General features: G+C 39.3%; 2 protein-coding genes across 6 annotated transcripts; one reads left to right on the forward strand and one right to left on the reverse strand.

Annotated features, from left to right (window-relative positions):
- Nucleotides 1-30,574: 30,574 nt before the first annotated feature.
- Nucleotides 30,575-468,826, reverse strand: SUGCT (succinyl-CoA:glutarate-CoA transferase). 5 transcript variants are annotated; one of them, XM_058180303.1, is made up of 14 exons: nt 468,635-468,826; nt 461,009-461,060; nt 460,305-460,378; nt 456,083-456,168; nt 455,718-455,768; nt 450,029-450,149; nt 432,997-433,088; nt 413,649-413,792; nt 392,362-392,457; nt 276,669-276,740; nt 272,947-273,044; nt 266,159-266,261; nt 86,778-86,841; nt 30,575-31,611 (listed from the first exon to the last, which is right to left on the reverse strand). In XM_058180303.1, the coding sequence occupies exons 3-14, from the start codon at nt 460,351-460,353 to the stop codon at nt 31,448-31,450; spliced, it is 1,140 nt and encodes a 379-aa protein (XP_058036286.1). In that variant the 5' UTR covers nt 460,354-460,378; nt 461,009-461,060; nt 468,635-468,826; the 3' UTR covers nt 30,575-31,447. The 5 variants fall into 5 exon arrangements, with proteins under 5 accessions (XP_058036286.1, XP_058036281.1, XP_058036282.1 ...); XM_058180298.1 differs by lacking the exon at nt 468,635-468,826 and adding an exon at nt 467,588-468,496; XM_058180299.1 differs by lacking the exons at nt 413,649-413,792; nt 468,635-468,826 and adding an exon at nt 467,588-468,500.
- A 76-nt stretch (nt 468,827-468,902) lies between these two features.
- On the forward strand, nt 468,903-479,354 carry MPLKIP (M-phase specific PLK1 interacting protein). The gene is made up of 2 exons (XM_058183381.1): nt 468,903-469,335; nt 478,804-479,354. Exons 1-2 carry the CDS (start codon nt 468,979-468,981, stop codon nt 479,008-479,010), a joined length of 564 nt encoding a protein of 187 aa, XP_058039364.1. The 5' UTR covers nt 468,903-468,978; the 3' UTR covers nt 479,011-479,354.
- The last annotated feature ends 7,843 nt before the right edge of the window (nt 479,355-487,197 follow it).

Here is a 487,197-nt window from a genome sequence, read left to right on the forward strand (position 1 = left end):
AGGAAGGACTAAAGTTGAATAGATATTGTAATTTTCTGTATTGAAATTTTATAAGGTGTTGCACTAAATTTTAAATAGAATATTTTCAAAAGATCTTATGTAAGAAAGACATGGGGGGGGAAATTATATGGTTATAGAAGTTATAAGGGACATATTTTTTGAATTGGATTGGATTTTTATGCTTTAGTTGGTTTTAAATACTTTAGGATTAATTTGTTCTATTGATTTATATATTTTACTATTGTTAATTGTTAATTTTTATTTTTATTTTTTATTTTTTTTGAAGGATTTTGGTTATGTTAGGAGGAAGTCAGAGCTAGAGAAGGAAAATTGGTATAATAGTTTTGGGAGAAAATTTTCTTAGCATATGTTTGTTTTATTTTTAACTATACCTTGTGCTTGTTCCGGGAAGCCAGGGGGGAGGGGGGAGGGTATTAGTGAAGGGAGGGGGGTTGGGGGGAAAGGGGGGAAAAAATTTTCTGTAAAACTTTTTGAATTAAAAAAAAAAAAGAATTCTCACTTTATTGATTTTATTTATTCAAAACCTGTTTGGCTTATTTGACATAATTCTAATTCATAATTCAGATTGTGAAATTGTATATTTCTCACATCCACATCCAATCAGAACAGATATAAAAGTTTAGATGTATTGTCTTCTGTTTTTTTAAAAATCATTATTAATCACAACTAATACCCTGCAAATAGTATTTTATCTATTAAAATAGATTAATTTAAACAATATGAGAAATGAAAGATATCATTGAATGGACACTATGAATATAAAACTTTAGTCTACCTTTATCTGATAGAACTGAAAGTGAGCAGCTGGGAAAGGCGTTATGTTTATCTCATTCTAACTTTGATTGAGAAATGTGCATTCATTTCTCTAGGTTGATTGAAGATTTTCTGAACCATAAAGGGCTAGACCTCTTTGCCTACTTTTATAGATTCTTCCAAAACATATTTTCAAAAGTTCAAAAGTCACAGATTAACAATAATTGACTATAAGGTCATAATGTTGAGGAAAAATCATGCTATCCAGTCATCTGATAAAAAACAGCAAAGGAAATATTTGGAATGTTTATTCAAGGACACATGAAAAGCTGTGAGAGTTCAACCATTGAGTCACTTTCTGAGCAGGCGTTCTCCATTAGCACTATCATAATTCTACATCATTAGCAATAATCTTCCTTTTTTAAACTTTCTGCATGGTAAAAGTATGACATCTCTTCAGGATTGCAGCAATTTCCTGAGTCATGGATCCCATATAAATTGGCTTCTTTCCTATACTGTAGTCATTTAACAAGTGTCAATGAACAATCAGGATTGTGTTTGAGGCCTAATTTCTCATGCAGAGGAGTTGTATTTCTGGTCAAATTCCCAGTTGCTTGCACTTGGATTTGGTTGTGACATTGCTACAGAAAACAAATGCCCTCTTTTTGGATGAAAAATTAATTCCTAGGATGACTGCTGCCAGAGGAACGCCTGGAAACAAAGGAGGAGAGGTTAAGGGTAACCATGCATGGTCAAGCTGGCATACACCCCAGTCATTGCTCAGCATTCTTCAGTGATCACCATAGGGAAGCAAACAGCGGGGATGTAATATCATCAGTGTGAGGCAACACTAACCATCCCAGCAAAGATTGCCTGGGCAAGAAGAGAACAAATCAACCTGGAAGGTTCTGCCAAATGGAACTGGATTAACACTTCATTGAAATCAGCTACCTTATGTCTTTTTGCATCACATTAAGATGTGGGTCATGATCCAAGCCTGCCCACATTTGAGAGGTTTTCTCTTAGTTGTTCTATTCTGCTGCTTGCTTCAATGAAACACACATTTTCTCCCACATTTTAAAGAAGAAATAATGTCTATGGGTGCCCAGCTTTCTGTTTATTTCATCTCTGATCTAAGTAGTGACAGAAGTAGGAAAATAGAAGTTATTATGAAAGGACAGAAAAATCTAGGAATTCTTCAATAGCTCTCAAAAGGCAATACAATTGAATGTAGATTGCAGAAGAGCTGCCAGATCTGGACCTAGACCATTAGATGGCAGAGTTGAGTGTTAGGGTCTCTGCTGCCATCTAGTGGTTTACTGGATATTTGCACTCCAGAATTGATATTCTAATCACATTTGCTCTGTGACATTTTATTTAGTTTATATGCATCCCAATTTTTGTAATTAGTAAAATAAATTAATACATAATATTTATAAAGACAAGATTACATGATTTTAAAATATAACAGAATAATACAGTTGGAAGGGGCCTTGGAGATCTTCTAGTCCAAGCAGGAGACCCTATATCATTTCAAACAAATGGTTGTCAAATCTCTTCTTAAAAACTTCCACTGTTGGAGCACCCATAACTTCTGGAGGTAAGTCATTCCACTAATTAATTATTCTAGCTGTTAGGAAATTATTTCTATGTTCTTTCCTTAGTTAGTTTCCATTCATTGCTTTTTGTACTGCCTTCAGGTGTTTTGGAGAATAGCTTGACTCCCTCTTCTTTGTAGCAACCCCTGAGATATTGGAACACTGCTATCATGTCACCCCAGTCCTTCTTTTCACTCAACTGTTCTTCCTATGTTTTCACCTCCAGTCCCCTAACCATTTTTTTTGCTCTTCTCTGCAGACTTTCTAGAGTCTGAACATCTTTTTACATATTGTGGATTCAATATTCCCAGTGTGGTTTTCCCAAGGCCACTTCAGATCCTGCCTTGCTTTATTTGCTATCACTTTCTCTCAATAAATATTTCCTTTTGATATAATGCTTGTTTTCAAGAGTTCTGCTTTCTTGAAGAGAGAGGAGAGGCAAGGACTTCATTGGCTCTTTGGTCACTGCAGCCCACTGCTGGTTCATATTAAAGTGATTGTCCCCTAGAACTCTAAGATCCCTCTCACAGTTACTACTAACTGGCTATATTATTATGATTTTTTTATTATTATTAAATTATTATGATAAAATTGCATTATTATTATTTTTGAAATTTATATTATATATTATTTAATAATATAAATTGTAAGTGTATATAAAAAAATGTAACCAGGAAAAAAATAATGTCGGTTTTGTTGCCTACTTTTTGAATAATGAATCATCATCATCATGAATAATCACAAATTGGTGGTTTTAAAACCACTTTGGACCCACTCCTTGATTTAGGATTACTTTCAATAATTTTCTTCTTTGTTCATAAGTCCAAGCTACTGTTTTGAATGGTTTTTTTATGGCTACAATAATGAGGCCAGTAGTAAAGCTAAATAATTTAAGATTCTCAACTTCAGAAAAAAATATTTTAAATGGCCAAGTATATTATTTCTGTGATTAATCACAAAACCAATATTCTTTTTCATACATCTGCAGAGATATTCTGACAAGGTGCCATTTTGAATTTTAAATTCACTTTTTACTTATGCTTCAGATGGAAAAAGGATAAAGCAGAAGCAGCCTCAGTTAATTCTGGCCTGCTGGCACTGGCCCACTTGTTCTTTGTGCCTGGTCTCCCCATCATCTGCTGATCATCAGGTGTTCATTTGAGAGGAGCATAGTTTGAAGGGACTTAGAGTTTAACTCCCCCTCCCCCAAGTGCATCTTGTCTGCACCAGAAAAAGTTCCCACAGTCAGGATCTGGTTGGAATCTTTTCCGTTATAAAGGAAACGTTACTCTATTGATGGAATAGGTCACTATCTATTACTCAACTATATCACAGGATGGTTGCAATGATAAATAAGTACCATAAGTGGACCTATGTACATTCCAAAGTGTTTCTAAAAGGAGGAAAAGAAAAATTGTAATAAATACAACACAGACTAAGTTAAACAACATTCCTCACAGATAATCCAGTTCAGCCAGTCGGAAAGCATCTATTCTGCAAAAGTGAATTTAAGCTGCAGAAAACAGCTTGTTTGAAGTGGTTTATATTGGACACATCTCAAGAACAATAACCATAAAATATGCTCTACTGTAAATTCTTCCAAATCAACAAACTTACTCCACTAACAAAATTTTGAAGTGAAGAATTATAATAAAGAAATGTGGGGCAAGTAAAACTGACTATAAGTTTATGTATTTGAAGAGCTACATGAAATAGAAAAGCTATATAAAATGACAGCTTCCTTTGAATCTTTTTTAATGCTGAATTATCAGACCAAAATGTCAACTTTAACATTCTTTTTTTCATCTATCCTTTTGCAACTTTCCCATGAATCTAATTATATGATCTCCATTCTACACTGTGTCTTATCTGGTCTTCAGAATTGGTGTCAGTCAGGAGAAATAAGATTGAAAAATAAAAAGATACTAATATTCCCATAACTTCTGATCTAATAATAATAGAACTCCTTCATATCAGGATACTCTTCTGGTTTACACTTTTAAAAACCTAAATTCAAATATATCCAAAAAAAGGCAACCTTTTCTCAGATGTTCCTTTCAGGAGTGAAAGGACAAGCTCAGACAAATGCAAGGATTTTTCATGGGCTTCTTGAATTAGCAAAAGTGTTTAAAAGTTACAGAAATGAGCATTTTTATTAAACTCTTTGTATCTTGAAAAAAGAAAGGGGGGGAGAGACAGAGGGAGGGAGGGGAAGGGAAAGAGAGAGAAGTTCTTCTTTTCCTAATAAAATACCTGTTATTCATGATAATGTTACGTGTCTCAGAGTCAACCCATGAAATAGGTGCCAAATAAATTTAATAATAAGAACTTGATAGGTTGATAAAATGCCAAATCCAGTCTAAATATCTGATTGTGTGACCAACCATAATAATAATGTACTGTAATTACAAGTCTCTGTAGGATACTTACTTCCTCATGATATTATTTTTGCTTTCAAATTTTTCCAAAAGTTTTGAAATACAGTTTTGCAATCAGTTTTCATGACGCACTTAGAAAAGAGAGAAAATGTAGCATGAACCAATCAGGGCTCTTACAAGCAGACCAATAGGACTGTGAATACAAAATATAAGTATCAAACTATTAAGCTATGGATTTGATCATATTGTTACTGGAGAAGCCAAGCTTTTTTCTTCAGGAATTGAGAAATTGGTTGACAAGATTGTAAGATCTGGCTGCCAGAAAAACCTATGTGTGAAATTTATTCAAAAGGCTGAGAGCAGGGCAAATTAAAAACTCCCATGAATAAAAAAAGAGTGGATTATCTACTTACGTCACAGCTGAATCAAACGGCCCAGCTGCCCCATGCAAGCCATGTTGAGACCATCACAATCTAGAGTTGCTTTCAAATTGGCATAAAATCATTATGAATGAAAAAGCAGGTTACCAGGATCATGAAAGATAATTAATACCAACTTTTAGTGGCAGATTTTTTTTTTTCTTTAGCATAAGTATGAACAGTTTATCTAGGCCTCATTTTAAAAGGAAACAAACAGTTAGCCTTCCGTTAGAAGGAAATGTGTCTTCCATTAGAAGATGTGTCTTTACTTTGAACAATTCAATAAAGGTATTTAAAAAAACAGCAGAAGTAGACCTTAAAGGGGCACAAAGCAAGAATCACACTGTTGGAACAGCTCTTTCCAATTTGTCTATTAAAAAAAACAGCAAGTCAGTGGTGGTATTCAAATTTTTTTACTACTGATTCTGTGGGGGTGGCTTGGTGGTTATGTGACTGGGTGGGTATGGTCAAGTCGATGTCATTTCTTTGACTTAATGACCTACAAAAAGAGGATATACCAAAAGGTAGTTTATTGTTTTGTGCATTTCATACTTAAATAAGAATAAAAGAAGTACACAAAACAATAAAAGAGGTACACACATACTTACATAAAAGTGTTATTTGTCTTTAACTTTTAGATGTTTCCACATCGATCTTTCACTGGCGCTCTCCTCATGGGCACTTTTCTTCAGCTTTACTCGAGCATCATCGGCTGTGTGATGATGTGTTTGCAGCCATTTTTTGACTGTAGGAATAAGGTTCGATTCTTTTAGAGACAGGTCAATTATACTAATAGTCATCAGATTGGTTATGTTGGTGAGTTCTGTGTTCTGAATACATGATGTTCATTTTTGAAAAATCCCTTTCTGCTTCTAATGAACTTATGGCCATTGTTCTGACAATATCTTTAGCTTTTTAAATACTGTCAGGAATTGCACAGTTCTTGGAATCTTTTAAAACATTTCTTACAAAATATCTATAATCATTGATAATAATTTTATATCTAAAAATGTCACTAAATGTGCACAATTGTTCTTCAGCTGATGTTCATGGAACTACTACTTCTTCAATATTCCAGTACTCTGGCTCCAAAAAATTGGGAAATTGTAATTTATTCATGGTGTCTTGCAATTGGCTACCTGTTTTTAAATGTTCATAATCCATTAGTCTTTTCTTCAAATTTGTTCTGATGCTTTCTAAAAGTTTTTCCCGAGGAAATCCAACAAATCGATGATTTTGTACAAATTTTATATTTTTGAAAGTTTCTGAAGTTTTGAAATCCATCATTTCTTTCCTATGGACCCTTTCCCTTTCTAAGCATTTCAAATGTTTTAATTGATCTTATCACCAGTTTTTCAGCCTTTATGATGTCTTTATTACTTGCTTGCAATGCATTTAAAAGAAGAAAAATTTCTTCTAGAATATCGATCATCAATGCCAAATCATTTATAAAATATATATTTTCAAGACAGGCAGCCATACCTAAATATTTTTCATTTGCATGAAAATAATGATGTAGTGCTGGATAAGTACACCACACAGCTAGGGTTGACCTTAAACTACAGGCTTGTAGTTGGTCCCAAAACTACCAATCTTTACAATTTCAATTCCAAGTTGTTCAGATATTTCAGTACGTTCCATTTGACTCTTAGAGGATTTATGAAACCAGTGTATATCTTGTCAATAAAATATTTTAAAATTATTTATTTATTTATTTGTCACAACAGTATATATAAGCATAAGCATGAAATAACTATACGAATTGGATACAATCAAAGGAAACATTAGGACAGGAACGGTAGGCACGCTGGTGCTCTTATGCAAGCTCCTTACAGACCTCTTAGGAATGGGGTGAAGTCAATAGTAGATAGTATTTGGTTAAAGCTTTGGGGATTTTGGGAAGAGACTACAGAGTCAAGTAGTGCATTCCAGGCATTAACAACTCTGTTACTGAAGTCATATTTTCTGCAATCAAGATTGGAATGGTTCACATTAAGCTTAAATCTATTGTGTGCTCGTGTATTGTTGCAATTGAAGCTAAAGTAGTCTTCAACAGGAAGGACATTGTAACAGATGATTCTATGAGTTAAACTGAGGTCATGTCGAAGGTGGTGGAGTTCTAAATTTTCTAAACCCAGGATTTCAAGTCTGGTGGCATAAGGTATTTTGTTGTAATCAGAGGAGTGGAGAACTCTTCTTGTAAAATATTTCTGGACATGCTCAATTATGTTAATGTCCAAAATGAGGTATGGGTTCCAGACAGGTGAGCTGTATTCAAGAATTGGTCTAGCAAATGTTTTATATGCTCTGGTTAGTAGTGTAATCTTTCTGGAGAAGAAGCTACACAAGATTAAGTTTACAATTCTTAAAGCCTTTTTTGCGATGTAGTTGCAATGGGCTTTGGCATTTAGATCATTTGATATGAAAACTCCAAAGTCTTTAACAGGGTGGGGGTCATCTACAAGGTAATGTCCATCGAGCTTGTATTTTTTTTGTCCTTCCTCTTTATTTTTTATTTTATTTATTTTATTTATTTGTCACAACAGTATCTATAAGCATAAGCATGAAAATAACTATATAATATATAAGCTTATATATGAGCATAAGTATGTGATAACTATATTAATTGGATATAATGAAAGGAAACAATAGGACAGGAACAGTAGGCACATTTGTGCTCTTATGCACGCCCCTTATAGACCTCTTAGGAATGGGATGAGGTCAATAGTAGACAGCTTTTGGTTAAAACTTTGGGGATTTTGAGAAGAGACCACAGAGTCAGGTAGTGTGTTCCAAGCACTAATAGCTCTATTACAAAAGTCATATTTTCTGCAATCAAGATTGAAACGGTTAACATTGAGTTTAAATCTATTGTTTGCTCTTGTGTTGTTATGATTGACGCTGAAGTAGTCTTTAACAGGAAGGACATTGCAATAGATGATTCTATGAGTTAAACACAGTTCCTGTCGTAGGTGGCGGAGTTCTAAGTTCTCTAAATTCAAGATTTCAAGTCTGGTGGCATAAGGTATTTTGTTGTATTCAGAGGAGTGGAGAACTCTTCTTGTAAAATATTTCTGGACACAGTCAATTGTATTTATGTCCGAAATGAGGTATGGGTTCCAGACAGGCAAGCTGTATTCAAGAATTGGTCTAGCAAATGTTTTATAAGCTCTGGTTAGCAGTATAGTGTTTCTGAAGAAGAAGCTATGTAAGATTAGGTTTAAACTCTTAAAGTCTTTTTTGCGATGTAGTTGCAGTGGGCTTTGGCACTTAGATCATTGGATATGAAAACTCCAAGGTCTTTAACAGGGTGGGGGTCATCTGTAAGGTAATGTCCATTGAGTTTGTATTTAGTGTTTAGATTCTTTTTTCCAATGTGTAAGACAGCATTTGCTGGTTGAAATTTGGAGTTGCCAAGTTTTTGACCATTCTGACACAAAGTCAAGGTCTTTTTGAAGGGTAGCTGTATTGCTGGTAATGTTAAATATTTTGACATCATCAGCAAAGAGAACATAATTACTTTTAATATGGTCACAGAGATCATTAATGTATAATGTGAAGAGTGTTGGTCCAAGAACACTGCCTTGGGGAATGCTGCTATTGACAGGAACAGGATTTGATAGGGCACTGCCTATTTTGACCACTTGTTGTCTGTTTGACAGGAACGCTGTTATCCAATTGTGGAGGGGTCCGGTGATGCCATAGGATTTTAGTTTTAAGAGAAGTTTGTCATGTACCACTGAGTCAAAAGCTTTACAGAAGTCTATGTAAATTGCATTTATTGTTTTGCCTTGATCAAGATTTGTAGTCCATATGTTTTTGCAGAGAAGTTGTAAATTACATGATAGTTTTTTCTGAAACCAAATTGTTTATTAGAGAGTAGATTGTTTGTTTCTAGGTGGAGGGTAATGGATTGGTTGATGATAGATTCCATAACTTTACAGGTGACACAGCATAGAGAGATAGGTCTGTAATTTTCGACTAAGCTGGGGTCTTCTTTTCTGAAGATAGGGATGACCGTGGCTAGTGACCAAAGTTTGGGAAGGGAACTGGTCATGAAAGCTTTTCCAGAGATTATGCTTAGGAGTTCTGCTATATTAGAGGAAAGCTTTTTTAAGAAGTATGCACATAGTCCATCAGGTCCTATAGATAGGGATGGTTTCAGTTTGTGAAGAGCTTTTTCAACATTTTCTTCAGTGAAATCTATATGTGTTAGGTTGTTGTTGGTGCAGTTTGGGAATGTCAGGTATGAGCCATTACTGTAAACAAAGACTAAGCCGAAGAATGTGTTAAAGAGGTTTGCTTTAACTGTTTCATCATTATTTTCTTTGCCGTTAGATTCTTTTAGTGGTGGGATGGATCGAGTCATTAAGTTTGTTGTTCACAAAATTATAAAAAGTACGATTGGAATTTGTGCGCAGAAGGTCCTCTTCTTGCTTGGTGTGGTAATTGGTGCATTCAATTTTTATTTGGTTGCATATATCTCTGTAGCGGTTTTTAAAATTAGCTACATGTCCCTTTTAGTTTTTTCTCCAAAGGGATTTTTTTTTTTTTGGATTGAAGCTTTTTTATTGATATGGGTAATTTGTTTTTCTTGATTTTGATGGTGGTTTGTGGTACTTTAATGACTCTATTGACTTTGAGTAGGAAAACTCTGTAGTGGTCTTCAGCAGTAATACAGGTTGAGAATAAATTTTGCCAGTTAAGAAATGAGAGGTAGGTGTTTATAATGTCATAGTTGGCTTTTTTGAAATTGTAGTTTGGAATACTATTATTATTATGATTTTTGTAAGGCATATATTGAGAAAAAAGTCTATCATGCTGTGGTCACTGTTGGAAAAGGGTTCTTTTATTTGTAGTCCATAAATTGAGTTTGAGTTGTTGCAGAAGATGAGGTCAAGGCAATTGTTGAGTCTTGTATTGTTAGTTACTAGTTGTTCAAGACCTAGATTTGTAACAGCATTGTATAGGGTAGTATGGATGGCTTCAGTTGTACATTCATTAGTTATCCAGTTAATAAGAGGTATATTGAGGTCACCCAGGAAGATGAGACGATATGGGCAAGAGGTAGCCCAAGTTAGTAGTGAGGTTAACATGTTCACATGTGCAATGCCGTAGCCAGGGGCTCTGTAGCATAGTAGGAAATGAAGTGTGGTGTTAAGAGAGAGGTCGCATACAATAGTTTCCGGGATAGCAAGTTTATGTGCAACTTGAACATTTTTTAGATTCAGTGACTTTTTATGAAAGATAGCTACTCCACTTCTTCTGCGGGTTTCACGATCTGATCTAAAAACATGGTACTCTTTGTCTGAAATAATGGAGTCAGAGATGGATGAGTTCAGCCATGTTTCGCATACAAATATAATATCAAATGTACCATTGTTTAACATGAGGATAAATTCAGTCACTTTGTTCTTGCATTTATCAATTTGCATTTAAGATTTCCTACTTTTGGTGAAGAGGAAATAAGGGGTGTGAGTACCTATTTGTTGATGATAGTTGGTTGAAGGTTCTGATCAACAAATGTTTGGAGGTTCTGTTCAAAGGGCATTTGAGGGTTGGTTGGTTGAGCTAAGAATGGTTGGAGGTTTTGTTCAACGGGCAGTTGGAGGTTGGTTGGTTGAGCTACAGTTGGTTGAACAATGGATGGTTGAACAATGGGTGGTTGGGAGTTCTGTGCAATGGGTGGATGGATGGGTGGATGGAGGTTAGTTGGTTGAGCGACGGTTGGTTGAGATTTTTGTATGACGGATGATTGGAAGTTCGGTGCAACGGTTGGTTGAATGCTTTGATTAGTGGGGGGCTGGATGTTGGCCAGTTGGTTGTAGGTTTTTCTTTTTATGCAGTCAGCACAGTAGTCAATGTAAAGGTTGGTTTTTCCTTCTTCTTGCCTTCGTTTGAGTTCTGCGCAAAGTTCACGAGAGCGAACCCGTTGAAGAAAAGATAGATCAGGTCTAGCTCTAAGTTTGTTGAGGCTGAGGTTGGTTCTGGCAATTTTGTTTATGGCTTGAATGAACTTTTTTTTGCTGATCTCATTTATGCAGATGACTCTACAGAATTTTGGTGCCACTGAGCCATCGCTGTTTTTGTATTCAGGTCCATCTCTGGAGACGTCCGTTATATCTTCAGGGGAGAGGGTGTGTGAAATGTAATTTTTAATAATGTTATGAACTTGAGTAATACCTGATTCACTGGTATTATCTAATCCAAATAATATTGCATTTTGATGTTTCTGTTCTCTTTCAATGGTATCTTTAATTAAAATGGCTACGTTGTTTGTTTGTTTGATTGATTGATTAGAATATATTTGCGATTTAGGTTGTGGATTAGGTAGTGTTTGCTGGGTTGGGAAAAGATTTTGTTCTGTAGAGTTTCCATTTTTTTGTACTGTAAAAATTATATTTTCAAGGTTTGTGATACGTGGTTCTAAATATGATAGAATTTTTTTTTCTAAATTTGATTGAATGGATTCTATAATGGTTTGTTGTGACATTAAAGTTGTTTCTATGTTTTGGAATCTATTAGACATGGAAATTAGATAGTCTAATTTAGGTAAACAAGATTGACAAAAATGGATACATGTGGGATCTGATAGGAAGTTATCTGTAGATTTGTTTATTTTCAGGCAGGAGTGGTGGACATAATTGGAGCATAGTCGGCATATCTCGGATTCTTCATTTTCATCTATTTTATTGTTGCATTTATAACATGTATTTGACTCATTTTGATCATTATTTGTATTGATAGTTTTTGTTTGAGGGCGTTTGGCAGATCTGTTTTAATTTTTGCCTGGCATGGTCAATGATCAGTGTGTATTTTACAAAATAATTTTGTCTGCTACTTTTTAAATTCTCAGATCTTCCCACGTGGTCTTTCAGGGGCCTCCTTTGTTGGTAGGGAGAATTCCTCTCTTCAATCTTTCTTGGGAAAGATCTGGTGGGGAAAGTTACTCTCCTCAATCCTTTTTGGGGAATTTTTTTTGGGGGGGGGATAATTTCTCTCCCCAATCTTTCCTGGGGAAGTCCTTTTCACTGAATCTTTCTTTTTTTTCCCCTTTCCTTGCCCTTCTTTGGTTGAATGGAGGTGGGCGAAGGGCTGGGTGAGAGAGTGGAATGAAGTGAGAGAATGGGGCCTATGGTAGGATGGTACTTCTTTGGTGACTCACCCTTTCTGAGGTCTCGGAGGCTTCAGTGGCCTCGGATGTAGCTCCGGATTCAGCGGTAGTGAACGGCTAGGCGGTAGTCCATGCAGCTCTGGCGGTGGTGGTGGGGGCGGTTGGCAGCCTCAGTGGTGCTCCACGCAGCCCCGCTCCACGCAGCAGATTGGTAGCCTCGGCGTATTTGATCACCTCGGTGGCGTTTGCGGCGCTCCACGCAGCCCCGGTGGCGGATTGATAGCCTTGGCGGCGTTTGCCGGTGTTTGCGGCGCTCCACGCAGCCCCGGTGGCGGATTGGCAGCCTCGGCGGTGTTTGATCACCTCGGCTGCGATCTAAGCAGTCCCGGCGGTGGTAGCCGCTTCAGCGGTGGGCTCAGCTGCCTTGGCGTCATTTGATCATCTCAGCGGCGATCTAAGTAGTCGCAGCAGCTTTTATTTATTTATTTAGTGTTCTGATTCTTTTTTCCAATGTGTAAGATAAAGCATTTGCTGGCTGAGATTTGGAGTTGCCAAGTTTTTGACCATTCGGACACAAAGTCAAAGTCTTTTTGAAGGGTAGCCGTATTGTTGGTAGTGTTAAATAATTTAACATCATCAGTGAAGAGAACATAATTACTTATAATATGGTCACAGAGGTCGTTAATATATAATATGAAGAGTGTTGATCCTAGAATGCTGCCTTGGGGGACACCGCTATTGACAGGAGCAGGATTTGATAGGGCACTGCCTATTTTGACCATTTGTTGTCTGTTTGACAGGAACGCTGTTATCCAATTGTGGAGGGGTCTGAAGATGCCGTAGGATTTTAGTTTTAGAAGAAGTTTGTCATGTACCACTGAGTCAAAGGCTTTACAGAAGTCTATGTAAATTGCATCTATTACTTTGCCCTGATCAAGATTTGTACTCCATATGTTTTTGCAGTGAAGAAGTTGTAAATTACAGGATAATTTTTTTTTTGAAACCAAATTGTTTATTAGAGAGTAGGTTGTTTGTTTCTAGATGGAATCTAGAAACAAATCTAGATGGAGGGTGATGGATTGGTTGATGATTGATTCCATTATTTTGCAGGTGACGCAGCATAAAGAAATTGGTCTGTAATTTTCAACTAGGCTGGGGTCTCCTTTTTTGAAGACAGGGATGACCATGGCTAGTGACCACAGTTTGGGAAGGGAGCTGGTCATGAAAGATTTTTCAAAGATTATGCTTTGGGGTTCTGCTATATTAGTGGAAATCTTTTTTAAGAAGTATGCACATAGACCATCAGGTCCAATAGATAGATGGTTTCAGTTTGCGAAGTGTCTTTTCAACATTATCTTCTGTGAAATCATTGGTGGTACGACTGGGGAATGTTGGGTATGAGCCATTGCTGTTAACAAAGACTGAGCCGAAGAATGTGTTAAAGAGGTTTGCTTCAACTGTTTCATCATTACATCATTACATTCTTTACCGTTAGATCCTTTTAGGGGTGGGATGGATCTCAAGTCTTTAAGTTTGTTGTTCACAAAATTATTGAAAGCCCAACTGGATTTTGTGTGCAGAAGGTCTTCTTCTTGTTTGATATGGTAATTGGTGCATTCAATCTTTATTTGGTTGCATATATTTTTGTAGCGGTTTCTGAAGTTGGCTACATAGCCAATTTTGTTTTTTCGCCAGAGGGATTTTTTTTTTGGATTGGAGCTTTTTTATTCATATGGGTAATTTGTTTTTTTCTGATTTTTGTAGTGGTTTGTGGTACATATAGTTTAATGACTCTATTGACTTCAAGTAGGAAAACTCTAGTGGTCTTCAGCAGTGATACAGCTAGAGAATAGATTTTACCAGTCAAGACATGAGAGGTCGATATTTATAAGATCATAGTTGGCTTTTTTGAAATTGTAGTTTGGAATACCATTATTATGGAGATTATTGTAAGGGCGTATATTGAGACAAAAGTCTATCATGCTGTGGTCACTGTTGGAAAAGGGTTCTTTTATTTGTAGTCCATAAATTGAGTTTGCATTGTTGCAGAAGATGAGGTCAAGGCAGTTGTTAAGTCTTGTATTGTTAGTTACTAGTTGATCAAGACCTAGATTTGTAACAGCATTGTACAGGGTAGTATGGATGGGTTCAGTTGTACATTCGTTTGTTATCCAGTTAATAAGAGGTAGGTTGAGGTTACCCAGGAAGATGAGAGGATAAGGGCAAGAGGTAGCCCATGTTAGTAGTGTGGTTAACACGTTCACATGTGCGATGTCATAGTCAGGGGCTCTGTAACATAGCAAGAAACGAAGTGTGATGCTAAGGGACAGTTCACATACAATAGTTTCAGGAAGAGCTAGTTTATGTGCAACTTGAATATTTTTTAGATTCAGTGACTTTTTGTAAAAGATAGCCACCCCACCTCCTCTGTAGGTTTCGCGATCGGAGCGGAAAACATGATACTATCTTTCTGAAATAATGGAGTAAGGGAGGGATGAGTTCAGCCATGTTTCACATACAAATATAATGTTGAATGTACCTGTATTTAACAAGAGGAGAAATTCAGGCATTTTGTTTACAATGCTTCTTGCATTTATCAGTTTGCATTTGAGATCTGCAGTGGTTGGTGTAGAGGAAATAAGGGGCGTGTGAACCTAGTTTTGGATGACGGTTGGTTGGAAGTTCTGTACGACGGATGGTTGGATGTTTTGGGTGACGGGGGGTTGGATGTTGGGCAATTGACTGTAGATTTTTCTTTTTATGCAGTCAGCATGGTAGTCAATGTATAGGTTGAATTTGCCTTCGTCTTGCCGTCATTTGAGTTCTGTGCGGAGTTCTCGGGTGCGTGTCCATTGCAGAAATGATAGATCAGGCCGTGATCTAAGTTTCTTGTGGCTGGGGTTGTTTCTGGCAATTGAGTTTATAGCATGAATGAACTTTTTTTTGCTGGTCTCATTTATGCAGATGATTCTACAGAATTTGGGTGCCACTGATCCATCACTGTTTTTGTATTCTGGTCCATCTCTGGAGACTTCGATTATTTCGTCAGGGAAGAAGGTGGGTGAATTGTAATTCCTGCTCCCTTTGCTTTAAGTTTGCTGAGCAAAAGGTGTGAGCTTTTGATGAAAAATGTTCTTTCATTTTTTTTCTTAGAGACACTTGTATTTCTTTATTTTTCCCTGCTGCCTCAATCTTGAAATGTCTCCATTCTTTGGACACATGAACACCATTCTCTTTTGTGAAGTCATGTTTTGCACAGTATTTGCAACCTATTTTTTTGTTGGAAATTTCCAGTCCCTCATATTTCTCTGGAAAGTTGCTGTACTGTTGCAATGTCCTGCAGTCAGGAATATTACTTTGAATTTTAGAGTCACCAATAATTCACTTGCTGCTTTCTCCAAGTTCCATTTGTGCTTGTGGAAGCACAAGTGGAACTTGGAGAAAGTTCCACTTTCTCCAGTGGTGGAACTGGAGTGGTGGTGCTTGTGATGGTTTTGGATCCAATTCTGTTGTTTCTGGTTGTTCCAATCTTGGTTTCTTGCTGAAAAAAGTGGTTAAACTCTATTGCCTTTTCATCCTGTTAAAGGCTACTACTACAAAAGAAATAAATTGTTCATTGGATTCGATTGTGGTTGTAAGCTGAAGACTATAGGTAATGGAAGGGATCTCTGTTTTCACCTAACAATGTACAGTCTTTTCAGGATGTGATTGGGGTCCAAAAACAAGAAAGATATAGTTTTTCATCTAAGAAGTTAGATCAAGAAGAATGAATTTCTTCATAAGTACATTCACAGAGCAATACTGAATTCTTTTTTTGAAATTTATTCCTCAGTTCAAAAAACAGGAATAAATGAATTAAGTTCTGTATTTAGCTCAGTTTGTACTCAAGTCAAGTAGCTATTCAAGAGTTAGTAGTGTCATGGTTAGAAACAATGGTAAAGCAACATATGGATTTAAAACCAGAAATATTTTGTTGGGTATTTTAAAGGGAATACATATTTAATTTTACACATGTTAACAGCTGCTAGAATTGTATTTGCACAACAGTTGAAAAACAAAGATATAAAATTAATAAAAATATTAGAATGTGCAGAAATGAATAAATTAAGACTTAAAAATTAAGGAGAAGGCTTCGAATACTTTTTAACGTGGGATTTTTTTTATCAATGTCTAACTAACAGAAACAGAAGTTAGAAATCTAAAAGAATAAAAGAAAACACCAATTATATAAGGAAAGTTCACTAAAATGGATAACACAAATATTATTAGTATGTGATCATGATTAATATGTAGAGAACCTCAGGAGCATACACCCCTACCCCTGCCCAAAACTAGGACAGTACTCAGAAAATACCAAAAGAATAAAAAGAGCTTCCTTCCAAAAGACTGCAGATAAAACCAGTTTTTCCCTAACCCTAACCCTAAGGACAGGAAAGACAAAGCCACTGGAATAAAAACTATCAAGGCATCAATCACACTCATGCAGACACACAAAATCTCATAAAGCTGCACAAATTTCAAAATATAAAAGCAGCTATAGAGTCGCATAAAATTTCCTAAACTTTATGTGACTATTTCCTTTACAACATTTCCTTTACAACATTTCCCCAAAACAATAAAATGTCCTTAAAAAAACAATTATCAACTATTTTTTTTAAGCATAAAAAATAGCAACTTATCCAAAATTAGATGAAGGCAGATGGCAAGCAGGAAGATTCATTTGCTTGCAGTAGGCCAGTAAGATAGATGGAGCCATGGAATACAGGCGAAACAAGGCAGGTGACCAGCTGCTCGGGATTAAAAAGGTAAACTGGAGGCTGGGGGGATGGGGGGTTAGTTAGCTAGGCCCACCTGGGATGGAGCCAAAGCGGCTTCGCCAGCTAGGCAGGTGAGCCTGGGGATGGTGGGAGGGCATGGCAAGGTAGCCCAGTGTTTTTGCCAGGCAGGTGAACCCTGGGACAATGGGGGGTGCGCAGTAAGCTAGGCTGGCGGACTTCACCAGCCCAGTAAGCAGGGTCCAGTGGCCGGCTGTGGCAAGCTCCAGCTGGGGTGGGGTGGGGGCTAGCGTGATTCTCAGACTTACCTGTAGGCAGGAGGAGGCAGCTTAGATGGGTACAAGCACTGCATGAGAAGGCAGCTTAGGCAGGCAACAGCAGCAGAGCAGAGACTGTGTGCAAGCGCAAGTGAGTGCCACAAACACTATCCGGCAGGTCAGGTCATTTGAGGAGTGGCAAGACAATTAGCTGGGCCGCGTGGCAAAGGCAACATATATAGGGTGGGGGTGGGCAGGGTGGGCAGGGCAAGCAGGAGGGTGAGCAAGTGAGCAGGCAGGCAGGAGGGGGAGAGGTCAGCCAGAGGTCGTATTTGCCAGTTTGGCAAACCAGTTAAAAGTTCTGATACCAGTCTGAACCAGCTGAATACCACTTCTGCAGCAAGCCGTACACTGCAGTGGGTTGGGTTAAGCAAGGCACATGGCAACATGGCATGATGCTCAAGTTGTCACTTTAATGAAGCCAGTGGATCCTGCAAAAGTTTTTGACCAAAGGTTATTGGCCTTTAATAAAAACATATACAATGGATCTGCATTCAATATAATAGCATTCTGATGTTTTTCATCATTGTCTTTACAAGTGGGTGGAAAAAAACCCCTATCAAAAATAAATGTGCTCTGAGAAAAGATTAGCTCATATACATTTCCAAGTTCTTTTGAGAAACATGGATTTGAAGGTAATGTGTTTCTTATTTCCATAGTCTTCCAAATGAAAAATTAAACTTCTCTTGAAGAAACAGCTACTCATCCTTTTCATAAATTCCATGTAGAAATTGCAAGTAACCGTTGAGCAATTAGCTTTTTTTAAAAAAAATAACACTGGATGAGTGAATTAACATCAGTCTTAGTGAATATTGACCTCTCATCTTTAAATTTCTTGAAATTGGTTTCCCATAAACTCAGGCCATTTCCCCAGTAGCAACTGCATAGCATCACCCAACCATTGTTGCAATAATGAAAAATCTATCCTTGTCATTATTATTTTGACATGACAATACTTGGATGATTCTAGAAAACACTGTAAATTACTAAAGGGGAAATAATCTAAACCTCAGTTTCCTCTGAAACCCTTGTTACTGCTAGCAAATCAGAATCTTATGTAGTTATAATTACTAACACAGAAGAGGGAAGAGTCAGAAAGTTTCAAAATGATCTTCCAGTTGATAAGGAAAATTGCATTTTGTACCTGTTTGTTTAGTAATTCATTTGCTCATAAAAAACTGGCCATATTACTAAGGACAACTTCTTGAAATAGAATTCTTATAATCAGTAGCCCACCCTGCTAGTGAAAAGAAATGCATTAAAAACTATGCTTGCTACAGTTAGCAGAAGAATGAGGACTAGTGCACTCATTATTGGAGCTTTCGTAGCAGCATCTGGATGACTTCAGATGAAAAAGCTACAGAAGCTAGGCTGAATAGTACTTGATTGTACAGTATCATTCCTTCAGAAAAATCACTCTAAAGACTGTGGGAGGTTTCTTCATCATTTTTCAAAATGCATAGTCACATTCATCAAATTCTGTTAGAAGACTGGCTAGAGCAGGGGTATCAAACTCGTTTGCCTTGAAGGCCACATCAGAGTTGTATTTGACTTTGGGGGGGGCTGGGTTGTGTGTGTGGCCATGATGGGCATGGCCAGATCGACATCACTCATGTCAGGGGCACCTGTGATGTGCTAAACCAAGACTTCCCTCAGACTCTGGACTAAACCAGTGCTAAACCAGAACTTCCCTCAGACCCTCCCTCATTTTCATTATAATCTCCTTCCTTCTTTCCTTCCTTCCTCCATCCCTCCCTCCCTTCTTTTTCCTTTCCTCTTCATTCTTTCTTCTTCCTTTCCTTTCCTTAGTTTTTCTTCCTTGCTCTCTTCCCATGTTTCCTTCTTTTTCTTTTCTCTTTCCCTTTCTTTTCTTGTCCCTTCTTGCATGCTCAAATGCAAAATGAAAAACATTTCTCCTTTTGTTTTGTTTTTAGTTTGTTTTGCTAGCATGTAAAACGGAGCTAGGGAGGGCTGTGCATGCCCCCCCGCCCCATTTTTGGCCACGATGGCCTCCTGCAGCCCTCTGCCAGTGAAAATGCATTTCACTGCACCCCCAGCTCCATTTTTGCTGGCAAACACACTGCAGGCCGATCCTTTGCTGTTTCCAGGGTGGCCCCGCAAGCCAGATTTAAGCACCCTGCAGGCCAGATCCAGCCCATGGGTCTTGAGTTTGACACCCCTGGGCTAGAGAGTCATCTCCCCGATCCATAATTATTTCACAATAGCAAAGATAGTAGCAGCTGTTTAGCCCTTTACTTAATATCCTATAAATATTGGACTTTTGTTCCATAAGGGTGCAAACTTTGAGAGAATATCACAAAGGTGCTTTTCAGGAAGCAACTGGACTTTGTTTTTTCTTTGACGATGTTTAGCTTCTCATCCAAGAAACCTCCTCAGGGTCACCTGAGTAAACTCCTGAGTGACCCCAAGGACACATAAACTTCCAAAAAACCCTCTAAAAGGATGCAAATGACTAGCTGTCTGCAAGGATATAAATCCTTCTATATCCTGTCAGACAGTGATGGGCTTCAAATTTTTTAACAACCAGTTCTCGGCCCTAATGCCTGGCTGGGTGGGCATCTGTCATGTGACTGGGTGTGTGTGGCTAACTCGACATTGCTTTTTTACCTAAGAGATAGTCTATATCTTTTGCTCTCTTTGGACTAATAAGTTAAAGAGCTGCTTCTAGACATTCATTTTAAAAAGATTTTTAGAAACCTGCAGTTGAGAGTTCTTCCATACTCTGAAGTCCCAATTTCGTTTGGAATTTAATCCCAAATTGATTGCCCTTTTAGCATGTCTCTCGATACTTCTCCAAAATGCCCTCACAAGAAGCCACATTTCTCCTACCTTCTCAAACACACAATTTAAGCAAATTCCCTTGTTTTGGAGACTTTAGAATCACAGGCTAGAAGGTACCTTGGAGGTCTTATAGTTCAACCTTTTGCTCAAGGCAGAAGACCCATACATACATACATCACAGACATTCTGGCTTTGGCTGCAAGAAGTGCAGATAACATTCCTGTCACACACTTCCTCCTCCTGCTGCTGAAGGTGGGAAGCCCAAGAGAAAGCATCAGTCTGGGCACACAGCCTTGCATGATAGAGCCCTTCCCGAGGAGCAAAGCAAGAACTTACTGATCTGGAAGCGAGCTCCAGAGTGGCAGCGGCGGCACTCCAGGTGGGCAGCCCTTGGGGAAGGAAGTTTCTCTCAGGCCTCCCACCCATCAAGATGTTGCTTGATCTCACAACTGCTTCTTGCAGTCCTTGTTGGTGCTGGACATGCCTTGGGCACTCGGGGTAATGCTCCATGTGCTCTCTGGGTTGGCAGCTGTTTCTCTTTGCTGCTGCTCTTGCTGGGAGAGCATCTTGCACAGTACAGCAAAATTTAGCAGCCCTGAGCCACCACTTTCCTCTAAGTCTCATCTGGAAAGTGCTGTGGCTTTGCTGTTTGCTGCTGTTTCTCTCTGCCACATGCCTGCAATGCTTTTCAGATGGGACTTATAGGATCCAAAGCAGCAGCTCACGGCTGCTAAATTTCACTATGCTGCACAAGATGCCTCCCAGCGAGAGCAGCAGCGGAAACAGCTGCTGACCTGGAGAGCACATGGAGCATCTCCACAAATGACTGAGGCATGCCCAGCACCAAGGGCCAAAAGAAGTGGTTGCAAGACCTGAGAGATGTTGTGTTGCCCCCCTCTCCGCAGCCCCCCTCTCCACAGCCGGGCCCCTCCCATCTCTTGTTATCTGAGCCAGAGACTGATAGTGAAGAAGAATGGCCTGCATGCCTTCAACCCCCAGCCCTGGCACCATGCCCGGACAGACTGAGCAAATAAACCTCCCCACCACAGCGTGTGAGCAAGAAGCCAGCCACGAGCTAGAATTGCCGGCAGCTGACAAAACGTGGACAGATCCCCGCTTCCGGAGAATGGAGAGGCGACGTCAGCAAAAGGGAGGGGCAAGCCTGGATAAGTGCTGAGTCATGGAGCCACACCCCATGGTCTATATAAAGGATCTGCTTTTTGGCATTCCTTGAGTCAGGCAAAGTCTAATATGGTTGCTGAAGTCACCTCTTGGATTCCTGCCTGCCCTGAGAACTCTGACAGGAATTTGGCAAAGCTGCAGAGGCTTCGTGGCCACGCTTGATACAGACTTCCCAGACCCGGCCGTCAGAGGAGGAGTGGGACACGACATGTTGGTGATACAACCCGGCTGCTTCTCACTGCTGCAGTGCTTTCCAGATGAGACTTCTTACAGGTAAGAACCTTATCCCAAACCACTTCACTACCCCTGTGCTCATGCTGCCCCCCTGCCCCTGCACTGCCCCCCCATGGCCCTTTGGCTGAGTGCAGCAGGCTGCAGGCTGGATAAATTGCTTCATTCCAGAGGGGCATAGTTTGAGGCCAGAAGGGAGCATGTGGGGGACATGTGGGAGGAGGCCCATGGAAGGCCAGAGTTGGGGACTGGCAGGTCCCCTGACCTGAGACAAAGGGTGACCATGCATCATGTAGGTGGAAGGATGGCAAGAGCCAGGCCTGAAAGGCAGCCAAGCCTTGCCATGTCCACCCTGAGGCAGCCCTTTGGCCAAGGCCTTACCTTCGCAGACAGCTAAGGTGAGCAGAGCGGGTGAGGCAAGAGATCAGCTGGGCTATACAACCAAGGTGGCAAAGGCAGGCAAGCGGACAAGCTGTAGAGATCAGCTGGGCCACATGGTCTGGGCAAGCGAGCCAGAGAATAGCTGGGCACAGGCGTGATTCTAGCCACTGGCCAAAGTGAGATAGGGCAGAGTGGGGTGGAGCAGGGCAAGGCCAGCAATTGGTGGGATTTGTTGGTTTGCCAAACTGCACAGAATCATAACAACTGGTTGGCTGGAACCGATCCAAACCAACAGCAGCCAACCTCTGCTGTCAGAGATGAAGAAGCTTCTTGGATGAGAAATGAAACATCTTCAAAGAAAAAACAAGAAATTTCTCCTGAAAAAGCACCTTTAGGACAACCATGACCTGGATGACTGAGAATCTCTACAGATTTTGAGAGAATGTCCTATTGCCAGTCATATGACAAACATGTTCATCTTCATTCAAGAAGCTGGTTGATCACCTATTTTTGCATCACAAAGGCCACAATAAAAACTCATAACTTTTTTATAATGTAACTTTTCCCAAGCAGCCATCTGTGAATTAACATAATCACCACTCTCTTCTACTTTTTTACACATGAATTCTTGAACTTTTAATAGAATAGAATAGAATAGAATAGAATAGAATAGAATAGAATAGAATAGAATTCTTTATTATCAAGAATCATAAGGTACAATATTTAATGATAATCATAGGGAAACAGTCAATATAAATCTTAAGGATACCAGCAACAAGATTACAATCAAACAGTCATAAGTGAGAGGAGATGGGTGATAGGAATGATGAGAAGATTAATAGTAATGCAGATTTTAGTTTGACAGTGTTGAGGGAACTATTTCTTTAGCATAGTGATGGCATCTGGGGAAAAACTGTTCTTGGGTCTAGTTGTTCTGGTGTGCAGTGCATCATTTTGAGGGTAGGAGTTGAAACAGTTTATGTCCAGGCGAGGGTCTGTAAATATTTTCACAGCCCTCTTTTTTTTTAAAAGTTTTTTTTTATTTTTATTTTTTTAAAAACCACATACAAGTCTTTTTGAACAAAATATTGGTCAGGTACATAATTAAACACATTTCAAATTTCACCCCCTCATTGTATTGTTTATCCAGTATTTTTCCCTTCCCCTCTTAAAATTTTATTATTTGCACATTTCTATCAAAACATCTGTTCCACCACTCTATCCTGAGATTGATGTTAAATCAAGTCTAGTTCCCATATTTTTGCCTCCTTTCTTGCCGCCCCCCCCCATTAAACAAAATACAACCATAATTATCTCTAATTTTATCAAAGACAGACCAGTAACTAAAGAAGAAAATAAGAACAAGGTAATATCTATAAAAATCTCTCACACATTAAATCTCACCTTTTAGTTTCAAAAACGTCACCATCATAATCCCATTCCAAATAAAAGAAAAAAATTAAAATAATAAACAAAGTGAAAAGAGCAAAGTGAAAAGGAGTAAACATGTCTCATTTCTCACATAATTCCTTGCTTATATTCAAATATACTATTGAAAGTTTTATCTCAAATTATTTCAATTTCATTACATATGCTTAAAAATTTCATATTTTTATCTTATTAAATTTCTTAATGCCCCATTCCTCCTTTTCTCAACATTTTTATAATCCTCTGATGATCTTTAAAACAAATTTTAGCTTTACATTATTATATCATACTTTTTGTATTCTTGACTATCATTGCTGCAAGCAGCTCTTGTCTTTAATATTCCAGTTCTGTAGTCATTTCTTATATTTCTTGCTTAGATGTCATTTGTATACTTCTCTTGTTATCCATTGTTTTCTGCTTTGTTCTTTGCTGTTATAAGTCTTAAAGGTCAGCCATCTGGTTGCTAAAATTCTCCTTTGAAATTGTCCTGAAATCACAAAGACATTTCCCTCCTGTATTTCTTCTTCTGCCTTTAGGTGTCAGTCTCTAGTCTACAGTTGCAATCCACAATTAAGTATCTATTTTGTCTGAAAGATAGAGCTGCACCTTTTTTTTTCTGTATCAATTTGTTTCTCTTTTTCAGTCCTGTATTTAGTTTCATTGTAATTCTTTAAGTGTTCCGTGCACCTTTGGTGTTGAGTCATGCCGGCCACATGACCACGGAGACGTCTTCGGACAGCGCTGGCTCTTTGGCTTTGAAACGGAGACGAGCACCGCCCCCTAGAGTTGGAAACAACTAGCACCTATGTGCGAAGGGAACCTTTACCTTAATCCTTTAAGTCCAAATTTGTAAAGAATAGAGAAACTGGGAGATGTTTGATTAAAATCCATTTTTAAAGTCTCAGTTTAGTCCTTTCTTTTTTCTTCTTGCCTGTAATCTTTAAACAATCAATAAAAACCTCCAAAATTCTCCAAAATCAATTTTAATTAGAAGACTTATTTTCTCTGTTTTCTCTATTTAATTAGGGCTCTAGACTTAGGTTCCAAGCCAAATTTTGACAGGTTTTAAATATCATTAATTATTTCCTTCAGTTTTCATTTCCTGTTTAAATTAGCCGGCTTCAATATTTTGTTCAGTGTTTGTCCTCCTGCCCGTTCTTTGTGGCCGTCCTAACTTCAGGCAATTGGTGATGGCTGCGGTCCTCCTCGCTGGGTCAAGGGAAAAAAGCTGAAGCTGCAGGGAATTTGCAACTTCCCTGTTCGCCCCAGCAGCTCTCTCATTCTTTGCTGCCCCTGCAGGGCAGCTATGGTCCAAGCTGGACCCCCATATTGAGGGGATTTTCAGCGCTCACCCCGGGGCTCTCGGGGTTCGCATCCATTCCGTCACAACACTGGCCATGCCTCCTCACAGCCCTCTTTTTGACTCGTGCAGTATACAGGTCCTCAATGGAAGGCAGGTTGGTAGTAATTGTTTTTTCTGCAGTTCTAATTATCCTCTGAAGTCTGTGTCTGTCTTGTTGGGTTGCAGAACTGTCCAAACAGACAGTTATAGAGGTGCAGATGACAGACTCAATAATTTCTCTGTAGAACTATATCAACAGCTCCTTGGGCAGTTTGAGCTTTCTGAGTTGGCTTATAAAGAACATTCTTCGTTGGGCTTTTTTGATGTTGGGTGTTCATTTTAGGTCATGAGATATGGTAGAACCTAGAAATTTGAAGGTCTCTACAGTTGATATTGTGTTGTCTAGTATTGTAAGAGGTGGTAGACCTCCACCATTTCTATGGTTTTGAGTGTGTTCAGTTCCAGATTGTTCTGGTCACACCATGAGGCTAATCGTTCAACCTCCCATCTGTATACAGATTCATCATTGTCTCAAATGAGACTGATCACTGTTGTGTCATCTGCAAACTTCAGTAATTTAACAGATGGATCGTTTGAGATGCAGTCATTGGTATATAGAGAAGAGAAGTAGAGAGAGCACACAGCCTTGTGGGGCCTCTGTGCTAATTGTACAGGTATCTGATGTGATTTTCCTTAGCTTCACCTGCTGCTTCCTATCTGTTAGGAAGCTTATGATCCATTTGCAAGGGTGTTCAGGTACCTCTAGCTGGTTTAGCTTAGTTACAATGTCTGGAATAATGGTGTTGAATGCTGGACTAAAGTCTACAAAGAGGATCCTTGCGTAGGTCTTTGAAGATTCAAAATGTTGTAGGATGTAGTGTAGAGCCATGTTAACAGCATCATCTGTTGATTTATTTGCTCAGTATGCAAATTGCAGGGGGTCTAACAGCGGATCCATGATGGTTTTCAAATGAGACAGCACTAGCCTTTCCAAGGTTTTCATAACTACAGATGTTAGACCAACTAGTCTGTAGTTGTTCAGTTCCTTGATGGTGGGCTTCTTTAGCACTGGGATGATAGTAGAGCATTTGAAGCAAGAAGAAACATAACACATCTCTAGTGATTTATTAAGATACGGGTGAAGATGGGGGCCAATTGGTCAGCACAGACTTTTAAGCAAGAAGGAGTTATCTTTTCTGGGCCTAGAGTGTTTCCTAGCTTTTGTCTGTGAAATAAGTCTTGCACTTCCTTTTCTGTGATTACTAGGGGTTGTGAACCCAATGGGATGGGGTCAGTTGTATGAGGTTTGGCTGTTGTTAGTGTGTCTGAGATGGGGGTTATGGAGATAGGTGGCTGTAGTTTCCTTTCAAACCTGCAGTAAAACACGTTCAGGTCATCTGCCAGTTGTTTATTTCCTTCAGCCTGGGAAGGACATTTGCCATAACCAGTGATATTTTTAAGAGTTTTTCACATTTGCTGGTTCATTTGTTGAGAACAGATTATTAAGCTTTCAGAGTAGCTTCTTTTTGCTGCTCTGATCTCCCTTCTTAATACATTTCTGGCCTGATTGTACAGCATTTTACCATCTTTTCTGTTGACTTCCTCTTTGGAATGACATAACTGGTTAAGTTTAGCTGTGAACCAAGGTTTGTTGTTACTGTATATTTGCAAGTTCCTGGTCGGTACACATAGATATTCACAGAAGCTGACATACGATCTTACAGTATCTGTGAGTTTATCTAAGTCTGCAGAGGTACTTTCAAAAACATTCCAATTAGTGCAGTAAAGGCAGGCCTACAGCTTTAACTTTGCCTGCTCAGTCCAGGTCTTCACTGATTTAATTGTTGGTTTTGTGGAGTCTTTGCCTGTAAGCAGGTACAAGGTGAATCATGCAATGATCAGATAATCCCATTGTCATGATCATAAAAAGCTGAAGAGGGTCAGCAGCCGCCGTATCTAGTTGCATGAAACACATTTAAGGCTTCTGCTAAACACTTCTATGATTGATGTAATGTTTTGTAAGACTTTAGAAGATTTCAAAAAGGGTTCTGGGCACAGGGCATTCAAAAAAGTATAAAATAGATAAATAACAAATTTCCTTTTAAACACTAAAAAGGAATACACGAATAGTCTGAATATGAATGAGGATAAGAATACAAACTCTTAGATGGATGTGGAATGTTACAAAATCATCTAAATAACAAAACATTTAAGTTTTAGCAAATTTATTATCCTCAGTTTGGACTTGTAACCCTAGAAAAATGCTTGGTCATTGTAGATATAGTTATATTCTCTAATCTGAATGAGATCAAAAGACAGTTTCTAATGTCTATTTCATAGAGTAATACAAATCAAGTTAACTCAGTCTCACAGAACCCAGAGTGATTTCCAGATTACTTGTTTTTTCAAGTATGTAATTCTTAAGCAATTCATATTAGCCTTCCTAACATCCTGCTTTTTTCCTTCTTCTTATTGCCAGGAATAAATGAATAAATGAAATAACACTCAGATGAAATACTTTAGCATTTTCCTCGCTTTCTTTAATCTTCTCATGTTATTCAACTAGTAATATGCCATTTTTGTAACATGTAAAACAATCAAATTGATCACTATAACAGCTGGTTGAGAAGTAATAGTGAATTCATCTTGTTTATGAAGTTTTGAATTTATCATGTAATAACTAACTTAATCAGTGTTCCCACTGTTCTTTGAGTAGATGACAGTCTTGCAAACATTTTGAAATAAATTTATTGTAAATTGTTTGGGGGAGGGAGAGATGGAAAATATTTTAAATGCTTTTAGTAATGTTTTGGTCGATTTCTGGAAATCTTTCACAATGTGGCAACTGAGAAAGTTATGCTCAGTTTCAGTAAATGGAGGGTTTGGAAAGTGTGGTTTTTGACATTTGAGACTGAGATAATTAGATTGGGCACATGTTACACAATAATCTGCAATCTGAGAATATATCACTTTTGTGTGTCAATATCAGTTTTTAAAATAATGTAATGCTTTCTTTGAGGTTAATTTTGCAGTGTTATTCTATACCATCTAAGGATTACAGCAGCACTTACAACATTTTTTTTCAAGAGCCAAATCTTTGGTTTTCCTTTGTTGACTGTAAAATAGAAGTAAACATTTGATATCACAGTATACTTAAAAAGAAAAAAACTACCGTATATAAAGAGATGCCCTGCTGCTTATTCAATACTGTTTAATTAAGACAGATGCTCACGGCATATTCTTCTTCCAATTACATTTAAGTACATTCCATGTGGAGTCCTTGACAAGAATCTCCCTTCTATTAAAATATATCCCACATTATGTTCTACATATTTATCTAGTGGGTTTTACGAATCATGAACTGATTTCTCAAGCTTTTAGTTAAATTTATATTTTTTTATTTCTTACCTTGTTTGCTTCTGCATATGCCAAGCCTTCATTACTTAGAAACTTCAACATAGCACATGTGAATCTGATCTTCAGGTACTTTAATTATATAGTAACTCCTCTTTAAGGTTCATATACTTGAAGTACTCAGGAGGACCAACCTCAATTATCCAAGAAGAGAATTAAACTTTAGAAAGTTTAATTATTAAATATTCACCAGGGGTCAGATAAGAGACCTTTTACCTTACAGTTAAATTTTTGGCCCTTTTTCAAAGGATGCTGATTTGGCTTGTTTGCAAGTTATGAAAAAAGGGAAGTATAACCTCTTAGCTTGAAATGGTAGCTACTATGGCTGCTAGGTTTGAATAGGGAAAAATTAACAATTTGTAAGCAAACCATTCAAATTGTTCAAATAATGTTCAGAAAATAAATTCCAAGTCATTCTTCAGCTTTAATCAAGCTATGATTTGCTTCTGATGAAATTAAATAGAAAGTTATTGCAATTCAAGCAACCTATATGTATATATACATCTTTATTTTCAGGAAAAAAATGTGGATATCATGTTCGCATGTGTGTTTTTAATAAATGAACTGAGCCAAATAAAAAAATTAAATCAGTAGGCCTGGGAAACCACTGAAAAGATACTTTCAGAAGCCTTGACCTAAGCCAAAGATCGTTTATTTTCATAAACTTTGAACAAAGCTGACTCTAATTTAAATATTTTTATTCTTGGAAATGAGGAAGAGATGGCCTTCACTGAGTGAAATCATTATATCTATTTGTAAATATTATTTTGAAAGAATAAGTTACTACAACTGCCAGTTAGGGAACAGATGATGTTATCTAAAAGTGACTTCCTAACATTCTTTCTTTCATTAACCTTGGCTGCTCTTCTTGAATTAAAGTTGAATTATATAATTGTACTTCCAACCCTGAAACCTATTTCTGCCCTGCTTATTCTTTCTGGCACTTACTCCAAATGTTTGATAGCTCTAAATATTTCTGCATCAAAATTTCATAATGGATTTAGCATATGGACAAATGATTTACTCTTATACTGAGACTGCAACAGCACAAGTAAGTTATGTGTATATGTGAGCACATGCATACACACACATACACACACACACAAGAAGGGAAAAAACATTAGTAGGAAATCTAAAAATATGAGAGGATAACGATACACTATTTAAGCTAACAAAGAAAGCCCCTGCCACGTAACTTCAAAGACAAGAGCAGTTCCATTTAAATTTAATTATATAATAATATTCTTGCTTTAATTTTTTTCAGTAAAGCAACATATAGTTGCGAAGTTCAAATCTAACACAGAGGATGTTACTTGTTAAACTAGAAACAAAGTGACAGGCCACTTATGAGCAAGCCTGTTTCTGATCCTTTGAATGAAATATGGTCATTATTTGTTGAATGTCAGTTTGGGTTAGTTTTATTTAGTTTCAGGAAAAGAGAGCAATGGCTCATTTTAGTATATGCACACACATAAAAACCCCATGGAATCTTCTTATTCAGGATTTACGTTTGATCTAAATTATATGCCTGCAAGATTGAACAGTAATGCCCTCCTCCACCCTATGCTTTTGAAGAAATGCCATATTGCTTTGTATACAAAAAGTGGTTTTCCTTTCATGTATCGCGTGCTGTTAATTATGGTCTAGATTCTACCAGCTTTATTCATGCAATTAGTTGCTCTTGGAATAGAAGCTAGATATTCTAAAATTCATCAATGTATTTCTAGGGGAGAGCACTATGGAAAACATGGTGATGGGAAGACTGGGGATTTTATTTTGCAGTATCGGTATCCATGGTGTGCCTAAGAGTTATAACTTCTTGCTTTTTGTGAAAGGTGTCCTTGGATGAAGAAAAGAAAATGAACTTTATGTCTATCTTCAGGCCACGCATAGAGAGTCCTGTCCTGCTGCTTGAACACTCTTGGATTTGTAGTTCCTGACTCAATCTGTTGACTTTGGAAGCTATGGAAATGTATTTTCCCAGGCATCTTGAATGAGAAATTCAGTTCTTACTCTGATTACATTGTGACATTTAAATATATTAATTTGAAGCAAAATGAGTCAAACTTGATTTAGCTCAATAATTATAAAATTCAGTAATAGTTATTACCCAGAATTTCAGCACATATCTTGTTCTGAGTAAATTTCAATATTTAACTTTTCTAATCCATAATGGGATGGTTCATCCTTTCTCTCTCCCTAATCTTCAGAATAGAGAAGTCTCGGATTTACTTTCTAAAATGTAAAAAATTATTAAAATAAAGTTCATAAAGTTAAAGAATGGTCATCATTTCAGGAAGCACTAGACAAGGAATCTAGCATTGCTATAACTATGCAAAACCTTCTTCTAAATGTTAATATAAGACGATTGAGATCTTTTGGCTGTTTTTATATTCAGGAAAAAACACAAAGTTTATTTTTCCCATTATTTTTATTCTTGTAACTGGAAAATCATAATTGTAACAAAAGTTAGCTTTTAATTTTCATTTATTTGTTAACAGAACTCAAAAAGTATCTCAAATCAAGTAAATCTCAATGCCTGCAGACAAATCATGTTTTTGGGAAAATGCTGCTGCAATATTTTGGAAACTCACATTTATATTTAGCAAAATATAAGAACTCTTCAGAATAAAATCACTAGCATTATTCATTCACTGTTTAATACATAGCTGATTAAATATGTACTTGCAAACATAAAGATACTTAGCATTTTAATTTTTAAGTGCAATGCAGCTGCCATTTGATAGTAATGTGATGGAAACCAAATACTTACAAGAGCAAATCTAGTAATCTGAATTTAAATACAATTTAACTTTGCAAAAGCCTCTTTCACTGGGGCTCATGTAAGAAATTTGCAAATTTATAAGGTTCCTATTTAAGATGAATAATGAAATTACCTATTTGCTCAATATTATGATTTTTATGTTAAAATATTTTCAAAAGAAACTCTTCTTCAGCTATAACATTCAAGTGTTAATTTCTTTAAATGTATTTTGAAAATCATCTGGCATTATTACAATTACAATAAACATGAGATTACCTACAATTAAAACCTCTGGGGAGTGATAAGAGCCATATTGCGATAGTATCTGAACTTTACAAAAATATTTATTTCCTGATAGTAAAGCAGATTTCTTAAAAAGTATGAAAGTTGATGCTTTTGTGACATATACATTTCATATGATTATAAAAAGAATTTAATCATACTTCAATTAATACACTGTGCAAAGTGAAGATATCCAATGTGATCCATGAAACCTTCACCCATATCAGCCATCAAAATCAAATCAATTCACTTGAATTCATGCTGAGCTATTACCCCAGCATCTAACAGATCCTGTATAACATCATCCTTATACCCTAATTTACTCTTCAATACATCCAGTGTATGCTGTCCAACCAGAGGTGGTGGTTTAGGATCTGACACTTCAAACTGGTTATACCTTACAGCTGGTCCTGTTGAAAAAAAAAAGAAATCTATTATTAATTTTGTGCATAATATCCTCCAGAACTGCTACAAAAATTGCTTCTACTATAAACACTATTATTCAATGTAAGAAATAGATAATTAAAATGTAACATCCACCTAAAAGTATTTTTCTATTTCCTGATTACTTTCAAGAAACATACCCTGTTTTCCCCAAAATAAGACATCCCCTGATAATAAGCCCAATCGAGCTTTTGAGCGCATGGCAATAAGGCCAAGCGCTTATTTCAGGGTTAAAAAAAATATAAGACAGAGTCATATTTTCAGGGAAACACGGTAGTAGAAATGTAAACAAACTATGAGACACATAGGATTCGACCGGAAGCATCACAACGAGACAGTCGGGGAAGAGTGAGCGCCACCGAGCTTCGCGAATTCCTGGGCTGACAAACTGCAGTCAAGGGGTCTTTGGACCAAATCTGTCCTGTAGGGATGGTGAAGAAGGAAAGGTACCTCAGATGACTGAGAGGTACCAGCAAGTTCCTCGGAGGTCAGAGGGAAAGCTCTTTGACTCAGCGATGTGGGTGGTGGCCATAGCAGCCATCATTAAGCTGGGGCAACCAGACCAAGATTTTGAGCAGGAGCGGTGATTTGAATGGAATGTTGGTTTCACTAAACTTCCATTTTCTTGCTTGTGGAATAGAGGACTTGAATCCTAAGAGTATGGTGGAGGCTGATCTTTTCCAACTGCTCAGGATACTTTCCATAGTATGGTGTCTCTCAAGAATATGTTATGATAAACTCACCCCTAATCCTCTTCAGAACAATGGAATCTGAACCTTTATTAATAAGAAGCTAAAAAAGGCTATCATTTAATCTATTGACCAGGCAATATCTTGGAAATTAGTTTTGTATTTACTATTTGAAGCATGTATTTTCCCCAGAAGATGAAATTGACTTTCAAATATTATTTTTCATTTTATTATTACACCAGTTTTCTTCAGAGAAGAGCCCAGAGTTTTAAACAAAGCCAGGATAAGATGACCAATGATTTTTTAAACCTATAAATTAAATAATTCAAAATATATTATCCCACTTTGATAACGACTTAAAAGTAGGAATGAATTTCGCACAATTGCAGTAACTTGATCATTTTTAGGAACCAATTGAAAGTCACATTACAACAATCCAGTTTAGCTCTAGTTCTGGCAATGAAACTGTTTTGATTGCATAATAAGATTATCTGTTTTAACACAAAAGAAATTGGGGGATTCAACCCTCTAGAGTCTTCTGGATCTCTTAGCAACTTCTGACATCATCAAATGTAATCCTTCTGTAAAGATTGTCCGAAATGGATGTGGAGGAAATTTTCTGCAATGGTTCTGTATTATTATTATTTTTTTTAAAGGATGCTGAAAGAATAAAACTAAAGAATTATTCCCCAATATATATATGTATTATGACTTATCATGCAAGTTGTTAAGATAAATACTCTGGATATTACTTCCTCATCAAGTTCTCAAAGGGGATAAAATAAACAATTACACCTAGAATACCAAAATTGCCCCTGTAGCAGTTAACTCCATACCAGTAACATTTTTTTTATTTTTTTGCCATTTTGCTGCAATATTTCAGGCACCAAATATATAAAAGACACAATAAAACATAAAATATTAAAAACAAAACAGTGGAAGCAACATTTTGTTGGAAGCAAAATTTTGTTACATAAGGTCATCAAAGGATGAAATGGCTATTTTGTTTTAAAAAGTCATAGTCTATAAATTTTTATGCAGGATTTTTAAGATGAAAATGATGACAGATAAAAAAGGAAATGTGCTCAGAGATACCGTTGACTACCCAAGAAAGTTCACATGAGCGTGCATGCAAACTCACTTTTTGTCTAATGATAATCTAATGATAATGGTAAAATAGTGATTCTACATTATCTAATGATAATAGTAGAATTAGAGCTGTGATTTATTATTGTTATTCCTTCCATCAAGTTTTTATTTTTTTTAAATGTATACATATCATTATGTGGATGGTGTGGTGTTTGAGTATCATACATTTCAATACATATAAACATATTCATAATTATTACATTCCATTTTCCTTATTCCATATTATTTATCCCTATCTTTTACACAAAATTTTTATTTTCATATATTAACAAGTATACAGTAACATCTAAACCAATATGCTCTAGTGCCCACCGTATTATCTTTCATTATAATTTCAATATTATAATCCTCAAGTAGAAAAAATACAAAGTCCCCCTGTTTTCTTTTCTCCTGTACACCATATTTCACCCAATTTTACAACAACAATCCATCTCCTTTCCTCTCCTTTCTCCTACCTCTCTTCCCCTCTCCCCTCTTTTTCTCTCTACTTCCCTCCTTCCTTCTCCTCTTTTCCCTCTATTTCCCTCTCTCCTTCTCCTCTCCCCTCTCTATTTCACCTCTCTCTTCTTCTCCACTTCCCTCTCCTTCCCTTTCTACTCTTCTCCTCTCCTCCACTTCCCTCTCTCCTTTCCCATCTCTACCCTTAATCTTTCTCCCCTCCTCTCCTACTCCCTTCCACTCCACTCCATTTCCCTCTCTCTTTTCATTGTTGTATATAATATTCCCAATACCTACCGTATATGGTGTATTTTCCAATTAATATCTCTTTCAACTATAACTATAGAACTTCTTAAAATTACATTCAAAAATAGAAAAACAGACTTAATCACTTATTATTGATAATAATAATGATAATTATAATATCATCATAATATTGATTAATCTTCATGTTAATAATTTTACATATATCTTTATTCTAATCATTCAACATCTCATTTCCAGTTAATAATGAATTCTCATTCATAATTTTCCAGTTTCATATCTATTTGTGGTAATGTTTATCTTAATATTTATTTATATTAAATATCAACTAATTGTCCAGCCTATATCATTCTAATATTAATATAATTATTAACATATAATCATGACATATCTATAACTCTTCTTCTCCCCTTAACCATTCTCTTATCTATACCCCATCCTTTAATCCTATCTTTTTTTTACTTGTCTCCCCGTTTTCCTCTTAAGTCTTTTATTCCATCTACTTTGAAGTTTATATTCTTTAAATCCATAATTTAATTTTTTCCTCTTTCCCTGTCTTTTCCCAGGGTTTAATTTGAAAGCTTTCTGCTCTAAATCCTATTGTATAGTTCAACAGTTATTTCCCTTCATTTCAATATTTATATTTACTCCCAAGTTGCAAAAATTCACTGTCATCAGCAGATGCGCTCTTTATTTCACTCTGCTGCCTCTCTGCTTTTATTTTGACTCTGCTGCCACTCTGCTTTTATTTTGACAAGTTCAATTTATTTCACTTGCTTAGTTTAACTTATAACTCTGCTACTTATGGCAAATTATTTGAAGAAAATGTAAGTTTATAGTTCCAGCATCTTAATATGCCTTCTTCATCTCATATCTTTTGTTTTCGGGATTCCATTTCCATTTTTCTTTTTAAATAAATATTTACTTCTTTAAATTTTCAGTATGCTTTTTCACAATAGTAACAAATTATTCTAAAAGGTATTTCCCTTAAATTTTTTGGGAGTCTGGCTTCAGCTGTAAATCTTTTCTTAGATCATTCACTGTTTTTTTGCTCTGCACAAACTTATGGTTTCTGGATGTTCCCCGGCTTCATGGCAGCCATTTTAACTGCCACTGCTCCTAGTCTTCAGATGAGGGGGTTTTCTGAGTCAGAGGTTGAGCCATATCTCCCCTCAACCTGCAAGGCAGTCCCCCTTTGCTTCACCATTCCTACAGGGTAACTAAGGCTTCAAATGAAGCCCCCGACAGAGAGAACTTGGAACGGACCCCGGAGGTTGCAGATCTCACAGATCTCACTTTTGAAGGCACCGGAAGTTCAACCGGAAGTCCTATTGTTATTCTGAACTGATTTTATTCATTAACTCTTTAATGAGTCTGGTAACTAGAGAATGGGAAATTTGGAAGACACCACCAAAAAGTATATTAAAAATTAAATAAAAAAGCCTATTGCATTGGTCTCTGTAGATAGCAACAGTCTTGCTGTTTCCTTCCTTCCTTCCTTCCTTTACTTCCTCCCTCTTTTTTAGATGTTTTGTGTTGCATTTTGATCAGTATGAAGCTATGGACAATACTGATATAATGTATTAAAAGTACTGTTTTACTTTTCTCAATGTTTCAAGTGAGAGCTAGCCAGGATGGGGGGGGGGGGAAGAAAGCATGGCTTCTGTCTACAGTTTTCACTAAGCATTGGAAGCAATGAGCCATAGTGGCACATTAACCAGTACTGCAAGCTACTTCTGCTGCCTGCCATCTGCCTGCAATTTGGCAGTTCGAATCTCACCAGGCTCAAGGGTGACTCAGCCTTCCATCTTTCCAAGGTGAGTAAAATGAGGACCCAGATTATTGGGGGCAATATGCTGACTCTGTAAACCTTTTAGAGAGGGCTGTAAAGCACTGTAAAGTGGTATGTAAATCTAAGTGCTATTGCTATTGCTATAAAAGGCCCCTGGTCTGCTAATTCCTGACAATTTTCTTTACTGGCAGCCAGGCCTATCACTTTGATGGGGAAAATCTTTCAGGTATATCTCTCAACAGCACTGCTTGTTTATATTTTTCCTCTGATGAAAATTATTTCCTACAAATAGTTTTAACTATTTAGAATTCTGTTGTTGTCGTCATCTTTTTGTTCTGTATGTAGAGAGTAAAATGTACATACTAAGAGTATTTCACTGTCCTAAGATCCAGTCTGCTAGGTTTTCTGGCTGAAATTATTGTTATAAGGAGATCTATTTACTGAGCTCAGTAGCTGCAAATGAAAGGGTGTCAAAGGTTTAAAAGATTTTCCTATAAGCATGGAGAAAATCTGAATATGGAAATATGAAAAATATGCTAGAAGAAAGCATTGTACCAGAATTCATTAAAGCAATACACATTTATACTAACATATAAGATTAATGTGGTTATCAGCACATTTACCTAAAAGTTGCACTGAACTAAGTAAGTTTCTTACTTCTAAGAAAACATGTTTAAAATTCTACTACATGTTACCTAAAAACTTTCAAGAGTTTTTCAGAGCTTATAAATAAAGAAGGGATAACTTCTAAGTAAACATGGACAAATTGTTAATTTTTAAGGTTAATGATAACAGTAAGATTATTAGATTGTAAAGCTAAAATAGTAGCAGCGGTAGTTTTAAAAAAAGCCCTTAAGCTGAGTTCAACTCCTGGTAATTGTATCCATGAAGTTTTCTTGGCAGAGTTAAGAAAGGGGGTGGGCGTCACTGGCTTCCTCTGATACATTTAGCTTTCCAGTCTAGCCAGCAACCCTGGAATTCCTAAGCAGTTTTATATCCAAATATTAATCAGAGCTGATCTAGCTTGGCTTCAAGTCAGTCAAGTTTGGATAGGTGCTGCCATCTGCTGAGACAATTATAACGCTGCAAGCTTAATTAATGTTAAATACCAGCACCTCTCTGATCTTGCCTGATCTCAAAAAGATTACATAGAATCAAACCATCACATCCGGCAATAGTGGTTCAGCTGGAAGTTGGAGGAATATATACATTTAGGAAGCCAAACATTGAAAATGAGTTGTAAAAGCTTTTTAGCACAACACTATTTGTGAAAGATTGACAAGATACAACTCAGTCCTCTACTGTGACAGACTGTGGGAAAACACGGGACAACATATTTGAATGTTTATTTCAAAAGACAACTGCTGAGAGACATGAGAAAAGATGATTCCTAAAGATACCCTCTCCCAATTAAGTCACTATAACCGAGGCTGAGAAATTCTTCTTACGGTTAGTTTTCAAGATTAAGTATTTACATAAGCATATATATAGCTTGGTATCTACTGGGTTCTGCTTCTCTGGCCTATAGATCTCCATTAAAAAAATTCTCTTTTATATGTCCCATTCAGTGGTGGGTTTCACTTATCTTTGCTACCAATTCGCTCACGCATGCACAGAGCGTATTTGATGATGTTCAGGTGGGTGAGCGGAGCCTCCCGCTGCTGCTGCTACTGATTCGCCCGAACTGGGGCGAACCGGTAGCAACCCACCACTGGTCCCAATCATGATGTTGGATGCCTCCTTCCTTTTTTATTTTTATGTACCCATCTGAGAAAGGAAGTTTAGTTTCAAGTGCTTGATTTATGAAATGAACTCATCAAGAATATAAACATAAAAACAACAGATTAAAAATAAATATGTGGGGAAAAGGAAAAACATAGAATCAACTCAAAATTCTAGTGAGGAATTGCAAGAAGCCCCAATTGGAAGAACATTTTTATGAAGGGAAACTCCTAAAATAATCCACTTCTCCATATTTTTTTCAAAGATGATTATAAAACTTCAGTAGATGAATATAAGAAGTTACTTTTTTTAAAGAAAGGAAATTCTTAATGCAGCTAGTATTATTTTGCTGAAATGCTTTGTCTAGCTGAAATAAACAAATATATAAAAGCTCTGTAAATATGTCTTCACAGACATGCTCTTTATATCACCCTGGACAATAGATTTTGCAATGTCATAGGTCCAGCTTTGTAGACCATAGCTGATTCTGTGACATGCAAACATACTGTAGAGATTATAGTGAATTTCCAGCTCAAGGAAATAACTGAAGAATGTCTCCTATTTATCTAACTGATCTTAAGACATAGTAATTATTTTGCATTATTATGAAATCATATAGGAGCTTTCTATGGGAATTTAGCAGAAATGTATATGTTGAGGTGGACTGAGTCTGCAGGTCTGAGTGTGCATGGCTGTGCCTTAACTTTGTACCCAATGCTACTTTAGCTGCTCTAGGGGAAGCTCCTATTTGCACATGGGACAACTGCAATGCCATCACAAGATTGGGCTACCATTTGTCAAGCCGCACTTTCTGCTACTGCCTCCCATTTCAAGCAAGCATCTGTTTTATTTTAATTTTAAATTCTTTGAAGAATACTCAGTATTAGCATTTGAGCAGGAGTTAAGGGAGAGAAAATGCCACATTTGGAGCCTATTCACACAAATTTACAAACTGACAATTTGATCAATACCAACACAGTATGAAGGCCAAGCAATTGTGTTGGCTTTCCATTGTCTGTTGCCAATGGTGGTCATGTGATATCCAGCTCAATAGAGCTGGGAAATATCAAAACAATATGGAGTATCTCAATTTCTTAAAACAGGCAAGCAGCCTTTAGTTTATGTTGCATGGGTGTGCCTGTGTGAACAAAGTAGAGCAGCCTGTATCTTAAGCTATCATGGTTGTACTTTTCAGTAGCCTGTATTAAAAATTTCTATTCTGTTTTAGGAAGGCCAATTTCTGTCCCACCCTCCAAACATCAGATCAGGAACCACTGATCTAATTCATAAATAAAATAGAAGACTTGATACACCCATGAAGAGGAATGAGACATAAGACTAGGAAGTTTTCCAAACCCCCACTTCACTTTTCTTACTTTTCCTGCCCCTCTATGAATTGTATGAAAGAGATGGGACTCCTCCAAGAAGACAACTAAAAAGCCTGAGGACATAAATTAGAATCAGATTGGAACCAGCCATGCATAAGCAATATTCCATTGCAAATGTGCACAGATCAATTTCATTAAAGCAATTCCGCACTCTCCCTGGCTTTTTCCACCTCCTGATGTTTTGGACTAGTTCCTTTTTTATTCCTTTTAACCGCTGGAGAAGAATGCTTTAACTTCCTTGGGTTAGCAGTTTTGAAATTCTAATCGTAAGCAGCAGGTGCCTTTTTTTAAAAAAATACAATATTTCCATCATGAGTCTCTGGGAGATGAACAGTGTCTTCCTCTCAAACACTCCATAACCTTTTATCCTTTGCCATTGCACTTGTGGTTTTTGGATTTGACTATTCTTCTCCCTGCTTTCCATTATGTCTTTTCCCCCTGCACTGCTTTCTACCTGTTGGCTAATGCATCTTCCTTTTGCTAAGATGGCTAGATTTAAGCTTTTAGTTCTATAGCGCTATAGTAAAAATGGTTAAATCCATTATCTTCAAGGACAGTACAAATATTTTCTGGCTTAAATAACAGACCTTCATGTTCCATAAATGTAAAAGATCCAAACAGCATTTTGGTTTAGGTTTTCCCCCTGCCATTCCCATAAAGGGCCATACTGCTTACCTTGTAATTGACTTGCTTCAGGCCATCACTGTAGCCAGTAATATGGACTGAGAGTTGAGAAGGTCTAAATGCAATCTATTGATAACACAGGCTAAGTCATATATACAGAGCAGAATCATTTAACAGAGCAATACTATTGCTGAAAGTTCTGCTATGTCTACTGTATTGTGGGCTCTACACAATTATATGAAATGTTCCTATATATTTCAAAGACAAACCAAAAATAAAAATAATAAGTCCAACATTTAAGAGAAATATCCCACCTTAAGCCAAGTTCTTAGAAAATAATATAAATAATAAAAATAATATATGAAAGAAGTGCTGATCACAGATCAATATGGCTGCTACTTCAATGATTTTAGATCCAAATTTAGATAAAAATTATTGATGGTATACTGAAAGATAACAGGACTGATTCATCATAGCAATCATAATAACAAAAACTATATATAAAAACACACGTACATACATTACTGAAATTACATTAGAAATCTGTTAAATCAAGAAGCTTGAAGTAATTACATGGTCACTAATGTATGAAAGAATTATTAGCCTTCAGAATAAGTATTTTGTTCATAATTCTTCAGCAAAAGTACACTGCGCAAAGACTTCAGCTGCTATATTATAATACAAAATTCTGCAAACATTAAGTCTTCCCATCTCTATTTCAGAAATAATATTTTCTTTCCTAATGACTCAAAATCTTTTAACTTAAAATCAGTTCATATTTCAAAAATCTAATACTCCTTGATATTGTTTCTAATGGAGGACAGTAATGCATGACCCAGAATTAGCTATATCTATCTGAAAATTATTCTCAAGTCAGACAAGGGTATTCTTTAGCTTCAGCAATCACATCTGGTACAGGCAGCTGTGTCTATGGATGTGGCAAATCACATGCCACTGTTTTCTGAATTGATATGTTCCTGGATTTAACTGACTACAAATGCCACAAATGAACACATGTTGTGGCATTGATACTAGTTGGAAGAGGTACAAGAAGTTCCTTCATTTTAAAAAGCAAATGCTAGATCAGAAAGAATTTTAGCACTAACAAATCTATGACTAGTATGCTCCAAAGTCATAATGGTTAGGTTAGTTTTGCTCATCACTATCAGTACATGTTTTTCATTATAGAAATCTTCTTTTGTGTTGTGAACGCCACATCTGTGCTTCTGTTTATTAATCCAGTGGTGTCCTGTCTAACATCAAGGAATAAATGGCACATTTTCATTACTGTTCCAAAGTGATGTTTTCCCCACCTAACTTGATAAATTTAAGCAGCAGATGATTTGCAAATTCATTCCGAGCCTATATATTGCTGTTTACACTTCACAAAGTCAAAACCTCCATGTTTCTCTGAGATTCTTGACCATTTTAGAAAGATAACACAATAGAATAAGATCAGACTCTAGGCCCAAAAATGACTGCTTGAAGATGGGTAGTCTTGAAGACTTGCTCATATCTGAGAACTATAATAAGGCCTAGGGAATATAAAAGAATTCAATGAATACTAAACCCTCATCTAAAAAAGAAGACTGGTCTTTAGGATCTGTCCAGGGTTCTGACCACTCTACTTTCCAATTTTACCCATTTCACATTTTAATGGATAAATTTACCATTAATCTGCTTTGATAATCTACACAATCTCTGCTAGAATCACTTCTACAATCAGAATCAACTTTTCCAGCATGGAACACAAAACCCTTTCCATCTAGCCAAATGTGGGAGTGGTAATACTTCTAGAATACAAATTTATTCTTTCTCTTAATTGTTTCAATTCGTGTCTTTCGATATGAACAATTACTTCCAGAAAGTTCTCTCTCTGTGTTCATGTACGTGTTTCTGTAAAAAATAATAACTTTAACTATATGAAAACACCCTTCTGTCCCACAAGCGTACATAAATATTTAATATGTTTGAATATCTTTCTCTGATTGTGTTGATTCTCATCATGATTTCTGCACTTTTCCACAAGATTTAATACTTATTTTTTACTTTTTAAAAATATATATTTTATTTATACATTTTCCTTTGGTATACATAAAAAATCAATACTCACATTGATAGTGTATTGTCTTGGTACAATTGATTTTGAGTAACAATAACCAAAATTTTAACGATGCTATTTATAACAATTATCATCAAAACATAATGATATTTGTGTATCCTTAATTATTCACCTTACCTTATTTAATTAAACATTCTTTTCAATTTTAAGTTTCTAACTTCTGCTTCTATTTTCTAGCCATTGATAAAATGTCTCCCATATTAAAAAATATTCTGTTTCCTGCTTATCCTTAATTTTCACTGTTAATCTATCCATCTCGGCACATTGTAATATTTTCTTTATTACACTTTCCTCTGTAGGAATATCTTCATTTTTCCAATTTTGTGCATGTACAATTCTTGCTGCTGTTAAACATGTAGAAATAGGTACCATATTTTTCAGAGTATAAGATGCACCTTTTACCCCTCCCCCCAAAAGAGGGTGAAAATTTGGGTGTGTCTTATACACTAAATGTAGCCCCGCCCACCCACTGGCCCCCACCTTTTGGCCTCTGCCTCCCAGCAATTTACCTCCTTGTAGCAAGCAGCAAGAAGAAACAGACCATTTCAGCTTCAGCATAGCCTAATTAGCACAAGTTGATTGTCCACTGCATCGGCCTCCCGGCTCTTAGCTGTTTCAGGCCATTGCCTATTGCTGCAATTTACCTCCTGCCGCAAGGAGGTAAATTGCTGGGAGCAGATTTTTTTTTCTTGTGCTAATCAAGCTATGCTGAAAACAAAAATGAATATAAAGGAGGCTGTTTGCTGCTTGCTGCAACGAGGCAAAATTGTTGGGAGGCAGAGGCAGATTTCTTTCTTTTTTTTTTCCCTCACCAAAAAAGGTAGGTGATCTTATAGTTCGGAGTGTCTTATACTCTGAAAAATATGGTATGTATTTTCTTTATTATAATTTACTGGTAAGATCCCCAACAGAAACTATTCTGGTTTTAGGTCTATTTGTTGTTTTGTCATTTCTCCTAGCCATATTCATATTTTTATCCAATATCTTTTTGCCTTTGGACACGTCCACTACATATGATAATAAGAGCCCGGTAACTGATTGCATTTCCAACATTTGGCGGACATGTTCTTAAACATTTTTGCCATTCTCGCTGGTGGCAAATGCCACCTATAAAATATTTTATATAAATTTTCTTTATAGGCTATTGACACCATCAATTTGTAACTTCTATCCAGAGCATTTGCTATTTATCTAATTCTATAGTGTATCCAAAAATGTTAGACCATATTATCATTGTTTCTTTTACTTGTTCTTCTTCCATTTTAAAATTCAATAAGTGACTATATACTCTTTTTATTAATTTATCATCAATCCCTAAAAATATTTTATCCAATTCTGTAGGTTTTTTATAAAATCCATACATTTCTACATCTTTCTTGTACCTTGAATGTATTTGTATATGTGGCCACCAAGCCAATACTCATTTTTCACTTTAATGCACTGATTCTATTCCCTAGTTACCTTTCATACAACAGGTATGAAGGTATGTTTCTAATACTTGTTCATTCACTTGAACAGGGAAAATATCAATGAAAAAATCTAATTTGAGGGAATACAAATACAATTCAAATGTATTCCCTCCTAGCTTTTCAAATATTATATCAATCAAGCCATGCCAAGAATTACTCCATCTTCAAATATATGGACCTATTGTCCCAAAGGTGCTTTTTTCAAGAGACAACTGGATTTTCTAGATTTTCTTTGAAGTTGTTTCGCTTCTCATCCAAAAACTGAAACAGAGATAGGAAGACTTAATGTTTGCAGAAGTTTGTGTTTTAATACAGCAGCTGAATTAAAGTCCCCTGGAGGTTAATGACCTGCTATAAGAATGCAAATGAACAGTTGTCTGCAAAGAGTATATATCCTTCCATTCCCCACCATCCAGTCAGAGCTGAAGAAGCTTCTTGGATGAAAAGTGAAACGTCTTCAAAGAAACCAGAAAGTCCAGTTGCCTCTTGAAAAAAGCACCTTTGGGACAACCATGGCCTGGATGACCAAGAATCCCCATAGACGTGGACCTAATGTAAATTATAGTCATTTGAAAATTAAAAATTTAAATAACCTCCCTACACACCACACACACACACACACACACACACACACACACACACACACACAGTCACTGTGCATCTGCAAACAGTGGTTTTCCTCTTTAAAAAAAATATCTGCTGCCAAAGGAAGACCTAAAGGAATGAGGCAAATTGAATGGGAGTCCAAGCTCTGTCCCATTGTGAGATTAGACTAAAGCTATAATAGTTAAAGTAGACAAGTAAGTAAGCTGGATAAAATCAAAGAATCATATATAAAAGGTCTTTTTGGAGAGATAGTTAAGAGGGAACGAAGTGGTTAAAAAGCAAGGGGAAAAAAGTCATCTGAACCAGACAAAAGATGTTGGGCAGGAGCTCCCAATGTCTCATTAATAGCTACCAGGCTTGTACATTAACAAAGCAAGAATATGTGTCAATACTGTGAATTAATAAAGCAAGGATTTTGAGGATAAAAGGAGTCCTGGATCAAGACTTGGAAGCTTCCATCTTTCTGGCTAGTGGCTGGAAGCATAATTAAGAAAGGTGTAGGTAAATATGGATCAGCATATGGGAAAGAGCAAATGTCCATTGTTTTGCTGTCATTGGGTCTCCATATATTCCACAGAACATGTGATGCCTCAATGTTTAGTTGAAAGTGATTTGAATGTTTTCCAAATTATTTCCAAGCTGTTGATCAGAGTTGTCAAATCATGAGTCAAACCTGAGAGGGCATGTAACACCCTCCAAGCCTCTAATTTAGAAGAAAGACTTCAAAGAGGATTTGAGCTTCAGGTTCCTCACAGCCAGCAAACATGCAGCTTGGGCTTGTTAGCAGAGCAAATGTAGCCTTCCATTTTCTTTGTTTCCCTCTCCTACTGTGTTTCCACGAAAATAAGATGGGGTCTTATATTATTTTTGTTCCAAAAGACACATTACGGCTTATTTTTCAGTTAGGCCTTCTTTTAGGGGAATAAAAATAGAGAAAAAAGGAATTTAAAAAGGAATTTTCTCCCAGATTTTAAGTATTTCTAAATATGAATGAAAACTCTAATCACTAGCTGAAATTCCTCACTGATTTCTTCTGGGGGAAAAAATTAACAATGTCATATGTAAATGTGAACATTTTAACATTACAAATACGGACTTCTGTTTATGGAACTGTTATTCTTTTGTTAAGAATCAGGGCCAGTAAATTTCAAGAAAAAGAATGAAATTATAGAGCATAAGACTAATATTTGAAATCTATGAAAAATTAATCCATAAAAAATAGAAATTACTCTTTAATAACTACTAGAAAGATCTAGCTAATGCAATTATTCCCACTATATTAATGGTAGAAAAAGTCCCTTCCTTAAAATTCTCCCATAAAATTTTTCCAATTTTGCCCAAATTTTTCCCAACATCCTTGTTGGAATTGCAGCCAGTGGACAACAATGATAAGAGATTATTACATCACTATGTAAATAAATACTTTTAAATAATTTAATTTTCCATAAATATTTAAAAAATGTGAGTGCATAGAATTCTCTGGATTACCATCTCTTGCTATTTACATATAACATTTCATTCACCTGAGGAACTGATTACAATTAGCAAAAAGCCTTTGCTCCCACATTTCACATACACCTTGAATTACATTTGTCCAGCTATCAATTGAGCAATGCAAGGTACATTATGTGCTGGTGCCATAGAAATACTTGAGAGGAAGTTGCTTTCATCCTCATCTACATACAGTTTGAGAATCCCTCCTGAGCCAAAAAAACATCAAGGAAGCAAAATTCATGACTTTTCTTACATGATTTTGAGGAATCATTCTGAGGGGATGACTTCCTAATGTGGCTATGCTGCCTTCATTTACTACCAAATATTTATTCATTCATTTCATTTTAAATGAAAACCAGAGAGGGATGTTTCATCCAGGGTTATCCTGGTTTCTTTTTTAAGGAAAGCTTTTTAAAGCCACTGAAGAGAGGAAAACGCAAATGTTTACAAGATATTCTTATACTAACTTGAAGTTAGAACCAGGGAAATACTGAGTAGGAAAAGATCTGTTTCTTATTTCCACTTTTGCTGCAGTTTTTTTTTGTCACTTTAAGCAAATCATGTCTTCTCTGATTTAATTAGTAGAAATTTTCAATTTTGCTACGAGGTCTGAAAATATTTTCCCCACTATGGATGCCAACTACAGTCTGTAACAAAATGGTATTGACTGGGATACTTTGGGATCTTTCTTCCTCCTTTCTCCAATCAAATACGGATGCTATCTTCATATGTTTTAACCACGTATATAGTGCACGCATTCTGCAAAAATAAAGGGCAATTTCAGGTTTGCTGCCTTGGGAAGGGAAGCTGCTATATATAAACAAGCAGCAAACCCCATGCTCACTGCACTGATGTTACCTAATTGAGTAATTTATTCATTTTTATTTATTTGTATTCCATCTTATTTTTTACAAATAAGGTAGCAAACATATCCAATACAGGTAATTTTCGACTTACAACAGTGATTGTTCAAAATTACAACAGCACTGAAAAGAAGTGACTTATGACCATTTTTCACACTTATGACCATTGCATATTCTCAGAGTCACATGATCAAAATTTGGATGCTTGGCAACTGACTCATATTTATGACAGTTGCACTGTGTGAGGTTCCTGCTTGTTGCAGGGACCACTTTGTGTGAAGTCCAGCTGCTTTTGCATTGTGTGTGAGTCAGTTGTCTAGCTTTTGTATAAAGTGTGATTGTTTTTTTAAATCAAGTTTTTATTATTATTATTTTTAAATTTATATATATCATTGTGTAAATGATGCAATGTTTGAGTATCATACATATAAACATATTCCTAATTATTACATTCCATTTTCCTTATTCCATATTATTTACTCCTACCTTTTACACAAAATTTTAATTTTCATATAAATATTAACTAGTATGCAATAACATCTAAACCAATGTCCTTTAGCATCAGTATTATCTTCCATTATAATTTCAATAATATAACCCTCAAGAAAAAAATGAAATTGCCTGTTTGTTTTCTTTTCTCCTGTACACCATATTTCACCCATTTTTACAACAACCCCTCTCCTTTCCTCTTCTTTCTCCTCCCTCTCTTCTTTATTCCCCTCTCCTTCTCTCTCCTTCTTTTCTCCTTCCTTTTCTCCTTCTCCTGTCCCCTCTCTATTTCCCCTCTCTCTTCTTCTCTGCTTCTATCTCCTTCCCTTTCTCCTCCCCTCCACTCCCGTTTCTCTTTTACTCTACCCTTACTCTTTCTCCCCTCCTCTCTTACTCCCTTCCACTCCACTCCATTTCCCTCTCTCTTTTCGTTGTTGCATATAATATTCTCAATACCTATAAAATATGGTATAATAGTTAATATCTATTCAACTATAACCATACAGCTTTTTAAAATTGCATTCAAAAATCAAAGAAACAGACTTAATCACTTAAACATATATTGTTAATAATAATCATCATAATTATACTATCATAATATTGATTAATCTTCATGTTAATAATTTTATACACATAATCATTCTAATCATATATATATATATTCAACTGCAATATTATTCTTTTAATACAAACATCACTTCATTAATCAAAGCATACCACCTAATATCAGTTTCTTACATCGTCACATTTCAAGTTTACCACTGTTTTCATTCTTTGTGTCTATTTTTCATATTTCTTTTCCTTATTTGACTTTATGATACACTGCTTTACACCCTTCCATTCTAAACATCCACTAATATTTTCTTTCCCCCCTCTATATTATTATATTCAAGGACGTGATACTCTGTTTTGTCATTCATATTCCTGTTCTCTAACTCTTTCTTTCTGTATATTTTAAAGTTTATTAATACCCATAAATATATAAATATATAAATATATAACACAGCTGCAGGTTCAAGTCCCACCAGGCCCAAGGTTGACTCAGCCTTCCATCCTTTATAAGGTAGGTAAAATGAGGACCCAGATTGTTGGGGGCAATAAGTTGACTTTGTATATAATATACAAATGGATGAAGACTATTGCTTAACATAGTGTAAGCCACCCTGAGTCTTCGGAGAAGGGCGGGATATAAATGCAAATAAAAAATATATATATCTACTTTCACTTTACCTATACAATAGTCATACATTTTTATACATTTTATACATTTTTAATAATACTCTCATTCAACCATATCATTCTAATATTAACACAATTATTACCATATAACTATGACTATGACTATAACTATGACATATCTATAACTTTTTCTCCCTTTAACCATTATCTCTTATCCACATCCCTTCCTTTAGTCCTACTTTTTTTTTAACTTGTCTCCCCTGTTTCCTCTTAAATCTTTCATTCCATCTACTTTGAGGTTTATATTCTGAATCTAGAATTTAATTTTTCCTTGCCCTGTCTTTCCTCACTGTTTAATTTGAGAGCTTTCTGTTCTAAATCATATCATTTCCCCCAAGCCTCTTCTTGTTCCCATTTCTTTTTAAAATCTTTTTAAAGTGTTTTCCCCCTGTTTTAATTCCTCAATTCTTATTAATTTTAATAGCGTCTCCTCCTTGTTATCATCTGTTTGTTGGTTTCTCAGTTCTAATTCCCCTTCTATTCCAGCTGATAATTTTATTCTTTCCTTTTCTTTTCTCCATTCTTTGCTCTTCATCTCTTGTATACAGTTTTCCAGACTTCTATCTATACGATCCAATATTTCCACTATGTCCTTGTGCAGTTCTAGGGTAAGGTCTTCAATCTTTGTTATTTTGAGTCCTTAACTCAAAATCATCCGTTCAGAAACCAGACCTCCTAATCAAGTTTAAATGTTTCATCAATGTATAATGAAATCAGTTAGTTACTTCAGGGATCCTCCATTCCTCAAGTCATTTTTGTATATATTCAATAGTATTTAGGGGTCAAGACACCAGTTCTTTTTTTAATATTCCAGTCTCCAGTGGTTAGAAAATAAATATACATCATTCAGCAGTTATTTCCCTCCATTTCTATATTTGGTCCTGAGTCACAAAAATTTACTATCATCTGCAGATGGTGCTCTTTACTTCACTTTGTTTCCTCTCTGCTTTTATTGTGACTGCTGCGGTTCTACTTTTATTTTGACACACCCAGTTTATTTCTCTTGCTTAGTTTATCTTATAGCTCCATTATCTGATGAAAAGGTTGGTTTATAGTTCCAGCATCTTAATATACCTTCTTAATAGCATGTCTTTTATTTTGGGGATTCCATTTCCCACTTAATTTTCTTTTTAAACAGATATTTACTTCCAATATGCTTTTTCCCCCTCAATAGTTGCACGCTGCTGTAGCAAATTGTTCTAAAAGGTATTCCCCTTAAATTTTTTTTGGGGGGGGGGTCCAACTTCAGCTGTAAATATTTTCTTACCCAGATGGCACACAGTTCAGCATTTCTCTACTCCTGCACAAACTTATGGTTCTGGCTCTTCCATGGCTTCATGGCAGCCATTTTAACTGCTGCTGCTCCTAGTCTTCGGATGAGGGGTTTTTCCGAATCAGGGAGGGAAGATGCAGCTCCCCTCAACCTGCAAGGCAGTCCGCCTTTGCTTCACTCCCCCACCAAGGTGGCTATGGCTTCTAGTGAAGCCCCCAACAGGGAGAGCTTGAAACGGACCTGTGGAGGTCACGGACCTTGCACCAAAGGCCAGAAGTTCAACCGGAAGTCTATAGTTTGGGTGAAGTCCAGGTGCTTTTGCATTGTGTGTGAATCAGTTGTGTAACTTTTGTGTTATTTTTGTGTAAAGTTTGATAATTGATTTCCCCATCACATGACCACCAAGCCACACCCATCCAGTCACATGACCACCAAGCTATACCCACAGAACGGTAGGGAAAATTTTTGAATTTCACCATTGAACAAAGTGTTTTTGAATTTGTGCTGTTATATTTACAACAGCAAATAATTAGTCTATATATACAATTCCCAGTCCAATATGGAAATTTTATACTGCTTTAAATATTACATGGCTCATGCTTGGTCAATGATATTCAGGGAAGCAGCTATTTCTAATTACAGCTGCTAGAAATTGTTACCTGTCATAAACATTTTCCTTTGCATTCAACTTTGGGTGGCATAAAATATGAAGACGGAAAAAAATGCCCTCCCTTTTCTTAGGAAATTCCTCCCTTTGGAAGCCAGGCTGGTATTTACATTTCAAGTTTCAATACTGACATGAACTACAGCTAGATACATGCATGCTTGCATACATACATACATAGTATGTATGTATAGTTATCAGCTGATTGAAACACAAGTCCTTGCACAATAAAACACATTTTCCTTACCTTCTTAAAAAGCTACTGGGCATATAGTAAATAGCTTACTCAAATATATTTATTAAATGGAATACAACTTTATTTTATGAACAATGGTTTATTTTATGAACAGTGAGCTAGATCCAGAAAGCTGCATGAGAAATTCTCTCAACTTGAAGGCACTAGTGGTTGTTATGTAATAGAAAACTTTATGAAACTGAGAAATATATACATAGTGTCAGAGAAAAATTTCATCCCAGTGTCAATGCTGGAAATTACAAACAAATCATCATGGAGAACACAAAACTGCTTTGATCCTTAAATAAGGACAGAATATGACCTTTGGGACAAACTTCTTCACATTAAGAGTAACTGCATAAATGTGATTTAATCTTTTAAAGAAGAGGTATGCCCTCTCTTCCTGGACAGTCTTCAGACAAAGGCTGAATTGCAATTTCCTGGGAATGGTCTGGCTGAATTATTTCGCAGAGTAGCTTACTTAGCTCCAGTTCAATATTTTCTTAGTCCTTGTTACAAATAAATATACCGTATATACTCGAGTATAAGCCGACCCGAATATAAGCCGAGGCACCTAATTTTACCACAAAAAACTGGGAAAAACTATTGACTCGAGTATAAGCCGAGGGTGGGAAATGAGGCAGCTACTGGTCAATGTAAAAAATAAAGATAGAGCCAAGTAAAATAACATGAATATTTATTTGAACGAAAAACAATAAAAGTGCAAAAGGGGGAAGGAGGATTCCCAGCTCTAAACAAAGGGAAATCCCGGAATGCCAGCGCGAAAGGTGGTGCTCGCGTTCCTCCTCCCTTGCTCAAAAGCCCCAACATGATATTGGAATTGGATGCCATTATATACCTGCTGAGGGGATAATTTGAATAACTTGAAAGATATAAAAGCTCTAAACATATTTGTTTAAAAATCTAAAATCTATACTTAAAATAAATGAATATAAAGTAATAAAGTTCTTTAAAGTTGTAATTCACTTTGCTGCTGAAAAAGAAAGGAAGCTTAACACCTTAAATGGTATTTATTAACTGAAATATCATCAAATCAAATATATAATGAGGTATATTATAATGACCTTTGTTTTCAGAAAGAAGCATGATGGAAGTTTTTCAATAAAGGGGGAAATATAGAAAACTTAGTGTCATGCTCATATATCATCTTTACAGATGTTGTTAACACTATACTATGGCAGCATATGATGGTACAATGTTTCAATCAATTTCAGGATGAAAACTCATCAATGAGGAGGAGGAGTATAATTTATTAACCTTGTATGATATCAGTTTCTCAAGGACTCTAGAAGGACCCGAGGAAGAAATCTCTGCCCCTCCCACTTTCCCTTTCCAACCCAGCCTTCCAAGGGGACCCGAGAGGAAGAAATCTCTGCCCCTCCCACTTTCCCTTTCCAACCCAGCCTTCCAAGGGGACCTTGAGGAGAAATCTCTGCCCCTCCCACTTTCCCTTTCCAAGGCAGCCTTCCAAGAGGACCTCTCAAAAGAGCGAAAGCTTTCTCCTGGTCGTTTACCACCACCATACCCTCCACGCCGCCATCCTAGGCTGGGTTAGAAACAAGGAGGGGAAGTTCAAGGACCACATCGATGGCACGAGCTCAGATTGCCGGCTGGGGATTCGACTTACAACAGTGATTGTTCAAAATTACAACAGCACTGAAAAAAGTGACTTATGACCATTTTTCACACTTATGACCATTGCATATTCTCAGAGTCACATGATCAAAATTTGGATGCTTGGCAACTGACTCATATTTATGACAGTTGCACTGTGTGAGGTTCCTGCTTGTTGCAGGGACCACTTTGTGTGAAGTCCAGCTGCTTTTGCATTGTGTGTGAGTCAGTTGTCTAGCTTTTGTATAAAGTGTGATTGTTTTTAAATCAAGTTTTTATTATTATTATTTTTAATTTATACATATCACTGTGTGAATGGCATAATGTTTGAGTATCATACATTTCAATACATATAAACATATTCCTAATTATTACATTCCATTTTCTTATTCCTTATTATTTACTCCTACCTTTTACACAAAATTTTAATTTTCATATAAATATTAACTAGTATGCAATAACATCTAAAACAATGTGCTTTAGCATCTGTATTATCTTCCATTATAATTTCAATAGTATAACCCTCAAGAAAAAAAATGAAATTTGCCCATCTGTTTTCTTTTCTCCTGTACACAATATTTCACCCATGTTTACAACAATCCTCTCTTCCTCTTCTTTCTCCTCCCTCTCCTTCCTTTCTACTCTTCTCCTCTCCTTCTCTCTCCTTCCTTTCTCCTTCTCCTCTCCTTCCTTTCTCCTTATCCTGTCCCCTCTCTATTTCCCCTCTTTCTTCTTCTCGGCTTCTATCGCCTTCCCTTTCTACTCTTCTCCTCTCTACCCTTACTCTTTCTCCCCTCCTTTCCTACTTCCTTCCACTCCACTCCATTTCCCTTTCTCTTTTTGTTGTTGCATATAATATTCCCAATACTTATTGAATATGGTATATGATATCCAATTAATATCTCTTGCAACTATAACTATACAGCTTCTTTAAATTGTATTCAAAATCAAAGAAACATACTTAATCACTTAAAAATATATTGTTAATCATCATCATCATCATAATTATACTATCATCATAATATTGATTAATCTTCATGTTAATAATTTTATACACATCATCATTCTAATCACATATATATGTGCAACTGCAATATTATTCTTTTAATACTAACATAACTTCATTAATCAAACAGCATACCACCTAATATCAGTTTCTCAAGGACTCTAGAAGGACCCGAGGAAGAAATCTCTGCCCCTCCCACTTTCCCTTTCCAACCCAGCCTTCCAAGGGGACCCGAGAGGAAGAAATCTCTGCCCCTCCCACTTTCCCTTTCCAACCCAGCCTTCCAAGGGGACCTTGAGGAGAAATCTCTGCCCCTCCCACTTTCCCTTTCCAAGGCAGCCTTCCAAGAGGACCTCTCGAAAAGAGCGAAAGCTTTCTCCTGGTCGCTTTACCACCACCATACCCTCCACGCCGCCATCCTAGGCTGGGTTAGAAACAAGGAGGGGAAGTTCAAGGACCACATCGATGGCACGAGCTCAGATTGCCGGCTGGGGATGATGGGCGCTGCAGTGCGATCTCGGGAGAGACTAGGGGAAGAAAGAATGACTGTTTCCCACACCCTAGGATTGGGGAAAACATTGACCCCCTTAGTTGCGGGAGAAGGGTTGCGCTCAAAGCGGTCGCCCATCCATCAATCCATCCTTCCTTCCTTCCTTCCTTCCATCCTTTTTTTTTTCCCAGCGAGCGTGCGTGTGTGTGACATGCAAGCAAGACGCCTCACGGGCATGTGAACTGGGTATGTCTAGTTTAGGGGTGACATGATAGGAACATTCCAATATCTCGGGCTGCCACAAAGAAGGGGGAATCAAACTATTCTCCAAAGCACCTGAGGGCAGGACAAGAAGCATGGGTGGAAACTAATCAAGGAGAGAAGCAACCTAGAACTAAGGAGAAATTTCCTGACAGTTAGAACAATTAACCAGTGGAACAACTTGCCTCCAGAAGTTGTGAATGCTCTAACACTGGAAGTTTTTAAGAAGATATTGGATAAGCATTTGAAGTGGAATAAGGTTTCATGTAAGCAGGGGTTAGACTAGAAGACCTCCAAGGTCCCTTCCAACTCTATTATTCTGTTTTTTTTTTGTTCTGTTTTCTTTCTAATCTATCTATCTATCTATCTATCTATCTATCTATCTATCTATCTATCTATCTATCTATCTATCTATCTAATTAGCTAGCTAGCTAGCTATCATTATCTCGCTTCAAAAGACAAAACCTAAACACGAAGTTGTAGCTGAATAGCCCTACATAATTTAGCTTTTTCCAAGCTGGTGATTTCCAAAGGCTTTGAAATGCGACTTTCCTCATCCTCTGCCAGGATAAGCTGATGTGCTCAGAAGGCTGGGAATGGTGGCATTTCTCACATTTCTTGTGGGCAGAAGGTGGACCCTATGTTTCCTTGAAAACACCTCCCAATATTTATTAGAGTGACTTCTCTCCCAGAAGAAAGGTGCGAGCGCTGTTTAACAATCCCGTCAGCTAAATCCTATCATTTCCCCCATGCCTTTTCTTGTTTCTCCCATTTCTTTTTTAAATCTTTTAAAGTGTTTCCCCCCTGTTTTAATTCCTCAATTCTTATTAATTTTAATAGTGTTCCTCCTTGATATCTTCTGTTTGCTGGTTTCTTAGTTCTAATTCCCCTTCTATTCCAGTTGATAATTCCATTTTTTCCTTCTTGTCCTGATCTTTGCTCTTCATCTCTTGTATACAATTTTCCAGACTTCTATCTATATGATCCAATATTTCCACCATGTCTTTGTGCAGTTCCAAGATAAGGTCCTTAATATCTTGGTTATTTTGAGTTATTAACTCCATTTTGTTTAGGTCTCCTGAATCATTTGTTCAGAAACCAGACCTCCAAATCAAGTTTAAATGTCTCATCAATGTACAATCAAATCAGTTAATTACTTCAGGAATCCTCCACTCCTCAAGTCGTTTTGTATATTCAATAGTATTTAAGGGCCCAGACACCAATTCTTTTTTTAATATTCCCGTCTCCAGTGGCTAGAAAGTAAACATACATCATTCAACAGTTATTTCCCTCCATTTCAATATTTGCTCCCAAGTCACAAAAATTTACTATCATCAGCAGATGGCGCTCTTTATTTCACTCTGCTTCCTCTCTGCTTTTATTGTGACTCTGCTGCAATTTTACTTTTATTTTGACACATCCAGTTTATTTCTCTTGCTTAGTTTATTTTATAGCTCTGTTATTTAAAGAAAAGGTAGGTTTATAGTTCCAACATCTTAATATGCCTTCTTAATATCATGCCTTTTATTCTGGGGATTCCATTTCTCACTTAATTTTCTTTTTAAACAGATAGCTACTTCTTTAAATTTCCAGTATGCTTTTTTCTCACAATAGTTGCACTTCACTGTACAAATTGTTCTAAAAGGTTTTCCCCTTAAATTTTTTGTGGGGTCCAACTTCAGCTGAAAATCTTTTCTTACCCGGGCAATATACCATTCAGCATTTCTCTACTCCTGCACAAATTTATGGTTCTGGATTTTCCCCAGCTTCATGACAGCCATTTTGACTGCCACTGCTCCTAGTCTTTGGATGAGGGGTTTTTCCAAGTCAGGGAGGGAAAATGCAGCTCCCCTCGACCTGCACGGTAGTCCCCCTTTGCTTCACCACCCCTCCAAGGTGGATATGGCTTCTAGTGAAGCTCCCGACAGGGAGAGCTTGAAACGGACCTGTGGAGGTCACGGACCTTGCACCAAAGGCCAGAAGTTCAACCGGAAGTCTATAGTTTGGGTGAAGTCCAGGTGCTTTTGCATTGTGTGTGAATCAGTTGTGTAACTTTTGTGTTATTTTTGTGTAAAGTTTGATAATTGATTTTCCCCATCACATGACCACCAAGCCACACCCATCCAGTCACATGACCACCAAGCTATACCCACAGAACGGTAGGGAAAATTTTTGAATTTCACCATTGAACAAAGTGTTTTTGAATTTGTGCTGTTATATTTACAACAGCAAATAATTAGTCTATATATACAATTCCCAGTCCAATATGGAAATTTTATACTGCTTTAAATATTACATGGCTCATGCTTGGTCAATGATATTCAGGGAAGCAGCTATTTCTAATTACAGCTGCTAGAAATTGTTACCTGTCATAAACATTTTCCTTTGCATTCAACTTTGGGTGGCATAAAATATGAAGACGGAAAAAAATGCCCTCCCTTTTCTTAGGAAATTCCTCCCTTTGGAAGCCAGGCTGGTATTTACATTTCAAGTTTCAATACTGACATGAACTACAGCTAGATACATGCATGCTTGCATACATACATACATAGTATGTATGTATAGTTATCAGCTGATTGAAACACAAGTCCTTGCACAATAAAACACATTTTCCTTACCTTCTTAAAAGCTACTGGGCATATAGTAAATAGCTTACTCAAATATATTTATTAAATGGAATACAACTTTATTTTATGAACAATGGTTTATTTTATGAACAGTGAGCTAGATCCAGAAAGCTGCATGAGAAATTCTCTCAACTTGAAGGCACTAGTGGTTGTTATGTAATAGAAAACTTTATGAAACTGAGAAATATATACATAGTGTCAGAGAAAAATTTCATCCCAGTGTCAATGCTGGAAATTACAAACAAATCATCATGGAGAACACAAAACTGCTTTGATCCTTAAATAAGGACAGAATATGACCTTTGGGACAAACTTCTTCACATTAAGAGTAACTGCATAAATGTGATTTAATCTTTTAAAGAAGAGGTATGCCCTCTCTTCCTGGACAGTCTTCAGACAAAGGCTGAATTGCAATTTCCTGGGAATGGTCTGGCTGAATTATTTCGCAGAGTAGCTTACTTAGCTCCAGTTCAATATTTTCTTAGTCCTTGTTACAAATAAATATACCAAAAATTGCATTATGTTAATTTTTAAGAGTATAGACACAAATTAAGTTTTTTATCCAAATTTTAACAGAAATATGTATCTAGTTAAAATACAGTATATAGAATAGAATAGAATAGAATAGAATAGAATAGAATAGAATAGAATAGAATAGAATAGAATAGAATAGAATAACAGAGTTGGAAGGGACCTTGGAGGACTTCTAGTCCAACCCCCTACACCAATTCAGACAAATGGTTATCCAATCTCTTCTTAAAAGCTTCCAGTGTTGAGAGCATTTACAGCTTCTGGAGGTAAGTTGTACCACTGATTAATTGTTCTAACTAAATAAATTTCTCCTTAGATTCTAAATTGATTAGTTTCCACCCATTGCTTCTTGTCCTGCCCTCAGGTGCTTTGGAGAATAGCTTGACTTTTTTGTGGCAGTCCTGAGATATTGGAGTTTTAATTGGCTTCATCCAGTTTCATAAATAGTTAATTGTTTAATGCTGGATATCTATAGTACCATTACAATTTGCCAAATTATAAAATGACCTCTGGATTTATAATGATCAACAGGTTCTCTATCTTGTCTGGATAAATAAATAAATAACATAGAGGATGCAATGCAAAGGTACCTTCCATGACGGTTAACAGACCAGGCGTTGGTCTTACCGTGAACGCCGTTTCTCAGGTAGAGCTGCAGAGTGTGCCATAGATGGGTTGTCACAGTGGATCTGCCTGGAGACTGAGATGTAATTTTTATGGCCACACCTCCATATGCCTCCATTAACTCCAGTTTTTCAGCAGTCTGAAAGAGAATCTCAGCCATAACATTAGTAGGAAGCCAAGTGTCACTCCAGACTGTCCAAATAGGGTGGGGCTGGCACACTCTGCAGCTCTACCTGAGAAACGGTATTCACGGTAAGACCAACGCCCATTCTCCCAATGAGCTGCAGAGTGTGCCATAGATGGGACATACCAAAGCTTGGCAGTCCTATGGGCGGGATGTCAACGGTCCTGGAGCCCCCAAAGCCAAATGTACCTGTTGTAAGACCCTCCTGTTGAAGGATGCCTCTGCAGAAGAGTATACATCCAGTTTATAGTGTTTAATAAATGGCGAAGGAGTGGTCCAGGTAGCTGCCCTACATACGTCCTCGAGGGAGGCTTGCGTGGCCCATGCAGCGGTGGTTGCTGCGCTACGGGTTGAATGCGCAGTAATGTGCTTAGGGATAGGTAATGCATGAAGGTCATAGGTGCGTGCAATGCACACCCTGATCCAGCAACCAATTGTGTGAGAAGACACCTTAGTGCCCAATGTGGTCGGCTGCAAAGACATGAAGAGGGCCTCAGACTTCCTGGTCGGCATGGTGCGAGCAATATATATCTTAAGAGCTCGCCGGACATCCAAGGTTTGCCACTTCCATTCCAAGGCATGGGAAGGCCTTGGACCTTGGGTAGGATAGACGTTGGATAGGATAACCTCCTGAGCTCTGTGGAAGTAGAAGTTAACCATGGGCACAAATGATGGATCTAGCTGTAGGATGACTCTGTCTGGATGAATTATGCAGAGGTCATTTCTGACTGATAGAGCTGCAATTTCAGAAGTGCACCGGGCTGATGTAATGGCCACCAGGAAAACCACCTTAAGGGTGAGATACCTGAGGCTCGTGTCTCGTAAATGTTTGAAGAGAGGCTCGTTGAGTGCCCTTAGAACCTTGGGCAAATCCCAAGTAGGGTAACGGTTAATTGTAGAAGGTTTAAGGTTTACGTGTGCAACCTGCGGATGTCAGGATGTAGTGCCAGGGACTCCCTGTCTGAAGTAGCTAAGATGGTGGAAAGGGCTGCCACGTGCCATCTGATGGTGTTGTAGATCTTTGTCGAGTCCATCCTGCAGGAATTCCAAAATCTGTGGGACTGAAGCTGAGACAGGGTTAGTGCCGCACGCCATACACCAAGATGTAAATACCTTCCAAGTGATGCCATACAGTCAGATGGTAGACTGTTTCCTGTCCGCCTGCATGGTCCGAATGACCCTTTCGTAGTTCTTATTTCTCAGGAGGATCCCTTCAAATGCCAGGTGGTCAATTGGAGCCATTGGGGCTTGGGATGACAGATGACCCCCTGGCTGAGAGAGATCCTCTCTGGAGGAATCCTCCAAGGTGGTGAGATGGAGAGAACTATCAGGTCTGCGAACCGTGGCCTCTGCGGCCAATGAGGCGCGATCAGAATGAGTTCTGTACCTTCCTCTATGACTTTGTGAAGCACTCCCTGAATTAAGGGAAGGAGAGGAAACGCATATAGCAGGCCGGGAGGCCAATCGCTGCGGAGAGTGTCTGTCGCTTCTGTACCTGGAGTGGGATACCTCGAGAATAAGTGAGGGAGCTGCTTGTTCTGTTGAGAGGCGAAGAGGTCTGAAACAACTGCAGACATCATTGAAAATGTCAGGGTGAAGCCGCCACTTTGCAGTGTCCACCATGTTGCTGCTCAAGAAGTCCACCTGTGCGTTCTCTGAGCCTGTGATGTGGTCTGCCCTGAGGGAGAAGATGTTCATTTCCACCCATCTCCCTAGGCGGAGAGCTTCCTGTATTAGGCACTTGGATCGTGTCCCACCTTGGCAGTTGATGTGGGCTTTCACCAAATGTTGTCCGTAAGTATCAGGACGTGATGTCCCTGTACTATTTGTTGAAATTATCGTAGAGCCAGATGGATCGCCCTCAACTCCAGCCAGTTGATGTTGTTGCTGGCCTCTGTTGGAGACCAGTGATCCTGAGCTACTAGGGAGTTGAGGTGTGCCCCCTAGCCATAAAGACTGGCATCGGTAGTGACCGTAAGTCAGTGAATGTCCGTGAAGACAGAGCCTTTGTCTAGAGAGGGGGACTCCCACCAGTGAAGGGATCTCTGAACACACAGAGGAAGCCTGACCTTGGTGTGAACTGTTGAGGCTTCGGCTCGCTGATAGAGTAAGAGGAATCATTGGAGCCCCCTCGAATGGAGGCTGGTCCAAGGAATTATATGTATGCAGGATGTCATCTTGCTCAGCAATATTGTTAAGGTTGCCAGGGTTACCCTTGGGTCCCGAAGCACTTGTTCGATGAGAAGCCTGAGGTTGTCCCTTTTTTCTTGGGAGAGAAACACTTGACCCAGTTCGATGTTGATAATGACACCGAGGTGAGTGATCCTGGTTACAGGAGTGAGATGGCTCTTTGGGCTGTTGACAAAGAACCCGTGATTTTGGAAGGCTTTCAAGATCAGGTGTAAATCTTGCTGAGCCTTCATCAGAGAGGGGGCCTGGACTAAGATGTCATCCAGGTAAGCTTGCAACCTTATTGGGACCAATCGGAGGTGGGCTATGAGGGTGGCTAGAATTTTGGTGAAGCTGAGTGAGGCCGATGCCAGTCCGAATGGAAGGGCACGGTATTGCAGATGGCGACCCACGTAACTGAAGTGGAGATATCGAAATAGGGATGTGGAGGCTAAGAATTCTCCTGGGCGGATTCCCTTCAAGATTGATCTGAGAGAACTCATCTTGAACCTCCTGTAGACCAGGTGGGTGTTGAGGGCTTTTAGATCTAGGATCACCCTCCAGCCCACCGAATGCTTCGGTACCACGAACAGGATGGAGTAGAACCCATCTCCATTGGTCTGGAGGAACTTCCTCCACTGCCTTAATCTTGAGGAGATGCTGGATTGCCCGCTCCATGAGACTTCATTTGGTGGAATTGTTGGAGACAGGGCATGGTACAAAGTGGTTGGGGGGGCTGGAGAGGAACTCCAGAGAGTCCAAATTCGAGGGTGTGAAGGATTCAATGGTCGGTCGTGATTAGTGCCCACCAGTCCAGAAAGAGGCTCAAGCGGCCTCCTATGGGAGGGCTCTAAGAGTCATTTTTGACATCAGAATTGGCGATTGCCTGTTCTGTGAAATGGCCGATGCTGGTTGCCGAATGGTTTAGGTTTGTCCCGAAAGGACTGAAGATCAGTTTGGTGGGACTGACCCTGCGGGTAATATCACTGCTAGGAAGGGCTGTCTGCAGTAGTAGGGGGTGGACCTCCTATCTGCCCTCCTGGTGACAGAAGGTAGAACCTTCTGCTTTTCCTTCTCCTCTACTAGTAGTGGATCTAAGGAGTCCCCAAATAGCTTGGTTCCACTATATGGGGCAGTCGCCAATTGCCATTTGGCTCGTAAATCAGCTGGCCATTGCCCTAGCCACAAAAACCGCCTTGATGTAATGGATGAGGCTAAGGCCCGAGAGGCATACTTGGCAGCATTCAGTGTGGCATCAGCCGAAAACTGGGCTGTGGCTATAATTTTGTTGAGGTCCTGATGTAATCTAACCTCTGAAGGAGATAATCTGGCCTGAAGCTGTTGCAGCCACAAAAGTGAGGAGCGGTTAAAGAAAGATGCCGCAGTAGCAGCTTGAATTGCCCAGGCGGAAGCCTGGTGGGTCTTTTTAAAAGATAGTTCAAATTTTTTATCCTCCGGCCTTTGGACGAGTCCCCAGGAATGTAATGTGAAGGGGACAAGGCCAGAATTGGGGACTCAACAGAGAGTACCTGCAAAAGATTGGAGAGGGCAGGAGCCAGGTTGTAGTTGCGACGGTCCGCTCCAGTTGGGCTGAGGAGTGAAGCCAGAGTGGCCCATTGCTTCTGAACAACATGAGTGAAGAGCTTTGGTGCCGGATGTAGACCTGTTCCGCCACTGGTTCCGAGAACAGCCCGTGGCCGCTCCCTTGCGCTGAAGTTGAAGCTGTTTAAGGGGATTCAGTGTCATGGAATCCCGCAGTGGTTTTGGCCTTGTAGAGCAAGGATTTGAACAGACCTTGTGGAAAAAGGCCCGTAAAGGCCGGGGTATCAGGAGACGCCCCTTCAACATCCGAGAAGTCTGGCTCTCTCTCAGCTTCTTCCTCCTGGAATAGAGCTTCACTATCCCCTGAGTAAGAAGGGGAACGGTATGGGGAGACAGCACGGCTTGCTGATGGCGAAGCGTGGTGATGATGTGAAGCATGGTCAGATGCAACTGATACTGATCGATGTTCTTGAATGCCGATTGCGATACCTCGAGTGATGGCTCAAGTGATCAGGTATTGCATGGCTGCGGGCAATTCACTGAGTTGTAATTCAGCTGGCTTAGCGGCTTGCAGAGTGTCAGGTACCTTCGCAGGGACAAGCAAAGGGCTCACTAAGGCCACTGCGATCCTTGTTAGCAGAGGGTGTCATATCAGGTGATAGTGTAGGCTGATAAGGCTCCAGATTGAGTGACGGGTGGTTCAATTTGAAGTGAAGGAGAAGTGTTGGCTGACTGGGCCTCTAGAAGAAGGGCCTGTCTCTTTTCAGCCTGGGAAACTGTTTTTCCAAGGCCTTCTGTCTGCGCTCAAGATCCTTGAGCTCTGACTTGGAGAGCTGTTGTTGAGCCCTGCGTCCAGAAACTGATTTGGACGTAGCTTTTCATCCACCACAGGCTGAATGTTGGTCTGCCATAATATCTGGTGGTGGGACACGCAGGCAAGGTAGCAGAGGTAGCAGTACCAGAGTGCGGTATGGCCAGCATACAAAAACAGTCAAGTGACTGTGAATAAGGGCGGCTTACCTAGGGAAACCCTGAGGTGTTGCCAGCTCCAAGAAACTTCTCCTGTTTAAAGCCCTGTCCTTTTTTAAAATTATTATTATTTTATTGTATTATTATTATGATACTGATTAGTATTAGCCAATAGGGTTGGGAAGACTACAGGTTGGAAGACTTGCCTGTGTTCCAATTGCCTGACTGGGGCTTGGATTAATGGCCTGCAACTGAAGCAAATTCTAACTGCAGGCTGTTGCAGGGCTTGCCTTAATTGCTGGAGCTGCTCCTGCAGCCCACGTGGTTGTTAGATGGACAAGGTGGCCACTGCTGTCCGGTTTCAAGCCTCCAAGGCTCCTTCCAATAATGCCCGAAATGAAGGGCTAAATGTCGGCTGCTTCACCCGTTGGCGTTTGAATTTGATGCATGCACCAAAACAGAAGGCAGAAGAGCCGTGCGGAATCAGCTTTTGCAGCTGAGGCTTCTGCAGGCTTCAGCAAAGCTCCCAGAGGCTCTGCGCTCGCCCCTAAGCAGCCAGGCAAGAATTTAGGGAGAAGGTGGGTGGCAGCATTGCCAGAGGCTGTAGCCCCTTTGCCCCAGCAATCAACTCGATGGGGGGGGGAGCGAAATAAACTGCCTGCAAGAAAAGCGGCGGCGTTTTCAGCACCCTGACGTGGCCAGCACACTTAAAGCCCCTTGGAAGGATTTTTTTTTAAATATAACCAGAGCTGAATCCAGATGTGTATAGAAGGATTGATGCAGAGGATCTGCTGATATGTCTCCACACATCGACTGAGATGAAAAACTAGAGTCGATGGAGGCATATGGAGGCGTGGCCATAAAAGTTACATCTCAGTCTCCAGGCGGATCCACTGTAACAACTCATCTATGGCACACTCTGCATCTCATTGGGAGAAGCAGACATTCAGCCATTATATACATAGAAAAGTAGAAATATTTTTTGTTATGAAGGCATAGTGACATACCCAAGTCCCTCCCTTTGCTGAATACAGAAGATGTGGATCCAGAGAGAGAATGGAATTGAGAGAATGGAAAATGAATGAAGAGCTTGGATGTTGGAGGCAAGGAGGAGCTTCTGGCGTGAAAAGATTAGCTGGTGACATCATCATTGCCTGGGGGATGCCCAGTTGCTGGTTCCTTTCATGTCTCCAGCAAGAGCTGGAGGAAGGATGGGAGCTCACCCTGCCCCATGGCAGCACATGGGTCTGAACGCAAGCTTGCTATTTGTCAAGCCAGCATCATGTGAACCGTTATGTTCCGGGGCTAAGATAATTCTTGATAGTGTCTAATGTAGATTTCCAGGAATTTGGAAGATATTCAAATAACTGAGACAGACATAAATTTTATTTGAAGGAAATTTAAATATTGAAATCTCAGTAGAAATAAGTAAAAATCCAGCCAAAATTTATTCACTTAATTTATTTTTCTATACTGTTCACTTCTAAGACTTTGGTTTCTTTGTATAAAATAAAAATGGTTGGATGCTTAAACTACCATCTGTGTTTGTACTTCAGACTATGTTGTAGAATTTTCATACTCTCCATAAACATCTTCAATTGAGCCATAGCATTAATTTGGAAATGTGTAGCCTATCTCTTATTTATCGAGATTATAGGAAGGATTTTCCTCTGCTCAGGGGATTACATTTACATACATTTAAATTAAAAATGGAATTATACAATTTATCTTGTATTTTTAAATAAAGTTTTATTTTATTTATGTCTAGGGAAATTGGTGTATTTCTCAAAGCAGGTAAGGAAAAATGGAAATCTCTGACTTGCTACACAGTGAGGTAGTAGCATCATTTAAGTTAATTTCTCAGTTTAAAACAACAAAAATATTTTTTCACTTTTTAATTGCAGTATAATTCATAAAACTCCTGTGTTAACCACTTGGGTAACACTGGGGAAAAGTGTCGTATCAATCTGGAAACTAGGTAATAGCAGCTCAAGGACCTCTACTGAAAGAAAGTTCAGACTACTAGCATCCTATTCTATAGGCTTTTTTGTTGTATATTTATACATCTGGTTTCGTGTCCCAACATATTGCCTATACTTTTGATATTTATGTCACCACATTCCTCATACCAATCCCATTTACATGAATTACACCAATCAGAAGGAAATTCAAAATGTCTAAACAGTCAAGCATTTGTAGGTAATATACTGGGTAAATCTAAGCCTATCCTGGAGGGAGGATTTCTAAATTCCCAGAAGAGTACGAACTACTCAAAGCTTTGATGTGCATGTCAATGTGCATATACAAATCTGCATATTTAACACCATGTTCATATGTTTGTATGTATATGTATGTGTGCAAGAGAGTGTACATATGCATGCATATGCATGTGCAATATGTGTATGTTCAGCAATTTTATTCATGAACTTTTGTGAATGTGTATATTTATATTGCTAAAATGTTTATATTGCACTTTTGCTTATATCTTGGAAATGAATAAAGGAAAAATAAAGGAAAAAGGGTGAGAATACAACTGGAAACCAATACAACATTTTGAAAATGCCTAAATATGTAAGTGTGGTATATTATAGTGGGAGATTCTCATTCTTGGAAAAATAAGAGGTTGAGTTAGGCTCTGTTAGGAAGAAATATGAAAATAATACATGCACCCAACTTATAGTGGCTTTAATAATGCCTAAGTGAAATTATCTAAATATTGAAAACATATTTACTTCTAATAGAAAAGAACTTCATTTGTAGTTACTGGAAAATGTTTTTCTCATCCATTAATTATGAATGATCATTACAATATTTAAAATTTACGTGTTGAAATAATTTGGTTATTTTATAATACACGAGTGCCACATTTGTGCATTATAAGAAATTGTTATAAGCATTGTTCAAGGACCTGGCTAAATTTGTTACAAAAAAGAAAAGTAAAGTATCTGATGAAGTTTTACAAACACAAAATTATAGCAAATTAAGAAATTGGAGAATATGTAACAACTAGTTGAGCTATTTTTAACACAACTGTATGGTACACCTAAAAAGGACTGCAACATTGGCGATATCCTTTCTTCCTTAACAGTCAAGCATCAGCAATTAACATCACTAATAACAACACAGCATAAATGTTAAGAATCAAGATGACAGCCTATTTTAAAAATAAAAAAGTTCTATAAGAATTTGATAACTGAAAAAAAAAAACATTTGAGTAGAACATATTTGAATATATCTCAGAAGTTTGATTAAATAAATTCTGGTTTCTTAGTTATATTAAACAATTTAAACATGGTGAAAACAACTCTTCTTTCTACTACACAATCCATATAATGTGTTATTAGCATAATCCTAACCAAAATTTTAAAACAAAGCAAAGAAAAATGTAAGACTGAAAAATAAACTACTATTAATGAATTGAAAAAATTCATATTGTGGAATAAAATTTTAAGGATAGAGGTGAATTATGAGCCATTTTATAATTATTTATAAATTTAGCTTCTCCCTGACTACAAATTTATAAACACACATACACAGAGGGAGAGAGAGTGAGTTACATAATTTTATTGATATTACAAATATAAAGTAAATTACCAACAATTAAATAGGATTCAATCCTGTTTAAATTATAAATTACAAAGAGAAGTATAGAACAACTACACTGGATTAAGAAGAAACCTAATGTTCTACCACATCGCATGGTTTTGGAACATTAAAACAGAGAAGAAATAGCAATTTATCCTATTTTCTTTCTAATCCTCAATTTGATTGATGACTATTTGCCCTTAATTGACTTTCAGTTCTAGTAGATAATTCATCTAAAGAGCTTCTTAATGCTCTTAATGAAACTATATTGAAATGATGTACATCAGGCATGCCCAACCAACAGCCATGGACTGCATGCAGCCCTTGACCGCTAGTAATAGCCCCACAAGATTGTAAACTTTTAATGTTCTGTGATTTATATACATTAACTTTGTTATATATTTTATATGTGATCCAAAATAATTCCTCTTCATTCAATGCAAGCCAAAATTTGAACACCCATGATCTACACAGAATAAAGTAGAAAAACAGTATAAACAAATAAACAATATATTCATGCTAACACATGCCATGCGGGTGAATTTATTGAAGCCTAGTATTCTACCAAAGGAGCAATTAACAAGCATATTGATGTAGATCCAGCATATGAATATGAATGTAAGAAACCACACATTCAAATAACCAACCAACAAGAGAACCAATCAGCTGCTCAGAATTTAAATATAATGAGCAATGAACAACCAATCATACGACCAATTGACCAAAGGGACACAAGATTTTTATAAGCTAAGTAGAATAGGACAAGAAAATCCTGCTGGTGATGTTACCTAGTCTGTAACGAAACATTCAGAAGCTAAATTGAAACAAGCTTGGAAAGCAAACCACAGCCAAAATCTAAAAACAGAGCTAAAAGTATTTTCTATTATTTCAAAAATATAGTCTTGCTCTATTGTTTCTCTTTCCTTCTAGTTTTGGATTTATTATTAATAATCAGTATTAGTCAACTCACTGCAATAAGCCTTTAATAACCATAATCAACCAAATGACATAGATCCAACAAAATCAGTTGTTGGAATGCAGTTGACCTGAAAAATGTGGAGCCACCTGAATAGAATCAAGACAGGCCATGCCAGAACTAGGGTAAAGCTCTTTAAATGGGGAATGTGACTGTGATGCACTGGAAGAAATGATAAAATATATAGCTTGAGAATGTCTCCTCAAGAAATTTTAAGGCACCTGGGATTACCTCATCACAATAACACCAGAAGCAGTTAGATAGTTAGCTTTTCTAGATATTGAACTGTAACATCTATCCTATGGCCCCATATTATGGTGATTTTACCATGGGTTTACCCTAATATTTTAATCTCATCTGTTACATTTTCCACACACTTTTCACACATGTATATGCTTTATTCAAACTTAAATCTGTGTTTGTAGGAATGATGTGTTTTATTAGTGTTGTATATCAGTGATTGCATGACCTCTTTGAGAAATAACTTCATATGTATTAAAATTGTCCTTTCTGCCTCTCCTTCCTCCCAGTTTTAGGCTGAACGAATTCCTCTAAAAGTGTCACTATATCACTTCTAATGAGTTCCTAAAAATGTACTGAATTCCTTAAAATTTAAATCAGCTCTGTTAAAAGCAGACAGCACTGATGACTAAAAAAGACAAATGAAGTAATGGTAATGGTAAGAATCCAAGCAGTAAAATCGAAACAAATTTCAGCATAACATCTGAAAAAGCAGGCACAGGTTCCTCACCTGTTATATTAGCTTGATCTATGGAAACAACACCTTCCCGAATTTGTTCAAATGAACATAGTAGCCAATGATATTCCATCACTAACCATTTCCTTGACCTAATGAAGCTCAACAACCAAGCTATGTTCTGTCATCTATGTGATAACATGAACATCTGATTATACATTTTTGGGCCTGCATAATCCAATGTAGATTTTTGTATGATCACATTATTTGACAATTGTTAAATTCTCATTTATGGACTTCTTACCCATGATAGTGACAGTTAAAGTGAAATGAAGCTAGTAGATTCCAGGAATCAATGCCTCACTACATAAGACACTGAATCTAAAAAATATCCAAGTAGCACATAAACTCTCTCTTCCTGAAACTATAGTATGCGACCTATCCCTTGACACTACTCTTCGATTCTTACTATGCTACAGAGCCCCCGACTATGACATTACCCACGCAAATATGCTAACTTCAATGCTAACATGGGCTACCTCTTGCCCATACCCTCTCATCTTCCTGGGTGACCTAAATCTACCTCTCATTAACTGGACAACTAATGAATGTTCAACTGACCCAATCCATACTACACTATACAACGCTGTTACAAACCTAGGTCTTGAACAACTTGTAACTAACAATACAAGACTCAACAACTGCCTTGACCTCATCTTCTGCAACAATCCAAACTCAATTTACGGACTACAAATTAAAGAACCTTTTTCAAACAGTGACCACTGCATGATTGATTTTCGTCTCAATATACGTCCATACTTAAATCGTCATAACAACAGAACTCCCAACTACAACTTCAAGAAAGCCAATTACGACCTTATAAACAACGATCTTTCATTTCTGAACTGGCAAAATCTGTTTGCAACCTGCATAACCGCTGATGACCTCTATAGAGTCTTCCTACTTGAAATCAATAGAGTCATTAAATTATATGTACCACGAATGACTACCATGTCCAAGAAAAAACAAACTACCCATATCAATAAAAAAGCTTCAATAAAAAAAAAATCCCTCTGGAAAAGAAACAAAAAAGGCTATGTTACAAACTTCAGAAACCGCTACAGAAACATATGCAACCAAATAAAAACTGAATGCACAAATTACCACACCAAGCAAGAAGAGAACCTTCTACGCACAAATTTTAATCGTGCCTTTTATAATTTTGTCAACAATAAACTTAAAGACTCAAGATGACAGCCTATTTTAAAAATAAAAAGTTCTATAAGAATTTGATAACTGAAAAAAAACATTTGAGTAGAACATATTTGAATATATCTCAGAAGTTTGATTAAATAAATTCTGGTTTCTTAGTTATATTAAACAATTTAAACATGGTGAAAACAACTCTTCTTTCTACTACACAATCCATATAATGTGTTATTAGCATAATCCTAACCAAAATTTAAAACAAAGCAAAGAAAATGTAAGACTGAAAAATAAACTACTATTAATGAATTGAAAAGATTAGCTGGTGACATCATCATTGCCTGGGGATGCCCAGTTGCTGGTTCCTTTCATGTCTCCAGCAAGAGCTGGAGGAAGGATGGGAGCTCACCCTGCCCCATGGCAGCACATGGGTCTGAACGCAAGCTTGCTATTTGTCAAGCCAGCATCATGTGAACCGTTATGTTCGGGTTAAGATAATTCTTGATAGTGTCTAATGTAGATTTTGTATGATCACATTATTTGACAATTGTTAAATTCTCATTTATGGACTTCTTACCCATGATAGTGACAGTTAAAGTGAAATGAAGCTAGTAGATTCCAGGAATCAATGCCTCACTACATAAGACACTGAATCTAAAAATATCCAAGTAGCACATAAACTCTCTCTTCCTGAAACCATAGTATGCGACCTATCCCTTGACACTACTCTTCGATTCTTACTATGCTACAGAGCCCCCGACTATGACATTACCCACGCAAATATGCTAACCTCAATGCTAACATGGACTACCTCTTGCCCATACCCTCTCATCTTCCTTGGTGACTTAAATCTACCTCTCATTAACTGGACAACCAACGAATGTTCAACTGACCCAATCCATACTACACTATACAACGCTGTTACAAACCTAGGTCTTGAACAACTTGTAACTAACAATACAAGACTCAACAACTGCCTTGACCTCATCTTCTGCAACAATCCAAACTCAATTTACGGACTACAAATTAAAGAACCTTTTTCAAACAGTGACCACTGCATGATTGATTTTTGTCTCAATATCGTCCATACTTAAATCGTCATAACAACAGAACTCCCAACTACAACTTCAAGAAAGCCAATTACGACCTTATAAACAACGATCTTTCATTTCTGAACTGGCAAAATCTGTTTGCAACCTGCATAACCGCTGATGACCTCTATAGAGTCTTCCTACTTGAAATCAATAGAGTCATTAAATTATATGTACCACGAATGACTACCATGTCCAAGAAAACAAACTACCCATATCAATAAAAAGCTTCAATCAAAAAAATCCTCTGAAAAGAAACAAAAAAGGCTATGTTACAAATTTCAAAAACCGCTACAGAAACATATGCAACCAAATAAAAACTGAATGCACAAATTACCACACCAAGCAAGAAGAGAACCTTCTACGCACAAATTCCAATCGTGCCTTTTATAATTTTGTCAACAATAAACTTAAAGATTCAAGATCCATCCCACCACTAAAAGATTCTAACAACAAAGAATGCAATGACGAAACAGTCAAAGCAAACCTCTTCAACATTTTCTTTGGCTCAGTTTTTGTTAACTCCGATAACACATATTCAACATTCCACAAACGAACCAGCAATGACTATGATGATTTAACTCATATAGATTTCACAGAAGACAACGTTGGTAAAGCTCTTCACAACTTAAAACCTTTCCTTCACTTCACAGGGCTTAATAATGAAGATTTATGAGGATTAATGCTGTTTGGAATGCACCGTTATGGATGAAAGTTAATAAATCATGAAGTGGAAGTGTTAATAGCCCAGCAGACTGAATTTAAAACTGGTAGGTCATCTGAAACTGCTTGAATTAAGGAGTTTTAACTGCGTGGGATGACCGAACTGGCAGATACAATGAGTTTGGAATAAACTGCTGTCTTTTGCTTTCCTTATTATAATTATCGTGTTCTGTGTTAAATGCTGAGGCTAAGGAATATCAAAGACTGAATTTGCTAATGAGAAGAATTTTAATTGAAGAGATCGATCTTTTGTGCTGGACTGACTGGCTGACTGGCTGAAGAAGCTTTTATTAGGTGGATAATTTTTTTTTAATTATTTTTCTTTTGAGAGGAAATTAATAGCTTGTTTATATTACAGAAAACAAAAAAAGGACTTTGTTTTGAAGTTCAAGCTGGTTTGTTTTTTTTTTCTCTGCCGACGTGGAGAAAAAATGGCGCTGATTAAGCTGTGAGGTAATTGTGTTTCTTTGTGGAGTGAATATGACTCATAAGTTACTGATAAGCTACTAACGAGTGCAAATAAGCCGCTTCGCTTCAATTAAAGATTGTCGTCCCTTGATCTTCATCAAGACCCTCTGTAAAATTGGTTTGACTGCTGTCCTTTGATCTTCACTAAGACTTTTGAAAAATTGGAATCCCAGTTTGAGAAATTTTTGGTTTTTTTTTTCAAAATGACTCAACAACTTTCAGAAACGCAGCAAATTGCTGCAGCTTTAAATAAAATTGGGGAAAAATAGCAGCACTATCAGAGCGTATAGATAATTTGACATTTAAACTGACATCCAAGTGCAAAATTTAAAGCAAGATATGAATGATAACTTTGCTAAACAAAAGAGGAAATGACAATGATTAAAGATGAAATGGAGCAGCTGCATGTGCATGAGGCAAAAGTAGATCGGCAAATTGGCAAATTATTTTATAAAAATGAGCAGCAAGATAAGAGAATTTGTCTTTTGGAGGAAGAGATGAGGAAATATAATTTTGTTATCAGAGGAATCTCGGAAGAAAGGAAGATAAATTGAAACAGCGGGTTTTGAAATGGATTAATGATTTGGATTTACGTTCACAATAGCAGACCTGGCAAGCGTTTTTAGAATTGGATATAGAAGGCAAAATGGTTCTAACAGGAATGTGCTTGTCAGGTTCGCAAATCTTGGTGATAAGTTGGAAGTTATGGCCAAGTTAAGAGAGTTGGGAGATGCTTTGAAGTTTGAAGGGAAGACTATTCAAGTCTTCCCGGATATATCAAGAGAAGAAAGGGCATGGAGATTTTTTTTAAAACCAATTACAAAAGTTTTGAGAGATAATGGAATTAAATACAATTGAGGCCACCACAACAATTGAAATTTTTTATAAAGGAAGGATGCACAATCACCCCAGATATAGATGCATTATTATATTTACGGGAGCTTGGACTGATTGAGATGGAGGATTTAATGGAGATAAAAGATCAAATGCTTCAGATGGGTGGAACATACGTGGAAACATCAATCTCAGAAGAAGAAAAAGGGGCTATTGGAGGGCAAGACTCTAAAGGGTTAAAGAGGAAAGAAATATCACCTGTGTTGGTTGAACAGAAGAAGAGTCGTGAGGATACAGTAGGAGAAGAAGCAGATAAGAGTCTTGGAAAATATGAAGCTGAATGCGGGTCATCGCTATCTTTTTTTTTGAGTGATGAATTTAAATAGACAGCCCGAAAGAAGTGCCCCGGGCATTGGCACGTCCCCTCTCCCCCATTCTCTTTATAGAGGCGAAACCGATGAGGATGTGGGGGAAGAAGATTGTTTGTATTTTATTGTTTGTTTTGTTTTTTGTTTTTTTTCTGTTTTCTTATTGTTGTTTATATGGTAGTTTAATGTGGGGTGGTGGGGGGCACAGAAAGGAAGATGCGGGGATAGGATTAAAAAATTTATATTTTAAATGGGAGTTATAAAAATAATGTCATGGAATGTGAAGGGTACAGGGAATCAGATTAAAAGAAGAAGATTGGAGCTTAAGATTAAAAGGGATTTACCAGACATTTTATTTTTACAAGAAACCCATCAGAAATCTGAAGATTCAAATAGAATGTATATAAAAGGTATGCAAATATATGAAAAAGCATTTGGAACTTCAAAAGCTAGAGGAGTTGCAACACTGATATCAGATAGGGTGTACTTTGAAAACATAAGGTAATTTTGGATGAAGATGGAAGATATGTAATAATTGTTGGAAATCTTAATGAGGAAAAAGTGACACTTGTTAATTTATATTTACCGAATGGAAAACAAAGAGAATTTCTTGAAAAAATAACAAAAATTTTGGAGAATGAAAGTGTAGGGAAAGTAATTGTGGCTGGGGATTTTAATTTAATCAGAGATAAAATAGACAGTACTAATCCCACCCGCTGTGGAGGAGCAAATAAAATGGGGATTTTAAATATGTGGATGCTTCGAAACGGCGTGGTTGATGTGTGGAGAGAGGTTAAAGGAATTGAGAGAGTATACACTTTTTTTTCTAAGATATATAATACATATTCTAGAATTGATTATATTTTTCTTTCTAAAGATTTGTTGAATAATGTGGATAAGGTAGATGTGGAATTTTTAAAGATTCTGATCATGCAGAAGTTATGGTGGACTTAGATTTTAATTTTGAGAAAAAAGAAGCTATTGGAGATATGACGAGAAATTGTATAAAATGAAAAGGATAAAAATGGATACTTAAAAATTGGAGGAAAGTTGGAGATTAAATGATAACGGGAGGTTAAATTTGAAATTGTTTGGGATGCGATGAAAGCGGTGTTTAGAGGAGAGTATTAAATTATCAAGTAGGAAATATAAAATTATAAAATTAAAATGGAAAGAGATAAAAATAAGATTAAAGAATTGGAAAATCAATTTTGCTTACTAAAGAAAAAAATTCTTCAGGAGCTTAATATGTTAAGAAATAAAATGATAGAAGAAGATACAGAGTTAGTAAAAGAAATTTGAGATTTTAAATAGGAATTTTTGAATTTAGTAATAGAAATTCTAAATTATTGGCAAAGATGGCGAAAGATGAAACAGAGAAGACAGAAAGTGGAGTTTCGTTAGATGATAGAGGTATAAGATCATATAAAAAATTAGAGAAATGTCAAGAGGTTGGAAACATTTTTCAGGAGCTATATTATAAGAAACCAAGTAATCCGAGTAAACTGCAAAGCTATTTAGAAAAGTATGTGGTGAAAATTGATCAAACATATAAGGAATTGATGGAAGAAGATATAACACAAGATGAGATTAATGGAATAATACAAAAATTAAAATTAGGGAAAGCTCCAGGTGAGGATGGATTACCTGTTGAGTTTTATAAAGAATTTAAAGAATTAATAATACCAAGATTGCAAAAATTATTCAATGGAATATTACATGGTGGGGAAGTACCTTCATCATGGAATAGAACGGTGATATCCCTAATTCCTAAACCAGATAAAGATTTAGAAAGGATTGAGTCCTATCGGCCCATTTCTTTAATTAATCAGGATGCAAAGATATTTACTGCTATTATAAGTAATAGATTAAATAGATTTATAGATAGATATATAAGTTATAATCAAGTAGCGTTTGTGAAGGGTAGATACATGAGTGATATTGTTAGAAGAGTATTAAATATTATAGATGTAGCTGAATATAATGGTGATAAAATTGGTATAGTATCATTGGATATTTTTAAAGCTTTTGATTCTGTACAATGGGAAACAATTAAAGTAATTGTGGAGGCTTTAGGCTTTGGTAATAAGTTTATACATGTTATTTCAAAATTGTACCAAAAGAGCAGTGCAAGAGTGAAGGTGAATGGAATATTAACTGAAGAGATAAAATTAGAAGCTGGTACGAGACAAGGATGTCCCCTGTCCCCAACATTATTTTTATTGGCTATGGAAATATTGACAAAAATGATAGAAAAAGATGAAGAATTAGAAGGATATAAGGGGTATAAGATAAATTTGTATGCGGATGATACTTTAATTATTTTGAAAATGTAGAGAAAGATTTGAAAAGATATATAAGCATTTGATAGAATTTGAAGAAATGACAGGATTGAAAGTAAATTGGTCAAAGTCAGAATTATTGATGGATAGTAATGGTAATGAGTCTGAGAATATGCAAGAGCAATTTGAGATAAGGATTAAAAACACATTGGAATATTTGGGTATAGTGCTTTCACTTAAGGTTAAAGAATTGAAAAAACTTAATTATGATGTGGTGATTAACGAAATTGAGAAGAAGATAGATAAATATAAAATTTTAAAGTTGTCTTGGTTTGGTAGAATTGCAATGTGTAAGATGATGTTGCTGCCCAAGTTCAACTTTTTATTCGAGATGCTACCACTAAATCTGACAGAGAAAGATATTGAAGGATATCAGAAAAAACTGGATAAATTTTGCAATGGTGGCAAAAGACCCAGATTAGTGAAGAAAATGTGGTATCAAAATCAAAAGGAAGGTGGATTAGGAATCCCCAAATTATTTAATTATTACTGTGCGTATGGTATCCGGATAGTGGTAAAAATACTTAAAGGTGAAGATAATTATTGGAGAGATTTAGAGTTAAGGGATATAGAGAAATTTGGATCAAGGTGGTTTTTAGATAAAGCAAATTTAAAATGTGTAAGTAGAAGTTATTGGTTAAAGGGATTAAGTAAAATGTGGAACAAATTTGTTAAAATTTTAATTCCGGATATAATCTTTTTGGGGGAGACAACTGGAATTTGGCCGATTAAAAATAATATAAAACGTAATGAAGTGATTAAAGAGGAAAATATAGAAATTATTAGAGATTGGATAAAAGTTATGGAAATGAAAGGAGGAATAAAGAAATTATTGAAAAATTAGGGTTAAGTTGGTTTGAAAAATACAGATAGAAAATGGACAAAAACTAAAGGAAAATTATTCGATAAATAGATGTGAAACTGAATTTGAATATTTAGTATCTCGGATTATGAAAGATGAAATTGGGCTAAAGGGACTCGTTAGTAGGGTTTATAAGATTATAAATTCTGATGAAAAATTACAAAGAGTGATGAGGACAAATTGGGAAAAAGATCTTAATATTGAAATACCAGAATCAGATTGGAATGTGAATTGGAAGAGTAGAATTATGAGAACTTTATCTATAAGGATTAAAGAGCACAATTATAAAGTTGTTTGGAAATGGTATTTGACTCCAGTAAGATTGTCACAAATGGATAAAAAACTAGTAAAAATGTTGGAGATGTGAGATGGAATTGGGGACTTATGAACATATGTGGTATAATTGTGATAAGGTTAAAAGTTTTGGCAACAATTGGAGAAAATGATATTTGAAATGATGGGGAAAGTAATAACATTGAGAGTGGAAACTATATTATTGTTGGTAATTAAGGAAATAGAATTAACAAAATATGAAAAGAATTGATTAGAATTATGATTATAATAGGTAGAATTATAATAGCTAGATATTGGAAACTAGATGTGATTTTTAGAATAGAAGAGTGGAATTCTGAAATGTGGAAATTAGCTTTAAATGATAAAATGACATGTGATATTAAAATTAGAAGTGGTGTGTATAAAGAAGATATTTTCTGGAAGACTTGGAAACCATTTGTGGACTTTGCGCTTGGAACATTGGACGCTTCAGTACCTGTACCTCGAGAACGTGGATTTTGGCAATCATGAGGATATATCCAAAGACCCAAATCTTCCTTTTATGTATAGCACAAGGGTGTAATAATGTATTTTCTTTTTGTTTGTTTGTTGCAAAAAAAAAACAAAAAAAAAAAACAAAAAAAACTTTCCATTAATATAGCTGAACCCCTAAGTATTATCTTTGATAAAGCTTTCACTACCAGTTCTCTTCCCAAACTATGGTCACTAGCCACAGTCATCCCCATCTTCAAAAAAGGAGACCCCAGCTTAGTCGAAAACTACAGACCGATCTCCCTTTGCTGCGTCACCTGCAAAGTCATGGAATCTATCATCAACCAATCCACTACCTCACACTTAGAAATTAACAACCTACTCTCCAACAAACAATTTGGTTTCAGGAAACAGTTATCATGTAACTTACAACTTCTCCACTGCAAAAACATATGGACTTCAAATCTAGATCAAGGCAAATCAATAGATGCAATCTACATAGACTTCTGCAAAGCTTTTGACTCAGTAGTACACGATAAACTTCTCCTTAAACTAACATCCTATGGCATCTCAGGACCCCTCCACAAATGGATATCTGCTTTTCTGTCTAACAGACAACGTGGTCAAAATCGGCAATGCTTTATCAAATCCTGTTCCTGTCAAGAGTGGCGTTCCTCAAGGCAGCGTCCTTGGACCAACACTCTTTATTCTATACATTAATGATCTTTGTGACCATATCTCAAGTAATTGTGTTCTCTTTGCTGACGATGTCAAACTATTTAACACCACAGATAACACTTCTATAATTCAAAACGACCTTGACCATCTAACTGCTTGGTCTAAAAATTGGCAGCTCCAAATTTCAACCAGCAAATGCTCAGTCTTACATATAGGAAAAAGAACCCTAAAACTAAGTACATACTAGATGGACATTACCTTACAGACGACCCCATCCCGTTAAAGACCTTGGAGTTTTCATGTCAAATGATCTAAGTGCCAAAGCCCACTGCAACTACATAGCAAAAAGCTCTAAGAGTTGTAAACCTAATTTTATGTAGCTTCTTTTCCAAAACACCACACTACTAACCAGAGCATATAAAACATTTGCTAGACCAATTCTAGAATACAGCTCACCTGTTTGGAACCCTCACCACATCTCTGACATCAATACAATTGAACGTGTCCAGAAATATTTTACAAGAAGAGTTCTCCATTCCTCTGAAAACAACAAAATACCTTATCCCACTAGACTTGAAATCCTAGGCTTAGAAAACTTGGAACTCCGTCGCCGACAAGACCTAAGTTTAACTCACAGAATCATCTATTGTAATGTCCTTCCTGTCAAAGACTACTTCAACTTTAATTGCAATAATACAAGGGCAACCAATAGATTTAAACTTAATGTAAACCGCTTTAATCTAGATTGCAGAAAATATGACTTCTGCAACAGAATCATCAGTGCTTGGAATACTTTACCTGACTCTGTGGTCTCTTCCCATAATCCTAAAAGCTTTAACCAAAAACTTTCTACTATTGACCTCACCCCATTCCTAAGAGGACCATAAGGGGCGTGCATAAGCGCACAAACGTGCCTACCGTTCCTGTCCTATTGTTTTTCTTTTCTTCTTCCTATATATGTTTATATGTGTATATACTATATAATCTTTTTGTATGATGTTGTGACAAAATAAATAAAATAAAATAAAAATAAAAATAAATAAGAGTACATATTGCCAATTACATTATTGCCATCTTAGGAACTTCATTAGATTCTTGCTGAATTGTAGGAGGCATGCTAAATTGTACATCTGAATAGTCAGTAGCCTGTTTCCATCATTAAGGGATATATAGGGACCATATAACAATAAGAAGTTTCATTTCTTTATTTTCCCATCCATTTTTCTTTTGCATCATCTTTTTTATTATTATTACAAGCTTGAAGGCAGAGGTCGATAATGCACAAAGTTTCAACACTATCGCCCTATTATTTTTTTAAACGTGGACCCATTTCAATTAACAAATAAAAGGAGTTAATAAAAAAAATAAAATAAAAACCACGTTGGTAATTTTATTTAATATGTGTAGAGTTCATATTAGTATTTCAGCAAGGATTTCCTCCTATTTTTTCAAGCACTCTGTATAATACAGGGTTGGATTTAACATCAATTATTATGAATTGATTCTGTGGAGAGAATGTACTAGCTGAAGAGTATTTTGGCATTTTATGTAAATACTAGTTTTTTAGACAATGGAACATATCCGCCTGGAGGAACACAAAAATCATTGGCAACACTACCACCCGTCACGCTCATGACTGGCAGTCCACAAGCAATTCTATCAACAGAAACACTGACCTACAACCAGCCTATGAACCCCTCAGAATCCAAATCAGCTGCATAGCCAACCAGAGACAGTACCGACCCATATAACCCCCCCCCCATCAGCAGTTCAATGACTCTGACCTGATGTAACCTCCTTATCACAAGACCCTTCACAAGATTCACTGATGACTCACACCTGACCCATTATAAGACCCTCATTTGACACATCAACATCTGAAGCTCTTATAAACAGAAGAACACTGACATCCCCTAAACTCCCCTGAAAATGTTACCTAGCCTGGTAACGAAACATTCAGAAACAAACTCACAAGCTCAGGGGTTGAACCTTCACCATCAATACAACATATTCTAGAAAATGAACACTGAACCAACACTAAATAAAAGTGGCATTAACTTAGAAAACTGGAAGACAATCTAATGAAATAACTGGGAATACATCAGCAGAATAGGTAGGGAAAAATGCATAGACAAAAAGAACCAATCCTAAAGGAAGACTAAAGATGAAAGCATGGTTAATAATAGTGCAGAAGTGGGAAGCAATATGATTTGGGAGCTATAGTGAGCTGCCTCAGAATTCTGATGAGTCATTACAGAGGGGTGTCCGTGATGCAAGGGAATATCTGACGTATATCTGAGAGAAGGAACCACTGTATCTAGAAATCTGTATATATAATTCTTAGGATGAAAATAAATGGAGAATAAACAATGGTTTTGTTTTTCTTTAAAAATGTTTTGGAAGAGACCAAATATTACATATATTTCTTGTATTTCAGGAGGGGAATGGCAGATCTCAAATTATTCTTCTCTATCCCAACTGCAATATGTTTAGCAATAACTAAGCAGTTCTTTATCTCTGTTTCTTTCATTCATTTGTTCAATTTATATAGTCACACATCTCACACTTTAGCAATAATGTTATTTATTTATATTTCATATTTCTTAATCATTCATCTCTCTCAGAGAGGGGCTCTTTATTTATCCAAGTTATTAAGGACTGTCTATGTGTCATAATTAATTCCAACATATATATTTCTTATTTGAGAAAAAAGGAAGCATGAATATTGGGCTTCAAGAGTGATAAGGATAGTTCACATCACAAAGTGACAGCAACAGTAGTGGATTCCCCTTATCTCTGCTTTTTCTTCTCACAAATATTTTTATTATTATTCCAACTGGCATGAAAGTTTATTCCTTTCTGAGCACTAGAAAAAGTTGTAGGAAATTGCTTCCTATTATCCTTGTCTTTCAGCATTCCTTTTGAATCTCATCAATCATAACCAGAAGTCTTTGATGAAAAGTCCCAATTACAAACAGAAGTTATTACTCTTAAGTAAAGTACACCAAGGATATTTCTGAAGTTGTTTTGTTTGTATGATTTCTAATTCCTTGGAGATTTCTCTCTTTTATTTATTCATTATTTATTTAGTTTACGTACATATGCTGTATTCTACCTTTTAAGGAAATAATGCTCCCAAAGCAATATAATAGAGAACATTATAAAAAACAATTCATTGAATAAATATCAATGAACTTCTAGAGTTCCTCCTATGTGTTGGTAATAATCCATGATGGCAAAAATGAGTAGAAGAAAACAACACCTTGCCTATTTGCTTGCTTTTTTTTTCAGGGATCCTTCCTATAAAACAAATTGCAATAGACAACATTTCTATTGTAGCCATGCTTCACCATGTTATAGCTCTGAACACCAATCAATATTTCAAAATATAATGTACCTTGATGAACGTATATTTTCTTTTATGTACACTGAGAGCATATGCACCAAGACAAATTCCTTGTGTGTCCAATCACACTTGGCCAATAAAAATTCTATTCTAAAAAAAGGATTGTTAGGCAGAAAATGTGAGCAAATGAGGCTTATTGAAAACACAGAAATTTGGCACTCTAGTTTGGCTTGATTCCAAACATACCTTGTTACTCTGGTAAGTTACTCTTTTTAAAAATATAAACTGGTCCCTGGAGTCCTCCTCCTATCTATTCATATTACAAAAAACAGTAAATCTTCAGTTTTCCTAATGGTAGAACAACAAATTAATTTCAGACAGACAAAATAATCCCTTGCCTGAAAAAAAAAATCCCATCATATACCTTCTTTTGGCTAATTGAACACTTTCTTTAATGAAGTGAGTCTTGATCCAACTGATATTAATAATGAAAAGTATTTCCAGATTTAATAGATTTATGGTCATGAGTTTCACCTAAGAATTATGGATAGCACAACATGAAATATAACAACCACTCGTGATACACACATATACCTCACATGGCTTTGCTTATATGGTATCTATGCTTATCCATCCATTCTTTCTACTTTCCTTGTCCCATTCTCCAATTAAAACCTTTGACTTTCTTCAATATAGGAAGGCTTTTGTAAAAGCACATATCATATATAAATTTTCAGAAAATAAAATGGTTTATTTTAAATATATTGTACTCTCATAGATTATACATTTTAGAATAGAATAGAATAGAATAGAATAGAATAGAATAGAATAGAATAGAATAGAATAGAATAGAATAGAATAGAATAGAATAGAATAGAATAGAATTTATTATTGACCAAGTGTGACTGGACACAGAAGGAATTTGTCTTGGTGCAGATGCTCTCGGAGTACATAAAAAAAAAAGATATGTTCATCAAGAATCATAAGGTACAATACTTAATGATAGTCATAGGGTACAAATAGCAATCAGGAAACAATATCAATATAAATCGTAAAGATACAAGCAACAAAGTTACAGTCATACAGTCGTAAGTGGAAGGAGATGGGTGATGGGAACGATGAGAAGATTAACAGTAATACAGACTTAGTAAATTGTTTGACAGTGTTGAGGGATTTATTTGTTTAGAAGAATGATGGCATTCGGGGAAAAAACTTCTTGTGTCTTAGTTGTGTGCAGTGCTGAATAGCGTCATTTTAAGGGAAGGAGTTGAAACAGTTTATGTCCAGGATGTGAGGGGTCTGTAAATATTTTCACAGCCCTCTTTTTGACTTGTGCAGTATACAGGTCCTCAATGGAAGGCAGGTTAGCAATTTTTTTTTTCTGCAATTCTGATTATCCTCTGAAGCCTGTGTCTGCCTTGTTGGGTTGCAGAACCAAACCAGACAGTTATAGAGGTGGAGATGACAGACCCAATAATTCCTCTGTAGAACTGGATAAGCAGCTCCTTGGGCAGTTTGAGCTTTCTGAGTTGGCGCAGAAAAAACATTCTTTGTTGTGCTTTTTTGATGACATTTTTGATGTTGGGTGTCCATTTTAGGTCGTGAGATATGATAGAACCTAGAAACTTAAAGGTCTCTACTATTGATACTGTGTTGTCTAGTATTGTAAGAGGTGGTAGTATGGGAGGGTTTCTCCTAAAGTCCACCACCATTTCTAGACTTTTGAATGTATTCAGTTCCAAATTGTTCCGGTTGCACCACAAAGCTAGTCATTCAACCTCCTGTCTGTATGCGGATTCATCATTGTCTTGAATGAGACTGATCACTGTTGTGTCATCTGTGAACTTCAGTAGTTTATCAGATGGATCATTAGAGATGCAGTCATTGGTATACAGAGAGAAGTGGGGAGAGCACAAAGCCTTGGGGGCCCCCTGTGCTAATTATACAGGTATCTGATGTGATTCTTCTTAGCTTCACCTGCTGCTTCCTGTTTGTTAGGAAGCTTATGATCCACTTATAAGTGTGTTCAGGTACCTGATTTTTTAATTTTAAATTTTAATAAAATTTAATAAAACTTAAACTTGCTAAAGTTTGGATACAAGTGGACATCACCTGTATCAAAAATTCCACTGGTTGCCAGATCTTTCCACCTCTGTTGACAGCAATAAATAAAAGGGAATATTTTTTATCTTTTTCTTTTCTTTGCTGTTAACATTGTCTCTTAAGGGCTGCGGTGTGGCTCAGGCTGTAAGAAGCCTGTTATTAAACACAGCTGCCTGCAATTACTGCAGGTTCTAGTCCCACCAGGCCCAAGGTTGACTCAGCCTTCCATCCTTTATAAGGTAGGTAAAATGAGGACCCAGATTGTTGGGGGGGCAATAAGTTGACTTTATATATAAATATACAAATAGAATGAGACTATTGCCTTACACAATGCAAGCTGCCCTGAGTCTTCGGAGAAAGGCGGGATATAAATGTAAATAAATAAATAAATAAATAAAGGAATATCTTCTTTCACAAAGATAGACTGCAAGTTGTATAAAACCTGAAAACTTCATGTACTTTTTCTTTTGCCATCTGCAAGTTATTTCTGTCTTATTTTTGTCAAAAAGAATTGAACTTTATGTTTTAGTCTGTTTCTCATTTTTATGTAATTAAAATGGCAATTGTAAAAAGTGGCAATAAAAGATTGCACAGAAATGACCCTATGCTCATTTTATCAGAAACAATTTTCTAATAATATATTGGGATTATTTTCTTAGAGAACTGTGGATAGAACTGTAGTATCCAGTTTACACGCTGTTCTGCATGTGACTCCATTGTAATGGTTGTAATTCAAGTCACCATGTTACTGAACATAATCTTATAACCATTTTTAAATATTTGCTTAAGTGTTACACGAATCATAAGATCATAAGTGTGAACCCGTTTCCCCAGTGTTTTCACTTGCAAACTGGAAACTGGCAAAGCTGGTATGGTCACAGCATGTTGCAAATAGTCATAAATGTGAGCTGGTTGTCAAGAGGCCTAAAATTATTCATATGATTGGAGGTTGGGCAGTACAATATTTTACAACTCTTTTCAAGGTTGTCAGAACTCCAAATGGTTGTTAAACAAATAGATGTAAGTTGAGAATTACTTGTAATAGAAGCTTAGATGGAATGTATAGATCAGAAAAGATACTACCAAGAGGATCCTTGAATAGTTAATAAGCCAGGTCTGAGAAGCTATTCCAATCCAGAAGTCTTTCTTTAAAAACTGAAATCTTTTCCAAACAAAGAAAGCAAAAAGGAACTTTGGCATAAAAAAATATAGGAACCCAATAAAAGATTTTTTAAAAAAGACTGCAAGGTTGACAAAAATAAATAGGCCCTGAGACTGCAAATATAGTTCAATGTAAGGAAATGCAAAGTGACACATGTTGTTCTAAGAACCCAAATGTTGCTTGGATATTAATAGGATCAAAGCTAAAAGCTCTGGGGAAGAGTTAAACAAAAATGTCAATATAATGTGCTATAAAAGGGGAAAATCTGTGCTTGGAATCATCTGGAATTAAAAATAAAACGGCCAGTCTTAATGGTTTTATATATAATTCTTGTAATACTGCATACATTTCTAATGACCACACATAAAAAAACTGAAAAACTGAAAGGAGTCAAAACGAGAATGACAGGATTTGAAGTGTTCCTCTACAAAGAGCAACTATAAAATCTGGGCTTTTTTGCTTAAAGTGAGGATGAGTAAGAAAAGATATATGAGAATGTAAAATTCCACAGCCTGTACAATTTTCTCCCATTCCTACAATGTTAAAATTTTCTATTGTAGAGATGTTCAGAATCAATTAAAAAACCCTTCCTTACACATACTGTTCTAATCAGATCTGATGACAACCACCAATTTAGATTGATTTTAAAAGGAAACTGGGCAAATTCAAGCAGGATTAGATGTCAGAACCTACTTGTCCTGCTGGTTATATATCCACTTCCTAAATTATAGCCAGAATGCCTTAAATATTTGCTGCTATAGAAAGGGGTAAGGGGGAGAGTGGAAAATTTATGCTAGCCAAAGAACAAAAGGAAAAAAAACTACAGTAAAACATAAGATAACCATTGTAAATTACAGTTCATAGACAGCTGGGTTTATACATAGTGTAACAAACCAAGCAACACTTAAGGATACTGAATTGTCCTTGTGGTCTAATAAATAATCAAAGTTAAATAAGCCAGAATACCCCAGGAATATAGAAATGAAATGGGACTAAGACTAACTGCACTAAGAGTCTCTCTAAAATTGGCAGTATAACAAAACTGTAATTTCTATTATATCTGCCTTTCAGGGACATTGTTTACCAATTTTCCTATATTTCCTCTCCAATATTGCTGTGGGGAGAATGTTAAAACCAGTTGTTGTATTTCAAAAGAAGGTGGTAAGTTGCTAAAATTGTTTATATTTGTTGTGATAAATGATGAAGTTATTTCTTTAAATACTTTTCTTTACTACATTCTTTTCTATCTTCCTATTTTTTCCTTTTCTTCACTTTCTATTTTTTATTTCTTTTCTTTTTGTTTGTATTATTGTTTGTATTATTGTATTTCTTTTTGCTTGTATTACATTTTTTAAAAATGTAATATTTTAATAATATTACTATATTACTATAATAATATTACTATAAAAATAAAACAAAATTTGGAAACTGTTATTAATAAATTCACCATGGGAGCAAGTTACATAATCCAATTAGCCTTCTATAGACAGAACTCTGTTTTAAAGTTGGTCCATTCTAACCCCAGTGACAAGAGATCATCTGATTGGCACCATGAAATACAGAATGCATTGTTCAATTGGTTTATGGGGTTGATCCAGCAGGGCTCTTTTTGTGCTCCACAGAATCAGTGGGGTTTTTTTCTGAAGTAATTAAAGCTATCATTGTCTTCAAATGCAGCCAGTTATAACATGATGCATTCATCTAACTTCGATATTAGAAAATTACAAACATATTTCTGATTAATCGGATTCTATTTAAAGAACAAGGATAGTACATCACCTCCCTTAAAAGATTTAAAACAGAACTTCTGACTGTTAATATATCTTCCTGGGAAGAACCTATTCCTCTTAGCAGTAGTTAACCCAGCGCTGTCTTCTTTTTTTTCTTTTTCCTTCCTGCTTTCCTCTCCTTTCTGTGCTTATGTTAGTAATGCAACTTGATTATCGAACTAAATCTAGAAGAAGGTAAAACATTTTAAGAGTTCACTTTTTCTTTACTTCTGGTCTGCATTACACATTATTTTTCTGTATTTTAAGTCATCTTACACAGATACAATATATAAACAAAATTACTATTTTTAAGAGATTTCCCTTCTTCCTATGGAAGGGGGAAATAGTGTCCTTCTGATTCAGCCATATTTTAACATTTCATACAAACACACAAGGTCACAATTTATGTAAGCCTCAAGGTAAACCTAAAACAAACACAGATGTCAATATATATATAGCTTCCCCCCTCCCCGATTAGTTCAACTGACTCCAGGATAAGCAATTAACTTCAAAGAAACTACTGTAGGATACATGATTTGAGGACTGCCATTCATAGATGGTATAACAGAAACATTTGTAAAAGAAAAGAAAAGAAAAGAAAAATAAATGTTTCATCAAACCTATGCTTATGAATGTTTTTTTCAAGTAAAGAGTATTTTTTCCTTATTTATTGGAACGTTCCATAAGGCAAGAGGTAGGATTTGAAGATCTCTTACCTCATGTTCCCATAAATCAGAGACAGGAAATAGAGAATGTCACACACTCATATTAAAAAAAGGCTATAGAAATCATACAACTACACGTTTTTTTTAATTTTGTCACAACAGTATACACAAGCATCAACATAAAATAACTACATATCATATAAGCATATATATGAGCAAAAGTATGCAATAACTATATTAATTTGATACAATGAAAGGAAACAATAGGACAGGAATGGTAGGCACTTTTGTGCTCTTATGCACGCCCCTTAAAGTCCTCTTAGGAATGGGGTGAGGTCAATAGTAGACAGTTTTTGGTTAAAGCTTTTGCGATTTTGGGGGAGCATTCATCCTAGTCTATCATGGTATTTTTCTGGCTAGGTCAAGCAATTGGGACTAGAAGACACTGTGTTGCAGTTGTTCTTTTTCCTTCATGGCTTTTTTATGGGCTGTCATCAGATTGAACACTTTCCCCTATGTTAGCCAGCAAAAATACATTGGCATGATTAACTGCTTTTAAAGTGAACTATGTTGAAGATGGGAAACTGATTTTTTGTAGAATATGGGATTAATCCAATTTTAAGTGCCACTCAGTATTGTCTGCACTGTGTCTGCAGATGTCTCTGAAACCTGAATGCTGGATATATCTTTAGCTTTGGAAATTACAGAAATAAACTGGACTCATGCAACATGCTTAATCATATATGATAAAGACCTAGCAGTTCCATTTGCTCATTATGCTAATTTAATCTTGATGAATCTAGTGTATCACTAATTAGTTTATTGATTCATGGTTTAATATATTGTACAAAGGCAGCCACAGAATCTCATTGAAGCCCATGCAAAATGCTTTATTTTGATGAGTGTAATATCAATCTTAAGAAAATATGCCAACCTGGAACGGTAATCTTCCCTACTGTTGGATGCTCCATCTCCATCATAAGTTTATTATGCAGAACCTAAAACATAATAATAAATAAGAACAGTGTGATGAGGATGATTTTAAAAACATTTTAAAGTCAATAATATAGAAAACCATTATTACAAATATGGCTAATGACTGTGTGGGCACTGCAGTACTTGGAACTTTGGGCAAGGGTCATAAGTTCATTTGTTCAAATGAACAAATGGTCATAAGTTGAGGACTACCCATAAAGGATTCTGGAAGGAAATTTCTCAATTAGTTATTTCAAGAATTTTTACCGGTAACATAAAACTGACTTAGCAAATGTATAGTTTAAAGAAAGTGGGTAACTAACAGGGCAGATCATACATTTTCCCCAAACTCACATATTTAATGTGATTAAAATTAAATAGCCACATGCATATCTGGGTTTTCTCAGTTCATGGCATCCCTGAACAGCTGATTTGCATTCTTCTATTGAATGCCAAACAGGGCTGGAACTGAGTTTTAATAAAATAACAAATTCAGCTATTTTTTGTGCAATGCAGAAATACTTTCTTTTTTGGACCATGTCCACATTGTAAATGATTTTATAAATAATTCAACTAACTAGTTCCAGATATACATGGGCAGATGTACATTTTGTATACATAAAGGCAAAAGATGAGTCTCTTCAGTAATATTACTACCACAGACCAAGAAGTATTCAAGCTGGGCAATGATCCAGATTTGAAGCAGAAAAGGCAATTCCAAGCTTGCTTGGATATATACATTGCATGTGCTTCCATTTCTTTAAAGATCTGATTCCATGAACACATTAGGCTCATCTGTTCTTCAGATCTGGATCACTACGTCGCCCTATAAAATTATATAATGATACAATGGACCCTGAATATGCACTCCTTTTTCATATCAAATACTGTGTCAGCAATCTCTCTTATTTGGATAGGTGAGAATATTTGTAAATATTCTCCACAGAATTGAACTGTGGAATCTTTGGTGCTTTCTGAACTTGGTTGCTTTTTGGCAGATGTTTCATTACAAAATTAGGTAACATTATCAGTGCAAAAAGGGAGTGGGGTTTGCTTTCACTTTATATTTTAGTGGCTTGAAAGGTTGGTGTTGGTAGGATTGGTCTTGGTGGTTCCCTAATTAGGATGTTGTGTACCATTTAGTTCATTTATCTGCATTGGTAGTTCCTTATTTGAGATATTGTTTCAGTCTTATTTTTCCATAGGGAATTTTATTCCATTGGATATATTGATGTTTTTTTGTGTGTGTGTTCTCTAAATCCTTTTTTATTATCATAAAGGTTTTATCTATGTGTCAGAATGGGTTGCATGTATGGGAATGCTAAAGGTGTTACATTATGGTTACATATTTGTTATGAAAGCAGTAATGTCATGGGTGTTCTTTTGATTTGTTGATATATTTCCCATCAAACTGAAAAAAGGTAGTTAGGCAAAGGTTATTAAGATCCATGATACTGGATCCTGGTGTATTTGGTTAGGTCAGGTTTGTTGTGTAGTAATACTGTCATAGATTTTTTGGCTAATTCTGGCTCTGGATATAAGTGCTATGTCATCAAATGAGACCATGATTTCATCTTCCATTTTCACATGTTTTATTCCTTAGAAATACTACAGTGATCAATGGATGGAATATTTGCTGTCCTGAATGTCCAAACTTTATTGTCAATTTTTTTAGTGATGTTATAGATTGAGGTCTCTGGTAATGATACAATAGAATAGAGAGTATGTCTAGCTAATGTGTTTTGGGGCATCCATAGAAGTATGGAAGTATGAGTCCATTACTTTAATCTGCCACTGGTCTTCTTTGATGATTTAACTTTTTTTGATAAAGTAACTGAGATCTGTTGAGTTTCTGTATTGGATTGGTGTTCACTGGGATGAATGTTTCTTTGTCTTCTAATAATTCTTTCACTTTTTGTATAATTGTGATCTGTTCATGATAACAGTGGTTAGAACTTTGTCTGCTAATAGGTTGGTGATAGTTTGGTATTTCTTTGAGTTTTTAAGAGCTATTCTGTCCTCTGCTTTGAGTTGGTTTTGTTCTTGATTTCTTCTGGTTTGTGGTATGATAGTTTGTTTGATGCTTTCTTTGGTCTCTGTGGGAAGGTCTGTGGTTTTAAATGCTCATTCTAAGGCTGCAAAGAATTCTAGTTGATTAGCATCATCTGGGTTATAGTTCAGGCCTTTCTGTGTTCTGCGGTAGATAGTGGGCGGCTGGACATGTTGACCACCCAGTTGATGCTCATCTAGAAACAATAATCCCACACTCTCTAGTTTCATATTAAAATATGAAACAGCTGTCAGGCAGATGTTCCACTACATCAAATGTACACATATTCTAGAAACTGTTAGATAAATAATGTTTTCATTAGTTATTATTATGAGTAACTGAGATAAAATTGTGCTCTTCATCAAATCAACTTCTGTACTAAAAAAAATCTAATATACAGTCAGCTCCCCATAATTTTGTACTCAGATGGACTATTTTCTCACTTTATTGTGAAAAATTTTTTGCTGCAAATTTTCCTGAAATATTTCATTAATATTTTCTTTTTTATATCTTATATGCAGAATCCATTTTTATTCAACTTCATTAAACAAAACTTTGGCATCTATACAATTCAGTTTGTTTTTATTGATATACAATATAATGTTCTTTTGTTTATTACTGCATATTTTACTTTACTATTGATTTCAATAAACAATAGTTCATTTACTGTAATAATATAGAAATACCAATAATTAATTGTTATTTTAAGCATTACGGTCATGAAATCATTCTCTTTCCTCATAGGATTTCAAACTATTTAAAAATAAGTGAACAATCAGTAGAATTAGGGGTGACAAGATAGCAGTATTTCAGTTTTTCAGTATCTGCCATAAAAAAAAGAGGGTCAAATTATTTTCCAAAGCACCAGAAGGCAGGACAAGAAATAATGGTTGGAAACTGATTAAAGAAAGAAGCAACCTGGAATTAAGGAGAAACTTCCTAACAGTAAGGACAATTTACCAGTGGGACAGCTTGCCTTCAGAAGCTGTAGGTGCTTCATCACTGGAGGTTTTTAAGAAAAAGACTGGACATCCACATATCTGAATTCGTATAGGGGCTCCTGCTTGAGCAAGCAGTTGGACTAGACCTGTAAGGTCCCTTCCATCTCTATTCTGATTGAATTCTGATTGAATTAAGTATGAAAAGAAATAATGTGGAATAGCACCTCATCTACTGCTGTACTTGAGTACCTTAGTTATTGTTATGCACTACTTCCAGTGGTGGGATTCAGCCGTTTCTCTCCAGTTCGGGGAAACCGGTAGCGGTGACTTCAGGAGGCTCCGCCCATTCACCCAGATGTAATGTGCGAGCACTGTGCATGCACAGAAAACCATGTGCATATGCAGAGGAGGCACATGTGAACAAAGCTCACATTTATGAACAGGTAGGGAAGGGAAGTGAATCCCACCTCTGACTACTTCCATGTTTCTAGATGAGTTGGCAAGACTTTTTCACTTACAGTTATAACTATCAATCTATATCAATTAATTCCAGAGAAATAACTTCCTAATCAAGTTAATTTCATTTAGTTTCTAAGTACTTTTTCCATAGCAGTTTTGGAATATCTTTTTTATGTGAGGTATTAGCAAAACGTATGTCTGAAAATAAAATAACAGTGTAATAAAGCATGTATATTTTTTTAAAAACTAACAAATTAATCCTTCATTTCAGCTACAAGGATCTGGTAATAGAAATGATACTGTACATGTCCTATATTTAATTATGTCTTTTGTTTCAATCATATTATAACATGAATGCCATTTGGGCAATAACGTAATATATAGTTGAACAGCTACATAAATTTGTTTAAATAAAAAATAAGACTGATGCATGGCATAATTTGCTCTCCTGTTTGTGACAATGCTTTCAGCAACATGGAAATTTACTTATTATTAATTAATTTGTTAATAATTCATTAATAATTTATTCATTCATATTCTTTCTTTATTATTTTTTGCAAATAACTCAAGGCTTATCCAACATATCTTCCTCCTCCCCCTATTCCTTGTGTGTCCAATCGCACTTGGCCAATAAAAAATTCTATTCTATTCTATTCTATTCTATTCTATTCTATTCTATTCTATTCTATTCTATTCTATTCTATTCTATTTACGAATGAGAGGGAATCTGAGTCTTCTTTATCATGGTTAAGACTACAACTATATGGCACACTAATGTGAACAAAAGGAAGTGTTCATTCGCCAAAATACTATGACAAAACAGACATTGTATCCACAAGAACAGAAGCCATGAGATGAATGAAAGCCATTTGCTCTTTCTTCTACTACTTCTACTTTCTTCTACTTCCAACCTTCCAAGATGGCGCCGACGAAGGCTGCCTCGGTGAAATGCTCAGAGTGTTTCTTTATTTCTAATTGTTCTCTGTGACTCACTACGGATTTCCTACTCACGAGACCATCTGCTAAAAATTAAGGAACATTTCTTTAAGGAGCAGCTTTCTTTAATCTCACCCCCGCCTGTCTTTACAAACACGGAGGAGATTCTAACACAGGAGGAGGCAATTCCCACGGAGCCATGGATTACTAAAAAAACCAAACGACGGAAACGAAGGAAAAGAGGTAAACGATCTGGGATCTTAATCAGGCTAAGAACTCGCATTAAAACTCCTCTGCCTTCAATTTTCCTAACAAATATACGCTCACTTGCAAATAAGATGGATGAAATACTCCTCTTAAACAAATACTATTCTGATTTTCACAATTCAGCAGTCCTATGCTTCTCTGAAACCTGGTTAAATGAATCAATTGAAAATAGCAGCCTGAACATTCCAGGATTTCAAATTGAACGATCAGACAGGATTCCAGAAACATCTGGTAAAAAGAAAGGAGGAGGCTTATGCCTATATATTAATAGAAACTGGTGTCAAGATTTTAACATAATTTACAAATTCTGTGACAACAATTTAGAGACTCTAATTATCAACTGCAAACCTTACTATTCGCCTCGTGAATTTTCCTCATTTCTTCTAATTGCTGTTTATGTCCCACCACAAGCCTGTGTAAACAAGGCATTACGAACTCTAGCTGACCAAATCATGGAGGCTGAAGCCAAACACCCTGATTCACTGGCCATTGTTTTGGGAGATCTAAACAAGGCAAACTTAAGGAAAGAGCTACCAAAATACTTTCAGCATGTCAATTGTCCCACCAGAGGCAAGAATACTCTAGACCATTGCTACACAACACTAAAAGATGCCTATCGGTCTTTACCACGTGCAACTGTAAGACATTCTGATCATTGCATGATTCACCTTGTACCTGCTTACAGGCAAAGACTTAAAGCCACAAAACCAATAATTAAATCAGTGGAAACCTGGACAGAGGAATCAGAATTAAAGCTACAGGCATGTTTTGACTGCACTGATTGGAATATTTTTAAAGATACCTCTGCAGACCTGGATGAACTCACAGATACTGTAACATCATATGTCAACTTCTGTGAAGACCTATCTGTACCTAGAAGGAACTTGCGAATACACAGTAACAACGAACCTTGGTTTACACCTAAACTTAAACAGCTACGACATTCCAAAGAGGAAGCCTATAGAAAAGGTGATAAAATGCTGTACAATCAGGCCAGAAATGCACTAACAAGGGAGATAAGAGCAGCAAAAAGAAGCTACTCTGAAAAGCTAAAGAATCAGTTTTCAGCAAATGAACCAGCAAACATGTGGAAAACTCTTAAAAATATCACCAGCTATGGCAAACCTCCTTCCCAGGCTGAAGGTAATCAACAACTGGCAGATGACCTGAATGAGTTTTACTGCAGGTTTGAAAGGAAACTACAGCCACCTATCTCCACAACCCCCATCTCAGACACACCAAGAACAGCCAAGCCTCCTATAACTGACCACATTTCATTGGGTTCACAATCCCTAGTGATCACAGAAAAGGAAGTGCAGGACCTATTTCACAGACAAAAGCCAGGAAAAGCTCCAGGCCCAGACAAGATAACTCCTTCTTGCTTAAAAGTCTGTGCTGACCAATTGGCCCCCATCTTCACCCATATTTTCAATAAATCACTAGAGATGTGTTATGTTCCTTCTTGCTTCAAATGCTCTACCATCATCCCAGTGCCGAAGAAGCCCACCATCAAGGAACTGAATGACTACAGACCAGTTGCTTTAACATCTGTAGTCATGAAAACCTTTGAAAGGCTAGTGCTTTCCTACCTGAAAACCATCACGGATCCGCTGTTAGACCCCTTGCAATTTGCATACCGAGCAAATAGATCAACAGATGATGCTGTTAATATGGCTCTGCACTACATCCTACAACATCTTGAGTCTCCAAAGACCTATGCAAGGGTCCTTTTTGTAGACTTTAGTTCAGCATTCAATACCATCATTCCAGACATTCTTCTAACTAAGCTAAACCAGCTACAGGTACCGGAACAGACTTGTAAGTGGATCACAAGCTTCCTAACAAACAGGAAGCAGCAGGTGAAGCTAAGCAAGATCACATCAAATACCTGTACAATTAGCACAGGGGGCCCCCAAGGCTGTGTGCTCTCCCCACTTCTCTTCTCTCTGTATACCAATGACTGCATCTCCAATGATCCATCTGTTAAGCTACTGAAGTTCGCAGATGACACAACAGTGATTGGTCTCATTCGAGACAATGACAAATCTGCATATAGACAAGAGGTCGAACGACTAGCCTTGTGGTGCAACCAAAACAATCTGGAACTGAACACACTCAAAACCGTAGAAATGGTGGTAGACTTTAGGAGAAACCCTTCCATACTTCCACCTCTCACAATACTTGACAACACAGTATCAACAGTAGAAACCTTCAAATTTCTGGGTTCTATCATATCGCAAGATCTCAAATGGACAGCTAACATCAAAAACATCATTAAAAAAGGACAACAAAGAATGTTCTTTCTGCGCCAACTCAGTAAGCTCAAACTGCCCAAGGAGCTGCTGATCCAATTCTACAGAGGAATTATTGAGTCTGTCATTTGCACCTCTATAACTATCTGGTTCGGTTCTGCAACCCAATAAGAAAAACACAGACTTCAGAGGATAATTAGAACCGCAGAAAAAATAATTGCTACCAACCTACCTTCCATTGAGGACCTGTCTACTGCACGAATCAAGAAGAGGGCCGTGAAAATATTTGCAGATCCCTCGCATCCTGGACATAAACTGTTTCAACTCCTAGCCTCAAAACAACGCTATAGAGCACTGCACACCAGAACAACTAGACATAAGAACAGTTTTTTCCCGAAGGCCATCACTCTGCTAAACAAATAATTCCCTCAACACTGTCAGACTATTTACTGAATCTGCACTACTATTAATCGTTTCATAGTTCCCATCACCAATCTCTTTCCACTTATGACTGTATGACTATAACTTGTTGCTGGCAATCCTTATGATTTATAGTGATATATTGACCATCAATTGTGTTGTAAATGTTGTACCTTGATGAACGTATCTTTTCTTTTATGTACACTGAGAGCATATGCACCAAGACAAATTTCTTGTGTGTCCAATCACACTTGGCCAATAAAAAATTCTATTCTATTCTATTCTATTCTACTCAAAAGGAGGACAGCTAACATGTAAATCTTTCAGGGGAAAATAGTATCACACTTGATACATGGGGACCCAAGTTGGGATCTAGATCTAGAATCTAGATTGAGAAGTGATCCAGAATAAATTATTAAGATCAGCCTTAGCTTTACCCCCATGAATACCAATGGCAATGTTAAGATTAAAATGGGCTTTACACCAATAAATATAAAGAAAGCAATAGTCTTATATAATAGGAAACTACCTCTTGTACCTGATGTTTATTCAGTCTTCATGAACACCCCAATGGAAACAAATGTCTAAAATTACTCTCACAACTTTTTTCTAAATCTGTGTTGTGGCCCATCGGCTGCCAGCAAAGACAGCTGCAGAGTCAGATGAGAAGGAGGTGGATGGAGAACCTGGGCCAGCTTCAGAGCCTTTAGAAGGCTCTGATAAGGAAACAGCATCAGAGACAGAGAAAGGGCCTTCCATCCTCCCTAAGGTGGAGAGGCAGCTGAATAACCTGAGCTGAGTGAGGGGGAGGAACAGATGGGGCCCATCCCAGATGTGCATATGCACAAAGAAGGAAGAGAGGAGAGTAAAGGAAAACAATAAGCTGGCTCTCAGGGACAGGCAGACGCAGACAACAGCCAGCCCCTCTGTGGCTGGGAAATAAATAGGAGGCATTTGGGAGTAGCCGATTGTCACAGACAACCATTACTTTCTAGTACACAAGCAATTCCGATTTCTTGGATAAACCCAGGTTTGTTGGGACTAATTACATTTGCTTTTTTTTTGTTTATCCCCGTGAATAAAAGACTGTGACTGCCCTCAGTGGTGGGATTCAAATAATTAAACAACCGGTTCTCTGCCCTAATGACTAGCTGGGTAGGCAGTCACAGATGGTCATGTGCTCTGGGTGGGCGTGGCCAACTCAACATCAGTCATGTTGAAGGGTGCTTCGGTTCGCCCAGTCTCTTATGACCGTGGGGATGCTGCAATGGTCATAAGTGTGAAAAATGGTCATAAGAAACTTTTTTCAGTGCTATTGTACCTTTGTATGCTCAGTAAATGAACTGTTGTAAGTCAAGGATTACCTATATAAAAATATAAAAAGCTTCTTTGCTTCCAAAAAGCTGCCCTAAATACCAGTCATTAAATTAGAAATGGGGGAATACACACTGAAGATCAATAATAGCCACAGCTATCATGGAAATCTAAAGCATTCTGTCTGAATACCTTCCTTTTCATCAGCAATACCTGCAATCCAGAGTTACAAATCAGGTAGGGTGCCAGAGCACCTTGTGGAATTAAAATAGTTAAATGCAACAATAATTATCATCAGCCAACTCTTGCTTATAAAGTTAAACCCTTTAGCAGAAAAGTCATTTAAGCTCTCCAGAAAGTGGGTGGGCATATTTGGGCTACAAAATGCTGAGCTAAAGAAACAAATTAACAAAGTATATATGGGACCCAGGTTCAAGCCTCCCAAGCTTGTCAGGATCACAATAAAATTAGTACATGCCACAGATATCTAAATAAACTTCAAGTCTGGTGCCATGTTACTAAGCCTTATTATCATGAGAGAAAATGAAAATGAATTGAAGGATCCACACCCCTACCTCCTTTTTTTTAATCTTACTATCAGTGAACAATCATATGCCTTGGCTACTCTGAAGCAATGAAAGAGCCTCCTGTCTCAAAGGTGCTTTTCCAATAGGCAACTGGACTTTCTGGAAACCAAGAAAGTTCAGTTGCCTCTGGTAGAAAGTTAGCACTCCCCTCCAGAAGAATGAAATATTTTGAGAAATATTAAAAATGCAGAAAATTATATTTCTTTAAATGAGAAATAGAGAAACATGCTCTTAAAAGGCAGGGAACAGACTCAGTCTTTCTTAATAGCCCCAAAGAAACTGAGGAGGTCACCTTTTAAAAATGCAGATTTGGTAATTCATTCAAAATCCCAAGGAAGCCAGCATCTAGGATTAATTATATTTGTTAAACAAGATTAAAAACCCTAACTCATTGCTGGCCTTTGCTAGACAAACTAATTAAAATCAAATAACAAAATACACAGAGCAAGCCTCTAAGTTAAAAAATGTTGTAGAACAAATTGTATAAAAATCCATGTACTCATCAAACCAATTGTCAGCTGCCCAGGACCTCAAACCTATGTGGTCCTGTTCACCAATAAACCATCTTTCCAATCAGCCTCTATGTTTCCAGTGTCTTTCTCTGAACCAGAAATGGATATTTCTTCCAACACTCTTGAAAAAACCACCTTTGGGACAACCATGACCTGGATGACTGAAGAATCCCCATAGACACGAGACTAATCAAGAAGAGAAGCAACTTAGGACTAAGGAGAAATTTCTTGACAGTTTGAACAATTAATCAGTGAAACAACTTGCCTCCAGAAGTTGCGAATGCTCCAACACTGGAAGTTTTTAATAAGATGTTGGATAACCATTTGTCTGAAGTGGTGTAGGGTTTCCTGACTAGGCAGGAGGTTGGATTAGAAGACCTCCAAGGTCCCTTCCAACTCTGTTATTCTATTTTTACTCCTGTGCTCCGTGAACTGACTGATGGGAGGCTCCCTCCCCAGATAGAGGAAGAAGACATGAGACAGCAATTAATCCAAACGCAATGCAAATAGTTAAATCACAAACTATCTAAATCCTTTTTAACTAAAACACAAGGGAAGGGGGGGAAATCCTGTCTGGCTCATTGCCAGAGTTTACAGCAACTACCCTTATTAAATCAATTACCAGAACAAATAGACCCAGGAATTAGTCAGATTTGTCAACTCTGCTTCTTTTCAGGAACAGAGATTAACCTTTTTCCTTCCAAATAAAGCTGAATACGGAAATTTATCCCATCAATAAACACAGGAAAAATGTCACCAAGCACAGAATTAAACATCACCAAAAACTGGTGATGACCAAAAACTCAGAAGGGTATATAAACTCATGTTTGAATGTCAATCTTTCTAGCTAGCCAAGAAGCCTTGCTGAATGTCGCTCATCTTGGTTCCTTGTTATTAAAAGCGTCTTCCTGGCAGCTATGCTTTGTTATTCTTTTTTTTAATATATGTTTTATTGATACATTTTTTTATAAACATAAAATGTTCCATATCTATCTGAGATATGGATAGTGGTCCATTTCTGGGCAGTGTCTGAGAGTGGTCTGGGCAGTTAATTTTAAGTAGAAATATAACAATAATCATAATAATCACGATAAACATGTCAATATTAATCACAAAGTAACAATGCAATCAGTTTATCCATCTTGCAAAATTTTCAATACAATTTTTTAAATTATCTTTTTAATCTTTCTAGTTTTTAACCTGTTTCTGTTAGTTAGCCATTGGTAAAAAAGGTCCCAAGTTAAAAAGTATTCTGTTTCTGCCTTCTCTTTTATTTTAAATGTTAATCTATCCATCTCAGCACATTCTAATATTTTTTTATAAGAGTTTCCCCTGTTGTGCAAACACAATTCTTGCTGCGGTTAATACATGTAAAATTAAGTATATATTCCCTTTATCATACTATTCTGGTAATATTATACCCAACAGAAATATTTCTGGTTTCAAATTTATGTGTTGCTTTATCATTTTTTGATTTCACCGAACAGCTCAGAAAGTTAACAAATGGTTCTCTCGAACTGGTGCAAACCAGCTGAATACCACTACTGACTGCCCTGTTATAAAAAAGAGGGTTGTTTTATTCATGAGTAAATATCTTATCACTACTTGCGAAGGCTGGGTCAAAACAATCAAGAACTTCTGAATAACACAAATAACCATACATTATTGAGGGGCTACTTATTTTTAAGGATTTCAAACAAGATAGAGACCAGGTATGTAAGCTTAAATTAGCTAAGTGGTAAAATTCTTTAAAGAAGACCATATTATTTACACTCGCTTATATTCCATTGCCTGGGATTAGCTTTTACAGACATGTACTTTCAAATGATGCCAAGAGCTTATCTGGATAAAAAAAATATAAAAACTTACCAACTGCATTATGTTTATCAATTTGTAATAATTTACAGTGTAAAATCGGAACTATTACTTACTATATTGCAAACTCTATGGAAATTACACTCTTGTTAATCTAAGTGAATCAATCTAGTCCAGAAGGGAAAAAATCTTGGGTTTCTTTTGTCTAAAGACGACAAACATGTATTGAAACAAGTTACATTGTTTGCAAAGGCAGCAAGGAAGATACGAAAACACATCTTGATAAATAGGTTATGGCCATCTTCATAAAAAATTACAAGAAATAGTTCCTTCCAAAGATGGCTGCTGAACAATAGGGACTTTTCTTTTTCCTGTTGATAATCTGCTGATTTTGCTCCCTGGATTTGAATGGGAGCACTTAAAAATGACACAAGAGGGTTTTTGGACAGCTATGGACCCACCTAGAAAGTGGAGTGTTGAAGATTCAGTTCCCTCTGGGAGCAGTCAGAAAGTCTTGAGCATACCTCTTTTTTCTTGGCAGTTGTTTTCTTAAGCATGCCTGGGTTTTAACTTCACTTTTCAAAGCTTTTGTTTTCTTTTGCTTCTTATTTTTAAAAGCTGACTGTTGATTTATTTTAACCCCCTGCTAGACTTTATTTACACCCCCCTTTCTGTTTTATTGATGTTATTGTTCTGGATAACGTTTGCCTTTTTGTAAGGAAAACTTGGCATGTTCTGGGGTAATGAAAATGTTTTCATTTGATTTACATTTATATTGGAATCTCATTAAAAGGTTTTTGCATTTTACTAATTTTTAAAATGTTTGGAGCTCATTTTTAAATTCTTTTAATTTCGGATCAAAATATCAGAAACTAGCACCAGTCTCCCTGCCCCAAGCAGAAACTGAGTAGGCCAGCTTTTAAAAACGCAGATTTGGTAATTCACTCAAGAAAGGATAATTCAAAACTCCTTGGCAGAATGGTAGGATTAGAAAGCAGCCCCTCATCCAAGATCCAACACAGGATAAAAGCCATTAGCCACAATAGGAATTGCTCAACACCCTTTCAGAACACAAGCCCCTTCATTGCACCACCCCAGAGCAGTCCAAACTTCAAAGTCACAGAAACGTATAAAGATCCATCCACTCATTCAACCATTTTGTCAGCTGTCCAGAATCACATGTGGTTGGTGTTCTGCTTCATCAATAAAGAGAACCATTCTTTCCAACTAGCCTCCAGCCTCCATTTTATCTCCAGTGCCTTTCTGTTGGCTTGGAACGGGACCTGGATATTTCTTCCAACGGTATTAAGAAACAAACATGGATATTTGATCCATGATGAATCACTGTTATCTCTTGGGACAAGTTGGGATAGATAAGATGATGTGGTAATTTTTCTATGAGTTAATTACAATAAGAGTTTGTTAGCAGAGGATTTTTAAACTTCATTATTGCCATTTTTAATAATATTCTTATTATCTATTTGGTCATTAATCTAGTAGATATTAAGTCAGGCTAATAAATTGCAAATAGATTTAGTAGTTTAAAAAAAATTTTTTTGGGGGGGCTATTTTTCAAGGATTGGTAAACTAATATTGTTGTAATATATTATTCAGTATTCAGCTAGAGGGGATAATATCCCTGTATGGGTTAGTTTTTTCATGCATCACTTTTTTAATGTCTTGTTTATTTGTGGGTTTTTTTGGTCTGCTTTCTTTCTGGAACAAATTTTTTTGAAGTTTTTGAAGTATTTGTATTTTGTATTTCAACATTTTTGAATAAAATAAAAATAGAATAAAAAAGAAATAACATGAAATAAATATCATTCATTTGTACTAGTTAAATTTTTGCAAAAAAGACATGCCTCTTCTAATGAATCATATAACCATATGCAATTAAGTTTACAGCTTTTAATGTTAAACATTTGGAAAGCATGTGATTTTGAATAACTGAGATTTAATCTATTTCATCATCTCCCATATGTGATCACTCTATAGCAGTGTTTCTCAATTATTTTCTGTCATGCCCCCCTAGGAAGAAGAAAACATTTTTCGCGCCCCCCCCGCGCGACTGTAAACACGGGGCTTAGCTTGTTATGACAGTGTTTGCCGAGGTCAAACGCGCCCCCCTTTATGGAGCCTCGCGCCCCCCCTGGGGGGCCCGCTCCACTATTTGAGAAGCACTGCTCTATAGGAACATTATCATTACATCTTTATTCAGCTACTTTAAACAATTCCCACTACTCTTCCAATCCAATTTTTCCTTAGTAGAAATACAAAATAATCCTATACAGGTCCTACAGCCTAAGTGTTACATTCTATAGAATCTGTGTTCCTTTGTGATGAACTGGGGCTGTGCATAAAAACAACACAGCCAGAATGAAGACTTAATTCCCCTTTATTGTTCCAACTTTCCCCTAAAAGTCCCACCATTTACTGCAAGTCGAGGAGCAAAGCTCTAAACATGCACCTCCAATAATTTCTGGCTGCTATTAGTGTGGAGGAGCAGCACAGTTCTGAGAGTTTGGTTTCAGAGATTCCTTGTCACAGAGAGAGTTCCTTGGGACTGTAGCACCACCCGGGAGTGTAACTGTGTCACTGCAACTTTACACAAAGCCAAGTCAGCATGGCAAACAAAGCAAACAAGACAAAATGCAGCTAAGTATCCAGACGTCAGTCACAACACTTGTTCCCAACAGCATCTCTTTAAATGTCATTCCCCAGGTGAGCTTGTGAAGAGGGGTGGGGTGCCTCCCAAGTCATTGGGTTGCCCTGTACTGATCTCGCCTTCTCTCTATTCTTCATGCTCTGGGATTGGGAAGGTACTGTATTTTTGCATTATAAAGTGGACCGGGCCATAAGATGCACATTAGCTTTAGAGGAGGGGGAAAAAATCTGCCTCTGCCTCCCAGCATCCATTTGGTATTCATCTGGCTAGCATCCTTGCAACAAACAGCAAACAGCCTGGTCAGCTTCAGCGCTTTATCACAGCCCCAGCACATGGCTCATCAGAGCTCCGCTCCATTGCACCTACACCAGTCAACTGAGTTGAACTGCTGCCGCCGCCACCAGGGAACACTGGAGCCTTCGCTGCTGAGCAGCTAATCGGCAGTTGGATCGACCTCCCAGAATACTGCTGATCAGCTGTTCTAGGCAGCGGGAATTGCTACCACTGCCAATCATCACCGCCGATGCTTATCACCGCCATTTGCTGATGCCCGTCACTCACCACAACCACTATTTGGTGGTGGCAATTCCCACTGCCTAGAACAGCTGATCAGCAGTATTCTGGGAGACCAATCAGACCGCCAATCAGCTGCTCAGCAGTGAAGGCTCCAGTGTTCCCCAGTGGTGGTGGCAAATGGCAGCAGCGGTGACAGGAGGCAGCGGCTGCCACTGCTGCCACACCTACTCCCCCCCGCCACAATATTCGCTCTATAAGATGCACAGACATTTACACCCACTTTTTTGGGGAGGGGAAGTGCATCTTATAGTGTGAAAAATACAGCAATTGTTAGTTCCCGGAGCTCTGTCACTCCTCTGCTCCACTGCCTGCCCTGTCCTCCCCCCTCGCCTAGTTCTCCTGTACCCCCTTGTCCTGCTCTGTCTCATCCTCCTCCTCAGACTAAGGCTTCAGCAGGGCCATGACATCCTTCTTTCCCCTAACATATTAGGTTTTAGTGCATCTATCTATGGTATAAAACCAAATATATCAGTAATGGAAGTTACTTTCATAGTTGTACTCCTTTAAATCACGAAATTTATGTTGACATTTCCTGTGGAGACTCACTTTGCGAAGATCTCCTCTCTGTCAGTTTCTTTGCCTGCTTCATTGCTTCAGGCTTTCAATGCATTCATAGAGAACAGAGGCCTAACATACTGTGGAATCTTGTGCTTCTGATCTCGAGTGATCTCACACTTTAGGCCTCTCTTCTCTGTGAATTGAGGCATGGATGTTTGCAAAGGAAGGGAAGGCTTCAAGCCTTCAGGCCTTCCCTTCATTTGGAGTTTCCTTGCCGAAGGCTGCAGGGAGACTGCATTCCTGTAGGCTTCCGCAGCCCTTTTCAAAAAGCCTTTGTTGACACCAGCGGAGCTCGGGAGGAGCTGGTGCATCCCTCCGAAGCTCTGTTCCTACCGGCAAAGGCTTTTTGAAAAGGAATGCCAAAGCCAAAATGCACACAATCCTCAAGTACTTTGGCGATGAGAAAGGAGGCCTCGAGGGCTACATGCGGTCTTCCAGGCCTCCTTTCTCGCTGGAAATCCTCTTGATGAGGCCTCCAATGATGAAAAAGGTTGTATGCAGCCTTCCCAGTCTCCTTTTTCGTCATCAGATGTCTCGTCAATCCCTTTGCTGAAGAGAAAGGAGGAAGCAGGCAAAGAAACAGGCTGGAAAGGAGACAGATCTTCCTGAAGAAAAAATAATTGCTACCAATCTGCCTTCCATTGAGGACCTGTATACTGCACAATCAAGAAGAGGGCCATGAAAATATTTACAGATCCCTCACATCCAGGACATAAACTGTTTCAACTCCTACCCTCAAAACGACACTATAGAGCACTGCACACAGAACAACTAGATACAAGAACAGTTTTTTCCCAAAGGCCATCACTCTGCTAAACAAATAATTCCCTCAACACTGTCAAACTATTTACTAAATCTGCACTACTATTAATCTTCTCATCGTTCCCATCACCAATCTCTTTCCACTTATGACTGTATGACTGTAACTTTGTTGCTGGCAATCCTTATGATTTATATTGATATATTGACCATCATTTGTGTTGTAAATGCTGTACCTTGATGAACGTATCTTTTCTTTTATGTACACTGAGAGCATATGCACCAAGACAAATTCCTTGTGTGTCCAATCACACTTGGCCAATAAAAAATTCTATTCTATTCTATTCTATTCTATTCTATTCTATTCTATTCTATTCTATTCTATTCTATTCTATTCTATTCTAAAGCAAGCCACCCAGTACAGCAGGATGGGGGGAAAGCAATTGTGGGGACCCCGGGGGAGAGAGAATGAGTTCTTTGTGGGTCAGGGGAGGGTCTTGGGTGGTCTGAAACAGGTGGCCTGTTCCATCACTAGCCCCCCCGCATGGCCTTCCTCACCCCAAGATACCTCATGTGTACTTAATGAGCTGCACATTTGATTATTGAATGTGTGGGTGAAAGGAGGAAGTTCAAGGTATGAGATTCACTCCCATGAGTCCTTGGGTTACAAATGGAATGAGCAGACTGCATTACATTCGTAACTTGAGGGCTACTCGTACCCAGTATATGTCTAGTATACTTCCGGTCAGGGGTGAAATCTAAAAATTTCCCCTACTGGTTCTGTGGGCGTGGCTTAATTGGTGGGCGTGGCTTGGTGGTCAGATGGCTGGATGGGTGTGGCCAATAACAATAAATAATAAAAATAATAAACAAAGTATAAAAAACAATAAGAGGTACCAAAAACCAACTTTCACACTTTACACACACACACAACACAACTGACACACACACACACACACACCAAAAAAAAATACCACATACAGCTTTCTGAGATTTTGTGTGTTTGTGTAGTTAGAGTGAAACACTACAGAAACACACCAAATCTCAGAAAGCTGTACAAATATTTTATTTTATTTATTTTATTTTATTATTTTATTTTATTATTTTATTATATTTTATTTTATTTATTTTATTTTATTTTATTTTATTTTATATTTATTTTATTTTATTATTTTATTTTATTATTTTATTTTATTTTATTTTATTTATTTTATTTATTATTTTATTTTATTTTATTTTATTATTTTATCTTATCTTATCTTATCTTATCTTATTTATTTTATTTTATTTTATTTTATTTTATTGTGGACTTCAATTCCCAGAGTTCCTCAGCAAGCAAAGCCAGACAGCATTAATCACTCAGTGGTGAAATAGATTAGCTAAGTTTTGATTAGTTCTGTCTGGTGCTAAAAGCGAAACTGGGGCTTTCCGGCTGCGAGAAAAGCCATGAGGTCGATCAGTAATCAGGTAAGTGGCTTAGTCTCTTTTAAAAGGAGTTTTTCTACATGTTTTCTACAGAAAACATGTTTTTTAAGGTTCTGCTGACGAGGAACTCAGGTGAGATCCCCAGAGTAGCCTTTAAATATTTTTTTTAAAGTTTAAAGTCTCTGTCGATCTCAGCTGAGGGGCGGGATCCTCAAAGGCTTTTTTTTTACTTTTAAAGGCATGTTTCGGCTGAAGCAAAACCAGCTTTTAAAAGTAAAAAAAAAAATTCTCTGCAGCTGGTGGTGCTCAGTAAAGGCAGGGGTGGCGGGGCCAGGGATTTTTGCTACTGGTCCTCCGAACCAGCAGCTGCCATCGCTACCTAATCGGGAGAGCCGGTGCGAACCAGGAGCATTTCACCCCTGCTTCCGGTGCTTCTGAAGATTTCTTACTGTAATTCTAGATTCAGATCTTATATGTGTCGTTAAGGAAAGGCTGCATTTATTGCCAACTTTTATTTTAATTTTTAAACTCAGTTCCACTATATAAATAATATCCCTTTATATACATGTCTGTCAAATGTTTGCACAAAATAAACTTTCTTAACTCGTGATATGTTTTCTGGATTTTTAACTAGCTTTAAACAAAGCTTCATTGACACATCTAATATAATACTGGGAAGATACTGTTCTCATAAAGCAATTTTTAAAGACATTGGAGTAAAGTAAACTGGACCTAATCTGGCAAGAGTGTAAATAATTTGATGTAAAATGTAGTTGATATTTTGTTTCCTTTTTTATCCCTATACAGTCAGAATTTATGTTCATGACCTTGACTGAAAAGACAAAATTCCAGGCACTCATGTAAAATTATACTCAAAGATTTATGGAAAAAGAAAGAAAAGAATGTATATAAATTTCTGGTTAAGTAGCAGGAATAAGAGAAAGTGAAATTTAAATACATTTAATAGCTTTCGGCAACCAGGTAGCATGTAAATATTTAGTTTGATGCATGAGAATATATATGTTGGAGTGGAAAAAAATGAAGTATCAGTAAATACTTCCCTTTTCCATGATATATTAAGTTTCATACATTAGTCTCTTGTGGGTACATTTCTGAAAACCATTTTTTGCATTTAGTGTTTAGATGTAAATGAGTGAGTCAGATAAATATGTGTTGGATTGATTCCACAGATTCCTCCTATACTCAAGTTTATTTGAAAAGTTGTTTGCACCATATTTGAAAGAAATTTTGACACATTTGGAGAAATGCCTGTTATAAGAAATGATCAGGTGTGGTAGAGGTTTATGATATATTAAGATCTTGAGATGGTAGAACAGGATCTTAATATTACAGTTTTTTAACTTGCTATCATCATTAATAATAAGAAAGAACAGGATTCTTGTATTACAGGATAACACAAAATGGAATAATAGGCATACCTATTTCATTATCCCTTATACTCGACAGCATCCCTATCTTTGGTCTATAAAATTGACTAACAAGAAGGATACAGGAATCACTTTCCTTCACACAGCTAATTTAGGATTCACCAATGAAATAAACCCATTTTAAAAACTGGACAAGTCATTGAAATGTGTCAGGCTAGGTGATCCTTAGTATATTATGATATTGAGGTGATATTTATACTTTATAGTATATTTATTAAAATACTATTTTATTAGATTGTATGTGTAATATTTTACAAAGTAACCCAATGTACTCAATCATATGTTTATATGAAGTTTTAGTATGGCATAAATATTCTTAACCTGCTGAGCTGGCTAACATACATAACATAAAAGGAAATCTCAAACAGCATTAAACCTATTTCAAAATAAAGCTGGTCTTTATAATCCACTCTTTCTTTGAGATAAATGATAGAGAATCATAGGAAGCTGAAATATCCTACATTGGCTACATTGCTGGTGGCCAAATTGTTCAGTACCTGAAGTATAATTATGGCATATCTCATTTGGAAGAATGAAGAAGTGCATTGTGAGTGATGATTTTAGTAGCTAAAATATAGTACTTAGAATAATTATGGACAGAATTGACATTTGATTTTTATGTTTCATTTTTACTGTGCTTTGGAGTGTTATTGTTAGCAGTTAGTTTGTGCTGAACAGTTGAAGGTTCCTACTACTATTTCAGGTACATGAAATTCATTTATTTATTCATTCATTTTAATCACTGTATGCCTCTAAATTAACTCTGACACACAACATAAAAATATATATATATACAAATATGTAATACACTCCAGGAAGGAGCTCTAAGCATCCTACCCCAAAGCTTGGAAGAAAAGCCAGATCTTTAAAACCTTCTAGAACCCTATCAGAATGAGAGTCAGACAGATTTCAGGAGCAACTTGATTCCAAAGAGTGTAACAGAAAGGCACATTCCCAGATTCCCAAGAGAGGCTGTTGCTTGGTCAAAATAAATAAATAAATCAGAATATACAAAATATAATTTTGAAGGATGAGCTACACTTTATTCTAATGACATCTTCCATTTATAACTATTTGGTACATTTAATTAACTATTTCTTATGTTAAAAAACAAACAGATCACTGCACAATGACTTGTGAATTGCAGTCCTAAAAGGCATCTGTCCAGAAGTATGCATGGTCTTCCAATCAAATCTATTCTATATTTCAAATTGATCCATTGATTTACACTGATATTACAATTTCATATATAAGTTTGGGCTCTCAGGAAGTCTGGTATAGAAAGAATAGTGAAGTATAATTTTTTTCAATGAAACAAAGTACAACCTATCTGCTGCTGATTTTGAATAATACAGATCTATCAACCTCCCATGTCACTCAGAGAAAAGCTTTAGGAGGTGTACAATATAATCAATAAAATTAACATTAAAATCAGAATTAATTTAAAATTTAAAAGTTATAAAGTTATAAAAATAATATAAAATTTCAAAAAGTGAAAAATCCAAAGATGGAGATTTAGCAATTGTTAATAAAGGTGTGTGTGCGTATGTGGGGGGTCTCATTGGATCTCATTGTGAGAGCTTCTATTTTCCCCATGCAAGGTTACACAGCCAAGTTTTTGACTCCTTTGTGGAGGGCCAAGAGATTGGGAGTTTTCCTCATCTCTGAGGGCAAAGTGTTCCACAATGCAGGAACAGTGGTAGAAAAGGCTCTCTTCCGAGATAATACCAGTCAAAATTCTTCGACTGATGGGGTCTGTGGCATACTTTCCCAGCCTGAACAAGTGGGATGGGCTGATGTGATGGGGTGGATCTGGTTCTGTAAGTAGCCTGGCCATATGTCATTAGGGCTTTATAAGTAATAACCAACACCTTGAATTGGGCCTGGAAGCACAATGGCACCAATGCAGTTCATAGAGCGAAGGTGCTATATGTACCCTGCTTTGGACACCCAGTATAGCTTGCACAATGTATTTTGCACCATGAAGCTTCCAGTTACTTTTCAGGGTTAGCCCCATGTACAGCATATTGCAATAATCCAATCAGGAGATGACCAGGGCATGATTGACCAAATGAAGGGCCCCCCTGGCCAAGAAGGGGTATAACTGATGCACAATGCAGAATTGGGCAAAGGCCTTCCTGGCCAAGGCTGCCACTTCTCTTCAAACAGGAGCTGTGAATCCAAGAGGACTTCCAAGTTACACACCAGATTTGTCTGAGGTAGTGCAACTCCATCCAGGACCAGAGATGATAAATTCCTAGATACAGACTGGTCCAACCAGGGGTGAAATGCTCCCGGTTTGAACAGGATCGTCCAATCTGGTAGCGATGGTGGCGGGTGGTTCGGAAAACCAGTAGCAAAAATCCATGCCCACTCAATGCCTGGTCGCCCACTTCCTCACTTGCCACTTCTTTTAAAAAATGTTTTTAAAAGGTAAAAAAAAAGGCTCTGACAATCACAGCTGACCCTCATGATCGTCAGAGCCTTTTTTTTACTTTTAAACACATTTTTTACAACCTATTCGGACGAATATGTTGTAAAAAAATGCTTTTAAAATTAAAAAAAAAAGATTGCGTGCCACAGCTGATTACCCCTCCCCATGTTGTTCTACTTATCCATGTCTTCTTTTGGCGTGTACTGCACACATGCACACACACCTTGCATTTGGTGCATGGTGCACACTGCGCATGTGCAGTTAGCGAACTGGTAGTAAACCAGTTCAGATTTCACAACTGGGCCCATCCATAGCCACTCAATCTTTCCAGGGTTCAGTTCTAGTTTATTATTCCCCATTCAGACCCCCACAGCTTCTGGCCACCATGAAAAGATGTCTATTGCATCACTCACTTCACCTGGGATAAAGATATATAGCTGAGTAACAGTATATTGATGGCACTTTGTCTCATGATAACAGATGATCTCACCCAGTGGTTTCATGTAGATTTTAAAAAGAAGTGGGGAGTGCACCAAGCCCTTTGGTACCCCACACAGGAGGGCCATCAACAAGATCTATTGCTCCAATTGGGACTGGTCCAGAGAAAGGAAGTGAACTGGCACAAAATTGTACCACCCACCCCTAACACCCTAAGTCAGCACAAAAGGATACCATGGTCCATGTTATAGAAAGGAACATTGGCTTATCTGAAGGTTCCTTCTATGTACGCTGCATGAGAGTCCAAATGGGTTAATGGGTTGTTAACTTCAGCTGATTGGCCAGAGACTGTGTTGAATTTGTTTAAACACACCTCCTCTTCCTGCTTAGCTCCAAAGAACCGGTACTTGAGAAGACGAACTCAATTGGGAACTGGAAACAGACCAAGAAACTCCAGACCCCTGCATAGAACAAGGAAAACAATAAAGGAACATAGGGCGGGGTTGGACTCTCACGCAGCGTACATAGAAGGAACCATCAGGTAAGCCAGTGTTCCTTCTCCTGTACGCTGCTTAGAGAGTCCAAAGCAATGGGATATACCCAAGCTAAATATCCCTAGGGTGGGGAACAGAGGAATCCAAATTGTCAGCGGCAGGAAGAACTCGCTGTAGGACCCTCCGTCCGTATGAGGCCTCGGCTGAGGCAAATTGGTCCATCTTGTAGTTTTTGAAAAAGGGCGAGGGAGAGGCCCATGTGGCCGCTCTGCAGATGTCCAAGATAGAGGCTTGAGTGGCCCAGGCGGCTGTGGTAGCTGCACTGTGGGTGGAATGAGCCGTGATGCGGCCTGGAAGATGGTGTTTCTGCTGGTCGTAGGCCATGGAAATACAGACTTTTATCCACCTGCGTATGGTGGATGGAGATACTTTGGTGCCCAGAACCCTTGGTTGAAATGAAACAAACAAGGATTCTGTCTTCCTAAACACAGCTGTTCTGTCGAGGTAGATACGTAAGGCCCTGCGTACATCCAGCATGTGCCATTGACGCTCTGAAGGATGTTTGGGATGAGGGCAGAAGTCCGGCAAGATGACCTCCTGAGACCTATGGAACCACGTGTTTATTTTTGGAAGGAATGTAGGGTCTAAACGGAGAATGACTCTGTTAGGGTGAAAAATGCATAAGTCCTTCCAGCCATTTCGGAGATCCTGCGGGTGGAGGTTATGGCTATGAGAAAAGCTACTTTAAAGGTTAAGAGCTTGAGGCTGGAGGAGCTCAAGGGTTCAAAAGGGGATGAAGTAAGCATCTGAAGGACCAGGGTTAGATCCCAGGTCGGATACCTGTGGACCGGAGGGGGACGCAGATTGTAGGCTCCCCTTAAGAAACGGCGGATACGGGGATGTTGAGAAAGTGTGGAGGTCCCATCACAGAAAAGGACAGTGGCAAGAGCTGCAACCTGCCGATGGATAGTGTTGGTGGCCAAGCCTTTGTCCAATCCGTCCTGGAGGAATTGCAGGATCTGCTGAATAGAAGCAGAAGTGGGGACTATTTGATGTCTAAGACCCCAGCGGTGGAAGGATGACCACGTGGCCTCATAAATGTGCATTGTGGATGGGCGTCTAGAAGCCAGGAGGGTGGAGATGACCCCTGCGGAATGCTTTTCCTTCCTTAGGATCTCCCGGTCAAGTGCCAGGCGGCTAGTTGATAACATTGAGGCTCTGGATGAAGAATGGCTACTTGGCGTAGTGAAATCTGATCTGGTGGAATTTGCCAATGTGGAGTGATGGATAGGCTCATCAGATTCGCAAACCAACTCCAACGAGGCCAGTAAGGGGCTATGAGGAGGACCTCCGCCTTCTGTTCCAAGATCTTCTGAATGACCCTTGGCAGAAGAGGGGTCAGAGGAAAGGCGTAAAGAAGACTCTGGGGCCACTGACATCGTAGGGCATCTGTTCCTTCTGCTCCTGGGGTGTGGAACCTGAAGAAGAATCTGGGCAGTTGGTTGTTGGTCAGGCTGGCAAAAAGATCTATTATGGGCAGGCCGAATTTGTTCGTGATGGAAAGAAACAGATCCGGATTTAGTTGCCACTCTGATTGGTCGATGGTGGTCCTGCTCAGCCAATCCGCTTGTGTGTTGGCGACTCCGGATATGTGTCCTGCCTGTAGTGATAGAAGATGCCTTTCTGCCCACAGACCCATCGCTGCTGCCTCGTTCATCAGGAAGCAAGAGTGGGTTCCCCCCTGACAGTTTACATGAACCTTTGTGGTTATGTTGTCCGTCAATAACAACACATGATGGCCCGATAACTGTGCTCGGAAGTGTCTTAGAGCCAGATGGGCTTCCCTCAGTTCCAACCAATTTATGTCGTTTTTGAGGTCGTTGGGAGTCCAGCGACCCTGGGTCATCTGATCTAGGAGATGAGCACCCCAGCTGTAGAGACTTGCGTCTGTGGTAAGGACGAGGCGGTGATGTTCCAGAAACGAGCAGCCTTTTGCTAGGTCTGGGGACATCCACCACTGCAGGGATTTCCTGACCTTTGGGGGCAGGAGGATCCTGGTTTCTGTATGACTGGTGTCTGCCCTTTGGTTTGGCAGAAGTAACCATTGTAAGGGTCGTGAGTGGAGGCGTGCCCAGGGAACGACTGCAAGACAAGACACCATCTTTGCCAGTAACTGGGATAGCAACGATAGTGGGACCCGTCTGAGTGCCCTTACCTTCTTTATCGTGTCTCTGATGTTGTTGAAACGGTCTCGAGAGAGGAACACCTGGCAAGTTCTGGTGTTGATTCTCGCCCCCAGATGGACTATGTCGAGTGATGGCACCAGATGGCTCTTTTCTCTGTTCACAGAGAATCCGTGAACATGTAGGGTTTGAATCGTTACCTGTTAGTCCAGTAGCGCCTGTTGGAAGGAAAACGACTGGATTAATATATCATCCAGGTAACACTGTATTCGGATGGGAATTGACCGTAGATGGGCCGCCACTGCATCCAGAATCTTGGTGAAGGTGCGAGGAGCAGATGAGAGGCCGAAGGGAAGAGCCCTGTACTGAAAATGCCCCCCTGCATAGCTGAACCTGAGAAAGTGTCTGTGGGCTGGCCTGATGGGCACATGTAAATAGGCCTCTTTGAGGTCGATGGATGTTAGATAATCTCCCTTTCTGATGCTTCCCAAAATTGAACTGAGGGAGTGCATCTTGAATCTGCGATACTTGATGTGTAAATTTAGTTGTTTTAGGTCCAGGATGGCTCTGCTTCCTCCTGATTTCTTCTCTACTAAGAATAGAATGGAATAGAAGCCGGTCCCCTGATGAGGTAGCCCTGATAGACAGCAGGTGCTGAATCTCTGCTTCCATTTGAGCCCTTTTGGTGGACTCCTTGGGAATGGAGCATTGGATGAACCTCCTTGGGGGTTCGGAGTTGAATTCAAGAGTTAGGCCTAGTGTGAGTGTCTGGAGCACCCAGGTGTCGGTGGTCGTGTTGTGACAAATGGAAACGAATTTGGTGAGGCGACCGCCGATGGGATCCTGATCGGTATAGTCATTTGTTTCTGCGATAAGGCCGGAAACCGGATCCATGGAAGGGGCGTTTGGCCTGTGGTTGTCTGGACCTGTCTCAGAAAGACTGTCTGTCAGGTGCTCTATCGGGGGGCGACTGGAAGAATCGTTGGTAAGCCGGGGATTGAAACCAGGGATCCTGGGAACGAAAGGGCTGCCTGCGATAGGGGAGAGGAGCCCGTCTGTTGAATCTTCTGGACATATAAGGAAGGACCTTCCGCTTGTCCTTCCCTTCGACTAAAATTGGGTCTAGGGCCTCCCCAAAGAGGGAACCGCCCTTGAATGGGGCAGCTGCCAACCGCCACTTGGTTTTCATGTCAGCTTGCGATCACGTGCTCCGGCCCCTCAGTCCTTACTCATTCCCTGGATAGTCAAGACCCTCAGAGCTTGGGTCTTCAGCTGATGCTTTGCAATGCCCGGTCCGTGGTTAATAAGGCTCCCCTGATTTGTGACCTTATTCAGAGGGAGTCCGCGGACTTTATGGGCATTACGGAGACCTGGTTGGGCACAGAAGGGGGTGTACCCCTGGTTGAACTGTGCCCTCCGGGTTTCCGTGCATTTCATCAGCCGAGGGCCCAAGGCAGGGGTGGGGGGTGGCGGTTGTGATTAAAGAAAGTCTGGAGCCGAGGGAGTCCACTGTTCCTCAGATAGCTGGTTGTGAATCCCTCCTTGTGAAGTGGGACCACCGGAATCAGATGGGGCTGTTGATCACGTACCTGGCTCCTTGCTGCGTGACTACAGCCCTACCTGAACTACTAGAGGTGCTTGCCGACATGGCAGTTGAGATTCCCAGACTTTTGGTCTTGGGGGATTTCAATTTGCCATCAGCCGGCTTGTTGATAACGGTGGTTCAGGAGTTCCAGGCCTCCATGACGGCCTTGGACCTGATTCAAGTAATTGATGGCCCTACACACATCGGGGGAGGCGTGCTAGACTTGATTTTTATCTCTGGTCAGTGGGTAAATGATCTGGATTTAGGAGATATAGTGAAAGAACCGGTGTCATGGTCAGATCATTTTCTCCTTCGCCTAGACTTTCGGACCGCCGCTCACCACCGCAGGGAGACGGAGCCAATGCGTTGGTTCCGTCCCAGGCGCCTGATGGACCCGGAGAGGTTCCTGACGGAGCTTGGGCCGTTTCCTGAGGATCTTACCCACGGCACGACTGAAGAACTGGTTGCGGCCTGGGAACGGGCCGCGGCTGGGGCTTTGGACCATGTCGTGCCTTTGCGGCCTCTGACCCGGTGCAGATCTCAATTGGCTCCCTGGTTTTCCGAGGAGCTGAGAGAGATGAAACGCCGGAGAAGACGCCTAGAGAGTACTTGGAGGTCTAGCCGTTCCGAGGCTGATCGGACACTAGTGAGGTCCTTTACTAGGACCTACCTAGTGGCAATGAGGGAGGCGAAGCGTTCCTACGTTTCCACCCTCATTGCATCGGCAGATAACTGCCCGGCCGCCTTGTTTCGGGTGACCCGTTCCCTCCTTCACCAAGAGGGATGGGATGACCCTTTACAGGGAAAAGCTGAGGAGTTTAACGGTTATCTATACGATAAAATCATTCAGCTTCGGGATAGTTTGGACCAAGATTGCGATGATCCAACTGAGATGACAGAGACTCGTCTTGTTGAGGTTATTTGGGATGGGTTTGATTCTGTGGCTCTCGAGGACGTGGACAGGTTGCTGGGGAGGTTACATGCAACTACATGTTTACTGGACCCGTGTCCTTCCTGGTTAGTGCTGGCTGCTCAGGAAGTGACACGAGGCTGGCTCCAGGGGATTATATAAATGCTTCTTTGATGGAAGGGGTTTTCCCCGCCGCCTTGAAAGAGGCGGTGGTGAGACCCCTCCTCAAGAAGCCTTCCTTGGACCCAGCTATTTTGGGAAATTATCATCCAGTCTCCAACCTTCGCTTTGTGGCGAAGGTTGTAGAGAGTGTGGTTGCATGGCAGCTCCCCCGGCACCTGGAGGAAGCTGTCTATCTAGACCCGTTCCAGTCCGGCTTCCGACTCGGTTATAGCACGGAGACGGCTTTGGTCGCGTTGGTGGATGACCTCTGGAGGGCCAGGGACAGGGGTTGTTCCTCTGCCTTGGTCCTATTAGATCTCTCAGCGGCTTTTGATAAAATCGACCATGGTATCCTGCTGCGCCGGTTGGAGGGATTGGGAGTGGGGGGCACCGTTTATCTGGTGGTTCTCCTCCTATCTCTCTGACCGGTCGCAGATGGTGTTGACAGGGGGGCAGAGGTCGTCCTCGAGGTGCCTTACTTGTGGGGTGCCTCAGGGGTCGATTCTCTCGCCTACCTTGTTCAACATCTACATGAAGCCGCTGGGTGAGGTCATCAGTGGTTTCGGGGTGAGTTATCATCTGTACGCTGATGATACTCAGCTGTACTTTTCCACCCCGGACCACCCCAACGAAGCGGTCGAAGTGCTGTCCCGGTGCCTGGAAGCTGTACGGGTCTGGATGGGGAGAAACAGACTCAAGCTCAATCCCTCCAAGACGGAGTGGCTGTGGATGCCGGCATCCCGGTACAGTCAGCTGCATCCGCAGCTGACTGTTGGGGGTGAGTTAGTGGCCCCAAAGGAGGTGGTTCGCAACTTGGGCGTCCTCCTGGATGGATGGCTGTCTTTTGATGAACATCTGGCGGCCATCTCCAGGAGGGCCTTTTACCAGGTTCGCTTGGTCCGCCAGTTGCGTCCCTTCCTTGACCGGGATGCCTTATGCACGGTCACTCACGGTCTGGTTACGTCTAGGCTGGATTATTGCAATGCTCTCTAGATGGGGCTGCCCTTGAGGTGCACCCGGAGGCTGCAGTTAGTCCAGAATGTGGCTGCGCGAGTAGTAACGGGAGCCGCTCGTGGCTCCCATGTGACATCGCTGCTCCGTAGTCTGCACTGGCTTCCTGTGGTTTTTTGGGTGCGCTTCAAGATTTTGGTTACCATCTTTAAAGCGCTCCATGGCTTAGGACCCGGGTACTTACGAGACCGCCTGCTGTTACCCTTTGCCTCCCACCGACCCGTACGCTCTCACAGAGAGGGGCTTCTCAGGGTGCCGTCCACCAAACAGTGTCGGCTGGCGGCCCCCAGGAGTAGGGCCTTCTCTGTGGGGGCAGTGATGCTCTGGAACGAACTTCCCCCTGGCCTGCGTCAAGTGCCTGATCTTCGGACCTTCCGTCGTGAGCTCAAAACACATTTATTCATTCAAGCGGGACTGGCATAACTAGTGTTGGATTTTAATTGGGTTTTTTTACTATTTTAAAATTTAAAATTTAATTTTAACTATCAGCCTTTATAATTTGCTTTGTTTTAATTGTTATCTTAATTGTATATATTTTGTTTTTTACCCTTTTTACCTTCGGGAGAAGGGCGGTATAAAAATTTAATAAATAATAATAAATAATTGTCTGAGCCAAAGCAATCTTCTGGAAGTGATGCTGGAGGCAAGGGCTCGAGATGCAAATTTTGCCGAATTAAGGGTGACATCAGCAGTGAATTCAGCAGCTGCTACCAATTTATTTATGTCCTGATGCAATCTGGAATCCTCTTGAGGAATCCTAGCTTGCATTTGCCTAAGCCAGAGTAAAGAGGTCCTTGCAAAGAATGAGGCTGCTGTGGCTGATCTAATGGCCCATGCAGCCGCTTGGTGGGTCTTACGGGTGGAGAGTTCCGCCCTGCGATCCTGGGTTCGAAGTCCCTCTGCTGCATCTGAAGGAATTATGTTGAAGGGGGAGGCCAAGGTGGCTACGGGGATATCTATGGTTGGAACCTTAAGAAGGTCCTCGAGCTCCTGATCTGTTGTGTACATTTTCTTGTCTGAACCACTAGGGGTGGGAATGGTATGGGTGACCCAATTGACGCTGAATGATGTCTAAGAAGAGCTTAGGTGATGGAATTACCCGTTGCTCTGAAACTGGTTCAGTGAAAAGGAATTTGGTGGGCTCAGATGTATCTGAAATACCTTCCAATTGGCGTGAAGCAACCCCTATGTTGGCCTTGATTTTGGTCTTGTGTAATAAGGTATAAAAAAGTTCATGGCGAAAAAGCCCAGTGGGAGCAGGCTTGTCTGGGGCAGATTCCTCATCTCTGATAAGTTAAAATCTGCCATGTCTTCTTTTCCCCCCAAAAAGGAATCCTCACTGTGGTGGGAAAGGGTGGGAGAACGTGTGCATTGAACGCGTTGTCTGGTGTGATGGCTTTCAGAGTGGGATCTCTGGCCTGAAGATCCAGTTGGAAACGGGGCTGGAAAATCTCTCAGAGTAAAGGCTGAATCAATGCCTTGAGAAATAGTTTGAATAATGATGGCGTATGTCCTGAGGAATACTAGGATTGCTGTCCTCTCTCTGAAGGGTCCCCGCTGCTGTGGGGTTAAAGTGGCAGAAGGTGCCTGATGAGGTGGTTCTGGCATGGGTCTGGAAGTGTCCCCAAATACTGCAGTGACTGTCTCCTGGTTTTCTCCTGAACCACTTGGGAGAGTGGGGGACCATCCAGGCTGGTTTAACAGGGGCTGATGAAAAGCCTCAGTCTGCTGAGGTGAGGTAGAGTCTCTGATGCCCACTGGGGAGACAGGATCTTACCTGCAATCCTCTGCTAATTTTTGTTTGGCCTTATCAAATTGCCTATCCAGGGCACGCTGCCTTCTTAAGGCATCCCTTTCTGCAGCAGCAGAGGTATGATGAGAGGCAAAAGATTTGGATCTGGTAGAGGGTACCCTAGATTTGGATCTGCTTCTATAAGGGGCTGGGGCCATGTTGGAATAGTGTCCCTGGGAGGGTGAAGAAGAAGCCTGGGAAGAAGACCTGCTGTGGTCAGCCATCTTGGAATAGAGGCCTGGAGTCAGTGGAAGCCTCAAATAAATTTTCAAGTCACTATAGGCCCAATTCAAGAATCCTGGAATGAGATGAGAGGAAAAGGGCTGATTAGCACCAAGCTGACAACACGGCTTGAAAAGTGCCTTTAAGCTGCGTGGAGGGGTGCAAGGGAGGGGATCCCCAAATTTATGGCGCGAAGCAGACGCCACTGCTTCTCAGGCATCTAGTCACCGCAGCATTGGCAGGGGGAGCTTGCATCCGACAACACGGATCTTTCTCCACCCCTGCAAGCACGAAGCTGACACCACGGCTTCTCCTGCGCTCCGCTGGCTGCAACTCACGATTTTGAAGGTCCAGCAATGTCCCAGGCAGTCCGGATGATCCTGCGAGGCTTGGATTCGGCAAAATGACCAAAAAAAAATGGCCACCGTTGCTCTAGCAGCTCAGCTCATTTCAGGCTCCCAGCAGCAAGGAATAATAAAGAAAAGGTTTTTTGTTTTTTTTTGGAGAGGTTTGAGAATTTTTTCTTTTAATTTAAGGTCCAAATATGCTGATTGAAGAGTCAAAGCAATGGAGCTAAAGGAGGTAGTCTCTCTATGGCCGACTGAGTTAATAAACTGGAGCTAAGCAGGAAGAAAAGGCGTGTTTAAACAAATTCAACTCAGTCTCTGGCCAATCAGCTGAAGTTAACAACCCATTGCTTTGGACTCTCTAAGCAGGAGAACAGTACAGGAGAACTTGCTAATAGGTCAAGAAGAGCAAGTATGGTCATATAGCATCTAGAATGTAATCATAAGAATAAGTTGATGTTTATGATCATACGATATACATATAACTTTGCAAGTAACACCTAGCACATGTTCATTCTTGCCATTTTCTATAAATAGCAAAAGCACCTTTTTTCTTATAATTCTGATAAAAATGTCAAATTAGTTTACTTCCAATGCACAGATAATATATATATAGGAGCATTGTGACTATTTCGTAAGTGACTACAGCCCAAATGTAGCTACATAACTTGAAGCACTAGTCTCTTCCCTTATTTCAGTCTCAGGAAACAAGCCAGAAATGTTAACAGTTCATTTCTCAAAAGACAGAATAAAACATATAATTTTTTATTGGTTGTAATTTGGAGAAATGCTATAACTATATTTTGAAAATGTACATATTTATATAAGGAAACAAAACAATACATCAGAATCAAGTTATTCTTCTGTGCTTGCAGTGACTTTCAACACATGCTTTCCCGCCCTTCATGTTAATATCAAGGCTTTCAGATGCATTCAAAAGAAGACCATATGTTATTACTAAAAAATCACAGTGTGTACCTGTTCTGTCTTTTCCTCATTTTAACTGTCTAACAATTTAAAATGTTCTCCCAAATCATCAGGACAATCTTTGCCCAATGAAGACAAGAAACGTGTGCCTAAATTGTATCAAATTGACATTAATTTTGTAAGCAGAAACTTTTCACAAAAGAAAATTTAAATAAAACACATGGAGCAAATAGAAAAGTACAGTTCATCCATTAATCTTCGTCATTATTATTATTATTATTATTATTATTATTATTATTATTATTAATTAATTAATTAATTAATTAAATTTTTATACCGCCCTTCTCCCGAAGGACTCAGGGCGGTGTACAGCCAAAGATAAAACACAATACATATACAATTAAAACCAACAATTAAAACCTAGCAAATTACAAAAGGCTGATAATTAAAAGTTTAAATTTAAAATTATAAAAGAATTTAAAAAACACAATAAAAACCCCAGTTTAAGATTAAAACTATTAAAACCATTATGCCAGTCCCGCTTGAATAAATAAATATGATTTTAGCTCACGACGGAAGGTCCGAAGATCAGGCACTTGACGTAGGCCAGGGGGAAGTTCATTCCAGAGCGTCGATGCTCCAACAGAGAAGGCCCTACTCCTAGGGGCTGCCAGCCGACACTGTTTGGTGGACGGCACCCTGAGGAGACCTTCTCTGTGAGAGCGTACGGGTCGGTGGGAGGCATAGGGTAACAGCAGGCGGTCTCGTAAGTACCCGGGTCCTAAGCCATGGAGCGCTTTAAAGATGGTAACCAAAATCTTGAAGCGCACCCAAAAAACCACAGGAAGCCAGTGCAGACTACGGAGCAGCGATGTCACATGGGAGCCACGAGCGGCTCCTGTTACTACTCGCGGAGCCGCATTCTGGACTAACTGTAGCCTCCGGGTGCACCTCAAGGGCAGCCCCATGTAGAGAGCATTGCAGTAATCCAACCGAGACGTGACCAGAGCGTGAGTGACTGTGCATAGGGCATCCCGGTCTAGGAAGGGGCGCAACTGGCGAACCAGGCGAACCTGGTAAAAGGCTCTCCTGGAGACGGCTGCCAGATGTTCACCAAGGACAGCCGTCCATCCAGGAGGACACCCAAGTTGCGAACCACCTCCTTTGGGGCCACTAACTCGCCCCCAACAGTCAGCTGCGGCTGCAGCTGACTGTAACGGGGTGCCGGCATCCACAGCCACTCCGTCTTGGAGGGATTGAGCCTGAGTCTGTTTCTCCCCATCCAGACCCATACGGCTTCCAGGCACTGGGACAGCACTTCGACCGCTTCGTTGGGGTGGTCCGGGATGGAAAAGTACAGCTGAGTATAATCAATGTACAGATGATAACTCACCCCGAAACCACTGATGACCTCGCCCAGCGGCTTCATATAGATGTTGAACAGGGTAGGCGAGAGAATCAACCCCTGAGGCACCCCACATGTGAGGTGCCTCGCGGACGACCTCTGCCCCCCTGTCAACACCGTCTGCGACCGGTCAGAGAGATAGGAGGAGAACCACCGATAAACGGTGCCTCCCACTCCCAATCCCTCCAACCAGCGCAGCAGGATACCATGGTCGATGGTATCAAAAGCCGCTGAGAGATCTAATAGGACCAGGGCAGAGGAGCAACCCCTATCCCTGGCCCTCCAGAGGTCATCCACCAACGCGACCAAAGCCGTCTCCGTGCTATAACCGGGTTGGAAGCCGGACTGGAACGGGTCTAGATAGACAGCTTTCTCCAGGTGCCAGGGAAGCTGCCATGCAACCACACTCTCTACAACCTTCGCCACAAAGCGAAGGTTGGAGACTGGACGGTAATTCCTCAAAATAGCTGGGTCCAGGGAAGGCTTCTTAAGGAGAGGTCTCACCACTGCCTCTTTCAAGGCGGCGGGGAAAACCCCTTCCACCAAAGAAGCATTTATAATCCCCTGGAGCCAGCCTCGTGTCACTTCCTGAGCAGCCAGCACTAACCAGGAAGGACACGGGTCCAGTAAACATGTAGTTGCATGTAACCTCCCCAGCAACCTGTCCACATCCTCGGGAGCCACAGAATGAAACTCATCCCAAATAACCTCAACAAGACGTGTCTCAGTCATCTCGGTCGGATCATCACAACCTTGGTCCAAACTATCCCGAAGCTGAACGATTTTATCGTATAGATAACCGTTAAACTCCTCAGTTTGTCCCTGTAAAGGGTCATCCCGTCCCTCCTGATGAAGGAGGGAACGGGTCACCCGAAACAGGGCAGCCGGGCGGTTATCTGCCGATGCAATGAGGGTGGAAACATAAGGATGTTTCGCCTCCCTCAATGCCACTAGGTAGGTCTTAGTAAAAGACCTCACTAGTGTCCGATCAGCTTCGGAATGGCTGGACCTCCAAGAGCTCTCTAGGCATCTTCTCCGGGGTTTCATCTCTCTCAGCTCCTCAGAAAACCAGGGAGCCAATTGAGATCTACGCCGGGTCAGAGGCCGCAAAGGCACGACACGGTCCAAAGCCCCAGCTGCGGCCCATTCCCAGGCCGCAACCAGTTCTTCAGTCGTGCCGTGGGCAAGGTCCTCAGGAAACGGCCCAAGCTCCGTCAGGAACCTCTCCGGGTCCATCAGGCGCCTGGGATGGAACCAACGTATTGGCTCCGTTTCCCTGCGGTGGTGAGCGGCGGTCCGAAAGTCTAGGCGAAGGAGAAAAGGATCTGACCATGACACCGATTCCGTCACTATATCTCCTAAATCCAGATCATTAACCCACTGACAAGAGATAAAAATCAAGTCTAGTGCGCCTCCCCCAATGTGTGTAGGGCCATCAGTTACTTGAACCAGGTCCAAGGCTGTCATGGAGGCCTGGAACTCCTGAACCACCGTCGACGACAAGCCGGCCGATGGCAGGTTGAAATCTCCCAAGACCAAAAGTCTGGGAATCTCAACCGCCACGCCAGCAAGCACCTCTAGTAGCTCGGGTAGGGCTGTAGTCACGCAGCAAGGAGCCAGGTACGTGATCAACAGCCCCATCTGATTCCGATGGCCCCACTTCACAAGGAGGGATTCACAACCAGCTATCTGAGGAACAGTGGACTCCCTCGGCTCCAGACTCTCTTTAATCACAACCGCCACCCCCCCACCCCTACCTTGGGCCCTCGGCTGATGGAATGCACGGAAACCCGGAGGGCACAGTTCAACCAGGGGTACACCCCCTTCTGTGCCCAACCAGGTCTCCGTAATGCCCATAATGTCCGTGGACTCCCTCTGAATAAGGTCACAAATCAGGGGAGCCTTATTAACCACGGACCGGGCATTGCAAAGCATCAGCCGAAGACCCAAGCTCTGAGGGTTTTGACCATCTGGGGAACGAGTGAGGACTGAGGGGCCGGAGCACGTGATCGCTTTTAAACATCGAACACGTGCTCCCGAAGAACGATGTTATTAAAAAACAACTGCAAAGTAATCAACATGTCCTCGATTCTTACTAAATCTAAGCTCTCAGATATAAACCTCAGATGATCATCTCATACAATAATAAGAAATATAAATTATGCATATGTTCTCACTTCTTCTTTTTTTCAGATGGCAAACAAGACATAAAATATCAGTTTATTAAAGTTTCCCTTTTGGTCCAAACTGGAATATTAGATAAGCTCTAAAGTAGTTAAGACATTAAGCCAAGTTTAACCATTGCTTTATCTCTTGCCTAACCTAGAAACTATCATAGGTCTACAAGTTACAAAAAATATAAGCAGTTAGGGACTACACAACTAATAAATTGTTAAGTCAAAGCAGCTGTCAGCTGGACCACAAGGCTCCTTCATCCTTTAGATTATTAAAACAAACTAGATTTAAATTAACATTATCTAAACACAGTGGAAACTGGCCTTCTGTTTTAAAACTATATTAAGAAGAAAACAACCAAGCTCCAAGAGCACCAAGGAACCCATACTTCAACCATGAACCACAAATATTCTCTTAATATGATATCACATATGGACGTCAAAGACTTCAGAAACCATGTAGGCACAATTCTACCAAGGAGCAACTATTCTTTCTGAACAAATCATGCGAGGCATTTATTTATTTATGTAGGAAATTTATATGACCTCCTACTCACAGTGACTCTAGGTGGCCTACAAGCACTAAAAACATGTGTAGAAAATAAATAAAATAATTAAAAAAAGATGTCCCCCATATTTTCCATAACACTTGAGTGCAGGACAAGAAGCAGTGGGTAGAAGCTTGTCAGAAGGAGATTCAACCTGGAAATGCGGAATTTCCTGACAGTAAGAAAGTTGGAATTAAGATTGCCAGGAGAAATATCAACAGCCTCAGATATGCAGATGATACCACTCTAATGGCAGAAAGCGAAGAGCAACTAAAAAGCCTCTTGACACGGGTGAAGGAGGAGAGTGCAAAAGTTGGCTTGAAACTCAATATTAAGAAAACTAAGATCATGGCATCCAGCACTCTCTATTCTTGGCAAATAGATGGGGAAGAAATGAAGGTAGTGACAGATTTATTTTCCTGGGCTCCAAGATCACTGCAGATAGGGACTACAGCCAAGAAACTGAAAGATGCTTGCTCCTGGGAAGGAAAACTACGGCAAATCTAGATAGCATACTAAAAAGCAGAGACATCACCCTGCCAACAAAAGTGCATATAATCAAGGCTATGGTTTTCCCAGTTGCAATGTATGGTTGTGAAAGTTAGACTATGAGGAAGGCTGAGCGTCAAAGAATTGAGGCATTTGAACTCTGGTGCTGGAGAAGACTCCTGCAAGTCCCTTGGACTGCAAGGTGATCAAACCAGTCAGTCTTTTTTTTTTTATTGAAAGAGTTTTAAAAAGCAGAAACATTTTCCCCCTTTTTTCCCCCCTCCCACCCAAAAAAAACCCCTCCCCCCCCCGGCTTCCCAGGTCAATCACAAGGTATTGTTATACATAAACCAAACATAGAATAAAATTTTCCCTTCCAATCCAAATAACCACATCCAAAGCTTTTCATCTCCCGACCCCCTCCCCATTACATAAAATAACTTTCTAATTATTCAAAGGCAATCTGATATTTCTTAATCTGATATCTATTTTGTAGATAATCAATCCATTTTTTCCATTCAATTAAATATCTTTCCTCGTATTGTCTTTTAAAAAGCTGAGATTTTAGCCATCTCAGCCAAATTAATAACTTTCAATATCCATTCTTCTATTGTAGGTATCTCTTCTTCTTCCAGTATTGTCCAATCAACAGTCTTGCTGCTGTTATTAAATTCAGAATCAATTTAGTCTCAATCCCTGTACAATCCGTTATAATTCCCAAAAGGAAAAATTGTGGCAGGAACTTTATCTTCTTCTTCAGTACATTTTGAATAATCCACCAAATTCTTATCCAAAAGACCTTAATTTTCTTGCAAGTCCACCAAATATGAAAATATGTAGCATCATCACAATCACACCTCCAACATTTCGCTTGGATATTAGGATACATACATGATAATTTTTTGGGATCTAAGTGCCATCTATAAATCATCTTAAATAAATTATCGCATAAATTCTGTGCTTGTGTAAACTTAACATTTCTAACCCAAATTTTCTCCCATGTTTCCAACATTATTGGTTCCTGAATATTCTGTGCCCATTTTATCATACAATCCTTTACCAAATCCTTTTCCGAATCTATTTCAAGCAACACATTATACAATCTCTTTATATGCTCCTGGGTCTGATTTCTAATTTGCTTTATTAAATTTTCCTCCCTTTGCATTATACCAATTTTTTGATCTTCTTTCCATCTAGCACTTATTTGCCCATATTGAAACCAAGTATAATTCCTCCCTTCTTCATTTAATACCTGTAATGATTTTAATTGCAATCTACCTCCTTCAGCATACAAAAGTTCTTTATAAGTAATCATTTCCTGTTTCTGTTCTATATTTATATTCTCTATTGCATGTCTGGGGCTCGCCCATATAGGAATCTTGTAATCTAATTTATAGGAATATTTTTTCCAGACCCGCAAAAGAGCACTTCTCAACACATGATTCTTAAAAGCCCTATCCACTTTCAAACCAGTCAGTCTTAAAGGAGATCAACCCTGACTGCTCTTTAGAAGGCCACATCCTGAAGATGAAACTTAAATACTTTGGCCACCTAATGAGAAGGAAGGACTCACTGGAAAAGAGCCTAATGCTGAGAACGATTGAGGGCAAAAGAAGAAGAGGACGGCAGAGAATGAGGTGGCTGGATAGAGTCACTGAAGCAATAAGCATGAGCTTAAATGGTCTCCGAGGGATGGTAGAGGACAGGAAGGCCTGAAAGAAAGTTGTCCATGGGGTTGCAATGGGTTGGACATGCTTTCGCAACAACAACAAGAAAGAAGATTAATGAATGGAACATCTTGCCTCCCGAAGCTATGAGTGTTCTATTTCTGGAGAAAAGATTAGACAATTATTTATCCAGGATGGTATAAGGACTTCTGCCTCGAGCAGGGGATTGGACTAGAAGACTGCCAAGGTTTCTTCCAGGCCTATAATTCCTTATGACAGGATGCCAGGTCAGATTTAAACCTCCATTAAATTGTACAGCTGGATGCAAAATAGCCTAAGAAAATGATATGCACCTCAGGCTGAACATTAGCACATCATAGAAAACCTGAAGGAGTGAGTGGGATCACTGCTATCACCGGCCATGCCTTCTCCATCTCACCAGCTTCTTGCCTATGGCCGCAATGAACAGAGCTCTCAGAGTGCCCCAGCCTTTGCCTTCTCTGCCTGCTGGTCCTGCTGCTGCTGGGATACGTCTCAGCCACTAGCTGCCAAAAGGTGGCCTGTGCTGCTGCTGGTCTTGCGGGGTTCTTCACCCTCCTGGCAGCTCTGCTCTGGACTGCTTGCTGGGCTGCTCCTGCCTGGTATAGGGCAAGTTGGCCCAGAACTCTGGACTGTCCCCCACCATATGTGGAGTCACATCACCAGTGCCACATTGCCTACCACCGCCTTCGGGCTGCTGCGAGCCAGCCTGCTTGGTGCTGCAGGCGCTGGGCTATGGGCTGAGCCTGGCACTCTTCAAGCCCTGACACTTGTGGGCACTAAAGGTCTCATGCCAACTGTGCAAGGCAGGTTGGGGCTGCCCCTGGCCACCTGCAGCTTCTACCTCACCTGTGGCTGCTTTCCCGCCAGCAGCTGCTGCTGCCTCGCTTTCTACCCAGCCCAGCCCATTGCCAAGCCCCAGCTGCTACCTAGCAGCCTCCTCTATCTCCCACTGGAGCTGCCAGGAGAAGGCCCCTCCCCTGCCCTGCGCAGCTTCAGCAGCTGCACTTCCCCACCAGCCGCCTTGCTTCACCTTGTGGCAGCAGGAGCGGAAGGCAAGGTGGCAGAAGCACCCATCCACCCCATCCATCTGCTTGCCACCCTCCTCCACCTTGTCCTTACTGCTGCTGGGGGCCAAGAGTGTCTGTTCCTGCTGCGACCTGGAGATTGTGGACTTCTACCTGCTGAAGGTAAGGTGCGGGCAACCAGGAGCAGGTAGCCAGGCCGGGCCTTACCTAAAGCGTGTCTCCGTCGCCTGTGGGACGCATAGAGAGAGAGGGCAAGGCATATGGGACCTCAGGCATGGACTGGTGGCCCCACTTGGCCATTGTCAGCACAGGACCCACCAAAATGGTAACAGCAGAGCTGGCTTCTCCACACTTAGATGGGGCTGAACAGAGCAGGACCCGGCTGTTCACATTGCTTTGGATGGAGCCTCCGCTGCCGACCATGGGAGAGTCGACAGCAACAGCTTTCCCTGGAGACAGCTGCTGCAGGCCAAGAGGAAATCTTGCTGTAGCTGGGGGCCCATGCTACGCGTAATCCCTCCCTGGGAAGGGACAAAAGAGCCCCAAAGAAAAGCTACAAGCTGCCACCTATGCTGGCCACATCCACCGCCCCATCCCCTACCAATGAGACTCTTAACTAGGGCTTTTTCGGTAGGGCTTATATTGTGAGCAGCATGCAAGATATGAGACTGTATAAAATTACAGATGTTATTTTGTAATGTTACAAACAGTATGATGTACAACTTGAACATGAAAAGTAATGTTTCACAAACTCTGAAAAGAACTTCTAATGTTCCTCTGAATTGATTAAGCAGCAGGTCAGTGTGGACAATGCAATCTAATAAATTACAATGAAAGAAAAGAAAGAAAAATTAATGAACTATTTTATGCCACCAAAAATATTATATTCCTTTTATAAAATTTTGAATATTGTCACAAGAAAATCTAGGTTTTAGCGCTTTTGAATTTTTTTAAAGGAAAGAATTGCTCAGTAAACAAAATATTACAACCTTTTCTAACTTCCATCTTCTGAGCATCCAACAATACGGTTCCACCACTCTTAATACCCCAGTGACAGATTCACAACATATAATAATCAAAAAGAATTTCAATGTTCACTTGTTATAGGAAGACCATCTTCAAAGTTCTTTGGATATAGTTAACAAATGGCACACAGAATTCCACCTCTCCTAAATGTGACAACATATTCAATTTATATTTTGAAATATCATAATATAAGAGGTATTACTTAGACTCTTTTTAAATCCTCAATAAGGCAAAGACATATTAAGAATTGAGCCATTTCTTTTTTCTTATACCTTCCAGCCATGTCTTCTCTCCCTCCCTCCTTCCTCCAATGCAATCGATTGAACTTTGGCAATTGAATACAAATGGACAAATTAAAAATCTGTGCAAAATACTAACTGTAAATAAAACAGAATAAATAAATAATAAATAATAAAAATAAATAAATAAATAAAAATGTATATTAAATTGAGTCAATAAAACAATAAAATGTTCTCCAGAATTGGTTGTTAATGGCTTTCTAAAGCCTAGTAGGAAGGAGACATGTCTGAATTCAACTGAGGCCATTCAAAAGCAATGGTGACATCATATAGAAGCATTTCTATCTAGCCTCAGTAGCTTTTACCTCCCTGAACTAGCAAATATTCCTGACAACATTTCATAAATTAGGGTGATATTGTTGGTCTTGGAGATACCTATGCAAAGCTATAAAGGGTTTAACAGACCAATTAAAACAGCTTAAATTGAAGTCAAAGATCTGTAAGTTAGTCAGTGCAGAGTCTGCAAAATTTATTACATGGTCCCAATGGTGAGAATCAGTAACAAATTACACCATGGGATGCTTATGACCTCATCAAGCCGCAATGGCGCAGTGTTTAGAATGCAGTACTGCAGGCTACTTTTTTTTAAATTTACATTTATATCCCGCCCTTCTCCAAAGACTCAGGGCTGCTGACTGCCAGCTACCTGCAATATGACAGTTCAAATCTCACCACGTTCAAGGTTGATTCAGCCTTTGATCCTTCCAAAGTGGGTAGAATGAGGACCCAGATTGTTGGCGTCACTATTCTGACTCTGTAAACTGCTTAGAGAGGGCTGTAAAGCACTGTAAAGCTGTATATAAGTCTAAGTGTTAGTGCTACTGTTATTATACATTCATGGAAGCCTAAGATTTTAAAGGCAGTGTTTCCTTTAGAATCATTCATATTATAAGTATTATAGGTATATGGTACCATACCCTGAAGTGGCAGGATGAGACTCCCGGAATGTGTTGCAGTGGCAGTAAAGTCCAGCTCCTTCCCCTTGAGCCTTCCCCTGAACCCTTACACAGCCCTCTCACACACCAGCATCCAATGGCAGAGCACTTTCTTTCTGCTGCCCAGAAGTACAACGGATGCTTCCAAATGACGTATTTTGGAGTTAGAGAGGTGAATTTTATGTCAACGTTCAAAGTGCAGGGGCAGGTCTACCACAGGATAGGGAGTATCATGGCTGGGCCTCAGCAGCAGTCCATTTCTCCAGATATACTCTGTTGGTGATGATGACAATGAGAGGGACAGCCATTGTGTAATCTACCCTGGCGTTAATCCAGAATTGGTTAGCCAACTGCAGAAGTTGCTGCGTGAACACAAGAAGTATATTCTGGAACATAAGGCTTCTGTTGATTATGTTCCTAAGGGCCACAAGGACTTCCAAGTAGTGATTACTGCCAATAGGAAATCTTCTGCAGAGCACTGAGGTCGTTTCAATGCCCCCACGACTACAGAAGTGGCTATTCTCATTGTCAGCCAGGATTTTGAGAAGAGAGATATCATTCTCCACAGCAGAGACAACAGGTTGTTAGGAATCAGTGAGATGCACTGTGCCTACGATGCTCTCCAGTACCCTCTGATGTTCTGCCATGGACAAGATGGCTATTACATCAATATTCCACAGTGCAACGCAAAGAGCATGATGGCGAAGAATGCTACCTACTGCTGTTCCGCAACCTTTTCAATCAATTTTTGGTTAATATGTATGCGAAAATTGAGAGTGAAAGACTCAATTGGATTCATAACAACCAAAAGAAGCTGAGAAGTGCGGAATATTTGCACCTGAAGGGCGCCATGACAAGAACTGACACGCAGTTATCACAGCTTGGCAAGATGGCTCTGTTGCCATCTTCTTTCACTGGAGGACCCCACAACGTTATCCAGCCCAATCACATAGTTTTGTAGCAAAGCATGGGTATCCAGCTTGTTGTCAAGGTTCCAGAAAAACCTCCTCTGCATAAAAAAAAACCTCAGAAGCCATTGTCTTTCAGAGTTCTTTACTAGCATAAGGAAACTGGCACACAATGAGTGAAATTCCAAAACTGAACTTCTGGAGTCTTTTCCCAGTTATACAAACCCCAAGAGTCCCACCTCACTAACCCCTTTGCTGGTCACATGGTCCAACGTTCTTCCACTTTTTTCGAAACCTCCTCATGCCACTCCTTCTGCAGATGCGAACACAATCTGACCTTGACCGCTTGAAGAATGTTACCATACCCCTCAACCCCACTTCTTCCCCTCAGGGGAAAAATGTGCCAGTGGCTGGAAACCCAAGGTCTAGTATGGTTTCCAGGCCTGACACTTGTCTTGCTAGCGTAACAGTGCATAACAATGCACTGTCATAACATGATGGGTGATCATTCTAGAAGTCAAAAAATTAGTGTATCATCTAGAAAGTATCAAGATGCATCAAGTATCAAGTATCAACTTTTATTACATAAAAGTTTATGTAATATATATCATGTATTATTTTATATAGTACATATATAGTATACTATATATATTATATATAACGCATGTACCAAAAGTCAGACCTTATAGAGAATTTTTAGATAAATGTATTAAATATTCAAATTGGTCAACGGACTGTGAGTTTTGATACATTTTGCATACTATGAGGTATGTGTGCATACATGTGTGTGATGTGCTATATATATTTAGAGATGTCATAATAAGTCTAAGTGCTAAGTGCTATTGCTATAATATAATGTCTATACACTATGTACGATTATTAAGCAAGTTGTATTTTGTATTTTAATTTTTATTATTGAAGAATTATATTGCTTCCAGTCAATCCAAAATGTTAAGAACATTTAAGGAAATAAAAGTAAGTTTTTGACTTTCTTAGAATATCTATGTATGCACAATTATTGGGCAACTATTAGTGTGCAGAATTATTATGCAACTAATGAGAAATGAAAATTTGGCCATTTCACTTATTTATTTGTATCTCTTAAAGTGAGAATAATAAACAGGCAACTGAAAATGTACAAATAAACATTTCTGACATTTTTTAAAAAACCAGTGACCAATACATCCGCCCTTCTTTTCAATAATAGTCATAAGCCTTCCATTCATGGAGCATGTCATTTCTTCATCTATTGATGATCAACTGTTTGTGCAACAGCAACCATAGCCATTTTAAACAATGTAAATCTCCCATTTAAGAACAGCCCACAAGTTTTCAATAGGAGGGGCCCATATCATTATTCTTTCATCTTTAAAGCTTTTACTGGCTAGTCACACAGTGAGATATTTCGATGCATGCGATGGAGCATTGTCCTGCATAAAAATCATGGTCTTCTTGAAAGATGCAGACTTTTTCCTGTACCACTGCTTGAAAAAAGTGTCTTCTAAAAACTGGCAGTAGGTTTGGGAATTGATTTTGAGTCCATCTTCAACCCAAAAAGATCCAACTAGCTCATCTTTAATAATGCCAGTGCATACCAGTACTCCACCTTGACCTTGCTGGCGTCTGAGTCAAAGTGGAGCTCTGTGCCGGTTACTAATCCAACCACGGGTCCATCCATCTGGTCCATCAAGAGTCACTCTCATCTCATCAGTCCATAAAACCTTTGAAAAATCTGTCCAGATATTTCTTTGTCCAATCTTGCTGTTTCAACTTATGTGTCTAGTTCAGTGGTGGTCAGGTTTCAGCTTTCTTTACCCTGGCCATATCTCTGAGCATTGTACTTGTACTTCTGGGCACTCCAGGCAGATTGCAGTTCTGGAATATGACAGCACTAGAGGCTAATGAGTTCGTGGTAGCGTCCATGTTTGATTCTTCTCAAATCTTTGGCAATTAATGTGTCTTTTTTTTTTCTCAGCATGTTTCCTGTTGACTATTTGCAACAAAACTATACTATAGTTTATTCTGTATCATGCCCCTATATCTTAGCAATTTTAAAATGCTGCATCCCTCTGAAAGAATTTTTACAATTTTTGACTTTTCAGAGTCAGATAAATCTCTTTTTTGGCCCATTTTACCTGAGGAAAAGAAACTGCCTAATAATTATGTCAAACTCAAGGCCTGTGGGCCAGATCCAGCCCATGGGGTGCTTAGATTTGGCCTGCGGGGCCACCCAAGAAACAGTGTGTGGTCCTCCTGAGCTCCATTTTTGCTGGCAGATGGTTTCAGGAGGCCTTTGCAGCCGGAAACGGAGCTTGGGAGCCTGTTTTCATTGGCAGAAGGAGCCCCTGACACAAGTGATGTCAAGCTGGTCACGTCCATTCTGGCCACATCCACCCTGGCCTGAAGTCAAACACAACCCTGATGTAGCTCTCAATGAAATAGAATTTGACACCCTCTGACATAGGGTGTTGATCTCCTTAGGCGACACCCTCCCTCATTACACAAATATACATCATCTGATATGCTTATATCCACTAAGAACTCAAGTTTACACAGATTGAAGGTGGAAAATATGCATAAAATGATGATATGGTCAAAATATTTACTTGGCTAATCATTGTGCACACAATCTACATATCTCTATGAGAGTTTAAGAGAAGGTGAATTAAACATACCATTCTGAGAGATTTTACAGAAACCAATGTGCATTACCCATATATAATATGCCCGTATATACAAAGTCTGTGTAATTGTGGAATGCCCTAAAATTTTAATCCTTTCATAAAGATTCAGTGTGCGTGTTTACAAAAACTTCAAGGGCATCAACTACCACTTTCATTTTCCCTTATTCAAATCCAAGCAATTTTGCTTAGGAAAGAACAAGGGAAATACTTTGCAGTGTCTAACATGTATACATGAAATCAGGATAGCTTACAAATAAACAATAAGAGAAAATATTTAAAAATTACAATGTTTTTAAAAATGTTAAGCAACTAGAGATGAAGGATTATTTTATGTGTGGATAATTTACTTTCAAATTTTAAATCAAATATCACAGAAGTACTGTATATGTCAGTGATGGTGAACGTTTTTGCTGTCGCATGCCAAAAGCAGGGGGAGTGTGTATGTGTGTGGGGTTAACGCGTGTGTGCCCATACCCATAACTCAATGTGCCCTGCCCCCCCCCACACAGTCATGTGCGACCCCCATGCTCCCCCCATTTTTGGCACGTGATGGCACGGTGGGCCCGGTAGGCCGGTTTTTTTCATCCTCCCCAGGCTCCAGAGGCTTTCTAGGAGCCTGGGGAGGGCACAAACTTCACCCCACCCTGGAGGCCGGAAACGGCCCATTTGCCTACTTCCGGAGGGACTGGAAGGCCCATTTTTCGCTCTCCCCAAGCTCCAGAGTCTTTCTAGGAGGTATAACTTACATACTGGACACACATAGGATAAGATGGTTTAAAATTATATAGTAAAAGTTATAGTTCTATTGATATTCTTAATAAATTGATATTACTTTTAAGATAACATCGCCTTCGATGTTTGAAGGCGATCACGTGCCCCGATCCCTCAGACTTCTCCCGTTCCCCGGATGGTCATGACCCTCAGAACCTAGGCCTCCGGCTGATGTTATGCAACGCACAGTCCGTGGTTAACAAGGCCCCCCTAGTTCGTGATCTTATTCAGGGGGGTTCCGCGGACCTTATGGGCATTACGGAAATCTGGTTGGGCACAAAAGGGGGCGTGCCCCTTGTTGAAATGTGCCCACCGGGTTTCCGAGCATTCCATCAACTGAGGGCCCAAGGTAGGGGTGGGGGGGTGGCGGTTGTTATTAAAGAGAGTCTAGAGCCGAGGGAGACCACTGTACCTCAGGTTGCCGGCTGTGAATCCCTCTTTGTGAGGTGGGGTCATAGGTGTCAGACGGGCTTGCTGGTCATGTACCTGGCTCCTTGCTGCGTGACAGCAGCCCTGCCCGAGCTCCTGGAGGTGCTTGCTGGAGTGGTGGTTGAGACCCCCAGACTCATGGTTATGGGGGACTTTAACCTGCCATCAACCGGCATGTCATCGACGGCAGCTCGGGAGTTCATGGCTTCCATGATGGCCTTGGACCTGACCCAAGTAGTCGATGGCCCCACTCACATTGGGGGTGGCATGCTGGACTTGATTTTTATCTCTGGACAGTGGTTGAAGGATCTGGACTTGAGAGATTTAGTCATTGAACCTTTGTCATGGTCAGATCACTCTCTCCTTCGCCTAGACTTTCTGATCGCCACTCATCACCGCAGGGAGACGGGACCAATACGTTGGTTCCATCCCAGGCGCCTGATGGACCCGGAGAGGTTCCGGATGGGGCTTGGGCCGTTTCCTGAGGGTCTGGCCCACGGCACGGCTGAAGAACTAGTCGCGGCTTGGGAACTGGCCGCGGCTGGGGCTCTAGACTGTGTTGTGCCTTTGCGGCCTCTGACCCGGCGAAGGTCTCAATCAGCTCCTTGGTTTTCCGAGGGGCTGAGGGAGATAAAACGCCGGAGAAGACGCCTAGAGAGTTCCTGGAGATCCAGTCGTTCGGAGGCTGATCGGACACTAGTTAGGTCATATACCAGGACCTACCTAGTGGCATTGAGGGAAGCGAGACGTGGCTATGTCTCCTCCCTCATTGCGTCGGCAGATAACCGCCCAGCCGCCCTGTTTCAGGTGACTCGCTCTCTCCTTCAACAGGGGGAGCGGGATGACCCGTTGCAGGGACGTGCCAAGGAGTTTAGTGGTTATCTATACGATAAAATTATTCAGCTTCGGGATGGTCTGGATCAAAATTGGGTGGATCCAGATGAGAGGTCGGAGAGCTGTCTTGTTGAGACTGTTTGGGATGAGTTTGACCCTGTGGCTCCCGAGGACATGGACAGGTTATTGGGGAGGATGAATGCCACCACGTTTGCTGGACCCGTGCCCCTCCTGGTTGGTACTGGCCACACAGGAGGTAACACGAGGCTGGCTCCAGGGGATTACTAATGCTTCTTTGTTGGAGGGGGTCTTCCCTGCCAACTTAAAAGAGGCGGTGGTGAGACCCCCTCCTCAAGAAGCCTTCCCTGGACCCAGCTGTTTTATGTAATTATCGTCCGGTTTCCAACCTTCGCTTTGTGGCGAAGATTGTAGAGAGTGTGGTGGCACGTCAATTACCCCAGTACCTGGATGAAATTGTCTATCTGGACCCGTTCCAGTCCGGCTTCCGGCCCGGATACAGCACAGAGACGGCTTTGGTCGCGTTGGTTGATGATCTCTGGAGGGCCAGGGATAGGAGTTATTCCTCTGCCTTGGTCCTATTAGACTTCTCAGCGGCTTTTGATACCATCGACCATGGTATCCTGCTGCACCGGTTGGAGGGATTGGGAGTGGGGGGCACCGTTTATTGGTGATTCTCCTCCTATCTCTCTGACCGGTCGCAGACGGTGTTGACGGGAGGGCAGTGGTCGACCTCGAGACACCTCACTTGTGGGGTGCCGCAGGGGTCGATTCTCTCGCCCCTCCTGTTCAACATCTATATGAAGCCGCTTGGTGAGATCATCAGTGGCTTCGGTGTGAGGTATCAACTGTACGCTGATGATACTCAGCTGTACTTTTCCACACCGGCCCACCCCAACGAAGCTGTCTAAGTGCTGTCCCGGTGTCTCGAGGCCATACAGGTCTGGATGGGGAGAAACAGGCTCAGGGACTTCCGGTGGCTCCGTCTCCCCAGAGGACGTCTGGAATGGCGTCCCGAACTGAGATTCTGTAAAAGCTGGTGAAACAGCGGGGAACAGCTGTTAGCCAGCTTCAAAGCTTTTCTCTGGTGAAAGAGAAATAGCGAAGAGTTGCTGGATAGCAGAAGATTGCCCCAGGGGCTCTGCTTTCTTATGCAGAGTCTCAGAGGCGTGCCTGCTTAATCCAGCCTTACTCCAGACTCGGCTCGATCCTGCTAATTAGGCAGGACAAGAGGAGACGCCCACCTCTGCTCCATTGATTCCGTTTTGAATAACTAAAAGCAGACGGGACAAATACAAGTGATCGATTATTGGGGAAGCAAGAAGAGAGCTGACTTTCTACTTTTTTTTTTAAAAAGGGGAAAACTTTTTTTCACTTTAACTTAGTGAAGGAAGAAATGGCGTCTGAGAGGAAGTGGATTGGAGGCTGATTGTGAGAGAAAGGAAGTTCGTCTTTGTGGATTTTGGCTGAATAGAAGCTCTCCATAGAAGGCAAGGTGAAAGTTTTTATTTTACAACTTTAATTTGAGACTTTTTGAGACTCTGAGATTTTACAATTCTAAATAGAGACTTTACTTAAATTAAAATGGCTTTTAAGCCACCAAAAGCTCCCATGATGAGAAGGGGGTCTGAAACTAACTTGGAAGATATGTTAAAGGAACAGAACAGAGTTTCTGAAGAGCGATTTAAAGAAATTATGAATAATATTCATGGTGTGAAGGATCAACTTAGGGAAGAAATTAAAGAGACTAATAAAAAAAATAGAGAAGATTTATTTATGGTTTTTCAAGGTTTGGCAAAAAATTTGGAAGTAATGGAGGATAAAGTGGAAGTAATTAGTCAAGCAAATCAGTATTTGGATAATAAAGTTGGAGAGCTCCAAAATAAAGTGGATTATAATGAGGACCATGTGGTGGTATTGCAATATAGAGCGTTGGAGAAGGCTTTGAGAATTAGGGATCTTCAAGACTGGAAGGAGGAAGATCTTTAAAAAGTTATAACAGAAGCCTTAGCTGAAATGTTAGGAATGGACCCTCGAGAAGTTGATTTTCAAATTGATAAGGTATATAGGGTTAATTCTTGGGTAGCGAGGCAGAAAAAGCTCCCAAGAGACATTGTAATTTATTTTTTGACTTCTACAATAAGAAATCAGATTTTGCAAGCTACATATCAAAAGAAATTGCAAATAGCAGAACAGGAGGTGTTGGTTTTGAAAGAGATCCCTGCTAAAATGTTAAAGGATAGAAGGGATTTTAGGTTTTTTACACAAGAGCTTAAGAAGCATCAGATTCAATATAGATGGGAGGTTCCAATTGGCTTAACAGTATTTTTTCAAGGCAGGAGATATCGAATTGATACTGAGTTGAAAGCAAAAGATTTTCTTTTTAATGTATTGAAAGTGGATGCAGAAACAGTGGATAAAAGTCTTCAAGAGAAACAGAGTGGGGAAGTTGAAACTGCACCTGTGATGTCAGTACCTCAAGAACAACCTCAAGAACAAAGAGTGACAAGGGGAGCTATTAGGCGTAAGGAGATAGAGGAACGACTTCAAAGACAAGAACAGGATTCTACTACTGAAGCTGTGGGAGGAGCCAAACCGAAGAGTGAGAGTCTTCAGCTAATTGCTCAGAAGCTTCAAGAGGCCAGTGATGGCAAATAAATTTTTGACATGGAATGTTAATGGTTTAAATTCAGCACAGAAAAGAAGAAAAATATTCCATTATTTGAAACAATTTAAAAATGATGTGATATGTTTGCAAGAGACACATATAAAATTATCAGATCAGAAATATTTGATTAATTCGAAATTAGGTAAACATTTTGTTTCTTCTGCTCTGAATAAGAAAAATGGTATAGTTATATATTTGAAGAAAAATATATCAGCTAAATTAATTGAAACGGACATTCAAGGAAGATATATTGCTATTGAATTGATTTTAGAAGGAAAAAAGACACTTGTGATTGGCATATATGCACCTAATCAACAACAAGAAAAATTTTATAAACTGTTACATGAAAAATTGACTCTTTGGGACTATAAAACATTTATTATATTAGGGGATTGGAATGGTGTAATGGACATTAGAAAAGATAAAAGAACTCTTTCTAAGAAAATTCCTATGCATGCAAAACTGCCTAAATCTTTTTTTGATTTGATGGAAGATTTTGAGTTGAAAGATATATGGAGAAGGCAGAATTTTGATGATAGAGATTATACTTATTTTTCGGATAGGCATCAATCTTTTTCACGTATTGATTTTATATTAATTACCAATGACTTGCTTTCTAGGGTTAGGAAAACAAAGATATTTCCAAGGTGTTTAACTGATCATAGTCCGGTATGGATGGAGTTGCAATATGAAGGTGGAAGAAGATCATGGAGAATAAATGAAAATTTGTTTAGATATGAGGATAATGTAAATCAATGTAAAAAACAAATGAAAGAATTTTTTGATTATAATTTGGGTAAGGGAACTTCGATAGAAATGGTGTGTGACGTTAGCAAGGCCTTTATGAGAGGAAATTTGATATATATTAATAGTAGACAGAGGAGAAAATTACAAAAACAGCGTAGGGATTTAGAAGAGGAAATTCAGAGGAAACAACAATTATTGGTATATAATCCACATGATTTAGAAAACTACTGAGGCGATAAAGATATTACAGAGTCAATTTAATATGTTAATGGCAGATCAGGTGGCAACCAATATACAATATGCTAAACATAATACTTTTTGTAATGCCAATAAATCAGGAAGGTGGTTGGCTTATATGTTAAGGAAAAGACAGAAAGCATGTACTATTGAAAGAATTGAATACAAGGGTAAAGTGCGATTTCAACAGGATAAAATTAAAAAAGCTTTCTTGGAATATTATACAAATTTATATGCCAGAGATACAATATTGAATATGGATATTGATAAATATTTGAAAAAATATAAGGTTAAAGGTTTAACTAATGAACAAAGGGAAGAGTTGAATCGGCCTATAACTTCTGAGGAAATTATTTTGGTAATAAAGCAATTAAAAATAGGGAAATCCCCGGGCACAGATGGACTTACAGCAATATATTATAAAAAGTTACAGGATGAGATAGTTGGTCCACTTATGGAGTTATTTAATCAGATACTGATGGGAGAGGAGTGCCACCATCATGGAGGACTACTTTTATTTCATTGATACCAAAAGAGGACCAGGATTGTACTAAGCCTGGGAATTATAGACCGATTTCATTCTTGAATAATGATTATAAGATTTTTGCGAAAATAATGGCAAATAGGTTAATGGAAATTGTACAACAAAGAATTCATACTGACCAGTCTGGTTTCATAAAAGGGAGACAAATGAGGAATAACGTTAGGCAGATAGTGAATTTACTGGAATATTTGGAAAAGAAAAATCAGATTCCGGCAGCGTTTATATTCTTGGATGCAGAGAAAGCTTTTGATCGTTTGCATTGGGAATTTTTAGTTAAATTAACAGACAAAATGCAATTTGGAAATGGTTTTATACGAATACTTAGGGCAATTTATGGAGAGCAAACAGCTCAGATAATAATTAATGGTAGTTTGACAGATAGTTTTAAAATTGCGAAAGGAACAAGGCAGGGATGTCCTTTATCACCTTTATTGTTTATTTTGTCTTTGGAACCTTTATTGGATAAGATAAGAGAGTTAAGGGAGATAGAGGGTATTAGAATTAGAAGACATGAATACAAAGTTAGAGCATTTGCAGATGATTTGGTTGTTATGTTGACTCAGCCTATAAATTCAGTGTATATTTGTTGGAAGTAATTAATCAATATGGAAGGGTCTCAGGGTTTAGAGTGAATCAAAATAAAACAAAAGTGTTAACCAAAAATATGATTAAGAACCAGAAAGAAAAACTAGAGGAAATAACAGGATTTGAAATTGTAAAAAAAGTTAACTATTTAGGAGTCTTTCTTACCTCATCAAATGTAAAATTGTATAAGAATAATTATGATGTGTTATGGAAAAAAATTCAGAAGGAAATGAATACTTGGGAAAAATTACAATTATCTTTGTTTGGGAGAATAGCAGCTATAAAAATGAATGTTTTGCCTAAATTCTTGTTCTTGTTTCAGATGATACCAATAATTAAGAAAGACAAAAATTTGGAAGAATGGCAGATTGGAATTAATAAATTTATATGGGAAGGGAAAAAAGCGAGAGTCAAAATGAAAATAATGCAAGATATACGGGAAAGAGGAGGATTAAAAATGCCTAATTTAAAACTGTATTATGAAGCAGTTGTTCTTTCGGTAATAAGTGATTGGTTTAATTTGACGGAGGAAAGGATTTTGAATATAGAAGGTTATGATTTATTATATGGTTGGCATGCATATTTATTGTATGATAAGAAAATAGATAAAGCTTTTAAGAATCATGTGTTGAGAATTTCTCTTCTGCGTGTCTGGAAAAATATTATTATAAGTTAAATTATAAAATTCCCATATGGGCAAGTCCTTGGCACGCAGTAGAGAATATAAATATAGAACAGGAACAAGAAATGATTACTTATAAAGATCTTTTATACAATGAGAGGGGAAATCTACAATTAAAATCTTTGGATACATTAAAAGAAGAAGGGAGGAATTATACTTGGTTTCAATATGGACAGTTAAAGGCTAGATGGAAAGAAGATCAGAAAATTGGTATTATTCAAAATGAAGAAAATTTGGTTAAACAAATTAGAAATCAAACCCAGGGGCATATAAAGAGATTGTATACTGTGTTGATAGAAATAGATTCTGAAAGAGATTTAATAAAGGATTGTATGATAAAATGGGCACAGAATATTCAAGAACCAATAATGTTGGAAACATGGGAGAAAATTTGGGTTAGAAATGTTAAATTTACGCAAGCGCAGAATTTAAGGGAAAATTTTTATAAGATGTTTTATAGATGGCATTTAGATCCTAAGAAATTATCATGTATGTATCCAGATATGCAAGCGAAATGTTGGAAATGTAATTGTGATGATGCTACATATTTTCATGTATGGTGGACTTGTAAGAAAATTAAGTCTTTCTGGATAAGAATCTGGTGGATTATGCAGAATGTTCTGAAGAAGAAGATAAAGTTCCTACCGCAATTTTTTCTTTTGGGAATAACAACGGACTGTACAGTGATTGAGACTAAGTTGATTTTGAACTTAATAACAGCAGCAAGACTGTTGATTGGACAATATTGGAAGAAAAAAGAATTACCCACAATAGAAGAATGGATATTGAAAGTTTCCAATTTGGCTGAGATGGCTAAAATTTCAGCCTTCTTGAAAGACAGTACTCAAGAAAATATTTAAATGAATGGAAGAACTGGATTGATTATATTCAAAATAGATATCAGATTAAGAAATTTCGGATTGCCTTTGAATGAAGGATGTTTTTGATTTTAATGGAAGAAGTCAAGTTATGTGAGAGAAGGATTATAATTGTGTTAGATTTTAAAAATTTAATGTATGACTGTTTGTTTAATGAACTATACCTTGTGTTTGCTCCGGGAAGTCGGGGGAGGGGGTTTTGGAGGAGGGGGAAGGAGGGGAGGGGAGGGAAAATTTAATTGTTGTTGTAAAACTTTTCAATAAAAAAAAAAGAAAGAAAATGCCCAGTTATGACAAAGATAGATAGAGTACATTCAGATTGACTTTGGGTGTTTTCATGGATGTATCCAGGTTGTTTTCTTGGCATCTTGGGAAAAGAGTGGGGCGGGGGGATGACTTTGCCATGTAGCCTACAACCTTGAGCTTTCCTTGTGTCTCTTATCCCAGAGGTCTCCAACCTTGGCAACTTTTTGTTTTGGAGTTTTGGAGGGAGGGGGGAAGGTGGGGGAGGGGAAAAAATTTAATTGTTGTTCTAAAACTTTTTCAATAAAAAAAAACAACAGGCTCAGGCTTAATCCCTCCAAGACAGAGTGGCTGTGGATGCCGGCATCCCGGTACAGTCAGCTGCAGCCACGGCTGACTGTTGGGGGTGAGTCACTGGCCCCAATGGAAAGGGTGCATAACGTGGGTGTTCTCCTGGATGGACGGCTGTCTTTTGAAGATCATTTGACGGTCGTCTCCAGGAGAGCCTTTTACCAGGTTCGCCTGGTTCGCCAGTTGCGCCCCTTCCTAGACCGGGATGCCCTATGCACAGTCACTCATCCTCTCGTGACATCTCGCCTGGATTACTGCAATGCTCTCTACATGGGGCTTCCCTTGAGGAGCACCCGGAGGCTCCAGTTAGTCCAGAATGCAGCTGCAGGATAGAGGAGCCTCATGGCTCCCATGTGACACCACTCCTGCGCAGACTGCACTGGCTACCTGTGGCTTTCCGGGTGCGCTTCAAGGTTTTGGTAACCATCTTCAAAGCGCTCCATGGCTTAGGGCCGGGCTACTTACAGGACCGTTTGCTGCCACCGACTGCCTCCCACCGACCCATGCGCTCTCACAGGGAGGGACTCCTTGGGGTGCTGTCCGCCAGCAGTGCCGACTGTTTCGGACTTCCCCTGGGTGTCCGTCAACTTCCCGACCTTCGAACCTTTCGCCGCGAGCTTAAGACACATCTATTTATTTGCGCAGGACTAGGCTAGGATTTTAATTTAATGTAGTTTTAATGGGGTTTTATTATTTTAATTATAAATTTTAATTCAGCCTTATTCAATAAGTTTTTTAATTAGTGTTTTATTTTTGTATTTATATTTGTGTATTTGTGTTTTTAATAGGCTGTAAACTGCCCTGAGTCCTTTGGGAGATAGGGCGGTATAAAAATGTGATTAAATAAATAAATAAATAAATAAATAAATAAATAAATAAATAAATAAATAAAAACACTCAGACTTTTAGAACAAGTGAAGCATGATAGCACCTGACTTTATTCTAACTTCTGGTTTCAAAAATAGGAACAAAGAGTGGATACAATAATATTGTATTATAATATGTCATATTTGAATATAATTTTATGGAAGGAGTCCCTGCAGCTTCTCCACAATGACTACTAGGGTTTTCCTAGTGGGTGAAGTTGCACAAGAAATAAAGGAGTATTATTATTAAATAACAGTGGCAAATAATCAAACAATATGGAAATTCTAAAGAGAAAGAGAGAAATGACTGGAAAGAGTCAGGAGAAGTAGGATAGCATCTAGTTTAAAGCTGGCGAACATGTCGCACGCGTGCCGGAAGTGACACACAAAACCATCCCGTGAAGAATGCGCGGCCCCACTGTCTCCTATTCTGCATTCCTGTGATCACACGCGTACCAATCAGCTGGCCGTTGCATGTGCAGGAGCAGCAAAACCTGGAAGAGTGGAGTCCCATCACGCATGCGCAGGCTGGTACCTGAACTTCCGGGTTGACGTCACGTGCATGCGCGATGGCCAGCTGTTAATCAGGTGCATGTCCTTGCTGGTATCTGGGTGTTTGGGTGCCGGCTTGTTCATGCGTGACAGACCGCCGCTCTATGCGCGCAAAGGCCAGTGGGGCCGCTCATACCTCGCGGGATGGTTTTGCATGCCACTTCTGGCACGCAGGCCAGCACACAGTGACGTCAAAGGTTCGCCATCACTGATCTAGGTGAAAATAATTAAATAATTGTTTTACTGCAGCCTGGATCAGATACATAGTTTTATAAGCCTGCTACAGAGGTGGTATTCAGCCAGTTTCCACCGGTTTGTGCGAATCAGTAGCGGAAATTTTGCCTGCATCACCAAACCTGTAGCAACCGGTGTCTGGCCACTCATTCAATCCGCCCTCTCGCTTGATCCGCCCTCCCGCTCGATTGCCCCTTCCCCCCACTTGATGCTTGCTCGATGCTTGCTTGCCTTGCCTGCCCTAAGCTTACTCTGCCCATCCCAGCCCTATATATGTTGTCTTTGCTTTGCCACGCGGCCCAGCTATGCACTTCGCCAGTCGCCTCCGTACCTCGCCTGCTCACCAAAGGTAAGTAAGCATGCCACCCGCTCGCCCTACGGTTGGGGGCCGGGGGCCCAGGAACGCACCATTCCCAAACATGCCAAAATAGGTAGATAGGTAGAAATTTATTTTTTTCCTATCTTTTTCTGTGGGTGTGGCTTGATGGTGGTGGATCATATGACTGAATGGGCATGGGAATGAGTGACATCAAGCTGGCCATGCCCACTTAGTCACATGATACCCCCCACCTAGCCATGCCCATAGAACTGGTAGGAAAAAAAATTGAATTCCACCACTGCCCTGCTTCCTGGATATTTAAACTGATAGGGAAGTTTAAGGCCTCTCTGTGTATGTATATCTAACAAGCTTCTTATGAAATGTTCATGCAAGAAAGTGCTGAATATGAAACATTATTCTGACTTCTTGGAGGACTGTAAAGCCATACTCAAAGAACTTGAAGTCAATGATAATCATGTTAGATCTGCTGGATCATAGGGTCCAAATGATTAGTCAGAGTGTTGGTTTAAAGCTTCAAGTATCTCATTTGTATTCTACTATTTAGAAGGATCTTCAGATGAAATGCTGTGATCTCCTTGATACGAAAATCTTATTACTCCACTGGAAACATGTTTTTCTATAATAACAGTTGCAAAGTCAACTGTGTAATTTAACAGCAGAGTGTAGAGATTATTAGTCAGGCATTCTGGTTGTGCCTAATTGTTTCCGTAAGTTTCTTTTGTAATGTGAAATGTTTAATTAAAATAGATTTCAAAAGAAAAGACGAGACTTCCCCTAAAGTTAATTAGATATTTCCTCTGACACACTAAAGGAGTAGAGGCAGTGATTTACTCAACAATAAGTATTGTTCAAATGAATAGCTTCAACCAAATGTAGAATTAAAAACAGCTAAAATATTATTATACATTTTTGAGATGAAATAAATCAGCTTTTTATTATGTTGTATAATTCAAATTTGTGAGCAAATGCTGATATGCCAAGCATGTTTGGGTACCTCTTGATCAAGAGTGCCACCTGTTGTTTTCTCGGAAAAGCTATATAATGGGTAGTTCTTAATCAGTGAACATCCTGAACATCTATTTCTGCCAATTGATCCTCACATGTTGTGGTAAAAATAATATGGGTTTTCCTGACAATTTTATATATGATGCAAGAGACATACACATAAATGAAATAAATTACTAAAATAATAATAATATAGCAATCATTCACTTATAAGAAAACTAGAATCATTAATTGTAATCATGCAATCAATAGATCTCATTAAGGAATTTAACCAACCAAAATTATATCATCAATAATAGCTTAACAAAGTCTAGAATTTATTGTGTAATTTATATCTTATTAACAATATCAACACATTTAAAGTCTTTAAAATAATTTTCAGAAATTCAAATTAGAAATTCATGACTAGCCGAGTGGATGGAGTCGCTCAAGCGGGATTGGGAGAACACCAAGAAAGCACCAGCTGAGGCAGCAAAAGCATACAAAAAACAAGCAGATAAACGCCGATTTTTCCAGCCCCCTTTCGCATGGGAGATTGCATTTACCTGTCCACCGAATACATTAAACTGAAATTGCCCAGCAAAAAACTAGGACCTAAGTTCTTAGGGCCATTTTCCATAGTGAAAGTAATTAACCCAGTCACAGTTCAACTTAACCTCCCGCGCCTATTAGGGAAAGTGCATCCAGTCTTCCACAGCAGTTTACTGAAACCTGCTGTTAGGTCAAGACTGAGACCACAAGACCATCCGGCACTTAAACCGATAGTAGTGCAAGGGGAAATCCATTATGAGATTAAGAAAATTTTGGACTCTAAATTGCATAGGGGTTGTTTGCAGTATTTAGTCCATTGGAAAGGATACCCTTTGTCTGAAGCTACCTCAGCAAATGCTGAGACTATGTTTGTTCTAGTACAGTGGTTGAGTATAGACCCCAAACCTCTGCTCCATACAAAAACATAGGGGTAACCTTAGCTTTATATACTTTAATTAATGAGGCTGGGGACCCTTGATTTACTATGATTCTTTACTTTAACCTGTAAATTCAAATGAGCTTTGCTCTAAGTGTACTCCATTGATGATGGCAAGCCCAAGATCCAGTTTTAGAAATAGTTATGCCTAAATATACAAAGGTATTAACCTATTCAATTGGTTCACCATTTAATTGCCATCTATGTCTCTGATAATGTTTTCCAAACACCATGATTTTTTATTTAGATTTACTAATGGTTAGGGAGTTATCCTGGCAATAGGAGCTGAATCTCCTTAATAGCCTTGTAATCCTACTTGTGAATACGATAATAAAATCATATCATCAGCATAGAGTTAGCTGTTACAGTATGTATTTAGGATCATAGGCATGTGCACTCGTGGGATTCTTCATTAATTCTAGAAAATAATTGATACATAATAAGGGGGTCAGAATACACTCTTGCCCTACCCCTTTATTTGTGTGAATCCTGTTAATTGAAGCTCCATTAATCCCATACCGCACCCTCAAATAGGTACATGTGTGAATGGTTTTAATCAAAGTCATCAATCTAGGTTCTATTTTAAGAGATGTCAATTTACTCCATAGGACTTCTCTGTTTATCATATCAAATGCTGCTGTGAGGTCTATAAAAGCAGCAAGCCGGGGTCTCCTCTTACAGGCATATTTGGCAATTGGATGCTTCAAGACAAAGCAGTTGTTGATGGTGGAATGGCTTTATCTAAAACCTGCTTGTTCTTTTGCGAGGATATGGTTTTCCTCTACCCAGGTTTCAATTCTATTCAAAAGGAACCTAGCACATATTTTTGCTACAATGTCAATCAGACTGATGGGCCTATAATTAATTACTAGAATCCTTTTTATTCCTTTTTTTTAATATATGGAGCCAACTATTGTCATCTTCCATCCATCTGGTATATGGCAGGTGTTATTTATATGTATATAAAGACCTGCCAATACTGGACCCCACCAACTGGGAAATTCCTTAAATAATTCTGCTGATAAAAAATCCTCACCTGGGGCTTTATTGTTTTTTAAGCTTTTAATGTTGGATTGTATCTCTTTTACCAAGACAGGTGACCAAGGGGGAAGAGTTCTTGGGTTTATTAAATCACTGCTTAAAGACAGTTTCTTTCCTGGTTCTGTGGAAGCAAGCAAACATTGATAATAATTCTCCCAGTCCTCAGCAGAGATTGGTATATCAAATGCAAATCTCCATTCCTTTAGGTGCCCCGGTGCACCTGCTACAGAGTGCCAAAATATTATTGAATTATGACTTTTGGCAGCCAGCTCAAGTTATGATCAGATTGAAATGGCAAAGCTTTTTTTCTTTAATTTTAAGAAGTTTTTGTATTCTCTTCTTATATACAGCATCTCAATTTGTATATGAGAAGAGCGGAGGTGTGACCAGCACTGTGACCCCAGTCAGTGCCCTGGGGTGAACGCCAAAATTCCTGCCGCTTTGGGGGTCCTCAATGGACCATAGCTGTCCTGGAGGGACAGCAAAGAAAGAAGGCACGAATTCCCTGCAGCTCCGGCATCCAGCCTTCAACCTAACAACAGGAAAGGTAGCCATTAGAAGCTGCCAAATTCGGGATGGCCATACAAGAAGATTGAGCAGGAGCCAAGATCAGAACATAATATTGTTACCAGGCGAGCGATTGGCCAACTCGCAGGTAAGAAGAAAAAAACTTTTAAAGCTCAAACATTTTCTGGCTTGAAGTTAGCGGGTAATTGGCATATGGAAACTTAAAGTGAGAGGAAGCAAGCAGCAAAGAGGATCTATAAGACAAAAGCTCTAAAAGAAACAACATTCCATCTGGATTTAAAATTGGTTTTGAAAGAAAATGTAAATGTTGGAAGGAGAAGAAGACTGAGAGAAATCATCTTTTGCTAACAAAAGGATTTAATACAGGAAGATTAAATCCTCTATTAATCCATAAATGCTTTTATGGATTAACGAGTGACATTTTGTTTCTGGGAGTTGTGGATTGGATTCATTGCTGGAGAAGAAAAAAAGAGATAACATTGCATTGTTTAGACTAAGTTTAGACTAAGGGGAGGAGGAACACTGAAGCAATACTTGTGGTACTGTGGTAAAGCTCAAGATTGAAACTGAAACCTGGACAACCTGGGTGGGGGGGGGAACATTTGAACTGACTTCCATTTGGAAATAGAAAAAAAAAGGGGGGGGAGAGAGGCAATATTTTGGACTTGAATTTGGACTATACATAAGTTAAAATAAATAAATCTAAAAAGTTTTTCTCCTCATATCGAAAACATGGAGAATTGGGAGGAATTATGGGAGATGCTTCAAATGATTGTGAGAGTCCTTTAATGGGAATAAACAAGCAGAGCTGTGGCTTAAAAATAAAAAAAGAAATTATGAAGAAATTATGAGGAAACAAGAATAAAAATACAATGTTGAAAAAGAAATGAGTGAGGATAATATAGATGATTATATTGGGATTGATAGTAAAAGAATAAAAATAGAGAGAGGGAAAGATTTTTAAAAAAGAAAGGGAAAAAGAAAAGAAGAAAAGATTGAGGGGGAAAATTAAAAGAGTGAAAAAAATAGATGCTTACACTGGGATTAGCAGTGACAAAACAATGAGAAGAGGAGGAAATAGAGGAAATAGAGGGTGGACATTAAAAGAGTAAGAGAAAGGAGGTGGAAAAGAGGATGCAAGAAAGGGGGAAAGAAGAAAATAAAAGAACAGGAGAGAGGGAGAAAAATATTAAGAGATGGGATTTGGGAGAGATTGAAAGGAAATGGTTAAAAGAAGGAGAAAAATGAATAGTAGAAAAGAAATTAAAATAGTGGTAGAATTTTTTTTTTGGGAACAATGGTCATTAGAAGAAATTATATAGATTGTAAAAAGGTAGTAAAAAGGTTGAAATGAAGTGAATGAAGGAAAATAAAAAAAGAGAAGGAGGAGAAGTAAATTAAATGTGGAAGATATAATGGGATATATATTTTCTTTTTCTGTTTGTGTCTGAGAATACATGGAATGAGAGAGAATTATAGTTGATGGTGAGGAAATAAATTTTAAATATATAAAAGAATGGCAAATCCAGCAGATGAAATGTGAAATATAGTATGGTTTATGGTTTACTGATTGCACTCCATGACAAAAGCTTTAGCTCGGATTCATTAACTTGACTATAAATGATCCATTTAGAGAATTTAGGTTTTTTTTTTAAGAATGTGGAAATGAGCAAAACAATATAGTAGAGAAAGAAACAGGGGTGGAGGGAGGGAGGGAGGGAGGGAAGGAGAGGGAGAGGGAGAGGGAGAGGGGAGAGAGAGAGAGAGAGAGAGAGAGAGAGAGAGAGAAAGAAAGAAAGAAAGAAAGAAAGAAAGAAAGAAAGAAAGGTGTTCAGTTCTTAATATTTGAATGTATCTTTTTAATAAACATAATAGTAATAATGTATTAGAATATTTCCTTTCTTCCTCCCTCCCTCCCTTCCTTCCTAAAAGTTTTTTGGGGCCACATACAATTCTTCCTTCCTTCCTTCCTTCCTCTCTCCCCTCTCATTCCCATCTCCTTCCATCCATCTCATTTCCAGCTCCTCCCTCCCTCCTTCCTTTCTTCCCTCCTCTCCCCTCCCATTCTGTATTGTAGTATATTATGTGCCATTCAGTAAAAGTCTTAATACTTTGGCTTTGAATAATTTTATTGTTATGGTTAGTATTTTATGTTATAAATATTACAAGTAGTATTAAATGCTTGCCATCACCTGGGGTGGGTGGGTGGAACAGGGACATGTTTTTTACATTTTCGGGTGAATAGGTTGTAAAAAAAAAGGCTCTGATGATCAGGCAGCTCAGTTGTGATCGTCAGAGCCTTTTTATTTTTAACCTGGTAAAAGAATTTTTTTTACAACCTTTTCAGGTGAATAGGTGGTAAAAAATCCTTTTAAAAGTAAAAAAAGAGGCTCTGATGACTCTGCAGCTTAGCTGTGATCATCAGAGCCTTTTTTTAACCTTTTAAAAGCATTTTTTAAAAGTTAAAAAGAAGGCTCTGACGATCACACAGCTCAGCTGTGAACCTTGCCATGTGCCCCCCGAGAGGTCCCTTTGGCTGAGGGCAGCAGGTTGCCCTCCCCCGCCGCCAGTGTCAGCTTTACCTTCTAGATCTTCCATGCACCTCTGAAGGAAAGGCGACGGCAATGGCAGGAGATGGTAGCGGCAGTAGAGGGCAGTTACAGCGGGAAGAGTGAAGCCAGCAGCCTCGCTGGAGGATTCAGGAGCTGCTGGCAGGCGGGAGGGGGCTGCCCAGCCTGGCAAGCTTCGCAGCCATGGAAAAAGGTCCTGCTGTCACCGCCATGTTCTTCGTGCATGTGCATCCCATTGTACTTGCAAGGCAATGGGATGCGTGTGCGTGAAGAACATGGCGACCGGCGACTGGGGGACCGGTTTGGGGGTGTGGCCAGCCAGCCATTACTACCGGTTCTGCGACTAATGGCAAACTTTTACTACTGGTCCTCTCGAACAAGCGCGAACCGGAAGCAACCCAGCACTACTCCAGTCTCCTAAACATCTTTTTGCTTTTTTCTGCTCTCTTTTTAGAGTTTCAACATCTTTTTTTATATCATAGCAACCAAAATTGGATGCAATATTCCAAGGGTGGTCTTACCAAGGCATTATAAGTGGTTCTACCAGGTTATGTGATCTTGATTTTCTCCCTCTGTTAATGCAATCTAAGACTTCATTGGTTCTTTTGGTGGCTAAAACACACTTCCGGCTCATATTTAAGTGGTCCTCATCCTTCTCACAGTCAATACTTATTGACTATGCCAGGTACCATCTATTCTATGTCTGTGCATCTGGTTTTTCTTGCCTAACTGTAAAACCTTACTTTTCTTACTACTGAATTTCATTTTAGATAGATAGGGCCCAGTGTTCAAGTCTGTAAAGATCCTTCTGGATCTTAAGACTATCTTCTGGAGTTTGGATATCCCCACCAGCTTGATGTCATCTGCAAATTTGATTAGTTCTCCTTCTATTCATTCATCTAATTTATTTATGAAGATTTTGAAGAGTATTGAACCAAAGACAGAAACATGAGATATCCTACTGCATACTTCCTTCATGTAGATCCAGTTCCATTAAGGACTACATTTTAAGTTTGATTGGCCTGCCAGTTACTAATTGATCTGGTAGTGATGCTGTCTAATCCATTGGTCTATTTTACCTTACTGCCTTACTGAAGTCCAAGTATACTATGTTCACAGCATTTTGCTGATCCACTAATTTGGTGACTTTGTCAAAGAATGCAGTAAGATTTGTCTGGCATGATCTGTTGTTGCAAAACCCATATTGGCTTCTGGTTATAATCCTGCTTGCCTCTAGATGTTGTCAGATTCAATGTTTATTTTCCCAGGTATTGATATTGATATATTTCCCAGGCTGATATACCTCTTGTTTCTCAGATCCATTTTTTCCCTTCTTTGAAGATAGAAACATGTCAGCTCTTTTCCAGTCTTTTGGTAGTTCCCTGCTGTTTCAGGATCTTGAAAGATATGGTTCAATGGTTCTGAGATCAAGTCTGCTAGCGTCTTCAGAACTCAAGGATGTAATCCATTTGACCTGGTGATCTGAACTCATTTAGACTATATAGACTATATAGTTTTCTTTCCATTTTCTTATTTTAACTTTCATTCATAATCTGTCTTCTATGGCACCATTTTTATAGGTTAGACTATTTTTTTCCTTGTGTATAAAGACAGATGCAAACAATGAGTTAAGCAGTTCCACTTTCTCCATACACATTACAGGAAGTATGAGTCTGCTGATAGAAATGGCAAATGCTTTATGAGATTTACCTTTTATGATTTAAAGTGTGATGTCCCTATTTCTTAATATCATAGTATTTCTTTAAACACTGCTAACCAAATAATGCCATGATGATTCATCTACTTCTAGTCAATCTAAATACTTTTCTATCTATTCCACTCATTTTTCAACAAGGAAGCCCATAAATCAGGCATAGAAAGAATACACCCACCCACACCCCTCAGCATTACTTTTTAGGAATTGGTAAAGCAGCATACTGCTTTTGAAACTATGGTCAGTATGTACGATTATCAGACATTGATATCTTATTTGCCATTAACCAATCATTTTGGGTTTTTAAAAAAATATTTTTATTAAGTTATAGAGTACTATAAAATACAAAATACAAAAGTAAATAGAAGAGCAGTGAAAGGGGAGGGAGAAGAGAAGTGAGGAAAAATAGGGGGGAGAGAAAGAAGCATTGACTCCCGATTCTATTACAGTAAAATAAGGCACTAACATCAATGACAGCTTTTTGTTTTCCATAATAGTATGAACCAGAGGTGAAATCTAAAAATTTTCCCTACTGGTTCTGTGGGCATGGCTTAATTGGTGGGTATGGCTTGGTGGTCAGATGGCTGGATGGGCGCGGCCAATAACAATAAATAATAAAAATAATAAACAAAGTATAAAAAACAATAAGAGGTACCAAAAACCAACTTTCACACTTTACACACACACAACACAACACAACACAACTGACTCACACACAATGTAAAAGCAGCTGCACTTCACACTTCACACAGCCACAAAAAGCTCAAAAACCAACTTTCACACTTTACACACAACTGACACACACCCACACCCACAAATACCACATACAGCTTTCTGAGATTTTGGGTGTTTGTGTTGTTAGAGTGAAACACTACAGAAACACACCAAATCTCAGAAAGCTGCACAAATATTTTATTTTATTTTATTATTTTATTTTATTTTATTGTGGACTTCAATTCCCAGAGTTCCTCAGCCAGAAAAGCCAGACAGCATTAATCACTCAGTGATGAAATAGATTAGCTAAATTTAGATTAGTTCTGTCTCATGCTGAAAGGGAAACTGGGGCTTTCCGGCTGGGAAAAAAGCCATGAGGTCATCAGTAATCAGGTAAGTGCCTTAGAATCTCTTAAAAGGAGGTTTTCCACATGTTTTCTACAGAAAACATGTTTTTTAAGGTTTTTTAAGGTTCTGCTGATGAGGAACTCAGGTGAGATCCCCAGATTTTTTTTTTAAGTTTAAAGGCTTTGCCAATCTCAGCTGAGGGGCGGGATCCTCAAAGGCTTTTTTTTTTACTTTTAAAGGCATGTTTCGGCTGAAGCAAAACCTTCTTTTAAAAGTAAAAAAAAACCCTCTGCTGCTGATGGGGCTCAGCAGAGGCAGGGGGGGCAGGGGCAGGGATTTCTGCTACCGGTCCTCCGAACCAGCAGCTGCCATCGCTACCGCATCGCATGAGCCGGTCCGATCCGGGAGCATTTACCCCTGGTATAAAAACTCCAAGGTCTTTAACAGGGTGGGGGTCATCTGTAAGGTAATGTCCATCGAGTTTGTATTTAGTGTTTAGATTCTTTTTTCCAATGTGTAAGACAGAACATTGGCTCTTTGAGATTTGGAGTTGCCACGTTTTTGACCATTCTGACACAAAGTCAAGGTCTTTTTGAAGGGTAGCTGTATTGTTGGTAGTGTTAAATATTTTGACATCGTCAGTGAAGAGAACATAATTACTTTTAATACGGTCACAGAGATCATTAATGTATAATATGAAGAGTGTTGGTCCAAGAACACTGCCTTGGGGAACGCCGCTATTGACAGGAACAGGATTTGATAAGGCACTGCCTATTTTGACCACTTGTTGTCTGTTTGACAGGAAAGCTGTTATCCAATTGTGGAGGGGTCCGGTGATGCCGTAGGATTTTAGTTTTAGGAGAAGTTTGTCATGTACCACTGAGTCAAAAGCTTTACAGAAATCTATGTAAATTGCATCTATTGTTTTGCCTTGATCAAGATTTGTAGTCCATATGTTTTTGCAGAGAAGTTGTAAATTACATGATAGTTTTTTCTGAAACCAAATTGTTTATTAGATAGTAGATTGTTTGTTTCTAGGTGGAGGGTAATGGATTGGTTGATGATAGATTCCATAACTTTACAGGTGACACAGCATAGAGAGATAGGTCTGTAATTTTCGACTAAGCTGGGGTCTCCTTTTTTGAAGATAGGGATGACTGTGGCTAGTGACCAAAGTTTGGGAAGGGAACTGGTCGTGAAGGCTTTTCCAAAGATTATGCTTAGGGGTTCTGCTATATTAGAGGAAAGCTTTTTTAAGAAGTATGCACATAGTCCATCAGGTCCTATAGATAGGGATGGTTTCAGTTTGTGAAGAACTTTTTCAACATTTTCTTCAGTGAAATCTATATGTGTTAGGTTGTTGGTGGTGCAGTTTGGGAATGTCGGGTATGAGCTATTATTGTAAACAAAGACTAAGCCAAAGAATGTGTTAAAGAGGTTTGCTTTCACTGTTTCATTATTATTTTCTTTGCCGTTATATTCTTTTAGTGGTGGGATGGATCGAGTCATTAAGTTTGTTGTTCACAAAATTATAAAAAGTACAATTGGAATTTGTGCGCAGAAGGTCTTCTTCTTGCTTGGTGTGGTAATTGGTGCATTCAAATTTTATTTGGTAATGAATAATGAATCTTAAATTACTGGAACAGAATTTTCAATCATTTGCCATGTTGAAAATGAATAGAACGAAAGAGAAAAAATGCATCACAACTACATGGAATCTGAATTAAAACAGTTCATGGCCTTGCAATGATTTTTTTTTAAAAAATCTGAATTTGTATGTCAGCATATAAAAATGAAATTGTCCACTTTCGGAATTGCCAAAAATATATAAAACAGATTTCATGCAAAAATATATTTGCCTTTCAGACTAACTTTGCAATGAATTCATTAGCCAAAAGTAATTATTATTATTTCACACCATTTTGATTAGTTTCTACTTTTATTCCAAAACATATGTTGCAGGATTTTAAAAATGCAATTGTAATATTAAATCCTTCACAAATAATCCAATTTAGTTCTTAATTTTACTAAAGCAAGTCTTTGTTCAATAATAAACATGGATTGAATTTCATTTGGAAAAAGGAAGAATTATATTTAATATATTTGTTTTGTTCAGAAATTAGTCAGTCTCTGGGGGACAAATATTTTGTACTTGATATAATCTTTGCTGCCTAACAGTGGTCTATACAAGAAACAAAGTAAATTAATGGAAAGGAATTTTACAATATTTGGAAATAAAAATGTAGTTAAATCCATTTGTGCAGTGGGTTTCCAGTCCATAAAAGCTTTAAGACATAAAAGGTATGCCTCCCATCCTTTGATGAAGGAGACTGTGGTTTGAATCCTAAGTGGTGTCTACTTTACCAGAAGGGGCCCTTGGGCGAAGACCCTTAACACTTTATTTGCCTATATCACAACATGTCAGTAAAATGAACTAAAAGTTCCGTGGCAGTTTATATACTGCACTGATTAACAAGCTCGGTACCAGATATTAGGGAACCAGTATAATCTGGTAATAGATGGTCTGCTGGAACAAACCATGCACACATGGAGAGAAGTGGAGCTAGAATTGATGCAATGAAATTATGACAGTCAGAAGTCGTAACGGCCCATGAATTAACAACTGGTTCGCCCAGCACCAAAAATGTCAGTGCGTGCCAGGAAAAGCTCCAGGCTCAGGCAAGATAACTCCTTCTTGCTTAAAAGTCTGTGCTGACCAACTGGCCCCAATCTTCACCTGCATCTTTAATAAATTACTAGATATATGCTATGTTCCTTCTTGTTTCAAATGCTCTACTATCATCCCAATGGCAAAGAAACCCTCCATCAATGAACTGAAGGACTTCAGACCGGTTGCTCTAACATCTGTAGTTATGAAAACCTTTGAAAGGCTAGTGCTGGCCCACCTGAAAACCATCACAGATGCTGTTAATATGACTCTGCGCTACATCCAACAACATCTTGAATCTCCAAAGACCTATGCAAGGGTCCTCTTTATAGACTTCAGCTCAGCATTCAATACTGAGTTCCAAATATTCTTCTAACTAAACTAAATCAGCAACTGTACCTGACCACACTTGTAAATGGATCATAAGCTTCCTAACAGACAGGAAGCAGCTGGTGAAGCTAGGCAAAATCACATCTGATAACTGTACAATTAGCACAAGAGCCCCAGGAAAGCACAGGACTGTGTGCTTTCTCCATTTCTCTTCTCTCTATACACCAATAACTGCATCTCAAAAGATCCATCAGTTAAACTACTGAAATTTGCAGACAATACAACAGTGATTGGTCTCATTCGAGACAATGACGAATCTGCATACAGACAGGAGATTGAACAACTAGCCTTGTGGTGCAACCGGAACAATCTTGAACTAAACACACTCAAAACCATAGAAATGGTGGTAGATTTTAGGAAAAACTCTCCTTTACTACCACCTCTTACAATACTAGACAACACAATATCAATAGTAGAGACCTTCAAGTTTCTAGGTTCTATCATATCTCAAGACTTAAAATGGACACCTAACATTAAAAACATCATCAAAAAAGCACAACAAAGAATGTTTTTTCTGCGCCTATTCAGAAAGCTCAAACCGCCCAAAGGGCTGCTGATTCAGTTCTACAGAGGAATTATTGAGTATGTCATCTGCACCTCTATAACTGTCTGGTTTGGCTCTGCAACCAAACAAGACAGACACAGACTTCAACAGATAATTAGAACTGCAGAAAAAATAATTGCTACCAACTTGCCTACCATTGAGGACCTGTATGCTGTATGAGCCAAAAAGAGGGCTGAGAAAATACCTATAGACCAGGAGTCCCAGGAGTCAGAGCAACACCCATAGCAGGAACGTGAATGGTTGTCTCCAACAATGCTCTGTTCTGTGCACTGAACTTAGTAGGCACCAGCTGGTGTAGCTCTTAGGAGAGGTGAGGCTGCCTCATCACCAGTAGCCTCTCCAGCTTCCATTCTGCTTCTTTCCGATGGGATCTATCTGGGGTGGGATCTGGCAATGTCTGAATCCTTGTAGCACTCCATGATTCAGTCAGTGTGCAAGGAAATGGCCACTTTATAAAAAGAAAACAGAAGAAGAAAGTTGTGGTAATAGCATTCCTCAACCATAATTGGCTGAAAAAAAAAAGCTCTTCCTGCTGCCAAGGAGGACACAACAACTAGAGAAGCTCACACAGCCACTGCTCAAGTTCCCAGGCCAGAATCAGAGACTACCTGGATAGAATTGCCCTATGACAGGAAAGGTTTAATCTTATTTCTCCCAGTCAGCTGATTCACCTCTGCAAAATTTATAGATACCCTATTTTGGGAGAGATTTATGTTGTCTAACTGCCAATGAGGGTAGCTATTATGTGGTGATTTTTTTTACTGTCTTTTATCAAGTTTCCCTGAAAATAAGACCGCGTTCCAGAAAACCCCACAACCCCAAGTAAAAACTCTAAAGCAAGCATTTTTCAAAGTTCTATTTTCTAGAATAGGTAAACTGGCACATCTGGGAAAACCTGAATCTGAGAGGTCTGGGTTTTCCCTCAGTAAATCAAAACCCTCAAAACCATCCCCTCACTCCTCAGTCGATCACATGCTCCAATCACCATCCGTCCCATCTCGAGACAGAACTTGACCACTCTTCTCCAGATGCAGGATCGTCCTGATCTTGACCTCCTTCTACTTTCCCACACATGAAAAGGTGGCAGCATGGAAGCTTCCGGCCTAATATGGCTTCCAAAACTGACACCAGTCTTATTTTATTTTGAGCCCTCAAATAAGCACTTGGGATTATTTTCAGGGATATCTTTTTTTTTTATCACAAGCCCATGCCCCCTGCATAATCAGGAGGTGGAACCCACATGGAGGCCAACTGCAGCAGGAGGTAGAGGGAAGCAGGCACCCAAAGGGCATGCCTTGGATCAGCTGCAGGCCACCATGAAAAGCATGGCTGGTGCCACTGCTATGAGGTGAGGGAGTGAGAGAATCATCTTATCAAACCTGTCTGTGTGTGTGTGTGTGTGTGAGAGAGAGAGAGAGAGAGAGAGACAGAGACAGAGACAGAGAGAGACAGACAGAGACAGAGACAGACACACACATACAGAGAAAGAGAGAGAGAGAGAGAGAGAGAGAGAGAGAGAGAGAGAGAGAGGGAGGGAGACGCACCAGATTGGATCGGATCGCGGTGTCTCGCAGCAGCAGCAGTGATGGGAGCTCTTTGGTGCCTGGCCCACTGGGATGATCCTGCTTTTCCTCTTTCTTGTCCCAGCTCCTCCTCCTCCTTTCCTTGTTCCACTTTTCGACTGTCCACTGCAATGTAGCACCCAGACTCTATTTTGAAAGTGGCAGGGCTTAGAAGATGGTCAATCCCCATTTGTGGAGTGGTCGCCAATCATAGCAGTGAGGAAGGTGGAAGGCAATCCTGTCCATCAGACCAGCCTGGTGGGGATGAGGTGAGAAACTGAGTAGCATCGAAAGCTGCTATGGTCGGCGGCTATATCACAAATGAGGATTGACCATCCCCCAAGCCCCACCACTGTCAAAATAGATCCCAGGCGCTGCGCTGCAATGGACAGATGAAAAGCGAAGTGAGGGAAGGAGGAGGAGGAGGGACAGCGGAGAAAAGAAAGATAAAAAGTGGGGACATCCCGGCAGGCCAGACATTGAAGCACTGCCACCGCTGCAGCAGCAAGAGTGACAAAGCAAGAAAGCAATCTGATCCAATCTCTCTGTGTATGTCTGTGTGTTTGAAAGAGAGAGAGAGAGAACTGATCCAACCTTGGAGAGCTATACCAGAGCTGGTGGCAGTGTGCACTCTCTCTCTCTCTCTCTCACACACACACACACACACACACAAACAGAAAGAGAGGGAGGGAGGGAGGGAGGGAGGGAGAGAGAGAGAGAGAGAGAGAGAGAGAGAGAGAGTCTCTCTTTGTCTCTGCTTTCCTCCCTTCTCCTCTTTCCTTCTTTGCACTGCTGGGATTTTCTTTGGTTCCCACTTTCACATTGACCTGCATCACTCCACATCTCCCTTCTGAAAATGGCAGCCATGTTTTTTGCCACTTCTCCTCCCAGCATTGTATTCCTCCTTCGAAGAGAGATGCAAGGCAATGTAGGCCAGTAAAATGAGGCTGCCATTTCCACTCTGTGCAGGGCAACAAAGTTCAATCAGACATTCCAACTTTGAGATATTTTTTTTTTCATGAGAAGTTGGAAGGTCTGATTGAACTCTTTTTTTTTTTTTTTTTAGTCCCACAAACTTATTTGGTTGCACTCATGTGGCAGCAGAGAAAGGACCTGGAAAGCAGGTTAGTAAAAGAATGTGGTTACCCTGTGGTAGCGTGGAGGTTAGGGTTTGGCATAAGTGGCCTGGCTGAAAAGCCTTCAGGTAAGCCAGTGTTGGGCAGCTCTGCATTCCCCACCTCGCTTCTTCTTCCTCCACCATCCCCTATCTTGCTTCGCAGCTGCTATCTCCATGTGGTTGCCAGCCCACTTCTCCTTGCTTGCCGCCATGGAGCAGGAGGCTGACTGACACACTGGTGCGTCAGTCACCAAATGAGGCAGAGAAGGGGTGGAGGAAGAAGCAAAGCAGGAGATGTAGAGCTGTCCCGCACACCTACACCAGCTTACCTGAGCACCCTGCAGGCAGGCCATCAACATCTTGACAACTGCCTCATCTTGCAAAGCTCCAGCAGCCCCCGTCCATGATCCAGTGTGTTGCCTAGCCTCCTGTTCCATTGCGGCGGCAACCAAGGAGAAGTTGAAATGAAAGGACTTGTAATAATAGCAGAAAGGATGGAGAAACTGGCAAGTAAGATCAAGAATTGTCAACACCAGATGAAGATTAACTGCATGGTTTTGGTTGAAACATTTTGATTGGTCTACATCAGTTGTTACTAAGCAATTTAACAACATCCTGAAATATCTAACTGATGTGAAAGATCCAATAAAAAGGACAACACCAGGCAAGTACAGACCAATTACCTGCTTACTGATAACTTTCAAATTGCTAACTGGTGTGGTATCTATGGTATCTAATGCAGAGCAAAAGCATCTAATTGAAAATCAACTCTTTTCACCTGAGCAGAAAAGAACCCACCAAACAGCAGACATACCAAAGATCAGCTCCTAATTGACAGTTCTGGAAAACTGCAAGAGAAGGAAGACCAACTTGAATGTAACTTGTATTGATTTAAAGAAGTCTTTCAATTCTCTGTCATACGATTGAATAATTACATGCCTAGAAATAACAGAAGTCAATAGAAATATCAGAAGCTTTGTGTAATAATCAATGGCACAATGGAAGACACAGTTGCTTGTCAATGGTAGACATGGCAGCACCTGGAGACAGCAGATAGAAGAGAAAGAATTGGAGCAAACCGCTATTTTCAAAGACTTACAAATTGAAGAACAACAACTGAGGCAAAAGAAAGCAAAGAAAGTACAATATTAACAGCCACCTTAAAGGCAATCCCAAAATAAGAGCATCACTTGAACATCATCAGCATTGTCAAAGTCACCATCAGCCACTTGCAAAAAGGCAGCTTTTTATGGAACAGCTTATATCCTATGGCAATACCTTTAACAACATCAAAAAATACCATCTATCTATCCCAGGTCCTTGGGAAAGACTTGATAGATGGATAAAAATGTCGAATCCCAAACTCAATATCTGACTAACAGTGCAATGAACCATAATAATCTGAGTAAGAATTTAAACTGCATTTTTCTTCTAAACACAGAACTATAAAAATGGGTATATCCTCACTGCACTGAAATCCTGATTGAATAAACCTGTGATTAGGTTAAGTCAGGGGTCTCAAACTCGATTTCATTGAAGGCCGCATCAGGGTTGTGTTTGACCTTGGGGAGGCGGAGAGGCAGGTTGGGCATGGCCAGCTTGATGTCACTCGTGTCAGGAGCGCCTTTGGTGGCCCGAGCACTGTGCCAGTGAAAATAGAGCTTGGTAGGGCCGCATGTGGCCCTCCCTAGCTCCATTTTTTGCTGGCAAAATGTTGCAAGAGGCCATTGCAGGTGAAAACAGAGCTTGAGGGGGCCACATGTGGCCCTCCCAAGCTCCATTTTCACTGGCAGAGGCATTGCGAGCCAGTCCTTCACTGTTTCCAGGGCAGCCCTGTAGGCCAGATCCGGCCCATGGGTCTTCGGTTTGACACCCCGGGTTAAGCCATTTAGAATATAGTGTTCTATTAGAAAAGGAATCTATTTCAAATACAAGAAGAAGATTGCTGAGACCCATGTTTCCTAAATGGTTCGTGCACTTCTGACCTCAAAATCTCAAAATGCAAAGCAAATATTATAGACTTGATAAATCTGACTTGGATAAATTTTCACATTCTGCCTTTTTTTTTCCAGGCATGGAAATGGGTAGAAGCTGAATTAGCTGTTTCCCTCCTTCACTGTGAATGACGCAAACTGTATAGCTGCAATTAGTGATCAGGTAATATGAAGAGAAATTGTCAACACATTAGTTCTTCCAAAAGTGAAAGTAATAAGAATTTACTTCCTAAAAATAAATTCCTAATAATTTCCAAACAGGACCACTTTCAAAAGATGACATGACTGAAAAATAGCAATAAAATAAAAAGAAAAGACAATATGAACCATTGCATATCAAAAAATTTGGAATTAGGTGATCATACAAATAAAGCAGATTTCTATTTGATTAGTTTATTTTTATGGATTTGGTTTATTTAATTCGTTCGTGTTTAACTAGAAGTGCTTTTTGTGATTTATACATTATTAGCTGGGAATCTGATATGGATGAAGTTTATACTCGGGACATTGAGCAACAGATTTTCTAAAGAGCTTATAGTAATACACTTGCACTTCTTCATAGATATCAACTCCTTTTATTAAATCATAGAAAAAAACTCTATTCATATATCCTTCATTCTGGGTTTGGATATGTTTCTTCTGCACATGACATTTTTCAAGCATCATCAAAAAAAAAAAGTGTACTCAAAAGGATGAACAACAAAAAGAAAGGAAAGATGACATTTTAAAATGCTTTCTGGGACACCAGATGTTGCAGAGCTATTCGAGCGAAACAATACAGTTCAATTATCAAAAGGAAAGGGTTGTTTGTCCACATTTTTAAAAACTCTTGGGATATTTTTAGGCACTTAGTTGTGGTCTTTCTCTGTGTGAAGAACATAGCAAACGCCCTTATAGAATTGATACTTAAATGACACGCACGACATGGGAACTGCTTGATGTGGTTCAGAATTTGCTCTTGTTACAGTCTGTTCTGACTACAAACATTCCAGCTGTCTGAATAATAATAATAATAAAAAGAATCCTATGCACAAGCTTTTGCTATGCTTAATGTGTTCTTGTTCTAAATTTCCAACTTTGGTAAGCTTATCATGGGTAAATCTTTATGAAAAAATGAAAAATATACTTCTGTATTGCACAGTTCCAAAGGCAGATGAGAACAGCTGTTGATGTCACACTGGAAAAATGCTAGGGAATTTATCAACTGACTAAATTTAAAAAATTTCCTTATAATAGTGAGTATCAGATTTTCATTTTTTAAAAGAAAATACAACTTTATTATTATAAAAAAAAACTAATAAGATGAATAGTCAAGAGGAAGAATAGAAGCCAGAATATAGTGAGAAATAACAGACAAGATTTTTATTTATTTATTTATTTATTTATTTGATTTTTATACCGCCCTTCTCCTGAAGGACTCAGGGCGGTGTACAGGCAACAATAAAATACAAAACACCACAATATACAATTTAAAATACGAATTAAAAAACTTATTATAATTAGCCTAGAACCTTAAAATTTATAAAACCAACCCCCATTTAAAATTAGTAGAAAATTTAAAATCGATAAAATTTATGTAATTTAAAATTTAAAATTTAAAATATAAAATTTAGGCCAGCCCCGCGCGAATAAAAAGAGATACATAAAATAAAAAATATAGAAACAAACAAAAATATCCAACTTCTTTTTGCAACAGATATAAATAAAACTTGAGTTCACATTTTACTCTACAATTACATGTAACCTCATTTTTAATAATCTATACATAATAGTAATACTCAAATCTATGTTATGACTTCATTTTCTGTTTTATGCAAAATGTCCAAAATGGGCTTCCAACTAGTATTAAATTCAGAACTGTTAGTTTTGCTATCCCAGCCAGATCCAACACTTTCCCATTGCACTGATTGTTAAAGCCTTCAAAAATTGGGCATATAGAACTCTTGCTGTCATTATCATATATAATTGGTCCATTAATAGGAAAAAGTGGCAAGAAGGTGACAAGCAACAAGGAGGAAGCAGAACTGCTTAATTCATTTTTTGCATCCGTTTTACACAAAAGGAAAAAACAGTCCAACCTATCAAAAACAGTACTGTAAAAACAGATTAGGAATACAAGTTAAAATAGGCAAGAAAATAGTAAGTGACCACCTGTCCACCCTAGACAAATTCAAATCACCAGGACAAGATGGATTACACCCCAAGGTTCTGAAGGAACTGGCAGACATGATCTCAGAACCGCTGAACTATATCTTTCAAAGTTCCTGGAGCACTGGAACATTACTACAGGACTTAAAGAACTGATGTAGTTCCCATCTTCAAAAAAGGGGGAAAAAATAGATCCAGGAAACTACAGACCTATCAGCCTGACCTTACCTGGGTCAGAATCTTCCCATACCTGGGAAGATTCTGGAAAAGATACTCAAGCAATGAATCAGCGAACACCAAGAGGAAAACAAAGTCCCAGCTAAAAACCAATATGGGTTTGTCAAAAAAGATCATGCCAGACAAATTTTATTGAGTTCTTTGACAAAGTGACAAAATTAGTGGACCAAAGGAATGCTGTGGGTATAATTTACTTGAACTTCATTAAGACATTTGATAAAGTAGACTACAACCTACTACTTGATAAAATAGAAAAATGTGGGTTAACAGCATCACCGCCATAAATTCATAAATGGCTAACCAACAGCACTCAACATATAGTCTTCAATGGAACTGCATCTCCATTGAGGGAAGTATGCAGTGGAGTACGCCAACATTGTTTTAGGCCCAGTACTCTTCAACATCTTCATCAATGACTTGGACGAGAGGATAGATGGTGAACTCATTAAATTTGCAAATGACACCAAGCTGTCAGTAATAGCCAGCACTCCAGAAGGCAGGCTTAAGATACAGAAGGATCTTGACAGATTGAACATTGGGCACTATCTAAGAAAATGAAAGTCAATGGTGAAAAAAGTAAGGTTCTACATTTAGGCAAGAAAAATCAAATATACAGATATAGTGTAGGTGGTATCTGGTTCAATAGTACTATTTAACTGCATTAAATGCAGTTTAATAATAGTAACTGTGAGTGGGATCTTGGAGTTCTAGTGGACAATCACTTAAATATGAGCCAGCAGTGTGCTGCAATTGCCAAAAAAAGCCAACATAGTTCTAAGCTGCATTAACAGAGGGATAGAATCAAGATCACATGAAGTGTTAATACCACTTTATAATGTCTTGGTAAAACCACACCTGAAATATTGCATCTAGTTTTGGTTGCCACAATATATAGAAAAGATATTGAGACTCTAGGAAAAGTGCAGAGAAGAGCAACAAAAACAAAAATGATTAGGGGATTGGAGGGTAAAACATTTAAAGAACGGTTATGGAATTGTCTAGTTTAATGAAAAGAATGACTAAGGGTGACATGATAGCAGTGTTCCAATATGTGAAGATTGTGAAGAAGTCTGTCCCAAAGGTCATATTCTTTCCTTATTTAAGGATCAAGGCAGTTTTGTATTCTCCATGATGATTTGTTTGTAATTTCCAAATTGACACTGGAATGAAATTTTTCTCTGACACTATGTATGTATTTCTCAGTTTCATAAAGTTGCTAGTTTTCTATTACATAACAACCATTATTACCTTCAAGTTGAGAGAATTTCTCATGCAGCTTTCTGGATCTAGCTCACTGTTCATAAAGTAAACCATTGTTCATAAAATAAAAGTTGTATTCCATTTAATAAATATATTTGAGTAAGCTATTTACTATATGTCCAGTAGCTTTTTAAGAAGGTAAGGAAAATGTTTTTATTGTGCAAGGACTTGTGTTTCAATCAGCTGACAACTATACATACATACTATGTATGTATGTATGCAAGTATGCATGTATCTAGCTGTAGTTCATGTCAGTATTGACTCTTGAAACGTAAATGCCAGCCTGGCTTCCAAAGGGAGGAATTTCCTAAGAAAAGGGAGGGCATTTTTTTCCGTCTTCATATTTAATGCCGTCCGAAGTTGAATGCAAAGGAAAATGTTTATGGTAGGTAACAATTTCTAGCAGCTGTATTTAGAAATAGCTGAACCATATAATATTTAAAGCGGTATAAATTTTCCGTATTGGGAATTGTATACATAGAGTAATTATTTACTGTTATAAATATAGACAGCACAGATTTAAAAACACTTTGTCCTTCTGAAAAAGTGGTTATCATAGAATATGGCAGTATCTGGACAGAGCCCTGTCAGAAACAGAACACAACAACTAAAAAATTGTTTTCTCCTATTTCTTCCTCCAGTTATTTTAAAAATCCTGTTTCACTTATGATTTTGCGCAGTGGCATTGATTTTTAAATTTCTTTCTTCATCCAAGCAATATTTTGAATGACCATGACATCTAGAAAATTACTACTTTTCATTTTTTCCCAACTGTGAACAATATGAGTAAAACACTACACTGTGCACAATTATTAGGCAAATTGTACTTTTGAGGATTAATTTTTATTATTGGACAACTGTAGTGCTCTTGGTCAATCCAAAATGTTAAGAAACTGAAATGTGAATATTTAAGAACGTAAAAGTGAGGTTTGGGCTTTCTGAGGAGAATATTTTTGTGTGCACAATTATTGGGCAATTATTAGTGTGCAGAATTATTATGCAACTAAATGAAAAATGAAAATTTTCCATCTTCATACATTCATTTTCATCTGTGTGAGAATAATAAATAATTCATCAAAGTGAGAATAATAAACAAACACCTCAAAATTTACAAATAAACATTTCTGACATTTCCCCCACAAAAAAATCAGCGATCAATATAGTCACCCTTCTTTTCAATAACAGTCATAGGCCTTCCATTAATGGAGTCTGTCCGTTTCTTGATCTGTTAATGATCAACTGTTTGTGCAGCAGCAACCACAGCTTCCCAGACCTGTTCAGAGAGGTGTGCTGTTTTCCTGCACCGTAAAGAGACTTCCATGATTCTTTTCTAATTGACGGTTCATTAATCCCAGAAAGAAAATTCTAGTTTCAACTGAATGTTGATCTTTAAATTTCTTTGTATCATTATAGGTATTTGACCCCAGAAATTTTTGGCTTTTTTTTACCAGCTCACCAAGTATGATAATATGAATCATCATATTCTCTACATTTCCAACATAAAGTTGGAAGCAAGAGGCAAGAAATAGCCTTTTTCCCTGCTTCCGGTGGGACTAGAAGGCCCGAAAAGCTCACATGCCCACTGATATGGCTCCGTGTGCCACCTGTGGCACACGTGCCATAGGTTTGCCATCACAGGTCTATATTCTCAGAATGGCACTACTATTATAATGATTCATAAGATCTATATTAGCCTTAACTTTAAGATAGAAAACTACGCCATTCTTCTAATTCTAAGATCCTCTTATTTCTCAGCAGAGCATACTTTTTCACCTAGATTAAGAAGCAGGTTCACAGAATAATCTATTAATAACTGAAATGTAAGGCAATTCAATATAGTATAATGCAGTATGCGTAAGTGTTTATATATTTCATCTCTAAAAATGATATCTATTAGAAAGCAAACTACTATTAAAGAATTACTTTTTAAAACTTTTGTAGATTTAATGTATTAAAATTTGTAATGTCACACTTTGGAAGATAAAAAGACTCTCCTGAAAATATTATTGTAATTGTTAGGTGTATTAGTTCATTTACATGAAAACATCCTTGTTTTGTTGGCAATTATGTGACAATTGTACCAACTGTGTTTGTCAGAGTATTTCCACAGCAACTAATTATGAACAATAAAGGATTAGAAATTCAGACAAAGGAGTAAAGAAGAAGCAGATGAATCTTAACAACTAAAAGTTAAAAGCAGATGACTCTGTATTAATGATAGAGAGAAAAGAAAATATTTATATAGAAGACAGTGAAAGAATAAAGAACCTGACTTTGATTTGGAACCAAATAACTGTACATGATATATTTACCTTCATTATGAGTAAATGATATATTCAACACTCCCTCCTTCCCAATGCAGTTATAATGCAGGGTATGAGTGACATTGACAGAAGAATACTGTCAATATTGAATACAGGTATCCATATGATACTGGGCTCAATTTTCTCCAACATTTTTTAAAAGAAAAAACTAGAATAAATCAATTTTATTCCAAACTTTGACCACCATGAAGTATAAAATAAAGAATATAGAATTAATCACATTATAAAATATTTCTGTAAAATAATGATGTCCAATGAGATTATCATTTTAAAACTTACTACTGCAAGTACAGAAATAAAGTATACTTTATAAAATGCTTATGAGATTAGGAACTATAAATTAAAACATGTAAGTCAATAAGCAATTAAATTAAAATAAGCTGTTGGGTCTTTTGGTTTACTTAGGATGTTTTGGAGGGTTTTAATTAGTTTGTTAATTAGTTTGTTATGATGATTCCATGTATTAATAGTAATGTTGTAATAATCTGATGGTTTCTGTGACGTTTTTGATATATAGCAGTGTTATGCATATGTTGTCAGTTTGAGCTCCGAGCTTGGCAATTTGGTTGCAAATGTTTTGTCCCCATTCAAGAAGACATCTTCAGTGCACTTTGGATTGTGCTTGTCTGGGGGAGAACTGGCCTTTAAATACCCTTCTGAGTCCTGGTCTGATGTGGGACTATGTGACTGGATTATGTGGGTTATGTGACTGGTTGGCTGTATTTGCTTGTGTCATAGTCCTTGGTTTTAAATACCAACTGTGTGATGTAAATTGGTGCTAATGTTGTTGTTTGCATGTCTTCTGATGATGTCATGGTCTGGTTTTGGGTTGATTTGATCAGCTGAGTGTGATGTGGTCTGATTTCTTATGATCTGTCCAGGTGTAACTTTGTTTGCAGCATGGTTGTTTGTTGGTCTTTAAATGCTGCCTTTGGGATCATGGTTGATGTTGTTCTTTCATTCTAAGTGATTGGTAGATTGGGTTGATGTCAATTTGTCTGTTTATTGATTTATTTGGTGGAAAACCAGGCTTCCAGGAATTCCCTTTCACTCCTTGATATTGCTTGGGTTGTAAGTGTAATCCCAGTTAGATTGAATTTGTTCTTTTAAGTCTTTGTGGAGGGACATGAGGGATAGAGGGTCAGGTCTCTTGATGGTCAGGAAGTGTTCGTGCAGTCTGGTTGATAGTTTTCTTCCTGTTTGACCGACATAGTTCTTCTCCCAGTAGCTATATTGATCCAATATACGATACCTGATTTTTCATTTGCTTCTGTCTGCCCTTTTGGTTTTGACAGGGTCTATCTGTCAAAATCAAACAGGGTTGAGGTTGGTTTGTTGAGGATTTCCTGCTTTCTAGCAAAGCTAAACTGTGCTGCACAGCTGATTTCCCCCACTGTTCTACTTACTTTCCCAAGCCTCTTTTTGGTGTGTACTGCGCATGCGCACAGCATGCACCAACAGGAAGCTTGGGAAGGTAAGTAGAACAGCGGGAGGGGAAACAGCTGTGCAGTGCAATTTAAGTAAATCACGCACCACAGCTGATTCCCTGCCTCACTATTACCTTCCCAAGCCTCCTTTTGGTGCATACTATGCATATGCGCTCACATGTGCAGAATGCACGTTTGGTGCGCACTGTGCATGAGCATGCAGCATGCGTTTGGTGTTCAGTGTGCATGCGCAGCCAGCAAACCAGTTCGGATTTTATCTGGCCATGCCCACTGGCCATGCCCACTCAGTCATATGACCGCCCCCCCCACTAAGCCATGCCCACCAACCCATGGTCACAGAACCAGTAGTAGAAAAATTTGAATTCTACCACTGATTACAATAATTATCCCACTTTTAAGAAAATAATATGAAACCTGATATAGGATTGTAGGGTTCCTAGACCAGGAAAGGTAATTAACCTCTCCTTTGATGTCTATCTTTGTAATATCCCTGGCATTTGATGAGGGACTTACAATTTAAATTAAGTACTAATTTAAATTAAAATAAAATAAATGAAATGAAACATTTCCCCCCTGGATCTCTCACACCATCACAATAAATAATTCTGAAAATTTTTCACAACTAACTTGTGTAGACTGGAAAGAGAATTACTTAATCAAGCATTTTGCTCCAAAATGTTGAGTTCTGCAAAATGAAATATAATCTCCAACACTCTGTTGTGCTACTGCAGGGGTGTCAAACTGATGGCCTGCATGCTGGATGCGCCACATTGCAGGCCATGCCCACCCCGCTCCATGAAGGTGAAATACATCATGTGATGGCAACGCAATGCCACAAGTTTGTCACCTATTTGCTAGTGGCTCAGATTTAAAGGAACTATACAACCTAGGTTTTATGTCATGTTTTAATTGATGAGATTGACAACAATGTGAAAAGCAAATGATGAAGTAAACCTGCAAAGCTTATTACAAATGAGAGTGAGAAATGGCTAGATAAGGAGATAAAAGAAAATTTCTACAGTGAATATTTTAGTCACAATAAATTTGCACCTTTGAGAAATAACGACATAAAGTAAGCAGACAATGATCTTTAAAAGGACATACTCCCCCAAACACCCTTATATTTGCCAGACAAAAAAAGGACAGGTATGTTAAACTTTTAATTTTAATTTTAATTTAAGCTGTACCTGACCACACTTGTAAATGGATCATAAGCTTCCTAACAGACAGGAAGCAGCAGGTGAAGCTAGGCAAAATCACATCAGATACCTGCAGAATTAGCACAGGAGCCCCCCAAGGATGTGTGCTCTCTCCACTTGTCTTCTCTCTATACACCAATAACTGCATCTCAAAAGATCCTTCTGTTAAAGTACTGAAGTTTGCAGATGATACAACAGTGATTGGTCTCATTCAAGACAACGATAAATCTGCATACAGACGGGAGATTGAACAACTAGCCTTGTGGTGCAACCAGAACAATCTTGAACTAAATACTCTCAAAACCATAGAAATGGTGATGGATTATAGAAGAAAACCTCCTTTACTACCACCTCTTACAATACTAGACAACCCAGTATCAACAGTAGAGTCCTTCAAGTTTCTAGGTTCTATCATATCTCAAGACTTAAAATGAAACCCTTACATCAAAAATGTCATCAAAAAAGCTCAACAAAGAATGTTCTTTCTGCACCAACTCAGAAAGCTCAAACTGCTCAAAGACCTGCTGATTCAGTTCTACAGAGGAATGATTGAGTCTGTCATCTCCACCTCCATAACTGTCTGGTTTGGCTCTTCAACCAAACAAGACAAACACAGACTTCAACGGATAATTAGAAGTCCAGAAAAAACAATTGCTACCAACCTCCCTTCCACTGAGGATCTGTATACTGCATGAATCAAAAAGAGGGCTGTGAAAATATCTACAGACCCCTCACATCCTGGACATAAATTGTTTCAATTTCTACCCTCAAAAAGACACTATAGGGCACTGCACACCAAAACAACTAGACACAAGGACAGTTTTTCCCCGAATGCCATCACTCTGCTTAACAACTAATTCCCACAACACTGTCAAATAATTTACTAAGATAATTTACTAAGACTATTATTATTCTCTTCCTTACTAGTATCTATCTCTTCTCACTTATTACTATACCCATGTTGCTTGTATCTTTCAATTATATTGTTTTTATTTGTTTCATAGTACGATTTGATAGCTTATTAATAACTTGACTATCACTAAGTGTTGTATCTTTTTATTCTTGATGAATGTCTTTTATTCTCCTTCTGTACATTGAGAGCATACACACCTAAGACAAATTCCTTGTGTGTCCAATTATACTTGGTTATAAAGAATTCTATTCTATTCTGTTCTGTTCTGTTCTGTTCTATTGGTTATTTATCTCTGAAGGCTAGTTGCAAGTGAACAAGAATGAAAGAAAGGCCATCAGGCCTTGTCTTGATCAAGGAAATCTTACAGGCGAATGGTTGTGAACATGCTTTTCAGATGAGTTACTAAAATTAGCTTTTATTATGACCTAGGACAACTTATATTCCTGTCACCTGTATTCACTGCAGACTATGTAAAACGTAATAAGGACTTCTTAAAGTTATGAATGTCTCTGGATATACTTTTTGAAAAAAAACATATTCAGAAATAGTAAACAGTATCATTTGAGTTAATAAATTAGTCATCTATATCTCTCAGAGCAATACAGAAACCTTTTTAAAATACACTTTTTTTAAAAAAACCCAGCCAGACAATAAACTCTAAAAATTGAAAGAAAAAAAGCTACAAAATAAAACAGCAAAACATAGTAAAATACAAGCATTCCTTATAATGTTTAAGCAAACCACAATTACCGGTTCTCTGTTAAAAGAAAGATGGGTGGGAGTTTGGGTGAAGTGAGTAATCTATTCTTGATGCTTCTTTCATTCATCATCGTTTGAGTTGCTTTGGCATAGATTCACACCTAACCACATCAGTCAAGAGAAAAGAATATACTGTACAATAAAATATACAAAAGTGGGAAATATATACAACCAACAAAATCATATCCAGTATGTCTTGATGAGAGACTTCAGTTTTATTCTCATTCTTCTCCTCTTACCCCCACCCCTTGCAATGTTCTAGAAATGTAAAACCATCTTTAAGGTAGAAAATCATTTTTTAACTTCAGGAAACATAACACTAGATGCCAAGAGTTGAACTATGTAATAACAACTATTTGTTAAAACTGAACACCTGCAATTTTGTTGAGGCCTCTTAAGACAGCTGCAACTAAACATCATAGTACACCAATAAAACAGCCAATCAAAATCTTGTATTTAATAAAATAATACATTTGGCTGGTATTGGCCTGCATGCCAAAAGAGTAAATTCAAAACTTTCCTTTCATGAGATAATATCAACCCCAGGAGTGTAAATCCATCTTGACAATGTCATTCTTAACCATGACCATAAAATTCTTGAAAGTACCTCAGATTATGGAATTTTGTACTGGGTTGAGATCAGTTGCCTCTACTGCTAAACAAGACAACGGTTACTTTAAATAGCTCAGATGAAATGCATTTGCTTCTCATCAGGACACATAGTTTATACATAGTCACTTCACTTAACTGCTCGGGTGAGATTTCAGCCATTAAATCAAAACTAGATCAAATCCAATAACATAACACTAAATTTATGGGAACTAAGAGCCTCTTTTCCTTTTTCTAATAAACCTCAAAATTAGATTGCAGAGATATGCTTGATATAATGAAGCAAATCTCTGCAAATTATTCATGTTTTGGATCTGATGGATATGCTTTATAAATGTTCATTGAAAGCTTCAATAATCTGTTCTTTCCTATTTATTGCTCTTCCTTACTTATGTTCTTTTATTATTATTCAGATATAGTCACTCATGATATACGATTAACCCATTCATTAGATGATAACGTAACATATATAACTGGCCTGCTTCAGGCAAAGTTTTACAATTAAATATTTTATTCAGATAGGAAAAAATAATTATTCTGTTTATTTGGTATAAAGCATCATGCTATGATTATCAGATAATCATAGAGCTGGATGAACAATTTAGTACTGAAGCTGGCCCAAAAGGATAACACTTCTGTTAAGTTCGGGCAATGAAGAGGCAGGAGACGTTACAAGTGACAACAGCTCTTTGGTTTATTGTGATCCCAGCAAAGGCCAACAGGCAAAAACCCCTCTTTAAATAGTATTTTGGCTGAGGCATCAGCCAATCAGCAACGTGCATGTTCCCGCCCAAATTTCCCTCCTAAAGTTCAATACATTACACTCCTCCCCTCCCAGAACGCATTGTACCACTATTTACATAGAATTTGCATGTTATTTTTCCACGTAGTCATGCAGGTAGACAGGGCGTCTCCTAACCCTTTCGGACCTGCACAATTCATTCTCTGGGAGTGAGTCGAGCTGGTCGGAGGGACTGTTTGTTCCTCCCAGCTCCTCCTCCGGGCCATCCGGCCCTGGATTATTGGCAGAGTCGTTCCTGCTGTCTTCTGGAGGAGCCGGTTGGCGTCGCTGGACTTCTTCATACTCAGCTAAGTCTTCCGATCGCCTCGGGTTTGAGTTAGCTGTTGGTTCAAATATTGGGTAGTCAGGGTCTGGCTGTTTGGTTTCTGGGTTATTGTGTACTCTCTTTCGTAACTGATCTATGTGGTGTCTCCACACTTGGCCATCCCCCATGTCCACTACATAGGATTTTGGGCCTGTTACTCCTATAATTGTTCCCTTTAGCCACGCCGGGCCTTCACAATAGTTATGTGCCCATACTGGGTCACCTGTTGTCATTTCTCTGGTTTTTCCCTTTGTACCTTGGTACCCATCAGGGGAGTATGTTGGGTTTAACCGATCTAGGGGGCACCTGAGTCTTCTACCCATCAATAACTCTGATGGGCTGCGGCCTGTGGTCACACAGGGTGTTCTATGTTGTACTGCCAAGAAGGTATCAATTTTAGATTGCCAATCTCCTGGGCTTATCCTAGATAGCGCTTCCTTGGCACTGCGAACGAAACGTTCTGCAAGTCCGTTCATCGCCGGGTGGAAAGGCGCCGAGAGGACATGTCGGATGCCCTCTTCAGCTAAGTACCCCTCAAACTGGGTGGCCGTGAATTGTGGGCCGTTGTCGGACACTAGAGTGTCGGGCAACCCGTGTGTTACAAATAGATTCCTCAATACTGTGATTACGGCTTCCGCTGTCGTGGTTTTCATGAGCAAAATTTCTAACCACTTCGAGTAGGCATCTACCACAATTAAAAAGGTCTGCCCATGGAACGGCCCGGCAAAATCTATATGGATCCTGGACCAAGGACCCTGGGGTTTCTCCCAATCTCTTATGGGAGCTGTTGGGGGTAGTGGCCTTGACTCCTGGCATGCTTGGCATTTCCCCACCCGGTCGCTAATGTCTTTATCCATTAGTGGCCACCACATGTAACTTCTCGCCAGGCTTTTCATTCTTACAATCCCCGGGTGGCCCACATGCAACAGTTCCAACACATGCCCTCTTAATTTTTCCGGAATAACCACTCTATCCCCCCATAACAGACAACCCCCTTGTACCGACAGTTCCGAACATTTTTTTGCAAAGTCTTTGAACCGATCCCCCGGTGCAGTGGGCCATCCCCGCTGCACCCAACCGATCACAGTTCTTATGACAACGTCTTTGTAAGATGCCCTAGTCACTTCCTTAGATGTGACTGGGCCAGAGTCCAAAGAGTCAATTAGTAAGACGGGCGTCCCTGGAGTCGGGTCTTCGACAGTCTCTTGTAAGGGGCATCTACTTAGAGCGTCCGCATGCCCCAATTCCTTTCCCGGGCGGTGAAACAGTTTGTACGAGTATGCTGCCAGGAAAATAGTCCAACGGGTCAGCCTGGGTGATAGTTCAACCGGTGTCGGACGGTCCCCCGCCAAGAGTCCCAACAATGGTCTGTGGTCTGTGACTATTTCGAATTGCCGCCCAAATAGGTACTCGTGGAATTTTTTAACCCCAGAGACTATGGCCAGGGCTTCCCTGTCTAGTTGGCTGTAGTTCCTTTCCGCTGCGGACATCGTGTGGGAAAAATATGCTATAGGGGCTTCTGAGCCATTCGGTAACCTATGGCTGAGAACAGCCCCTACCCCGTAGGGTGATGCATCACAAACTAGCACTAGTGGCAGCATCCCATTGTACTGGATTAGGAGGCTATCGCTGTACAAGAGATTCTTAATGCCCTCAAATGCCCTAGCCTCAACCCTGCCCCAAGTCCAGACAGCTTTTTTCGCTAGCAGTTTATGTAGCGGTTCGGCTACTGTTGCCTTATTTTTTAAAAATACCGCATAGAAGTTGACAAGCCCCAAAAATGCTTGTAATTCTGTCTTGTTTTTTGGAGGAGGAGCCTTTCTAATGGCTCGCACTTTGCTCTCAGTTGGGTGGATGCCTTCTCTGTCTATCCGGTAACCCAGGAATTCTACAGATTCAACTCCTATCTGGCATTTGTTGAGTTTAACCCTAAGTCCCGCAGTCCTGAAAATGCTCAAGACTTTCCGTAGTTTGACCCCTAGCTCTTCTAAGGTCTTGGCTGATACCAGTACATCGTCGAAATATGGAACTACTCCCGGTAGACCCTGTAGGAGTTGTTCCATTAGGTTTTGAAATAACCCGGGGGCTACGCTAACTCCGAACTGAAGTCGAGTGCATTTAAAAGCGCCTCGATGTGTGACAATCGTCTGTGCTTCAGCTGTGTCGTTGTCTACTGGTAATTGTTGGTAGACTTGAGCCAGATCGAGTTTGGCGAAAACCTGTCCTTGTCCTAACGAGTGCAACAAATGTTGCACTACGGGAACGGGGTATGTACTCTTTTGCAATGCTTTGTTAAGCGTTGCCTTATAGTCAGCGCAAATCCGGACTGATCCGTCCAGTTTGACTGGGGTCACTATTGGTGTCTCCCATTTTGCATGGTCGACGGGGACTAGTATTCCCTGGCTTACTAGTCTGTCTAGTTCCCTGCCAATCTTTGGCTTTAGGGCAAATGGGACCCTCCTAGCTTTTAATCTAATAGGGGCCACCTGGGGGTCCAAATTGAAAGAGATGGGGGTCCCCACGTACTTGCCCAGGCAATCTTGGAAGAGGTCCTCGAATTCATTCAGCAATTCATCCTTCAGGTTGACTCCGTTTCGGTAAATCCCGGTTACTTCCATGCCCAAGGCTCTGAATCAGTCCAGACCTAGCAAACTGGGTAGGTTTCCACCTACGATGGTGATTGGCAGGGTTTTCTTGAAATGTCCATATTTCACTCTGACGGACGTGACTCCTCGAACAGGGATTCGGTTTACCTGGTAGTCTTGCACTCTCAGCTTTTGGGTTTGTAGCTGGCGTTTAGCGACGTTTGGCAGGTCCCTTGCGAGGGTGTCCCAAGACATAATCGTGATTGATGAGCCGGTATCCACCTCCATCTTACACGGCACTCCTTCGATGTATGTCTTGGTGAATATCTTCTTTTCCAGCCGTGTCGATGCGTGGCCCACTCTTATAGTGGTCTGATTCAATTTCGCACCTTTTTTGAACGGACCAATCCCTGGCCGTCTTGCTGATCCGGCGCCCTGCTGATTGGCCGGTTTGAATTTTTGGCGGGAAGGTTGAGGGGCTCGGCAGGCCTGAGCTATGTGTCCTTTCTTTTCACACTGCCGACAAATTGCGTCTTTGAACCTGCAATTTTGTCGTTGGTATTGGCCTCCACAGCTAACGCACTCGTCCCGGTCGCCTCTCTCCAGCCTCCCGGTGTGGAAAACCTCTTCCTCCTCTTCACCCTCTGATTCGGCCTGGATTTCCTCACTGTGGACTGGCGTTGTTTTCGCCGCGACATTAGGTGTGTTCGGCTTTTGTAAGGTTTCCGCCGCTTTGGTGGACATCTCGTGTGCCCTGGCCTCATCCAGGGCTATCGTCAGGGTTAGGTTGCTTTTCGACAGCAGCCGCCTCTGTAGCCGGATGTCCCTGACCCCACAAATGAGTTGTTCTAACAAAGAGTCCTCCAAATCTCTGTACTCACAGTGGTTTGCGGCTTTCCTTAACGCGGCCATGTACACGCTTATCGATTCGCCCTCTCGCTGAACCCTTTGCCTCAACTCGAACCGTTGTACAAACTTCGATGGCACCGGCGCATAGTGTACTCATAGTATTGTCTGTAGCCTTTGCCATGGCACCGACTGTACCGGCGTTGGTTCCGACAGTGATTTGGCGGTATCAAAGACTTCTGGTCCACAGTGGCTCACGAAGTAAGCGCGTTTCCGATTATCCGAGACTCCTTGCAGTTCATTCGCTTCGAGGAAACACTCGAAATGAGCCATGTACGACCCCCATTTCTCCTTGGCTGGGTCAAATGGCGCTGGCGGCGTATAGCTAGACATCGCTATGTTTCCGCCCTTGATACTGGCTGGGTTTGAAGGTCCGTTACTCCTTCAGCTCTTTTCCTATTCTCACTGCCTCAACATCCCACCTTCGTCGCCAATGTTAAGTTCGGGCAATAAGAGGCAGGAGACGTTACAAGTGACAACAACTCTTTGGTTTATTGTGATCCCAGCAAAAGCCAACAGGCAAAAACCCCTCTTTAAATAGTATTTTGGCTGAGGCATCAGCCAATCAGCAACGTGCATGTTCCCGCCCAAATTTCCCTCCTAAAGTTCAAATACATTACAACTTCGACAGTACTAAAGGCCACTGAGAGATCAAAAAGGGTGAGAATGAAACCAGAAACTTTTCTTCTGGGTTTAATAGAAAAAGACTTGGAGAAAAATTATTGGAACTTTGATCTTATACTGTATATGTTGACAGCAACAAGACTATTATACATGCAAAAATGGAAGGACACCTCAATTCCGACGCTGGACGAATGGTTACAGAAGCTGATGGAGTTGGCAGTAATGGCTAGATTGACTGTTTTGGTTAAAGGAAAGAATATAAGCACCTTTGTTTTTATATGGAGATTGCTTCTGAACTTTGTGCTTGAAGTGGAAAAAAATGAAACTTTGATTTTGGGTTTTATTGATTAGATTGATATGTTTTTATAGAAATGGCTAGTTTACATTATTATGGAAAAACAAAAAGTTGTGATTTGATGTTAATGCTTTTTTTATTGCAACAAAGGGAATTGGAAATCAATGTTTCTTTTTTTCTTTTCTTTCCCCCCACTTTTCTCTCTCCCTTCCACCCACTCTGTTTTCCTTTTTAATTTTGTATTTTATCTTATAACCTAATAAAAATGTTAAACACTGAAAAAAAAATCATATAAAGGACCTAGTAAAGCTTTTGGGGAAAAAGGGGAGTGGGAGTGAGAATGGTTGCAAATGGGCAGCGATGAATATCAGATGGATAGATTTTGATGAAGATTAGATCAGATGAATTAGATGAATTAGATCAGATGAAGCAGATTTTTTTTTCTTTTTTTCCTCCCCAAAAGCTAGGTGCGTCTTATAATCCAGAGTATTTTATAGTCACTCTGGACTATATTGTAGTTTCAATGACAACAGGAGGATCCTGTCCACTTCCTTAGGGATCAAACAGATTCTAAATTTCTAGGCAAGACAACCCCATCCCTCATAAGCACTTGCACCATGCAAGGGTTCCAACTGGAAATGAATTCAAGTGATTTTATCCAACAAATGTTTAACAACTTCTTCGGCTGACCCTAGAGATGATCATCTGACCTTATCACACGCACACACAGCCTAGGAGGATTCGTGAGATTCAGAAGAGAGTCAAGGAGTGACACTCTGCTGATGCAATAAAAGTGGGGACGTATTGGTTTTGGTTTTTTTTGCTGTTTTTATCATCACGAGGAAAGTTACTGTAAGATATGTCCAGTCAGAGTAATCCTTCATCTTTCTCCAGCAGTGGGCTATTAGATCTGGTGACCATTATTCCAAACTGGACCTGCAACAATCTGGGAAAGGCCTGTAGCTGTCATTGAGGTTATGAACTCCTGAGCCATTTCTGAGGCCAAACTTAAGGAAGATTGAGGTCCTGAAGAACCAGAAATTTTGTGGAACTTCACCCTAATCCAGAGCAGCCTCCAGCAGTTCAGGCAGGGAAGTTGCTATGTAGCAGGAAGGTTGTTGCAATAGCAACAATCCCAGTTGATCCCATGAACCAAGTTTCAGAAACAGGATCTCACAGCCAGAAATTTGGTGAGCTCAGCCCTTGAAAAGACTCTCTGATGACCACTGCCACTCTACCTCCTCTGTTCTGGGATCTTGGCTGGCGCCAAAAGTTAAACCTGGCTGGACAGATCTCAGAGAGGGGAATTCCTGCAACCAGTGACAGATAGTTCTTGGTGATGCATGTCAGACCAACATGCTCCTCCTCAGTCAGGTCTTGAATGGGGGGAGCATTATTGTTGACTGACATGGCATTCAATCACAGCAGCCAAAGCTCTGCACAACTGTCCAGGAACCAAGAATGAATTCAGGGAGTTAGAACACATTACCAATACTGAACATTGGGAGCATTTTCCCCTATAATGGTAAATGACTATTTCATTTGTATTTCCTTTCCAGTTAATCTTTTGTTTTATATTCACCATCACCATTGGCTTTTCCTTGAAGGTATTGTTCTGTATTTGCTTTTCTGGGTTCTCTCTCCTTTCTCAATCAATTGAAATAAGAGGCTTCCATCTTCTCCCCATAAGGATGAAGGACACAAAGTCATTGCTGCCCTGCAAATTCATGTCTCAAGCTATACTTGTTAGTCTGTTTGTTTATCAAGCTTATTAACTGCCTATCTCCCTCATGGAGCCCATAGAGTTCAACCACCTATACTCCCTCTTATGTACAGCTAGTAAAAGGTTAAGCTTTAATTTGTATACTTTGGATCTATTCATTGTACATGTATACTATAGGTGCCACAGAAGTTAAAAGTTAAGATTAACTGATTACCTTCTTAGTTGAAGGATCTAATCTTGGCCATTCACCTGAACCAGTGGTTTAGTCTTCTGAGCTTTTGGACTAATGCTGGAGTCCATTTTCAGGGAATTTCTCTCTAGAAGGTTGTGTGCTAGAGAGAAGGTCTCTGAAGATGGACTCCAGCATGAGTCTTATTTCAGCATCTTAATTTAAAATATCAAGAGCATTAGTAAACATCATGTTTTTAATAGTACAAGCAGTTCATTGTTTAAGTAGGTATTTACTTTCATACAAAAGTTTTCTCCCAACTTTTATTGGAGATTGACTTCTGGTTTCCACCAATTTGATATGCACTGTATATGCATTGGCAAGGCAAATTTATTCAAGTGAAATACTTCAAGCTTTAATGATGCTGTCCTACATATTCATATGTCACAAGTAATAGCATTGCTTATCTAATCAATGTAAAGATTCCTTTATGAAATTATTTCCCAGAGAAGATTACATATTTTGGCTATTGACTCAGAAGACTTAGCATGTGAAAATCATTTTGTTTATAAAAACTCATTAAAACTATATATTCCATGAAAAGAAAAGCAATCCTAGTCTATAGCTATATATCTACACAGTGGTACAAATGACTGTAATGATATTATACAAGTACTATAGAGCAAGCTTTTTCTGAAGCCAAAAAAACTTTAAAACCCTTTAAAGTTCAATGAAGACCAGATATTTTCAACCTCACACCTTTCTGTATTAGCATCACTGATAGCATCAAGTGGCTCAAGCACAAATAGATTCATGGTCTCAGTTGCTACCCTCACAAGAAAAGTTCAGACTTCTAACGGAGTTCATTAAGGCTTAAATTAATCTAATATGCAAAATGCAGGAGACAAAGCAATATGAGATAGTTATTTTTTACATAAAATCAAGGCAATCTGAAGATTTCACACTATTGTATAATTTTAGGTAACAATATTTTTTTTTTTTTATAAAAAAGTTTTATTTTTACAATCTTATCAAATATTTCATCCAATGTACAGTTATATACAATTAGTCGGGCCTGCCCAGTCACCACCCCCCTTTTTAACCTTCTTCCCTCTTCTACCTTCTTTTACTTTCCAAACCTTCCTCTCCTTCTCTTATCTACATCCGCTCCTCCCTCCACCCTACACTCTTCTCCCTCTTCTACCCCTCTTCCTTCCTCTTCTCCTCTTTCCTACCTCCTACTCTCTCTTTTTTCCCTCCCCACCGTTCTAAAATGGCAACTGGTCAGACCCGTCCCTACATTAATTATATTTATACATCTTCAATAATCCCTGCACATTAACCATCACTCCATCACTAACCTCAACCCCCAATTCCTTCCCTTTACCCCCACCCCCACCCCGACTTCCCAGAACAAAATGCAGGGTATCAAAACTAACAATCATAATCTAAAATAATTCCTAAATTATAATCTCTAGTCTCTCCACGCTTATTCACACTCTCAATTCCCCTCTCCTTCAAAAATATATCTAATACAAATTATTTCCTAAATTTACTCATATGCTATTTGATATTTTTTTATCTGATACTTATTTTGAATATAATCAATCCACATTTTCCATTCTAAAATATATTTTTCTTGTGTATAGTCTTTCAAGTAAGCAGAGATTTTTGCCATTTCTGCCAGATTTGATACTTTAAGAGTCCATTCTTCAATTGTAGGTAATTCTTCTTTCTTCCAATATTGAGCAATCAAAAGTCTTGCGGCTGTTATTAAGTTCAGAATCAATTTAGTCTCTATAGCTGTACAATCCATAATTATTCCTAGTAAAAGAACTGCGGGGTAAACTTAATCTTCTTTTTCAAAATATTCTGCATGATCCACCATACTTTAATCCAAAATGCTTTAACTTTTTTGCAAGTCCACCATATATGATAATAAGTAGCATCTTCACAATCACATCTCCAGCATTTAGCCTGTACATTAGGATACATACATGACAATTTTTGGGGTCTAAATGCCATCTATAAAACATCTTATAAAATTTTCTCTCATATTTTGCGCTTGTGTAAATTTAACATTCCTCACCCAAATTCTTTCCCAAGTTTCCAACATTATTGGTTGCTGAAAATTTTGTGCCCACTTAATCATACAATCCTTAACCAAATCAGTCTCTGAATCTATTTCTACTAATACATTATACAACCTCTTAATATGCTGTTGACCTTGATCTCTCATTTGTTTTAACAAATTATCCTCAATTGCTTAACACCTATTTTTGATCTAATTTCCATCTAGCTTGCAGTTGTCCATATTGCAAGCATGTATAATTTTTCGCTTCTTCCCCCATCTTTTTTCTAGATTTTAATTGTAACTCCCCCTTTTCCATAGAAAGAAGTTCTTTTTAAGTAACTACCTCCATCTTTTGATATATATTTATATTTTCTATCATGTGTCTCGGTTTGCCCATATTGGAATCTTTCCATCTAATTGGTATTGATATTTCCTCCGAACCCTCAATAATGCATTTCTAATTATATTATTTTTAAATATTTTATCAGCTTTCTTATCATATAATAAATAGGCATGCCACCCGTATAACAAACCATAACCTTCTATATTCAGAACTCTTTCCTCAGTTAAATTAATCCAATCAGTAATTAATGATAAAACAACTGCTTCATAATACAATTTTAAATTAGGCATTTTAAGATCGGGCCTTTCCCTTATATCCTGCATTACTTTTAATTTTATTCTTGGTTTTTTGCCCATCCATACAAATTTACTAATCTCCTTTTGCCATTCCTGTAATTTAATATCATTCTTAAACACCGGTATCATTTGAAACAAAACAAAAACCTGGGCAAAACATTCATTTTATAGCCGCTATTCTTCCCAGCAAAGATAGTTGTAACTTCTTCCAACTCTCCATTTCTTTCCATACCTTCTGCCACAATACCTCATAATTATTTTTGTATAATTTAACATTTGAAGCTGTAATATATATTCCTAAATATTTAACCTTTTTAACGATTTCAAAACCTGAAGTTCTTTCTAACTCTTCTTTTTGTTGTATATTCATATTTTTAGTTATCATCTTTGTCTTTTGCTGATTCACCTTAAATCCAGATACTTTACCATACTGACCAATTATATCTTTTAAACCAGTTACTGAGTATATTGGTTGAGATACAGTAACAACCAGGTCATCTGCAAAAGCTCTTAATCTATAATCTTGATGTTTAACTCTAATTCCCTTTATTCGATCGGAACCACGTATGTTATTCAGAAGAATTTCTAAAGTTAAAATAAAAAGTAATGGGGACAAGGGACATCCCTGTCTCGTCCCTTTCTCAATTTTAAAAGTTTCTGTTAACCCACCATTTACTATTATTTGTGCTGTTTGCTTCTGATATATTGCTTTAATTGCACGAATAAAATAATCCCCAAATTGCATTTTTTCTATTACTTTAAACAAAAACTGCCAATCCAATCTATCAAAAGCTTTTCAGCATCCAAAAAGGAATGCCGCTGATACTTGGTTGTTTCGTTCCAAATATTCAAGTAAATTTACGATTTGCCTCACATTATATCTCATCTGCCTACCCTTAATAAATCCTGACTGATCATTATGAATTATTTGATTCATCACTGGCATTAATCTATTAGCCAATATCTTGGTAAATATCTTGTAATCAGTATTTAAAAGTGATATAGGCCTATAATTCTCTGCTTTAATACCATCTCGATCTTCCTTGGTATTAACGAAATAAAGGCTGTCCTCCATGAAGGGGAACATCTCCTCCCATTTGAATTTTATTAAATAACTCTTTAAGTGGTTCAACCATCTCATTTTGTAAATTTTTATAATAAACAGCTGTTAAACCATCTGTTCCTGGTGCTTTACCGATTTTAAGTTGTTTAATTGCTAAGAAAATTTCCTCTGAAGTAATTAATTGATTCAATTCTTCTCTTTGATTTTCTGTAAGCTCACAAATATTTTGTTGTTGTAAATATCTTTCTATCTCTGTATCATCAACCATATCCCTAGAATATAACTTACTATAATACTCTAAAAATGCTTTTTTAATCAAGTTCTTTTGATAAACTTCCTTACCCCTATATTCTATTTTATCAATCGTTCGTGATTTCTGTTTTTTCCTTATTAAATAGGCAAGCCATCTTCCTGGCTTATTGGCATTATTAAACGTATTATGTTTTACATATTGTAAATTAATTGCTACTTGATCTGCCATCAACATATTAAACTGACCTCTCAATATATTTATTGATTCTTTTATTTTACTATTTCCTGGGCTATTTATCAATAATTGTTCTTTCTTTTTAATTTCCTCTTCCAGTTCCTTTTTCTTTTTCTGCAATTTATTTTTGTATTTAATATTCATTTGTATAAGATTTCCTCTCATATAAGCCTTACTGGAGTCCCAAATCATCTCTATAGATGTCTCTTTTTTCATATTCATAATAAAAAATTCTTTCATTTGTTTTTTACATTCATTTACATTTTGTTCATATTTAAACAAATTCTCATTCAACCTCCATGATCTCCTAGCCTCCTTTTCCCGATCAAATTCAATCCAAACTGGACTATGATCAGATAAAGTTCTTGAACAAATCTTAGTCTTCTTCACTCTAGAATACAAGTCATTAGTAATCAAAATAAAATCAATCCTCGAAAATGATTGGTGCCTATCAGAAAAGAAGGTAAAATCCCTCTCTTCTGTATTATGTTCTCTCCAAATATCTCTTAATTCCAAGTCCTCCATCATTTCAAAAAAAGCCTTTGGTAATTTCGCCCGGCTTGATATCTTCCTTAAGCTTTTTTTGTCTTTTTGAGTATCCAACACACCATTCCAATCACCCATTAATATATATGATTTATAATCCCAAAATACTATTCTTTTATGTAAAAACTTGAAAAAATTTTCTTGTTGTTGATTCAGCATAAACTCCTATTAATAATGTCTTCTTTCCTCCAACAAGAGTTCAATAGCAATGTATCTTCCTTGCTTATCCACCTCAATTAATTTTGCTGATATATCCTTCTTTATATATATAACTAAACCATTTTTTCTCCAAAGAGGAGGCAACAAAATGTACTCCCAGTTTTGAATTTATCAAATATTTCTGGTCTAAAGATCTAATATGTGTTTCTTGTAAACAAGTAATGTCATTTTAAATTGTTTCAAATAATGAAATACTTTCCTTCTCTTCTCGGTGAATTCAAACCATTAACATTCCAAGATAATAGTTTAATTGCCATTATCGGCCAAAGGAAACTTTTGGAACACTAGCCGCAAATCACATTTTGCTTTAGGCCTTGCTCCTCCACTGTTTCCGTTGTAGTAGTTGCCAGTTGTCGTTGTGCCTTCATCTCTTGTTCCTTGCGTTTAGCAGCAGCTCTTGTCAGCCTTTGTTCTTTTGAATCTGGACCCGTCATAGGTATTTCCAACACTTGTAATAAATCTTCTTCCATCGCAATCTGTTCTTGAACCTGCTTCACTTCTCTTTCCTTCACTTCAGTCTCCTTTCTTCTAGCATCCAGTGGAGAAAGACTTCCAACTTTAATGCCTCAACATAAAATTCTCTCGCTTTTCCAACTGTATTGAGGCGATGTACTTTCCTGCATAATATACTATTATACCAGTTGGAATATCCCATCTATATTCAATCTGACGTTTTTAAGTTCATTCACCAGGAAGGCAAATTCCTTTCTAGCCCTTAACATTTTGGTGGAATTTCCTTTAATATTAAAATATCCTGACCAGCAATCTGAATCTTCTCCCCTTATATGAGGCTTGCAAAATCTGATTTCTCACTGTTCTATTTGTAAAATAAATAACAACATCCCTTGGCAACTTTTTTGCCTTGCTATCCAAGAATTCACACGATATATTTTATCAATTTGATAAGCCACATCTGCTGGACGAGCTGCTAATATCTCAGCAAATACTTCAGAAAAATTTCCTTAAATCCTCTTCTTTATTCTCTTTCAGACCACGAATTCTTAGAGCAAATTCCATATTTCTGTATTGTATCAAAACTATTTCATCATCTGTTTTTCCATTTTACTTTGAAATTCAGCCATTTTATTATCTAATTTTGAATTATGTTGCTTAATTTCTTCAACCTCCTCTTCCAATAAAATCACATTATTTGCCAAACTTTGTACTGCAATTACAAATCCTTCCTTAACTTCTTTATTTCCCACTTGAATTTCTGATATCTGCTCTTTCATTTCCAACATCTCCTCAGTTATTACTTTAAATTTTTCTTGCATAAAGTCTTTTAAATTCTCTTGTACCGCCTCTAAGTTCAATGTTCTAGTCTCCACTGTATGAGCTGGAGAGGCACCAGCTGAGGAGATTCCAGAGCCCTTTGTTACAGTAGACTTTAATTGTTTGGCTGCCATCTTCTATAAAATTATTTATTTATTTCCAACTTAATATTCAGTTTAAATCTTCTTAACCTCTGAGAAACACAGTCCTTTAAAGCTTTTTTAAAGCAATATTTAAAAAGAAAATCTCTCCTAGATTCTAGGCAGCAAAGAGTTAAAGAGTTAAAGCAGCAAGTAACATGCAAATTACCAACTGCAGACAAACGCTGAAAGTATCACTTTCGCTTTCCACTAGTTAACTTGTTAACAATTCGCCTCCATTTTCTTGCTGTATTTTAGGTAACAATATTATCCCCACCAGAACAGGGTCCAGAACATAAATAATCTGCAGCTACTTGTTTCCGTCTCAGAAGTAAAATGGAAGGGGTATGAAATTTAAAATTTAAAATACAAGCAGTGTGGGGAAAGATCACATAGTAGCTTTGTCAATTTCGCCGAAGACAACCAAATCAAGACAAGTTTTGTAACTGGAGGGAAGAATGTTATGTGTGTTTAGGTAAACTCCTGGAGAAAAAGATCAAAGAATTAAAAAACTTGCCAAAGTGGCTAACACAAATTCTCTACCATTTAATTTATTTATTTACCTATTTGTTTGTTTATTAAATTTATTTGCTGTCTATCTCCCTGTTCTAGGCAGCTTGCAATAATAAAAAGAAAGAAAATGAAAGGAGTCTAAACAGAAGCAAAATAATACAACAATAAAATAAAAAAAAATAGAATAGAATAGAATAACAGAGTTGGAAGGGACCTTGGAGATCTTCTAGTCTGATCCTCTGCTTAGGCAAGAAACCCTATACCATTTCAGACAAATAATTATCAAATCTCTTTTTAAAAACCTGCAGTGTTGGAGCATTTACAACTTCTGGAGGCAAGTTGTTCCACTGATTAATTGTTTGACCAGGAAATTTCTCCTTAGTTCTAAATTGCTTCTCTCCTTGATTAGCAGCTCCACACATGTGCTTCTCTGAAGTGAAAATGAGAATGAAATGAAGGCAGTTTATCACTGCTTTTTGTCTGCACTCACCCCCAATCTCTTCTCATAGCAAGCAGCTCCACCCATGTGCTTCTCTGAAGTGAAAATGAGAATGAAATGGAGGCAGTTTCTCACTGCTTTTTGTCTGCACTCATCCCCAATCTCTCCTCACAGCAAGCAGCTCCACCCACGTGCTTCTCTGAAGTGAAAATGAGAATCTAACTGTCAGGAAATTTCTCCTTAGTTCTAAGTTGTTTCTCTCCTCGATTAGTTTCTACCCATTACTTCTTGTTCTACCCTCAGGTGCTTTGGAGAATAGTTTAACTCCCTCTTCTTTGTGGCAACCCCTGAGATATTGGAACACTGCTATCATGTCTCCCCTAGTCCTTCTTTTCATTAAACTAGACATACCGAGTTCCTGCAACCGTTCTTCATGTTTTAACCTCCAGTCCCCTAATCATCTTTGTTGCTCCTCTCTGCACTCTTTCTAGAGTCTCAACATCTTTTTTACGTTGTGTCGACCAAAACTGAATGCAATATTCCAAGTGTGGCCTTACCAAGGCATTATAAAGTGGTATGTGCAGGTAGTCTTCAACTTATGACTATTATGACAGATCATGGAAATCGAATTTATGACTCAGATTCAAAGAAGGTGAATAAATGGCCTTTAAATTTATAATAGTATAGGCTAAATTTTAGAAAACATTTTCAGCCAGAAAAGACTCTGAGCAAGTGTAATCCAAGGGAAGATTTCAAGACAGCTCAATTTTTAAGCAGTTTGTAGACTGCAGCTTAGCAGTTTCAATTTTTTTCCTATTAACCTGGATGTTTAGTTCCTTTCATAAATTAAACTCTTTATGTTATTAGCTAAATTTTGATCATCCCTAAGAATTCATTCCTTTGGCACTGCATTTTTATATCCTGTTTGCTTTAACTTTTCACATTTTTGTAAAGTATTACAAGATGTTTGCAGATGGGTATTCAGTAAGTACAAATGCATCTAAAATACACTTTTTACAATATCTGCAAGCAGACTTTATAAAACAAAAATGAATCCATGTTGATGACCTCAAATTTACTGAACTAGAATTCCCATCATGCTTCCTAGGATGTTAATGGATGAATGTGGTTTAAGTCATCCAAAGGGCATCAGGTCAGAGAAATCTCCCACAAGTATAAAATTCAAGTTCTTTGAAACTTTAGCAGAAAAAATGGAGGAGATAAAAGTATTGAAGTTAAACAGAAAGTCAATAATTTCAAGTGAAACAAAAATATCCTGGCAAAAAAGATATCCCAAGAGAATAGCAAAAAGATCCTTGAACTGCTTTACAAAGAACATTTTTTCTCATTGTTAGCAGTTGTTCATTTTTCAGTATTCCTGCCAGTTGTGCAGGAAAGGGAGTGAATCAGGAGAGAAGAGTTTACTCTTAAAAATCAGCTGTAGCAATGAGATGTGCTGTGTCAGTCACCTTTTCAGCTAATATTTCAATCTTGTTCTGTGTGATGATCTGGGGCGTGACACAAAGGCAACACAGCTAGAGAACCGATATGAGTCTCTTTATTATCACTAACTATGCCCCCAATGTCCCTTTCAACTCTCCAGCCTGGAGGGAGCTCTTCCACCAACCTGTAATAATCTTTGGCTGACAATACTTCAGTCCCAAATGTTGTAACCAACTATAAATCCAGCAAGGCAAGATAAGGTAATTAGTCTGGGAGGGCAGCAAGATAAGGAGTTCCAGAAGTGAAGTAGCATGGCAATAAATCAAACCAGTTGGGAGGATGCCAGGAACTCAGATAAACAGTGAAAAGATGAACTCAGTGTTTGTTCCTGACAACTGCCCTTCCCATTTGCCTCTCCTTTAAACTCCATCAGCAGGTGTGCCTTGTGAAGAGAATCGGGGCCCTTTTTTCCCTCGTAAACCCATGTTGCTCTCTTCTCCGTTCTTCCCTGCACTGCCTAGGATGAGGAGGGGGTGGGCCTTGATCTTCATCTGAACCTCCTCTCTCTTGTTCTCCCTCTCCCCTGCTCTGCCTAGCCTGACCTTGCCATTCCCCAGTTCCTTCCACTGCCAACAGAGCTACTCTCTTGCTGTCAGCTGTTCATCTTTCCCTTTGGATTCAGACTCCAATAGGAGCATGACATTCTGCAAATCTCAGGAATTTTCATAGCTTGAATTTTGCATCAGGAATCTTCCTCCATTTGCCATCATAAAAAGTTTTAGAAGAGCTTTTTTGTTGTTGTGAGCAAGTATATGAAATATATACGTAGCAATTCAGGATCAGTTTCTAGATCCCATATGCCTGAGAGAAGGAATGTTAAGGAGTAATCTGTGCTTTTTGTTTTGGTCTGAGAATAGATCCAGAACATCAATATTTGGTCCAGATTAAGCCCCAGAGAATGCATATTGCCGGCAAAGATGGGAAGCAAAAGGGGGGGAAAGAACTATTCTGGGGCGGGAGGAGGGAATGGAATATCTGGGATGACTAAAGGAAACTAATAAAAAGTCAGGGAAAAGAGTTGGTGATGCCATCTTTGAAATCAAGTGTAACAACAGTGATTAATAGAAAGAGTTAAATTGGGAAGACTTATAGATGAGCTAGTATACAGCGCTTCCCTCCCTCATTTGTAAATCTCCTCTGAATTTTGCTCTGAAATTTGGAACAACCAAAATGTTCTGGATTTTACTCAGGCTGGTTGGCTTGAGTAAATCTCTGAGCTACAAAGTGTTGCTTGGGGTTTTTTTCCCCCCATTCATAAAGACATGTTTTGGAGTTGTTAACACTTCTACTTGAGAGAATTACTTTTTCAAGAACTGTTGATTTTTAATGTCTTTCATGAAACTATAAATGCAAGTGCTGAGATTTAGTTATTTGTACTTCAGTAAGATAAAACAAGGTAATTCTGACATTATTAAAAGGGGTGGTAGTGAATTTGTTCCCTTTCACCATCAATAAATTAAACTCATTTAAAATAAACTAGTAAAATAAACCTCTAACTCCACAGATAACTATATTAACTTTTCAAAATTTTACCTTTTTAAAGGTAAAGGCCAGTCATAAAATATTTTAAAAATTACTGTTGTATCAATGAAAAGAATTTATTTTTGTAACATAACATAAGACTGAGGAGTTGGTAGGAATCATAACAGCCCTTGACTAACAACATCTGAATGTGAGGGTCTTCCAATTGATGTTGCAGTGTTAAAAATGGGGGAGAGCAGGGCTCTGCAAAAACCAGCTGATTCCTGTTTGCCAGAAGGTCCTATGGGGCCAAAGTCACCCTGGAAGGGTGACAAAGATAGGAGGGACCCTTTGTTGATCATGAGAGGATGGCAGTCTGCTCGCTAGATCCAAAAGAACCCTTCTGACCAGCAGCAGAGAAGATGGCCATTACAGCCAGACAAAAGCTGTGACTATCGGGACAAGAAGTGTGAATTGATGATTTGAGAGCTGTGTACCAAATCTGGGTGAGAATCTTCTAATCTCTACCGTTGAGACTATCCCCTAAAAAGTTTTTGAAAATCGGGAGACCATAGAGGAGGGAGGGAGGAATTGTTTCCCCCCCTCAAAAAAAAGTGCTGAGCTAGATCCAGAGTTAATGACAGATCCCCAAAAAGAGAGAGAGAGAGAGCGAAAGAGCCAATTTTAATGGGAAGTAATTAAACTTAAAAAAACGGGAAAGACCTGACTGGATATTACAACATTGTGAAAATAGTTTAAGAAATGGACAATACTTTCTTCTTTTTTTCTATTTGGAATAGTATAGCAAACTTTTGATAGAAACTTTTAAAACTTGACTGTATAAGTGAGAAAAGAAAGAGTAAGGGTGACACCTACTGACCAGAAAAAATATTACACAAGTTAGTAAATAGTAGATAAATACAGAGACTATAAAAGTAAGAAGATGTAATCATAACAATAGACTTGATACTGATAAGGGGACAGCTGAAAAGTTGTTTTGCTGTTGCTCGGTTACAGATAGTGAATCTCCGGAAACTCAAACTCCTTGTACTTTTGCGGATTACAAATACTCTTGACAGTAGAACAGTCTGGAATTATTTTGAGACTAAGTGCAGCAGCTTTTTGGTTTGCTGGATATTTTGATATTGAGGCACTGTGGAATTTGATGGGCCTTTTGGATTACAAATACTTTCCTGGATTACAAATACTAACTGACAGATGAAAAAAATATAACTGCTGATTTTAAAGAAGTTTTCCTTCTATCTTTTTAATAGACTGACTTTGTGGATTATAAATATAATTGGCCATGAGGAAATACTTGAGTCAACTGGAATTATCGTCTTTTCCTCTTTTAATAGATTTGATACTAGAAGCTAAGGGGAATGGATACAATTACAGGATAAGACCTGTAACAGGAAAAGAGAGAAATGACGAGTGTTCCTAACTTAACTAGAATTGGAAAGAAAGCATCTTCTACACCAATATTGGCTGCTTCTAGTCCATCAAATGAAAGATCAATAGATGCTATGATACAACAAAAAAAATACATTTCAAAAAGAAATACAAATGGCACTCCTGTCTATCCAGGAGGCCATGGCAAAGAACCATAATGAAATGAAAACTGATATGGGAGAGATGAAGGAACAGATTCATAATATGCATGAGACACTAGGGAACTTTCAGCAAATAGTAAAAAAAATGAACAAAGGATACAGAAAATAGAGGAGAAATTAGAAGAAACTGAGAAAAAAGTAGATGAGATAAATTAAAAATTAACACAAGTGAATCAGAACCTGGAAGAAACAGTGATAATGTTGAAGATGGAAAAGACAGCCTACTTTCTAAGATTTTAGAATATAGAAGAGGATAAAGAGGAGGACCTCTCTGAAGTGATAATAGAGTTGTTGGCAAACGCCTTATAAATTAGAAAACAAGAGATGGATGCAGAGTTAGATGAAATACTTAGAATAAATATGAGTTATGTGAGGTGACATAAACTACCAAGGTAGGTGCATGTGAAATTTGTTAAAAAAATCAACCAGAGATGAAATACTTAAAAAAGCAAGTAATGAACCACTGCAATACAAAGGGAAAGAAATTGTAGTCCTGAAACAGATCCCTAGAAGGGTAAGAGATTTACAGAAGCAGTATCAATTCTTGACTGTGAAACTGATTAAAAGAGATGTAAAGTTTAGACAGCTGATACCAGAGGGAATACTAGTTAACTGGGATGCTAAAAGACACAAATTGCATTCGTTAGATAAAACAATAGTATTCTATGATAGCTACTTCAGTATAAATGAGGGACAAGAAGCACAAGGAGAAATGGTATGTGAGAGGCGAGAGGAACCGATAAGAGTGGAGAGGAGTATACAGCAAGAAGAAAGTGAAATGGAGAAAGCAGAACAAGAAGGAGCAAGAGCAAAAGACCAGAGACAAATAAGAACAACTAGGAGAATAAGACATATATAAGTAAAGGAGATAGAAGAGGAAATTGAGATGTTTTCAATCAATATAAATGGACTAAATTCCCCCCATGAAAAGAAAAAAAATCTACACACGACTACAAAAATTAAAACTAGATAGACTTTGCTTTCAAGAAACTCATATTAAAAAACACCACGGTATAAATTATTGGAATGTCCGGAAATTGGGAAACTATATTTTTCATCAGCACAACAAAAGAAAACAGGAGTAGCCTTATACATTAAGGAAACAATAAATTCTAAACAGATCTACACAGATAAAGAAGGAGGAATTTTGATGGTAGAGGTAATGATAAACCAAAAATGAATACTTTTGATAGCAACAGATGTGCTAAACAATAAACAGGAAGAATTCTATTTAGAAAATTTCATAAGACGATAATTGAAATGGAATATGAGAATAATTGTATGGTAGAAAACTTCAACACAATTGTACACATGAAACTTGACTACAGAAGTAGCAAATGTCGGGAAAAAGTAAGGAAGACTCTTCCGAGGGCCTTCCTTAAAATGGTTGAGGAAACATATATACAGGATATATGGAGAGAAACAAATCCAGGGAAAAAACAGGACACATTCTATTCAAATAGGCACAAATCATGGTCCAGAACTGATATAATATGGATGTCATCAGAATTGAGAACAAATGTGAAAGAGATAGAAACCAATGTAAGGGCCGACCATAACCCAATAAAAGTCAGTTGGAAGGGGCAAAAGAAAAGATCGAGATGGGCATTGAATCAATCTATACTAAAAGATAAAGAATTTATATAAACAACAGTAAAATAAATGGAATTCTTCCTCAAGGAGAATAAAAAGAAGAAGAAGAAGACTCACTGCAAAACCTCTGGGATACAGCTAAAGCATATATCAGGAGATTAGATATAACTTATATAACGCGAAAAAAATTGAAAAAACCAACTACATCAAAAGACATTAGAAGAACATAAAAAACTTGAATTAGAATTACAAAAACAGCAGCAAAAGAAAAATTTTAAAAAATCAAATGGAAATAATAAAACATACTCTCCACTATTGTATATATTAACACTGGAGATGCTATTAAAGAATGTTAGAGAAGATTAGGAAATAAGGGGTCTAACAATAAAAAACGAGGAATACAAGGTTCAAGCCTTTGCCGGTGACTTGGTATTCATAACAGAAGACCCACTAAAATCAGGACCAAAATTAATTAAAAAATTAGAAGCATTTGGAGAAGTCACAGGATTTAAGATTAATAAAAATAAATCAAAATTAATAACTAAAAATCTTACAAAGAAACAGGAAAGAGAATTGGAAATTGATACACAAATTCATATAACTAAGAAAATAAAATATTTAGGAATTTGGCTAACGGCAAGAGGCTCCTCTATAGAAGAAGATAATTATGACAAATTAGTAAAACAGATTACAAAAGATTTGGATAATTGGAAAAATTTACAAATATCACTGTTGGGTAGGATAGCCACCATTAAAATGAATATATTACCAAAACTGCTATTCTTTTTTCAGGTTATATCAATAAAATTAGAAAAAAATTCTTCGAAACATTAAATAAAATAACAGCCAAATTCATATGGCAGGGAAAATGTTTAAGAATAAGATTTAAATTTCAATAGGATACAAAGGATAGAGGAGGAGTAGCACTCCTAGAATGGGAACTATATTATCAAGCAGCAGGCATAACCTGGTTAAAAGAATGGATAGAACTAAGGGATAAAAGAATGTTAACAATAGAAGGACACGATTTACAGCATATGCATTTATGGCATGCATTTATGTGGGGTGGAAAATATAAAACACATAGTTATTTCAAAAGATATAAAAGAAATGCATTATTACAAATTTGGTTGAAAATTAAAAAAACAGCACTACACAAAAATCTCGATTTGGGGAGGCGTGGCCAGCATCGCAATGAGACAATGTGAATCCCGGCACTCCAGGAACACCAAAATTTCAGTCATTTGGGGGTCCTTAATGGACCATAGCTGTCTTGGAGGGACAATGAAGAAAGAAGGCACTGAATGGTGCGAACAGAGAAGTAGCAAAAGAAGGAGCGCCAGCAACCAGCCTTCGACCCAGCAACACGGAAAGGCAGTCATTAAGAGCTGCCAAAGTTGAGATGGCCACACAAAAGGATTGATCAGGAGCGGAGATTTGAACAGAGAGTTACCAGGTGAATGATTGGCCAACTCACAGGTAAGAAGAAAAAACTTTTAAAGCTGAAAAGATTTTCCAATTTGAAGTTAGAGGCTAATTGGCACGCAGAAACTTAAAGTGAGAGGAAACAAACAGCAAAGAGGATTTATAAGACAAAAGCTCTAAAAGAAATAATGTTCCATCTGGATTTAAAATTGGATTTGGAAGAAATTATAAACATTAAAAGGAGAAGAAAATTGAGGGAAAGCATCTTTTACTAACAAAAGGACTTAATTGAGGAAGACGATGCAATTGTTTTTGTGGATTAACAAGTGACATTTTTTTGCCGGGATTTGTGAATTGGAGAGGAGCATCACTCGAAAGAAAAAAAATAACATTGAATTGCTTAGGCTACCATGAAAAAGACTGGAGGAGGGTTTGTTTAAACAGCTGTGGAACAGATTCAAAAGACTGGAAAGATCAAGGACTTGAACTAGAACAACTTTAAAAAAAACACAACATCCTAACTGGCCTACATTTGGAAACTGAAAAAAAAAAGGGGGGGGGAGACAATATTTTGGACTTGAATTTGAACTATATATAAGTTAAAATAAATAAATTTAAAAATTCTTTTTTCTTATATTGAGAATATGAAGAGTTGGAAGGATGAGTATGAGGAATTATGGGAGATGCGTCAAATGGTATGAGACTCCTTTAAAGGAAATAAAGAAGCAGAGAAGTGGTTTAAGAATAAAAAAAGGATGAAGAAATTATGAGGAAGAAACAAGAGGAACAAAAATATAATGCTGAAAAAGAAATAAGTGAGGATAAAAATACAGATGATTATATTGGGATGGATAGTGAGAGAATAGAAATGGAGAGGGGGAAGGATACCTTAAAAAAGAAAGGGAAAAAAGGAAAGAGGAAAAGATTGAGGGAAAAAATTAAACGAGTAAAAAAATAGATGATTACACTGTGATTGGCAGAGACAGAATAAAGAGAAGAGGAGAAAATGGAGAAAAATTGAGGGGGGAAATCAAAAGACTAAAAATTAGAGAAAGGAGGTGGAAAAGAAGATACACGAAAGAGAGAAAGAAGAAGAGAATGGGAGAAAGGGAGAAAAATATTAAGAAATGGAATTTTGGAAAGATTGAAAGAAAATGGTTCAAAGGAGGAGAAAAATGAATAGTAGAAAAGAAATTAAAATAGTTGTAGAAATTTTAGGAATGATGGAAATTAGAAGAAATATATAGATTATTGTAAAAGGGTAGTAAGAAAGGTTGAAATGAAGTGAATGAAGGGAATAAAAAAGAAGGAATACACTGTTTAATGTAAAATGGAGAAGTAGATGAAATGTGGAAGATATAATGGGATATATTTTTCTTTTTGTGCCTGAGAATGCACGGAATAAGAGAGAATTATACTGGATGGTAAAGAAATAAATTTTAAAAATAGAAAAGAATGAAGAAATTAATTGAAATCAAGATATAAAATTGAAAAGAAGTTAAAAAAGAAGTACATTGTTTAAAAAATAAATAAATAGTCCAGCAGATGAAATGTGAAAGACAGTATGTTTTACAACTGAAAATGATTCAAACTAAGATGTAAAAAGGAATAAAATTGAAATGTTAGTAAATGATGTATCCTATTGGAAGGGAATAATAATTGTGAATTGTTAAGTGGTGGAAGGTTGTATTAATTGATTGTAAGGTACAAATGGAATAAGATGAAGACAATGTTAATAACTAAAATATATGAGGACGTTTGAGAAATATACTCAATAAATGAGAAAATTGGGGTTGTCTGGACACCAGAAAAATTGAAATGAAAATAAATACAGCAATGGAAAGAGATAAGAAGAAGGAGAAAGATGGAAAGGGAGAAGGAGGGAGAGAGAAAGAAGAAAGGGAAGAGGAGAGGAGGAAAGGTAGGAGAAATAAGAGTAGGAGAGAAGGTCAGACAGGGTGGTAGTAGGGTGGAGGGGGAGAAAGGAAGGGGAAGTAAAGAAAGAGTAGGAGAGGAGAGAAGAAAGTAGATAGGATAAAAGAACAGAGGAAGAGGAGTGAGTGAAGAAGGATTGCTGTAAAAAGGAAAAGATGAAATGGAAGAAAGACAACAAACATATTTGAATATATTAGGATAAAAATTGAAACAGTTAAAAAAGAATAAAAGAGAATGAATATTAATAAAAATGAAGTAATTAGAACTTGAGGGCGAAAGAAGATGTGACTTTTGGAAATGAGCAAGGAAATGTTAGGATATGGATAAAAATTATGAAAAAAGAATATTCTGGCAAAAATTGTAACTAAGTAAAATGTATTTGAATATGTTAAATTGTATAAGATATGATATGGCCAATACTCTGTTAATATACTATATATGTGTATCGGGGGCGGAATTAAAAAATCATTAAAAACTTGTTTAAAAAAAAGAATCCCAATTTGGCTTTCACCAACAGAAGCACTAAAACATCCAAATTTAACAGAAATAAATAAGATAATAAGATATAAAGACCTAATAGACCGACAAGGGAAAATAAAAACAAAACAAGAACTGGAGTTAGATTTAAATAGAGATATAGACTGGTGGATATATACGCAAATACAATCAAAATACAATGAAGATACAAAGAATTATGAAATACAAATAGAACAAGATGAATTAGATAAAATTATACCTGCGACAGAAGAGAAGTTAATTAGCAAGATTTATAAATTTTTGTTGCGCTACAAAATGGAAGAGGAGATAGTGAAAGATACAATTATTAAATGGGCACAGAATTTTAATTATACAATAGATTTGAGAGATGGGAAGCAACGTGGCAAGTAAATTCAAAATTAACATTATTCGCAGCATACAAGGAAAACCAGTTGAAGATGTTTTACAGATGGAACCTTCCACCTACAAGACTTGCAAAGATGTTTCCAAATAATAATTCAGCATGTTGGAAATGCAAAAAAACTCAGGGAATATATTACCATCTATGGTGGACGTGTCTGGTGGCAAAAAAATTCTGGGCAAATATTAAAAAATGGCTAGAAAAAATAACAGAACAACCAGTTGAAAGCAAACCAGAAACATTTTTATTAGGAATCTTTACAAGAACATATACCAAAGGGGTCTCTGGTGGCTCAACAGACTAAGTAGTCTGTTATTAACACAGCTGCTTGCAATTACTGCAAGTTCAAGTCCCACCAGGCCCAAGGTTGACTCAGCCTTCCATCCTTTATAAGGTAGGTAAAATGAGGACCCAGATTGTTGGGGGCAATAAAAGTTATTATTATTATTATTTTATTATTTATTAGATTTCTATACCGCCCTTCTCCCGAAGGACTCAGAGCGGTGCACAGCCAAAATAAAAACAAACAATACAATATACAATTAAAACAAGAATTAAAAAACTTATTACACAATTGGCCTAAGACTTTAAAAACATTTAAAATTCTAAAAATCCATTAAAAATTCATAATATAAATTTTAAAAATAGAAAAGAATGAAGAAATTAATTGAAATCAAGATATAAAATTGAAAAGAAGTTAAAAAAGAAGTACATTGTTTAAAAAATAAATAAATAGTCCAGCAGATGAAATGTGAAAGACAGTATGTTTTACAACTGAAAATGATTGAAACTAAGATGTAAAAAGGAATAAAATTGAAATGTTAGTAAATGATGTATCCTATTGGAAGGGAATAATAATTGTGAATTGTTAAGTGGTGGAAGGTTGTATTAATTGATTGTAAGGTACAAATGGAATAAGATGAAGGCAATGTTAATAACTAAAATATATGAGGGGACGTTTGAGAAATATACTCAATAAATGAGAAAATTGGGGTTGTCTGGACACCAGGAATACTGAAATGAAAATAAATACAGCAATGGAGAGAGATGAGAAGAAGGAGAGAGATGGAAAGGGAGAAGGAGGGAGAGAGAAAGAAGAAAGGGAAGAGGAGAGGAGGAAAGGTAGGAGAAATAAGAGTAGGAGAGAAGGTCAGACAGGGTGGTAGTAGGGTGGAGGGGGAGAAAGGAAGGGGAAGTAAAGAAAGAGTAGGAGAGGAGAGAAGAAAGTAGATAGGATAAAAGAACAGAGGAAGAGGAGTGAGTGAAGAAGGATTGCTGTAAAAAGGAAAAGATGAAATGGAAGAAAGACAACAAACATATTTGAATATATTAGGATAAAAATTGAAACAGTTAAAAAAGAATAAAAGAGAATGAATATTAATAAAAATGAAGTAATTAGAACTTGAGGGCGAAAGAAGATGTGACTTATGGAAATGAGCAAGGAAATGTTAGGATATGGATAAAAATTATGAAAAAAGAATATTCTGGCAAAAATTGTAACTAAGTAAAATGTATTTGAATATGTTAAATTGTATAAGATATGATATGGCCAATACTCTGTTAATATACTATGTATGTGTATCGGGGGCGGAATTAAAAAATCATTAAAAACTTGTTTAAAAAAAAGAATCCCAATTTGGCTTTCACCAACAGAAGCACTAAAACATCCAAATTTAACAGAAATAAATAAGATAATAAGATATAAAGACCTAATAGACCGACAAGGGAAAATAAAAACAAAACAAGAACTGGAGTTAGATTTAAATAGAGATATAGACTGGTGGATATATACGCAAATACAATCAAAATACAATGAAGATACAAAGAATTATGAAATACAAATAGAACAAGATGAATTAGATAAAATTATACCTGCGACAGAAGAGAAGTTAATTAGCAAGATTTATAAATTTTTGTTGCGCTACAAAATGGAAGAGGAGATAGTGAAAGATACAATGATTAAATGGGCACAGAATTTTAATTATACAATAGATTTGAGAGATGGGAAGCAACGTGGCAAGTAAATTCAAAATTAACATTATTCGCAGCATACAAGGAAAACCAGTTGAAGATGTTTTACAGATGGAACCTTCCACCTACAAGACTTGCAAAGATGTTTCCAAATAATAATTCAGCATGTTGGAAATGCAAAAAAACTCAGGGAATATATTACCATCTATGGTGGATGTGTCTGGTGGCAAAAAAATTCTGGGCAAATATTAAAAAATGGCTAGAAAAAATAACAGAACAACCAGTTGAAAGCAAACCAGAAACATTTTTATTAGGAATCTTTACAAGAACATATACCAAAGGGGCCTCTGGTGGCTCAACAGACTAAGTAGTCTGTTATTAACACAGCTGCTTGCAATTACTGCAAGTTCAAGTCCCACCAGGCCCAAGGTTGACTCAGCCTTCCATCCTTTATAAATGAGGACCCAGATTGTTGGGGGCAATAAAAGTTATTATTATTATATTATTTATTAGATTTCTATACCGCCCTTCTCCCGAAGGACTCAGGGCGGTGTACAGCCAAAATAAAAACAAACAATACAATATACAATTAAAACAAGAATTAAAAAACTTATTACACAATTGGCCTAAGACTTTAAAAACATTTAAAATTCTAAAAATCCATTAAAAATTCATAATATAAATTTAAAAAACCAACAAAATTTAAGCCAGCCCCGTGCGAATAAATAGATGTGTTTTTAATTCATAGCGGAAGGTCCGAAGGTCAGATATTTGGCACAAACCAGGGGGAAGTTCGTTCAAGAGGGTAAGAGCCCCCACAGAGAAGGATCTTCCCCTGGGGGCCGCCAGCCGACATTATTTGGCGGACAGCACTCTGAGAAGTCCCTCTCTGTGTGAGCGTACAGGTCGGTGGGAGGCATGAGGTAACAGTAGGCGGTCCCGTAAGTACCCAGGCCCTAAGCCATGGAGCGCTTTAAAGGTAGTAACCAGAACCTTGAAGTGCACCCGAAAGACCACAGGCAGCCAGTGCAGTCTGCGCAGGAGTGGTGTTACATGGGAGCTACCTGGAGCTCCCTCTATCACCCGCGCAGCTGCATTCTGGACTAGCTGAAGCCTCCGGGTGCACCTCAAGGGGAGCCCCATGTAGAGAGCATTACAATAATCCAAGCGAGAGGTAACGAGAGCATGAGTGACTGTGCACAAGGCATCCCGATCAAGGAAGGGGCGGAACTGGCAACTGGCAAACCAGGCGAACCTGGTGAAAGGCCCTCCTGGAGACGGCCTTTGTATATAAGATACAAATGGATGAAGACTATTACTTAACACAATGTAAGCTGCCCTGAGTCTTTGGAGAAGGGCGGGATATAAATTCAAATTAAAAAAAAAAAGAAATAAAATATCTGATTTTACACATTATAACAGCTGCACGAATAACTTATGCACAAAATTGGAAACAGGAAGAGATCCCAACAGATGATTGGGAAAGTTTTAAAGTGTGCCGAAATGGACAAGTTAACAAAAGAAATTAAAGAGAAAGAAGAGACAGATTATTACATAATCTGGAATAAATGGTATGAATGGCTTGAGTCTAGAAATAAAGAAAAAAAATAAAGGGGAGAAATTAGAATGTACAGAATGTATTAGGAATGTATAATATGTAAATAATAAATATATAAGAATCTAGAAAATTAAAGCTATTAATATTAGATAATTTAATATAAATAAAGAAAAGGGGATAAGAAAGAAAATAAAATAACAAATGTGTTTACTGTTTACAAGCGATTGCATGCTCCGGTCCCGCTGCCTTTTCCCGTTCCCCAAGTGGTCAGACTCCTCAGGGCCGCGACCTTCGACTGATGTTATGCAACGCCAGGTCCGTTATTAACAAGGCCTCCCTCATTTCAGATCTGATACAGGAGGGGGGTGCGGACCTGATGGGCGTTACTGAGACCTGGTTGGGCACAGAAGGGGGTGTTCCCCTCGTCGAGATGTGCCCACCGGGTTTCCGTGCATTTCATCAGCCGAGGGTTCAAGGCAGGGGTGGGGGGGTTGCGGTTATTATAAATGAAAGTTTGGATCCGAGGGACATCTCTGTGCCGCAGACAGCTGGCTGTGAGTCTCTCTTTGTGCGGTGGGGCCATGGGGTACAGATGGGTTTACTGGTCACGTACCTGGCTCCCTGTCACGTGACAGCAGCCCTGCCTGAGCTGCTCGACGTGATAGCCAAGGCGGCAGTTGATACCCCCAGGCTTATGGTCATGGGGGATTTCAATCTGCCATCAGTAGGTGAGTCATCATCGTCAGCTCGGGAGTTCATGGCCTCCATGGCAGCCTTGGACCTGACCCAGTTAGTGAATGGTCCCACACACACTGGGGGACACACGCTGGACTTTATTTTTGTCTCGGGACAGTGGCTGAATGATCTGGATGTGGGGGATTTAGTCATTACTCCCCTGCCGTGGACAGATCATTCTCTCCTTCGCCTGGACTTTTGGACCGCAGACCCTCACTGCAGGGAGACGGAGCCAGTTCGCTGGTTCCGTCCCAGGCGCCTGATGGACCCGAGTAGGTTCCTGACGGAGCTTGGGCCATTTCCTGCGGAGCTGACCCACGGCTCGGCCGAGGAACTCGCTGCCGCCTGGGAAAGGGCGGCGGTGGGGGCTTTGGATCGCGTCGTGCCGATGCGGCCTCTGACCCGGCGCTGCTCTCGACCGGCTCCTTGGTTTACTGAGGAGCTGAGAGAGATGAAGCGCCGGAGAAGACGCCTAGAGAGCGCCTGGAGGGCCAGCCGCTCCGAATCTGACCGAACACTAGTACGGTCACACATTCAGACCTATCTAGTGGCAATAAGGATGGCAAAGCAAGTATACTTGGCCGCCCTTAGAGCATCGGCAGATAACCGCCCAGCCGCCTTGTTTAGAGCGACCCACTCCCTTTTGTTTCAGGGGGCTCGGGAGGACCCCTTGCAAGGTCGGGCTGAGGAATTTGGAAGTTATCTGCACGATAAAATCGCTCAGATCCGGGATGGGTTGGACACGGATTGGGTAGATCCGGACGGGATGACGCGGGCACGTCTTGAGAACATTGTTTGGGCTGAGTTTGATCCTGTGACTCCCGATGACATGGACAGGATACTGGGGAGGTTGAATGCCACCACATGTTTATTGGACCCGTGTCCCTCCTGGTTAGTACTGGCTACCCAGGAGGTTACACGAGGCTGGCTCCAGGGAATTATCAGCGCTTCTCTGAGGGAGGGAGTCTTCCCAGCCGCCTTGAAAGAGGCGGAGGTGAGGCCCCTCCTTAAGAAGCCTTCCCTGGACCCAGCTATTTTAGCTAATTATCGTCCAGTCTCCAACCTTCGCTTTCTGGCGAAGGTTGTAGAGAGTGTGGTGGCTTGGCAACTCCCCCAGTACCTGGAGGAAACTGTTTATCTAGACCCGTGCCAGTTCGGCTTCAGGCCTGGATACAGCACAGAGACGGCTTTGGTCGCGTTGGTTGATGATCTCTGGAGGGCAATACTGTTGTGACAAAAAGAAATAATAAAAAAAAAGTTTATAAATACTTACAGGATATATTAAGCTTTTTAATGTTAATGTTAGAGGTTTATAATGAAGTACTATTAGAAGCCAAGATACCAAATTTGTGGATAGAACCAAACATTACATTAATCCAGAAAGAAGACTCAGATTTAACACAGATAAAGAACTATATGCCTATATCAGCGATGACGAACCTATGGCTTGCGTGCCCAAAGTGGCACACAGAACCAAGTCGTCTGGCACATACAGTGTCACCCATTTGTCTTCCAGGTTTCTGGCGTGTATGTGCATGTGATGATCAGCTGGCATTCACATGGGTGGCAGTGCCAGAAACCAGAAAAGCTGTCTTCCATTTTTCAGTGTGTGCATGCGCGCCAGCCAGCTGATCATCACGCACCAGAAACTGGAAGACTAGCTGGCCAGTGCGCATGCACATACCGGAAAACAGAAGTGCATTTCCTGGCGCGTGCATGCCCACTCTTCCAGGTTGTGGCGTGGGCACGTGCTCTTCAGTTGGGATGGCATGCCTTTCTGTGGTATGAAAAGAATAAAATACCATAATTTTTCAGACTATAAGACGCACCGGTATATAAGACACACCAAGACTTCGAAGAGGAAAGGAAAAAAAAGTGCAGAGGGTTTCAGAGGCCTGCATAGTGCTCCTGGGGGCTGGGGAGGGCAAAAACATGATGTATGGGGGGTTGGGAGACCAAAAAAGGGGCTTTTTTGCCCTCCCCAGCCCAGTTAAAATGCAATCAAGCTTAACCAATAAGGCTTCAAATGTGAAGCTATGAAGATAATGCAGACAGATTTAATTTTGTCTTCTAAAAAAGAGAAATTTATCATATATCCCTGCTATTGAGCATGCTGGGAACTGAACAAATCAAAGGCCATTATATATGAAAGAAGTTGCTGTTGGGATTTCTTATATATGCCATTATAAATGCAAACGATAAGTATGAAAAGTCAGATCTGGAAAATAACTGTACACTGTTGGAAACAAATGAGAAACGAGAACTTCTGAATAATAACAAGAGAGTTGAGAATTGGTCATATCACCTATTCATGTTACTGGAAAAGCCATGTTATTTTTGGATAGTAGTACCCTATATTACTTCCATTTACAGTTTGTAATATAAAATTTTAGGACAATAAGGCATGCAATTGTGGCCTTCGAATGTTTGGGGCCTGGCATTATTGGGAACCTACACAGAAGACTGATTTTTCTACTTAGTGGTTATCTGAGTGATAGCATATGTCTATGATGCAAAAAAATGCAAGTAAAGAGCAGCCTAATAATACTCAAGAGGGTCTGATTCAGAGTATTGCTATTTATTATAGTGCTGGCTAAAGAACTGGTTGACTGAAAGACAAATATACTGGTCAAAGGTCCTGCAAGGGACTCTGTGAAATGAAAATAATTCTCTTGTGCAAGGAATTATGGGCTGGGCTACCTTTGGAAATTTTTACACAGAAGAAGAGCTGAAACATAACCAGTATTTTTTAAAATAACTTTATCAGTCAGTCAGGTTTATGTGCGCTGAAACACTGCAACTGACACTGAAAGGTTGCTATTCACCAAAGATTTTTGGTAGTCGATTCTCATGTATAATTATCTCGCTGTGGACTGTACTGGAAGGAGCCAGCTTGCCAGTGGATTGCTATACCTGCACTCTTGAGTGTCTCATGAAGGTAAAAATTCAGATCAACCAGTCAATATATCAATAGATTTTATTCTAAAGACAATTGCAGCAAACTTTGGATAATCACATTTCATTGTGACAGATAAAATTATTTATGTCAATACATTGATAGATTAAAATAGAGTATTAATTTCCCTATTGAAACAGAGACTGTGCAACTAATTTCCTTTCAGAAAACATATATCTGTCTTCTCCTTCTCCTTTCTAAAATAAGCCAGAAAAGACTTCTCCCGAAGATTAAGAAGGAACTACAAATAACTTTCCCAGGTTTCAAATGGCTTTGGTTAAAGGAATGAGTTAATTTACAGGAGGAGCATTTCAACACTTCTCTCCCCCTCCCTTTTTTATTTAGAGTGAGAGGCTCTTAAGATTTCTAACATCACTTAGAAGAGAAAATAACTTCAACCAGACTTTTATGAAATCCATTTTGTTGCCAGAAGATGGGGACAGATCAAACAGGAGACCTGCAAAATAAAACAGTACAACACAGTTCCTAATGATATATTTTTATCAACACTGCAGATTTTCCTTTTCTTTATGATTTCTGTAGTTTCCATGCAGGAGCTACAAAAGTTAAGCCATGGATGATAACAAAAATATTTTGCAGCAATATAACTTTAATGTGATTGAATTACCACTGCTTGATCATTCTGAGAGAACTGCTTGTTTTATTTTTCCTTCTCTACCTACAAAGGCAAGAAAATGAATATCCAGAAGCCAAAGGTAGGCAGACTATGAAAAACATAAATCAGAGAAAAAAAAATGGAGATCTTTAGGAGTAGCTCTACCTTTACAATTGGAGAGGGGAAATGATGCAGGGATGCCACAGATGTTGAAAAGTTCTGCAGTACTTGTGAGACTTACTAACAAATATCTGTCATGGGAAAATGTATAACATAGCTGAATCCAATAATTTTCAGCTATTCCAAATTTCTTGTATCTCTTACTTGTATCAGAGCAGAAAGATTAGGTTACAAGAGTAGACTGTATCTCTCTATGCCAATGAAAATCCAGCTAATAAGACTGGAAGTTTAGATGTCTTAAAAAGTAAAATGTGATGGCTATGCTAATCTTGGAAGATGCTCTGTTATGCATTAGATCTGTACTACTTCATAGAAATACTCATCTTTTAGGTTCAGGCCTGTACCATAGAATCAAAAGACATACAATACCAATTACAAAGGTTCAGAATCAAAATTTCAATGCAATGAGTGGACAATGCAGAATGTCCTATCCTTTGACGATAGACAGCAGAGGATAAAATATAATGAATAATGTACTTTTCATCTGAAATATCAGTGACTTTATATTGCATGTGTGCATAAAGATATGTGCTAAAAAAATCTAACATATGGTCTATTCTCATCATATGTATAACATAAGACATAAAAGAACAAATATTTGATGCTCAAAGCCAAATAAAATTATTATGACAACTTTTTTAAACCAAACTGAGTTTTCAAACAAGGGAAACAAACAAAAAAGGAAGGTGCAAGGCGAAAGAACAAATTGGATTATACTGAAAATTCAGGCAAACAACTCTGTGCAAATAATAAATCAACTAGAATTATTACTTGTTTGCTTTTAGCATATTATCAAATATTTTGACAAACCACACAAAAGTTTCAAAGACACTTTTGGAATGTGTTTAATAATTCACAAATTTGTTCCCTCTGGTTAACTAGTTTTAAAATATTTTTTTGTTGTTGCACATTTTATTTAACAAATGTTTGATTACATTGAGGAATGTTACATAAACACATTAGCTGGAGAAACTACAAGCCCATCCAAATAACTGCAAAGTCACATAAAAATCCATGAAAAGAGAACACAAATGGGAAATCACAACAGTCAAGCAAATACCATTCTGGTTCACTGGGCATAACTATCAAAATGTACACAGGATATCAAGACTGAAAAAAAAAATCTGCAAAAAAATCCAATTCCTTTTTCATAATAACTTGATAATAAGATTATCAAGTGATTTATTTCCACAAAGACTACATTTAATGTCAATGCCAAATATTGCCTTAATATTCTTTTAGGTTTTTCATTTAATGTCCATTATCTTCCTTTTCTGTCAGATCAGATACTTATGTTTCCATTTGAAGTTAATCAAATTCTAAAGTGTGGTTGATTTAAGGTGTGCTTAAAATTAACCAGTTTCATAAAACACAATTTAGTTGGCTCTATCACACATAAGTTCAACACAGGTTCAGACATGAACATCAATAATAATAAACGTTATTCAATTTTTCCTTATCATGCTGGAAAAGGCAGGGAATAGAAATATGTTTATGAACATATCAGCTTCCACTTACAAATCAGCTAATTTTTTAGCAACATCATTATCCTTGTTACACATTGAAGAGAAATCAAACATCACGTGTAGACTATCAGTTTTATATGTGGTTGATCTAAAGCAGGGGTGCCCAACTCCCGATTCGTTGATCAACACTGGTCCATGGCATGCCAGAAACCGGGCCATACAAACAAGCAAAGCCTCATCCGTGGAATGCAGGCAGTACACACCCTCTCCGGTCTGCAGAAAAATCTCTCTTCATGTAACTGGTCCCTGGTGCCCAAAAGGTTGGGGGCCACTGGTTTAAAGTTCAGCTTTGGTATTTGTAATTGCAAAAATTCAGGTACCTACTCAATGCAAGTGGATTTCATTTTTTTAATGAATCCCTATACCTATCTGTGAAAGTCAAAATATATTTTCACACTCACACTCACTCACTCTCTCTCTCTCTCTCTCTCTCTCTCTCTCTCTCACACACACACACACACACACACACACACACACACACATACAGGGAGAGAGGGAGGGAGAGACTAATTAACATGTAATGTTAACAGATTTAATCTGGTTTCTAGTACAACAGTCTAAGAATGCTGAAGCAATTCCATTACACAGCAACTGGAAAGCTACAACAATAGATGTTTGAATCCTTATTCTCCAGACAGGTGGGAAAACGGCAGTCAGGCATGGGTTAACTCTTGTGTCAAGCTTGTAGGACCGAGTCTTTAATTTGTTTCAAGCCCCGCCTTATCCTGTTGTCTCTCCAGTTTTTTACTCGGTCCCAAGCTGGACCAACGTGTCTTCCTGAGCTCCTAAGTTAGCTCTAGCTTTAGTATTTATTTTGTTCTTTTATTTAATCAAGATTTCAGCGTTATTTACAATATTTACAAAGGATTCAAGATTTCAGTCCTCAAACGGCAAACGGAGAGCGGCAGAAGCTATTTATCTCGCCGGCTGGCAGATTCATTACTCAGCAACCTCCCGGGGCTCAGAGAGGTTTGCTTAGCTTCCCAACTCTGCAAAGGGGGCGGAGTTTTTCTGCACGCTGCGTTTAACAGCCTTTGCTGAGCAGCTAAAACGGCGCACCGGGAGATCTATTTACAGCCCTTATCTTTCCGATCTCAGCTGCAGCTGCGGGGAACAGTTTAGCTGACGCTACGGAACCCTCCTCACGCAAGTATACCACGGGCTGGTGAAATCGTGGGAGAAGCATAGAGTGGGGCCTCTTACTTGAGCTTTGCCTCTGAGGCCACAAGGGGCAGTTTATATTGGCGCGATCTCTCGGAACGGCTAATTTTGGCGCGAAAAGACTCCGGGCGCCATTTTGGAGGCAATCAAAGTTCTTTAGCCGGTCGCCATATTGGGAAGCGATTCTTACCAAGCTTTTGCCTGCTTATTCCTGAGGATTATTAGAAAATGAGCAAAAAGACCAATAAAGAAAGAAATCTCACCTCCCGGGTTCCTGAGGATGTCCCAGGGGAGGGAACATCAGCCCCTACAGGCAGATCTTCCAAAAGTAAGGGACCTGAACTCAAATCCAAACCCACGGTGGATGAAAAGAGGAGACACAGGGCATTAGAAAAGGCAGTCTCCAAGGCCCAGCACCAGGCCTCTCTCACTTCCAGACCACAGTCCACTGGGAGTACTACTCCTTCACGGGCGGAGGAACAGTCCCCCCACAGGGCAGCGTCTGTTACCTCTTTACCTCCTAATTGGTCACCAGATCAACCAACTACAGGATCTACCCCAATCCCTATAGATGGTGCCCCTTTGTTTCAGACTATGCCAGAAACTGATATAATACCAATCCAACATTCTAATACCAGGGAACCCATTCAAACAGAGCCCTACCCCAATCCTATTCAGGGCCAGGGGGGCTTACAGCTTCCTCCTGAGTTTGGGACTCTCATTGCTAATGCAATTCGATCCAGCTTCAGGCAATGTTATCAACAGGAGTCTAGGCCTCAAGCTCCTCCAGCCAGATCTCATCAGGAACATCTAGGTTCTGAAGACATCATGTCAGAACACGGTCAGACGGTATCTCCTGACCATTCAGATCAAGAATATTTGTCAGAGGGAGAGATCCCTAGGGATGAGGCCCTTTCAGAAGATGAAGGCTTAGATCTTGAACAACCAGCCTTCATTGGATTATTTAATCCTCAAGTCTTTAAATCACTATTACATAAGGCCCAAATGACCACCCGATTGGGAGAAGTGGCCACAACTAGAATTAGTAGGGAGAAAGGGGATGATCCCTCTACTACTTTATTTTCTGAACCAGCAATAACAGCAGACGCTGTACCGTCCCCCAAACTATTTACAGATGTGGTTCAACGACAATGGGGAGTCCCAGGTTCTGGACCTTTCCAAACAGCCTAGACAAACGCTTATATAATATGACTTCTGAAATGTCCAACCTCCTACAGGTACCGCAGTAGACAATCCTATAGTCTCTCTTCTGCCACCTCCCACATAACGGGACCCCAGAGGAATATCTTGGCCCTGAAGATAAAAGGGCGGAAAAGGTTCTAATAAAAGGGCACCAGGCGGCAGCTTGGTCAGTGAAGGCGGCTGCTACAGCATCCTTTTTCAACAGAGCAACCATCATCTGGTTGAAGCAGTTACAAGCAAGGACAAACCCAGCAGATACAAGATCCCACCAGGACCTTAACAAGATCATTGCAGCTCTGGAATACTCGGCAGATGCCACACTCAATGCCGCCGCTTCGCATCCAAGGCCATAGGGTCTTCTATCACTTCACGCAGGCTCCTTTGGCTTCGTAATTGGCAGGCAGATGTCAAAACAAATGGAGACTAGCCTCATCACCCTTTTCAGGAGAAAAATTGTTTGGGAGTCACTTGAACCCCTCTTGATTGAAACAAAAGATAAGCGGAAGATTCTTCCATCATTGTCCAGGCGCTCTGGCGTTCGCTCAACTCCTTATTCTCGTCATCAGTCCTTTCGGGTTCCGATTCCAGCTTCTACCAGCCACGCCAACACAGACCTTTTCAACCCAGAGGCTCCTTTCAGCAGGACAATCAGGTCAGAACACCTTACAAGATTTCTTCCAGAAAGCCCTTCCGTGGGGGTAGGGAAGGGCTCCCGTAGATCTAAGTAATTCACTCTTCCTCCCATTGGCGGACGCCTGTCCCTTTCTCCGCCCACTGGGAATCTACTATTTCGGATGCTTGGGTTCTACATACTATTAGGGAAGGTCTCTTTTAGAATTCACCTCTATTCCCCTAGGTTTTTATTCCTTGTCCCATTTCTCACGACAGTCATAACTGCTATCATGGAAGAGGCCATTACTCATCTCTCCAATATCAAAGCTATTCAACAGGTTCCACAGTCTCATCAGGGCAAGGGTTTTACTCTAGACTTTTGTAGTAGCTAAACCCTCGGGGATGGAGGGCAATTCTGGACCTTAAATCCTTAAATAAATTCATTGCTTATCGAAAATTTAAGATGCAGTCCTTACATTCTATATTAGAAGCCATTCACCCAGAGGATTTCATGGCTTCAATAGACCTAACAGAAGCTTATCTTCATGTTCTTATTGCCCCGGGACATAGAAAATACCTCCGTTTCTGTTACAATGGCCAACATTTTCAATATAGGGCCCTTCCGTTTGGTTTATCTTCAGCCCCTAGAGTGTTCTCCAAAGTCATGGGAGCCTTAATTGGTCACATTCGCACTCATCCCATCCGCATCCAATTCTACCTGGATGATATTATCATCATGTCCCGATCTGAGCCCTTGGCTCATCGGGACCTAAATACCACTATTCATATACTACAGGAACATGGTTTTCCATAAATTGGGCCAAAAGCCACCTCTCCCCTTCCAACAATATCTTACACCTGGGAGCTATCATAGATTCCAAACAGTCATTAGTATTCCTATCCCAGGATCGCCAGAATAGTCTCAAGGATCTGGTCAGACAGATCATTTATTCCCGATCCAGTTCCTTGAAATCTCTTTCCCAACTATTGGGGAAGATGGTTTCCACTTTTGGAATTGTACCCTGGTCTCGCTTACACAGCAGGGAACTACAATGGACCTTGCTCCCGTATCAACGAAGAGGCCAGTCCACATCACTAACAAGAATTCGTCTTCTACCAAAGACACTGACATCACTCCAGTGGTGGCTATCAGACGCTCTGTCCAAGGGCAGTCGATTCAGAGAACCCAACAGAATTGTCCTTACGACAGATGCCAGTCTCACAGGATGGGGAGCCCACCTGGGTCCAAATATGGCTCAAGGCTTATGGTCAGCACAGGAACGCAAACTCAATATAAACCTTCTAGAACTAAGAGCAATCCACAAGGCCCTTCTCCACTTCCACGACTTAGTGAAGGGTCAGGACATTCTTGTGCTCACAGACAACACAACAGCAAAAGCCCATATAAACAGATGGGGAGGCACACATTCAAGAACCCTCATGACAGAGACACTGACCTCGGCCACTGGGCCGAATTCAACCTTCTCTCGCTTCGAGCTTCCCATATTTCAGGCACAGTAAATGTTCGGGCGGATGCCCTCAGTCGCCAGCAAATAGATCAAGCGGAGTGGAAACTAGATCCAGCTCTCTTTCAAAAGATTTCCCTTCGATTTGGTCTTCCCAAGGTGGATCTATTTGCAACTCCTCAAATCATCAACTACCCAGATTCTTTGCCAGGTTCCCGCCCCAGGAGCGGAAGCGGTCGATGCGCTAAGATCACCATGGCCACGGAACTGCTTTATCGTTCCCTCCGCTTCCATTAATTCCCAAGGTAATCAGAAAACTCCTGGAAGAGAAGGCCGAACTAATCCTAGTGGCTCCTCATTGGCCTCGGAGACCTTGGTTTGCGGACCTCAAAGCTCTTTCAGTGACAACACCTTGGCGCATACCAGACAATCAGATTGCTCTCAGTCAGGCGTTCTCATCCATCCAGAACCTCAGTGGTTACAACTCACCGTCTGGCGATTGAGCGGGACATCTTAGCGGTCTCAACATTCCCCAGACGCAGTACCGACAATTCAGGCGGCACGACGACCATCCACGGCGCATATACCAATTCACTTGGAAAGCTTTCGATGTGGTGCTCAAAGAGGTCCATTTCACCTAGGAATCCTGACCTATCTCACATCATTGGTTTCCTACAAGAGGGCCTGACGTCAGGTCTCTCTCCTAACACCCTCCGACGCCAAGTCGCAGCTCTTTCCTCGGTGCTTACCTTCAGCTCATCAGAGTCCCTGGCAAAGGATCCAGTCATCAGATTGTTTTTGAGGGGAGCCTCTAACCTGCATCCTCCTACTATTCACAGGTACCCATCCTGGAACCTTAATAAAGTTCTTAATACATTAATGAGAGCGCCATTTGAACCACTCCGAGAGGCTTCTTTACGACTCTTGACTTTCAAGGTGGCTTTCCTTATTGCCATAACTTCAGCTCGCCGCATTTCAGAATTGGCAGCGCCTCAACACGCAAAGACCTTTGCATTTTTCACCTCGATAGGGTAGTTCTGCGTCTCGACCCAACCTTTGTTCCAAAAGTTAATTCACTATTTCATCGTTCTCAGGAACTGATTCTCCCAAATTTCTGTCCCGCACCCAGACATCAAAGGAACATGAATGGCATACGTTGGATGTCCAAGAGCCTTAAAGATATACTTACATCGTACTTCTCCATTTCAGAAACGGAAGCTCTCCTTGTTTCCTTCCAACCTTCTTCGTTAGGCTCCAAAGTTTCGGGACCTACCATTGGCAGATGGATACGGGCCACCATAGCCATGACATACGATTTGCAATCTCTTCCTCGGCCAAAGAACATCACAGCACACTCCACGAGGGGTGCCTCCACTGCAGCTTGGGCGACCCAGGCGCCTTAGAGGAAGTATGCAGGGCGGCAACTTGGTCTTCACCGTCGCCTTTCATCAGACACTATAAACTCGATACCTATGCATCGGCAGAAGCCTCCTTCGTAGACGAGTTTTGCAAAGTGTACACGACAACCCATGACTCATCGGCCTACCTTCACCCTCCCGGACAATCACCTAGCTTTGGTATGTCCCATGCCTGACTGCCGTTTTCCCACCTGTCTGGAGAATGGACGTTGGTCTTACCTGAGACGCCCTTTCTCAGCAAGGAGGAACGGCAGTCAGCCCCACCCTTCTGGGGCCGATGTTTATCCATGGGGGCGACATTAATTGTTTGTCATTTCAGGAAGACACGTAGAGTCTGAGACAGCTTCCTCGCCAAAAACTGGAGAGACAACAGGATAAGGCGGGGCTTGAAACAAATTAAAGACTCGGTCCTACAAGCTTGACACAAGAGTTAACCCATGCCTGACTGCCGTTTTCCTCCTTGCTGAGAAAGGACGTCTCAGGTAAGACCAACGTCCATTCTCCGAAATATTAAATTGATATTATTATTTAAAGGTGAGATCTATACTTAAGGTGAGAGAATATAAATAGTTTGGAGACAGTTAGGCTTTATAGGGGTATGAACTTAAGAAGATGGAGCATCTGGTAGCAAATTGCTTACAAATTCAGATCAAAAGGACCTATAAAAGTCATGGGGGCGAAATTGTTAGAATGCGGTATTGCAGGCTAATTTTGCTGACTGCTGACTGTCAGCAGCAGTTTCAGCAGTTAAATTCTAATCGGCTCAAAGTTGACTAAGCTTTCCACCCTTCCGAGGTCAGTAAAATGGGGACCCAGATTGTTAGGGGCAATATGCTGACACTAAATTGCTTAGAGAGAACTGTAAAGCATTGTGAAGTGATAAATATATGTCTAAGAGCTATTGCTATAAGGAGTGCTTTGAAGAAATCACAAATAATACAAGGAGGATGAAGTAAATTGCTTTTTTTCATAACTAGTCACCATTTTGGCATCAGAAATGGAACATCATTTGTTGCCATTAGCAGATTATAGCAAATCCCTCCAAAATCTAAACGATTAACATGAACCTAATCAATTCCTTATTTGTGTTTATTCTATTCTTTTAAATGGATTGTGGTTTGATATTAGAGAATGCTCCAAATACCACTTTGCTGCTCTTTAATTGCCCAGAAGCAGCTGGTAACAAAAGACTTCCCAAAACATAAGACAAATGCAGTGAATCCCAGTGATTTAATATAAAACTTATGGATTCAGTGGTGGATAGATTTCTTTGTACTTAATATAACCTAAGAAGTGGACATTCCAAATCAAAAGAGTGATATATATAGCTTAGTATGGTGTACTCTGGCTTTAGGTTTCCAAGCTTATGCTTACCTCAGATATTTTAAGTGGAGATACAACAAACAAAGCCTGGGAATAAAAATATCCATTTGACCCAAATGTTGTTTCTTTAACTGGGACAACTGGGAAAAACAGATCAGTGGTGGGTTCCTACCGGTTCTGTCTGGTTCTACTGAATAGGTAGTAACTTTAGGGACTAGTTCTCCGAACCGGTAATAAGGGCAGCCTGACCACGCCCCTGAACCAGTTCCCTGGTCGCCGCTTGTTCACCCGATGCGTCTGTCGAATGGTAGGCTGACCAGAGCTGGGAAGCGGCTGGCTGGCAAAGAAGCCTCTCAGCTGCCTGGCCATAGAGCACCAAAAAGTCCTTCAGCCGGTGAGAAGAAAGCTACACATGCGCAAAGATGGTGGCAGCAACCAGAGGTCTTTTTGGCACCCTGCTCCAGCAGCTGATTGGAAAAGAAGCCTCTCGGCTTCCAAGTTCAGGAGCAGGCTTGGTCCGTTCACAGGGTCGCTTTTCTCTGCTCCCAAGAAAGATCAAAAGGTGTGGCACAGCCTTTAAGGACACAGTTGGCATAGCGACCTAGATGAGGTAAAAGAAAATGAACCACTAAAGGAAGGAGCCCCCCGAAGCTGCTAGCGTTGCAGCCCCCCCCCCGGCAGCTTGGAGCTCCAAGCGGAAGAGGTCCTCAGCTGTTGTGAAGAACCAGCAGCTTTGCAAAGCTGCTTTCAAAGAGAACGAAGCTGGCATGGTGCACCCAGAGCTGCCGCTTCTTTGCAACAGCAGAGGATGGAAGAGTTCGCTCAGGAGGATGCTGGCGAGGAAGGAGGCTGGGTCTTCCCCATAGCCCGAGCTCTCTGGGATGGGTAAACAAGTGTGGGGAGGTGAAGGGGAGCGGTCTTAGCCCCCTATGTGTTGCACCCCCCTCCCAGTCTTTGCCTGCACCTCCGTGCCACCAGCGTCTCCCGAAGCTGCCACCGTTGGAGCTGTGACAGGGACTGGGGCAGCCAGTAAGCTGGGCGCTCTAAAACGGTGTGGAGGTTCCCTGCAGTTCCTCGGCTTGTCTGGGCTGCAGCTGAGTCTGCTGCCCTGAGCCGGCGGATGGAGGCACCCCTTCCCAGCCAGATCTTTCCGGATTTGACTTGGAGGAAAGCGCAGCTCATGGCTGCTACATTTTGCTGTGCTGGACAAGTGAAGAGGAAGGAAGAAACATCCAGTGGAGAGCACAGAGCTGCTCCAGTCCACATGTTATCCAGGTCAGCGGCTGTTTCTCTTCTTCGTTACTCTTTATGGGAAAGCGTTTGGTGCAGCACAGCGAAATTTAACAGCCATGAGCTGTGCTTTCCCCTAAGCACTGTGGGTGGCAAAGGGAAACAGGAGTTTTTCTCTGCACAGAGCTTTTTGGCTGAGACTTGGAGGAAAGCACGGCTCATGGCTGTTAAATTCCATTGAAGCCACCGCCGTTGGAGCCATGACAGGGATGAAGGCAAACCAGTAAGCTGGGCACCCGAAAACAGCACAAAGGTGCGAGCGAAGGCTGGGAGGGGGGGTGCAACATGCAGGAGACTCCCCACAGTTCCTCTGCTCATCTGGGCTACAGCTGAGTCCACTGCCCTGAGCTGTCGGAGGCCGTGCAGGGCGCGGCTGGGACTGTGCTAGTCTTGCCCTCCCCGAGTGCCAAACTCTGCTGTTGCCATCGCCCCTGGCCTGCCTGCTCCGGCTGCAACTATGGGGAAGGCCCATCAGAGGTGAGAGGGGGCACTTTTCAACCAGGAAGGGCAACAGAGAGAAAACCGAGATGACCACTGCCACCTCACCATGTCCTGCCCTGGATATGGGGCTGGAGTGTCAAAAAAAAAAAAGTCTCAAAAAGTCTCAAAAAATTTTGCCGCCGTTTGGTGGGCGTGGCTTGGTGGGGGGGTTCATGTGACTGAGTGCATGAGTGACATCAGGTTGGCCACACCCACTCTTTCATCTCCCCCCCACCTAGCCATACCCACAGAACAGGTAGTAAAAATTTTTAGAACCTACCCCTGAAACAGACTGACAACTTTATAGTGGTAAGCTCAGTAAGGGTGCTAGATCAACTGATTCACTGTCTCTTTTATTTAATTTTCAAATAATAGAAAGCAGATTGTCTGATCCTCCAAAATATGTATATTTTTGGAAATACATTGCTGTTCTATAGTCAAATCAGTTTAATCATAGCCAGTTGTTAGAAATTCTGTATATAGCACTACAGAACAACGTGCACAGTTCACATGGGCCTTTCTGCTACTTTATTGTGACAGGAAGAGGAAACCTTAGTCAGAATTTTTAACAGGTTATGGGCCCAATCATAGCCGGTTACAGCAAATAAGTGCAAGATACAGAAACAGAAATAAAGCTGCAACAATTAGAATTTCTAATACCAGCCAGCCATAATCAAAAAGCAAGGAGACTATATAGCACATATCTAGTTCAGGATCTGTGATTGCATTTTTCAGTGCTTAGTTTGTTTAAGCGAGTGATGGTATAGTACTCTGCAAGACTGCTAGGACAGTGGGAAAGATTAAAAAGCTTATATCAAATAATATAGATACTTCTGAACTGGACAGATTAGTTGTCCAACATTATGAAATAGCTTTCTAAACCTTTATTCTCCTAGAACCAATATGATCCACAAATGTTCCAACTTTTTACAGCCTGTTTTACCCAATGTGGCACTTTATTTATTTATCAAATTTTTATAACTTTCCATTTCAGATTCTTCAGCTGATTTTCCAGGGGAATTCAGGAACACTTTTGAAGATTATCAGAATGGCTAAAAGAGAATTCTGAAAATTGTCTCAGGGACCACTGGATTTGTGAATCACATAGAGAACTTTGGGAGCAGACTGTGGATCCAAACAGATCACATACCTGATGATTTACTAACACATCTTTAGCACATTTACATCAGGGCAGGTTCCAAATCCCATTGCTACCAGTTTGCTCATGCACGCAGCATGCGCAGAAGCATCCGAGCGGGTGGGCAGAGCCTCCTTCTGCCACCACTACCAGTTTGCCCGATCCGGTGCAAACCGGTAGCAACCCACCACTTATTTACATGTTCCTCATACATTTTTCTGCCTTCTTACTCTCTTTTTCTTAACCTTATACCCTAATTGACTGAATCCCAGTCATGGAGTTATCCTGTCTGCTCTCTAACTCTGCATCTTTCCTTGGTCCTTCTAGCACTGGCTGGGAATTCTTGGAAATGTAGTTTTATCGCATTTGGTGGATGCCACCTTAGGAAAGCCTATTTCATACAGTGTAAGGTTTATTTCAAGCGATTTGCTTTGATGGGTGCTATATGCCTGATAGCACAATACTTACACAATAAATGGCTGAGTTCAAAGAAGAAGCTAAACAATAGGGCTGTCCAATGTTCCATATATGAAATAAGGAACATGTTGTGACCCAGGCCTGAGTACGTAGTAATAAACTTAGTCCGTGGAAAAACAAACTTTATTCAAACACATGGGAATTACTTCATTCCAGCGTCGTTCAACTCAAATGCCTCCCAACACAAATTCCTCAATTATCACACAAACCTTAGTCCACTTAGGGAAACTGCCAAAGGCCTTTCCTGGCAAACATCCAGAAGCCACAAAAACTAAGATGTATACGAAGCAGAAGATGAAGCAGAAGACACAGCTACAAAGCTCAAATGCCGGTGCTGGTCTGTTTTAAGCCTTATGGGAGGGGCCAATCATCTCTTGGCCCTAGTCCCGAGTTGTCCACTATGCTTGAGCTGCTCTTGCCTTCTGGCAGCTCTTCTCATGTGTGCATTAGGAACAGGCTCCTCCTTTTCCTCTGCCTCACTACTATCAGTCTCTGGAGGCTCTGGAGTCCGCATCTCACTTCCCGATGGCCCTGGCCTCACCTCAGCCTCATCGCTGTCCGACTCTGTTGCCAACTCCATAGGCAGCTGACGGACCACAACAAAACAGCATTCAGAGCATGCAAGAGTGTGCCCCCTTAAATCAAATGGATCTGTTCCTGGGACCATGTATCAGAAGATATTGCAAAAGATGCTGTGTCTTTAAACAGTTTCTGATAGGTGCCACGATATCACACTCATATATTGAAATCAGCATACTGTGCTTTCTGGATGTGATTGCTGCTGCAAACTCTGACAGTCCTTGCAGCAAATACTGAACAGCCAGATCAGCTTCAGCACAATATTACAGCCTGATTCAGCACAAGCAGCTGATTGGAGGGTGGATTGGCCTCCCAGAATACCCCCAATCAGCTGTTCCAGGCTGCAGGGATTGCTACAGACCACTGCCTCCTCTGTGCCTAATGTTTTTGGCTACATTCAGTATAAAAGAGGCACCCAAATTTTCATCCACTTTTAGGGGTGGAACATATGTCTTATACTCTGAAAAGTATAGTAGATTGCGGACTTGTTTACCGCTGGTGTTATCACAATCAACATTTTACACCTCAAGGGATTATAGCCATATGCATTTGTCTATACTCTTTGTTATGTATTGAATATATATAGTTGTATTAAGCCCTGCTAAAGTGAAACTAACCTTTAGATGACCCTGTTAACTTCAACTGTTTTGGAAGGAAACTTAAAACATTCATATTTGGGCAGGCTTTTTCAAGTATTGTCATTGGTTGAGGCCCTGTGGGCCCAGAGTATAAATTACAGGAATTTGCCTGTTGTTCCAGAGTTCCAGTTGAGTCAATAAATGCTGTTTTATCTATGCTGTCTGTTCTTGCCTACTGTAACCCACAACATTATACTCTTCACATACATGCAGAGCCAGAAAGCATGGTATAGTTAGGATAAGATTTTGGTTTTGATTCTTTGTGTGTGTGTTGTAAGCACCATTTCTAAGAGAAAATAAGCCATATCTCCTGCTTATACAGGTAATGAGGTCCATCTCTTTGCCCATCTTATGCATCTGAAATTTCATTTATGTTTTTCTCTCTCCCACACAACATGAGCACCATCCACCTTTCCCTTCCCCCTCCCCCCAATATTTCTAGCAGAATACTGGATTTATTTCCTTGGTGAAAATGGTTGCTAGTAATTTAGCAAATATGAATGCACTTGTCTCCAAATCATGACAGAAGCATATGTCTGAGAGGCATTTGAAATGGAAAGAGGGAAGATCATCTCCAAACAAATGCATCATGCATTTCAACTCTTTGTTTACCCAAGTAAGACAGAATTATATCACTTTTCTTTCAGAGGGAATAAAACATAACAGCTTTGAAGAAATAGTCACTTAAATATGGAGCTTGTCACCACTTGTATCTTTGCCATAATGAAAAACATATGGAAAATCCCTTTAAGCCAGCAGTGTGCAAAGCAGATTCCACTCCAGTCTGGGTCACAGTGTGTATTTGTGTCTCTCTGTGTTTCTTGAAAGGACATATTAAAACAAAACTTTCACACACCATTTTGCTGCTGATAATGCAGTCCACTAGAGGCAATAATATGTTAGACCATTGCTACGCAACACTAAAATAGAATAGAATAGAATTTTTATTGGCCAAGTGTGATTGGACACACAAGGAATTTGTCTTGGTGCATATGCTCTCAGTGTACATAAAAGAAAGATACGTTCATCAAGATACAACATTTACAACACAATTGATGATCAATATATCAATATAAATCATAAGGATTGCCAGCAACAAGTTATAGTCATACAGTCATAAGTGGAAAGAGATTGGTGATGGGAACTATGAAACGATTAATAGTAGTGCAGATTCAGTAAATAGTCTGACAGTGTTGAGGGAATTATTTGTTTAGCAGAGTGATGGCCTTCGGGAAAAACTGTTCTTGTGTCTAGTTGTTCTGGTGTGCAGTGCTCTATAGCGTCGTTTTGAGGTAGGAGTTGAAACAGTTTATGTCCAGGATGCGAGGGATCTGCAAATATTTTCACGGCCCTCTTCTTGATTCGTGCAGTATACAGGTCCTCAATGGAAGGCAAGTTGGTAGCAATTATTTTTCTGCAGTTCTAATTATCCTCTGAAGTCTGTGTTTTTCTTGTTGGGTTGCAGAACCGAACCAGACAGTTATAGAGGTGCAAATGACAGACTCAATAATTCCTCTGTAGAATTGGATCAGCAGCTCCTTGGGCAGTTTGAGCTTACTGAGTTGGCGCAGAAAGAACATTCTTTGTTGTCCTTTTTAATGATGTTTTGATGTTAGCTGTCCATTTGAGATCTTGCGATATGATAGAACCCAGAAATTTGAAGGTTTCTACTGTTGATACTGTGTTGTCAAGTATTGTGAGAGGTGGAAGTATGGAAGGGTTTTCCTAAAGTCTACCACCATTTCTACGGTTTTGAGTGTGTTCAGTTCCAGATTGTTTTGGTTGCACCACAAGGCTAGTCGTTCGACCTCTCGTCTATATGCGGATTCGTCATTGTCTCGAATGAGACCAATCACTGTTGTGTCATCTGCGAACTTCAGTAGCTTAACAAATGGATCATTGGAGATGCAGTCCTTGGTATACAGAGAGTAGAGAAGTGGGAGAGCACACAGCCTTGGGGGCCCTGTGCTAATTGTACAGGTATTTGATGTGATCTTGCTTAGCTTCACCTGCTGCTTCCTGTTTGTTAGGAAGCTTGTGATCCACTTACAAGTCTGTTCCGGTACCTGTAGCTGGTTTAGCTTAGTTAGAAGAATGTCTGGAATGATGGTATTGAATGCTGAACTAAAGTCTACAAAAGGACCCTTGCATAGGTCTTTGGAGTCTCAAGATGTTGTAGGATGTAGTGCAGAGCCATATTAACAGCATCATCTGTTGATCTATTTGCTCGGTATGCAAATTGCAAGGGGTCTAAGAGCGGATTCGTGATGGTTTTCAGGTAGGAAAGCACTAGCCTTTCAAAGGTTTTCATGACTACAGATCTTAGAGCAACTGGTCTGTAGTCATTCAGTTCCTTGATGGTGGGCTTCTTGGCACTGGGATGATGGTAGGCGTTTGAAGCAAGAAGGAACATAGCACATCTCTAGTGATTTATTGAAAATATGGGTGAAGATGGGGCCAATTGGTCAGCACAGACTTTTAAGCAAGAAGGAGTTATCTTGTCTGGGCCTGGAGCTTTTCCTGGCTTTTGTCTGTGAAATAGGTCCTGCACTTCCTTTTCTGTGATCACTAGGGTTGTGAACCCAATGAAATGGGGTCAGTTGTAGGAGGCTTGGCTGTTGTTGGTGTGTCTGAGATGGGGTTGTGGAGATAGGTGGCTGTAGTTTCCTTTCAAACCTGCAGTAAAACTCATTCAGGTCATCTGCCAGTTGTTGATTACCTTCAGCCTGGGAAGGAGGTTTGCCATAGCGGTGATATTTTTAAGAGTTTTCCACATGTTTGCTGGTTCATTTGCTGAAAATTGATTCTTTAGCTTTTCAGAGTAGCTTCTTTTGCTGCTCTTATCTCCCTTGTTAGTGCATTTCTGGCCTGATTGTACAGCATTTTATCACCTTTTCTGTAGGCTTCCTCTTTGGAATGTCATAGCTGCTTAAGTTTAGGTGTAAACCAAGGTTTGTTGTTACTGTGTATTCGTAAGTTCCTTGTAGGTACACATAGGTCTTCACAGAAGCTGACATATGATGTTACAGTATCTGTGAGTTCATCCAGGTCTGCAGAGGTATCTTTAAAAATATTCCAATCAGTGCAGTCAAAACATGCCTGTAGCTTTAATTCTGATTCCTCCGTCCAGGTTTTCACTGATTTAATTATTGGTTTTATGGCTTTAAGTCTTTGCCTGTAAGCAGGTACAAGGTGAATCATGCAATGATCAGAGTGTCCTACAGCTGCACGTGGTAAAGACCGATAGGCATCTTTTAGTGTTGTGTAGCAGTGGTCTAGAGTATTCTTGCCTCTGGTGGGACAATTGACATGCTGAAAGTATTTTGGTAGTTCTTTCCTTAAGTTTGCCTTGTTTAGATCTCCCAAAACAATGGCCAGTGAATCAGGGTGTTTGGCTTCAGCCACCATGATTTGGTCAGCTAGAGTTCGTAATGCCTTGTTTACACAGGCTTGTGGTGGGACATAAACAGCAATTAGAAGAAATGAGGAAAATTCACGAGGCGAATAGTAAGTTTGCAGTTGATAATTAGAGTCTCTAAATTGTTGTCACAGAATTTGTAAATTATGTTAAAATCTTGACACCAGGTTGAATTAATATATAGGCATAAGCCTCCTCCTTTCTTTTTACCAGATGTTTCTGGAATCCTGTCTGATCGTTCAATTTGAAATCCTGGAATGTTCAGGCTGCTATTTTCAATTGATTCATTTAACCAGGTTTCAGAGAAGCATAGGACTGCTGAATTGCGAAAATCAGAATAGTATTTGTTTAAGAGGAGTATTTCATCCATCTTATTTGCAAGTGGCGTATTTGTTGAAAATTGAAGGCAGAGGAGTTTTAGTCGAGTTCTTAGCTTGATTAAGATCCCAGATCGTTTACCTCGTTTCCTTCGTTTCCGTCGTTTGGTTTTAGTAATCCATGGCTCCGTGGGGTGCCTCCTCCTGTGTTAGAATCTCCTCCGTGTTTGTAAAGACAGGCGGGGGTGAGATTAAAGAAAGCTGCTCCTTAAAGAAATGTTCCTTAATTTTTAGCAGATGGTCTCGTGAGTAGGAAATCCATAGTGAGTCACAGAGAACAATTAGAAATAAAGTAACAGATGCTTATCAGTCTTTACCACATGCAGCTGTAGGACACTCTGATCACTGCATGATTCACCTTGTACCTGCTTACAGGCAAAGACTTAAAACCACAAAACCAACAATTAAATCAGTGAAGATCTGGACGGATGAGTCAAAATTAAAGCTGTAGGCCTGGTTTGACTGCACTGATTGGAATATTTTTAAAGATACCTCTGCAGACCTGGATGAACTCACAGATACTGTAACATCATATGTCAGCTTCTGTGAAGCCCTATATGTACTGACAAAGAACTTGCAAATATACAGTAACAACAAACCTTGGTTCACACCTAAACTTGAGCAGCCACATCATTCCAAAGAGGAACCCTACATGAAAGGTGATAAAATGCTGTACAATCAGGCCAGAAATGTACTAACAAGGGAGATCAGAGCAGCAAAAAGAAGCTACTCTGAAAAGCTAAAGAATCAGTTTTCAGCAAATGAACTAGCAAATGTGGAAAACTCTTAAAAATATCACCGGCTATGGCAAACCTCCCTCCCAGGTTGAAGGAAATCAACAATTGGCAGATAACCTGAATGTGTTTTACTGCAGGTTTGAAAGGAAACTACAGCCACCTATCTCCATAACCCCCATCTCAGACACACCAACAACAGCCAAGCCTCCTACAATTGACCCCATCCCATTGTGTTCACAACCTCTAATGATCACAGAAAAGGAAGTGCAGGACCTATTTCACAGACAAAAGCCAGGAAAAGCTCCAGGCCCAGACAAGATAACTCCTTCTTGCTTAAAAGTCTGTGCTGACCAATTGGACCCCCATCTTCACCCATATCTTTAATAACTCACTAGAGATGTGCTATGTTCCTTCTTGCTTCAAACGCTATACCATCATCCCAGTGCCGAAGAAGCCCACTATCAAGGAACTGAATGACTACAGACCAGTTGCTTTAACATCTGTAGTCATGAAAGCCTTTGAAAGGCTAGTGCTTTCCTACTTGAAAACCATCACGGATCCGCTGTTAGACCCCTTGCAATTTGCAAACCAAGCAAATAGATTAACAGATGATGCTGTTAATATGGCTCTGCACTACATCTTACAACATCTTGAATCTCCAAAGACCTATGTAAGGGTCCTCTTTGTAGACTTTAGTTCAGCATTCAATACCATCATTCCAGACACTCTTCTAACTAAGCTAAACCAGCTACAGGTACCGGAACAGACTTGTAAATGGATCACAAGCTTCCTAACAAACAAGAAGCAGCAGGTAAAGCTAAGTAGGATCACTTCAGATACCTGTACAATTAGCACAGGGGCCCCCAAGGCTGTGTGCTCTCCCCACTTCTATTCTCTCTGTACAATGACTGCATCTCCAACGATCCATCTGTTAAACTACTGAAGTTCGCAGATGACACAACAGTGTCATTCGAGACAATGACGAATCTGCATATAGACATGAGATCGAACGACTAGCTTTGTGGTGCGACCGTAACAATCTGGAACTGAACACACTCAAAACTGTAAAAATGGTGGTAGACTTTAGGAGAAACCTTTCCATACTTCTACCTCTCACAATACTAGACAACACAGTATCAACAGTAGAAACCTTCAAATTTCTAGGTTCTATCATATCGCAAGATCTAAAATGGACAATTAACATCAAAAACATCATCAAAAAAGGACAACAAAGAATGTTCTTTCTGCGCCAACTCAGAAAGCTTAAACTGCCCAAGGAGCTGCTGATCCAATTCTACAGAGGAATTATTGGGTCTATCATCTGCACCTCTATAACTGTCTGGTTTGGTTCTGCAACCCAACAAGACAGACACAGACTTCAGAGGATAATTAGAACTGCAGAAAAAATAATTGCTACCAACCTGCCTTCCATTGAAGACCTGTATACTGCACGAATCAAGAAGAGGGCTGTGAAAATATTTACAGATCCCTCACATCCTGGACATAAACTGTTTCAACTCCTACCATTAAAACAACGCTATAGAGCATTGCACACCAGAACAACTAGACATAATTAAGGCTCTGCGCATGCGCAAGGATGGCGGTTTACTAGAAGAGCTCGGATCGGCGTGGGGTGCTTTTCCCGAAATGGGGGACTCCGGATCACTTACCAGGCTGCTCCTGTCCCTCGGCGTGCTGTATCATCTGCTTGGCAGCGCAGAGGTCTTTGGTCCTCTCGGATGTGCGGCAGCCGAGCGGGCGAGGAAGGCGGCGGACTTGGTGGTGGCCATTTTGGGGGAGGAGGCGAGGAGGCCTGCTGTTGCCTGTGCTGATTGCAGGCCTCGATTTCGCCCGCTCCAGCCGATTCCAGCGGCGATGAGAATTCGCCTGATTCCATCTGGGGCATGGATTCCGGCCCGTTTGGCCGTGGGCCGCCAGCTCCATCGGCGCTTTGTTGCGCCTGGCGAGGCCTTGTGGGCCGCGAGGCGCCCGTCCAGCGGCGTCCAGTGTTCCGCGCCCCATCGGTTCCATCGGTGGCGGGCGTGGTGAGGCCGTGGTCGGAGATGAGGCCGGAGGCAAGGCTATGGTTTGGCTCCTCTTCTGGCACTTTGGCACATTACATCGTGCTTTGTTCATCTGCCTTTTGCTGTATGGCCTGCCTTCCTCCCCGGACTTTTGACCATGAGCTGGGTCGTCAGGTAGACTGGACTGGACTGGACTGGATTGGACTATGGACTATGAACAGACTGACAGCCATTTCTACCTTATTAAGACCTTCTGTAGAAACATTTTCCATAGGTTTACCATGGAGGCTGCCGCCTGTTTACCTGGGCTTATCATCTTCATCTGGTTCCAGCTTTATTTGTCCTCTTTGACATCTGGACATCCGTTGGAGGATCCATCTTTTAACGTCTTACCATCTGGGATGTTACCATCTTAGCACCCTCACCGATTCGTACTTTTCTATGCTACGCTGCACATGAACTCTTGCGCCTGCAGTGCCCCGCCTGCAGGAATGGCCGTCTCACTACCAAGGGCCGGCCTCAATGATGGGTCTTGGGACCCACAGAGGTGGCATGCGAAGAGAAAGAGCCTTTAGGGTTTTTAGATAGGGTATTTTAAGGGGTGGGAGGTTAGAGTGGTGTTGGGGTAGCCCGTCGGGAGGAAACCAGTCCCTGCGCGCTCGTGGCATTATTTAGTGGGTTCGGAGGTTATGGGGGAATGTGTTCCTTTTTGTGAGGGTGGTTCCATTTGCACGGTAAGTGGGAGGGGCAGATATGGCGGAAGGGGGGGATCGTATCGGTCTAGGGGGTCACGCGTTCGATGTCTGCAAGCGATCGCGTGCCCCGATCCCTCTGACTTTTCCCGTTCCCCGGATGGTCAAGACCCTCAGAGCCTGGGCCTTCGTCTTATGTTATGCAACGCACGGTCCATGGCCAATAAGGCCCCCCAAATACACGATCTTATCCAGGGGGGCACCGCGGATCTTATAGGCGTTACAGAGACCTGGTTGGGCACTGAAGGGGGCGTGCCCTGGTGAAATGTGCCCACCGGGTTTCCGTGCATTCCATCAGCCGAGGCCCAGGGTAGGGGGGGGGCTTTGCTATTACAGAGAGTCTAGAGCCGAGGGAGACCACTGTCCCTCAGATCGCCGGGTGTGAATCCCACTTTGTGAGATGGGGTCATAGGTGTCAGATGGGCTTGCTGGTCACGTACCTGGCTCCTTGCTGCGTGACAGCTGCCTGCCCGAGCTCCTGGAGGTGCTTGCCGGGGTGGCAGTGGAGACCCCCAGACTTTTAGTCATGGGGGACTTTAACTTGCCATCTGCCGGCTCGTCATCGACAGTGGCTCGGGAGTTCATGGCTTCCATGACGGCCTTGGACCTGACTCAAGTAGTTGATGGCCCCACTCACATCGGGGGTGGCACTCTGGATCTTATTTTTATCTCTGGTCAGTGGTTGAAGGATCTGGATTTGAGAGATGTAGTCATAGAACCTTTGTCATGGTCAGATCACTCTCTCCTTCGCCTGGACTTTCTGACCGCCACTCAACACCGCGGGAGACGGAACCTAGCGTTGGTTCCGCCCAGGCGCCTGATGGACCCGGAGAGGTTCCGGACGGAGCTTGGGCCACTTCCTGAGGTCTGGCTCACGGCACGGCAGAGGAACTAGCCGCAGCCTGGCAACGGGCTGCGGCTGGGGCTTTAGACCGTGTCGTGCCTCTGCGCTCTGACCCGGCGCAGATCCCAACCGGCTCCTTGGTTCTCCGAGGAGCTGAGGGGATGAAACGCGGAGAAGACGCCAGAGAGTTCCTGGAGGTCTAGCCGTTTAGAAGCTGATCGGACACTAGTTAGGTCCTATACTAGGACCTACCTAGTGGCACTGAGGAAGCGAGGCATTGCTCGCCTCCTCCCTCATTGCGGCAGATAACCGCCCAGCCGCCCTCGGGTGACCGTTCCTCCTTCACCAGGGGAGCGGGATGACCCGTGCAGGACGTGCTGAGGAGTTTAACGTTATCTATACGATAAAATCGCTCAGCTTCGAGACGGTCTAGACCAAAATTGCGGCGATTCAGATGAGGTGTCTGAGGGTGGTCTTGGTGACATTTGTTGGGATGAGTTTGACCCTGTGGCTCCCGAGGACATGGACAGGTTGTTGGGTAGGCTGAATGCCACCACGTGTTTACTGGACCCGTGCCCTCCTGGCTGGTGCTGGCCACTCAGGAGGTGACACGAGGCTGGCTCCAGGCGATTACGAGTGCCTCCTTGTTGGAGGAGTCTTTCCGGCCGCCTTGAAAGAGGCGGTGGTGAGGCCCTCCTCAAGAAGCCTCCTGGACCCGGCTGTCTTAGGTAATTATCGTCGGTCTCCAACCCGCGTGGCGAAGGTTGTAGAAAATATGGTGGCATATCAGTTTCCCTGCACCTGGATGAAACTGTCTATCTAGACCTGCTCCAGTCCGGTTTCCGGCCCGGTTACAGCACAGAGACGGCTTTGGTCGCGTTGGTGGATGATCTCTGGAGGGCCAGGAATAGGGGTTGTTCCTCTGCCCTGGTCCTATTAGACCTCTCAGCGGCTTTCGATACCATCACCCATGGTATCCTGCTGCGCTGGTTGGAGGGATGGGGAGTGGGAGGCACCGTCTATCGGTGGTTCTCCCCCTATCTCTCCGACCGGTCGCAGACGGTGTTGACAGGGGGGCAGAGGTCGGCCCCGAGGCGCCTCACTTGTGGGGTGCCGCGGGGTCGATTCTCTCGCCTTCTGTTCAACATCTATATGAACCGCTGGGTGAGATCATCAGTGGCTTCGTGTGAGGTACCAGCTGTCGCTGATGACACCCAGCTGTACTTTTCACACGGGCCACCCCAATGAAGCTATCAGTGCTGTCCCGGTGTTTGGAGGCCGACGGGTCTGGATGGGAGAAACAGGCTCAAGCTCAATCCTCCAAGACTGAGTGGCTGTGGATGCCGGCATCCCGGTACAGTCAGCTGAGTCCTCGGCTGACTGTTGGGGCGAGTCACTGGCCCGATGGAGAGGGTGCGCAATCTGGGCGTTCTCCTGGATGAGCGGCTGTCTTTTGAAGACCATTTGACGGCCGTCTCCAGGAGAGCTTTCCACCAGGTTCGCCTGGTGCGCCAGTTGCGCCTTTCTAGACCGGGATGCCTTATGCACGGTCACTCACGCCTCGTGACGTCTCGCCTGGATTACTGCAATGCTCTCTACATGGGGCTCCCTTGAGGGGCATCCGGAGGCTTCAGTTGGTCCAGAACGCTGCGCTGGTGATAGAGGAGCCCTCGGGGCTCCCGTGTTACACCTATCCTGCGCAGACTGCACTGGCTACCTGTGGCCTTCCGGGTGCGCTTCAAGGTGTTGGTGACAATCTTTAAAGCGCTCCATGGCACAGGGCCGGGCTATTTACGGGACCGCCTACTGCTACCAAATACCTCTCACCGACCCGTGCGCTCTCACAGAGAGGGACTCCTCAGGGTGCCGTCAGCTAGGCAGTGCCGTCTGGCGACACCAGGAAGGGCCTTCCCTGTGGGGCCCCCCACCCTCTGGAACGAACTCCCTCCAGGACTTCGTCAACTTCCGGACCTCCGAACCTTTCGTCGCGAGCTTAAAACGCACTTATTCATCCGCGCGGGACTGGATTTGATTTTAAAGTTATTGGTTTTAAGGGGTTTTTTATTATTTATATTGTTTTTTAAATTCGGCAATAGAATAAGTTTTTTAATTGTTGTTTTTTAATTTGTATTTATATGTATTTTAACTGCCTGTGAACCGCCCTGAGTCCTTAGGGAGATAGGGCGGTATATAAATTTGAAAAATAAAATAAATAAATAAATAAATAAATAAATAAGAACAGTTTTTTCCCGAAGGCCATCACTCTGCTAAACAAATAATTCCCTCAACAATGTCAAACTATTTAATAAATCTACACTACTATTAATCTTCTCATCGTTTTCATCACCAATCTCTTTCCACTTATGACTGTATGACTGTAACTTTTTGTTGCTATCATTAAGGGTTAAATTGCAACCTATGATTATCATTTGTGTTGTAAATGTTGTACCTTTGATGAAGGTATTTTTTTTCCTTTTTCTTTCTGAGAGCATATGCACCAAAACAAATTCCTTGTGTGTCCAATCACACTTGGCCAATAAATTCTATTCTGTTCTGTTCTGTTCGGTTTTATTCTTCTATTCTATCTATTCATAAAAATCTCAGTAATTTGGCAGTAGTTTGCACATTTTCAACTACAAAAAAAGATCATTCAAAACTAATTGGTAACCATATGTAAGATGATAATATTGTAAATTTAGAGTCCAGGTTGCCAATACAGGTAGTCCTCGATTTACGACTCTCAGAATTGAGCCCAAAATTCCTGTTGTTGAGACATTTGTTAAGTGAGTTTTGCCCCATTTTACAACCTTTTTTCCCACAGTTGTTAAGTGAATCACTGCAGTGATAAATTAGAAACCTGGTTGTTAAGTGAATCTGGCTTCCCCATTGACTTTGCTTGTCAAAAGGTTGCAAAAAGTGATCACATGATCTTAGGACACAGCAGTAGTCATAAGTATGAACCAATTGCTAAGCATCTGAATTTTGATCACGGTGATGCTGCAAAGGTTGTAACTGGCTATAAGTCACTTTTTTCAGTGCCGTTTTAACTTTGAACAGACACTAAATGAACTGTTGTACATGAGGGATTAGCTGTAACTGTACTTTCACCAAATTCTTCTTCAGAATCTCATAATTTATTTAATACTGCTGAATTTTAAACATCAACTGTGCATTTATATAGTGACATATTAGTTATCCAATTATTTAATCATGTAACCAAAGATTAGTTTTGTTTAGAGATATCAGCTGCCATGAAACAATGTACAATGGAATTTCTATAAAGGAATGATTAAGCTAGAAACTGTATTTCAGCATCCAAGTTTATTTACTGTTGTACAAATAAATAGAGAGGAGAGACTATTAAAACAGGTAAGCAATGGTATATATGCCTTTTTTATAATCTTCACAGAGGCTCTTAGAGAATTTCAGAAGCAATATAATTGATACCCAGATGGCCTTTCTTTTTTGTTTTTAAGACATTCCCACTTTTTTTTAACTATCTCAAAACTTTAACCAGAAAATCAATCCATTTTGTCTAGCTTAAGTAAAAAGAATTACTTACTTAAAAAGTACTCAAAATGTACAAATGGATACTACCATTTTTAGGAAGACAACATAGAATATTGTTGACATGTATTTATTTTGCTAAGTTTGGAAACTACAGATTTTGTGAATTTTAAAAACTCTGAACCAATTCTTTTGATTATAGGTAATTTTTTTAAATATACTTTCTCCCTTTAAATGTAAAAATTATCCTTGGAACCTAATGTTTCATTTATAATTGAGAAATCTAACAAAGAACAATATTTTGAACAACAATTCAACAACCATTAATTTAGAAAAAACTATATAAAAGGAAATATGTTAAAAAAATAAAATTGGAATACAAAGATTAGCAAAACTAAATGAAATTCAGCTTTAGCTGGAGAAACGATTTTGCCTTGTTTGTGAAAACAAGAAACAATTGATTGCAGCTTTGGTATTAAAATAGCAAAGAAGAATAAAACCTTTAATTATCCACTAACATGTTGATGTTAGTATTTTAACTTCAAGACAGAAGACATATCGAGACACTGGGTGGATATGAACAAAATGAGCAGGAAGCTGACAGAAACAAATGAAAGATCAACTGGAAATGGAGCTGCTGCCACTTTCTATTCTCTGCCAATCATCCTAAATGTACATGAAATACTCTCTGAATAATTCTTAATTCCTGAAATCTAAATTCTGAAACAAATCTGAAATTTCCTTTTATTAAAAAAAAAGAAAGAAATTAGAAGCATTGTACAATAAACATTGTTTAAAAATATAATAAAGTTTGTAGAAAGAAAACTAATGAAGAAAATCAAAGTAGATTTAATTTTGGAGATTATATTCATAGTAATTATTGTTGCTTTTTTAACTAAACTAAAATATTACAACAAATACTATATTTAATCTAAATTACATTTATCCTTGTAGCAATTAGATCTGTAATAATCATCTCATGGTATGCTTATTAATAAATGAACAGACCAATCAATAATACATACATAGAAGCATGGAAAACTTATTCTCCAAATGGATATCTCCATGTAACAAAATTGAGAGGGAGAGAGGGAGGGGAGGGAAGGAAGGAAGGAAGGGCTCAGTTTTAGGAAAGTGAATAGAAATCTGCCAAAACCTTTCCACAATGCAAATTTCATGCAGGTTCTCATTTGTTTCTAACATTTCTCTGTCTGAATCTTAATCAAATCTGCAATACCAGAGAACTCACCTTTTTCCCTTGTGTTACAGTCCCACATGAATTTGAAAAATCCAGTCACACTGAAGTCATGCTTATGTTTTACCCTATAAATTGTCAGGAGATGGAAACTCACTTTTAAATTTTGTAGACTTTAATTTAAGGCCTCTCATTTTAACAGCAGTCAACAAAATATTTGCATTTTTGAAATGCCACACTAGAGCAATCTTAGAGGATATTGCTGTAAAAAAGAAATCATTAAGAATCTATTAATTTCATATTGTAGGATGGATTCCTTCCTTTTTTTCTCTTATCATCATCTTGGATTGGATTATCTTCTTTTGGTTCCTCTGAGAACTGTTCTCTAACCCCTTAACAGCTTGTTCTTTTATTCATAATGCATTGTTCCATTCAATTTATAGTCAGGTTCTCTAAAATATTTGAGAAGATTCCAGAGGGAAGTAACAACTCAGCATCTTGAATAAGTTGACATTAATTATGCTTTCCTATGGTTAAACACAGAACAATAAGAATGTTCAGGAGAAATATTTCATGAACAGCCTATAAAATTACAGCTATATTTTAGACTAGGACAGTTCAAAGCACTATTTTTGCCACAGATTCTGGAATATGTAGTGGAACATGGGAATAATGAAAAGATGCAATTAAGACTGCAAAGAATAGAATGTTCAACCAGGTCCTTATGAGAATGGACATAGAACTTTATTTTCTCTTGCCCAATCAAATTTGTGAACTGCAGTCTCCAATGGAAAAGGACTTGTGAGTGTAAGACCTCTCTATGAAGAAAAGTTTATTCCTGTTTAGTATTTGTTTGCTCAAGTGTCATGTGCTAGGAAGTTTTCATCATCCAAAAAAATTCATCCACTTGGCACCAGGTTTTCAAAACACTTTTAGATTATTTTAATTACTTACAGAAAGAAATTAAAAAATGGCCTTCCAACTTTTTTCTTCTAAAATGAAATAAACTGAACTTTGTCATGTTGCATTGAAACAAAGCTAATGTGACATAGGGATGATAAACATGATAAATACCAAGAACATATTATGGCACTTTTGCTTCAGAGGGGAAAGCACCTATCATGGCCTCTTTTTCTGTGTTTCTTTCTGTTAAGTTCTGGAAGTAACGAGGCTGGAGACCAGGGTAGTGACAACAGCTCTTTAATATAGGGTGAACCCAGCAACAGGCTGGGTGAAAAACCTCTCCTTTTATACAGTTCTGCTGGAGGCTTCGTCCAATCAGCAACGTGCTGATTTCCCGCTCAAATATTTAAAGGTACAAACATGAATACATAACACTTTCCCTTTAACTATGGCCAATATGAATTACATAACTCACTGCTAGTAGAAAAATATTAAACTTACCAACAGCCTTGTGAGGAAGAACAGCAGAATGTATTATACCAGCAACTTCCGGCAACATTACAGAGAAAGGCTCAGTTGTTAGAGCTGTTTAACTGTAGAAACTTGTTCCTATCCCAACTAACCATTATAAAATTTATAACATTAGGAATTAGTGCTTGATTATTTCCTCTTAGTTCTTAAATATTTCCTCTTCCATCTTTAAGTTTGTTTCTTTTTTGTGCTTCCTAAGCATATGGAACCTGTCTGTTTGATAGAATAATAATAAACTATAATAAAACAGTACTTGCAACAGAATATATTAATAGTATGGATAACAATTGTGGATAGCAATTGTTAGCTAGCAATACAAAAAACATTATGAAGTGGTTAATAAATAAGGACTGTCTATCAGAGGAACCTTTTGTCTGTAAATTATAATGTAACCTTTTATCATTCTATCAGAAAGTTTTCAATTCTGGAATATATATCAAAGGGTGATGAATACTTGAAATCAAAGGATATTGTACAAATGCATCCCTATCTCATCCATTTTTACTATGTATATTGCACCATATTTGAAAAAATATGCATTCCCTCTGAATTTTTTTATATGCTTGCTTTTTAAAATGTCTTTATTCAAGATACTAAAAATTCATCAGGGAAATTTGTATTGCACAAAGCATTAAAAATGAATTTCAAGGACAATGTCTGCAATATGTCACTGCTTTCAATACAATGACAAAAGCAGCATCATGTTACTCTGCCATAAGCCTTGCCCTTTTGGAGCATGTGACATTATAATGCAGATAGAAAATTGATTATTGCAGCTTTGGGGGGTATTCCAGCAATCTTCCCCTTCTTTATGTTGTCAATATTTCTAATTTCTGTGCATAGCTCTCCAGGCAAGATCTTACCAATAAAGCAAGAAATAAACACTAAAAGCAGATTTACATTACATTTCAAAATCAATGTATAATGATAGTTAGGACACAGCTATGATAATTAAGACCTATATCTGAATGAACCAATATCTGCTTTAGATTTGTTTCCAGAGATAACACAGAATTAAGATACCAGAGCCAAGAGATCCTTCTCATTCACCATATAAAATGCTTTTCTCAGGATTAGAATAAAGACAGCAAATACGTATAGACAAAGAGATTCTCCCTCAAATCTCAGAATTTAAGTTATTACAAAATCATGAGCACATGATTTTAGCAGGCAATGCAGCTTAAAATTATGACAAGAACTAATGCAGCTAAGAATACCTGAACAGAAGATCCTTCAATGAAACTACAATAAGATCCAAGCTTCCCATACCTTTTTGATACTGAAAAAATAATTAGTATTTCTTTCTTTTTCTAAATTATATCTGTGTTTTTAAATCTATCAATTTGTAAGACTTGATATGTATTTAATCTAATATGTAAATCTGGTTAAGTATTTTTTTTAAAAAAATTAAATTCAACATAAGTTTTTTTCCTAAAGACTTCAACTGGATTTTTCCTTGGGGATAAACACCATGATTTTGAACCTACAATGGCTAGATTCTCACAATATGCTAAATCGAATCCAAACAAAAGACATTTATTTAGATTGATATGGTGTACTTCTTTTAGCCCTTTTAAGAGGCAAATTTAAGTTTGCTGTATTATAAAAAGTACTAGAATAAGTAATTACCATTGGAAATTCTCAGTATTTGCAGAGTACTCTGGCAAAAACACACTTACTTATAAATCTCTCTCCCATGAATATGACAATGTGCACGCTCAAAAAAATGTTTTTATGCCATTTGGAATTCCTTTATTGATCTACCCTCCCTCCCTCCCTTCCTCCCTTCCTTCCTTCTAATGTATTAAAATGAAATTAAAACCAAGCAAAAATGAAAGACAATTATAAAGCTGGTAAAAAAGATATATATTTTATCATCCATCTACTCATTGAGAAAATACTGTTCCGGAAAAGCAATCTGCTGTCCATGAGATATTGCTCTGGAATAGGGGTGTAGAGCATTTTATAACACTGTCTTTTATTGCCTTGCAAACTCCAAAGCCAGAGAAGATATTAGGCTAGATGATTATGTGTACACAAATACAGAATATCCTAAAATATACAGCTAAATAAATAAATAAAAATATTTTTATTTTTATAAATAAAAATAATTTATATATCTGCACCGATTGGCAAAAAATGTACAACAAAATAAAGCATATGCTGTTCACACAGTTCCAAAGTGTTCAATGAATTTTAGCTACAATGAGCTCCTCCTTCCCATTTTGTGAGAAGGTTTTATCCACAATTGCCATTATAAGAACTAAATGTTATTTAAAACAGCTGCTATGCTTTTTCCAAATTTCCTGTATTGTGAAATGACAGCAGTATCTGTTTTGGTGAAATCCACCCAACATTGTCTCCTAGTTAACTTGTAAAGAAATAAACCATCCCCATATGCTTTAGTGACTGTTTGTTTTTCCATCAGCTGCCTATAATGAGAGGTAGGCAATCTTTGCACAATGAAAGTAAGAGTGACTGTATTTAGCTGAAGTGCAAAAGCATAACTGGCTCTATTGTAAGATGAATAGGATCGAGGGCAAACTCTTTCTCAACGGAAAACAATTTTCCTCCTTTTTAAAAAAATGCCAAAGTGACGTATAGCACACAGCAACGTATTTTCTTCAATATAAGTTGCTTGTTAATGCCATGCCTTTGATTCACACTTAAGAAGATTTCAATTTATTTGATCACACAGTGAATTTTTCCTTTTTGTATCTTGAAGAGAGTTTATGAATCAAAGGAATGAGTGATTATTATACAATGAAACAAGTATTTTAAGCTTGCCCAACATGGCAGCTGAATGCTATGACTCTTTAATTCATTTCAGTTATTTTATAAGTGACACCATTTTAGCTTAGATTAATTACTAGGTATTTGAAAGACTGCGTGAAGAACAGGTAGTTGAAGAGCCAATAGGCTTAAGTGTACCATCTCTAATATATATCAAAGCAGAAGACACACTACAATTATCACAATAAAGGGAATATTTTCCAAAACTAGTCCAAATTTCAAACTATGCCAAAGTAGTGGGTTGTTGTTTTGTTTGTTTGTTTGCTATATAACTGTTGATTTCAAATTGCCACTTGAAAGTAGAACCAAACATATTTTGCCTCTTAGGTTGGGTTTTTTGTTGTTACCGCTGCTATTGTTACAATCAGTAGAGCAGACTCTTCAACTTAATGATTCCAAATATTTAATTTCAGTTCCAAAAGTCCTTGTCAACATTGCCAACCTTTATTTTTTTCTCATAATTTGATAAACTGCATCTTCAGTCTAGTTGCATTTAGGGAATTGTTAATACCTGACTGTATCTTTAAAGAAGCATTTGAATCAGAAAAAATATTCTCTAAATTCTTTGATGCAGTTTTCAGCAGCTATATGTAAAAATCATCTTACTTAAATCATCAGTATAGAAATCTGCTTTAACTATCTTCTTTTTGACAGCACAGCTCATCCTGGTTCATCCCCAATTCTCAAGCATTATGAAAAATAGAACTCAGACTTCCCATTTTCTGACATTTCTAATATTAATTTATAAATGGACCTGTATGTGTTCTGTTATCAAAAACTATAAAAATGCAAGAAAGATAAACCATTATTATGGAATGAATCTACCAACTTTTTTAAAAAACTGATTTTTAAACTATTCCTTTTTAGTTTTTATCAAGGTGTTTGTTGAACTTTTAGCAGAACAGAATTTTGCAAATACAAATCACAAAAGAAACAAGTATATTAAATTTTGTATAAAAGCATGCAGGGTTTTCAAATTATTTAGTCTGATTTTACTAATTGTTTTTTTGATCACTTTTGCAATATTTGCAATTATTTTTTTCCAACTCACACTACAAGACACTCCGACAACTATTGTCCTTTTTTTCCAGTGACTCTAATAGACTAACAGACATCTGCCAATATTCATGAGTACAGTCAAAATGGGATTGGAAAAATAAAGTTTGCAAAGACATTAAAGGAGAAGAAGACATGTACACAAAATGATATTGCTTGCAATTATTCACTATTATGCATTATTAATCAGTGAAAAAGAACAGAAGCTAATAATAATAAATGGTTTGTAAAGGAATAAATTAATCCACCAAAGAGTATAAGTGAAAAATATTGTCTAGAATCAAAATAGAAGTTCAAAATACATTGTGAACAAAAGAAAGACAGAGGATGGATGAGATTGAAAAGGGTAGGAAAGAATGCTAAAAAGGAATTATCTCTTCTAGGGCTATTTTCCCTATCAGCTTCATCTACAAAAACCATCCTGCATTGCTAAATTGTTCCAAAATATTCAATCTATAGCAGGGGTGTCAAACTCATGTTATCACAGTGGTATCATGTGACATAGCGGGACTTTTTTCCCCCTTCACTAAACCGGGCATGGGCGTGGCCAGTATATGACACATCCCGCCTGCAGGCCACGAGTTTGACAACCCTGATGTATAGCATATGCAGGTGACCATCTGACTTCATCAAGAAAATAGCGTCTGATTAAAGTCTACACTCATAAATGATTGGTACACGTTCCTTATATTCCTTGGCTTCACACACTGAACCTAAACTATTTACTAAAGCACAATTCATACGTTTACATAAATGCTACACCCAAATAAATCATTTTATAGCTTAAAAGAATATATTTAGGTAAAACATTGTGTTTCCATAATATGCCAAACCACAAACTACTCAATGTATCTTAGTTTAACCTAGTGTATTATATGAAATAATTATATAAACATTGAACTTTTGTCTCCTACTTTTAAGGTTGTGAAAAATGGCCAAACATCTGTTGACTCAAAAAGTAAGGAGAAAAAGGCTTACGATTTAAATATTGAGCTTAATATAAATAGGCTTTGATTCCTATGTACTGCTGTATGCAAATCTTTAACATAGATAGTTTCTATCTAAAATAGCTAAATAGCATGTTGGGCATGTTAAGCTTCAGCTACTAAGAACTAAATGTGATACTGAATATCTGGGAAGCAGTGATTTATTTAATGGTTGTTGTGTGAAATTTGATAATGGCAGGCAGACAGACATTTGGGGATGTCAACAGTCAAACTGTTTCATTAATGCAAAGCATATGCTCTACTATTGAAATACAGTTTTCTTTTCAGTCAATTGAGCAAAGTTATTCCAGACTTTTATCTTTAATTAGCTGCAAATTTTGAAGCAATGCTAGAATGTGTCTAGGTGAAAAATTGCTAACCTGATAATTTTGTAATTATAAACCTGTAGTGTTGTTCTCTAGCTTAGTCTTAAGAATAGTGTTTTCCATGTATGTCAAGCCCAAAACAAATAGAAAGGAATTCTGGGAATTGAAAAACAAAAATAACAGAAAAATGCCAAGCTGGATATGATTATTTTATTTTCCCTTTAGTGATTGCAGTGGCTATTTCATATTTCTTTGAAGTAGGTTTCATTGTGGTTTATGGTTTTTTTTCTTGTGTGATTGCTTACTGCATTACTGCAAGTAATGCAAATATATAGAAAACCACAACACCTGGCCAAAGTCCTTCTCCTTTTCCATCTCCTGTGTCATCTCTAAATATGTGAAATTAATCTGAGCTATCTCAAAGGTCTCATTAATCACTGATCAAGAATTCTTAAGTTTAAGGACCAAATCTCTTTTCAATTTTCAAAGACTAAAATGTACTTCACAGTACTACTTCAACATATTATTAAGAAAAACAATGTAAAGGGGAAAGGAAGGAGATCAAGAGCAAGAGCAAAGTTAACTCTTGGCTATGAAAAACAAGTTGTCCACCAGATCTCCACCATGGGTTTTCCCTTTGATATATATATATATAACAACAGAGTTGGAAGGGACCTTGGAGGCCTTCTAGTCCAACCCCCTGCCCAGACAGGAAACCCTACACCATCTCAGTCAGATGGTTATCCAACATTTTCTTAAAAATTTCCAGTGTTGGAGCATTCACAACTTCTGCAGGCAAGTTGTTCCATTTATTGATTGTTCTAACTGTCAAGAAATTTCTCCTTAGTTCTAAGTTGCTTCTTTCCTTGATCAGTTTCCACCCATTGCTTCTTGTTCTACCCTCAGGTGCTTTGGAGAACAGCCTGACTCCCTCTTCTTTGTGGCAACCCCTGAGAAATTGGAACACTGCTATCATGTCTTCCCTAGTCCTTCTTTTTATTAAATTAGACATACCCAGTTCCTGCAACTGTTCTTCATGTTTTAGCCTCCAGTCCCCTAATCATCTTTGTTGCTCTTCTCTGCACTCTTTCTAGAGTCTCAACATCTTTTTTACATCGTGGCAACCAAAACTGAATACAATATTCCAAGTGTGGCATTACCAAGGCATTATAAAGTGGTATTAACACTTCACGTGATCTTGATTCTATCCCTCTGTTTATGCAGCCCAGAACTGTGTTGGCTTTTTTGGCAGCTGCTGCACACTGCTGGCTCATATCTAAATGGTTGTCCACTAGGACTCCAAGATCTCTCTCACAGTTACTACTATTGAACAAGGTACCACATATAAGGTACCTGTGCATTTTGGGGTTTTTTGTCTAAATGTAGAATCTTACTTTTTTCACTGTTGAATTTCATTTTGTTAGATAGCGCCCAATGTTCAAGTCTGTCAAGATCTTTCTGTAACTTGAGCCTATTTTCTGGAGTGTTGGCTATTCCTGCCAGCTTGGTGTCATCTGCAAATTTGATGAGTTCCCCATCTATCCCCTCGTCCAAGTCATTGATGAAGATGTTGAAGAGTACTGGGCCTAAAACAGAGCCTTGGGATACTCCACTGCATGCTTGCTGCCATAGTAACAGGCTGCCATAGTACTGGGGAGGGGGGGCATGGCATTGGGTTAGGGAAGTGAGCTGGTGTGATGAAGGCCCATGTGAATTAAAAGGAAGGTTTGCTCCAGGGGTGAAATTCTAAGGGTTTGCTCCGGTTCAGGTGAACCAGCAGTGATAAAAACTACTGGTTCGGGCAAACCGGTAGGAAAAAAATGCTTTAAAAAGGTTTAAAAAAAGATTCCAAGAATCGCGCGATCATCAGAACCTTTTTTTTTACTTTTTTAAAGCATTTTTTTACTACCAGTTCTGGTGAATAAAAAATAGTAAAAAATGCTTTAAAAAGTTTTTTTAAAAAGTTCCGACAATCACAACTGTGCTGCGCTATTGTCTGAACCTTTTTTCTTTTTTAAAGCATTTTTTTACTACCTATTTGCCCAAACTGGTAGTATAAACATGCTTTAAAATGTTTTTTTAAAAAGTTGGTCATGCGCACCCAGTAACAATGACTGTCCTAGAATTTCAGATGGATGAAAGCACCTGAAGATGTGGTCCACATGAAACTATGTGGGACGTGGACTGGACATTCAGCCTTGGTCCCTGGGGGGAGGGATTTGAGAAAACTTTCAATATGTAACTTTTGTGTCTTTTGGATCAGATTTTGCTTTCCTTTTGCCACTATCATTTCTTTTCTTTTCTTTTTTTTGACAAAATTTTTATTATTTTTGTAAAACATAAAACAATCATTTTGAACAGAGTATCAGTCAGGTACATCTTTAAACAAAACAAATTTCACCACCCATTACATTAAATCCAATATATTTCCTTTTCCCTTATAAAATTATTTTTATTTGCACAAATTTTCCCCAAAATTATATTCTATCCTCCCATTCTGAAATCAATATTTAAATTAAGTCTAGTCCCCAAATTTCAAACCCCTTCTACTCCTTTAATCCAAATATAACAGTAGTTTAATCTCATAAAAAGCTACAAGAAAAGAAAAGAAAAAAATATGTCTCTAACATAACAATTCAATTTCAATTTCATATTTAACTTAGTTCTCTTACATTATATTCAACTGTTCCCTCCAAAACTGTATATTCAAAACTATATTCAACTGTTCCCTTCAAACACTCATTTCCCTCTTTCCCAGATCTATTTTATAATCCTTTCCTCCATTCCCCAAAACAACATTGACATTGATAATTATTCTATCATTAACACATCATATTCTTACTTAAATGAAACAATTCTCTACTTAATTTTTAATATATTTAAATCTAAGATGGCCTTTTATATTTTAATCAGAGGTCAGCCATCAAATATCCTTTCTTAAAGCAGTCGTGCCATCTGGGGAATGGTTCTGAAATCACAAAAACCATTCCATTCTTGATTATCTTTCTCTGCCTCTAAATATCCTCTTAATATCCTCTAAGTATAATTGCAAATCCCAAATAGCAAAAATGGCCATCAGAGGTCAGCCATCCAAGATCCTTTCTTGAAGCTGTCGTGCCATCTGGGAAATAGTTCTGAAATCACAAAAACTATTCCATTCTTGACTATCTTTCTCTGCCTCTAAATATCCTCTTAATATCCTGCCACTATCATTTCAAACTCAGTAAAAGTACTCCTTCTCTACTTCAATAGAGTCGGGGGGGGGGGAGTTTCTTTCTTGGGTTTTGAACAGAGCCAGACCTGACATTAAGCAAGATCCACTTTATCAGCCAACCAGGAGACCTAGTCTAAATGTCAATCCACGGGAGTGACCAGGAAGATTGGGGAGCCCTGGAGACAATCTCCCCCCAGCTGCACCGTTGTCAGGAGGAGCAGAGGGTTGGACCTGCAACTCGAATATTACATATGTAATATGAGAAATAGATGGGAAAATCGTTTATGATAGCTACATGGAATGTACATGGCTTGGGGGGAAAATATAAATGAGCAACAATTGAAAAATCAATTAATAAAGAGAAAATAGATATTGTATTCTTACAAGAAACACATCAAAAGAAAGTGAACAAACTTAAGTTATCCTGGGCTGAAGTATATGAAAAGGCATTTGGTACATCAAAAGCAAGAGGGATAGCAATTATTGTAGCTAAAAAAAATGAATTTATGATAAAAACTATAAAAAGGGATGATATGGGATTTCTTATAATTCAAGGTTTGATTTCTGGACAAGAGGTTACCTTAGCAAACTTGTATGCACCTGATATAAATGGCCGTGACTGCCATTCCAGGCTTGCTTTAAGATCTGGCAAGGGCCCTGGGACGGTGTGTGTTTGCTCCCGGGACTGGCCCTATTTCGGCCATTTTATGTTAAGATCTGCTGTTTCCTGGCCTCCCCCCGCTCTCCCTGCTGATAGGGAATGGGATGGATTGGAGGGGAACAGATTGGCAGCTGCGTCATCTTAAACATCTTCTATTTTAACATTGTTTTGTGGATTCCATGAGAGAGCACCCATCTTGTCTTCACCATCTCGCTTTATCGTCTTTATCATCTCTACTATCTTTATCATCTGTGGCCTTTTGTTATCGGCCCCTAAAATTATGACTGCCATACCATCACCAGTGGTCTGGGATGAACTCTTTTATGCCAATTTGGCCCAATATGAGACATGAGATATTCTTCGTTGGAACTCCATCATCTGCGAGGTTCCCCCGCCTCGCAGGAATGGCCCCCTATGTTATCGGGGGCCTATCTCAAGGATGGGTTTTGGGACCCAGAGAGATGGCATGCGGCAAGAAGGAACCTTTGGGGTTTTTTAGATAGATTTTAAGGGGAGGGAGGGGGAGGGAGGGTAATGGGGGAGACTCGTCGGGGAGGAGTTTTTTAAAGGGGGGGAGGGTAGAGTCGGGTAAGGGGAGAAACCCGTCTGGGAGGGTATGTCCAGTCCCTGCGTCTGCTCACGGCAATACTCCACCTAGTCCAAAGGGGATGGGGGAAGGGGGTGTTCATAGTGTAGAGTATTGTTCCATCTGTACGGTAAGTGGGAGGGGCAGATATGGCGGAGGCGAGGGGCCATATCGTTCTTTGGGAGCACGTGTTCACTGTTTAAAAGCGATCACGTGCTCCGGCCCCTCAGTCCTTACTCGTTCCCAGGACGGCCAAGACTCTCAGAGCTTGGGTCTCTGGCTGATGTTGTGCAATGCCCGGTCCGTGGTTAATAAGGCTCCCCTGATTTGTGATCTTATTCAGAGGGAGGCTGCGGACTTTACGGGCATTACGGAGACCTGGTTGGGCACAGAAGGGGGTGTACCCCTGGTTGAACTGTGTCCTCCAGGTTTCCAAGCATTCCATCAGCTGAGAGCCCAAGGTAGGGGTGGAGGGGTTGCGGTTGTGATTAGAGAAAGTCTAAAGCCGAGGGAGTCCACTGTACCTCAGATAGCCGGTTGTGAATCCCTCCTTGTGAAGTGGGGCCATAGGAATCAGATGGGTTTGTTGATCACGTACCTGGCTCCTTGCTGCGTGACTACAGCCCTACCTGAGCTGCTAGAGGTGCTTGCCGGAGTGGCGGTTGAGATTCCCAGACTTTTGGTCATGGGGGATTTCAACTTGCCATCGGCTAGCTTATCATCAAAGGCAGTTCAGGAGTTCCAGGCTTCCATGATGGCCTTGGATCTGATTCAAGTAACTGGTGGCCCTACACACATTGGGGGTGGCACACTGGACTTGATTTATATCTCTGGAGAGTGGTTTAATGATCTGGAATTAGGAGATTTAGTGACAGAACCTGTGTCATGGTCAGATCATTTTCTCCTTCGCTTGGACTTTCGGACCGCCGCTCACCACCGCAGGGAGACGGAACCAATGCGTTGGTTCCGTCCCAGGCGCCTGATGGACCCCGAGAGGTTCCTGACGGAGCTTGGGCCGTTCCCTGAGGATCTCCGGTTGAAGAACTAGTGGCGGCCTGGGAATGGGCCGCGGCTGGGGCTTTGGACTTTGTCGTGCCTTTGCGGCCTCTGACCCGGCGTAGATCTCAATTGGCTCCTTGGTTTTCTGAGGAGCTGAGAGAGATGAAAGGCCGGAGAAGACGCCTAGAGAGTACCTGGAGGTCTAGCCATTCTGAAGCTGATCGGACACTAGTTAGGTCTTTTTCTAAGGCCTACCTAGTGGCACTGAGGGAGGTGAAACGTTCCTACGTTTCCACCCTCATTGCGTCGGCAGATAACCGCCCGGCCTCCCTGTTTCGGGTGACCCGCTCTCTCTTTCATCAGGAGGGGCGGGAGGACCCCTTGCAGGGACGTGCTGAGGAGTTTAACGGTTATCTATACGATAAAATCGTTCAGCTTCGGGATAGCTTAGACCAAAATTGCGATGATCCAAATGAGATGACGGAGACGCGTCTTGTTGAGGTTATTTGGGATGAGTTTGATGCTGTGGCTCCCGAGGACGTGGACAGGTTACTGGGGAGGCTACATGCGACCACATGTTTACTGGACCCGTGTCCCTCCTGGTTGGTGCTGGCCACACGGGAGGTGACACGAGGCTGGCTCCAGGGAATTATAAATGCTTCATTGTTGGAGGGGGTTTTCCCCGCCGCCTTGAAAGAGGCGGTGGTGAGACCCCTCCTCAAGAAGCCTTCCCTGGACCCGGCTATTTTAGGAAACTATCGTCCAGTCTCCAACCTTCGCTTTGTGGTGAAGATTGTAGAGTGTGGTGGCACGTCAATTACCCCAATACCTGGAGGAAACTGTCTATCTGGACCCGTTCCAGTCCGGCTTCCGGTCCGGACATAGCATGGAGACAGCTTTGGTCGCGTTGGTGGATGACCTCTGGAGGGCCAGGGATAGGGGTTGTTCCTCTGCCCTGGTCCTGTTAGATCTCTCGGCGGCTTTCGATACCATCGACCATGGTATCTTGCTGCACCGGTTGGAGAGCTTGGGAGTGGGAGGCACCGTTTATCGGTGGTTCTCCTCCTATCTCTCTGACCGGATGCAGACGGTTGACAGGGGGGCAGAGATCGACTGCGAGACGTCTTACTTGTGGGATGCTTCAGGGGTCGATTCTCTCGCCTCTCCTGTTCAACATCTATATGAAGCCGCTGGGTGAGGTCATCAGTGGTTTCGGGGTGAGTTATCATCTGTACGCTGATGACACGCAGCTGTACTTTTCCACCCCGGGCCACCCCAACAAAGCTGTCGAAGTGCTATCCCGGTGCCTGGAAGCCGTACGGGTCTGGATGGGGAGAAACAGGCTCAAACTCAATCCCTCCAAGACGGAGTGGCTGTGGATGCCGGCACCCCAGTACAGTCAGCTGCAATTGCAGCTGACTGTTGGGGGCGAGTCATTGGCCCCAATGGAAAGGGTGCACAACTTGGGTGTTCTCCTGGATGGACGGCTGTCGTTTGAAGACCATTTGGCGGCCGTCTCCAGGAGAGCTTTTTACCAGGTCCGCCTGGTCCGCCAGTTGCGCCCCTTCCTTGACCGGGATGCCTTATGCACGGTCACTAATGCTCTTGTCACTTCTCGTTTGGATTATTGTAATGCTCTCTACATGGGGCTTCCCCTGAAGTGCACTCGGAGGCTTCAGTTAGTTCAGAACGCAGCTGCGCGGGTGATTGAGGGAGCCTCATGTTGCTCCCACGAAACACCGCTCCTGCGCAGTCTGCACTGGCTTCCTGTGGTCTTTCGGGTGCGCATTAAGGTTTTGGTTACCAACTTTAAAGCGCTCCATGGCTTAGGGCCCGGGTACTTAGGGGACCGCCTGCTGTTACCTTATGCCTCCCACCGACCTGTACGCTCACATAGAGAGGGTCTTCTCAGGGTGCCGTCCGCCAAGCAATGCTGGCTGGTGGCCCCCAGGGGAAGGGCCTTCTCTGTAGGAGCTCCTACTCTTTGGAATGAACTTCCCCCTGGTTTGCGCCAATTACCCGACCTTTGGACCTTTCGCCGTGAGCTGAAAACGTATTTGTTTATTCAAGCGGGACTGGCTTAAATTTTTAAATTTTTAATTCTAAACAATTTTAATCGGGGTTATTATTTATAAATTTTAAGGGTTTTAAATTTGATTGTTTTAATTCCGGCCATTTATGAATTATGCTTGTTTTAAGTTCTTGTTTTAATTGTATATTGTGCTGTTTTTTATGACTTGGCTGTCCTTCGGGAGAAGGGCGGTATAAAAATTTAAATAAATAAATAAATAAATAAATAAATAAATAAATAAATAAATCAAAGAGAGTTTTATAATAGGGTATATAAAAAAATAGAAGTAAAAAATGGTTATGTGATAATGGCAGGTGAGTATAATATGGTTATGGATAACAGAATTGAGAAATCCAATTCATCAAAAGCAGAAATAAAGCATAATAATACAGATTTAAGAAAATGTATTAATAGAAATAGACTGAAAGATGTCTGGAGAGAATTACATGATAATCAAAAGAGTTATACATATTTTTCTGGTAGATATAAGAGTTTTACAAGAATAGGATTATATATTTGTAACACTGGAAACATTATCTAAAATAAAGAAAGCAGAGATAAAAATAATTAAAATATCTGATCATGCAATGGTAACTATGGATACGAAAATAGATTGTGATTATAAACAGGCAAGTAGATGGAGAATGGATTTGAGGATTTTTAAAAATAAAGAGATTTTAGAAAAAATGGAAAGAGAATTAAAATAAATATGGACCATAAATGAAGAGGGAGCAATTCAGGTGTAATATGGGATGTTATGCTAAAAAGGGAAAAAGCCTGATTGGAGTAATAAAGAATGACAAGGGGAAAGATGTAATTTGATGAGAGAAAATTGTTGATATTTCAGAAGTTTTTTGAAAACCTATATAAGGGAAATGACATAAATGTGAATGAAAATCAGGCATATATAGCAAAGAATTTAAATTGTAAAATTCAAGAATACGGTAAAGAAATAATGAAATCACAAAAGAAGAAAAGGAAATAGTGGAAATTATTAATAAATTAAAAATAGGTAAGGCACATGGGTTAGATGGATTAGGCATAGAATATTATAAAAATTTTAAAGGACTATTGGTGCCAAAGATAATCTTTAATAAAATAATGGAAGAGGAAAATATTCCATGTTCCTGGAAGCAATCCTTGATAATACTGATAGCAAAACCAGATAAAGATCATACAAACCTAGGATCATATAGACCAATATCACTTATTAATAGGATGCTAAGATTTTTATAACAATATTGGTTAATAGATTGAATATATTTATAGAGAATTATATTAAAAATAACCAGTGTGGGTTTATAAGAGGCTGACAAATGTCAGACACAGTAAGAAGCAGTGGTGGGATTTGGTTTGGTAGAACCAGTTAAGTAGTTCAGAGAATCAGTTGTTAGAAGAAATCTTTTTTTGTTTTTTTCCACTTTACAGGGTTAATCCTGTAAGGAATTACAACTTTCTGGTGTTGTTTCTTAGCCTAATCTTTATTGCCCTGCTTACAGAAACTGCCTCTCTGTTAACCCTTATTACATTCTTGGCAGTATGCCAAGACTTACTGTTGCCACTGGAGCTTCGCGGAGGTTTTTTGTTTTGTTTTTTGCTTGACTTTCTTAAAGGGGAAGGGTTGTTTTTTAAGCCTTTTATACCGCTGCTGGGAGGAAATACTCCCCTGCTGGAGTTCTTCCAGCCAGGATGCAATGATCAGCCCTTTGAATAAATAATTGAATAACGGAGCAGAAACTTTTAATGACAATGAACCAAGATGAGTGACATTTAGCAAGGCTTACTGGCTAGCTAGAAAGATTGACATTCAAACGTGAGTCTACATACCCTTTCTGACTTTTGGTCTAAAACTGGTTTTTGGTGAAGTTTAATTCTGTGCTTGGTGATGTTTAATCCTGTGTTTAGTGATGAGATAATTTTCCCTATTCAGCTTTGTTTGGAAGGAAAAAAAGTTAATCTCTGTTCCTGAAAAAAAGCAACTTCAGAAATCTGATTAATTCCTGTGTCTATTTTTCTGGTAATTGGTTTAACAAGCAACAGATACTCTGTTCGCTTCTTTGCTTCATTCTGGAGAGCTTAAATGATCTCTTTGCTAAATGGTTTCACTTTATGAGCAAGAGTTGGCTGCTGATAGTTATCATTGTATTTTAACTATTTTAATTCCTCAAGGTGCCCTACCAGATTTGTAACTCCAGTTTGCAGTTTGTATTTCTAATCTAATTTTTGGTATTTAGGGCAGCTTTTTGCAAGCAAAGAAGCTTTTTGTATTTTTGTACAGGTAATTCTTGACTTACAACAGTTACAATGGCACTGAAAAAAGTGACTTATGACTGTTTTTCACACTTATGACCGTTGCAGAAAACTGTCATTAGGGCAAAGAAGCGATGTCACATGACCACCTGGCCACGCCCACCCGGTCACATGAAGCACCACAGTTGTGAAATGAGTGACACGGTTGTTAAGAGTGCTGCAACAGGCATAAATGTTGACCAGTCATAAGTGTGAGGACTGGTCAAAAGTGCGAGGACTGTCAGAAATCTCTTTTTTCAGCCCTCTGAAAAAAGTCCCTATGCACATAGCCATGGCCACTTTCAGCCCTCTGGGTAGTCCCTATTCACATAGCCATGGCCACCCAGTCACATGACCAGCTAGCCATGGCCATCTAGTCACATAACCACCAAGCCACCTCCCCAATAAGCCACACCCACAGAACCAATTATTAAAAAATTTGAATCCCACCACTGGTAAGAAGGATATTAACATAGGTTATTATATAAAGAATCAAAAATTAAAGGCATGTGTATTAGGATTAGATGTATTAAAGGCCTTTGATTGTGTGGAATGGCCTACATTGAAGATATTAATAGAGAAGTTAGGTTTTGGGGAAAAATTAGACAACTATATTCAGAGAATAAAGTGAGCCATAAATGATGATGTTACAGAGACAATAACTTTATGCCAGAGAATGAGACAGGGTTGCCCTTTATCCCCAGTTTTATTTGCATTATTGATGGAGATTTTGGCAAATGCAATTAGGGAAGATTCATTGATTGAAGGAATTGATGTACAGAAGAAAACTAAAATAAATATATTTGCAGATGATACATTATTAATATTTCAAAATCCGGTAGTTATTATAGAGAGGATATATTTACAGAGAGAAAGAATTTGGGAAATATAGAAGATTACAAATAAACTGGGAAAAATCAGAAATGATATTACATAACCATAGTAAAGAAGAAATGGAAGTACTGAAAGGAAAATATAAATTAAAAATAGTAGATAGTATTAAATCTTTAGATATTGACATCCCAAAATATATTCAAGAATTAAAGAAAATAAATTATGAAAAGTTAAAGAAAGATATAAAAGATAAAATAGATAAATATGAGAAAGTAAAATTATCATGGTTTGGAAGAATTGCAAAGATAAAAATGAAAGTTTTATCAAAAATTATTTTTTTGTTTTGGATGATCCCAATAAAATTTTCGGATCAAGAATTAAAACAAATACAGAGGTTGCTGGAGATGTATTGTAATGGAGGTAAGAGAGCAAGAATAAGTAAAGCATTATAGTATGAACCATTAAAAAAGGGTGGGCTGGGTTTTCCAAATATTAGAAATTAATGAGTAGCTAATCAATTAAAAGTAGTCCCAGATATTATAGTAGTAACTAAAGATTTAATATTGAGGGATATAGAGTTGAAAGAATTGAGGGAAATAGGTGATCCTATAGAAACAAATTGGTTTAAAAAGGATATTTAAAAAATTGCTAGGAGGATTCAAAATCCCTTTTTAAAAAATTTGATAGAATTATGGAATAAATGGAGATACTGGCTAATTTCTCCTTTAACACCAGTGGTGGAAATGGAGAAATTCCCTAAGATTGAATTGAAAGAATGGATTAGTAAACTGAAAGAAAATCAGATATATAAATGGGAAGACTGGAAGAACAAGTTAAAGAATATAACACAACTAAAGAATGTTTTAGCAGATATTAAATTAAATTGCTGGAACTTAATACAATTAGAGAAATGGATGAAAGTGGAAGAAAGATTCGAGGAGAAAGTTAACAAAATTTGAAATGATTATAAAAGAATGTGAGATGAATGAAGAATATATAGGGAAAGGAAGAATTGGGAAAATATATAGAATATTACCATATTTTTTGGAGTATAAGACACACTTTTTCTCCCCTAAAAGAGGGTGAAAATTTGGGTACGTCTTATACAGTACATCTTATACAGGAAGCAGCAGGTGAAGCTAAGCAAGATCACATCAAATACCTGTACAATTAGCACAGGGGCTCCCCAAGGCTGTGTGCTCTCCCCACTTCTCTTCTCTCTGTATACCAATGACTGCATCTCCAATGATCCATCTGTTAAGCTACTGAAGTTCGCAGATGACACAAAAGTGATTGGTCTCATTCGAGACAATGACGAATCCGCATATAGACAAGAGGTCGAACGACTAGCCTTGTGGTGCAACCAAAACAATCTGGAACTGAACACACTCAAAACCATAGAAATGGTGGTAGACTTTAGGAAAAACCCTTCCATACTTCCACCTCTCACAATACTTGACAACACAGTATCAACAGTAGAAACCTTCAAATTTCTGGGTTCTATCATATCGCAAGATCTCAAATGGACAGCTAACATCAAAAACATCATTAAAAAAGGACAACAAAGAATGTTCTTTCTGCGCCAACTCAGTAAGCTCAAACTGCCCAAGGAGCTGCTGATCCAATTCTACAGAGGAATTATTGAGTCTGTCATTTGCACCTCTATAACTGTCTGGTTCGGTTCTGCAACCCAACAAGAAAAACACAGACTTCAGAGGATAATTAGAACTGCAGAAAAATAATTGCTACCAACCTGCCTCCCATTGAGGACCTGTATACTGCACTAATCAAGAAGAGGGCCGTGAAAATATTTGCAGATCACTCGCATCCTGGACATAAACTGTTTCAACTCCTACCCTCAAAACAACGCTATAGAGCACTGCACACCAGAACAACTAGACACAAGAACAGTTTTTCCTCAAGGCCATCACTCTGCTAAACAAATAATTCCCTCAACACTGTCAGACTATTTACTGAATCTGCACTACTATTAATCGTTTCATAGTTCCCATCACCAATCTCTTTCCACTTATGACTGTATGACTATAACTTGTTGCTGGCAATCCTTATGATTTATATTGATATATTGCTCATCAATTGTATTGTAAATGTTGTACCTTGATGAATGTATCTTTTCTTTTATGTACACTGAGAGCATATGCACCAAGACAAATTCCTTGTGTGTCCAATCACACTTGGCCAATAAAAATTCTATTCTATTCTATTCTACACCGTATGTAGTCTTGCCCACCTCAGTCCCCCACCCTTTTGGAGCTTTTGGAGACTGCAAATGCAGCCTCCCAAACAGAGGGCTTCTCAAACAGCCTCCAAAAGGTTGATTTGAGAGGCTGCCTTTGCAAAGAGAAACTCCTTTGCAAACGGAGCTTTTGGAAGCTGCAAGTGCAGCCTCTCAAACAAAGATCCTCTCAAGCAGATTTTTTTTCTTATTTTCCTCCCCCCAAAATAAGATGCATCTTATACTCCGGAGCGTCTTATACTCCAAAAAATACAATACTTGAATTAGAAGAGCAGGCAAAAGGTTTAAAATTAATTTGGGAATCAAATTTGGAAGAAATAAATGATAATGATTGGAAAAATATTTGGAATAGAAAAGTATATAAGAATATGTCAGTTAAAGTTAAGGAAAATGAGGGGCGCGTGGCCAGCATCGCGGTGGTACAACATGGATTCCGGGGCTCTGGGAAAACGCGATATCCCAGACGAACAGGGGATCCCTAGTGCATCATAGCTGTCCCATAGAGACAGTGAAGAACGGAGGCACAGGCTGGTGCGAACAGGGAAGTCGCAAGTTCCCTGGAGTGCAGGCATTAGCCTCTGACCCAGCGGCATGGGAAGACAGCCATTAGGAGCTGTCAAAAGCAGGGACGGTCACATGGAAAAGAAAAAAAAGAGAGCGAGGCGATTATCTGGGTGAGAACTGAAGTCTTGGAAACAAGATTCCTTTTATATTTTCACCTCCTGAACTTTAAAAAAAAGTTTCTTGAAAGTTATGGCAAAGAGGAGAGGGGAGGTAGAGGAATAAGACTACCTCCCCACTTCCAGAATAGCAGTGAAAAAGCGGAAGCCATTAATAGAGACTAATTACAGAAAATTGAAAAATTAACTTAATGAATTGAAAGCAGATTGGACAAAGAGATCTCGCATGGCTAATGAATTGTTTTTTGAAAATTAGGATTTTGGAGTCGGAAGCGTAAAGTGGAAGGAAGAAAAGTTTATTGTTATTTTTAAAAATATTTTAAGTAAACTGTAGTGCCATCTAGTGATGACAAGGAAAATTAAATAGATATATTGAAAAGGAGAAGATGAAAGCAGAATGACCTTGGACAATGCTTTGGAAAATGGTAAGAAGCTTTCAATAAGAAGTGGTTGTGGAATGAAAGTTTTTGTAAACCATCTGGACTGAGCTGTCTGCTTTGTTTTTTCCTCTTTTTTCATTTGGGGAATTCATAAGCGTTAGAAGACTTTGGAATAGTGATATCTTGTTTATTCTCTTTTTTTCTGTTTGGCTTTTTCCTCCAGGACTAAAATTTTTGTGATTGGCATGGTTTTTATTTTTTCTTTTGGTCCTTTTTTCCTTTTTCAATTTTTGTAATTTTTCTTGGAAGAAGATATTTGACACTTTTTTTACTTTTATTGAGTGATTGGATATCTCGAGACTTTTTAATTGGTGAATTTTTATTTTTGTCTTGATTTGGCTTTTTCTTTTGTTCCTTTTTTAATTTTCTTTTTTCCCTCTTTGGCCTTTTGGGTGGTTCTTGGTTTGCTTTGGATATCTTTTTGCTCTGATTTAGACATCCTACCTTTTTTTTAAAAAAGAAACCAGTTAAGCATAAGTGGATTAAGGTATCAAGAATCTGAAGAGTTGGATGGTTTGGGGAGCAGATTTGGAATTTGAATTTGGAATCTGAATAAAGAAATAGTTGAAATTTGAGAATTGAACTATTTGGATTACAAATTGGGTGGTGTGATTTGAAGAGACAAGATGGATAAGGGGAAGAAAGCAACAAAACAGCTATTATCACCATCAATATCTACAAAGACAACAGAAACTACATTACAGCAAGAGAAAATTAACACGCTTTAAAAAACATGCTGCAGAACATACATGAATATTTTAAGACAAAATTAGACAAAGTAGATGGAAGAATGGAAAAAATGGAAGAAGAGTTAAAGAGATGATACGGAAAATGAACAATTGCAACTATTGGAAGAAAAATCAGAGGCAACAGAGAAAAGTTGAAGAGATGGACTATAGACTTACAACCACTGATAAAAATCAGGAAAAAACAATTATAATTCTCAAAATGGATAAAGCTGACTATTACTTAAGGTTCCAAAACATTGAGAGAGAGAAAGAGAAAAAGAGAGAAAATCTACCAGAGAAGATTGCAGAGATATTAGCAGTAGTGATGGAAAAAAGTAAGGAAATAATTTTAAATGGAATTGATGAGATATATAGAGTGTATACAAGAAATGCGATGAGAAATAATCTATCCAGAGAAATTCATGTCAGATTCACTAAAAAAAACTTTGAGAATAGAGATACTGCAACTGATGAAAAATGCAACAATAAAGCACAAAGGGAGAGAAGTGGTGGTGCTAAAACAAATCCCAAGAGTGAGAGACCTGAGAAAAGAATATCAATTTTTTACAAAATGCTTGCTAAAAAGAGGGATAAATTTTAGATGGCTGATCCCAGAAGGAATGTTGGTGAATTGGCAAGAGCAAAGATACAGATTAAATTTAATAGAAAAAGCAGAGCTATTTTATGAACAACACATAGGTCTTTAAGAACGAGAAAGATTGCGGGATGAAAAAGGAGATGGACAACAGGAGGAAAAGAAAGAGCAGTCAAGGGAGATGACTAAAGAACAAGAAGAGAGAGCAATAAGAGAAGGAGCACGAGCAAAAGAAATTGGAGAACAAAGAGAGATAAGAGTGACTAGATCTTATCTAGTAAATAAATAAGAAATGGAGGAAGAAATTAAAGTAATATCTTTGAATATAAATGGATTAAATTCAGCAATAAAAAGAAAGAATATATTTAGAGAAGTTAAAATTAGAAATTATATGCCTACAAGAAGTTCATATTAAAAAGAACATAAAACATTTCTGGAGAGAACAAAATTGGGGATGTTGTATAAAACATTGGCCTCTCAAAGTAAAAGAGGAGTGGTATTTTATATCAAACAATCCAAACAAATATTTGAAAATGAGGGGGGGGGGAATTGTAATGAACTATAAAAAAAATTACTTGTGGGAATACATACTCCGAATGAAAATTAAGAAGAATTTTATCCAAAATTACATAGAAAAATACTAGAATACGAATACGAAGATATTTGTATAATAGATTATAATGCAATAGTTGATAATGAACTAGATTATAAATCTACAAAAATGAATGAAAAACCAAGGAAGACACTTCCAAAAACATTTCACACAATGGTAGATGAATTAAGTCTACAAGATCCTTCGAGACAGAAAAATCTAAAGGAAAAACAGTATACATTCTATTCAGATAGGCATATGTCATGGTTAAGAATAGATATGATGTGGATGTCTACAGATTTAATATCTAAAATAGATAAGATTGATATAGAGGCAGACCACAATCCAATAATGATGGCATGGAAAGGCCAAAGAAAAAGAATGAGATGGACATTAAATCAAAGCTTATTAAATGAGAAAGACTTTATAAAGACTTATATGGAAAAAGAATTGACATTTTTCTTCAAACAGAATAGAAAAGAAGATACATAATTATGGGGCAAAACATATGGGACACTAGTAAAGCATATATAAGAGGTTGGCAATGACCTATGCAAAGAAAATAAAATAAACAGAACAAACAAAGGAAAATAGAGGAGGAATATAAGAAATTAGAGAAAGATTGCGGGATGAAAAAGGAGATGGACAACAGGAGGAAAAGAAAGAGCAGTCAAGGGAGATGACTAAAGAACAAGAAGAGAGAGCAATAAGAGAAGGAGCACGAGCAAAAGAAATTGGAGAACAAAGAGAGATAAGAGTGACTAGATCTTATCTAGTAAATAAATAAGAAATGGAGGAAGAAATTAAAGTAATATCTTTGAATATAAATGGATTAAATTCAGCAGTAAAAAGAAAGAATATATTTAGAGAAGTTAAAATTAGAAATTATATGCCTACAAGAAGTTCATATTAAAAAGAACATAAAACATTTCTGGAGAGAACAAAATTGGGGATGTTGTATACAACATTGGCCTCTCAAAGTAAAAGAGGAGTGGTATTTTATATCAAACAATCCAAACAAATATTTGAAAATGAGGGGGGGGAATTGTAATGAACTATAAAAAAAATTACTTGTGGGAATACATACTCCGAATGAAAATTAAGAAGAATTTTATCCAAAATTACATAGAAAAATACTAGAATACGAATACGAAGATATTTGTATAATAGATTATAATGCAATAGTTGATAATAACTAGATTATAAATCTACAAAAATGAATGAAAAACCAAGGAAGACACTTCCAAAAACATTTCATACAATGGTAGATGAATTAAGTCTACAAGATGCTTGGAGAAAGAGAAATCTAAAGGAAAAGCAGTATACATTTTATTCAAATAGGCATATGTCATGGTCAAGAATAAATATGATGTGGATGTCTACAGATTTAATATCTAAGATAGATAAGATTGATATAGACGCAAATATACGGGCAGACCACAATCCGATAACGATGGCATGGAAAGGCCAAAGAAAAAGAATGAGATGGACATTAAATCAAAGCTTATTAAATGAGAAAGATTTTATACAATATATGGAAAAAGAATTGACATTTTTCTTCAAAGAGAATAGAAAAGAAGATACATCATTGCAAAACGTATGGGACACCAGTAAAGCATATAAAAGAGGCTTGGCAATGACTTATGCAGAGAAAAGAAATAAACAGAATAAACAACACAAAGGAAAATAGAGGAGGAATATAAGAAATTAGAGAAAGATTTGCAAAAAAATCCACAAGATAAAAATATTAGAAATCTAATGGACTTGAAAAAACATAAATTGAGCTTAATTGAAAATGAAGATTTGGCAAGGAAAATAAAATCAACAAAGCAAAACTTTTTTGAAAATGCAAATAAACCAGGAAGATGTTTGACATATAAAATGAAAAAGGAAAAAGAAAAGAAATTGATAACTCAATTACTAGACCAAGATGGAAAGATATGCTATCGAAATGAAGAAAAGAAAAAAAAATTGAGGAATACTACAAAAAATTATACCAGCAAGAGCAGATACCAGAAGGAAAAATAGAACAATATTTGGGAAAGGCAATGATTCCTAAAATACCAGAAGAATTTAAAAAACCACTAGAAGAAAGAATATCAATGATGGAATTGATAGAGGTGATTAAAAGATAGAAGAATGGAAAAACCCCGGGACCAGATGGATTACCAGTAGAACTTTATAAAGAATTGCAAGATGCGCTAAGCTCCAAAGTCATGGATGGAGGCATATATAACTCTTAAACCAAAAGAATAATTAGATTTGCAACATTACAATACAAATCAGATTTGTAACAAATTATTTGAGGTTAGAACAAGAAGCAATGGGTGGAAACTAATCAAGGAGAGAAGCAACTTAGAACTAAGGAGAAATTTCTTGACAGTTAGAACAATCAATAAATGGAACAACTTGCCTGTAGAAGTTGTGAATGCACCAACACTGGAAATTTTTAAGAAAATGGATAGCCATTTGTCTGAAATGGTGTAGGGTTTCCTGCCTGGGCAGGGGGTTGGACTAGAAGACCTCCAAGGTCTCTTCCAACTCTGATGTTATGTTATGTTATGTTATGTTATGTTATGTTATGTTATGTTATGTTATGTTATGTTATGTTATGTTATGTTATGTTATGTTATGTTATGTTATGTTATATAAAGAATTATAGACCAATTTCACTACTAAACACAGTTTATAAAATATTTGCATCAATTATGTCAGAAAGATTGAAGAGTTTGCTGAATGAACTTATACATTCAGACCAAAATGTTTTTTTGCCTAAAAGACAAATTAGAGATAATATATGGATTATATTGGATACATTGGAATATTATGAAATTCAGAAAAACAAATGGCATTGCTATTTTTGGATGCGCAGAAGCAATTGATAATGTGAATTGGCAATTTATGACTACACAATTACAAAAGATGGACTTTGGGGATAGATTTGTAAACATAGTTAAGACTATATATAAAGACCAATCGGCAAAGGTAATTAATAAATGGTGAAATGACAGAAAAAGTAGATAGCAGAAAAGAAACTAGACAAGGATGTCCATTATTTCCATTGTTATTCATTTTGATGCTAGAAGTTTTAAAATAGAAAAATAAGACAAGATAAAGAAATAAAAGGAATGAAAATTAAAATATAAGCTACAAGCATTTGTGGATGATTTAGTATTCAATATGGAAGAACCAATAGAAATGTGTCTAAAGTTAATGCAACAAATAGAGGAATATGGAGAAGTACCTGGATTGAAAATAAAGACAAAACCAAAATTATAGTTAAAAATATGAGAGAAAAACAGAAGAAGCAACTAATGCAGTATCTAGATATTCAAATAGTGAAGAAAGTGAGGTATCTGGGCATTCAACTAACTTCAAGATGTATAACAATCAAGGAAGATAACTATTACAAACTGAGGAAACAAATTGAAATAAATTTGGAAAAATGGAAAAATCTGCAATTATCATTTATGGGAAGAATAGTATTAATCAAAATGAATGTACTGCCAAGAATTTTATTTTTCTTTCAAACAATTCCAATAAAATTGGAGAAGAAATATTTTGAGAGTTTGAACAAAATGATATGGAAATATATATGGCAAGGGGAAAAAAGCAAGAATTAATATCAAATTGCTTCAAGACTCTAAGACTAGAGGAGGATTTGGTTTACCAAACTGGGAACTTTATCATCAACTAGCAATGTTAACCTGGGTTAAAGAATGGATTTTATTGAGAAATACAAGGCTGTTGACTTTAGAAGGACATGATTTGCAACTAGGTTGGCACACTTTCTTATGGTATGGCAAAATTAGGATACATGGATATTTTCAGAGACACTGTGTAAGAAATGGCTTGTTAACAGTATGGGAGAGAGTGAAAGAAAAACATTATATGGAAATACCAATGTAGCTTTCAACAATAGAAGCGCTGACACATCCAAATATGATTAATATGAACAATATTGTACGTTATAAAGACATTTTAACTGAGAAGGGAGAGTTAAAACAGAAGCAAGACTTAGAAAAAGAAGGGATTGAGATTGACTGGTACACAAGATTGCAAATACAATCAAGATATGATAAAGATTTGAAACAATATGGTTTTAATTTGGGGGAATCAAGAGTTGGATCAAGAGATATTGACTGGGAAGAATGAAAAAAATGATTAAAAGATTGTATAATTACTTACTGCAAATTAGATTAGAAGATGAAGAAGTAAAAGAGACAATGATAACATGGGTGAAAAATTTTGGTTATGCAATAGAATTAGAGAATTGGCAACAATTATGGAAAAGGAACTATAAATTCACAATGGCAACTGCATATAAAGAAAATTTATATAAAATGTTTTATAGATGGCACATGCCACCAGAAAGGCTAGCAAAAATGTTTAAAGATAAATCAGGATCATATTACCATATGTGGTGGACATATACAGAAGCAAAAAAACTATTGGTGCAGAATACAGTCTGGTTAAAGGAAATGCTACAAAAATCTATAGAGTTAAAGCCAGAGATCTTCTTATTGGGTATTTTGCCAGAGAGATACAGTAAAGAAGATATGTATTTAATTATACACATAATCACAGCAGCAAGAATTGTATTTGCGCAAAATTGGAAGATAGAGAGAAACCCATCAGATGGTGAAGTAATAAAAAAGGTTTTAGACTGTGCGGAAATGAATAGATTAACCTTAAGAATAAAAGATAAAGAGGAATCAGTGTATTTCAAAACATTGGAAAGATTCTATGTATGGTTAGAAAAAAAGATATGAATAAAAGACGATAGATAGATAAACTATGTTAATAATGGAAAATTAAATGAGGAAACGACAAATAAGAAATAGAAATCCAGATATCACCAAAGTAAATGGAAAAGGGGGATGGGGGGAAGGAAAGAAGATCATAAATATAAATGTACAATTATGAAATGATAGATTGCGTAAAATAGAAAAGAAACTGAAAAGAAAGTATATAATATTAGAAAATTGGAGTTGTTCAGTTACCAAACAAGGGAAATATTGAACAATAAAGAAGAAAGAAAGAAGAGAGGAATAGAGGGTAAGATAGAGGAGGAGAAGGAGAGAGAGGGATGAGGGAAGGGGAAGGAGAGGAAGATAGGGTAGGAGATAAGGTGAGAAAGGAGGGAAAGAGGAAAGGAGTGGGGAAGAGGAAGTAGGAAGGAAGAGGAAGAGGAGGAGGAAGAAAGTAGGAGAGGTGAGAAGGGAGGGAGGGACAAGTGGAGAAGAAGGTTTGCTGTGAAAAAAAGGGAAAGAAAGGGTAGAAGAGCAACTCCAAGTAGAGTTATAGAGTTTATTTTGAAGTAAAGCATTAGAAAAAATAAATAACAGTTTTCTTTAGTGGGATCTCCATTACTGCAAAGTCCTTGTTTAGGTCTCCTCATCCATTCCAAAACTTCTTTTAATTTTTTCCAAATAAAAAAATCAGTCAATATTTTTTCTGCCTCTTTTAGACTTCTTATTTTGACTATATTCTTTGCAACTGTTTTTTTCTTCTCATTCACTAATGTGTGAATTACTAATGAAACAGGGAAAATATGATCGTTGATACTCTACAATCTCTCTATGGTTTTGACAGCACCAATCATTAAAGATTTTGAGTGAGTTAAGAATCCAAAGTCCGTAATGGTTTTCTTGTTATCTGGACACTATTAGAGGGAGCACCAGGAGAATTGTGTACCTTAGGCCAAAGTTATTGAGTTATAAGGTTATGTCTCAACTCACTGTGTGGCAATTATATTATTTCTCTCTGCAGTAGCTAGGAACAGTACAAGGCAAGGCAATCAGAATTATCAAAAGATTTGGACAACTTTTATATGAAACAAGGTTTAATTTTCTAACTTGGAAAAAAAGATGATTGAAATATATCAAATAATGAAAGACAAAGATAAAATTGATAAAGAGAAGGTTTTCATCCTTATTCAAAACACTAAGTTAGAAGTCCCCAAATAAAACTGACTGAAGGAATATTGAAATAGAGAAAAGTACTTCACATAGGGCAAAATCAGTGGAATTCATTGTCATGGTAGTTCATTAACCTAGTTATTAATGTGCCTTCAAACCACCAATTACAAGAGAGAAAGGCTGAAAGAGGTATATGTCTCCAACAGGTCTGGTTATTGTGAGAAAGAGGCTGGACTGAGATGAACACTGACTTCATCCAAAAAACTATTTTTATGTTCTTATCTCTCGTTTTTTATTATTTTCCTTTAAAGTTATATCCAAATTAGATAATTGGTTTGGAAATTTTCCTACCTGTCTCATTCCACTTGTAAAAACAGTATATACATGGCACAATTTAAGAGCATATGATAATTTCAATAGACCTGCTCTAGTGGTTAAGGGACCAGGCTAGAAACCAGGAGATTGTAAATTTTAATTCTACTTTAGGCATGAAAGCCAGCTGCATGACTTTAGGCCAGTCACTTTCTCTCAGCCATGACACCAGGCTGGTGAGTCAATTCCTGTGACAACTAATGGATCCACAAACAGCTGATCTATAAAAAAGATCCTGTGGTTGCAGAAAAACACTAGGATGAGAAAAAAGAAAGTTTACTAATCATATGACGCATAGTTTGCAAAAACTATGAGAATGACTACCATTTTGTCTGTTTCCAACACAAGTTAAAATATAATGCCAAGACTTGTTAACTTGAGCTTGTTCAAAATAAATGATACTGAACAAATCTATATAATACAGAAGAAACACATTTAGAAACATAACAATACATATACATGCATGCAGAATCTTAATCCGTCTAGTCCAGGGCTACAGAAAGTGCAGCCCTAGGGCCATTTGTTCTTGCCAGCATTCCAATTGCAGTCATCAGAGTTGATAAGACTAAAAATATTTGCCCTTTTCTTTTTTGCAAATATTGATATTTTGGAAGAGCCTTAAAGAGTAAAATGGGAATCCTGAGTGCTAAAAGGGCCTCTGTGGCTCAGACTGGTAAGATAGTCTGTTATTAACAGCAGCTGCCTGCAATTACCGCAGGTTCAAGCCCCAGCAGGCCCAAGGTTGACTCAGCCTTCCATCCTTTATAAGGTAGGTAAAATGAGTACCCAGATTGTTGGGGGCAATAAGTTGACTTTGTATATAATATACAAATGGATGAAGACTATTGCTTGACATAGCGTAAGCCACCCTGAGTCTTCAGAGAAGGGCAGGATATAAATGCAAATAAAAAATAAATAAAGAAATAAAAATCTTGGTCCTGCTACTTTTACAAGGTAGTGCTCAACCTGTTATGCAAAAATTTGTGGCCTTCCAGCTACACTCCTGACCTAGCTAAGACTGCTAAAGATCTTGCTTCTCAAATTCATTTTGGTTGGAAACATCCATAGTTATACTCTAGACTCTGAACAACATGCAAAGCAGCTGCTGCAGAAATTTCAGCCTTTTTATGTTGAAGGGGGAAAAAAACTAGTACTGGGCAATATACATGGGTTCATGAATGAGAAAGATTCTTATTTTAGTCTGCAGGGAACAACATCTGTGCTTGTAACTGAGGATGGCATGTGTACTGCACATGAGCCAGTCTATTCACACAGCCAGTGAAACCAATTGTGGAATCAGCAAAGGTTGTAAAAGATGTCCCATGACAGGATGGGAATAATCAGAGGGAGAGAAGCAGCATTTTTTTCCATAGCTACATCCCACGTTTCCCATCTGTATGGGTAGCTGCCATACAGATGTGCCCTGACAATGAAACAGGTGGTTTAGAATTAGCAAAGCCAGCTAACTTGGTAACATCTCAAAAATAATCCAAATTAAAAACAAGGAGGTTACTTTTTAAACTATTTCACTATTTCAACTTCGTACTTTCTGGAGTGTAGTATAGATGTCCTTTTTGGAAAAAAAGAGGAGGAACTGAACTGGACTTCTGGGAGTGGAAGAAAAGTTTCCTGTATTACAAAAAAATGTTAAAATTAATTTTTATGGCAAAGTTAAGTTGGAGAAGTGTTACTAAACCTGGCTGCCTGCCACAGGGTGGAGTTTTGTTTTGGTATCCTTTTAGAGTCTGCAGGTGTTTGGCACATAGAGGGAAACAAGGACAGCTGTGATAGTTCAGAGTTGCTATTCCCCTCCCAATATTTCTCAGAAGTGATGCAGTGTGATGATGTCTTAAGCCTGGTATCTTCTACTTGTGTGGCATGGCTAACTTGAAAAACTTTGCATATTACACTATATAAAGGGAAATACAAAGCTCTTGCAATAGTCAATTGGCAATGGCTGTCTAAAAATATTGTACATAGTGCATATTGTTGTGATAGCTGCATCAGGAACTACATCCTGTCAATATAGGATGGACCGCTTTTTAAATTAGTTTTCCATGGGCTCTTCCAAAATACTTGTATCTGTTAAGTATAAATTGGTATGTAAGAAAACATGTTTTGAAGTTTAAGATATCCTGCATAGCTGGCTTGTTGTCTTCTTATGAGAAAAGGAAAGAAAGAAGAATAGGGCCTATTTAAACCACATTAAAAAGAAAATACATCACAATTTGCTTATGTTCCCAAATTCTGAATTCCATAACAAATTCCTTTGAATAGGTAGACCAGAGTCACCCTGTGGAGGAGAAGGGTAGCATAAAAGTTTAATAAATAAATAAACAAACCATACTGGTATCAGCAGATGTTGGAAAACTGCAAACCAGGCTGAAAGAAGGAACCAAGGGTGGACCTAACTGGACTCACTGTGCAGCTGCAAGTGGCATAAGCTGGACCTTCCTCAAATACCAGGAAGCCTTATCTGGTCATTCCTGAAGGAAGGCAAACAATTTGCTGAAAATCTTATAATTAGGTAGCAGACAAGCAACTGACTTTAGCTATACATGAGTGGTTCTGGTTGCTTAAGTCTAACAGCAAGCAACTGAATGTTTAAACTAGCCTTTTCCAACCCCATACCTTCCAGATGTGTTTGGATTGCAACAACCTCTAGGTATGCTGGCAGGGATTCTGAAAGTTATAATACCTACACATCTGCAAAGCACATGAGCAAGTCTGATTTAAAGACTGTTGGGAATTCTTTTAATGCTGAACATAAATCTTGGACTGATTAAGGGCCTGTTTAAAAACAAAGTTTGGAAATGCCTACTTATTTAAAAAAAACTGCATGAAAATGGCCATCATTGTAATTTACTTAATTGAAATATGTTCTACATAATATGTGCCTTATATGTTAACCAAACATGTAAAATTGTTAAATTGCCCTGATTTAATATCTTCATTATTTCTTTTTGCAACTGAGGACTACATTCATTCATTAAAACATTCAAATCTATCATCCTTTTTTTCTGTTTTACTTCAGTTTGGTACAACTTTGGCAAAACTGTTTTAAAAAGTTTCCTAAAACTATGGAACAAATCTTGAAAATGAATATCCTTTAAAAGAAAGAAAAAATCCAATCCATCAATAATGCCTATGCTATGATAACCAAATACAATCTGATAAAAGCCAGAATATTCATGCTTCAAATAAATATTTGTATAAATGGATGTAGTATATATGCATGTATGCCTGGGTGTATGTGTATGTATAATTAGTTTAGGATGGAGGTTGGATACTGAATGGAAAATATGCCCCACACTAAATATTCCCACACCCGTTAATGAAATTCCAGGAGAGAATTCATCTTCTTCAAGGAGAAAAACATAAATCTACTTTCTTTTTGTTCAGCTTTCCATCTGTAAGGATGAACTGATATCTGGATACATTTTCTATTCCTTTTTGCTTTCATGTGCATGATAATTAGAGCCAATTCTCTGGTTCTTTGGGGTTTTTTGTTTTTTAAATATCCCTTGCATATATGGTACACAAACCCAATTTAAAGCTGACACATTTGCTACTATAAAGTCCTTTTTCCCCGTAAAATTTTAACAGGTAAGAAATAATGTTATAAAGATGTAAGTAAATTATGTCCTTTGTTATTCTCTCACTAGATTCTTGTCTATCTCGTATTCAGAAGATTATACTGTAGAAAATATTGCTTTTAAAAAAAATAAGCAGTGAGACTTTTGCTTCTCTTCAAGCTTCAAAAGAAAAAAATCTAAAACAAATAAAATATTGTTTTTAGATTTAAGTATCCTATTTCTGAGAGTAAACTTAATTTCAAAAACAAGACAGAAATGAAACAAGGAGACAAACATTTCAGGAGTCTCAGGGAAGAGTTCAAGTAACTTAGAACGGAACTAAAACCCAGTAGATGTCTTTATTCTACTCTGAGTCTTGTAACCACTTCCTAAATCTCTTCCAAAATTAAACCCAGTGACAACATGACTATCAGGAAGTAAGTGCAATACAAAGGAGACCTCTTTTAAACAGTGAAATATCAACTGGGTTAGAAAATGCCTTATACTTAAAATCAAATATATGCAGATACACTATGTCAGTGAATTGTATGCAGTTGAATCAAGAAATACATTTTGCAAAAGTTCCTAATCTATTCATTTTTCATTGTTTTGCTACAGTCAATCAAAGAAAATTGAACAGCTGTCAGAAAACCAAATACTTTAAATATGTAAATGTTATTACTGTACTTTTTGCCCCATAAAACGCTCCTGACCCTAAGATGCACCTAGATTTAGAGGAGGAAAACAAGAAAAAAAAATCTGCCTCTGCCTCCCAGCGTCCATCCGGTATTCATCTGGCTAGCGTCCTTGAGGCAAACAGCCTGGTCAGCTGCCTCTGCTAGGGAACGCTGGAGCCTTCACCTCTGAGCAGCTGATCGTCAGTTGGATCGGCCTCCCAGAATACCACCAATCAGCTGTTCCAGACGGCGGGAATCGCTGCCATCATTTGCCGCTGCTGCCTTTCGCCCATATTCACTCCATAAGACGCACAGACATTTCCACCCACTTTTGGGAGGAAAAAAAGTGTCTCTTACAAGGCAAAAAATACAGTACTTTCTACTTAATCAAATTTGTCTTAAAATATGGTAAATTCAATTTGAATCCTAAACTCCTTTAAAAGTCAAAGTCATTTTTTTTAGCAATCTATACCAATTTTTATATATCAGTTTTAAAAAAGGTATTGGAAGAAAGCATGCTATACTAAATTTTACTTCTTTTTCACTACATCATGGGTAATTTAATCCAAATGCAACTCACAGAATACATATTCATGTAAATACTGTGACTAAAGCATTTTGTCTCTCTCCTGCAACCCAATGTGATTATTGTATATAGCTACTTCCACCAGGTAGTAACCAATATTACCATTCTCTGACATGGTAGAAAATATTCTTCCTGTCTTTTCCAGCTTCTAAAAACTGTCACATCTTGGAAGGTCTCCACTGTTAGTAATTTGAATTCCTTGATTGCTTAAACAGTTAACTGTACTGACTTGTGGATTTTTAATTTCATTTTTATTGTATTTCATGTTATAAATTGCCATAGGACAGTTTTCCCATTGGGAAGACATAAGTGTATATATTGTTATCTGATATAAAAAGACAATTTTATTTCAAATTTTAATGCATACAAATGTGGCTATTTTATTTGGACAATCTGGGAAGCAAATGTTTTTCTTTTTCAGAACAGATGAATAGATGTGTCCTTATCATATGATGAATCATAGAAAATGTTAGCATCTGTAAAAAGCCTAATAAGAAAGAACATCAAGTGGTGGAATGGAGGTGAGAGAACAGATTGAAAATACTGAAGGTATTCAGGGTCCTTAACATAAATTTGGAAGTTGAGTAATAATTGAGTAAAGCCGGTATAGAAAGTATGTACAATAGAAGAATTTCTGAAAGAAGCTACCTTACTCTCAGTTTAACTTTTGAATTTCACCTCTCACAAAATTACAAATATTTAGTTTTTCAGTCTGTTGCATACATAATTAATCACCTTAGCATAACTGTAGATATGAACACTTATAAAATTATCTGCATATCTCAGTATTCAAAATCTGAGGCTTAAATATATGGAAATTTCTAATGTGTAAAAAATGGCTTTCTTACTAATAAGGCAATATACTTACTGCCCTTTCTCTTCCCATAAATGACAATGTAGTATCTACTGATACAATTCTATTTTTATAGAAATCAATTGTAACCAACAAACGCCCTTCATCATTATCTCCAGACAAGCAATTTACACACAAGAAAACAACTGCTGCAAATTCAGTACACATAGCCAGGAGCTTCAAAATTGGATAGAATGATAAGTCAGCATTTTTATAACAACAATTTACCTTCTTAATGACTATTTGGGGAGTATATGTATTGAAACAAGGTAATACTTTGCCATATAAAGTAATAACATACATGTAGCCAGTAAAGGAAAAATGTCATGTTATTCTTGTCTTTGAAGTTAAAAACACTGTAACTTTTAATCACTGCCATCTGTCTTGTGGGGCAGATTCTACAATATAATAGGTAATAATCTTTTTTTCTCTTTAATGATTACCATCTTCTTTTTATTGGCTGTGGGAGTCTTATTTCAAAACAATTCTAATATATCTTTGACTACCTTTTTCCATTATGCATTTTGCATATAGAGAATATTTTTATTTAATTAAAAGGTGCTTCTGTTTTTGCTTTAGTTCTTGCTGTTTACTCTAGCTAGTAAGTTGTTATAAAATATTCGTATTAAGAAGCAATATGCTGCTAAGTATAGATCTGAGTAATTTGAGGAGTTAATAAAATTTCTGGTTTTAGAACAACACATCCAACAAGTTTTCTGTGATATTCTTAGTAGTAATGGTTGCTTCTCATATAAAATAGAAAATATTGAATTAGTGCCTTATTAATGTAACCATGTTAACAATGAGCGATTAAATAATAATAGAGTAAAAAATCTTTTTACTCATTTAATCTCTAAAAGTGTAGTCTAATGTCATTATAATTTAAAAATGAGTATCAACATCAAATGAGTCTCCTCTAGAAAAAATAGGATGAGTTTTTAAAGTATGAAAGTACATTTATTAATAGAATTTTAGGTAAAATGGAAGTATTAAAGAGAATTTGTTTCATTATTCCTATTTGTGAGTTCTCCATAGATAAAATCTTCTTTTTGTCCATTATAAATACATTAATATATTTAAACTTGAGCTTTTCAAGTAAGAGTTAACTGTAAAAGTAATTACATTTTACATGATTATGAATCATAGCAGCTGACAACCAGCAAATTTGAATACTTTGGATTGGATCTCAAGGAGAAGGTGTCAGACATAGGGGAATGGAGAATGCTGATCCACTGAGTGGCTGACAATGTCAATCATGGATTCAAACAAGACCCAACAGCCTAATGTTTATAATGCAAAGACCTTAATGTTAAGTCATTAGAATGTGGTTTAGGACCCTGTAAACTACCCTATGATATAAAATACATGAGTTTTCATTTTTTAAAATGACTTTCACAATGTCTATAAAAGTTATTTTAAAAGTGATGTTAGTTTTAAACTGGGGAGGTCAGCTATAAAGATTATTTGGTGATTTTAAAGTAGTTTATTTGCTCTCAGCCCAACTTATCTCGATGAGGGAATAAAGGTAAGGTGCTTTGAATTCTCGGAGAAGAGATAAAATATATATCAAACATTACTTAATTAATAGTACCAGTGATAGTAATTGAATATTTTAAAGAACATACAGCATGTAAAAGTGTTCCCAAGATAACTGACCTGAGGATCTGAAAACACCTGCTTCATGCTGTTGATTGGACCGTATGGAACTCCACTGCCCTCAAAATGGTCTAGCCATTTGGAGGTTTCTTCTTGTAAGAACCTAAGAATAAACAGGAAAAAAGAGTAAAAATGCATTTTAAAAAATAGGGATTAGTAGCAGTCAATAATGCAATAAAAATGTTCTGCACATGTTCCTCAGAAATAGAGAAAACCAAGCCTGGAGGCAAAAATCATGGTTAGACTGACTTCCAATTCTATCTGATTTTCTGATGCAAGCCAGCAGTGATACAAACCAAAATTATCAGAAGTTTCAAATAGAAGTCAGTATATTTCCTTCCATTCTTAATTACGGTAATGAGCTTCACATTTTTATTATATATTTTTAGTTTTTCACAACAAGAGATAGATGTGATGTGGTTAAGAGCCATATACATGAAAAAACTGTTCTATTTTTAAATACAATGCTCCAATTCAAAGTCTCACAAAGTGTTTTCCCCTGCTACATCTGAAACATATGTCCCAATTAAAAACCACAATTGTTGGTCAGATGGCAATATTGATTATGTGTTTAAATGTTGTATGACTGTAATATTTGTCCCAAGGTCATCCGGTTGGAAATCAGATACATTATCCTTATCCTGCCTGAACCAAAATTCCACTCTTTTACTGCATTGCCTTCTCAGGACCACTTATATAATTATACTTTATCATCATATTCACATTGTTAGATACACATATCCTGTTTTTGTTAGTACAATGCGACTTTATCCTTGTGAGATAAGAGTTACTGGTAACAGCAATTCATGCACTGTTTTGAACAAATACAAAGATGAATTAATATTACGTCTGAAATCCTACATGTTACTGAATTTAAAGACATATATTTTAAAGTATGTCTGTAATATTAGCATTTTACAATCAGGGTGCCCAGTTTGCATATCATGAAAAGCCAGAATTGTTGCTTTTTGTAATGAATGAATGAAACTTGAGAAATTCAAACTTTACTAATTTCTAAATGAGTTGACTGATAGCTTTCTGGTGAATATAAAATCCTGGATTTTCATGAAATATCTGGAACACAGTTCTTGACTGTTTTTCAGATTTATTATTTATTTATTTATTTATTTATTTAATCAAATTTTTATACTGCCCTTCTCCCGAAGGACTCGGGGCGGTTTACAGCCAGATAAAAAGAACAACAGAATAAATACAGAATAAAATCATATCTAAAAAACTTATTCAATTTGGCCCGGATTAAAATATCTTTAAAACAATAAAACCCATTAAAATTAAAACCAAATAAAATCTAAAATCCTATGCCAGTCCTGCACGGATGAATAAATATGTCTTCAGCTCGCGGCGAAAGGTTCGAAGGTCCGGAAGTTGGCAAAATCCTGGGGGAAGTTCATTCCAGAGGGTGGGAGCCCCCACAGAGAAGGCTCTTCCTCTGGGGGCCGCCAACCGACATTGTTTGGTGGACGGCACCCTAAGGAGTCCCTCTCTGTGAAAGCGCACGGGTTGGTGAGAGGTAGTCGGTAGCAGAAGGCGGTCCCGTAAGTAACCCGGTCCTAAGCCATGGAGCGCTTTAAAGGTAGTAACCAGCACCTTGAAGTGCACCCGGAAGACCACAGGTAGCCAGTGCAGCCTGCACAGGAGTGGTGTCACATGGGAGCCACAAGCAGCTCCCTCTATCACCCGCGCAGCTGCATTCTGAACCAACTGGTGCCTCCGGGTGCTCTTCAAGGGGAGCCCCATGTAGAGAGCATTGCAGTAATCCAAGCGGGAGGTAACAAGAGCATGAGTGACCGTGCATAGGGCATCCCGGTCAAGGAAGGGGCGCAACTGGCGAACCAGGCGAACCTGATAAAAAGCTCTCCTGGAGACAGCCGTCAGGTGATCTTCAAAAGACAGCCGCCCATCCAGGAGAACGCCCAAGTTGTGCACCCTTTCCATCGGGGCCAATGACTCGCCCCCAACAGTCAGCCGCGGCTGCAGCTGACTGTACCAGGGTGCCGGCATCCACAGCCACTCTGTCTTGGAGGGATTGAGCTTGAGCCTGTTTCTCCCCATCCAGACCCGTACGGCTTCCAGACACCGGGACAGTACTTCGATAGCTTCGTTGGGGTGGCCTGGGGTGGAAAAGTACAGCTGCGTGTCATCAGCGTACAGTTGGTACCTTACCCCAAAGCCACTGATGATCTCACCCAACGGCTTCATATAGATGTTGAACAGGAGGCGAGAGAATCAACCCCTGCGGCACCCCACAAGTGAGGCACCTCGGGGTCAATCTCTGCCCCCCTGCCAACACCGTCTGCGACCGGTCGGAGAGATAGGAGGAAACCACCGATAAACGGTGCCTCCCACTCCCAAACTCCCCAGCCAGTGCAGCAGGATACCATGGTCGATGGTATCGAAAGCCGCTGAGAGGTCTAATAGGACCAGAGCAGAGGAATAACCCCTATCCCTGGCCCTCCAGAGATCATCAACCAACGTGACCAAAGCCGTCTCCGTACTGTATCCGGGCCAAAAGCCGGACTGGAACGGGTCCAGATAGACAGTTTCCTCCAGGTATTGGGGTAATTGACGTGCCACCACACTCTCTACAACCTTCGCCACAAAGCGAAGGTTGGAGACCGGACGATAATTTCCTAAAATAGCTGGGTCCAGGGAAGGCTTCTTGAGGAGGGGTCTCACCACCGCCTCTTTCAAGGCAGCAGGAAAAACCCCATCCAACAACGAAGCATTAGTAATCTCCAGGAGCCAGCCTCGTGTCACCTCCTACATGGCCAGTACCAGCCAGGAGGGACACGGGTCCAGTAAACATGTGGTGGCATTCAACCTCCCCAACAACCTGTCCATGTCCTCGGGAGCCACAGGGTCAAACTCATCCCAAACAGTCTCAACAAGACGAGTCTTCGACCTCCCACCTGGATCTACCCAATTTTGATCCAACCCATCCCGAAGCTGAACGATTTTATCGTATAGATAACCACTAAACTCCTCGGCACGTCCTTGTAATGGGTCATCCCGCACCCCCTGTTGAAGGAGAGAGCGGGTCACCCGAAACAGGGTGGCCGGATGGTTATACAGGTAGTCCTCGATTTACAACAGTTCATTTATTTCAACAGCCCATTCAAAGTTATAACAACATTGAAAAACACTGACTTATGACCAGTTTTCACATTTACAACCTCTACAGCTTCCCCATGGTCATGTGATCAAAATTCAGATGCTTGGTAACTGATTCATATTTATGATGGTTGCAGTATCCAGAGATCATGTGATAACCTTTTGCAAACATCTTATAAATAAAGTCAGTGGAGAAGCCAAATTTACTTAATTATGGGGTTATTAACTTAACAACTACAGTGACTCACATTACAACTGTGACAAGAAAGGTCATAAAATGGGGCAAAATCAACTTCAGTAGCACTTTTGGTTTTATCACTGCTGGCTTGCATCAGAAAATCGGATGGACTTGTAAAAATAAATGAGCAAATTGAAGAAGCTTCTTGAATGAGGAGTGAAATGTTTCAAGGGTTAGGTTCCAGAAGCTGTTTGAAGAAAAGCACTTTTGGGCTATTCAATTATTGGTTACTGCTAAATACTTCACAAACTGAAGAAATCAGAAATTAATACATTTTTTAAAGTTATCTGTCAGATACACCACTGTGAAAAAATTAAAGGCTAACTTACTTTTTTCTTTGGATTAATGTATTTAATTACATGGAGAGCTCTACTGGCTAAATATTAAACAGTACCAAACAGAAGCTTATAATTATGTCATTTTATTTATATTTTTATTTCTTAGCCATTTTAACTAAGCATTTGCTCACCTAAATCTCCAGATCCACTTTTCGGATAAAGTTATGTTTTCTTTTGTTTTTTGTATATGTTTTATTTGCAGTTTTCCTTTAACAACCAACATATTTTGTGGGCAGTGTAATGACTGGGAATATATTTTTACACAGTGCTAACAATAATAATACAATTACATATACTGTACATAGTTTTCATCTTCTAACTTCTAACCTTAACGTGTTTACTATAATTATAATATATTCTTTTATATATCAATATGTATAATAATTCCCCCCCCCCAATTTGTACTTATTTTTTTCCCCACTTATTGGGGTTCTTCTATATCCACCTCTTTTTCTTTAAACAGTAGTGTTCTCTCTTTATAATTCTTTATCACTTTCTCCAAGAATATATTACAACATCCATTAAATTTCTTCATACAATGTGTTTGTTAACCTCTGTTAAGTCACCAATGTTTTAATATTTTAGTATTACTCAGATTCCACAGTATTTCCAATATCTCTGTTTTCTATAAACACCAATAAAACCATTTATTAGTAAAATTTAATTGGTCCCAGGATTATATCTCCGAGTCCCCTGAATTTGTAGTCTTTAAAAGCTATAAATGCCAATATATATTTTTGCACACTGTTAATCATAATAATACATTTAAATATTCCTAATCACAATCTACCACCTCCTAACCTTAGTATATTTATGGTTATAATAAATTTTATTATATATCAATATATGTATTACTATTTCCCCAATTTATACTTTCTGTTTGTTTCTATTAGTTTTTAATATAATCTCCATATTACAAAATATTATGTCTCTATCCGTCATCTCTCAGCCTTTTTAGAATTTCATCTATTGAATTTTTGGTGACTTTTTTGTATTTCTCTCTTGGGTTCCTATATTTCTTTCTAATATTTTTACACAGACTGAATGTCCTCTCTGCCTTACCCCTTATCTTCTTCTGCTGCATCATTTGGATGCCCATCCATAACCCTTTCATTATTTTTGGAAATTCTTCTTTTTTCTCTCTTTGTTCTATTGTAAACTCTTAAGGAATTATCTATTTCATTCTTAGTATTTAATATTATCTTTTCAATGTTTCTTTTTTCTAGTAACTTATTTTGATTTGTCTCCTCCACCACTCCTTCTAATTTGTCTTCTGTCTTCTGACTATTATGTTCATCTTTTCCCACCATTTGTTGAGCATCTTCTACACTCAGTTCTTTACCTTTGGACAATCCCATCATCTCCTTATGATTCTTTGTTTCATGTTCATAAAAACTTTTAGCCATCATTAACATTTCTTCATAGAACTTTATTGTCTCCAGCTGAGTTATTTTGTACCAAATTAATATATTAAAAATTACTCAATATATCTCTAATATTTCAATGTCCCAATATCTTAAAAAAACTCCAAAAAAGTTTTATTATTAATTATTAATAAAATTTATCAATCCCAGAATCATTCCTCCAATCCCTAGCTTTCTAGTCCTTAAAAGCTATAAATATATACTTTACAGTCTTTATAGTTTCCAACTTACACTTTCCCAACTGTCCACATTTTAGAGTCTTATTTGTCTTTTCTTCTTTTTCTCTCCCCCCCCTTTCTTCCCCCCCCTCTTTCTATTGCTTTTCTTCTTTTGCCTCGCAGGATCATCTATCAAATGATGTTAGTGAATCAAATTCAGCTTGGCCCATTAAGGTTTCCCCAAATATTCCAAATCCATCTTTCAATGAACGGTTCAATAAAGTTTGGTATTTATATTTCAGTTACTTTAAAAATCTTCAAACAGCTCAGTAGATATTTCCAAGCCTCCAGATCTCCTACTAAGATAAAATCAAGGTCAAATAGCCTTCCAGGTGTTATTTGCTTTCTCTGCTTTCATCACTTTCACTCAAATTTCCCATGTTGCAGTAATCTTCTTCTTCCAGTAGAAGGCTCCTCTGCTCCCAATTCCAGCATTCAACAGAATGTAAAAGTTAAAACAGCTTTTCAGGAGGGTTAAAGATAGAATTTAAAAAAGCAATTTCTCCCAATAATCACTTTTCACAATGATGTTTGACTTTTTCCAGGCTTTCTGTGGTTTAAAACATCCTTTAAATATTTCTTTTAAGTCTGAGTCTTTAATCTTTAGTCTTTCACTTTAATTTTTGGTCTTTAATCCTTCTTCATAAATCCAATCGCTGCTTCCTTACTATTTGGAGATTTTAAAAAAAAATTTTTTTAAATCTTTGGAGCAAAAGTTGGAAGTTATTGCACTCAGTTCCACTACTCTTTCCATGCACTGCTCCAGCACAAGATCTTAAGTGTCCTGGTTGTCCTGGCTTGTGACATACTATGATGGCTGTCATCCCTGCTGCCATTCGTGGGAGCTTTCTTTGGATCAACAAAAACATCGTGATTTCTTCATGATCAATGAAGTCCCTCTCCTTTCTTCACCACCCCTCCAGGGCGGCTTGACCCCATAGGGTCTCCCGGCAAGCAGTTGCTGGCTGCATTTCATGGAGCCTGGCAGAGCTCCGCTATTTTCTAGCCGTTCCCACCACGACATAAACCGGAGGATAACATTATGTATTATTTATATTGTCTGTGTGTGTCTGTGTGCGTGAACGTGTACACACACATGCATGCACACTCCAATATTTGTTTGTTTCTTGTTTGTATTTTTTTCTTTCTTCCTTTTACTATTTTTAATCATTTTTTCCTGTTATGCCTACATCTAAACTTGCTCAAGAGAAGATTAATTTAGTGACATTGCTTGAAAAAACCTTTGTTATCTGACAATTTTATTAGTACACATTGCCCTGCCATTAATACTAGCCATATCAAAAAAGCTTAAATATTCTTTACAAGATAGTAATCATTTACACGTGACACATACATGCAGAATGTTCAGTACGATTAATTCTATGAAATAAATTTGCAAATAAACGTTTGCAAAATAAATTAAATGTTGAGAACATACCTGGCTGACAATATTCCAATAAGTTCTTTCCTATTTACCACTCGCTGCTGGTTATTTTTGTACTTGGGGTCATGAATGATTTCAGGCAAACTGAGAAGCTAAATCAAATACATTAAAATACATTCAGGAACATAATGCCAGTAAACCTTCTAAGCTTTAATGTAATGATTTATTGTAATGTAATGTAAAACCACACTCCTTAAAATATATTTATATGTATGGTTATTACTGTGTTTCCCCAAAAATAAGACTTTCCCGGATAATAAGCCCAATCAGGCTTTCAAGTGCATGCGCTAAAATAAGCGGGCCCCCCAAAAAATAAGACCTGGGCATGGCCAGCATAGGACCTTCTTTGGTCACCTCATGGCTGCTCAGCCCCTTAATCGCAGCCCATGGATCAGCTAAACCAGTGAGGGCTGGGAGCTGCCTCTTCTTCTGTCTCTCTGGGGACTTAGAGGTATTGCCAGCCTCAGTCCTGCACACAGCGCATTGGGATTGCCTGCTCCTTCTCCCCCTTCTGTCCAGCTGCACCTACTGCTGCTGGCCTTGCAAGAACTCTTGATCAGAGCACTGGCTTTGTGTTGTGTCTTGCCCGCTCTCACAGCAGCCGGGGCCTTCTTATCTGCTTCTGAACACGGAGGAATGTATGCCTCCCGTTCCCAGTCCTGGCTCCATGCCCAGACAAGCTGAAGAGGAGGGGGCACCTCCCGGCCCCAGCCCTGGCTCCATGCCCAGGCAAACTGAGCAGCTAGACCCCTCCCCCTCCTCCACAGCATGTGAGCCTGAGGAAGGTTTATTTCCAACAACTGCTGATTGGAGTGACCCTCGCATCAGAAGACTGGATAGGCGGAGGCAACAGAAGGAAGGGAGGGGCAGGCCTTAATGAGTGCTGAGTCATGGAGCCACACCCCATGGCCTATATAAAGGATCTGCTTTCTGGCAGTCTCTGAGTCAGGCAAAGTCGAACTTATCTTGCTGAAGTCACTTTCTGGTCTCCTGCCTGCTCTGAGGACTTTGCTAGGACTTTGGGCAGAGCTGCAGAGGCAAGCCTGATTCGGATTTCCCTGACCCGGCGGTCAGCGGAGGAGTGGAACACGACACTTTGTCTGCTGGTGGTGCCGTCCCAGCATGTTTTGGAAGGGAGAAGGTGCAGCCGCTGTTGTCCATGCTGGGGTTTGCACAGCAGCAGCGAGAAACTGCAGGATTTTTTTTTAATCTCCCTTCCAAAACATGCTGGAACGGTGCTCTTCAGCCCTTGGCCCTGGTGGGCTCTAGCTCTCATGGCGGCTGTGTGCTTGTGCAGGCTGCTGCTACAAGATAGAAAGTCATGTGGTATGTTGGGATTGCCTGCTCCCTCCCCCATTTCTGCCTGGCTGCACCTGCTGTTGTTGGCCTTGCGAGGGCTCTCCTGGCCAGGCTGCTCTTGGCCATCCTGCAGCTTTGGTGGGCAGGAGCTCCATGGTAGCCCTGCAGTGGGATGAAGGAGGGAGGGGGAGATCGCCCCTTCCTCCATCCGTCTACTCCTGCCTGTCAATTGCGGGGCAATTTTTGGAGCACAATGTTGCAATCCTGGAATATGTTGAAGGCTCGTTTTTGCAATTGGCTTGAAAATGGGGAGCGGGAATTTTCTTGCCTCTCACCCTGTTTTAAAGCTCAGTGCAGACTGAGAATAAGATAAGAGGCAAAATCCCCCCCCCTTTTCCTGACGACTGTTCTTTACTTGGGATCGCACCACAGGTGCATATCCCAAAAATGCTCTATCCAAAGCATTGAGTTTTGCAATCCTGGAATGTGCATCTGTGCAGAACTTCCAAGGAAAGGACAGTGTGTGTGTGTGTGTGTGTGTGAGAGAGAGAGAGAGAGAGAGTTAGAGAGAGAGAGAGAAAGAGGGAGAGAGATGGAGGAGAGGGAGGGAGGGAGGGAGAGGGGGGTAGACAGAGAGAGAGGTCCTTAACCTTCCCTACCCCTCCCAAGGCAAACACATCCTTCCACTAACCTGCTTTTCAGCTACATTCTCCACTGCCACATGCAGGGAAAGAAAAGTAGTCTGTCGGACTACAGTAAAAAAAACTTTCTAACTTTGTGAGATTTTTTTTTTTTTTTGCATGAAGTTGGAAGGTCTGGATTTCTGGTATTTCTTTTTACAATAGTTGTACAGACTTTTCTTGTCATGCACATACAGCGAAGAATGGAGCTGGAAAGCAGGTAAGACATACATCTGCTTCTCCCCGCCCCACCCTTCTCCACCTGCCACCCCCAACTGCATCCATAAAGGGTGAGGGTGGTTAAGTGAGGGGCAGGAAGCCCTGCTATGCCCAGCGAGGGGGGTGGAGAAGAGATGGCAAGAGAAGCCCCATCTCACTCCACGTGTCTCATTTCTCCCCCGCCCCACCTCTCCCCACCTGCCACCCCCTTGATAAAGAGATGTCAGGGAAGGGAAGCAGCCAGGCTGCTATTGCCATTGGGGCACGTGGAGCAAGACGGGACTCTTCTTGCTTTCATTCCTGATTTTTAGCTCCGTCACGTTTCTCACTGTTATGCACAGGGAAACTAGTTGTACCATAAAAAAAAAAAAACTTCTTGCGAGTTTGAGAAGTTGATTGAACTCATGAGAAGTTTTTTTTTTACGGTACAACTTGTTTCCCTGTACCCAACGGCGAGAAATGTGACCGAGTTGGAAATCATATAAGATGGCAAGTGGAGCACCGTCTTGCTCCACGTGCCCCAAAATAATAAGACATACACTCCAGGAAAATTAGGCCAAGCGCTTATCTCGGGGTTCAAAAAAATATAAGACAGGGTCTGATTTTCAGGAAACACAGTATAAACATCATCTCTATATTTCATTCATTTAGTTATTTCAAATATTTCTACCATGACATTTCACTACATTTACAAAACTATTTCTACAAGTCAACAATGTTTAGAAATCTGTATATAATAATTTAATTATATTTGCCACTGTGTTGATAATTTTGATTTACTATGTTTTTATTCTGGTAAGAGTTTTAAGCAATACAAACTTCTTTGGCCTATGGTAGAAGTGGCATAAAAGACCGTTGTTCTGAAGAAATGAAAAATGGTATTGGTACATGTAGCCAATCTGCCACTTAGATATTTTGGTCAATTGCTAAATAATTAGTCCTTTCTGCTTTCTTGCCTTCATAATTTGTAACAAGAAAAAGAAATGCAAAATATAGGTAAAAATAATGAATTAAAGAGTTTCACTTAGGATGACAGAATAACCCTATTAACCTAAATCAGACATTTTTTCCTTCCACAGTTGGGATTTAGGTAGATTTGCAGGTGAACTTTTAATCCTAAATGATACAATTACAACCACTACTAGATTTTCATGTGACAATAATTTCTTCACACTGTAGTATGTTTTAAAACTACACATGACCTCTTGTCACTTTTTGAACAAGTAATAGCACTTAGACTTATATACCACCCTATAGTGCTTTATAGCTCTGCCTGGGTGGTTTACAATGTCAGCAAACTGTCCCCAAGAATCTGGATTCTCATTTTACAGAAAGCTCAAAGACTGAGTCAATCTTGAGCTCTATCAGGACTGAACTTTAGGCTTTGGGTGAAGTTTGCTTGCAATACTGCATTCTAACCACTGCACCACCAGAGTTCCTAATAATTACTCACTAATTGCTAGTAAGTCAGAGAAACAGCTTATTTAAGTCAGTTATTTTGTTTTCTGAATATCATACCTTGCAAACAGTAGCAAATTGTTGATTATTTCCTGCTCCTACTACGATATATCCATCTTTTGTTCTGAAAGCCTGGAGAACAGACAGATCAAATTGTAATTAACACATACATTACATTAATATTTTTTTATCTTTCCTGAACCATCAATTACTTACATGTGCACTTTCACGTTTTGGCAGGTAAATCAACATTTGCAAAATCTAATAATCTGAATATAAAGTGTGAATGAAATTTTATGTCCTGGTCTACTCTTTTCTGAAATCATTACAAACAATTCCTCCAACTATATATCAATTATTTAAATAATTTTTTTGGGGTTTAGTTCCTATAAACAAAAGAAATTAAACAACTTTATTATTTTATGTCAATAAGATTATGCTACTTCAGTTTTAGATATTTTCATCAGTGCTACAATGCAGATATATAAATACACTGAAATTTAGAATCACTAAAAGATGGTCCACATATGCATATTCATCACTTGATAACTAGACCACAGTGATGAGACTTTGTGACTTTGTCTATGAATTTGTCCATTACAATCAGTAAGAGTTTTCACATCATTGAATAATTAAATATAATAAATGTAAGTGGTTCTGTTCATATACTAGTATATATCAAGCAATATGTCATCATTTGATCTGTGTGATGCAAGAATTATTGATTCAATGGGATTTTCTTTTTTCATTCTTGCTGTGATCCATTCCAATGATCATTCAGTGATAAACAAATGAGAATGGAACTCCCTTTCCCATCCCATTGAATTTAAGGACTCATCAGTCACATTTTAAATGACATCTTTAAATTCAAAAAGTCTTTGAACTTAAGATATATAGGGTGAACAGCTGTCAAACTGATCTCACATTTCCAGCATTGGTTTTTCTGGTTGCACGATTGCTCATAATTAAATAGGCATTTTGAGAGATTTAAAACAAAAATACAAATACCTGCTTAATAAAATATATAGTAAGAAGCAAAACCTTTTTCCAGAATAAGACATACAAAAACATGATAATATTCTTTATGGACAATCTCCACAATTTCATTAAAGCAAATGAATAGTGTTTATTTATGGCAATTATTTCATAAATATTGGGCAGATAAAACAGCAGAATTCAGCTTATGTTTAGAATTTATGCTGTCAATACTGATGTCATTAATCATTTAAGGGTTTTCCTACTTGGGTGATTTTGGGACAAGAATAGATTTAAATGGATAAATTCTAAACTGTGATAAATTCATCATGGATTCTGGTTTTGAACACCAGTTAGCTGCCAAACGGCATGACTTGAAGTCCCTGATCACCTGTTACACCGACAACAAACAACACCGGTTCAACTAGGGTGAAGCCAAAGTCACCTGTCATGCCAAAACTCATCAGGCATGCAAATTTATTGAAGCAGAGCATTCTACCAATAGGTCCATCAACAAACACGTTGACATAGAAGCAGCATATGAACTAATAAGGATGTAGGCCATCCGAACACCAACTGATGACAAAATGAACAACCCCTCACCAGTTGAATTCTATATGTCACAACCAGTCACAAGTCACAAAGAAGTCACAAAGTCACAAGACCAGAATCAGTCTTGTGATTCAATGAGTCTTGTGATTCAACCAGTCTTGTACTGCAACCAGTCACAAGACTAATCGATCACCTAGAACCAATATAAATGAACAAGAAACCTTGCTGAAAATGTTACATAGTTTGGTAATGAAATATTCGGAAGCTAAACAGCAAGCTTGGAGAACAGACCAGAGGTGGTATTCAGCAGGTTCTGATCAGTTCTGGAGCACAAGTAGCGGAAATTTTGAGTAGTTTGGCGAACTAGTAAATACCACCTCTGACTGGCCCTGCCCTCATCTATTTTCTGCCTCCCAACTCCCAGCTGATTGGGAGGAAATGGGGATTTTGCAGTAACCTTCCCCTGGAGTGGGGTGGGAATGGAGATTTTATAGTATCCTTCCCCTGCCATGCCCACTAAGCCACGCCCACAGAACCGATAGTAAAAATCCCACCACTGGAGCAGACCCCTGCCAAAAGGAGATATTTGCTAATAAATCAGCAACTTTATTGGGCTAGCACTGATAATAAGGTATTTAGAAATCCCAATAATAGTTTCATTTATGTCCCATGGATGTACACACAGAGACAGCCTGTTATCCAAATATTTGATCCTTTGGTAATAGAAACTTTATTGTACAAGGATTGATGGATTCAATAAATTGTTACCAATTACACTGAAGTATTTTAACATCATGCAATAATATTTCTTTTTTGAAGTCGTGAAGTACTTTCTTTGTATGGTTTTCATTTTAAAATACTGTTCATGATTATTTATTTATTTATTTATTATTTATTTTATTTAATTTTTATACCGCCCTTCTCCCGAAGGACTCAGGGCGGTGTACAGGCAAAAGTAAAAACAACACAATATACAAATTAAAATACCATTTAAAATTAAATTAGCCTGAAATTAAAATTTTCCATACTAAAAACCCCATTTAAAATTAATAAAATTTCCCTTAAAACTAATTTAAGCCAGCCCCGCGCGGATAAAAAGATGTGTTTTTAGTTCGCGACGAAATGTCCGGAGGTCAGGTATTTGACGAAACCCGGGGAAGCTCATTCCAGAGTGTGGTGCCCCACAGAGAAGGCCCTTCCTGGGGCCGCCAGCCGGCATTGTTTGGCGGACGGCACCCTGAGAAGTCCCTCTCATGGGAGCGCACGGGTCGGTGGGAGGCATGTGGTAGCAGCAGGCGGTCCCGTAAGTACCCAGGTCCTAAGCCATGGAGCGCTTTAAAGGTCATAACTAACACCTTAAAGTGCACTCGAAAGCCACAGGCAGCCAGTGCAGCCTGCGAGGATCGGTGTTACATGGGAGCTACGTAGCTCCTCTATAACCCGCGCAGCTGCATTCTGACCAACTGAAGCCTCCGAGCGCACTTCAAGGGGAGCCCCATGTAGAGAGCATTACAGTAATCCAAGCGAGAGGTAACGAGCATGAGTGACCGTGCATAAGGCATCCCGATCAAGGAAGGGGCGAACTGCCGAACCAGGCGAACCTGGTGGAAGGCCCCTGGAGACGGCCACAAATGATCTTCAAACGACAGCCGATCGTCCAGGAGGACACCTGTTGCGCACCCTATCCTTTGGGGCCAATAATCACACTCAACAGCCAGCCGCTGCTGCAGCTGACTGAATCGGGTGCCGCATCCACAGCCACTCCGCCTTGGAGGGATTAAGCTTGAGCCTGTTTCTCCCATCCAGACCTGCACGGCTTCCAAACACCGGGACAGCACTTCAACAACTTCATTGGGGTGGTCCGGGTGGAAAAGTACAGCTGAGTGTCATCAGCGCATTGCTGGTATCTCACCCGAAACCACTGATGATCTCACCCAACGGTTTCATGTAGATGTTGAACAGAAGGGCGAGAGAATCGACCCCTGAGGGACCCCACAAGTGAGGCCCCTCGCGGGCCCACCTCTGCCCCTGTCAACACCGCTCATGCATCGTCAGAGAGATAGGAGGAGAACCACCGATATACGGTGCCTCCCACTCCCAATCCCCCAACCGCGCAGCAAGATACCATGGTCGATGGTATCGAACGCCGCTGAGAGGTCTAATAGGACCAGGGCAGAGGAATAACCCCTGTCCCGAGCCCTCCAGAGATCATCCACCAATGCGACCAAAGCTGTCTCCGTGCTGTATCCGGTCGGAAGCCGGACTGGAACGGGTCTAGATAGACGCCTTCATCCAGGTATTGAGGTAGCTGTCGCCACAGCATTTCTACAACCTTCGCAACAAAGCGAAGGTTGGAGACTGGACGATAATTACCCAAAACAGCTGGGTCCAGGAGGGCTTCTTAAGGAGGGTCTCACCACCGCCTCTTTCAAGGCGGCAGGAAAACCCTTCCAACAAAGAAGCGTTGATAATCCTCTGAGCCAGCCTCGTGTCACCTCCTGAGTGGCCAGTACCAGCCAGGAAGGGCACGGGTCCAGTAAACATGTCGTGCCGTGAAGCCTCCCCAACAACCTGTCCACGCCTCGGAGCCACAGGGTCAACTCATCCCAAATGGACTCAACAAGGCGTGCCTCCTCTCCCTCGCTTGATCATCCCAAATTCGATCCAGACCGTCCCTCAGCTGAGCGATTTTATCGATAGATAACGCTAAACTCCTCGGCTCGTCCCTGCAAGGGTCATCCCGCACCTCCTGATGTAGGAGAGAGCGGGTGACCAAACAGGGCCCTGGATTACTGCAGTCTCTTTTTCTTGGCCCTCCGGCCTTGGATTACTTAGAGTTTTGCCTGCTGTTTCCGGGAACCTGATGGCGTCGCTGGACCTCCGGAACCTCAGCTAAGTCTTGCGCCTCCCCCGGGTTATGGTCAGCTGTGGGTTCAAATAAGGAGTGGTCATGATCTGTCTCATTTAGCTCGGGTTGTTCAGCTATTCGTTTCCTTATCTGATCTATGTGGCGCCTCCATACTCGGTTCTCTTGTAACTCGACCAACTATGTCTTTGGACGGTTGCTTTTATGATTTGCCCTGCGAGCCAACTTGGGCCGTCCCCATAGTTCGGGCCCACACTCGATCGCCTATGCCCATTTCTCTCGTTTTCTAGTTCCCCTTGTAACCCTCTGGTGTGTAATGGGGATTCAAGCGGTCAAGTGGGCACGGAGCTTCCGTCCCACCAATAATTCGGCTGGGCTTCTGCCTGTAGCAGTGCTTGGGGTTCTGTGCTGAACGGCCAGAAAGAAATCTATCTTTGTTTGCCAGTCACCTGGCTTGAGCCTGGACAATGCCTCCTTAGCGCTCCGGATGGAACGCCTGCAAGGCCATTCGACGAGGGTGGAAAGGCACAGAGAGGGCATGTCGGATGCCCTCCTCTGCCAAGTATTCCTCAAACTGGGCTGCCGTGAATTGCGGGCCCGTTGTCGGACACCAGAGTGTCAGGCAACCCGTGGGTTGCGAATAGGTGGCGAGGGCTGCGATTACTGCCTCGGCCGAGTGGATTTCATGAGTATGATCTCCAACCATTTAGAATGCATCGACAACCACTAGGAAGGTTTGGCCGTGGAAAGGGCCAGCAAAATCAATGTGGATTCTTGACCAGGGCCCTTGGGGTTTTCCCATTCCTGACTGGGGCCGTTGGGGGTAGAGGTCTGGACTCTTGGCAAGCCTGGCACTTCCCTACCCTCTCAGCAATCTCTGAGTCCATGAGTGGCCACCACACATAGCTTCTTGCAAGCCCCTTCATCCTTACGATCCCTGGGTGACCCTCGTGGAGGAGGTCCAATACCCTTCCCCTCAATTTCTCCGGGATTACCACTCGATCACCCCATAATAGGCACCCCCCTTGTGCCCAGGGCTCATCACGTTTTTTTACAAATTCCTTAAACCGTTAAGCGGCGCCACCCTCTTGTACCCAACCGAGTACAGTCCTTAACATAATGTCGGTATGATGCCGAGCCACTTCCTTAGATGTGACTGGGCCAGAGTCCAAAGAGTCAATAAGCAGGATGGGCGTCCCGGAGTGGGATCTTGATCGCCCCTGGTAGTGGGCATCTGCTTAGCAGCGTCCGCATGCCCCACTTCTTTTCCTGGTCGATGCTGCAGCTTGTAAGAATAAGCGGCTAAGAAAATAGTCCATCGAGTCAATCGTGGCGAAAGTGCCACAGGCGTTGGTGATCGCCAGCCAGTATTCCTAACAGTGGTCTGTGGTCAGTCACAATTTCAAAGTCTCGCCCAAAAACATATTCGTGAAATTTTTTACCCTGACACAATTGCTAGCGCTTCCTTATCTAACTGGCTATAGTTCCTCTCTGGGAGGACATCGTTCTGGAGTAGAAGGCTATAGGGGCTTCTGTGCCGTTTGGAAGTCTGTGGCTGAGCACAGCCCCACCCGTAAGGAGGCATCGCAAACCAGCACTAATGGCAATGAGCTATGATACTGGATGAGCAGGCTATCGCTCGAGAGCAGGTTTTTACTGCTTGAAGCCCTACTTTCCGACTTTCCCCAAGACCAAACAGTATTTTTCCTAGAAGCTTATGCAGCGGTTCAGCAATGGTCGCTTTGTTTTTAAAAACGCGTAAAATTCACTAGCCCAGGAATGCCTGTAGCTCTGTTTTGTTTTTGGGCGCTGGAGCCTTTCTGATTGCCTTGACCTTGCTCTCAGTGGGGTGAATTCCTTTCTTGTCTATTCGGTAGCCCAAGAATTCGGCGGATTCTACCCCTATCTGGCATTTGTTCACTTTAACCTTTAGTCCGGCTGACGGAAAATGCCCAGAACTTTTCTCAAACGCTCCCCAATTCCTCTCGTTTTCGCTGATATCAATACATCATCAGTAGGAACTACCCTGGGAGCCCTTGCAGAAGTCGTTCCATTAATTTTGGAACAGCCCGGTGCCACACTCACCCCAAATTGTAATCGGGTACACTTGAAGGCCCCCTGTGAGTTACAATCGTTTGGGCTTGACTGTGTTGGCGTCTCACGGGCAGTTGTTGGTAGGCTTGAGCCAAGTCTAACTTTGCAAAGACTTGCCCTTGCCCCAAAGAGTGCAGCAAGTGTTGCACCACGGAACTGGGTAAGCGCTTTTCTGTAAGGCTTTGTTTAGCGTCGCCTTGTAGTCAGCGCAGATTCTAATTGACCCATCTGGTTTTACTGGGGTGACGATTGGCGTCTCCACTTTGCGTGATCGACTGGCACCAAAATCCCTGATTTATGAGCTTATCTAGCTCCTTGTCAATTTTAGGTTTAAGGGCAAAAGGGACTCTCCTTGCCTTTAACCTAATGGGAGCTACCTGGGGGTCTAAGTTGAAGGAAATAGGGGTCCCCTTGTACTTGCCCAGGCAGTCCTTGAAGACATCTTGAACTCGTTCATGAGTATGTCTTTCAGGTTACAGTCACTTCTGTAGATGCCAGTCACTCCCATGCCCAGTGCACGAAACCAGTCTAGTCCCAACAAACTAGGCAGGGTCCCTTGACGATCGTGATGGGCAGGGTCTTCTTGTGTGGTCCGTACTCGACTCGGACGGAGGTGGTCCCTCGAACAGGGATGCGATTCCCTTGGTAGTCGTGGACTCGTAGCCGTTGTGTTTGCAGGTGGCGCTTGCGACTGACGGCAGTGACTTCGCCAAAGTGTCCCAGGACATGATGGTGATCGCTGACCCGGTGTCCACTTCAGTCGGCACCGTACTCCTTCTATTTTGGGTTTGGTGAAGATCTTCTTCTCCACTCGGGTTGTGACCTATGACCACCGTCGTTTGGTTTGAATCGCGCCTTTTTGTTTGAGCCAATCGTGGGTCGCCTTGCCGATCCCGCTCTGATTGGCCGATTTGAATTTTCGGCAGGAAGGTTGGGGAGCTCGACAGACTTGAGCTAGGTGCCCTTTCTTCTCGCACCGCCGACATGTTGCGTCCTTGAACTTGCAGCGTTGGCGCTGGTGTTGACCTCACTTCCGCATTTCTCGGTCCTCTTTGCCGCGTTTCTCGGTTCGGCAGACCCTTCCTCATCCTCACCGTCAGATTCGGTCTGGATCTCTTCTTGGTGCACGGGGTTGACTTTGTGCTCGCCTTTGGTGTGAGAGGCTTTGCAGTGTCTCCGCCGCTTGGGTGGACATTTCATGCGCTCTGGCTTCCCAGGCGTTTGCCAGCGATCAGATTGCTTTTCGATAGCAGCCGCCTCAAACGCATGTCTCGGACCCCTGATGAGTTGCTCCAGCACCTCGTCCAGGTCTCGGTACCCACAGTCTTTGGAGGCTTTCCGCAGGGCGGCCATGTAGTCGCCGATGGATTCGCCCTCTAGCTGTCGGCGCCTCCAAATTCAAAGCGCCGCCGCGTATTTGGACGGCGTTGGCGAAATGGTTTTAGCAGGGTTTGCAGAGTTTGCCACGATACCGATTGTATCGGCGTTGGCTCTGCCAGGGCTTCCGCGATGTCGATGACCTCGGGACCGCAGGGGCTCAAGAAGTATGCCCTTTTGCGGTTGTCTGGAACTCCTTGCAGTTCGTTGGCTTCTAGAAAGCTTTCAAACGGGTCATATCGTTCCCCATTTCTCTCTAGCCGGGTCAAACGGTGCGGGCGGTGTAACTGGCCATCTCCGTTTTCTGCCCTGTGTTTGCTGGGTTCGGTTCTTCGTGCTTCAGCTCGGTTCTGGTGCTCCTTAGCCTCGGATCCCACCGTCGCCAGTGTTAAGTTCGGGAAGTAACGAGGCTGGAGACCAGGGTAGTGACAACAGCTCTTTAATATATGGTGAACCCAGCAACCTGGCTGGGGAAAAACAACCCTTTATATACTGTTTAACCGGCGGCTTCAACCAATCAGCAACGTGCTTGTTTCCCACCAAAATATTTAAAGATACATAACAAAAACTATCCTTGTGTCTAGTTGTTTTGGTGCGCGTTTTGAGGGCAGAAGTGGAAACAATTTATGTCCAGGATCTGAGGGGTCTGTAGATATTTTCACAGCCCTCTTTTTGACTTGTGCAGTAGGTCCTCAATGGAAGGCAGGTTGGTAGCAATTGTTTTTTCTGTAGTTCTAATTATCTATTGAAGTCTGTGTCTATCTTGTTTGGTTGCAGAGCCAAACCAGTTATAGAGGTGCAGATGGCAGATTCAATAATTTCTCTGTAGAACTGAATCCTCCTTACATAAGCAGCTCCTTGGGCAGTTTGAGCTTTCTGAGTTGGCGCAGAAAGAACATTCTTTGTTGTGCTTTTTTAATGACATTTTTGATGTTAGGTGACCATTTTAAGTCTTGAGATATGATAGAATCTAGAAACTTGAAGGTCTCTACTGTTGATACTGTGTTGTCTAGTATTGTAAGAGGTGGTAGTATAAGAAGGTTTCTCCTAAAATCTACCTACCATTTCTATGGTTTTGAGAGTGTTTAGTTCAAGATTGGTCGCACCACAAGGCTAGTTGTTTATCCTCCTGTCTATATGCAGATTCATTGTCATATAGACTCATTTGAGTCTCAAATGAGTCTCAAATAAATCCTGAAACCATGAATGGTTTTCTTGGAACCAGTAATTCAAAGAATTATTGCACTATATTTTAAGACCTTCCAACTGCATTTCCTGTAGTAGTTCTATAGAATAGACTAGACTAGACTAGACTAGACTAGACTAGACTAGACTAGAATAGAATAGAACAGAACAGAACAGAATTCTTTATTGGCCAAGTGTGATTAGATCCACAAGGAATTAGTTTCCGATGAGTAAGCTCTCAATGTACATACAACAATAGTGATAAACAACAAAGTTATAGTCATAAGAAGATCAGGAGATAGGTAATAGGGAAGATGAGAATAATATTGGTAATGCTGCCTTTTTAGATAGTTTGACAGTGTTGGGGGAATTAGTTGTTTAACAGAACGATGGCATGTGGGGGGAAACTAACCTTGTGTCTAGTTTGTTTTGATGTCCAGTGCCCTATTGTATCATTTTGAGGTTAGAAGTTGAAACAAGTTATGTCCAGGATGTGAGGGGTCTGTAGATTCTTTCACAGCCCTCTTTGTGACTTGTGCAGTAGGTCCTCAATGGAAGGCAGGTTGGTAGCAATTGGGCACCTCCTTGGGCAGTCTGAGCTTTCTGAGTTGGCATGGAAAGAACATTTTTTGTTGTGCTTTTTTTAATGACATTTTTGATGTTAGGTGTCCATTTTAAGACCAGAGATATTATAGAACCTAGAAACTTGAAGGTCTCTACTGTTGTTACTGTGTTGTCTAGTATTGTATGATGTGGTAGAATAGGAAGGCTTCTCCTAAAATCTACTATCATTTCTACAGTTTTGAGTGCATTCAGTTCAAGATTGGTCGCACCACAAGGCTAGTTGTTTATCCTCCTGTCTATATGCAGATTCATTGTCATATAGACTCATTTGAGTCTCAAATGAGTCTCAAATAAATCCTGAAACCATGAATGATTTTCTTGGAACCAGTAATTCAAAGAATTATTGCACTATATTTTAAGACCTTCCAACTGCATTTCCTGTAGTAGTTCTATAGACTAGACTAGACTAGACTAGACTAGACTAGACTAGACTAGACTAGACTAGAATAGACTAGAATAGAACAGAACAGAATTCTTTATTGGCCAAGTGTGATTAGATCCACAAGGAATTAGTTTCCGATGAGTAAGCTCTCAATGTACATACAACAATAGTGATAAACAACAAAGTTATAGTCATAAGAAGATCAGGAGATAGGTAATAGGGAAGATGAGAATAATAATGGTAATGCTGCCTTTTTAGATAGTTTGACAGTGTTGGGGGAATTAGTTGTTTAACAGAACGATGGCATGTGGGGGGAAACTAACCTTGTGTCTAGTTTGTTTTGATATGCAGTGCCCTATTGTATCATTTTGAGGTTAGAAGTTGAAACAAGTTATGTCCAGGATGTGAGGGGTCTGTAGATTCTTTCACAGCCCTCTTTGTGACTTGTGCTGTATATAAGTCTTCAATGGAAAGTAGGTTGGTAGCAATTGGGCACCTCCTTGGGCAGTTTGAGCTTTCTGAGTTGGCACAGGAAGAACATTCTTTGTTGTGCTTTTTCGATGACATATTTGATGTTACGTATCAATTTTAAGGCTTGAGATATTATAGATCCTAAAAGGTCTCTAGGGTTGATACTGTGTTGTCTAGTACTGTGAGTGGTGTTAGAGAAGTTAAGGCTTTTCCTAAAATCATTTCTACAGTTTTAAGTGTTTTCAGTTCGAGGTTGTTCTGGCTTCACCATAAGGCTAGTTGTTCAACCTCTTGTCTGTATGCAGATATATCGTTGTCTCAAGGACCCTTGCATAGGTCTTTGGAAATTCAAGATGTTGTAGAATGTATTTTATTTTTATTTTATTTATTTATTTGTCACAACAGTATATGTAAGCATAAGCATGAAACAACTATACGATACATAAGTATATATATAAGCATAAGTATAAAAAATACTATACAAATTGGATACAATCAAAGGGAACATTGGGACAGGAACAGTAGGCACGTTGGTGCTCTTATGCACACCCCTTACAGACCTCTTAAGAATGGGGTGAGGTCAATAGTAGATAGTTTTTGGTTAAAGCTTTGGGGATTTTGGGAAGAGACCACAGAGTCAGGTAGTGCATTCCAGGCATTAACAACTCTGTTACTGAAGTCGTATTTTCTGCAGTCAAGATTGGAGCAGTTCACATTAAGCTTAAATCTATTGTGTGCTCGTGTAATGTTGCGATTGAAGCTGAAGTAGTCTTCAACAGGAAGGACATTGTAACAGATTATTCTATGAGTTAAACTCAGGTCATATCGAAGGCGGCGGAGCTCTAAATTTTCTAAACCCAGTATTTCTAGTCTGGTGGCATAAGGTATTTTGTTGTATTCAGAGGAGTGGAGAACTCTTCTTGTAAAATATTTTTGGACACGCTCAATTATATTAATGTCCGAAATGAGGTATGGGTTCCAGACAGGCGAGCTGTATCAAGAATTGGTCTAGCAAATATTTTACATACTCTGGTTAGTAGTGTAGTGTTTCTGGAGAAGAAGCTACGCAAGGTTAAGTTTACAACTCTTAAAGCCTTGTTTGTGATGTAGTTGCAGTGGGCTTTAACACTTAGATCATTTGATATGAAAATTCCAAGCTCTTTAACGGGGTGGGAGTCATCTACAAGGTAATGTCTATCGAGTTTGTATTTAGTGTTCTGATTTTTTTCCCCCAATGTGTAAGACAGAGCATTTGCTGGTTGAGATTTGGAGTTGCCAAGTTTTTGTCCATTGCGACACAAAGTCAAGGTCTTTTTGAAGGGTAGCCGTATTGTTGGTAGTGTTAAATAATTTAACATCATCAGCGAAGAGAACACAATTACTTATAATATGGTCACAGAGGTCATTAATGTATAATATGAACAGTGTTGGTCCTAGAACGCTGCTTTGGGGGATGCCACTATTGACAGGAGCGGGATTTGATAGGGCACTGCCTATTTTGACTACTTGTTTTTTGTTCAACAGGAACGTTGTTATCCAATTATGGAGGGGTCCGGAGATGCCGTATGATTTTAGTTTTAGGAGAAGTTTGTCATTTATCACTGAATCAAAAGCTTTATAGAAGTCTATGTAAATTGCATCTATTGCTTTGCCTTGATCAAGATTTGTAGTCCATATGTTTTTGCAATGAAAAAGTTATAAATTACAGGATAAGTTTTTTCTGAAACCAAATTGTTTATTAGAGAGTAGGTTGTTTGTTTCCAGGTGGAGGGTAATGGATTGGTTGATGATTGATTCCATTACTTTGCAGGTGACGCAGCATAAAGAAATTGGTCTGTAATTTTCAACTAGGCTGGGGTCTCTTTTTTTGAAGACAGGGATGACCATGGCTTGTGACCATAGTTTGGGAAGGGAGCTGGTCCTGAAAGATTTTTCAAAGATTATGCTTAAGGGTTCTGCTATATTAGTGGAAAGTTTTTTTTTTTTTATTCAAAAAGTTTTACAAAATTTTTCCCTTTCCCCTCCTCCCCTCCTTCACAACCCCTCCCCGACTTCCCGGAACGAGCACAAGGTATAGTTAAAATAAAACAAACATATGCTAAAAATTTTCGTCCCAACTTAATTATACCCCTACAATCATCAATTCCTAACTTCCCCAAAAGCAATCAAAATAATACATCATAATCATTCAAAACAGTCTGATAACTCTTAGTCTGATATCTACGTTGAATATAGTCAATCCATTTTTCCATTCCTTTAAGTATCTTTCTTGTATTGTCTTTCAAAAGGCTGATATCTTCGCCATCTCAGCCAAATTGGCAACTTTCAATATCCATTCTTCTATTGTTGGTACTTCTTTTTCTTCCAATATTGTCCTATTAGTAATCTTGCTGCAGTTATTAGATTTAAAATCAATTTAGTCTCAATTACTGTACAATCCGTAATAATTCCCAACAAGAAAAATTACGGCAGGAACTTTATCTTCTTTTTCAGAACATTTTGTAAAATCCACCAAATTTTTATCCAAAAGGCCTTTATGTCCTTACAAGTCCACCAAATGTGAAAATATGTAGCGTCATCACAATTACATCTCCAACATTTTGCTTGCATTTCTGGATACATACACGATAATTTTTTAGGATCTAGATGCCATCTATAAAACATTTTATAAAAATTTTCCTCAGATTCTGTGCCTGCGTGAATTTAACATTTCTAACCCAAATTTTTCCCACGTTTCCAATAATATTGGCTCCTGAAAATTTTGTGCCCACTTTATCATACAGTCCTTTACCAAGTCCCTTTCAGAATCTATTTCAAGTAACACATTATACAATCTCTTTATATGCTCCTGAGACTGGTTTCTAATTTGCTTTACCAGATTTCCCTCGCTCTGCTCTATTCCAATTTTCTGATCTCCTTCCATCTAGCACGAGTTGCTCATATTGAAACCAAGTATAATTTTTCCCTTCCTCTCTTAATACTTGCAGAGATTTTAACTGCAAATTACCTCTTTCAGTATACAAAAGATCTTTATATGTAATCATTTCCTGATTCTGTTCTATGTTTATATTTTCTACTGTATGTCTAGGACTTGCCCATATAGGAACCTTATAATTTAGTTTATAAGAGTATTTTTCCAAACACGGAAGGGCATTTCTTAGCACATGATTTTTAAAGGCCTTATCCACTTTTTGTCATAAATTAAATATGCATGCCATCCATATAGCAAATCATAACCTTCTATATTCAAAATTCTGTCCTCTGTTAAATTAAACCAATCACTTATTGCAGAGAGCAGCTGCTTCATAATATAATTTAAAATTAGGCATTTTAAACCTCCCTTTCCGAGAATCTTGAATTATTTTCATTTTAACCCTAGCTTTTTACCTTCCCATATAAATTTGTTAATTCCTTCTGCCATTCCTCAAGATTCTTATCTTTCTTAATTATTGGTATCATCTGAAAGAGGAATAAAAATCTAGGTAAAACATTCATTTTAATAGCAGCAATTCTCCCCAGCAAAGATAATTGCAATTTTTCCAAACAATCAACTCCTTCTGAACTTTTGCCATAAAACCTCATAGTTATTCTTATACAATTTCACATTTTGACGTAATATAAACCCCTAAGTACTTAACCTTCTTTACAATTTCAAATCCTGTTACTTCCTCTAGTTTTTCTTTCTGTTGTCTAGCCATATTTTTTATTATCACTTTTGTCTTTTTCTGATTTACCTTAAACCCTGAGACATTCCCATATTGATCAATTATTTCCAACAAAGATTTACTAGAATTTATAGGGTTTGTTAAAGTAATCACCAAATCATCTGCAAAAGCTCTTAACTTATATTCATACTGTCTAACTCTAATTCCCTCTATCTCCTTTACTTCTCGTATTTTATCCAATAATGGTTCTAGAGTTAAAATAAACAATAATGGTGATAAAGGACATCCCTGTCTTGTTCCTTTCGCAATCTTAAAAGGTTCTGTTAAGCTACCATTGATTATAATCTGTGCTGTTTGCTCTCCATAAATTGCCCTAATTATTCTTAAAACCATCTCCAAATTGCATCTTTTCTATTAATTTAAATAAAAATCCCAATGCAATCGATCAAAAGCTTTCTCTGCATCGAGAAAATAAATGCTGCTGGAATAAAATTTTTCTTTTCTAAGTACTCCAGTAAATTAACAATCTGCCTAACATTATTCCTCATCTGTCTCCCTTTTATAAATCCAGATTGATCATTATGAATTCTTCGCTGCAGAATCAACATTAATCTATTAGCTATTATTTTAACAAAATCTTATAATCATTATTTAAAAGTGAGATTGGCCTATAATTCCCAGGTTTAGAACAATCCTGTTCCTCTTTTGGTATCAATGAAAATAAAGAGGTTCTCCATGAGGGGAATTCCCCTCCTAGTTGTATCTGATTAAATAATTCCTTAAGTGGACCTAACATCTCATCCTGTAAATTCCTATAATAACTAACTGTGAGCCCATCCGTACCAGGAGTTTTCCCATTTTAATTGTTTAATTACCAAAATAATTTCTTCCGAGGTTATAGGCCGATTCAGTTCATCCGTTTGTTCTAAAGTTAAATTTTTAACCTTATATTCCTTCAAATAATTATCAATATCCCTATTCAATATATTATCTTTAAGATATAAATTTGTATAATATTCTAAAAAAGCTTTTTTAATTTTATCCTGTTGATATCTCTCTTTACCTTTATATTCTATTTTTTCTATAGTACGTTGTTTTTGTCTTTTCCTTAAAGTGTATGCTAACCACCTACCAGGTCTATTTGCATTACAAAAAGTATTATGTTTGGCATATTGTATATTTGTTGCCACCTGATCAGCCATTATCATATTAAATTGATTCTGTAGTAACTTTATTGCATCTTTAAGTTTTTGATCATGTGGATTATGTATTAATAATTGTTGTTTCTTATAAATTTCCTCTTCTAAATACCTACGCTGTCTTTGTTGCTTATTTCTCTGTCTATTATTAAGATATATTAATACACCTCTCATAAAAGCTTTGAGTCCCACACCATTTCTATCGATGTTTCATTATTCAAATTATAATCAAAAAATTCTTTCATCTGCTTTTTACATTGATTTACATTATCCTGATATCTAAACAAATTTTCATTTAATCTCCAAGTTCTTCTACCCTCTTTTCCATATTGCAATTCCATCCAAACAGGACTATGATCAGACAAACATCTTGGAAATATCTTAGTTTTCTTCACCCTAAAAGCAAATCATTAGAAATTAAAATAAAATCAATACGTGAGAAGGATTGATGCCTATCAGAGAAAAAGTATAGTCTCTTTCCTCCAAATTTAGTCTCCATACATCTCTTAACTCAAAATCTTCTATCATATCAAAAAAGGATTTAGGCAGCTTTGCATGTGCAGGTATCTTCTTGGAAGAAATTCTCTTGTCCTTTCGTGTATCTATTACTCCATTCCAATCTCCCAATATAATGCACGATTTATAATCCCATAGATCAACTTATCATATAACATTCTATAAAATTTTTCTTGTTGCTGATTGGGTGCATATATACCAAGCAAGAGAGTCCTTTTTGTTTCTATTGTAAGTTCAATAGCAATATATCTTCCGTGAATATCTGCCTCTATTAACTTGGCTGGTATATCTTTTCTCAAATAAACCACTATGCCATGTTTTTCTCCAAAGCTGAAGCAACAAAATGTTTACCTAACTTTGAGTTTATTAGGTACTTTTGATCTGATAATTTAATATGCTTTCTTGTAAGCAAATAACATCATTTTTAAATTGTTTCAAATAATGAAATATTTTTCTTCTCTTCTGAGCTGAGTTCAAACCATTGACATTCCAAGTCAAGATTTTATTTGCCATTACTGGGCTGCTGAAGCTTTTGAGCAATCAACTGAAGATCGCCCTCCCGTATCTTCGGCCGTGCTCCTCCCACCGCTTCTGTAGCAGAATCCTGAACTTTACTTTGAGTTTGTTGCTCCTTTTCTTTACGCTTAAGGGCCCTCGTCAGTCTTTGTTCTTGTGGTTGTTCCTCTGATGGTAACATCACTGGAATCACCTCAGCTTCCACACCCATTTGAGTCTCTTGAATTCTTTTTCTATTATTTCTATTTCAAATTTCAGCACTGTAGAAAGAAAATCTTTGGCCTTAAGCACTGTGTCAATACGATATCTCCTTCCTTGATAATACACTGTCAAGCCAACTGGAACCTCCCATCTAAATTGAATCTGGTATTTCTTAAGTTCTTGTGTAAAAATGTAAAGTCCTTTCTATCCCTTAACATCTTGGGAGGAATCTCTTCAAAACCTTCAACTCCTGTTCCCTATTTTCAAGTTTTTCTGAAAAGCAACTTGCAAAATTTGATTCCTCACTGTTCTTTTCAAAAATAAACCACAATGTCTCTAGGAAGTTTCTTTTGCCTAGCAATCCAAGAATTAACTCTATAAAATTTTGTCAATTTGATAAGCAACCTCTTGTGGATCAAGTTCAATAAATTCAGCCAGAGCTTCTGATAAAATTTTTTAAATCTTCCCTTTCTCCTCATTCAAACCCCTAATTCTCAGAGCTCCTTCCATCATTCTATACTGCATCACCACCACTTGATCTTCATTTTTATCCAATTTGATTTGCATTCCCCCATTCTATTTTTCTATTTGTTGATTTGACTGAACAATTTCTTGCACCTCCTCCTCCACCACCTCCAGTCTTTTGCCAAACCTTGAAAAGCCATCAAGATATCTTCTTATTTTTTATTATTCTCTTTATTTCTTCTCTTATTTTCTCATTATTATCCATAATCTCCTTAAACCTTTCTTCAGACACTTTCCTTGCTCTTTAATCAGATCTTCTAAAGCTGGTTCAGAACCCTTCTGCCCCAGTCTTAGGTGGTTTAGTAGCCATTTCAGTTTTAAAATTCACAAAATATAAGTCTAGAAACTTCTTTCCCTTTAAGTATAGGAGAGCTCAGTTCACTTCATTAAAATCCACACATAACATTTCTTATCTTCTTAGTTGCACAGACTGTTTGAAATTCCATTCGTCACTTTCACTCCCGTTCAGGCGCCATCTTTAAGAGTCAATTAAAACAAAAGAAAAAAAAATTCTCTTTTTTAAAAGGTAGAAGTCAGGAAATCAAAAATACTTGCAATCCAATAATTGTCCGCTGGCACTCATTCCGTCTGCTTAAAGAAATCCATGAAGATAAGACAATTAGCAGAGATGGACACTTTCTTCTTTTCCTGCTTTTGCAGGCACACACTGAAGTCGGAGCATGGCAGGAATATTTATGGGACCCGTCGACCCTTCGGGGCTCTGCTTAATTAAAACAAAGCCTCTGGGGAGGTCTACCAACATTTCCCTGCTGCTCTTATCTTTTCCCTTTCATCCAGGGAAAAAGATTAAAGCCGGCTTTTCCTGGCTTTTACGATGTTCAGTGCGGAGCCCCTTCAATTAGGGGCTCAGCGAAGAGGTGGAGCCACCGGATGTCCTGGAAAGTTTTTTAAAGAAGTAAACACATAGTCCATCGGGTCTAATAGATAGAGATGGTTTCAGTTTGCGAAGGGCCTTTTCAACATTATCTTCTGTGAAATCTATTTGTGTTAGGTTGTTGTACTTATTGTTGGTATGAATGGGGAATGATGGGTATGAGCCATTACTGTTAACAAAGATTAAGCCAAAGAATGTGTTAAAGAGGTTTGCTTTAACTGTTTCATCATTATATTCTTTACCGTTAGATCCTTTTAGGGGTGGGATAGATCTCGAGTCTTTAAATTTGTTGTTCACAAAATTATAAAAAGCCCGATTAGATTTTGTGCGCAAAAGGTCTTCTTCTTGTTTGATATGGTATTTGGTGCATTCGATCTTTATTTGGTTGCATATATTTTTGTAGCGGTTTCTGAAGTTGGCTACATAGCCAGTTTTGTTTTTTCGCCAGAGGGATTTTTTTTTTTGGATTGGAGCTTTTTTATTGATATGGATAATTTATTTTTTCTGATTTTGTTGGTGGTTTGTGGTACGTATCATTTAATGACTCTATTGACTTCAAGTAAGAAAACTCTATAGTGGTCTTCAGCACTATAGTGATACAGTGAGCAGTGATTGAGTCTTGTATTGTTAGTTACTAGTTGATCAAGACCTAGATTTGCAACAGCATTGTACAGGGTAGTATGGATGGGCTCAGCTGTACATTTGTTTGTTATCCAGTCAATAAGAGGTAGGTTGAGGTCACCCAGAAAGATGAGAGGATAAGGGCAAGAGGTAGCCCATGTTAGTAGTGTGGTTAACATGTTCGCATGTGCGATGTCATAGTCAGGGGCTCTGTAACATAGTAAGAAGCGAAGTGTGATGTTAAGGGACAGCTCGCATACAATAATTTCAGGGAGAGTTTATGTGCAACTTGAATATTTTTTAGATTCAGATAGCCACTCCACCTCCTCTGCGGGTTTCGCGATCAGGCCGGAAAACATGATGTAGTGCAAAGCCATATTGACAGAATCATTTGCCGAACTATTTGCTTGGTAGGCAAATTGCAAGGGGTCTAACAGCAGATCCATGATAGTTTTCAGATGGGCTGGCATTAGCCTTTCAAAAGTTTTCATAACTACAGGTGTCAGAGCAACTTGTCTGTCGTCAGTTCCTTGATGGAAAGTTTCTTCAGCACTGGGAGACAATGGAGTGTTTGAAACAAGAAGGAACATAGCAAATCTCTAGTGATTTATTAAAGATGCGAGTGAAGATGGGGGCCAATTGATCAGCACAAACTTTCAAGCAAGAAGGAGTTATCTTGTCTGGGCCTCGTGCTTCTACAGGTTAAATTTGTGAAATAGACCATGCACATCATTTTCTGTAATCACCAGAGATGGTGTGCCCAAAGGGATACTGTCAGTTTTAGAAGGCTTGGCTGTTATTAGTGTATCTGATATAGAGGTAGTGGAGATAGGTGACAGTTTCCTCTCAAATCTACAATAAAACACATTCAGGTCATCTGCCAGTTGTGAATTTCCTCCTGCAAAGTAAGGAGATTTGCTGTAACCAGTGATATTCCACACATTTGCTGGAAAACTGGTTTGTTTATTCTGATTCTTTAGCCTTTTAGAGTAGCTTCTTTTTTCTGCTCTGATCTCTCTATATTTCTGGCTTGACTATACAGTTTTCTATCTTCTTTCCTGCAGGCTTCCTTTTTGGCATGGCACAGCTGCTTGAGTTTAACAGTAAACCAAGGCTGTTACTGTATATTTACCGTATTTTTCGGTGTATAAGACGCTCTGGAGTGTAAGACGCACCTTAATTTGGGGGGGGGGGGGGGGTTTGACAAGAAAAAAAGAATTCTGCCTCTGCCTACCAGCATCAGGATCAGCAGTGTCCTCACTTCCATTCGGATTTTGATAATGGGAGCGGCCTGGGGAAGCATGGAGGTTGTGACTTGCTTGGCAAAGCAGGCACTGAGCAGGGGGCAAAAGGCAAGGTGCTGTCACCCAAAAAAACTGTTGCCGCAATCTCCGCCGCCTGGAGATCTCCGCTGCCTCCTCAGTTCCAAAAATGGGGTGTGCAGAGGCAAAGAAAGAGCATCACGTTTTCAGGTGGTTCCAGGCAGCAGAGATTGCGTCAACAGTTTTTGGGTGGCAGCGCCTTGCCTTACACCTCCTTCGCAGCGCCCAGTAAGCCACCAGTTCCTTGAACATGCAAGACCGTTTTCATGAGAATGCGCGGCTGTGCAAATTGCATCGAGGAAAACGTGATGCATGAAGGCAACACTCTTTTTCCTCCCCGATTGCCCGAAGCAATTCGCAAAGCCGCGCACCCTCCTCCTCCTTTTCTGCAGTCAGCTTCTATTCCTGGCCCAGGAGGTGGATCTGGCTAGGAGGAAAGAGAAAGTGAGACTGCAGAAAAGGAGGAGGAGGGGGCACGGCTTTGCAAATTGCTTCGAGCAATCAGGGAGGAAAAAGAGTGTTGTCTCCATGCATTTTCCAGCGTTTTTTTCCCCAATTCTCCGAAGCAATTTGCAGAAAAGGAGGTATTCACCCTCTTTTTGGGGGTAAAAAGGTGCGTCTTATACACCAAAAAATACGGTATATATTATGTAGTAGTATACATTATCGTGGGTGCTTATACAACATTAAATGCAGGGGTTTTGAAAATTAAAAAATTAAGACAGAATCAAAATAATTTTTAAGTGATATTAAATAAAACCTTGGCTGTTTTCCCAAAGAGAAGTCTAAACTGAGACTTCACTGCTTCTAGCAATGTAAAACAGGCAATTCCAAACCCAGAACAATAACTGTATAATATTTCAGCAAGTCCACAATTAGTAGATTCTCCCAACTACAGCACTTCCAGTAGAAATAAATTTTGCAAAAGTAACCGATGCCAACACAAGACACTAGAGATGCAATTCAGCCACTGTATTAAAACTACAATACTATTACTGCTTGTTCTGCATGTTAATTTCACAGCTGGACCTGAATCACATCTGGATAATCATAAAGGTTGAAGGTTTTTTGTCTTGAGATTTTGAACTGAAATGTATCTTCAGCAGTGAGAAAGATGAAATGTAGTGCCATTGAGACAAACTGCTGCCAAGAAAAGGCAAAGGTGGGAAATGAAACAATCCCATTGAGTTTGGTTAACATATGCTCCAATGACAACTTGTGTTTTACAGCCTGATTTATAACACACGTATAGAGATTCTTGCTGTAAGATTTACTAAATTATTTTTAAAGTTGTAGCTGGTGTATTAAGTCTATTTTTCTATTATTGTTTCAGCTTGGGAAAAACTCTTTTTTATAGCTTATTTCATTTGCCATATTCCCACTTCTTAGGGACTATTGGGAAGACTGGAATGGATGACCAGACAGATGACAGGACACAATCATCTTCCTTCCGGTCATTTCTGCAGGTTTTTGTTTTTTTTCTGGATAAAGTTCTCTGATTTCTTCTTTCAGTTTGTAGATAATTCAGAATAGTAATGTGCACTATACTGAAGGGAAATTTTTTTTTATCACTGTCTACCCAAAAAAACTTTATTAATTTCTTTTATAAAAATAAATGCTTTCCTTATAACTGAACAAATCATAACTTTTTATATATTTATATTATATTGCAGGAAGAGGAACAAAAGAGAGCCAGTTTCATCAAATGTTTAAAGTATCAAGCTAGAATTTAGGAAATTCTTGAGTTCTAATCCAACTTTAGGCATGAAAGCTGGTTGGTGACTTTGGTCCAGACCCTCTCTGGCAGCCCAACTCACCTCACAGGAAAATCGGAGGAGGATGTATGTTCTCTGCCTTAAGTAATTTATGAAAATAATAAAAGCAAGACAAAAATACATTTTAAAAAATAGTTGCCAGAAATAATTATATGCATACTCTATATACATAAAGTGTGTGTGTGCATGTGTGTGTGTAAAAGGGGGTGAAGGAGAAAGAGAGAGCAGGATGGAGGGAAGGAGAAAGATGCTGTTAGGAAATGGAATCATAGCATTTTTGTACAATACCACTTAGACTTATATACCGCTTCACAATGCTTTTACAACCCTCTCTAAGTGGTTTACAGCATATTGCCCCCAACAATCTGGATCCTCATTTTACCGACCTCAGAAAGATGGAAGGCTAAGTCAACCTTGAGACTAGTGAGTTCGATCTGCCTAACTGCAGTCAGCAGAAGTAGCCTGCAAAATACGGTACTCAGGGTGCTAGACAAGAAAACAATCTTATAGGATTATGCCTATTGTTAGATTGCTGCAGTGATTATTAATAGAATATGCATTGAGGTCAAAATGATTTTCATTACTTCTAAAGTCCTCTATAGAATGGTGCCAGTACATATCAGGTTCTACTTTACCAAATTTGATTTTTCCCATCCAACTAAGAAATCCATAACGGTGAGGCAAGATTTAAAATCTTTTCAATAATAGCTTTCACAATCAGTAATATTTCACCCCCAAAGTATAGATAGCTGGTATTTTCCTTTGATTTAGAGAGGAAAAGTTTAATTTTATGTTTACTTCTCTTCTGTCATGTTCTTACCATACACTAAATAATTTTTTTTCCCAATTTTCACGTATTTTGTGACCTATTTAGCATTTCTGTGCCTGACATGAAGATCATTATTTTCCTCTAGACAAAGGAATGGGTAACAAGTATAAATGCTGGAAAGATAGGGAGGTATTTGATTTGTTAACTGTATTTGGGAAGATGGTTGGCAGAATTATGATTAAAAGGATATAACAGTAAAAATAAACAAAATTTGGGAAGCACAATATATCTCTATATCGGGCATCAGTCAGATTTTTGCCCTACAAGTTTTTATTTAAAAAAATATCTGAATATGAAAAACAAAATTTATTAATTTAGAAAAAATCTAGCATAACATGAATTATAGTTTTATATTGGCCTACTGTGGATCCTGTCAGTCAAAGAACTAACTGTCGGGATCCAGAAGAAGACCCTTCTCTATTACACCACTTGCCTTTTAGAACATCCTGCCCTCCAGGATAAGAACTGCCCCTAACCTCCTCTACTGCTGCAAGAGTCTGAAGACCTGATTCCGCAAACTGGCCTAGAACCCAATGGATGAGTTCAGTTCTGGAAGTGGGAGCTAGACTGATGGCAGACTCCATCTCCCTTTGCCCTCCCTTCCTTAATCCTTTCTACCCTTCTCTACCTTCTTCTACTTTCCCCACCCTTCCTCCTCCTCACTTTCCTACTTCCTCTCCTCCTTCCCACTTCTCATTTCCACCCTTTCTAACCCTCTCACTTCCCCTCCTTCTTCTCCTCCTATCCCTTCTTCCCCCTCCCTTCTTTCCTATGTACCTACCTACCTACTTTCTTCCTTCTCTCTACTCCTCTCTCCCTACCCTTTCCCTTCTGGAGTGGTTGCTGAGCAGGCCCAACTTTACACCATTCCAACTTATTTAATTCTTCAATTATTCCTGTACATTGGCAATCAGTCAGTTTGTAATCTTCCTCCTTCCATCCCCCTTTCCCCTCCCACCTCCCCCCCCCAGACTTTTCAGAACAGAATACAGGGTATTTAATTTTAAGTTTAAGTTTAATTTTTCTTTCGTTTTATTATTCTTTTTTATTTTCACTTTGTTTAAACCTCCTTTTTATTTATTCTTTTTTTATGGTTGTGAACTGTCTAGAGTAGCTCATAGCAAGATAGGAGCATAACAATAACAACAACAACAATAATAATATCAAGAAATTGCAGCTTCTTGCAATAACACCAGTGGAACAGCGAAACTGTGCTACTTGGAACATTGTACATTTTAAGAAAATATTTACTTGATACCTAGGTTGCTGGCAGCAATCCATATCAACCACCAGTGCCAGTCAATGATATTTGCGATAATTTTTTAAATGTTCAGTTGACTTAGTTTCATGTTTAATGAATAAAAGAGATAATAGTAGTAGTAGTAATAGTAATAGTAGTAGTAGTAGTAATACCATGTTTCTCCTAAAACACAACCAACCCAAAAGAAGGCCCAACACTGTTTTGTGCACATGCATTAAAATTAAGTCCTACCTCCAAAATTTGGTCCTATTTAAGCACATGTGCGGCCAGGCTTGCTGGAGTGCACAATGGCAGGCTTCTTAGGGTGGACGGCTATCAGTAGCTGGAGTGACCATCACAGGTAGGCAAGGGTGCATGAGGCACATGGGTCACTTCTTTTCGGCCGTGAAAGAAGTGGCCTGGTGGCCAGGCCAGGCATATAGGAGGGAGAAATTAAGAGACCCCCTCAAAAAAAGGGCCTAGCCATTTTTGGGAGGTCAAAAGAAAATAAGCTCCAGTTGCAGGGGTGAAATGCTCCTGGTTCAGACTGGATTGCCTGATCCGGTAGCGATGGCGGCGGGTGGTTCAGAGAACCGGTAGCAAAAATCCCTGCCCATCCCCACAATGCCCAGCTGAGCCGCGCGATCATCAGGTTTTTTTTTTACTTTTTCGGCCGAAAAAATGCTTTTAAAAGTACAAAAAAAAACCTCTGATGACCGCGTGGCCCAGGTGGGTGCTAGCCAAAAAAGGGGGGTCATTTTTCCTCCCAGTCTACCTGAAGCCTGCTGGGAGGAAAAACGGACTCCCATTTTTGGTTTGGCTAGAAGGCTTCAGGTAGGCTGGGAGGAAAAATGGGGTGTGGGGGGTTAGTTTTTGAGAGAGAGAAAGGAGGGAGGGAGGGAGGGAAGGAAGAAAGGAAAGGAGGGAGGGAGGGAGGGAGGGAGGGAGGGAGGAGTACAAACCTGGCACTAGACGCAGCTTCAGAGGATAATCCAGGGCTGGAAGGGACCTGGAGATCATCTATTCCAACCCTGCTCCAGCAGGATATTGTTAGTGAGTTTCTGTCTTTTGATCCCCCAGTCACATGGTTACATAGCCACGCCCACTTACCAAGCCATGCCCACCAAGCCACACCCACAGAACCGGTAGCAAAAAAAATTTAGATTTCACCCCTGCCCAGTCGTATTTTCGAAGCAACATGGTAGAAATAGTAATAATAATAATAATAGCATTCTTGAGCAAGTATTTATTTGAAGGCTGGTTGTTCAAAGTGATAAGGAAATACATGATGGAAATAAAACATGCATGAAAATAAACAGACTGCTTAGCAAATGGTATAACATTGAACAAATGGTTCAACAATGAACAGGAAACAAGAAACAAGACTAAAATAAATAACGCACTGATTGTTTGATGTGTTTATGGAAAAATGTACAAATAATGCTTGCTGTGATGTGAATAGCATCTTGATTGGGTATATGAATGTGCATGTAGTTTTCTATGCAAATGATGTTAGTCTGTTAGTTGATAACCTAAAAGATGTTACACAGATTATATGAGGAAAGCAGATTCTAAAAAATAAATGTATCAAAGACTAAGATAATCGTGTTTACAGGAAAAATGAAGTGACCTATTGAAAGATTTCAAGTTATATACACACTTACAAGCTATACATAAATAGCAAAATAATAATAATAATCTAATCCTAGAATAAACAGATGAAGGATAGGAAAGATAGGAAAATAAAATGAAAAATGCTGGAAGAAAAGAAGTAGATAATAAGGGGTCCTTCGGAAAGAATTAATGTAAGTAAAATAAATGAAAATGTATGCAGGGAGTCTTCAATTTATAATCACAATTTCCATTATAAATTGATGCAATTGTAAAGTGAGTCCCTACATGACTAGATCTGAATTTATGACCATTTTTGACATAGTCATGAAACAAATTACACAGTCATTAAGCAATTCTAGCTTCCCCAAATGATGATTCTTGCTAACAGGAAAGATCACAAATTGTAATCACATGAACGCAGGTCATTACAATAAGTCATAAATCGAGCCAGTTGCCAAGTACTGACTGATCACATAACCAAGGAGGTGCAATGGTGATACTTTGAGAACAAGTCACAAATAATTTTTTCTAAAGCCACTATAACTACGAAAGTATATTAGTTGAAGACTATCTTCATAACAGTATGCTTCTGACTATGTAATACGGGAACACAGTGGTTAGAATGCAGTATTGCAGGCTAATTCACTGCTCATTGCCAGCAGATCCGAGGTCAGTAAAACGAGGACCCAGATTATTAGGGACAATATGCTGATACTATAACTCACTGAGATAGGGCTGTAGAGCACTATGAAGCTGTATATACCGTGTTTCCCCAAAAATACAACCTACCCCGAAAATCCTCCTGCCTTTGGTAAGGCAGGAGGAACCATTACAAGGATCTGACATGTAGGCATGCCCATGGTACGATGGAGATGCAGGATACCATCTTACCCAAGAGTTGTGAGAGAAGGGCCATGGGCACTGTTTGTTCCTTCTGAATACAATTCACCAAGGTCTTTAAGCTTGTCTGGCACTCCTGAGAGAGATAGACCTCACACAATGTTGTCTATGACCGCTTCCAGTCAGAGCAATCGGTTGGTCAGAGCCACGTGGCTCTTGTCAAGATTGATTGAAATCTGTGGTCCTGGAGGACCCAGATTGTGACTTGCAGATCTTCCCTTGCCCGGAGGCAAGAGGAGGACTGAATCATAATATCATCCAGGTAGCATTGGACACGTATGGGAAGCACCCTGAGATATGCTGCCAGCAATTTTGTAAATGCCCTGGACGCTGAGTATTGGCCAAATGGTAGGGTATTCAATGGTATTGAAAATGCTGGCCCACGTAGTGGAACTGTAGGTACCAGCAATGGGACGGCAAGATGGGCACGTGGAGGTATGCCTCCATCAGGTGTATCAATGTGAGAAAGTCACTCTCTTGGATGCTCTCCAATATGGACTGGAGGGACTGCATTTTGAACCTCATGTAAATCAGGTGGTTCTTTAGCCTCAACAGGTCCAGAATTGCCTTCCACCACCACCACCCCCAATGTTTTAGGGATTACAAAGAGGATGGAGTAGAATCCCTGCCCCTGCTGATCCTCTGGAACCAGTTGGATTTCCTGAATGTCCAGTAAGTGTTGTATTGCGGTTTCCATGAGAACTCTCTTTGTGTTGTCCCTTGAAATGGGACAACAAATGAAAAACCTCAGGGGTATGGAGAGAAATTCGAGGGAAAGGCCTGACCTCACCGTGCCCAGGACTCATGTGTCTGTTGTAATTTCTTCCAGCAATTGGCAAAGAGGCCTAGGTGGCCGCCAATGGGAGGATTGGCCCTTCAGTCATTTGGAGTGGCGAAAGGGGAGACTTCCACTGCCCTGAAATGGCCACTTGGCTTGGAACTGTTGTCTGTTCCTCCCTGATCTATCTGGCTGATATTCCTGTCTTTGAAAGTAGGCTTTTTGAGGGTGCAGAAATTCGAACCGGTGTCTGTCGCTCTAAATGAGGAGATGAAAAAATGCGAGGGACGATGAAAAAAGGGAGTCTGCTCTTCTGGAGAGGGACAGTGGTACTTTCCTCTTATCCCTCAACTCCACCAGGATGGTAGCATTTAATGTGGTGTCAGCAGAAAATTCTGCAGCTGCTACCAGCTTGTTTATGTCCTGGTGGGTGCAAATGTCCCCGGCTGGGACTCTCTCTTGCATCTGCTGAAGCCAGAGCAAAAAGGTCCTGTTAAAGAAGGAAGCAGCCATAGATGCTTTTACAGCCCAGGCAGCCACCTGATGAGCTTTCCTTAGTGTCAGCTCTGCCCTCCTGTCTTCTGCCTTTTTGGCCTCCTCCAGTTCATTAGGCAAGACGGATTAGGATGCCAAGCCTGTCACAGGCCCATCTAGAAATGGCAATTGGAGAGCCTTATCGAGTTCTGAGGCCATGTTGTAGAACTTTCTGTTGGAGCTACTGGGTTTGGCCCTGCCCCTGGAGAATCCCATTGTCATTGGACCATGTCCAGAAACAACTTGGGTGAAGGAATCACCTCAGATTCTGTGGTCAGCTCTGAAAAAAGGGATTCACTTGGATCAGTTAAATCCAGGGCTGGATCTGGAGCCACTGAGCCTGCTCCCAGTTGGGCTGTGTTCTTGGCTTTGAAGAGGAGGGATTTGAACAGGGAAGAGCGAAAGATCCCTATGAAGGCAAGTAGTCAGGTGCCAACCCTTTGTCCTCAGAAAGCTCCAAGTCTTTCTGCTCTTCATCCTCTGAGAGCGATAACTGATTCTGTATGGAGGGAGCAGGAGAATAGGGCCCCTGGAGGGCCAAATAGCCCTTTGGGATCTGGGTTGTCTGATGCTGGCCTGGATTCAGGGAGAAGTCAGACATCACAGAGGCTGCTTGCTGGCTTTGCTGCATGCATGCAGCAATTCCTTGCTTAATAGCTTCTGAAATCAAAACCTCATGGTAGAGGGGATTTCAGGCTCTGTGGTATCCCTTGGGCAGAGCCCCACCACTGTGGGGGGTAAATGTGGCTTCTGTGCCAGCCTCATGCTTCCCAAAGGCTGTTCCCAATTTCCTGCTGTTGGAAGCAGGATTGACAGGGAATTCAAACAGGCCTCATTGCTCTCAGGCAATGTGAGGCGTTGCTGAGAAGCTTACTCTCCAGTGCCATCTGGTGACCAGGCCTGGGAGCATAGCTTGTTTATCTGGCTTGCCTCACTTTGAATCTCCAATGGCTATGGATAAAATTGGTGGGATATGGCAGGTTCTCCCCTAGGAGATACTACCTGACTCCGTCATTCAGCCTCTTTTTGCCCTTTAGCAATCTGCCAATCTAGGGCCTTCTGATGCCTCCTGGTATCCTTTTCTTCGGCCTTAGAGGCCTTCCATGATGCAACAGCTCTTGCCTTAAGCTTGGTAGCTGCGCCTTTAATTGCGGCTCTCAAGACTGAGGAATTGCTTTTAGGGCCTTGAGAGTCAGCTGGTAAGGTCCATTCCTCACCACCTTTCCTCCCAGCAGCTTGTAGCCATGGTCTCAGCCATTTTAATGCCAGACCATCAAAGCAGACTCATTCCACCGGAACACTGCTGTTGGTGCAGCGAAATCTCTTGCCGCTGCAGAGTTTGCTGGGAAATTGGACAGGGACTAAGATCACCTCTGGCGGCAGCAGGAACCAAAAAGGGTTTCGGGTTGCTACTCCATTCGTGCCTTCCATGGATGCTGAAATTCCAAGATCACCACCTGTTAAATGTGTGATCCTTTGGCCGACAACAGTATCGAGCAAGCTCTTTCATGCTGAGCCGACTAGCACAGAGCAGAAGAGTGCTCCTGCCAAAGTCCCAAGCTCTGGTCATCAGCGGCATCGAACAAGCTTTTTCATGCCCGCCAATTCGAAAGAAGAAGTACCTCCTCAGCCCTCAATGGAATCGAGCCATGGTTCTTCATGAGGAAATAATCCTCAGAAGCAACTCCTGTCAGATAAGAGAATCCAGGAATGGTATTTTGCTTGAGAAAGGTTGAAAAAGGTGGAGTTCAATTCTGACACGTCTTATGAGCTAAAGACTGAGTCAAAAAACAGGATTGCAGGCAATGGAGGAATGTCCACACAACTTTGACCGACTCAGTCTAATGAGCTATGAGATGGAGTTAACCATTCCTGGATTCTCTCATCAGCACACTGAAGAACTGTAATATTCAATCACTACTTCTGCCAACCTAGCAGTTTCGAAAGCACGTAAAAATGCAAGTAGAAAAAATAGGGACCACCTTTGGTGGGAAGGTAACAGCGTTCCGTGCACCTTTGGCATTGAGTCATGCCGGCCACATGACCATGGAGACGTCTTCAGACAGCGCTGGCTCTTCAGCTTTGAAACAGAGATGAGCACCGTCCCCTAGAGTCGGTAATGACTAGCACGTATGTGCAAGTGGAACCTTTACCTTACTTCTGAATTATATATTTTCTAAATTATAATCTTTGACATTAAAAAAACCTTTAACTCTGGCTTTCCTTGCCATCATCCATTTCAGTGAATCTCTTGCATTGTCCCTACCCTTTCACTATGAAGTTCTCCTTATCTCCTTCAAAATGTTCAAACTATATATTTTCTATTATAAATGTCTCTACAGAGATTTGAAGGATGTACAAATATTAATGCCCATGACCTGAATACAATTAAAAGTAATTCTTTCTATAAAACTGATCTGTCCTTTTCTGTTTTTAATTAATCCAAAAACAGCTTTAAATTTATATAAAAGTGAATGTGGTATTCTTTCAATTGATATTTCAGAGTCCCAAGCTATTTACCTAATAGCTTATTTAAATCATGGACAATAAAGTGTTCCATAGGAAATTCTGTTTGATTACATTCCTAGTGTCCAGCTGATTTGGTGAGAATAAGATTGTTTTGATTGTTTGTGCTTCATATAACGAATGTGAGAGGGCAGGATCCCATGAATTATATGGATCATCTCCAAGATGGTTCACATGAAAGAAGAAATCATAATTGTCAAGCTAAATAATATTCCAGCATTTGTGAAGCAGCTGAGTCATTATAACAAAATATAGTAGAATCTCATATGATATTCTTTTTGGTGTTGCTGATTTAATAATTTTGTTCATATTTACTGATGTTTAATTTCAAGTTGTCTAAAAGGTTGCTACCATCTTTCAGAGTATTCATTTGGTTAGTTTAAATTAATCAAGACAGAATATAACAGATTTATTTTATTTTATTTTAAAAATAATCCGAGGTTTTGGCACTGAAACAGTGCTCTTCTGAAACATGGTATATTAGACCTTTTATTCTATATATTTGGACTTACATCATGCATTAATAAATTTGGGTTACTTGGTCATTACAATTAATTTTCTGTATTGACATGCACAATGGCCACAATCCCCAAGTGCCATATGTGGATGGAAGCACCTGGATTTTCCCCTTATTTTATTTTCTGGGATGTACGTGTACAAGTGTTTTTCCTTCAGCAACTGTCCTTGCCAAATTTCTTTCTATGCTTGAGGAAGTTTAAGAAGTGGTTTGTTTGTGGTTTGGCTAATGAAAATGGATGAAAAAAACTGGACAAAAATGCATAATTTCTCTCAAGGGCAAACTTGTTATTCTGCCCTGAGAAACTGTATAAATGTAAATCACCTGATTCCAATGGTTTTTACCATATATTTCTGTAGCTTTGTGCAAATTAGAGTGATTACCTTATAGCTGGAGACAAGACTGGATTATATACCATAGCCACACTTGTGCTGCATGCTGCATTTTACTTCCCCTCCCCAGATGATGTAGGATAAGGATATTGATTGTATCAAGGTATCAATGTAATAGCTAGTCATTTCTAATAAGTAACAAATACGGCTTTTAAAATCTTCCATTACATTATATGCAATAGACAATATAAATCTACAATTATGGGACTGAAACTGAAAGATGACATATTTATTTTTTCTCTAAAAGTCCCTGCCGTTACCAATATCACTACAGTTTAATTTATTTGTTAAAAATAAATCAAATGTACTTTGTGACAATATAAAAGATCTTATTAGCCAGAAAAATGTACCCCTTGGTATAACCCATCTCATTCTGTTTCACATCAGAACTGACATTGTGGGCTTTGCTGATATAGTACAATCATGACATTGGCCAACTGAATTATGCTTCATTGAATAGATTAATTGCTCCGAACAACAGTATTTGAAACAACAGTAACAAAAGTTAGCGAATGATCTAATATGGCCAAGTATCAATCTAGTAAAAGCAAACTTTCTAGAAAATGTATTTTTGACATACAACAACCTTATTTCAGTTTTCATGTACCCATAGGTATCTTTAGCAAACTATTGGCTGATTATGGGCCATCAAGATGATGTCTACTTTTAGAGACCACATAGATCTCCAAGATAATCTCCCTCTAACCTAGTCTTTCAAGATGTCCAATGGTGCACACATGGTCTTGTAACTAAGTTTTTTATTTATTTATTTGTCATAACAATATATACAAGCGTTACATAAAAGGTTATAAATATATGAACGTATATATGAGGAGAAATGAGGTACTAAAAACGTGTATATACATAGGGAAAGAAACAGTAGGACAGGAACGGTAGGCACGTTTGTGCTCTTATGCACGCCCCTTTAGAGTCCTCTTAGGAAAGTGGTGAGGTCAACCGTGGACAGTTTTTGAGTGAAACCTTTGGGGTTATGAGAAGAAACCACAGAGTCAGGTAATGCATTCCAAGTATATACAATTCTGTTACAGAAATCGTGTTTTCTGCAATCTAAACTGGAACGGTTGACATTGAGTTTGAATCTGTTTGTAGCTCTTGTGATATTGTTATTGAAACTAAAAAAGTCATTGACAGGAAGGACATTACAACGGATGATTTTATATGCTAAACCCAGATCCAGTCAAGGCGAAGTTCCAAGTTTTCTAGACCCAAGATATCAAGTCTGGTGGAATAAGGTATTTTATTAGTTTCAGAGGAATGGAGAATTCTTCTCGTGAAATACCTTTGGACACGCTCAACTGTGTTGATGTCAGATATATGGTAAGGGTTCCAGACAGGAGAGCAGTAATCAAGAATTGGCCTAACAAATGTTTTATATGCTCTGGTCAGTAGCGTGGTGTTTTTTGAAAAGAAGCTACGTAAAATTAAGTTGACAACTCTTAGAGCCTTCTTAGCTATGTAGTTGCAGTGGGCTTTGGAACTTAAATCGTTAGATGTAAAAACTCCAAGGTCTTTGACAGGGTGGGGGTCATCTGCGAGGCAATGTCCATCAAGTTGGTCTACCCTACTGCTGATCATTCTCTTCTTTTCAGCCTTCTGCTATTCATGCCATTAGAGCTTTTTTAGAGAGCTTAGTAAACCATACTGGACAGATAATATACCCCTGCTCTTAGAAGTTTCACTCTATTACTGAACAGTCAAGAGGTCTCATATCAATATATGACAAAGACCAAATGAGATTATAAACAATGAAATATACAATTTCTCTGATCATCTATTCTCCTGATCCAGAGTGAACCCTTCACTTCAGAATGATGTTCATAATTACAAGACAGAGTTGGTCTGCAACACTATGATGATGAACTAATTGTTTTGCAGGCCCACTTCCACAAATTATCTTCTGGCAAAAACGAGACAAGTAGCCAGCTTAAAAGAATATTATTGTATATAATGCACTGAAACATTAAGGTAAAGTTATTGTAATAGACGTTCAGGACATACACAGTCATCATTATAATTTACATTTATGTGTATTGGCCCAGAAATATCTGTTTGTTATATGTAATATCCGGATTCTAGAAATAATATAATTGAAGATTTTAAACCCTCAACTTTACTTCTCAGTTGTTTCGTTCCCATTGGACATGCTATTATTAGCCTAGAGAGATGATAATGCTGTAGAAAATATTTCATTCTTTCCCATTTATTCTCATATCACATCCTAAAGCTTGAAAAGGGTGGCTTTTTCCCGGATAGGTTTTAATTGCTGCTTTCCCCCTCTAGGTTGAAAATTAATTCTGCCAAGGTCAATTATAGATAACATTCGTTTTTAAAAAACACTTTAAATGATTTAAAAATAAAAATCCTATCTCAAGACTCAAGAATATAATTTATGTAAAAAATTATGTAAATAAATAAAATTACCTCCATTTCTCCAATTCAGTCAGAAGACTATTTTTAGTCTTCTTCATGCCGCAACAGAGTAGAAACATGGATTCAAAGCAATCTGTATTTTCCTATTCAATAAGACTGAATAAGCAAGTCACCAACTAAAGAATCCTTTACATTTTTACAGCGAAATAAATATCATTAATCATCCTCAGAAGCTGCCAAATCAAAGGTGGATTTTCTGTTTTTTAAGATAGACAAACAGGAGTAAGAAATACTTGGACATCTATCTCATATGCAAAAGTATAGAATGTGAGAGGAAAAAAAGATGAAATTACACATCTTCAGAAAATTATACATGGAAAGTGGGCAAAGGATGAATGAATGCATGAAATCGGGCCTCACCACTGCTTATTCAGCCCACCACCTACCCCTTCACATTGCTGTCCTAGAGATTTCCTAGAAGGGATGTGGTGGCTCAGTGGCTAAGATGCTGAGCTTGTCGATTGAAAGGTCGGTAGGTTCAACAGTTTGAATCCCAGTGCCACGTAATGGGGTTAGCACCCGTTACTTGTCCCAGCTTCTGCCAACCTAACAGTTTGAAAGCACGTAAAAAATGCAAGTAGAAAAATAGGGATCACTTTTGATGGGAAGACAACAGTGTTCCGTGGACTTTTGGCGTTTAGTCATGCCAGCCACATGACCACGGAGACATCTTCTGACAGTGCTGGCTCTTCATCTTTGAACGGAGATGAGCAGCGCCCCCTAGAGTCGGGAACGACTAGCACTGTGATGGGGAATCCATGGCATGCATATCTGTGAGCATGCAAGCATTGCCCTAGCTCAGCTCCAGCATGCATGCGCGCACTGGCCAACTGATTTTTGGGCTTCCCGGGCCCACTGGAAGTCAGGTAATGGATTGCTTTGCCTAGAGAGGGCAAAAACAGCCTTCCCTATCTCCTGGAGGCCCTTCAACTTCAAGTGGGCCCAGAAAACCCAATTTTCACCCACCCCAGGCTCCAGAGGCTTTCTAGGAGCCTGGGGAGGGCAAAAATGACCTTCCTCCCCCCGGAGGCCCTCCAGGGGGAAGTCAGGAAACAAGCTGTTTCCGGCCTTTGGGGTGGGAGGAGACCATTTTTGCCCTCCCCAGGCTCCAAGAAAACCTCTGGAGCCTGAGGAGGGCAAAAAAACAGGCCTACCGGGCCCACTGTGCCATCGCGTGCCAAAGGCAAGGGGTTGTGTGCGCATGTGTAGGGCACATTGAATTATGGGTGTGGGCACGTGCATGCATGTGACACCACCATCACCCCGCACTCCTCCCACTTTTACCATGTGTTGGCAAAAAGGTTAGCCATCACTGGACTAGCACATATGTGCAAGGGGAACCTTTACCTTTACCTAGAGATTACGTTTCTTAACAGATGCTATTTTGAGATAAATCTAGAAGACTGAAAATCACCACGCATATAGCTGACCTTCCTGCCAGATGAGATTTGTGATTGTCCTTGTTTAAAGGACAGTGTGCCTATAGAAATTTTTTTGAAGTTGTTGATGTTTATTTTTTCTTTTGATTTTTGAATTAAAACTGAATGAAAAGAAACAAATGAAAGATAGATGATTATAAAAGGCACAATGAAAAAAGTTTCTTATGCTACGTGCAAATAATATAGCAATAGTACTTATGTACTCCATCCCAGTGTTTTACAGCCCTCTCTAAGCAGTTTACAGAGTCACCATATCGCTCTCACAGTCTGGATCCTCATTTTACCGACCTCAGAAGGATAGAAGCTTGAGCTACTGAGAATTGAACTGAACTTCAGTCAGCTGGCAATCAGGTATAGGATATGTTGTATTATCCCATATTTCTGCAAATATGACATACACATCAGCATCAAGGAGCAAAAGACCTTGCCTAATTTTTTATGGCACTTGACTATAGTGAAATTGCTACAAAGTCTTTGTTTGGGAATCTTTGTTTCAATAACCTTAGGATACATTCATCAATGTATGTTACTGTACTTATGCAAGTTAGCACAATGATAGATGTATTTATTGCTTGTAACTCCATTTTTCCATCTCAGCAGTTTGAGTAAAAATTGGGTAGATGTCAGTGGAGTTAATGATTTTTTCTAAATCTTTTACAAAGTTTCCATTAACTTACCTTGGAAAGAATACAAATGTCTCCATTTGCCAACCATTAATCTTTTGAAGCACTAAATTTGTATGTATATTTTTTTGAAAAATTATGCAATTTTTATCATCTTTACAAATTTTCAACTAGTAATATGGAAAAATAATTTTGTGTCCTTTAATAAGAATATATTTCATTCTGACAAGTAAAAATAATTAAAATAATTCTAAAAACACTTATTAATCAAGTAAAAGGAACAGTAAATAAAGTTACTGTATTGTTGTGACCCAAGCCTAAAAGCAATAAAATTCCAAATTTCAGAATTAAAGCGCCAATATCAACTCACAATAGGATGTAGTTGTATAAACGCAAGGCTGGCATAAAAAGTATTTAAATATTTGAGATTTTGATTTAGTTAGTTAGTTATGCTTTGAATAGTCTTTCATTTATGATCTTAAGCCAAAGAGTAATTCTTTGATTTTAATCTTGCCTGCAGTTAATTTCTTTGAGCTTTTAAAAAATAGTTTACACAGAATTATGCAGCACCAAGTGATGGGACTAAATAACAAATCATCAACTAATTTCATCTGCTTAGCACATGTGCCATAATATCATTCTAAGCTGAATAATCAAATTTTAAACGGAATGGCAACACAAAACTCCACAATAAGAAAAGGGAATTCTTTCTACCTCTTTCTTTAAAAATATTTTATACTGTGTAGCAGCTTTGTGTCTATTGTTCAGTTATTCTTACATTGCCCAATTTTTAAAAAGAACCTCTTTTAAGTTTTTTGTATAGCACATTGACTTTCGTGAATATTAGGAAGGAATACTAAACAGAACTATTAAATTTCAGAAAGTAATCTCATGTAGAAGTAATTTTTTCCTACACTGCAAGATCAGAAGAAAGAAATGAATGGAAATCACACAAAAATAAATGTTGCTTAAATGGTAGGAAAAATATTCTAATGGTATATACTTGTTTTAACAGATAAACTTTCATAGAAACATTTAAGCACAAGGGTGATATTCCTGGACATTGTTGAAATACCACTCACAGCATCTCTTAGGCAATATCAATTACAATAAACCACAATAATGACAAATTACAAAATGACAAATGTTCATATTGTGACACCATCAAACAAACGTAACCATAACATGCACAAGTCTTACAGGGGCATATGTTACTGCATTTGTAGGATATTGCCTTCACATGCTTCTTGCATCCTCTTATCTCCTTCATGCAGATACTCAGGCTAAGGTTTGTAGCCAATAATATCTGAATGTCACAAAGGGGCTTTTAAATTTCTGTGACTAAGGAAACACTTCTGATTTTTACTTTATTTATAGTTCATGACTAAACAGATATCCCAAAACTACATACACCATATCAATTATACCATTTTTATTTCCAGTCATTGTCTCAAGTAAATAACTCTTCCTTTTGTCCTCATTTTGGGCATCTATTATTAAAATGTCAATGTGAATGAATTCAATCATTGTTCTGGGTCAGTGGCTGATTGAATATCAGAATCAAAGGAGAGTTACAGTATGGTGTAATGATCCTAATACAAGACTGTTTCAGACTTAACTAAACTAACATCACTATTAACCAAGTTATTCAAACTTATTATAGAAAGTAAATAGAGGGCTACCTCTCCTTTCTCATTTCCAAGACACAGATGAAGACCTAGAGCAACCATATGAAAATGTAGCCTATCCATCTCCTTTTTATTTTTCATGAGTGAGATGAAAAGGGACAAAATAGGAATGGGAAATCTCCAGTAATGCCACAATGAGATTAATGAGTCTAATGAAGTGGGGGGAAGGTAACAATCTCTCTGCCTCCTTCACAGTATCTGTGTCAATTCAGCCTATGTGATTGAATAAATTATGTTCTTCTGGTGAATAATACATCACTTGCTCAGCAATATGTATCCAAGAAAAATGTAAAATAATGTGAAGCAAGATAGTTTTGCATGTTCACGACCATATGGAGATATGTCCGTAAAGGGACGTTGTCTTGTCTGATCGTCCATTTTCTGGGTGTTGCGAGGATAATCTATGGATGGGTTATTTACTTAGCTTCTGCTAGATACTGAGTTACTGAATGTTTCTTTACATTCTTTCTTGACCCCGCCGTCCCTGTTCATGTGCCTGTCAGTTTGTTTCATGAAGGCATAGGTAACTAATTGTGTAAGGACAGAATAAAACTCACCTTGGGGCCCCAACCAGAAAGCCAGTGGGCAGGCTGGATTATCCTCGCAGCACCCAGAAAATGGACATTCAGACAAGATAATGTCCCTTTTTCAGTGCGCTGCTTGGATAATCCATCCAAGCTTGGGATATACCCAAGCTTACTTATGATGGGCAGGAGGCTGACTGACCTCCGGGCCCTGGGTGGAATGTAAACTCTGCAACACCCATCTACAAAATGCATCCTCAGCCGAAGAATATTTGTCCAGTTTGTAATGGCGTATAAATGGTGACAAGGATGACCATGTGGCCGCCCTACAAATGTCATCTACAGAAGCCTGTGTCAATCAAGCTGCTGTCGTTGCTGCACTTCTAGTTGAATGTGCCAATATCCTTCTCGGCAAAGGTTTGGCCCTGAGTTCATACGCTTTTGTGAGGCAGGCTTTCAACCAACGTCCCACTGTTGAAGATGAGGCTTTCTTGCCCATCGATGAAGGATGAAAGGACACCAAAAGAGCCTCAGTCTGTTGAAATGATGCCGTTCATTTAATGCACCTATGGAGGGCCCTCCTAACGTCCAAGGTATGCCGTTTTTCTTCCAGAGGATGGGTAGGAGCTCGGCAAAAGTCTGGTAAAATGAGCTCCTGGGCACTGTGAAAATAAGAATTCACCTTGGGCAGAAAGGAGGGATTCAACCGCAGTACCATTCTGTCTGAATGAAATATGCAGAGGTTTTTTCAAATGAATAAAGCCGCCAGTTCAGATATCCTCCTGATAGATGTAATGGCCAGGAGAAAGGAGACCTTGAGTGTCAGAAATCATACGCTTATAGAGTCCAATGGTTCCAAAGATGAATCCGTAAGGGTTTGAAGCACCAAAGGGAGCTCCCATGTAGGGTAGCAATGAACCACCGGAGGCCGAAAGTTAGTAACTTCCTGGAGAAATGAATGAACCCTTGGATGGTGGGCAATTGTTCAGTGAGAATCATAAAGCAGGACCGTAGACAAAGCTGCAACTTGTCTGCGCAGTGTTGTTGGCACTAAACCTTTGTCCAATTCTGATTGCAGGAAATCAAGTACCTAGGCACGGATGCTGAGATAGGATCAATGCAGGGGGCAAATCTAAAAATTTTCCCTACCGGTTCTATGGGCATGGTTTAATTGGTGAGCGTGGCTTGGTGGTCAGATGACTGGGTGGACTTGGCCGATAACAATAAATAATAAAAATAATAAACAAAGTATAAAAAACAATGAGGTATCAAAAACCAACTTTCACACTTTACACACACACACAACACAACTGACTCACACACAATGTAAAAGCAGCTGCACTTCACACTTCACACAGCCACAAAAAGCTCAAAAACCAACTTTCACACTTTACACATACACAACTCTCTCACTCACACACACACACACACACACACACACACACACACACACACACACACAAAATGCCACATACAGCTTTCTGAGATTTTGTGTGTTTGTGTAGTTAGAGTGAAATACTACAGAAACACACCAAATCTCAGAAAGCTGCACAAATATTTTATTTTATTATTTTATTTTATTTTATTGTGGACTTCAAATCCCAGAATTCCTCAGCCAGCAAAGCAGGAAGTTAAAGCAAGCATTTTTTTTCTTGAGTAGCTGAAGAAAACATGCCATTGCCAGCCCGAAAGAGCAGTAATTATAGGTAAGTGAGGAGGGGGAATTGGCTGGGCATGGGTGGGGGCTCTTGTAAGTGGGATCTGTTAAAAAGTGAGTTTAAAAGCCTGTGAGGATCAGGAAACTCCTCTGGGATCGCCAGAGGAGGCTTTTAAAACCTTGTTTTTTTTCTTGTTTTTTTTTCCCCTTCGGCTGAAGAGGGTTTTTTTAAAAAAAAACTTTTAAAGGGTTTTGATGATCTCTGCTCAGCCCTGCAATCATCAAAGGGTTGGTTTTTTTACTTTTAAAGGTATGTTTTGGCTGAAGAAAAACTTTTAAAAGTAAAAAAAAAAAACTTCTGCTGATGGTGCGGCTCAGCAGATGCAACGGGGGCAGAGCCACGTATTTTTGCTACCGGTCCTCCGAAGTCTGTCCAAATTGTCAGCAGGGTAAAATGGCTGCCCAAGGCAAGCTGCTTAATTTGACAGAATTCTGAAAATAAAATCAGCTCAATCAAAGTGGAGTGAAACTCCAGCCAACCTCCAGGCTTTCCAGCCAAGCAGCAAAGTTAAATTTTGTCACAACTGTCAAATAAGGCACAGGTTAAAACCTGGAGGCCTTTGCAAAGCCAAAAAGCCGCTCTGTTTAAATTTGGCGGCAAACAAAATGATGGCTGGCAACTGACGGCCGTAAATGGAAGCGCGGAGTTCCTCTTGATGGCTGCTCACCCCAGAAGCCAAAATCGGAGTGCGGAGCTCTCTCAAAAAATCGCCTTAAAGCCGGGGAGGAAATTCCAAGCAAGGGGCTGCAGTCAAACAAGGCAGGATGGCGAAAAACCCGAAGCACAAAACTCCACTGAATAACACAAGGTTCGGGTGGCATTTGACAGCTATCAAAAGTACACGCCACCCAAGCAGCCCAGAAAGAGCACGCAAGCTCTGTCAAAATTCAAACTGGCAAAGGCAGCTTAAGAAACACTTGACCAGAATTTAAAGGGAGCGCAAAAGCTCCACACCACTTCTCCGGCCCCAGGGAGTGCTGGACTCCACCAAAATCCCCTCCACGAGCTTGACTCCACTCCGCTCTGGAACCTTGCCTGTTCAGTGGAGGGACTCACAGCTCAAATGCTAGGGGAAACAACCAGAAAAACTCTCCTAAGGCAGACTAGCCTAAGCTAGCTGCTGGGAAGGGCTCAATCCACAAAAAGTGAATCAGCCCTGTAACTCACAATTGGAAGAAAGCTGAACAAAAACCCCTCTAACAATCAATTGAAGAAAGCATAAAGGCAAGTCTACACGTCTGTCCTAGTCTGAGGACTGAGTCAAAAGCTGGAGCCCCTAGCAACAGGGGCAGGACTTCACAGCTCTAACAGACTCAGTCCTCCAATCTGAACAGATGAGTACAACCCATGCCTGGCTGCTGTCTCCACCCACAATGGAGAACTACTGCCAACTGTCTCCACAATCCCCATCTCAGACACAGCAACAACAGCTAAGACCAGGGGTGGGATCCTACTGGTTTAACAAACAGTTTGCTACGCACGTGGTTCGAGTGCACAGTTTGGAGAAAACTCACCATCTGTCGTGTCCCACTCCCACTCCGACAAACGAGTCAAGGAAGTCCGTAACAAACTTGGCAACAAAGCCTTTGCAGCTTGCCAAGTTCCTCTGAGGTTTATCAGGGCAGGCAGGAGTCCAAGTTGTGACTTCAGCGATAGAATTCGATATCAACAAACTAGATAAGACTTTGCTTGACTCAAGGTTGGAATGGGAAAAGCAGGTCCTTTATATAGGCTGTGGGGTGTGGCTCCATGACTCAGCATTTATCCAGGCCTGCCCCACCCCTCCTTCTGCTGGCATCGCCTCTCATATCTCCGGAAGCGAGGGTCCTCCCACTCTGAATTGTCCAGGCCTTCAGCTGGATCTGCTGGCAGCTTCTGGGAAAGGGAGAGGTCAGAGGGAATAGGGCCGAGTAATTCCAGCACCTGGCTGACTTCCTGCTCTGAAGGCTGAGCCAAAGGAACACATGCTTTATCGGGCTTGTCCTTCCACTCCTGGAATCCTCTCCAGGCATGGGGCCAGGGCCGGGGGCTGGAGGCATGATAGGCCGTTCATCTTCATTATCAGACTCGGAGTCTGATAAAAGGCCTGGTTGGAGACGGGAGGGCCCCGGCTGAGGAGAGGAGGGAGGACGAGTCACAATACCATCCGCATTGCTGCCGGCAAGGAAAACAGCTGAGACACAGCAATCCACTCTGCCATGCTGATCAACCGGGCTTCAGAAATGGAAATATAGGTGAGTATAATGCAGGGGCAGGCGGGCGGGCCCACTTCAAAATCAGAGCGAACCAGTTTGCTCACAGCTGATAGTCGGAGCTAACAGTTCGCCCGTATGAGTCCCAACCAGTAGAATCCCACCACTGGCTAAGCCTCCTGCAACCTACCCCATCCCATTGGGCCTACGACCTCTGGTGATTACAGAGAATGAGGTGCAAGTTCTATTTCACAGACAAAAGCCAGGAAAAGCACCAGGCCCAGGCAAGATAACTCCTTCTTGCTTAAAAGTCTGTGCTGACCAACTGGCCTCCATCTTCACCCACATCTTTAATAAATCACTAGAGATGTGCTATGTTCCTTCTTGTTTCAAATGCTCTACTAACATCCCAGTACCAAAGAAACCTTCCATCAAGGAACTGAATGACTTCAGACCATGCTGCTCTAACATCTGTAGTTATGAAGACCTTTGAAAATCTAGTGCTGGCCCATCTGAAAACCATCACGGATCCGCTGTTACATCTCTTGCAATTTGCCTACCAAGCAAATAGATCGACAGATGATGCTGTTAATATGACTCTGCACTACATCCTACAAAATCTTGAATCTCCAAAGACCTACCATTCAATAGTATCATTCCAGATATTCTTCTAACTAAACTAAATCAACTAGCTGTACCTGACCACACTTGTAAATGGATCATAAGCTTCCTAACAGACAGGAAGCAGGAAGTGAAGCTAAGCAGAATCACATCAGATACCTGTACAATTAGCACAGGAGCCCCCCCAGGGTTGTGTGCTCTCTTCACTTTTCTTCTCTTTATACACCAATGACTGCATCTCAAAAGATCTCTCTGTTAAAGTACTGAAGTTTGCAGATGATACAACAATGATTGTCTCATTCGAGACAATGATGAATCTGCATATAGACGGGAGGTTGAACAACTAGCCTTGTGGTGCAACCAGAACAATCTTGAATTAAATTTACTCAAAACCATAGAAATGGTGGTAGATTTTAGAAGAAACCCTCCTATACTACCATCTCTTACAATAGCAGACAACACAGTATCAACTATTGAGACTTTCAAGTTTCTAGGTTCTATAATACCTCAAATCTTAAAATGGACACTTAACATCAAAAACTTCATCAAAAAAGCACAACAAAGAATGTTTTTTTCTGCACCAACTCAGAAAGCTCAAACTCCCCAAAGAGCTGCTGATTCAGTTCTACAGAGGAATTATCGAGTCTGTCATCTGCACCTCTATAACTGTCTGGTTTGGCTCTGCAAGTAAACAAGACAGACACAGACTTCAATGGATAATTAGAACTGCAGGAAAAAAAATGCTATCAACCTGCCTTCTATTGAGGACCTTTATTTTGCATGAGTCAAAAAGAGGGCTGTGAAAATATCTACAGACCCCTCACATCCTGCACATAAATTGTTTCAATTTCTACCCTCAAAATGATGGTATATGCACACCAGAACAACTAGATACAAGAACAGTTTTTTACCGAATGCCATCACTCTACTAAACAAATAATTCCCACAACACTGTCAAATTATTTACTAAGACTGTATTACTATTATTTTTCACAACCTTCTTAGTACCTATCACTTCCCACTTATGACTAACCATATTGCTTGTTATTTGTTTCCTAGTATGATTTGATTGCTTATTAGTAACCTATGACTATGACTGTGTTGTATCTTATCGATGAATGCATTTTATTTTTCTTTAGGTACATTGAGAGCATATGCACCAAAGACAAATTCCTTGTGTGTCCAACCACACTTGGCTAATAAAGAATTCTGTTCTGTTCTGTTCTGTTCTATTCTATTCTATTCTATTCTATTCTGTACCCTGGGTTCAGTTCTGAAGCCCTCAAATATTTCAGCGCACTCTCTTGGTTTTGTATCAAGCCCAATCAAATTTTATATAAACGTTTATATCAAATCCTATCAGTGCCATGCCTCAAAATGCTGTAATTTGATATGGCTGTTTTCCCACAGCCGCTTTTAAACCAAATTAAACAACAAAAAGATTTCTGTAAAAGCGTGATCAACATCTTACCAATCATTTCTAATCTAACACAGCCTCTTTTCCTAAAAGCCACTTCAGGAAAAGGCTTTGTACAGACATTATTCCTAACAGGCATGACCAATGTTACATGTAGCAATTAAGTAAAAAGAACTGGCAGAGATGTCTGAAATTCATTCTATTTTACCTAGATAAAGGCTGAATGAATGCTCAGTGGTCAGACTAAAAAAAATACTTAAGAAAAGAAGATATTTCCATTTTGTTTTATGTACTTTTTTTAAAAAAATGACAGATATGCTTTACACACTGAGATTCAAACTGGTCTTTGAGGAAAAAACCGACATCAATATTCATAAATATTGGACACACCTAAATATTCTTCTGGAAGCCAATTTCCTTAATATCTGGCAAAAGGACATAATCTCAGTTGCATGAAAAACAGGTATTATTTCATTGGTCTTAGAGATACTATTCTAATTTGCATCTACTGAAATTGCAAAATCCCTAAGTATTAAAGTTAGAATCCATTTTTGTTCTTTTAACTTTTAAGACTCATAGGAATTCATATTAGTTGTTTCATGAAATACAATAAATGCTGGGAATTAGTAACATCCAGGCATATCTCCCAGGAATTCAGAATAAAAGCAAGAAAAGATTGCCCTGCTACTTAAGATCCTTGTAGTTTAACATTTTTGTATTCACCTTGGGGAACTACGGGTAAACACCTCCTGATCATATATTTAAATAACCAGCATTGACAAACACATTACTGTCAATGCTGGAAAAACATGCAGCCATCATCAGCAGTAACTATTAACTTTATCTTCCATCAAGATAAGTTATTATACTTTTGGAATAGGTTACTAGGGGGCGGGGGTCCTAGTTGTAAGAACTTGGCAATAATGCAAACTGCATTGGATCTCTAGAACAAAATACATAATCAGTATTTTACATATCCTGCCTGAGATTCATGGAATCCAACTTTATACTGTGCATTATTTTTTCAATTTATACAGCCATAGTGAAGAAAGCCCAGCAGAGATCCATTCCATCATAAGAACATTTTTTATGCTGCCTAAAGGACAAGAACAGAATCAAACAGATTTGTGCCTTTAGTTTCATTAATTATGAAAAACACTGAGTCAGTTGTTCCTGGCGGCAGCAGTTGCTAATCTCTTGATTTAAAAACACAGTATGTGTTTCACATGGAGGAAGTTCTAATCTAATCTAATTAAGAAACGGAATCTGTGTTTCATTCAGTTATATGTCAATTGTTCCTATGTACCGGTAATAACTGCTTTAGTCATTTTTTTGTCCCCACTCCCCTCAATTTTAAAATGTTTTCATAGGGTGTGGTAAGGCCAGCTGAGCATTTGTTACACTTTGTTCACTAAAACAAGTGTATAGATTTTGAGGCCTTCCCCGATTTACATCTTTGAATGTCTGAAAAAATGGGCAAGCTCTTGCTTCTTTTTTTTAACCTTCCTTTAATGTGTGCTGGCAGTTTAGTATTAAAATGAATAGTAATTGCTCCACCTAAAAATAAAATAAACTATTCCCAGCTGCTCCAAACCAGTTTATAGTACATTCAAACTTGATCTCTCTGTATATATCTTTACTGCAATTATTCCCATTGGTTTCCTGTACAATGTTACCTTTTATATACTCTTTCTTTCTCTCTATTCATTAGCTACTGCATTAAAAAAAGTCATGATTTGGTTTGAACATGTTCAGTATTCTTTGAAAGACATTGAATATTAAAGGCAAACATCAGTTGGGAAAAAATAGTAAAATGAAAAACATCCTAAACAATAAACAGTTGCTAATCCTACCTCTAAATTACAGTACGTGTTCCACTTCTTAGTCCATGATGCTGTAGGCTTTTATCCCACAGGCTTTTATCCTATACAGAATCCTAAAAGTGAGGTTTTATCCTAAGAGACTACTAAAATCTTAAGAGGAATGTGTTTTCTCTTTTGCTCTGTTCCTAATAACTATTTTCTATAATAAATATAAATGCATACCATTAACAAATAAAGCTTTTCTAATATTCGGGATTAAGATTAAAGGATGTATTGAAGGTTAAAGGATGTATTCCCTTTACTGATCTTTTAAGGGGACTAAGGAAGAAAAGTATGTTTTTACCTATTCTTCAAATCGCCCCTGCTAATAGCTTATGGTAATAATTTCTGCTTTACTTTCCATACGATTCATTTTTTACATAGATTATGTGTCACTGAACCCAATCCAAATATGACCAATTTGTATTCTTTTTTAAGGCACAGAATTATAAATAAGCGAAGAATATTCTTTGCAACATAAGCACCAGCGTTCATTTATTTGAACTACTTAGTGCCATATTCTTGGGGAAAGATGTTGAAAAGGAAGCATAGTCAAGGAAATAGAGGCAAAAGTGTAAACATATGGACTACAAATCTTGATCAAGGCAAAGCAATAGATGCAATTTACATTGACTTCTGTAAAGCTTTTGACTCTGTGGTACATGACAAATTTCTCCTAAAACTAAAATCCTCCGACATCTCCAGATCCCTCCACAATTGGATAACAACGTTCCTGTCAAACAGACAAGTGGTCAAAATAGGCCGTGCTCTATCAAATCCCGCTCCTCTCAATAGCGGCCTTCCCCAAGGCAGCGTTCTTGGACCAACACTCTTCATATTATACATTAATGACCTCTGTAACCATATTATAAGTAATTGTGTTCTCTTTGCTGATGATGTTAAACTATTTAACACTACCAACAATACAGCTACCCTTCAAAAAGACCTTGACTTTGTGTCGGAATGGTCAAAAACTTGGCAACTCCAAATCTCAACCAACAAATGCTCTGTCTTACACATTGGAAAAAAGAATCAGAACACTAAATACAAACTCGATGGACATTACCTTGTAGATGACCCCACCCTGTTAAAGACCTTGGCCTGTTCATATCAAATGATCTAAGTGCCAAAGCCCACTGCAACTACATCGCCAAAAAGGCTTTAAGAGTTGTAAACTTAACCTTGCGTAGCTTCTTCTCCAGAAACATTACACTACTAACCAGAGCATATAAAACATTTGCTAGACCAATTCTTGAATACAGCTCGCCTGTCTGGAACCCATACCTCATTTCGGACATTAATACAATTGAGCGTGTCCAAAAATATTTTACAAGAAGAGTTATCCACTCTTGTTAATGCCTGGAATGCACTACCTGACTCTGTGGTCTCTTACCAAAATCCCAAAATCCTCAACCCATTTCTAAGAGATCTGTAAGGGGTGTGCATAAGAGCACCAACACGCCTACCGTTCCTGTCCCAATGTCCCCTTTGATTGTATTCAATTTGTAGTTTTTTTTATACTTATGCTTATATATATGCTTATATATCGTATAGTTATTTCATGCTTATGCTAACATATACTATTGTGATAAATAAATAAATAAATAAATAAATATTAATCTGGGTAAAGGATTTTATATGCTTTTGTGGCTAGTCAATGCTGGAAACAAAACATTCAATTCTGGAGACATTTGATCTAATTTAGGAATTTTTGTGCCATCTTTTTTTTTTCTTGAAAAAACCTTTTGGCCTTAAGCAGCTCCACAATGGAGAGTATAACTAGAATAATGTATTTCAATCAATACACTACCCAAATGTAGTGAAGTTTGACAGAATTCCATAAAGCAAAGCAGGTCAAAGGAAGGAACAGAGTTCAAACAAGGGTTTTAAAAAAATGTTCAGAAATATGAATATTTTCCTCTCCTTATGTGGCAGTAAACATAAGAAAAATATGATTTCTATGTATTTTCTTTTCATTATTAATCACCTCTAAGCCATGGGAACATTCACAATTCTTCCTGATATGTTAGAAATGCTTAGCTAAGAATGGGTTGATAATTAACAATATACAACTTTAGCAGAAAACCTCAGAATTGAAATGCAAGCCATAAACCAACATCATACTATTTGAGAGATTCTAGAAATATTTTTTTAAAATCATATCTTGATAAATTATCAACTGTATTATCCCAGTTTGGGATTATATAGCTGATATTGAGACACTTTCCAGTAAAATCCACTTTTTCATTATTTTCTCTAGATACAACAAAAGGTTAAATTACAGCAATGATGGTTAACGTTTTTGGCGCCGAGTGTCCAAAGTATGTGTGCGCACGACTGCACATATGCATCCCTGAACCCCAAAATGCAATGCAAGTGCCCCTGTGCATGCACCCCACCCCTGCGCATGCACCTCACCCCCCGTGCCACATTTTGGCTTCCAGGTTGGTGCAGGTGGCTTTCAAGGCCCAAAATGGGGCACAGGGGGCCTTTCACGACCCCCATGTGCCCCATTTTAGCTTCCAGGTTGGTGTAGGAGGCTTTTCAGGCCAAAAACGGTATGGGGGTGGGGGTGGGCAGGCCTGTTTTGGGCCTGGAAAGCAGTGGTGAAATTCAATCTTTTTTTACTACTGGTTCTGTGGCCGTGGCTTGGTGGGTGTGGTGTGGCTTGATGGGCATGGTTTGGTCGGCATGGCAGGGGAAGGATATTGCAAAATCTCCATTCCCACCCACTCCAGGGGAAGGATACTGCAAAATCCCCATTCTCTCCCCACTCCTGGGGGAAGGATATTACAAAATCTCCATTCCCACCCCGCTCTGGCCCAAGCCAGAGGTGGTATTTGCCAATTCTCTGAACTACTCAAAATTTCCACTGCCAGTTCTCCAAACTGCTCAAAATTTCCACTACCAGTTCTTCAGAACCTGTCAGAACCTGCTGGATTTCACACCTGCTGGACAGCCTCCTGCACCAACCTGGAAACCAAACTGGAGCGCAGCGTGAGGCCCCCTGTGCCCCGTTTTGGGCCTGGAAAGCCTCCTTTACCAACCTTCACTCCCTGCACACGTGTCCTGCTCCACTGTGCATGCATGCACGCATCTCCCATATGTGCCCCGCCCCCACACATAAATGGCAGAGACCCAAAGACCAGCTGGCCGGCAGGAGGAACACATATATGCACAGTGGAGCTGGGTGGCGTGATGGCTGCCATGCCCACAAACAGGGCTCTGTGTGCCACCTGTGGCATACATGCCATAGATTCACCATCATGGGATTACAGCATACTTTATTTTAAAAAACAGAGAAACTCTTTATAGAAGAATTGTTTCAAATTTTACAGTTAATTCCATCCCAACTGTCCCTTTTGTTCCTCCTTTTTTTCTAGGCAGTACATAAATAAATATATGTATAGATAATTCTATAGCACAAAGTCGACGGAATAATAATTTAGTATTTAAACACTTTTGCAGTTGATCAAAAAAATCAGGGTATAGTTTATTTCTCCTCTCAAATTCTTTTTACAGATTGATTCTCAAGAAAAAGATCTGGTAAATTAAGATTGGGGAATGTTTGTTAAAATATTAAATCCACAATGCTTATTTCCAGATATCTTTGTAGAATACTTATCTTTAAATCTAAGTCCCAGGCCCTTAATAAAAATGCCCTCTTCAGTTTTAGAAGTAAACTTTTAATCATGTTTAGAGTTCAGTTACAAGAATTTACCAGCCATTCTAAATGTTAAATTTGATAATTTAATTATTCTAGTCTCTCTCATTTGTATTTTTACCTCCTCAATCGTACAAAGATAAGTGGGCAGCACTCATAAAATTTTAACAACAAACCCATGACAGGCTAAAAGGTTTTACACATAACCTTCATTTGAACTAACTGTGACACGATTTAATTTATTGCTGAATAAGATTGACATTCTTTAGTTTTAGAAGAGGAAAATTTAATATTTCTGTCTTATCTTCATCTTTTTATTTTCTGCCAGGTTAGTGGCTACAGAAGCTTAGATTTTTTTTCAAAATATAATACAGATTGGAAAATGATAGCAAAGAGAAAATTAATGCTCAAAAAAACATAATTTATAAATGTAGCAAAACCCAAAGGGAAATGAAAATCTGGATATAAAAAAGAAGTTGTTTAAAGAATAAAGCAGCACACTGGAGAAAATAATAATTCTGAATTATATAGATGCATGGGAAAAATTAGTTTTGTGAACTCATTTATTGGTTGTGTGACAGCTTTTGCAATATAGTTTCCGCTGAGTTACGGGGTAGTGGCTGGAGTTAATCTGAGGTCTCTGATGAAAACACTGATGTTTGCACCCCAGTCATTAAAAGACAGTAGATATCATCACTATAACCACACATAATTTACAAAGTTGGAAGTTGTTGGTCAAAAGAGACAGAATTTAAGCTATATAGAAATTGAACTTTCTTTCACCCTGAAAGCAGTGCATCCTGTTGAATGAGCTGACTCAATGTGAAGAATTTTACAGGCATTTTTAATAAAAGTTTATTTCCAACTCTGCTACTCTCATTTCCACATCCATTTAATCAGTAATTAATAACCCACATATGTTTTTCCTACTTAGATATCTATGTGTATGTATGAGAGAGAGAAAGAGAGATCTGCCTATATAGTTCAAGAATCTGAAACATGAAAGTACAATTCCGTGGAAGAAAAACCAGAACAAAGTTATAATACATAAATCTATATTTTTTCCACATGTCATTACACTAGCCTAAATAAACAAATGCAACCCTGTTTACATAACAGACTTCAGGGTGCTACAAAACTGTAATTTTCAGTGTGATACAAAGGGCAATGCCTAAAGTTTAAGAATATTATCTAGGTTTAGTTTCAATTATATACCATATAAATAACATTTTATTTTTATTTTGGTCCAGTTACTACTATCCATCCCACCACTAAAAGGATCTAACGGCAAAGAATATAAAGATGAAACAGTTAAAGCAAACCTCTTTGACACATTCTTCAGCTCAGTATTTGTTAACAGTAATGGTTCATACCCATCATTCCCCAGTCGTACCAACAATGAGTAAAATGACCTAACACAAATAGATTTCACAGAAGATAATGTTGAAAAGGCCCTTCGCAAACTGAAACCATCTCTATCTATTGGACCTGATGGTTTATGTGCATACTTCTTAAAGAAGCTTTCTACTAACTTAGCAGAACCCCTAAGCATAATCTTTGAAAAAGCTTTCACGACCAGCTCCCTTCCCAAACTTTGGTCACTAGCCATGGTCATCCCTGTCTTCAAAAAAGGAGGCCCCAGCCTAGTTGAAAATTGCAGACCAATCTCTTTATGCTGCATCACCTGCAAAGTAATGGAATCTATCATCAACCAATCCATTACCCCCCACCTAGAAACAAACAACCTCCTCTCTAATAAACAATTTGGTTTCAGAAAAAAATTATCCTGTAATTTATAACTTCTTCACTGCAAAAACATATGGACTACAAATCTTGATCAGGGCAAAGCAATAGATGCAATTTACATTGATTTCTGTAAAGCTTTTGACTCAGTGGTACATGACAAACTTCTCCTTAAACTAAAATCCTACGGCATCTCCGGACCCCTCCACAATTGGATAATAGCGTTCCTGTCAAACAGACAACAAGTGGTCAAAATAGGCAGTGCCCTATCAAATCCTGTTCCTGTCAATAGCGGTGTTCCCCAAGGCAGCGTTCTTGGACCAACGCTCTTCATATTATACATTAATGATCTCTGTGACCATATTATAAGCAATTGTGTTCTCCTCGCTGACGATGTTAAACTATTTAACACTACCTACCATACAGCTACCCTTCAAAAAGACCTTGACTTTGTGTCGGAATAGTCAAAAACTTGGCAACTTCAATTCTCAACCAACAAATGCTCTGTCTTATACATTGGAAAAAAGAATCTAAACACTAAATACAAAATCGATGGACACTACCTTATAGGTGACCCCCACCCCGTTAAAGACCTTGGAGTGTTCATATCAAATGATCTAAGTGCCCAAGCCCCCTGCAATTACATCGCAAAAAAGGCTTTAAGAGTTGTAAACTTAATCTTGCATTACTTCTTCTCCAGAAACACTACACTACTAACCAGAGCATATAAAACATTTGCTAGACCAATTCTTGAATACAGCTCGCCTGTCTGGAACCCATACCTCATTTCGGACATTAATACAATTGAGCGTGTCCAGAAATATTTTACAAGAAGAGTTCTCCACTCCTCTGAATACAACAAAATACCTTATGCCATCAGACTAGAAATACTGGGTTTAGAAAATTTAGAACTCCGCCGCCTTCGATATGACCTGAGTTTAACTCATAGAATTATCTGTTATAATGTCCTTCCTGTTGGAGACTACTTCAGCTTCAATCACAACAATACACGAGCACACAATAGATTTAAGCTTAATGTGAACTGCTCCAATCTTGACTGCAGTAAATATGACTTCAGAAACAGAGTTGTTAATGCCTGGAATGCACTACCAGACTCTGTTGTCTCTTCCCAAAATCCCCAAAGCTTTAACCAAAAACTATCTACTATTGACCTCACCCCATTCCTAAGGGGCGTGAATAAGAGCACCAACGTGCCTACCGTTCCTGTACTGATGTTCCCTTTGATTGTATCCAATTTCATATAGTTATTACATATTTATGATTATATATATGTTTATATATTGTATAGTTATTTCATGCTTATGCTTATATATAATGTTGTGACAAATAAATAAATAAATAAATAAATAAATTAATTTGGAGTGAAGCTCTTGGGATACCACTCAACAGCCAAGTGTGACTCTTTGACTTGGAAAAGTTGCTGATTCCTGCTATATAATGAGGGGCTTTGAATATAAGGAGAGGAGCTTTGTGTCAACAATAACATCCTTATATTGCTGCCAAAGTCAGTAAGATAATGCTTCTACCACAAAATCAAACCAGATTACTCACTGACTTAGAAGAAAAAATATGTTTTCTATTCAGTTTTTTGGGACAGAAGGAATTCTACTAATATTTCTATGGATCAGATGGCGCAATGGAAGAATACTCAACACCCTCACATCTCTTTTAAATAAAATGGTCTCTTGATGAAGCTGCCAGTGGAAACTTTTGCCAACTGATTCCCAATCTAGAATTCTGGGGGGAGGGGGGAGGGGGGGAACAGACCTTACATGTTAATGTGCTGTACTTCCTGCTGTCCTCCATTCTTGCAAAAGTTGACAGCAAGGTTGCTAATTGGAATTGGGTAAATGGAACAGGTTGGACTAACTTATGAATTGCCTATTTGTACTGATTTAAGTAATACTAAAATCCAAGACCTGCAAACAATAACATATTTCAAAAATATTCAGAAAAAGCCTTGCTCATCGTGGATTTGGAGGACTGGGAAAACAAAGTATACAAACATGGAACCTCTACTAAGTCTAAGGAGCCTTTAATGGTGGATCTGATAGCAGGCTTATAAAAATGCAGGAAGACCTTTAGGTAATCAAAACCAACAGTTTCTATGCAGGAAGGACTAGAGACTAGATCTCTCATCAATGTAACAGCAGCCTCTGGAATATATTCTTTTCTATTCCTAATTACTTACATATCATCTTCTCTGCTCCTTACAAAAGGCCACTACTCACTAGCCTTAATATTCTACCATTAGTGGTTCTGGAAGAGAAGTGTGACAACATTCCCTTTCAGATTTTTTTCTGACTTTCCACATGGAATCTACATATGCATATGGGTGTAACAGAATCTACATCACACATTTCTTTTTATTTTAAATATTATTTTTATTATACATTTTTCTTTGTTATATATAAAATTTCCATATCCACAATGGCAGTATACTGACAGTATAAACTCTTTTAAATACAAATAATAATTCTTAAACATACAGTACTATTCTTAAAATCTATTCATCATATTCTTCACATATCCTTATTAAACATTTTCCATTATTTAATTAAATGCTCTATTTGGTAGTGGAGGAGACAGTATTCCAGCTGAGCTATTCAAAATCTTAAAAGACGATGCAGTAAAAGTGCTACACTCAATTTGCCAGCAAATTTGGAAAATTCAGCAGTGGCAACAGGATTGGAAAAGATCAGTTTACATTCCAATTCCAAAGAAAGGCAATGCCAAAGAATGTTCAAACTATTGCACCATTGCACTCATTTCACACGCTAGTAAGCTTATGCTTAAAATCCTACAAGCTAGGCTCCAACAGTATGTGGATCAAGAACTACCAGAAGTACAGGCAGATTTTGAAAAAGCAGAGGAACTAGAGACCAAATTGCCAACATACTCTGGATCATGGAGAAAGCTAGGGAGTTCCAGAAAAACATTTACTTCTGCTTCATTGACTATGCTAAAGCCTTTGAGTGTGTGGATCACAACAAATTGTGGCAAGTTCTTAAAGAGATGGGCGTACCAGACCATCTTATTTGTCTCTTGAGAAACCTGTATGTGAGTCAAGAAGCAACAGTGAAAACTGGACACAGAACCACTGATTGGACTCCAGCAAGGCTGTATACTTTCGCCCTGCCTATTTAACTTATATGTAGAACACATCATGAGAGAGGTGAGACTGGATGAATCAAAAGTTGGAATTAAGATTGTCAGGAGAAATATCAACAACCTCAGATATGCAGATGATACCACTCTAATGGCAGAAAGCGAAGAGGAACTAAAAAGCCTCTTGAGACAGGTGAAGGAGGAGAGTACAAAAGTTGGCTTGAAACTCAACATTAAGAAAATTAAGAACATGGCATCCGGCCCTCTCAATTCCTGGCAGATAGATGGGGAAGAAATGGAGGTAGTGACAGATTTTATTTTCCTGGGCTCCAAGTTCACCGCAGATGGGGACTGCACCAAGAAATTAAAAGATGCTTGCTCCTGGGGAGGAACGCTATGGCAAATCTAGACACCGTACTAAAAAGCAGAGACATCAACCTGCCAACAAAAGTACGTCTAGTCAAGGCTATGGTTTTCCCAGTTGCAATGTATGGCTGTGAAAGTTGGACCGTAAGAAAGGCTGAGCGCCAAAGAATTGAGGCCTTTGAACTCTGGTCCTGGAGAAGACGCCTGCGAGTCCCTTGGACTGCAAGGTGAACAAACAAGTCAGTTCTAGAGGAGATCAACTCTGACTGCTCTTTAGATGGCCAGATTCTGAAGATGAAACTGAAATACTTTGGCCACCTAATGAGAGGTTTGGCCACTCACTGGAGAAGAGCCTGATGCTGGGAAAGATCGAGAGTAAAAGAAGAAGGGGACGACAGAGAATGAGGTGGCTGGATGGAGTCACTGAAGCAGTAGGCGTCAGCTTAAATGGACTCCAGATGGTAGAGGACAGGAAGGCATGGAGGAACATTGTCCATGGGGTTGCCATGGGTCGGACACGACTTTGCAACTAACAACAACAACAACAGTTAATAATATCAAGCATTATAAACATCATTTATTTATTTATTTATTATTTCAATTTCTATACCGCCCTTTTCCCGAAGGACTCAGGACGGTTTACAGCCAACTAAGAACAACAAATACAAAAATTAAAAACAGATTTAAAAGATTAATTTAGATAGGCTGAAAATACTAAAAACTATTAAAATCCCCATTAAAAACTATTAGGCCAGTCCTGCACGATGGAATAAAAGAGTCTTCAACTCATGCCGGAAAGCCCGGAGGTCAGGGAGTTGGCGTATCCCTGGGGGGTAGCTCGTTCCAGAGGGCTGGAGCCCCCGCAGAGAAGGCCCTCCCCCTGGGGGTCGCCAGTCGACATTGTCTGGCCAACGGCACCCTGAGGAGACCCTCTCTGTGGGAACACACTGGTCGATGGGGAGGCCACCGGTAGCAGAAGGCGGTCCTGTAAGTAACCCGGTCCTAAGCCATGGAGCGCTTAAAGGTGAGAACCAACACCTTGAATTGCACCCGGAAGGCAACTGGAAGACAGTGCAGCCTGCTCAGGATAGGTGTTATATGGGAGCTTTGAGCTGCTCCTTCAATCACCCACACGGCCACATTGTGGACCAGTTGAAGCCTCCAGGTACTCTTCAAGGGGAGCCCCATGTAGAGAGCGTTGCAGTAATCCAGGCGGGAAGTGACGAGGGCATGAGTGACTGTGCATAGGGAATCCCGGTCCAAGAAGGGACATAACTGGTGTATTAGGCGCACCTGATAAAAAGCTCCTCTGGCGACGGCTGCCATATGTTCTTCTAACGACAGCCATGCATCCAGAAGGATGCCTAGATTTCGAACCTTCTCCGTGGGAGCCAAAGATTCGCCCACCACAGTCAGTGATGACCTCAGATGATTATACCAGGATGCCAGTCGGCATCCACAGTCTTGGCTGGATTGAGCTGGAGCCCATTTTTCCCCATGGCCTCCAGGCATGGCCTCCAGGCACCGGGACATCACTTCAATGGCTTCACTGGGGTGGTTTGGGGTGGAAATCTACAGCTGTGTATCGTCAGCGTACAAATGTCACCTCACCCCAAAACCACGGATGATCTCACCCAGCAGCTTCATATAGATGTTGAACAAGAGGGGCGAGAGAACCGACCCCTGCGGCATCCACATAAGAGGTGCCTCACGGTCGATCTCTGCCCCCCTGCCAACACTGTCTGCGATCGGTCGGAGAGGAAGGAGAACCCCCCACTCCTAACCCCTCCAGCCGTCACAGCAGGATACCATGGTCGATGGTATCAAAAGCCGCTGAGAGATCTAACAGGACCAGGGCAGAGGAACAATCCCTGTCCTGGGCCCTCCAGAGATCATCAACCAGTGCGACCAAAGCCGTCTCCGTGCTGTACCCAGGCCGGAAACCGGACTGGCACGGGTCTAGATAGACAGTTTCATCCAGATACCGAGGAAGCTGATGTGCTACCACACTCTCAACATCCTTCGCCACAAAGCAAAGGTTGGAGAACGGACGATAATTTGCTAAAACAGTTGGGTCCAGGGAAGGCTTCTTGAGGAAGGGCCTCACCACCGCTTCTTTCAGGGCGGTAGGGAAGAGACCCTCCATCAAAGAAGCATTCACAATTCCCTGGAGCCAACCTCGTGTAACCTCCTGTGTGGCCAGCACCAACCAGGAGGGACACGGGTCCAATAAACATGTGGTTGCGTTCAGCTTCCTCAGTATCCTGTCCATGACCTCAGGAACCACAGTTGTCAAACCCATCCCAGACAACATCTCCAAGACCTGCCTCCGTCATTCCATCTTGGTCTACCCAAACTGCGTCCAGCCTGTCCCGGATCTGAGCGACTTTATCGTGCAGATATTTTCCAAAGTCCTCAGCCTGTCCCTGCAAGGGATCCTCTCTGGCTCCCTGAACAAGAAGGGAGCAGGTCACCTTGAACAGAGCGGCTGGGCAATTATCTGCCGATGCAATAAGAGCAGCGAAATACTCACGTTTCGCCATTCTTATCACCACTAGATAGGTCTGAATATAGGACCTAACTAGTGTTCGATCCGATTCAGAACGGCTGGTCCTCCAGGCACTCTCTAGGCGTCTTTCTTGGAGTTTCATCTCTCTCAGCCCCTCAGAATACCAAGGGGCTGGTCGAGATCGGCACCGGGTCAGAGGCTGCAAAGGCACGACACGGTCTAAGGCCCCCGCCACCGCCTGTTCCCAGGCGGCGACAAGTTCCTCAGCCAAGCCATGAGCCAGGTCCTCAGGAAATGGCCCAAGCTCCGTCAGAAACCTCTCTGGGTCCATCAGGCACCTGGGACGGAACCAACGAGTCAGTTCCATCTCCCTGCGGTATGGACTGGCGATTCGAAAGTCCAGCCGAAGGAGGAAATGATCAGACCATGACAAGGGTTGAATCAATAAATCCCCTAATTCAAGATCATTTAGCCACTGTCCAGAGACAAAAATCAAGTCCAGCGTGTTTCCCCCTGTGTGCGTGGGACCATCAACTACTTGGGTCAGGTCCAAGGCTGTCATGGAAGCCATGAACTCCCGAGCTGCAACAGATGCTTTACCAGTTGATGGCAGGTTGAAATCCCCCATGATCATAAATCTGGGAGTATCAACCGCCACTCCAGCTATCACCTCCAACAGCTTGGGCAGGGCAGCTGTCATGCCGCAAGGAGCCAAGTACGTGATCTGCAAACCCACCTGTATCCCATGACCCCACTTCACACAGAGGGATTCACAGCCAGCTATCTGTGGTACAGTGACCTCCCTCGGTCTCAGAACCTCGTTAATAACAACCGCCACCCTTCCACCCCTACCCTTATATAGCCATCACATTTATAACCATTATCATCCAAATCTATTAATCATGCTTACTTATCCTCATTATTCAATATTCATTATTTAATTGCAGATTTATTTTATTTTTATTTATATATCCTCCTCGATTCTAAATTTCTAACTTCCGCTTCTAATTTCTAACCATTGATAAAATAATTCCCAAGTTAAAAAATATTCTGTTTCCTCCTTACTCTTAATTTTTAATAGTAATCTATCCATTTCAGCACATTCTAGTATTCTCTTTATTACATTTTCCTCTATAGGTATATTTTCATTTTTCCAGTTTTGTGCATAAAAAATTCTCGCTGTTGTTACCACATTAAAAATTAAATATATATTTCTTTTATTATATTTCTCCGGTAGGATACTCAACAAGAACATCTCTGGTTTTAGTTCTATTTGTTGTTTTATCATTTCTTCTAGCTACATTTTTATTTTTAACCAATATTTTTTTGCCATAGGACAAGTCCACCACATATGATATAAGAATCGGGTATCTGTTTGCATTTCTAGCATTGGGAGATATATCTGGAACATTTTGAACATCTTTGCCATTCTTGCTGGTGGCAGATGCCACCTATAAAACATTTTGTAGAGATTTTCTTTGTAGGCTGTTGACATCTTTCCCAGAGTTTTTGCCATTTATCTAATTCTATAGTGTATCCAAAAATTTTGGACATACTATCATAGTTTCTTTTACTTGTTTTTCCATTTTAAAATTCAACAAGTAGATATATATATATATATATTATTAGTTATCAACCGTCCCTAAAAAATCTGATCTAATTCTTAAGGTTCTTTGTAAAATCCGCATCAAGAGGCTCTTTAGTTCCTCTTCGCTTTCTGCCATTAGAGTGGTATCATCTGCATATCTGAGGTTGCTATTTCTTCCGGCAATCTTAATTCCAATTTTTGATTCATCTAGCCCCGCCTTTCTCATGATGTGTTCTGCATATAAGTTAAATAGGCAGGGTGATAGTATACAGCCTTGCCAGACTCCTTTCCCAATTTTGAACCAATCAGTGGTTCCATGTCCAGTTCTCACTGTTGCTTCTTGACCCGCATACAGGTTTCTCAAGAGACAAATAAGATGATCTGCTACTCCCATCTCTTTAAGAACTTGCCACAATTTATTATGATCCACACAAAGTCAATGAAGCAGAAGTAGATGTTTTTCTGAAACTCCCTAGTTTTCTCCATGATCCAGTGCATGTTGGCAATTTGATCTCTAGTTGAAATCTATAGAAGTCATTAAATCAGGTGCCATATGCATCCCAAGATCAACTTGAGGGATTGCATTTTGAATTGGTGGTACATGATAAACTTGTTCAGTTCCTTGAGATCCAAGATCCCACTCCAGCCCCCAGAATTTTTGGGGACCAGGAAAAAGATTGAGTAGAAATCGGTCCCTTGGTGTTCTTTGGGCACCGGTTCTATGGTGCAGATGTCCAGGAGGTGTTGGATCTCTGTTTCTCTGGTTGGCCGAAACCAGACATTGAATGAAGCAGTTGGGAGGACTGCAGCAGAATTCTAGAGTGAGTCTCAGCCTTAATGTTTGGAGAACCCAGGTGTCCGTCATAGACACTTCCCATTAGCTTCGGAAATGGTGGAGACGACCTCCAATGGGAAAGGAGTTCTGGTAGTCACCTGCCTCTTCGGAAGGGCCTATTGCCCAATGCCCAGAACAGTCGCTTGGCTGGAGGCTGCCATCTACCGTGATCTCTAATGGTAGACCTGTCTGAATTCCTATCGAACCCCTGGGAATAGGGCTGGCTAGGGTAGGACCTGCTGGGTCCGGACTCAGTCCAAAAGAGTTGCCTTTGATTATAAGGTAAATACCGGCTCTTCGGTAAGAAGCGGGCATGATCTTTCGCTTATCTTTGTCCTCCACCAGTATTGGATTCAACACCTTTCCAAACAGTTGGGAACCTTTATATGGAGCCGATGCAAGCTTCCACTTGGATTTTATGTCTGCCCTCCAGTAGCGTAACCAAAGGAGATGGTGAGATGTGATAGTAGATGCTAGGGCTTGGGAAGCAAACTTCGCTGCATCCAGAGATGCATCAGCGGAGTATTCCGTGGCTGCCACTAACTTATTTATGTCCTGGTGGAGTCTTGTGTCCTCAGGAGGAAGGTGATCTTGGAGCTGACGTAGCCAGATTAAAGATGCACGATTAAAGAAAGATGCAGACATAGCCGCTCTAATGGCCCAAGCAGCCGCTTGATGGGTCTTATGGAAAGTGAGCTCCACCATCTTCTATTCGTAGGCCATCTACGATGTCATTGGACAGCAGTGTGGAAGAAGTCAAATTTGCCACTGGGGCATCCATCAATGGTAGCTGCAGCAGATCCTGGGGATTTGGAGCTGAACAGTAAAGTTTTTTGTTGTAGCCATTTGGTGCGGCTAGAGAAGCTGGAGTGCCTCAAGGGCACTGGACAACTTCTGTGAAAAGATGTCCAACACCCTTGGGGACAGGTTATAAATTCCTGTTCTGCTTTGAGGACTATGAATAGACCATCATGTGGGTGAGAAGTGTCTGGTGGTTCAGACAGGACTTTAGCAGCTGCCAGATTAGTCGTTACCTTGGCCTTTTGTAATAAGGCCTTAAAAATGGAAGGTCGGAAGAGCCCAAGTAAGAGCCCTGTCAAGTAAGACCACATGGTCATTGGAAAACTCTATGTCCCTGTGGTCATCATCATCTAACAGAGAATCCTCGCTAGGGAGGGACTCCTGTTGATATGCGTATTTTGGATCATTGCTTGCATAAACCGGAACATGAGATTGCGAAGCAGTTGGTAAGCCAGAAGGGTAAATGCCCTGGTGAGCTCCAGCAGCCAAAATTCTGGAGATAGTCTCAGAGACCAGGGCTTGAATGTCCATGGACAGGCCCAGTTGTAACCCTCCTCCGCTTGGAGCCCCACAGCGGTGGGGGTAAATGTCGCTTCTGTTGTGGAGCACCTTGCCGATGGTTGAGCAGAGGAGACCACCCCCGAACGAACCTGCATGGCAACTGGAGCCGCTCGAGAATTTGCAGCTTCTGCTTGCTATGGAATGTCTGCTCCTAGTCATGGCCCTGGGACCCTTCTGGTAAGGAGTGAGGACCCGTAGATGTATGGGTCAGTGATTGAGATGTGGGCAACCTCTGGTGAGCAGAGGGCTAGGCCTTCTGTTGGACCAAGGTGAATTGCCATTCTAATGTCCAATGCCTCCTTTGGGCATCTTTATCAGTGGCAGATGACTGCTTGTGGGCCTGAGAATTTGAGGGCCTGGAAACCCCAGAGGCATGCTTGGTACGTTTTGTTGCCCCTTTAGAAGCATGTTTCACACGTTTCTGGACCTTGGGGGGAGGGCTGTGAGCCTGCTCAATGTCCAATGACAGATCAGAGTCTGCCATAATATGAGTGTGACTTGCCAGATAGTACTACCAGGAAAGGTAACTCAAAGGGCTGCACAGGCAGACCAAGCAATCAATTTGGTAGAGATATATAGCTGTATAAATATTATTACTAATAATAATTAATTTTTTAACAAGTGGGGGGCACTAATCAATGATGATAATCAATGATAATCATTCAAAGTCTCCAACCAAGACTCCTCAAAGGCGGTGGCTGTGTTTGATTTGCACAGCAGCAGAAGGCTCAGTCAGTATTCAAATGTCTGGCTGACAAGCAAAAGGTCAGATTCCAAGTCTCTTCTATTGAAGTGGTCAATCTGACAGGCGCAGGAGTAACAGATTGCCCCCTAAGTGCTGCTTTGCTAATGGCCCAAAAACAAGGCACAGGAATCCAAGCAGGTCCTTCGTGCAGATTCTGCTCAATATTAATAAGGATAATGATTGCGCTGGGATTCAAGGTCCCTCAGCGCCTCCGCAGCTGGCCGTTACTCTTCAAAATGGCATAAGCACGGAAAAACCATTCTTAAGCGCCTCTACGGTCGAGCCAAATGTGCGAGCCCTCAGAAGCGCTCCCAGCGCAGCAAAGCCAATAAAGTTTACTCAAAGTATGCCGCTATCTGCTGGCAGTGACTCCAGAGCCACCATCGTGGAGTGAGGAGCTGGATGGTGGTGGCAGTTGTGCCAGCAAGCTGGGGAACCAGTGCACACGTCAGCAGCAATAAGAAAGGGATAGAGATGTTCTTGAATGGACAGAGCCGAGGAGGGAATGATCTCACACCAGAGATACAAGGCACAATCCTCAATCCACAAACAAAATGTCCTCTTCAATATACAATTGAAAGTGACAGCTCCTCTGAAAGGCGAAAGAAAGTCCAAAGTGTGGAATATTTTATCTATTTGCTAGAGCATAGCCAATATTAGTCTCTTCAGCTTGACTGAGTGAATAAACTGAATCACAGCCAAGCAGAGGAGGTGTGACCAACAAATTTAAAGGAATACACACTCAGTCTCTAGCTAACAGACGAAGAATAACCTACGCTTTGGATTCTCCAAGCAGCGCGCTAGAGAAAAAAACATTACCCAATTTTTAAAAAAAAACTCTATGTAGCCAAGAGGATATATTGGAAGAAAATATTAAGCAATACTTAAATGAGGGCGATCTGCCTACAACTCTGGGTATAGCAAGGGAAATACTGAAGGATAAAATTACTATGATGGAGATGAAGGAGGCAATTAAAAAACAAAAAAATAATAAAACACTGGGGCTAGACAGAATCCCTGCCGACTATGCAAAAATATTCAAGAACCACTTGAGACACCAATGCTGGACCTATATAATGAAGCGCTAGCACAAGCCAGATTACCAAACTCATGGACAGAGGCATACATCATACTAATACTAAAAGGGGATACAGATAGTCAGCAAATCAAAAATTACAGGCCAATCTTGCTATTAAATACTGACTATAAATATTTGTCATAATAATTACAGAAAGAGTTTAAAAAGTACTAAATTAAATTATTCACCCTGATCAAAATGACTTTTTACCAAAAAGGCAATTGAGAAATAATACAAGAATGATAATGAATGTGTTAGAATATTATGAAGCCCATCCCGAGAAGCAAGTAGCGCTGATATTTGTGGATGTGCAAAAAGCTTTCAATAATTTAAATTGGCAATTCCTCATTAATCAATTAAATATCATGAACTTTGGAGAAAAATTTATAGGGATGATCAAGGCAATATACTCCACTCAAACAGCAAAAATAAGACTAAACGGGGAAATAATGGACAAATTTAACATAGCCAAAGGGGTAAGACAGGGATGCCCATTATCTCCCCTCTTATTTATCTTATCATTAGATGTTCTACTGACACATATTAGGCAAAAGCAAGAAATAAAAGGATTAAGAATAAAAAAGGGCAAGTATAAAATACAAGCCTTTGCTGACAATTTGGTTTTTGTTATAGAAAACCCACTAGAGACAGGAACAATATTCATACAAGAAATAGAAGAATTTGGCAAAGTAGCAGGGCTTAAAATAAACAGAGAAGACGAAGATAGTAACTAAGAACCTTACCCATACCCAGAAAGAGGAATTGGAAGAGAAATTGGGAATTCAGACAGTTAAGAAAATGAAATATCTTTGAATTTGGCTGACAGCAAAATGCTCCTCTATAAAAGAGGACAACTATAATAAATTATTACAACAAACACAAAAAGATCTGGATAATTGGGTGAAACTACAGCTATCACTAATTGGAAGAATTGCCACAATCAAAATGAACATATTACCTAAAATCTTATTCGTCTTCCAAACTGTACCCATAAAAGGATACAATGGAGGGGAGGGGACGGGAGGGGAGGGGAGGGGAGGAGAGGAGAGGAGAGGAGAGGAGAGGATTTATTTTGTGCCATAAGCACAAAACCACTGGGTGACCTTGAAACAGTCACTCTCCTTCAGCCCTAGAAAAAAGCAAAGGCAAGCCACTTCCACTTGACCAGGCAGTTACCAGAATTCAACACTGACTCAAAGGCACACACAAAAAGGTCAGTCTATTTATATTATGATCACATCTAAACATAAACTGTTTCAACTCCTACCCTCAAAACGACGCTATAGAGCATTGCACACCAGAACAACTAGACACAAGAACAGTTTTTTCCCGAAGGCCATCACTCTGCTAAACAAATAATTCCCTCAACACTGTCAAACTATTTACTAAATCTGCACTACTATTAATCTTCTCATCGTTCCCATCACCAATCTCTTTCCACTTATGACTGTATGACTGTAACTTTGTTGCTGGCAATCCTTATGATTTATATTGATATATTGACCATCTATTGTGTTGTAAATGTTGTACCTTGATGAAGGTATCTTTTCTTTTATGTACCCTGAGAGCATATGCACCAAGACAAATTCCTTATGTGTCCAATCACACTTGGCCAATAAAAAATTCTATTCTATTCTATTCTATTCTATTCTATTCTATTCTATTCTATTCTATTCTATTCTATTCTATTCATTCTATTCTATTCTATCTATACCTACTGGAAGGATCCAATAAATGTAATAACATTTCTGTTCATATTACCCACAATCAGAATTTGGAGACTTCCACTTATGATACTGGATGTTGTGCACAAACTTCAAGACTAGCAGTGGTGAATATCCCAATTCTCCACAAATGTATTTAATCATCTTCTAAAGCACTACAAGCTGATACCTATTTATTGTACCTAAATTCCATTAGTTGTGCTAGGTGAAGGGTTTTTTTTAACTAGTAAAGTTACTTCTGGAATTTTTTACCACTTCTGAAGTTCAGAGTAAATGGTAACTGTACCTTATTAACTCCTTTCGTTGGTTCATTTATACAGCTACTAATAAAATAAAACAAAACTCAGAGCCCAATAGTGTAGCTTAATTACAGGTAATCCTCAAATTATGAATGTAATATAGCATGCCAATTACATTCAGTACCTGAAGATTTATTAATTGGATCACATTAAATGAACGTGATACCTTGCTTTACCCCATGCATTCATTAATCAAATACATAGGTCATCAAATGCACATGAGAGATCTCAGGGAATACCATGATATTCATTTTAATCAGGAGTGCGATCTTGCACCCCTATAGGCCTCCTGCTCCTTTGCAAAAGCATTTGGCATGGAGAATGGAAATCTTCAGGGGTGTGATCTCAAACCCCTCTTGTTCCGCAACTTTTCAATGAAAAATAAATGAGAAGTTTACCAGCAACGATACCTTCACATATGAAAAAACTCTCAATATGTATTCATATTTTTGTACCTTTTAGAACATTTTGCCAATCTGAATTAAATATCTATGTACTGAATGATCACCTGAGCTGTTTAGCAACAGATCAGTTATGACATCCAGATGGCCTTTAATACTGCCAATTGATGTGTTTCATAACTTAATGAGATACTGGAATTTGGCAAACCCTCCAAAGCATAATTTGGAACTATTAAAAAAGAATGTTCATATCATAGTACACAGCTATTCAAAGAATAATAAAATCTAGTTGACTATCGAAAGGTCCATAGAATTCTTTAGACTATGATAAAATTCTAGCTTTCATTTGTTAAATGTTTAGCCAATGTAAACAATAAACAATGCTGGAAAGTGTCTAGTTTTAAGTTATTAAATCTATTGCTGCAAGTCTTTTAAGAGCTTCCAAAAAGGCCTGGTTCCATCTTTCCTTGGGGATAAGGATCGAGCTAGCAAGCTCAAGGTTAAAGCATCTTTAGCAACTTTACAGACTAGCTAATATCACCTTTTAAAAGATAAAGACCTTTTGATTAAGGAACACTGCATACTTGATACATTGCTGGCTAGAACTAATAATTGCAGTTAGTCTCTGATAAGAGTTTTAAACTATATATATAAAAGTGAAATCCACTCACTCATCACAAAATATCCAGAACAGTAAAGCCTATAAATTTGAAATTTGACATGTATGTTCCTCTTGGCTGCTAGATGCCTTCTAGAAAGGATTTTTCAAAATGCCATCAGGTCATTAGTATTTCATATACAGTATATTAACATGCTCTGATGTTAAGGAGTTAGATGTTCTTCTCCCCCTCCCCACCTGAAAAGTTCAACTGCTACTTGCCTTACATTCCATTACCTCAGTTCAAGCTGGCAGACATTCCATCCTTCACTCAGGAAGTATGCCTTCCACCTATGGAACTGCTTCAGAACTCAAAACAGCAGGAGAGATATTCTCTTATAAGTTTCAATCACCAACCACCACCGAGCCGACGGATTGTGAACCAAATTTCTCCTGCATAGTGTCCCAGCCCCAAATCACTTCTTACACTGACCTCCTCAGTTTAAACGAATCTGTTCCTTCTACTGTAACACCAGTTAAAGGGAAAAGAGGGGAAAAACATAGGAAAAGATTTACAGATGTGATTAGGAAAATCAAGTAAGGGAAGCTACAAAAAAGTATCATCAAAGTCATCCCGAAGTCAATAGAGAGGCTGTTAAAAAGTATGCATCTAATAACCCCTACATTAATTAGGCAGCTACAGCTAAATACAATGAAAAGATATCACAAATCAGATCAATGCCTTGGACTCATAAGTATTTGTCTGGTTTTAAATATGAACCTCAGATTGATTACTCCAGGGAAAAGGTTGTTGATCTTGAACCTCGATTACCCTGTGCCTGGTGTTGTGCCCTGATGTAGTAGGATGAGACACTCAGAATGTGCTGCAGTGGTGGTAAAGTCCAGCTCCCTCCCCTTGAGCCCTTCCCTGAACCCTTATGCAGCCTTCTCACCCACCAGCATCCAATGGCAGAGCACTTTCTTTCTGCTGCCCAGAAGTACAATGGATGCTTCCAAATGATGTCTTTTGGAGCCAGAGGAGGGAAATTTTATGCCAACATTCAAAGTGCAGGGGCAGGTCTACCACAGGATAGGGAGTATCATGGCGGGGTCTCAGCAGCGGCTTTAATTTCTCCAGATATACTTTATTGGTGATGATGACAATTAGAGGGACAGCCATTGTGTAATCTACCCAGGCGTTAGCCAACTGCAGAAGTTGCTCCGTGAACACAAGTATATTCTGGAACTTAAGGCTGCTGTTGATTCTGTTCCTAAGTGCCACAAGTGATGATTAACACCGATAGGAAGCCTTCTAGAGAGCACCAAGGTTGCTTCAATGCCCCCATGACTATAAAAGTGGCTGTTCTCATTGTCAGCCAGGATTTTGAGAAGAGAGATATCATTCTCAGCAATATCTACAAATCGCCACCCAATCATATAGTTTCGTAGCAAAGCATGGGTGATCCAGCTAGTAAGTATATAAATCAACTGCCTTTCAATGCTTGACAGATTGCTTGAAGGATACAATGCAAATATTGATTGGAACAAAATAGTAACCTATTAAAATATTGTGCAATCTGAATCATGTATTTGTTCAACTATTGTTAACTTTAGGAAAACAAAATTTAGATTGCAAATATAATTACATATTTCTACTGATTAATAAAACATGCTTTTGTGTAAATTTATTCAATTTAATTCAATTCAAACTGTCATGCACAAATTACTTAAAATGTCCAATAATCAATGAAAAAATTATTCAGAATGTTCCATAATCAATATATTAGTACCATGTTTTCCCAAAAATAAGAACCTGTCTTATATTTTCTTCAACCCTGAAATAAGCGCTTGGTCTTATTGCCATGCGCTCAAAAGCCTGAGTGGGCTTATTATCAGGGAATGTCTTATTTTGGGGAAAACAGAGTATTTCTCACTTTTGGAACTATGTCTTGTAGGTTTTTTAAAAATTATTTAAAAACCTAATCATTTATATTTAAATTATTTTAATTTACAAAAAATCTTCTTTAAAGAAAAAAAGAATTTTTACATATATAACTTTCAATAAACTAAGGAAAATAAAACTATGATTATCCTAAAAAAGTATCCTTTTTTGCTTGCTTGAGATTTGGCTATTAAATGCCAAAAATCCTCAAATTAAAAAAACAAACAAAAAAACCATTCCTAAAATAATGTGCTCTGTTATTCCAAAATTTAGCCAAAAACTTAGCATCAAAGAAAGTTAATTCCTATTGGCAAGCAAAACGTACAGAATGTCCTTTAACTAAGTAATAAAAACCATAATGTGAAATTGTTTGTTATTAAATGGATAACAAATACAAAGCTCAAATCGCAAATCAAAATGATAGGTTAACCAAACCCTTTTTAAATGTTGCAAACAGATGTAATTGATTCAAAACATCATGTTTCTCAATGTGATTTGTATAGAGAGTATATTAATACTCTGGAAAAAATCCAAAGTGTTAAAACATAAAAGTTAAAGAGTATTCTTCATATTCTGAACTTCACTGTGGATCATGATCATAGCAAAAGTTTAAAATCTTATTTGATGTTATCTTTACCTACATATATCTAGTCAGTTTTCTTGTAACATGAAAAATTGTAAATTTACAGGTAATCCTCGACTTCCAACCAAAATTGAGCTCAAAATTTCTGTTGCTAAGCAAGATAGATTTTTTTGTTTCAATTTTATTTTATTTAGAAGTTTAAAATACAAAAGAAAAAAATTAACAGAGACAAAACAAAACTACACAAGAACTTTAAAAATGTGAATTAAAAAGAACAAAAGACAAATACCTGTGTTTTCCCCAAAATAAGACTGGGTCTTAGATTCTTTTGGGCCCCAAAATATGCAGGGGGGCTTATTTTTTGGGGTGTCTTATTTTTCCCCCCACGTACAGGAGGTCCATTTCTGCTTGCTTGTGGCAGGGCAGGAGGCCACGCAGTGTGCTAATGCCATTGCCACGAGGCAGGAGGTGGAGCTGCCCACATGCCCCACACCGGCTTCTGTCAGGGCCTCTGCAGCCAGGCCACCCATGCCCCGACACTTGCCTCGCCTTGTGGCAGTGGTGGCTCCAGCAGCCCCATCCAGCAATACCCTGCTGGGCCACAGCTGCAGTCACATGGGGGGGATGGGGCTGCACCCATGCCCCATGCCTTGCACTGGCTTACCTCAGGGCCTCTGCAGCCAGGCCATCCATGTCCCGACACCTGCCTCACCTCGCAGCTGCGGCACCAGCACATTGTTTTGGCTTCCTGCTCCATTGCAGCAGAAGAAGTGGGCTGACAGCCACATGGGCTTCTGCTGCACATGGCTGTTGGTGCTGCCACCACAATGCAAGTGTTGAGGCGTGGATGGCCTGGTTGCAGTGGCCTTGAGGTAAGCCACTGTGGGGCGCATGGGGCAGCTGCACTCCCTCCCCAGCCTTGCCTTGGGGTCACAGTACTGCGAGCAACCAGAAGAAATGCATGTGAGGCTGGTTGCACAGGCTCTTAAGTAGGGCTTATTTGGTGGGTAGGGCTTATATTAGGCACACATGTACAAAGCACACTAGGGCTTATTTTCAGGATAGGTCTTATTTTCAGGGAAACAGGATATTATTTTTCCTAGATGAACATTGACAAATCTATTGCAACAAAAATAGTTTCCCCTTCCAAAGAAAAAATAGTTAACAATTTAAACAACATCAAAGTTCAAGTTCAAGGCACTCTGTTAATAGTCTGTTATTATAATTTACTTGCAGAAAGTCTACAGGCTTCTTATTTAGCAGAAGAGACAAGACCTTGACCGCCCACCCCCAGGATCAAATTTACAGTTTGGTTCTTAATAATGAAACTTTTCCCTAGTTTTAATTTGGGAACTTTCCAACAATTGCATTTTATTTCCACAGTTTATAAGTCCATGTTGTAAATTTCTCTGCAATATCCATTGTTGAAAAATTCCCCTTAACAAACAATGCAGCATTCCTTTTGTCAAGAAAGTCCTGTTTTGCTCCATTTTACAATCTTTCCTGCCACAGTTGGTAAGTGAATCACTGCAGTTATTAAATTAGTAAAATAGTTGTTAAGTGAATCTGGCTTCCCTATTGACTTTGCTTGTCAGAAGGTTGCCAAATGTAGCAAATCCAATTTTATTCTTTTCAAATCATCAAATAATTTATTTCAGCAATGTCACAAGAAACTCTCTTTCTCAATAACTTTATTATTTGCTTACAAGAAAATACGGGGAGCACATTGAGGACAATTTAATATCATTCTGTATCTAAAATACATCATTTGATTTAATAAATTAATAAATTCATATTTATTGAATATTATTTTTTTCCTTTTCCATCACGTTCAACATTTTGCTTTTCATTTCATTGTATCCAATTATAGGCCAATAGAATTTCCCAGTTTTTCTTGAATAGAACTGAAGTTTAAATCAAGCATTTATAAAAGAGGGAGGGAAGGAGGGTCTAGTCTATCATCTGTTTCTGTTGTACTTGAGCTTCTCAAACTACTTGAGCTTCATTTAGTGATCTCAAAGAAGTAGCCAATTTTTATTTGTTCCAAATCCAACTCATTATTTTTGCAACCCATAAAACTTCTAGTAAATAACTCCAAATTCAAAATTTGAAGGTGTCTACCTTTTTTTAATCTTCTTTCTTCAGTTTACATGGATGTTAAATTACCCCTGGAAAAATAGAACTTTTCTAATCTTTGTTATCACAGAAATCTTGAACTTTAAAACATGCAATTTTTTTTTCAGCTTACAAAGTGATACCATCTGCAGCTCCAGACTGAGGCACTCATACCCAAATAGGAGCAGAGGAGCTCCAGATATTGGTACCCTCCAGTAAATTATCTCGTTTGACAAATAAGATGGCAATTCAGAGAACTATGCAACCCGCATCATTCAGGACAAATGCACAGTACAGCTGGGAATGAAAGATACCACTATTCATTTTCATTTTCTCTATACCCATTCCACCAGAAATTTTACAAAGTGATCTCATGAAGTTAGCAAAACACCACTACTTGAAAAAAAGGCAACAGTATAAATTAGATGCAAGTTTGTATTTAGATAACCTGACCACTCTGCATATGCATGACCTGCTAAAACACGTTTTCCATAGCATGCACAAAATAATTTAATTGTGGAAAAGAGTAGTGTATTTTATAAGCATACATCCTAAGTAAATCTATTAATAACCATAAATCTAATGACAAATTGTTAATTGACCCTCTTCTGATATTTATCATACCATTATTATTACCACTACTACTCCATTCTTTGCTATTTGTAGTAGTGACCCTCAGAGAGAAATTATATTATAAATGATTAATTAGATACATAATTTGGCATACAAGATTCTATCACAACCACTTTATAGAAAAACAATAATTTATCCCTGGCAATATTTTTCAGAAATTCATAGGTGAGTGAGTAAAGTAATTTATCGTTTGCCTTTAGTTAGTTAGATTTTTTTAAAGTCATAAAAACATAAAATAAAAAAAATCTGGGGGTGAGAGTGCGAGGGGATAGAGGTTATTTTAAACAAAAATTGGAATGATTCCTTAAAACTACTGTAAGAACAATGAACACATTATGTGGACATTTTTGTGCCACGTTTAAAGTTAATACAATTTTTCCTATACATTTGCCCTTGTTACTTCTGGGAAGGTTATCGCTATTTTATCACTATTTTATAACTAACATGCAATCATATTTACTATGTAAGATTATTAGCAGTAGAAATATAATGCTGCATTACTAGAGTTTTTAAGCATTCTACTTTCCTATAATATCACATCTCTTCTGTTAAAATAACACACAGTGATTTATGGTTGGGGATATCCTCACTTGTATTTCCAGTGAAATGCAAGTGCATAATAACATACAAACAGTATTTAACAGTGACTTCAAAGAAAATTGGGACAACAACTTTGGGACAGCATGAATTGAGACAGCAGCTTTGGAAAAATTGATCTTTTCTCTATAACGCATCTCATTAAAGAACTTTGAAATCCAAGTTCTTTTGACTAACTGACCAAACAAAATAAATCATAATTCATACCTTGGGTTGTTATGAATTTTTTCTCTTTGAATTGCAATTTTAAAAAATTAGTAGACCAGCAAAATCCTGTGGATATAGTTTATTTGGATTTAACATAACATAACATCAGAGTTGGAAGGGACCTTGGAGGCCTTCTAGTCCAACCCCCTGCCCAGGCAGGAAACCCTACACCATCTCAGTCAGATGGTTATCCAACATTTTCTTTAAAATTTCCAGTGTTGGAGCATTCACAACTTCTGAAGGCAAGTCGTTCCACTTATTAATTGTTCTAACTGTCAGGAAATTTCTCCTTAGTTCTAAGTTGCTTCTTTCTTTGACCAGTTTCCACCCATTGCTTCTTGTTCTACCCTCAGGTGCTTTGGTGAACAGCCTGACTCCCTCTTCTTTGTGGCAGCCCCTAAGATATTGGAACACAGCTATCATGTCTCCCCTAGTCCTTTTTTTTGTTAAACTAGACATACCCAGTTCCTGCAACCGTTCTTCATATGTTTTATCCTCCAGTCCCCTAATCATCTTTGTTGCTCTTCTTTGCACTCTTTCTAGAGTCTCAACATCTTTTTTACATCGTGGCGACCAAAACTGGATGCAATATTCCAAGTGTGGCCTTACCAAGGCATTATAAAGTGGCACTAACACTTCACGTGATCTTGATTCTATCCCTCTGTTTATTTATGGGGAGCCAGTCCTCGCGCGTGCTCGTGACGGTCCTTTAATGGGTTCGGAGGTTAGTGGGGGAGATTGCGTTCCTGCTGGTGAGGGTGGCCTGATTTGCACGGTAAGTGGGAGGGGCAGATATGGCGGAAGGGGGATCATATCGTTCTGGGGGCGCGTTCGATGTTTGCAGGCGATCGCGCGCCCGATCCTGTCCTTTCCCGTTCCCGGATGGTACAGCTGGGAATGAAAGATACCACTATTCATTTTCATTTTCTCTATACCCATTCCACCAGAAATTTTACAAAGTGATCTCATGAAGTTAGCAAAACACCACTACTTGAAAAAAAGGCAACAGTATAAATTAGATGCAAGTTTGTATTTAGATAACCTGACCACTCTGCATATGCATGACCTGCTAAAACACGTTTTCCATAGCATGCACAAAATAATTTAATTGTGGAAAAGAGTAGTGTATTTTATAAGCATACATCCTAAGTAAATCTATTAATAACCATAAATCTAATGACAAATTGTTAATTGACCCTCTTCTGATATTTATCATACCATTATTATTACCACTACTACTCCATTCTTTGCTATTTGTAGTAGTGGCCCTCACAGAGAGAAATTATATTATAAATGATTAATTAGATACATAATTTGGCATACAAGATTCTATCACAACCACTTTATAGAAAAACAATAATTTATCCCTGGCAATATTTTTCAGAAATTCATAGGTGAGTGAGTAAAGTAATTTATCGTTTGCCTTTAGTTAGTTAGATTTTTTTAAAGTCATAAAAACATAAAATAAAAAAAATCTGGGGGTGAGAGTGCGAGGGGATAGAGGTTATTTTAAACAAAAATTGGAATGATTCCTTAAAACTACTGTAAGAACAATGAACACATTATGTGGACATTTTTGTGCCACGTTTAAAGTTAATACAATTTTTCCTATACATTTGCCCTTGTTACTTCTGGGAAGGTTATCACTATTTTATCACTATTTTATAACTAACATGCAATCATATTTACTATGTAACATTATTAGCAGTAGAGTTTTTAAGCATTCTACTTTCCTATAATATCACATCTCTTCTGTTAAAATAACACACAGTGATTTATGGTTGGGGATATCCTCACTTGTATTTCCAGTGAAATGCAAGTGCATAATAACATACAAACAGTATTTAACAGTGACTTCAAAGAAAATTGGGACAACAATTTTGGGACAGCATGAATTGAGACAGCAGCTTTGGAAAAATTGATCTTTTCTCTATAACGCATCTCATTAAAGAACTTTGAAATCCAAGTTCTTTTGACTAACTGACCAAACAAAATAAATCATAATTCATACCTTGGGTTGTTATGAATTTTTTCTCTTTGAATTGCAATTTTAAAAAATTAGTAGACCAGCAAAATCCTGTGGATATAGTTTATTTGGATTTAACATAACATAACATCAGAGTTGGAAGGGACCTTGGAGGCCTTCTAGTCCAACCCCCTGCCCAGGCAGGAAACCCTACACCATCTCAGTCAGATGGTTATCCAACATTTTCTTAAAAATTTCCAGTGTTGGAGCATTCACAACTTCTGAAGGCAAGTCGTTCCACTTATTAATTGTTCTAACTGTCAGGAAATTTCTCCTTAGTTCTAAGTTGCTTCTTTCTTTGACCAGTTTCCACCCATTGCTTCTTGTTCTACCCTCAGGTGCTTTGGTGAACAGCCTGACTCCCTCCTCTTTGTGGCAGCCCCTAAGATATTGGAACACAGCTATCATGTCTCCCTAGTCCTTCTTTTGTTAAACTAGACATACCCAGTTCCTGCAACCGTTCTTCATATGTTTTATCCTCCAGTCCCTAATCATCTTTGTTGCTCTTCTCTGCACTCTTTCTAGAGTCTCAACATCTTTTTACATCGTACCAAAACTGGATGCAATATTCCAAGTGTGGCCTTACCAAGGCATTATAAAGTGGCACTAACACTTCACGTGATCTTGATTCTATCCCTCTGTTTATTTATGGGGAGCCAGTCCTCGCGCGTGCTCGTGACGGTCCTTTAATGGGTTCGGAGGTTAGTGGGGGAGATTGCGTTCCTGCTGGTGAGGGTGGCCTGATTTGCACGGTAAGTGGGAGGGGCAGATATGGCGGAAGGGGGGGATCATATCGTTCTGGGGGGGCGCGCGTTCGATGTTTGCAGGCGATCGCACGCCCCGATCCCCTGTCCTTTTCCCGTTCCCCGGATGGTCAAGACCCTCAGAGCCTGGGCCTTCGGCTCATGTTATGCAACGCACGGTCCATAGTTAATAAGGCCCCCCCTAATACACGACCTTATTCAGGGGGGCGCCGCGGTCCTCATAGGCGTTACGGAAACCTGGCTGGGCACGGAAGGGGGCGTGCCCCTGGTTGAGATGTGCCCGCCGGGTTTCCGTGCATTCCATCAGCCGAGGGCTCAGGGTAGGGGTGGGGGGGTGGCGGTTGTGATTAGAGAGAGTCTAGAGCCGAGGGAGACCACTGTACCTCAGATTGCCGGGTGCGAATCCCTCTTTGTGAGATGGGGTCATAGGTGTCAGATGGACTTGCTGGTCACGTACCTGGCTCCTTGCTGTGTGACAGCTGCCCTGCCCGAGCTCCTGGAGGTGCTGGCTGGGGTGGCAGTTGAGACCCCCAGACTTTTAGTCATGGGGGACTTTAACTTGCCATCTTCCGGCTCGTCATCGACAGCAGCTCGGGAGTTCACGGCTTCCATGATGGCCTTGGACCTGACCCAAGTAGTTGATGGCCCTACTCACATTGGGGGTGGCACTCTGGACTTGATTTTTGTCTCTGGTCAGTGGTTGAGAGATCTGGACTTGAAGGAAATAGTCATTGAACCTTTGTCATGGTCAGATCACTCTCTTCTTCGCCTGGACTTTCTGACCGCCATTCACCACCGCAGGGAGACGGAGCCAATACGTTGGTTCCGTCCCAGGCGCCTGATGGACCCGGAGGGCTTCCAGACGGAGCTTGGGCCATTTCCTGAGGGTCTGGCTCACGGCTCGGCTGAGGAACTTGTTGCGGCCTGGGAACTGGCCGCAGCGGGGGCCTTAGACCGTGTCGTGCCTTTGCGGCCTCTGACCCGGCGCAGGTCCCAACCGGCTCCTTGGTTCTCCGAGGAGCTGAGAGGGATGAAGCGCCGGAGAAGACGCCTAGAGAGTTCCTGGAGGTCCAGCCGTTCGGAAGCTGATCGGACACTAGTGAAGTCCTATACTAGGGCTTACCTAGTGGCAATGAGGGAAGCGAGGCGTAGCTACGCCTCCTCCCTCATTGCATCGGCAGATAACCGCCCAGCCGCCCTGTTTCGGGTGACTCGCTCCCTCCTACACCAGGGGGAGCGGGATGACCCGTTGCAGGGACGTGCTGAGGAGTTTAACGGTTATCTATACGATAAAATCGTTCAGCTTCGGGATGGTCTGGACCAAAATTGCGGTGACTCGGGTGAGACGGCTGAGGGTGGTCTTGGTGACATTTTATGGGATGAGTTTGACCCTGTGGCTCCCGAGGACATGGACAGGTTGTTGGGTAGGTTGAATGCCACCACGTGTTTACTGGACCCGTGCCCCTCCTGGTTGGTGCTGGCCACTCAGGAGGTGACACGAGGCTGGCTCCAGGCAATTACGAGCGCTTCCTTGGTGGAGGGAGTCTTCCCGGCCGCCTTGAAAGAGGCGGTGGTGAGACCCCTCCTCAAGAAGCCTTCCCTGGACCCGGCTGTTTTAGGTAATTATCGTCCGGTCTCCAACCTTCGCTTTGCGGCGAAGGTTGTAGAGAGTATGGTGGCATATCAGTTTCCCTTACACCTGGATGAAACTGTCTATCTAGACCCGTTCCAGTCCGGCTTCCGGCCCGGTTACAGCACTGAGACGGCTTTGGTCGCGTTGGTGGATGATCTCTGGAGGGCCAGGGACAGGGGATGTTCCTCTGCCCTGGTCCTATTAGACCTCTCAGCGGCTTTTGATACCATCGACCATGGTATCCTGCTGCGCCGGTTGGGGGGATTGGGAGTGGGAGGCACCGTTTATCGGTGGTTCTCCTCCTATCTCTCCGATCGGTCGCAGACGGTGTTGACAGGGGGGCAGAGGTCGGCTCCGAGGCACCTCACTTGTGGGGTGCCGCAGGGGTCGATCCTCTCGCCCCTTCTGTTCAACATCTATATGAAGCCGCTGGGTGAGATCATCAGTGGCTTCGGTGTGAGGTACCAGCTGTATGCTGATGACACCCAGCTGTACTTTTCCACACCGGGCCACCCCAACGAAGCTATCGAAGTGCTGTCCCGGTGTTTGGAGGCCGTACGGGTCTGGATGGGGAGAAACAGGCTCAAGCTCAATCCCTCCAAGACAGAGTGGCTGTGGATGCCGGCATCCCGGTACAGTCAGCTGAGTCCTCGGCTGACTGTTGGGGGCGAGTCATTGGCCCCGATGGAAGGGGTGCGCAACTTGGGCGTCCTCCTGGATGAAGGGCTGTCTTTTGAAGATCATTTGACGGCCGTCTCCAGGAGAGCTTTTTACCAGGTCCGCCTGGTGCGCCAGTTGCGCCCCTTTCTAGACCGGGATGCCCTATGCACGGTCACTCACGCCCTCGTGACGTCTCGCCTGGATTACTGCAATGCTCTCTACATGGGGCTCCCCTTGAAGGGCATCCGGAGGCTGCAGTTAGTTCAGAATGCGGCTGCGCGGGTTATAGAGGAGCCCTCGTGGCTCCCGTGATGACACCAATCCTGCGCAGACTGCACTGGCTACCTGTGGCCTTCCGGTGCGCTCAAGGTTTTGGTAACCACCTTCAAAGCGCTTCATGGCATAGGGCCGGGTTATCTACGGGACCGCCTGCTGCTACCGAATACCTCTCACCGACCGTGCGCCTCACAGAGAGGGACTCTCAGGGTGCCGTCAGCTAGGCAGTGTCACCTGGCGACGCCCAGGGGAAAGGCCTTCTCTGTGGGGGCTCCCGCCCTCTGGAACGAACTCCCCCCAGGACTCCGTCAACTTCCGGACCTCCGAACCTTCCGTCGCGAGCTCAAGACACATTTATTCATCTGTGCAGGACTGGACTAGATTTTAAATTTATAGGGGTTTTAAATTGGTTTTAATGTTTATATTTATATTTTTAATAATTTGGCATTAGAATAAGTTTTTTAATGGTTATCTTAATTTGTACATAAATGTTTTATTTGCCTATGAACCGCCCTGAGTCCTTCGGGAGATAGGGCGGTATACAAATATGAATAAATAAATAAATAAATAAATAAATAAATAAATAAATAAATAAATAGGATAGCAGTGTTCCAATATATGATGGGCTGCCACAAGAACATAAGAATAACTTATTCTCAAAAGGACTTAAAAGCAGGACAAGAAACAATCAATGAATACTGTGTTCCTTCGCTCCCCTCCACCCAAACACATACAGCAAGAATTCTACTGGTGTTTATTCAAACCCTTGAAACAGGCCCTGTTGCACAGATACAGATTCCAAGCTCAGAACAGCAAAAGTCACTGGATAACTGAGTCCAATGGGCAAACACCCGGCTGCAGAAACATTGCGTTGGCCCGACGAGGGTTTTTTCGCCCTTGGGAAGGGTCGCGCCGACAGGAACGGAAGCATGGCATGGACTGTTGTAGGCGGTGGTTCCTGGTGTGGTGTTTCCAGGTGTGCGGTGCTGATTGGGGCGGCGGGCGGCCTTCGACGTTTTCCCGGCGAGGCCAGTATCACTGGTGGCAGTTTGTTTTGCCATCAGCGGTGGCTGAGGGTGACTGGGGCAGTGGAGGAGGCTGGACGGTCAAGGATGAGCCGAGGCGGCATGCGTGGGCATGCCGAAGTGGTGAGCCGCGGCGGCGACGGTTTCTGCTCTTTCCCTTTCTCCATGGAACCTTCGTGAGAGCCTGGGTGGCGGACCATCTTAGTTCCACCCAGGTCCCTACCGTCCTCATCATGTACTATAAAGAACTTTCCGTTCTCAGCTGGTGGGCTGTCTAGCCTAGATACTGTCGTTTAACATCTCGACATTCCAGGACCCAACCATTCCTGAAGACTCTTATGACTTATACGTTAAACCAGCTTCTTGCACTGCGAGATGCCCCCCTCTCGCGGGTGTGGCTCTCCTCTCTATCGAAGGCCTACCTCGATGACGGATTTTGGAATCCCGAGAGGTGGCATGCTTCTAAGAGAGGGTTAAGGAGGTTTTTAAATGTATTTTTTAGAAAACTTTTAATTAAATCAAATAATGTGTTTAGGGGTGGGGTGGGGACACCCACAGGGGGTTAGGCTGGTCCCTTCTAAGGTTCACGATTTGGAGGTCGGTAAAACGGAGGTACTTGATGAGGTGAAGACTCGACCATGTATGGGCATTCCTATCTGCACGGTACGAGGGAGGAGCAGATATGGCGGAAGTGGGGGGCTCATATCATGTTCGGGGAGTGCACTCACACTGTTTACAAGCGATTGCGCACTCCGGGGCCCCAGACTTTACTCGGGCCCCGAGTGGCTTTTTCCCTCGGAGCCTGGACCTTCGGCTGATGCTATGCAATGCCAGGTCCGTTATGAATAAGGCCCCCCTCATAGCCGATCTTATTCAAGAGGGGGGTGAGGACCTAATGGGCATTACAGAGACCTGGTTGGGCGCAGAAGGGGGGGGTCCCCTCACGGAGATGTGCCCACCGGGCTTCCGTGCATTTCATCAGCCGAGGGCCCAGGGTAGGGGTGGGGGGGTGGGGGTTGTTATTAACGAGAGTCTGGAACCGAGGGAGGTCGCTGTCCCGCAGATAGCCGGTTGTGAAACCCTTCTGGTGAAGTGGGGCTGTGGGGTGCAGGTGGGCTTGCTGATTGCGTACCTGGCTCCTTGCTACGTAACGGCAGCCCTGCCCGAGCTGCTAGAGATGATAGCCAGGATGGCAGTTGAGACCCCCAGACTTATGGTTTTGGGGGATTTCAACCTGCTGTCGGCGGGCAACTCTTCAACGGCAGCTCAGGAGTTCATGGCTTCCATGACGGCCTTGGACCTGACCCAGTTAATTACCAGTCCCACTCACACTGGGGGTAACACACTGGACTTGATTTTTATCTCGGGACAGTGGCTAGATGGTCTGGAGTTAGGGGAGTTATTATTTAAACCCTTGTCATGGTCAGATCATTTGCTCCTTCAGCTAGACTTTCAAACCGCTGCACCGCACCGCAGGGAGACGGAACCGGTTCGATGGTTCCGTCTCAGGCGCCTGATGGACCCAGAGAGGTTTCTGATGGAGTTTGGGCCGTTTCCGAGGGAATTAGCCCATGGCTCGGCTGAGGAACTGGTCGCCGCCTGGGAAGAGGCGGCGGCTGGGGCTTTAGACCATGTCGTGCCTTTGCGGCCTCTGACCCGGCGATGAACTCAACCAGCTCCTTGGTATAATGAGGAGCTGAGAGAGATGAAGCGCTGGAAAAGACGCCTAGAGAGCGCCTGGAGGTCCAGTCGCTCCGAACCTGACCAAACACTAGCGAGGTCGCATATTCAGACCTACCTAGTGGTGATCAGAGCGGCGAAACATAACTATTTTTCCGCTCTCATCGCATCGGCAGATAATCGCCCAGCCACCCTGTTTAAGGTGACCCGCTCCCTGCTTACGCAGGAGACTCGGGAGGACCTCTTGCAGGGGCGTGCTGAGGATTTTGTACAGTATCTGTCTGATAAAATCGCTCGGATTCGGGACGGACTGGACACTGATTGGATAGATCCGGGTGGGTTGGCGGGGACGAGTCTTGAGAGTTTTATCTGGGCTGAGTTCGATCCTGTGACTCCCGATGACATGGACAGGTTGTTGGGTAGGCTGAATCCCACCACATGTTTATTGGACCCGTGTCTCTCCTGGATGGTACCCGCCACACGGGAGGTTACACGAGGCTGGCTCCTCGGAGTTACCAACGCTTCTTTGGTGGGGGGCATTTTCCCCTCCACCTTGAAAGAGGCGGTGGTGAGGCCCCTCCTTAAGAAGCCTTCCCTGGGCCCAGCTGTATTAGTGAACTACCGTCCAGTCTCCAACCTTCGTTTCTTGGTGAAGGTTGTTGAGAGTGTGGTGGCATATCAGCTTCCTCAGTACCTGGAGGAAACTGTTTATCTGGACCCGTTCCAGTCCGGTTTCAGACCCGGGTACAGCACCAAGACGGCTTTGGTCACGTTGGTGGTTGACCTCTGGAGGGCTCGGGACAGGGGATGTTAGATCTCTCAGCGGCTTTTGATACCATCGACCATAGTATCCTGCTGCGGCGGTTGGAGGGATTGGGAGTGGGAGGCACAGTTTATCGGTGGTTCTCCTCCTATCTCTCTAATCGTTCGCAGACGGTGTTGGCAGGGGGGCAGAGGTCGACCCCGAGGCGCCTCACTTGTGGGGTGCCGCAAGGGTCCGTTCTCTCGCCTCTCCTGTTCAACATCTATATGAAGCCGCTGGGTGAGGTTATCCGTGGTTTCGGGGTGGATTATCATCTGTACGCTGATGATACGCAGCTGTACATTTCCACCCCGAACCACCCCAACGAAGCCGTCGAGGTGATGGGCCAGTGTCTTGAGGCCGTGCGAGTCTGGATGGGGAGGAACAGGCTCCAGCTCAACCCTTCCAAGACTGAGTGGCTGTGGGTTCCGGCGTCCCGGTACAGTCAGCTTATGCCATCACTGACTGTGGGGGGGAAGAAATACTGACCCCCAGGGGAAGGGTGCGCAACTTAGGCGTTCTCCTGGATGATCGGCTGTCCTTAGAAGAACACTTGACGGCCGTCGCCAGGGGAGCATTTTATCAGGTTTACCTGATTCGCCAGTTGCGCCCCTTCCTTGATCGGGACTCCTTACGCATGGTCACTCATGCCCTCGTCACTTCCCGCCTGGACTATTGCAATGCTCTCTACATGGGGCTCCCCTTGAAGAGCACCGGGAGGCTCCAGCTAGTCCAGAATGCAGCCGCGCGGGTGATAGAGGGGGCACCACGTTGCTCCCGTATAACACCCATCCTGCGCGGCCTGCACTGGCTGCCAGTAGCTTTCCGGGTGCAATTCAAGGTGCTGGTTATCACCTTTAAAGCGCTCCATGGCTTAGGACCAGGGTACTTGCGAGACCGCCTTCTGCCACCGATTGCCTCCCAACGACCTGTGCGCTCCCACAGAGCGGGCCTCCTCAGGGTGCCGTCGACCAAACAATGTAGGTTGGCGGCCCCCAGGGGGAGGGCCTTCTCTGTGGCAGCACCAGCCCTATGGAACGAGTTACCTCCAGGGTTACGCCAACTCCCCAACCTCCGGGCCTTCAAGAGTGAACTAAAGACTTTATTATTTCACCGAGCGGGACTAGCCTAAGAATGTATTTTAGCGAAATTTTAATGGGTTTTTAATCGGTCTTCGACCGTTTTAGTGATTCGGCCACTAAATATTTGTTTTTAAATTGTTTTTTAAATAGTGTTTATTTATTATATTTATATCATAGTGTTATGTGTATTTTAATATTGGCTGTACACCGCCTTGAGTCCTTCGGGAGATGGTGCGGTATAAAAATGTAATTATAAATAAATAAATAAATTATAAACACGAAGTCGAGAAAGGCAGTCCACAATTCAAATGGATCAGGATACATGGCATAAGCACACAAAGCATGGAACTGGGCACATTGCAACACTCAAGTCCTCAAGGCGGAATTAAGTAGGCAACATCGGTGTAACCCTTCATGTGAGTGCATGTTTGTAAAGCAGCCCCCTTCCCAGCCATTCTGCATCCATGTGCAAGAGCAGGTTGCTGCAAGAATATGTGTTTTGGTAGAAAAGGCAGCTCTTCCCCATTGAATCTCCTCCCCCCCTTCTCTCCCTCCCTCCCTCTGTTTGTGTATGTGTATGTTTGCACGAGGGGACGTGGTGGCTCAGTGGATAAGACAATGAGCTTGTCGATCAAAAGGTCGACAATTCAGTGATTCGAACCCCGAGTGCCACATAATGGGTGAGCTCCCATTACTTGTCTCAGTTTCTGCCAACCTAGCAGTTCAAAAGCACGTAAAAATGCAAGTAGGAAAATAGGGACCACTTTTGGTGGGAAGGTAACAGCGTTCCATGCGCCTTTGGCGTTTAGTCATGCCGGCCACATGACCATGGAGACGTCTTTGGACAGCACTGGCTCTTCGGCTTTGAAACGTAGATGAGCACCGCCCCCTAGAGTCAGGAACGACTAGCACATACGTGTGAGGGGAACCTTTATTTTTACCTTATGTTTGCACAAGAACCGACAGACTAATGTAACTTGCCCATGCAGGTGCAAAGCCACTTATCTGGGACAAATCAGGCATAAGAACAATTTTTGTGTGCCTGGCAAGGTCCGGTGGGCCAGGCACAGATAGAGACAGATCATTACACTTGTCCAGTACTCAGTCTCCAGGATGAGCCAACGCGTGAATGGAGTGACAGGAACCACAGCATCTCCAAAGCCGATCAGGTGCAGGGCAACCAAGGAGCACACTGGCAACTGCGGAGTCTCCCACTTCTATTCAAGGCGTGTCCCCTGCACTTGGTGGCCATAAGCTTGTCACCTGCCCTGCCACAGAAGCTGGGAGAAATATGCACGTCTTGAACCCATGCACACTGGTCACTCTGGCACTGCTGCTGCTGCTTCAGAGCCCGTTGAGAATGGCAGACTAGCAGCATGGCGACGATCAGCTGGGAGACGGGGCATCACAGCAACTGACATCTGGGATGTTAGAATGAGCCCTGGAAGAAGCACCCACAAGACCCAGCAAGTATATATCAAAAGATGGAGGTAGTTACCTATAAAGAACTTCTTTGTATGGAAAAGGGGAAATTACAATTAAAATCTAGAGAAAAGATGGGGGAAGAAGGGAAAAATTATACATGGTTCCAATATGGACAATTACAAGCTAGATGGAAACTAGATCAAAAAATAGGTGTTAAGCAAACTGAGGATAACTTGTTAAAACAAATGAGAGATCAAGGTCAACAGCATATTAAGAGGTTGTATAATGTATTAGTAGAAATAGACTCAGAGACTGAACTGGTTAAGGATTGTATGATTAAGTGGGCACAAAATTTTCAGCAACCGATAATGTTGGAAACTTGGGAAAGAATTTGGGTGAGGAATGTTAAATTTACACAAGCGCAAAATATGAGAGAAAATTTTTATAAGATGTTTTACAGATGGCATTTAGACCCCAAAAAGTTGTCATGTATGTATCCTAATGTACAGGCTAAATGTTGGAGATGCGATTGTGAAGATGCCACTTATTACCATATATGGTGGACTTGTAAAAAGTTAAAGCATTTTGGATTAAAGTATGGTGGATCATGCAGAATATTTTGAAAAGAAGATTAAGTTTACTGCAGTTCTTTCTACTAGGAATAATTATGGATTGTACAGCTATAGAGACTAAATTGATTTTGAACTTAATAACAGCCGCAAGACTTTTGATTGCTCAATATTGGAAGAAAGAAGAATTACCTACAATTGAAGAATGGACACTTAAAGTATCAAATCTGGCAGAAATGGCAAAAATCTCTGCTTATTTGAAAGACTATACACAAGAAAAATATATTTTAGAATGGAAAATGTGGATTGATTATATTCAAAATAAGTATCAGATAAAAAAATATCAAATAGCATATGAGTAAATTTAGGAAATATTTTGTATTAGATATATTTCTGAAGGAGAGGGGAATTGAGAGTGTGATTAAGTGTGGAGTGACTAGAGATTATAATTTAGGAATTATTTTAGATTATGATTGTTAGTTTTGATACCCTGCATTTTGTTCTGGGAAGTCGGGGTGGGGGTGGGGGGTAAGGGGGAGGGGAATTGGGGGGTTGAGGCTAGAGATGGAGTGATGGTTAATGTACAGGGATTATTGAAGATGTATAAATATAATTAATGTAGGGTCGGGTCTGCCCAGTTACCATTTTAGAACGGTGGGGAGGGAGAAAAGAGAGAGTAGGAGGTAGGAAAGAGGAGAAGAGGAAGGAAGAGGGGTAGAAGAGGGAGAAGGAGTGGAGGGTGGAGGGAGGAGAGGATGTAGATAAGAGAAGGAGAGGAAGGTTTGGAAAGTAAAAGAAGGTAGAAGAGGGAAGAGTGTTAAAAAGGGGGGGGGTGACTGGGCAAGCCCGACTAATTGTATATAACTGTACATTGGATGAAATATTTGATATGATTGTAAAAATAAAACTTTTTTCTTAAAAAAAAAAAAAAAAAGACCCAGCAAGTACAGGGGTGCTTCGCTTCCGCTCTGGAATATGGAACAATTCTCCATCCCCCGCCGTTGACCTTATCTTCTCAGGCCAGGCGAGCAGTGACTGGGAGGGGAGGGTGAGAGCCAAGGCCAGCCAGTGGTGGGATTACCTGACAGGGAGCCGGACAGAGGGGCGAAAGAGCCACACGCAGCTCGAACTGTGGGTTGTCGACACCCAATCTATGCAGTCCAATGATCCTCTTATATGAACCTGCTTCTTCACATTTTCCTATGGGCACTGTTCTAATTATAATGCTTGCATATAGTTTATATTTCAGTAATGAAAGTCAAGGCTCTTATCGAGTTCATATCAGACAGGTTTGCTACCTAAAACAACAGGACATGTATTATTCAGAATACAAATAACATAAAAAGAACAAGACTTAACTTCATACGATCAAAGCCGCTGGTAAATCAATCCAAAATCAGAAGACAAATAAAAAAATGGAACATCAATATATTTATTCCTAAACTAATATGAAATTCTGAAAAAATGGTACAAGCTGCTCCCAGTTTAAACCAATGAGTATTCTACTTGTTGCATCTTTATCTCCTAGAATTCTTCCCTTTCCACTTCACTTGTCTTTTTTATCTATTTCTGGAAATATTCTCAACAAAACTCTGGAATTTTTAAATTTTAATTTTTAAAAATACTAGTAGACCCAGCAGACCCGGAAGTATTGTTGTATGAAAGATGCTTGAGAATGGTACTTTGCTTTATACATGCTGGTCCTTGTTCAATATTTTACAGATAATTAAGGTGACAGAAATGTTAATTGGAGTAAGGAATATAATAATAATAATAATAATAATAATAATAATAATAATAATAATAATAACAACAACAACAACAACAACAACAACAACAACAACAACAACAGCAGCAGCAGCAGCAGCAGCAGCAGCAGCAGCAACAACAACAACAACAGAGTTGGAAGGCATTATAAAGTGGCACTAACACTTCACGTGATCTTGATTTTACCCCTCTGTTTATGCAGCCCAGAACTGTGTCGGCTTTTTTAGCAGCTGCTGCACATTGCTGGCTCATATCTAAATGGTTGTCCACTAGGACTCCAGGATCCCTCTCACAGGTACTACTATTGAGCAAGGTACCACATATACGGTACCTGTGCATTTTGTGTTTTTTGCCTAAATGTAGAACCTTACTTTTTCACTGTTGAATTTCATTTTGTTAGATAGCGCCCAATGTTCAAGTCTGTCAAGATCCTTCTGTAACTTGAGCCTATCTTCTGGAGTGTTGGCTGTTCCTGCCAGCTTGGTGTCATCTGCAAATTTGATGAGTTCCCCATCTATCCCTTTGTCCTTGGGGTACTCCACTAAATACTTCCCTCCATGTGTAATAGATTCAAAAAGTGATGTCCATGATTTATTAGATCCAGTACTGCAAAATATATGCCACATTTTATAAAAACAAATAGTTAAATTCATGACAATGGACAACCTGGAACACATTTATCCTATTTGCCAAAAAATTACCATAAAAAGCACAGAATCTAGTCATTCATCTATTTGTTGATGATTTCAGTATCATTTACTTCTTTTAGCCAATAGAACTTGCATTAGCAACTATTTCCAAAGTCAGCCTAATTTTTAAAATGACATATATTATAATAACCGGTTCATCTTGCATTAATCATTTTGACTTCCAAATTCTGTGATCTCATGTTCCTTGCTTAAATAATATTTTGTTCTCTTCTCAGATACATTGCTGCAGCCAAGGGGCTACCACATTCAAAATAATTTGGCATTAGAAGATTATGATATAGCCAAATATTATTTTTAAAGCTTTCTATGAAAGTTAGTCAGCATGTTTTGTCATTAACTGACATTGCTAATCAACAGAGAAAGATAAATAGATGTTAAACACAGATGTACAGCTGGTCACGATAAAATAGTTGTAATACCACTTGTACTCTCTATGAGCACTTCTTTTATAACTAATTTGTAAATATTTTGCTACATGAATATAATTTTGGTCCATCAATTTGCATAAATGAATATACCACAAGGAAAGAAGTTATTTTCCTCTCTCTCAGACCATTTGGTATGTTCCATATTTGTTATATTCTTTTTTCTAAGAATAATATATTGTAAGAGTTTTGGAATATAAAGCTTGTAGTCATTAATTAAGAATACTTTAAAATGATTAAATTATTTACCGTATTTTTTGGACTAAAAGATGCTCCAGACTATAAGAAACACATTAGCTTTAGAGGAAGAAAGCAAGAAAAAATAATCTGCCTCTGCCTCCCAGCATCCATCCGGTATTCATCTGGCAAGCAAACAGAAAGCCTGGTCAGCTTCAGCATATTATCGCAGCCCCAGCACGTGGCTCATCAGAGCTCTGCTCCAATTGCACTCACCACCGGTCAACTGAGCTGAGCTACTGCCGCCACTGGGGAGCACTGGAACCTTCGCTGCCAAGCAGCTGGTTGACAATTGGATTTGCCTCCCAGAATACTGCCAATCAGCTGTTCTAGGCAGCGGGGATTGCTGTGGCCCATTTATTGCCACCACGGCCCATTCACCCTCATAGCTGCCTTTCACTATGGCCTGTTTGCAGTGGCCTGTTCGCCGCAACCATGGCCCGTTCGCCATCCCCATGGCCCATTCGCCATGGCAGCGATAGGCAGCAGCACCAGTGGCAATCCCCGCTGCCTAGAGCAGCTGATTGGCACTGGACCAACACCCCTGACTCTGACACTGCAAAATTGCCAGCTTCTGTTGAAAACTAAAACTAAAAACAACCTGTCTTAAGCACAGGTCTAGAAAAAATGAATTTCAATCTGAAAGCTACAAAGCTACATCTTCACACTGCACAATATATTAATCAAATGTTTATATATTTCTGTTTCAGTATTTTGCTTCCTTTGCATTGAAACAGCTGTATTAAATGAGAAAAATGTTAGCAATGTTTCAAGGCTAATTATATTCAGTTTCCAAAGGGGAAAAATGTTTCCATATTTTAACACATATCTAATGTGTTTATAATAAATAGGAAAGTGTATCAACATTTGCTACTCTATTTCTGCCAACAAAACTAGGAGAAAGAGGGGAGGGCAGAGGAGGGGAGGGCAGGACAGGACAACTTGTGCTCTTACACAATTCTTTCTTTAGATTCTAATTTAGAAGATTTAATTCCTTAGACAATAGATGGCAATTAGAATCTGCATAGGGATGGAATTTCCTCTAGACAACAAATTTTTTTCTCTTGGATTTAATAAAGAACTACCTGCCCACAAAATATCTGTCCATATAAGAGATTTGAGAAAAGAAAAGATAATAGTGCTGTCAAAGTTGTCAAAGGCAAGACTACTTTTATTAGAAACTTCTTTTCATAAACCTCATGCTTGCAGACATTAGCAGGGAGACAAGGTGAGACTAATGACAAAAAGTAGTGTCACAATGTTATGACACAACCCATACCTTTATACCTGCACCATGAGATGCACTCCTTGATTTTGAAACAGATGTTCTATCATTTCACCAAACTTCTGCTCATGCTAGAATGTTGCACAAGGGCTTACCTTATATGAAAAAAATGGGAATTAATATTGTAGAACAAAAAGAAATTACAGTGGACTGACCAAAAACAGACATTCACTGTAGTGTTGCTATATCTTTGGTTGTTACTACATGACTGTATGCTTAAGCAGAATTTCAATTAAAATAAAGATATATACTGGAAAATATTTATTAATCCAAGGGTATTTCATCTGTTCTACAGCACAAAAGTGTATTTACGATTAGCAACAGGGAACACTTGATTTACAGCTAGGCATGAAAAATTAGCATGATAAATTTTTAAAGAATAGCAGCTTGGAAAGAAAAATGTTTAATAGGTCATACCAAAAAATAAAGACTTGGATGCTGAAGCAGAAAGCAAAGATTTTTATTATGTCTAAATGCTATCAAATATGTAAACGATTTTAAATGTTTTAGAAGAAAAATGGCACTATAATTAATGAGTCTGTATTTCTTTTATATTTCATTATTTTTGTGGCCAGGTGGTTATTAATGGTAAAAGGCTAGAAGCTTTAGACTAGAAACCAGAAAATTGTGATTTCTAATCACACTTTACGCATAAAGCCAGCTGGGTAACTCTGGGCCAGTCACTTCTTCAGCCCCAGAAAGGAAGCAATGACAAACCACTTCTGAAAACACTTGTTAAGACATGGCAGGGACTTGTCCAGGAAATCTCCAAGAATTGGACATTATTGAACAGGGGGAGAAATCTGTTTTAATCAAGCTTGAAAGATAACTATGCAAGTATGCACCTCAAAGTGGTATTTGGAAACAAGTGTTAGATAAGGGTTATGTGAACTCTCTAATTAGTGAATGACAGAAAGAAAGTATCAGAAGACTGGAACGTAAACTTGAAGATAATTGATACCAAGAAACAAGTTGTGGAAAAAGTATTTGCCTCCTCCATTGACCAACATCTGTAAATTTTTCCAAAATTATATAAATTGATTCAAGATATTTTTAGCACAGGAAAATATGGAACGAAATACATGTTCCTAATAATATATTTTCTTATATAAATGAGCAATGAATAAAAAAATGGGAAAAGTCTGCAGAGTAGCTTTTTGAAGAATGTTACTTTTTTGGTATTATTTTTGACAACTGCCATTTCCTAGTTTTGTTTTCATGATCAACAATCCCTAAGACTAGTTCTTATTCTTCACCATCTCCTTAGAATGAAAATCACTATGGAGATTGATATATCCATTTAAAATACATGGGGCGGGGGGGGGGGAATCCAGAAAGTTTCTAAAAGTTTTTAAATTTAAACTACAATAACACCCTGAACTTGTGAGACCATCATATACAGCCACAGACATTTTTATTCAAACCATATTTTTCATAATTGCAGGATCCCCTTTTATGAACACACATCTATTCCCTTATCCTGTACTACTATAAACATGCACCCCTAAGAAAATAACCACTTTCCTGTTTACTTAAAATAATTATGACTGTGTCTCTCGAAATCTAATTTTCAAAGAAAGAACAAAGTGATCTGAAGATTCTCCATTTCTTAAGCACAGGAAATATGGTAGATTTGATTGTTAAATCATTTTATATAATGATAAAATTTGGGAGTTCTTATCTTCATCCAGAGTTGACAATTAGGAAACTAAGAAGAGGAATGAAGGGAAGGAGGCGGAGAAGACTTAAATAGTTAAAATATATATTTAGAATATTTGCATTTAATGACTCTCAAGGCCTTGTCTGATCTCTAAAATTTCGTCAAGCAATGTGCAATATTGTGGCACTATCATAATGATATAAAGTAATATAAGCTATTATTACTTGTTTTATCAAATTTTGAATATATAGATATTTTGTTTTTATTAACATTATCTTAAACATGATTACATGATTTTGAGTTCTACATCTCTCTATCTAGATGCCTTTACCTGATCTAACCAATAACCTATGTTTTGATCAGTGTATGAAATGAAAAGGAAAAGAAAAATAGATAAGAAAAGGAGGAAAAAAAATTAGTTCTAAAGTGAAAGTATAATATTTAATGCACTCACTGAGCCTATTTCTTACATACTATAAGGTGCCCAGGAGAGAGAGCTGAATTACACTACAGCTTTTATTAAAATACCAAGTTACATATTATACACATACCAAATATCAGTTCACTGTGCAGCAACCAGCTATAATATCAAAATATTGAAAAGAAATGGAAATTTTGTTAATTTTCATCCAATCTCAGTTAGCTCTTTGATTTAATGAGGAGCCATTGATGTAGAGCTAAAAGTGGACATCACTGAGGGCTGTTAAAAGCAAAAATTCACCACTGCATAATGGTGGTACGGGTGGTGATGTGTCATTACTTCTTCATATTTATTGCATCTGCAGACTCTCCATCAGCAGCCATATTTTATTTAAATTGGACCCTTCTGAGGTCCATAACAAGAGAAACAGAAAAATCACAAGTCCAAGAGCCCACTCAATGAAATTGCAGGTTTCTTACAAATAAAAACTCTGGCTTGGATCTCATTGGACAAAGTCCACGGTGGTGAGCAGAGCAATGTTTGTAGAATTATCTGGGATATCTCTGAGCTTGAAGACACTGAGAAAGTAGACAGGATATTCTGTGATTTGAATACTACCATCTGTAGATCTGACTCATGTATTTTTGGCTCTTCTGGACATCTAGACAGGGTATGTGCAGTTGAATCTGCGTGACTGTTAATACTTTATGAGCATACTTTAAAATACTTTATAAACCTAGATATTTTAACTATTTTCACTCACTCTCCAACATATCCAACATCTTCTTTCTGGGAAAGAAATGTGGCAGTGGCTTAACTTTTCTTTATCTTTTGCAGGAAGATATCAGGTGCACCCATGTGCAGAAAGAACTTTGACTGCTCTTTTAGATAACTTTCATCAGGATCTGAATGGGGAGAGGGCATCCATCTTTACACTGGACAGTCTCATCTGAGGAGCCAGACTGCCACATAAACAATACAAGATTTAATTTACATAAGATCAGTAGATCTTTACATTGGGGATCAGTGGATCTTTACACTGGATCAGTCATCTTCTGGGTCAAGAAGGACTACACTAGATGTTGGATTACCTCGACATCTGGTGATAAGTGCTCTAAAGGACTCAGGACTGTTGGCTGAACAGTCAAGACAAGCAGCTACAGAATTAAAAGAGGATATCTGAAAAGAGGAATAGCCAAGGTCTACCTAGGGCAAAGAAATTGAAAGCCAATGGAGACAATGGAGACAAACAAGGGGGAGCCTATAATAGAGACACCCAGCACTGCTATTGAAACATTCTAATTCCCAAACCAGGTACTCTCTCCTCTGCCTGCTCCTCAGACAGAACTCCTAGTTGAAAAAAGAATTGATACACAGACTAACTAAGCATCTAGTGCAACAAAACAAAATACGAATGTTTCCTGCATTGAAGATTGTTACAAAAAAAAGCAGGCATCACAATAATATATATTAATTAATATTGTGCCAGTAATTAATTTATTGTGCCAATATTATAATATCAAAGATGCTAATACTATAATAATGAAAATAATCACTAGCTTACTGTAAAAAACATACCAGGTGATGTACAATATAGCAACAGTTAAAAATTTGGGATGGAAAAATATTAAACAAGTAAAAAGCCAAACAGAACATCACCAAAATAAAAGCTCAGGTTGGAAAGTAAGATCAACAAGCTGAGATCAGTTGTAAGCAAGCTAAGATTTTAAAAAACAAGAGAAAGAAGAAACTGAAGAACCAAAGAAGACCTGATCAAGAAATACCATTTAGAAATAAGGAATATGAAGGTAGCATTGGAGATAATAAAGCCATAGCCAAGAAAATGGGCAGCTACAAAGGTAAAATTGCACACTAGAGTCTCGACAAAATCTGCAATTTCAATCAAATCAGAAATGTTTCTACTACTATTACCACCACCATCACCACCACCACCACCACTACTACTAACCATAATCCTAACCAAATAAAGAAGACATGGGACAAAGTATTACATGGTCAGTACATAAAAAATATACAGGCAAAGCAGATAACACCAAGTTGTGGCAATGGTTAAGAACAGGAAAATTGAAGAAATAGACAAAAGGGCTAATTCTGGCTGCACAAGAACAAGCCTTAAAAACAAATGCATACAAAACCAGAATTGAGAAGCAAATGAACCCTTTGCAAAGAAGCTGAAGAAACATTGGACCACCTAGGTAGCTGCTGCAAGAAGATTGCACAGACTAATTACAAACAACAGCATGAAAAAGTAGTAACAATAGTGTAAATAGTATGTAAAACAAAAACTTTTTAAAAAATGTTTTAAAATGAAGAAACTAAAATATTTTAAAAGGTTTTAGAATGAATGAAAAAGTTAAGATTCTACATTTAGGCAAGAAAAACAAAATGCACAGATACAGTATATGTGGTACCTTATTCAATAGTAGTAACTGTGAGAGGGATCTTGGAGTCCTAGTGGACCACCATTTAAATATGAGCCAACAGTGTGCAGCAGCTGCCAATAAAGCCAACACAGTTTTAGGCTACATAGGCAAGAGGGGTAAAATTAAAATCATGTGAAGTGTTAATACTGCTTTATAATGCCTTGGTAAGGCCACACTTGGAATACTGCATTTGGTTTTGGTCGCCACGATGTAAAACAGATGTTGAGACTCTAGAAAGAATGCAGAGAAGAGCAACAAAGATGATTAGGGAACTGGAGGCTAAAACATATGAAGAACAGTTGTAGGAACTGGGTATGTCTGGTTTAATGAAAAGAAAGACTAGGGGAAACATTATAGCAGTGTTCCAATATCTCAGGGCCTGCCACAAAGAAGAGGGAGTCAAACTATTCTCCAAAGCACCTGAGGATAGGACAAAAAGCAACGGGTGGAAACTAATCAAGGAGAGAAGCAACTTAGAACTAAGGAGAAATTTCCTGATAGTTAGAACAATTAATCAGTGGAAAAGAAGTTGTGAAAGCTCCAACACTGAAAGTTTTTAAGATGTTGGATAACCATTTGTCTGAAGAGGTGTAGCGTTTCCTGCCTAAGCAGGGGGTTGGACTAGAAAACCTCCAAGGTTCCTTCCAACTCTGTTATTCAAAGAGTGTGACAAATGAAAGCAAAGATAGTAACATCTGGCTGAATATGTGATCAACTATAATAATTAATTAGAGTTAAAGCTAGCAGAAAAAGTGGCAGAGAATTTAAAATTTCTCACATAAATATATCAGTCATTAATCTCTTACTGAAACTAAGTTACAGAAAAGTAAAATTATTTTTCTTAATTCCTTTATTAAATATTATTCATAACATGACTCATTAAAGGAAAATAAATGATAGTTCAACTATGCATTTTCCAATGCTCTGTATACACATACAAATATAAAATCTGCTTCTAAACTTTGATGTGTAACAGAATTGATAGGATTTCATAACTAAGCAAATAAACAAAAAGTAAACCTAAAATGATTTCAAGAACTCTTATGAAACTCAAATAGACACACCTGAGTTTTTCCATTTTTATCAGTGATCAACAAAGATTGCTCATCGAAGTATATTAAAAAGTCATATTTAATTCATGATCCTATAATTTCTGCTCTAATGATTCCTAGCAAAAGAAAGATCTGTAGCTGTCTACAATATGTGATCCAATTTCAAAATATTTTTAAAACAGTGATAAGTCTCTGAAACTAGCCTGAAACAGTAATATGTTGACCCACTTGTGGCAAACACAATAGACCATCAAAATATTTTGTGGATTGCATCAACTTTTTAATTTATCACAAAATAATACTTTAAACATTTTCAAATTATATTTTCAAGTCTAAACGATAAAATGATGACCATTGCCTACCTTTCTTCCAGGAGCTCAAAGCAAAAATTATCTATAATACGTGCTGCTATGGTCTTCCATTTCTCCTCAAAACAAAAAGCTCTGGATGACTGATGGTAAGTTTGGCTGATGGTGAGTTTGAACTTGGATCTCCCCAGTCCTAAATCATTGCACTGGCTCAATCTATATTGGACAAAATACTACTTAACTTTAGGACATTTAAGCTATCTCACCTAGTTTCAGTTTACAAAGATAAAAATCTGTTGTCAGAATATACAGAATTAAGAATCCTAAATTCAACTTGAAGCACTTCAGCAAGATCTTGTATGAGCTCAGAAGCAAAACAGGATCAGACCAGGTTTGTACTTGGGACAGGAAATGGCCACCAAATCAGGGGTGAAATCCAGCAGGTTCTGACAGGTTCTGGAGAACCGGTAGCGGAAATTTTGAGCAGTTTGGAGAACCGGTAGTGGAAATTTTGAGTAGTTCGGAAAACCAGTTAATAACACCTCTGCCTGGTCCCAGAGTGGGGTGGGAATGGATATTTTGCAATATCCTCCCCCCAGGAGTGGGGAGGGAATGGAGATTTTGCAGTACCCTTCCCCTGGAGTGGGGTAGTAATGGAAATTTTGCAGTATCCTTCCCCTAGAGTGGGGTGGGAATGGAGATTTTGCAGTATCTTTTCCCCTGCCACACCCACCAAGTCATGCCCACCAAGCCACACCACGCCCTCCAAGCCACGTCCAAGGGAACCAGTAGTAAAAAAAAATTGTATTTCACCACTGCACCAAATGCCAGGACCAGCAGGCTAGTCTGGGAATTCAAATATATCTTGGAAAAGGGCATTGGCTAACTCTTCACAAGAAAAATACATGAATCAATCAAATTTGACTCAAAGGAGAATGTGTTTGTTTGTTTATGATTAATTGAGCCATCCATCCATCCATCCATTCAACTTATATGGCTGCTTATCTAAGTGGACTCTGGGCAGTGAACAGAACTAAAATAAATACAATGACAATCCTCAGCCAATAAACAATAACCTAAATCACTGATACAACTAAGAAGCAGGTTCTTACATCTATTCAGAATCAGCTCTTCAAGATCTTAAAGATACAGTAGAGTTGAGGTCATTCTGATCTCTGGAGATTTATGTTGCATAAGGTGGATACTACAGCATCTAAAAGTATGTTTTTAGATTTTCCCAACAGGCATTCTTTGGCCAATGGAACCAAAATCATGCATATCCTGACTGCCTGAATTAAACAGGTAGAAACAACTGGAGAGAGACAGCTCCTCAAGTAACCCAATCCATGAAGGGCTTTAAGTATCACAATTAGTACTTTGAACTGTACTCAGAAGCTCACTAGCAACCAATGATGTTCAAAGAATACTGATGTTATTTTTTAAAATACCATCTGCTTAGTTTAGAATGTCAATTGTAAGAGCCTAATCAGAAATGATCTTTTCAGTAAAACTTAGTCCTTCCTACTTTTTTTCCTATAGATGCCATTTATTACAATGTCAACAGAAAATTGATATTGTAATCAGGGATGGGTTCTATTTACCTTTACTACTGGTTCGCAGCTGCTTGTGTACGCACACTCGCTTCACTCGTGCTTGCTTCTGTGCTTGCACAGAAGCTTCCTGATGATGTCGGGATCGGTGAGCGGAGCCTCCTCCCAGTTTTACTACTGGTTCGCAAGAACCGGTCTGAACTAGGGGCAACCTACCACTGATTGTAATGCATTCTATTTTGAGAGCCATTCTAGGTAAGACCTCATAACCATAGCCTACTAAATATTAAAAAGCCCCTGTGAACATAATATATAGATCTTTTAAGAATCTATATTGGTAATCCCAAATCAGATGTCTCGTCACATCCTCCTACAATAAAACTCCCTTTTCCAACCTGTAATCTCTTAATTTGTAAATTGTAGAATCGAGGCAACTGAACGAAACTGAGCATTTTCTGGCCAGATTCCCATACTGATGCTGTGCAGAGTTCACAGCAGATACCAAAAATGAAATCTTCAAACTCAAATGCTTAGTCACCCTATAAAATTTCATACTACTAAAACTATTGTTCACTTACAGAAGTATAGTTATTCAACATCCTAGTAATGATAGTAATAAAACAGGAAAAAGGTGTATTTGCTGAAAATGTATAATTTCAAACTCTAAATATATATCTGTGTATTGATGAGAAAATCAAGCTGTATTTGCATTCTTTTTTTAGGATAATCAATTTTAAATAGTTGATTTTTAAATGGTGTTAACATTACTAGGTTACAAGAGTGACATCCAGTGGGCATATTGCTTCATGACATGCCAATCTTTCAAAAATGTTTCTATTCACAATTGCATACTGTTGATAAATTACATTGAAAATCAAAATTAAATAATGCAAAGTTTCTCCTATTCACTCTCCTCTGAACAGGTAAGGTGCTTCCTCAATCCATAATTAGTGATGACAATAGATTTTATGGATCTACAATCTTTCTTCACTATTATTATTTCCAACACAAGTTTCCTTCTTACACAGGCCAATCAGGTCAAACTGCTCCCTGAGGGGAGAGAAGGCCAAAAAAAAAGGGAGTGGAAGCAGAAGGGAAGGGGGGATTGGGGGAGGGTGTTCTGACATTATGGTCTCTCTGAACATTTCATAACTAGCCAATACAGATATGATTGATAGTGTGTCATCAAATAGATGTACACTATTAGCAACTACAGAGATGTTTGCCTTATCCTTTTTCCTTTCCCTTCTCATCCCAGTTTCTTCTGTATCATGATTTTTTAGGCAGCAAGTCTAAATGCAGGAATTGTCTGATATTATTATTATTTATCTCTTTTATTCGTTAAACATGAAACTTAGGCAACTGGACATTTAAAAATGTGTCACAAATACCACTGACTGGTGCTAATGGTTGATACAGGTTGCTGCCAGCGTCCTACTTTAAAAAGTATCTTTTTAAAATATCCGCTCTTCCAAGTAGGGCAGTTTTTGCAATTCCGCTGGTGTTATTGCAGGAAGCTGCAATTTCTTGATGTGTTTTATAAAATTCTTAGACATGGTGCCAGGTGCCCCAGTGACAATGGGTATAGAAAATCCCACAAGATCTTCATCTTATTTTCGGCAACTTTTTCCACTTTATGTTCCCATGTCTTTTTGGATACAGATGGAATTATTATTCTTTATCTTTATTCATTAAACATGAAACTCAGTCAACTGAACATTCAAAAAGCATCACAAATACCATTGATTGGTGCTGATGGTTGATATGGGTTGCTGCCAGCATCCTAGGTATCAACCAAGTATCTTCTTAAGATATATGATGTTCCAAGTAGCGCAGTTTTTTGCAGTTCTGCTGGTGTTGTTGAAGGAAGCTGCAATTTGTTGATGTATCTTATAAAATTCTTGGATATGGTATGAGTAATTTAACAACCGGTTCTCTGCTCTAATGATTTATTCCAACAACCAGTTTGCCAAACTGTTCAGAAAGTTAACAACCGGTTCTCCCGAAGTGGTGTGAACTGGCTGAATCCCACCACTGTATGTTGTGTTCCAAATGACGATCCATCTGTATTCAAAAGTCCCACAAGATCTTCACCTTCTCATTTTCTATAACTTTTTTCACTTTATGTTCCCATGACTTTTTGGATACAGGCAAGTCGTATTTTTTACATAATGACCAGTGGATTAATTTAGCAACTCAGTCATGTCTAGCTTTGTAATCAGTTTGTGCGATTTTGCTGCATTCACATATTAAATGTGAAACAATTTCGACTTTGTTGTTGCAAAGTCGGCAGTTTGGATTGTTGGTGGATTTTTGTATCTTTGCTTTCATGGCATTAGTTTGTAGTGCTTGTTCTTGAGAAGCGAATATTAAACCTTCCGTTTCTTTCTTGATGGTTCCAATCTTAAACCATGCCCATGTCAAGCTGTCATCACATTTTCCTTCAATGTTTTTCAAGTACTGTCCATGCAAAGCTTTGGTTTTCCATCTATTTAATCAGTCACCCAGCTGTTTTTCCTTATATTCTACCTTTGTTTCTGTTGTTTTTATAATATTCTCTGTTTTTACAGCCTGCAGCAATTTTTCTGTACTTTGGTTCACATAATTGTTCAAACTTCGTTTTTCTTCTTCTACAGTTCGATGGATTTACAATAGCCCTCTGCCCCCTATTTTTCTTGGCAGGTACAACCTGTCAATGTCACTTCGTGGATGTAAAGCGTGGTACATATTCAAAAGTTTGCACATTTTCCAGTCCAAATTTTCTAGTTAAGCCAAAGTCCAGTGGATATTACAGCTGAGTAGCGTATCACTGGAACTGCCCATGTATTAATGCCTTTAATTATGTTTCCAGCATTCAGCTTTGATTTTAATATTTTGCGGACCCCCCGATGTATTCCTTTTGTGTTGACTTTTTGACTTTTCCATTCAAGAGGTTATCTGCTTCCAATATGCCTAGGTATCTGTAGCCATCATCCTTTGCTAATGCTTTTACTATGTTTCCATTTCCCAATTCTATTCCTTCTTTTTTTTTCCCCCTTGCTGCATGGATAATATAGCAGAGTTTTCAAGTCCAAAATTCATTTTGATGTCGCTGCTGAACAGTTGAACTGTGTTTAGTATTGATTTAAGTTCAGTGGGGCTTTTCGCATACATTTTTAAGTTATCCATGTATAGTAGATGGTTTATTTTCCCATGGTGGCTTGAGATTTGGTATCCCAGTTTTGTGTTTCATAGGATTATTGTCAATGGAATTAATGTGATGTTGAACAGTAGTGGTGAAAGTGAGTCCCCCTGGAAGATTCCTTGTCTCATGTTGATTTCATCAATGTTCTCCCCATTTGCTGCCAGAACTGTTTTCCATTGTTGCATATTTGCTTTCAAAAATGCACAAATATTTTTGCTGATTCCAAAGTTTTCCAGACAGGTGTTAATCCAGCTGTGGGGTAATGAGTCAAATGCCTTCTTCTAATCAATCCATGCCATATTTAAATTTGCTTTTTTTCGTTTTGCATTTTTTAATACCATTTTGTCAATGAGCAGCTGATCTTTTGTTCCTCTTGATTTTTTATAAATTTCTTTTTGTTCTACTGGATACAAACTGTTTTCCATCAGGTGATTGAATACTGAATTTGCCAGTATTCTTGTAAAATGTTTGAATGTTGTTGGCAGAAAAGTAATTGGGTGATAGTTGCTTGGCTCTGTGCCCTTTCCTGGATCTTTTATTATCAACTATGTTCAACCAGCTGTTAACCATTCTTTTCTTGTTGCATTTTGAAGCATTTGATCAAATTGAGTGGCCATGCGATGATGGAGGCTGGTCAGGTGTTTTAGCCAGTATCCATGCAGTTCGTCCAGGCCAGGTGCACTCCAGTTCTTTTTTTTTTTTTTTTTATAAAAAGTTTTATTTTTACAATCATATCAAATAATTCATCCAATGTACAGTTATATACAATTAGTCGGGCTTGCCCAGTCACCACCACCCTTTTTAACACTCTTCCCTCTTCTACCTTCTTTTACTTTCCAAACCTTCCTCTCCTTCTCTTATCTACATCCACTCCTCCCTCCACCCTACACCTTCCTTCTCCCTCTACTATCCCTCTTCCTTCCTCTTCTCCTCTTTCCTACCTCCTACTCTCTCTTTTCTCCCTCCCCACCGTTCTAAAATGGTAACTATGCAGACCCGACCCTACATTAATTATATTTCTTCAATAATCCCTGTACATTAACCATCACTCCATCTCTACCAAACCCCCAATTCCCTCCCCTTACCCCCACCCCCACCCCGACTTCCCAGAACAAAATGCAGGGTATCAAAACTAACAATCATAATCCAAAATAATTCCTAAATTATAATCTTTAGTCACACCACACTTAGTCACACTCTCAATTCCCCTCTCCTTCAAAAATAAATCTAATACAAAATATTTCCTAAATTTACTCATATGCTATTCGATATTTTTTTATCTGATACTTATTTTAAATATAATCAATCCACATTTTCCATTCTAAAATATATTTTTCTAGTATATAGTCTTTCAAGTAAGCGGAGATTTTGTCATCTCTGCCAGATTTGATACTTTGAGTGTCCATTTGTTGTTTTGTTTTGTCCATTCTTGATTGTAGGTAATTCTTCTTTCTTCCAATACTGAGCAATCAAAAGTCTTGCGACTGTTATTAAGTTCAAAATCAATTTAGTCTCTATAGCTGTATAGTCCATAATTATTCCTAGTAGAAAGAACTGCGGAGTAAACTTAATCTTCTTTTTCAAAATATTCTGCATGATCCACCAGCCTTTAATCCAAAATACTTTAACTTTTTTACAAGTCCACCATATATGGTAATAAGTAGCATCTTCACAATCGCATCTCCAACATTTAGCAAGATCTAATATGTGTTTCTTGTAAACAGGTAATGTCATTTTTAAATTATTTCAAATAATGAAATACTTTCCTTCTCTTCTGCGGTGAATTCAGGCCATTAACATTCCAAGATAATAGTTGAGTGGCCATGCGATGATGGAGGCTGGTCAGGTGTTTTAGCCAGTATCCATGCAGTTCGTCCAGGCCAGGTGCACTCCAGTTCTTTTTTTTTTTTTTTTTTTAAAAAGTTTTATTTTTACAATCATATCAAATAATTCATCCAATGTACACTTATACACAATTAGTCGGGCTTGCCCAGTCACCACCACCCTTTTAACACTCTTCCTCTTCTACCTTCTTTTACTTTCCAAACCTTCCTCTCCTTCTCTTATCTACATCCTCCTCCCTCCACCCTACACCTTCCTTCTCCTCTACTATCCCTCTTCCTTCCTCTTCTCCTCTTTCCTACCTCCTACTCTCTCTTTTCTCCCTCCCCACCGTTCTAAAATGGTAACTATGCAGACCGACCCTACATTAATTATATTTCTTCAATAATCCCTGTACATTAACCATCACTCCATCTCTACCAAACCCCCAATTCCCTCCCCTTACCCCCACCCCCACCCCGTCTTCCCAGAACAAAATGCAGGGTATCAAAACTAACAATCATAATCCAAAATAATTCCTAAATTATAATCTTTAGTCACACCACACTTAGTCACACTCTCAATTCCCCTCTCCTTCAAAAATATATCTAATACAAAATAATTCCTAAATTTACTCATATGCTATTCGATATTTTTTTATCTGATACTTATTTTAAATATAATCAATCCACATTTTCCATTCTAAAATATATTTTTCTAGTATATAGTCTTTCAAGTAAGCGGAGATTTTGTCATCTCTGCCAGATTTGATACTTTGAGTGTCCATTTGTTGTTTTGTTTTGTCCATTCTTGATTGTAGGTAATTCTTCTTTCTTCCAATACTGAGCAATCAAAAGTCTTGCGACTGTTATTAAGTTCAAAATCAATTTAGTCTCTATAGCTGTATAGTCCATAATTATTCCTAGTAGAAAGAACTGCGGAGTAAACTTAATCTTCTTTTTCAAAATATTCTGCATGATCCACCAGCCTTTAATCCAAAATACTTTAACTTTTTTACAAGTCCACCATATATGGTAATAAGTAGCATCTTCACAATCGCATCTCCAACATTTAGCAAGATCTAATATGTGTTTCTTGTAAACAGGTAATGTCATTTTTAAATTATTTCAAATAATGAAATACTTTCCTTCTCTTCTGCGGTGAATTCAGGCCATTAACATTCCAAGATAATAGTTTAATTGCCATTATCGGCCAAAGGAAACTTTTGGAACACCAGCCGCAGATCACATTTTACTTTAGGCCTTGCTCCTCCCACTGTTTTCCATTGTAGTAGTTGCCAGTTGTTGTTGTGCCTTCATCTCTTGTTCCTTGCGTTTAGCAGCAGCTCTAGTCAGCCTTTGTTCTTTTGAATCTAAACCCGTCGTAGGTATTTCCAACACTTGTAATAAATCTTCTTCCATCACAATCTGTTCTTGTACCTGCTTCACTTCTCTTCCTTCACTTCAGCCTCCCTTCTTCTAGCTTCCAATGGGGGAAGACTTCCAACTTTTAATACCTCAACATAAAATTCTCTTGCTTTTCCAACCGTATTGAAACGATGTACTTTCCCTGCATAATATACTATTATACCAGTTGGAATATCCCATCTATATTCAATCTGATGTTTTTTAAGTTCATTCACCAGGAAGGCAAATTCCTTCCTAGCCCTTAACATTTTTGGTGGAATTTCCTTTAATATCAAGATATCTTGACCAGCAATCTGAATCTTCTCCCCCTTATATGAAGCTTGCAAAATCTGATTTCTCACTATTCTGTTTGTAAAATAAATAACAACATCCCTTGGCAACTTTTTTTGCCTTGCTATCCAAGAATTCACACGATATATTTTTCAATTTGATAAGCCACATCTGCTGGACGAGCTGCTAATATCTCAGCAAATACTTCAGAAAAACTTTCCCTTAAATTCTCTTCCTTATTTTCTTTCAAACCTCGGATTCTAAGAGCAAATTCCATATTTCTGTATTGTATCAAAACTATTTCATCCTCTGTCTTTTCCATTTTACTTTGAAATTCATCCATTTTATTTTCTAATTTTGAATTATGTTGCTTAATTACTTCAACCTCCTCTTCCAATAAAATCACATTCGTTGCCAAACTTTGTACTGCCATTACAAATCCTTCTTTAACTTCTTTATTTCCCACTTGAATTTCTGATATCTGCTCTTTCATTTCAGACATCTCATCAGTTATAACTTTAAATTTTTCTTCTATAAAGCCTTTTAAGTTCTCTTGTAACGCCTCTAAATTCAATGTTCTAGTCTCTGCTGTATGAGCTGGAGAGGCACCAGCTGATAAAGTTCCAAAGCTGTGCACTCCAGTTCTTGATCTTCTTTGCTTGTTTTGCAACCATGTCAGTTGTTATTACAATATTTTCCATTTTGTTTTGTATTGTTTGTTATTGAATATCTTTGATCCAGGAGGCAGTTTTGTTGTGTTCCACTGGGTTTTCCCACAGTTCTTTCCAAAAATTCAAAGTTTTTTCTTTACATGGGTGAATATTAGTTTGGATTCGATTTTCATCAAGGGACTGGTAGAAGACGTATTGTTTTCTTCTGAACTGGACATTTTCACAATATTGTTTAATTCATCCTTCATCTCTTTCAATTTTTTTGCTGTTGCTATTCCATGTTGTTTTAGTTCTTCCATGATTTCCGTTATTGTTTTTTCCTCCAGGTTGTATTTATTGGGTAAACTATTTTTCAGCTTTTTATTATTTAGTTTTCCTTCTTTCAAGTATTTCAAATTGCTTACATCTCCTCGTAGTTTTTTTATTTTATTTTCAAGTCGAATTTTCCACTTTGACATTTTATAATCCAGTTCTGCAGTTATAATGGCGGCTGTGCTATACATTAGTTGGTTAGTTTCTTATAGTGTGCTGGATGGGATGGACGTTAAAATCCTGTTCACAGCAGTTAGATCTTTCACTTGTTTGCTATGCACTTCGCGAATGGTAGGTAGTCTTTTTCTTTCTATGTTTTCTTTGATGTGCTTTTCAATCTTTTCTTTCAGCATTTTTGCTAGACCACTTGGCTCTACAATTTTGAGTTGTTGCACAGGAGGATTTTCATCCTGTATGTTGGTTTCTTCCACTGGTTGGTCAGTTTGTTCAGGTGTTGGAACAGTTTCTTCAGCCTGTTCTTCATTATCTGTTGTTTTCTTTTTAGCCAATTTTCTAGATGTTGCATTTCCACATCTGTGAAAACTTTATTACGGATGATGAAGCGTCTTTGATCCATTAATCTTTGTTCAGTTATGTCACTTTCCGGGTGTTTTTTCTTCCACAGTTGCATCATTCTTTTTTGAAATCCCCTGGCTGTTGGTTCTGCCTAGTAATAATATTTGATGATTTCTCGATTTTCTTCAGTTGTCCAAATTTTGCGCTTCTGTTTTAGCTGCTTTGCAGTTGCACATCCTGGTTCTCTAGCAGTAACAACTGAGCCCTGCAGTCCCTTTTTCGACAGATGTCCAGGAATCATAGCATCTGACGGGGTCCTTATTGACCCGGGTAATGACCGATCCGGTGTGGAATTTCGTTGATTCCTTCTCATCATTAGTGATGGTAGGTGCCTAAGTTTGTTCATGGTGGCTAATCCACTACTCATCCAAAAATGATAACAGTAGGAACTGCACTGAATATGGCAGCCTAACTGCTTGTTTAGTGGCAGAAAGGCAGGATAAGGAATAGAGGGGAGGAAAGAGGCTTAACTGCCTGTTGGATGGCAGAATCAGGAATTATTATCATCATCATCATCATTTCTTTTATTCATTAAACATGAAATTCAGTCAACTGAACATTTAAAAATGTGTCGCAAATACGAGTGACTGGTGCTAATGGTTAATACGGGTTGCTGCCAGCATCCTAAGTATCGAACAAGTATCTTCTTAAAATGTATTATGTTCTGAGTAGTAGTTTTTTGCAATTCTGCTGATGTTATTGCAGGAAGCTATAATTTCTTGATGTATTTTGTAAAATTCTTGGACATGGTACCAAGTGCCCTGATGACAATGGTTCTATCACTATGACATGTTTCATACATAACTGCATAATTTCAATGGCCAGGTCGCAATATTTTGTTATTTTTTTCTAGTTCTTTTTCTTTGACTCTGGCATCTCCTGGTACAGCAATTGTACGCTTCGGTTTTCAATAACTGTGATATCTGATGTGTTGTGTTCTAAATGACGATCTGTCTGTATTTCAAAAGTCCCACATGATTTTCTCATTTTTGACAACTTTTTCCACTTTGTGTTCCCATGACTTTTCAGATACAGGTAAGTTATATTTTTTATTATTATTATCTTTTATTCATTAAACATGAAACTCAGTCAACTGAACATTTAAAAATGTATCATAAATACCATCTGTTTCAGTTTCAATTAATAACTGAAACAATTCTGTTTCAATTTACACTGTTTTTACTAGATTAACTGCTTCCAAACAGAATGGAGATACCACTATATTTTAGAAAAATTGTTTTAAGAAGATGTTTGCTTTAATAACATAATTATTGAAGGTTTAACGTGCTAGAATCCTGATGCTGTCAATTCTCACTTTTACATTTTAGATATGAAAACTAGCTCTATTTCCCAGAGATCAATTAACTAGAAAGCTTATATTCTGATAACATGATTGGAGCAGAGAGCTATTTTCTGGCAAACTCCCAAGTTCCTTTGAATCTGACTATTTATTGTTGAAACAGACCAGAAGAAAATTTGATCTATTCCTGAATTATATTTGATTTGGTCCAAAATGTTCAGCATTTTAACCATGTACTGAATGTTTTGCATTCTTTCACTTCTCCATATAGAGACAATTATTCAGTGTTCTATTTTATTATTTTTACTATTTATTCTTGCTATTTAATAACAGAAACAGAATATAGTATCATAACAAATAAATTCATTGCTAATAAGGAAGAAAGCATTTCAGATTTCAACTATCATCTTCTGCTATAAATTTGTAAAGGGTCTGAACAGCTTTTTATAGAAATACATAGAGTGAAGTTATCTCCTGATAAAACAAAGTAAGCAAGGTAATCTTCCAATGGAAGTCATCCGTTCTCCTCAGAGTGAGATTGCTGGTGAGATACATTTAGGCATATTCCACAGTATATATTTAATATCAGTTGTATTGCACATAAATTAAATATGCAAAGTGGGTCGGGCAAGGAATGTACCCTTCTATAGGAGAGATAAGGAAATATTAGTATAATCTTCATATTATACATTAATGATCTCTGTGACTATATTAAAAAGTAATTGTGTTCTCTTCGCTGACGATGTCAAACTATTTAACACTACCAACAATACAGATACTCTTCAAAAAGACCTTGACTTTGTGTCAGAATGGTCTAAAACCTGGCAACTCCAAATCTCAACCAGCAAATGCTCTGTCTTACACATTGGAAAAAAGAATCCAAACACTAAATACAAATTCGACGGACATTACCTTACAGATGACCCCACCCAGTCAAAGACCTTAGAGTCTTCATATCCAATGACCTAAGTGCCAAAGCCCACTGCAACTACATTGCAAAAAAGAGTTGTTAACCTAATCTTACGTAGCTTCTTCTCCAGAAACACTACACTACTAACCAGAGCTTATAAAACATTTGCTAGACCAATTCTTGAATACAGCTCGACTGTCTGGAACCCATACCACATTTCAGACATCAATACAATTGAACGTGTCCAGAAATATTTTACAAGAAGAGTTCTCCACTCCTCTGAATACAACAAAATACCTTATGCCACCAAACTTGAAATCTTGAGAACTCCGCCGCCTTCGACAGGACCTATGTTTAACACATAGAATCATCTATTGCAATGTCCTTCCAGTTGAGGATTATTTCAGCTTCAATCACAACAATACAAGAGCAAACAATAGATTTAAACTTAATGTTAACCACTTCAATCTTGATTGCAGAAAATATGACTTCAGTAACAGAGTTATTAATGCTTGGAACACACTACCAGACTCTGTAGTATCTACTCAAAATCCCCAAAGCTTTAACCAAAAACTGTCTACAGTTGACCTCACCCCATTCCTAAGAGGTCTGTAAGGGGCGTGCATAAAAGCACAAATGTGCCTACCGTTCCTGTCCTACTGTTTCCTTTCATTATATCCAATTTATATAGTTATTACATACTTATACTCATATATATGCTTATATATTATATAGTTACTTCATGCTTATGCTTATATATACTGTTGTGACAAAATAAAATAAATAAAATAAAAATAGTTAAAGAGATGGATGAACAAATAAAGATATTTTACAATGCATTAAAATCAAGACTAAAAAATACCCCACTATATGCATCTGTTTAGGATTAAAAAATCCATGCAGAAATATGACAGCCGGTCAGAAAATCTACTGAAAAAAATCAGAAACCACTGTGGGAACAGCCAGGTCTCCTCTTTATCCCAAAAAAGACAAGAACCAATTTGGACAGTAAGGATTTCCATGAAATGGCAACAGCTTGTATAGGTATAGATACAAATCTGCTGCAGAGGGGCAATTTCTAGCATTCTTACTCTTATATCAGGATGGCTAATGGCAATTTAGTAGTTTTATGGATATTTTGGTCATAAATTATTTGTGGCTTTAACAAAATTTGGACCACACACTGAAATAAATTGATAGCTGCTATGTAGAGGTAAGACATTAATTCGGATTCTAATCTACTCTCAACTTGGAAACTCACAAGACATTATATATAGTGGTCCAGTGGTGGGATTTTTTAACAACCGGTTCTATGCCTTACTGACCGGCTGGGTGAGCAGAGCTGGGTGGTCATGTGACTGGGTGGGTATGGCCAATCCACCATCGCCCGGACCCATTCCTCCCCACTGGATAGTGCCCTGTTGGGGACAGACAGCTACCCTTGGGTGGGTTCTAAACCACAGCCAGGCAGATATGCAGCTGGTCTAGCTTTGCGCCTCTATTTGCGTGTTAAACTAAACTCAAAAAATGTTGATAAACTAACTGTTTTGGCTTAGAGGGCTGCACCACCCTGCTATCCAGCCTTTTGGGGATTGCACATTAGTAGGTGTGCATCTACTCTCCCCCCCCCCAACTTTCGTGCAAAAAAATGAAACCAATTTTGCGCTCCGGGACATTGCCAAGCTCTTTCAGGTGAAGCTCTCCCAGATGTTGTAATGCAGACAGAATACAGACGCAGAGGAGAGGAAGCAGACTTCAGCTGCTTCCAACCGCAGAAGAGGAGACCGGCTTCCCCGCTCTCTTCCCCACCCCACTTCTTGCCCCTTCCGTCACCCCAATAAACCGGGGATGGCGAGAGAAAGAGAGACCCCTGCAGGTCACCTCTCTTCCATCGCCAACTCGTCTCCCTGGCCTCTGCTGTTTTGCACAAGGCTTTTCCCCACTCCCTGCTCTGGCTGCTTCACCTTGGCTAAAGCCCAGCAAGGGAGAACTTGCTCCATCCTGAACAGCTGGAGATCCTGTGCCAAAAAACCTTCCCTTACCCTCCTCCTATGTAAAGATCAGGGTCTTTTTACTCTGTCCAGTGCGAGCCCGGTTTTTAAATCTCCCCCCCCCCCCCCCGCTATCAAAGAGGATCCTGAGAGCTGTGCTCAATAGAGAAAGGAGAAAGGAATCAGCCAGCTCAAGGAAAAGATAAGCAGAAGCTTCCTTCCCTTACGCTGGCTGCTCTGTTGCCTTTTCTCGTTGCAGCACCATGCCTTGGAGCTTGCCCCACCCACCACTGTCCAGGCCCTTACTTCCCCCAAGCATTTTTTTGCCTACCTGATTTCCCCTCCATTGCATTTTTCAATCACATTTCTTGCCATTTTGTGCAGGAAAACAAGTTTCCAGGACCCAAAAAAAACCCCCTTCAACCAATTCCAACTTCACAAGATCTTTTTCTTTTGCGAGAAGTTGGAATTCATTGATTGAAGGTTTTTTTTTAAGTCCCACAAACTTCTACTTCCCTGCACAGGACAGTGAGAAATGTGATGGAGAAATGTGATGGAGCTTGAAATCAGGTAGGGCAAAGAAAAATGAGGGCCTGGGCAGTGGTGGGTGGGGCAAGCTCTTCTGCCCACAAAAACCTCATCTTTGACAGCTTACACTGAAAGGCAGAGCATGAGCTGCCTGGAAGAAGCCAGTCAGCCAGGGAGTCAGGAATACCTTTCCTCTTCCACCACACTCCCAAATTGCATACAAAAAATGTGGCACGTGGCTAAGTGAGGGGCAGGAAGCCCTGCCATGCCTGGAGACAGGGGAAAGAGATACCAAGAAGAGCTCCGTCTTACTCCGCATGCCTCAATGAAAGGCAGCAGTAGCCCAGCTGCTTCCCTTCCCTGCCCTCTTCAACATTGGAAGCCAAGTGTCATCCACACACCCAGTTGCCCATGCAAAGATCAGCTGGGCTGTGGGGAAGGCAGTTAAGCGGACTGGGCTGTGGGTGCCGCATAATAGGCTGTGGGGAAGGCAGGCAAATGGGCTAGGCTGCATAGGCCATGTGGTAGGCCGCATGGAAAGCAAGTAAGATGGAGGCACTTGGGATTCGGGAGTTCCTCACAGGCCGATTAGGGCCGCACAGCTGGGCTGTGGCTGTGGGATTAGTGCCACATGGGATGAAGCCGCCATGGCGAAAACAAGCAAACTGGCAGCACCACGTGGTGTGGGATGCTGGGAGGCAGCTAGCTAAACTGTGACTCACAGGCTTACCCAGGCCAATCAGGGCTGTTCAGTTGGGCCACGGGGCAAGCACTACATGGGATGCAGCCACGAAGGCAGGCAAATTGGAGGCACTCGAGATTCGGGAATTGCTCACAGGCTCCCAGGCAGATCAGGGCCACTCAGTTGGACCATGCGCACCACATAGGAAGGCAGGCAAACTGGCTGGCCCGCAGAGACTGTGTGGTCAACACAAGCGAGGAGCCAAACAGAAGCAACAGCTATGCTAGGGAGGAGATAAGAAGTGATTGGGTGGGGTGGGGTGGGCAGGGGCAAGCGGGGCGGGTGAGTGGGCAGCAAAATTTTAACTATCAGTTCGCCCAAACCAGTGAGAACCGGCTGAATCCCACCTCTGTAGTTGTCCCTTTTCCCACAACAATGTTCTGAGGTAGCTTGGGCTGACAGAGGACCACCCAACGTCAGAGCATTGTTGTGGGGAAAGGGAACACTATATATACTGTCTTCTGCTCCTGAATAAAGGGTGGGATATGAATCAATGCAGTGGTGAAACTCAAAAATTTTCCCTACCTGTTCCGTGGGCGTGGCTTGGTGGGTGTGTGACTGGGTAGGTGTGGCTTGGTGGTCATGTGACTAGGAAAACCAACTATCACACTTTACACAAAAATAACACAAAAGCTACGAAACTGACACGCACACAATGCAAAAGCAGCTGGACCTCACACAAAATGGCCCCTGCAAGAAGCAGGAACCTCACAGAGAGCTGGAAAACAAACTATCACACTTTACCCAAAAAATTTTTTAACACAGTTCAGGCAATAGTTGGTAAAAAAAAAATGCTTTAAAAAGTTTTTAAAAAGTTTCTATGCTAGCACGGCACAGCTGGTTGTCCCAGCTGATGGTTGGAACTTTTTTTTTTTTACTTTTTAAAGCATTTTTTTACTATCTACAGTATTTTTCAGTATATAAGACGCACCTTTTTACCCCCCAAAAAAGGGTGAAAATCTGGGTGCATCTTATACACCGAATGTAGCCCCACCCACTCGCCCCCCACCCTTCAGAGGTTGTCGGCCTAAAATCCCTGCTGCTGTATTTTCCTGAGGACAGAACGGGGCTCTTCCCAGTGCAGAAGCTCCCTCTCCTTCTCCCCCTTCGGGGCGCCCTTTGAGCCGGCAGCGACAGGGCTGGTGCTGGTAGAGATGACGGGGGGAGTCGCCCAAGCGGGCTGAGGGAATGGAGGTGGGCTGGCAGCTGCTCCCCCGAGGCACCCTGATCCTCCAGCGGCAGGGAGGAGGTGAGCACCGGAAGGGCTGTAGGCGCAGCGGTGGGTTTCCTCTCCCTCATTTCCAGCTGCTCGTCATCCAGCTCATTGTTGTCTTCCTCCTCCTCATCCTCTGGGTCCCGCACAAACTGGTACTGGAAAAGGGGCTGCTGCGGTTGCCGCCAGTTCTGAGGACATGCAGCTATGCGAATTGCTTCAGGCAATGGGGGAGAAAAAAGAGTGTTGCCTCCATGCATCACGTTTTCCTCCCCGATGCAAGAAAAAAAAAGTTCCGAGGATCAGCTGTGCCGTGCAATCCTTGGAACATTTTTTTTTTTACTTTTTAAAACATATTTTACTACCAGGTCAGATGAACTGGTCCAAACCGGTAGCATTTCACCCCTGGAATCAATGTAAATTCAATGCTAACAATATACCCAGAATGGAAGTATTGTTTTATGTTTTATGTTCTTTTAAATCCAGTCAAAATCTAGCTAACTTATTCTGGACCTACTATGTCTGACAGGCTTCCAAAGCATCACAATGTAGACAGTGTCTCATAATCTTAGAAATACAAAACTCAGGACGCAGTCTTATCACTGGCACCACTGTTGAATTTGAAAGAAATGTTCCAGATGTGTTTGCAGTCATAGTAAGAGAGAAAGCTGTGTGTGTTGTGGTCTGCCAGCAGCCTGCGGAGCTGGCAATGGAGTTGGACAACGATGAGGCTGAGGAAGAACATGGGCCAGTCCTGGAGGCTGGGGAAGGCCCGGATGAAGGGTCTGCATTGGAGGCAGAAATGGGGCCAGGGCCATTGGGGAGTGAGGTGCGGACTCCGGAGCCTCCAGAGGCTGACAGTAGTGAGGCAGAAGAACAGGAGGAGCCTGTTCCTAATGCACGCATCAGAACAGCTGCCAAAAGGCAAGAGCAGCTAAAGCAAAGAGGATAACTCGGGAGTAGGGCCAAGAGATGACTGGCCTCTCCCATAAGGCTTAAAAGACCAGCAACAGTATTTGGGCTCTTTGTTGGAAAACAAAATTGATAGCCTTGCTCCTTGTCTTGATGCATTTATTTCTTGTCGGTGTCTTCTGCTTTTGAATTTTTGCCAAGAAAAGCCTTTGGCAGTTTGCCTAATTAGACCAAAATTGGTGATAAGACTGAAGAATTGTGTTATAAAGAATTTGCTTTGATTTAGTTTGGACAATGTTGAGAATGAGTTAATTCTCAGCTGTTCTAATAAAGTCTGTTTTTGAACTTATTGCGTTTACTACTACCTACTTGGGCCTGGGTCACAACAATGTGGTGGTGCATCGAGAGGAAAAACAATTCCATCTGATGCTAGGAATAGCCAAATACGGGACAATCTTATTTATTACCAAGAGACTTTTGCTTAGATGGACCCTGTTTCCCCCAAAAGAAGACATCCCCTGACAATAAGCCGAATCGGGCTTTTGAGTGCATGGGAATAAGGCCAAGCACTTATTTCAGGGTTCAAAAAAATATAAGACAGAGTCTTATTTTTGGGAAAACACGGTAATTAATTTCAGTTACTTATTCCTCTAAAGAATAGTTCACAATAGCTATAATTGCATCGAATAAGTAAAGCTGCAGTACTGCACAAGTTACATCAGAGAAGAAATACTACTAAAATCACATTCATCATATAAAATAGCACTGTAAATCCTAGGCAACAAAGCATATAGTTTCTCTTAGTTTTCCAGTAAACCTTTTCATTTCAGTGAAATTGTATTAAGAGAACATTTTCTGGATAAAACAAATATATCCATTAAAATTAAAAATAATTAGGAAAAATACATTTGCTAATTGGAAACATATTTTAAAAAGTAAACAAAGGGAGATGATGTTGGTCAGTTTTCTTATACAACACTTTTGAGTACTGTCATGTACAGATGTTGTAAATATTTATTTTCTTACAACTCCCAACATCTGTTTTAAAAAATTCGCATGTTTCTCAGTCCTCTGTGATTTAATGATATTCAGACATACTTGAAGTATCATTGTAAAATCCTTATCTTTCATAATGGATATTTAAAACTTCTGTGAATGCATATTTTGCCAATTTTTATTATAATTCCTGGCAAAAACAACACTAATTTTCTTTTAGAATGAATTTTGATGAGAAGTGATTTAAATAATTTTATTTTATAGATTTATTTTAAGCCATGCTGAACCACTGCAAAATGTTGCAAATAAATAACTGTAAAAGAGAATAGAATGTTTTCTCATTGAATCATATTTCAGGAAGTAAAAAGGTATCTTATCATATCTTTGGGAATTATAGCTCAAGTATATTGGGACTGTACTCCAAAGACATCAGACTTTCTTGTACTTTGTCTGGTCATAAATTAATTCAACTTTGAATAAATCCAGTGGTGGGATTCAGCCAGTTGCCACCACTTTGGGAGAACCGGTTGTTAAATTTCTGAGCAGTTTGGTGAACTGGTTGTTGGAAGAAATCATTAGGGCAGAGAACCAGTTGTTAAATTACTTGAATCCCACCACTGAATAAATCACATGTTGAAATAATAATGTTTACCTTTACAAATTCTAGTGCATACTAACTCAATCTGTACCTCCTGAATTAAGGTGCAAATCAGAACATAGTCATTCGTTAGACTTCAATTATGGCTCTCTTATGTCAAAAAATATATTTCCGTGCCTGTATTTTACACCGGAATTAATTTCCTGATGGAGAATTAATATTTTTGGCAGTATTTAATCAGGTTAAAGAGACAAAGAAAATAGGTCCTTATTTCTATTTCCACAGTTCTAAAAATGAAGAGGCCATAGAGATTTACAAATGAAATATTTGTACTTTTCCTGATTTTTAAAATTTTGCCACCCCTTTTTAATAATTACATCTGATGAACAGGCCAGGAAAACTCAAAACTTTTTAAACTATTATGTTCTGCTTCAATTTTATATCAACAGATTTTGCATTTTGAATTAATTATAGAAGACTGAAGCAAAACGTTTAAAAATAAATAAGGATTTTTGTAGAGAGTTGCCTGCCAATTCTAGCAAGTGATCTTAAAATGTAGCATTATTTTTATAAAGCTATGAGTTCAATTTCTGGTGACTAAATGGACACATTCATGGTGGTTTTTTTCCACAATGATACTAAAGTGATTTACCACTGTCTCTTTCAGAAATGGTTTTTAACTTTCCAGTTTAGTTTACATCTTTGGGATTTCCTAATATTCCCCATTCAAATATTAATCAGATATAATCCTGCTTAAGTTTTTAAAATAAGCCAAGATGCTGAATGCTGTCACCTTCACAGGAATATAAATCTGCTAACTCAATAAACGTCAGGTAAGTCCTTCTTTAAATCATTTACATCATGAATCTCATAACACTTCTAATTGTTTATATGTCACAATCAGAGGTCAAATTATTTCACGGGTAGGCCAAGTTGATGTCTTCCAAACTTTTGGGAGACTTCAGTTCAACCAATTCCAGACAGCTGGTTGATGTCAAGGGACTTGAGTTAGTTTCTGGATGACACCCAACTGTCTATTCTCTGGTATGTTTACAATTAAATCCAAATTACAATTAAAAGCAATTTAATTAAATGCAGACTTTTCATCTGTATATCATCAGGAGGCAATTTAGATTTATTTTTTTCATGTACTTTCCTCACAGGAGTGGGAAGGATCCTGAGGTAAAAAACAATGTCTGTAGAAGTTATAGATACAGAAATATAATTTTGTTAAAAAATAAATGTAAGTTTATTAATTAAAATAAAATTTTGAATACTAATATTTTTAGACATAAAGGCTTTTACTCCTTTAAAAGTGTGTTTTTAAGAGATGCTATTCTTTTGGTAACCTTACCACACAAAAATATTACAATATACAGACAGCACTTTTAAATGATTCAGTGAAAACCCTTGATGAGTTTTTTAAAATCTTTAGGGAATACAGCTATCTTTTCAGTGGGTAAAGAACTTTGAATACAATGTAAAGCTTGAACAATGGCAGAATATATGAGTGAAAGGTTTAAAATTTACATTAAACTACAATTTAAAAGAAATTTTTTGTAAAATGCTATATTGTTAGTATTTAACACCAGATAAATTATCAAAAATGTATAAAGGTATTTCAAATGAAGTTGGAAATGCAAATGTAAATGGACCTTAGTAAATGGCTTAGTGGTTAGAGTGCAGTACTGCAGGCTACTTCTGTTGACTGCTGGCTGCCGCAATTTGACAGTTCAAATCTCACCAGGCTCAAGGTTGGCTCAACCCTCCATCCTTCCGAGGTGGGTAAAAGAGGACCCAAATTGTTGGGAGCAATATGCTGACTCTATAAACCGCTTAGAGAGGGATGTAAAGGACTGTAAAGCAGTATATAAACCTATTGCTATTTATGGTGGACATGTGATAAAGCACAGAAATATTGGAGTAGGATTCATATTCTAATACAGAAGATTCTCAAAGCGAATATAAAAATAAAACCAGAAATTTTTCCTTGGGTTTAATGGAAAAAGACTTTGGAAAAAAATTTGGAATGTTGATGTTATATATATATTGATGGCAGCAAGATTACTTTATGCACAAAAATGGAAGGACACTTCGATCCCCACAATGGAAAATGGCTCAGAAGTTGATTGGAGTTAGCAGAGATGGCTAAAGTGACTGCTTTGATAAAAGAAAAAAAACTTTGTAGACTGTGCTTGAGGCAGAAAAATTTGAAACTCTGATTTTGGATTTTACTGATTAGATAAACTTATTGTTATAGAAATGGCTAGTTTATATAAAAGTAAAAAGTTGAGGTTCAATGTTACTTCTTATTCTACTGCACCAAAGGGAGTCAGATGTCAATGCCTTTTCTTTTTCTTTCTTTTTTCTTTCTTCTCTATACTTTTCTCTTCCCTTTTACCTCCCCTACTTTTCCTATTATTTATTTTATATTATAAACTAATAAAAAGGAATACACCTACCTTTTCTATTTGTTAAATCTATAGAATGAAAATGACTACTTACATAAAATGTAAAATATGGTGGTTTTATACAGACATAAAAATATCAAAGATCATAAACTTCATCTCACTACAGCTAACCATTTCAGTCATTCAAATTCAAGTTCGTCTTAATATCTTATTACAAGGTGTGCATACACGCACAATCTGCAATATGTAGATGAGGGACAATTTCAGACAAGAAATTGATTTCAAAATGTAACTTAAAGACAAAATGAAGAAAACAGACTTAGCTTTAAGCAAGTCATTAACTCACCTGATAGGGTACAATACTTGCATGTGCAGTGCCCCATCGTATGGCTTCTGTTCTGCAGTTTAGAAAATTGCTTGCTATATAAGTAAGGCAGGCAACCTGCAAAGATTTGAAACAGAACAAATGTCAAATTCTGATATTATAGACATAAATGTTGGTTTGTATTTGTATGTGTATTCAGCCAACTTAGTATAATTAATACATAACTGAATATATTACCCCACAAATCTTAGCCGTCAACAGTCTTCTTAGAATATTGGCTGATTATCGCAAAATACAATAGTTGGCAATTAATTACCAAAAGAACTAAAGAAGTGGTCTTTGCTAAAAAGCATAAACAATATGTGAAATATTTCAGGAAACAAAATTGAACAAGATAAAGCAACAAATATATATGAATGGTCCTCAAGGCTACTGGTTTTTGGAAAAAATCATATAGATTCATGAAATAAATTAGCACTGAGGAACTCATAGAAATATTGAGTTTTTTTCATGCCCAATGCAACAAATGAAAAAAAGAACTGAAACTGTTTGAGGCCAAGGTTATGATTCAAATACTGGTAGCTCTCATTTAGCAACCACAATTGGGATCAGCAGCGCTACTTGAGCAACCTAGTCATTAAGTGGGAAATCACATGACCACAATTGTGCTTTCTTTTTCCATACTCGCATATCCTTTGACATTCTCACTGTGGCACTGGGATAATTCGCAAAAATGAAAATCTTTGTATTTACATTCACTGGAGAGAAAGGGATTACAAGATAGTGAGCAAGTGCACAATGGGAAAGACATTTCAAAAACAATGTGCTGATGTCAGCAGACCCAATAATCCTATGTAAACAGGACTAGTGAATTCCCTATTGTGTGCTTACTCTCTTGTAAACTCTTGCTTTCCAATCTCTCTGATATGAGTGGGGGGGGGGGGGCGGGAACTCAAGCAATTTCTATAGGCAGTCTCTTCTGTGCCTGATTCTTACCCCAAAGGGCTCTCAACTAGATATTTAACCATGCTGATATTTCCTACTCAGCAGCAAGCATTTTTAGAACCTAACATGTTATTATCTATTGCCAGTTGCCAACATTCCTTTATCCAGAAGCCCTTTCCCTGTGATTCATATTCAAAACTACCCAAAATGTTTTGTTGTACTGTTCATACAGTATTATCAAGGTAGCCATCAATCTTTCATCTTTCTTTTATTAGAACATATGCCAAAATAATCAGATGCTTTATCTTTACTTTTCTCTTTTCAGCAATTAGCCTAACATTATGCATAATGTAGTTAAATTTTGTGTTGTAGCTATTAAACAAACTATTACAAAATTGGATTTGCTTTAACAAAGAGTAAATATTAGGCCTAGGGTGAATTATGTTACATGTTACTAACTGAATTTTACAGGCAGTTTTAAATAAGTTTTTATTATGCTATATTACTGTAATGTAATTTTGCTGCTCAGTTCTTTTATTGTTCTGACGATTGAATTAATTATGTATCAATATTTAAAATAAAAAAAGCTTTGCGTCAAACCATTGTTCTTTGTCTTATAGAGTAAAAGGAAATATATGTAGACAAGTTCACACACACAGTTACTCCCTCCCTCAAGCATTTAGCCATTCCCTCAGAATTGTACTCACAGACACCCAAGCCAGTATTTCAGCTGCTGGCTAATTGAGCCACACTCTAGTATTTTAAAGGACTTGTTGATGTTCATAGGCAGCCTCACCTACACCAATCTTTTGAGCTCACAAAAGCCAAATGCTAAAACAGATAGAAAAAAGTGTGCAGAAAAGATAAAGGGAAATGGCCTACAGAGGAAGACGTAGCTACAGATTGGCAACTATTACAAGCAGGAAAAGGAACTTTCATTCAACTGACAGGACCCCAAGCTATGGTGCGCAACATATCCTGGTTGGAGTCCAGCCTGGAGCTTGGAGGTTTGCCTGGAGCTAGGCAGCAACTATTCAACACTGAACAACCACATTGAAACTACAATTAGTGTAAGAACATTTAAAAAATCTGTTTTGTGTTCTGAGTTTTTCTACAGCAATTTAACTATCTATATTGTAAATCAGAATGGTTATATTTGGCAGGTATTTAAGAAGGCACAAAATAATGCAAACAAAATCTACTCTCAATTAGCAACAATCATCAAGATATATTTAATTCATTACCAGATAAGTTTGTGCTAAAAACAAAAAATATATATCCATAAGAAATATAACTAAAATTATTTCCAAATATTATTTATAATTTAATTAAATTGCCACCCATATCATATATATAACTCTGGCTGACTACAATTAAGAGAATAAAAAATTGAGAAAAAGATTTCAATATGATAAAAATGACATAAAAATAGTAGCCAAGAAGATTAGTAAACACTCAAGAAAGTCGTGGCATGGGTTCACCCATATTATCAGAGGTCAAGCTTGATGGCAAAGCTAAGTTTTTTTTATGACTTGTGAAACACCAGCAAGGGGGGATGTTCCACAGAGTGGGCTCCATGGCAGAAAGGTTTTCCTTCTGGTCCCACCAGGTGACACACTCTTGCTGACAGAAGCATAAAAAACAATTTTACTGTCCAAGCCCTTGAAATCATCTACCATAAACAGCTTATCCCTTAACTCGAATGGAAAGTGGAATAGTGGAAGACATAGGGTTTTTTTTGGTTTTTTTTTTGTTTACATTTATACCCCGCCCTTCTCCGAAGACTCAGGGCGGCTTACAATGTATAAGGCAATAGTCTCATTCTATTTGTATATTTTTTTTTTACAAAGTCAACTTATTGCCCCCCCAACAATCTGGGTCCTCATTTTACCTACCTTATAAAGGGTGGAAGGCTGAGTCAACCTTGGGCCGGGCTCGAACCTGCAGTAATTGCAGGCTCTGTGTTCTAATAACAGGCTTCTCTATTGCCTGAGCTATCCCCTATCCCGAGTTAATAATGTACTCTACCTGACTGACACTACAAGGATATAGATGCTGTTCAACTTATAAATTTTCCTTCAAGGTATGTGGAAGGCATAGACTGCAAGCAAAAAGATGTAAACCCCTTCTTCAATGCAGTGGAATATTAATTAGATAGACAGTGGAATATTAATTAGATAGATGATTCTGTGTTTTTTATGATGATTGAGCCAAGATAAAAATTGGATGATTACTGCACTGGCAAGTTTATTGGTATCGTTTTCAAAAAGTCATGTTTTGTCTGTTTCAAGAGGCAAGTTCCCCCAGGGGGTTTACTAAATACATTTGTAGAATGGGTGATAAGAGTTTAGTTCATTGTTTTCCAAATACATAATGAAAAAAATAATTTGGCAAGGCAGGATTCCTGAAAGTTTCTCCAGTTTCTTGTAGGGCTTCAAAAATGCAAGATGTATTCCAATAGTGATGAAAGGTAAGGTTATTTCCATCCTTAGATAAATAGGACAGATACTGTTCCTAATGAAGTTATAAATTTATTGTTTAATTTTACAAAAAGCTTTTCATCCTATTCTCAGATCTCTCCTCCACATAGCATCTGCACTATCAACTTGTCTTGAAATATTTTAAATACAGGCTACTACCTTGGAAAACTTCAGAATAGCATGCACTAAATATTGGGAAGTTGGGCAAAATGGCAGTTAAGAGTGTTTTCCATACAAAAGATTTATGAAAGGTGATACCTTAGTATTCTGTTGTGATCAACCCCAATAAGAGAAAAAACGACTATATCAAGTCAAATCTATGTTGCTCCATTATTTTCTGAGGTCTATAATGTAAATACTTAAAAGATATTTTAAATATCTTTTAAGAATTTAATACTTAATTTAATATTTAATATTTAATATTTAAATACTTAAATATTATTTTAAATATTTAAATTATTTAAATATTTAAATTTTAAATATTTAATTAAGTATTTAATACTTAAATGAACATTGGGCGCTATCTAACAAAATGAAATTCAACAGTGAAAAAAGTAAGGTTCTACATTTAGGCAAAAAAAACAAAATGCACAGTATATGTGGTACCTTGCTCAACAGTAGTACCTGTGAGAGGGATCTTGGAGTCCTAGTGGACAACGATTTAGATATGAGCCAGCAGTTTGCAGCAGCTGCTAAAAAAAGCTAACACTGTTCTGGGCTGCATAAACAGAGGGATAGAATCAAGATCACATGAAGTGTTCGTGCCACTTTATAATGCCTTGGTAAGGCCACACTTGGAATACTGCATTCAGTTTTGGTCACTGCGATGTAAAAAAGATGCTGAGACTCTAGAAAGAGTGCAGAGAAGAGCAACAAAGATGATTAGGGGACTGGAGGATAAAACATATGAAGAACGGTTGCAGGAACTGGGTATGTCTAGTTTAACAAAAAGAAGGACTAGGGGAGACATGATAGCTGTGTTCCAATATCTTAGGGGCTGCCACAAAGAAGAGGGAGTCAGGCTGTTCACCAAAGCACCTGAGGGTAGAACAAGAAGCAATGGGTGGAAACTGGTCAAAGAAAGAAGCAACTTAGAACTAAGGAGAAATTTCCTGACAGTTAGAACAATTAATAAGTGGAACGACTTGCCTTCAGAAGTTGTGAATGCTCCAACACTGGAAATTTTTAAGAAAATGTTGGATAACCATCTGACTGAGATGGTATAGGGTTTCCTGCCTGGGCAGGGGGTTGGACTAGAAGGCCTCCAAAGTCCCTTCCAACTCTGATGTTATGTTATGTTATGATCAAGGAAAGAAGCAACTTGGAACTAAGGAGAAATTTCCTGACAGTTAGAACAATTAATAAGTGGAACAACTTGCCTGCAGAAGTTGTGAATGCTCCAACACTGGAAATTTTTAAGAAAATATTGGATAACCATCTGTCTGAGATGGTGTAGGGTTTCCTGCCTGGGCAAGGGGTTGGACTAGAAGGCCTCCAAGGTCCCTTCCAACTCTGTTGTTGTTGTTGTTGTTGTTGTTGTTGTTGTTGTTGTTGTTATTATTATATAAATTATTTTTAGCATCAAGACATGATTAACTGATGTTCTACCATACTTGGATTTTCATGTTTGAAATCACACTTAAGCTGTCTCTAAACTTTGTTGTTTTCTTTCAGATGTTTTATTATCTAACTAGATAACATCATCATCATCATGTTGCCAAGTTTGGATAAGGAAATGTCTTCAAGAAAACAACCAAACTCAGAGTGCACCCCTTATTTGAACTCTGAACTTCAAATATTCTCCTCTATCATGATACACACCAGAATAAACCAAATCAAATATTTGTATTAGATTTAGCATGATACATAACCCAATCAGTCTGGTTTGAAAATAATTATGTAAATAATGACACAAAATCAGTTAATTGTGCTGTACTCGTTGAACTATGACTAAGTAAGCAAACTTTTTATAATGCACGTATCAAGACCATTTTTTAAATAAGGGGAAAGGTATCATTGGTCTAAATATAATAGCAATTTTCTTTTTTAAAAAAAAATATTTATTAAATTTCCAAAAGTTAAATTTTCTTAAGCTATGAAAAGAGAGAATTTATCAGTAATGCACCCATGGCCGCAAAATAAAATGTTGGTTTGTCAACTAAGTGAAGCAAAATCTTTGTATTTGTTTGTATGAAATATAATTACATGTATAATCACTGTTACTTTTAATTACTGGTTTTACACGCTTCATGAAGGGTTTCCAGTACTGGAAAAATACTGAATAGAATTAGCAATGATAGCTAAGTTGTCTATGATTAGTAAAATTATTTCTACAATATAGACACAAAGGAGAGCTAGAAAAATGCTTGAATATGCTCCCATCTGGCATGACATTTGGGTTCTGAGAATATAAATTGCCTCTTGCTTTTTGAAATACCATTAATGCACCAAAACTTCTAAATATTTTACCACCTTTCAAGCAGGAAGACAAAATAATACTCATTATCAAACACTATTCAGATTTGAAAATATATTGGGTATATTTTCTTTCCGTTCTAAGAAATAAATCCATACTAATGATCCGAGGGCATTAAAGCAGATGTTCTAAAAATATAATTTCAGAATTCATTCACTTGCACAGAAAAATGTGCCTACGTATGTGTGTGTGTGTGAGGGAGTGTGTATATGTGTGATTATGTCCGCCTACAGTCCCTTAACACTTTTTCTCAAATAACTGAAGAGAACATAGAATTTGAATTCTTTAGTGTTTAAACCATGAAGTATGTTCACATACTTCACATATTCAGCTTTAGTTACCAAAGTAGTCACACATTCAGCTCTACCTACCAAATAAACTATATTCCATACTGTGTTGTTAAACTGCCTGGCAGTTTAACACTATACTGAGTGCCAGAAAGTAAAACCAGACAACAAAGTCAGAGCAGTGTTTCAAGGGGCTTTTTAAATGCTTTCGGTATTATTACTGTAACTCAACTAACTTTGTCAATTTAATGTGTAAGCTTCCATATAGGCATATGTTGTAAAAGATCCATGGTAAGATGGGGAAATGATTTAATTCACATCATTTCCTTTTTTTTGTAATTAGTTGGGCACAGGAATTCAAATGCACTTATCCCAAAAGAGGATACCGATTTACAACAAATAAAAGAACTACAGACCCGTATCCTTATTAAACTCAGACTATAAAATTTTTGCTTTAATATTGGAAGAAAGGCTTGAAAGATATTTAAATGACTTTATACATTCTGATCAAAATGGCTTTCTGCCTAAAAGACACATTAAAGACAATATGAGAATAATTTTAGATACTTTGGAATACTATGAAGTCCATCCTGAAAAACAGATGGCTTTGATATTTCTTGACGCACAGAAGGCTTTTGATAACGTGAACTGGCATTTTATGATATTACAATTGGAACAGATGGGTTTTGGTAAGAAGTTTATTAAAGCCATAGAAGCTATATACTATAAACAAACAGCTAAAATAATGACCAATGGAGAAATGATGGAAGTGATACAAATTTAAAAAGGTACAAGACAAGGCTGCCCGTTATCACCTCTGCTGATTGTATTAATGTTGGAAGTATTAAATAGAAATATCAGAGAAGAAGAGGGAATAAAGGGAATGAAAATTAAAAGGGAAGAATACAAATTACAAGCATTCGCAGATGATTTGGTTTTTATCCTAGAGGATCCATTAGAATTGATAAACATATTGATTGATGAGATAGGAGAATATGGCAAGGTAGCAGGTCTGAAAATAAATAAATAAAAAAATTTGACAAAAAATATGTTAATAAAATATAAAGATGAATTGGCGGAAAGATCAGGGATGCAAATTACTAACAAGGTTAAGTATTTGGGGATACACCAGATGTAGTACATTGAAAGAAAATAATTATGTTAAACTTAAGCAGCAGATTATGTTAGACTTGACAAAGTGGGAGAACTTGCAATTATCACTGATTGGAAGAATATCAACTGTCAAGATGAATATATTGCCTAGAATTTTGTATTTGTTCCAAACAATTCCAATTAAACTGGGGAAAGGATATTTTGAGGACCTAAATAAAAAAATATTGAAATTTATATGGCATGGTAAAAAAGCAAGAATAAAATTGAAACTATTGCAAGATGTGAGAACTAGAGGAGGCTTTGGACTACCTAATTGGGATTTATATTATCAATCAGCTAGTTTAATGTGGATCAAGGAATGGGTAACTCTAAGAAATAATAGAATATTGACTTTGGAAGGACATGATTTATTGTTGGGATGGCATGCTTTTCTATGGTATGGGGAAGCTAAAACACAGGGTTATTTTAGAAGACACTTTGTAAGAGAGGCATTATTGTTAAACTGGGAAAAGATTTTTAAAAAAACACTATTTAAAAATTCCATTTTGGCTTTCAACTATTGAGGCTTTTTCATACTCAGTAATATTCAGGAAAGAACAAATTGTTAGATATTGTGAACTGCTGAATGAAAAGGGTGAACTAAAAACAATACAGGAACTAGAAGTACAAGGTATAAAAATGAATTGGTTTTCTTATTTGCAAATACGTTCCAGATATGATAAAGACTCCAAAACAGAAGGAATTTATAATAATATGATTAATTTAGATAAAATTTTGACATTTTGACCTAATTAGGAAATTACATTGTTATCTATTAGAATTTAACTTAGAAGAAGAACAAGTTAAAGAGACAATGATTGCCTGGGGGAAAAACTTCGGACATGGAATTGACTTGGAGGTGTGGCAAAAACTCTGGACTCAAAACTACAAAATGACAATCTACTGCCTACAAAGGGAACTTGTACAAGATGATTTATAGATGGCACCTACCCCCGACAAGAATTGCTAGAATGTTTACGAATAAATCTGAAAAATGTTGGAAATGTCACCAGACACCTGGTTCATATTACCATATGTGGTGGACATGTGTAGAAGCTAAAAGATACTGGTCTAAAATCTACACATGGTTGGAAAAGATGATTAAGAAACATATTGATTTCAAACCAGAAGTTTTTTATTGGGAATTATATCTGAAATATATAATAGAGAAGTGAGATATTTGATTGTAAATGTTTTAACAGCAGCTAAGATTGTATTAAGGGAAGCGGTGGCTCAGGGGCTAGGACGTTGAGCTTGTCGATCGAAAGGTCGGCAGCTTGGCAGTTCCAATCCCTAGTGCTGCCTTGTAATGGGGTGAGCTCCTGTTACTTGTCCCAGCTTCTGCCAACCTAGCAGTTTCGAAAGCACATAAAAATGCAAGTAGAAAAAATAGGGACCACCTTTGGAGGGAAGGTAACAGCGTTCCATGCGCCTTTGGCGTTGAGTCATGCCGGTCACATGACCATGGAGACGTCTTTGGACAGCGCTGGCTCTTCGGCTTTGAAACGGAGATGAGCACCACCCCCTAGAGTTGGCAACGACTAGCATGTATGTGCAAGGCGAACCTTTACCTTTAGAATTGTATTTGCTAAAAATTGGAAAAATGAAAGACTTCCATTGCAAGATGAAGTTACTATGAAAATGTTGGAATGTGCAGAAATAAGTAAACTGATTAGAAATTAGAGAACAGGAAGAGAAACAATTCTATAAAATATGGGATTTCTTTTATCATATGTTAATGAGATTTAAGTCAGATTGTATAATGGAAATGTTAAATTATATAATTGAGTTTATGGAATGAGATTGTAAATGTTTAATACTAAATTAAGAAAGCTGATTAGAAAAGAGAAAATGAAATGTTATTCCTAATCCAGATTAATTGATTAAAATGTTGAAAGATATATTATATTGATAAAAAATAAGATTAGATAAATTAGTTGCAATGAATATGGTGATCTGCACAAAGACTGGTAATTAACCCACCGACGCAATGTATTTGAATTGAAGATGGTTTTATGTATGTGTGTTTGTAAAAAATAAAAAAGTTTTTATAAAAAAAAAGGAATGCAAATAGTATATTCAAATATCTTTTAAAAATTTAATTCATTCCAAATAGTCTTTTTCTTCAAAACTGACAATCATAACTATTAACAAAAAAGATATGAAAAAGAAATAGCAATGCTATTTGTACATTTTCCCTCATGTTCAGTAAATAATTGAACACAGACATTTCAACGTATATTAGTGTTTAAACAAGAGTTGTGTCTACAGTGTGAACCAAAGTAGCAAGACAATATATCAAATTTATCACCTTTTTACTTAATTTTTGCATGAAAAATTTAGAAAGTATATCTAGAGCCAGTATTCTGTATCCGGGACCATTGTGCAAGTCAGCGGCCTCCTCATTGACTATACTGTTTCAAGGAATATTATTATGTATTAAGAATTTGTTCATTATCTTTTTAAATGGAAATAAGGGTCAGAATGCTTCCTATTTATTATTTTATTTTATTATTAAACTTTTATGTTTATTTATTTATTTATTATTTATTTATTTATTATTTAGGGCCCCTGTGGCTCAGACTGGTAAGACAGTCTATTATTAACACTGCATTAACACTTAATGTTAACAGTCTATTATTAACACTGCATTAATTACTGCAGGTTCTAGTCCCACCAGGCCCAAGGTTGACTCAGCCTTCCATCCTTTATAAGGTAGGTAAAATGAGGACCAGATTGTTGGGGGCAATAAGTTGACTTTGTATATAAATACACAAATAGGATGAAGACTATTGCTAACATAGTGTAAGCCGCCCTGAGTCTTCGGAGAAGGGCGGGATATAAATGCAAATAAATATATATATATATTATTGAAGTTTTATGCATTCCATCCCCCGCACAAAATGACACATATCAGTCTTACCCAAGTCAGAATTATTAATGAACTTTAAAAATTTTCAAGCAAAATTGGACATTGGTCCTATCTGAATGTCCTTTCTCAGTTGGCGGGACCAGCAGCCAGGTATGGATTGACTCAGTCTGTATCCAATGGGATCGAGTCTGCAAGTTGAAAAGCACCTCCTCCTCCTGGTGCTTCCCAGCTTTCAGATGAGAATGATGCGGCAGACTGACGCACTGAGCTGCAAAACAAGAACTGCAAAAACAGGTTATGTCCCCCCCCGCCAACTGACGACAATAGATCCCTTCCACCCACAAGAAGAAACTGGAACTGGGCGACCTAGGGCGGGGCTTGCTGCTGGTCCCGCCAACTGAAAAAGGACATTCAGGTAGGACCAATGTCCATTCTCCAGCAGGGCGAGACCAGCAGCCAGGTATGGGACATACCAAAGCTAAGTCCTATTGGGAGGGACCCGCCCGGTCCGGGCTCGCACTCCCCACCAGGACTTTCTGGAGAACCCTGCGGCCAAAGGCTGCGTCTGCTGATGCATAAATGTCGAGTTTGTAATGGCGAATGAAGGGGTTAGTAGAAGTCCACATGGCGGCTCTGCAGTTCTCCTCTAAGGGAGCCTGGGTGGCCCATGCAGCCGACGTGGCCGCACTTCTGATTGAGTGGGCCGTAATGCGGCCTGCGACAGGTAACCCTTGAATCTGGTAGGCCTTGGCAATGCAGGCTCTAAGCCATCTATCTATAGTAGAGGAAGACACTTTGAGATCGATGGTGGTCAGCTGAAAGGACACAAAGAGAGCCTCTGTCCTCCTGAGAGAGGCGGTTCGTTTAAGATAAATTCGGAGGGCTCTCCTGACATCGAGAGTATGCCAAGACTGTTCCAGCCGGTGTACCGGATCTGGAGAAAAATTAGGAAGGATGAGTTCCTGTGATCTATGGTACAGGGAGTTAATCTTCGGAAGGAAGGTGGGGTCTAAACGGAGGACAACCCTGTCGGAGTGGAACAAGCAGAGATCCGCCCTGGATGAAAGGGCAGCAAGCTCTGAGATTCTGCAAGCCGAAGTGATGGCAACCAAGAAGGCCACCTTGTATGATAAAAATTGCAAACCACATTTCCTCAAAGGCTCGAAGGGACTCCTGGTGAGGGAGAGTAGAACCTTTGTGAGGTCCCAAGTGGGGTACCTGTGGATAACTGGTGGGGAAAGGTTGGTTGTACCTTTCAGAAATTGGCGAATGAGGGGAATAAGGAACACCTGGAACCGCAAGAAAAGATAGAAGAGAGAGCGGCTACCTGTCGTCGAAGGGTGTTAGCTGCCAGTCCTTGTTCCAAGCCATGTTGTAGGAATTTCAAAATGGTGACCGTAGAGGAGATCGTTGGATCTATGTCTTTATCAGAACACCACTTGCAGAAAGTGCGCCAGGTAAATTCATAGATGCGAGTGGTGGAACTCCGACAAGCAGCCTGGATGGTGTTGATGACATTAGTAGGTAGGTGTCTTTTCCTCAGGAGGCGCCGCTCAAGCGCCAGACGGTCAGTTGGAACCACTGAGGGTCTGGGTGGACCAACTGCCCCTGGCTGAGCGACAACCTATCTTGAGGAAGCCTCCAAGGAGATGCTATGGAGAGAGCCACCAGGTCCGCAAACCAAGGGCGCTGAGGCCAGTGGGGAGCCAGTAGGAGAAGATGCTGCCTGTTCCTGCAGCATCTTCCTGATAACTTTGGGGATTATCGGGATGGGAGGAAAGGCATATAGAAGCCCGGGGGGCCAAGGGCTGCGTAGAGCATCTATGGCCTCCGCCCCTGGAGATGGGTACCTGGTGAAGAACCGTTCCAATTGACGATTGTCTTGAGTGGCGAATAAGTCCACTGTCGGGGTCCCGAAGCGGCGTGTGATCTCAAAGAACAAGTCTGGATTCAGCTGCCACTCCCTGTGGTCGACTGAGACTCTGCTGAGCCAGTCGGCTTGTATATTCGCCACTCCTGATATGTGAGAGGCCCAGATGGACCTCAGATGAGCCTCCGCCCAGAGGTCCAGTTGCACGGCCTCCTGCATCAGGGGCTGTGAATGGGTTCCCTCTAGGCGGTTCACATGGGCTTTGGCGGCCACATTGTCTGTTAAAATCAGAATGTCCTGATTGAGAACTAGATCTTGAAATGATAATAGGGCTAGATGGATGGCCCGTAGCTCTAACCAGTTTATGTTGTGGGTGAGGTCCTCTGGGGACCACTGACTCTGAGCCATGTTTGATCCCAGATGGGCGCCCCACCATGAAGACTGGCATCTATTGTCAATATTAGGTGTTGAGGTTCCCTGAACTCTCTGCCTTTTGACAGGGCTGGGGAGATCCACCACTGCAGGGAATCCCTGACCTGTTGAGGAATCTGGACCCGTAATGGTGATGTCGCCTTGTGGGCTTTTTGATAAAGGAGGAGGAACCACTGCAGAGCCTTGCAGTGGAAGCGTGCCCAAGGCATGATGCCGATGCAGGAGACCATCTTTCCCAAGAGTTGGGAAAGAACCCGTAAGGGGATTGGATGTCCTCTCCTCACCCCTAAGACCAGATCCTGTAAGCTGGAGAGGCGTTCCTGCGACAGGTAAACTCGGCCCTCGACTATCTATGATGGCCCCTAGGTGCTGGATTCGAGTTGTTGGCTGCAGGTGGCTTTTGGCTCTGTTGATCGAGAATCCGTGGGCCTCTAGAACCTGAATTGTTGTGGACAAGTCTGCCACCGCCAGGGTCTCTGTCCGGGATTGGATAAGAAGATCGTCCAGATAGGATTGAATCCTTATTGGAATCACACGGAGAAGGGCCATGAGAGAGGCCATCAATTTCGAGAAGACCCTGGGGGCCGAGGAGAATCCGAATGGAAGAGCACAATATTGGAAATGTAGACCTCCGTGGCAGAAGCAAAGGAATCATCTGTGGGCCGGAAGAATTGGGACATGGAGATATGCCTCCATCAGATCCACCGACGTGAGGAAGTTGCCTTCCCTGATGCTCTCAAGATGGTCTGGAAAGACTGCATCTTGTACCGCCTGTAAATGATGCGGCGGTTCAAAGCCTTGAGGTCGAGAATTGCCCTCCATCCCCCCGAGGACTTTGGAACTATGAACAGTCGGGAATAAAAACCCTGACTGCTCTGGTCTCGTGGCACCGGCTGGATGGCCTGAATTGAGAGAAGGTGTTTTATAGCCGATGCCACGAGAAGCCTTTTCATCAGGTCGTGAGATAGAGGACACCTGACGAAGTGGCTCGGGGGTGGTGGTGGAAAGGAATTCCAGGGAGAGCCAGACCTGACCGTCTCCCTGACCCAAGTGTCTGTGGTGGAGTCCTCCCATCGGCTGGCAAAAAGAGCCAGTCTGCCCCCAATGGGAAGAACAGACGAGCAGTCAACATGAGCGTCGGAATGGGTGGCCCCTCCCACCCTGAAAGGACCGTTTGGAGGAACCTCTCTGTCCCTGGCCTCCCTGTCTATCCTGTCTACCCTGTCTGGGGGAGAAGGACCTTTGGGGTCTGGAAGAACCAAAGCCTGTATCCGCCGTTCTGAAGGGACGAAAATAAGGAGTAGGTCTAGTATCTGATGGGACATATTAGGGAGAATTTTGCTTTTGTCCTTGGTCTCTATAAGTAAGGGATCCAAGGCTGCTCCAAATAATGAATTTCCTGAATACAGGGCCAATGCCAACTGCCATGTTTTTGGCGTCCGCCTGCCAGCGCCTAAGCCAAAGCATGCGGCATGATGAAACTGTAGAGCCAATTGATTTTGCTGCAAACCTTGAACCTTGAAGGGTGGCATTGGCCAAGTATTTAAGGGTGGCTACAATTTTGTTTAGGTCCTGGTGGGACTGGGTGTCAGAGGTAGGAAGTCGTTCCTGTAATTGTTTTAGCCACAGGAGGGCTGCCCGATTAAAGAAAGAGGCCAAGGAGGTGGCTCTCACAGCCCAGGCGGCTGCCTGATGAGACTTAACCAGGGACTGTTCTGCCCATTTGTCATCTGGGCAGAGGGTTTCCTCCAGGGGTCCTGTTACAACAGAGTGGCCCGCTAAGGCCACCACAGGGGAGTCTACTGTAGTGACCTGCAACAATTTGAGAAAGTTAGGGTCCAAATTGTATAAGCAGCGATCTAGAGCATTGGGATTTGGGCCTGCTATGGGAGTGGCCCACTGTCTGTCAACTACTTCCACAAATAGTTTGGAGGCAAGCACCTCCTCTGTCTCCACCACTGGTACAGAAAACAAGTCTAAGGGCAGATCTGTTGCCTCAGAAGTCGGGCCAGGAGCAGGACGTGTCACCCCTAGCCGGGTGGTGACCTTGGCCTTGTGTAGTACAGAGCGAAACAACTGTGGGTTAAAAAGGCCCACAAAGGAGGGTTGGTCAGGGACCAAATCCTCAGTCTGAGAAAGGTCTTGTTCCCTGAAGTCACCTTCATCTGCTAGTGAAAGGTGAGTGGGTGACTGATCTTGGAAATCCTCAGCCCGTTCAGGGATATGGTCCTGCACTAAATCCTGACTTGTTTGGGATGCTGCATATTCAGAGATCCATGAATGGATCCTTGGTTGCCTAGAGGCAGCAATGCCCCGTTGGACAGCAGCAGCTATCATGTCTGCCATCTCCACTGGGTATTGAGGAGGTGGTCTAGCTTCCTGTTGGCCCACTGATACACTGGGAGCAAGAGTGGCCGTGGCAGCATCTATCGTTGGCTCCTGCAATTGAGAAGCCTCAGGGATAGCCTCCCCTTCAGACCCAGGGAGAGGGCGAAATAAATCAGCAGCAGGCTGTGGCAGGGACGATACAATAGAGCCATCCGGAGACAAAGAAACCAATGGAGCCCCCGAAGCTTGAGGTGAGGTCTGAACTGGTGTGGTCTGATGGGTTAGGCCCAGTTGTTCTTGAATTTTTTTAGTGGAATCCCTCATTGCCTTTTCAATTGCCCGATCCATCGCCTTCTGGTGTTGTAAGGCATTATTTTCAGAAGCTTTGGAAACCTTATTATGTTTGGCTACTGTGGACTGCAAGGCAACTGCACTTGCAGGGGTGAGATGGCCTGAAGTGCTTGGCCCTGGCTGTGGATCAGCCTGCAGAGCAGGCTGTTTTCTTTTGTTAGGCCGGGCAGGTGGTATGGCGGTCATCTTGGAAGGTTGCAGCCATTGGTTAGGCCTCTAATTGCACGTGGTCAAGGCCTGCGTGTGAGGGAGGTAGGCCTCTAGAGGCACTAGAGCAAGGCCCCTTCCAATGAGAAACCTAGGACAAAGTAAAAATATGGCAATGAGGGGAAGAAATTCTAAGAGAAGAAAAAGAAATGTAAAGGCAATATTGCCACACGGCCAGCAGGGGCCAGAGGTGGCTAATTATGAAGGTATTACCCACAGTCCCTTTGGTGGAATTTCAAGTTCCAAGGCAATCGGGACAAGCCCGGGAGCGCCCACGAAATCCTGGCATCTAGCTGCCCAGCCACTCAGAAATCTTGAGATCAGGCTGGAGCGATCGAGGAGAGTCCAAGAGAGCCCACGAGGATCCTGGCAAGGTCTGGCTGGCCTGCTCAGCGACCCCGTAGTGAGGCCAAGGCAATCGGGAAAAACCCGGGAGCGCCCGGCTTTTCACATAATTCACATAATTCAGCAGCTGCCGCATACGCCAGCAACGGGGAGGACTCAAATACTTCCTCTTTGCTTCCCCGGCTGTCCGCGGATCTGCTCTGGTCAGTGGTAATCTTCAGTTGTCCCCAGCGGTATCGGGCTGAATCGCCCTTCTCGCTGGGGGGGGGCGCTCAACCAAGCCTGGGAGCCTCTACCCCGATGACAGCAGCCGCGAAGGGAGCGGATTAGGTCTGAGATTTTTAAAAATATCGACATTATTATTATTATTTTGCTTTCTTTGAGATACTGAAAGGGGAGCAGCTCAGAAGGGCGTTTGTCCCAGTCAGATTGAGTCTAAAAGCTGGGAAGCACCAGGAGGAGGAGGTGCTTTTCAACTTGCAGACTCGATCCCATTGGATACAGACCGAGTTAATCCCATACCTGGCTGCTGGTCCCGCCCTGCTGGAGAATTAAAAAAATATTTATTGTTGTTACGACTGCTAGGAACTGTGAAGGAAAATGAACAAATGTTAAATTTAGTCTTGTATTCAGATTTGTTTAAGATTGTTTAGAATCTTTTTCCCTCTTACTAATGGAATGGAATTAATAGCAGTAAGAATGAGTATAAGAATGAAAAACAGAGTAAAGAGTACTTTTAAAAAGAAACGTTCGTATGTTCATTTGTCTGTTTTTCTCTTCAACCTATCTTAACTCCTTTGATGGCAATTTCATGGCTTGTTTTGGTTTTCTTTAACTGCAAAACTTAATTGCTGATGAAAACTTGAATTCACTTAGCAATTGCTTCAAAGAAGATATTTCAGCAACTTTTCCTTTTTTTATCCCACATGACTAGCTTTCTTTTATAAACATACACTTTTATACTCAGATAAAAATCTGCTCATTTTAAATATACTCAGCCAAATCTAAAAGTGACAATAAATTTGTGCTTGTGTATAAATGAATGCAGGATATGTAAAAAAAATAGATTTATGTACCATTTTACAGATACTGATTTATAAGGGATTGCATGGAAATGAGCCAATTAACACCAAAAGGTGCAGCATTTTGAATTAGGGGTAGACTTTACGTTTTTGGGCCACAGAAAACTGGAGAATGGAACATAAAGGTTAATGCTTTATCGATTACTGGGTGAGAATGAACATTTTTTCTTTTTGCCCTAATCTGAGAGATTTTTGATATTTTTCTTTCTCTTCAAAACTTACTTTCCAATCAAATGTGCTTCTTGCTCACTTCATTACTTGCCTATACAGTTCTTTTGAAAATAGCACAGAACTGCTTTCCCATTGCTTTCTTCTGAGAGGTTTTTTTTTCTCAGACTTGCCTAGAGCCACTTGCTAAGACTTATGAAATATACTAAACCTATTCTAGAGCTTTTGGTACTGTTTTTCCTATGTTTTCTACTTCAAAACAGCCATTTTCAACAAATGCAATCAGAGGCAACACATAAAAAAGAATGCTACTTACCAAATGTCAGAAAATCTAAATAGTGCATGCAATTATGGATGTAAACCCCATCCTTTTCTATACAGAATGGGATAACTTGCCATGGACAATTTGCCATGGTCAACCTATAACTGCCAACTTGCCGCAGGACAACTCACTGTGGCCAAGTCACCATGGGACAATTCGTCACCGAACAATTCAACAATTTAAATTAATTATTTAAAATAATTTTAAAATATTTTAATTTTTGTTATTCACATATCATTTTGTCCCTCCTTTTCCATTCTTTTTAAAATTATTCTGTTCCACCATTTCTTCAATATTAACATAACTCTTATCTCCATGGCAGTAGTGTCTTGGCTGCAGCAAGTTGGCTGTAAAAAGTTGGCCATGGCAAGACAACTGTGCCAAGCTATCATAGACACTTTCTATATGAATCCATGTTTTATATGCATACAAAGGAATAGGGTTTCAATTCAGTTTTATAAAAAAGTTATCTAATACACTTTTTCCTTCAACCTATAGGGCTACAAATTGGCAACTATGAAGAATTCTTGGGGTTCCACAATGCTCTAAGATGGAACCTCAAATTCCATCAGTTAAATAATAAATAATAATAAATAAATAAAGAACATTTCTTACATTTTAGGGAGCAGATCTGCAAACACAACACTCCCTCTGGAAGTAATGGAAGCAAGAATAACAGGATTTGCATAATACTAGACTTCCAGGATTAGTTGGCAAAGTACAAACAACAAGGCATTTTTCTGTAACTCTGCTGCCATATAGTCATAGTCAGGACATTGAGGTTTGCTATGCTTACCAACTGCCTGTCTCTGCTGGCTGCTCCACACTCATTATTATATTGTCTTAGGCAATTGCCTTTGCTTCTTTATGGGTATGTATTAGCCCTGCAGCAAAATATAATCAGGGTGGTTTTTTTTACAAGTTTAAAGGCTTGGCTAGGGCCGCCTGGGTCTTCAGACTCCTAGGTGGCTACCACTCCACCTTGACTATATTTATACGACTAGCTTCAAGATTGGAGTCATGAAGTTTGCAAATAAAGAGTGTATAAATTTTTTATCGGAGTTGCCACTTTGTTTGAAATGTTGGATACTATAAACTGTAAATTGGATAATCAAAAGCAGGAAAAAAACTTACAGCAAACATGGAATATAAAGAATTCTAACCACAGTACCCAGTCCAAGACTTTCTTTAGACACACAAATTGCAGATATATATCCAGGAAGGTATGTATATGTCTGTATGTATTTACATCAGTGTCCCATATTACAAAGCAAAACTGAAGTTCTCAGTTTCATAAACAGATTCCCAACAGAGCAGCAGTAGAATAAGAAACTAAGATTACTTATGTAAATCTCTTGATCAAAGCAAAAATCCTTTTTTTTGCACACACAAAAAAGTATAATAAAAATTGCTGAAGAGTAAAGTTTCTTGCTAAATGTCAGTTTGCAGAATTTGGAATAGCCTGAATCCCCTTGTTTGTTTGGTCTCAACTGGCTACAATTAGAGGCAGGGATGATATTAAAAACTTTCAAGAAATATTTTCTAGCCACAACAGAAGATGCAGATCAGTTTCATAATTGGAAACAAATCCAGAAACCACTTCCTTTTATTTACTGTCATCTAAAACTATTGTTTAGATATTGAAGCTAAAAAGAATGGAATTGACAATTAGAAATCATGTAAGCGATGAAAAAGTTCAAAGACATTTTGTATCAAGGGTAAAAAGTTCATAGACAAAGAACAACTGTATGCAAGTTCATGCTGGATACCAACATCCATTAATTTAGGGTCCATGTTCAAGACAGATTTTGATTTCATTTTCTTGCAAATAATACATTACTACTAGGTAATGACTACCAGTACTAAGTAAGACTACCACTCTATAAAGCCTTAGTAAGACCACACCTAGAATACTTTATCCGGTTTTGGTCACTACACTATAAAAAAGATGTTGAGACTCTAGAAAGAGTGCAGAGAAGAGCAACCAATATGATTAGGGGACTGGAGGCTAAAATATATGATGAACGATTCCAGAAACTGGGCATGGCAAGTCTAGTGAAGAGAAGAGAAGGACCAGGGGAAACATGATAGCAATGTTTCAGTATTTGAGGGGCTGCCACAGAGAGGAAGGGGTCAAGCTATTTTCCAAAGCACCTGAAGGCCAGACAAGGAATAATGGATGGAAATTGAACAAGGAGAGATTCAACCTGGAAATAAGGAGAACTAACACTGAGAGCAATCAACCAATGGAACAGCTTGCCTTCAGAAGTTGTGGAAGCTTTATCACTGGAAGCTTTCAAGAAGAAACTGAACTGCCATTTGTCAGAAATGGTATAAAGTCTCCTGCTTGGGCGGGTGCATGTGGATTAAATGACCTACAAGGTCCCTTCCAACTCTGCTAATCTGTAATTTATATTCTCTTGCTGACTCTTTTCCATTCTCTTTACCAAAACCAGAGAGTTCAGGTGCCCATGGACTGATATTTTTAAACAAACTACCAAAATTGAAATTATATTAGCATATACATTAGCTCTATAAAAATAGCAGTGTTAGGAAAATAACAACAGATAGGAAAGAGTAAAAAAAATCCAAGGATGTATGAACTTAGTTGACTCATGAAAAGCTGACTAATGTCTGGAATAAAGATTTTAAACCTTAAATAACAGGAGTCTAGATTGCCTGCAATATTTTGGATTCTGCTTCTAGAATAGTTTATTTTGTTTATATTTTAATATTAAGAAATACAGGTAATATTTGTGCTTTGTGCAGTTACAGATTGTTTTAATGGCCAAAGTGACCATGTTTCATACATAATGTTTAAGCCTAACTACAGACAGGTCACTGTCCTCCTGTTTTCAATCTTTCTGAATCTAAATGGCTCTTTTTAAGTTCAATTCACACTTCTTACCACAACTGAAGATATCACAATACTATTATGTCAGAATATTCATGAACTAGGATAGATATGACAACAGGTCAGCCATTGGGGACTGGCTGGAATAGGACAAGATAACAAGGTCAGCCAATGTATAGGCATAGCAACTAAATCAGCCAATGAAGGCTGTTTGGGAGTTGAGACAGCTAGGAGGCTAGACATGGCTTAGGCTTAACTTAACTGCCCTGTATAGAGGAGGTTCTCTTTGTCTATATTAAGCTTTAAGATCTATGCTGAGAACTAAACAAGTCTGGGCTTGTCTGCTCTGCTGAATTGAAACTAAGGACTGTTCTCTCTCCTGCCTGTAACTTCTACCACGTTGGAATTGGGTATTGGTATTAGCTATTGGTATTTTACATTTATCTTCATGTGTTATATGTATATAAAGACGTTAATGAATCCAGCTGAATCAGTTTACCTGTGTGTGCTTTCTGGATTTGATTTTGCAACAAACTCTGACATGTTGTTAGGAAGAGCAGACTTACAATCATTAGGACACAAATTCTCATTTATAATCATTTGAGTAATATTATAAACATATTAATCCCATAAAGTCTTCATTGCTATAGTGGCAGCATTCTTCTTCTTTGGATTGAAGAAATCAGGTAGTCCTCAATATATGATCACCACTAGGACCAAAGCTTCTACCGCTAAACGATATAGTCATCAAATGAGTTGCTCAATCTTACAAATTTTTTTGCCATTGTCATAAGGTGTATCACTAATTAAATGAAACACATGGTCATTAAGCTTCCCCCATCAGCCTTGCTTAATCAAAAGTTCCCTGGGAAGGTTTCAAATGGTAAGCCCAGAATGTTTTAACTATCATAAATACATGCCAGTTGCCAAGCTGGATATTTTGTTCATGTGCAAGTGGAGTGAGGATGCAACGTAAACCACTTTTTTCAGGTTTATGGTAACTTTGAACATTCATTCAACAAAAGTTCTTAAAAACTACCTATACATACAATAACCTTTAAGCTGGTAAAAGTTAATATGTGACAAAAACTATTCAAAATATGTTTATTATTATTCAATCATTGAGTAAATATTTACCTGAGATGAAAGCAGATTGCAATCCAAGTGCATTCCTTTCCCTGTTTTATGTCGTTGAAGAAGTGCAGCCATAATTGCTCCATATGCATACAATCCTGTAGCAAGGTCAGTCATAGCTACTCCTGGCCTAACTGGCTCACCACCCTAAAAAGAAAATATCAGGATGACAAAACTGATGCTACCTCTGTCACTCCCAAAATGTTTTTTTTTAAGCTACAAATCACACAACACAATAGGGCCGGAATAGCTCAGGCTGTTAAGAAGCCTGTTATTAGAACACAGCAGCCTGCAATTACTGCAGGTTCAAGCCCGGCCCAAGGTTGACTCAGCCTTCCATCCTTTATAAGGTAGGTAAAATGAGGACCCAGATTGTTGGGGGGGGGCGGCAATAAGTTGACTTTGTAAAAAATATACAAATAGAATGAGACTATTGCCTTACACACTGTAAGCCGCCCTGAGTCTTCGGAGAAGGGCGGGATATAAATGTAAACAAAAAAAGAAAAACAACACTACTTAATACCATGCAACTATGAAACTTTTTTAGAAGCGAGCTTCACATTTAAAGATATGCACAATTAGCAATGAAATATTACATACATTTTCTAAATTAATTAAACATAATTAAAATAGTTGAAAAAATCTCAAGTGATCTGAATAAATCACTGTATTATGAAGGCATATGCATGCACCAGCTGTTGAGATGGTATCTTTGTTTAGATAAACAATAATATCTGTTTAAGCAAAGAAATGCATGCATTAACTCTGTTACTGTTACATTTCAAGATTCCAGAAGCAACTATTAAAGTTACAGAATATTCCTTCTCTGGCTGGATATTTGCAGGGGAAAAAATCATCTATATTTTTAGTCATTTTAGAATACTCATTTGTAGGATCAGGAAATATTTAGCATGGATTCTCTTCTCTGCCTCTTAAAAACAATATCTATTTCTGCACTCCAGAATTGTTTATCTTCTGGAAACGGGGGAAAAAACCTCTGCAAAGAACAATATATTTAAGATTAAGAAGTGCTATGGTGGCATAGTGGTTAGAATGCAGTATTGCAGGCTACTTCTGCTGACTGTTGATTGCCAGCAATTCGGCAGTTCAATCCTTACTGCCTCAAGGTTGACTCAGCCTTCCATCTTTCCGAGGTTGATAAAATGGGGACCCAGATTGTTGGGTGCAATATGTTGACTCTATAAACTGTTTAGGGAGGCTGTAAAACACTATGAAGTGGTATATAAGTCTAAGTGCTAGTGCTATTACTATTTATTTGGACTACTATTTATTTTGGATTACTATTTTATTTGGATTTATTTCATATTCTTTGGATTATCAAATCTGTTACACTATTGATTTATAATAGCTATTTTTTTTAATGTTAGCCAACCCAGAATATCTCAATTCATTGCACAGGATAAACTAGACTAGAGATGAGATCACACATTTGGCTCCTTGCTACTTGAGACTCTATGATTTTTGTTTCATTGGAAGGTATTGCAAAGTATAGTTATCAGCACAGAAAACCATATTGTCTGGCTTCACCACCCTTCATCAATCAGTCTGAGCATTCAACATGATGCTAAATCAGTTCACATGAAAAAATAAGAACCTGCTGTATGTGCCACTTGACATGCTGGATCAGAAATAAATATAAGGGCTCCAAGGCTGATAGAATTTGTCCAAATATGCCAGGTATTAACATCAGTCTCCAAGCACAAGTATTATACAAGCTTCAGCACAATTGCAAAAGGTTAGGCTTTCTTGTCATATTCTCAAATTTCATTAAATTTTACAGTGATGTGCTTGTGAATATATTGATTTGAATAATAATGCTCTGCTTAAATCATCTGCAATAATGATTTCAGTAGGCTAGAAATAACATTCAAATCACATAGAATACTTTCTTCAATGGGATATTTGCAGGAAAAATCTCTTATATCATAATTATTTGCTTATATTGGATAGCACATAACAACGAATAGAATTTATAAACCCTATGTCTATAATGAGAAGATGTAAGAGAGCAGAATGATGCAAAAATAAAAATAAAAATAAAAAGGCATTGAATATATCTGCATAGTTTCAATCCTGAGAGTCAGTCCCACTGAAAATATGGATTAACTTCTAAGCAAGCATATATAAAATTGCACAGTAAATGAAGCATATTGTTTCAAGGTTCATTAGACATAAGAACTCAGATTAAATCAAATAGAGTGCAGAAAAGGCTGCTTGTACTTAATGCCATCATCTGACACCCAACTCATTATCTAGCATGTCAGTTCAGAAGGCAATTTCTTATTAATTTCAGCCCCCTCTGCTAATTTAGGATTATTGAAAATTGCTTCCAGCATTCAGGCACATTTGGGATGCATTCCTGACTTATTCTAAAGGATCAAGTGTCAGACAAAAGAATGTGCTTCAGTTATAGTGGCTATAATAATTAAGCAAAATTAATAATCCATTAAAATGATGCTACATAAATATTTGAAACCATATAAATTAATACTGAATTAACCACTTAATGATAATAATCCTATGTAATAGAATTATACTTCTGTAACTTTAAGAAATTTAAAAATTGGGGTGTGGGAATGGAACAGATTTGGATGCTGTTAGTAATTTTGTCTTGGATTTATTCTCTAAATGTGCCACCATTTCTCTTACTCAGGCAATATGGGCCCTACTGCTTTGGCTTTAATCTTTATCCAAATGTGTTGGCTAGAGATCAAAGCTTTGCAGGCAAATATATAACTAAATGAAATGCCATGTGCAAACATATACACATACAGATCCATCACATTATTCCTTTCAGGATAAGCAATGTTATGCAAAGAGCAAAAATAGTAATAGTAAACCAAATAAATTAAAGGCATCTGATAATAAAAGAAAATATAGCTAAAATTACTTTTCACCTATACCTTTTTGCGGTCATGTGCCAAAAGTGGGGGGAGCACAGGGGGGTTCCATGCACATGTGCCCACAGCCATAATTCAATGCGCCCCATGCATGCGCGTGCTCTCCCCCTGCACTTCCCCTGCTTTTGGCATGCAATGGCACAGTGGGCCTGGTAGGTCCGAAAATCAGCTAACCTAGGGCAATGCTTACATGCCCACCAATATGGCTCCGCGTGCCACCTGTGGCACGCATGCCATAGGTTCGCCATCACAGAACTATACCATTAACTGAATCTTTCTGCCATTGCAAATAGCTTTGCCCACCACATCCATATACTGTTTCATACACTTTTTCTTTTCTTTTATAAAATTCTCATTTTTCTTTTCAAAGATCCTTTAATGCCATCCAACCATAACATTCAACCATCCAACCATAACATTCTTCATTTCCCCTTCCTTCCAACATATTAACTGTTACTTTTTTTTTTTTTTTGCATTTATATCCCGCCCTTCTCCGAAGACTCAGGGCGGCTTACATTGTGTAAGGCAATAGTCTCATTCTATTTGTATATGTATATGTTAAAAAAAAAAAATTAAAATAAAATTAAATTTAAAAAAAAAACAAATATACAAATTTGCCCCCCCCAACAATCTGGGTCCTCATTTTACCTACCTTATAAAGGATGGAAGGCTGAGTCAACCTTGGGCCTGGTGGGACTAGAACCTGCAGTAATTGCAAGCAGCTGTGTTTAATAACAGGCTTCTTACAGCCTGAGCCACACCGCGGCCCTCGATATACTTTATTTGTTTTTCATTGTATATTTACAATGGTCCCGAAAATGTAGATTTACAATTAATTTTCAAACTTCTGGCCAGCACAATGGGGAACTTGCCCTGGAAGTCACATGATCACAATTTGAGCTCTTGACAATCAATATGCATTTACAACATCACAGCATCCAATGTTACATGATCATTATTTATCACCTTCACAGTTGGCTTCCAACAAAGGAAACAACTAGAAAGCTGACACTAACTCTCAAATTGTGGTTATATGATGTCATGCTTAAGACTGAAGGTAATTCATTGTAAGTCAGGCATGTTTCGCCTGATGACATCACTTAACAAAAGTTGCCAGTGTAAATTTCAATCATTACATCAGCGGTAACTATATTTTTCCCTGTGGGTCATATTTGTTCAAACTTTGCGTATTTTTCCCAAAGTCATATCCAGTTCTTCTATTATTTCCATGCAACTGTCACCAATGTATAAATTCATACTTTCATGCAAGCCCAAGATAATCTAGTTGCCACCAGTTCATACTTTATGGCATGAGTCTTTTCATATGTGAATCTCAACTTCACTTCTCTCCATGAATTCATCACCCAATTCTATAATTTGAAGACATCTTCATTCAGATCTATTACTTCCTTTTTCCTTTTCTTACTTTCATATATACACAGCATTATTTTTCTTTTATTCCATTCATTAATTCATACTTTTTGCAATGTACTCCTCTTATCCTGAAAGTTGCAACTTTTCATACACTGACTTGCAGATCATAATCTTCATTTAGTTGATTTAGCTAGTATGACTTTAGTAAGTTAGAGTAAAACTTTAGTCATAGCTCTGCTACAAACAGAATTCCAAAAAATTGGTAAGGAATATTCCAGGCCATTTTTCAACATTTAGACTTTGTTGTTGTTAGTTGCGAAATCCTGTCCAACCCATAGCAACCCCATGGAAAATGTTCCTCCAGGACTCTACCATCCTCTAGAATCCATTTAAGCTCATGCCTACTGCTTCAGTGACTCCATCTAGCCACCTCATTCTCTGTTGTCCCGTTCTTCTTTTGCCCTCAATCTTTCCCAGCATTAGGTTCTTCTCCAGTGAGTCCTTCCTTCTCATTAGATGGCCTAAGTATTTCAATTTCATCTTTCAGATCTGGCCTTCAAAGGAGCAGTCAGGGTGGATCTCCTCTAAGACTAACTTGTTTGTTTGCCTTGCAGTCCAAGGGATTCGCAGGAGTTTTCTCCAGCATCAGAGTTCAAAGGCCTCAATTCTTTGGTGCTCAGCCTTTCTTACGGTCCAACTTTCATAGCCATACATTGCAACTGGGAAAACCATAGCCTTGGTTATACATACTTTTGTTGGCAGGGTGATGTCTCTGTTTTCTTAGTATACTGTCTAGATTTGCCATAGCTTTCCTCCCCAGAAGCAAGTGCCTTTTAATTTCTTGGCTGCAGTCCCCATCTGCGGTGATCTTGGAGCCCAGGAAAATAAAATCTGTCACTACCGCCATTTCTTCCCCATCTATCTGCCAGGAATTGAGAGGGCCGGATGCCATGATCTTAGTTTACTTAACGTTGAGTTTCAAGCCAACTTTTGCACTCTCCTCCTTCACCCGCATCAAGAGGCTCTTTAGCTCCTCTTCGCTTTCTGCCATTAGAGTGATATCATCTGCATATCTGAGGTTGTTGATATTTTTCTCAGCAATCTTAATTCCAATTTTTGATTCATCTAGCCCTGCCTTTCTCATGATGTGCTCTGCATATAAGTTAAATAGGCAGGGTGATAGTATACAGCCTTGCCAGACTCCTTTCCCAATTTTGAACCAATCAGTGGTTCCGTGTCCAGTTCTCACTGTTGCTTCTTGACTCGCATACAGGTTTCTCAAGAGACAAGTAAGATGGTCTGGTACTCCCATCTCTTTAAGAACTTGCCACAATTTGTTGTGATCCATACAATCAAAGGCTTTAGCATAGTCAATGAAGCAGAAGTAGATGTTTTTCTGGAACTCCCTAGCTTTCTCCATGATCCAGCATATGCTGGCAATTTGATCCTCTGCCTGTACTTCTGGTAGTTCTTGATCCACAAACTGCTGGAGCCTAGAATGTAAGATTTTAACATGTGAAATGAGTGCAATGGTGCAATAGTTTGAACATTCTTTGGCATTGCCTTTCTTTGGAATTGGAATGTAAACTGACCTTTTCCAATCCTGTGGCCATTGCTGAGTTTTCCAAATTTGCTGGCAAATTGAGTGTAGCACTTTTACTGCATCGTCTTTTAAGATTTTGAATAGCTCAGCTGGAATACTGGAATACTGTCTCCTCCAGTAGCTTTGTTGTTGCTCTGATTTCCTAAGGCCCATTTGACTTCATATTCTAGGATGTCCCTTTACTAACCTGCTTTCCAGCTCTGTTCTCCGCTGCGTGTGCAGGGCAAGAAGTCTGTGGGACTACGGTAAAAAAAAATATCATAGTTCAGACCTTCCAACTTCTCATGAAAAGAAAATCTCTCAAAGTTGGAAGGTCTCAGCTATTTTTTTTACCATAGTCCCACAGATGTCTTGCGCTGTATGCGCAGCAGAAAATGGAGCTGGAAAGCACGTTAGTGAAGGGATGTGGCTGCCTTGGATGGAATGGGGTGGGTGAGGGTGAGGGCGTGTGTGTGTGTGTGTGTGTGTGTGTGTGTGTGTGTGTGTGTGAGAGAGAGAGAGAGAGAGAGAGAGAGAGAGAGAGAGCACATCACCCCCAGCACTCCAAGGTTGGATCTGTCTCTCCCCTCCCCACAGCAGCAGTAGTGGAGCTTCAGTGCCTGGCCAGCAGGGAGCTTTCACCCACCCTGCCTGCTGGCCCAGCTGCTGCTGGGACACTTATCAGCTGCGGTAGGCCCCAAGCTGCTGGCATCATAGGTGGAGCCATGCTGCCTGTGCTGTCTCGCCCACTGCCGCCCTTGGCTGCTGAGCACCAGCCTGCACACCTATTCAGTACTGCAGGCGCTGGGCTACAGCTACACTGAGCCTGATGCTCTTCGGGCCTTGGGGGTGCTGAACCTCTCATTCCAGCTGTGTGTGGACAGTGGCGGATGAGGTGGCATGGCTCTGCCAGTGGCCACTCGCAAAGGGACCCAGGCAGGCTGGCGGTGCTCAGATTTTCAGGTTTTCAATCGGTCTTGGTGGTGGGCTGAGCCGGGCAGAAGGCGAGGTGGTTGCAGAGCTGCCGCAAATGAGGCAGGCACCAAAGGCGACTAAATATGATCCTTACCATGGTGCTGTCGTTCACAGACACAATGCTACAACAAGCCTTGCAGGGTCCTGCACCAGGAGGCTGCCCCAGTATGACAAACCTCATGGTGGTGCTGCTTCTCCCGCACTAAGTTTGAGGGAGAGAAACAAGCCAGGGTCTCTGCTGCTTCTGCTTTCCAGCCAAAAGACCCTGGTCTGTTTGTCTTTCTTTCTTTCTTTCTTGTGCAATGGTACAACAAGCCTTGCAGCATGAGGTCTGACATACCTATACAGCCACGAGCGGCAGGACACTTACAATGCGAACAACCTGGGGATTTGGGCAGCATTTAAGTGGCTGGGATGCCTGCAGGATCCCTGGCTTCTGAGATAGGTAAGGCCCAGAGAGGAGGCGCTGTGAGGGAGCCCATTTCTCACACATTGGCCGTGCAGGGATCACCCATACAGAGCACATGCCTTGGGGCACCACCCTGAGAAGGCACTGAGCTGGAGGCTGGAGTGGATCAGTCCCCTTACCCAGTTGCCCTCCACCATTTCTCATCAAATGTCTTTATATGTGTGTATGTGAGAGAGAGACAGAGAGAGGGAGGGAGGGAGGGAGGGAGGGAGGGAGAGGGGGGCAGAGGGGAAACCCTCTCTTATTTCCCTCTGTCGTTTCTCTTAAAACCACCCCCCCCCATTCATTCTATCTCTCTCACACACAGAAACATTTGAATTGCTTGAAAGGGACAGTCTGGGCTTTGCTTCTATCATAAGCACGCACTTCCCACAATCTTCCAAAATTGCCTGTCCTTTTCTCAAGCAGCAGAAGCCAGGTAGACGGGGGGGGGGGAGCCAATTCTGATGGGCTACATGGCTTTCTGCCTCATCATAGCATCAGCCTAAGCAACACCCAAGCTCCAGGCCTAGTGGAGCTCAAACCGTGGTCGCCACCTGCTCCATAGCCACAAGGTAAGCTGTGGAACAGAGGGGCCCTCGGCTGCAAGGTTGCCTGGCACTGTGGGCAGAGCTGTAGCTATCAAGAATGCGTGGGAAACATCTCCAAGCACCTGAAAGACAGAATTCCCAGCCTTCACTGGATCAGCTGATCTTTGGGCCACGGTTAAGGGGCCAAGTAGCCATGTGGTGACCGGGAAAGAAAAGGGCTGCCTCCTGTGCTGGCTACACCCACCTCTTCACTAAGGCTTATTTTTGCGGTAGGGCATATATTAGGCCCACCCAAAAAAAACAGGCTAGGGCTTATTTTCGGAGTAGGTCATTTTTTTCGGGGGAAACACTGTAACAGAAGAAAAACAAAGAGGAAAAGAAATAGTGAAAGACAAGCAACACCTGGAAGGCCTCTTTATTTTATTTCCGTAGCCACTGGTGTTTTGGCTGCTTGAAAGTATTTAGTAATCCTTCTGAAGATTTTTAAGGCAAGGTGGACTATAATTAACAAGAAACATCCTTGAAACTGAACACTTGATTCTGTGGATTAAAGGGATTTGGGGAAATTTGGTGGGCCAATCTGGATTATTAATACTATTTGATAGAACATTTTCCAAGGCAAAAGAAGAAAAATTAAACAAGACTTAAAAATTTGGATAATTTAGAGGGTGCAAATTGGAAAATTTTGAGAACTATAAATTTAGGGGACTTTGAGGAACAGTCCTGAGACTGAATAAACTTTACTAATACTGGCATTTTGGTGTTTCTAGACAATTGGGATATTGAAGCTTGGGGGAACATTGAGTAACTTTCAGCCTATTAAATTACTACAGAATGTTTCAACAGGGAAAAACAAATACAGTTTATAAAGAAATATTATTGTTGTTTCAATGTATTCAGGAAGATATGACAAGCAATCATAGGGAGATGATGAAACTGATGCAGAATACAGATGTGAGACTAGAAAACCCCCAGCAAATGGTGAACAAAAAATGAACAAAGAATTCAGAAAATAGAGGAGGAACCAGAAGGAGCTGAGGAAAGAATAGAGGAGATACAGTAAATAAAAAAAATGAGACAAGTAGATAAAGATATGGCAGAGATAGTAATAATTCTTAAACGGAACAGATAGATTACTCTTTAAGAGTTTAAAATATAGAAGAAAATAAAGAGAAATATCTTCCAAAAGTGATGAAAGAATTATGGATGGATGCTCTAGAGAGCCATTAGCAAAAGATAGATATTGAGGCACATGAAATACTTAGACTAAATAAGCATGATGTAAGGAGATACAAGATTCTAAGGGAGAAATATGAAAGATTTACCGAAAAGTCAGTAAGAGTAGAAATTTTAAAAAGGATAAGAGATGATGGATAGATATAGAATACTTCTTAATATGGTGGCTATTCTATTAAGAGTTAGGGAAAAAAAGAGGTAGAAAGTAGAAATTGGATAAATAGTATTATGTATACTGATATATAATAAAATGTATTATAATTACAATGTATACACAAATATTAGAATTTGAAAGATTATGATTATATATATCTAAATACTATCATTATTAATAGTATTGTATATAAACTATATCGACCCAGACAATACACTGTTCACTAGGCACTTATGGAAGTTAAAGAAAAAACTATAAATAACATTATATTTTAAAAAAAGATTTAAACTTTTTCATAGTAGCCAAAAATTATTAATCATTTGAGGAAAAAATCCTTGTACTGGAAAATGTACAACTGTAATGCATAATATACTTAGAAATTAAAATAAATGTAAGCTAAAAGTTTTCCCTGTCCAATTCTATCTGATTCTAGGGGGTGGTGCTCATCTCCTCTCTGAAGCAGCTAGTGTTGTCCGAACACACTTCCATGGTCAAGTGACCAGCATGATTACAGACTAAGGTGCACAGAATACTATTATCTTCCCACCAAAATGTCTACTCACATTTACATGCTTTCAAACTGCTAGGCTGGCAGGAGCTGAGGCAAGTAACGGGACCCTCCCCATCATGCAGTGCTTAGGTCTCAAACCTAAGGGCCTCTGGTGGCTCAACAGATTAATGCAGTCTGTTATTAACAGCAGCTTGCTTGCAATTCCTGCAGGTTCAAGCCCTACCAGGCCCAAGGTTGACTCAGCCTTCCATCCTTTATAAGGTAGGTAAAATGAGGACCCTGATTGTTGGGGACAATAAGTTGACTTTGTATATAAATATACAAATAGAATGAAGACTATTGCTAACATAGTGTAAGCTGCCCTGAGTCTTCGGAGAAGGGCGGGATATAAATGCAAATTTTTTTTAAAATTTTTTAAAAAAACTGGAGCTGTCAGCTAGAATCTTTAACTGTTGAGCCACCATTTCCCCCAAAAGAAATATTTATTGTCTTATATGTTATTTTCACATATAGATTTTAATGATATTTTTTGTTAGTCCAGGTATAATTAATATGTGATCCTTTAGTTATTTTTGAATTACATGTTCTAGAAGTTCCAATTGATACAGCCAACAATGAAAAAGTTTAAAAAATCTGAGAATTGTAGGTCTCCATTCAGTACTAGACAATATTTTACTATGCCTTTCTTTGCTTTTTAAATATTTTTTAATTTATAGAACACTGATTGGGTTTTTATACATTTCCTAAAAATAACATTTTTCTATTTTCTGGCATTTCATATCATATTGATAACCATAAATTATTCCCAGGAATTCCCTTTATAGAAAATAAATAGCTTTACAAATATTTATCAAGCTATTTGCAATCAAATCAGAGAGAGAGAAAAAAATATAAAATTAGAATGATCAGAATGTCTGATCATGACAAATAATTTCAATTTCTTAGATATATCTTTCTTTTTAAAAGCAACCCGACGAGATTTTAATATATAAAACAAACTCTTATTGTCTTTGTCCTGCAAATGGAATGCTGAGATGTATGGTGTACTTAAGAATGAATTTTGGGATATCTCAATTGTATTTGCATAAATGGACTTCAAGATAGGTCCACATCTTGATTTTTGTAATTCTTGTTTAGTTTTAAGTTCCCCTTCTGCATTCAAAATGTCTTTATATGTTAAGAATTTTTCCAAATTCACTACCTTTGGATGTGTAAATGCTTCCATATTGAGTGCCAACAAGTACCTTATTTTTCGGAGTATAAATGCACCTGTTTCCCCCCAAAAAAGAGGGTGATAATCTGGGTGCATCTTATACTCTGAATGTAGCCCCGCTCAGCTTCTCAAACGGTTTCAGAGGCTGAAAAAACCATCAGAAACGGAGCTTCAGAAAAAAAGCCCCAAACGGAGCTTCAGAAAAAAAGCCCCTATAGTTCTTTATCTGTGTCAGATCAACGTCTTCTTTCGAAATTAGAGTAATATTAGCTTCTATCCAAGCTATTCTCCAAAGCACCTGAAGGCAGGACAAGAAGCAATGGGTGGAAACTAATCAAGGAGAGAAGCAACTTAGAACTAAGGAGAAATTTCCTGACAGTTAGAACAATCAATAAGTGGAACAACTTGCCTGCAGAAGTTGTGAATGCTCCAACACTGGAAATGTTTAAGAAAATGTTGGATAGCCATTTGTCTGAAATGGTGTAGGGTTTACTGCCTGGGCAGGGGGTTGGACTAGAAGACCTCCAAGGTCCCTTCCAACTCTATTATGTTATGTTATATTATGTTATGTTATATTATTTGGTATCTTAGCCTCTAACAAAACCTCATTATAAACCTGTAACATTGGCAAACTCAGTGTGTCCTGAAGATATTGATATACTTCTGCTGGTAGTCCATCTGGTAGTGGAGTCTTGTTATTTTTTTTGTCTCTTTATCGCCTCTGCCAGCTCCATCATCATTATTTCTTCATTTAACATCTTTTTAATGTTTTTAGTCACTTTTTATAAAAAGATAGTAAGTCATATGGCTTTTACAAAGAGCAAACAAAATTGGATCAAATAATGTTAGGAACAGATGGAAAGCCGATAAAGAAACTATATAACTTCCTATTAAACTTAAAAATAGAAGACGAACAGGTAAAAGAGACAATGATAGCATGGGCAAAAAAATTTGGATATACCATAGATTTAGATAAATGGCAAAAACTCTGGGAAAGAAACTATAAGGTGACAATGGCAACTACCTATAAGGAAAACCTATATAAAATGTTTTATAGGTGGCACTTCTGCCAGCAAGGTTAGCAAAGATGTTTAAAAACCTGTGTACCAAATGTTGCAAAGAATTATTGGATAAAAATACATACATGTTAGAAAAAATGTTAAAGCTGCATACAGATTATAAGCCAGAAATATTTTTGTTAGGTATAGTACCAGAAAAATATAATAAAGGGAATTTATATTTAATACTGCATGATTTGACGGCAGCAAGAATTTTATTTGCACAGTATTGGAAAAATGAGGAAACATCATGAGAAACACACGGGTGGGTAACACGGGGATCGGCACGGGGCCATGAGTCCCAGGTTGCCGCTGCCACTGACAGCTGAGATCAGCAGGCCAGATTTGGTGAGCCGGACACACTGTCGCCACCTGGGAGGAAAAGAGGGAGAGGAGGTGCTGCAAGAGAGCCCATTTCTCACATTCTTCTCCTCCCGGGCGGCAGCAGCGTGTTCAGCTCACTGAATCTGGCCTGCTGATCTCAGCTGGCGAAGGGGAGAGCGGGAGGAGGAGTAAATGAGTGACTGAGTGTGTGCCTGTCCATTGGATTCCAGTGCCAGAGAGGGTGGAGAATGGAAGCAGCCAAGCTGGTGTTGCCTTTCATTGGGGCATGTGGAGTGAGACAGGGCTCCTCTTGCCATTTCTTCTTCCCCACTCATTGGGCATGGCAGAGCTTCCTGCCCCTCACTTAGCTATCCATCCCCACCCACCTGCTCTTTCTCTGCCTTTCAGCGTCGGCTGTCAAAAACAAGTTTGTGGGACTACCGTAAAAAAACTCCCCCCCCCCCGGAAGTTGGAATAATTGACTGAACTTTTACAGTAGTCCCACAAACTTGTTTCCCTGAACACAATGGGGAGAAACGTGACGGAGCTGGAAATCAAGTACCAATAGGCAAAGAAAGTTTTGGAGAAAGCGAGGGCACTTGGATGGTGGTGGGTGAGGCAAGCTTTTCTGCCCAGAAAATCCTCATTTTTGACAGTTGACGATGAAAGACAAAGAAAAAGCAGGTGTGGCAGGGTGGGTGGCTAGGTGAGGGGCAGGAAGCCCTGCCATGCCCGGCAGGGGGGGAGAAGAGATGGCAAGAGGAGCCGTGTCTCACTCCACCCATCTCATTTCTCTCATGCCCCACCCCTCCCCACCTGCCACTCCCCTCGATAAAGCGGGCGGATGGCTAAGCAAGGGGGAGGAAACCCTGCCACACCCGGTGATGGGGTGGGAGAAGAGACGGCAAGAGTTCTGTTACTCCCAAATATTTATACTGATAGCTGTAGCAGCCATAGGTTCACCCCATTTTAGTGACCAGAGTTATTCACAATAATTGAAAGAAAAGGAAAAAACAGATTTATGACCTCATTATTATTAGGCTACCATAACCCACTTTAGAACATGAGCTACACTTGAATGAAAATGCAATTAGATAAAACAGTGCATTCTACTACTAATAGTAGAAAGTAGACGTCAAAATATTATGCTGAAAACACTACTTTGGTTACCCATAAGCTGATGGATTTAATTCAAAGTGCTGATTTTAATCTTAAATTCTAAAGGTATAGCATTTATTTACTTACAAGATGCTTCTCTTCTGGCCAGAATCAATGAGTCTTGTGAGTTTGTTCGAAACAGACAATTTTATGTCTCTATATAAAGGGAGGAAGTGCACTTTTCCAGTAGAAGCCCTATATTATGAAATACTTTACCTCTAGATGTACTAGGTGCTCCCAACTTGTATGCATTTGTCAAGACAGCTAAAATCATCCTATTACAATAAGCTTTCAGCACAGATGATTAACCTGGCCTGTACAGATCATCCTTGAGCTGGCTTTTTTTTCTCTTCATGGAAAAGGACTCTCACTGCTGCCATTGTTGCTTCTTTCATTGCTATTGCCTTGAGGACTGGAACACTATAATTGTTCTTGTAAGTATCTATAATGATTTTTCATTATAATATTATACTTGTTGGTAAGTATTTATAAACTACTATGCTTGTTTTAAGGACTTAACAAACATAAAGTTTTTTTCATTACTGTGCTTGTTTCATTTACCTTAGATTTGCTTGCAGAAATACTAGCCACAATCTACAAAAAGCAGATTAGTACTATAAGTTTCCTTTGCATTGTACAGTACTGTTTTTGTTTACTTTTGCTTTGAAGATTTGTATGTACTACTGTAGAATGCTTGTAGAACAGCTGATGTGCAGCGGTTTCCTCCGAAGGTTTCATACTGGTCAGTCCTGCCTGAAAATTCTCAAGCTTCTCGGTTTATTTAACTATTGTGGCCGTCATTTAATGAACTGAAGCAAGCAGCAAACTCGATCTTCATTGACTTAATGACCTCCCTTATTCATTTAACGAAACAGGATTAAAAATGTTGAGACTTCCAGTTGATGTCACAGCGCTATGGACGTGGGCTAGTGTACATTTCAGAAGTACATACAGATGGCTCTCCAATCCATTCAGGAGGCCATGGCAAAGAATCATAATGAGATGAAAACTGATCTGGGAGAAATGAAGGGAGAGCTGGGAGAAATGAAGAAACGTATTCACAACATGGATGAGAGACTAGGAAACTTTCAGCAAATGATAACAAAAAATGAACAAATAATTCAGAAAATATAGGAGAAATCAGAAGAAGCTGAGAAAAAGTAAACAAGATAAATCCAAAACAAACATAAGCAAACTAGGACCTAGAAGAAACTGTCATATTGTTGGAGATGGAAAAGGCGGCCCACTTCTTAAGGCTGCAAAACAGAAGAGGATGAAGAGGAAAATCTCCCTGAAGTGATAATAGAGCTATTGGAAAATGCTTTACAAATTGAGAAACAATTTGTAGATGTAGAACTACAACAAGAACTAGATTTAGAGATAGATGAAATATTTAGATTGACTACGAGCTATGCAAGGAGATATAATCTACCAAGGGAGGCACATGTGAAATTTCTTTAAAAATCAATAAGAGATGAAATACTTAAAAAGGCAAGAGAAGAATCACTGCAATATAGAGGGAAAAAAGTTGTGGTACTGAAACAGATCCCTAGAAGGGTTAGAGACTTAAGGAAGCAATAACAATTCTTAACTGTGAAACTGATTAAAAATGAGGTAAACTTTAGATGGCTGATACCAGAGAGACTATTAGATTGGATTCGTTAGGCAAAGTGTTGGAATTTTATACCTACTTTAGTTTAAATGACAGGCAAGAAGTACAAGGAAGAATGGAACAAGATAGTCGAGAGGAACCAGTAAAAGAAGAGAGGAGTACACAGCAAGAAAGTGAAACAGAGAGAGCAGAACAAGTAGGAGAAAAGTAAAAGATAAGAGACAAATAAGGGCAACCAGGAGCTAAGACCTATATATAAATAAAGAAGATGGAAGAGGAAATTGAGAGGTTTTCAATCAACATAAATGGATTGAACTCCCTATGAAAAGGAAAAAATTTTTCACACGATTACAAAATTGAAAACTTTATATAATTTCCCTACAAGAAACTCATATAAAAAACCCGCATAGTAAATTACCGAAATATCCTAAAATTGGGAAATTATATTCATTAGCAGAGCAAAAGAAAAGAGGGTAGCATTATATATTAAGGAAACAATAAACTCTAAAGAGATATACATGGATGAAGAAAGAAGAATCTTGATAGTGGGGGTAATGATAAACCGAAACAGGTACTTTTGATAGCAATATATATGCCAAACAATAAACAAGAAGAATTTTATAAAAAGCTTCACAAGACGATAACTGAAATGGAATATGAAAATATTTGTGTGGTAGGAGATTTTAATGCAATTGCAGATACAAAACTTGACTACAGAAGCAGCAAGTCTGGGGAAAAAGTAAGGAAGACCCGCCCAAGAGCTTTTTTTTAAAATGGTAGAGGAAACATGTATACAGGATACATGGAGAGAAATAATTCCAGAGAAAAACCAGTCTATTCAAATAGACACAAATCATGGTCCAGAATTGACATGAGATGGATGTCACTGGAACTGAGAAAGCACATGGAAGAAATAGAGATTGAAACTAAAGTTTCGGCCCACCATAATCCAACAAAAATAAGTTAGAAGGGGAAAAAAAAGAGGTTGAGGTGGACATTGAATTAATCTATACTTAAAGATAAAGAATTTATACAAACAGTCAAAGAAATGGAATTCTTTAAGGAAAACAAAAAAGAAGCAAATTCGCTGCAAAACCTATGGGACACAGCCAAAGCATATTGTAAACTAAGATGCCAAACTCGTGGATAGAAACAACTATTACTTTAATACCGAAAGACTCAGATTTAAAATAGATAAAGAATTATATGCCTATATCTCTATTAAATTAAAATTGTAAGATTATAAAATACTTGCATCAATAATAGAAGAAAGATTAAAAAATAATTTTGAAAGAATTTAGCTACCCTAACCAAAATGGATTTTTACCTAAAAGACAAATTAAGAACAATGTAAGAGTTATTTTAGATATGCTAGAATATTATGAAACATACTCTGACAAATAAATGGCATTAGATGTGCAGAAAGCATTTGAAATGTAAATTGGCAATTCACGGTTCAACAGCTAAAGTGTACGGAGTATTGTGAGAAGTTTATGAATATGTTTAAGACTACATATTCCAAAAAAAGTGGCAAAATTAATAGTGAATGGGGATTCGACAGCAAACTTTAACATTAAAAAAAAAGGCACAAGACAAGATGTCCAGTATCCACATTACTATTTATATTAACATTGGAAGTATTAAACAGGAGTATAAGACAAGACCCAGAAATAAAAGGCTTGGAAATAAAAAGAGAAAAATATAAATTACAAGCATTTGAAGATGACCTGGTATTTATTTTAGAAGAACCATTGGAATTGGGACCTAAGTTAATGGGGAAAATTGAGGAATACGGAGAAGTAGCTGGGTTGAGAATAAACAGAGAAAAAATGAAAATACTAGCTAAAAACCTTACAGACAAGCAGAAAAATGTATTGACAAAGAAAATAGATATTCAGATAGTTAAGAAAGTGAAATATTTGGGAATTTATGTAACAGCTAGATGTGCAACATTTTAAGAAGATGAGGTTAATTTATTAACATGAAGTTAATACAACAAATTAAACTTGACCTGGAGAAGTGGAAAAACCTGCAACTGACAATGACAGGAAGAATAGCAACTATAAAAATGAATACTCTGCCGAAGCTACTGTTTTTGTTTCAAACAATTCCTATAAAATTAGAGAAAAAATACTTTGATGAATTAAATGCAATAATTTTGAAATATGTGTGGCAAGGGAAAAGAGCGAGAATAAGACTGAAAATGTTACAAGACTCAAAGAATAATGGGAGCTTTGGGTGCTGGATTGGGAGCTTTACTACCAGACTTCTGCATTAACTTGGGTGAAAGAATGGCTAAATCTTAGAAATAGAAGATTGTTACTGCTGGTGGGACATGATCTCCAATTGGGATGGCATGCCTTCCTGTCGTATGAAAAAAACAGAATATATAAATACTTCCAAAGACATTATGTAAGGAATGATCTATTCTTAATATGGGGAAAAGCAAAAAATTATATGAAAATTCCAGCCTGGCTTTCCACACTGGAAGCACTGATACATCCAAACATTGTAAATTTGGAAAAAATTGTAACATATAAAGATATTTTAAATGAGAAAGGGGAACTTAAAACTAAACAGGAACTACAAAATAAAGGAGTGGATCTGAGATGGTGGCCACATCTGCAAATACAATCAAGATATTGATTGTATTTGCAAGATCCTTGGTGGAAACTGATCAAGGAAAGAAGCAACTCTAGAACTAAGGAGAAATTTCCTGACAGTTAGAACAATTAATAAGTGGAACGACTTGCCTGCAGAAGTTGTGAATGCTCCAATACTGGAAATTTTTAAGAAAATGTTGGATAACCATCTGTCTGAGATGGTGTAGGGTTTCCTGCCTGGGCAGGGGGTTGGACTAGAAGGCCTCCAAGGTCCCTTCCAACTCTGTTGTTGTTATTGTTATTATATGTGAAAGATGCTAGAATATATGGCTTTTATAATACTTGATCAGATACTATTAGGAACAGGTGAAAAATTAATAAAGAAAATATATAGCTATTTATTAAGCCTTAAAATGGAAGATGAACAAGTGAAAGAAAAAATACTTTCTTAGCATAAGGGCAAAGAACCTTGGATATACAACAGAACTTGACAAATGGCAAAAATTATAAATTGACAATGGCAACTACATATAAGGAAACTTATATAAAATGTTAGCAAAGATGTTCAAAAATATGTCCACCAAATGTTGGAAATGCAATCAGATACTAGATTCATACTACCATATTTGGTGGACATGCCCAAAGGCAAAAAAATATTGGACGAAAATACATACATGGCTAGAAAAAATGATAAAGCAACATATAGATTTAAAGCCAAAAATATTTTTGTTAGCATATTACCGGAAAACTATAACAGAGGGGTTGTATACTTAATACTACATGTGTTGTATTGCACAATATTGGAAAAATGAGGAAATTCCTACAGATGAAAACATAACTTAAAAAAATATTAGACTGTGCGGAAATGGATAGGTTAACATTAAAGATAAAGGATAAAGAAGATACAGAATATTTTTAACCTGGGATTTGTTTTTCCAGTCGTTAGACATGAGGTAGAAATTAGAACACCACTATATACAAGTAAATATTGTTACTATTATTGATATTATGTATAAGTAAATTGACCCAGACAATACATTGTTTATTAAGCACTAATCTATGTTAAAGAAAAATGTACAAATAATTTTTTTAAATGTCATAAAATTGAGTCCAATTCATGTTATGACAGTTTTAACTTACAACCCTAATGGGTTGTACCTAAAGGACTATACCTTTATTTAGACGTGTATTGTTTTTACTGTCTTATGTTCTTATTCACTGATAATTTTATTTTTCTTCTGTTAGAAATAGGTAATGAATATACTGTATGCTGTCATAAATTAATTTCAAACTGGCTAACAAATATAGTTTGCTCTGTATATGGAGAAAATTCAGGAATCAAATGATTATAGGAACATGTTGACAATAATTCTTATGGCTAAGAAACCATTTTTTCTTAATATCAAAATTTTATAAATTGCTGATAATCTGAAAGCAATTCAATAATTACAATTTCTCATGTAATTGAAACAATCTGAGGTCATTCATACTTATATATTTACTATATGTTCTTTCTGCTGATTTTTATATCCTAACTTTATTAATTCTGCTCATTACTACATGCCTTATGATATATATCAGTGAAGTTTTTAATTTTAACAGGGTATTTTATTTTACTTACAGAAACATACCTCAGGCCCTGTGATATGCAAGAGTCCGGAAACTGCAGCTGCAACTGAGTCATAACCTGCTTGTTGAAATTTTGGACCAGTCTGACCATAGCCTTAAAAAAAGGGGGGTGGGGAAATTAGAGAATGTAAACATACTAGCAGCAAACTCTGCCTCAACTAAATAAAAGCATTATGCTATCTCAATTACAATATTCAGAATTGCAGGTGATTTATATGACTCCTCTGGGCTAGGGAGTCCTAGAATCATTCCACAAGATCCTCCATACAACAATGGTCTGCAAGTAGCTTCAGGACCTACGCTTCGAAGCAGCTGATGAGCCAACAGCTTGGGGGCAGGGCTGCAATCACTTCACCATTGGAAAAATAGCTGCTTTGGAATTTATTTCTCAAACATACAAATTGTGCCTTTCATTTCTTAATCAATTTATGAGACTATTATCTTTACTAGCTAAAAGACTGAAGTCCTTCTTTCATCATAGCCTGTTACTTTTTTTTTAACCTCTGTGCCATTTTTGAGATTTCTTTATTGTTAAAGGAAAAGGAAAAAGATTACTAGAAGTGTGGAATATTATTTCTTCTTAATTTTGATGGAGAAGTGTAAGGATAGAAAGTAGTGGTTTGATTTCATTATCTCTACAATGTGTAGCTCTGGATTGCTTTGTTGTGGATGGTTGAAATGCCCCTGATTTTTATGAACTCTGGCAAGAAAAACAATAAATAAATAATTACATTGTGTGTATGTTTGTGTGTGTACACATACACACACACCCCACTAGAGGGAGTTATGAAGACGCTTAAACCTAACTCAAGTTTATTATTAGGGAAGCCTTTGAAAGTCTCTATAAAATAAGATAACTGATTTTGTAAACCAAATTGATACTAAAGATATAGATTGTATAGATGGCATAAAAAGCAATAGGTGCAATTAGACAAAAATGACAACTATAAAAAGTGGAAAGAGAAGCACATAACTAAGGCAGAATATCAGCAAATAGCCCGAGCCTGCAAAGATGAAGTAAGGAAAGTTAAAGCTCAAGATGAACAAAGGCTTGCAACAAAAGTAATTTTTAACCAAAAAAAAAAAAGCTTCTTTTAACATTTTAAAAACAATAAAAAAGTCAGGGGAACAATTGGTTCATTAGTGGGGGAAAGTGACAAAAGGGTGACAAGCAATAGGGAATAACCAGAACTGCTTTACTCGGTTTTTGCATCTGTCTGTACACAAAAGGAAAAAACAGTCCAACCTATCAAAAACAGTACAGTAAAAAACAGATTAGGAATACAAGTTAAAATAGGGAAGAAAATGGTAAATGAGCACCTGCCCATCTTAGACAAGTTCAAATCACCAGGACCAGATAGATTACACCTCAATGTTTTGCCACAACTGGCAGACATGATCTCAGAACCACTGAACCAGTGGTGGGATTTAACTGGTTCACACCACTTCAGCCGAACCGGTTGTTAAATTGCTGGCTGGCCCCGCCCCGCACCTCACTCCTTACTTCACCCCGCCCACCTTGACCAATGCCTATACTCATGCCTGTAGCATAACTGCTGCTGCTCTTTGGTTCCCTCGCTTGCCTCTACCATGGCCCCCGCAGTCCAGCTGATCTCTGCCTAGTGAGTCTTCCTCCCTTAGCTGCCTCCCACACAGCCCAGCCCACTTGCCTGCTTTTGCCGCAGCCTGCCTGATCTCTGCATGGGCGACTGGGAGTGTGGCTGACACTTGGCTTCCAGCGCCAAGGGCAGGGAAGGGAAGTGGCGGGCTGCCGCTGCCTTTCATTGGGGCGCGTGGAGCGAGACGGAGCTCCTCTTGCTGCCTCTTCTCCCACCCACTACCTTGCCAGGCATGGTAGGGCTTCCTGCCCCTTACTTTTGCTGTAATTTGGGAGTGGGGCAGTTGGGGAAAAGTGGGGCATGGGAGGAAGGGTATTCCAGACTTCCGAGCCTACTGGCTTCTTTCTGACAGCTCTCGCTCTACCTTTTGGTGTCAGTGGTCAAAGACGAGGTTTTTGTGGCTAGAAGAGTTTGCTTCCCCCAAGCATTTTTTTGCCTACCTGATTTTCAGCTTTATCGTGTTTCTCCATCGCGTTTCTCACGATCATGTGCAGGGTTGTGGGACTAAAAATAAAGTGCAATCAATCAATTTCAACTTTTCATGAAAGAAAAAAATCTCACAAAGTTGGAATCGATTGAATTATTTTGTTTTAGTCCCACAAACTTTTGTTTTCCTGCACATGATAGAAAAAAAACAAAACGGAGCTGGAAATCAGGTAAGCAAAGCAATGCTTAGGAGAAGCAAGGGCATCTGGCTGGTGGTGGGTGGGACAAGCAGTGGAACTGTGGTGAAAAAAAACCCGAAGCTGCCCATTATAGCCAGGACCACCCCCACTAAACAAGCAGCAGCCACGGTGGCTCTGTTGCGTCATGCCTCTTCCTGCCGGGAAGATCCTGGAGCACTGGAACATTACCAGAGGACTGGAAAAGAGCTGATGTAGTTTGCATCTTCAAAAAAAATGGAAAAAAATAGATCCAAGAAACTTACAGACCTATCAGCCTCACCTGAACAACTGGGAAAATTCAGGAAAAAATAATCAAGCAACGAATTAGCAAACACTTAGAGGTCATAATCAAAAAGCCAACAAGGGTTTGTCAAAAAAAATCATGCCAGACTAATCTTAATGCATTCTTTGTTTGACAAAGTGACAAAATTAGTGGACTAGAGGAATACTGTCGATATAATGCACTTGGACTTCAGTAAGGCATTTGATAAAGTAGACCACTTTGATAAGATAGAAAAAGATAGAAAAACGTTAGTTAGACAGCATCACCAACAGATGCATTCATAACTGGCTGACCAATCGCACTCAACGTATAGTCCTCAATGGAACTGCATCTACATGGAGGGAAGTATGCAGTAGAGCACCCAGTATTAGCCCCAGTATTCTTCAATATCTTCATCAATGATTTGGACGAGCGGATAGATGAGGAATTCAGCAAATTTGCAGGCAACACCAAACTGGCAGAAATAGCCAACACTCCAGAAGATGGGCTTAAGATCTTGACAGAATTGAACACTGAGCAATATCTAGCAAAATGAAATTCAGTGGTGCAAAAAGTAAGGTTCTACCTTTAGACAGAAAAACAAAATGCATACGAACAATAGGTGGTGCCTTGCTCAATAGTAGTAACTGCAAGAGGGATCTTGGAGTCCTAGTGGACAATCATTTAAATATGAGCCAGCAGTTATGCTGCAGCTGCCAAAAAAGTCAATACAGTTCTAGACTGCATTAACAGAGGGATAGAATCAAGATCATGTGAAATATTAAATACCACTTTATAATGCCTTGGTAAGGCCACACTTGGAATACTGCATCCAGTTTTGGTTGCCATGATGTAAAGATGTTGAGACTCTAGAAAGAGCACAAAGAGCAATAAAGACGATTAGGGGACTGGAGGCTAAAACATATAAAGAATGGTAGCTGGAACTGTCTAGTTTAACGAAAGGAAGGACTAGGGGAGACATGATAGCAGTGTTGCAATACTTCAGGGAATGCCACAAAGAAGCGGGAATAAAGCTATTCTCCAAAGAACCTGATGACAAAGCAAGAAGCAATGGATGGAAACTAATCAAGAAGAGAAGCAACATAAAACTAAAAAGAAATTTCCTGACAATTAGAATGGTTAATTAGTGGAATAACTTGCTTGCAGAAGTTGTGACTGCTCCAACACTGGAATTTTTTAAGAAGAGATTGGACAACCATTTGTCTGAAATGGTATAGGGACGTAATGGCAAACTTATGGCACGCGAGCCATAGGTGACACACATAGCCATATTGGTGGGCATGAAAGCTTAGCTCCAGTGTGCATGCACATGCCAGCCAGCTGATTTTCAGGCCTTCTGGGCCCACCGGAAGTAGGGAAACAGGCTTTGCCTGTCTCCAGAGGGTCTCGGGGTGGTGGTGGTGAAGACCTGTTTTTCTTTCTCCCCAGGCTCCGGAGCCTTTCTAGGTGCTTGGGGAAGGTGAAAACGGCCTTCCCCACCCAACCCCAGAGCCTCTCTGGAGGCGGAAACAGCTCGTTTGCCAACTTCCGGTAGGACGAAAGGCCTGTTTTTCTCTCTCCAGGCTCCAGAGCCTTTCTAGGAGCTTGGGGAAGGCGAAAATGGCCTCCCCCTGGCCTTCCTCCAGAGGCTGGAAACGGCCCGTTTGCCAACTTTCAGTGGGACTGGAAGTCAGCAAACGGGCTGTTTCCGGCCTCTGGAGGGCCCCTGGGGGATGGGGAAGGCCGTTTTCCCCAGGTTCCTAGAAAGGCTCTGGAGGCTGGTGAGTGCAAAAAACGGGCCTTTTGGTCCCACCGGAAGTTGGTAAATGGGCCATTTCCGGCATCCGGACGGCCTCCGAGGGGGTGGGGAAGGCCGTTTTTGCCCTCCTCAACCTCCTAGAAAGGCTTTTGAGCCTGGGGAGAGAGAAAAACAGGCCTACCAGGCCCACCATGCCATCACGTGCTAGAAGCGGGGGCAAGGGGGGAGCGTGCACATGCTTGGGGGCAGGGTGCATAGAATTATGGATGTGGGCACGAATATGCGCAACCTCTGCATGTCAGGAACGGGGGGGGGGGGTTCCTGGCACGCAATGGGAAAAAGGTTAGCCATCACTAGTATAGGGTTTCCGTCTAAGCAGGGGTGTGGACTAGAAGACCTCCAAGGTCCCTTCTAACTCTGTTATTCTAATTATGTGTAGCCCCTTTCATGGATTACTGCCTTGTCGTGGCAAAGGGGCTTGCATAGCTCAATGAAGCTATGAGCTATGCCATGCAGGGACATCCAAGACAGACAGATCATAGCAGAGAGTTCTGAAAACGTGATCCACTGGAGAAGGAAATGGTAACTCCAGTATCTTTGCCATGAAAACCCCATGGATATAACAAAAAGGAAAAAAGATATGACGCTGGAAGATGAGCCCCTCAGGTCGGAAGGTATCCAATATGCTACTGGGGAAGAGCGGAGGGCTAGTACTAGTAGCACCAGAAAGAATGAAGTGACTGGGCCAAAGTTGAAATGACACTCAGCTGTGGATGTATCTGGTAGTGAAAGGAAAGTCCGATGCGGTAAAGATATTTTTCTCCATAGAAACCTGGAATGTAAGAACCATGAATCAAGGTAAGTTGGACGTGGTCAAACAAGAGGTGGCAAGACTGAATATCAACATCTTAAGAATCAGAGAACTAAAATGTACAGGAATGGGTGAATTTAATTCAGATGACCATCAGGTATACTACGCGGGCAAGAATTTCCCAAAAGAAATGGAGTAGCCTTCATAGTCAATAAAAGAGTAGGAAAAGCAATACTGGGATACAATCCCCAAAATGACAGAATGATCTCAGTTCGAATCCAAGGCAAACCATTCAATATCACAGTAGTCCAAGTCTATGCCACAAACACTGGTGCTGAAGAGGATGAAATTGACCGTTTCTATGAAGCCCTACAACACCTTCTAGAATTAACACCCAAAAATGATGTCCTTATCATCATGGGGGATTGGAATGCTAAAGTAGGAAGCCAAAAGATAACAGGAATAACAGGCAAGTTTGGCCTTGGAGTACAAAATGAAGCAGGACACAGGCTGATAGAATTATGTCAAGATAATACAATGGTCATACAAACACTCTTTTCCAACAACCCAAGAGACGACTCTACACATGGACCTCACCTGACGGTCAACACAGAAATAAGACTGACTATGTGTTCTGCAGCCAAAGATGGAGAAGCTCTATATAGTCAGTAAAAACAAGACCAGGAGCTGACTGTGGCTCAGATCATGAGCTTCTTCTTGCAAAATTTAGGCTTAAATTGAAGAAAGTAGGGAAAAGCAATAGGCCATTCAGGTATAACTAAATCATATCCCTGATGAATATACAGTAGAGGTGACAAATAGATTTAAGGAATTAGATCTGATAGACAGAGTGACTGAAGAACTATGGACAGAGGTTCACAACATTGTACAAGAGGTAGCAACTAAAACCATCCCAAAGAAAAAGAAATGCAAGAAAGCAAAATGGCTGTCTGAGGAAGCTTTGCAAATAGCTGAGTAAAGAATGAAAGCAAAAGGCAAGGGAGAAAGAGAAAGATACTCCCTGCTGAATGCAGAATTCCAGAGAATAGCTAGAAGAGATAAGAATACATTCTTAAATGAACAGTGCAAAGAAATAGAAGAAAACAATAGAATAGGGAGGACCAGAGATCTCTTCAAGAAAATTGGAGATATGAAGGGAACATTTCATGCAAAGACGGGCATGTTATAGGACCAAAGTGGCAGGGACCTAACAGAAGCAGAAGAGATTAAGAAGAGGTGGCAAAATTACACAGAAGAACTATACAAGAACGAGCTTAACATCCCTGATAACCATGATGAGGTGGTCAATGACCTTGAGCCAGACATCCTACAATGTGAAGTCAAATGGGCCTTAGGAAATCTGAGCAACAACAAAGCTAGTGGAGGAGACAATATTCTAGCTGAGCTATTCAAAAGACAATGCAGTAAAAGTGCTACACTCAATTTGTCAGCAAATTTGGAAAACTCAGCAATGGCCAGAGGATTGGAAAAGGTCAGTTTACATTCCAATTCCAAAGAAAGGCAATGCCAAAGAATGTTCAAACTATCGCACCATTGCACTCATTTCACATGCTAGTAAGCTTATGCTTAAAATCTTACAAAGGCTCCAGCAGTATGTGGATCGAGACCTACCAGAAGTACAGGCAGGATTTCGAAGAGGCAGAGGAACTAGAGATCAAATTGCCTAAATATACTGGATCATGGAGAAAGCTAGGGAGTTCCAGAAAAATATCTACTTCATTGATTATGCTAAAGCCTTTGATTGTGTAGATCACAACAAATTGTGGCAAGTTCTTAAAGAGATGGGAGTACCAGACCATCTTATTTGTCTCTTGAGAAACCTGTATACGGGTCAAGAAGCAACAGTGAGAACTGGACATGGAACCACTGATTGGTTCAAAATTGGGAAAGGAGTCTGGCAAGGCTGTATACTATCACCCTGCCTATTTAACTTATATGCAGAGCACATCACGAGAACGGCAGGGCTGGATGAATCAAAAGTTGGAATTAGATTGCCAGGAGAAATACCAACAACCGCAGATATGCAGATGATATCACTCTAATGGCAGAAAGCGAAGAGGAACTAAAAAGTCTCTTGATGCGGGTGAAGGAGGAGAGTGCAAAAGTTGCCTTGAAACTCAACATTAAGAAAACTAAAATCATGGCATCTGGCCCTCTGAATTCCTGGCAGATAGATGGGGAAGAAATGGAGGAAGTGACAGATTTTATTTTCCTGAGCTCCAAGATCACCGCCGATGGGGACTGGATTTCAGCCAAGAAATTAAAAGACACTTGCTCCTGGGGAGGAAAGCTATGGCAAATCTAAACAGCATACTAAAAAGCAGCAACTTCACCCTGCCAATGAAAGTGCGTATAGTCAAGGCTATGGTTTTCCCAGTTGCAATGTATGACTGTGAAAGTTGGACCATAAGAAAGGCTGAGCGCCAAAGAATTGAGGCCTTTGAACTCTGGTCCTGGAGAAGACTCCTGCAAGTCCCTTGGACTGCAAAGCGAACGAACAAGTCAGTCCTATAGGAGTTCCACCCTGACTGCTCCTTTGAAGGCCAGATCTGAAGATGAAAATTGAAATACTTTGGCCACCTAATGAGAAGAAAGGACTCACTGGAGAAGAGCCTAATGCTGGGAAAGATTGAGGGCAAAAGAAGAACGGGACGACAAAGAATGAGGTGGCTGGATGGAGTCACTGAAGCAATAGGCATGAGTTTAAATGGACTCCAGAGGATGGCAGAGGCCTGGACGAACGTTGTCCATGGAGTTGCGATGGATTGGACACGACTTCGCAACTAACAACAACAACACTTCTTTCTAAAATATTAGGTGTTTATTTCAAATACGCATTAAAGCATATTAAAATTATGATGTTATTTTAATAATTTAATCATTAAATATTAATGGTTCATACTATTTTTTTCAATTTCAGAAATTTATTAATTTATTAAATATAAGATTCAAAGGGAATAAAAAGTAATGGAAAACATGGGAAAGGAAAAAGGGAAGAGAAAATGTAGGTTAGAGGTTCATCTGAAGAGGTTGTAGAAAAATGCTTTTAAAAGTTAAAAAAAAAAAAAGTTGACCATGCCCACCCAGTCACATTACCCCCACCACCAAGCCACGCCCACAGAACTGGTAGTAACAAATTTTAAATTTTACCACTGACTTGTAGCGTTATTGGTATAAAGTCATCTATCAATATGAAGTTGAATGTCATCATACAAAATTATTTAAGAGCTTTCGGTTGCTTACACCTGCTCCAAAAGTGACTGGGGGGGGAGGGGGAATCAGTTGCAGGAATTCACGCCAAATCTGCAAGACAAGCTACGAGGGTTAAAAGCATCAAATATCCTATTTAGTAAATTACTTAATTTCTTTTCTTAGAAAGTTGTTATGAATAGCTCTCTCTATATGTCTTTCAACGTACGGCAAAACCAGGGTAAAATGCTCCCGGTTCGGACCGGATCAGGCGATCCAGTAGCGATGGGGGCAGGTAGTTCGGAGAACCGGTAGCAAAAAATCAGCTATTGCAATGTATTTCCTGTTAAAGACTACTTCAGCTTCAATCACAATAATACAAGAGCAAACAATAGATTTAAACTTAATATTAACCGCTTCAATCTTGATTGCAGAAAATATGACTTTTGTAACAGAGTTGTTAACGTTTGGAACGCACTACCTGACTCTGTGGTGTCTTCTCAAAATTCCAAAAGCTTTAACAAAAAACTGTCTACTATTGACCTCACCCCATTCCTAAGAGGTCTATAAGGGTCATGCATAAGAGCACAAAAGTGCCTACCGTTCCTTTCCTATTGTTTCCTTTCATTATATCAAATTAATATAGTTACTGCATACTTTTGCTTATATATATATGCTTATATGATATGTTTTTGTTTTATGTTGATGCTTGTGTATACTGTTGTGACAGAATAAAATTAAAAAAAAAATCCCTGGGCCCTCCGCCATGCCCACCCAATCACCCGGTCTCCACTTGCCTACTTGGCAGCTTCCTGCTTCTTTTGGGATCACTCGCTGCCTTGCTTTGCTTCGGCTGCTGAAATCAATTGCATCAGCTAGCAACTCAATCTGCCTGCCTTGTCCCTTGATTTGGGTAAGTAACTTGGGGGGGGGGGGAGAGCCTTAAAAAATAGTTAATTGGGTTTTTTTTTAGGAATTTTATTTTTTTTAGACATAGCAATTAAAGTTAAAGAAGTTTTAAATTTAACTGCTTTTATCAAAAAATATAAATAAAATAAAATAAAATATTTGTGCAGCTTTCTAAGATTTGGTGTGTTTCTGTAGTGTTTCACTCTAACTATTCAAACACACAAAATCTCACAAAGCTGTATTTGGCATTTTGTGTGTGTAACTCAGTTGTGTTGTGTTGTGTTGTGTGTGTGTAAAGTGTAAAACTTGGTTTTTGAGCTTTTTGTGGCTGTGTGAGGTTCCTGCTTGTTGCAGGGGCCATTCTGGGTGAGGTGCAGCTGCTTTTACATTGTGTGTGAGCCAGTTGTGTTGTGTTGTGTTGTGTTGTGTTGTGTTGTGTGTAAAGTGTGAAAGTTGGTTTTTGAGCTTTTTGTGGCTGTGTGAGGTTTCTGCCAAGCCACGCCCACCAATTAAGCCATACCACAGAAGCGGTAGGGAAAATTTTTAGATTTCATCCCTGGGCAAAACTGAGAATATTTATTTGCTTAAAACCAATTTGTTTCTGTAAAGGCCTTTAGATCTACTCCTTTGGAACTACAGTTGATCTTACTTCCCTATTTTTGTTAGCATTATAAGCTAGGAATCATAAAATACTTGAAATTATACTTTTGGACTGGTCCTCACCAACAAAATACCAAAAAATTCCTCAACCCTGTAAAATCTGCATATACGGTATATCACTGATGACTAACTTTTTCAGGACCAAGTACCCAAAGTGCGCACATGCGCCCAAACCCCAAAATGCAATGGGCATGCAGCCCCTGTGCATACGCCCCACCCCGCCTGCTTCCCTGCGCATGCGGGCCCCTGCTTGTGCCCCACCCCTGCGCATGTGTGACAGAGATCCGAAAACCAGCTGGCTGGCAGGAGGCACGCACATACGCGTGGCGGAGCTGAACTGGGGCAACACCTTGCATGCCCACAGAGAGTGCCCTGCGTGACACCTCTGACATGCGCCCCATAGGTTCACCATCACAGCGGTATATCATCTGTTTTCTTCATAATACTGAGACATGGGAACATTATCAGCGGTTCATACAAAGGTTATTCCACAAAGTACAGTAGGAAGACCATTTTCTTTATTCCGTTTCCAATTAAACCAAACCATATTAGACTCCATAAAAGTTCATTTCTCTGTTTCAATCTGAGAATTTAAATCAGATCACAGTAATATTACTTCTAAATTACCGATTACAGTAATACTACTTCATTATTCTGTGAGCCAATCTGTAAGCAAAATAGGTAGATAGAACATTGAAACCATTCAGGAAAACAGCAAGAATGTTATGCTAGATCTAAGAGTAATCATCAATGAAAAGAGCTATGTAAGCTGAACAGTTGAACATCCCAACTGTTTGATCCCAAATACTTAGAATGAGCCAGCAGTGTGCAGCAGCTGCCAAAAAAGCCAACACAGTTCTGGGCTGCATAAACAGAGGGATAGAATCAAGATCAAGTGAAGAGTTAATACCACTTTATAACGTCTTGGTAAGGCCACACTTGGAATATTGCATTCGGTTTTGGTCACCACGATGTAAAAAGGATCTTGAGACTCTAGAAAGAGTGCAAAGAAGAGCAACGAAGATGATTAGGGGACTGGAGGCTAAAACATATGAAGAACTGTTGCAGGAACTCGGTATGCCTAGTTTAATGAAAAGAAGGACTAGGGGAGACATGATAGCAGTGTTCCAATATCTCTGGGGTTGCCACAAAGAAGAGGGAGTCAAACTATTCTCCAAAGCACCTGAGGGTAGAACAAGAAGCAATGGGTGGAAACTAATCAAGGAGAGAAGCAACCTGGAACTAAGGAGAAATTTCCTGACAGTTAGAACAATTAATCAGTGGAACAACTTGCCTGCAGAAGTTGTAAATGCTCCAACACTGGAAATTTTTAAGAAAATGTTGGCTAGCCATTTGTCTGATATAGTATAGGGTTTCCTGCCTGGGCGGGGGGTTGGACTAGAAGACCTCCAAGGTACCTTCCAACTCTGATATTATTATTGTTGTTGTTGTTGTTATTATTATTATTATTATATAATTAATTCATATTTGGATAAATTGATCCCAAATACTTGGAATGTAATTTGTTCATATTTGGATAAATATTTTTTTATATAATAACTGTCTTGCTCTGGACAAAGGTTATATTTTTAAGTATTTGTTCTTCAGTCACCTACCCTAATCCAAGTGATGCACAATATTTTTTTGGCTTTTAAAATATATTTTGAGCGTCACAAGGGTTTAGTCAACAACGCAAAACAGGCTATACTATGTCACGTACATTGACAAGGCCAGAATTTTCAGTTTTTTATTGCTTTTCAATGAGATCTGGGAGACAGATTCTCAATTTTTTTAAAAAAAATCTTTTTACCAAACATCCCATAAGATGGCAATGGCAAGACACTTCTCAAGTATTGCCAAGAAAATTAAATGTATGTGTCCAGGTCCATGTAGTTACTGCAGTAGGAGCTAAGATCAATTTAAGGGCACTAAAGTATCTTTCTTTACAATTTTTGCCTTTTTCTTCAAAACTTCAAGAAAGCACACATATAACTTTCAACAATTATGATAGAGGTGGATGCTGGAATTGTGGAGGTGAATGGGCACAACCATATAAACCAGGATTTTTTTTTAAAAAAATCTCACATTTTTCTTTAATTTTTTTAAATTTTTATCTTTAATATCATTTTTTTTCTAAGTACTCTCTGAGAGTTGTAGTATGGTGATGTTTATGAATAATGCAAATATTCCAACAAAGATACAGGAGAAATGGAGCCAAAATATTTGGCCTCATATGAATTATTGAAAAGGGAATTATTGAAATGTTTTAAAAGGTATGTTCTTTACTTATTTATTTTTCAATTTACTGGAGTTTATATATGCTGCTCCAGTCCAGCAAGAGTAGTGGAGTTTTAATGTGTTGATTTATATTTATATTTTTACATTCCTAAAATTTGATTACTAGAAATTAGTAATTTGCCACTAAAATTCAACAAAGCATTTTTGGAGCATATACAGTACAGATAATCCTCAAAGCACAACACATCATTTAATGAGCATTCAAATATCTCAGAGGGTGGGGGAACCCTCCCAGGTGTGTCTGCACCTGCATAAGCCTCCCATTAGTTTCCCCCATCCCTGAGTTACCCAATGCTGTACCTAATGATCCATGCATTTGACCCATGCATTCATTTAATAACTGCACTGGAGGAAACAGACAGGGAGGTCATTCATTATGTGTTTCATTCAAGTAATCCTAGGCGCCCAACACGAATGGGCAGGCTCTGAATTGATATCTTATTTACCATATTTTTTGGAATATAAGACGCTCTAGGGTATAAGACGCACCTTAGTTTTGGGGGAGAAAAATAAGAGAGAAAAAATTCTGCCTCTGCCTACCAGCATCCATTGGTATTCATCTGGCTAGTGTCCTTAGCAAACAGCCTGATCAGCTTTAGCATATTAGCGTGATTCAGCACGAGCAGCTGATTGGCGGGAGGATCGGCCTCCTGGAATACCCCCAATCAGCTATTTGGAGAGGTAAACTTTAGGCTCACTGGTTGTGAGCATGCGTGAGCACTCACTACACTCGCACACTGTTGTGACTCAGATCCAAGTAGGTAGCAACAAACTCAAGTTACTCCATTCTTACTCCATTCCCAGCGTCGTGCAACTCAAAGTAAAACAAAGGCCTCCCAAATAAACATTCTTCGGTTATCACAAACCTGAGTCCAATTAGGCAAACTGCCAAAGGCCCTTCCTGATAAATGTCCAGAAGTCAGAGCAGAAAACCTAGCAAAGAACGCAGCTACAACGTTGTTTTCCGGCAAACTGAAACACCGGTGCTGGTCTTGTTTTAAGCCTTATGGGAGGGGCCAATCATCTCTTGGCCCTACTCCCGAGTTGTCCTCTCTGCCTGAGCTGCTCTTGCCTTCTGGCAGCTTTTCTCATGCGTGCATTATGAACAGGCTCCTCCTGTTCCACTTCCTCCCTAATATCAGACTCTGGAGGCTCTGGAGTCCGCACCTCAGCCTAATCACTGTCCGTACCTCAGCCTCATCGCTGTTGCCAGTTCCGTAGGCTGCTGATGAACCACAACACACACGCCTTCTTGGGGCAGCTACACACCTCTAAAAATGCAGCTGATCATCGCAGGGCGCTCCAGTGTCAGCAGAGGAAGCATGGAACTGGTCAGACAAAGCAGCAGCTATTCTGGGTTGCCATTTTGCTGTTCTGTGTGCCTTGCTTTTTCACCCTCCGAAAGCTCCATTTGAGAGGCTGAGTTTGCAGCCTCCAAAAGCTCCATTTGAGAGGCTGAGTTTACAGCCTCCAAAAGTTCCGTTTGAGAGGCTGCCTTTGCAAAGAGAAGCTCCTTGCAAACAGAACTTTTGGAGCTTTTGGAAGTTGCAAAAACAGCCTCTCAAACAAAACTTTTGAAGGCTGTTTGAGAGGCTCTCCATTTGCAGCCAAAGAGGTTGTAGAAAAAATGCTTTTAAAAGGCTCCTCTGGTGATCCCAGCTGAGTTGTCTGATCATCAGAACCTTTTAAAAGCATTTTTTTAGTTGTAAAAAAATGCTTTTAAAGGTTCTGACGATCCCAGCTGAGCCGTGCTATCATCAGAGACTTTTTTTTAACTTTTAAAAGCATTTCTTCAGCCAAAGAAAAAATGCTTTTAAAAGTTAAAAAAAACAACCTCTGATGATCGCAAGGCTCAGCTGGGCATGGGTGGGGGAGAGGGACTTTTGCTACCGGTTCTCTGAACCGCCCGCCGCCATCACTACTGGATCGGGCGATCTGGTCCGAACTGAGAGCATTTCACCCCTGCTTTAATCATACATTGTTAGCTGTTGCTCCCTGAACCTTGGGCATTGGCATTCTCACACAATGCAGTAGCTAGTGCAATGTCACCAAAAGTAAATTGTAAAATAAACTTTTTGAAAAGAGACAAATGTATTTGCTATTCCATATACAGGTAGTCCTTGACTTACAACAGTTCATTGAATGACAATTCAAACTTATAAAGCCACTGAAAAAAGAGACATAACCAGTTTTCACATATGCAGTATCCCCATGGTCATGTGATTTATATTTAGATATTTGACAACAGGTTGGTATTTATGACGGTTGGAATGTTCCAGGGTCATGTGATCATCTTTTGTGATCTTCTGGCAAGCAAAGTCAATGGGAAAGCCACATTCACTTAACAACAGTGTTACTAATTTAACAACTGCAGTGATTCAGTTAACAAATGTAGCAAGAAAAGTCATAAAATGGAGCAAATCACTTAACAAATTTTTCATTTAGTAACAAATTTTGGGCTCAATTGTGCTCATATGTCAAGGACTACCTGTATTATAGAAATAAGATAAGCCATCTGAGAGAAGGCCATACTTTGTTAGAATCAAAGTATTTCAGGTCTATAAAGAAAAGAATTAAAAATATACAGAACCATTAAATATAACTGAATGATACAGAAAATTTTCATGAACTTCAAAAGCAGTTCAAAATTGCTAAGCAGGCCCTATAGAGCGTCTTGCACTTATGCAATGAATCCGGTCATTCAAATAAAAAAAAATCCTTCAGGCTGCAAAGGTGCTGGAATAAATAGAATTTTTGAGACATCTAAAGAGCAGCTAGGCTAGATTTTTTGGTATCCAACATGTGTATCATAGAATTGCACAGATTGTGCAATGCAAGCTGAGCAATCTTAGCTGAAATTATTAATACATATTTTGTATATATGGAGAGGAAAGCAGACAGACTACTTTACATGTCATATTGAAGATGATACATGATCATGATACATTTAAGACCAAAAAAATCGTATTTCATATATATAGACTAGCTGAATACCCATGCTCCGTTATGAAACTACGAAATTTATCGGGCTTGATTATTCGACACTTACAGTCTGAAAATTAATGAGTAGTTACGATCGGCCTCTCCTCTCCCCTTCTTTCCCTCAGCCTAGCCTTACAGAAGCCTCCCCTATCCTAATCCCTGCTTGCTGCTGTGAACGTAAAACTGAAACTGAAACTCTTCTCCTCTACTTGTATTTTGCATTTGGAACAGATTTCTTTTCAGGTGGGGAGGGGGAGTAGAACTCCTTAGCATCAGAGGGCTGTTTTGAAAGTGAAACAGTATTTGCTGTGTGGGTAAGGAGACAGGAAGGAGCCTGGCTGTGACTTAGTTCAACTGTTCTGTAATAAAGCTGCTTGCTGCTGTGAAAGTAAAACTGAAACTGAAACTCCTCTCCTCTGCTTGTGTTTTGCATTAGGAACAGATTTCTTTTCAGATGGGGAGGGGGAGAAGAACTCCTTAGCATCAGAGCGGGTTAATAATAATATAGGAAATAGAAATGCTTTGATGGTCATTTTGAAAAATTCTTTCTTAGTGAGCACCTAGAAGCCAAGAGGAATATATGTGGCAAATTTTAAGTTTGTAGGCTTTACGGTTCTGGAGATTTTGTGATGATGCGTGAGTAGTATTTCGCTTTTATATATATAGATGAGTTCTTTTGGTTGGCACTAGGTTAATGAAGCACCAAAGAGGACCACATGAAAAATAGGGAATGGAATATAAAATACATAGGAATCAAAGTTAGTGGTGGCAAGTAAAAGCAGTGAACAATATCCCGGCTTTGTTCAGTCATTGCAAGGCTTTAATGTTATCTGGTGATCAACAAAGTTGAGATTTCTAATGGGCCACCGAGCCCAAAAAGTATGGAATCAACCCACAGTAAAATTTACAGATGAAAACTCCTTGTGGATTGCCCAGGATCAGTAGAAATATATCAATTTATACACTAAGGTAAAGGTAAAGGTTCCCCTCGCATATACGTGCTAGTCGTTGCCGACTCTAGGGGGCAGTGCTCATTTCCGTTTCAAAGCCAAAGAGCCAGCGCTGTCCGAAGACGTCTCCGTGGTCATGTGGCTGGCATGACTCAACACCAAAGGCACACGGAACACTGTTACCTTCCCACCAAGGTGGTCCCTATTTTTTCTACTTGCATTTTTAGGTGCAAATACTTAAGCATTGGGGCCAAAGGAGAAAAAGTGGCAATCAAATTGTTCATGAATTAATATTCAAACAATTTAAAATTATTTTTCTTTTTTTAATAAATAAATAAATAAATTTCTTTGCAATATGTGCATTATTTCTTTGGAATTTTAAAAATTTGTTACACAAACAAGAGAATATTCATTTAAATGAAAAATGTTAAGGAGACAATGGTTCAAGTTATACAAAGTGAAATATCACATGGAGACCATTAGTCACCCATATAATGGTTTAGGATGAATGCTGTCAAGTTATAAGCCAAACTGAGGCTGTAAGCGCTCGAGACACTTATATGAGCAATTTAATTTGTATGAGCAAGAGTTCTCCCACTATAGCATCAGTCCTACAGAAAATCTTTAATATTCCCATGAAGCAAGATGCTAAATATCTAAAAATATCATATTATAACAATAAGAACCATTTGTTATAATACGAATTTGGTCTAAAATCACACTTTAAAAATAGTTTATACTTTAAAACTTATTTATATTTTCCTGTTCTTTCCTGCATTTGACATTCTGGGAATAAGGAATGGAATATCATCTCGCTTTTCATAACAAAAATGAAAAACAAAAGCAGCATATAAAAAACCAAAGAAAATAAAGCTAAGACAAAATACTGTACCACTGAAGTCAAAATACCTGTTATTGAGCAATAAATAATATGAGGAGCAACTTTGTTGATCTCATCATAACCCAGACCCATTCCAGTCAGTTTTCCAGGGACATAGTTTTCCACAAGGACATCACAGACAGCTGCTAGCTGAAATTTAAAGTGGAAATGAATCAGACTCTTAACAAATTTCCAAGCATTCAGCAACAAAAAACAACAACCCATAAATATAATTTAAAATTGCACTAAATAGGACAATTTTAGCATATCTGTGTTATATAGGGTCCAATTATATAGCAGATATGGCAAGTGCTTTAGAGATAAATTTTCTAGTAAAATCTTCAAATTTCATTGTATTCATTATTCACAGTAAAATGATAGCATTACTTCTTTTTCAGCAGTAGAAAATGGATCTGAATTAACCACAGAATGATTTAGATAGATCAAGAACCTTGATTTCAACATTAGCAAAAGTTAAAAATCTCTTTGAAAATTGATTTATGATTATTAAATTATTTAAATATTATTATTAATATTTATTTTTTTATTATTCTAAAACATTTTCCCATGTCTTTGTCAAAAGTATTCCCAAAGGATCTTTCATGGAGGCGTGGCCAGTGTCGCGGAGGGACAGCATGAATCCTGGTGCTCCGGGGAGAACACTGATATTCCAGCCGATTTGGGGGTCCTTAATGGACCATAGCTGTCCTGTAGAGACAGCGAAGAAGGGAGACACTAGCCAGTGCAAACAGGGAAGCTGCCAATTCCCTGGAGTGCTGGCATTAGCCTCCAATCCAGTGGCGAGGAAAGACAGCCATTTGGAGCTGTCAAAGCCAGGGTGGTCACCCCAAAAAATTGAGCAGGTGTGGTGATTTAATGGAGTATTGTTACCGGGTGATTGGCCAACTCACAGGTAAGAAGAAAATTTTTTAAAGCTGAAAAGAAGTTCCAACTTGAAGTTAGCGGCTAATTGGCACACGAAATTTAAAGTGAAGGGAAACAAAAAGCAAAGAGGAATTCTAAGATTAAAGCCCTAAAAGAAATAACTTTCCATCTGGATTTAAAACTGGATTTGGAAGAAATTAAAAATACTAAAAGGAGAAAATTGAGGAAAAGCATCTTTTACTAACAAAAGGACTTAATTGAGGAAGACGAAGTAATTATCTTTGTGGATTAACAAGTGACATTTTGGTGCCGGGGATTTGTGAATTGGGGAGAGACATCGGCTGGAGGAAAGAATAACACTGCATTGCTTAGGCTACCTTGGGAAAGACTGGAGGAGTGTTTGTTTAAACAGCTGCAGTACAACTTCAAAAAAGAAATGAAAAGATCAAAGATTTAAAGTGGAATGGCTTAAAGAAACATCTGTACTGGACATTATTTGGAAATATAAAAGAAAAAAAAGAGACAATATTTGGACTTGAATTTGAACTATATAAGTTAAAATAATTAATTTCAAAATCTTCCCACCAGAACCACTTCAGAAAAGCATCAACTTATTAATTTTAACTTTCCTTTGGCTGAGCATACTTTAAAAATAATTCTGAAAAATTTATCAGATTCAGGCAATCACAAGATCTCTGTCCTGTTCATTAAAGCAGCCAATTTCTTTTCTATATTCTACAGCTCATCAAAGCAAATGTCATCTTTATATAACGGAATAAAAACAACATTCATAGCTTCTAAAATAAAAACCTATACACAATTATTCAGAATTAATTCCAGCACCAATAGAGGAAAGTACAGGTAACCCCACCCCCAACGAACATTCATTTAGTGAAAGGATACTTATATTAGAAATTCAAAACTGAGATCAAAAACAGGCCTCTGTAGCCTTGTGACTTGGAGTTAGTCACTGCTGCAATGGCTATAATTTTTAACTCTGTGACTTGCCTGTGCTCTTTGGGGTTACGAAGCCGTTTTTTGTTTCTTTGTTTTTTGTCCCTGACCAAATGGCTAAACACGATCTGGTGATTTTTGCAATTGGCCCAGCCCAGCGCCGAGTTTGTTTTTGGGGTTTTTTGGTGCTGCATGGGCTAGAATTGAATGCTAGAATTGCTTCTGTACTTTAAAATATTATTTTTTGTTACTCTACAGTGCTGTATTGTTTGTTTGTAAACACTTTGAGAACTGTTCTCCTATATACTACAGTCATGGCCGAAATTGTTGGCACCCCAGAAATTTTTCCAGAAAATCAAGTATTTCTCACAGAAAAGTATTGCATTAACACATGTTTTGCTATACACATGTTTATTCCCTTTGTGTGTATTGGAACAAAACAAAAAAAGGCAGGAAAAAAGCAAATTGGATATAATGTCACACAAAACTCCAAAAATGGGCTGGACAAAATTATTGGCACTCTTTCAAAACTGTGGATAAATAAGATTGTTTCAAGCATGTGATGCTCCTTTAAACTCATCTGGCAAGTAACAGGTGTGGGCAATATAAAAATCACACCTGACAGCAGATAAAAAGGAGAAAAGTTCACTTAGTCTTTGCATTGTGTGTCTGTGTGTGCCACACTAAGCATGGACAATAGAAAGAGGAGAAGAGAACTGTCTGAGGACTTGAGAACCAATATTGTGGAAAAATATCAACAATCTCAAGGTTACAAGTCCATCTCCAAAGATCTAGATTTGCCTTTGTCTACAGTGCGCAACATTATCAAGAAGTTTGCAACCCATGGCACTGTAGCTAATCTCTCTGGGCGTGGACGGAAGAGAAAAATTGATGAAAGGTTGTAACGCAGGATAGTCCAAATGGTGGATAAGCAGCCCCAAACAAGTTCCAAAGAAATTCAAGCTGTCCTGCAGGCTCAGGGAGCATCAGTATCAGCGCGACCTATCCGTCAACATGTAAATGAAATGAAACGCTATGGCAGGAGACGCAGGAAAACCCCACTGCTGACACAGAGACATAAAAAAGCAAGACTACAGTTTGCCAAAATGTACTTGAGTAAGCCAAAATCCTTCTGGGAAAATGTCTTGTGGACAGATGAGATCAAGATAGAGCTTTTTGGTAAAGCACATCATTCTGTTTACCGAAAATGGAATGAGGCCTACAAAGAAAAGAACACAGTACCTACAGTGAAATATGGTGGAGGTTCAATGATGTTTTGGGGTTGTTTTGCTGCCTCTGGCACTGGGTGCCTTGACTGTGTGCAAGGCATCATGAAATCTGAGGATTACCAAAGGATTTTGGGTTGCACTGTACAGCCCAGTGTCAGAAAGCTGGGTTTGCATCCGAGATCTTAGGTCTTCCAGCAGGACAATGACCCCAAACATACATCAAAAAACACCCAGAAATAGATGGCAACAAAGCACTGGAGAGTTCTGAAGTGGCCAGCAATGAGTCCACATCTAAATCCCATTGAACACCTGTGGTGAGATCTTAAAATTGCTGTTGGGAAAAGGCGCCCTTCCAATAAGAGAGACCTGGAGCAGTTTGCAAAGGAAGAGTGGTCCAAAATTCTGGGTGAGAGGTGTAAGAAGCTTATTGATAGTTATAGGAAGCAACTGATTTCAGTTATTTTTTCCAAAGAGTGTGCAACCAAATATTAAGTTAAGGGTGCCAATAATTTTGTCCAGCCCATTTTTGGAGTTTTGTGTGACATGTCCAATTTGCTTTTGTTCCTCCCTTTTTTTGTTTTGTTCCAATACACACAAAGGGAATAAACATGTGTATAGCAAAACATGTGTTAATGCAATACTTTTCTAAGAAATACTTGATTTTCTGGAAAAATTTCTGGGGTACCAACACTTTCGGCCATGACTGTATATAAAGTACTATACTTAGCAAACTATTGTGTTTGTAAGTACAGCACTTTGCAAAGATAGTTTGTTTGCATTTGCCTTGAAACTGCTTGTAGAAATGCTAGCCAGCATCTACACAAAGCATTCTATAATGCCGTGTTTCCTTGCTTTTATTTTGGAGATTAGTGTATATTACTGTAGTTTGTAGTCTTTAAATGTAAATTGCCTCCAGATGTTGTGGGTGCCTCATCACTGGAAGCTTTTAAGAAGAGACTGGATAGGCATTTATCAGAAATACTCTCGTGTGAAAGCACGATTAGACTAGATGGCCTCAACATCCCTTTCATCTCTCTTATTGTTGCAAGCCGAGAGTTCTGTAAATCCCACCCCAATCTCCCTTTGGGTGCCTATCTGGAGATTCTTAAGTTAATTAGTGGTAAGTGGTGTTTTTTTTTAAAGTAACTGCAATCGGAAAGTTCTGTAAATTATCACCCCATCCCACTCAGCTGTCTGAAAAGGCTTGAGCAGCAAATTGGTTTTTTTTTTAAAGCAACTGCAAAGAGAGCACTGCAAGTCTGCTTGGAGGTAATTTAGTTCCTCATCCAGAAACAGCTAATGGGCAGCCAGCAGGGAAAGCCTCTCCGTTCAGTTACTGATGGCAGCGATCAATTAATGAATCAGAGGAAATAATCAGATCATTGTTCATTTAATAAGTCATTTGATTTCAATTAATGAATTTGATTTTAAAAATTCGTAAAATTGAGTTTGATTCATCTGATGACTTTTTTGACTTACAAACCTAATGGGCTTTTTTGACTTACGAACCTAATGGGCTTGTGTACTACCAGTAATCCTGCTTAAATTTCAATTATTGTGCTTGAATACAAAATTAAAGTAGCAGCTTCAGTTGTACTTCCTCCAAAAGCAGCCCTATAGTTAGGCTAATGAATCCTAGGCAAGTATACTTGGAATGAGTGCCATGAGCTGTATTTCCAAGAAAATGTGTATAGAATTCACAGAATTCTGGAAACTTATTATCAAACAAATATGTACAATCCTAAAATAAATACAGTAGCATTTCAATATCAATCATTTAGTCTGTAAATTTCCAAAACTTTTTTCTGGATTGTACCTGAGGTTCTAAACTTCTATCAAAATTTTATACATATCTTATATGGTAGACTTCCCTATTTCAGGTTCCTTTCACATATATTATAGAATGTCAATTCCTATATTCAGTGGTGTGCTGGAAGTGGCTCTTAGCAGCTTGCAAGAGATAGTTGTTAAATTTTCAGCAATTTTTCATGCTGGTTGTTAATCCAACTAAAATCCAAAATGGCATCTGGGAAAGTGGTCCGTTATTACGGAGGAATTGGTGTGTTGTTTTTTGTGTTTCAGTATGTTTGTCTTTCTTGGATGCCCCACTAGCATGGAAATTTTGATAATTCTTATTGTTCAACATATACTAAATGTTTAATAGCTTGCAGATATCAGTGGTTAGAAGTTGTTATAACAAAAAAAAAAAGAAACCTCTGGACTATTTAACCATGATTGTCTATTACTATAATTGACTGATACAACAGCAGTCACTAAATACCTTTCTTGAAAGTTGGGGACAAAAAAAAATCTTCCTAATAATAGACTACAATGCTATTACAATTCTTACTTGGGAATAAACCCAATTCAACTCAGTGGAACTTATTTCTGTTATCCATCCCTAATATGAAATATAGGGAGATGGCTTCAATTTAGAAAATCATTAATCTATTTAATTTAGGAAATCTAGAATGATTGGTAGAAACACTTTAATAGACCTTGGAGATGACACAGATTGAATGACTACTTATTAGCAAAACCTATATTCTGTCATTAAATGACAACTTCTCCCTCCAATATCTATTGTGTATTTTACAACATGAGCACTTTCCCTTGATAAACAAAGATTTATTTTTCAGTTTAAACTCACCTCTTTAATTATCTTTGCTCCCTTGGCCTTCTTCATATTAACAGCTATACTCTAGAAAAAAGGAAATTTGAAATTCTCTTAATAATATAAAAACAACGTTCTATTCAGTTATTGACTCAGTACACTATTGAAAAAAAATCCAATCAGAACATTAATGAAAGAATGAGTCAATCGCATCTAATATTTATTTTTATTTATTTATTTATTTTTCAAATTTATATACCGCCCTATCTCCCTAAGGACTCAGGGCGGTTTCACTTTTAAACAATGCTGTGAATATGCAAATGAAACAGGAACTGCCCAAGTAGAAACAATGAATTGAATGCTTTAAAATGTTTAGTATTATAAGGAAGACTTTTTATTACCTTTTTATTTCTATTTACACTGAGAAAATAAACACTTTCCGTTCCAACAAATGGTGGTCCCCAGGATCGAGTGTCATCCCCCGATCCTAAAAGTAAGAATGGCTAAAATTAACACATTTCTAGCAACATCCTGTATACTTATGTGAATACAAATCACATTGCTATCCCAATTCCAGCTTAAATTATGGCCTTCAAATCCTTTAGTAGTGTATAAAAGTATTCTTTTCAAATATCCGAACTTTTAGTACTAAAAATTATGGCTGCATAAAATTCAATCCAATTAAATTGATGCAATATAGATGAATATATTACTACTATAATACAAAAGTATTATACCTCTTTAGAAAAGCATGTAACTATGTAAGAAAATATTTCTGTATTCACCCCATCTTATGATTCAAGTCCACAAGATTATACTTCAAAATGACCCACACAAAGTTCTACTGCGCAAAACAAGATCAGATTTGATTTAAGGCCTTCTGTGATATGCTGTTTTCTAATAGAAATGAAATTCTAAAAACAAGAAGTCATTTCTGTTTCTAAAGTGCTAAGTTCTAAAAGGTACATATTGAATCTTTAGATTTGTATTTGGAAAATGATATATTGCACAGAAACACAGAAAAGCAAATATATAGACAACATGATGATAGCTAGCTAGCTGGCTAGATAGCTAGATAGATCAATCAGGGGTGTCAAACTCAAGGCAATGTGGTTGGATCCGGCCCATGCAAACCTACTGGAAATGGTAAAGGACAGGCCCACATTGCTTCCCGGCAGGCACATGCTCGCATGCTGGGATGGGGTAGGCCGGGCCTGTGCGTGTATGCGCTCACATCCTCCTGTGCGCACATGTGCCTGCTGGCATGGCCCGGGCTGGGACTATGCACCTGTCCACTGCAGGCCGAGATAAGGTAAGGCAGGAGGTAGGCCGGCTGCTGCCAGACACCATTGGCCTGCCTACTCCATTCCATCTATTTTTGCTTGTGGTTGGAGAGGAGGTTGCTGCTAGTCATCTCCTCAGCCCTGTGAGTCTTGCCCTTAGCTGCCCGTGAAGCGTGTTCCCCTTGCGCAACCGACACAACACGGCACCACTGTGGACCGCTACCACTATGAGGCCACCAGCAGCTTGTGCAGATCCATTAGGCCGCTGCCGTCACTGCCCGGAACACAAGGCCCACCAAGCACGATGGAAGCAAAGAGGCCAGCTAGAAAGCTTGAGTATAAGTGTTACAGCACACCTAGGCCCAGAAAGGAAAAGGCAGCCACCACAAATAGGGAAGCTGGGTCCCCATCAGCATTATGGCTCCCCAGGCCCACCCAGGATCATGTGCCTCCATCTCTGCTGGGCCTGGGCGGTATTAGCGGTTATGAGGACCCAGCTTTCCCTGTTCGCGGTGGCTGCCTTTTCCCTGCTTGCAGCCTTTCTATCTGGCTGCTTCACCTCCTTTGGGCTGGATGGATCTGCTGAGAGGCAGTGGCAGCCCACAGCAGGGCCAAGATGCATTGTTTGTGCGAGGGGAACATGCTCCATGAACAGGCCAAGGGCAAGACCACGAGGGGCTGACAAGATGACCAGCAGCGACCTGCTCTCCAGTCACAAGCAAAAACAGACAGTGGGACGGATTAAGTGCATCCAGCGGTCCATATCATGTGTCTCCACCCAGCTTCCATCTGTTGCTGATGCCGCTGTCGCGCATGCTGCTGGGATGGTGAGCCTGGTGGAGAGGGCTCCAGAGTTGCAGAGTGCACCAGCTGAGGGGCTGGAAAACATCGGTCCCCATGCACAAAGGACGGCGAGCAAGCAATGGCTGAGGGTTTCCAGCACCAGCCATTCTATCCCTTGTGTCACCTCACCCACCCCCTACATCACCTCACCTCACCTCCTGTGGGACAAGGCTCCTTCCCACCACCCCACTGGTTGGAGAATCCTGGATCCCAACAGCCCAGGCAACTGACTTCAAGCAATCCATGCCCCTCGGGCCACACCCAGTCGGCCATGACCACTCAGCCACTCCACCCCAAGGACAGCCACAATGCTGATACAACCCACTACAAAATCAAGTCTGACACGCTTGAAATAGCGACAGACAGACACAGACAGACAGACAGACGCAAAGAATCTTCTGCAATAACAGGTATGTGTGATATAAACACTTATAGCAATTACTTCAACATCTAGAATTCTGATAAGCAACACATGCACATTTATCATTCCAGAGCAAAAATCTTTATTTAAATGCAGATATGAAAACTAAAAACAGGTGCTGCATTCCTTTTCAGAAGTTATCCTGAGAATTTGTATAGTCATCTATTGCCTGAGAAGTAGAACTAGGAAACAGTTCATAGAAATGTTTTTCATACAAGATATCACAAATTAAGGGCTATCAGCTCTTAAGACTTCAAACAACAATAACATCCTTTATCATTGATATCATTGGTTTTCTTCTGTTTTTTCTAACCTAATATTTATAGCTAATTTTGGATTACAGTAACTTTAAAAAAATTTGCAGAGCAATGCTGACAACAAATATCTATCCTACATAGATCTATGTATATCTCTAAAAATCTGTGCTACATGGATTATAACTTACAGATAAATATATACCATACTTTTTTGCTCCATAAGATGCACTTTTTTGTCCCCAAAAACTGGATGGAAATGTCTGTGGGTCTTATGGAGCAAATATTGCGTCACAGACCGGGCCTATTGCTACCATTGCCTATCACCACTGTCTGTTGCCACCTATCACCATCTGTTTTTGCCGTTCGCTGCTGTTCCCACAGCGAACAGCAGTGGTGGCAATAGGTAGTGGCGATCCCCATTGCCTGGAACAGCTGATCAGCGGCATTTCAGGAGGCTGATCCAACAGGCAATAGGTAGTAGTGGCGGCAGCGGTAAGCAGCAGTGGTGAGTGGCAGCGGCAGCAGCGAGCAGCAACAGTGAGCAGAAGAGCAGCGGCAGCGAGCAGTGGCGATAGCCAGGGATCGCTAGCAAAGGCTCCAGCATTCCCCGGCGGAGGCAGCAGACACAGAGAAGGCAGTAATAACACCATTTCTGGTCAGCTAGCCCACTAATTGGCGGGGTTGCGAAAGCCCAGGATCCAGCTGCTGCTCAGCTGACCATTGGTGGGCACAACGGAGCAGAGCCCTGACAAGCCACATGCTGGGGCTGGGAGCCAGAGGCAGATTTTTTGTTTTCTTGTTTTCCTCCCCAAAAACTAGGTGCGTCTTATGGTCCAGAGCATCTTATGGAGCAAAAAATACAGTAACATATTGAGAGTGCATATATTTATAATCTATTTTAGAGGAAACTAAAGTAGCTGTTACTATTATTCAGCCATCTTTTGAAATGCAGGGCAACAAGGCAGGATGCAGAATTTAGCAGATAGAATCAAGGGGAAGTTTAATAATAATTTCCACAAACAGCAGTCACCTATCAGGTTTGTAAATAAGGATATATTTCATTTCATCTTCCCCATGATGAGCAATATATGGCTTTCCAGTTGTTACTCGATACCAATTACTATCAATGCTTTTGAATACGCTAATTAAAAAGATGTTAATTCATGATAATCAATAACAGGAGAAGGAGCACATATTGTTCACACCCTTCTCATTGCTTTTCATAAACTCACAATAACTGAGATCATGCTGAGAGACAATTTGTTTATTTGTAGCACTTTAACAGGGATTCCAATCAATAGATCATATTTATTTTCACTAGTTACTCTAGATGAAAAACATGATGCTAGAGAAGTTAATAATGATAGTTCAATTTTTAAAATATTATTGAAATTTAAAATTCTATTTAAAGCAGATATTTTAAGCTGTCTTGAATTAAAAAAGCAAAATAAAAATGCTTTAGTATTCTATTAAAATGTTATACATTTCAAGAATTTAAAGAGAGATGAGCTTCATTTTTCTGTTTGGTTTTATTTTACATATTAAAGTTTTGTATATTTTAAGCCTTGAGATAAATTGTCTTAGATGTATTTAAGTCTTTGTGGAACTGTGACCACTGTATAATCCCATGTTTTCCAATTTTGAGACAGGATGAAAAATCTCTATTCATATTTTCATACCATATTACTATCATAATTTTCTTTTCACTATTCCCTCCTACAATTATATTTAATATGCTTCTCTTAAAATATTAAAGTAGTCTAGAACTTGTAAAAAAAATCATTCCATAAGTATCTTTCATATTTTTTAAATAATTTACCTGGTTTTTCCACTTTGATTACTTCAGCTCCAAGATCCCCGAGGTTCATAGTGGCAAAAGGTCCTGCAAGTACTCTGCAACGTTTCATAATGAAATTGATGCATGTATGCATACATATATTTATCTATTTTATAGGATTTATAGCCTAGGGCCATCTATCTCATATAATTATTCTAGGTAGGTCACAACAATCCATAAAACATGTTAAAAATAAGAGAGCCCTTCCCCCAGGCACTAGACCAAACATCATCTCACATCCTAACTCAATATTTGGGAAAGTGCCAGGTCCCCAGGGCCCTCCACATTAGAGATCCCTAGGAGCACAAGTGGGAGATTGTTTCAAAGGCCTGCAGCAGCCGTCAAGGTACATCTCTGGCAACATTTAAGGGAATGGAATGCATCCATTCAAATTAACCTAGGTAATCCAACAAATAACAAAAATATTAACATTTTTAAAAATGTATAAGAATTTTCTCATAAATAAAAGACAAATCAAAAAGGAGGAAGAGAGGGAGGGAAAGTAAGAAAAAGACAAGAAAAAAATACAAAGAAAGGAGGAAAAAAGAAAAAACTATCAAAATACATTATTTCCTATCTTTTTTCAGCAAATAATTACAATCTTATTGTCCCTCCCCTAAAAATGTTAACATTTTTGTCAAAGGCGATTTAATAATTCTCTGAACTACATCCAAAGCAGTACTAACCTTGTTAGATCAAGAATTCTCACACCATCAAGTGGCTTCACTGTATCAGCATCTGGTTATGAATAGAAAAATGCTATTATAATCAGTTCATTATCAGGCTGATATCATTTTCCAGTTAATTAGCATAATTTGCAACTTCTAAACATACATCATGAAGAGCAAATTTCTGCAAAGACCAGAAGCAGGAAAAACCTGCAGCAATTTTTTTGAAGTTTTATTGAATTTTTATTTTTAAATATACATCAATATCCATACATGAACAGTATGGCCTCTGGGTATAATTCATTTTGATACAAGTAGCGGTAATAATATTAATAATATTTGTTACATTAATTAAATGTATGTAATCCTAGTATTAATGTACATGTTTGTTTTAAAGTAGTTATTTAATATTTCAATGTTCCATTTTAATGCCAATGATATTATTAAAGCATACAACTAATACCATATTTCAGCCTCTAGTCTTTCCATCTAGTTATTGCTTATATTCTATTATACAAAAATTATATATGCTAATATTCCCCATTTCTTATTTCTACCTCTATTCTGGCTTTTAGTCAGGCCACCATTACTAATCCTAGTGTTAATAAACATGATTATATTAAGACATAGTTCTTAATTATTTGGTTGTTCAATGTTTCAATAACCAATTCTAGTACCAATCATAATATAATTTAAACATACATAATAATACCATCTTTCAACCTCCAATCTTTCATCTAACTATTGCTCTATATAAAAGTGCATTTTTATTTCTACCTCTATTCTAGTTTTTAATCAGGCCATAATTATATTAGGGGGGGGGGAAATCCTTTCTATCCCTCATCTCTTGCCCATTTCAATTCTTATTCATTTTTTAGCTTGCCTCCCATATTTGTCTCTTAGATCTTTGTCTCTATCAAATCTGCATCTTCACCATACAATCTGAATCTTTTTCCCATCTCTAACCCGCTAAGCTGCCAGGTCTCCAGAGTGTCTACCCAAGCCCCTATCTCCCTTTCAAGGTATCTTCCAGCTTATCCAATTCCATTTTTAAATCTCTTAAAATACTTTTCCCTCGGTTTATTTCATCAGTCATTATTATCTTTATCGTCTCCTTCTCATCTCCTTGCTTTATTTGCTGATTTGTCTGTTCTATCTTTTCCTCCATTCTTTCTGTTGTCTCCTCTCTTTCCTGGACTCTTTGACTCTCAGTTGTGGGATATTTTCTATTTTCCCATTTATTCCTTGCACTAGGTTCTTCATCACTCTGTGATTCTTTGTCATAGTATTCCTAATGCTTTGAAACAACAACACCATTTCTTTTGAAATCTCATTCATTTCCCCCTGAAGGAGCATCTTGTCTTATTTTGGTAAGTCTTATTCTTACTCAATAGTCCAAAAACAATATATTCAGGTCCAATGTTGCTCCTCAGAAAGTTCAATAATCATAGTTCTTTACATCTCAGGATTATTAATCTGCTCCATTTAAGTAGTCTAGGCAGCTTTCCAAAAATCAAGTCACTTTACTTTACTTAATCTTCTTCCTTATTCTCACAATAGAGTCCAGTAATCATAATGTAGATCAGGCTTGTAGAGGTATGGTATATTTTCTATTCACCAGTAGATGGTTTCAGCATTGTTTTGAGTCTAACAAATTGATTAGTCCAAATTTAATTCAATTTATGGGAGCAAAGTCAGCTATTCAAGTAGATAGTTCCAGCATTTTATAATGACTTCCCAGAACAACACCTATCCAGTTTAAAGTCCAATTTTCTATGTTTTTAAAGGTCTTTAGCCTTTCTCCTCTTGGTTCCTTTCTGGTCTAGGATTTTTCTCTCTATGGTTATTTGCCGCTTTAAGAAATAGCTCTAAGAGTCTCCTTTCCTGGATTTTCTTTCTTTCTCTTTTTTGTTAAAGTTAGGGTCTAAATAAAAAAAGGAATCTTCTCATCCAGCTCCAGTCACTATTCATCTACACCACTCCTGCACATTTCTTTGTTGCCTCGGCTGTCCCAGGTTCGTGGCAGCCATGATGGCTGCCTCTTCTCCTTGTTGTGGATGAAAGGGAAGAAGACCTGGGTCAAGCAGGAGAACTGCAACTCTCTGCAACCCTCTATATTTACTTTCCTTTACTGTACCACCCCTACAGCTCCTTTTGGAGCCCTTCAACAGGGAGAACCTGGTGTGGAAACACAGAGACCCATTCTTCATGTCCGATCTCAGTGCGACCTCAGCCAGAAGTCCGGAAAGCCTCTAGCAATTTTGACCACAACTGTCTCTTGTATTGAAAAATTCTGTTCCTTCTGTCAGATCCTTGTATCTACCATTCTTCATGGAAGAAGGGGGGGGGGATTTGGAGTGTCACATTTAGTTCATTTCCTAAGTATCCAATTTCTTGCCTGATCCTCTTTGTATAAATTTTACCCTGATTTATAACCGTTGCCTGGCGCCAGGAATCCCTGAAGAAATCTCACACCTCAGAAAAAGGGGGGAACAAGTGGATTGTAAAACGACCCTGAGAAACTCTGCAATTTGTATTCATATTCACACCGGCGGATTGGCTAGAATCCACATCGGAAGGTGGGCAGGGGTTCCTAATTCCCTTTATCCTGAACTGCATGCCCTGAGGGACCCCAGAGCCTGCTTTGAGTTTTGGCTTGCTTTCCTCCCTTTCAATAAAAGATTCCTTTTGAAATACAAAGTTCTCAAGAGTTCATACTTTTTTGGAAGGGGGAGAAGATGGCTCTTACACCTTCTTTTAGAGAAAAATCTTGGTTTTTAATCTAATCACATCATCCTTTGGAAAGCTTTTGTTACATGTGCTTATGTTAAAACTACAGTCAGGCTTTCTTTCATTTAAATATTCTGAACACTTTATATAGAAGGGGAGGCAAAATTATTTTTTTTGAGTGTAAATTGGCTAACCTATCAAAGACTTTTAAAAGAAAGGGAAAATTTGATAAAGAGATTTATGATTTAGAAAGAATGTTTACTACATTTAAGCATTTGTGTATCAGCAAATGAACATTTTTTTAAAAAATGGAAAATCCAACTGTGCTCAGAACCACATTCACTGTTAGATTTTTAAAAATGGGTATTTTTTGATAGGCAGAAGAAAACCAAGAGTAGCTGAAACTTGTAGCTTTATTTGGGGATGGAGATATAGGCTTTTCTTTTTGCAACCTAGCATAAAATCTAAAACCATGTCTTTCACCTAAGCACAAAGATGAGTTTCAGGATTTTACAGGATTACAAATCTCTAGGGGGAAAAAGATACTTTGGAATGTGTTACAGACATGTCAACTTCTTAAACCAATTTTTTTTTCTTAAATTGTGTTGCAGCTGCAAAGTACCTTTTTCCCTTACAAACTGAACTACTGCATACGTCTGTCTCATAACTTTGATAAAATCCAATAATACTTGCTCATGTTAGTAATTCAGAGACAGTTCTAGATGCCATCTGAAATCCTTATAGACCATCTTTTTATTCGCGCGGGGCTGGCTTAAATTGAATTTTATTAAATTTTAAATTTTATTAACTAATTTTAAATGGGGTTTTTAGTTCATTGTATACTTTTCAGGCCAATTTTAAAATAAGTTTTTTAATTGCATTTTAAATTGTATATTGTACTATCTGTTTTATTTTTGCCTGAGTCCTTCGGGAGAAGGGCAGTATAAAAATAAAATAAATAAATAAATAAATGGTGCAGTTTAAATTAAGTTCCGTTGTTGTTAGTTGCATAATCGTGTCTGACCCATCGCAACCCCATAGACAATGTTCCTCCAGGCTTTCCTGTCCTCTACCATCCTTTGGAGTCCATTTAAGCTCATGCCTACTGCTTCACTGACTCAATTCTTTAGCACTCAGCCTTTCTTATGGTCCAACTTTCACAGCCATATATTGCAACTGGGAAAACCATAGCCTTGACTATACGCACTTTTGTTGGCAGCATGATGTCTCTGCTATTTAGTATGCTGGCTAGATTTGCCATAGCTTTCCTCCCCAGAAGCAAGCATCTCTTAATTTCTTGGGTGCAGTCCCCATCTGTGATGATCTTGGAGCCCAGGAAAATAAAATCTGTCACTACCTTCATTTCTTCCCCATTTATTTGCCAGGAACTGAGAGGGCCGGATGCCATGATTTTAGTTTTCTTAATGTTTAGTTTCAAGCCAACTTTTGCACTCCCCTTCTTCACCCACATCAAGAGGCTCTTTAGTTCCTCTTCACTTTCTGCCATTAAAGTTCCTCTTCACTTTCTGCCATTATGTAGATGGTAACATCTACATATCTGAGGTTGTTGATATTTCTCCTGGAAATCTTAATTCCAACTTTTGATTCATCTAGGCCCACCTTTCTCATTTGAGGGAAATGCCAAAAAATCAAGTGCTAATTGCTTTCTCTTTTTGGGAGAAAGATCTCTGGAGAACTGGTTAAAAAAAAGACAGCAGTTTTTCAGGTCACTAGAAAGAAAGGAGAAACTTGACAGAACTTTTGTTGATCTCATCAGTTTAAGTCAAAAGACAGTTGGTATTTCGAAGTGCTACTATGCTTCTTAAAATAATAAAATACTCAAAGAAGTAGCTAGCATTTCATGAAACCAAGCAACTGTTTAAAAAAGAAAAGATCGAGCTTTTCATGGCAAGCAGACTGTCAGCTCAGTATAAAATGGTTATTCAGAACAGAGAGGAGGGACAGGGGTGAAGGTGGGAATTGGAAGAATTTGTACAAGACAGAGGACCAGACTGCCCTGCTTATGCCAGCACTCAACACTACTGTTGAGGCAGAGCAATATAATTACCGAGATCATCTTTCTAGCAACAGAAGGGCAGGATGTGGAACATGTCATCAATTTCTGCTTCTCCGGAATGGTAGGTGGTCTAGCCTTAAATTGGAGATTGGGAGAATAGACTTTGTAGAAGAGTGGTTAGATATGGATCCACTGTTAAAATGTAACAAGCCAACTTTTCTGAAGCCAAGAGATAGATACAGCTTTTGAGTTACTTGCTTGGGCATATAATCTAAGGGCAGAGCAAACAATTGACTGGGGCAAGTAAAAAATCCAATATAGTTTTATTTGTTTTTTATTTAAATGTAATTACAGTTGAATATTGCTAATACAGGTATTCTATCTTTATTTTATAAATCTCTACTTCTTACTACATTTGAAAAATCTCAATTCAGTGAAACTCTTGAAGAAATGCCATGGAAACACCTAACACTTCTAGAGGCTACATGAAACCAGTAGGCCTTAGATTGTGTAGTTTTGTATTAAAAGAATAATATGTAAACCTAGTAAAGACCTCTGCTTTAAGACTTGCACAGCTTTTCTGATTCTGCTGGAATACTGGTTTAGTTAAACCAGTTTTCTGACTCAATAAGGCAAAATTTCTGATCAATGAAAAATGAATTGATTTAATTGCAGCATTGGTAACCACTTAACAATTATCAAGCATTCTCTGCCTCTCTCCAAGAGAAGCCCCAGCCTCAGTTGTTCAGGAGAGAGATAAAAGGGAGACCTATAGATAACCTGCTTAAATTTCTAGAGGAAAAGTGGGCATAAAAATTAATAAAATAATAAAATTAATAAATAAGTTATGTTGAAAATGTCAATCCCTATTACAAAGTGCAGGGCTATAAAGATTCCCACAAGCCAAAATCAGCTTCTGATGACTTCAAAGTCACATAAATCCATGGACACATCTTACAAAAGCGGTTTGCCACTGCCTTCTTTTCAGATTTTTTTTTCCAACTTCTCAGATTACTATACCAACATTAGGATCTCATTCATGGGCTTCCAGCCAAATACTGTATAGCCAATTATTTCCTTCACTTTTTTAGATCAATTAAGATTAGCTATCTACTGTGACTTAACTGGGCATAAACCTATGTTAATAACATAATTATTTAATTATTTTCTTGCAATGAATATTTAAGCCATTCTATACACTAATGTAATTTGCAAAAACACTATAATTTAATTAGAAATAATTCTCCAGTTAAAGCAGATTATTTTTAGATAGCAACTGTAAGCATTTTTTTCTATTCAATATATCTAGTTGCACTCAACACGTTTCAGAGGTGATAACCCACAAAAAGAAAGCAGAGAGAACCCTGACTTTTTTCTAGAAATCCTATCTTTTGCTGACAGAGGACTAGCCCCACACTCTTTGGAAATTTTGGATTCCAAAGATTTGCATTTCCAAGGTAAGATTTGCTGAACTTTCCCCAAATTTGCAAGGGTTATGATCTCGTTTTAATTTGATTAATTATGTGCCATCAAGTTGTTTCCGATCCTAGCAACCACACAGCTAAGCTTTTTTTCATGAATTGCTTCAACTTATCCGTTTCCCCGAAAATAAAACCCTGTCTTATATTTTTTTGAACCCTGAAATAAGTGCCTGGCCTTATTGCCATGTGCTCAAAAGCCCGATTAAGCTTATTATCAGGGGATGTCTTATTTGGGGGGGAAACAGGGTATTATATTCTGTTGCATGGGGTTTCTAAAGCTCTTCTCTGTTGCGGTGTACAGCTCCTTACGGTAAGTATCACAATCTTCGGCAATGCCTTGACTGAACGAAGAATGTTAAAATCGGCTACCTGGATAGGGGCAGTTTCCCTGCTGCAGGCCCCGGTAACTGCCAGAACAGGAGGGAAGTCGCAAGAGTTGAGGGAAGGCCAGGGGACCGAGAAAGGAGCCGACACCGCTACTGAGCGGCGAACATAGGCTTTTCCACCGATGATATATGAAGCGGCTGCTTCTTCCCATCTTAGCCCCCAACATGCCGGCAGCTGACATTGGCCACCGCTGAAGCCAACTCGGAAAGCTACGGGAGGGCTGACATCAGCACTCCAAAAAACTTTGGACTCTTGTACCAAGTCTTCGGAGGCGTCCACTGCGCAGACGTGATGGATACCTTGTTTCATTCTCAGTTGAACCGTCCGGGGGGCGGGGGGTGAGAGGACGCAAGCCCGAGCTTTGAAACTGTCTTAGAAGCTGTGTGCTAAGAAATGGCTCCCGCCTCTCTTTTTTTTAACGCCGTTGAAGATCTATCCGTTTTAGGTACCATTAGGATGGACTAGCCTGCAAGCCTGAGCAAAAATGCTACTTTTTTTTTCTTGAGGCAACTGTAAGCCTAAAAGGGAACTTAGAAGGAAACAAGAAATATAGAAAAATAATGTTGCAGTTTTGCCGTCCCCTTTTAGTTCCCTTTCAGATTGATCGATCAGCAAAACATGAAAGAGGGATCTTACTACAGTTTAGCCTCGTAGCCCAAGCATGCACAACTCGGAAGCCATTCCCTCCAAAATCACCCAGCTTCGTTCCAAAGTCAGGTACGTAGATTGGGAACGCCTCCAAATATTGCGCGATTTAAAGAGAAATTCCGAACCAAGAAAATACTGTAGAAATTGATACTTCTTGGAAACGTAGCAAGAAGCCAGCATACAATTCCAAATACGCTAAAGGAAAAATCCACACTATACTGGAATAACTAAATGAATAAAGTGTCAATTGTATTCAATTATATTGAAACTTTAGATTCCTATCGCACGTCCGTACTAAAAATTGTATTTGGATAAAAGTAAACCCATCTAGATTCGACCAATGCATCTTACATATGTGCATAAGAACACAAAAGTGCCTACCGTTCCTGTCCTATTGTTCTCTTCATTATAGTATATGCATACTTTTACTTATACTTTTACTTATATATACTTTTTCTCTCATGATGAATTATTGTTTATGTTGATGATTGTATATACTGTATATAATAAATAAATAAATAAAAACGTTAAGAACACTCAAGCAAAATGTCTCGATTTCTAAGTCACACGGAAGAGACGTCAAGCCGACAGCGCGAAACGGAAGAGGCTCGGCGGAGCAGTTTTGAAGGAGGGCTGCAAGGGCATGGACCCGGAAGTACTCCTCCTCCGGAGTTTTGTAGGCGAAGGAAACAGGCGGTTGCTGTAGGGGCATCCTCGAGATCGCCATGTATCGGCAGGGCTTCCGGCCTCCCACGCCGCCGTCTTCGAGTGGCTCCGGGTTTCTGAGCCCTGCCTCTGGAGGAGCCTCTCCACAAGGCTACCGAAGCCCTCGCCACATGTCGCCTTACGGATCCCGCTCGAGGCCGTACGACATTTCTCCTCGCTCTCCCCGCTTCCCAACATGCGGGGATGGTGGAGGCTGGTTTGGAGGCTCGGCAGCGACCCACACACCACGTAGGCCCCACAGCGCCAGTCCCAGCCACCTGGCTCCCTACAGTGGCGGCAGGTCCCCCGGAGGAGCATTTTACCAGCAGCAGCCCTTCAAGCAGCCGCCTTCGGGGGGCTACCAGAGATACAACCAGGTATTTACTGGGGGAGGAGTCGGGGGTTAGACATAACCGGGGTCGTTCACGGTTCAATCATTCAGGCCCTGCGCGCCTGAAGTGAGGAGTCCTTGGTGTTTTCTGAGCTTGCATAGAATTAAGCATGCCCTTTTTGCACGCCTGTTTAGTATCCAGTCAGCAGACATGTTACATTCAATGATGCCTTTTACCATGAGATCGCAATTGACCCGAATATTGATATTTTAAATACGTATAAATCGGAGTAAGTCGGATATTTAGTAATCTGCCTTTACGAATAAACGAGTTTCTGTTAAGCTGGGGCTCTGAGAAAAACGTCTGCAAAAAAAACTGAGGAGGATCGTGGTACTTTCAAGGCCTGGAGGATCCAACAACAAATAGATATGTATAACAAACCTAAGCAATCTATTCCATAAAATACATAACAGCCGGGTTTATATACCATACAATATCTTTGACAGTTTCTAGATTCAATACTCTGAGAAAATCAAGAAATACCCCCTTTTTGAAAATGAAGGATGTTTCTGCCCTCCTATTTTTCAACAAAAACAAAAGGTTTTCCCCTTCATTTGTTTCCGTTCAGACCGCAGTTGAGTAGTTCCAAAATTCAGGCTGAGGATGAATGTAAACCACCAGATATGCACAATGTTGATTGATTTCACTCATACAAGAATAAGCCCTATTGGACAAAGGAGCCTCTAACTTCTGAGTAAACTTGCATGCACTAAAGATTTCAGCTCTAAATTTGCACTTCACTGAATTCCTAACAGAAAAAAATAGAATGTTCAACCAGTTTCACAAACTGGTAGTAAATACTTGTGATATGTGGGAATTTCGAAGATGGAAGAAAAGACCCATTGCCTAGGCCAGGGGTCTGCACCCTTAAACACCGGAAGAGCCATTTGGACCCATTCCCACAGAAAACACTGGGAGCCACAAAACCTGGGTGGGCGTGGCCAACTCAACATTACTCACTCCCACCCAGTCACATGACACACACCCCAGCAACGCCTACCCAGATTTTGTGGCTCCCAGTGTTTTCTTTTCTGTGGGAAACAGATATCTCTATCTGTTTATCTCTTTACCTCTTTATCTCTTCCTCTCTTTCTCCCTCTATCTCTCTCTCATGTGTGTGTGTGTGTGTGTGTGTGTGTGTGTGTGTGTGTGTGTGTGTTCCCTCTTGAACCATTTCCCAAAACAGGCGAAGGTTGTTGGGTTTTTTTGCTGATGTTGTTCTTTCTTCTTCTTTGGGTGCTTTTTACCATATGATCTGAATCAAGTGTCATTTCATGTTCCCAGATAATTGAAGCTCTTTTGTCCCCTGCTGTGGCTCCCTATTGGCTGAATTCACCACTGGTTGGCCCCTCCCCTCACCCTCCCAGTCATTCCTCGCCTGGCCTGAGAAGGTAAGGGTGGTGCCAGGGGATGGAGACTTGCTCCATATTCCAGAGCAGGAGTGAAGTGCCCCTGTACTTTTCTTATCATGCGGGCACTTGGGGAGATGCACAACTTGCTCTCCATCCCAAGACACTGGCTTGGCCAAGCTGCAGCTGATGCTTTGTGTCGTAATGGGCTCCAGGAGGAGTAGGATGGGACGGTGTCTCCCCCACTGTGAATCATTAAATTTAACTGTGCTGTTCAAGGCACTGTGAAAGCAGTGGGCAGGTCATGGAGGCGGCAAAAGCAGCAGCATCGACCACAGCCAGGCCAGGCCAGTGTCTCGGGGCAGACAGCAAGTTGTGCATCTCCCCAAGTAACCGAGGTGCATGCAGCACTAAGGGCCTGAAGAAGTGCCTGTGAGACGCAGCAAGCTTCACTCCCACTCTAGAATATGGAGCAAGTCTTCATCCCCCCGCCATCGCTCTTACCGTCTAGGGCCAGTCAAGGAATGACTGGGAGGGGAGGGCCAGGGCCAGCCAGTGGTGGGTTCAGCCAACATGGAGCCACAGCAGAGGGACGAAAGAGCTGTATGGGGCTCTGGAGCCATGGGTTGCTGACACCCGGCCTAGACAACTGTCTGAGAAGAGGCAGCTTAGTCCACGGGAGAAATGCTAGAAAGCAATGCAGAAAGGACCTCCTTAGTTTTTGAAGACTAAAATAGAGGGGTTTGAACTAATCATTTATGAAGATTCTCAATTATCCAAGTAATGGTTGTCCCAAAGGTGCTTTTCAAAAGACAACTGGATTTTCTTGGTTTTTTCCTTGAAAACTTCTTACTTCTCATCCAAGAACCTTCTTTAGTTCTGACTGAATGTTGGGGAATAGAACATTCTTTGTATTCATCTGATTGTTAGCATTCTGAAGGTCAGTCGGTTAGTTCCCCGAGAGTTTGAGTCCACTTAGGGATTTATCTGTTCCCTCAGGGTTACCTAAATAAGAGTGCAAATGAATGTGGATTCTTGGGATTGCTGAAAAGATTGTGTTGTAGACAGGAGATGTACCGTGTTTCCCCAAAATATGACCTATTCAAAAAGTAAGGCTTAGCCTGATTTTTGTGGTGTAAGCCTAATATACACCATACCCCAAAAATAAGCCCTAGTGAAGGGGTGGGTGTGGCCAGCACAGGAGGCAGCCCTTCCCCAGTCAGCTAATGGCAGCTGGGTCCCTTAACCATGGCCCGCGGATCAGCTGAACTGATCGGGAGCTGCTTCTTGTTCTATCTCTCTTGGTACCTGGAGGTGTTTCTTGTACACTCTTGCCAGCCCCAGCTCTGCTGTGGCACCAGGCAACCTTGCAACCAAGGGCCTCTTGTCGAGTCCTGATCTGGGGCTCACAATACCTGGGGTGGAGGCACGGAGCTGCAACTATTGTAGCTGGCTAGTCCAACAATGAGCAAGGCTGTGGCAGCGGGACATATCAGGACAGCGCAGGACAGCTGCTCATCAGCAGGCCGCTTTCCTGGCCAGATCTGGCCGCAAGTAGCACTGGCAGACAACAAAGTGCGCAGCCGGCATGAAGAACAGGGAGGTGGCGGGACATGTCAGGACAGCGGCAGCCAGCCACTCGTCAGCAGGTTGCTCTTCTAAGCAGGTATGGCCACAAGTGGCATCAGCAGGCAACGAAGTGTATGGCTGGCGCGAAGAACAGGGAGGTGATAATGATGACGACTTCCAGCAGCAGCGCAACACAGCTGCTCGTCAGCTGTTCGCCCATGCAGCCGTGCACGCACTTCCAACCATGCTTCCCAGGACTCTGCACCATGCTGTCAGCGACCACGCCCATGGGACCGGGAGTCCCATCACCGCCATCACTCCCTGTTCTTCATGCTGGCGGTGTACCTCATTGCCTGCCCAGCAGCCATGAGGTGACCACGCTTTAGAAGAGATTAAATAATCCTTTTATTCAGTCTGTCATCTTATTTCAGTAATTGGTCAGTAGCACAAATCTTTTGAAGTCACATTTATCTAGCCAAGTATCAATTTGGCCTAGACATCATAAAAATTGACTAGAATAAAACAAAGTTTTATAAAGTATATAGCAATTTTTCTAAAATTATAAGAATTTTGGAAGTAAAAATGTAATTCATTATGCAATTTGGATAAGGCAATTAAATTTAGTTATTTATTTAGGAAATTTATATGGCCAACTATTCACAATTACTAGGCATAGAAAGTATAGTAAAGCATACTAACATAGAAAATTAAAAAAAACCAGTAACACACACCCACACACCGGCGACAATGATTACTTAAAATAAAAGAATAATCAAATTACTGACCTAAAGTATATAGTACTTCTAATACTACAAATCCATGGAAAATTTTTATTTAATATAACTAGACAAATATGGGGATATATTGCATAAAGAAGAAGAATGCATACAGCGGAATTATGATTTAACCTCAAAGTTCAAATCCTATTATAATGACTGACTGTGGATTACTTGATGCTCCCTAATTTCATTTAGATAGCAAGCAAACAACAAAATTCTGAGGACCAAGAATCTGTAGCTCCAGGTTTCCACAGTTCAACCTGGAGCTACAGATAATCCTTTATTTGTTTTATCTTTATTGATACAATGACTTAATAAAACAGAAATCAGAATCAATTGACAGTAAGGCTATAATATAGAACATTTTCATTAATGGATGGCTCCTTTTGTCCTATAAAGCAGGAGTCCCCAACACCTAGGTCATGGCCCAAAACTGGCCCTCCCTCTAACATGGAACATCCCCATTCCCCCACCCCCTTATTTATTTATTTTATTTATTTATTTATAATTACATTTCTATACCGAACCATCTCCCGAAGGACTTAGGGCGGTGTACAGCCAATATTAAAATATACATAACACTATGATATAAATATAATAAATAAACACTATTTAAAAACAATTTAAAAACAAATATTTAGTGGCCGAATCACTAAAACGGTCGAAGACCGATTAAAAACCCATTAAAATTTAACTAAAATACATTCTTAGGCTAGTCCCGCTCGGTGAAATAATAAAGGCTATATAGGCTACCAAGACAGAAAGGTTGGGACTGCAGCTATAAAGCACATGTTTACTTGAATAAATATTAATGATATAATAACCATTAAATTAATCCTTAATTTAGAACCATTCATTTAAAATATGTTCAAAGTTATAACACTGAAAAAATTGACTTAGAATCAGTTCTTGCACTTAGGACTTTTGTAACATCTTAGTCATGTGATCAAAATTCAAGCACATATGAACAAAGCATGTATTTATGACAGTTGCAGTATCCATGCAGGATCATGTAATCACCATTTGTGACCTTTGCAGCCAATTTCCATAAGGTCAATGGGAGAAGCTAGATTTGCTTAATAAACATGTAATTTGATTAACAACCATGGCAAAATCAGGTGTGACTCACTGAACAATTTCCTTGCTTAGCAGTGGAAATTTTTGGTCAAATTGTAGTTGTGTCTGTATTGATTTGGGTCATTCCGGCCTGTCATCTTCAGCTGCTCGGGAGTTCACGGCTTCCATGACGGCCTTGGACCTGACTCAAGTAGTTGATGGCCCTACTCACAGTGGGGGTGGCACTCTGGATTTGATTTTCATCTCTGGTCAGTGGTTGAAGGATCTGGACTTGAGGGATGTAGTCATTGAGCCTTTGTCATGGTCAGATCACTTCCTCCTTCGCCTAGACTTTCTGACCGCCACTCAACACCGCAGGGAGACGGAACCAATGCGTTGGTTCCGTCCCAGGCGCCTGATGGACCCGGAGAGGTTCCAGACGGAGCTTGGGCCGTTTCCTGAGGGTCTGGCTCACGGCACGGCCGAGGAACTTGTCGCGGCTTGGGAACGAGCCGTGGCGGGGGCCTTGGATCGTGTCGTGCCTTTGGGGCCTTGACCCGGCGTAGGTCTCAACCAGCTCCCTGGTACTCCGGGGAGCTGAGGGAGATGAAACTCCGGAGAAGACGCCTAGAGAGTTCCTGGAGGTCTAGTCGTTCAGAGGCTGATCGGACACTAGTTAGGTCCTATACTAGGACCTACCTAGTGGCAATGAGGGAAGCAAGACGTTGCTACATCTCCTCCCTCATTGCATCGGCAGATAACCGCCCGGCCGCCCTGTTTCGGGTAGCTCGCTCTTTCCTTCAACAGGGAGAGCGGGATGACCCGTTGCAGGGACATGCTGAGGAGTTTAGTGGTTATCTATACGACAAAATCGTTCAGCTTCGGGACGGTCTGGACCAAAATTGGGTAGATCCGGGTGGGATGTCTGAGAGCCGTCTTGTTGAGACTGTTTGGGATGAGTTTGACCCTGTGGCTCCCGAGGACATGGACAGGTTACTGGGTAGGTTGAATGCCACCACATGTTTACTGGACCCGTGTCCCTCCTGGTTGGTGCTGGCCACACAGGATGTGACACGAGGCTGGCTCCAGGGGCTTACAAATGCTTCTTTGCAGGAGGGGGTCTTTCCGGCCGCCTTGAAAGAGGCGGTGGTGAGGCCTCTCCTCAAGAAGCCTTCCCTGGACCCAGCTGTGTTAGGTAATTATCGTCCGGTCTCCAACCTTCGCTTCGCGGCGAAGGTTGTAGAGAGTGTGGTGGCATGTCAGCTACCTCGGTACCTGGAGGAAACCGTCTATCTAGACCCGTTCCAGTCCGGTTTCCGACCCGGTTACAGCACTGAGACGGCTTTGGTCGCGTTGGTGGATGATCTCTGGAGGGCCAGGGATAGGGGTTGTTCCTCTGCCTTGGTCCTATTAGACCTCTCAGCGGCTTTTGATACCATCGACCATGGTATCCTGCTGCACCGGTTGGAGGGATTGGGAGTGGGAGGCACCATTTATCGGTGGTTCTCCTCCTATCTCTCCGATCGGTCGCAGACGGTGTTGACGGGGGGGCAGAGGTCGGCCCCGAGGCGCCTCACTTGTGGGGTGCCTCAGGGGTCGATTCTCTCGCCCCTCTTGTTCAACATCTATATGAAGCCGCTGGGTGAGATCATCAGTGGTTTCGGTGTGAGGTACCAGCTGTACGCTGATGACACCCAGCTGTACTTTTCCACACCGGACCACCCCAGCGAAGCTATCGAGGTGCTGTCCCGGTGTCTGGAAGCCGTACGGGTCTGGATGGGGAGAAACAGGCTCAAGCTCAATCCCTCCAAGACGGAGTGGCTGTGGATGCCGGCATCCCGGTACAGTCAGCTGCAGCCTCGGCTGACTGTTGGGGGTGAGTCATTGGCCCCAATGGAGAGGGTACGCAACTTGGGCGTTCTCCTGGATGGACGGCTGTCTTTCGAAGATCATCTGACGGCCGTCTCCAGGAGAGCTTTTTACCAGGTTTGCCTGCTCCGCCAGTTGCGCCCCTTTCTAGACCGGGATGCCTTATGCACGGTCACTCATGCTCTCGTGACATCTCGTCTGGACTACTGCAATGCTCTCTACATGGGGCTCCCCTTGAGGAGCACCCGGAGACTCCAGGTAGTTCAGAATGCGGCTGCGCGGGTGATAGAGGGAGCCCCTCGTGGCTCCCATGTAACACCTCTCCTGCGCAGACTGCACTGGCTGCCTGTGGTTTTCCGGGTGCGCTTCAAGGTTTTGGTAATGATCTTTAAAGCGCTCCATGGCATAGGGCCGGGTTACTTACGGGACCGTCTGCTGCCACCGAATGCCTCCCACCGACCCGTGCGCTCCCACAGGGAGGGACTCCTCAGGGTGCCGTCAGCTAGGCAGTGCCGACTGGCGACGCCCAGGGGAAGGGCCTTTTCTGTGGGGGCTCCCACCCTCTGGAATGAGCTTCCCCCAGGACTTCGTCAACTTCCTGACCTTCGGACCTTCCGCCGCGAGCTTAAGACACATCTATTTATTTGCGCAGGACTGGACTAGATTCTTAAATTTTAATTGTTTAAATTTTAGATTTGGTTTTAACTTGGGGTTTTATTATTTATGTCTATTTTAAATATTCGGCCTATTTAATAAGTTTTTTAGATTAATGTTTTACTGTGTATATTTATGTTGTTTTTAGATGGCTGTACACCGCCCTGAGTCCCTAGGGAGATAGGGCGGTATAAAAATATGAATAAATAAATAAATAAAATAAATAAATAAATTCCAAATATAATTATATGCTAGTATTAAAATGACCAATAGTGATGAAAATTGAGAGGACTACAGAATTTCTTTTCTGCTTTTTGGTATCTTCTACTGATAGAGATGATTTAAAATACATCATTCGCCAGTCCTAAAATTAACAAAGATTGATACATGTGCTTGCTATTATTTTCCCAGTATATTAAAGTTCTGAGAAGTATTCCTTTTTCTAACTCAGTATAAAACCAATACAAAGAAAGATTGGTAGTAAACTTGTATTTCAGCTTTAAAGCAAATTAGATTATCTATCTGGTGATCTTTATGAAACAGTATCTTAATTTAGTAATTACTTTATAATATGTTTTCTCTTAAACAGTAATTTAAAAATATATTCCAAATTTTTGTTTACATTCTAAAATTTATAGGCCCATTGCATGCTTAAAATTGTTATTTCTTAAAATACAAAAAGTGAGAGAAAGAAGGAGAGAGAGGCCTTCTAAACTGGGATGCACTTTGTGGCTTATTCAACTTATAAGAATGTTTATCGGGAAAAAGTATTTAAAGATTACATTATGTAAGATTGCATTCTGATTCATTGGCAATTATTCTTGTTAAATGTGCCCTAAGTTTAGATACAGTGTACATAATATTTAGATGAAGCTGTCATCACATTCTAGATCACAATACTGTAAGACTGTAATAATTCTAAAAAGTTAAAAAACTGTATTTCATCATTGTTCATGTCATAACCAATGTCAAATGCCTTTTAGTGAACACAACTTTTTATGATTAATAAAAATAAACCTTAAACCAAGACCATTTTTCTCACAAATTTATTTAAAACTTTATTCTCTCTAATTGTGAACAAGATGAAAGTCTTTGAAAGGCAGCAAAGATTCTGAATCCTCTACCTAAAAAACATATTGTTTTGTTTAAATGTTGCAAGTATGCTGATATAAAAATGAAATATAGGAAATTATTTTATGCCACTTATACATGAGTATATTTTAGTTTGTTTTATAAGACAACACAAAAGATTTCAGGAGTATTTTGTGCTGTATCTAGTAATGGCAAAAGCTGAATATAGTGTTTTACGTGTAAAACTTAGTACCTTTTTTATATTTAATGTCAGGCTACCATATCATAGGTAGCATAAGCTATGACATAAACATGTCTGAGCTAAAATATTATCCGCAGCCAAAAAGTAGTGTGTTATTCTAACTAATGACTGGCTTCACAGAACATAATAAACTACAACCACATAGACTGCACTACAGCGCCTCCTCATCATGTGACCACAAGCCATTCCTTAAATCAGAGGCAAAATGGTCACTAAGCAAACACATGATAGAAAGAGATACTGCAAAGATCCCAACTGCTGCCATCTCATTTAGAGGCAGCTATGTAAGAGTTATTCTGACTCTGCCATGCATTCTGGTCAGCCACTTAAAATAATTGGTAATGTGTACAGGAACATCTACACAATGCTAGACCCTTCCAATTGACATGGGAGATTCCACTGAAGGTTGAGAAGAATAAGAAGGCTTAAGATCCTGTGGGACTTCCAGTTTCAGATAGGCAGGTGCTAGCCAATCTGTCAGACATCATAAGTGACAGGGACCAGATAACTGGCATGATAGTGAACTAGAAATATGAAGAATCAGAAAAATCTGTACATCTTTATATAACTAATTGTTTTGAAATTTTAAAAATAGAGCTATTTATAACTTTCTATATTTGTTTTAATATATTCTTTAGGCATTCACCATCTCAGCATTTTTCTTTGGTTATAATTTTCAAGTGAGAATCTAAAATAACAGCTAGTTACTAATGTGTACAAGTTACATTTTTTAGGGTGGATGGAGATGTTGAAGAACTTATATAAAGCTGATACTGAATGCAAAAATATACATATATAAACTTTAACTACATTCTTTTCTTTTGCTTCATGACTTTTCTCAAAGGGATCACCCCGAATATCGACTCCATTTGGCACACCACATGGGAAAGAGAAAACACTGTCCAATGATGATGTGGAGAATTATTATAAACCTTCAATGCTTGAAGACCCATGGGCAGGCCTAGATCCAGTTTCTGTTACTGATGTTAACCAACAATTCAGCCTTGAACAAGCAACACATTGTGGTAGAAAAGGGAGATATTTCAGCTAAAGAACTTGCAAGTTAAATATGTTTGGGAGATACTGATATGTTTGGGAGAAACTGAAATAGAATTGCCTTTCTTAAGATGATCATTAAGCAATGATCATATATTTTAATTTCCATAGTTTTGTTCTGCCATTTTGACAAGATTGAATACTTTTATACAGAAAGAAAGAAGATACTTTTACACTTCTGTATATAAAAACAGAAATACTAAGAATACATTCTTAGCCATTCTTTAATTAGTTTGACATTTTCAAGGGTCTTCCTAAGCAAATTGTTTAAGATTGTAAGCTTCTTGAGAAAATGTCAAAAGGAGAATTTCAAAATAAAATATATGTTTGTATTACAAATATTTTACTATTTTTGTTAATCATACTTCAACCTACTTTATTAAAATCCTTTGGGTTGGATTGGTTTTTTTTATAGTTATGGGCAATGAAATATTGAACATGCTTATACACTGTATGTTCCCAACAAAGCTAACTCATGGTCTATAATGTATACCCTAATAATAGGTATGAAAATATACTGTAACAAGTGTCATAAAATAGGAATATGGAATCAGAAGGGAAAAAGGCATAGAAACGTGGCATTAATATTAAAAGTTCAAGATAGCTGATTAAAACAAATAGCATAAAGAGATAGATTTTTAATGTTTTACCAAGAACAGTCTAATCAAATTGTTAATAGAGAGAATTCCCCAGCATGGGAGCCACCATTAAAAAAAAGGTGATTCCAGTAGTCTGCACTTAAACCTCTCCTGGTTGGCATATATAAAAGATTTTCTAGTGAGTACAGTAAAAACTGTTCCTTCAAATAGAAGTACCCAAGAAGAGATGCGTCTGATAATTCACGTGCACTTGCCAGTGCACTTACATAAGCAATCAATACAGGATCAAAATGCAAATCCAAACTAGATACCCAATCCTTTTGGGAAAAATAACCCTATCGAGGACAAGAAAATCTCTATTCTATTTGGAGACATCCCTACTTATTAGTCCCTTTAACCTGTTAGGTTCAGCATACTGGTTAAGTCCAATATTCAATCTGGTCCAAATGGGAGTAAAGTCAAGGAGTTTGAAATTGATGAAAAAGAACAGTAATCCTGAGGATCATCATTATAAATGTAGCACCCAACCCTACAATTGCTGGAAACCTTCCAGTGGCTGCATATAGATGTGGGGTTTCATGGCAATACAGGTATTGCTTGACTTCACCACCATTCATTTAATGACTGTTCAAAGTTATGATCAATTCAGATGCTTGGTAATTGGTTCATATTTATTCTGGTCATGTAATCTCCCTTTGTAACCTTCTGACAAGCAAAGTCAATGGGGAAGCTGGATTAAAAATTGCAATGATTCACTTAAAAATTATGTTAAGAAAGGTTATAAAGTGGGATAGAACTCAACAACTGTCCCACTTTATACAGTCATGGCCGAAAGTGTTGGCACCCCAGAAATTTTTCCAGAAAATCAAGTATTTCTCACAGAAAAATATTGCAGTAACACATGTTTTGCTATACACATGTTTATTCCCTTTGTGTGTATTGGAACAAAACAAAAAAAGGCAGGAAAAAAGCAAATTGGACATAATGTCACACAAAACTCCAAAAATGGGCTGGATGAAATTATTGGCACCCTTAACTTAATATTTGGTTGCATACCCTTTGGAAAAAATAACTGAAATCAGTCGCTTCCTATAACCATCAATAAGCTTCTTACACCTCTCACCCGGAATTTTGGACCACTCTGCCTTTGCAAACTGCTCCAGGTCTCTTATTGGACGGGTGCCTTTTCCCAACAGCAATTTTAAGATTTCTCCAAGGTGAGAGATCTTCCATGGGATTTAGATGTGGACTCATTGCTGGCCACTTCAGAACTCTCCAGCGCTTTGTTGCCATCCATTTCTGGGTGCTTTTTGACATATGTTTGGGGTCATTGTCCAGCTGGAAGACCCAAGATCTCAGACGCAAACCCAGCTGACACTGGGCTCTACAGTGCAACCCAAAAGCCTTTGGTAATCCTCAGATTTCATGATGCCTTGCACACAGTCAAGGCACCCAGTGCCAGAGGCAGCAAAACAACCCCAAAACATCATTGAATCTCCACCATATTTCACTGTAGATACTGTGTTCTTTGCTTTGTAGGCCTCATTCCGTTTTTGGTAAACAGTAGAATGATGTCCTTTACCAAAAAGCTCTAATTGGTCTCATCTGTCAACAAGACGTTTTCCCAGAAGGATTTTGGCTTACTCAAGTACATTTTGGCAAACTGTAGTCTTGCTTTTTTATGTCTCTGTGTCAGCAGTGGGGTCCTCCTGGGTCTCCTGCCATAGTGTTTCATTTCATTTGAATGTTGATGGATAGTTCGCACTGACACTGATGCTCCCTGAGCCTGCAGGACAGCTTGAATTTCTTTGGAACTTGTTTGGGGCTGCTTATCCACCATTTGGACTATCCTGCATTGCAACCTTTCATCAATTTTTCTCTTCCGTCCACGCCCAGGGAGATTAGCTACAGTGCCATGGGTTGCAAACTTCTTGATAATGTTGCGCACTGTAGACAAAGGCAAATCTAGATCTCTGGAGATGGACTTGTAACCTTGAGATTGTTGATATTTTTCCACAATTTTGGTTCTCAAGTCCTCAGACAGTTCTCTTCTCCTCTTTCTGTTGTCCATGCTTAGTGTGGCACACACAGACACACAATGCAAAGACTAAGTGAACTTCTCTCCTTTTTATCTGCTTTCAGGTGTGATTTTTATATTGCCCACATCTGTTACTTGCCCCAGGTGAGTTTAAAGGAGCATCACATGCTTGATACAATCTTATTTATCCACAATTCTGAAAGGGTGCCAATAATTTTGTCCAGCCCATTTTTGGAGTTTTGTGTGACATGTCAAATTTGCTTTTTTCCTGCCTTTTTTTGTTTTGTTCCAATACACACAAAGGGAATGTGTATAGCAAAACGTGTTACTGCAATACTTTTCTGTGAGAAATACTTGATTTTCTGGCAAAATTTCTGGGGTGCCAACACTTTCGGCCATGATTGTAACTGTCTTGCTTAGCAATCAAAAATTTTGGCTCATTTGTCATAAGTTGAGTTCTACCTATTCAACAGAATTATGTGGCATAGATGCACAAGATGAAATGTTGGGCTGTAAGATGAAAAAGAAACCTATCTTCAAGATAGAACAAAACTACAATAGACCTATGGTCTTGCCTCCCAGCTATCTCTTTAGAATGTGATAGAATTCTCATACATTGCCTTCTTGCTGGCAGCCACTTTATGTGCAGTATATCTATCAGAATGAATTCACAGCGGAACAGCTGGCTCAGGGACAGCCTAACAGCTTGTCTATCACTCCAACGCCCTCTATTCACTCTGTTGTTGTAAATTTGCAAGGTAACCTGGTTAGTCTGCAGACTGTAGTTATATTGGTTATCTCTTAGGCCTTTACCTGATTGTTTTATGAGTGTTCATAAAACAATATAAAATGAAATGTTATGATATAAATGTATAATGTATAAAATATAATGTATAATGTATAAAAGAAATGTATAAAATTGTTTTATGAACACTCATAAAACGAGTGTTCATAAAACAATCAGGTAAAGGCCCAAGAGATAACCAATATAACTACAGTCTGCAGACTAACCAGGTTACCTTGCAAATTTACAACAGAGTGAATAGAGGGCATTGGAGTGATAGAACGAACAAAGACAAGGGCCTTCTCTAGTGTCATTTTCTGAATTAGCCATCCCTTATCTATCCATGGTTGTCCTCCCAAGTCCTCCTCCAGTATTTGGGTGGCTCCTAACGAACTTTGCAAAAGATTCTTTCAGGCAGTCAAACCTTATTTATGACAGTTCATAAAAGTTCATAGACTGAGTTGAGTTGTTAGCAAACATTGTCTAGAGAGGAAATCTGTCATATTTCCCCCCTTTAAATTTATTACATCTCCCTCCTGTGTAAGGAAGGCTGCTGCTGAGTTCCAAGGAGAGGCGCGAAGTTCTATGTGCTTTCAAGTTCGGTTTGTAAGTAAGTCCCATTCCAATGAGTCACATAAATTAATCTGATAAAGCGACTTCAGGTAAGTTACTTACTGGAGCAGACTGTTTGTGGTATAATCTTCCATTTTCTGTTGCTTCAATGGCTTGGATGAACTCTGTGCAGCAGAATGCTGTCTCCTTCTCCATTTCCCCATTCTTAAAAATCCTGGCTTGTAGTATTGTTAAAATGTATCTAAAACAAATGGTAGCCATACTATATGTGCTTTTGTAAAAGTCCGGCATAGATTAAAAATAGATTAAAAATGAGTTATATATATATATATTAAAATATATATTAAATAAAATATTATTAAATTAATAATATATATTAAAATATATATTATTATAATATATATATATATATATAATTTGTTTTCTGAGGTTTTCACGGGTGTTTGTATGTAGGTCTTTGGTTGTTCGGGTTTTCTCCCGTGTAAAATTGGAAATGTCTTGGCATCGCTTCGACGAAGTCTCATTCGTCATCTTCAGGCTTCAGCTTCGTGCTTCTGGGAGCAATGTGTGATTTGAGCTGGTGAGCTGCATAGCTGTTGTTTGGCTTTGTGGTGGTGCTACATCTTCATAGTGGGTGTCAGTCTGCTGCATGTATGGATTGGAGGGGTTTGAAATGGCTAATGTTGCAGCTGCGGTAGATAGAAAAACGCCCACACAGCATGAACAAACGAGATGATACCTCCCGCCTACCAGCCATTTGGAAACCCGCCCTTATTGACAAACGAGTCCCTAACACGAGGAATGACACCAGACCCACACTCACGAGGTCCACACAGGATGTCACCACCGCACATCCACCCAGAAAGCAGACCCAAACCCACACTGATCATGAAGCACGACCAAGGACCAGAAGCCAGACCGCAGCTGCAACATTAGCCATTTCAAACCCCTCCAATCCATACATGCAGCAGACTGACACCCACTATGAAGATGTAGCACCACCACAAAGCCAAACAACAGCTATGCAGCTCACCAGCTCAAATCCCCCTGCAACACAGACTAAATTGAGCACAACCAAGCCCCCACCCAAACAGGACACACCCCCAGCCAATCAGAGCACAAATAACCTCCATCCAATCAGAGCACAGCCAAGCTCCCACCCAATCAGTTCAAACCCCCACTAGCAGTTAAAAGGAAGAAACAGCTGCGATCACACATTGCTCCCAGAAGCACGAAGCTGAAGCCTGAAGATGACGAATGAGACTTCGTCGAAGCGTTGCCAAGACATTTCCAATTTTACACGGGAGAAAACCCTAACAACCAAAGACCTACATATATATATATATATATATATATATATATATATATATATATATATATATATATATATATATATATATATATGTATGTATGTATATATATATATACATATACACACACAACACACACACACACACACACACATTTATATAATATATAATAGTTAAATATATATATATTAAAAAAGAAAAACTTAATTTAATTTTGGAAGAGCTCTTTACAGCCATTGCTGACTGTCCTCCATCTTAGCTCCATCCCTCTGAAGAAGACGGAATTTTGTATTTGACATACCAATCTCTGCTGAGGACTGGGAGAATTATTACAAGTGTTTGTTTACCTCCATTGAACCTGCAGAGAAACTGTCTTTAAGCAGTGATCTAGTAAATCCTAGAACCCCACCCTCCCTTGGCCACCAGTCCTGGAAAAGGAGGAGATGCAATCCATCATTAAAAGCTTACAGAGCAATAAAGCCCAAGGTGAGGATTTACCAGCAGAATTATTCAAGAAATTTCCCAGTTGGTGTACTCTAGTATTGGCAAGTCTTTTCACACATATAAATAATACCTGCCATATACCAGACGGGTGGAAGATGGCCACAGCTGTCCTCATATTAAAAAAGGAAATAAAAAGGATCCTAGTAATTATAGGCCTATTAGCCTGATTAACACTGCAGCAAAAATATATGCTAGGTTCCTTTTGAACAGAATTGAAATCTGAGTAGAGGAAAACAATATTCTCACAGAAAACAAGCAGATTTTAGACAAAGCTCATCCACTATTGATAACAGCTTTGTCTTGAACCATCTAATTGCCAAATATGCCTATAAGAGGAGACCCCGGTTTTCTGTAACTGTCTTGAGTAACTGACATCTCTTAAAATAGATCCTAGACTGCTGGCTTTGATTAAAGCCCTTTACACAAGTACCTGTTTGAGAGTGCAGTATGGGGTTAATGGGTTTCTGACTAACAGGATTTACACAAATAAAGGGGTAAGACAAGGGTGTATCCTGGTCCCATTAGTATTTAGTTTATATACCAATGACTTGCCAGGGTTAATGAAGGATACCATGGTACACATGCTGAAGATCCTAAATACTTACTGTAACAGCTTGCTTTATGAGGATATGATTTTATTATCTTATTCACTAGTAGGATTACATAGGCTATTAAGACGATTCAGCTCTTATTGGCAGGATAACTCCCTAGCCATTAGTAAATCTAAATCGAAAATAATGTTTAGAAATTATCATCAGAGGCATAGGTGGCAATTAGACGGTGAACCAATAGAACAGGTTAACACCTTTGTATATTTAGGCATAATCTTTTCCAAGACTAAGTCTTGGGCTTACCATCGTCAATGGAGTACACTTAGAGCAAATTCCGTTTGAATTTACTGCTTAAAGAACCAGTTACCCAGGATCCCTAAAGTATATAAAGCTATGCTCTTGTATGGAGTAGAGGTTTAGGGTCTATATTCAACAACAGCCCCAGAATACAGCATTTGAGGCTGAATTGGAAATTCATACAATTCATGTACTATCCAAAATTAGAGCATATAACTACTGGTGCAAAGTCAATGAAATGGAGACTGATAAGACTCCCCAAGTTATGTCTACTACAACAAATGAAATTACAATCCAAAATCTCCTGGATCACCAAACTAACAGATTTTATAAGAATTCCTGTCTCCTGTGTTAACAGGAAAACAATTTTTAAAAAAAGAGCTGCTCAAAGAATTAAGGCTATAGAAGCACAAAATGACACAGCTATCCTTAGTAAGGCGGGTAACTTGAAATGGCTGAGCAAATACAAATGTACTTTTCAAGTAGACAGCTATTTGGAGTTACAACTGCCAAAACATTTTAAGGAGATATTTACATGAACAAGATTCGAACAGCTTGACACAATGGTCAGATATGGGAGAGTCCATTCTATACTCTACAATGAGTGTCTCTGCATTTGTGGAGCAGCAGAGGTAGAAGACCTGGCTCACATCCTATTTGACTGTTGCTTGTATAAGGGGGTGAGAGACAGGTACCTTGGTCCATATACAAAACGAATGACCCATTGGGATCCCCATATCAAAACAACTTACTTTATGTGCGTCCAGAACCTGAAAATAACATTTAATACAGCACAGCACTTAAACAAAATGGTTCAGTTGAGATCTGCATACATGGGACTGATGTGTAAGGTTGACACCGAAATATAGTTTTATGTCATTTTATTCTATTTTATATATTTTTGTATTAAATTATATTGTATCTTATCTTATAACTATTGTATTTGACCCTACTCTTATTTTAAATTGTTTATATAAGATTGTATTGGCGATATGTGTTTCCATCTTGTGCTGATATGGCCTATAGGCTAATCAAAGCTATCATTTTAAACTGTATTTTATTTTAATTTCGTTTTAAATTGTATTCTATTCCAATTCCATTTTAAATTGTATTTTATCCAATTCCATTTTAAATTGTTTTTATCAGATTTTAGTAATAATTTCTGTCTGGAACTTTGCACTTTGATATGGCCAAAGGGCTAATCAATAAAGTAAAGTATGTGAACATGGATATTTTAAAACGTTTTGTCTTGAACACAGAAAATAACTTTATTAGATAAAGACCTTTAGGACCATTCATTGTACTTTCTACTTTACATTCAGATTTTGAAATATTAAACTAGGAAACCAAATAATCTGATCAGTAAGAGTAAAAAACATGACTTTCCCTGAATAAAAATAGTGTATTTGTTGATTTAACCTATTTATTTCATAAGTAGACAGATAGGGATCTAACATTGTTTCCAACAGGGCTATAAAAGGGCACTAAAGAATGGAAGTAGTCTATGTAATGCTTTGTCAGAGAAA

This window comes from Ahaetulla prasina, chromosome 4 (genome assembly GCF_028640845.1).
Source record: "Ahaetulla prasina isolate Xishuangbanna chromosome 4, ASM2864084v1, whole genome shotgun sequence".
NCBI classification, from domain to species: domain Eukaryota; kingdom Metazoa; phylum Chordata; class Lepidosauria; order Squamata; family Colubridae; genus Ahaetulla; species Ahaetulla prasina.

What these genes read in the sequence shown, in the direction of transcription:
- MPLKIP (XM_058183381.1), top strand. Translation starts at nt 468,979, where the DNA reads ATGTATCGGCAGGGCTTCCGGCCTCCCACGCCGCCGTCTTCGAGTGGC. An exon ending in GCTACCAGAGATACAACCAG is followed by an intron (nt 469,336 to 478,803) that starts GTATTTACTGGG and finishes CTTTTCTCAAAG; the next exon opens with GGATCACCCCGAATATCGAC.
- SUGCT (XM_058180298.1), bottom strand. Translation starts at nt 467,786, where the DNA reads ATGTCAGCTGCCGGCATGTTGGGGGCTAAGATGGGAAGAAGCAGCCGC. An exon ending in AATCAAAGTGGAAAAACCAG is followed by an intron (nt 456,169 to 460,304) that starts GTAAATTATTTA and finishes TCTTACTTTTAG; the next exon opens with GATCGGGGGATGACACTCGA. An exon ending in GAGCAAAGATAATTAAAGAG is followed by an intron (nt 450,150 to 455,717) that starts GTGAGTTTAAAC and finishes TTTAAATTTCAG; the next exon opens with CTAGCAGCTGTCTGTGATGT.